Source organism: Centruroides vittatus, unplaced genomic scaffold (genome assembly GCF_030686945.1).
Source record: "Centruroides vittatus isolate TY-2023 unplaced genomic scaffold, ASM3068694v2 contig_911, whole genome shotgun sequence".
NCBI lineage: Eukaryota > Metazoa > Arthropoda > Arachnida > Scorpiones > Buthidae > Centruroides > Centruroides vittatus.
The window spans coordinates 581,878-1,113,241 of record NW_027122600.1 but is presented as its reverse complement, the minus strand read 5'-3'; the positions used below and the strand labels follow the sequence as shown (position 1 = coordinate 1,113,241).

Below are 531,364 nucleotides of genomic sequence, written 5' to 3'. Positions count from 1 at the left end.
TATGGCTCCAATTCTGATAGCCTCATTGCGAATGAGGCGAACATAGCGGACAAAATCGAACCTACTCTAAGCTAATAAATACGTTTAAATTCTCTATATTGTGATTTTTTTTTATACTGTTAGCTTTTATATTTTATAATAATCTGTTGATTAATATAATTTTTTTAATAGTAAGACATAAAATTTAAGTTTTAAATGTAAGCATATTGATAGTACCGTAGACATTATAGATGATTAATAAATCATTCTAGAACCATTTATAATGTTGCACACCTGGTGATAATAATAAAAACAACAATTCCTAGATTGATATTGTGTAAACAATGTAAAAAATCAAAATATTTAGCTAAATACCACCATTTAAAAGAAAACCATTTTGTATCGTTGTATCGAGATGGCGGTATCTTTTATTGTTTATTGTATATTTTATATATTTTTTTTAACTTGTATTTTATAAATTTCATTGTCTGCATAACCTACTTTAACATATTTTTACCGTGATAAAACAAATTACTTTTTTTTATAATAATAATAATCATAATAGTTTTGACCTTTCTATCACGATTCTCTTTAACAAGCTTAGGTTAATATCAATACTTTTATGTATTGTTTATGTGTATCTTATGCCACTTTCTAGCTCTTTTTAAAGTAAAATAGTATAAAATTCAGGCAAACCTTTTGCTTGTTTAATTAAATAATCGAATTTTAAACGTTAAATTTAAAGATTTATTCATAAAATTCAATAATTTAAATATTCGTGAATTAAATTATAAATACATTAAAATTAAAATGTTAGTAATATCTTAAAGGGTGTTAATTATAGAACTGAACACAGATTTTCACTAACAATCAATTTTTTTTCTTTTTAATGGTAATGCAACAAAACAAGTGCTTTACACAGTTAATATTTCCAGGCGACTTGACAAATTACATACATAATGCGAAATCCCGAAATGCCTCATACCTACAGCAGCAGAAACGCTAATGTAATACCCCTTTAAAGATGGCATCTTGTAGACATTGTGCGTACAACTCGCATAATGCCCTCCGATGAGGATTCAGCTTTCTTCCTGAAGAGATATGTAGCAGGAACTATTTCGACCCTACTTTTTTAATATGCTGGCCTTCTGATTCCTCCTGATGGTGGTCTTCTATGTGAACTTGGGGGTGGAACGTATCCACCTCCAGGTTTGGTATATCTCTCTTGAAGACCGGCTGGAGGTGGTTGGGCGTCGATGCTGACGTCAGCTGGGTTGTCTGCGCCTACACCCGGTTCGTTAGTGCGAATGGTGGCTCTAAATCCATAAGAATCTGCAATGTAATCCACGTTTCTGTATACTCCATTGGCGTCGTAGTAGCCGTAAGTTCCTTTTACGGCTCCGTTCTGGTCACCCGTTTCTTGACGGTACTGCTGATTGCCAAAGCCATCATCTATGTTGTAATTGAATTGGTAGGGTTGAGGAGGGTACTGCAATGCATAAAAACAATTTTAGAGATCCTGCGATAGTAAAGCAACACGTTGCTATGTAAATTTACTCTCATACGTTCTCATCTGGGCGAAAACGTCCGGGTTGAGGAGGTCTATAACCCCCGCCAACATTAGTTGCCGCTGCTGGTTGATAGGTATCACCGTAAGGGCTTCTAGCCGATGCGCAGATTACAGTGGCTAAAATAAGGCAAATCTATAAAAAAAAAATTAAATTATTACTCTAAATCCTGCTTTAAATTTAATTCATAATTACATTTGGAGCACGATTAAAGTTAAACCTGGATTTGGAGCACGGTTTAAACTTAGTTTTAAGTTTAAAATTCGCTTACCCAAAACATCTTTTAAGGGTGAAGTATCGAATTGCACAAATCCTCAAATTTTCGAGAAGACAGACTGATGCTTCTAGTGATGAGTAGCACTTTATATAGGGCTCGGATGACGCAGGTATCATCATTACCGCCTTCGTTTTAGGGATGGTTTTCTGGAATGAAAGGGGGAAGAACCATCTCCCCATGTTGGAAAACTGGGTGACAGTTCAGTTTACTTTCCCCCCCGCAAGGTATACGTCATGTTGAAGACACGCCTGTGTCTGCGCACGTCTAGAGACTTATGCGATATCCAACGAATGTAGGCCATTTGGTGAGGTATGTGAGAATTGGAGAAAGTTTTCTCTTCCAGATAACTAACCAGTTTTTCTTCATATATATCCTTTTACAAGTAATAACACGCTTAATCTAATGTCTCGGGAAGATAAAAGCGCATACAAAGTCCCAAATAAAAACTATTTTCTTCATTATTTTATGATTTTTATCAATATTCTATGCACGATTTAAGCAATGTTATTGTGATTAATTTAATTTTAATATGCTTAAATTACTAAATTTATACCGTATAAATTTATTACCAATTAGTTTTAAGATATCATTTTCATTCTTTTACAGAGGGAAAGCGTGGCGATCGGTCAAAAAAATGACTTCTCAAGATTTCTACACTTTTGAACTGGAGGGAACCTGAAACGTCAAGGGGGTTTATTTATTCATGGATATTAGTGTGTGGAGGGCACAATAACTCCTATGTTTTTTACCGAAATTTTCTGAAATTTTGCAGAGATGTTTGTGTACTAGGGGGAAATGTTTCTAGAAATTTTCAGGAAAATCGGACTATTGGTTAGGGAGATATGGCCCATCCCCTTAATATCTCCCGAATTAATCTGAAGACTTAAATGTAATGGTAACAATTATTAGGGTTAAAAACAAAAAAATTAGGGGAAGTCCAGCAACAATGTTGACAGCATTTTTAAATAATGGTATCAGATGGGGAAAGTTTTCTTGTGTCTGGTTGAAATTGTTAAGGCGTTAGTGACGTTGCTGTAACGCACGTTACTTAATTTGTATGAAATTAATGTAAACAACGTCTGCAACTCTTTCCAAATTTTCCGTTTTCCTAAAAGCAAAGGTGAGTCATCTATCATCTGCAGGTGTTTTTAATCCGTTCCCAAACAACACCTGTTTATTATTCTCAATCCATAAAGTTGGCTCAAAACAGAGCGTATAAAATTTCTCTTCTACACCAATTTAGAATGCTGTCAATGATCTGTAACCATTTTTTAGGTCCCATTTTTTAAACAAAAAGCCACGAAAATTACAAGCAAAATTTCATTGAGAGGTTTCACTTTCAATAGATGAGGTGGAACGTGGAGCGTGGGTTACAAGGACTTTCAATAACCTTATAACCTCATGAATTGTAGAAAACCGAGCCGGATATTAAAACTGATAACTAGTTGTCAACATTAGAAATATTTTAAAAGCTCTTCCACCCGAATGGAGCAGCTCTTAATGGGTGGAATTTCTACTTTTTTGATATTGAATACAAGGCGGCAAAGGTTGCATTAATAAAGAATTCAAAGAATATTTGAATAAATATATAATTTAAAGTATGATATCTAGTTTAGGAACATCTCTTTCAAGGGTTTCCACATTTTTATATATAATTACAATGTATTAAATATATAATTAATTGTATTTTTATACAAATTTTGTTTAATTTTTATTAATCTCTTCATTATTCTAATCTCGGGCACGGGAATATGTTAAAATATATAATTTAATATTATTCTCTATTTATTCATTTATCTATTTAAGTAAATAATATAAAATAAATATTAATAAAGAGTAACTTATTATTTTATAAGAAAATTTTTAATATACTGCTCTGAAGTACTACCACATTGCAAAACTTAGTATTTACTGTATTAATTTAAATATTTATTATATAATCGAAAAAAACTATTATTAATTTGATTAAAATTCTTTATTTTTAAAAAAAAATTTAAATAAATAAATGAAAAGTTACTTAAAATTTCTCAGCACGTTGTAAGATTTGTTGTAAGCTGCTCTGAAGCACCTATACATTGCAATGCCTAATATTTATTAAATAATTTAAAATATTTATTGTATAATTAATAAAAATGATCATTGTATTTTTCAAAACTTTATATTTTTCTTTGACTATTAAAAAAAAAAAAATTTACACCAAAAAAAATCTCTCTGCATTTCACTCTTAAGGTTTGCTCATGCGAATTCACGATTTTGCTCCATTTTTCTACATAAATTACGTCAGTGTTACGTCATAAAACGTCTGACCTCAAATTATAACGTGGGTGGAATTATATAAAAGTTAATTTTCGACAGAAATTAGAAGGACCTTGCTCACGAAGTACAATTGACGATCCTTCCACTAGACGAATGCCAGAATACCAAGAGGAGATGCTAACGTGAAAGTGAAAGGACTATCGATTTCCAAAAAAAGGAAAATGGCCACAGCTCTCGTAGGTGGAAAGCGTGCTAATGTGAACGAAAGATCGTGCATGGGTGCAGTTGAGTGTTTAAAATAAATTAACTAGGACCAGAACACCCCTATCATTACGCTACGCAGAACAACACAAGATTATTTCTTTTTCGAGAAAATAATACTGGAAAAAATATACAAACCATTATTTACGAGAAATTGTAACTAAACTGTCATAAAATGAAGATAATTTTACTATGTCAATGCGTTTTTATTAAAGTGTCAAACGAGAACATGAAGACAAAAGAGTTGCAAAGAACCGTGTCCACTGTCTAACACTACGATAACCTTTCAGGATATCCCAATTCATCTGACATGCTCAAACTTCCAACAGAATTAGGTGAAGTAAAGTTGATATTTAAAAATGCTAAACAAGTTTTTAAAACAGAAAAAATAAATTCTCTCTGCGAATTTATGGCGTAGAAAACTAAGGAATTCCCACTTTTCTAGAAATTCGAAATATCTAATTTGCTTATGAAAATAACCTTCGATAACGGCCACCTCCCAATAACGACCACCTCTAAATAGAGTCCATTTTTTTCAAGAACTTCTTTAAAACAAAAGAAAAAAAAGGCTCCAAACAATGACCATTTTTTATGTCCTCGTCAGCGTCCACTGTTCAGAGATTCGAGTAATTTAATTTTTTATTAATCAAATATTATATTTTATAAAGAAATATAAAAAACTATAACTCGTACGACACAATTGAAACAATTAAAAGGTAACAGGAACGCAAATAAATTACTTTGCAACACGAAGGGACTTCAGAGCAGCTTCAGGCCAGAGAAATGCGTTTTGCGACATTTAATTTATGAATCGAGGGCTCTTATTGATTATTTTTTTAGTTTCACTTATTCTAAATTATTTCTGACATCTTAATGACAGACGAAGACATCATAAATTATATTCTTTAAAATAATAATAAAAAAAAAACAGCTAATAAGTGAAATGCACCAATAACCCCCTTTCCGCTTCATTCTCTTTTTTTAAAATATTCTTACATTAAATCAACTTCGTTACACTTAATTCGCTAGCAATTCTAGTTCTAAAGAGCCCCACTGAGTCGAAAAGTAACCATAAAAGAATCCCATAATGGAAATTTAATTACGTTTAACCCATTAAATTCGAATCTACTTAATGCCGTTCAATGGCTCTATTTTCTGGCGTTTGGGAGCGATTCATCATTAATCTTCATTAAAATTAATTGTGACGATGGGAAGGGGGGTTTCCCGAATAAATTTCGAATTTCCAAAGTACCATTCTCGTCACACCAGTGTCGAAAGTATAAAAATGGGTGGGAGTGATCGACTATATTTAAGTGTACTCACATATTTGATCTTTGACCCCCTAAACACCGCCTGCTCGTTCTTGTTCCCAATAACTGGTTATTGTGGGAAGCTTTTATAAGCTTCTAAACCACATCTGTTAAGTAAACCATTTCTTTTTATTATAAATAAAATAACAGCTTACGCCATCTTTTCTCCTCTTTACGTACAAAAGAGTTTCTCGTGATGTAAAACCGAGATGATGGAATGTTTAACGATGTCTTACGAATCTTTACTTGCTCCTCAGCTTAAATTATACTTCAATATAACGCTTCTACGCTGTAAAAACCCCGCTAAAGTGTTCTATTCAAGCCACGTCTTCCGCTGTACCCACGAGTAAAGTGTCGATAAAATGGCGCTTTTTAGTAATTGTTTGAGTTTAAACCATTAAATAATACATTTAATTTTATCAATTTAATGTTAACTTTATAAGGTTTTTTAACTTTTAAATTATTATTATTTTTTAAATATTTTTATTTTTATTTTTCCATCCTCTTACTTAAAAACGATGCTCTTGAATGTACAAAAATGATAAGCGGGATCAGTTAGCATCCGACTTTAAAATATCTTTATAATTATTTTAATTTATTAAAAAATAAAGTTTTTATACATAAAATAAACAAAAAATAAGCCACAGATTAATTTAAAAATGCTTATTTTTGCATAAAAAAAACGAACAAAAGTAGTTTAAACTAAAATAACCAGTCGAAAGGTAAGAAAAAGGGAGAAACTCTTCGGGAAATTCCAGTCTATAAATTTTTATTATATTTTCTTTTTAAGTTTATTTAAATTTAAAAATAAAAATTACTTAAACTATAAATTTTCTCAGTCATATATAAAAAGATATTATCATTTTTTCCCTCGTAAAACAGGGTTTATCCAACTGAACGATGGCAAAAAGTAATTTCACTTTCTATAAATCTTCCCTTTGTCTGCATAATTAGATTGCAGGATGCAATTTACATTTTGAATGTTGTTGTTATTATTATTTTTATTTATTTTTTCTTGAATTTTAAACGTTTCGTGATCGTTTTCTCCTTTGTATAATTGATATTTTATCATGGAACGGATCATCGATAGATTTCGCTACTGTGCGTTGCTCATTTGCATATTCGTGAATAATATTTTATGGAGATTTTTATCGATTTTATACATTTAATATGTAAATTTTATTTAATTATAATTGTAAATATTATTTACGTCGATCAAGGTCCGATAAGGTCTCAATGATGATAAATCGTCAGAAAAATGAGTGAAATTTCTCTTGTTTTGCTCGATTTTAAAGCAAAATATATCATATTTTTTATTTTGTTTTCATATTTATCATTAAAACGACACCATTTTTAATTCCCTTACCTCGGTTGTTGGTAGAAAAGTGTGGGAGAGATACCCCTAAGATTAGCGAAAATGATCTGTTAGGGCATCTTTCCCGCACTCCACAAGCCAAAGATTGGTTCCTGTACGAAAATAAAGCCATTAAATGCCAATTTTATATCATAGTTTCCAGCTGTGCCAATTATTTTAATGCTAAACTTAATGCTAACATTTGGCACCTCACCCAAGGGAGCATCTCTCCCTCGTCAATCTAAATCCAACAAATTTGTACAGCTTAATTAATTAATTAATTATTACTTATTTATCATTAAAACAACGTGATTTTTAACTTCCTTTCCTTCGTCGTTAATAAGAAAAGTACAGGAAATATACCCTTAAGATCAGCAAAAAAATGATCATCTCGGGGCATCTTTCCCGCATTCCACAAGCTATAAATCGGTTCCTATACGAAAATAAAGAGCTTAAATGTCAATTTTATATCACAGTTTCCAGCTGTCGATATTAATTCCCAGCTAAATCGAAGATGGGGCATATCTCCTTTGGGTGGCATCTCTCCCTCATTATTCTAAATTCGTTAAATTCGCACGGCTTAATTTACCTGTCTACAGCATTTTTCGGTTAATTCTACAAGAAAATTCAACCGGAAATGACCACAAAATCCGCCACGTTTGCAAGAATTTGCCCCCTTTTCCCCCATCCCCCGTATAATTAAAAATACATTCTCGCACATAAAAACCAGTAATTTAATCAAAAATCTAATAAAAGGAATGTGTCAAGCAACACAGAATTTCTTTCCCTTCCCCCGATGACAAAGCGGAATTACGTCCTTGATTTCTTATATCATTCTGAAGTGTCGGGGGATGTTTATAAGGGTTTGAACTGAAACTCCACCTTCGGAACACGATTCTTTAGCGATAAAACGTACAATTTGTTACCATAACCTCCTTTCTTTCACGAACGGGTGCGGCCCAATCGTAGTATAAAGTCTGAAACACTGCATCATCCATGTCCTAGTTACGTTTGGCCATTTACAAGAAATATATCACTAGAAAAATAGGGACGAACTTTACCATTTTCTAACAAGAAAATGTGCAAAATTTATAAATTTGTCACGCTCAAAAACGATTTTCGCGTTTGCTAAAACGTTTTTTAAACCATTTACTCGTGTTTTATCTGCCCTAAATATTGTTATAATTTATTTATCTTCGTTGGTAAATCTTAAAGATATCCGTAAAATACGCAAATATTTATGGATAAACCTTAAAAATGTTCTTAAAATCCGTAAATATTTATGCGTATATCTTATAAAAGCATAGCAGTATAATGTACATTTTGTAAAGTTTTGTGCGTGATATTACGAGTATACACGAATGCTGTCACTTAACTTGATGGATATGTTAATCGTTATCATGTTTACAATATTTTCCGCATCACACTTAAATGAGTTCAGGATAACAATGTCATTTACTTCACCTTCCTATCAGTAAGGATCCTTCCTATACAAGAAAATAAAATCCTGAATTTTAACACAATAAACTGTAAATTTTCACAGTAATTTATCCACAGAATAGGGAAATAATCGTGTTTTTTCACGGTTCAATCCAGTTCTTCACTCGATTCATCCGGATAATAGGTAAGATGCTAAATGTGTCATGGAGGGGTGAAGGGATCAGAAAATCCGAATTACACGAGAAAGGCAGTTAAGAGGAAAAAAAATTTAAAAGAAATACCCCGGAAATAAACTCCCGAAAGGTTTAACTAATTGAATTAACACAACAAACTCTCACGAAGTGGCCAACGTTTTTAACTATGGAAGTCTTTCTGGTCACGTTGGTTATTCTTTGACCTGTTTCAATACAAAAACTGGTTTTTAAAATTCAAACTAAATAAATATATATATATGTATTTCTTTCTAAATTAATCTTGAATAATATTAAATTTTAATTCTCAGATCTGATAAGAGGGCATTAATTTAATTACAGGTTTTAAAAATCTAGCTTTTAGGTGTCGAAAAGTAAGGTTTAAAGTTGTTTAGGATTCGAAAATTAAGGATATAAATGTTTAAAATGAAATATTTTTAGTGTTTTCTTACATAAAATCCATTTATACATTCGTTTCTTAAAGAAAATTAATTATTTTAACACGTTTAATCGGTCTAACCGTGTATAACGCGCACGTAAACAGCTGGAAATGACGTTGAAAATGAATGTTTTAAAGCACTTTTTCGACACATTTGTTAAAAAATTCAATAATTTATTCACGTAAAAGACTAATTAACTATACATAAAAATATTTATAAACTACTCAAAATACTTATTTTTAAAAAAATAATAAAAAAAATGGTAGCTAAATAGGAAGATAAATTTGTTTTTTGGTCGCTTTATAAGGTCTGTTCTCGTTATAACTCATGGCTCTGTTGTAATCATAAGAATTACCCGACGTAATATCCGGCCAGAGGGTCGTCGGAGTAAAGGTGACCGTGAGAATAAAGTGTTCTTTGATCTAACTTGTGTATAATTGGGTAGCGCGGGACGTGACCTTTGTCAATTTTTACGATTTTTGACAGTTTTTCTTTGTCCGCTTCCGCCGGTTTCGCTCTGGTTATACGTTTGGTAACCGCACTATTTGCTGTGGCACTGGGTTCGAGTACCAAAGCTCGCGGTTGGATTATCTGCAGGAATATGGGCCTGTACTGTAAGGGTCGAATACCACCGAAGCCGAAGACTGGACGGTATATCAAGGGCGGTGGCGCTATAGGCGGGAGACGTTTACTCGGTTCTTCCTGACGAAATTGTACCTTACTGTTTCCGGTTTGTAAGGTATAACTGTATTTTATGTTGCCGTAGGGCTGTAAAGAGAAAAATCATATATTAATCACCCCTTCTGGCATGTAGATTAATTGGTGTATAAAGTTACCATTATTATAATTAATTGATCGTAAACTTAAAATTATACAAAATAGCCCAATTATAAATAATTATTTACGCAATTTAATACATATTTGACGTATTTTTGAAGGTATTTTCGAGTTTTATACAATAGAATTTCATTTACGTAATGTCGAGGACACGTTATAGTCCTACTAAAGTTTAATTTGTAGTTTAATCAGCATACATTTCTGTACAAAAGCTTTAATTTTAGAGGCCAAATTGTATACTTTTTACAGATTTTTTAAACATAAAAATTATTAAAATCGAACACGTTATTGTCCAGGAAAACTGCTTGCAAATTTGTAGATCGCGACCTACTGGTTGAGAAACCTTGAACTATATAGTAAATATCTATATACTTTTTTATACGTATTTACAGAACTTGGTCTTATTTATTGCTTTTTATAAATTCTTACGTGTCATAAAACCTGTAAAAATATGTAATTTTGTAGATTTTATAGATTCAAAACCGGATATTTACGAAGTAAACTTCGCAAAAAATCACTAATATTTCAACCCTCTTTAAGCACCATATCGCTTTCTTAAGCAAAACCTTGCATAAATTTCTTCATTATTCGCAGGAAGAATCCGCTAAAACACGAGAAAATAACTTTTTATTTTTTCTATAAACAATACAAACTCGCGTAAAGGGCGTAACAATAAATTAAAATCACAGATGCATACAAGAAGCTCTCACGCATCAAAACAATAGAAAATGTGTGTTAAATCGGTTGCATATTCACTCACACCTCATCACACGCATTACACTGACATTAAAGAAGAAGCTACCGTTTATTCAGTTACAAAAAAGCCTTAATTTCGACACATGTAATTCGAGTTATAAGCCTAAATTTACATGTCTATTCAATGGGAAAGATAGGAAGAGGCAACGAAAAGTCCCGTGTTATTTTAATCCCTAATTTTCCAGATGTAGATGCGGGCCAAGGCTGTTAAAAAGAAAGTCGAAATCACGCGGCAACAAACGATTCCCCCTTTGTAAATTTCACCCAAACCCCACCTTAATTTCCCACGCTGCCTGTTTAGGGGTGAAGTTCACACGTAGGAGCCAAGAAAATGGGTTAAAAATAATCGAGACGATCGATTATTATCCTTACTTCATTCCCATAACGTTCATTGTTTTATTTTATTATTAATTTTCGTGTGTTTGTGTGTTTTTTTTTCCTATCCTTGGCCCCGCACCGACCTACATTAATGAGGTTACCTAAAACGTCGCACGTGAACCGGTTAAGAGCGGTGAAACGAACGTTAAACACGGGATATTTCCCCTTCTAACTTTCGAAAAACGTGCGAAAATCCGATCCTTGAATCGTCTCGTGAAGTACCGAATTTTGTACTACGTTTTGGGTCACGTGACGGGCGCGTGACGTCAGACATGAGTAAAAAACACGGGGGGAGAGAAAAACGCTTTCTTTAAAAACGTCAATCGTGAGAAGGCGTTGTTTAACATTACGCCTTTTTCTGGGCGTCGAAATTTCCTACGAACATTGCGAAATTTAACTTTGTATCGTGTTTTTGTATTCTAAACCCGTTAATTCGAATAGATGTAGCGAAGTATTTTAACTATTTTTACTCCCTGGAAAAAAATTTATATGTTCTGCAGTTCCGTCGGGAAATTTTCTGCCGAAATTTCTTGAGAAATTGCGAAATTCTGCACGTTTTACGAGGTTTAAACTTCATCCCGTTCCACGGGATCGCTTTCGACGCCCAAAACTTCATCCTCTAAATGATTTTCGTGAACTTAAATCCGTTTTTTTAATTCTTTCCTTTTCAATTATTACACTTTTTTGGGGTTAAAGTTGCGTAATTCGGCGGGTTTTTTTTGGACTCGGAGACCTCGAAACGTCGAGAAATGCAAAAGATTCGGAGGTTTTACCTCTATTGTGTATGGGGTGCACGAATTTTTCGCCCAATTTGAAACGTAATAACTCTCGTGCCATTGGTCGAAAATTTCCGAAATTTTGTAGAATGGTTCGGGTATTAGGGAGAAATTTTTTCAGAAATTTTCAGAAAAATCCAACCATTAATTCGAGAGATATGGTCCCATCCGCTTGATATATCCTGAACCAATCTGAAGAACTTAAAGGTAATGGTAACAATTAGTATGGATGAAAACAAAGACTCGATGACAATAATGACAACAAAATTACTTAAAATCACGTAAAATACAACACCGTATGCAGATTACTTCGGTAGAGGCCCAGACACAAACTGGCCCCAAAATTTCGTTTTTTGTGTAAAAAAACGATGCAAATTCCATTTATCGGCTTTACTTTTATAGCATTTGGGGAGGAGTAGGGCCTCATAGAGTGGCAAGACCTCTCACATCTCTCAGGCTTTGTGTAGATATATTTTCTAGAAAATTGGAAAAACCCTCTAAAAATATAATAATAATAACTCTATAATTATTTGTTAGACATTACAGGAAAATCCAAGATTTTTCTAGTGTTGAAAATGTAGTGTAAAATGTTCTAAATTTGCTAGACTTTCCTCAGTTTTAAAGTAATTTCCTGAGGAAGATGTCACGAGTATATCAAGAACCCTTTCACCAGGAAAACCAGAACATTCAAGATCAGTATCTATCCCTAATTTCATGTACATGACACTATTAAATCTTTAATTACTAACAAAACAGGAGAATTTTCTCTACAAAACCATAGATATGGCCTCGTAATAATAGTATAAATAACGTTAACAGGGCCTTATGGTGTCCCTAACCTATAAGAAGCCTTCATAGTTATAAATTTAGAAAAAAAAAGTTAGGCCCTAAGAGGTAGTTTATGTGTAAATCAAGGCCAAAACACTATGGGATATCAAAATTATGAGGGAGAAATGGTAATTGTATTAATGACAAGGAGCTGAGAGATGAGGCAGGGCACTATAAAGGATCCCTTCCCTTCAAAAGTCAAAAATATGCTTTTTAATTTATATTATCGCTATATTTTTATTGTTAGTAGCAGATCCATACAGAGGGATTATTTGGATGGGTCCCCTGTCCCTTCCGGGATCTTCCGTTCGTTAATTTAACGCAGTTTTTGGGTGTTAACAAGACACAGAAGCTGCATTAAATAAACTAATCTCTTCATTCATCTAGGCCCTATGAATCACTACTTACTCTTAATTACACTAACCACACACACCATTAAAATTAACCCTTCAACTTCACACCTCGACATACCACAGAGTAATTTGCGTGTGGACCCCCACACCATATAATTATAACAACTCTGACGTCAGAATAATAAAAAAATACGCGCGTATTAGTTTAATATTCATCATTTAAAATAAATCTATGATTAAATCTCGCGAGGGGTGGTCGAGTTTACGGCTACTTTTAACCCCCCGCGAGCGCGAGAGAGAAAGAATTATGAATTTAAATAGAGAAATTAATCAATTTTTCGTCGATTTCTGCTTAGATATATGTAAAATAATCAATCATTCTGTCGCGTGAGTGATAAATGGGCGATAGAACGTGTAAGAAAGATGTTTAAACACCATTTCCTGATCCGGTAGCCATTAATCTTCGCCATCCCCCTTTACTGGGTCTTGTTTACTGTTGAATAACGTCAACAGAATAAATAAACTGTTAATATCCTACTAAATATCAGTTATTTTCGCCATGTTTTATCATTTCTTCCTGCTTAACGCCCGCTGAAATAAGCACAGAACTCGTTTTATCGTCCAGTTCGGCGCCATTTTGAATTTCGATCTCGCCGTTTCGAGATTCGTTTTCGATTAATTCTAAACTATTTATCGAGTTGACGACTTAATTAATAAGCGTATAATTAAGTTTATCAACGAAATAATTAATTAATCGCCTTTAATTTCGCGTAAGTTAAGCCCCGTTAGTGCCAAAATCCGTACTAAAGCTTGGCTCGAGCCTATTAAAATGAGTAAATTCGGGCCTTAATTAATAAATATTTTAATTACAATTAGAGTTTTAATTGTAAATTAACTTACGTCAGACGAGTAGTGAGTTTCTGAATAGTCTAAACACAAGTAACTGTCGAGTAAAGCTGCGAAAATTGCGCTAAAGAGCAGTAACACTTCCTGAAAAACCAAAAAAAATGGAGTGAAGAACTGTCAAAATAGGTCCAAAAATAGCTTAAAAATTTGCCCAAAATTAAGGATATTTTACCTGATTTTTCATTGTTTTTTACACGAACAATGGCCGCTTAACTCGCAATAAGGTTCGCGAATGTGTGTCTGTGCCTTACTGTTCGCGTGACCCTCAACAATTGAGTCAGTCACTGACCAGATTACAAGAAAATATACCTGTCAAGGGCAAAACTTGTCATTACTTTTAGAGTTTTTGCGGGTTTTTACGAGTATTTTTACATTTATTTTACGTAAATTTTCGCCCTAAACACGTAAAATTTATACGAGATTAGCATGAACCCGTAAATCCTCCGTTGTAAAGCCCATTAAGCACGTAGAACGGTTTATTTTCTTAGTTCTTACGTACGTTAGAATGGTCAGCTCATTGGAAATTCGAAATAAAAATGTACGTTCGTGTGTCTGGAGGTATTAAGATACTTAAAATGTCTACTGTCACGTGGTTTAGTCAAGTATTGAAGGTCAACAAGTGAAATATAGGTTGATCTGTATCACTTATTATTATTTCTTTTTATCTGTAACAAAACATTTGCATGTAATTCGTAGAAGCGGGAATTAAAACGAATCCATGTCTTTGGGGCCTGAGAGAGAGAGAGAGGTTAAGTAGGGCCTAGATCAGTCGTACAGGGCTGTAGGCATTGGTGATTTATACTTTCGCCAGAAACTAGCAAGACCTGATTTACTGTTATGCTGAGCTTTTAGGGCCTAATGCTTACGGAATTATTATTCAGTCGAAAGGGTAGGGCCTCTAATAGTTTAATGCCACGCGAGGCCTTGGAGTTAGACTTGCGAAACCCTTTTGTTTAGAGTCCAAATCACATGGTATTTGATACTGTACAAGGTTTAGGATTCAGGTTAATAGTGGATTAGGAGCAGGGGCCTCTTCAGAGGTAGAGCGAGGTCAAGCCTTGATCTTTTTGGGGCCTCAGTACAGTAAAAATTAAAACGCTTTTCTTGAATAATACACAAGAAACGCAACGAAATTATTACGAAGTAATAAATGTTATTGAGGTCCCATAAATGTGGGCCCTAAGGGTCCCACATTTACGGGAACAGGGCCTTATTAGGGCCTTATTAGGTACTGATCAATGTTGAGTATCAATAAACTTATATTTCTGAGACATAAAAGTTGAAGGAAATCTTAACTTATGCCTAAAATGCCGCTAACCTGGACTTCTGCTGCTGTTTTTGCGAAGAAAAAACAGATTTTCTCACTATCAAAAGGGCCCGTATCATGCTTTTTTTCCATTAAGTAACTAAATTTTTGGGCCCCTTTGCATCCGGGGCCGTCAGAATCTTCTCTATCTATGTCATTAATCACAGAGAAACACTTAAAAATAAGTTTAAAATTTTAAGAGGTAAATCCCCCGATTCACATTTAAAAGTTAGGGGTTTAACCTCTACAATTAAAAATAAAATAAAATGTAGGCCGATCACTTTTAACAATTTATTTTAATAAAATATAGGCCCTATACTAAATGCGTTTTATATACGAAAACCTCGTTATATCGCAACCCCTCTATAACGAATTGTACTTGTTAAATGGCTTTTGTTCCATTAAAATAATTTAAATTTACTCGAAAATGGTTTTATGTACAAAAACCTCGTTATAGCGCATCGTTATAACGAGTTTCATGCGTTAAATCACGTTTATTTTAATTTTATTCTGTATTATTTGATTAAAACGCCTTTCGAATTCTTAATTAAATGTAAAGTACACAAATAACGTTAGACCTTAATGTCTCCCCTGTAGTAGAACCTCGATATAACGAATTCCGTGTGTTTAAATATATCGTATTTTAATAAGTAGCGTTAAATTTACAACGGAATTTATACAAAAATTCTTTTATTTACGAAAACCGCGTAACTTCGCTATAGTGTGTTTCACTCGTTACAGCGCTTTTACTTTCATAAAGTAATTTAATTTTTATTAAATATCCTTATACAGGAAACTATTTTTTATGTATAGAGACTTCATAATATCTTATCTCTAACACAACCTCGCTATAACGAATATTACACACTTAAATCGCTTTTATTTTAATGTTTTTCAAGAGTAAAGGGACTTTAGATTCACAATTAAATGTACATTTAAAGAGTTTTACACTATGTACGGGAGCCTCAAACAGTATAACCTCGATTTATCGCTTTTCCTCGATACAACGCTTTTATTTAGCCTAACTAAAATACTTGAAATGTATAACAGAAAGTATCGTTTAATCTACGGAAAAACAGTAATAAGTGTAACGTCCTCGCTATAACGAGTATTACACGCTTAAATCACTTTATTTTAACGTTTTTCGAACAGTTTTAAAAATCATAATTAAATATACATTTAAGGATTTTGTGTGCGGAAACCTTAAAATATCGCATATACCAAGCCCAGCGAAACCTTGATATAGCGCTTTTCCCCGTTACAGCGCTTTTATTTAACTAAAATACTTTAAATGTATAAACAAATTTATACAGATAGTACCGTTTTATCAACGATAAAACCTACCGTACGAGTAAAAAAACCTCGCTATTACGATTATTAATGCTTAAATCGTGTTCAAATGCAAATGGCTTTAAATCCGTAATTAAATATACATTTAAACTGTTTTTTTCTTTTTTGGTACAGAAACCTTAAAACATCGCATATACCACGCCCAGAAAAACCTCGCTATAGCGCTTCCCCTCATTACTGCGCTTTTACTTGACTAAAATACTTTAAATGTATAATTCAATTTACACAGAAAGTACCGTTTAATCTACGGGAAAAACCTTAATAAGTTTAACAACCTCGCTATAACGCGTTGAAAGTCTTTGACTTCGGAACTTTTTAGCCTAATTTAAACGTAGTTAGACCGCATTTTCTTTATTTAAATGAGCCATTCATCGGTTGATAGAAGCATTTATCTGAAGCGAAAGAAGCGGCGATTGAGGTTATCTGTGGAAGTCTTCACCTTCTTTTCTACTACTTAACATTACCTCGATGTAACGTAACAAGATTTAACCCAAGATAAAAACCATTTTCGTACCTGCCCCTTAATAGTTTGAATACAAATTAACGCCTCGTTAACAAGATTCTTTTAATAATGAATTTTTATATATTTTCAACAGGAAATTGTCCAAAAGAGAGATATAATTTCGGGTGAAAGGGGGTCAGATATTATGAAGTTAACGCCCCATTTTTAACCAAAAAATTCGTGACATCCGTGTTAAGTTCCCACATCAAATGAAGCAATTAAGATTACTTTTTAAAATATTTATTATTCATTTTAAAACGTACTGTACTTTCCCTTGCGGCTCTTGAAGACGGGAGGAAAAAAAAAAATCTCGCTTTGTCGCGTCGCTTCCACTGACGATAAGACGCGAAGCGATGCGACAATATGAAGATTTTTCCTCCTCTCTTTAAGAATTTTAAGCAGAAATTGTAGTAAAAACGAAACGGAATTTAAAAATGAATTCTAATCTATTTATTTTCAAGAATTATAACTCTGAAAATGATGAAGAAAGTAATTGACTCGAGTCGCGTCGTATCTTTACGAGAAGTGACGCGACAGGATAATTTGAAGATTATCCACCACTCTGAGTTTCGAACTAAAATGTTTTTGAAAATGAATCGCTTAAGATTATCTTTTAAATTTAAGTCATTATGAAGGACAGTTTAGCTTGAAATTCTTAATGAGAGGAAGAAAATCCTCACATTGTTGTGTCGCGTCGTATCGTCAGGGAAAGCGACGCGACAATTTTAAGAATTTCTTTCCTCTATAAAATAGTTTTGAGCTAGAATGTTCCTAGAAACAAAACAAAATTCTAAGCTTAATCTTAATGTACTTATTTACAAGAATGCTTTGGCTTATAACTCTTAAAAAGAAGAGAGAAATAATTGACTCGCGTCGCGTCGTTTTCAAGAAAAGCGACGCGACACAATCATTTGAAGATTTTCCTTCTATGTTTAAGAGTTCAGATATTATGAAAAATTGATTAAGATTACTTTTTAAATTTTACCTTATTTTCAAGAAAATATAGCACTAAACTCGTAAAGAGAGGAGGAAAATCTTCAAATTTCAGTGTCACATCGCGTCGTATCGGTCAGGAAAAGCAACGCGACACAACAATTTGAAATTTTTTTTCCCCTTCTCTTTTTAAGAGTTTCAAGCTAAAACATTCTTGAGAAAAACAAAATTTAAAAATAATCTTAATAGATTTATTTTAAATTGCTTTAGCTTATAACTCTTAAGAAGACGAAAAAAATAATTGACTCGGGTCGCGTCGTATCGCTACGAAAAGCAACGCGAAGCGATAGGACAACTTAAAGATTTTACTCTTTCATTTAAAGTTTCAAGCAAAAAATGTTCTTTAAAATGAAATAAAACTTAATCTTAATTCCGAAAAATTAATCTTATTTGGACCATTTTTAAAAATGTTTATTTTATAACTCTTAAAAAGACCAAAAAAAAAAAACAAAAAAACTTTCGCGTTGTATCTCCGCGCAAAACGACGCGAAAGTCTAATTAAACTTATTATACAACATTTAGAGTGATTTATATATATATATATATATATATGATTTAATTACACTGGAAAATAAATTTAATTAATTTAAAACAAGCAAATTAGACTTAATAAGCACAATTTCTAACTTATACAAGTCTGTGAAACCAGTTGCGCGCGTCAAACGCGACGTTACTGAGTTATTTTTAAACTCAGTCGCGTCGCGCAAAAATAGCTTTAATCGATTCCGTTTCCGGTTTAAAATGGGGAAAAAATTGGGAACGATTTTAATGTAAAAATTACATATTTTGAAGCTAATATTTACTGATATTTTTTCTTTAAATTAAATTACTCGTATACAAACAAAGACACCATTCGCTAAGTAATGAAATCGTATTCAGGGCACCTTAAAACGTGTGTTTCGGTTCAAAATGTCTACATTTTTGCCCAAAAAAACAACAAGAAAAATCTCGTACAGGTCACAATTACCTTTAAAATATGCCCCCATATATAACGCATTAAGCGGAAAGTGAAATTGGAACCATTGCATTATCCCCTTCACGAGATCCCTTTACGAAGACCCTCAGGAGGAACAAGTAACAAGCAGGATCCTCTCCATTTTACGCTAAAAAAAAACCCACATTAGCAGATAAACACTCAAATATTTTACCAGAATTGCAAAAGATTAATCTCCCAGCTTGATACGGGGTGGCCAAAATTCGGTTAAGCACATTAGTAGCCAGCAATACGGCAATTTTGCTAGAAGGTTGCATTGTGATTTGCGTATTGATTCGGCAACAATTTAGGATTAATAGGATGGTTAACTGATTCTTGGACCACTCAGAGTAGCCTTTCGACGCCGAAATTTATTAGAAATCTGGCAAAATCTTTCGAATTTTACTGGAAAAATAAGAAATTTTAATGTGTTTTTTTTTTCATGGCTTAAACGCCTCGTGAAGGATGGAGAATGAATAAATACGTCAAAATTTCCATGTTCTTTCTTCTTTTATAAGAAGATTAATCCATTAATGTCAAACTTTAAGCATGTTTTCGCATCTAGAAAACATAATTCGACCTTGTCTGTGACAGTGAATGATTATTTTCCACGTTTTTCGATTTTAAAATAATATTTACATAAGACTTAATACTCCCAAAAAATAAAAAAAACCTACAGAAGAGTCATTTGTTTTTCTCATAAATAGGCCTATTTTATTTAAATTATAGGGCTTTTTTTAATGTAAAATATTCAAGAGAAAAATAAAATAAAATTTAAAAACTGGAAATTGCGAAAGATGTGAAAATGTTACGGATTCCTCACGAAAGAATGTCACGTTCATCGTGTCGTGATCTACTTTATCACGAACTTAATCGTTTCATACCGATGTTAGTGGGCTTAAAATTATTTTTAGTTTATCAATTTATCCTTAGTTTTAAAATAATTTTATTAAAAATTCATATTAATGTCCTCCGCGGCATCAAATTATGCAAATTTCAATACAAGATCCTTCTTCAACGGTTCCAATTTTTAGGTATTCCTCGATCCTTATCGGTTCTTTAAGCTTAATTCTCCTTATTATCAAAATCCATTCTCATTTTTATTAAATATTCCTATAAATTTATCCTGAAAATCCAATTCTGGGCTGCAAATTATGCAAATTTTAGTAGAAGATCCTTCTTCAATGTCTCCGGCTCTTGGAAATTCCCCAATTTAATCGGTTCCTCAAGCTTAAATCTATTTTATTTTTTCTTTTTCAAATTTAGGCTACGCAATTATGAAAATATAGGCGTAACTCGTAGCATAAAGTCCGAAAGCATCAATTAATTTCCGGATGTAGTGTCACTTTCTCCCTTAAGTCACGTGCTGTTGCATCATAGTCGCGTCACTCGTGACTGGCTACGGATATATATTTTTTTAATTTAAAAATTTGAATTTTCACCTTAAATGGTAATATTTGTTCTCTTAATATTTAATAATTTATTTTATTTTATAAAAGTTTAAGATTTTAATCGACAGATGTCAGCCTATTACTTTTTTATAAATAAATTATTTAATTTCTATTAAAATGCAATTATACGTTGTTATAAATATGTATTATATAATATACTATTTTAATAATAATATAAGTGAATAGTATTACATAATACAGGTGTTAAAGTTTGTTAAATTAGTCAGGTATAAGTTATACATTTGATTAATAGATGGCAGCACACAATTATAAAAATACATTTTTGTTAAAATATTACATTTTTAACGATAATTAAGATATTAATTATAATAATTTAAATATTACCTATTAAATTAAAAGTAAATTATATATTAAAAATTGTCATTATGCAGATACAGTATTAGACTTTAAATAAATTTAATATTTATTATTAATTTTATATAAATAGTTTATGGATTTAAACAAATTTAATGTATTAATATATAACATTTTTTTTTAAATTTGATACAATTAATTGCGTAACAATTTAAAATTGTTTATTTATTTTCTCAATAAAAGATGGCGCTAAGTGAAAAAGGTAAATTGTAATTCCCTCTAGTGGCAGAATACATAACAATATTGGACACTTCGTTTTCATCGGAAGCGTGAATATATACACACAATTGTATATAAAATGTATATTGATTTGTATGATAATGTTATAATAAATAAATAAGTATATTTGATGGGGATAAGTGTGATATTATCTGGAAGTCCGGATTTATATCCGAATTGAGGATCATGGGCGTACGATTCGGGAGAAACAGGAGGGGAAAATTCGGACAAAACAAGAATATGCTGAGGACCTTTATACCTTTCTTAAGAGTCGATCAAGTCCTCAAGGTAGAGGCCGAATGCTGAGGGACAGGTGCAAAATTTTCGAATTTTCAATTGAAAAAAAAAAAAAGATTCAGTAAGGAGTCGCGGTAACTTTCCCGTCAAAAAAGTTAATATGTGGCGCCATCTGTTATGAGATTTCATTAAAACCTTTTTATGCTATTAATTATTATAAAATGAAGAAAAAACCTCATTTTAAAAGTAGCGATGCGTTTTATTAAAGGAAAAAGAAAATGTAAGTGCTAATAACGAGTAAGTCCGACCCCACTCGTGATATGACACACGACCCGCTCTATCCCTCTAACCCAGGGGTGGGCAAAAGCCGGCCCGCGGGCCGGATCCGGCCCTTTTGCTAATTTTATCCGGCCCGTTGAAAAATTCCGCACGCAAATTTTTTTAAACTCTTTTATAAGATTTTGTTGACATCAACATTATTAGTGTGCGTACTGTATATATAATAGGCGTAATAAAATGGGCGGTCGGCTGACTACACTAGTGTGGACGATGTCGCGACGATCGCTCTCAGGGCGGTTTTTTCGTCGAACACAAAGGAGATCGCGCTAGGTTCGAAATGCATGTGTGGACGGCATATGCTGCACTCCTCTCACTTTTCGAGGGACGACAGGTCGCACCACGCGTATTGTTAATTTTGATTTAGCACTGATCGCATACTCTTTTTTGTTCGAGTCTAATATTAGTTTGCAAATATAAAATTGAAAAAGTGGACTTTTTGTAAGTAAAATTTTAAAACATTGGTTTTATTTTATTGTATTAATTAAATTATTTATTTGTAGACCTTTGTAAAATGAGTCAATCTAAAAAAAGAAAAGTTGATTTGGAATGCAGAAACTTCAATGAAGCTTGGACGGTAAAATATCTTTTTACAAACATTAATAAGAAAGCAATTTGTTTAGTTTGTCAGGAAACAATTGCTGTTTTCAAAGAATACAATTTAAACAGGCACTTTACAACAAAACATCCAAAATATGCATCACTTTCTTTAAAAGAACTTCAAACTGTAGCAGAAAACTTAGCAAAAAACTTGAATAAGAAACAAAATATTTTTACCAAACAAAGTAATATAGAGAAATCTACCACAAAAGCAAGTTATGTTGTCGCACACAAAATTGCTAAGTTCTGTAAGCCGTTTTCTGAAGCAGAATTTGTTAAACAATGCATGGTACAAGTGTCGGAGATATGTTGTCCTGAAAAGAAACATATTTTTGAAAATGTAAGCCTTTCGAGAAGAACAATAGTACGACGGATTGAAAATATTTCAGGAAACTTACTTGACCAGCTAAGAACAAAAATTGCTGATTTTACCTATTGTTCTCTGGCTTTAGATGAGTCCTGCGATATTACTGATACAAGTCAATTATTAATATTTATTCGCGGCATTAACAAGAAATGTGAAATTAGCGAGGAACTTCTTAGTGTGCATCCAATGAAAGATACAACTACTGGTGAAGACTTCTTTCTCGCTGTTGAAGAGTGTTTAGTTAAAGTAAGTTTAACTTGGAATAAAATAGTAAGCGTCACTACGGATGGTTGTCCTAGTTTAACAGGGAAAAATGTAGGCTTACTTAAACGAATTCGCGACAAAGTAAAAGAGTTACAACCAGAACACGATATATTATTTTTGCACTGCATTATTCATCAAGAAGTGCTATGCAGAAAAGTTTTGAAATTGAATCACGTCGTTACTGTTGTGACCAAAGTTGTGAATTTTATCCGAGGACGTGCCGTAAATCATCGACAGTTTGTTGAATTTTTGAAAGAAATTGAAAGTGACTTCTACGAAATTCCTTATTACACTGAAGTGAGATGGCTTAGCATTGGTAAAGTTTTGGACAGATTTCAATATTTGCTTGATGAAATAGTATCCTTCTTGTCGATAAAAGAAAAACTACATGATTTTCCTGAATTGCAAAATAAGGCTTGGCTAAACGATTTCTCGTTTTCAGTAGATATCGTAAAATATTTGAATGAACTAAATATAAATCTACAAGGGAAAAACCAATTCGCTTTCAATATGCACTCAAACGTCAAAGCATTTATGACAAAACTCAATTTATTTGCTGAAAACTTTAATAATAAATTATTAAATCATTTCCCCTCATTGCAAGCACGGCGAGAATCATTGAAAAATACAGATTTTTTTAAATATAGTGCAATAACACAAGACCTGCATTCTGAATTCCAAAGAAGATTTCAAGATTTCAAAGCTATTGAAAAACCTTTATCATTAATTAGCCAACCTTTCAATTTCGATGTGCAAGAAGCTCCTGTTGAAATTCAACTAGAACTAATTGACTTACAATCAAATAATTTACTAAAAGAAAATTTTCACTCAAACGAATTGAGTGCTTTCTATGGCGCTTTGAATAACGAACATTTCAAACATTTTTTGAACTATGTTCAAAAATACCTTGTTTTATTTGGTTCGACATATATTTGTGAAAGAACTTTTTCTTTAATGGTTTCCACGAAAAATAAATATCGATCACAAATTACTGACGAAAATCTACACTCGGTATTAAGGATTGCTACAAGTGATTTGGAACCCAATTTTGAAGAAATAATGTCAGATGAACATTCGAGATTTCACGTTTCGCATTAACTTTAAATATTTATTTTAACGTTTGATGTTTTTCTTTTCTTTTTTGAATTCTATTTACTATTATATTTACGAAATGCAATATAAATGTTAAATTGTAATAACTATGTGTCAATATAAAATAATTTGTATCGTTAAGACATAAATAAGTAACAAAATAAAATCTTTCATTGACTGGTTTATCTAATAGCCATTTATTTATAATAATATTTCTTTAAAAATTACGTGACATATTTTATTCAAATTGAAATGATACTTAGTGTTTTTGTCAAAAAAAAAAAAAATTGGGCAGGGAAAAAACTCCATCCAAAACATCCGCTTGTGCAAAGCATACGCGGTATAGTCCTCCGGCCCGGGAGACATTTTGAAAATTTCATTTTGGCCCGCGCTTTAAAGTATTTGCCCACCCCTGCTCTAATCCCTCGATCTTTAACCACTAAAATTTAACAGCGTCAATTCTTCTATTGCACAAACCTCCCTGCAAAATTTCAGAAATTTTCGACTAAAGGTACGGGAGTTATTAAGCTTTAAAGTGGGTGAGCAAAACGTGCCACGCACAAACACCCATACATATATTTAAAAAAAAAACCCGAAATTTTTTGCATTTCTCGACGTGTCAAGGTTCTCCGAGTCCAAAAATGTGTCTTGGGGAGGGTCATTTTTTTGACCGCTCGCTATACTTTCCCTCTGTTGTATATAACCAGGAAGGTAAAAATCAAAGTCGAAAATCGATTCCCCAGAGAGAAAGGAACACTTTTTAATCATCTGGAGCCATCGGGTAAGAAATTACCATGGCCTCAACGACATTAAGTAAATTGTTACTCCCGACCATGAAATTCCTCCAAAGAATTAATAAACTAACATTGTATAATGAATTAATAAAATAAATTTAACATTTTGCTCCAAGGATTAGGTATTTAGTTTTCATTATTGTTCATTGTTATTATCGAAGTTGCCATCAAGGTAATAATTATAACCATTAAATTCAATATAATGATTTAATGAAAATATAATGAGCTATAATATGCATATTAAAACAATTAAAATATATTATATCGTTAGGAAAAAACAAACGATTCAAAATCGAGTTCATAATAAATGAGGAAGTGGTAGTTACAGTCGAACCTCTAAATAATGCCTACCTCTAAACAGCAGCCATTTAGTTTAAACTGTTTTTTTTTTAATAAAAATGCGTCAAAATAACCTCTAAACAATGAGCATTTTCTTATATTCCTGTCAGTGGCCGTTGTTCACAGGTTCGACTGTATCATAGTAATAAAATCAAGCAGAAATTCCTCTTCGATAACATTTGACAGTCCACTTTTGAGCGCTGTGAACGAGAAAATTTTAAAAATTCAGTTTATAGAGCTAGATATATCGATCCCAGTCTCATCACCTGACTCAAAAGTAAAAGAGACACAAGTATCATTATGGAAGATGAAATCCAGGAAGACATGAAGAAATATTAAAGTTTATATGGAGAGTAGAGGAGAGATACAGAACGTCTAACAAGCACTTGAGCAATGGCCCGTTAGAGCTTCATGGGCACTCAGGCAAATTTAAATTAGGGGTCCCATGTACAGACATTTTTTTGGAGGAAATGTTTTTTTATAAAAGATTTATTTGGGGCCTCCTGTTGGAGGATGCTCCAGGCAATTGCCCTTTTTGCCATAGGATAACGCGTCACTGCACTTGAGGACTTTATAGTCATTTCGTGTGGAAATATCTTCTTAAAACAATAAAGTATTTGCGTTATCTTTCTGTCAATTTTACTTATTCGTCTTCATTGATATTCTTTATGTATTCGCTTCAAAAAATGATAGATTAGTCGATAAATTTAGACAAAAGAATCGCTTAATGTCTTCCTACACCTCGCCCTTGCCTCAGGTCGTTTATTGCCACCATTGTTCTATTGGAAATTAGTTCAAGGTTTATTTTTCTAACGGTTTTCCAAGCTCAAGGTCTTACCACCTTACAGATTTTATTTTCGGATCATATAAAACTTCAGGAAAAAAGAAATTCCCCTCGTCGATTTTTTAAAAATGTTTCGAATTTATGGAAACGTTGCCTGGTAAAGCGGATTTAATACAGCTGAATAAGCAAACTTATGACATAGTGAAACGGGCTAAATCATTGGTTTGCTTATCCAGCTGTACCAATGCTGAGATAGTTTCTGTCATTTTGATTGTCTGTTGAACTGTGATACAAGGTCAAATAAATTCATGTAAAGTGCAAATGAATTCGAGATTTCCCATTTATAATTGTATTAAATGATAAAAAAAATTAATAAATTTGCGAATATTAAAATTATTAATAAAAATTTCTTTACACACAACGCACAATACTCACTCACACGCGCAACACACGCGCACAGCACACACAACAATTTTTAATTTTAATCGTTGAATGCCAAATATAAAAAATTCTTCTAAGAATAATTTATTCTTCTGGCTTTTCCTAATGAAGCGCAATATGCTTCAAGTTTATCAACTCCATCAACTTAAGGTGATTCACCTTTCTAGATTGATACCGATCTACCAAATCATCCTGGTGAAGCACGATACGCTTCAGCTTCATCACCACTTTTTAATAGTAAGCGTAGGTTTTGGTTTGGTTCTGTTTAGTGGGATAAGGCAAAGCAACACATGGACGATCTGCGAAAGGAAGGATGCCTCCTGGGACGAATTTCTATAGAAAACTGGACTCTATTTAGTTATTAAAAAACGTGAAAAAATTCAGGAAACTCCACATGACCAGCCTGTGAGGAGGCTGCGAACCCAGAATCAAGTACGGATGATCGAAAAATTCCAAGAAATTTTCGGGGGGGTGGTCCTTCCTGGATATATCAGACCCTGCTCCTCATCACCCTCCGCCCCATTGTTGGCTGACCGGACCCGGTTTGGGCCTGAAAAAGGCCTTTTTAGTGTCCAAGAGCGAAAAGAGTTCGTTAAAAAAGTAATAATAATTATAATATTTCCTCACAAATAAAAACTAATATAAAAGAGTTTGATATTTAAAAAACTGAAGAGTCAGATTATCTTTCGATATATTTTAACCTTAACATATTTTACTTTTAGAATTTTATTTTAAGAATCCACTCGATACAATTAAAAATTGTAAAATGCATGAAAATACAGTAACTTAAATGCTGCTATTGCTCACACGGATGAACCTAAACAATTGCATCCGAGGCCAAAAGTTCATTCATGTGAAGATATGGATCAAGGACTAATCAATACTACTCTTCCTATCAGGATAATATATCGAATTTCTTTAAGTTTTTTTGTATAAAATACCCTATAAATACTGAAGATTTCATCACGATTCTCATCAGTTTCTCTTCTTTCGTTCAATTTGCCAAGTTCTTCAACGGATTTCAGAATGAAGGTTTGGAATATATTAATATTTTATTTTAATTTAATTATATTAAGCTATCTATACAGAAGTTTCCTTTACAGATTTTTGTATTCCTCTTCGCCTTCTTTGTTGCTTCTCAAGCTGCAACTCACTATTCGTCTATGCCACAGAGATTTGTTGGGCAAGCTGCTGATGAGGTTAAATTGTATATTGTACTTTAAAATAATGAATATATTTTAAATTAATAATATATATATATATATTTCTATCTAAAGCGGGTAGAGAAAGCTAGTCCTCAAGAAGCATTTCCAAACCAGCGCCATTTTAGAGCCGAAGAGAGGAATCTCGCCAGTCCTAGCCGATATCAAGATGGTTCCAGAGCGCCCATTTATCCCGAAAATCGTCAAAATATTCAAGTAAATGATGCAGCAAGAATGCCTTTTTACTCAGAAAATCAGCCAAATATTCAGGATTCGACCAGGAAACCATTTCAAACTGAAAATCAGCCAGTCATTCAAAGTGAATTTGGAGTTGATCACAGTCATTTTCCTTTCTCTTATTCATTTCGACCATTTCCTTTGATGTACACCTCACCTTATGTCTACCATTCTAATTACTTCCCTGTTAGCCATGGGAAATTTTATTACCAAGTATATTAATCCGCAAATTTAAAACTATAAAAGGTATCGGGATATTATAATGGATATAATTTGAAATTTAAATAAAAAAATATAATTTTTATTCTTTACTGTTTCTTTTTCTTTATTGATAAGATATATAAAACTAGTTTTTCTGTACACCTGCCTTACTTTAAACGGGATCTGCAATGTTAAGTAATCGTAATAGTTGTTAATCTGCTAATTATTATGGTAACAACGAGTTTATTATATAATTCTATTGTATTTGTCTAGAATATCACCTGCATTTTTAGTTGAAAAACGAGTTAAATATGTAAAATTATTTACACAAATTTTAAGAAAGAATAATATGTTGTCAATATGGCATCCTTCATCTTGGATTCGGCTGAAACGAACAAGCTTATACTGTATTTCACTTGAGGATTCGGATTTGGGTTCAGAAATCATCTCTTTTTCTTTAATTAAATTATTCAATCTTACAGATCCAAAATTGGGATGGTCAACAAGGCATTTTGGCACGGGTCACGGACACAATGGCACCTCAAAATTTTAATTGGAGAGAAGTAGAGGCACACGTTTGTATTTGATTTTGGTCCTCTAACAGGATCTACACGCTTCAAATAATACTAATTAACTGAAGTGCATAGAAGTCTATATGCATATAAATTAAACTTATATATATATATATATCTTTTTCTCTTTAAAAAAACTTTCCGCCCTGGACACTAAGCTGTGTTAGCAAGCTCATTATGGGTTCGGCCAGGCCCACAATGTGAAGGCCGGGTGGTGAGGGACGGGGCCCGTCCCTCACCACCCGGCCTTCACATTGTGGGCCTGGCCAAATTATTTTAATTAAACTTATATTAATTAAAATGCTTAACTATATTTATAAATTAATTTATAAATTTAAAACCTTTTAATTCAGATATTTATTCAAATTTATTAAGAAAAAATAATAGTATAACTTTCACTAATTAACCAGTTTTATAAGATAAAAAAAATGAAAATATTTTTTAATTAATTAATTAAAAATATATTTATAATTATACTTTAAATATTATGTTTAGAGAATAATTATAAATATATTAGTTATTTAGTCAATAGAGGGAGCACTAAGAACAGTTCTGAGTATATCTCATTCACGCAAAATGCCGCCATATTTAGTCCTTTATACTATAAATTACTCACAAAAGTTAGCGTAAAATATCTGTTTATTTATATATTTCATCCAAAAATAGTGATTATTTTTAATGCAAAGTATCTGAACAAAAAAGAAACGTAATTAACGGAAATAAAGATAGCAATAGGACTAAATATGGCGGAACGGCGACTCAAAGACATACGGAGTCTACCTGTATTATAATTTTCATTTAAATATGTTACAATTCAATAAATCTTTATTAAAATTTTTTAAAAATTTAACTGCGAAATTCAATTAAATAAATAAGAGAATATACTTGTATAAGTATAATATTTTATATTGACTTAATTTATATTATACTAATAAAAAATATAAAATTTAATAATTAATTAATTAATTAATTAGGTTAAGATATCCTAATTAATTATAATTATAATTATAAGAATGTGTTTCGTTATATTGAACTTGACTTCTTAGCGAAACCGTCGTAAAGCGAGCCATTGTATTTCTCATAAACTCAATGTCATTCATCGATATGTACTGTACAGTATATAAAAGACAGTTTTAATTATATAATACGCCAAATGCTGCATTAAAATACGGCATTTCGCATACTGTATTCATAACATACTTGTATACCAGTTGTAAAGCCAGCAGTCGTAAAGCGGGGAATCTACTTTACAGGCAATCGTCGAGAGAAATGTTTTCTGTATTTTTAGAAAATATACAAATTATTATAAAATTATTCAAAAACAACTTCATTTTTAATTCTAAATCATTCTCATACAATAATATTACTTTTAATAAGCAGAAATTTAAATACAGTATTTTCATATTATGGAATGGACTATAGTTAGGCCTAACTTATAAATGGTGTGGTCGTATAGGTTTGTTTATTTTATAATCTGTAGTAAGGGCAGATACAGTAAAACTTCGACAGTGTTCAATTTATACAGATGAAGATGAAATATAGATGGTCAGTTAAGTGAGTACAACTCAGATTGGTATCTAACGAATAGGCCTATAGAGCTGTCCCACCTAGAAAGATTTTATTGTAATTATACTGAAAATTAAACAGCAAAACATTTAAGTTATCATATATCAAATTTTGCAAGGAGTTTCGGGTATTAGGGGCATTGATTCTATTAAATTTTAGTGGTTACAAATCGAGGGGTTGGGGAGATAGAACGGGTCGTGTTTCATATTTCGAGTGGGGTCGAATTTAATGACGATTTTACTCGTTATTAGCATTTACAATTTTTGACGAATTTCACCTCAAAAATAAGCATTCGGATGACGAAGATCCCCACATACATGGGTCAAACCACCCACAAAATATCTGAAGATCCGACCCGTACTCGAACCCGAACTCATCGCTCAGCCGTTATCAATCAAAATATATTAAAAATTAAGAAACAAACACATTGCAGATGATTTTTTTAATCAAATAATCTTCATTTTCAATTTTATTTTCACTTTAAACTAAACGGAATTTGTTGTTAATTTACAGACATAAAATAGTTAAAACTATGTATAAGTCTGTATTAAATCTGTCGTGTTTATTGTATTATGTTTAATGCCCTACATTGGTAGCATTTTTATGAATGATTAACTTTCATTCGAAAGAATAAAGATCTTTAAATGATCATCAGAAGGCCATTAAGAGGGGGGATTCATATTAAAAATGATAGAAATAAATGATGACATTTCTATAAAGTAAAGAATATTCCACTCGAAAGACTTTAAGCCAGTTATCGATAGAATTTAGATCAAGGTTTTTTGAAATTTTCTCTATTTTTTTCACAAACCTATCGAATTTCGGATAAAAGTAAACTCAAAAAAACTATATAAACCTTACGAAATAAAGCAGAGTTCATCATATCTCGTAAAGATCTACAGGATAATCATGAAGGTAAATTCTCTTTCCTGCTCTTAGTTTACTAAATAGAAATAAAAATAAATTAATATTTTAACTATTTTAATGATTATTTATTTAGATATTTCTTATTTTTGCTGTTTTCGTGGTAAGTCAAGCTACGAGACTACCCGAAAATCCAAGAAAAATGACACCGTTTTATCGTCAACAGGTAATACTTTCTTGGATCACTTTTAGACTAATTTGAATATGTTTTTGTGTACATTTATGTATATATTTTTTAAAATTAAAGCAGGAGTTTGGTCACCGCATGCCCAGTGCTGAATTACCAAGGGAAGAAGAGCACTTTTATAGATCTACTCACGATAATCGAGGAAGAATGGAACCGGAAGATAATAGATTTTATCGAAATACTCCAAGAGTCAATCAGTATTCTGAGCCAAATTTTTCTGTAGAAAGAGATGCAGAAGCAAAATTTCAACCCAGCCCATTCAAAATGCATAGCAACGTGCAACCTACAACATACAATCCCTTCGCTTACATGGCTCATGCCGCTCCAAAATCTTTTGGTTCCTATCAACTGTTTTAAATGCTATTTAGCTAATCGTTATGAAATGGTTGTGGTATCTTGTTTGTAAAATTTTGACAAATAAAATTTAAATTTATAAATATCCATTTGTAATTTATGAGCCTGGTTTAATTATGCAAATTTATAATTGGATTTCAATTGTTTACGAGCTTTTAAACTTTGTATCTTACAAAGTATCCTCGCTTTTACGTTTTAATTACTTCCTGAATGGAAGTCGTAAAGTGAACCTTCCATTCCCATAAATAATATATGATAAATTGAGGTTAGGTTCCTGAAAGTACAATTTTAACTGTATAAATGTCATATAAAGTTGGCAAAAAAACTACGTGGCACTTTTAATGAAACATAATTATAAGAGAAAATGTACAGTACACCAATCGTAGAAGCATAGTAATTAGTAATTTTGAAGTTATAATTACGAGGCACACCAGTGGTTGGGGTGAATAAAACCACTGGTAAATGGTTTTGATTTATGCCTCGTCGATAAGATGACCACGTGGTTTTCCAGGTTTTATTCACCTAAAGTAGGAGACAGCTTTCTATTGATACTTTAGATGTCTGACATCTAAGTAGGAGCCTGTTTCCTATAAAAAAAATCCTGCTGGAAAATATCCTTCTGTTATGAAATTAATGGAAGATGGAACTGCCTTCCATCTTCCATTAATTTTTCTACTTTTTTCAGTCAATTCATCTACTATAATTAAAGACAGGTGTATAGTTATAACTACATATGTTCATTTAATCATCTTCCTCTTAATTAACATAAAAAAAAACTATATTAAGAGAGAAACACTTAAGGAAATTTGCAACCTTCATAACTTCTAATGGTGATAATTCATTTTTTCTTTAATTTTTTTACCTTCTTGAGTAAAATTTATGCATGTGAATAATTATATAAGAGACTTCTTACATTAAAATTCTTAATAATTTATTACAGGATCGAGAATTGATAAAAATAGTCCCAAATCCAATCGCCCAAATCTCCACGCATCCATATTTCCACGCATGATAATCGCTTTATAATGCGTTTAATTTTGATTATTTAAAATGATTTTTTTAAATACAAAGAAGTTTTATTACGGAAAATATAAATAAAAAAATATATATAAGTTAAAATGATTAATTAATTCAAAACCATTCAAGAATTGGATCATTGCCACTTCATTCTGGCTACGTAATTGTGAAGGACAGAAACTTCTGTTTAATAAACATTTAAAAATCCAAATAGAACTTGTATATTAAGCTTCATTTATAAATATTAGCGGGCACGGTCAAAGGCCTCGAAATTACTTAGCGATTAGGGCCTTTAGATGTGTTAACTTATCACTATGAATGTTCTATTCACAGTGTTGATTTGGCACGTAAATTTTTTAAATTATTTTGCTTTAACAATTATAAAAAAAAATTGAAACAAATATTATATTATAACAAAAAGTACTTTACACGTGTTTTTTTTAATATAAATTTTAATTTTTGGGGCCTTTCTATGCTCAGAATCCTGCTCAAATGACCTCGCTCTTCTACTTTAACCCTGTATATACAGTTGAAAAAATATAAATACTTGAGCATGTTAGGGCCTACATGCTTACTAAACTTCGATTAAATTTATAAGAACTAGCTAGAGAAGATAATTTAATCTGGGCCTCGGATACGAGGGCCTTAAAACTGAATTTTGTGAAGTTATGTAGATTATTTTGATAAGCGGCTTTTATCCATACGAGAGGTTTTACATTTGTGAATTGCAAGGCCTCATCTAATGTCTTTCAGGCCTTAAAAATCATGAGTTTTTTTCTTTTTATCAGTTTATTTGAAAATATTAAAATGAATCGACTGAAAGTAATGCCCTTTTTCAAGGATCTGTGAAGATTATCCACTCGAATAGATCTTCAGCCGTGTGATATTATATTTCTTCGAAGATAGATATACTTTACTGTTATTTGGATCAAGGTTTTCCTTAAAATTTCATCCATTCTTGTAAATATCGAGTTTCCGATCTAATTTAAACGACTTTAGAACTATATAAAAGGCAGAAAATATGGACAGGGCATTAGTTCCTTTCGTCTGAATCCAACATCATTATGAAGGTGAGTTCTCTCTTATCCAACTTCATCAGTTTTCTGATATGAAATGTTGGATTATACTTAATAAATTTTGAATTTTTATATTCAGGTATTCGTTATTCTCGCACTTTTTATGGTTAGTCGAGCTGCAGGATTAACAGATGATCGGAAAGAGGTGACTCCATTATATCGTCAACAGGTAATATTTTAATGTTTTTTTTTCATTTAATTCACAAACTTCTGATAATTTTGAATGGATTAAGGTATATTTTTCTCTCAGTTAGACTCAATTAAGGTTCTCACAGTTAAGGAGAGAGAGAGAATCTTTGATTCTCTCTTTTTAACGGAGAGACATAGAACTAACAAAATTCATAATTTTTACATTAATTAAAGCAAAATAAAAATAATATTTTAAAGTGAATAGTGAAAATTTAATTTAATTTAAGGAAAAAACATAAATTTCGACTGTTTAAAATGATTTTCCTGGTTATTTAATGCTCAAGTTTGTGCCTGAAATGTCGATTCTGTTCAGAGCAATATCGAACGAAAACAGTAATTATACAGATTAATTCGATTTTATTCTCTTAAATTTTATTAATATTTTAAATTATTTATTATTTATTAAATTTTTATAATTTTTAATAGACAAGCCGTTTTGGCGCCCGTTCGACGGAGGGAATAGATTTTTACCATTCATTTTCTGAAGATGGCAGCAGATTGGAGCCTGAAAATCGTAGACAATTCGAGCCTGAAAGTAGCCGTTATTTCCCGAATGCTCCGAGTTATTCAGAATTACCCAATTATTCTATGGAAAGAGACCAGGAATCGGATTACCAACCGTCACCATTCAAATTCGTCTATCAGCCATTGATCTATAATCCGTACACTTACAATTACATGTCTGCTGCTATGAGAAATTATCATTATCAGCTGTTTTGACGAGTTAATTGCAAGGAAATTTGTGTAACAGCAAATTATCTTTAACTGTAATTAATAAATTAAAATATTTGGGAATGTGCGTATTGATTCGATATGACACTCAAAAAATTTCTTTAGTAATTATTTTATTTTTATATTCACTTCTTTACATATTGCTTTTGTTTGGCACTTGAAATATCCGAACCCGCAGCACACAAAATTACAATAGCTCGAAGTTTTAACCATAAAAACCTACAAAAACCACACGAAAATTTACATTTTTACAATTTAGAAATGGTAAGCGAAGGGATAATGACCATAGTAGTGGTGTCCGTAGTAAGGAATGTGGTGGGGTACAACACCCTTATTGACAGCGACGGCAGCTGGATCTTTAGCTGGATCAACACCTGGTTCATTGGTATCTACCTTAGCGCGGAAACCAGCGGCATCGGCAACGTAGCTGACTACTCTTCTGCGTCCATCAGCATCGGAAAGTCCATAGGAACCGACTTTGTTGCCAGCGATGTCACCAGACTCTCTACGGAAGGTGCCACCAGTAGCGTGACCCTCGTTGTAGCCAAAATGATAGTTTCCAGCGATCTAAACACACACATAATAAGTTAAAACTAACTTATTATAAGTAAAATGTTACACGAGAGAATTAATACTCACGTCCTGGCTACGGAATTGAGCACTAGAACCAAGTCCGTGATGGTAGACGAATTGAGCCTGAGAAACGGCGAAAAGGGCTACAAGAATCAAGCACTGTAAAAGAAAATTCGGATAAGTTTTCACTTAAGAAGGGGAGTATATAAGGAAGGAGAGGAAAAAAATGAAAATTTTCGTCGTCTTACCTTCATGGTTAAGTTTTCCTTCTCGGTGATGAGTAAGAGTGACAATTTCGGATTCGGCAGATGACTTTTATACCCATTTTGATTTATAAAAAATGGCGGCAAAGCCAATAGAAATTATAGATGAAGGATTTTCGAATCTATGTTTTTCAGTATGCAAGGAAGAGGCGATGAACCATTCTTAGGTAGGGCGTCGTCATTCATCTGGGTGTGGTTCGATCGGCAGCCTTGAACTAATTTCTATGAAATTTTCAAATTTGATTGCGTGTTTCGTCAGAAACTATCTCCTTTAAGCTTCGTTTCCTTATTGTAATATTTCCGCTTAAAAAAAAGCAATATAATTTTAAGAATTATTGACTCCTTGTCGGTATAATACATTTAATTAACTATTAAAAAGATCTTATTGCTTTCATAAGAATGTTTATAAATAAGACACCTGTTTAAAAGCTGACCTGTGGGGGGGATAAAGTCGGTGTTGAAGTGGGGTTGGTAACAACACGGGTCGTGAGTAGGGGGGGTCTTAAACCCTCGCTTCCTACCACCGGTTTTAAGAGTCTCCTTTTCTTTTAAAGCAATAATTTTATAATATAAGCTAACATTTAACCCGACTACACAACTATTTACTGCCACTTTGTATTTAAATGTGTTAAATGAATGCCGATTTGAATTATAAAGTTTAAGATCTCGAACAGGTTTGAAAGAAGAAATTGATAGTAATAATTTATCTACAGTTTATGTAACATTATAATAGATTTTTTGATAAAATATTGATATTATACAGAATATTAACGTAGGAAAGCTTTTCATAATTTACACATATGTATTCTCTATCATGTACACGAGTTACAACGTCCCCTGCATTCGACATACGCATAAATATCTGATCGACCTTCAAGCTAAAAAAAAAAAAATTATTTATAATTTTGCTTTCTCTTCGGTAGTGAAGTCAACAAGCGAGATAAAAATTAAAGAATTTCATTAATTATCTCCCAATTTTATATTATATTTATTTAAAGAAGAGAGGAAATAATGGATTGCTGAAATCCCATCCACAGTTTAACTATCCCGGAAATTGTGAGATGAAAATCTCATCCCACATCTTTCATACACGAAGATGTGCTTGGCACGTTATTATCCCTATTCAAATGATACTAGTTATACGTGATTTGCTATATTTTTTCTCACTAGTTGAAAAAACGATGATGGACAAGCGTCAGAATCTCGGTGCCAGCTTGTGTCGGTGACAGTCGACATTTGAAGGACAAATCACATGTTAACCTACTTTAATTGCCGAACGATAGTTAAATTATCACGTTTACTTATCTACTTCCATATATTGATGACAAATTTATTAATAAAATAAGGGAAAACATTTTAAAATTTCGCTAAAATATCAAAATCTTCACCCAATCGAGAATCTTCGCTTAAACATTTATATAAATCAATATATTTTATTCGATATAAACATTCGATCTTACTAAGAAATAATTTGGGAATGTAAAATCGATTATAAATAATCGATTCATATAACATCAATAATCGATATTACACTCACTAAAACTATATTAATTACTTTTCTATAATTTCATTATCAATTTTATTATTTGATAAGCTGATAATCGATATTTGTAAGTAAATCGATTATACATTCGATTAATTCAAAGTTAAATAATCGATAACCATGGTAAAAATCGATTATTTATGATAAAACTTTATATATCCCGTAAACAAAGAGAGAGGAGTTTCAGTTAATTACTGATTTACAATATGCTCGATTATAATAGAAATCGAGCACATCGATTTAAATAATCGATTTTAATCGATATATAATTAATTAAAACTGATTCAAAAAATATTAAACTATCAGTTTGATTACTTATTTATTATATATAAGTGTGATAATCTTTAGAAAATGAATGGAAAAAGTCTATATTAATCGATTAATATGACTTGCTCGTTAATCGATTGGCTAAATTAATAATTAATCGATTAATTAATCGAATTATTAAGTCAATCGATTAATACAATAAAATGATTGAACAATCGATCTTCATTTCGAATTAATCGATTAATCGATTACTTGATTAATTAATAAATTATTCAATTGTCATTAATTATAATGAATGAGTCATATTCGAGTTTGATGCCTTTGAAGACATCATGAAGCTGCCAAAACTATATGTCAATGTCTCCTCCCATTGGCTTCTTTAATTATTCTATATGAAGTTTTGTTTAATTATTCCTATTAATCGATTATAATTGAACGATTATAATCGATTAGAAAATTTTTATAGTTATTAAATATGCTTCACTTCATTATTATTATTATTTAAATGACAATAAAGACACTTTTGCTAATTTATTAATTTTTATTAAATATATTATTAATAAAACATATTTACTATAATTGAAGTTATTCTTATTAAAATATTAAATTAAAATTTTACAAAATATATAAAAATAAATTTTTATTATTTAATTGTCAAAAGATGGCGCAACTAATAAAATGTTTTCTGTAACTTTAATTAACAACACAAGATGGCACTAAATTTCTTAAAATTTACATAAACTAAGATTAACATAATAACTAAATTATTACTAATTAATATATTTTGTCAAATATAAATAATAATAAATTAATAGTAAATTTTATGTTATATTATTTATTTTAATATAATATATATGCATACTTACTATTGGTCGATTTCTAGTGACATCACGAAGATGATACGAAGATGATACCCAGTTCAGTGTCATCTCTGAAACTAGCTGGGCAAGGAATGTAAAAGTAAGTTTCGCTTTATTTATATTACTTAAATTAAATGATAATAAATATATATTTATATTTACCTTTTATAAACTTATTACTCGAGGAACCGAACAAAATCTGAGTGTTTTCGTGTAATGTTGACATTATTAAATTAAACAATATTTGTTAGATAGATGCTCATTGGTTAAGCGAAACAATCATTCATTTGACTGGTTACAAATTTCTCTCTTGACGTCACTGCTATTGTCTGTTTCTAGTACGTTGTACTTGACTCCAATTTATACCAATTTCATGCACGTGTTTACTTATTTATGTCTTTATGAAGTAGACCTTATTAATAACCTGATACAGGTTATACCTATTTAAGTCTTCAAAATGTAGAGAACATGTTTTCTGCGTGGGAATTCATATGTACTGTACAGTACAAGAGGAACCACGAAGCCCTCTAAGCGCCCCACGCTTAGAGGTGCGTGAAGGTGCCGCACATTTGGTTAATCTTTGGCCCTCGACGTCTTGAAAAGGCCCCTCACTCGTATTTTATACTGGGCCCTGCAAAATGTGGAGCCGGTTCGGTTCCTTGCTACACGCTGTATTTAAATAATTGAATGATAATTAATTAAACGAATATTATGTTCTGTTTGGATATTATTATATTTTCAATTAAACCGCTATTATTAATTAAAACTTTAGAATTAAATTAATTGCTCAATGTCTTCAGTTACATCGTCTGCGATGGGTCTATGCACAGAGGGCATTTGCAAATGTTTATAATAAATAATCACAAAATTTTAATTGTACTAAATTTATTTTTTACTCCTTCTTACATTTTATCACCCGACAAGAAAGCATCGTTTCGTCTGAGCAAATTTTATAGAAATTTGAGCTAAGAGCAAGAAAGGAGGAAAGACGACGAGAAACAGAATTTAGTTCTATCTTATGGGGCTGATTACAACAAACTTGGGATAGAATAACTGTAAGAAGCGGGAATTCCTCCTGCATATATCACAGAAGCGATGGGAGCTGCAAGAGCGGGAGCCAATGGAGCAGCGGCTAAGGGTGCGGCAAGGAGGGGTGCACCGATGGCTTCCTTGTTGACGGCTACAGCAGCTGGGTCTTTGGATGGATCGACACCAGGTTCGTTGGTGTCTACCTTAGCACGGAAACCGGCGGCATCGGCTACGTAGCTGACGACCCTTCTACGTCCGTCGGCGTCGGTGAGTCCATAGGAGCCAACTTTGTTGCCTGCGATGTCTCCTACTTCTCTACGGAAAGTGCCGCCGGTAGCGTGGCCTTCCGTGTATCCGAATTGGTAATTTCCTACAGGCTAATGAAGGAAAGGGCCAATTACAATCTACGTTATTTGAAAGAAGAATTTCTAATTGAAGAACTTACGTCCTGCACTCGCTGCTGGATGCTGGTGCCAGTTGAAATAATTGATGCCGGTAAAAGTGGCAAAGCTCTGGCTGCAGCCACAAGAGCGAACAACAAGAAGTACTGCAGAGAGAAATGTATTATTAATATAACTTAAACTTAATTATTAATTTTTGTTTCATTAAACGAAATCTCACTTTCATGTTTGAGATTTTGACTCGGTCTGGTCGATGAATGTCTGCAAGATGCTTCGAAACAGAAAATATTCTTCTTTTATACTCATGGATGGTGGAGAAATTAGGTCAGTTTGAAGTGGCTGATGCAATGTTTTCATCTTCGTTTTCCATCTTTTTCTCATCCTCCAACTCCCGATGACCTCGAGATTTGTTCGGAGCATGTTACGCCCTTGCGATCTCTGACCCTGATAGATTATTGCCATTTGTCATCCACAATCCAATATCATGATTTTTGCACGTGATCATCGAAATCGAATGATGCAATTCTTTAAAAAATTTCATCAAATTGTTTATATTTTCGAACCCTCGAATATGATCGGCTGAGAATTAAGAAAACAATGATTTTAAACCATTAATATGTGAACCCTCTGCGATTTTTCAGGCAGTTCGCATATGTAAATTTACTGCAATTTGTTTGTAATTTAATGCATTCTTGTAGAAATATATTTTAAAATTTTATTACAAATAAAAGAAATATGTCTAGAAATATTCATATGAGTTTTCAAAGGTGTACTTGAGCATTTGAAGAGCGGATTGCAGGAATCCTTGCGTGACTTTTCATGTTGATGCCTTGAATCGTTATGTATTTCTTAAATATCATACGATAAAATGATCCCAAATTAAAGTTTGGCATTTATTAAGGAAAACATTAATTTATTTCTCATTATAAAGGTACAATTTTGGATATTGTACAAGTTTAATATAAAAAAAATGTTGCAAACTTTATCGAAATCAAATTTGTTCTGCGTTTTACATGCTAAAAATGAAACTTTTAATGAATATTTTACCGCAGAAATCAAATTTTCTGCTCTCATGACATGAAAAATAGCTTTGAAAAGAATTTTTCGGTGATTTATTCGGAATTTATATTACGAGAATCGACGTAGAATTAGGCTACTCCTGAAATTAAAATTCGCTTCCGAAGAATCAAGGACGAATTTACACGTAAGCTAAACAAACAACATCTTAGGGCCTCACGCTAGAAGGGGCCTTGCTCCATCCTCAAAAAAGTTAACACGTGTTATTCTTATTTGGTAGGGAGGAAGATCCTCTTGTACTGTACATTATAACTTAGCTTAGAGGCACAAGTTCAATTCGGTGTTCAGTCACGTCAAGATCATTATATTGCCACAAATTCGAATGTATTGATAAGAATACATTTAAAAATTGAAATTTCTCTGAAATTTAATGAGATTAAACTTTTGGATTAGATGATCTTTTCAAGGAAGGTCATTTTTAGAAGGCGTTCAAGTGAATAATCGAATACGCCAACTAAAAATGTCTTATCGTATAGAAAATTCTTCTATTTTTAGTTTGGCAAGGTCATATAAAAAAATCTGTATTAAAATAATTACTTGTATTACTAGTCTACAAAACGTAACAAGCTTGTTGTCAGGCGGAAGGGGATGATAAAATTATCCATCATTTCTAGAATTTTGGATCTTTAAATTACATCTAGAATACATTTAAAACAAATAATAATAATAATATATTAAGAATAAAATATATTTTAATTATCATTATATATAATATAAACTAGTGTGTGTGCCTATAATGAATATACTATATGCAGGGATTCATTAACATATGACCATAACCGCTTATGGCTAGGGACTCATCTCGCTGCTCATTAGTAATACTTTTCTTTCTGTAACAGGTTTGTTTGTTTAGTTAAGTTACGCCAACGTAACATTTGGGGGAATGCCTTCCGGGAGGTCTTTTTAAGGGTAACCGGCTCCTATTCAGGCGTTACAAACGTGTAGAAAATCCGAAAACTCCACGTGGCCAGCCCGTCCTGGCGAGGCGAGAACCCACGACCGAACTCCCAGTGTTCAGGGAACGAACCGCTTGACCACTGGTGGGCCTTTTGTAACAGGATCTTTGGTCAAACCCGTAATGGATATTTAAAAATCTTACAATAGAAGACGGCGTAGTGAGTGAGGGACGGGCCTCCTATCAAAATTCCAAGTCGATCCGGACTCCAACCCGACTTCCATAGGTTTTAACCGGTTTCTTTATCTTCCCGGCCGGCTAATTTGACATTAAACCTAATGGAAATTAAAGTTTGATTTGCGACGGTTTGCTTAGCGACGGCTCTCCGGGAACCATTTAATATAACGTTATCATAAAGTTATGTAAATTTTTCATTTATGAGAAAATATCTGCAATGGTATATGGCGATAATCTGTATACTAACGAGTAAATATAAATTAAAGTATACCCCGGTTTCACAACTTAAAAGTTGGGGGTTATAAAGCGAGCGGTAGTAAATCGAGTTCTAACGTACCGGGCACACTTTTTGGTTCTACAGTTTCTATTCGACTTCATACCAAAGTTGAAGTTTTTTCTTATGAAGAACACGTTTTGTAGTATGTCCTTCACGCTAGTCTCTCAGTTATCTTGATCATCTTCTATTTTTAATTTTTAAAGCCGTTTTTGGACTCTAAAAAATGCTCCTATTTTCCAAAGGGTATAAAGGAATTTGGAGTGTGTTCTTTTTAAACGTCCCTATAAACTTTCAATTCTTAACATTACGATTGTCACAGCCTTTTTAATTATAAACTCATAAAAACAATTAGTAAAATGTATAAATCTTAAAATTATTTTATAACGCGCGAAGTGTCTCTTTAGTAAGGATGCACCGATTAATCGGTTTGAATAATCGGCCAATTTTGCATTTTAATATTTTTGTTAGAATGTCAGGTATAATGCTAGTAATAAAAAATAATAAATTTCTCTTATATATTTATTATATATCACATGACAAACTGAATATTAAAAAAAATTTAAGTTAAATTATTTCTTTTATCAATACATATTAAAAGGTATAATATAAACTATTCAAAGCTCTCTCTTTTATTTAAAGCTCAAACTTTAAATATATAAAACCAATAAAAATTTAATATTCAAACTTTAAAACCTGTAAATTGTGATACAAAAACATGAGAATTTCATCATTTTCAGGGCATAGCCTGTTTCTTGCCGGCTCATAAATGTGTTACCTCCAGTGCTGAAAATTCTTTCACTTTCAATGGAAGATGCCGGGGTTTAGATATTTCATAGCTATTTTGCTAAAATTAGGAAAAAGTTCTTCTGAACTTCACCACAAAAATGACTCACTATGTCTTTGTATAAGAGGTAAATGTAAATATTTTTCTAATTCTTGATCGAAACGTTTGTTCGTTTGTTTCCTTTTTTTTTCCTTTTTTAAAACATGCTCTTATTCATTTTTCATTTACCGGAAGCTAATTTATTAAATAAATTAGAAAAATGTAGAGATTCTCCTCCATCTTGATCATCTCCAGAAATAGAAGCTTCAGGATTTAATTCTTCTTAACTACTGCCCTTTGCTTTTGATAATAAGAATAATTTCAGAGTCTATTTATATTGAAGATGAGGTGGTTTCTCGGTTGCTGGCTTCCACAGTAATTTCTTCGAATGGTTTTAAAAGTAGAACATTTTTTTCAACGAGAGACCACTGATATGTGCTTAACGTGGAAATTTTATTATCTATATCATACGTGACAAGGACTTTTTGCAACATGTAGTATGTAGAATTCCAGCGAGTAGAAACATCTTGAATTAAGTTGTGTTTCTGCAAACCTATCTTGTCTTGCAAATCTTCCAATTTGCTTATAGCTACAACAGAACGATTAAAATGTGTGACAATATTTCTATTAACTGTGATTATAGTTTTCGCATCTTGTTGAGAAAATTTGCATCCGTTTAGTGTCAGCTGCAGTGTATGTGTAAAGCGTGATAATGCCTCTAAGTTGCAATTCCTGATTCCAGCTACCATATTTTCTGCAGAATCTCTCAGTACTATGAATATCTTCTCACTTTTCGACTCGTTCACTGATTCGTGTAGCTTGTGGGAACCTTCAAAGGTAATAATTCGCAAAACAGCTCTTTCTTGCTGAAAATCATCCTTAAACCTTAAAAATGGAGAATTATTTGTAGTTGCTGTCCAAATATCAGCGGTTAAAGAAATATATTTTGCATCGTCAATAGCTTTCTGAATTTTCGACTGAACTTTTTGAAATATATCAGGGGTGATATTTTGTTGGGAATATTGTAATTAGGAACGATTTTTTTTAGTAATCTTTCAAATTCTAAATCAGACACAGCAGAGTATGACTGTGTAGGCCTATCTACACTTATCATTTCTCCCAATCAAGTAATGAACTTCTTTGGATCGTTGATCATTTATATCCCACAATTTTTTCTTCTCTATTAATTGAGTTAAAGTAGCTTGTCTTTGGATACGAGTTTCCGTTGTTAGTGATAAACATCCAGCTTCTTTCGTTTCGGAACTTTCTCTTTTCATCTTTTAAGTTTATTTTAAAAAGTTTTCATGATGACATTTTTCAGATGATTTATCATGTTTTTAGTGGTAAAAGTTTTAGCATTATTTCCACCTCTCGTTACAGAAGCCTGGCACAAATTGAACTTGAAAAACTTCTCGTTTTTATCTTTCCTAAAAAATTTCCAAGCAATACTGGAAGCCGTGAGGGATTGGGATTTGGCTATTAATTAAAATTAATAAGTTTTCCAAAATAATAATTTATCATTTTAATTTAATACAGGAATCTGAAAAAGAAAAAAAAATAGCTTCATATTGAAAATTATTTTTATCGTATGAAATTTTATATTTTTACTAAGAATATATAATTTCATGCGATAATAATTACCTATTAATACAATAAATTATTAACACTTATCGGCCGATAATGCGTGACCGATTAATCGGTAATCGGTAATCGGCCATTTTGCTTATCGTGCATTCTTACTCTTTACACTAGAATTCTATTTACTAAAAGTTTAATGTTTGTTTGACTTTATTAAACATATATTCATTAAGCTCTTTCGCTTCTTAAACAGCACTTAAACGCGTTATCCTACGGGCAAAAGGAAAGTTCCTATCAACAAGGGGCCTCAAACCACTCTTTTGCAAGAAAAGATTCCCTAAAAAATTTTTCCCCCGAAGAAAAATGGCCGAAGTCAACATTGTACATGGGGGCCCCCTAATTCAGATTTGTTAGGGCCCCACGAAGCTATAAAGCTATAACACGTTACTAATATAAGGCGAAAATTATTCAAGAGATCCTTAATTCTTACGAGTCTCTTGTATTAGAATGGCAAATTCCAGAAATCTCTTTGAATTGCCATGTTCCTAGATACACAACGTTTCTATTATTTTTAAAATTTTGCTAAATTAATTTTGATTAAATAGAAATTTCCTTTTCGCTGTAATATCGTTTGCAGTTATTAAAATAGGAATTTCTCATCTCTGTATTACACATTAACCTCATATATATTTAAAGTTATTTAGATTTTTCTCATATAGTAATTTTAATTTCTCATTTAAAATGTTCTATAATCTGGATTATAATACAGTAAAATTATTTGCTTGATTATATTGATTGAAACTTTCCATTCATTCAGTTATTTGTCCTTTCAAATTTCTTAAGAAATTGGAATATAAAATATCTTATGCTGCTGTTTGCTATTTCTGTATTTCTAGGGATTCTAGGGATTCTAGGGAAACAATTCTAGGAATTCTAGGGAAAAAATCATCGATAAAGAAAATATCTACGGCAATGTTCATACATAATAGTACGATTAGTATCTAAGCATTCAATACAAGCAATTAGAAGAATTAGTGGGTACCAAACAGAAATAACGAGTTAAGTTTTTGAGACTTTAACTCCGAATGGTTATTAATGAACTTTGTAGTATGTCTTTCAGGACTGGCCAAGCCCAGGTGTGGGATAGAAATACTGTAAGAGAGAGGACTTCCTGGAACTAGTGCAGAAGAAGCGATAGGTGTTGCGAGAGCCGGAGCCAATGGAGCAGCGACTAAGGTTGCAGCAAGGAGGGGTGCATCTTATTGATGACTACTGCATCTGAATCTTTGGATGGATCGACACCCGAAACTCCATTCATAACCATAAAAACTCAAGCTGTGCAGGTCTTTCTTTAGAGGATCTTCTCCCCCACACATCTGCAAACTGATTAAAAGTCCCTCTGGCACCGGATTCGTGTAAAAAATAGATATTGGGTGTTTTTAGACACTAAGCGGCTAAGAAGAAAACCAATGACAAATTACGTTTCACATGAAACAGACTGTGTCATTGCAATAATTTCAAGATTTCGGGTATTAAGAGAGGTATAAGATACGATTTTGTGTGTAATTTATCAGTAGTTAATTATATAACTGCAGAATATATGAAATATATTAATAAAAATATTTTAATTCTTCTGTAAATTTTTGATCTCTAGTTTACTGGTATATTTATATTTATCAACTAAACAATATTCATCTTATACGGGTACGTCTATATAGGGCCTGTCCTTAAATAATGTCCGCACTGGATGGGAGGGAGGGGGTTATTTGATCCTCTGTGATATTTCTCTTGCACTTTTCAAGTCTTTCTACAACTAAACACTTAATGATTTCCGCTTCAGACAGGAAATTAGAGTTAGAAGTATAGATAGAAACACTTAAAGTTCGCGAATTTATGGCGCTTTGGAAGCGCCAAAAACTCAAAAGTGGCGTGTTTTGGTACTAATTTTTTTAATGGAAATGTCTTCGGCATGTCCCGAAATGTCACCATACCAGATTTGGTAACATTTGAATGACAAATCTCTGTAGATAGCTTTGAATAGAGGCTTAGAATTTGAATGAAATTAATAATTGCAGTCAAATCTCGTTTAAGTGCCAGCATTTGTTCACCTCTGAAATTGGCACTAAATCGAGCGTAACGCTTAACCGAAGTAGCTCAAACAACTGTGTTTTGATGGAGTCTATGCACATATTTCGAGAGTTTGGTTCTCTATTTAATATTTTAAGGGAAAATCCGTTCATAAGTATTCATAAGCACTTTACGAAGTGACGCTATATAAGTTCGTTATATCGAGGTCATATAGGGTTTTAGAGATTATATTAGTTCGTTATATAGAGGCACCTAAGCTTTCCAAACATAGAAAGCTTCGGTGTCCCTATATAAGAACTTTCTGTCTGGACTGGAAGTCATGTGATTTTAATGTAATTCGCATACTTCAGACAAAATTAATTACATATATATTTTTTTTATTTTCTCTATTAATTTTCTACATGAATTCCTGAGTTACAATTGCATTGAAATTTTCACAAGCATTTCTAGATTTGTTGGAAGAAACACCGGAGAAACAGGAAACGAGGCAACATACAGAAAGAAGAACCTTAACCAACTTGCAACAGTAAAGAAACTTAGATGATTAAAGGACTGGCCAAACCCATACGTGGGATAGAAATACTGTAAGAGAGAGGACTTCCTGCAATTAGTGCAGAAGAAGCGAGAGGTGCTGCAAGAGCGGGAGCCAATGGAGCAGCGGCTAAGGGTGCGGCAAGGAGGGGTGCACCGATGGCTCCCTTGTTGACGGCTACAGCAGCTGGGTCTTTGGATGGATCGACACCAGGTTCGTTGGTGTCTACCTTAGCACGGAAACCGGCGGCATCGGCTACGTAGCTGACGACCCTTCTACGTCCGTCGGCGTCGGTGAGTCCATAGGAGCCAACTTTGTTGCCTGCGATGTCTCCTACTTCTCTACGGAAAGTGCCGCCGGTAGCGTGGCCTTCCGTGTATCCGAATTGGTAATTTCCTACAGGCTAATGAAGGAAAGGGCCAATTACAATCTACGTTATTTGAAAGAAGAATTTCTAATTGAAGAACTTACGTCCTGCACTCGCTGCTGGATGCTGGTGCCAGTTGAAATAATTGATGCCGGTAAAAGTGGCAAAGCTCTGGCTGCAGCCACAAGAGCGAACAACAAGAAGTACTGCAGAGAGAAATGTATTATTAAAATAACTTAAACTTAATTATTAATTTTTGTTTCATTAAACGAAATCTCACCTTCATGTTTGAGATTTTGACTTGGTCTGGTCGATGAACGTCTGCAAGATGCTGCGTATCGGAAAAGATTCAGCTTTTATACTGTTGGAGAGGAAGAAAATTAGGTCAGTTTGAAGTGGCTGATGCAATGTTTTCATCTTCGTTTTCTATCTTCCTCATCCTCCATACCTAGATGACCTCGAAATACATTCGAAATGCGGTTGACGCCCTTGGTACCTCCATCTCTGAGGGCAGTTTCTAACCTCTCGAAGTCAAAATCCCGATACCAGCACGTGATATTTCATTATACCTATGATTAATTAACTCTAAATAATTTATTTTTAAAATAACTTTTAAGCAACTTGTTTAAAAAATATTCTCACTCTTGTCAATTTATCTCGTAACCGAACGTTAGGAAGAAGGTACCATAAATTTGTATGGAGGTGAACGTGTCTTCTATGCAAACATTTTTAAAATAATCCTAAATTCTTATAGCAATTGTTTATCTTCATGAATGCTTGATAAAGATACTTTAATAACGTTACAATTTCGTTTTTTCTCTAATAATTTTCGGTAAATTAAAAAAAAAATCAAAGAAATTTTATGAAAATCTCACTTCCTATTCACGCCAACGTATCTTCAACGACCGAGTTAAAAATATCCCGTTAAAAAATAAACAGGATTTCTAAAAATAAATTCATTAACATTATATTGAATCCATGGCCTTTACTGATATCGAAGGACAGCTCATCGCGCATGTTAATTAATTTAAAACACGAATCTGATGCAATTCCTTCCTTTCAAACTATATATACATTCCCTTGATATAAACAGTTTGAGAGGAATTGCATCAGATTATTCTTTCATATGAAAGAAAAAGGTAAGGTTGTTGCTTCCAACTAACTCTCCAATAGTTTAAATTCTTCTATTTTAGCTCTGAAATAATTTAAAATAGCTTATCAACATGACTCAGTGAAGTTCTGTTTTGGAGCTTTAGAAGGTCTTTTTTTAGATAAAAGAGTCATGTTGAGACCCCTTCCATCCCTTTTCTATCTGGTTTTGGTAATGTTTAACACATTATTAATATTTATTTTCGACTATAGCCTAATCTTTCACCCTTATTGGTGTCTTACAAGCCTTAAAAAGTTTTACAAGAGTTATTTAAGTAAACAATCAGAGGCACTCACTCTTTAGGATCCAATGAATTCACTGGATCCTAAAGAGTGAGTGCCTCTGAAGAAAATCACAGTGAAATTCACTTATTTATGTTCAGAAATAGGCCATATCGTCATATAAACTAAACAAGCTACAGCTTAGGGCCTCTCGTTATGAATCTATAGCCTAGGGCCTCACATTTTTACAGGTATCATTATTTGATGGAGTAGGAGAGTCTGTTATATGTTACGAGGGCCTCAATAAGCCCAATCTCGGATCCTATTATCTATTTATAAACTTTATAAACAAATTTTTAAATATTGTATTTAATTTTACACTCAAATATTGTATTTTAAATTTGATTTTCTTTAAAATTTGCTGATCTTCTTGTTACAAGATTTTTACTATTCATAACTTACCATTTTAGAGTTAACATAGGATCTACAAAAAAAATAATTATGAAAAGTTATGAATAATATCAAAATATGTAAAAATTTAATATTTTATTTAATATTCTAGACAACGTATGCTAATTAATTCCTAATAAACTGAGAGAAAGGATAGACTTATTAAGAGATCGAAGTAACTTTTGACTACTTTCGAGTACAAAATAAAAGTTTAATTAAAGAAACAATAAAGAAACGACTAAATTAAATACTTTTTCTACATTAATTAATTATAAAACGTGAATTTCAGATCAATATAAGACGATTTTAATGACGAGCTCGTCCCGAAAAGCTGCGAGATCGACAGTGAAACTACATTTACAGGCGTACGACGTAAGTAAATTAATTTTATAATTCTTTTTAAACTTAATTTAGCATTAGAAAATTATGAATTTTTATTTTACAACATTTTAAAGAACAATATATTATATTTAGCATTTATAATATCAAAATTTTTCTTCTGTATTTTTAAATAAAATCATTTTATTTTTATTTTACTTGAAAATATGTTTACTTAGCAATCTAAACTGCAAACATCTCTTCTTATTTAAGGAAGCACAAAGGCAATTTATGCCCAGTAAATTTTACTTTCTTTTAAATTGCTCTATTGCATTGTTTTAATATACGTAAGGCAAATATTAAAGCGGGTCAAAGTTAACTTGCATCTTATTGCACGAGCGATCTGCCTTAAGGGTGGATTTTCTGTAGGAAATGGTCCATCTATTTAGGTGTTAGGCACGTGAAGAAAACAAGGAAAACTTCACTCTATATTATTTAATTGAAATATTTTAAACTTTTCGTGGATTTCTGGTTCATAATTTATCTCTTTAATAACATTAAAAAGTTAAATTTTATTTTCCTCTCGAGAAGCAAAACTTTGGCAGCATCCAAAAGAACAAACAGAGATGATTAAGAGAGAAATTCAAGGTTAGAAGCTTATTTTGCCTTCGTTTTTGGGGATTTCTTTTCGATAAACACTGCTAGGTGTTGCGTGACGAAAAAATTCTGCTTCTATACCCGCAGAGAAGGGAAGAAATTACAATTAATGTGATTAATTTAGCATCTCCATCTTTGTTTTCTGTCTCATACATTACATCTGATGACCAGGAGCGTGTTTAAGATGCAGTTGCTCTTGGTATTCCCATCTGTTGATACAGACATTAATGAACACTTGCGTAACCATGGAGGGGTCCAGGCCCCTTTCTCTGCTTATGATTCATATTTATAAGTGAATTTGAAGTATACACACTTATAAATATTGTCGGATTATCGGCTACTGTTTCAGATAATGCCGGATTACCGGACATTCCTGATAATTAGAAACCGGATTAGCGAACTTTCTACTGTTTATTTTATGTTGTTATTTTGCGCAAACTTCTTTGCATATGGCACATTTACAAGACTTTTAACTTTGTAGCCATCAAACAAATGATGAAGATGAAACATTTCTAGTATATTTTCACAAATATTATTTAATTTTACACGTGATTTATTTATATTTTTTACAGGATTAATAAATGAAAATGTCGATGGAATCATCTCTTATCGGCCTCCATCTTGATTCTTTTCGTCAAAAAATCATAAAGAATGAGATAAGCGTGGAAATATACTCGACCGATTTGCAAAAAAAACATATTATTAATTATTAAAATTAATATTTATTTAATCACTAAAACATGGAATAAAAATCGTTCAAGAGTTATATTTTTATTAATATCAGGCATGTTGGAGGCCATTACAACGATAGAGGTAGAAAGTTGTATAGAAAAAATTAGATTATAAAAATAAAAATTTGTCTAAAAATTAGAAATTAACTCACTTATTCAATTTATTAATATGCATTATAACACAATATACAGTGCAGTGCTTATAATACCATAATACACTACATCTTGTATATAGAATAGTATACTGTATATCAATTCTTATTTTGCAGCTTGTCCCGCTTTGTATGTCTGTTTTTCACGAGTTTTCTCCATTGTATCCGACTTGCGCCAGATATTTTTCCTTCTTTTCTCAACCCTTTACCTTCACTTCCACTTATCCATCCACCTCATCTTGGTCTTTCTCTACTTCTCTTTCCTCCCATCTCCGTTAACATGGCTTGCATCTGAGGCAACTTTCACCCCTTCTCGTGAAATGCATCGTATTCTTCATTCTTGTATTTTCTTTTTTCTTCATTTATTGACCTCAGTATTTACAGTAATGAAACTGCAAAACACAGAAAATTACTCGGGATTTAGGGTTGTTGGGGTGATGACCTTACAGAAACCTTTACCTAACGTACACACATATTTTAGCTTTTATATATAGGGAGATACACAAAATTCTACAATTAATTTTATCAATTAGCATTTTATTTTAATGTTTATATATTGGATATTAGCGTGTCCTCATGTCCTAATATCACAGGAACACAATTTTAAAAAATGGAATCTATTTTTGTAAGCTTAAAACTATATGAACGTGTTTTTAAAAGTCCATTATAAAAATTTGATAACAGTGAAAATCCAGGACGGAAATATAATTAAAAATACAATATATGTAAGTAGGCGGGGAAGAACCTATAGGGAATGGTCAATTCTGATAGATAGTGTTGATCTTTGTATACAGGTTCTTCCCCTCCTAATATACATTGTACTTCCCCGTCATAAATTATTTTCCTGTATTCAAGAACGTTCTAAGACTTCAAATTACTCTGTTTTCGTCTTAAAATTTATGTATTTTTTTCCTGAATTTTTATTGTTAAATTAATTCTTATTTATTAATTTTTACATTAATTAGTTATAAAATGCATCGCATAATTTAACAGTTTTATTCATATTTTACTTTCTTAAATAATATAAATTAACACGTACACCTGAAAAGATGCTCTTTTATCATTGTTTTTTTTTTAATATAGCAATTCCAAATGGTTTTAAATTTAACGGTTTTAACTGAATTAACAGGTCCATCAGTGGCCAATCGGTTCCGTTTCCTAAACACTGGGAGTTCGGTCGTGCCAGAACGAGCCGGCCACGTGGAATTTTTCGGGTTTCTCCACGTAAATAGGGACCAGTTTTGAGCCTGACCAACCTGCTGATCACGTGGACAATTTTGGATTTTTTTTTCACGTGTCTAACGCCTAAATAGGGATTATTTTTCCAAAGAAAGTCTTCCGGGGTCTTCTCTTTGGCATATTCTCCTCGTGTTAAATGCAACATCATCGTCCCATATTTCCTCTCCACTCCGCTCTTCCCTTCATCGTTGCACACCATTTTACATTAGAAACAACGTAATTTGTATATATGCAAATTTTCCTTGCACATAATTTGCATATTAATTGTTTACGTTACGTGAAAACATTTTTATTAAACCAGATTTTTAATATAAGTTAAATTTGATTGCATAAGTTTAATTTAATTTCAGTGGCTCATTTAGAAACCACCGTAAAAATTGATGAGTATTTATTTAAGATTTAAAACGAATAAGAGAATATCCCATTTGATAATGGAGAAATTTAATATTTAAGTGAATTCAAGAGCTGCGAAAGCGTTTATATAAACATAAATCATCATTAAAATTGTAAAAACGTAATTATTTGCGTACCAGAAACGTTTTAATTCAGTGGAAAATACGTCAAAAGCAATAGAATTCGACGTAACATATTGTTTTATCGACAATAATATCGCAACGCCTATACCAGTTATGCGGCGGATCATTTTTTAGGTCATTCAAGGTCGTCCTTGCCTACAGTCGAGTCATCGGCCGCACCCTCTTCCTCTTGTGTCTGCTTCGATGTTCAAGGACCTTTCTTCTTCCACGTGCTTTCACGATCTTTTCATCAATGTACATGGCAAAGAGCCATTTTTATCTTCATACAATAAGGAAGTCAACAATAATTAATACCGAAAACATCAATAAGGAAAAAGTTTGCCTGTGGAAAATCTTGTTAGGGTACTTTTTAAAGTTTGTTAGTATAGAACGACCTAACACGTGGATAATTCTGCCTAGGGGGTGACTCCAGGGAAATCTTTCTATGGGAAACTGGCCCGTATTTAAGTGTTACATACGTAAAGAAAGTCTAGAAAACTCCACAGCCCGTTGATGAGGCGAGAACCCACGACAAATTATCAGTGTTCGGTGGTTTCATCCACTCTGCCACTGGTGGGCCCTAAGTTTTTTCGAGTTTAATATAAAATTTTATTATTGTAACATGCAGCGGTATCTTGGAATATCAAGTAGAATTTCTTGATATGTACAGGTGATTGAATTTAGAAGGTCTGTATCGTGACAGGTAGAGACAATTTATAGACGAGATCCATAAATGATTACCCTTGAGTTAGATTAATTGGTTTCTGGGCGTTGATTCTTTCTGTAATTTACATTCCTCGCTCGTTTTCAACAGGAATGACCAGGATACTACTTTGCGCTTCCATGTTTTTTTTAGTAAAAAAATTTATCACGCGTCCTTCGGATATTTATACGAATTCAGTCTGAGATCGAATTAACAAATAACAATTTTGTTTTATTGTCCATCAACAATCTTACAAAAGAAAGTATACAAATAGCCCAAAGCGTATCGACAGCAAAGATCTCGGGACACCAAAGAGATTTACATTAAGCAAAGCTAGAGTAGGGAGGGAGTCGTGCAGGTTTCTATGGCCTTTTTAGAAGTACAAACCGTGATGACCGTACAGGCCATACAAACCGTGGGCGTATGGAAGAGCAGCGTGGTGAAGAAGACCTGGAGCGATGGCACCTTTGTTGACTGCTGTTGCAGCTGGATCTTTGGATGGGTCGACACCTGGTTCGTTGGTGTTGATGGTGGCACGGAAACCGGCAGCATCGGCTACGTAGTTGACGACACGTCTACGACCATCGGCGTCGGAGAGACCGTAGGAACCAACTTTGTTGCCTGCAATATCTCCGGATTCTCTACGGAAGGTTCCACCAGTGGGGTGTCCTTCGTTGTAGCCGAAATGGTAGTTGCCTACAAGCTGTAATGATAAAAGGGTTTTTAGAAAACTTTTTTCCGGACGAGTGCATTTTATTGCAGAGAATTCGACTTACGTCCTGAGAACGGAAGTTGCTGCTAGCACCATTGGGGTGTACAAGGTGCAGTTGGCCATAAGCGGCTGCTACGACACAGAGTAAAATGAAAACCTAGAAAAATATAAAAGTTAATTTCCGTTTCCAATATTAAATATCGGTTAACTTCCTTCCTTTCTAACTCACCTTCATGATTGTTGATAGAAGAGAGGAAGTTACCGAAGCAAGGTGCTTACTCTCTTACTTCCTCACGCTTAAATACTCTTTTCCCAACTGACGTAGTAGTATGGCTCCACCCCGTGGTCCGATTCACCGCAGAAGATAGCATTGGATCCACCCCGTCCAGTTGACCTTGTCATGAGTTCATCCCTCATGAGATGGGGAGAGTACCGGGTGTCACGATCTCCACCCTTCGTGCACTTCCCAATATTTCTATTGATCGGCCAATGATAGAAGTTTGGCCGTTTCTTTTGTTGTTCTTGATCCAATTCCAAACCGCTTTGTCCTTCGAGGAAGCTCGCATTGTAATTTACAAGGTTAAGAATTTCTCCGATTAGAATTAAGGAAGTGGAGTTTTAAAGGAATTTGCATAATATTTTACAATTTTTACTTCGTGAATAATCGAAGAACAATGCTTCGACCACTCGAAAGTTCAATAATTTAGCATTCCAAGCCATGAGCAATCGAACAAAATAGAATGTGAAAAATCAATTGTTTCGTGAATAACTCTTAACTCATATTAATAATATTTATAAAAATTACAAGAGTGTATTATAATTTCAATAATTCCTAAATAAAATTCATGGATTTTAGATGAGGAAGTAAAATAATAATACTCTCCATAGGCCACTTTAGCATATTTTTGTAAATCCATTTTTCCAGTATACAATATCCAATATCATCCTATTCATCTACTTATAATCATTACAAAAGCTTAAATGTATACAAAAGTATCTTTGAAATCGAATCTTCGAACAGTCGAACCTCTAATAACGGCCACCTCCCAACAGCGGCCATCTGTAAACAGCGGCAATTTTTTTCGGGAACTATTTTTTTCATTTATTTAAAATGCATAAAGAATAACCTTCAAATAACGGCCAATTCCTATGTTTCCGTCAGTGGCCGTTGTCCGGAGGTTTAACTGTACATAACACCCAAAGTGTAAACTCCTAGGGTATTCATTACGCATCCACCTAAAGGAAGAGAGCAACGTTTAGAGAAGAAACGTGTGTTTGGTCCATGGTGGGAAATGAATCCACACCCTTTATAATTTGGTCAGAATAATGGACATTTTATAGAAGAATCCCACCCATTTTTTCCCCATCTCGATCTTTCTCGCTTCGATTCTAATAAATCTTCACATATAATTGTTAATTTTAAAGTGCGAATGTGATAGATAATTCGAATTAATTTATATAAAAATAAATTTTGTACAAAATTAACATAAAATTTGAATAATTCCGTGTAACTTTCATACAAAACTGTGATTTTGAAAAGAACTTTATTTGAAGATTCGTCCGATTAACTCAAAGTTCCGTATCAAAATGGCCTCTTTGAAGGTGTTTACAGAAACAAAATAAGTTAATACAATAGACGTATTAAAAATATTATTATATAATAATAATAAAATAATATAAAAATAACCGTAATAGTAAATATTCCACCCAACGTTAACAATTATTTATCTCGAAAGAAGTGCCTATTATGAAGTTATCTGACCTAGTTCAGATAGAAGGTGAACTTCTACTCGCTGTGATTCAAGGTCTAAAAGGCAGAGAAATCGGAGGACGATTAAAATTCCTCCTCTTCCTTTGTCACGTGATCCGATAAGATGTAGTATATAAACACTCGAGAAATCTCGGCAGAACATCATCGACGATTCATTCACAGATAACCATGAAGGTAAGTAAGAACCATAGGTTTAATATATCGAAATACTTCGAACGTAAAATGAATTTTATCTACTCTTTTAGTACCTGATCCTCGTAGCCCTCTTTGCAGCCACTCAGGCTATTCCCCTGTACCACTTTGGTACCGGTGCCAGCACCCAATTCCGTAACCAGGACGTAAGTATTTCTTTATTTTCTGACGTTTTACGTGTATATTCTAAACGGAATTTTAAATAAATTGAACTTTTTTTCTTTTTCGACAGCCCGTAGGCAACTACAATTTCGGGTACAACGAAGGCCACGCTACAGGAGGCACCTTCCGTAGAGAATCAGGAGATATCGCTGGCAACAAAGTTGGTTCATACGGCTTGACTGATGCCGATGGACGTAGACGTGTCGTCAACTACGTAGCCGATGCTGCCGGTTTCCGTGCCACCATCAACACCAACGAACCAGGTGTCGATCCATCCAAAGATCCAGCTGCAACAGCAGTCAACAAAGGTGCCATCGCTCCAGGTCTTCTTCACCACGCTGCTTTACCATTAGCTCATTACGGAGCCCCATACTACGGTGCACATTTGGGATACGCCGGCCATTTTTGGTAAAAACAATCGCATTTTGTTAGCACCAACGCTCTTCGTTGCTTTATAAATTGTTTGTTTGCATAAATAAACGCACAAGGTATGCTAAAACTCCGCTGGGTGTGAGTGTTTTATGTATAATAAAATTAAACATGGAGAAATTCTCATGATTCTTATTTGCAAAATTAAGAATTCGCGACATTTAACGTGGTGCCAGGATCGAGTTTTCACATACAAAACGAAAAGGTTATACATAAGTTGTGGACAAGTTTAAACGGTATGCATATTTTTCGTTACGTTTAGGATTAAATTATTAATTCATATCATTAAAGTCGTGTATGAAACTTGATAAACGTGCGAGTGACGATCGCGTTGGCTTTACAATGCGTGCAGAAAGTATTGCAGAGAAACTTCTTTATCAGGGATTATATTGGGGGGAAAAAACCAAGCTTTGGGGATTAATTGGCACAGATTTATTTATATCAGAGAACATGACTAAGAAGTTATTGTTTTAAAAATATCTGTTTTTCAAATAATAATACATGAGGTTTCTTTATACAAGGAATGATCAAAAACTTTCCGGACTGACACAATTTTATTTTGATAGTTTTCTAAATAGGATCCTCTGCATCTAAAAAATGCCTCCACTTTCTCCGGTTCTGAAAGCTCGCAGAAAAATCATTCTTTTGACGGTTTCTTCAAACTTCAATCAATTTTTACTTGATTAGAGTCATCTTTAATTTTGATAAAAGGAAAAAATCATTCTGAGCTAAATCTGGACAATAGAGTGGAAGAGGAAGTGTGGGATTCTTACTTTTTAGTAAAAAATAAAAAAATAAATGATCTGTACAGAGTCGAGCATCATAGTGATGGAGAAACCAATTCACAGCCTCCCCAACTTTCACAAAATGGACAGATGTGTTTCCGCATTTTCTGGTTGATTGTTTACTTTGGCATGAATCCATGACAGCTTAGACCTTTATTGTCAAAGGTAACTAGCAGGACCTTTAACTTGGACTTCGTCAATCTGGCTTTTCGGTTTTGGATCGGTGTCTTCCAACCATTAACTGATTAGTATTTTTTTTTGTTTTGGTATCGTACCCAACGACCCAATTCTCGTAGCCTATTATCAATTTACCTGCCCATAATTCGTCGTTATCGCCATCAGGAACACGTGTTGGCAGACCATTCGATGTTTTTGTATTTGCTCCCGAGTCAATATCAGAGGAACAAACTTGCTTGCTCTTCTTTTTTAAGCCAAGATATGCATGACTGATTGAATGACGCAGTCAGTATAACACGTTGGTTTCTTCTGCAACAGTCCGTATGAAATATAGACGTTGCACATGATTAATTTTGCTTCCGCAGTAAAGTCAAGTTCGTCGTTACGTCTTTTCTGTCTAAATTAATCTTTTTCACCATTCCTGGGCGCATTTTAAGAGTTGGTACAGAAAAAACGGAAAAAGAGCACGAAATACGTAAACGCACAGCTCAAGTTACACGCGAATAACACCATGCTTTTGCAGGAACATGCGAATAAATATAGTTAATATGTTTCTCCATGCCTATCATAAGCAGGCCTAATTTGCACATAGGCCTAAGCTAAATGAGTCCATAGCTTGAGGCCTCACATTTTTAATTTTCCATCTGTTATATGTAACGGAGGGAAAGTATGGCGATCGGTTAAAAAATGGCCCCAAGATTTTTACATTTTGGACTCTGGGAACCTTGAAACTTCGAGAAATGCAAAAATTGGGTTTTTTTTCATTATGTAGGAAGTACGATTTCGTTCGTCCAGTTTAAAGCTTAATAACTCCTGTTCCTTTTGTCGAAAATTTCTGAAATTTCGCAGGGAGGTTTGTTTATTAGGGGGGTTGATGGTGTTTAATTTTTGTGATTAAAGGTCGAGAGCGTGAGGCTATAGAGGAGGATCATATGTCATATCGCGAGCGTGGACATACTTAATGATTTTATTACTTATTAACATTTGCAATTTTTTTAAAATAAAATTCGTCTTTACCCTCAAGCTTTTTGCCATTTTATAATAATTAATAATATAAAAAGTTTAAATAAAATCTCATAACAGATGGCGCCACACACAATTTTAACTTTTTACCGGGAACGTTACGCAACTCGTTGCTGCACTTCTTTTATGTGTATTATTATTTGGTAAAGGGGAAGGGCCTGTTTTATGTGATAGCTTAGGAACACAAGTCCAGCCGTGATCTTACAGCTGATGAAGATGTATAACCAATGTTTGCGTAGAGATTTCTTAAGACACTTTAATAATTTTCAGCTTTAAATTTTATTCCTTGCTTATTTTTATCTTCACGTGTCTAACATTTAAACAGGACCAGTTTCCCTGTAGAAAGTCCCCCAAGAGACACCTTCTTGCCATATTGTACCACGTGATACTTTGTTTTTTGTTTGCTCTTGAATCAATCCAATCCATTAAAATAATTTATAGAGAATGTTTAAGTTGCTGCTAAAATATGATTCTTAAATAAGTTATGTTTGTATCTCTTATTATTGATGTTACGCTACTCAGGAAAGAGGACTGACTTTATAATGGAAAATAATACTGTGCAGTATCACTTGTAAAAGATAATTGGGCCCCTGACAAATTTTTATCCCGTACTGGAGGCTCAAAATTTGGCCTTATCATAAGACTCTCGAATCAATTTCCAACGTGTTTTCTAAGCGGTAGTGTTATAATGTAAGCCTTTTTTCTTCCGTTGACAAATAACAAAAAAAGTTACATACATTGAATGGTAGATAAATTTATTGATTTAAAATACAAAATATGAAAATAAAATGGCACACGTATTAAAGATGTTAAGAAGCTATTTTAAATGGTTCTAAAGTTTATATGCTATTTATAAAATCGATTTAGATGGAATTATGCAGATATCCTGCATTCGTCGTTTATAGCGTAAGAAGCAGATGCTGACTCTTCTGCAAATATATAAAATTACATTTAAATTTTCACAATTATTATTAATCTAATAATTAAATAAATTCTTAAGTATCAAAAATTGAAATTTCTGTTTTGTTTCCAGTGCAAGCTCTTATTTATGTTATATATAAAAGACCCTACATTTAATAAATATATTCTCAGAAATTATTTGATGCAAAAAGTTATAAAAGATACAGTTTAATAGCTAAAACTTAAGGCAATTTAAATATTTAATAAGAAAAAATCACTTATATTTTACCTTGATTGTAGTAATCGTATAACTTAGCAATGGCGGGTTGTCTGTTTTCAATGACTATTTTCTCCTCGACGTCGAAAGAGAAGCATTTATTTTGTTCTTTCAACTGAATATATAAATAAATTATTTAATATTAAACATAATTTCCGCATAATTTTAATAAATGTTAAAAAGATAAAACCATAAATTATTACCTGAACAAAGTATAGATTGAGTTGATTATCCTTAATTTCGAACCTCCTGACTTCAAGTTCGGTTCTACTCAGTAGCTGTTAAGATATATTTATACGTAAGTAAAACTGTACTGTACATCAAACTGTTGATATTATCGATAAATTCATTAATGTACTTACGTCTTGAACTGATGGTGCATAAGCTTCGAATCCCGAAATCATTTTAATTTCCAAGACAACCATATTCGATTCGTTCTGTGCCTTGCTTAAGCTGTAGGAGTAAATTTTAATTATGATTTTAATTCGGTTATTAGAGTGTTATATATAAATACTTAATTTTCATGAAATATATTATGTATAAATTCGTAATTCTGTGATATGATTAGTTTTAAGTGAGTAATTCTTAAAATAAAAAAATACATGTTCTGCGCCATACTAACCTGGCACAGATGTTGATGGAAGCTGTGTTACAGAATTCCTGTTTTCTTTGAGCTTGTATGGACAAAACGAAATTTTCGCTTACTTCTGTGTTTGGAACGTTATAGCGATGCACAACCTATTAAAAAAATATGAATTAATATACTAGAATAACTAAAACAGCGTTATGCGTTATGTATTTGCATATTTCACTCTGTGATAAAATGCTTCGAATAAAAGAAATATCTGAGATTAATTTATAACTATTTGTTTCAAGTGTTAAATAAAAAGATTTTCGTAACTTTATTTTTTCTATAACTTTTTTGCGATTTCGATATTAGAATTATTATTAAAGCTGCGTTTAGACAGGGTGTCTTGTGTTACTTCAAGCCAATCAAAGAAAGCTTGTTTATAGCTCATTATTTGATTGTAACGTAACGTAAGAAGAGCCTGTACGAATGCTGCCTAATAAAATATATTATTTTAATTAAATCTACATATTCTTTTTCTAGATTATATATTTTATAAGGATCCATTCTGTGAAACTTTCTACATCTCAGGTTAATTATAAATTTTGAAGGTTAAAGTTAAAATAAAAAAAATGTTAATTATATTTTTTATATGAAAACAATTATTTGAAAAATCAATAAAGATTTTTGTTACGTAAAGGACTCTGGCACGAAATTCAGTTTTCTCCTCTATTTTGGCGAGATATTTAATTAAAATTCGAGTTAATTTTGTGAAATTATACGTACCTGTACTAGAGCACAACCTTGTCCTTTGGCTTCCAATTCGATGCCAGTAGGCAAAGTGGGTACTCGAGTTCTCTGTGTGAGAAGTTCATTTCCTTCGTTTAATTGGAAGATTTCGTCTAAATCGTTACCCTTAACGGCCAATCCCATGTTCAGATCATGACGGTTGACACGAACAGCGTATTCTCCCAATGCTTGTATGGCCATAATGGTATCCTGCATGTGTTAAAACGATTAAAAATTGTGTTATTCAAACCAAATTAATTTTACATCATATATATATTTATTGTAACAGATTTAAGCATGCTTCAGAAAGAAGATTTGGGATTCGGGACGCGCTCGCGCATCTTCAGTGAAACCAATGAGTCCTCAGAGGGTCACTCGAATCCCCCCCAAAAATTATGACCAATAAAAAAAAATTTATATTTACTTGAGTAGACCTGAATCCTCCATAGGAGTTTCTCTGTAAAGATAACCATCTCACAATCGGTCCCGTCCTTCTGAAATGTTCTTCATCACTTAATCTTAGAGATGCTAATATAACGTAAGATGCTGTTTCTATAGAGATAGATTTGTCTTTGTTTTCCCAATAAACAGAGAGACCTAAAGGATAAAAACCATTAATTTTTGAAAATTTAGAGAAACCTTAACTAGAAAGAGAAATAAAACCTTCAGTCACTGCCTTCTTGTTTAATTCTTCTAGATATGTTACTGCTTCGGGATCGTTGGTCAAAGCAGCAGTAAATGCAAAAATGGATAAATCATAACTACTTGGATTATTTTTAGCTTGAATGCATTCTTTAGCTTTTGTTATCACAGACTCGTTAACATTTCCAGAAAGAAGAAGAGAAGCCAAAACGTAAGCGGTGAGCGTTGCTGGATTACCTTGTTTAACTCCTCCCTGAGTAATAGAAATATTTAAAATTTTAATAAATCAAAACCAAAAACCTGACAATTTTTTATTATTTTATATCCATAAACATCTTACTTTCATTTGTTGTTGATGAACCATGCCAATTACAGGGAAACAACCATTAGGTAGTTGACGAGAAATTATCCAATTTCTGCTACGTTCTAATTCTTTCATATCAATATCTATATATTTTGAAGCCATTGCAAAAGATCTAGCTACGAATGCAGTCAACCACATGCTTCCAGATGGATCGTGCTGACCGAAAGCACTGTAAGATCCATCAAAATGTCTGTACTTCTGTTGTCGTGTATATCCTGTAAATTAATATAAACTTTAATTATTATTTTAAAAAATCAAATACTGAAGATGACAACTGATTAATAGTTATGAATTTCAATAAATAAAATTTCTTTATTTTCTACGATATAGTTTACAAGAAGGCGTGATATAAATTAATATTGGATTTCGGTCCTAAAATCTAATTTATTATATATAATTGTAATATCTGATGTGGTAATCATATCTGGCTGAAATTCTTAGCAAAAATTCCATTATTTCTTCAAAGAAACTGAAATATTTGCAAAATTTAAACATACTCTTCGTTAGTGACTGCCAGTTTAAATTGCACGAAGCCTTAGGCAAACAGACTTGCAAGGTCCTTTAGTATAAGTTTATATAATGCAAATCCTGTATAGGGCTTAGTCTAGAGATCGCGTATTAATAAGTACTGTACATATTTATAAGACACTTAAAAACGCAAGACAGTAAGAGTCTAGGTTATTTATGCCTAAAGCGGCCATTGATCACTCGTTACTTTCAATATACTGTGTTATATTTAATCATTTCTTTGTGTTTTAACAATTGTCGAGAGACCTAAAATATATCCAGAACATCTGAAATGTTAGGACGTCAGAAATAATCTGCATGTTTACGATTTGTGTTGTAAAAGTTTGAAAAAATGACAACATTTACGTAAGAAAAGCATTAATATAAATTTAATACCTTGTTTTATATTATTTATAGCACTTTGCCTAATTTTTTCCTTCAATCTGTCAGTACTTTTCAGATAATCCAAGACCACAATATTAGGTACGAGAGTGATCATGTTTTGTTCACCACATCCCGTTGGTACTCTAACTAATCTTTCTAATCCTTCTAAAGTTGGGCCCATGACATCTCCTGAAATTTAACATTAGAAAGTTAGATTTAAAAAACAATCATATGCTAATTATAATTGAGTTTAATTACCCGTGACGAAAACGTAAGCCCTGTCTGATCCTTCCACCAAATCTTCACTTCGCAAGAGTTCGTGTTCGGCTTTAAAAACACTGTCTTCAACATCTAAAAACAGGATATTTTTGAATTTTACAAGAAAAATTGAATTAATAAATGTTATAATTATTATATTTTATAATTTTTAAATCGTGAACTCAATTTAATAATCAAATTATTTACCTTCCATGCAGAAGAATATGTTCTTGGTTTCTTCTTTAGGGAAACCTTCTGCCTATAAAAATACAGTTGTAATTCAGTAAATATCGCTAAAATTTTGATAAATTACTTTCGAATGTGAACATTTACTTCTATTATCAAAGGTTTTGTTAAAGAATCGCTTCTGCTGATGTCTGCAACGTCGAAATTCTCGCATAATTCCTCATCTTTAACAGTAGCTGCAGTAACAGTGATGTTTACAGTTCCTAGAGTCTTTGGCTTGATAAAGAAACGTCTCGTCACACTTTTATCACCGCAAACACATTCGTTACTGATGAGTGTACCATTGTGCAATTCAAATTCATCAGTTTGATCTAACGTTATCTGAATCTGTAAACAGGGGGGGGGAAATGCTTGAATTATGAATGGTTCTTCAATGTTACTAAATTGAAGAAGTTGCGTTACTAACCGGTAAACATTCTTTTAGGTAATTAAATACAGTGACGATAACAGGTAAGATTTCTCCTCGAATAACAGAATATGGTAGAGTGGCCGAAGTAAAGAATGGTTGAAAACCCACGATGGATGCTGGATCGGATACTCCTACTCCCGCATCAGGATGTAAACAAACAGAAGTTCCTTCCCATTCTGTAATACTGTCTGGCATGTTTTCTTTTAAGAATAGATTACCCTCTTTACTGAAAATTTAAAACGAAAATTTAGAGTAAAATCATACGTGTTAATTCTAGTTTTCAACATAAATTTTGTACATTGATCGAAGAAATGTATTAATATATCTCGTATACAATACTATATATATTATCTATATGTTTTCTACATAAAAATTAATGTAAAAAATAAAAGTAAAATGCAATGGTTCTGTTTAGTTAAATTTATTAATAATATTATTAATTGGATGTAAATAATTTTTTAAAGTAAAATATTTAAAGTAAGTTGAAAAATTTAATTCATCTTTATGAAAATTTCACCATAATAAGTGTGGATATTTCATTATTTGTTGTAAGAATTTCATAAGAAATTTAATTTTGTCAATTTTATAAATAAAATAATTATCATGAATTTTTCAAAAAATATTATCAAATCAGTCGAAATGGAAAAATACCAAAAATAGTAAAAATGTTTGAAAGATTTGCATTCATTATAAATATAAATTTTATGCAGTGTTAAATGTCAGAAGCGCACCAGAGATGAGCATCAAGATGTGATGATTGACCAAAGATTGGCATTCAAATGTCAAATGTGTAATTATACAAGTTATTGTTAATCTTGTCTCCTCTTTCCTCTTGAATCTGATTGTATTAATAACTATAAAAATCCTTTCCTGTATAAATTTAATGCAAGTAGCTGTGGATCTTGTCTGCTTCTTGCCCATAACACTCAACAATTGAATGTTATTTGCAAAAAGAAGAGAGAACCCACGACTACTTGCATTAAATTTATACTTCCAGGAAAATTTTTTACAATCATATTCAAGTAATTATGTATTATTTTATATAAAAATAATACTTTTCTATTAAGAATTTATTTACAAAATTGTATTTTTTTTCTTGAGTAAAATTTGTTTTCATAATCAAAACAAATATATATGTTAAATTTAATATTGATTTTTCTTAATTAAAATATAAAACATTGTATAAAAACTTCTAATAAGAAAATAAAAATTGACTTACTCTACAAAATAAAGTCCCCACAACCACGTTTCTGGGAAGTAAACACGAACGGTATTTGTTTGTTGGTCGAGTGATCCTACTGATCCTCTATCCGAACTGTCTTCAGAAGAAAGAGGTCTCGATTCCAAATTTATTCCAGGAGGTCCTGGCATTCCTGCACCTCCAAATCCACCATTCCCGGATACAGCGGTAGTTACATATGGCTTACCTCTATTAAAACTCTGAGGATTAGGAGGAGAAGCTACATTCAAAATAAATGGAAATGTTTAGTGAATAATGGCATTAAATTTATAAAAATAAAGTTTATTTTATTTTATTTATATCTTACAGAGTGCTACGTATGATGGTTCGTACTGAGGACAGGATCTAATTCCGTATCTTCCTCCCCACGAAAATGAAGGTTTACAAGGTCTTGTTTCCAATTCCAAATCAGATAATATCATCATTCCAGATTTCTACAGTAAACGGTAATTTGTAAATATCAAGAATTAAAGATTTAATTAATTTATTTATTATCTTGCTTACTGTAAAAGCTGTAATGGCATCCACAAAGCCAAGAGGTTCTGTTGATTTATTCTTCTTGGAGCAGTACTCGTAATCGGATGTTCTTTGATAAGGATGTGCATATTCTGAAGTATCCAAAGTTCTCAAGTGGTCGTAAATCTAAAATACATTTAATACATTAATACAGCTATTATAAACCGTAGTTAAACAAGATTTTACATAAAACAGTAAATTGCTAAATTGCTACTTCTTTACACGACTTGATGATGACAAAGCGTTAACCTGCCATTCTGGAGGATCCAACTTCGAGTACTCAAGTTTCTATGGGAGGTTTAGGGATCGTGTATAAATTAAGTAATGCATATCGTTGATCAATACCCTTAAGTGTAAAACACAGCACACATATTTGCGTCTACGTAATTTATGGACAGCCCCTTGACACGGAAAAAGCTCTCTTAATGCCGGAAAGGAGGAAAAAACTAAAGATAAAAATTGCTTCCGGTCGTTAATTTCATTTTTCTTGGATAAAATACATTATTAAGTTGATGTTTATCAAATTTTTTAGCTTTTAAAATCAGTCGAAAAGAAGAACAGAAGAGCTTGCCCCTAAATGGGAACTGAACCCGTTAATATAATATAATTACATTTATTTGCGTTTTTCATTAATTCCTATGAAATTATAAAAGTAAATTACCTTTGATTTAGTGAGAACGTCTCCCCCTTCTAGTAAATAAACACTTTTATCTACAACTCCAACACTGCATACGGATTGTGGTGCTGCTGATACATGTATGGACGTTTTAGCTCCAGGAAATTGTTTCCGATCAGCAAATTTCATCTCCACCTACACAAAATATGGCATCAGAACCATTTCTAATCAAAAGAAAAAACAAATAATTAATAAATTACCTGATTTTTAAAGCAGGGTTTAACATCAAAACTAGTGGAATCTGCGTAGACGTTTCCATCTTCAGTCACGCTGTACAGGAGCAATCGGGCTCTGGGTGACATTTTAAAGTCGATATCCAATTTTAAAGTGAATTTTCCAAGATGATCCAAACTTGGAAATTTATTATCCCATTTTTCTTCTTTCTCGCATGGTAAATCTGCTGAAAAATCTAAATATGTATCGTCTGTCTGTCCCGAAAGATCGTCTTTCGGATCGAAAGTATAAGTCAGAAGTCCATCGTCGACAATGTCGCCTTTCGATGCAACCTACACAATTATATTTTTTAAAAATTACATGCTTTATTTCATTTTAAAATAATAATAATTTCGATCAATAGTCTTGCCTGATAGTAAATTTTTCTAGTCTCGGATTCTTTGCTCGTATACAGCACAGTAATTTCGGCCGCACTCCCGCATTCTATGGCGGATTGTATCGGTTCTATTTGTAAATTATGACCAGTACGAGAAAACCAGGGCGACAAACTAAACCTGAGGTTCGGCACGTTGGTTTTCTTCTCGTCTTCTGGTTTTACCTGCAAAAAAACCATTGAAGTTCCAAATTGCAAATCCATCAAAATTCACCTTGTTTATTATTGTAAGCCATTTACTTCAATGCTGATGTCCAGTGTGTTGGATGGTTGAGGTGGAACGGTGATTACAATAATTCCATTCTCATCAGTTTTATACGTTTTACAGGTGTTAGTATTATCTGTCATTTGTCGATTGTTCCTCCAGTTTTCTCTCTTCGTCACACAACAAACACGAAGAGCTTCCCCTGCAACTGGCGTGGAATCTGGTTTCTGAACTTTAACCTACGACAGAAAATTGGTTTATTACCTTATATATTTATAGAATATATATCGGCATATATATATATATATATATATATATATATATATATATATATTATACAGTTTACGCTATATACCTTGGTACGGATTGGTATTCCAGCTCTGAAATACTGAAGATAGTTTTCTCTCGTTATGGTATACTCGTTGGTAGAAGGATAAATATTAGAAGTCGCGTTAACTTTAGTATCTACGAATGAAATAAACCATTTAAAATTGTCCAGGAACCATAAATAAGCTTACAAACATGATTTATACCAGTTCCTTCTTCTGTGATTTCAGCGAACAGTTGCAAACCGTTGTATCCGTATTCGCGGTATTCGTACAGTTCCTTTATATCTCTAGTGATATCCGTACATCCGTTAATCTGCAATAATACATAAATAATTAGAAATAATGAAGTTTAGTTTATATAAGTGTAGATTAAGTTATAAATAAAAGGCCTGCCTCTTCTTCATTTCTTAAAGTGGGTCCCGGTTTGTAATAATAAGCTGGCGACAATTTTAATTCAGTTATCAGCTTCCCTTGAACGGGTTTACCGTACGTGTACCTAATAAAATTTCAATTATGTTTAAAAATCTGGCAGTAATATTGATTTGTTTTCGATTTTGCATAAAAAAATCCCTACTTTGCACATATTTTCCACGTGACATTCTGCTGATCCTTGAAGAAGTAACGAGGTGGAATGATCTTGACTTCGAACGTTGGAAGCACTACAAAAATAAATAAATAAATTATCGTAAAATTTGCATACAAATTTATTAAATTATTATAATTACGAATGAATTTACCGTATTCTTTAACATTAAAATATTTGACAGTGTAAAGTTTATCGATTTGAACATGAAGAGTCCAAGTACCAAGAACTGGTTCGTCAGGAAGTTCGAGCTCTTGATGAATAAAGCCTGAATAATACGTTAAAAATTAGAATAGAATCTTAATTTTACTGGTTTATAATAAAATAATTTACCATTATCGAATGTTATATTCATCCATTGCGCTATACGTATCCTATTGTTATCGGTTATCCATACGCTTCCAACCTGAAATTCGCGTACAAAATAATTCAAATTGTTTTAAAGTTCGCGAATAAAATATTTGTACGGTGTAATATTTATGCAATTATACAATATGATCATTAAATTGGCTAAATTGTATTTTTAATGAGGAAGAGAACAATCGTTCAACAGGAAATATCATTTTCAAATTCAATAATTATTACTTACCGGAGTCTCTTTCAGCGGTTTTAAATCGGAATTTATAATAAAAACTCGGAATTTAACTGAAAAATAAAATAATATATTATAATTTAATTTTACTTTTCAACTTATTCTTAATTTTTTTTTTTACTTAAATTCTTTAATTTTCTTTAACGTAACATAGTAGAAAGACAACCGAAATTGCAATATATATCGAGGAAAATGAAAGGGTTGTTACACGAAATACTTATTTTATCTAATCCTCACGAAAATAACAAAAGAATATCAGGATTCTTTCAGAGTAAAGTCCTTTGTTGGCATCAAGAAAGAGGGACAATGATGAAAGTACAAGGGAGCTATGTACTGCATTTTACAAAGAACCGGATATTATTAAATACGTCACGGTAAATTGGCTGTATACATCTTGCGCAGGATAGAACTAGTTTGTTAAAGAAACAATGTTAACGAGAAACACTGGCCCTTTCATCCGAAAGGCAAAAGAAAAAAAGGATTATCAAGATTTCAGATGGTTACATTCTGTAGACCGAGATTTTTTCCATATTTAAAGAAAATTTTGAAGAACCGAGAGGCCCGGAGAAGATTGCTTAGGAAGGTCGAGGCCCGCCCTTCAACGGGGTCCTGTAGAAGATGTTTTCTAGGACCCCGTTACATAAAGCGTTTGTAGTTGTTGCAACCTTTAAACTTACAAATTACAAGCCAACTGTGTTAAATAAAAAGCTTTGTAACAAGTTACAAGCAAATCTTCAGCAATTTTGATCGTCTAAAGTTACTCAGAATCAATAACAATCTACAAGTAAAAGTCGAGTTGCATAAAAATTTCAGGTTGCATAACCTGTAAGTCTTGCTATGTATAATAAGGAGTGTAAATACACGTGTAACCAAATACAATAAAATTCATTTATATAATAAATAAATATAAAAATGCAACGAGATGCAGAACTTTTCCGGCGAAAAATATTTATGTTTATTTAAAAATTTTTCTATTTATTCTTCGGTAAACCAAAAATCTGTACGAATAAAAAGCATTTATAACTTGGAAGCCTTTTTGAGATATGGTCCCACACCCTTAATATCTCCCGAACCAATAGCCCGATTTTCTTGAAAATTTCTACAAACATTTTCCTTTAATATACAATTCTCCATGCAAAATTTTAAACATTTCCGACAAAATGCATAGAAGTTATTAAGCTTCAAAGTGTGTGAAAAAATCAAGTGATACATATGCACTAACATCCATTCTTACAGAAAAAAAAAATTAAAAAATCATGGGGTTCCGCGAGTCCAAAAATCCTAATGTAAAATTTTTTCTCATAACCTCTCTCTGTTATATAACAGCCAGGAATGTAATCCTGTTATATAACACCAGGAAAATTAAAAATAATTTAATGTGTGTAAATAATACGTGCAAACACGTTAAAAAATATGTGTAAATAAGAGATTCTAACAGTAAAACTGGCTTTTAATAGACTAAATTAATCTATTTAAATTATTAAACTGGCTCTTATTGAAAGGCTCCTCTATTTATTATTATTTTTTAAATTAAATTAAATTATATCTCAATAAAATAATTACCTTCCTGATATTCTTAATATAATGTAATATCGTTATCAAATTGGGTTTTGATTTCTAGATCTCATTTAAAACTACAAACTATTTTCTAGAGCATATCATGAAACTAGGTCTTTGCTCATTTTACAACCTGATTCCTTCTTATCCAATTGAGCTTGAATTTTAAACTGTAATATCATATTTAACTTATGATCGTATTATTAAATAGATTTTTGACTGATCTACGCTTTAATTAGTATTTTATTGCATAGATCTTGTTCCTAATCCAGAAAATGATTCACTGTAAGTTGAATTCGAGACAGTTTTATCAATAGAATAGTTTAAAAGTATATTTTAATGTCATCATAAGCTACTCTATTATATATTTTTTTAATGATAGTTCAGTTGTATGTTTATTCGCAAGTTTATTAGCTAGATAAACCTATTTTATATTTTAAAATAATTTAAGATTCTAAAGGTTTTTCCATGTGTAAAACGCTTCTGTGACAACTTTTCGTGCGTAAAATGCTTTCGCGACAATTTTCCACCTGTAAAATGTTTCATAATGCTAGATTTAAGGCAGAAAAATATGTGCCAATGGCTAAAAACGTATTGCATCTGTGAGGTTAACAACACCTTATCCAGCATTGTGTATCTTGAAAAGGACTTCCTGATACAGGGGGGGAAAATGAGAAAAAACAGGATATCTATTCAATATTACCTGGAAGCATTAAATAACCTTGTTAAACAATACATTACAGTGCATATTCCACAATTTTGCAATCACAATAAACAGAAATTTAAACGTGTCCTACCTGTTTGTCCAGCTTTATAGAATGGCTTATCTGTACTCAGAAATACTAACTCCTTGCGATTTCTTAAAGTTACTGTTTCGTTCTTGTCAAATTCGTAATCTCCAAACTTCCCAACCACTTGAAGGCGATAATAATTGAAGGGTTCATTTTCCAAATCTTTAGGAACTTCCAGTTCTACTTTCTTACTCCCTTCTACAATTTCCAAAGGATCATTTATTATAAACAAGGGAAATTTAACTTAATAATTGAATAATTTAACCAATTACCTTTTTCAAAATCTTGATTTACTTCGCTAAATAATGTCCCTGTATTATTTATTAGTCGAATGGTTACTTTTCCGGGCGTATCCACATCAATTAGAGTCACGTGAAGCGATTCCTTCCCTCCGACATCAAATTCTTTCGGCGAGATGACGATGAAATTCCTTAAAAAAAACACGAAGAAATTTGTTTAAAAATTTAAGTTTTGGGAATTATTTCATGACCTTGTTTTCTAGAAATTACGTCTGGAGATTACACGATAGATTACAGGTCACGGTCAGCCAGTCGATGAAGATAAAGCAACTATCTGATAATAGAAATGTATACATATATAAGTATGTCAGGCGCTTCTTATAGCTATTTCAATCAACATTTTATTCTTTTTTCCTTAAATTTTCCTTAAAATTTTATACAGATAAGCTTAAGAGTTCTATTCTTCATTATTTAGAACTAGGAGCCAGTTTATATATATAGATCTGAGCCTTGTACTGACTGACCTTTATTATCGTCATGCTCCATACTGGAGATACACTTTGCACTTTTACTCATCACATAAGTATTAAATTTCATAATTAATATCTTAAATACTAAACTGAAAACTAAACGAATTTATATAATATTTAAGTTTGGAAATTTTTAGTAGGTAAAATGAGTTTTTTAAATGTTAAACTTTGAAATTTCAAGTAAAGGTTTCGTCTCAAGTTACATAATAATTAGTTTTATGTAAGTAAATACTCTTATAATTATATAAATTTTAATGATATTAAGTTTCTTTCATTTAAAATAACCATTATTAAGAGTTTTAAAACAGATTTTTATACAATTTAAAGTAAAATTAATGTGAGAATTATTAATTATTTGATAAAATATGCACAAATATATCAAAAAAATAATGAAAATTAAAGAACTAAATGGAGAATTTCAAAGAAATATTAAGGAATATAATGAAATATTATTTCGTTATATAAAATAATAAAGTAATTGTGAAAAATAATCGTAAAAATGATCAAAATTTATCGAATTATAAAGGGGAAAGTGAAAGAATTAAAGAAAGAGACCTTCAATACTTAATGAAGTAAAATAATTACTGTAAAGTACTGAAAATTATTTAAAATTTCTTTAAGTTTTGAACAAAAATTAAAGAAAAATTAAAGAAAAAAATTATTATTTTTTAAATGGAAAAAGTCTGAAGAGTGATGAAGAAAAATACAAAATTTTATTTAAATAAATAAATAAAATAAAATAAGAAGAAATTTAAAATTACTTATTAATTAATTTATAAGAATAATTTAAAAAAAAATTGAATTAACTCACTTTTTGCAACGAATTTCTGCAATTTGTGTGAAAAGTAAGGAGATAAAGATGAAGAGAGAGCTGCGAAATCCCAACATGCTCAGTCGACTGTGCATTAACAAACGTGACGGCACCTTTGCTTGTGTGTATATATATATATATAGCCAGTGAGTACGATAACGAACAGGTAGTTGTCCTTCTGGATGTAGTAGCTTCGGGCTGCGCTTCCTAGCCTGATATCATGTCAAGGAACTGTTGGAAATGGTTAAATAGTTTATCAACATCCCGTATCTCGATTCGTGGAAGTAAAAGCAACTTTTGACGAAAGTTCTGTGACGAGTTACGATTGTGTAATTTAAGTTTAAATATCGTCGATTGACGTTCTTAAAACGTAACAACCTCCACCTGCTCCTCCCTCTTCCATTTGTTTTTGAGCCTTTTTTGACCCCTCCCTCCCTTCCTGTCGCGTAAAATGTACTTTTATCAAATCCCCCTCCCCTTTAACTATGCGTACAATAGTTCGTGAACCCCCCCAAATGAAAGAAAAGTTCTAAAAATATGCTAACAAATTTGTTCTTGCTACCCACCTGAATAAACTAGTACCCCCCGTTAAACAACTCCACGTAGACAATGCTTCGACCCCCTCCTCGTTGTGTACAAATGACGTACCTTTCGTGGATTTTTCCCCCCCTTAAACTGTACAGGTAATTAATGGACGGCCCCTTTAGCTATGGTCGAATAGTTTTTTGTAGGAAGTTTTAAAAAGCAACGTAGGATTTCCTGTCATTTGCTAACACTAGACTCTTTTTTTTTTTTTTTTTTTTTTCATAATGGACGTTTACCTTTTTAAAAATCCGTTGACCCTATAGAGCACACGATAGTTTACTAGCGATAAAGCGTGTATACAGAACGGGAATTGAACCCGGACGCTCTCGAAAATGGCGACTGACCACGCTTGGTCATTATGTTCTCCAACAATACACTGAATAAATTCAAGGAGCTCGTACACGCTACGTCACAAAGTACTATTGTTGATGAAAGAACTGGAATGTCGCAACTGATAAATAACGGATGTGTCTCTCATCAATAACTGCATCGCTTCTAAATATATTATCAAAATGTATGATTCATTCGTATGACTTTTACTGATTTAGAAAAAATGCATTTGAAAATCGATTATACATTAAAGAATCGAACCGTTTCTAAGAAAAAAACACGCACCTGAAGGTCAATATTCAACTTAATTAAGGAGATTTTCACTACTTAAAGTGGGCCTTACGAAATTTAGGGGGCATCTACCACGCATTAAAACTTAAAAAACACCCAATAAAACTTTAAAAATTAATAATTTAAGTGTTTTTATTATTATTATACAAAGCCCCGAGTGCTTGGAGACTGTAGTAGACGGGCATAAAAGAATTTTTTTAATGGCTCCTTACACTTTCGTTTTCGTAGACAGGATCTACAGGTCAATGTCGGTCCTATAAAAACTAACCTTAGGACCGGTTGTGATTTAAATAAATTTAAAATAAAGAAGAATCCGTCTGCTAACTCGTTAATTGAATCTTCGTTATATGGAGGGGCAAGTCGTCCGTATACTTTTCCCTCACCTTACCGACCTAACAAACATTAAAATTACGTAAAATCGGGGTATTTCTGAAAGGAAATTTCCTCGAATTACATAATATTTTAACATGTATAATTTATTATTTATTTTTTTAATTTTTTCTGCATGTTAAATAATGAGGCTAATGAACCTTTACGTAATTGCAAATAGCAGGGTGTTCCTAACTTAAATTATATAACTGAAAGAATTTTTTAAAATATAATTACTTGCTGTTTAGAGAATTAATTGATTGAATTTCAATTTCAGAATAATGCTCATGTTTCTTTTGTAAGCATTCGAATAATTCGCGGGAGAAATATGTCAATAAGTATCCATGAAATTTGGAATTTCGTAAAATCCAAATTTCATGGATTCGCGCCTCTCCAATGGGCTGAAGTTCTCCTGATTTTCTTCTCATTGTAACACCTAAATAGGGGCAATTTCTCGTAGAAAATCTCCTTAAGATGCCATATCCTCATGGCAGATTATCTATGCCCGAGCCCGTCAGTCCAACCCATTTGTATAGTTTTTATTTCATGAAATCAGCATTAAATAAACTTTTTAAATGAAAAAAAAAAACATTTAAAAATCCAGCAACGAGTTGCTTAACTTTCCCGGCGACGTTTAGTGGCGCCATCTGTTAATATATTTTATTTTAAAAAACTTTTTATATTTTTAATTATTATAAAATGGCAAAAAGCTTAATTTTGAGGGTAGGAATGGGTTTTATAAAAAAGTTGTAAATGCTAATAACGAGTAAAACCGTCATTAAGTCCGACCCTACTCGAGATATGACACACCATTTATCTCAACACCCCCTGATCTTTAACCACCAAAATTTAATGGGATCAATCCCCCTAATACACAACCCTCCCTGCAAAATTTCGGAAATTTTCGACAAAAAGCACAGGAGTTATTAAGCTTCAAAGAGGGTGAGCAAAATCGTGCCCCGAACGCCATACTTTCCACCTGTTATACATAACAGCCGGGAAAGTAGAATCGTGCTAATTTCTTTTAAAATATTTAAATATATTTATATTAAATTCATTTCAATTTTAAAAAACAAATATTTTGCTTAATAAACAGTTACGTTCTGTATATTTGTACAATGTTTTATGCAAATTTTATCAAGAAATTACTTCCTTTTTCGCAAGACTACGCAACACCCTGTGTAATTACTGAGATATAAACTAGGCGTGATAGTACCATAAAATAGCAAAAAAAAAAAAAAACATTAAGAAATTTAAATAATTATCTTTTAAATTTAAATCCTTCTAGATTTTACACTTTAAAATAAATCGAATACAGAAACCCGTAAACAACGACCACTGACGTAAAATAAAAAATCGCCATCGTTGGGAATGGCCGTTATTTGGAGGTTATTATTTCGGGTGCATTCGTTTTGTATAAATAGGGTGCACGTTTACGTCAACCTGACGTCATAAATTCGCTTTCTCTTAAGAAAACTGTAAGAAAGACGTCAAAATGACGTAGTGGCATGCCGTATTCAGACAAAAGCGCCGTCTGTAAGCAAGTTCCAAGGGAAAAAAATGGCCGCCGTTCGGAGGAAACCGCTGTCGGATGGTGTCCGTCACTGCAGGTTTGACTGCGTTATTTTTATTTAATATTACAGAACGATGTCGGGCGATTTACAAGCCGTTAATCGTTTCTCCAAATTGACGCAATCTGTCCCACTTCCATTATTATACAGTTGAATAAATGGTAAACACAATCTGTACAAACATTATTCCTTCAACAAAGGAAATGAGAATAAGAATTTACTGTAATTTCAATAGGAACATAAATACTAATTTTGTAGGTTCCTCTGTTTAAAACATAAACAAAAAAAATATTAAAAATTAAATAAACTACTGTATTTACATTAAATTAATTCTTAGAATATTGAGAAAATGGACTTCGACAGCTTAAAACACGCCGATTTTCTCCGGAATTATTTGTAATTTATTTAGATTAATAAATAAAATAATTGCGAAATTATATTTTAAATTAATGAATAAATAAGTAAATTCAGTGGAAAGAATCGTGATTAGAAACACGCTGTGGATGGAGATAAGCATCTTGTATGTGTTTATTTAAATAAATTATCGACTTAATTTAATTTTAATTTAAAAAACTAGACTTCTAGTACACAATTTCAGATTAATTTTAAAGGAAGTTTAATTATAAATTTGTTAATATGTAATAATAATAAGAAATGTACTGTAGTAGGCTATACATTTTAATTGCTTATTATGGAATATACTTTACACTTTACTATAGAACAGTATAGTATTATAACAGTATAGTAACAGAGCATTACTCATAGAACATACTTGTGTTTTTATATACTATATAATAAACGTACTTTACCACAGAGCAATATGTAATGCTCTGTGGTACAGTATTATACAGTATGGTACAGTATGGTACAGTATTATACAGAAAATACTGTATAATACTGTACCATAGAGAATTACATATTGTAATAATGTAATAATTAAATGTATATATTACAGTGACGTAGAAAACATAACTGGCGCCCGGGACACGACACTTTATTGGCGCCCCCCTCCCCTCCAGAAACACATATAGTAATATAATATATAGAATTTACTCGTAATAAGAATATAATACAAATAATAATAAAATGTAGTACCTAGCTTAAAATATCTATAATATATTGCGAATAGTTACTTCATGCCCCCCTCGCTACGCTACTGACATATTAAAACGTAAATACGCTCTGTAATGATCTATGGTAAATTATTTTATCGGGATATTCTATGCTTAATATACTGTATAATAATTTACCATAAGACATTATAAATTATTCATAAAATGTACTAATGCTTTAATATACTTTATAACACTCGCAGAGCCTTTACGTTAACATAGAAGTTTAGGAGATTAGGCCCTAGTCTTTAAACTTCTATGGTGAAGGCCCTATGATTACGATATTCTATGTTAAATTTTTTCATTAAATTTAATTTTTCATGTAATTTAAAGATATTTTTATTGATTAATTCAGTAGATTATATTAAAAAATCGGCGAGAAGTGCATAAAAAAAAATAATAATAAATAGAAACGAAGTAAACGCAATATCCGGAAATCATGAGGAAAACTTTTCTGTGTTCTAAAAATAAATGAAACTGTGACGTCTGATATTAACAACACATCGAAGCATCCTACACATTTAATAAAATAAAATAAAAAATAAATAATACTCTTTACAGTCCACGAAAACTGTTGAGTGCATCAATTAAGTATAGGATAAAAGTTAGAATTTTCCAAATTTAATTGTAATTTACTGCTCTTATATGATTTATCTGACAATATTTTATATAACGATTCGATATTGGAGATAAATTCGATTTAATAATGAATTTTAAGAAGATTTTTCCACTTAAAAAAACATGAAACACGCGCACAAATTACATGCTAATTACCATAAACTGTATACAAGAATATAAGAGCTTTTTCGAATGTATATCAAAGATAGCGTTAAATAGTAAAAAATAGAGTTTTTTCAGGGGAAAACGTTTCTGTAATCGATATAAATCAGTAATTTCCAACCTAGCACGAGGAATCTTGAAATATCTTAAAAGCTTTTCGCGATATCTTGGAGTCGAAAGGGGCCATTTGCGACACCTTCCTGATAAACACTGATCTAAATATTAGGAAAAAAAGAGAAAATGTCAATAATATCCATTTCCGGATATTAAATTGTTATCAATAGATGTCATCTTATAAAATAGAAAAACGTATGCCAAAATAAGTTAAGCAGGTTTTCAGTTTTAATGAATTACACCCACGTAAACATATAGAAGCACTTCAAAACTGACATATTTTATTCTAAACAACTGCAAACGTGTATGCCAATCAAATTCTTGACTTAGATTTTGATATGATAATGAATTTTTCCTCGTGTTTATTCCTCATAATGACAGAAAAACTATTTATATGCATTACTGGATACTCCTAAATTCAAACGTGTTTTTTTTTTTTTTTTTTTGCTTCAATTACTTGCTTTGAGTCTAAGAATTCCAGATTTCCTGCTCTAAATATTCTAAGTATTCCAATTTTCCTGTCGAAGCAGAAAATCTTCAATAATTAGAACTAAAGCAACCAGTAACATGGTTAGATTTATACATAAGCTATAGCTTAGGGCCTCGCATGTTTACGTCATTTGGCGGAGGGGAAGGGCCTGTTATATGTCCACAACAAGTCTAAGATACATAAACAATCCCAGCTACTTCTTAGTAAACATTTGTGTACAACTTAATTCAAGGATGTCAGCAGTGATAAACAAAACTTGAAATGTTGCCACACATACCAAAGATTTATTATATATGCCCAAATTATAATGTATTATAATAAAACACGAAGAAACAGAACTAGCCAACTTGATATTTTTCCAAGAAATCTAATAATAATTGCATGATTTAACAGTATGCAAAGTATAAGCCCTATACATATACACTAAAACACCCCCCCCGTACGCGGACTGTACACATTATAATAAGCTTATAAATGAAAATACGGTATGATAATAGTAATATATTCATTTTACACCCAATTCAGCTTAAATATATGAACTTATGATACCAAGTTTTCTTACTGGTTGCTCCTCGCTAATTAGTAAGGAGCAGCATAATTTAATATTTAATTAATAATAATAGAAGCATAATTACGAATTTATAAATGTCATTAACATATATTTACTTAAGAGCTAACCATTAATAAACAAAAGAACAACAAAGGCATTGAATGGATCCTGTTCAAAGCGCTGCTGATTTCGAAATGTAATTGCATTTCACGAAAATGACAGCCATTTTCAGACAGTTAAACATTCTAAATTTGTTACGAAATATCATTTCTTTTGTGTATAAATAGAATTTTCTACAAATTCTATAATGATCCAACTAGTGGAACAGTCCAAATTCATGCATTATTCATTGACTGTTACATAAACACAGAAAATTGACTTTTACTCACGACAATTGCTGTTTTCAAGGATACGATGCAACTCCTTTCCTTTTATTAATTTAATAACGTTTCTTGTTTAAGTCGTGCTGCCACGCTATAAAAATACCCCTCCAAACGAATTACTAGACATAAATTCTATTGATAAGAAAGCACGACACTAAAGAGATTAAGGAATTATTTTAATTCGATTTTTTTAAATTAAGGGAAAATTTAAATTGGAAGAAGTTAATTTAATGACGAAAACTTTTAACTGCAATCATTAAGTCCATCTGTAGCGGGCGGAGTTCCCAAGAAACAATTAATGACGTCACAGGTAGATCGCCCGTCGAAAGAAAGTAAATTATGACGTCACCATTCGGTGGAGCCGCAAGGGTGTGGCCAACTGCGGAGGGACTTTACGATCGCACTGTATATTAATTTTAACAGTTGCGGTTTTATGCGCTTGGCTCCAGGTTTTAAGCGTAGGCAACCTAAAACAAATGTCGGATTTATTCCAGATAAGTTTGGCTCACAGGCCTTGCATTCAAAGAGCCTTCCTTACCTTATATGGTGGACAATGATCTTCGGTGTTTCGTCTTACAGGCCAAAGTATGCGTAAATTCGACCCTGCCTAAAACGTACGTCCTAGAATTGGAGTTGTAGAAGCTCTAGAAGCATCCCAGAAATATATGCTTGATGATATTTAGTCTTTTAGGATGTACGAGGACCTATTAGACAAGCGTAAATTTTGTGAAGATGCCTTTTTATATAAATTTATATAATGTAAAACCCGCAAAACCGTTGAGGAATGAGAGTGCAGTTTATTTAGTAGTGCTTATGAAAGATTTCCGTTAAAATATTTAAAAATTTTAAAAATAAATTTACCGGTATATATAATACAGTATTTAGTAATTTATAAATTTCGATTTTGTAAATTCTATAAATACTATAACAAACATATCCAAAATTATAAAACAAAATATAGATGTGAAAGGCCTACGTCCACAGAATATCCAAAAGGTTACAAGAAACTATTTTTAAAATCCTACAACGAGTTGCTTAACTTTCCCGGCACAAACATTTAAAATTGCGTGTGGCGTCATCTGTTATGATATTTTGTTTTAAAAACTTTTTATATTTTTAATTATTACAAAGTGGCATAAAGGTTAATTGTGAGGGTAGGAATGGTTTTATAAAAAAAAATTGTGAATGCCAATAACGAGTAAAATAGTCATTAACTCCGACCCTACTCGAGATACGAGACACGACCTTCTATCTACCCACCTCCTTGACCTTTAACCACCAAAATTTAATAGCATAAATGTCTCTAATATACAAACCTCTCTGCAAAATTTCAGAAATTTTCGGCAAAAGGCACAGGAGTTATTAAACTTCAAAGTGGGTGAACAAAATCGTGCCGCACACACACACACACTAACATCAGTACATATATAACCTGAATTTTAAGTTTTATTTATTTTTTTCCCCTAAAATGAATTTAAAATTATAATTTAAGCTATTTATCTCGAGTAGTACGTAGACCTATTGTAACTAAGGAATTCGTTTCAGTCGTTAATACATACGAAAGTTCAAGGGCAGTTCATAGTACATAGTTCAGTAAGTGTAGAAAAATTGATGGTATACGGATATACGTATGAATGAGTTGTATGATAATGATACGTTTAATTCAAAATAACACTATATACATGGAAAAACTGATGAAGACTTTCTCTCTAATACAATGATTACAAAATTAGGTTCTTTTTAAAATTCTTTCTTCACTGTTGGCCCTAAGAGTACTTTTTTTATACCCGTCATAAATTAGCCAAGCCCTATTTGGGCATGGGCCCATGCCTAAACGGGGCTTGGCCAAACCCGTGACGAGTATGAAAATGAACGGATCTAGACCGCCCATGAAAAATTCCTGAAGTGACCTCTCCCTAATTGGATGCTGTAATATCTTTATATTTGATTTGATTTGATGTTAAAGATAAGAAGGGCTATCCGTTATAACACAGACTTAACCCTGTAGGAAACAGAAAGAAGAAATTAGGAAAGTAAGAAGTTAGGTAGAAGAGGAAACACAGGGAGATAGGAAAGTGTGTGTAATATCTTTATAGAACTAGTGTTAAATAATTTTTAATATATAAAAATAATATACATGTAGTACAAAGATTATAATTGTTTAATTTATAACTCATGAACTGACCCCATTGCGGGTCGGCCCTACTAGTAACGAGTGTAATTGTAGCATAGCTCGTAGTTTCAACGCGCCTCGTTCTTGCGTTAACTAATTAATCAACTAATTAATTAAATTTATATATTTTATTTCTATTAATTAGTAATTAAATTAACTTCACAATTTTAAAAATTCAATAATGATAATTTGATATTTGAATAAATAATTATTACAAAAATAATGTGAAGAGTAATTGGCCTATCTCTCTGGATCGAATCGGAGCGAGCAATTTCTCAGGAATTTTTCATGGGAATCTGTCCCGGATCTTTCGGGCCTCGTCTCTCACCACCCAGACGTTCCCATTGTGGGCTTGGCACCCTTTTTCCCTATATCCACGATGGATATAGGGAAAAAGGTAGGGATTCTGTTAGTTCGCAGGGCGGAAAGAGGAGAAAAACATTCAAGATATTTCACAATAATATTGTGAAATTTAGAAAGAACTTGTTCTTTAAAGGATAATAAATTCTAGAATAATATTTTTTAGCTGTTTGTTCGTTCTTAACAAGAAAATCAAAAATTTTTCGTTATCTTTTCCGGGAAAAGTGACCGACAAGTTAGAATAATAAAAAACTGTTATATAATCAGTCCAAACTGTTATGTAATAAAATTTCTTTCAATAGAGAATTGTTTTATAACTTTTTAAATAGTGATAAAATGTATATTCAAAAATGTTCGTAGATTAAAAACCTCAGAAGAGATAAATATCGATGAAAGTCTGAAATTATATAAATAAATGGTATAAAGTATGCAGTCTTCAAGTTATCGTCCCCTTCATCGATCGAGTATAATTCTTATCTTGTAGCATAGCTTGTATATATAAAAACCTAATTAATTTAATGTTATTAAAATTTTAATATTTCGTTTATTGTGAACTTTCAATCTGCAGTTTTTTGCATCAGGATGTATCAAAGTTACTGTTGTCTCAGATATAGTACCTTGCATAGTTTTCTAAACATTGCTCAGGTGATATTCACAGTTATAAAAATTCAATCGAAGCATTTCTTTAACTCTTTCCGCCCTGTGGGCACTGAGGGTAATTTTAGCAAGCCCATCGTGGGTTCAGCCAAGCTCGGGCAAAGGGTGGATAGTGAGGGACAAGTCCCTCGAAAAATCCCTGACTAACCCAAACGGGACCCTCGAAAAATCTCTGACATATCCAGACGGAACCGTGGGAAAATCCCTTTGATTTTTCGACCCATTCGGATTCGATTCCGGTTCCCCAGAACGGTAGACAGCCACAATAACCGCTCGGCCATCCGGCCAATTGTTTTTCTGTTATTGAAGATCGGTATCTTCTTCCCTTCCCATATTATTTCCTGTTTATTCGATCGTATGATGATCCAAATTGTATCTGATCCAGACACGTATAATTTCTCATATACAATTCATAAGCAGATTCTATACAGTAATTTAGGCCCGTATTTTTCAAAAAACACTGATATTTCGTTTTGAAATCTTTCTTTATCTGAGGGCTTCATTTAAAAAAATAAACGAAACAATTTTTGTGCAAGATAATGAAGAATCTTTACATTTTTGTCTAAAAAGTTTAATATAAAATGAAGAGACTCTACATAAAGTAGGTTTCTTGTTATACCTAATGAAAAGTTGAGGTTCCCATTCCTCATGAAAAAATATTTCTTAAAAACAAACTTTGTTAAAATTATTGGAGGATTTATATACAAGGTGATTGACTGATAACGTTCAGTAGAAAGATGGGGCTAATAACCAAGTTTATTGATCACACAGGGGGACATTTTTGATGACATTGAATGATCTTGAAAATCAGCGGTTTTTCATCCATCATCATCAAAAGTTACTTTAAAATTTAAAAAAAAATCGTTTATTTTAAATTATAAAGCACTTTTAAGCCATTATATGGATAGTACGTGAGGAAATAAACAGCTTTTGTAATTGGTCACATTTTCTCAAAGCCAATGGTTTTCAAGATATCCGTCAGTTTTTGCTAAAAATCTGATTTCTCATTTTCAGTTTATCGGTTGAATTATCAAAAAGCTTTATGTGACAGAAAAATAATGGTACTGAAAGTAAATTTCAAAATATATTTAAATTAAATACCGAGAATGCAGGCATTTATTCTTCTAGGTAAAGCATTTAATACATTTCGTAATTATTTCTACTAGTCTGATGAAAACTTTCCCGAATTCTGAATTTTATATTTTCAGTAGACGGACGTTGAAAGTAACCATTCTTTAATTGGTTTCCATAAAGACTGGCATAAAGATTTGTAGCCTGAATTAATTTTGGTGGCATGCACCTAAAGCCATCAGCATACCAAATATTTCTTCATTTGAATGACCCATTTTCACAAAAATACTGTACGCAAAAATGACACTTTTTTACGCCTTTGAAATAAGCCAGCAAGAAGCTGCTCGACTTTCCCGGCGACGTTTAAAATTTTAGTAGCGCCATCTGTTATCATATTTTATTTAAAAAATCTTTTTACATAAATAAATTATATAAATATAACTTATACTATAACTAACTTAACATATTAAATGTAATATAGTTTATGTATTTTTGTCTATAAGGAATGTTTATATACAGTATTAAGAATTGAAAGATCTGTTTCTGTACTCTGAATATTCTAATAATCAGGGTGTTTACAGTGTCAACTCATCTGATTCTCCGATATGATAGAATGTAAATATTCATTGTGTAAATTTAATCTAAACTAGCTTAGAACCTAATCCATTTTGTTAGTGATTTCGCGTGCAATGGGGTCAAAGAAAGTTAGAGGCCAAGTAACTTTAAGAAGTGATAAAAATATCCATTCTTAAGAATATCCGAGAGTCTGTTTTCAGATTTTTCTAATTAAATTATTATATTAAATTTTAAATAGCGTAAAGAATGTTTTCGTTATTAAGTCAATAGGTCTAAATTAACGATTATAAAATAAATATGTCGCTTATTTATGCTAATTAATCTTTTATCAAGGCAATGGTTCTAACGTTGCCTTGATGAACGAGGCCCTTTTTAAAGCCCCATAACCAAAAGTCACAGGGGTTCGTAGTGGCCGTGGAAATGATCGGCTAATCACTTTCTCGTACGAAAAGTGCCGTTGCAGTATGGCTTGCACATTTAAGCCGATATGTAGGGTGCACCATCTTGCGTAAAGATTGTGGTGTTCAGACAATAGTGAGGTTGAGGCCGAAGTTTTAAACGCGAAAACGTGTACCTCGGACGTTCAGCGCCGCTTTCCTGTAAGCCTAGAAGTTTGACAATGGCGTTTGGAATGTCGAGCATGATTCTACTGACTTTCCAAACACAATTGTCAAACTTCTAGGCGTACAGGAAAGCGGCGCTGAACGTCCGACGTACACGTTTTCTCGTTTAAAACTTCGGCCTCAACCTCGTTAATTTCTCTTCTGCGGTGTTGGAATGACGAAGTTCTGAAGCATATCTCCGTGTCTAGCGGCATTAACAAAACGTGTCATAGGCCCAGATGCAGAGTTTTTCAAAAAATGATAAGGACCAGTGCTGTGAAAAAATACTGCACGTAATCTTTATTGAGTGCAATGGGATTTAGTGGTAAACATGTGGATCTTCAATACGCTAAATTTGGCAGTTGTAAGTGTTGACATCCCAGTGCAAATGAAAATGGATTTTATTTTTTTACGGAATTTGTCAGGGCCGTGCGTCATCAACCGCGTCCGAGCTACAAATGTGATGGCAAATGTTTTCCGCTTATCGTTATCACCAGAAACCAATGATTGACTGTGAGATATCTTGCGTAGATAAAAATGCAAGATTTTTCGCAGATCTTTTTACATTGATATATAGGGTATGTCTAATTGCGTGATATTGCACGTGTATTACTGCTGCTATGAGAATTTCCATTCCGCGCTACACTAATGCAGTAGCAATGTCTTCCGTTTTCAGAAGTTTAATCTATTTTTGACCCCACGCTAGTTTCAGAGCTAAAGTTCCAGTTTCTTCAAAACGTAAAATCATTTTTCTGATCCTCAATAATCAGCCGTCCTCTTCTTAACCCTTTTAAGCGCCGAAAGTCTTCAAGTGCTGAGCTAGCATTGCTTTTTCGTTGATAGTGATCACATTAAAAAAATACAAACATATTTCGAGAATAGTTAATTCCTATGAATTACTTAATTTATTTTTAATTTTTTGATAACCTCTTTGCAACATCAGCTACATAATCTTACATTAATCTCTGACCCTACAACGTCTGCTAATGTGTTATTTTTAACGATAACTAGTTTGTGACGTTAACATTCTTCCGAATTATCTTACTTAATAAATATTTAATTGAAGTGTTCTTAGAATATATTCATTTAATATCTTTTATTTTAGAATCAACGCCAAAATTTCCTTTACGTTAATGCTTTTCATGTAATCTTTCTTATTAGCAGTCAGTTTACAAATTTGTACAGCTTTAATACATAAAAATTATTATTTAAAAAGCACTATATTAATTAAAATAAATATATGAAATTAAAATACATAAAATTTTTCATTACAAATAGTTTTAATGACCATCAAAAACAATTATTTAAATAATTGCAGTCCATCAGTAGTCCAGTGGATAAAACCCTAAACGCTGTTGGTTGCGGATTCTCCTCTCACTAGGGTTTCTCATTTCCCGGTCTTTTGCTTGTCCCGGGATTCCGGGATAAAAGTGAATTGTTTCCCGGTATCCCGGGAAATCCCGGGACAAAATTAATTATTTTTAACATATACAAATTATCATGAAATCAAATGATATAATTATTTTTCGTCTTTTAAAGTAATTTAAGACGCTCCGCAACCTCCAGAATCATATTAATAACGCTGTTAAGATATATATTAAAAATTTCCTTTGAACTACTAGAAATTTTCACAAATAGAAAAAATTTATTACAGTTTGCTGGAAACTGCATACAACAACAACAACAACAACAACAACAACAACAAAATGCTTTGAATTGAGTTTTAAAAAAATGAACTCAGATCAAACTTATAACTTAGAAGGCAATTTTCGTTTTTTAAATAAAATATAATACAAAATATTGTAAATTTTTTATAAGATTTTAAAAGCAAAGATGGTCGATACTCTGATCACTCAATCTAATTCTTATTTTAGTAGAGAAAAGTCTTGCTACCGAGAATGCCTTTTCGGATTCAATTGATGTGATTGGAATCGTGTTTAATGCATTTAAGAGAAGACAAATATCATGTGTTTTTCACCTGTATCCTGAAGGATTTCTAGTTCGTTTTCGAGATTGTAGTACTTCTTTTGTTCTCTAGTATTCTTGATTTGTCTACATCGACTGCTTTAATTGAAACATCATAGCCCAATAATTCGGCAGTTCGTTTGTCTTTAATAATCAGGTTATGAAGAAAAACTTCATACTTGCAGACTTTGTTTGTATCCTGGCCCAATTTGCACAACTTGGCGTTACGCAGTTATTGAAGCTACTGGGCATGGTAAAAAATTAAGACAACATAAGCACAATTATTACAGATATTACAGGTAAAGAATTTTGAGAGTCCTGCCACAAATAAGCTACGTATTGATTATTGACCATAACGAGTAAAAATTTAAAAAACTAATAATTAGGTTTAAAATTAATAAATACAAATGTATTCTGACAGTTTATGAGTTAATTATACTTTCTATTTGCAAAATTTTCCCAACATTAACACAAACAGCGGCCGGATGGCCGAGCGGTCAAGGTGGTAGCCTACCGCTCTGGGGGACCCGGGATCGAATCCGAACGGGTCGAAAAATCCCCAGGAATTTTTCAGGGGGTGGTCCGTTCGGATATGTCGGGCCCCGTCCCTCACCACCCGGTCGCCCCATTGTGGGCCTGGCCGAACCCATAATGGGCCTACTAAAAGAGGCCCTCTTAGTGCCCACAGGGCGGAAAGAGTTAAAAAAAAAAAAAAAAAAAAAAAAAAACATTAACACAAAATAAGAAAAAAGTGAATTTTTAAGAAATTTGCGGGATTTCCCGGGATAAGAAAAATTTCCCGGGTTAAAAAACAACCGGGATCCCGGGATCCCGTGATCCCGTTTGAGAAACCCTACCTCTCACCAATGAGTTAGTTACGTGGAGTTTTCCGGAGTTTTCTTCTCGTGTTTTCATGTAAAAGGGATCAGTTTCCCATAGAAACTCCTTTCCGAAGGTCCCTTGACAGATCGCTCATTGCCTTATTTCATCAATCCAATTACAGTAAACCTCCCTATATAACACGGGTTCATATAACACGGTTTCCTGTAACACAGCGAAAAAATGATCGGTTTCGTATAACACGCTAAAAGAGACTCGTATAATAACACGGTAAAACGTCATCGCCGACTCGTGTCGCGACAAGATTGGTCGAATCTGGAACAATAGTGGACTAGCAGCCGAACTACAGTATAGCATCGATTATCCGACTTAATTTGGGACTGGGGTTGGTCGGATAACCGAAAAGTCGGATAACCGAAAAGTATGAAAAAATACATTATTAGTATAGTGTATTAGGCCTGGTTTAAATACTAGCCTCCCTTTCATGGTCGAGCCAGTGCTGCCAGCTAAAACATGCAAATATTTAACAAAAATAATATTAAAGTAGCCAAGACATAACCTAACATTGTAGCGCCACATCACTATGATCACTAGCGGACATTTGAATTTGCCGACTAGAACGCGGTCGGTTAACCGATAAGCCGGTTAATCGGGGGTTGGATAATCGATGCTCTACTGTACTTGCCGCCGTCTAGCGCCACGCGTATATACGGAGAGTTTAGGCGGAAAAGTATTGATAAATTTTTATACAGTTCTTGTGAAAACAACATTTACAGTATTATTCAACGGCCATAAAAATTATATTTATATTAATGATGTCTCCAAAGTTCAGCGAATTCTTCGCAGAAAGAATAACTTATCAGGAAACGCATCCGCCGTTTGATGAGTCGCTCCGCGACGAAAACAAGCTTAGCCAATGGCGTCTTCAAACGGTGCACATTCGGTAAGTAATCCAACAATTTTTTGTTTATAGCATAATTTAAATGGATTATTTCCAAAAAATTATACGTGATTTGGAAATGTTGAGTCAAATTATTCTAGAGTCGATTAATTTTATGGAAGAAAACCTTTCAAACAGCCGTAGCCCCTAAACTGCACACGTGCTGGGCTGTGATTGGCTAATATATTTAAGGGCTCGTACAACACGGATTCATATAACACGGAACGTTTCTATCGTGTTATAGGGGAGTCTACTGTAATTAATTTCGGTAAAAATGAACACACTGTATGAAATTTCATTGAAAATTTAAATTTCTTACGAATAATTTTTATCTTATTTTTAATTTTGTTGACCTTTTATATTAAAAACAATAATAATTTTATTCATCTTTTCCTCATTTCGATAACAATTAAGATTTAGAAGTATGGTATTTTTGCCAGAAACTATTGTACACTTGAGGTTATTTTTATGATCCTGAAGGGCATCGCCATCTTCATATAGAGCAAAAAAGTCAAAAGAACAGTAAGTTCAGTAGCAATCATTCTCAAGATATTCTCCAAAATTGTGGATGAGTCTATAGCGCACTTAATATTTATCTAGAAATAATACTCCAACTAGTTATTCCTTTTCCTGGTATAATTTCTAATATTTATCATCGTCATCATTATGATTTGTAAACAATTCCGGTGTGGATCTAAATGTCTGTTCTGTTTAAGCTGAAGATGTTTTTGATCCTTCCACCTACTTTTTGAACAGCCTGTTAAGCGGCTGTTGCCCATTCTTAATTATGGAAAATTAGAATTCGAGAATTTTAATCTTACTTTTACATTTCAAATTATACGTTTAAGACATATTTAGTTTACTTAGAAATTAAATTGAAACAACATAAAAGATTATTTAATTTGAAACAATAAGATACAAAATAATTATTAAATTCCTCAAGAGTTTATCATCGTCGTCATCTAATCCATTGAAAAATTACGAAGAGTTCGGGTGATGATTTTATCCAGTTAAAGAAAAAAATCGCTAAATATAACATTTCATTAATCATTATTGAATCGGTCAAAATTTCAATACACTTCGTTTTACGCGGCGATTAAGGCATTAGCTTTCCGTTCTAGGGAATCCGAGATCGAATCTGTGCTGTCAAAAACCCTACAAATTTTTCGGAGTGATCTGACCGGATATATCGGTCCCCGTCCCTCACCACCCAGCCGTCCTATTGTGGGCCAGGCCGAACCCATAATGGGCTTGCTATAAGAGGTCTTTTTAGTGCCCACAGGGCGGAAAAAGTTTAAAACATGGCGGCGCGACGGTGCGGGAAAATACACGAACCTTCTCTGGAAACTTGTGAATACAAACAATTCTGAAGTTAAGAGGGGGGGGCTTTAAGAGTGGTTGGAAATGGGGACCATCACAATACATATATATATTTTGACTTTCATATAGATAATTAGGCGCAAAAATTTAAAACTTTTGTGGCAATTATGAGATGAAACAAATGTAAGTAAACTGTATATTGTAACATTTATAATTTATTTTATTATTTAATACAGTTAATTGTTTTGATATTAAAAGCTAAAACCGATCAAAATTACGGATAAAATTTAATTTTTATTTTATTATTAATGTAAATTAATAATAAAATAAAATTTATTATTTTTGAATATTTTTTTTGAAAATTTTTGAATTTCACCGTTAGGGGGATTAATATCTTTGTCAAAATGGCGGAATTTAAGAGAACGGAAATTTTGTCTTTTCCAACTTCTCAACCAAAAGCAACGTTAGAAAGCAAATATTGGAAAAATTATGAGGTGAATAATGTTTTCAATTAATAATCATGCTAAATAAATTTACAGAATACAAATAATTATTTTAACAGTGAATCTTAGACACGTCTTGGTAACCACGTGTGTTCCACGTGACTCAATCATATTTGAAAACAATGAAAGTAGTTTAGTGCTTTGAGGATAAAAATATTAAGGTTTCGGTGATCAAATAGGGCCGAGATTTGTCGCCCCCACGACCAAAAAGGTTAAAAGGAATATGATCCAAAACATGATCTTTCATAAGTCTGTCTTCAGGGCATTCTTGGTCACTAGATCCTACCTGCTGTATATATGATTTTACCAATTTATTGAACAATAAGCTATATATGTAAATATAGAAACGTATGACGACGATGAATTGATAATTTTTTTAATGTAAATTATATACATATGTAACTTATTTCAATTGCAGAATTATACATAATTTAGAAAAGAAACAGCTGGGAACAACAGTTAAATCAATGGCTGCATTTAGCATAGCCAACAGTTGTAACTGAGCAAACGTTTTTCAATCAGTAGCTGTTACGTAGTTACATTTGCCGAACGATGAGTGATGTATGCGTTTGAACAAAAAGCAGCCATCATTGGTTAGTTTCAGGTACCAATAGGTAGCATAACTGAAAGACGCTACTAAATGTGACGTCAAAATATCAGACGTTCCGAAACAGCACTACTGTAAAGGGCATTTAGCAGAAAAGTACTCGACAGTTCCAGAACTGTCGGGTCTGCTGAATGCAGCCATTTTGAATTGTTTCAGTAACATATAAGTTAGCACTTATTGTGTATAAGAAAGATAAGACCAGATTTTTCACAAAACAGAATTATGTATCAGTATTAATTGTTTGAAGAATTGTAGTGTGTTATATGATAATTTTAGTGGCTACCTGTGATAAGTGTACAGTCTTTAGTCTTGAGAGATTGTGTATATCTGTTTGGAATGTTAATTATATTAGTTTAAATCTCATTTTCAACTAATCAGTCTTTTGTTCCGTCATTAAAAAGTGCTTTGTATAAAAGTTATGAAATAAAATTACCAACAGATGACGGACCAGTTTATAATATCGCATTTGTCTAATTTTTAGCAATTTATTAGCTTAAATTATTCAAAATTTGTAATCTGATAGGTATGAAATATCTAGTCAAAGAATAAAATTAAGATTCTTTTATTACTGAATAAACAATGAATCAATGCAAAATTTGCAACTGCTTTTTCAAAGAATGTCATCAAAATTGAGGACAATACTTTGTGGAACTAATACTAAAATCTCTTTTAGATATTTGTTGGACAGTGATTTTACATATTTCATTTTTGAAAATAGCTTATGGTTGGCTGTAGTTTGATACATGGTATATCAAGGGTCTCCATTAATATATAAAATAGTTCAAATAATTTGATCCGGCCTTTTATCAAATTGCATTTTATGTTATGATTTTAATTAAATTCTACTAATGCTTTATTTGGATGAGTTTTTAAAATATAAAATTAAATATTTACAATTATTGAAGTCTTTTTTATAAAATTTTATAGACGTTACTATTTTCTCCATTTGAAAAGCTGCTTGTATTATCTGTGTAGTTTAAAAGTTATATTTTCTTTGACTGAGCATCCAAGATAGTGAAAGATGGAGCTCAATTTATCATACTAAGCAAATTCTTCGGATGAATATTTCGTAAGTGCCAACCTCGATTTAAACCCGAGTTCCTTCAATAAGGTTGAGATTTAGATTATTGGGTTTCGGAAAGGCCGTAGCCAGCCGCCTCAGTCATCCTGCCATTTGTGATAAAGATAGAAAATTAATTATAAACCAGTCAAATATAATTATTATTATCAGTAAAATTCTGTTTGGAATTTATTTAATAACAAGCAATTTCTTAATTCAAGTACATTTTTAAACTTTATGCTATTAAATGAATTTGATACAATGTTTTATATAACTTTTTTCTAATGAATTTACTAAAATATTTTTTAGTTTCCAATCTCGGTGAAGGATTACGGACCAATTGATTATCTCGATTTCTCTCCGGAACCTCCCTATTATTTTGCCGCAAGTTGTTCGTCTCGAGTAAGTGAAAACTTCATAAATTATTAATTGATATTATTTATAAAATTAAATATCTAAATTATGAGTTTTTTTTTTTTTTTTGAAAATAGGTGCAGATTTATAGTCCCAAAAATAACGACGTTTGTCGAAGTTTATCGAGGTTTAGGCAAACTGCCTACGGAGGATCATTTCGACACGACGGTCTGCTTTTGGTTGCCGGCGGTGACGACGGAAATGTTCAACTTTACGAAGTGAAAAGCAGATCATTACTAAGAATATTCAAGGACCACAAGGCGTGAGTTTATTTAATAAGTAATCATTTATGTGAGAAGTATAATAATATTACATTATCTTTTGATAGAGCAACACATAGGTGTAAATTCACAAAAGAGGGAACAAGAATTGTTAGCTTTTCTGATGATAAATCTGTTAATCTTTGGGATGTACCAAGTGAATCTAAGATACTGACTCTACAAGAACATCAGGTAAACTTTAAAAGGCTATAATTCTTAGTAAAAAATATATTGAAGAATACAAAACATAAAATTTTTGTTTTCACAATCCATCATTTCACGGTCACCATTGACAAACCAAAAAAACAAATCTTCACTTACAGAGATGACCTTTTATTTGAGGCTGCACCTCTGTACAAAAATGTAAATTAGTTATATCATAAATTAAAACAAATAGTTTATTAATTCTTTTAAAATTTATATATATTGAATATAATCACCAGCTTAAATTGGACAGAACTTTATTTAATGTTAATCTGCTTTAATATTTTGGAATTTCTTTTATTCCATCATTAAAAAGTGCTTTATATAGAAATTATAATTAATAGAAGAACAATAAAAAGTTAGCAATAAAAATTTGAGTTTATTGATTTTTTTTGCTTATCCAGTGCTTATTCAAGTAATCAAACATCTACAGTTTATGTTTCTTGTAAATAATTTTATACTTTATCACATTTTTAGGATTATATCAGAGCAGGTGCTATCAGCAAAGCAAGTGAAGATATATTTATTTCAGGTATTATCAGTTCTATTTTCAATTTTATATGTTTGTTTAATGTATACTGATATCATATATTGTATATTGTATTCAAATTTCATGGGTTGTTTCACTCATGCTGATTCCAAACAAAACTTCCTATTTGTGCAAAAGCCTCGATAAGAACCATGTGTGAACTATTTACTCTTGTAAATGATATTTGATTTTATAAGCTTTAATAGAATTACAATGATTTCAGAATTACAACCTCGGCATCAGTGAAATTTATGCTAAGATTTGTGAATAAACATATGAATGAGAAATCACACAAGCAAGCAAGTGCAAACATATTATTTAACATGTAAAATACAAATCACTTTGGCAACATTTAAACATAATTTAACAAATTTTTTTCTAACACCTTTCATTACATGTTGAACAGTCAAAGAGAAGCTGCTACAGAATTATTATATTTCATATTCTGTTTTTCTTGTATATCTTCTCACATCTGGTAATATGTAAATTTGTGTAAAATTTGCATGTGTGTGTTGAAATACACATGGTCAAAGGCTAATGAAATGTGTCAGAAATGAAAATATATTCCAGTATTTGTTTCCTGCATCAGCTTGAAAAAATCTTATATAATGCACTAAATGAAAAGTGTTTTACTACATTGTTTCTCTTAATTCTGTTTTAAAATATAATACAAAGAAATAAGTGGTTGAACTTCACTGATGCATTTAAAAACAGTCACTTAGTTCACATACTTCAATTGATAACATTCAGTAAATGTTAGGTCTTGTTAAACCTCTCAACCTTGAGATTAATAATTCGGTATATTTTTTATACATGATTTTTACAACTTTTGATTGTTGAGCAACCAGTAATACTGTTATGTGGTCTATTATTAAAGTCTTTTGCATTATATGACAGTTTGAATCTTAAATTACCAGTAATAAACTTTATATTATGTATGAAATGTAAACATTAATTTCTTATCACATAACTATTTGTGTTATTGCATACTTTGACATTATACATTAGTTTTAATGCCTTGCTTGTGAATAATAAACTCGACATTTTTATGTACATTAAAGTTTGAGTAACTATTGAATAAAACATTGGATGTCACAAGTATCTACCAGCACATATGGTCTCTGTTGTTGCAGCAATATGGCAATCTGCATGATTTATTGCTTTGTTAAATAACTTACTACTATTGACTTTGAAATAGATATTATATTCTTGCTTTTAACAAGTGATTATCATGTCTGGTAGATGTTTGAAAGGCGTTGCTATCTTTTCTATATTAAGTTGCAGCCCAAAAGAACTCTAAAGAATTTTAAATAAGTCATTTATAGAACTAATTAAGATAACTTCTTTAAAATTGCATTGAGCAACCAGTAATATTTTTCATGAAAATAAAAATAATATATCTACCAGAAATATTGTTTTCAAAGTAGCTTTATAATGTGCACTGAATTGTACTTAATAGTTACTTCATTGAAGCACAGCATTAGCAAAGCTTCTTCTATGAGGCTTACAGAATTGTGTTCGTTCTCAAAATCCATTTGATAGATTTTCATTAAACTATGCCATTTTCCATTTGTTGAGATGAGGAACTCAAAATGTAATAAAAATGGGGATCCATGATTTCGTTTTCAGGATTGTTTCACAAGCATGCGATATCTCATGGACACTAGCATGTCTTGTATGAGCTTGTAGAATCAAGTTTGTTCTCAAAATTTAATGGATCAGTTTTGATAAAACTTTGCCATTTTCCATTAATTGAGACGAGGAATGTGGGTCCATTTAAAAATGTAAAAAATCCAGCAAGAAATCACTTAACTTTCCCGGCAACATTTAAAATTCTAGTGGCACTATTTGTTATGATAGCTCATTAAAAAAAATTGTTTACATTTTTAATTATCATAAAATGGCAAAAAGCTTAATTGTGAGGGTAGGGATGGGTTTTATAAAATTGTAAATGCTAATAACAAGTAAAATTGTTATTAAGTGCAACCCTACTCAAGATATGACACATGACTGCCTTTATCTTTCCATCTCGTCGATCTTAAACCACCAAAATTTAATAGTGTCAATCCCCCTAATACACAAACCTTCCTGAAAAATTTCAGAAATTTTCAAAAGCACAGGAGTTATTAAGCTTCAAAGTAGTGCCCCCCACACACACAAACAGATGCGCACACACACACACACTAACATCCATACATATAGGAAAAAACTCTGAATGTTTTTGCATTTCTCGACATTTCAAGGTCCCAAGTCCAAAAATGTAAAAATCTTAGGGGGTGCTCATTCTTTGACTGATTACCATACTTTCCCTCTGTTTTCTATAACAGAGCCAGGAAAGTAAAAATAAAAATAAAAGTCCACAACTTTGTTTTTGATATACAAAGTAATTACAGTGACAATGCCCATGCTCGTTGATGCGACAAGCACACCTAATGGAATTTAGTCCTAGGGGTCAAACATGAAAATAGTATTATGTGCACTTAACGAAAATAGGCACTAAAAACAAACAAAGCAATCACCATCGATTGCATTGTTCTTGGATTGTCTCTCCGTACCTGGCCAGTGCAAGGATAGTGTCTCCCGTGGCCTGCAGGTATGAGGATAGCCTCTTTTGTCGTGGCAAGTGCAATTTTTACCTGTCCGTGTCCATCCGGTACTGCACAAGAATTGCCTCTTCTGTGCCTAACAGGTGCAGGGATTGCTTCTTTCCTTCTGGCTCTGCCTCAATACTATTGCGATATGACAAAGTTGTGCAATGCTCTAGTTTAGTTTCACTTTACTGAGCACGCAGTCCATCATTCTTGATGTGAAGATTAACCAGTCACTAAATAAAACTACCAAATTATTCAATTGCAAATTCATTACTCATTCAATAAATATATGAATATTATATTGCAATTTGAAGAGGTTAAAACTAATTTTAATTATGTTTTTAAACAAATTAAATAAACTTTTAATGTGATTTCATATTTTCAGGTTCCTATGATCATACGGTGAAGATGTATGATGCGAGGACTTCCAAAAGTATTCTTTCCGTAGATCACGGTTGTCCCGTAGAATCTGTGTTAATGTTTCCTTCTGGAGGTGTTTTCGTATCTGCTGGTAATGTATTTTAACTGATGCTTACAATTAGCTTATTTTCATTTATTTTAGAAAAATCTAGATGTCTGTCTTATTTTCTATAAGAAATTTACATATTTAACACATTACACATAAATAAATTATAGACTTATATAACTCAGAATTATTTTTAAAGTTGGGATAGAGCCAAACTATCTGTAAAATCTATTCTTTCAGATTGATATGGTCAAGGCCTTTACTGGTTTGACCATCCAACTTTTAACTTACATATTAGTCACTCCCCCCTCCAGAATTTTGAATAAATCTAGGCCCATTTTTAAATTTGTATATTCTGTCAAACTCTGTTTAATTTTCGAGATTATACACACCATATTTTAGGGCATATAAGACATCTTCATTTCAGCATAGAATATTTAACTAGGACATTCAATAAGTAATGCACATAGGTCTTTTTCTTACTCAAGGTTTATTTTTTTTTTTACAAATCCAAATATACTACATTATTCCCCAATTAATTGGCTACAGGTACCCTTATTCCACAATCTCCATTTAAATCTATGGCATCACACCATCTAGATGCCAGAGCCTGTATGCCACTTAGGAAGTGGCTGAGAGAGAGACCAGCTGACATCTCCTATGATTTGCTCATCGTTGTCTTATCACTTCCCTTGGATAGCATCCTTCAGGGGGCCAAACAAATGGAAATCAGACTTCAAGCAACTCTGCATAAATGGTCCTTCTTTGCTCCTTATTGTTTTCAGTTAGTCACAGGTTATTCAAAGGTTCATGCCAAGTGGGTCCCTAAGCGGTGGATAATTGTGTTGGCACTACCCACAGAGATGCCTAGTTGAGCAGCAAGTTGGTTGTTACTCGCCTGTCGTCTCGAATAAGCCTATCGGCACATTGAACTGTATCTGGAGTCACGGTAGTGTGTGGCCATCCTGAGCATGGAAGATCTGACAGTCTCGCTTTACCTTGTTCTGTCGTTGACACTCTGCCAACCCAACGACTGACAGTACTCCTATCCACTGCTTCATCTCCATAGAAATGTTGTAACCATCTGTGAATGTTTGAGATGGTCTTGTGCTCCACAAAAAGAAATTCAATCAAAGCTCTCTGCTTTATGTGTGTCTCAAGTGCAGCTGCCATTTTAAAATGGAAACTTTGTGCCGTTATACAACAATTGTTAAAAATATGTTATGCAAAGTTTCGTTCAATTCCAATGAAAGGCAATAAAATTATGTGCATTATTTATTGAACGGCCTTCGTAGATTAAAAGTACAGTCAAACCTCGGGTTACGAATGCCCATTAATGAACAATTTGGTATATGAACAAAATTTTGAATTTTGAAATATTTGCTCCAGTTGCCATACAATAGCCAGGTTTCCAAACAAGCTACTCGGCAGAGCCGGCCACCAATGGTCGACTTCCTATGTTAAAGAAAATCGACGATAAGACTACTGATTTGGTAGTGGCACCAAGATTCACTTGCATCATTAGATGTCACAACACAAATTGTTGATGACTTCATTATTCAAATTAGATTTCAATGCATGTGCATGCAAGATACTACTTCTATTTATCAGTATGTGTCACAAATAATATTTTGGAAAGTTTGGTTGAAGTGCTTGTTGGTCTTGTTTGATTTGGATATACAGTATATCATACAGGCAGTTAGAGATGAGTCTCTGTTTATAGCACTTTTTTGTAAAGTGTAAGTTGCAGTTTTGGTTTGTGGTGACATATGTATATTAAAAGCAAAATCATCTATATTTATAATATTGTATTTGCAGGCATTTTTATGCATAAAATATAGGTAAAAAGATAAAAAAAAAAGTTCGCTTTGGGGGTTGGGAACAGATTAATCCATTTTACATTGTTTCTTATGAGAAAATTGGTTTCCAAAACAACTTTTAGGAGTGAATTAAGTTCATAAACCGAGGTTTGATTGTATTTGGTGTATCCTTCCTGTGCTCTGGTACTCCACCCTGTTAAAAAATAATAAACTTAGAATAGGGGTCACCCATAGCCTACTGAAGGCTATTTGGCAAATTTGTTATACTATAAGAGATCACAATTTCACACATAAAATGCCGAGTGATTATTTTATTTTATTTTTTTTTAACAAAAATTGCTTCTTATATACCACAAAATAATTATTATAATAAATTTCTAATTTATTTCTAAAGTAAAAAGTGAATATAAACAAACAAACATTTAATTATGATCTATGTGACAAATTAGAAAATTCATAAAAACAATGTTAGATCATTATAATATTAGACCTTTTTATCCTAATTCACACGAAACCATGTTTCTGTTAACTGTATATTTAATCAATATGCAAATGGTAAAAAAGTGGCCTTAAAATCCCCGTATATGTTAATTGAAACTTCTGTCTATTGTCTACATAACTTTTAATTTTTGTCCGTTTCTTTCTGGACATCACTAACCATATTGATGGAGCAAAAAAAATTGTTATATATTAAGTCAGGAAATGCAGGACTATGCATTTTTTTACGAGTGACAACTCAAGAAATGTACTACAGAGTGACTAGCATGTTCACTATATTCACAGTTTTTCATTCTGTTATTATTTAAAAACAGATAAAAAAAAAACCTTATAAGTGTAAAATAATAATAAATAGAAAGAAATTTAACTTTTCGTATTATTTTCTAATTAGTATTTTAATAAACAACTCAATTCATGATGTCAAGCTGCACTTATTATCTGTAAATAACTACATTGGATTTTTGTTGCCTTTTTTATTTTAGGTGGTACAACAATTAAAGTATGGGATTCTGTGGCAGGAAGACAATTGGCACAATTGTCTCAACATCACAAGACTATCACTTGTCTATGCTTTGCAAATGATAATAAAAGAGTTATGTCTGGTTCCTTGGATAGGTAACTAAAATTTTTTTATTATTATTAGAATATTAATAAATTATCATAGTGGTTGCATAGATTGGATCATCATTTGCCATCCCTTACCTAATGATTTTAGATTGTACACATTGTAGGCCCTATTCATATAAGTTTATGTAATATAAAGCCTGTATTGTGACATTTAATATTGTACGAGGTTTGTGATCCTAATTAATACTGGATAAAGTTCAAGTAATAATACTTCACACACACTTGGCACTATAGAAATAGGCATTCTTAATAAATAATAATCACATTTCAGGAAGCCAAGAAACATTTTTGTCCCAAACTAGGACAACGTAGGCTCAAATTGGACACAAAGATTGATCTTGTATTAAATTTGAAAATAAGAATAAACTTATCAGAATTCAACGGTAGTTCGACATTTAAAAAGAAAAGCCTCGCACACAATACACATTAAATCATTAAGCGTACCACTTTTATGTATACTGCATATGGATTTTACTTTTAACATCTTTGAATTCAACTGATGTAAATTCTAAGCTATTGAACTATTATTAAGAATGCTTACTTAATGAAGCCAAATAACTAAGTAATATATAGTTGTTAAATAAGGCCATAAAAAATGAGAAATGCTAGACAAGAGCATGGATTGCTTATGATTAAACACATCAATGTCATCACCTATGTTAGCTTATATTCTATTAAGTTTGTTACAGTTGAACTTTTATAAGTGTTATCAGTTGCATGCTGACATGAACATATCAGCGTAGCTAGCATTCACTAATCAAAATCATCATCATATACATAATGTATTGCAAATAATTTCTTTAAAATTAAGGTTAAATTCATTATTTTACAACAGATTTTGTTTTTTAATTTAGACACGTGAAAATTTACGACGTCTTAACTTACCAAGTAGTTCACACGCTGGACTTTCCTTCGCCGCTTCTCAGTATTGCCGTTTCAGTATGTAATTTGTTTTTATATATTTTGACACCGTATATAATATTCTAAAAATAACAAATTTCATTTTAAAATAGCCAAAAGATAAAATAATAACTGGAGGAATGACAAATGGACTCATATCAATCAGTCATCAAAAAAACTTAATAGAAAGCGAAAAGAAAGTTAGAAAAAAAGGAAAGAAGCCTTTAATGAATTATTATATTCCAGATAAAGAATTTTATCCTGAACAAGTAAGAATTATTATTATTATTATTATACACTGTTATTTCTACATTATTTATTTGGAAAGTCAAAACAATTTCCTCAGTTAACTAAAAAGTATAAACCCTTAAGCATTGAGGACATAACTTAATCATAAGAATCTGAAAAGCTTTTATTTTGTTAATTGAAGACAAAAATTTTTAAAAGAATTTCAGTATAGCTCGGCTGAGATTTAAGTCACCGTCGCTACGTAAACAATTCTTAAATACTTTAAGCAATAAGATATAAAGACTCAGAAACCACCAAACACCTTATGTTGCTGAGAAAAAATTTAATAACGTAGCAAACGTTTTCAGCCAAACCTGTTGGCCATCATCAGGCTAAGCATATTCGAATGCAAACAAAATGGAACAAAAATTTAAATACAAATAAAATAACGGATGAAATATACATATAATAATAATAAATAACAAAGAAATATAAAAATATGTATAGGTTAAATATACATATAGAAACCTAGGGATTAGATTAAGGGAACACAGGTACAAACATCAGCAAAAGATCTAACGCCACAGTTCTATCTCAGATGGCGCAGGTTGAAGGCTCGATAGTCAAATGGGGCGAAGCAGGCATTATTAGACCTGTACATTCACCGACTTTAGCATTTAGCGCCGAGAAAATTGAAATATTTAAGAGCAGATTGCATAGTACCTGCATTAATGCCAGGGATGCTGAAGGGTTGCCTTCAGCCTGGAAGTATTTAATTAAAAGATTTGAGAGCTCTTAATTTAATGCCTTGATTTTGTTTTCATTGCATATCTTGCATTTATTGGAATTTCATATAATTTATTATTATGTAATGGCTTAATATTTATTTATTTATCCTATACATATTTTTATATTTCTTTGTTATAATTATTTTTATTATATGTATATTTCATCCGTTAGTTTATTTGTATTTAAATTTTTGTTCCATTTTGTTTGCATTCGAATATGCTTAGCCTGATGATGGCCAGCAGGTTTGGCTGAAAACGTTTGCTACGTTATTAAATTTTTCTCAGCAACATAAGGTGTTTGGTGGTTTCTGATTTACATATTGCTGAGTGAGTTCATTTCGATATAAAGACTGTCTCTTTATTGAAAACAAGAATTACACTCTAGTAATGGAACAGTGCACTTAAATGACTTGATATGACAAGCTAAAGTAACATTAATCAGCAACAAATTGTACAAAGTATTAAAATCCATGTAACATGTTGACAATAAATGATTTTCTATGTAAGAAGTGAATATTAACTGAGGTGTATTTAAGCTGGAAAACTTTTGTTCCTGATCCATTGATAAAACAACTTAGTACCAAGCTTATTGTAAGACAAGAAATAAAAAAACAGACACTCTCATGACAATTTTTGCAATTTAATTTGGAAGTTTTTAGAAATATTCATTTAAAAATTTTTTTTAGGAAGATATTAAAGTTCCTCACAAAGATAGAAAACTTTATGCAGCTCACGATCAGAATCTGCGCAGATTCCAACATACCAAGGCCTTGGACATAGCTTTAAAGGTAAACATATTCTGAAAATAATTTTTACTGAGTAGAATGATTTTACATTTCTTAAATTTTCAGTCTAAAAAACCCGAAGTTGTGGCAAGCGTATTGAGCGAACTGATGAGGAGAAATCGTCTAAAAGCAGCTCTTGTCGGAAGAGACGAAAAATCTATTAATCCGCTAATGAAATATCTTGTAAGGTAGGAAATTTTACAGTAAATTCTTAATTTTCTATACATAAAAGCAAAGTTGGATGCTGCCTTAAAGCCCTCTGATGGGCCCTTTATTTTTTGCACATGGGTTATTTGTAAAAATTTATACTATGGCTAAAATTATGTTGAGTGAGGGTGCTGGTTTGATGATTTTAATACAAATACAAAAGAATATTCTCCCATTAAAAATCAACATCTCAAATAAAACTTCTGTAATGTCTTAGCAGATAAGGGATCAGAGCTGGATGTCAAATGCCAACATGTTAAACTCTGTCTTGAGAACTAAAAGGACTTAAGTACTTTTATGCACGAGTCATATGTAAATTGACCTAAAGGTTGGATACGACAGTTGCATACTAGAAGATTCTTCCTTTATTTTAAACAAAAATACTATATGATTTTCCAGGGTTAAGAATCACATCTCAACACCTTTACTGAATCAGCCATCTAGTCTCTAAGTGAAGATTTTCTTGTATGCCAAGTAGAATGGTCTCTCTTGATCTTGGTCTATAACAAATGATTGTATGTCCACAATAAAAGTCCATGGAGATGTACTTAAATATATTTAATCCACCTAGGTTCATTTTTATTTTGTACATAATGATTTGGAGTGCCCATTTTAACATCAAAACTGCCCTCCTCCTCGTTTTGTTCTTTTCACTCTATAAAAGGGCTTGATAAGCCCTTTTATAGAGAGATAATTCAGAGTTGCAGGTTGCCAGTCCAAGGTGCACATTCATCAGAAAGGATAATCATTCTTACTTTATTTTGCTGTTCCAAACTAGAATTTTTAATGATACATACACAAAATGTCTTATTCACATATTTTACATTAAATGAGTTTTTAGTTTCATCATTCTCACCTTACTTGATCCTTTTACTACTGGCATGGACATGAAAATTATTCTTCAAGGAATGCTTGACAACTAAGAAATAAATTCATAGCAAAACTTTCCATGAAAAAAAAATTTAGAAAAATTCAGTTATCACTAACAAAAGTCCTCTTATATAATAATAGAGTAATGTAAGTTGTTCCAATTCATTAAAAACCATTACAGGAAGCACAAAAGCTTGTTTTAACAGTGTCATAAATTGAATCTCAATTTATGACACTGAGGTTAAGAATGTAATTGTACAGACACAACCAACTAAAATATTATTTTGATACACTTCATACAATAATAAACTTTAGCTAATAAAAATAAGGATAAAATTTACAATTTTGTATTAAATTGCACTAAGCATTATTGACATTCAAGGAATATAAGTATAGTACAATTAGGAAAATATCCTGGCTACAGAAATTTTGCTATTGTACAGAACAGTGCAGATATAAATCTGCAAGCACAAATCAACAGCTAATTATGGGCAATTATTTATTGCGATATCATCACAATGCCAGCATGAAATTTTTAATCATTTTTTAATTTTAAAAAAAAAAATCACACAACTTCCAGTCAGGACTAGAGGTTTATATATTATTATATATTATAAAAACAGACCAGATATGGAAATATTAATATTTCCATATCTGGTCTGTTTTTATCTAATTAACCCATTCAAGATTAACAAAGGACGGACGGACGACAGTGGGAGTGTATAGGTCTGTAATTTGAACATTTTGGCCCAATAGAGCAGAGATGTACTATAGTGGGTTTTTGCAAACCAAAATTTTTAGGACAAGTTTCATATTTAGGAATCTGATAGTGTCTTACCACTAAATCACAAAATGTTTGCTGTGTAACAGTTGACAAGAATTAAATGTTTTATGCACAGAGTTAAGGTTCTGCAGTTAATTTAACTGGATATCCTTTTAATAGTTGGAATCCTAAGCCATGTTAGAATGTGGTTAAGAAAAAGGATTCAGAAAAATAAACTTGTCATATAATTAAAACTGGAAACTAATGTAAAATCCTTAAAATTCAACCAAAAACTAATATATATATATATATATATATATATTACAGTAAGATCTTGTTTAGCACTTCCTTGATTAATGCAGATTCAATATAACATGATCTGCTCAAACCTGGGAGAAAACTCAAAATTTATGCCAATTCAAATTATGGCATTTTGTTGATTCATATATAATACGATTATTCCCGAACACAATCCATTCGGCAAAAGGTGGCAATTCGTCATAGTGTCGTACTTCCCCTAAATCTATGTTCGTCTGATGCAATTTTGGAAAAAAAAAAAAACATTGTGGATGCTATGGGCAATATTGACTTCACTTGGCAAGAATTAACTGATAAATGCATGGAGTGTGGAAAAACATAGGGCCAGAGGTATTCAAGGATTCTCAACAAGAAGAGCCTATAGTTGACCAAATTGATACAGCAGGACTAGGAAATATTGAGGAGTCACACTGCATGTTTCTGGCAAGTGTCTTACCAATGATGACCTTCAAGGAATTTGTGTAGAACTGGAAAATAGCAATTCTGAATGAAGAACCCAAAGAACTTGCTAGAGATTTCCTTAATAAAAGTTTGGTAAGAATAACTGAAGCAAATGATCCAGCTTATGAAAGGAGTGCAAAAGCAAGACGAGGCATTTTGGATGTGATCTCCTGCTACTGACATTTGCCCAACAACAGAAAAAGGAAGCAACAAATGACACGAAACGACAACATTGCAAAAGAAACAAAGAATTTCAGAGAGCCAGGACCTTCATCACAAAAATGAACTTAATATTTCTGTGTGCATATGTTATGCAAATTAATATAAAAATAACACAATGTTACTTAAAAGTAAATAGGAACACGTGACCAAAAATAACTGTGCTAAAATGACCTCATTTAGCAATTTGTCTAGGAATGCTTAAGCGCTAAATGAGGTCTTACTGTAGTTTCATTAATGAATCGAATTAGGGAAAATTAAATTCTAAGTTGGTACAGCATATGACTAATAAGTTGCATAAAATAACTCCTCAGTTTAGTTCATAAAAATTTAGAAGAAATAAAAACTAATTTTTTGAAAAAAACCTACCAAAAACAATTTACATAGTTTTGTTTTGAAATCTGACAGCATTTAAATTATCCTGCCAAAAACTGCAGAATAATTTTTGTAATAGTAACAAGCATTTAATGTCTTAGAAACATATGACACATGTGTTCACTATTGTTAATGTTTGTAGTGAAAAATGACTAAACATAAATGGATGGGATGCAACAGTGACCGAGAAGTGGTTAACTTCTATCATTACTTTTCATTTAGATTAAGTTTATTTTATTCTCAACTCACTAATAATGTGAAGTGTAGATACCATTAATAGACTTTCATTCAATTTTCATTGCAATTCAAAATATTTGTCCTAATGTCAACAGTGATCTGGTAGCTTGTGTCTGATTTGAGCACAGATGAGCAAGAATGTCTCAAAATGTCTTATAAAATCTTCACGATGCTGTCCATAAATGTTTCTTCACATCTAAGAAACTAATTTGTCATTGATGTGTTTGAATTTGGAAGTTTTGTTACATATTCCATTTGACAGAATTGGCTCCTCATGTGATGAATGTTTCCAACGTGGAATTTGCTTATTAATCTTCAGGACCTATGATATATAACAAAAATAATTATGTAGAGCTATTTACTCATTTTTTCATTGTCAAAAATTTAACATAATTTGGTTATGTCAACTTTGTTGTGGATTCCAGTTTAAATACAAGAATTAAGACAATACTACTTATTTAAAAAAGTAAAAAATACCATTTCAATAAAGGTACTTTACAACACAATTTTTATTTTTAGGTATATCGGAGATCCAAGATTTTCCCGTATACTTCTTGACGTTGCCATCATGTTTGTCGGTAAGTACTTTGCATACCAAACTTTGTTTTTAACACTATTAATACAAATATAACTTGCAATATTTTCTTAGATATATACTCCACAAACATAAATGAACACGTCGAACTGGTCAATCAGTTTAACAAACTGAAAACAGTCGTAGACAAAGAAGTATCATACATTGAAGAAACAATGGAAGTTTTGGGGGCTATTAATTGTATTATAAATAGCAGCAAACAGTTTGTATCTTAATTGGGTATGTAATTTGTGATTATTACAGTAGAAATTTTAAACTTTTTGTATTAAAATATATTTTATCATCATTGGATAGTATATAAGTTTAAAAAATTTGACACTTGTTTCACTGTAGGTTTTATTCTGTAATGAAAGAATCTGTCCTTTAACGTGTTTTATACATACATTTTTGATCAACGTCCACATGAAAAAGGTGATTAAGTACTCTTCAGATATAGAGGAATGATGAATTTTGAACCAAACGGAGAAGTATAATTTACTCCCACCCTTTTAAACACTTCCTTTGGTAAACCAATGTCACATAGATAAAGACTGCAGTGATCATTAAATGCAAATGGCATGATTGAAACCAACATCCATTTTGGTTCCAGACAACTACCTTCGGGGGGACAATCTAAACAGAGAACGGGTGCCTTGCACTGTAGAGCCCACTGGATGGCGGCAGAATACCAAAAATGTTCCGACGGAGGAGGCCTCTCGTATCCATCCAGAGCGCCAATGATTATGTCTACGGTGGAGGGCATATCTATAAATAAAAATTTTAATTATAATCTTAATTATTCTTTAAATGAAATATTTAAAAGATCATATCAGACCTAATACTGAAGAAGTCTTCTTTCCATTAGTTAAGGCAAACAATGTCAATTCCTTAGAAAAGCATTCATTTTTTGATGATGTGGGAGGAACCAAGACAGTTACGTTGACACCATGGTTGGCTAAATGCCTTCCACAATTAATTCCTTGTGCTCCCTGTGTATGTAATCCACAAAGGATTACTACTGTTGGCCTTTGGTGTGAATTCTGTGGACTCAACCTGAATTTTTTTTTTTTTTTTTTTTGGAAGTATACTGTGAGTCATGTATAATGAAGTGAAATTAAGCAATGAAAGAAAATGTAGTGTACCTGTGACTACCTCCCAGTAATTGAAGAACCATTTCTGTAGTTGCTCGCCCAACCATTTCGAGTCGTCTTTCTACGGCAAGACCAAATTCTTCTGCCACTTTCAGTAATTTTTCTTTCAATTCTTTACTAATACTTGGTATAACTAAACCTGTATCTGAAATTCGAACTATATTAATGGACTTAAACGTGTAAAAACAAAGATGAAAAATGAATTTACCTGTAACAAATATCCTGTCTACATTACAAGGAACAGAAATCTGATTAGACACAAAAGTTTCTCCCTCTAGGACATTTTCATCACACCTATATCTTTGTTCTCGTCTATTACAGTCTACAAGACGTACAGAATCTCCTTTGGTGTGGGCATTAATTTCATCAAATACTGCTTGCTTATCAAAAAGTGCCAAGTTTTTTTCAAAATCAAAATCATTTTCTAAAATGGAATTATCGATTGGAACATTGAAACACTCATCATCTCTTTCCATGTACCATTTTCTATTTTCATTCTTTTTTGGAGTGGAAACTTTCTTTCTTGCTTCCCCTTTAAAATTAAATTATTATAATTATTGGATTTGAATGAAAAAAAAAAAATACTTTTCTCTACCTGACTTTTTTCTCAAAGCATCATCAGACTTCACAGGAGATTCTCTGCACTTATTTGTCAAAGATTCTGGTGCAACAAAGGCAGAACTTTTGGACTGTTGTACTGCAGCACCCTTCCATTTTTCTTCGGCAGCTTTCAAAATTTTTATTCCACGTATATCTCTAGCACTTTAAGAATATCTTATTTTAGACTCAGAATGATTATTATTATTGAATTTAAGACATTACATATCCTTAATAATGTTTTGGTCTTCTTCAACAATAATTACTTGACAATTATTTAAAACTGTTATATAGATGTTTATATTTAAATATGAGAATTGTCAAACACAGTACAAAAATATCACAATTAAAAACACTAAACCTATAAAGCAGCAATTTTTTACAATAAATGCAAACATTTTTGCAACGTCATTGAGAGAGATTAAGAGCTCCTTACAATCACTTGATACGCAACTCAGCACAGCTACTCCCCACACACTATTAAAGGTCTTATATGTCATCTTTCCTCCACCACTTCCACCTTGCAGATAAATTGCACCCAGGATACAGGTTATAAGACCATCACTTATGACAGGAAGTTAGCCACCCTTTACAAGGAAATATCCAGGAGAAATAACTTTCGTTTAGCATTTCATAGAAGTCCTTCAATTTCCTCCCTCCTTCACAATGCTAAAGGCCACCTGGGCATGTACACTATCCCTGTCATCGATCATAGATCCAGTCACCACTCTGTTTCTCTTGTCTTATGTCACCTCCCCTCTGCACATGTGTTTGGCAATCCCCCGTTTGTTTCAGCTTTTGGCAATTAGTTTGCCTGATGATGGCCATTCAGTACGGGCAAAAATGTTTGCACTTGTTATAAAAATTTGCTGGTTTATAGGTTTAGTGTTTTTAATTCTAATTTAAGCAGTTTTAAGTGGCAGTTTTCTTCTAAAAATATCACATATTATTAACTGCTTAAACACAATTTTGCAAGTTTACATTAGATTATTCAAAGCAAATATTTTAATAATAATTCAAAAGCAAACATTTATTACATTGTTAATTACATTGCTTTATCAAATTTATGAATAATTATCAACATGCATTCAAAATATAAAGTTGACAATTTATGACTGACTTTGGAAACTTTCTTAAAACATTTACTAATTATATACAGTAAATTTTTATGAAATGACAACATTTATTTGAGTCTTATACTAGCTGTTGTTGTCTTAGAATTAAAGATGCCAAATGACGTTTTTAATAATTTGACTTGTGTGGAAGTTATTGAGCTAGTAAATAACTCATTAACATATGGAGTTGGTATGCATTTCATTAAACTCCTCTAGTCAATATGTAAATAAAATACACACTTACTTAATTGTAATTTCAGGTGTCACGTATTCTGCTCCATTTTTGACTACTTCTATTAAAGTCAGAGTTTGATTTGATGTGTCGACACTCGAAACCAATCCTTCTATGGTACCCAGAGTGCATTCCACAGATAGCGTACAACCTCTCCATCGTTCCGTCATTATGACTGCTGCAATAGAAATATGATTACAGATGAATGATAAATAGATATAGAGGGTGGTGTGCAAAAAACATAGCTTTGGTCTAGTTCAAATTTCAGATGCTAGTGTATCATATGGGGTGAGCAAACCACATCAGTTGAGTGAACATTGGAACACTCAAAGAGTAAGGTGTCTGAAAAAAATCCACACCAAGGGACATCATCAGCCAAGCAATCACAGCCAATGATATCACTATATTATACCAGATGTTCCTAAACATGATTTGACATGTGCAGCTGTGTATAGATGTGTCCACTATCATCATCATCGACAAGTGATACATTAAGAAGCCAACTGTTGGCATTACTGTATTACTCTGTTTCCACTAAGCTAAAGACCAGGGCTATTTTTAAGGCATTACACAGTATCAATTTGTGTTACTTTTCATATTACTCGTTACATTTACAGTTATCTTTTATGATAAGTCATGTGAATTGTAACACGAATTGACACTTGCTACCTTGGCATTACCTAAAATCATCATCGGATGACACAGTTCCATATTTCATTTAAATTTTTATATTCATGAAGACTTTATATTAGAATGAATAACTAATTAACCTGCTTTTTATTTAAAATTTTATAACATCTCATATAGGATCAGCTTTTACTTTGAGCACATCTATATATATAAAAACGAATGTGTGAGTGTGTGAGTGTGTGAGAGTGTGTGTGTGTGTGTGTGTGTGTGTGTGTGTGTGTGTGTGTCCTTCATGCATTACCACACCATTTATCCGATTGCCATGAAACTTTGGGAAGTTGTTTAATACATTCCCGCGAAGGTTTGTGGCATATGTGAAGATCACCATTTCCCCCCTTTCAAAAATATATTTATATATGGATTAAGGCTTTTATGTCCAATAGATGGCGCTAACTTCAGACGACCTAAGTTTGCTTTTCTGTGAGAATGGACCTAAGCAGATCATTTTCTACCTATCTATATAAATAAAATACAACGTTTGTTTGTTCCTACCGATTTTTTTGAAATTTTGACACAACGTTGCATTCGAATATGCACGTGTTTTTATATAATATACATATCGAAATTCTCCCTACGGGGGGGGAGATGGACGGGATTAAGGCTTACCGTGAAGAACTCTGCTTCTATTTATACTATTTTACATGCGGTTTTTTGCGTTTTTAATTGCGTTTTAATAGGTGACGTCAACAGAATATACACTAAAAAGGATTTTTTGAAATTCCCCCACGGGGGAAGTGTTACACATTTATAATAGATACATTTTGAGCCACAACAACGCGTGGCCGGGTCAGCTAGTATTTAATAATTGCTACTGTCAGATAAAATATTTATTAATAATTAATCAAATATTTATTTATACAGTTTATTTCATTATTACTATTTTAAAAGTAATATATTTTACAGGTCAAGAAGAGAAGAGCCTTTGTACAGTTCATAGATTTGCTTAATTCTGATAAAGAAAATAAATGTACAAATCTACTTATTAAAATAAGGAATTCATTCTTATGTTTTTTATTATTATTAAAATATTCACTATTTAAAGAAACAGATCTATCCTTTTGTAATCTACTTGTGAAATAACAAACGTTAATATAAAATTGTCTGATGATGATTATAATTAATAACTAAAGATAGTTTTAAATACATCGCATAGTGAAGTCACTGCTTTATAACCTCATGCTTTTTACAAACAATATAAATTTTCTGTTACCATATTTACTCTCATATAAGACGACCTCGCATATAGGACGAGGTGAGACTTTAAAAGATCAAAGTAAAGAAAATTTGATTTATTAATACAATTCTAATTTTATTTTGTTTAATCACAAGTAAAATATCAAATGAATGTAAATGCACACATTGTCCCGCAAAAATTACTGGCATTTTAAACTTTAAGGAAAAATCTTGAAAAATCAACAACATAATTTGTTCGTGTAAGCTGGACAATTGGGAACCTTTTTTTGCCAATTCTTAACAGTCAAATCCACTCTCTGTCGATTACACTTATGAGTTTCTCCAAATTCTGATTTCTGAATAATCATCTGTTTTCATGTGGGAATGGATTAAAACTTATACTGGGCTCCTGTGTGATTTTGGAATTTCAATCTGGAATTCAATCCAAAAGCTTTGCTTTTCCTATTCATCTTTACTCCTGATAATATACAAGAATGATTCAAACAACCAAGATAAAATACTTATGTTTTTAAATACAAGAGGTAAGCATCTGGTAGAAAATGCGAATACATGGTTGACAAAAATTATTTGCAAAAATGCAAAGACTCTCGTTCGCGCATATAGGACGACCTAGGAATTTGGAGCCGTGATAAACAAACAAAAACCTTGTCTCATATGTGAGTAAATACAGTATTTATGACTGAAATATCAGCTGAAAAGTACACCAAAACAATGTAAAAAAAATTTGACAAAACAACCTGGAAAAAGAACACACATGATTCCATTGTTAAACAAGCCAAGCAGTTTAAATGTGATTTGAGGTCACATATAGCCCACTGTCAATAAGCAAGTTTTGACACAGCTGTTGAGGTCATAGTAATGTTGGTTTGAAGAAACCTCATTTTCATAACAACCCAAGTGTAGTCTTACAAACAGGTTCAAGAATTGTTGCAACAATCACTTCATTTTTCAAACCACTATATTTAATTTAAATTTTATTATATTGTGCAAACATTGGTAGTCATATTGTGAAATGACAACAGGTTAACATCTGCTGCAACATATCATTCGGGCAATAATGACAGTTTAAGAAACGAACAGTTACATAAATGGTCAAATGCCAAAACTTTCCTAATGGAGTGGTTACAATGGGATCATAATGATTGATGACCGAATTCATTGTAAAAACCAATGAAAGTTCAGCAATGCCAGAAATGAGTGCTAATTTTTTTCAAGATGACACGAATCTCAACATTGGAGCATGAAGACGACGACCAAAATATTGAGCGACAAAAGTGACAGCAAATAAAATCTAATCTTCACACATGACATAGTGACATAATGCAATGCCCATTACATTACATTACTTTCATCACACATTATTCCTCTAGTAAGAAAGCATTGATTTACTTAATCATTTCCATAATTTGATGCCTTATGCAACCAATGACCAAAAATGTGTAGGTGATCATAAGTTGGCTCTTGTTTGTATTGCCAAATTAGGGTTTTTCATCCTAAGCATATTTTAGCTATTCTATTATTTTAATACAACCTTAGTTTTTACCTTTTAATATTACTTTATTCTAGAAAAACTAATACAAGCATTTATTTAAAGAAAGTTTAAAATAGCATTTTCATTTTGATCAGTGTGTGATCTACTGTGCACATACCATGAAAGTGCCCAGTAGCAAATCCCACTGCACCATCTGAGCCATTAATGATAACCATGCAACAGAAAGCACAGTTTGTGCTGTGCTGAGTGTAAATCAGTTATAACAAATATGTCACGATGTGTGTGGACAAGATGCTAATTTGATGGTTTAAGCATTAAAAAAAAAAAAAAATAGACGTGCACATTAAGAAATTACCAGGTTGACTTCATGTATTAGAAATGAATATGGAGTTTATGAGGCAATTTGTGCGTGCAGCCTAAAGAAATCTATTACTCGTTGCAGCCTGGTATTCATAAAATTACCATACCATACTATAGCGACTATTGTGCCAGAAACAATCAAGAGGATCTGGGTGGAGTTCAACTGTCATTCAGATGCTTGCCAAGCAATGAGGAGTGCTCACATTAAAATGTACTAAAGTATAAAAAAAACCAAACTATTTTTCTGTATATTGTTTGATATATAATAAAATGCATTATTTAATCATAAAATTTTGAACATCTTTTTCGACGACCACGTATTTATTATTAAATGAAAAATAATTATAACCAAAATTGCTGTAATTTAAAATATGAAGCTAATTAATGATATCTTCAACAACAGGTAGATGGCCCTAAAAATTAACTATCTGCATGGCTAGGCTTCTACCAGCAGTAAGTTTAATTCTCAACATATACAACAAAACAAAGACAGGGTTATGCTGTACACAAAATAGTTTCTCTTTGAGACTTCTGATAGCATTCAACTTATACCATTTTATTTCTCTGTAAAAAGAGTATTTCCATTCAAGCATTTTATGTCAGTGAGGACATGACTTTAACTACACATCAAAATAAAATGTTATTCTGTAAATTATCTATAAACTCTAAACATAAACAATATTTGTATCATATCAGTTTAAAATTTTTTCAACAAATTACAGAATTTTATCTCAAGGGACAACATACTGTTTGAAATGAGTTTTGCCATCATTTGCCCTATCAATTTTTTTTTTTACTTTTACATATAAAACTTTAGGAAAAAAATCAAGATCTTGTTATTAAGTTATAAAACTCAATCATAGAATTCCTGTATAATTTTTTTAAAAAACCAAATAAAAATTTTCCATTGCTTTGCTTAATTTTTACTTTATTGGCAAAACATGCAAAATATTACTACAACTGTACTTTTTTTATTAGATTTATCATCAGATATATTTTTAAAATTAATTTAAAATTTGACAAAATAATATGTTTACAGCAAAAGATGCATAAGAAAGTGTGTCAATAAACTTTTTTACATATTTTTTAAAGGTTTAAACCAAGTTTTCAGCCGAACATTACAATTATATTGTCAAAATTCCTAAGTTATTATTAAGATAATTTGAACATTTCACTTTATCAGATGACATTTTTGAAAGGTAATATCATCTAGTACATATTACTGTTTTCATATAATCAAATTATAAAAATGATTTAACATTTTGAATAGCTTCCAAACGGATACGAGATACCACCGAGACAATACATAAATGTTCGATCTACAAATAATCTTTCCTAACCTAAATTAAGGAAACTTTAGCAGAGAAACTAGAATAAATATTTATCTAAAAACAAGTTCTGTAAAACCATTATCACTTTCTAAATCATAAACAATATAATTTTCAATTAAATGTGACCAACTGCTATATGGATTAAGAATTTTTGTCTATAATATTAGATTTTGACCTTTGTAAATTCGTCTGTAAGCTTTATTACTACAATATTTTGTTAAGCTTTGTGCATGAAATATATGAAATATTAAATAAGTTATTTCTAAACAGATAAGTTTCCCATATCAATACTGCTATTTGTAATCTTAGAATGTTACCTTCCTAAATTTTTTACACAATTATGTATTACGCAAGACTAATTTCTTTTAATTATACATTAATAAAGGCGGGTTTTTAATAACAATAGTTCTAAATAACTTTTCTGGTGGAAAATTTGTAGTCATTTTTAAACTGCAACAAAGAATATATTGAGAAAACTGAAGAAAAAAAAGAGACAAGATTGGACCTGAAATTTATTTTTTACTAATTGAGATTCATAATGAACTTGACCTTTTACAAAGCAAAAGACAGGTTAAAGTCCAAAATTAAAACTGGAATAGATAACTTGTAATAAAATGAACACACTACAAACTTTTCCAGTAGAACAAACATTTTTCAGTATATTTTATAAACCTGGTTCAGAATTCAAACTAAAAAATTTGAAATTGCAAATTGGAATGTTTCAAACATTCAATGACATTATTTAGAAATTTCTTTAAAATATTGTAATTATGTATGCATAAATATATATTTGAACAAGTATATTTTAATGAAAAAATGAGTATAAAAATAATAAAATTAAAAAATAAAGTGAACAACAGGAATTCTATGTGCCTATACATTTTTATATATAATTACTCTGTGGAATTATCGAAGAATGATCACCATGCGTTAGGTAGGGATTTCGAGTACGGTTAATACAATTATTTTTCAATGTAGTCTTGAATATTTCCAATGCAGCATTCTTAAGCAATGTTCAATGTTGTAGAAATGGACCAAAAATAATAGAGTCTATGATGATCATCACCTAAGAATGCTGCAAAGATGACTGTGGATGGTTATCAATATAATAGGTGACATGTAGCCAAATGTCCTCTTGCAAAGTGCCTGGAAATGGTTTTGGCAAAGGTAGAATTTTGTGATGAAGTGCCACCTCATAGTGGACAATTCTTCAAAACACCCATCCCACTTCTCTCGGTTCAATGATCGTCCCCTCTCAAAGTCTGTTAACCGGACAAAATGTCTTCAACTACATCATAGAGGCACACCTAGCAGTAAATGATCTCTCAACAAACAAACAAAATGACACACTACAAAAAGTAGCCTCCGAGAGCCTTTTTTTTTACAGCAGAATGGAAGTAGCACCGTTACGGCCTCGGTTGGCAAGACTCGACATCCAATCATACCAAAACCGTAATCATTTACATATCTGCCCAAGCTACAACTGCATTCCGAGTTTTGCAGCAATCCGACAATTAAAATTAGATGATATAAATATTAGTCAGTCAGTTCAAGCTGTTGTAGCTTGAAAAGAAGCTCTTCTATATCTACAAATTTATTTATAATCATCAAGTCAGGCTAGAGAAAGCCAGCAGGTAATTTGGCCCAGACCCTTGATACAGAGCCCCAAAATTTAATCTTTTGTTTAAAAGGATATGATGCAACAGTAATGTGTAAATAAAGTTTCTTTTGACAAGTGATGAAAAATTGTTGTTTTATTGGGCTGCAATTTGAAAAAATTCTAGACCTATAAATTCTCACTGTTGTCCATCTGACCTTCCTTAATCTCAATAATGGAGCTAGATTAAAGTCAAGAGTCAGATATGGAAACCTTAGGGACAGGTGGTCCCAATTAATTATATACCGGATTAAATCTGCCAGAAGTCACATTATTTCAATTCAGACATTCCCCTCCAAATGAGCTAGCAAGAAAGTATGATGTATAGGGGCAAGACTACTAATTTGAGGTGGAGAGCATATAATTTAAAATGATTAAAAATTGCAGCAGGGCATTGTGACTACGTCACAATAAATAATTTAATATTATGTGAATTTTGTACAGTATATAAATGTATTATTTTTATTCATTTATTTCTATGGCTTTAGGAGGAAATGGACTCCACATTTGAGACTGGTTATATCTAAGTAAATTACTGCAAGAATTCTACTGAAAAACGTAGAAATAACGAACAGAAAAAGTGCGAAAAGCGCAAATAATCGCTCCATCTTACGTGATTTATGCTCTAAGACAGCTCAGACCGTTGCTTTCTTATCTCGTAAGCAACGTTCAGACTATATTACAGTAATTACGTCACGTCTGTTTATTGACTATTGTTCTGCACGTGATTTTTGGAGAACGTGCGGAAACGGAAAAGGTTTTCCGACATTATTAATTAATTAATAAACCAAATTCGTCGTCGTCGATGCCTGATTCTCCATTATAAAGCGAAATCTTGGAATGGACTGATTTTCCAAGCAGATCATTTTTTTTACGATCGATAAAAATCGATCCTTGTATTACCAGTATCACGTAATTGTTAGCTTCAAGCAAAAAAAAAAAATAAAATCAATCAATTTAATTGTTCCATTAAATATACTTATTTTAAATTATAAAATTAGTAACAATTTATATTAACATTCCACGTAACGCGAAAGAAAATAACCCGATTTTGACAAAGGCTCGATTCTACGCATCGTCTTTCCGGCGCCATATTTTATTGAGCGCGAAATGTCTCTCACTTTAAATCGGGATCGTAGAACTTTTCGTCGTATGATAATTAGTCTTAAATCTGGCATAACCGACATCCAAAAATAAATAAATTAGATAAACAAGAAACAAATGAACGTAGCAAAACCAACTGTACAGTACAGCGGATACAAGAATAAATACAATTTTTCAATAATAAAGGGCTTCTTAAAAGTGTTCCGTTCCAGTTTATTCAATTGTTTCCTGCCATTCTGTAGTTGAACCTTTTAACGACCGCCGTAAAAATTATTTCATCAGACTCGACTCGGCTAGTATTTAATCTAGGGCAGTTTGGGTGGCAATAAATGGCACAGAGAAGGAATTTTAGCGTAGCATTTCACCAAATTGTTCGAACCTGATGAATAAATTACCAAGGATAGGAAGTCACGCTTTTCTATTTCGATTATTTAGACGGATATATTCTACCGAACAGTTCATTAACACGTGTAAACTTGTGTATAACGCCAACACCTACGCCTACAATATCTATTATTAAGGTTCATTCCGTAAATGAAAGCATTATCTTGATGTAAACATGAAAAATTCAGTATAAATAAATCGATGGATGTTTTTTCTAGAAGTATACAAAAGAAAAATGATTTATCTGGTCAATTAAATCTACACTTTCTCATGCGGAGAATTTCAAGTTGAATAATTTATTTACAAATTACAATACGTATACACAGAAAAACAGGCGTAAGTGAGCGGGTGCTTATTTTATATATAGTTTAATTAAATCTCTTATAAATATATGCATTTATTTTATAACTTTTCGTAATATAACAAGAATTTCAAGTTTAATAAGCTTTGCGTGATTGGACACTTAACCTGATAAATTAATTAAAAAAACAAAATTTATATAGTAAGTGATTAATTTTTCTATATGTATATATGTAAAGCCATACTTATCTGTAAGGAAATTTCAAATTACACAACTCAGAACGGAAAGATGATATAAAAATTATAATTACATCACTTAACTGAAAAGTAATCAGCGTTACACGAGTCAATGATCTGTTACATTTTTAACTGCACAAAACACTTTTTTCTGTTCAACAATTTGGAACAATAATTGTTCTACTGTAATAATTTACAAACACTTTATACATACATTCCCCCCCTTTCTTTTAAGTAATGTTTTCACATTTAATGGCACAGTTTTATGGCACAAACAACAAAAGTATCGGAGTGCCATTAAATCCATTAGATTGATAACCTCCGAAATTTGAGACGTGCCAGATTTTTCATTGCTTTAACAATTTTTTTAATGCCGAAACATCGTCACTCAAAAATAAAAATAAAAAAAGTTATAAGTGATGATTAACGACTTACAGAAAAGTCGTTTGAACTATTCTTTTTAAATCTTCATTTATTAATTCTCCATTATTGTTGTTTCTAGTAATACACAAGTTTATAATAGCGAGGTTGAGGCAGAAGTTTTAAATGCGAAAACGTGTACGTCGGACGTTCAGCGCCGCTTTCCTGTAAGCCTAGAAGTTTGGCAATGGCGTTTGGAATGTCGAGCATGATTGTACTGACTTTCCAAACGCCATTGTCAAACTTCTAGGCTTACAGGAAAGCGGCGCTGAACGTCCGACGTACACGTTTTCGCATTTAAAACTTCGGCCTCAACCTCGCTAATAACGTATAAGGAGAAAACGTGGTACGAAGTCGTCAAACCAATATGGCGCCGGCCACCGATGCAGATAACACATGTTCCTTTACCTAAAGTAGCTTAGCGTTTTTACAGTTTTCTACCTTTCTAAGCGTAAATTTTAACGAGAGTTGTTTATTAATAATAATTTAATATTAAATTCACGAAAATTATCCACTGTCGTCGTAAAAATATGCAGAAATGTCTCACCGCGTGTTGCTGTTGGCTTGGTATACGAATGTAATTAATAAATTTGCATTATTTATCAAAAAACTTGGATTCTTACGAACTAAATATTATATAAAAGCATCCTTCTTAATGCAAATAAGAACTGTCAGTTTAAAAATTTACCTGAAATGTTCAATTTATCGCAAAAGACTTAATTCAAACGAGCAAGACGGCGAAAGAAAGTAATGGACGATATTCAATTCTTTGGTTTAAAATATAAAACGATATTTAATTAACTTAAATGAACTCGTTCGATGTTTCCACTGTGCCATTTACAGACAAAAAACTAAACATTAGATCAACAAACACTAGCGCCGCACTTCAACCAATTTTAAATGCATTTAGAAAAATAAGTTGTTGCAATGTTTCAAAATATAACTTATTAATAATTATTTTAATAAATAAATAAATAATTTAGTATATTTATATTAAAAATTACTCAAAAACAAAATTTTTCAATGTCTATACGTAGCACGGTCCGAATATTACGAGTAGAACCAACACCACCTAGCGTTTTTTCTTCGCATTTAAACTTAAATTTGGGAAAGCTTTACAAAAGTCTTTCCGGGAGATCGCTCACGTGTCGCATTGTCTTTTTGTAACCTATTGACAGTGTGACAGCATTATTGTAGTTATTGCACATTATAACAATTTTAATCGTCACGTGTCACGGATGATAAATATAATGACAGACCAAGCTTTGAGAAATATCTCAAGTTAACCGGTCATAATAATAATAACAATAATCTATATATTAAGTAGAAGATGAGCCCGGCGTTGCTCGGGCAAAAAGTAACGATAGCAAAGATTAAGATTATTACATTATATCCGATCTTACCGTTTTCACTGGGTGCAAGAATTGGGTCGCTTCTCTTCCGAGACTAATTAGAGAACTTTTATTCTAACTACGATTCTAACCGTCCAATTCGTTACTTAGTGCCGGTTGATGAATTTCTCGACACACCTACCACCAAAAAGAATAAACTTGAACCCATACCACTGTCGGTAGGTCTTTTTTTTTTTTTAACTCTTTCCGCCCTGTGGGCACTAAGAGGGCCTCTTTTTGTAGGCCCATTATGGGTTCGGCCAGGCCCACAATGGGGCGACCGGGTGGTGAGGGACGGGGCCCGACATATCCGAACGGACCACCCCCCGAAAAATTCCTGGGGATTTTTCGACCCGTTCGGATTCGATCCCGGGTCCCCCAGAGCGGTAGGCTGCTACCTCGACCGCTCGGCCATCCGGCTGCTAATGTCGGTAGGTCTAACGATAAGAGCTTTATACGCGATTCCCACGAGGAAGCTGCCCACTACCTTGGCCGTTAATCCAAGCTCCGCTAAAGTCGGTCGGTCTTGAGAATGGCAAATTACCACCCTGTGATCGGGATGTTAAATTGAAAGAAGCCTCGTGATACCAGGACATTTTAGACGCAAACTATCTGCAAACGGACCCGAAAAATAAGTGATGATTTTTGTGTATAATGCCAAATTTTAAATGAGTTCGTTGTATTTTAATTGAATAAAAAACCGTCGCTTCCGGTGGATTCCTGTTAGTTAAACTTTTATAACTGCAATATAATTTGCAATATAACTATCCAATATTTTATGAAACAATTAAATCTATTTATAATTTATATACATTATTATATATTATATAGTCTAAATTAACAAATAATAATCGAGTAGCAAAAATTAAAAAAATAGAATTTATTTATTTGTAAAATATACTGTACAAATACATTAACTTTAAACATAATGAAAATTTAAATTTACTTTGTTTATAACAAGTCTGTGACTCAGACATAAGAATTATATATAAACAAATTAACATAACAAATTATATGTGAAATAACAATTACCATAAATACGTAAATATGACATCTGAACTTAATACAGTTTAAATAACATTCCATTTTATATTTTATATTTCTGAAAGAAACTCGCAGATAAATGCAGTCGACTAGCAAAAAGCCCGCTTGATAATAACGGAGAAAAATGATATTCGTGCTTCAATAATTATTTCAAGGTCCCACTCGCTTCCTCCGTCTACTAATAAACTTATTTCTTTAATAAAATATAACAAAACTTTTTAAAATGATTACTTACTTATACCTTTAATTTCCGTAATTATTTCTTCAAATGCTGCTGGTATCATCTGTATAAATTCCTGACGATCCTTTTCATTTTTGCTCATACGACAAGCCTTATCTATTGCCTGAACCAGCCACGTTTGGTGATAGCCACATCTCTTACATGCCTTAAAAAACCGCAAAATATATTAAATAATTATATTTACAATTTACATGATAACATTTCTCTTACCATAGCTAAATATACTACTAAACATGTAAGTTCTGACATTTTTCTATTTAGTAATTTATTGCCCATAAACATTTCCGTTACAGCATCTCCACAAATTAACAATAAAATTGCGATATTTTCAGGCAACCACATTTCTGGAGTATCTGTAATGATAAAAGATTTCATGCGCGAAATAAAAACAAATTAGAATTTCCATTAATATATTAAAAAAAATTTCTTTCTAATATTACGAGTAATCTCTTCAAGTATAGAAATAATACGATTTTCATTCCATTCTTGCATTAGTTGTATGATGTAAGCGAGACCTGTTAATTTCCTACTAGCTTCAGAATAACCTTCAGGAATATTCTCTAACAATTCGAACCATTGAATTTTATCTATGATAAAATGAAATATATAATTTAAAACGGTTAAACAGATTTATCAATTCCAGTGTAAGGTTAGTATTATAGCCTACACTTACCTGAACATACAGGGCCATACAATAAAAATAATAGTTTTGCTTGATGCTCAAGAGGCCAAGGTTTTAATATTTTTGATAACCAAAAATTAAGATCTGTAGAATTCCAGCTATAATCTAAATAAATATAACGATAATACCTACGAACATACATTTCCCTTTCTGGATTGGAACCTAAAAAACGTTACAAAATCTTGGATATTTTAATAGAATGTCATTTATTTATGTTACAATTAGTTTATTATTATTAAATTCTTTATTATATTACCTGGAAAGGATGCTAAAACATATTTTAGAATGTTTATCATATCACTAACGTTGTCAAGAATAGAATTCACAAAACAGCATTCGCTTTCGTCCCATCCAGCTATAATCGTATGAATAAACTTACCACAGCATTGTAGAAAGTGAGTTCTATTAAGGATTTTATTCTGACGATTATATTCAAACTATAATAAAATTATTTAAATTTTTAAAAATTCATTTTATTACATGTTAATGTGTATATTATATATATATATATATAACCTAAATAATATGATGTATCTTAATATGAAATAAAGACCGGCGTGACAGAAACCCCGGGGTTACCGGCATGCCGGTTAAACTGCTACTAAAATATAAAATTAATCACATGTAACAAAACTAGTTGTTAATTTAACGTTAAAGAAAACATTCTTCCGAGTACAATCAAATAACATTGTAATTTGATTGACTTAAAATCAGGAAGAGAGTTTTCGTATACAAGACAATAAAACAATTAACAACTTATTGACAGTAGTGGTAGTAACGGATGTTTAACTGTTTGATCAATATGAGCTGCCATAAGTTTTTCGTTGTCACTTTTTCTAACGTAACAAGATCGCTGTCCTTATACCAAAAAATGGCTCTCGTCTGAAAAAACACTTTCCTCCAATCTTCAATAGTCCAGCTCACATATTTTTTTGCCCAATCATATCGTTTTTTCAACATAGCAGCAGTCAATAACTGTTTCTTTTGAGATCTAATCATTTTTCTTCCACATTCTATAAGTCGTTTTCGTACAGTGGAGTCATGAACAATAACTCCAGCGTGTGCTAAGTCTTGCTGAAGTTTTTGACTGGTTATCCTAGGGTTTAATTTACTTTCCCTTATTAAAAAGCTTCATCCATCCCTTGCTGTTGTCTTTCTTTTCCTTCCACATTTCCCTTTTCTGTTTACCTCAATCGTCCCAGTGTCACTTTTTTGCTTCAAAATCTTGTTTACAGCTCCTAAACTCACATCACACTCCTTGGCAATAACTCTTTGAGTCATTGATGTGTGTTCACTCAAAGTAACAATCTTAGTGCGTTTTTTGGAAGTAATATCCATCTTCAAAAAAAAAAACAGCTAATAAAGCCTCAGTTCAGCTTAACTTCACCAAAAACACAATAATTCGAAAAAAATAACAAAATGCAACATGTCTGTAACTTGGTATGTCTTATTACTCACTGACTGTCAGATCATTAAAACAAAATGGCCGCTACATTGACATAAACACGTTGCCAACTGCGAAAAAAGCAAAATTGTATTAATTACGATGTGTTCACATTAATTCGCACAGTACTGTACTGTCCCTTTAATAGTATAGATAACATGTCCATTTATGAAATACTGTATATATCCGATAATTATAGAATAATTAATTTTATCACGAATTTACCAATGTTTACGGTACATAAATAATAATAAAAATAATAAACTCACATAAAAATGGAATTTTTCTCTTTAGGAAGCAAAATAATGTATAGATGTTAGAGTGTAAACACGAAGTTTAATAACTCCTGTGCCTTATGTTGAAAATTTCTGAAAATTTGCAAGGAGGTTTGTGTATTAGGGACATTGATGCTACTAAATTTTGGTAGTTAAAGGTCGAAGGATTGAGAAGATAGAGGAGGGTCATGTGCCATATGTCCAATGGAGTGGAACTTAATGATATTTTATTCGTTATTAGCATTTACAATTTTTTCTAATAAAACGTATCTCTATCCTCAAAATTACGCTTTTTCCAATTTTATGGTAGATAATAATACAGATAAGCGCCATTCACAATTTTAAGTTTATTGACAGGAAAGTTACGAAATTCGTTGCTGGATTTTATTATTATTTATATACCTAAACTCCAATAAAGCATCTAAATGTTCCGAATATCAGTTATGCCTTATTTAAGTTCCACAGAAATAAAAACTACTAGCATGATAGAACAGCGTTTCTTAAACTATGGGTCGTGTTAATATTTTAATGGGTCGAGAAATGACACTATCTTTCCCAGAAATACTTGTATTACTGAAATATTCTCTCAAGAACTAGGAACAATAGATGCATCTATTATTATTGTTATTTAGTAATGAAGTTAAGATTATAGAATCTGTTTATATGAAATCAATTTCTTTTTTTCTATTTTGAATAACATCAAAATAGATGTTTTATGTAAGGTCGTAGTCACAAAGCCATTTAAGTGAATATCAGAAAAAAAATATTGTCAAATTTCGGCAAGATATGTGACATTTTTATATCTAACTAGCTGACCCGGCTACACGTTGTTGTGGCTCAAAATGTATCTATTATAAATGTACAACATTTCCCCCGTGGGGGGAATTTCAAAAAATCCCTTCTTAGTGTACATTCTCTTGACGTACCCTATTAAAACGCAATCAACAACGCATCTAAAATAATATAATAGAAGCCGAGTTCTTCACAGTAAGCCTTAATCCTGTCCCTCTCCCCGCTAGGGAATATCGAAAAATCCCTTTTTAGTGTATATTCTGTTGACGTCACCTATTAAAACGCAATTAAAAACGCAAAAAACCGCATGTAAAATAGAATAAATAGAAGCCGAGTTCTTCACAGTAAGCCTTAATCCTGTCCCTCTCCCCGCTAGGGAATATCGAAAAATCCCTTTTTAGTGTATATTCTGTTGACGTCACCTATTAAAACGCAATTAAAAACGCAAAAAACCGCATGTAAAATAGAATAAATAGAAGCCGAGTTCTTCACAGTAAGCCTTAATCCTGTCCCTCTCCCCGCTAGGGAATACGTATAATACGTATATTTTAATATATTTTTTAAAAGAAACAAAACTACTGAGAAATGTTACGTGTGTTTAACAAGGTTCGGAAAACTGAAAATTTTACCAACGGGTTCGGCCGAACCTGTGCGAACCCGCTGAATATCACCACTGTTTGTATGTATGTTCATATTTTAAAGTATATTTTAAGATATTTATTAACTTTATAAATTCATAATTTATTTGTAAAGTGTACGACTTTACAAAATGCTTTGTGTTTCTGTGATTGAGTTTTAGTAATTTAGCCTATATTACCTTATTTATAAATTCTAAACTGATCTTAATTCTTTGTTCCGTTGGATACAAGCAAGTTAACCTCTTCATTAATAGACCTATAACAAAACGAGCAATTATTTATTGTGAGAATGTTACAATGCCGGGCTGCAATTTTTAATCATATTCTTAATTTATTTAATTTAAAATAGACATTCTCCATCTCAAATTAGTAGTGTCTTGCCCCTGTACTTTATACTTTTCCTTAGTCATTCCAGTCATGCCTGTGTAACTCCATTCAGGGGAAAATTTTGAATTGAATTCACGTGACTTTCGGTATAGACAGAAAATTTGCATACAGTTAATCGGGCCTCCTAGCCCTAAGCTTTCTACTAATATCTTGACTTTTATCTATCTAGCACCGTTCTCCAGATTAAGGAAGGAAAGACAGATGGACAGGCAGTGGGAATTTGTAAATCTAGAATTTAAAAATTGCAGCCCTATATGTAAAATATATTTATATACATAAAACATCTACGGATACTAAATTTTTGATGCAATTATAAATACAGATATTAAAATGAAAATAAGTGTAAATTTCAAATTAAAGAAATGTGAGATAGTCTCTTTCAAATTCCTTAAAACTCCTTAAAAAGATAAGGTTAGAAGTAGAAAAAATAAAACTAATATATTTTCGTAAATTTGAAAATAAATACACGTTTTAATACAAAATATTATTTTATTTCATAATCGAAAGATAATAGCCCAATAATAATCAAAACTCGCATGTACTCATTTATTCTAAAAAGGTTGAAATTTTCGTGTTTACCCTTTCTTTGAATGTTCCGCAACAGTTTATTTAACGCCCCATGCATTCTTTATTTATACTCTTTAACGCCTATCTTCGCCTATTATTACAGTATTATGGTGCATAACATTAGCGAGGTTGAGGCCGAAGTTTTCAACGCGAAAACGTGTATGTCGGACGTTCAGCGCCGCTTTCCTGTAAGCCTAGAAGTTTGACAATGGCGTTTGGAATGTCGAGCATGATTCCACTGACTTTCCAAACGCCATTGCCAAACTTCTAGGCTTACAGGAAAGCGGCGCTGAACGTCCGACGTACACGTTTTCGCGTTGAAGCCTCGCTATTGAAAAATTAGTATCGAATGACTGACTAAACATAATTAATCTTGACTAGTGTAATTGTAGTAAAATGATTTTAAAAATGCTTTTCACGGATAATAGAGCTACTTAAAGAGATTTTTTGCCTCGACTGTCTTCAATTTGTGCTTGCTTTTCGCACTTTTTCGATGATTTTTGCTCTTTTCCTGATCTGTCCAGGTCTCGTCAGCTACTTCCGGCTTTCGACTTCTGATAAAAAGGCTACTACGTAATATGATACAGAGTTTATAAACACACTATACGGATACGGTTACGGTTACGGTTACGGTTACGGTTACGGTATGGAGTTTATAATCGAGTCCTAATGCTTGCACTTGAGTTAGTGACAGCTTTCGAGGTTCACTTAGTTACGCTCTTGTTTCTTTTGACGAAAGATTTGTGTCATTTATCCCTTGGAAGATTGTTCTTAAAAGAATTGAGACAAGGGATTTTTAGAAATTCTTAGATACTTCGAAGTATGTCGCACTTTTCTGAGGAATGCCTTTTTTCCTCATGTGATGATTCACTTTACTAATTGTGATACCTTTTCTTCAATAATTGGAAACGGTTCAAGATCAATTTTCCTACAGCTTAAATATTTTAAGTACCAAATTTAAGCAATTTCGAAATCCTTTTTAGACAAGTCAATTTCAGCTAAAGAATTTAGTTATAGGAAAATTGGTTTTAAACCCTTTTCGATTATTGAAAAAGAGAAATTACAATTATCAATAGTAAACTGGATCATCGCATGTGCTTTTATAAGCAGTCCATTCGTTAACTTACACAACTATACTGTTAGTTTTTTTATTTTTTGTATATGACTACACAATGATTGACACAGGGTGTGCTAATTATTATCAAAACACGTTTACCCACTGCATTGGATTGGAGGATGCCAATTAATGCAGTAAGTATTCTTGTTTTGATTGGTTTATACGACAACGCGACACATGGGCGATCTTCCGAGGAGAAAAAACTTGGTAAATCGGTCTCTATTTAAGTGTTACTAATGTGAAGAAAACCCGGAAAACTTCACGTGACCAGACCTTTGGCAAGACGCAAAACCATGACCAAGTACCAGTGTTCAGTGGTTTTATCCACTCCGCCACGTTTTGATAATTCTCATAAAAATGGCATGTGCAAAGTAGGATTATGAAATCTTAATTACATGAATTTGTGATCGTTGGAGTTAAACATGACATCATAGTTATAATCTTAAATTAAAATTGAGTCTAAATATGTGTTTTATTATACAACGCTAATATAACGCTAACCGTAAAAAAAAAACTATAAAAAAATTTTAACAGTCAACTTAACTCCTGAAACAATCGCCTCACGCTGTTGCTATGAATAGATTTTTTTCTTTGTTTCCCTTTCCTATCAGACCCATAAAAGAGAAATGGGCAGATATAGTTTCTGCCTGTGATTTACAAATCTCTGTTTTACTCTATATTAAGAGGTATAATGTATGTAATGTTTTTGCACCAAAAATTTCGAGTGTATGAGTATATATGTATTATTTTTCTCTACAAAAATATTGTAATATTTCCTAATATTAGGCTGTAAAATTAATAATGTTACAAATATTTTAAATAATTCCAGAATTTGGTTTGTGTTTCCAATTTAAGTGAATCTAAAATCGAGTATCTAAGCGAAAATATTTTTTATTATAGGTTTCTTGAATAAAATATTTAGTATTGTATCATGAATTATATAAAATGTTTAATTTCTGAAAATTGTTAACAAAAAATTAAAATATTTAATGGTCTAGTCTAAATAGACAATAAAAGTTATAACTAATTATAATGGCATTACAAAATATATCAATTATTTATAATTAGAAAATACAATTTTTCATTTGCATTTTGTCAATTAATTTAAATAAAAAAGAGTACCTAATTTATGAAAATGCATCACACTTTCGTTCTTCAAAGCAACAGGGATTGGAAAGGTAAGTTTCTTTGTAATTGCAGCTGATATAAGGTTTTCTAAACCGTAAGAGGAGTCTCTATAAACTTCAATTTGATTTCTCATTGCTTTCGAAGAAATACTTAAAATACCAAGATCATCCGCTATATATTTAAAAATAAAATATATAACAAATAATTGTATTTTCAACTAAATTTCTTTACAGCTATTAATTAATATAGTAAAGAATGAATGAAATATTTAAATACAGTAGAGAGTCGAAAATCGGAATCAATTGGGGACTGGGGTTGTTCAGATTAGGGATTTGTTCCGATTACCGATCATGTACGAAAAAATATATTAACCTGTCCGATGTTCAAATTTTTCTCCGTTGCGTGTCGCTTCGTGTTGAATTTTCGTCGATTTTAAGCCTGACGAAAATTTTTATAATAATAATCGAGGCTATCGTATCGTTAAAAATTATTTCTTCATTTTGTACAAACAAAATAAATATATTGAAGAATATAAAAACACAAAAATTATACTTTAGAAGTAAATCTAGTATCAAAAACGTTCGATTCAGCTCGACACAGTCCGACTGAAAATCGTTCCGATTACCGGCGATTCCGATTACCGGGGTTCCGATTAACGACTCTCTACTGTACATATATGTTAAACCTTGGAAAATTAAAGTTTAACCTTAAAATTTTAATTTTCCAAAACAAATATATAAATTGTGAACATAAATTTAGATTTCAAATTTTAGATGAATACTTAATATTATTTACAAAATAATAATATATTACATACTTTGTTTTAATTATTATTTAAATTAATATAATTTATTTTCAAAAATTTCATTTTTAAAAAGAATATTTATTATAATAGCAAAAAGAACTTATTCACTCAAAATAAATCATTAATATTTTATCTAATTAAACTTGATTTTAGCTTTATAAAACATTCAGATTATAAAATTATAATATTTGTTTATGAATTGTATTACAATGTACTGTAATTGAGAATATAAATTTTATTACTTTTTAAATTATTTAATAAATAAATTTTATTACTCTAATAATTTATATGTGTAAATGTTTTAATATTTAACAAATTTTTATGAAATACATATATTTTTGATGGAAATAAATATTACCTGGAAGGTAAGAAAATATTCTAAATTGCATTTCTATAGGTAATAAATCAAAATAACCTAACAGACGTTCTTCTATTTTCTTGTGTTTGTTATCATCTTTTTCTGCATTCAAAATTCTTTCAGATCTAATAATTCGATAAGCAGATCTTAAATTGGTGAAGCTCATTTTTTAGCTGCCAATTAACCTATAATCAAATATATGAAATTATTTTCTTTCATTTAAAGGTGTACTAGCAGATGAGCTCGGTAAAAAATAACAACACCAAAGACTAAGATTAAAAGTACGAAATAATCTAATACATTATTTCGTACTTCTAACCCTTCTATTATATTACATTGTAGTATTTGAATTATATAACTACAAAGGTTATCTTACGTAAGGATTTATCACATCAAGTGACAAATCTAATAGATTTTAAAAATTCTTTAAATTGTGTATAAAGAATTTATAAAAACAAAATCTTTTAAAAATGCGAGAATAATTGCTTTTATGTGGTAATAAAGTGTTTATATTTTTGCAAGAGATTGTATCAACTACATGGGACTTATGTTCTCATAAATATCGCGTTTATAGAAAAATTATTAGGTAGCAATTCGAAAAAAATTGTAGCCTATAAATTCCGATTGTCGTCCGCCTGTCTCTCATTCCTTCATCTCGAGAAAGGAGTTAGATAGATGAACATAGAGACCAGATATAGAAAGCTTACGGGCAGAATCAGGTTAACTATGTAAGAACTTCCGGCATAAACCGGAAGTCATCTTACTTCAATTCAAAAATTTTTCCCTGAAAATAGTTAGATAGATAACTGGCACGACTCTATGTACGATATACAGGGACAAGATCTCGCTAAAAGAATTGAGAGCATTGTAACGATGTCACAATAAATAATCGTTCGTTAGAACTAGTTTGGCTTATTTGGCGACACGAGAGCGATCTGCTGAGTGAGATGCATCCCATAAAGACATTTATGAGAATCTGGACCCTATTTAGGTGTTACTAACGTGAAGAAAACTCGGAAAACTCCACGTGGCTATCCCGTTGGTCATGCTCGACTCACGACTAATTAGTACCAGTGTTCGGTGGTATCCAATATGACTACTGGAGGGCACTTTTTAGAATTAAGAAAATACCGTTCAGAAATGAAAAAATCCAAGTTCTTAGATGTGAAAAATTAAACACTTAAAGGCTTTTCACAGGCTTAAACACGTTTGATTCCACGCTGGCAAGTGGTATATGCTATTTGTCTCATTAATGATATAACGCGTCTATTTCGTGCTGTATCATTCGCACTAATTAACAGTACGTTCGTTAAGTCAAACGAGTTAAACGAGAATGACGTCATCATTATTCTTGTTTCGTTAGACTTTTCGAACGATTCGTTATAACTAAATGGCTGTTTCTAAAATCGAAGATATGAATGTTGCTAGTGCAGCCTTATCCAAAATATTTTTCTTAGGTTGCTTAGGATGGACAGTTATTTCAATCATTTCACCTTTTAATTCACAATTTAAACACTCGAGTAGATCTAGAAACATCGATATCGTCGGGCGCCATTTTCTTAACGAAGTAAACTAACTTTTTTCTTCGTGAGCTTTGTTAGAGTTTCGTTCGAAACGCGGAGCATGCGCATTGAGCGAGAGTACTACTTTTCGAACGATTCGTTACTAACGCGTTTAACTCGTTCGACTTAACGAACGTACCCTAAGTGAATGTAATATATATATATTTTAAATTATATTCTTTTTTGTAAAAATTAAATTAAATTAAATTAATTATTTTCTTAAATTTTTTGCCAATAAATGGCGCTACGTGTAACTCAACAAATTGAATTTAGATGGAAATAAATTGATTTATAAAAATCCAATCGATAATTTGGGGTGGGATGCACCACATTACCTAAGTTAGAAGTATTTAAACGTAACTGCCGAGTTTCGTGGCAATTGGTCGAACGGCACAGGAGTGTATAGCGAACATACAAACATCCTCATTTATATAAATATGGATTATACGGAAAGCGTTTGTAGAAAAACTGGAAACAAATATACTACACTTTTCTACCCCGTTCAGAGGTTAAAAACGTATTAAAATACAAATTAATGAAAAGAACTGCGGTTTTTTTTTTTTTTTTTGTAACTTTTTCTACCCTGTGGGCATTAAGAGAGCCTCATATAGCAAGCCCATTATGGGTTCGGCCAGGCCCACAATGGAGCGGCCGGGTGGTGAGGGACGGGGACCGACATATCCGGAAGGACCATCCCCGAAAAATTCCTGGGGATTTTTCGACCCATCCGGATTCGATCCCGGGTCTCCCAGGGCGGTAGGCTGCTAACTTTAACCGCTCGGCCATTCGGCCACAAAAGAACTGCGTTCTAATAGTAGAACTATAACCACTATTTTTAAATTTACAAAATTCGAAAAACAAGTAATTTACGTATTTTTAAAATAAAAACATTAAAATAAATAAAAAAATATAATAAATTAAAATAAAATAAATACACGTGTTATTAAAGTTTAAGTCGAGCCTACGTTCTGTTGCCTCAACGGGTTAACCTGATGATGGCCTATGGAATAGGTCGAAAACGTTTGTTTTAAATTAAACTTTCTCGGCAACGATAAAGGTGTTAGATTATTATTTAATATTTTGCTGAGCACGTTCTATATAATGTTTAAAATTTACTCTTCTGGTGGGAAATTTAAACAGCGTTCCAAATATGGAACAATAACATATAACCAAAATAACATAAATTAAAATACAAAAAATAAAAATAATAAAGAATATAAGATCTGTTAATATTATCACAGTTAACTGTCTGCATATATTAATATTTATAATATATTTAACATTTAAACACTTCAATTTAGAAAAAAATCTTACCAATGAAGCGAGCAAAGGTAAAATTATAGCATCGACTATCGAATTTTTAAATCATTTATCTGGTCGTGTTCGATTTCTAAACCTTTCAAAAATTAAATTATTATTAATGTAGCATCAAACTTTACAAATATTAATTTTTAAATGTTATTATTTATTAATGGAATTCAAATTTTATTTTAAAAATATTAAATTTTTATTTTTACCTCATTCGTAAATTATTACAGAAATATATTCATGGATGTTCTAGAGCACTGGTTTTCAACCTTTTTACACTCGCGGTCCGGCAACATATCAAGACTGAAATAAAAACCTAAACCTAAATAATATTTTTATTAACTAATCGAATAGAAATACAAATTTATATGACATTATTAGTGCCCCGTCTGCTTTTTTTTTAACTCTTTCCGCCCTGTGGGCACTAAGAGGGCCTCTTTTAGAAGGCCCATTATGGGTTCGGCCAGGCCCACAATGGGGCAACCGGATGGTGAGGGACGGGGCCCGACATATCCGAACGGACCACCCCCGAAAAATTCCTGGGGATTATTCGACCCGTTCGGATTCGATCCCGGGTCCCCCAGAGCGGTAGGCTGCCACCTCGACCGCTCGGCCATCCGGCCAAAGTGCCCCGTCTGCTGTTGCTTCTTTATTAACAGTTATTCGTGGTTGCAGTTTTGTTTTTGAGAGACGATGTACTGCATTTATATATCATTCGATTTCTCTGCTTGATTTTTATTATGACATGGCAGAAAAAGTCTTCTCACACAAATAAGAAGTCGAAAAAACAATATTTTGACGCTTTGGCTGCGTTTTTTATGAAGCGAAAATGTAGTGTAAATGAGCAAGTAGCAACCGCTGCATGTCACTTGTTCGCTAATTTCTGTTTTAGAAAGCAACGTATTATTTAAAGAATTACAACACAATAAAAGAAAAGGAAGTATGAAAATTTAATGATCGGCATTGCTGTTTCAAATGAAGGCAAAAAATCTATGCGATAGAAGGTAAGAAATTACGCCGAAGACGTAGTACCTTCATATTCTCATTTTAGACTCACAAAAAGTTCAACAGAAGTAAGTTTCTAACTTAAAATAAGCTAAATTTTTTTTATTAATTTCTAAATTAACTGATGATGCGTTTATTTTTTTTTTATAGGAAATTATAAAATTAATAAATTCAAACAGAGAAATGAATATTCTATTTTGATTTCCAAATTGCTTCAATTTTACGAAAGAATCGTCATTCGTCATAAATTTTATCGTCAAAATGTCGAAATTTTTTTGTTGACGTATTTATATTTAATTTAGGCATTGGTCTTTCTCTTTTAATAATGTTTTCTTTTTCATTATATGGTCTTGAGCCTAAACTTTTTTAAAATAAATTTTTGAATCACTAGCCACGATATAAGGGCTAAAATTAAAATTATAAAAAAAAACTTACTTGGTAAAACAAAATGTGTGATGAATATACATACCTAGTACAAAAAATTCTTCAATTGTATGAATATACTTTCAAAGAAAACTTATAATTAAATATAACTTTGTGAAGAAACGTACATAAAAATAACAAAATATTCTTTACAATCCACTTAGCTCCCTACGAGTGGCTAATGAATGGAATCAGAGACATCCTGGTAGGTGTGCGGCGCATGCATGCACGCAGGCTGCCAAATCCCGAAGGTGCCGATACCAGTCAATGTCAAATGCCTCTTTTGTCGCATCACTAGTATATATCAAAGGACGCCACAGGGCTGTTGTAAATTTTAAACGTTTTTCACCATAGATGTAAATATGTTAAACTTAATAGTCATTTGTTTTCTAACTACTGTATAGTACCTGGTTACAGTACCAGGTGTACAGTGGGAAACTTATTTCCATGTGGAAATAAGTTTCCCACTGTACTGAGCTAGTAATTGGTTCGGTTAAGCTTTTGTTTAAGTAAAATTCTGGCTCTTTTAGCAAGGTTTTATCTATGTCCCCATTCCCTAATCTCTTAATTAGTAGAAATAAGTCGAAACCAGTTACTTTGCACCTGAATATCTATAGTCTTGGGAAAACATTGGAAAGACAAATTTTATGACAATGGATATATAAATTGTAAATTTAAGGAAAATAAATTCTAGAGCTTTTTTGTATCATTGTATGTCTCATTCATTAAACTTGGTTGTAAATGATGCTGCCAAAGTAACAGTTAATTTTTTAACACTAGTAGAATTGTACACGTTTTTTCTCCATCTCCTTACAGATGGAACATACTAAATCGTAATATCACCGGTTTAACATTGAAATCTGTAAGTAATATAAGATGGGAGAGCAGAATAAATGCAGAATAAATATATCAAATATTTTAATGGAGTTTTTTTTTAACTCCTATCAACTATACAGAACTATCATTAAAACATGCCAGTAAACTCCTATCGGTTGGGTTAAGTTATAAATCTAGTCTAGGGTGGGCAACCTTTTTTATAACATGGGCCAGAATAAATTTTACTTTTTTTCCGCAGGCCGTAGTAGTTAATTGACGCCTTCTTGTGACTTGTAATTTTTTTAGTCTGCAAATATGAAATAAATAAATAAATAAAAAGTTAATTACTATATTTATTTCTCTTATCGTTTTCAAAGATTACAAAGAATTGGAAAAATAACTATTAATTAGTTATTTTTCCAATTTAATAATCTATTAAAGATCTCGCAGGCCGGATAGAAACTTTTCGCGAGCCGTAGCTGGCCTGCGGGCCGGGGTTTGCCCGCCATTGATCTAGTCTGCTCATGATTCACATAATTGGGCGAGGGCGGCTGAATATCTAGCAGGTGGCTAACAGCTCAGAACTGGTCCGGGATATAAAATTGGACGCTTTACGCATGTGTCGCTTTTACCAGCTAAACCGGGTGAGGTTGGTGCTCTGTAAACCGCATGTGCCAATGCCTATATAATCTGGCTGATTGGAAACTGACCCAGTTTCGACATTCCTTCTGCCACCGAATTATACGAATATACAATAGCAATCTTATCGTTTTTTTTCACATGTAGTAAAGAAATTTGTAAAAGATGCATAATGCAGTTACAATAAAATATTAATTTTAATTAATTAAAAGTACGTTAAAATATGAAAATTTATATTTTATAAAATACAAGGGAAGCTCATTGGAAGGTGAAAGCAGCGCTTCCATCGACGGCACACCACTATGCAATAGAAGTATTATATGGTATTTTGTATGCAAAGTACACCAAATATTGTTAGTATTTTTAATGAAAATTAATTTATTAAAAAGATAAACGTTTAAGTACAACAGACACAGAACCAACTGTGTCTGTTGTACAGTACTGTACATATATCCCAATATAGAGTGGTATGTATATTGATGTTTAAATAAAAGTAGCTAAATGTTTTTAAAGTTTTTTTATTTTAACAATAAATACATATTACAGTTAACCATCTTGAGTTTGTTATAAAAAAATATATGAAACTCTTCTTCGGGTTCATTTTTAAACAAAATACATTTAAATGGAAATAATATACACTAATCAAATTACTTCATGTTTTGTGGAAAATATATATATGATAATGTAATGTAATTGTGCTTATTTCAATATACATTATTTTTACAATATAATACAGGTATTTGTTAAATGTTCATCTTTACCACAGTTTCATACAACCTATTCATCTTGTAATTGTTCTTCTTGACTTGGAGGAGGGCCTTGTAGAGGTCTTCTGAACAACAGAATGTGAGGTTCTGGTTCATGAATCATATAATGCACCCAACCTTGACTCTGTTGAACACCAAGACTACGCCACTCAGTTTCTGACATGAGATGAGATTTTTGTACCATCTTTGCAAGTTCTTTTGGCAACATCACATGCCTAAATATAAAAAAATATTTAACACAGATTAAGAAATAATTTTACAGATAAATGACAAATATATTGTAATTTAAAAAAAATTCATATGTGCAAATTTGATTACTATTTAGAAAATTCAATTAAAAATTAAAATAATAGATTAAAAGTTTGCTGAAATTAAAATATAAAAAACTTTACATAATCATATTTTAGTTCATTAAAAATATTAAGTATGTTTTATAAAATTTATTTATATTAAAAATTTTCAGGAGACAGTCCAACATCAGAAGCATAACACATTTTTTATCATTAATTTGATAAACTAAAAGTTTCTATAAATATTTAAATTCTAATTCCTATAATAATTTTATTAAATGATCAATAATAATAATAAGTTAAATACAGATTTGTGTTTCTTACATATAGACATACACAAAGATGTGGCATGATATCTGGTGTAGGAAAAGTGTCTATTCTTGAAATAATGGAAGAACAGAATCTTACTTTTTCATAAGAGATAAAACAAGTTACAATAATTTTGTCTTTTAAAAAATTCATTTTAAAATACATTGATATATATTTTATAAAAATGCCAGTCATAAATCAATTTACATGCTTAAATTTATTTGAACTTAGATTAACTTCAAACTTTAATATTACAAATAAAAATAATTTTCTTAACTTTGTGTTCCAACATTCAATACAGAAAACAGTTTTTTGAAAATACACAAAATTATTTTTAATTATAATTTATAAGCACAGTGGAACCTTGATTAACTGAGACAAACCTGTAAGCAAATAAACCACTTTTCTTATTTTATAATTCATAAAATTTTTGTTGTGAATGCACCAAGTGTGTGAATACTGTAGTATTTTTAACCTTGACTGTGCCGAGTAAATGACTGATGCTAAGATGACAGAACATTGCAGCAAAGATAGCTATAAAACAAAAAACTCCAAGAAAACTTTTTAAAGAAAGTTTAAAATAATACCATAATATATTTACTACAGAATGATTTGTTTCTGTTACCCTTTTATCAGTTAACTTCAATGTGAGACAAGCCATTCATATTAAGCTGTTTGTTTGTTTTGTTAAGTTATGGCAACACAACACTTGGATGATCTGCCTAGGGGTGCCTCCTGGGAGGTCTTTTTTAAGGGTGACTGGCCCCTATTCAGGCATTACAGATGTAGAGAAAAACCCAGAAAACTCCACATGACCAGCCTGTCTGGGTGAGGCACAAACCCATGACTGAACTCCCAGTGTTCAGGGAATGGAACTGGTTGGCCACTAGTGGGTCCCATATTAAATTGTAAGTAACAGTTTTAAGAATAAAAGTGTATATGGTTTTAAAATGAATGGAAATTAAGTTTAAAAATTCAGGTATTTACAATGATTTCAAATTTTATTTTGTAAAAATATAAAATCAAAATTAACATAAATTGAATACATGAAACGAGATAAGTTAACCACAGTGAGGAAATATTGTGAGATTCAGTTTCTTTTTACTGTGAACTATCAGAATGAGCTACAAAATGTGTTAATAGTATATGTAAAGTTATCAAGAAATGGAAATTGTTGTTTTAATTTAGTTGCAAAATGGGTTAAGACCTTCAAAATGCATTTTGAAATTTTGAAATTTACCACATATCCCAGTGCAATAAATATTTTACTTATTGTAGCATTCTGCATCCCTAACTTGAAAGACAACAGTGCCAAATTTTGTGTACCTTGAAGGCATCACAAAGAAAGTGCCAATTGAGATGTGCATTTTTCTCCTCAACTACATTAAAGAAAATGTTCCATCCAAAGTGAATGAGCTGCACCATTTTAAAAAGATGAAATACCATGTGAATAATAAACACTTCAGAATAATAAGCTAGCACTGCCTACAATCACTGTTAAAGTGAAGTTGTTGCTACAACCAGGCATGAAAATGCATTTTAGCATTTGCAAAAACTATTTTATACATTGTGGAAAACATTTTTTTTTGGAAAAATTTAAAGAAACCAGTATTATTGTTAATCAGCATAAATCAAACTGGCATAAAATGAGAGAAGCCTGTATTTCTAATATCCTCATTTGCTGCTTATATCTAATTTAAAATATGTAAAAGAATCATTTTATTCCTTTTTTATTAGCAAGCGTGTTAATTTGTAAAAACTGAAGAGAAGTTATTTTCTTAATTGCAATTTATTTTTTATGAAAATATGATTTTTCTAAATAATCTTTGAAGTAATCAAATTAATGCACTCTATAAACTGATTAAAATATTGCATTATTTTTCATTTTTCTTCTTCAAAAATCAAAACTGGAAAAAAATATAGATATTTCAAAATACTTTTATATTTGCTTTTTTAATTAACATAGATTATAGCAAGAATATATACACTTACTGACAAAAGGAAGACTACACACTTATAAGGCAGAGTCAATAAATAAGGTTTGTAGCACTGGTAAATGAAAAACAATAATGTATAAGGTTGAGACTAATAATGTTGAAGAGTATACATAATTCAGCCCTGTACCAATACTTGTCCTTGCCAGGTGGCATTTGCATCCACCATGTGTTTTACAAAAGATATATCAAAACTGCTTCAAAATTGAACAGCACACTGTTATTTGATTTTTGACAGATGATGCATTAGGCCTAGTGAAAATCATTGCAGTGTGTATGCAAAAGCTTGGGTTCAAAAGTCTATTCAGCTCATCGTCTAGCCACAAGTTTCCAGAGAAGGTTCATGTATTTTCCAATACTGTGGTGCCACCATTAATTAAGATACTGCAAGAACTATAGAACTGCAAGAACTATAGAACTGCAGAACTATAGAATTGAGAATGTAATTAATCTTGAAATGAGTAATAGAAATTCATTTATAACACCCACTTATTAGCAGGGTTGAGGCTAAAGTTTTAAACACAAAAACGTGTATGTTGGACATTCAGCGCTGCTTTTCTGTAAGCCTAGAAGTTTGACAATGGTGTTTGGAAAGTCAGTGGAATCATGTTCAACATTCCAACCACCATTGTCAAACTTCTCAGCTTACAGGAAAACGGGGCTGAACGCCTGACGTACACGTTTTCGCATTTAAAACTTGCGCCTCAACCTCGCTATTTAGTAACTGTAAGGGTTTTTATGTATTAAATTATAAAGAGAGTATTTTCAATCGTTTTTACAAAAATTTAAATTTTTCTAATAAAGAAAAAAATGTGCTACATGCATCAGGGAAAATATCTTTTAATACTCATAAAAATTTACAATAAAATAAAATTCTATTTTTTAGTCTTTTTTATTTTTTGTTTCTAGAAAATAATTGGCAAAATTGGCTTATGTAATTTTAACAAGCCATTGTTATTATCTATCAAGAAATGTTTATATCGCCATTTAATTCATAAACTAGTCAAAAATATCATAGAATTAAATTTAATGCAAAATTTTTGATTTTTTGCATAGTTTCTTCTACATAATAGATATGATGATATTGACATAAATGTGTTTCATTACATTTCAAATTTAGGAACTGCAGTGATGAAAACAAATCTTCAATAAGAAACAAATAAATATTTTAGATAATTTTCAAAAGACAGCTTAACAGTTTATAATCTTTGAATAAGACATGTCTAGTGATCCCAATAATTGTACAGTACATTATACAGTAATGTATGAAATGCTTTCATGGAAGTGTTTATACTAGTAATATGAGTTTTTCTTTGCTTTATCCATTCTGGATGCATAAACATTTTATGTTGACAAAACAAAATCTTTATGCATCCAGAAATTTAAAGAATATTTGAATTTTACATATTCTGGAATTTAATGTATTTTTTTTACTGGTTCCTTGAAAAACATTAAATTAAGTTTCTACTGTAATTAAAAGTGAAAAATGTTTGATCATAGAAGATTTCATCTTATTTCTTATAAATATCTACATACACATACGTGCACAGCCAAACATATATAATTTCTAAGCAGATATATTAAACTGGAATTTTATAAATAGTTGTGCTTTGCAAATCTACATGTGATTGATGAATCAGTCAATTTTTAAAGAAAACCCTGTTTAACTTAATAACCCCAAATATGTATGAAATAAATCTGACATCTTATTTATATAGTCATAATATTGACTTACTTGAACAGATGTATTTATTTAAACTTTTATGTTTACAAAAGCTGAAGAATATTTTCATTATTTCATTTTTCTAACTTTTCTTTTTGTCTCTACTGACATTATGAGAGCATCACTTTAGATGTCACTATTCAAAAATATGTGTAAAATGCATGTTTATGTCTATAAATACATACATATGACACATGTATGACTTTTAACACATGAAAATAATTATTTCATGTGTTTATAGTTACATAAACAGCTTAGATAAACTTTATCTAAACCAACAGATGTTTTATGTAAATAAATTTCTTTTAAAAGAAATAATTACTAATTATTCAAGCTGATTTCAAAACACTTTTTATACATATAAATATGCATAAAGAATAAATAAATATATACAGAACTGACTTCATACATATTCAAATGCAAAACAAATTTCTTGAAATCGGCTGAATCAAGCTTATAATCAAATCTGTTTCCAATCTAATATACGTTAATGCTTTCGATTATAGTTAAAATGTATTTTAACTACAGTGTGGCCAAAAACTCACTTGCCAAATCACCATTCTTATTGTTTCAGGTGCAATAACGTCAGGAAGTAATCATCAAACAACAAATCAAGTTTATTATATTGCATGGAGATAATCACGAAACAACACAGGAAGCTGCAGGGGAATTTCATCGTTTCTGCCCAGACTTTCTAAAGGCTTCACATCGAGCTGTCAGAAATATCCTAGCGAAATTTAAGAAAACATTCAGTGTCCCGGTTGAAAACAACTTCCACGCATCGTTCAGGTCAGTGTGATTAGTTTTGGTCATTACAGCACCCCGAGAACAATTAGAACAATTGACAAACGATGTTTTGACTACGCCACATATTCAGGCAAACTGTTATATTTAAAACTGCAGATCGGAAAGACCAGCATTTCATCATGAAGATTTCAGTGTCATCTTCTTCTTATTCTTCTGCTTTTCAAAATAATTACAATATATGAAAGCAAACAGTAGAATTAATTATATCTAACTGGCATTTTAAATCCAAAAAATATAAGCAATTGAGTATTTTTGAAGTGAGTAAACATGTGATAGATTATAAAACATATGTATTTTCAATGTTTTTTTAATGTTTTGAAGTCCTGAAAATAGTTTTAAATACAGCTTGGAGCTGCTTATAAGCAAAGAATAACAGATTCTTACCTGTATTCATATTGATCATCATAATATTTATCAGAATAATAAATGTTGCTGCGTGGCATCTTGTTATGAAGTACCGACGTTCTAAGATGACAGAACTACAAATAATCAAGTAAAAACTTGACGATTAACAATGAAAAACAAAGTTAAACTTTCGAAAAGTCGTTGAACGAAATTCAAATCGTCTGCAAGATTCCTAAGCCGCTATTGGTTAATTAAGTCACGTGAGTGTTTAATATTATTTATACCGTCTTATTACCTTTAAATGATTTTTTTATTACTACTACAACACTGAAAAGTAATTATATGGTAATAAATATTTAATTCTTTTTATATGTTACACTAGAAAAATATTACGTTTAATTATTCTTTATTGGATAAAAGTGAACTTACCGATTTCTCGAGACGAATCCGACGAGGCGTTTTTTAAGTTCGAGTTATTAAATCATGAATGGTTATTGGTCGAAGCGTGAATCAAACATTTGACGTATTAGTCACGTGGCTTTGTTAACGTTATTTTTTAAATTAATCCTTACACCATAAACATTGTAAATTTTATATTTTATACGATTTAAATATTTTTTTTTATTTAAGTCGTATTGAAAATCTATTATGATGAACTAATTGTTTTTAGCATTTTAAAAATAACTTGTGCTTTTTTTTTAAAACTCTTTCCGCCTTGTGGGCACTAAGAAAATCTCTCTTAGCAAGCCCATTATGGGTTCAGCCAGGCTCACAATGGGGCGGCCGGGTGGTGAGGAACGGAGTCCGATATATCCCCCGAAAAATTCCTGGGGAAATATCGGTCCGGATCCTCCAGAGTGGTAGGCTGCCACCTTGACTGCTCGACCATCCAGCCGTCTAGTGTCTGTAGGCCTCTAGGCTATTACATTCGAGCGACTTACTACTTTTTAGGTACTTTAAAAGTAATTTGGACTACATTTTGAAGAATTCTGCTTTACTTTTTATAAAACCTACTTTGGAACCTATGAGGTTCTCACCGATCGTGTGCTGTTTACATGCAGTTTATTTATATTATTAATTCTCGGATAATTCGAAGTCGCGACTATTTCATCTCTTGAATTTCGAACTAACGTGGATTTCCTATTTATTGCATGAATTAATTATTACAAGATTTAATTATAAAGAACCATATCTATAACAGAAAAGCCGGGAATTTGGGAGAGTTCAATGAACTAGAAAACCGGTAGAATTAGGAAAACCAGAAGCACAGATGACAGATGCTGCGGAGATGTAGAAAACTTAGGACTAGGAGTTGGAAATCGGAGAGTCAGAAGTGAAGGACTGCAAAGGGAAACTGGGAAGCCAAGATTCCTCGGTTTCCTGAATTTTTGGTTCCCAGGGCTCCACTGTTTCTCCCGGCTCCCCATCAGGAAAGTCAATGGAGCCATGCAACTCGAAAATTGGTATAACTTGGGTAGTCTGAAGAGCCTATAGAAGTTATTTTATTACATGCATTGATTACTGGAGCCTCTTGAAGAGCCATTTAAATCTCTCTTTCATATATAGAGATCAAAAGGAGATCAATTTTTTTTCGTAAGTAGCTCTATCTGGACACCTTTAAGGAACTATAGTATAATTTGCATAAAATTATATATACTTGTAGCAGCACTAAATTCAGCAATTTACTTTTGATATTTTTTAAATTTTGCTTCTAATAACTACAGATGATTCTTCTCACTGAGGCCATGGTTTTTATGTGCATAGGAAACTGTATATTAATGGTAAACTGAAAAACTGTACTGTACATTCTGTTCAACTTTTCATCTCTTACCGTGTGTTAAAATAAAGTGCAAGTGTTCAGTGTTGCGTTGTTGCTCAAATAATAATAAAATTAAAAAGTTACTAGATGTGTTCCATTAGTTAGATTGGAAGTAAACCATCAAAAGTGAATCACCATTAGATGAAGTTTAAGTCTGCCTGCGGACTACAGATTGTCTGCAACGTTAGGACCGGTTATCCGGCCAACTATTTTAACCTGTAATTGAGTGATGTTGGTCAATCCACGGTTAAGGTACAGTGAGATGGTTAAGGGTCAGCCTACCGCTCTGAGAGATCTGGGTTTGAATCCGGACGGTTGAAACTCCCGAAAATTATTTGGAGGTAGTCTATCCCAGATATATCAGGTCCCGTCACTCACCACCCATTCGCCCGTTGTGTGCCGATCAGAACCCACGATAGGCTTGTAAAAAGTCCCTCCTAGTGCCCACAGGGCGGAAAGAGTTAAAAAGAATGTAAATATAAGAGAATTTAATAACAATTTAAATTTCTTTTCGATTTCATCATCGGTTCCATTGTTATCTTGCTAACAATAGTCAAAAACAATAATCATATTTTTTCGCAAATAACGGATTAAAATTTTCAGCTTACAAAATTGTTTTATCTACTCTTGAATACAATGGAATTGACTGCATCATTCGAAGGTATCGATGAAAAATATCATATAAAGAATAAAATAGGCAGTGGATCTTTCAGAGATGTATACGTCAGATTAAATACTGAAAATGGAGAACAAGTTGCAATTAAGTTAGAGCCTTTTACTCACAACCGTTCACAACTTTTTATAGAGTATAACGTTTATAATATCTTGCAAGGAGGATTTGGTATCCCTAAAATTATACATTTTGGAAAATATAAAGAATATAATGCTTTAGTTATGGATTTACTCAGTCCGAGCCTCGGAGATCTATTTAACTATTGTGGAAAAAGATTTAGTTCTAAAACTGTGTTGCTGTTGGCCAATCAGTTGATTACCTGTCTACAGTACATCCACTCAAAGAATATTATTCGCAGAGACATCAAATCCAAAAATTTTCTGATGGGTATAAATTAATTTTATAATGTATTTGTCACCGATTTTGGATTATCTAAAATGTATAAATTTGACAACAAACATATCGGGTATAAAGAAGGTAAAAATTTAACAGAAACAGCTTATGTTAGCCTTAATTCATTCAACAATCGAACAAAGTCGACGCGATGATATGGAATCTTTAGGCTATGTCTTAATGTATTTTGTTTGAGGATTTCTTCCTTGGCAGGAATTCGTTGCTGCAACTAGCAAACAAAGGTATGAAAGAATCTTCAAATAGAAAGCATCTATTTCTATCAAAACATTATGCAGAGGATTTCCTGATGAATTTGCCAATTATCTGCGCTATTGTAGAAGTCTAAAATTCGAAAAAGCTCCCAATTATTACTATCTCCGCAGAAAATTCAGAGATTTGTTCCATCGCTCGTATTGTGGATGTACGCCATATTAGATATATATTTTGTCCCTTGTATAAATTTCCTTCCCAACCGTTCTGGTGACTAATCCCTTTAGAACAAGAGAGAGGAATGTGACCCTGAGGGCTGTATGTGTGAACAATGGGCATTCTTTGCTGGGACATTACAATGATATTGAACATTTTCATTGGGTCATGTTAAAACAAGAACTTAATTGGGAAGATGTGCAAAAATCATTCGATCACATTAGTCAACATTTTCCAGATAGCAATATTTCCGAAAATGATCTTTTTAATGAAGTATCATTATTAAAAAAAATATATTGATAAGGAAAAGGTCAAATCTTGGGCATCAGCAAAAATCTCAACAGAGAACAAATGGCTAGAAATATTTCATCATTTTGAAACAAACTATGTACCATACAATAATGCATTAAAAATTGTGGAATACACAGTCCTTACCAGGAACAAATGCCCCCACTGAACGCATTTTTTCTACTGTGAATAAAGTGTGGACATCCGACAAATCACAATTAAGTGTTTAGACTATAAAAGCAATATTGTGTGTAATATATAATTTAACAAATTCTTGTGAAAAATTTTATGACATTTTAAACAATGACAGCAATTTATTTAAAAAAATTCACTCAAATGAGAAATATGTAAAAGAATAGAGTTTTTAAAAATTTATAATAGTATATTTATTTATTATATTTGTAAATTTTACATATGTTGAAATTTTAAAAAATACAATACACTTTATGCATTTTTTTAAATAATAAAATTTTGTTGCTCTAGAACAATTTTTTTTAACATGCCCAAATTTTTCTCTGAACAGGATCTCTTGGAAAATATTTCACGATATATCCTTTTACAGAAGAATTAGAACAACCAAAAGCTGAACATCCAGGCATTTTTCAGTGATATCTGCATAATAAAATTAAAGGGTATATTCTAAAACTGGATTCAAAATGACTTTTAAGACACCTTTAATGCATTCAGCAGAATAACAATACAAAAGTACTAGTATGTAAAAGAATCATTTGCATAATGAATTTTGCCTTCTAAATTGTATTAGCTTTACAAATTATATTTTAAATAATCACATATTACCAAATAAATGCTGCAAATGCTGCCTTTCAATAAGGTCCAAAGTACTAGTGTGTCTTTGTATTATTGTATAGGATGTATTAAGTCTTACAGGTAATAGAATTAAATTTGTTTTGAGCAGGATAACAAACTAATTTTTTAGTACTACAGTACATATAAATGTTTAGTTTTATTAAAATAATACAGTACTTTTCTATAGCAATATTTTTATATGTTTAAGGTTTGTGACTATTTTCCTTTCATCTATATAATTTATTGTTAGAACAAAACTACAGTACAGCATAATTATTACAGTACTCCAGTCAGATAAGCTTCATTTGCTGGAACACTAATTTTGTTATTCTAACAAAAGAAACATGCAAAATATAACAATTTATGCTTAGTTAAACACAAAAAAGTTCTTTAAACGTACATATTTTTCGTGGATGGACGGTTTTCTAAGGAGCAATCATTTCGGAAAAATTAGTAGAATATTAAATTTTGGTTATATTTTGCTACCTTACACTAATTTTTGTACTTCTTTTTGTACAATACAAACAGTTTATATATTTTTTTTCGTTTTAATAACATTGCTTAAGCGGATATCGGATCAAATGTAAATAGCTATGCTAACTATCAATTTTTTTCATTTGTTCCCTTATATTAAAGTTTAAATATGAATGTAAACATAAAAATAGATTTCTTTATAAACGTCTTTAGATAACATTTACCATTCAAAATATGCAGAGCCAACTTTTGACAGAGCACACTTTTTGACAGAAAATAGTGGATTTTAACCACACATACGTACAACTAAACAATAGAAAATTTGACAATCCATTGTCGCTACTCTGATAATCTAAGTACTCTAAACCAGCGTTTCTCAAAGTGAGCGATAACGTCCCTTTGTGGGCAGTGAGTAAATCTTGGGGGGTGCTGAAGGCAGGGTACTGAATGGTGACTAAAGGCAAAAGTTGGGGTCACTGACAGCCATTCCCTTTCCTCTGTTAAACAGATAAAAGGAAACATTGCATTTAATGGTTTTCAGATGTTGAGAACAATGTACGGTAAGGGCACAAAGTGTGAGATTCATAGAAAACTTTTCCTGTGAATATTTCCAATCCTTTTTCACACAAGAAAAAATGGGCTAGGGGCGTTAAGTATAACTGTATGGAACAAAGGGAGCAGTGGATCGAAAAAGTTTGGGAATCACTGCTCTAAACCATACTTTAGTGAGGAGAAATTAAAATAATACTGTAAATTACATACTTGCATTTCTTATGATTTTAAGGTTATAACTCCCAAAGTAGAGCATTTATGCATAAACGAAAAATGCAGGACACTTCTGTGATTGTAGAATTGCCTTACCAAAAGTAGAACATGTGATACCCTATTTAAATATCAAGCCAGGAAATGACATTCTAAATGAAGAATTACTTCATGCACTTAAATATTTAAGTCTATAAAATTACTTGTAGAAAAAACTTTTTTTTTACCAAGAAGCACTTAGTTTATTTTATCAGGAATTTCCAAACAGATAAGTTAGAAAAACAGTTTAGTCAATATACATCTCGCTTCATGCAGAAAACTTTCGTAAGCCAACTTTATACTTTTGTGACGATCGGGATATTGTGAACTTTATCATTTATATGTACCTTTATAATCTTTTAACTATATTTTATACAAACTCTACATTTTATACAAAAACGGAACGAAATAGACCAAAAAGGGTTAGTTAAACGGGAAATCAACTGATAAATTCTGTTGATAAGAACAGTTTAAACTCGATTCCCACGAGTTGAGTTCCTTGTTAAGATGAGTCAAATTTCGGTGACACGACTACGTCACCAATAATTTTATTGGTCCAAGAAGATCATCTCTTCTGACGAAATCAAAGAAGGGCCTGCAAACTCCCTCCCCATATAAAAAGGGAGCACGATGAGTAAGACGAAGAAGTTGTTACTGACCGTGTGTTTGTGCGCTCAAAAGGATAGTTACCTGTCGCCGCCGATCCTCCCTCATCATCTATATTCAAGCCGAACTGTCATCGTTACACTTCCTATCTGAACAACTATTACCTGTTAGTGGACAGAGTCATTACCAACGATCTACTACAAGATCATTTATTCTTAGCCCGAACGCCTACAACGGTCTATAAGGATATCATCGATTATTACATCGACATTCGACTACATATCTTAAGGTATTTATCCTACACGCGAATATTTGTAAGCTCTCTCTCTCTCTCTAATCCGCGTAGAATTTATGTTCGCGGATCGTGAGCCATGTACCTTATCACGTGTCTCTCTGTAAAGTAATCGCTTGTATCTAATTAGTCCTATGGAAAAAATAAACGGGTATATTTTTATATATAAATCTCTGGGTGCGTTCTTTCTGTCATCCTCTCCACTGGCTTCATTCCGGGTCTAACCCATACGTAACCGCTCGCGCAATTGATTTTCTGTATCAATCTAAAGGTACAGTGGTGTCATCCTGATGTGGTATCAAAGAGATACCAGCCCTATGGTCACACTTTTGTATATTTCAGCTACAAACAAAAATTTCTATCTACTAAGAGGTGACTGTAAATAAACCAGTTTCCAACATTTTTTGACTTGTGTACCCTTGGCAGGCCATTTTCCTAAGTTTTATTCATGATGTAAGGGTACAAGTGATACCACTCCTATTGTTTGAATGTCAAAAACTTGTCAAGAATGTAGTCATAGGTCAGATGTTTGCCATGAGGTGCCATCTTATCAGAGTCCATTTTGTATCTTCTTTACTCCCCATTCGACAGTGATTTTAGGAAATTCTTATAAAATCATGCTTTTTAAATGTGTGCATAATTGCAAAAGCAATTGTTATCCAAAGAAACAAAAAATAAATGTATATAAGGTACAAAAGATTTGGAATTGTTTAAAATATGGAAACGAGTGATACCACATACAGATCAAAAACTGACTGAATGCTACTGTTTGTGAAAAGCATTTTGCTACACAAATTCTTTGTTCATGGAGAGTATATGAAGATGAAAAGGAAATCATCAACGTTCCTTATATTTGCAACTATTGATATATATTAAATTAACTATATATTAATGTCATTATATTTCCTATTAAAACCACCAAGATCTGGTATTTGCCAAATTCCGTTTGATGAGAAACCGAGAGTTCATTATGAAGTAAAAAAGCATTCCAAAAGAAATCCAACAAGGAACTTACCTATTTGAAAAATCCAGCAACATTAACGTTCCCAGATATCGTAACAGATAGTGCCAGAAGATGTTGCCTTTCCTGGCAACATTTTCTGGTGCTATCTGTTATGATATTTTATTTAAAAGACTTAGAAATCAAAACCTAGGTTTGGTGACCAAGTACTGGAGGTTGCCCGATAGGGCTTTTGGCAACTATGACCAATGTTTGGTTGGCAGTTTAAAGTGCTTTGGAATATAGATCTCAATCCTTTTCTGGGACTCACCGGGATGACTGTTCAGATCCAGTTTTTTATAACTGCTCTAGGCTATTGAATATTTAGTTAATTTCTAGTCTGTCCATTTGTTGGAAAAGCTTAAGCAGAAATAAAAGATTGACCTGATTTATTAGAAATAAATTTTATGAAAGCAAGCTGTATATTTAAAACATATATAAATGATCAGGACCTTATTATAATTGTACAAATATACCCGTAGAATTCTATATAGCAAAATGTCGTGTAACTATTGTTGTTGGGCAGCAATTTCAAAAAATTGTAGACCTATGAATTCCCACTGTTGTCCGTCCATCCATCCATCCTTCTTTAATCTCGAGAATAGTGTTAGATAGATGAAAGTCAAGACCAGATATGAAAAGCTTAGGGTCAGGAGGCACCAATTAACTATATATGAACTTCCACTTTGGGCCAGATATCACAATACTTCAATTCAAAAATTTTCTCCTGAACAGAATTAGATACCCACACATTTTCCGGCACAGTGTTATTTCTTGTTGTGTTAACAGGAAATGTATGTATGATGTACAGGGGCAAGACACTACACTTAAATGTGTTGTGATGAAAAATTGCAGCCCAGCATTGTGAAATCATAATAAATAACTGCTCATTACTAATATATTCACAACAAATTATTACAACAAACAAGAAATGCATGAACTCTTCGGTTTAAAAATATGGGAAAAAAAGGTAAATTTTATATACTATATATATAAGATTAAAATTTACATTTTTTTAAAGTTTGTGAACATTTTATTTGTAACTATCACATTTTACCGGTTATGTATCTTTGTCAGATAAAAATAAAAGACACATTTGTATGTCGTATGTCTCAACTTTTGCCATTTTACTGATTGTTGTTTTCCCTTGATTATGTGGTTAGTTGATACTACTGTGTATATCAAAATCACATTACTCAAATACAGTATCTATGTTTAGTAAAGACAGCTGGTAAACCACATTAATTAAAACTTCTGCCATATATACAAAGGGATTGACACAATTTCCCAAGTTAAGCAAGGGATACCTGTACTTGTAAATTTTATCAGGAAAAAACTGCTTATTGGGGCAGTAATCAGATGCATTTATACACTACTTTTGTATTGAATAATAAAATAAATATCAAACTGGAATTAGGTACAGTGATACCTCGGTTTTCGTTGACTTCAGTTATTGTCGGTTTCGGTTTTCGTCAATTGCCTCGGATTTTGTCGGCTTGCTCAAGTGACCTCACTGCTAATTTTGCTAAAACAAAGGGCAACCCACACATTTTCCGGCACAGTGTTATTTCTTGTTGTGTTAACAGGAAATGTATGTATGATGTACAGGGGCAAGACACTACACTTAAATGTGTTGTGATAAAAAATTGCAGCCCAGCATTGTGAAATCATAATAAATAACTGCTCATTACTAATATATTCACAACAAACAAGAAATGCATGAACTCTTTGGTTTAAAAATATGGGAAAAAAAGGTAAATTTAGTGTAGTATAGTAGTGTAGTGTAGTAGTTTAATACAGTGATACCTCTGTTTTCGTCGATAATGCATTTTAATTTATGCACAGGCAATTTTTGCACAGGCAACATTACCCTGTGACGGCCCATCATTGGCCAACAGTTCTGCTCCCTGAACACTGGGAGTTCGGTTGTGGGTTCGCGCTTTGCCAGACCGGGCTGGCCACGTGAAGTTTTCCGGGTTTTCTCTATGTTTGTAACGCCTGAATAGGAGCCAGGATTTCCCTTAAATGGATTTCCCAGAAGACATTATTCCCCTTCATACGACCATCATAAACGCATACAACTACTATTACATGACAATTACGTCACACTTTACTATGGAGCGATATAGACTAGAAGCTCATGTCAAACTAGCTTCTACAAGACAAAACATTACCCCGCGTGTCTAGCCAAACAATTCCATTGCTTTCATCTTAATGCTAATTATCTTATCTTTAATCTTAATTCTTTTATCTTTATGCTAATTAGTCTTTTATGTTAATTTCTTATTGCTTTTGTATTTAATGCTATATTAATTCTCTACAAAATGTGTTTTTGGTATGTATTTTGGAGTGTCTAGAACAAATTAATTGGATTTACATTGATTTGTATGGAAATAATTTCCTCGGTTTTCGTCGGTTTTGGATTTCGCAGATTGTTTTCGGACGGATTATCGACGAAAACAGAGGTATCACTGTATTAAACTTATAAAAATGATAATGATAAAAGAAATTTTCATTTCAAAACTAATAGTTTCTTAATTTACACATCTTTCTAATATATCAATGTTTTAACATCTGTAAAACTATACAATCTTAATAATTATGTTTAACTAACAACATTTTATGTAACTTAATTCCAGTATCATCTCCAAATGTCTGATGTATATTACATAAATTGTATAGAATACACACAATTAAAATACTTCATTATATATTTAAAAACTTTTAAATCATCCAGTTTTATTGACGACATATATAAATAATTATTAATAAAATGGTAAAAATAGATTATTCCTATCATGAAAACTCTTTAATGTTTTTTTTAATGTAATTTTCATTTATCTACTGACAAAGGAATAAACATATTCTTTCAATTTTTGCACAGGCAATGAAGAAGGTAATGAACATAACTGAAAATAAAAATATTTTAATGGTTAAATTTATTTATTTATTTTTTTCAGAATTAAAGTGCTCTTTTAAAATTATACCTCTTTATAGTCTCCATATTTATTTTTAATATCTTCTATTGCTGACAATAAATTCCGACGTTCTTTATTTACCGTTTGTGTTAAATTTTCAATATCTTCTGTCTGTTCTGCCAAAATCTGTTCCAATTCTTTTTTATGCTCTTCTTTTACAACATATAAATGATCCTTTAAATCTGTTTCTGGGTTTCCAGATGGTCTCCTAGTATGAAGTAAAAATAATTTGATTTTCACGACATTTTCATTTTAAATTCATTACTATTGATAAAAATTACATATTTTATACAATTTCAAAAATCAATCAATTACATTTTAATTTATGTTAACTCAATTCATAATTTAAATTTACAGCTTACAAAACTTAGCCTAAAACAGCTCTTACTTTTGTTTGTGTGTTATATTCTAATAAAGCTACTTTGGAATTCAAAATGAAAATTCTATCTGAACAGTGATATTATATTAACTTGTATGTTTAGATCAAAGTTAATGTGCCTCCATACTGTAAGAGAATAATAGACCATAAACAACTCTAATCTGGTCAATATGGCTTTGCTTTTACAACAACACATTTCCAGGTAGAACCTTACCCATCGACTATTCTTTTTTCTTCTATCATAAATCACAACTGGGTTTCAGGGTTACAAGATTAGGCTACAAATAGCATATTGAATATTTGTTGGGCTCTACATTCCTAGATGTGAGTGACTTTCTATTTTTTGGGCTACATTTTGAAAACTGCTTTACTTTTTATAAGTAGTATAGATACACTTTGGGGTATATTTTAAAAAATAAAATTTTAAATTTATATTTCTTATAAGTAAAAATATAATACACCCCCAAAGTGTATCAGATCTATACTATTTCTCAACATATTACAACAGCATTATGTCTTCTTCATAATCTATAAAAATAATTGAAAAATATTTCCATGTATATTCATTACTATACTTAAAAGTTATTACTTTATAATATACTGTATATACTCGCATATAAGAAGAGGTTTTTATTCATTTATCACAGCTTCAAATTCCTAGGTCATCCTATATGCATGAGCAAAAGATTCTTTGCGTTTTTGCAAATAATTTTTGTGAACCATGTATTCGCATTTTTTACCGGATGCTTATCCTCTTGTATTTAAAAACATAATTATTTTATCTGAGTCGTTTGAATTGTTCTTGCATATTGTCAGGAGTAAAGATGAATAGCAATAGGAAAAGCAAAGCTTTCGAATTAAATTCCAGAATCACACAGGAGCCCGATATAAGTTTTAATCCATTCCCACACGAAAACAGATGATTATTCAGAAATCAGAATTTGGAGAAAGACATAAGTGTCATCGATGGAGAGTGTATTCGACTTTTAACAATTACCAAAAAAAAAAAATTCCTGATTGTCCGGCTTTACACGAACAAATTATGTTGTCGATTTTACAAGATTTTTCCTTAAAGTTTAAAATGCCAGTAATTTTTGTGAGACAATGTGTGCATTTACATTCATTTGATATTTTACTTGTGATTAAACAAAATAAAATTAGAATTGTATTAATAAATCAAATTTTCTTTATTCTGATCTTTAAAGTCACACCTCATCCTATATGTGAGGTTGTCTTATATGCGAGTAAATATGGTAATCCACAAAAAAAATACTTAAAGTAATTCACTAAATTTGCCATACATACTATTGCTGTTTAAAAAACTCCCACTTTACTTAAATATAGAAACAGAAATTAAGTTAATCCTATCTTAGAACTATGATCTGTTTTATTTTTACAAAATTCTACATGGTGCAGCACCAAAATCTGGACAAAATTCAATTTCAAATTCCTGCCATTCTATACTACCAGTAGATGTTGTGTTTGGCGTTCAAATAGCTTGACACATGTACTAAACCATCATAACTGCGAAACAGCCATGTTGCATATTGAAACCAAGTGCAGAGTATAACTGAAGAACCGCGATTATTGAAAGTGTTCGGGCTGGGCACTTGGTGACAGAAATCATTCGGTTCTTCGGGTACCCAAGATTGACTGTGTATGATGTCATCACGAAGTGCAATCAGTCAGAGAAGTCCAATGAAGGTTTTACAACACTGGCAAGGAAAACTCACTCGAAGGAGTGCGTTGTCAGGACACCTGAAATCATTCAACGAGCTCAGGAGCTGATTTTTGAGGATCCAGGTCAGTCGATCTGAAAATTGTCATCGGTTGTTGGTGTGAGCGAGAAAACTATGCAAAGAATCATTGAGGAGGACCTCCGCTACAAGTCTTACACAATTAAAGTGAGACAGATGCTTTCCGAAGCCGCCAGGACAAAGCGAGTTGAACGCTGTAACCTGCTTTTGTGTTCCTTAAGAAACAATGCTGCCAGACGACTCAGATTTTTTTCTGATGAGAAAATTTTTACTGTTGATGCAGAAATCAATCAAACAAATGACCGCTGACTCACCCACGACCCAGAAGATGTTCCCATTACTGCAAAAACGAAATTTCCGGTGAATGTTCACATGCTAGGTGTTGTGTCCAGTGAGGGTGATGTCATCCACCGTATTTCTTTAACAAAGGGGAAAATGTCACAAAAGAAGTTTATTTGCATGTTCTGTCAAATGTAGTGAAGCCATGGATGGAAACTGTGTCGCCTGGAAAACCGTATGTTTTCCAGAAGGACGGTGTGCCCGCCCACACAAGTCATTTGATGCAAAATTTGGTTGTTGGACAACGTTGACGTGTTTTAGTCGAAAGAATCCTGGTCACCCAACAGCCTATATTTAAATCCTTTGGACTTCTATGTATGGAATGTAGTTGAAAAAGTCATGAACAAGTCCAGACATGCAAATGGCACATCACTGAGAGCCGCTATTGTTTCGGCATTTGCCGATATGGACAGTGACACATTAAAGCACACATGCGCACACTTCAGACCAAGAATGGAGGTGGTCATTCAAGCAGGAGGGGATATATTGAGTAAATGTATTCTTTATGACCTTCAATGTGGTTAAAAAATTTTGTAAATCTTTTCGTTTTTGCAATAAAAAATATGTTTGGAAAAAATGTGTAATTTGTCTGGATTTTGGTGCCGCACTCTGCATATAAATAAATATGATAAATTTAGGTTTACATCTCAAAAGTATTTCTGGATTAATTAATTAATGATAAATTTAGATTGGAAAGGAAACCAAACTATGATATGTCAATGTTACTTATGTACAGGTACTCTAATGCAAAGTAATAAAGTACACTTATGTACACAAAGAAAGAGAGAAAACATATACAGCAGAATCTGCTTATCTATATATATACTAGAGACGGCTTGATGATGATAATCAGCGCAGAACCCAAACGGTTAGGAGTTAAAAGTTGAAATTTGGTACACAGTCAGGGTACATCACGAGAACGTACACTAAGAAGGGATTTTTCAAAATTCCCCGTGGAAAGTTGTTAACACTTCCCCTGCAGGGGAAGTGTTAACAACTCCACGGGAAGTGTTATGAAAGGAAGTGTCAACAATGGAAGTGTTATGAAAGGAAGTGTCAACAATGGAAGTGTCAAGAGAAAGAGACGTGCAAGATTTACAGAAACAAATGCAGTTTTTTTCGTTTTTGCAGGAAATCGAACATACTTTTAGATCCTTCTGAAAATTCTCTCATTAGTCTGGAAACAGGGGAACCTAATTCTTGCATTCTGTGAAAATGGGTAAGATTGACTGTAATGTAATAATCTTAATCTTCACTATCATTACTTTTTGCCCGAGCAACGCCGGGCCTATCTGCTAGTTGTAAATACTTTTGTACTTTCTTATACTGACAATGTTACCCTGCTTAATGTTATCAGTTGCTCCAGTAATTAAAACTATAATTAGTGAAGTTTTTTATTTATTGATTCCAATGTTAAAAGGCCATATTAAAACAAAAATATAATTTGAAGATTTATAAATTAATAGTAATTCAACTATTAGCGAGGTTGCAGCCAACGTTTTCATCGTGAAAACGTGAACGTTGGACATTCAGCACCGACTTCCTGTAAGCCTAGAAGTTTGACAATGGCATTTGGAATGTCAGTGGAATCATGCTCAACATTCCAAACCCCATTGTCAAACTTCTAGGCTTACAGGAAGGTGGTGCTGAACGACTGACGTTCACGTGTTTGCAATGAAAATGTTGGCTGCAATCTCTCTATTAATAGCATAGAACTAGACATTAGTATAATGTATCCAGTATAAATGAAGTGACAAATGCAAACAATTTAAATTACTGTACTGTGAGCAATAATTATTGAAATGATTAACTCATTTACTGGCACAAATGAGAATTTAAATTGTGCCTGCTATTTTTGGCAATACTGGGTCTCCCAAGAATATCTTGTACAGTACTTGGTAACCTTGGTTAGACCTAATTAGCCTGCCACAAGGATTTACCAAGCATGAATCAAACCTGTTTGTATAAGGGTTAAATGTAGAGTGTATGGTTTAGTGCATGCTAATTCTGATAACATTAAATAACTAACAATATCCATGATTATAATAAGCAGAAACTGCATTTACATCACTATATATGAATGTCCAGACAGCTGAGCAGTTAAAATGTCAGCCTACTGCTCTTGGAAATGAATCTGGACAGATCATAAAACACCAGGAATTTTCCAAAAGTGTTCAACCACAGATATGTTGAACCAGCCCTACCACCTGGCCGAACCCACGATGGGCTTGATTAATTAAAAGGCACTCTAAATGCCCATAGGACAAAGAAAAAAATGATCCTTTATGATTATTAAAAAGAATATGTACATTGCCTTAAACTTTACATTATATCATGATTTTGTTAAAGTCCAGGATCTCACATAAATCAACATAATTCTTTTCAAATACAATCAAATTTCATGATTCAGAAAATCAATCTTAATAACAAATAAAATTTTATCCTAGTTCAAAAATCTTCAATAAAATAAACAATTACAAAAAGATGTATATGTTACAGTAAAAACCCATTTTTAGTGAAAACACGTTTTAACTAGTTGAAACTAGTTTTTACTGGATGTCCTTGTTATAACTAGAATTTACTGCTAGTCAAAAATGAATTTGAGTTAAAACTAGTTTTAACTAGACAAAACGGGTTTTAACAAAATGGCTTAGTAAAAACTGTTTCGACCAAAGTCACTCAGCTAACACGTTCCTATAGTGTATGATGAATTTCGTATCGCTTTAACTCTTTTCCCTCGACATCTTGTTTACGTTTATTTTGCGATCCCTCCTAAGGCAACATAGGTCAGTCAGGCAATATTATTTTAAAAGTTCACCAAAAATCAAATTATCATTATATCTATATGAAAAAATCACTTACATTTATTAATATCTTTAGTTTTAAATACCATATTTTTCAATGCATTTTATTAGAAAAATTTATAAAAAAAAAATATAATATATATCAGAACTGACACACAACTTGATAATTTGTAACATTTTGTGAAAATTAACATTGTCTAGTTACATAGTTGTTTGTTGGCACTGAGGCAGAAAGACGTAGAATATTGTTTTGTACAATTCGATATAACACTTATGCACGTATGTTTATTCGTTGTGAAATTATCGCACATTATATCAAACATTTGTTTGAAATCAAAATTTTATACTGCTATCAACTAATATAATGAATTATTATACTTTATTCACTTCATATCGAACGAGATTATATCTGTTAATAAATTTTACAAAAATCGATATTTACCAAAGTAATTTATTTTATTTAGCGTATGGCTACACATCTAATTCATAAAAAGAACAAATCATAAATGAAAGAACACAAATCAAAAATGAAAGAACACAAATCATAAATGTAAATCTAAGTTAGAAATATAGTTTAAAGCACTTTCAGTCACAATCAGGAAGTCACTTAGTTGTCCTGGAAAAGATCTTACTGGACAATTTTCCAAGATATGGTGTATAGTCTGTCTTTCAGCACCACAGTCACACTGCGGGGATGTAACTTTTCCCCACCTAAAAAGACTGTCCCTGCACAACCCATGTTTGGTCCGAATCCTATTTAACACACTCCAAAAATTTCTGGATAACTCAAATCCAGGTGGCCGCTTTGTGATACAAGGAAGTTGTCGGCTGTCCACCGGAGAGACATCAGCCCAGAGTCTTTTCCAAGATTCAGTAAGGTTGAAATTATTGGAATGCAGGGATTTAGCTCTTAATAGGGGGGGGTGTCTTGATTTAAGCCGGTTTATGCTGAGGTCATCATCCTGATGAATCGGGAGTTGTGGATTAGACAATATTTTCCTATATTCCCTGAGCAAAGTGCTATCCCTTCGGAGTGCAGATGGAGGGATATGGCTCAGAATAGGTAACCAATGGATAGGAGTTGATTTTGCTGTTATGATATGTAGGGTAGTATTTAGTTGGGCATCCAGTTTATTAATGTGAGTACTGTTCATCCATACTGGTGCACAGTATTCTGCTGCAGAGAAAACCAAGCCAAGAGCAGTGATCCGTAAGGTGGACGGCGAAGAACCCCATGTGGTTCCACATAACCTTTGGAGGATGTTGTTTCTGGTATTAACCTTGGCAGCCAAATTCATCAGATGTGTTTTAAAGGATAAAGTTCTATCCAGAGTGACACCAAGATATTTCGGGTTTTTATTATATTTCAGTAAATTATTGTCAAAATAAATTTTTAATTCTTCATTTGCCAGCTTGTTATTAAGGTGAAAGCATGTAGCTTCAGTTTTTGTCTTACTCAGTTGAAGTCTCCACTGGCGAAAATATTGTCCTAAGATTGATAAGTCCTCCGTCAGGATCTTTTCAGTAATTGCAAGGTCTTTATGTCTCGTGGCAATCACCCAATCGTCTGCATATCCAAATTTCCTTGCCTTCGTTTGAGGCAAATCAGCTATGTAAAGACTAAAGAGCAGTGGTGCCAGGACAGAGCCCTGAGGTAGGCCATTATTTAGTTTTCTTATCCTACTTCTCGAATTTCCCATGACAACTTGAAAGGGTCGGTTACTTAACATCTCATCAATTAATTTAACTACTTTTAAACAGGGTATCACTCGGAACAGCTTATAGATTAAGCCATGCCGCCAGACAGTATCATATGCTGCAGTAAGATCGATGTATACCGCAGATGTTTTTAATTGCCTTTGATATCCAGCCTCTACAAAAGTAGTAAAGGCTAGTACCTGGTCTGTACAGCTCCTATTCGGTCGAAAACCAGCCTGTTCAACCGGAATATTCTCAAAAATTGTATTGCTCAATCTGTTGTAAAGAAGTCTCTCTAAAAGCTTATACATCACACTCAAGAGTGAGATAGGTCGATAGCTCTCTGGTCTATCATTAGGTTTTCCAGGTTTCAGGATAGCTATGATTTTAGCTTGTTTCATAGCGAAAGGAATATTACCTTTCTGTAGGATGTCAGTAAAGAAGCGAGCCAGCCATTGCTTAGTGTACTTGCCGCTGTGTAACAGGAATTCAGGATGGACACCATCATTTCCAGGGGCTTTGCCAGCTTTTATTTGTTTAAGGGCAGCAGAGATTTCTTCAGTAACAAAGGGTAGTGAATACGCTGTATCATTTTTACATTTAGCTTTGATGGACGTAAGCTCTTTTTTAATCTTACTGGTGAATTCACGATCTCTAGAAGCTCTAGATATATTTAGTATGTGTCCTGCGATATTATTTGGAGTAATCAAGTTTTCTCTACCTGGTTTGACAGTTGCTCCTCCCAATCTTCTAAGCAGGGACCACACCTTTCTACTTGACTTTGTAAAATCCAAATTTTGTACAGTGTTTATCCATCTAAGGTGCCTGGCATTATCTAAGCTATGGAGTAGTTCATCCCCTATCTCAAGGTCACCAGATTCTAGGAACTTCCTATATAGTAATTCACTTTTTTCACTCCATCCTGGGATATAAATCTTGCGGTATCCTCTAGGTATACATTTTTTGGCTACACTAAACAGTGCTCCAACAAACCTTTTAAAGTTGTTTGATGTAGGTGGGATCCATCCCAAACATTTGTCAAGATCCTCTGAGAACAAAGTCCAGTTAGCCTTGTTAAAATTCCATCTTGCGCGTGGTATACTATTTACTATAGGAATACTAAGTCCAATTCTGATAATTATTGGACGGTGCTGGCTATGCGGAAATTGATTTAAAACTGTGCGTGTAGCTGATAATGGTTGTCTATTTTCATCTGTAGACACAAAGCACAAGTCAGGGTTATATTCACAACCCCAAGCGCTGGACCTAAAGGTGCATCGATCTTTAGCATCAAACAGAAGATAAAGATTATTTTCCTCTGCCCATTTAAATACCATGTCACCATTTTTATCAGTGTTGTGGTATTTCCAGAGTTCATGGTGGCTGTTGAAGTCTCCCAAATAGACAGCAGGATGAGGTAATTGTGGTATGACGTGTTGTGGCCAAGTTGTAGCTGGAGGTTTATAGATATTGCTGATTGTAATTTGGCCAACCTGTATAGTGACCACATGAATGTTATCGTCAGTGGTTGCTTTACAAAACAGGACATCCTCAATGTCACTACGGGCATATGTTGCAGTGCCGTATGTTTTGTGGTAGGTTGAGCCAATTAGTTCAAAACCAGGAATCACACCTCTTGTCTGTAGTTGGTATTCATTCTCAGTATGAGTCTCTTGAATTACAACTATGTCAATTTCATTATCCTTCAGAATCCTATGTAAGTATTGGCATTTTGCACGACTAATGCCTTCAATATTAATTTGACATATCTTAATTTGAGGACCAAGGTCTTTGGTGCTATGGCCCTTATGAGGGCCTTTGTAATGAGGAGACATAAGTAGTTTAAATAGTTTAAAAAAAAGAAAAAAAAGAGAGAGATGATGTGTAATGTCCAGGAGATCCTACAGATTATTTGGACGCCAGAAGTTGCTAGCTCATTTAGTTCACGAGTAGACGCTATCCAGGGTGCACCACGAGGAGGCGAACTAGCTTTACACCCCTAGCTTTTTTACCAAAGTAATGATGAATCGGTACCCTCGAAGTTTTGCTTAAAAAGCCAGGGTACCGATCGATCGGTGCCTTCGGGGACAAAGGGTTAATTAATGTTAATAACACAGATGTGTGACCAATATTTTCAATAAATATCGTATTAAATAATACAAATGTTTTAATCTCAATCATCACTTTATTTATTTCCCCCAAACATATTTATGTAGCTAAAATTAGTTTTAATTAATGTTAAAGTTAATGTTTGATTTTAGTTTTATCTAAAATCAAAACATGTACAGCAGTAAATTCTAGTTTTAACTAGACAAAACGGGTTATAACAATGACATCCAGTAAAAACTAGTTTCAACTAGTTAAAACAAGTTTTTACTGTAACATATACATTTTGTTTTTTTATATAATTTTTCTTCTTGTAATCTAGTAATTTATTGTCATATATAGTATGTTTTCATGATTAAAAAAAAAGCATAACATACATGAAAACAGACAGATCTGTCAAGAGGGAGGAGCAGGAGATTTTTTTCTCTGGATCCATAAAAAACTTAGAAGGCCCATAGCTGTTCCTATCTTTATAAATTAATGTTATTTTTACTAACAAAAATTAAAATCTTTAAGACTACTTTTTATTAATAAAAAAACATTCATTTGTTCAAAGAAAAGAAAAATCTGAAAAAGGGATCCCTCTATCCCTGGGTCCCATACAAGCATTTGATGGCCCTGACAATAGATATGAAATTAATGATAAAAGTAATAAATTTTCATTTCTCTATTACATATTACATTAAGAATTCAATAAAATTGAATAATGATTTATATTTACCATTTACATGATTTTTGATTAGAGCCAGCCTTCAGTATCAAATCATCCAATTTATTTAAATAAGTGTTAATAGTTTCTTCTTGATACATAAGCTTGATTTCTTCTCTGATACTTGATTCAAGTTTTGAAATAAATTGCTGATGAACAGTTGCTAAATCATTATGATGTTTCTTATGTATTGCTGCAAAATTCTCAGCAAAGAGCATATACCTAGAAACAATTATGTTACATTAGTCTATACATTTTCTAAAAATAATAGCATGAAAAATTTGGTTGTCATTATTTACAACAAAAGTTACAGGGATACTATAGATTACTATCTATGGAATTTCGAGACTGAGTATATATCTGAACTGAGGGGACCGAGACGAGTTCAACGATACCCTACTTTTGAACCGGAGATGAAAAATAAGAAAGTTTATCATAGTTTTTAAGTTATCATACTTTTTTAATGCTTTCATACAGACGGCACCGTAGTTGCTAGTGCTGCCATCTCACAGTAAAATCTGCAAACAAATTTTAAAAAAACACGCTGAAAGGCAAGAAATTGCACGAACAGTCGAATGCCAGTTCCTTTTTTCCCTTTTGTTCAAGCATCACGACTCCTGATCCTGATAGCGCGGTCAGCTTGTAGTACTAGCTGACTGTGAGCGATAACAAGACTGAGGGGTTGTAGCCCCCAAGATCGACTAGCAAGGATGTGCAAAAAGGACTTAACTCGAACTGTAGATGATCAGTGTGCTCATGGATCAACATCTGCCACTGTTGAAGGTATATATGGCCAACTTGCCGGACTGCCTGTTAAACATGCGACAGGCTTAGCGGAGAGAGCGACGCAACTCCCGATCATCGAGCGATCGCCGAAAAAAGTATGATAACTTTCTTATTTTTTGTCTCCGGCCCAAAAGTAAGGTACCGTTGAACTCGTCTCGGTCCCATCAGTTCAGATATATACTCAAAGTCCCGAAATTCCATAGAAAGTAATCTATAGTACACCCAAAGTTAATTTTATGTCTATAAACAGTCAGTTACAAAAATAATACACCCCACATGTATTATAGATGATAAAAAATCCAGAGATGAGTTGCTTAACTTTCCTGGCAACAACATTTAAAACTGCATGTGGCAACCATCTCTTATGGTATTTTACTTAAAAAACTTTATATAATTATAAAATGGCTGAAAGCTTAATTTTGAGGGTAAAAATGATTTTTATAAAAAATTGTAAATGCTAATAATGAGTAAAATCTTCATTACGTCTTGAGATATGATACATGGCCTCCTTGACCTTTAACTGCCAAAATTTATCATCATCAATCCCACTAATATACAAACCTCTCTGCAAAATTTCAGAAATATTCAACAAAAGACTAGAGTTATTAAAGCTTCAAAGTGGGCAAACAAAATCGCACCATACAAACACACACCCTAACATTCATACAAACAGAAAAAAACCCCCAAATTTGTTTTACATTTCTTGACATTTCAGGGTTTCAAGTCCAAAAATGTAAAAGTCTTGGAGGGAGTCATTTTTTGACTAAATGCCATATTTTCTCCTCTGTTATATATATCAGCTGAGAAAGTAAAAATTAATAACAGGAAAAAATAAGGTAAATTTATTTATTTTATAAGAAACTTAGTGCCCCAGTCTAAAGAAAACTATAATGATATAACAAGAAAAGGGAAGGAGTTGATCTTCAATGGACATCCAGTTTATTCCATTAAATTTTATACAGTTTATGCATTTTATTATAATTATTTCAAAATTTCTTGTATGTTTCATTTCTATGTATGGTATCTATCATTTGTAAAGTGATAAAGATTTTAACGGGGTCAAGTTTTGTTGGACGTCCAAAGAGGAAAATGGTTATGGAAACGTGGATGAACTGAGACAAGAGGAGAAGGGGGAGTAAAAATTGCAAGAGAAATATGGACATGATTTATGGACAGCCCCTTACTTTTGGATCATTCCTCTAAAAAAAAAAAAAAAAAAAAAAAAAAAAACATGTTTGGTTCATTTGAAGCAACAAATAAGAAAACATGATATTTGTAGTGATTCTTTCTTCTGTTAAAAAAAAATCTTGCTACAGTATCAGAGGTAAAAATAATCTAAAATGCATTCTTTTAGAGGAATGGTCCAAAACAGACCCAAAATTAACAGAAGAAAATTTGGTTAAACCAATGCCTTCCAAAATGACTGCAATTGTAAAAAGCAAAAAGGATACAATTACATCTCTGAATGAGAAGGTTGGAATGTTACCAGAGCTGTAGACCACAAAAAAGTCAAACATCTACATGCGACCCTTTGCGAGATACAGCCCTGAAATCAGCCACACACAATTGGAAGTTGCACCCCACGCTCCACTTAAGACTATCACATTTAACTATTTAGCCCAGACAATTATGCTGGCTTTGAATAGCCTACTTAACTATTCGTGGAGTACTTGATGTTATACAGTTTTACAGGGTGCAAGGGCTTGCCCCACGCAGGCACTGGAGTGTGCAAGCGATGGCAAGCACTGAAGTGCACAATTACATGCAAAGCATCGGTCAAGGCTTGCTATTGCTTGCCTTAATCGATGCAAAGCATGGAGAACAGGCCGTATACATGTAAACAGTAAAAGCTGACCATTGGAGGCAAATATCTCGCAAATAATCGCTTGTAAAGATATGGTTCCCTTGATGTTTTTGTTCGCATGAGTATACTCTACAATTCTGTTAAGGTCCCAAACATATCATTCAGAGCTTGAATTGAGCCCCAAAATTTATACATTAACAAAACAAAACAAAAAAAACAAAATATGACCTACTTCAGGGGGTAGGGAACTTTTTTAGCCATTACCCCAAAATATATTTGTGTAAGTCGATATTACCCCCCTCATTTTGAAAAGGAGAAAATCAATACAAATTTAAATTAAACACTGTTTATTGAATCATTTTACACTAAAAATGAATCATGAAAATAATAATAGACAAACCAAATAAAATTATCATTTTGAAACACAATAATTTCATTGAAAACTTTTACTCTTTAGGTTTTGGAGAAATTCCTTATTACCTCCAATAATTTCATTTTTACCCCATTTGGGGTAATTTACCCCGGTTCCCTGTCCGCTGACCTACTTGAACCAATAACTGGTGCATAGAAAGTTTAATCTTCCAAAACATACATTTTCCTAACCCCTTCTGGGTTCTTCTTCAAGTAATTGAGCTGAATCAAACTCAAATACGAAAATTTGAACTAATCCGAACAATGTTATGTTTCGAATGTCCAGTTCGTTTGTGTATTCTGTCGTGTGATGTATTCAAAAGTGTTCGAATTTAATCATCAACATCCAAACAGTAGTGAATGTTAGGTCAAAATACATAAAAATACGTGCGTGAGAGATAAATCATTGATAATAATCTCACACATTCCCAAGTACTTTTTCTTTACCAAGAACTTAATAGTACAATGCTATCTCTCCATATGTAGTAAGGCCTGCCATGCCATGGAAAGGCCAATCTGGTCCGTTGTATTAATGCATGTGGATGCAGAATAAGCCTTAAAATTTCCTTCTCCTCTAACCATTTTAGGTGATCAATGTGTGGTGTGGTAACAATTGTGCTCTTGTGAAGTCCGCCACAATTTCAGAGTTGGTGGCGTAAGTGGAGTGTGAGGTGGTGCATCTATTGCATTGTATATCGGAGATATGCTCCTTTAACCTAACCCCCAATGAACATTTAGTCAATCCTATGTATACCAAATCTCTGTTAAACCGGTTATCCCTAAGCAGGACGCTATAGATGCCTGGTAGTCTCTCCATACTGGATCGGTCTTTTCTGTTACATAAGATGTTGAACAGAATGGGGCATCTCCTGTATGCAAGGGTAACATTACATTTCTTTGCGATGGTATTGTATAAAGTCCTTAAGAGAGGGTTGAAAGTAAGGGGTATCCTTACATTATCCATCCTCACGTTACTGCAGTAATGCTGGAAGAAGCCTGTGTCCGTCTGTGGCACTCAGAGATTTTCCGTATGATATTGTGGTAACCATGGGTCCTGGCAATCTCTTCCAAGTGTTATAATTCTTCTGCGACATCTGTTGCATAGACGAGTGTGTGTAGGCTCTTTTAACCAACGCCCTGAAGGCCGCCATCTTATATTGGGAGGGATCACAAGAGCTTATTGGTATGTATGTGGATATACTAATGGTTTACGATATGCAGACGTGTAGATGCCGGAACCTTCAATTCTGATATCCAAGTCAAGGGAATGGACCCTGCTGCTGCTATGTTGCTCAATCTCCAAGGACAGCCCATAAGGATTGTCGTTAGAATAGGGCTTGCTGGCCGTTAAACGTGTGACAGGCTTAGCGAAGAGAGCAGCACGAGTCCCGATGGCGCTCCCCGGAAGTGGCGGTGGAGAGGTGGCACCCTCATGTTTAGGGGGTTTTTAGGAGTCTCTAGTCAGTTGTAACAAAAAGTGTTCGAAACAGAAATTTTAGTTGTACTTGCGAAAATTTTCACTTTTAAATTTTACCCCATTTTTGAGGGTCTCGAAAAGTTCACATATAGTCATTTTGGGGGGCCTGTATCTCGGAAAGGGTCGCCCGTACACCCATGGTTTATTAGACTTTTTTTGTTCCTATCAGTATGCTCTACAGCTCTGTTAAAGTCCCAACCTCCTCATTCGGACCTAGAATTGTACCCTTATTTTTATATATTTTGACCTAACATTCACTACCGTTTGGATGTTGGTGGTTAAATTCGAACACTTTTGAACACGTCACGTGACAGAATACGCAAACGAACCGGACATTCGAAACATAACATCATTCGGATTAGTTCAAATTTTCGTATTCGAGTTCGACCCAGCCCAATTACCTGAAGAAGAACCCAGAAGGGGTTAGGAAAATGTTTGTTTTGGAAGATTAAACTTTCTACGCGCCGGTTATTGGTTCGAGTAGGTCATATTCTGTTATACATAACCCGGTGTGCGGTTTCTGATTTATAAAACAAAAAAATATATCTCACTTAGCACAATGAAGATATTTCTCAATTGTTTTATCAAGAGATGCTTTTAACAGTTTATTCAATCTTCCATTATTTTCGTTAACTTCGTTCTGCTTACTTTCCGTTAAAACTCCCTCCATTTTCTCTTCGTTTTCGAGCGCCATCGTTCGTCGGATTTCTTAAAATTACGTCATACGAAATATTTTAAAATAAAAAATTAAACTACTTATGTTATAATAATAACTAATTCGTCAAATAAATTATTAATTTAATATACTTTATTAATAAATAAAACTAACGTAGAGTAACTCTGTTCAAATTTTAAAAATTCAAATCGAGTAGGTTTGCTGGGTTTGCTTCACACGTGCTATTCGTTTGGTGTGGTTGTTTCTAAGCAAATATGTTAACATAAAACAGAATGAAACGAATATGGAATTGGAAATATATAACTCTAGCTATTTTTGCCATTTATTTGTTAACTATATGTTATATTTGGTTAATATTGGATGTTGACAGTTGTGATTGTCAAGGAGGATCTCCCAAGAGACCTTTGAATGAAATTTCATTTAATTTAAGAGACTTCAAGGAGAATGGTGTTGGAAAAAATTATACCAAAGCATCACCCAAACCTATTAAAAAATTAAGCAAACTTGTTACTGTGATTATTAGAGAATTTGAATTATTTGAAAATGATATAATAGATACTATAAGATCACTGTTAAAATTAGATAAGTATATACACATTCTTGTTATCTCTGATAAGAGTCCTTATCCTCCTCTTCATTTGCAGTTGGCTAAAGATTTTCCTAGTAGTAGAATTACGACTATTGCTCTTCATTCGTATCCTTATCAACCGATAAATGATTCGCGACCTGAACTTTTTATACATACTGATTATGTTCTGTTTATACCGGATTCTGCTAGAATTCAAGCATCTAATATTCGTCAGATGATTAATGAACATATCACTCGTCCGGATGATTTAATGGCTATGTTTGCGAATGAGAAAAATGTTAAATGTTTATCGTCAAGAATCAATTTAAGGGAATGGGTTCTTCAAAATAATAGAGTTTCTATTAAAAATAGATGTGATATTTTGGAAGGTTTCCATGTGCTATTAATGTCTTCGAAACTGTTAATGAAGCTTAATCATCCATTTTCTCGTCCGTTTCCATATTCGTTATATTTACAGACTAGTTTTAAAAACATGAAGGTAAGCTAGTGTGTGTTATTAATTTATATTTTCAAATTGTTTTTATGAAATTTATTTAGGCAATGATAAAATGTGTTTATTTCCTTCATATCTTGGATTTTTATGACACTAAATAAAATGTCCCCATAGGATTTTGTCTCAGGAGGCAAAACATGAATGATTGTAGATCAATCAACCAACCAATTAATTCACTAAAAGCATGTTCCTTAAATGAGTTTGTTTCTTTTTATATTGTTTCATTTATCTTTGTGAGAGTGAGTAATAACAACACATGAAAAACAAGCAAAAACTACCCTAAAAAATGTAGTGTCTTCCAAATAAAGCTGCTGCATATTTGATATTGAGAAATTGAGATATCATCTGTCATATGCAGACTGTAGTTCAGTGTATTAACTATTAAAATGAATTTACTCTAAAAAAAAATACCTTTACTGTTTAAAATTAGTTATAAAAGTAAAGAAGAAAGTTGGCTTCTTTGTACGGATGCCCTTACTACATTATTTTTCAGAATTAAAATTGTATACAATAAAATACAATATACAGGCAGCCTGCGACTTTCGCACATAATTGGTTCCTGAAAGTGTGCACAAATGTTGAACGTTCAAAAGTAGATGTAAAAAAATATGCACCAAAAACTGTTTTAAAGTATTTATTTATCAACATGTATACATAATGAAGTTAACAAGGTATGTTTAAGTGCTTTCGGATGTTTTCTTTATAAAGTTGTCAAGAGTTAGTTGAATACCATATCTCATTTTAAATTTGTCAAACCAGCCATTACTTGCTTGAAATTACTTGCGTGTTAGAATCTTCATTTAATCTAGTCTTCCAATCTTAATGAAACTAAGAGCCTTAGCTTGAATAATTGAAAAACTCAGAGGGACAATATTTTGATGTTGGTCATCAATCCACGATGACAAAGATCTTTCCATTTCATCCATTACTATGCAGTGTCTTTTGGAAACAATCTTTGAAGATATATTTCCACAATTTTAAACGTATTCCTTAATTTTACTCTTATTTTTCAAAATTGAACATATCGTAGATCTGTTTACATTGTATAAACGTCCGATTGAAGCAAAAGATTCACCATTTTCAGAAAGTTTAATTATTTCCATCTTTGTCTCGATTGTATGAAATTTGAGTCCTTAATTTCTTTTTGTTTGTATCAACACTGCAGTTTCTCTGTTTCTCACTCATGTTTATCAATTTATAAGAACAAAATACTTAAACATAAACAAATAAATTGGCAAAACACACAACATATTGACGCACGACCTAATGCAAGACTGAAACTGTTTTGACTTTTTGCTCGGAACAACACAGTAGTGATTAGGATTCCGAGAAATCCTCTATTGTAGGAAGTAATGTGTGTCCGAGAACGTAGAGTGAGCTACTGCGCTTTGTAGCGTATGAGTGTTTTGCATGGAAACAAATTTTTTCATTATCGACAAAAATATTTAAGAAGTTGAATTTTTTAAAAATGTGCGAAAGTCGAGGGCCACCTGTAGTTTATACAAAAAGTATATATCTTTGAGGTCATAAAAATAGAAATTTATTAAAAACATATTTTATAATAAATTTACAAATAGCTTAGTATTTTTAATATTCTCAAGGACATTACATAATAAAATTAATAATAACCAGCAATTATTTATTGTGACATTGTCATAATGCCAAGCTATAATTTTTAATAATTTTTGAATTTAAAATTTATGCTTTCATCTCAAATTAGTAGTGTCTTGCCTCTGTAAATCATACTTTTCTGTTAGCAATAGAGTTGTGCAGTTCATCTACCTAATGCCTTTCTGGGGAATATATTTGAATTGAAATAATGTAACTTCTGGTTTTCACTGAAAGTTCATATATAGTTAATCAGGGCCTCCTCCCCGTAATCTTTCCATATCTAGTCTTGGCTTTCATCTATCTAACTTCATTCTCAAGATTAAGGAAAGATAGATGGATGACAATGAGAATTTCTAGGTCTACAATTTTTTCAAATTGCAGCCCAATGATATTAACAGGTTATAAAAATTGTTTATAGGCCATCAACTGGACAAAGATGTTTGGCTTATACTGTAAAAAGTGAAGCACAGTATGTTTTTCTTTTATGGTGTTTATTTTACAAAGTCAAATACTTTAGCTAAGAATAAAACTGTTATTTTACATTGTTAAAAACTAGCATTGTTTTTATAAAATATTAAAATTTTTAAACTGTACTTTTAACTTTAGAAAGATGATAATATATATATTGATATATTGATGCTTATCTTTCTAAAAGTAAAAGTACATTTTATTCAATTAAAAAGTTTAAATAAGGGTTTATTTAAATTTAAATAAAAATGACAGATCATTGATACTTCTAGAATTATTCCAGAAGAGGATCATTGCAATCTTATTTTATGCTTTTTTAGTTGGGAAAATTGTTCATTTATGTTAGATTAATGAAAAAGAAACAACATCACGAATAATTAATATTTACATGTTCAAGCTCTTATCACTAGGCGCCAAGTAAGACTGTTTGATCTGTTTCACATCTATGGGGATCTCAAAAATAATTATTATGAATTATTCCATTGTATTTCTTTAATATTAGGAAATAAATACTTTTTATCAAATTTTTTTTATTTAAAAAATATAATAAAAATTTTAATGTTTTTTTTATGTACTGGGACTTTAACATGGTAAGTGGTCCAAACTTTCTTTAACCTCTTAGAGACATTGGGATTGCCAAGGTATTAAGGCATCAGTCTACTGCTTTGGAGGGCTGGGATGAAATCCAGACGAACAATCCCAGGATTTTTTTATGGGCAGTCTGTCTCAGATATATTGGTCCTCACCACCCAGTCACTCCCATTATGAACCTGGCTGAATGTATGATGAGTATGGAAAAAGGTCTCCATAATGCTCAAAGAACAGAAAGAGTAAAAAAAAAACCTCTGAGAGGCTCTGTCCATAGAAAATATCAATACTAATGAATCTGATATGAAAATAATAATTTTTAATTTGTTGACTTGTAATTTTAATGATAAAAGATATTTTTTTCAGACCTTTTATCTAATGTCTAATTTTATTTTCATTAACAGATTTACGCAGTTTTAAATTCAAGTTTAAAACAAGAAAAGCAATTATTTCTTGATCCACATAATAATTGGAAGCACGAAACATTTGTTTTACAAAGATTGATCAATTTACATAAAAGCTGGGGAATCAAAAAAGTTATTTATGAAGATGGAAAAACTGACTGGTATGGATGCACAAAATCAACAACTCGTTGTTTTGGAACAGTGATTGATGATATGCCAGAATATTTATATGAAGGCCGATGGACCCCACCTTGTTGCTTAGAGAATTTGAGAGAGACAGCTCGACATGTATTTAAAATACTAGAAAAATGCGGTGTTAGATATTGGCTGGAAGGAGGTAGTCTGTTAGGAGCTGCTCGCAGTGGAGACATCATTCCTTGGGATTATGATGTTGACGTAGGAATTTATGAAGAAGATATTAAAAAATGTGAATGGTTAAAGAACTCTGAAAAACAATCTATTATAGATAATAAAGGGTTTGTATGGGAAAAGGCAAGAGAAGGTGATTTTATTCGTGTTCAGTTCAGTCAGACTAATCATCTTCATGTAGATATATTTCCATTTTATCCATCCAAAGGTATGATGACCAAACATACTTGGTTTGCAACACACAAACAAGACATAGAATTTCCTGAACATTATCTAAAACCTTTAACAAAAGTTAAATTCATTGGCACATATGCTTCAGCACCAAATAATATTAGACAATTCTTAGAAATGAAATTTGGAAAGGGTGTAATTGAAAATCCTGAATATCCAAATCCACAAAAGTTGAAATTTCCAAGTAAAAATCCTTAGAAAGATCTATTTTATTATCATTTGAATATTTTTAGCTTAAAGTTATTTATTTATATGTTAATGTTGGTCTAAATATTGCTTCTAAATAGATATATATTCTGCTACTTATTCCCCAAAAGAATTGAATGTTACCAATAGTAAAATATATAATATGGCACTCCACTCAATGATTGAATTCCATTCCTATGATTAGGTTGTTAAGCGAATTGATTGATAAATGAGGAGTTTAACTGTTTTATTTATTCTTGATAAAGAAATGGTCTAAAGGAAACTCCAACTTGATAACTTTGCTTTAATTTGCATCTCTTACATATTACAGAACATAAAAATACAATCAGTAAAAATTATCAAATGTTGTACCAAAAAAATTAAAGTTCATTCATTTAAAAAAAATCTATTCTTGGCACTTCTTCTATGTCATGTTCTTTCCTTTTACTGGCATCTTGTACTATGAGAGTGCACAATAAAGTACAAATTTATAAATGAAATATGTAGTCTTGGAGATTTCAAACACTTTATGTAGTAAATACTGACTGACTGTAAGAATAAGACTACAAAAGGGGTTTTTGCACCAAGCAGTCATTAAACAGATAGGTTGTTAAGTGAAGAGTGGCTGTACAGAATAAACTTCTGTATCTATAGTTAATTTTGCATATACAGTTCATAGTTAAATGACCACTTGCTAATTGAATTCTAGAAGTAAATCTCCTTATATGTGTTCTTGATATGTATCTTTCAGAAAAATTTAAATCATCATAGATAATTTTTATAAATCATTATATGCAGTAGATATGCCTATCGGAACTCATATCATGATCAATGCTATGAATTCCAATAAGTTTATAAGAAAAGATTTTGGCAAAAGAAAATAGAATCATGAAGCATTAGCAATAGTTATATTTAAAAATTCCATTTATTTATACATATATAAAATTATAATTATTTTTATGTTTTTACTGTGTTGTTTATATAATTTTCAATGAAGTTTAATATTGCAGAATGAGATAGTCTTCTGATAACTTTTAATAAACCAATATTTAATATTTCCAAAATGATTTATCGGAAATTTCAAAAAGTCAGTATTTATTAGAGAGATGTATTTAGCAGACCATAAAAATTTAAATAATTGTATTAAACATTGCCAAAATTAAGATCAAAATAATTGAAATTAAATATTTATAAAGCAATATTGAAAGTATATAAATTGAAAATTTGTATATATAAGAGTAATATTGTACACTTTATTGAAATTTAAGCTTGTTGTTGTTAAAATATTTTGTACAAAAATTAAATGTCAGACAATCATACTTATAAATGATATACATAACAATTTTTTCTTTATCCAAATAATTATAGCATAAATATGAATTTCTTCTATGTTTTTTATTGTGAAAATAAATAAAATATATTTATTGCAGAATTTTTTGTGTAGTTCATAAAAGATATATTTACTAAGATTTTAGAATTAGAAAGTTACATTGATCTTGATATAAGAATATATGAATCTGTTCCTATGAGTTCTTTCTTTACAAAAACAAATAAAAATATTATAATAGAATGGTAATTGAAAATTTGCATATTATTGTTCAGCTGTTAAAAATTTTATCATATTTCAAAGCATAATTGATTCTATTATACTATTACATTATTCTGTTATTATTTACTGTTAAATTCACTATTCTAATAGTAACTTGTAAAGTTTGCAATGGTTTTGACCAATGTCTGATCCCAGAATTCAGCAGCAACTTTGAATTTCCAACTTTTCTATCTTGTTATGGTAATATTTATAATTTTTGACAGGAAACTTGAAAGAATATTATCTGATGTAAACAGAAATCCCATTACTACATTTTTAGATAAATGTATACCTTTCTTTTGTTGTCATTGATTTGTGTTATAGATTGAATGACTGGAGATTTCATCTTTAATATTTCTTCAGAATTTGTTCATTCTTACTAGAAAATATTTGTCTGGCAAGTAGGCTTGATTTTTCAGTAATTTGTTCAATACATATGTTGCTATGACACAGTTTTGAGTACCAAGTCAAATACTGTCTCTGCTCAATAACATGCTGGTATTTTTCAATTCTACTATTATTGTCTTACAGAAGATAAATTTGCTTCTCCTTTAATTTTCTGGAGAAACAGGCAGTCAAGTTCACTGAGATCATTAAAAACCATGCAAGCATACAGACAAATAGGATATCTACAAAAATGTCTTTAACTAATATAAAAATATTTTGGGAAAACCTGAGCAATCTTAAAATGGAACTTCTGCATATCTGACTTGCTAAGTTCTAATTCATAAAGATTTTATCTAACAAACTCTGCTCCAAGTTGAGATTCTTGGCTCTTCCTAAGCTTTGGAGGTACTCTAACATTTATTCATCATTGGCTTTCCAATTATAGGATTCTTAATCCATTGAATTTGAATTCTTGGAAATCTTGTCCAGATCTTAAGAGTCTTGAATCTTGAATCCATCATTAATTTCTAAAACTAAGATTATACAGTAGTCCCACTAGTCCAAACTAATTGGGACCGAGCCCTGTTTGGATTAGCCGAATAATTGAAATAACATAGAAGCAAGCAGTAAAACAGGTCTGGTTTATATAGATCCAACAACACCAATGACGTCAGCACCCCACCCTTTATTTCATCTGACTTGTACTCAATACAGGGTGCAAACAGTTAAACAAGTTTTGTAATTTTGAAGTGGCAACCTGCCTTCATTGTTTACCTTAAAATTATTTTAACTGTAAAAAATGTTGTTTTTAATACACAGTCCAGTATTCCAATCAGTTGACTGATGCTACTGTGTGAGTTAGCATGCTTAATTGTGAATGTTGAATGTACTCTTCACTCTACATTAGTTTAGTTTATTCTGCTGCTACAATGGTCACGAAACAGAAACACACAACATGCACGTTGAAAGATAAATTGGATGTTTTGAAAAGGCTGGACAAGGGTGAAAGTGCAACGAAATTGGCAGTAGAGTTTGGAGTGGGCAAGGGCAGAATAACCAACTGAAAAAACCATGCAAAGATGAAGCAGTTTTGTGCCTCTACTTCAGTAAAAATCAGTTGAAAATTGACATACAGCAAGGCCCTCAACGTTTGACAAGCTTGATGAAGCCCCTAAGTAGCCCTCTTGTTACAGAAAATTTCCTCTTCACCAACCGAAACATGTTCAGACTAGCAGGACTCTACTGTATAATGTAATTCTAACTTGTATGCAATTTGGAGATAGGTTTTGCTGTCTCTAAATTGCATACAAGCCAAAATATGTTACTGTTCCATATCACATTTATGTTGTCTACAGTCTGGTTAAATAGTCTTAAGCTAGAAGTTGACTAATATGATTTTTATTCCAAAATTTACCAGAAAGTCATATGTTGAAAAAAAGAATTTTCCAATCAATCTGATATCTTTCATGCTAAAACATTAAAGAAATTAATTGATAAACCTTTGTTGATGTTTGAAAAAATTCCTTTTCATACTCTCCAGGTTGCTTTTTAATCTTGAGTCTTGTGAAACTGCTCCATGTAATTTAAACTTTGAGCTTTCTGAATTGAAAAAGTTACTGATGTCAAGGAGATAATTGCATTTGCTACTTTCTTTGACATTTTCAATATTCAAAAACTTTATTGAAGGGGATTAAATCCTTCATTGGGTTGATTTTATGTTCCAAAATTAGAATACTTAGGTTTTTGGTTTTTGTTTTTTGAGATTGTGCAACGATTTGAGGATGCCTCAAGATAGCACTTTAAATAAATTTAAACAAAATATTCAATAAATTTTCTTTCATCTTTGATAATTTTAGAAGTTAGTAAATTACTCTCCTCAAATAGTGTATATATAGTGTAAATCAAATAGAAATTCCCATTGTAATATAATTTTAATGAAAATTTAGTTTTTGAGGTTTGACTTGTTGATGCAATGTACCAACATTCTGATGATTATATACTTGGTTTTATATTATGGAAAGGCTTGCCTGACAGTCTGATTGCCAGCAAATAGGTGACAGGCATCACATTCCACAAAGAGTTACAAAAGTTTGAAACAAAGTTTGGATCATTCAGAGCAATAATTTTTTTCATGACAATGAGAAATTTTAAAATAATTTCAAATCATAAAATTGTGTTATACAATCACCTTAGAATTCATAGTGATGCATGATTTGGCTGGTAATTTCTTGATACCAAAAGGGGACGGAGGAGCCGCAGCTAATAAAAACAGTTCTTTCGTCAAGAAAATAAATTTGCGTTATTAAAAATTTGTTCGTACTGTACATTATTAACGACGTAAATTTCTCTAAAAGATTGTATTTTCGAAAATTCACTAAAGGAATAATGTTATCTATACAATATAATATCAAATTTAATAGTTAGGTTGATGCAGAAAACACTCCAGGATCAAACAAAGCATATTTTCAGATGAACTTATTTTAAGTTCTTGTCTCACTCAATTTCATCATAAAACTTATCACATTGTAAGTTGCAATTTTACTTTATAATTTGCATTTCTTTTGCAGCTTCAATGCTTAATTTTGACTTCTTTTTAGACAACAAGAAAAATTAGTGAAAATATTCTTTCTACAGATACTTCCTGGCAAACAAAGAACTAATTCTATCAAAGTATTAAAATATTGGAATTCAAGATCCTTGTGGTCAAAACCCCAAGGATTTTTCGAAGGCAGTCTGTCCCAGATACCTCGGGCTCGTTCTTCACCACCCAACCGCCCCCCATTGTCCCATTGGGGGCCTGGCCGAACCCATGATGCACCTGAATAGGGCCGGATGGCCAAGAGGTCAAGATGGCAGCCTACCGCCCAGGTGGACGCGGGATTGAATATGGACGGGTCGAAAAATTCCTGGGGAGTTTTCGACCCATCCGGATTCGATCCCAGAAATATTTCGGGGGTGGTCCGTCTGGATATGTCGGGCCCCGTTCCTCACTACCCAGCCTCCCCATTGTGGGCCTGGTCGAACCTATAATGGGCTTGCTAAAAGGGGCCCTCTTAATGCTCACAGGGCGGAAAGAGCTGTAAAAAGAAAAAAAAGAATAAGGTCCTCTTAATGCCACAGGACGAAGAGGATAAAGAACTAAAAGAATTGAAACGTTTTAATACAAATATTAAAGTTTTTCAATTTTAATTTAATTACATCAGTGGCGTACCGTTATTGTAAGCAGCGCTTTCACCGCTTCCACATTCCAATGACCTTCCCTTGTAGTTTCTAAAATGAAAATTTTCATATTTTAACGTACTTTGAATTAATTAAAATTAAAATTTTATTATAACTGCATTATGTATCTCATTACCAATTTCTATACTACATGTGAACAAACGATAAGATTGTTGTTGTATATTCGAATATCAGTGGCGGAACGGAAGCGCTTACGAGACAGCTTCCACGGCGAAAATAACTGAATGGTATAAAGCAGCCAGAGGGCATTGGGGCATGGGCTTTACACAGCACCAACCTCACCAGGTTTAGCTGGTGGAAGCTACACTAAGACATCGTGCTAGGTTGACGGAGTCGGACAAAGCGCGCGTTTTGGGGTGAGAGAAAGCGGGACGGGCCTTTGGTCGAATTTCCCGAAACGTCCAGGACAGCCGTTTTGACCGAATTTCTGGGAGGCGTCGGTGGCAGCGGATACTTCAGGACGCTGCCACCGATGGATAGACCACAAACACAAACGATAGTACGACCGTAAACGGCTGCATAGCTTATATCTGACATCGGAACGAAGATTCTATCCCGCACTCGCAAGTGTGACGGTTCATATAATTGGCCGATGTATTAGCGTTTCCGATTGGCTTCTTACGCGTAGCCGCCAGCGCTACCGCTTTTGATGCAATAATGTTCTACGTCTTTGCCGCTTTCGCTGTAGACTTGTAAACTTGACTTAATAAAATTGAAATATTTCAATTTTACAATTAATAAATCACAAAAAGGGCAATTGTAAATTACTTATCAGCAGTTTATAATAAGTTTAAATTTGATTTTGTACTCGACTTTTTCAACGAAACACCAAAACACTTTGGGTTTTCAACGTCAATCGGCATAAGAAAGCTGCGCAGCAGCGCCCAATGGATAAAATGGAACGAGCAGCTCTTCGCCTGCCATTCGTCATTACCAGACGAACGACAACCCAGAACTCACCACGTGGAGGTGGCTGCTTCAGAGTTCCACCAAGAGTTGGAAAGAATCCAACTCCACAAGTGACCAACATCACTTGTCGAGTTGAATTCTTCCTAACTTGCACGATGAAAATATTCATAATTACCTCTAAATTCAGCTATTCGAAACTCACCATATTATTACTATCTGAACTAAGAAATGCAATATTACAACAACTAGTAATAAAGAAAGATGGAAATCTATAAATACACCTGGTCGTAATAAAATGCACGTTAGAGTCACAAAATTTAGTTCAATCAGATACCGAACCTCATTAACCAAAAACAACAACAAAAAAAAAAAAAATACTTGCCCTGCGCGTGATTTAATAAACCGGGACACGGAAAGCCCTCTCCATCTCTGGTCGACCTCTTCACTCGAGCGGGTCTTAAAGAAACGAAACACAAAGAGCCTCACCATCTGTTGTCTTCACCCGAGTGGGCCTTAAAGATGCAAAACACAGGGAGCCTTGGATCCTCCCGTTCTTGTATCTTCCTTCTTCGCCCTACGCAGGCTTGTTCGCCTTACGCGGGCTTTATTAGAACGGTGTCGACGGCTGCCTTCGACCCGTTCTTGTATCTTCCGTCTTCGCCCTAGAAGGCCTCTTCGCCTACACGGGCCTGTTCGCCCTACGCGGGCCTTTTTGCCCTACACGGGCCTGTTCGCCTTACGGGGCTTTATTAGAACGGTGTCGACGGCCGCCTTCGACCCGTTCTTGTGTCTACGTTCTTCGCCCTAGAAGGCCTCTTCGCCTACGCAGGCCTGTTCGCCTTACGGGGCTTTATTAGAATGGTGTCGACGGCCGCCTTTGACCCGTTTTTGTGTCTTCGTTCTTCGCCCTAGAAGGCCTCTTCGCCCTACGCGGGCCTTTTCGCCTTACGGGGCTTTATTAGAACGGTGTCAACGGCTGCCTTCGACCCGTTCTTTATCTTCCTTCTTCGCCCTAGAAGGCCTCTTCGCCCTATGCGGGCCTCTTCGCCCTAGAAGGCCTCTTCGCCCTATGCGGGCCTCTTCGCCTTACGCGGGCTTTATTAGAATGGGTTGCTGTCTTCGTCTTCATCCGAGCGAACCTTAAGGATGCAGAACACAGTTAGTTTGAGTAAAGAGTAAAGAGTAACTCGAATAAAAAGGCCGACGGGAAATTTCATCTCTTTACTCGAGCGGGCCTAAGAGAAAGGCGACACAGAGAGCCTTTCTGTCTCCCGTACATTACTGAAGTTTACTTAATCACAATTTTTTCTCAAATCTCAAAGAAACGCGGAACTTTCGAACAAATTTACGCTTAACAATAGCCACCTACAATAGAAAACGCCAACAATGCATTCTAACAATTCGTTACGTATTGTTAGAATGTATTGTTTAGAACGCGTGAGGTATTATGATCCCGTCATATTTTTACGTCACGCGTTACGTAAAAACATTAATCGGTTAGAAATATTTCAGAAAGGATTATTTTATTATAATAATGTTCATTAGAAACAACATTACTTTATGTTTTTTAAGTTAAAATAATGCTTTCTGTTTTCTAATAAATAAAATTATAAAAATGTCGAATCATTCATTTATTCTAAAGTAATGTTATCTGTATTTTTGAAAATCCAAAGAGGGATTTGTAATGATTGTGGCCCTTTGCACGCCAGGTAATGCTATCAGAGTGTCTTACAGTAATTCACAAATTTCAGAAATGTTCGACAAAAGGTGCTTAAGCTTAAAAGTGGGCGAACAAACTTTCTGAAATTTTGCAGGGTGGTTTGATTATTAAAGTAATCGATGATATTAAATTTTGGCAGTTAAAGGTCGAGGGGTAGAAAGATAATGGGGGTCAGTATGGTCAGACTTAGTGATGATTTTACTCGTTATTAGCATTTTCAATTTTTTTTAAATAAAACTCGTCTGTACCCCAAAATTAACCTTTCCGCCATTTTATAATAGTTAAAAATATAAGAAATATTTTAATAAAATATGATAACAGATAGGGCCACCAAACTTTTTAATGTAGCCGAGAAATTGAGCAACTCGTTGCTGGTTCATTTCTCAATGAAAAAAGTTAATGAAATTAAAAGTATTAAAATTCCAACAACAAAGGAAATCTTTAATTTAAAATAAAGCCTTTCAAACACATCTGAAGTGCAATATATACAATACAGTCAAACCTGTTTTTGTGCGAGGGATAGGGACCGCATAAAAGAAAATGCATAAAAAAATATCGCGCGAAACTTCACGAGTGGCTATAAAAAATAGTTTTCGCAACACAATTAAAAAAATATTTTTTTATGCGGTGAATAGGGACCGCATAAAAAAAGTCTCACGTAGAAAATAACTCGAAACCGTACGAAATTACTAAGAATTGCTTTTTTAACTCCTTGGGCCTTTTTCTGCAACACCTAATGGGGAAAAATCCTCTAAGAATTTTAATTTTTATATTAATTAATTATTGCCACTTAAATACGAATCTAACATTAAAAAGTTAAAAATAGATGGCGACAGCCACTGGGAATAGCACAAATTCCAATCTGTAGAACTTTACGATTCAAAATATTCCGATTGTAAAGTTATGTAATGTTTCGTTAATTAAATTTCTATAAGAAATATGAAAATAACGAAAAAAATGACTATTAATGTCTAGCGAACCTTCTATTTCAAGATGGCACCGGCTGTTAGAAATATAAATTCTAATATGTCGAACGTTACGATTAAAATAATTTTTTCTTGTACGTTACGCTATTAAATTTCTACAAAAATTATGACAATAGCGAAAAAAATATCTTTTAATTCCTAGCGAACTTTTAATTTCAAGATGGCGGCGGCCATTATAAATATAACAAATTCTAATTTATTGGACGTTACAATTAAAAATATTTCCTTTCTTACGTTACGCAATGTTTCACGTTACGCATATTTTAAACGGTTGTAGAATATTCCAAATCAGTTTAAAATATTGAAATTTATCTTTAAATGGATATTTTTATTTTAATTCTATGCTCTTACTCAACTTGAAGAACCTTATGGTTACTCCATGATAAATTTCTAAACCTGTAGTTCTATTTATATTAAAATATTTGTACAGTATATCGTGTAATCAGCCAAAATATTACTCACATTTATATCCGAAGCAATTATTCTCAAGAAATAAAGCAAAAAATCGCAAAACTTTCTTTCTCATTCGAAAATCGCCCACCTACAACAAAGAAAGTGAAAGAATGGAAAAATGTATTGTTGCCGATATTGTTGCGTTTTGCGTGATGATCAAGCCGATTTAGTAAAAATACCTGATTATTTTTAATTCAACAAAGATCGAAATAGCGTAAAAATAATTTTTTATTTCTAGCGGACTTTCTATTTTAAGATGGCGGCGGCCATTAAAAATATAACAAATTCTAATTTTCTAACGTTACTATTAAAATTATTTCTTTTCTCACGTTACGCTATTAAATTTCTACAAGAAATATGAAAATAACGAAAAAAATGACTTTTAATTTCTAGCGAAATTTCTAAAAATCGGGTTTTTTTAAACTTTTTAAGCGTTTATTCAAAAACTTTTCGTTATGTGATGAAATTTTTCACAGGAGCATCCTATATGAATCGGTTGGCGGCAGATTTTTGTAGAGTGCGGTTTGGTGTTTCTCGTTTTTTTTTCGAAGTTCACTGCGACAAATTTTTATTACGTGGATCCATACATTTTGCGTTGATTTTAATGGATATTTTAAGGCGTAAAGTTTACTGTGAATTAGTTCTAAATTCAGAAAGAAAAGTTGAAAATAATTTATTTTTCGACAATTAGCGAGAACCTATCTTTGGATATAATACTTCGATATAAGTGAAAGTATGTATTATTGGACTACTAATTTATTTGTGCATATAATTATGTAGTTCTAGTTTCGAAACATTTATGTTTTTTAGTGTTTATAAGCGTGTTATTTAGACATGTCTACCAATTTAGTGCTAAAACGTAGAACTACATCAAAGAAGAATACAAAGTTCAATTAGCAAGTAGTCCCTTTATTAGCAAATTAATTTGTTGGTAGATTTTTTTACATTCTAAGTGTAATTAGATGAAACTAAATGGATGTAAATATAGAAAGTAGAATATGGCAAGACTAATAGATGAAAGTATTATTACGTATTACTCGATTAGAAAATGTTAGAAAAATTTATACTTTAAGAATTTTGATTTGATAATTATGGCCTAGTGTTGATATCGAAAATATTTTTCAGTTATATTTGTAATCACAGTTTCAAATTATGTAAAATTCAGCTTGATATAATAATATATCATTCGAATAGTAATGGAGCTTAAATATTTATAGGATTAATTAAAGAGATCTCATTGATGCTTGAAAAAGAATAACTTTAACATGAACACTGAGTGATTTTAAGTCTGGTTAGTCTGATTAGTTAGAATGATCCGATTAGCTAGGTGTATACAGTAAAATACGTTGATTTTTGTCTAAATTTTGATTTGTTGATTATAGAGCTGATTTCTGTAAGACTTTCTTATTTTTTATTAACCCTCAATACCGAAATAATTCTGGCATCCCGGGATTGACTAAGTATAATCCGAAACCCCGGGATTAGAAATAAGGGCCGGGATCGAATTCCCTAGTCATGGCATTTTTTTTTTTTTTTTTTAACTCTTTCCGCCCTGTGGGCACTAAGAGGGCCTCCTTTAGTAGGCCCATTATGGGTTCGGCCAGGCCCACAATGGGGCGACCGGGTGGTGAGGGACGGGGCCCGACATATCCGAACGGACCACCCCCCCGAAAAATTCCTGGGGATTATTCGACCCGTTCGGATTCGATCCCGGGTTCCCCAGAGCGGTAGGCTGCCACCTTTACCGCTCGGCCATCCGGCCGTCCTAGTCACGGCATGTCACTGAATTACATAATATATTATATATTTAATTCAAATAAAAAACGATTAGTTTATCATATTAATTAAAATATAATAAAAATATTTAAAAATTTAAAAATAAAATTTAATAATGTGTATACATTAATATTTTTTATTTTTGCATTTTAGCTATTATAAAAAATAAATGTTTTACGTGTGTGGCAACGTTACTAAACGAACACGTGACGAATTTACAGTTTACACGTGACAGACGTGATACGGTCTTAATATTTTGTTTACGTTTTTTTATTTCATCAGAACCGATATTTTCGAAATGTCAAATTCATCAGAAAAAGACGAACTATCCGAAGTCTTAGAAGAATTATCGTTAATTTCATCAGATCCACCATCTATGAGAGAATGTTGTTTAAAATGCAGGTTTGTCCTTTCAATTTCTTATAAAATGATCTCAATATTTAAACTTATACCGTCTTTAGTGCTAAATATCAAAAATTATCAAACATCAGGACTTAATTCAAGCTGTGAATGATACGTTTGGGAGCTGGAATCAATGTAGACGTGCCTTACATTTTATATTGTGTTTGTTTTCAATGTGAAATGTAGCTTTATTCAAATACTGTTGTGTTTATTGGATTTATGTGCGAAAATAACAAAATGAACCGTGCGTGGAAATAGTATCTACGTGCTAAAAGTTTTAAATATCAAGAAAATTTTTCTCTCTGATTGTACCAATGAATGATGGGAGGTCCATGTTTACTACATACCTTTAATATCTCTACTTTTAATCTCATTGAAAATGCAAAAGTTGTTGTATAGACCCACTAAACCTAATAATCTATATGGTATACCATCTATATTTATGATTAGCACGTAGCATTACATTGTTCAGCTTGCTGTCAGCTGTTTTTTTTTGTTTTTTTCTTGATACCATTGCAATATAATTTACATAATAATGGAAATATAATATATGTAGTATAAAAATGGTAAAAGTACACAATTCCGCATTTTTTTCTTAATTTTGCTTTCTTTAGATATCTCACTAGTAGATGTGTCCTAAACAGAATGCTGGAATTGTGTACTTTTATTATAAAAAAGTTCCTTACTGTTAAAAATAAATTCTGTATTTTTAGTGTGAGAACCTAGGGGCCAATATTTTAGGTTAAATAGAAAATTTTAAAATTTTGTTAAACAGGAAACATTTGCGTTAGTCACAAATGAACTTCCTTTCGATTTTGGAGGAAGCTCCTGAGGAGAGATGCTGATTTTGATATCAACTTCACAGAGAAGTTTCTTGTTGCTTCTCTCCTCAGATGACTTGAATAGCCCAAAGTGATTGGTCGGACAAATATCCTATAAATAGGATTTACCCCAATGCCCAGAGAGCTGGACTTGGAAACATAACTTCCAAGAAAGTTGGTGTCTGAATAAAAGAAAGTTTTCTCGCCAAATACAGGAAAATGCAGCCAGCCCCGTCAATGATTCAGAAGAAAAGAAATGAGGTATTGCATTTTCTCAAACCTTTAAACTCTCTTCAATTTTAGATAAATTTGATATGTCAGTAAACTAGCTAAGAAAAATATACTTATTGTAGATTTATTCGATAAGACCCTTGGCATTTTAGAGATTGTTTAACATTTGTGTTGTGTTTATATTTATCATTTTTTGAAGGTACTGTACTTATATTATTGAATTTAAATAAATATGTTTATACATGATAAAAATGTTTCGGTCTAGTTTTATTGTCTTATCCACAAAAGAATTCAAATCCCTCCCGGATTCATAAGCCACTTGGATTGGTATAATTTTCAAAATGTTGCAATTTAGGACATGATTTTTCTTTTCTATCCTAACTGATGTCAGGAATCTTGATGTTACAAAGATCGTGACGATCTTTAAAACAAAATAAACTATGTCCATCCTGAATCCATGAGCGGGATCCCACAGCCCCCCGATTTCACACTAGAATGCATTCAAATTGGTTATATCCAAGTTTTTAAATTAAAATTAAAAGTGTTATTTAACTTTAGGGGAAAAAATTAAAAGATACAACTGTAAAAATGCACAGACATAAATAAAGCTTATTTCTTCTCTAAAGCATGATAAATTAGTGGCCGAAAACATTAGACTATTGAATTTCTTTGCTGGAAATTTTGCATTAAGATGTAATTCTTATCTTAAAGCTTATTTCATTTTGATTCATTAGACTTATAAAACAAATTATCTTTTCTAAAATATGTAAAAATGAAGAATAATGAAACCAAATGAAGAAATTCAAAGCCTCTAATGAATTCAGCATTTGAAAATCTGTAAACATTGGATGAACTATATTTTCAGAACCTTAAAATTATATAGTAAATTAATCAGCGAAGTTAAAAATCTAGATCAGTGGTCCCTAAAACTATGGCATGCATTGCTTCTAGCAATGCATGCCATAATTTAGGGACCACTGATCTAGACAATTAAAAAAATTGTGATTTAAAAAAATATTTTACTTGCATTAAACAATTTGAACTAAAGGCAGGGAGAGAAAGCAATAGGACCATATTTATTTAAAAACAGAGGAGTTTGTTTTTTTCTTTAATAAATAATAAAGTTTTCTTATCTGTACTTCCCAAAATGACATTTATAATGTATTTTATTTGTGTTATTGTTCTAATGTATTTTCAAGTTGCAGACCTATAAATTCTCACTGTTGTCCATCTATCTTTCATTCCTTAATCTCGAGAATGGAGTTAGCTAGATGAAAGACGAGAGCAGATATGGAAGCCTTACGGGCAGGAGGTCCCGATTAACTCTATACGAACGTCACGTCCAATGCAAACCAGAAGTCATATTATTTCAATTCAAAACTTTCTCCTGAAAGCAATTACAGGTTGACATTCAAAATTCTGGGACTCCTCAGGTCCGGAGGTTGCCAGTTTCTTGAAAATGCTGGATTTTTTTATGATTATATATGCTGTATATATTTAACAGAAAATGACTACTGGTATAATCCTATAAAGAAAGAAAATTAAACACTAAATGAAAAACAAATGAGATTTTAATGTTCATCAACTAAATAAAACAATTCTACAGAATTTTAGTTAGGCACCTCCAGAAAACAGTGGTGCACCAATGTGGTACATTTGAAAATGTGCTCCAAAAGCATGTCAGAAATCTGATGGAGCCAGATTATTGATGGCTGGATTTTTGAATGTCAACCTGTAATGTATGACTGGCATGACTCTATTGTTAAAGGAAAAGTATGATGTAAAGAAGCAAGACACTACAGTACTAATTTGGGTGGAGAGCATATGTTTTAAATTAAATAAATTAAATATATGATTAAAAATTGCAGCCTGGCATTGTGATGATGTCATAATAAACAATTGCTTGTTTTTAATAAAGTTGTATGATTATTATTTTTTAAATTTACACACACACACACATATATATATATATATATATATGGGAACCCAGATTTCAATAGAAAATAATACACTTTTATCATATATATATATATATATATATATATACTGGTATATTTAAGTCTATGTGCAATATCCTGTATGATGTACTGTACACTGTTATCTAACTTCAGTAAGATTAAAAAATAATAATTCTCCTGTTTATTGCCATTGTAATATTAATAATTATAAAATTGATGTCAATAAAGTTGTTTATAGTGAGAAAAATACTGTAAAAAGAAAAGTAAAAGAACACTTTGTAATAGTTGCGCAAAGTAATGTTGTTAATTTAAATATGGGTGTGCTGGTGGCTGCGTGTTGGGAAATCTTCATTGAGGATATAATTGTAACTTTGTGAGATACGAATTGTGTTAAGTGATGTTGTTAAAGTTTAAAGCTGTGTATTCTCCACTGACTCTACTGAAGAGGCCTTCTGAATATGAATGAAAAATGCATTTAGAGGTATCATTGGCTTATTAAAAGTACTTCTGCATTTAGTTTTTTTTTTTTTTTTCATTTTTTACTTTTACTGTGTTACTTTTATAACGTTTTAAAGTTTAAAGATTTGTTTATCCTCAACAAGTAGGATCAGATTGAAAATTTATTTTTCGTCTATTTTTATAATATAATTACGTGAATGAAGACATTCATTTAGTAAATACAGTGAAGTGTCAAAAATTCAGATTTGAAAAATCTGGATTTGTCAATTGAAAAATGAATAATAATTAATCCTTTCAATTGTAACTTTGTTGTTGATGTTCTTTCAGACTTGCATTGCTGATATTCTAACTTTCATTCCAAATTTGTAATTTTTAAATTATGATTAGTATATTTTTTGTTTAAATATAGCAATTCTGTAAATTATAGTTTGAATCTTTGTAAGTATTTCTACATTCCTTGTAAAATACTGGCTTGAACTTAGAACACCGAAACTTGAATTACAGTTTGTTTGGAATTTACAGTACTTAAAATGCTAATTCACATGTATATTTAAAAATCAAGATAGGATATGGCTTCATTTAGTCTGGATTTTCAATATTTCAATGTAAATTAACTGATGGATTTGTAGATCTTTGACAATTTAATTATTAATAGATTCAACATAATATAATCATTAATAGAATTGATTAGTTTATCTGAAGTTTATGATACTTTATCTTACTTTTAAAATACTTTAATGAAAAATTATATGTTCTAGGAGGCCAAAAACTGTGTGTTGGTGTCCTTTTCTTCCAGCAGAACCTGTTGCTGTATCAAGCTTTGTTATAATTCTGCAACATCCAGGAGAGGTAAGTTGAAACAAATGAATTTTAATGAACATGAAAAACTTATATTTTACTTTATATTCTTTTTTTATTAGATTTATTTAATTTAGAATTTGGCATGGAAAATCTATTAGAATTTTCTCATTTGTATCAAATTGAAAGATTTTATATATGAGTTTCAAAAAATATTCTTTAATACGTAGTGCCAACGTGCTAATACTCAAACCCAAATTTGAGATTAAGCCCTTACTTTAATGTAATTTTATGATTTTTTTCTTCATATTAATGCTTTTTCAATATACAAAACCTTTTAATATCCAGCAGAAACTAATGTTTTTGAGCTAGTTAATAGTTCTTCATCAGATTAAATCCAAGTAAGGAATAACTGCAGGGCATTTGACTTAATTTAAATAAGAGAATGCATATTACACAATGGGCAAACCTAAAAAATTATAAATAAATAAAATAAAAAGTTGTTGTACAATGCAAATTGTGGTAACCTTACTAATTTAATAATTTAGGGGTTATCACATCAGTGAATATGATTTTACAAAACAAAATTTTTTGAATATTTAAATTGTACAGTAATATGAATTAAAAATAAAATAAATAATTAGTTAAAGTTAAAATTACAGTTGGCTGGCAGTTATTTACAATAAATATAAAATAAAAGGTCATCTCTATAAGTGAAGTAGAAGTCTTCACCACCTTAAAAATCCCAGCATATAGCTCCAATTTGGCACAGAGTGACTTTCACCTCTTTCCTGAATGGAAAAAGTGGCTAGGAGAGCAGAGGTTTGAGACTAATGATGATCTTCAAAACAATGTTAGGGCCCATATCAAGTCATGGACGGCAACATTCTATGAAGAGGGAATGGAAATGCTTATCCACAGATATGACAAGTGCCTCAATCTTTACAGTGATTATGTCGAAAAGTAACCATATTTGTATTTAACTTTTGGTAATAAATTCATTTTGTAATTTACTCGTCTTTCTTTTATGGACCATCGGAGGTTGAAAAAAAGCCTACGTACTTTTGATTCCATCTTTTCTATCTTTTCTATGGTTGATTCGGCCATAAACATACTCTACTACATAAATTTACACAATTAATGTCAAACCACATTGTTATTATACTGTAAGGTTGATGGATTAATACTCACATTAAAGCCTCTGGGGAATTCACAGTTTACTAATTATCATGTTTAAAAAGCTGTGCTGACATTATCATGCAAATCAACAATCAAAATTCAGTGACATCTCTAACATGAAAAAGCTTATTATTATTGCATCAATAGCAATTAATTTACATATTTATACTCTGTTATTACGTCATCTGTTTATATTAATGTCTTCTTACCAACCATCATAACCCAACTGAAGAGGGGCTCAGAAAAAGGAGTCCGAAATGCATTTTGGTTACGTTAGTATATATTAGTTTAAATTCAATTATTTTTATTTTTATTTATATTACTGTGCAATTTAGACATTAAATAAATTTTGTTTTGTAAAATCATATTCATTGGTGTGTTAAGCCCTAAGTTATTAAACTAGTTAGGTTACCATGATTTAAGATTGAAACTAAGGGTTAAAAGCAATAAGTAATATATACAAAAAAGTGCTTTATTGATAAATTCCAAGCATTTCAGATGAACAATTTTGTGTGTATAATAGTCATTCATTTATTAACAACACGTAACTGTGCTGTTAATTTGAAATACAGTCGACTCCGCATAAGTCGACACCCCAAGGGGAAGTGGAAACGTGTCGAGTTATCCAATGTGACGATTAAAGCGAAGTCGGGAAAAACCACAAAACTACAATTAGGAAAATACAGTAGTATAGGCTTACAATACATTGTGTCCTCCATTTACAATTACTCTGTAGATGAAAAACTGAAAATTTCATTTTCCATAACAAATATAATAATCACTTCACGCCGACTTTATGCGAAGGGCTTACCTCCTCCCCTCCAACCAAGCATTAGTAGAAGAAGAATTACAGCTTATTAGAAGAGCGATGCAAAAGGCTGGTTACTCCCGATCAAAATTTTATTATCTCCGAAATCGAGTTAAAAATAAACTATTTCCACAGACTTTTCTCACTAACAAAGAGGAGCTAAAAATAGCAAAATAGCACACCCTCATTACCGTATTTAGGTCTGGTATCTCTAAAAATAGTACGGCTTTTTAGAGTGAATGGTTACATTTTACCGCTCTCAACACAACCAACACTAAGAAGATTATTATGTAACGATAGAGACATTTTTAATTTGTATGAAAAATCGGGGGTTTATCAAATTCCGTTAAAACATGATCGTTCAGGAGAAGAGACTAGCTACATAGGGGCCACAGCTAGAACTTTCAGCTTGAAGCTCTCGCATCACAGAACATCAAGAGGACATTCTAAATAGTAGACCATCTATGGAAATGGCGAAAAAAGTGCTCGATCAGGACTATCGGTCGCTCTGAGCTCAAATAAAACTACTAAAAAGATGCAATATTCAAAAAGAATTATTCATTTGGGAGAATCTTTATATATCGACCCTAACACCGTGCAACGCAACAATGCTAGAAATTCCACAAATATGGACAACATAATTTAAAACACTATAATCTGCATTTCTAGTGTTCCAATGTTGCTCAACATGCATTGTTTGCAAACACTACATCATTTAAATTGCTGTACAATTTTTGTACACATTCCATTTTTAAATTAAATTGGTGTTCCATCTGGCCTCTTCGTTCGAATCAACAAGCTGTTCAAAAGCTAAAAATTGAAAACGATTATATTCGAATTTCACCTGAAGATGGTAGCTGTATGCTATTGAAAGTGCTTGTGAACTCATCCAAAATAGTTGAAAAATTTGTTTAGTGTTGTTTGTTTTGAGCACTTAACTGTCTCAACTTTGTTTTTCAATGATCATGAATGCCTTGAAAACATCATCTTTGCAATTGTCAATTGTTGGCAAGTAACGTCTAAGGATTCTTAATGACTCTAGCGTGAGAAAATGCAAACTTGGATTCTGGTGTGACGTTGATGTAGATTGTATATTTTCTTTTTATTTATCTGTTATTATTTTATACATAAAAGTACATAAAATGTTAAGGCATTTTTATATATATATATATATATATATATATTAAATAAATCGACTCTCCCTCCTGAAAAAAAATGAGTTTGCACCACATGTGCGGAGTGAATTAATTTTTTCAGGAGGGGGTGACGACTTATCAGAGTGTGGAACAGCAAAAGTATGTTAACTTATCCAGTGGTGACGAGTTAAACGATGTCGAGTAAACTGGAGTTTTTTAACATTAATGCCTATGTAAGTTGGCCGGGACCACAGAAAACTGACTACTTAACCGATGGTGTCGAGTTATCCGGGTGACGACTTATGCGGAGTCGACTGTATTATTCTACACATATTTGTGAAATGTAAGATAATTGAACCACATATAATTTTTATAGATTTATTCTTTAATAAATTATTAAAAATGAGAAAATTTCACTTTTAGTAATTTTTTTCTAAACATTTCTAATGGTTATCTTTTAAATAATACAGTTGTAGCAGAGTACATTGAGTAAAATATATAGCCTATAATGATTTTTTAGAACTTTTATTTATTTATTTTTGAAATATTCTTTTAGTTTGGATTTTTAAAGTTACAATAGTTTTAATGAATATGAAAAATATAAAAGTTTGTTCTTTCAGGAGAAACGTTGTTTGAGGACTGCACCTATGCTAGAAGCATGCTTGCCAGTTGGTCATTGTATGATTTTAAAGGGAAGACGTTTTTCTTCGTACACGTAAATATTACTATTATTTTCAATGTAATAAAAAATAAAATTTGCACTTATAAGCATCTAAAAACCTGATTTTTTGATTAAAGCAAAACAATCCCAGATTATATTGGGCTATATTAATTATAATTATTAATAATAACTACCTCTTAACCTGTTACCGGTGTGTAATCCCTCTTCATCAAACTTGTAACTCAAAAAATAGATGTATACAAACGATTACACGCCGATAACAGGTTAAGAGGTAGTTATTATTATTTTCCGGTGTTGAGATGGAGTTTAGTATAATTATTAAATTTATCAAGAGATATGGCATCTAATGCTTACCCCTTGGCCAAATTACTTAACATTTAATTGTTAATAGTAGCATTAATACAGCCTGATATAAACTGACAATTGTTTGACTTGGATAAAATTTGTACTTTTATCAAATATAAATTAATTTTTATTATTAACTAGCTGACCCGGCCACGTGTTGTTGTGGCTCAAAATGTATCTATTATAAATGTGTAACACTTCCCCCATGGGGGAAATTTCAAAAAATTCCTTTTTAGTGTATATTCTGTTGACGTCACCTATTAAAACGCAATTAAAAACGCAAAAAACCGCATGTAAAATAGTATAAATAGAAGCCGAGTTCTTCACGGTAAGTCTTAATCCTGTCCCTTTCCCCGCTGGGGAATATCGAAAAATCCCTTTTTAGTGTATATTCTGTTGACTTCACCTATTAAAACGCAATTAAAAACGCAAAAAACCGCATGTAAAATAGTATAAATAGAAGCCGAGTTCTTCACGGTAAGTTTTAATCCTGTCCCTTTCCCCGCTGGGGAATATCGAAAAATCCCTTTTTAGTGTATATTCTGTTGACTTCACCTATTAAAACGCAATTAAAAACGCAAAAAACCGCATGTAAAATAGTATAAATAGAAGCCGAGTTCTTCACGGTAAGCCTTAATCCCGTCCATCTCCCCCCCATAGGGAGAATTTCGACATGTATATTATATAAAAACACGTGCATATTCGAATGCAACGTTGTGTCAAAATTTCAAAGGAATCGGTAGGAACAAACAAATGTTGTATTTTGTTTATATAGATAGGTAGAAAATGATCTGCTTAGGTCCATTCTCACAGAAAAGCATAATGCCTCACAGAAAAGCAAACTTAGGTCGTCGGAAGTTACCGCCATCTGTTGGACATAAAAGCCTTAATCCATATATAAATATATTTTTGAAAGGGGGGAAATGGCGATCTTCACATATGCCACAAACCTTCGCGGGAATGTATTAAACAACTTCCCAAAGTTTCATGGCAATCAGATAAATGATGTGGTAATGCATGAAGGACAAACACACACACACACAGACAGACATACATTCGTTTTTATATATATAGATTTAAGTTTAGAAATTTTAAAATAAGTTTGCAAATTTTCATTGATTTGAATCATAATTCAGTAATCATTGAACTAAACTGTAATCTTACCTGCTACATATCTTGAAATTAATGTTATATGAAAAACATTTTCAAAATATCAGATTTCTTCGAATTATTCAACTAATTTTTTACAAATACAAATAAATTTTAGAATGTAAAAAGAAATTTCTGATCAAAAGATTAATAGCCAAAATTTTGCAATTGTTTATATTAATTAAAAGTTTGTATTTCAATTTTATAATTAATAATTCATGTCATTATCAATATTTTAAATTAATTTTTGATAACTTTTTGAAATTATTTCTTCTAGTTGTACCAAATTACGACCTATTTACAATTCATCAAATACTATCCTTATGTATCCTGGTCCTCAAGCAACTCCTTTAGAAGACCTTCCAACGATTAAAGATGGGCCAATATCATACAATATTATTATTTTAGATGGTACATGGCCTCAAGCTAAATCAATGTATAGAAATACTGAAGAACTTCGAAGGCTTAAACAGGTAAATTCATTTATACATTATGATAATTTTTCAAATATATTATATCCTTCTTGAACTTAATCCTTTTAAATTTATAAGGCCATAGACCCATGTTTTCAGGTATACAAAAAAAAAAAAAAAGAAACTAAGCTACATCCAAAGTATTTGACATTGGAGTTTTCTCAGTGGCCTACATTTAGAGCTCATAGAGGATGACATTTGACCTACTGGGCATAGAGGATTTCTGTCCTATAGAAATCCTCTTTGCCCAGTAGGTCAAATGCTGATGCAATTTTGATTGTGCAAAGCTTCTGGACATATATTCTTATGTTGCACACAAGAGTTTCAGTCAATGTTAATGCACTGTTGATTCAACGTCACAGACTTTTATTCAAGATATTGTTATCCAAAATTTATTTCTTGGTTGTTATGATTCTTTCAAAGAGCTAACAAATCAATTAAATCTGCAAATTTTGGATTAAACATTGCTTTCAACTCAAAACTACACTTTTTGCATGAAAATGATTGACATTATGATGAGTTATCTAATTCTGACTATTTAGAGAAACTGATTGCAATAAAGCTTAATAATGTTGTATTAAACAAATAAATAGGCCCTTTTAATGCCTTTACTTATTTAAAGATATCTTCCAACTTAATTACTGGTGCTAATGACAACCCTTGCTGAATCTTTATGTCCAACAACAAAATACATTTAATAAATTGTCCAACAAATGCTTTCGGCTTTACTCGAGGTCTGCATCAGGTCAGAGTATGATGCTTGAAACAGAATGATTTTAAGAAGGTTAAATTTAAAACCTTTGGAACATAAAAAAACCAATCGAAACTTAACGGTTGCAAATGTGTGAAATCCAAAACTACACACATAAGGCAACCCATGTGTGCTATTATTTGTGGGTCCAGTATAACAGTAATGTATACATTGAATGTGCATTAGTGGCACCCTGTTCTTCACACAAGTAACGCCAAGCATACGATAATGAAGGCTAATAAAACGGGCCTTTCATACCAACCACATTAGGGCCCTGGAGGCCCTATAAATATACAAGGCCGGCCTGAAGGGTGGTTGCATCAATTTTAAGGACAGTAACTAATTATTGTATGCCTGGCATTACTTGTGTGAAGAACAGAGTGCCACTAACGCACATTGAATGTTACTATTTACTGTTATACCGGACCCACAAATAATAGCACACATGGGTTGCCTTATGTGTGTAGTTTTGGATTTCACGCATTTGCAACTGTTAAGTTTCGGTTGGTTTTTTATGTTCCAAAGGTTTTTAATTTAACCTTTTTAAAATCATTCTGTTTCAAGCATTTCGATTTTGGAATTCGATCGTACTCTGACCTGATCAGACCTCGAGTAAGGCCAAAAGCATTTGTTGGACCATTTATTAAATGTATTTTGTTTCCAGACATAAAGATTCTTCAAGGGTTGTCTTTATTTATTTATTTGGTAAGTGGAATTAGGTATAAAATATTTTCAGGAAATTTTTTACCTGTTGAATTACAATGAAAAGAAAAACAAGGTTCAATAAGAGTGTATTGAGCAGGAAGACTTTCCTATCTTTCCTATTTGAAAATCTGGCAACAATGTTCTCTATGCAACATAATAGTATATGCCCATGGACTTGTATCCTCCTTCTTATCTTGTCATTTTCTCACAAGCATTTAAGAAGTATATACAACCAATGTTTTCTCTAATTTTTTTTGTAGATGAGCGGAACATATACTTCTCTGAGCAAAAAAAATTTTTGCTGAGCAGATTCTGAGCAAAAAATTTTTCTGAGCATATAATCTTTTCTTGAAAATAAGATAATATATATATAATCTTATTTTTTTTCTGTAAAAATTAAAATAATTAATTATAAAGTAGAGATTAAAATTCATTTTAAAACATACTTCCATACAAAATATTATCTTTGTCAATGATTTAATGCATTTAATCAAAATATACGTAGCAATAATCATGTTGCAGACAGAGTGAGAAATAAGTAAACAACAATTCAAATCAGTGTGCGTGCTTGCCTGCGCGGCACATAAATTCTCGTGTGCAGCAACAATTTGAGCAGTGCGTGGTCGCGCAGCTTAGAGGGAACATTGTATACAACTTCGGACATATACCATTATTCCACAATTGAAAAATTCAAATTTTTGTGACAGCCCACAATGCATGATGTTTACTGTCAAACTTCAAATTTTGAACTTAATTCATTTCTAAAAGTTGTTCAAAAACAGATTTCTTCTCAAATCGAAACAAATTTTCCCATAAGAAAGAACGTAAAATGGATTAATCCATTTCTGACCCCCAAAACAAAGCCTTTTTTTACCTTTTTAGCTGTATTTCATGCATAAAAATGCCTACAAATGCAATATAATATTATCTATATCTATATCCATTTTATATACCGTATTTACTCGCATATAGGATGAGGATCAAAATAAATCAAAATAAAGAAAATTAGATTTATTAATATAATTCTAATTTTATTTCGTTTAATCACAAGTAAAATATCAAATGCACGTAAATGCACACATTGTCTGGCAAAAAATACTGGCATTTTAAACTTCAAGGAAAAATCTTGTAAAATCGACAACATAATTTGTTCACGTAAAGCTGGACAATTGGGAACGTTTTTTTGCCACTCGAATCTACTCTCCATCGATTAGACTTCAGTTTTTGGTGTAAAAACCAGAGTTTTAACTATTATTTTATTATTTTTAGTTTTAATTAACTGGCTACCTAGTACTAATAAATATTAAATTAAATATTAATATTATAAAATATAATATAATATATGTTAATAAATTTTTGTTATTTAATTTGAGTTAAGCACCTTTAAACATGGATTCCTGGATGTCATTTATATTATTGTGAATGTCAATTAACGTGGTTTTTATTAATTAATTTGATTTAAATTCAGTTGCGATTCATACCAAAAAACAGTAGTAGTATCTTACCCACATGCACATTGAAATGTAATTTGAATAACAATGTCATTGATAGTTTGTCATGACATCTAAGGACGTGGGGCAATCTTGATGCCACTAACTTTTGAATTGGTAGTCCCTTCATTGGTTGGTTGGGCCGTCAACTTTCTTTAACCCAGGGGGTATATGGAGTTGACCATCTGTGTCTCTCTAATCTGTGGCCAGCTCTTGCCGCGTAGTTTGTTCAGCAAACAAGTTATCATACAGCAACCAGGGCAAATATGGCATTCAAAATTTTGTTCATAAATTGAATTGTTTGAAAAGCAAGGCATTCGAAGCCTGAGGTTTGAATGTATTTCTCTTATCTGAACAGATGGCAACACATGCACAGAGGACAAAAACCACTGATAACTCAAAACCAGCCATTTGTGGACTTCTTTCATTGACCTCTTCATTTTAAAGAAATTTGTGTTACACAAGATATTAAATAGTGTTATATTATTTTTAATTTTGTAAAGCTAATGTAAAAATATAAATATGTTTTTCTATCTGCTATATTGTATTTACACTTTTTATTTTGAACTATATTAAATAAATACTTTAAATTTTTCTATGAATAAGGTTCAGATTCACCCTTCTCAAGGAAGTGATTATGTGATTCGAACTCAACCCACTGAAAAATCATTATCAACTGTAGAGACAGCTGCTTTGGCATTGTCTGTGCTCGAAAGTAATCCAGCTATTCATCAGGTATTACAATATATTTTAAAATAATTTTATATTTACTTAATAAAAATAAAGAAATTTGCATATTAATAAAATATAATTTAATAAAGTACACAATTAGTTATTTGAAGACATAGTCCTTCCTAAAAAGAGGAACCACTGTTTATTAACTTTGTGTTTCCAGACAATACATTCTTGGTGACTCACTTTTCTCTTTAGGCTACTGGCTACCAAAAAGTCCTTTAAAAACACAAGAATACATCCAATTAAAAATACGAACATTTTTAAAAAACAGGAACTGGTGATATACGGACGTCTTCTATTCTCCATCATACCTTCTGGAGGTTGTTTTGGCTTTTATCTACAACAAAATAGGTGCTGGTAAAATGCAGATTAGGAAAACTGCCCCCTGGTAACAATACTTTAAAAAGTTTTTTTGTAAATTTTTGTCCAATGGCAATAATTATGATTAGTTATTTGAAGACATAGTGACTGACCTTTCTTTTTGGCGGCCAGTAGCCTAAAAAGAAGGGTCAGTCGCCAAGAATGTATTGTCTGGAACACATAGTTAATAAATGTTGGTTCCTCTTTTTGGGAAGGACTATGTCTTCAAATAACTAATCATAATTATCATCATTGGACGAAAATTTACAAAAAAAGTACATAATGATCAAACTTTCTGTTCTATTAAATATAGATTTAAAAACTGCATGTCATGTCTTTCCATTTTCAGTCATTCAAGAAAAATTTTTAAATTTGATATCAACCTGAAACATATTTTAGTATCTAGGTAATATTATATGAGCTTTATGGAAACATTTTCAAAACTTGAGGATAATTTAGATGTTTGTAGAAATATATATACATTGAATAACTCTTCTGGATATTCTGGTGGTTCCATTTATTTGTTTATGTTTATTGTTATAATGTCCAAAGGCATTGTGCAAATACAGTGTTGCCTCATATTTAATTCATTTCAGGAAGCCGTTTGAAGTCCAAATCAGTTTTTCTCTTTAGAAATAATGGAAAGTGAATTAATCCACTCCTAGACCCTAAACAATATCCATGTCAATAAACTTAAAACAGCAAAATACACATAATTTAAAGTAAAAATAACACAATTAAATGTTCTAATAATAAATTAAAACATGAAAATAATAAATAAAATATGTAAATACTGTATAATCATTTTATTATCATTTTATTATGAAAATTGCATTAATTGCATCTTGCTGACTTCAGCATGCCTGTCAGACCTACCACAAGTGTACTGCTTTCATGTTTCACAATAACTTTTTTTCCACATCAATTGTCAATATTACAATTTGCCTGGTAGGCTTCATTGCTTCTGTACACTTCTTGGATTCCATGGTTAAGAAATAAAATATAAGTTATATAAGTTGAAAAGTCAGTTTTTGTATATTTTTGACAGCTGTCTGTATATAACATGTGCCATTTAATTACAACAGTTGTAAAATTTAACACATTATTGCTAATACAAGATTGTATTTTTTGTTTAGAAGCTCATTTTCTAAGTTTTACTTCATATTTTGTTTGAATAAAATCAAGTCTGTAACATCTTCAGATAAAAAGCATATCATACATGTTGTTTTATAAGTTTTGGAAAGGACAAACTGTAAAAAAACAATGCATTTGGGAAATATGCTCCTAAACATAGAAAACGTGTCAAATGTGGTATAAAAAGTTCCATTTTGAACTAAAGGATACAAAACATACAGAATGCCTAAAAGCTATTGACAAAGAAAAATTGCAGGAAGAAATTGTTAAAAATCAATAAATAATACAGAATACAGTATATATAACCAAACACACCAAAATTAAAGCAAAATAGCACTGAAAACATATGAGCATAATGCAAGAGCACAAGCAAGAAATAACTTGGGCACCCAACAGATTGTGTTTACTAGGGTTTCTCATTTCCTGGTCTTTTGCTTGTCCCGGGATTCTGGGGAAAAAGTGACTTGTTTCCCGGGATATAATTAATTAATTTTTAAAATATAAAAATTATCTTGAAATCGAATGATATAATTATTTTTCATTTTTAAAAGTAATTTAATACGTTCTGCAACCTCCAAAATCATAATATTAATAATGCTGTGTAAAACATATATTAAAATTACCTTTGAATTATGTATAAATTTTCATAAATAGAAAAAATTTATTAAAGTTTGTTGGAAACTGCTTACAAAAAAAAAAATGTCTTTGAATCGAGTTGAAAATTTAAAGAAAAAATGAACTTAGATCAAACTTCTAACTTAGAAGGTAATTTTCGTTTTTTAAATAAAACATAATACAAAATAATATTGTAAATTTTTATAAGATTTTGAAAACCAAAGATGGTCAATACTCTGATCACTCAATCTGGTTATTATTTTAATAATGAAAAGTCTCGCTACTGTGAATGCCCTTTCCAATTCAATGGATATGGTTGGAATCGTTTTTAATGCATTTAAGAGGAGACAAACGTTACGTATTTTTTTACCCGTAGCATTGAAGATTTCTAGTTCATTTTCAAGATGCATTGCAGTGTTTCTTTTGCTCTCAACTATTATTGATTTGTCTACCTTGGCTGCTTTAATAGCGGTATCGAGCTTATAGTCCGATAATTCGGCAGTTCGTTTGTCTTTAATAATCAGGTTTATGAAGAAAAACTTCATACTTGCATAGTTCGTACTCATTTTTATCCTTGCCCAATTTGCACAACCTGACATAATGCAGTTATTGAAGCTACTGGGCATAGTTAAAATTAAGACAGCATCGACACAATTATTCAAGATATTGCAGGTTCTGACAAGTAAAGAATTTTCAGGGTCCTGCCACAAATACATATTGATTATTGACAATCTGTGAGATGTCATAACAAGCAAAAATTTAAAAAACGAATAAGCAGGCTTAAAATTAATCAATACAAATGTATTCTGACAGTTTGAGTTAATTATACTTTCTACTTGCAAAATTTCCTCAACCTTAACACAAAAAAAGAAAAAAGTGAACTTTTAAGAAATTTGCGGGATTTTCCAGGTTAAAAAAACAGCCAGGATCTCGAGATTCTGTTTGAGAAACCCTAGTGCAGTGTTTCTCAAACTTTTTTGTCTGGTGGCACACTGAAATTATTAAACAAAATTCACGGCGCCCCTATTATTATTATTATTATTATTTTTTTGTTTGCTTTTTTACGGTTAGTAAAGATATGAAGGATGAAAAGTCTTTTACTTTAAAAAACTTTTACTTTTTCAGTTTATTTCCAAACAACACAAAAACATTCAAAACAAAATTTATTATTACAAAGGTATCTGGTGATAAAATGAGCTCTCGATTTTTGATGATTTACTAGTGCTAATTGATTCCTTAGCTTTGCTACAGTAACCACTTCTTGATCATTAGAATCTTCGCGTTTTCTTTTTTTAATGAAAAAATTATTCACGATATTGAACGACATAATTAACTTCAATATTTTATTATAAAATTTAATTACAAGTTAATAATTTATTTTTTCTTGTTGTAAAGAAGAAAAATATTTTTATACGATGCTTTTTCGTTATTGTCTGAACATATAACAATAATAATAACTACTACTTACTGCATTCGACGCATTTATATTGCGCTTCTACTCGCTGTAAGAGCAGAAGAACAGACAACTAGTAACTAGTTCGTTTTTTATTTCTAGTATTTACGTATAGCCAATTACCGAGTCACTGAGACGAGTGGCGACGTAACAAGATTAGTAGAAAAAATCAATATTTATTTTTTATAATTGTTTTAATTAATTATTTATTTTAATACTTTAATTTAATTATTTTAAGTAATGTTAATTTAATTATTTAAAAATTTCGCGGCACCCTTGTGGCAAACTTGCGGCACCCGCTTTGAGAACCACTGCCCTAGTGTTTACACTTCAAGCATATTTTTCCACTGTGCATGTAGTTCAGACTACAAGACAAATTTTTGTCAAATTTAGCATTAAACATCATCACTAAACCCAATATATTAAAGCTAAACACATTAGCATTCGAAGTTAGAATCATTTGAAGTATGAAGTTCCACTGTACATGTAAAGATCGAAATTAAATGTACAGGATATTTTAAATATATTTTCATTTTCAGCGTATTTGTGTAATTGCTTTGATTCAAAATAAAATCAATAAGAAATTTACTGTAAAGATATTGATAATATATTTTCAACATTGAAACAGACAAAATAAAATTGATTCAAATATAAACATCCTATAATTCTGATTTTTAGTTTAATACCAAATGATTGCCTGATTACATCAGGCTATAGTAATGCTACTAATTATTAATTAAAACTCAAGTAATTTGTCCTACAGGTAGACATTAGGAGCCATGTCTCGATAAATTTAATAATTATAATTAAATTAATATTCAATAATTTAGAAGATTCTATTGAATCAAGATGTCTGTTCGAAATGACAAATGTCATTGGGAGTCTTGTGTTTATGTATGAGGCAGATACAAAAGACAAGATTGCCAATGGACCCATTTACTTCTTGTGAATGGAATATAATGTTGTTTACACATCTGTCAGCATTTCAATAAGTATCTCTAACCATATCTGCATTTTAATTATATGGTTTTTAAAACTTTAGTAATGAATAAATATAGTGAAGATTACTAAATATTTGTTTATGTAAATTTAATCAAACCTTGCTAAAATAATTTTTATATTTAATTTACAGATATTAATTCAGCCATTGAAAGCACTTTGCAATTTTCAACTAAAGCATGGAGCCGTAACTCATCATAGCAAGGAATTTCTTAGTCGTAATGGATTAGACAAAAAGATAAATGTTTCATCTTCAAATATTACTGAACAAATATCAAAAGATGTAATGAGATAAGGAATGTAGTTAGAATAATTTTATAATTGAATCTATAATGTGATATTTATAAATTGAAGTCTGAATTAATTATTGCTGTTAAAATAATTTCATCTGTACATCTCGTATTCTAATTCTATTTTTTAGATATTTGGTTTTTTCCTGAAACATATGAAGTTAGGCTCAGAGTTAGAAGCAGTTAAAAGTGTTACAATAAAATAATAATTCACATTTTATCTGTAATGATTAGCAGTTTTATAAAATTTAAAATGCCTATTTTATACACCTAAATTAAAAGTTTTAGCAATTTATATGTATAAAGTTGAGGGATTTTAAATATATCATAAATTGATTATTCAAACAATTGAGAAGTAGAAAATGGAAAATTCTGAAAGTACCAAATTAAATTTTCTAAATTTTTAAAACACTATAAAATTGGATCATATTTAGAAATGTTGTAACTTAAAATATTACAATTGCTATTTACATCTATGTTTAAAAAGAAAAGATATTTGTAGCGTGCAAAGCCATAACATTGTAAATCTCATTTTTCTCTAAATATGTTTTATTGAAGAATTGAATTCTAAATGCAATGTTTTCTGCTACAAAAAATATTGTGGTGATATTGGCACTGTAAGTGGCTGTATTTTAAAGTTGAATTTATGTGAAGCCATAACATTTAAAGTGCCAAAGTGCAAGTCATGTGACTTTTGGCACCTAAAACATTACAGCTTATATTTACATCATTTTGATATTTCAGAGAATTTGTAACCTAGTGAGTCTTTTTACCATTTTATTGTAAAATTGAAATGAATGCATTCACTAGAAAAAGTGTTTTTCACCTCTCCTGAAAAGTTTGTTTTTTGGTATTTACAACATTATAACATTGCACACTTCATTTGTATTTGCTCTGTTTATTCATCTCACAGTAATGTGTTTATGGAATTTATATTAAATTCATAACTCTACTTGCGCTGCTCATTTTTTTTTTACAGTATTTTTTTATAATCCATTTAAATTCATTAATGTAACTTATGAAATCATGTTAATTATACTGCTAATAACTATAATATATAATTAGTATTTTATATATATATTAATAATTACAGGCCTTGGAGTCGCTCACTTTTCTCACTTGTACTCACTTTTCTGAAGTATCCTCACTTTTCTCACTTTTCAGGTCATTTTCTCACTTTTCTCACTTTTTTGGTCATTTTCACGTGCTTAATTAAGATGTGGGACAAACCAAAAATAATTTTAAAGCCAAACGAATTGCCGAATTATCAGACTATCAGAATAGAATTTTTTAGAAGAAAATACGCGGCCCGAGCAGACTCAAAATTGCAACTGCTCGCTCAGTGTCGTTAGCTTATAGGAAACAAAAATTTATTTAACGTATTTAAAAAAACCTTTTATGCACTTAAAAAATCCCTCTCATTACAAATTCAGAAGCCAGTGTTGAGTAAAGTTATGTACTCATGCCATATTTTCATTATTCGCCAAAATCTACCTTATCCGAATTGCATTTCCTTCTACAGAGTTTAAAAATAAGTATTCTAAATATCCCTGCGGTTTTGGCTGTTTTCTAAGAAAATCACGAAAGTCCTTTTGCAGGGGAAAACACATTACGCAGAGGGATTAATCTCTCAAGCTGACAACACTGCTGCCGCTTTTAAATTCAAAATATATAATTATTAAAATTAACACGAGATAGTAGCGTAACCTCCTACCACTAAAAAAGATTTCGTTTCTGACCATTTAGTTATCCTGGTTATAGCCCAATAATTTGGCAGATTATTTGGTTTTAATTAACAATCGGGTTATGGAGTTGTCGTTTACAAAAATATTTTTTTACTTGATTTATCTTTAAATAATTTCATAAACTTGAGTTTAATAAAATTACTTTAATGATTTCATAGCATATTGTTAACGTTAAATCACATCTACATCTTCCCATAAATGTATGTTTAAATTGACTACAAGTATAATTATTCCATATAGTAAGTGTTATTTTCATAAAATGTGTGATTACTTTGCTTGTGAAATATCCATTTTTTAATCTTCTCTTATGCCGATTATAATTATGCATTCATTGAGAGACTAAAAAAGTAAACGAAAATGTAAATTCATATTTACATATAAAATATACCAAATATCAATAAATTAAAATATTCGAAGTGTTGTAAAAAGTACAACACGTAATTGCTTGTGAGAAAGATTTTCACAAGCTTCCCAAAGGTTAACAACTTTGCAACGATGTTTGTTTTTATTCATCTGCAGGAAAAAGTTCCTTTTTTTTTACGAAATCATTAATAAAATGTTATTTTACTTATATTATTTGGAGTACTGTATATTTATTTCAGATTTATTATTTTATTTTGAAATCAATATTTACATATCTCGAAGCATTAAAAAATAAACAGTTTCTGATAATGATAAATATTCGAGAATAGCCAAATTAGTGAAATCAGCATCGAAAATCCCGTTCCCATGAAAGAGAGGATCAATTTTATGCCGGGCACTTTCTCCTGATAGAGCATCAGTGTTGGAAAGAATGCTTAATTCACTTTTGATTGTTAAGGAGGGACTGAACATGTATGACCAAAGCCCACACCTTGTACCTATTACAAAGGACGACTGAAGTTAGCTTCCTCGGTGCATAGAAATTATCAAGAACGATTGAAAAATGAAAAGAAGTTAAAAGAATAAGAGAAACGGAAAAAAGAGCACAGAAATGTTTTGAAGAACAACAAAAGAAAGCTGTTCGTAACATGAAGATTATGGAACTGCAACTGAGTTTAAACCAGAAAAATGTAGAAGAAAATGAAATACATGCGACAGTCCAAGTTTTGTTAGAAGCAGCAAACAAAAAAACTGGAGAAGGCTATTAACAGCAAGAACATGAATGAAGTACAAGCAGCACGTGTGATGCTTATTAGTGTTAAGTGTTCAAAAGCAAGAGGAAGCGAAATAGAAGGAAGCTGATAACATGCAGAATAATCTTAATAAAAGAACATCATCTTTCATGACTGATTATTTACAGAAGCCAAAGACTTTTCAAGTATTCATGGTTTACTTGAAATACAGAAGCCACTGGTTATCGGGAGACAGAAAAAAAAACGCGATATAACCGAGTAATAAAAATTCTGGGCTTTTACTGAACAGATTATACATGCTATGGAATCGCTATTCTTTCATCAGCAAGTGTTTCTGATATAAAATAAGCTTAGTTTTTCAATCCTGAATTTTATTTGCAGGTTATCTCGAATTAATTGACGTTTACGTAAACATCGAAACCATGAACGCCCATTTAGCATTATTGTTTCTTTAACAATGACATTGAAAGACAAATACTGTCGATATAAAAACAAAACATCAATTGCGATTTTATTATACAGTACTATATAAATCGCTTATTAGAAATTCGTGTAGTTTATATTTTTCAATAAAAATTATAAATGCTGTAATTGAAAATTTAAAAAAATAAATATTGAATATATAATAGAACATCAAAACTTATAAAATTAGAGTAAAAATTCTCTAAAAAGCAAAATAAAGTTACTACTGTATAAAAATTTTAAAGTTTTCGTTCAGAATTAAAGAGATCTTTTCCTTACACATTATGCAGTGAATTCGAAATTTCACACCTTTATGTGAATTGACGCAATACCGTTAATTCACATAAAGGTATGAAATTTCGAATTCACAGAAACTTGTAAATGAGGAGACTGTACTTAAAACTAATAAATAAACAACTTTTATATCAAAAGGAAACAAATGACAATCGATCTATCCACCTGTTCTGCATATTTAGCTCTTTCTCGTATTTCGTTGCAAATAGAAATTCAGTGGTAATTGGTAATTTAAAATTAATTGACTCAAATGCTTTTAAAATTTGGGGGACCAAAAAAACGCGATATAACGAGTGGCTACTATATTACAGTATATACAGAAATTTTTAAAATGTGTTTAACCATAACAGAATAAAAAGAAAATAACAATTTTTACCGCTATTTTGCTGAGTTTTCCTTCTGTGTTTTCACTTTGTTTTGTCACTATTGCACTCACTTTTTATTCACTTTTTTCTGTATTTCAACTCACTTTTCTCACTTTTTCAAAGGGGAAATAGCACTCCTAGGCCTGTAATTACAAATATATTTAATTGGAATTACTGGACATACACATAAATGTATACACATAAGCATAGTATTGAAGTTGAATTTTTTTATCAATATCTAATATGAAAAAAATTACTTTAATAATGGTACTTTCAGTCTCTTCCATTTCTGTTTCTCAATTCTATCTCTTGAAAGTCAAATCTAAATAACTTAAACTTATTTTAAATATATCTATAATTATATTGAATTATGTTTACTTTAGATTATTATCAACATTTCTTTACACTTGAGCATTCTGGTGTTTAGAAATGTTGATAATATTTCAAAGTAAACAGAATTCAGTGTAATTGTTGTGATAATATGGTGTGTAGTAGGAGTAAATATGTCTTATCAATATAAAAATGCTTAAAAACAGTAAAACAATGTAAAATGCTTTTTTAGTATTTTATATTGAAAAATGTTGCTGTTCCAAAAAAAAGTTAGCATTTTAAAACAGTTCAGATGTAACAATGATTTAATAATTCTCAACACTCTGAATTAAAGTAGTTTATTTGTTGTTTTGAAACCATGTTGTACTGAATTTTTGAGAATATTAAACACAAGATCGTGTTATTAATCAATCACGTGGCTTCTTTTCCATCTTTATTTAATTGATACGGTATTTCTACATGTTTCGGGCTTTTGGCCCCTCATCAGCCAACTAAAACAAGAAATAATGTATACAGCATTTAAAATACTATATTTTACAAGTAAATTGCACAAAACAATATAAAAAATACATGTATGTAATTCACACATACTATTAACCACAATATGGCACTTGTACACCATAAGTTTGCATATTACAAACTAGAAGAATGAGGTGGTTACACAGACATTATAAAGGTACATCTAGTTAAAAATGGTAAAGCGATATATATATAAAATACACAAATCTATGGGTATTTAACAAATATTAAGTCTTACTGTTAATTATATTCCTTCCTCTTAACAAAGGCGACGAATGTACGTTGCTAAGTTCTTTCAGACACTTTTGTTGGCACATTTACAAATTTGGAAGTCTCTCACAAAATTTGTACAAAATTCCACTTTTTGGTTGAACTTGGACTTAGTACTAGGACTTAGCACTATCAGGTAGTGCTTCCAACTGTTTGCGACGATTAAAATTTACATAATCATATAGAGTAGCTATAAAGTAGCTAAACGAACCGAAGCCTTCTGGTGGAGTCTATAAAACCTCCAAGAATACGTCACTTTTTTAAAATTGCATCTGAGATGAATTAAAATTACATTTCTTTATATTATATTCAACCAGTTTTTGTTTATGTTTATGCTTAAATTTTTATTGTTTTAGTTGACTGATGAGGGGCCAAAAGCCTGAAACATGTAGAAATACCGTATCAATTAAATAAAGATGGAAAAGAAGCCACATGATTGATTAATAACACAATCTTGTGTTTAATACTCTCAAAAATGAATTAAAGTAATTACTTGATAAAATGTAAATTCATACATTAGTAAATATAGATACATTGTAGCACTCATATATATATATATATATATACACACACACAACACATCTTTATTTATTGATATTCTTCCTGTATTATTGCATTAAATTTTGCTATTGTATTTATAAGTTCCTCAAAATTATTTGGAAAATTTTAAATAATGTCACGAAACAGAACTTGATTTGATTAAATTCATTATTGTAAAGCAAATTCTTAAAAATATTTAGTATAGTTTTATCAGTTTGTAAGTACACAGTTTATAGGTTTTGATATGATTATTTATTTAAATAATTTTTTTAAATTTGCAAATTAATTTCTGCTTATAAATGTATCTTTCATTAGTAAATTCTTTAAGTAAATCAATCGCTTATTCTCAAATCATATGCAGATTATCATATAGCTCCTTACAAATATGCAAAACATAAGTAGCCTTACCACAATGTTTTATATATCCATGTGTTATATTCATGGATGTAATAAGAGTAATATCTAATATTTATACATTTCTAATGCAACTCTAATGGTATAACTTAAATTCAATCAATAATCTCAATAAATTTATTATTATTTAAACATTCTTGTCAATTATATTATGACAAATTTTATATACTGTGGTGAAATAGCATCTGTAATTAATTAATTTTCTTCTATGAGTTGCTACAATCCAAATAATTTTTGAATGAAACTTATAAAGTACACACTATCTTAAAATCAATAATAAGCAGTTAATAGGAGAAAACATTGATTCTAGAAGGATTAAAATGAGAATTGAACTTTTTTTTTAGTCTGCTTTAATTCAAGCAAATATTCAAATAGTAGTTTATAGTAATTATAAGAGTTTTAACAAATTATATATATTTTTTTTACATTTGTATAAGTTTTCCTTATTTAACTTACATTTAAAGTTTTTATTTTTCTCTGCAAAGAAATCACTTTTGATTGGTCTAACATTTGATGACTGTATCTATATTTTGGTCTATTTTAGTGGCATAGTAAGTCTTAATCAATTTCATGTAGAATTTTTTATACAATATTAATTATAGCACAACATTAGCAATCTCAAAGTTCAAATGTTATTTACTATGACATATATATTCATATATATTTTTTTAAAGTTGCATCAATTTTAAATACTGCACATATTGAATTTTAATATAATTTGAATGTATGCAGTATAACAAGGAATTTTAAATAGGTAGGTAATCAGATCACAGAAAAAGTTTTTATATTTGAAATAGCACAAAATATCAATGTGATGTAAAAATTTTAAACTCCATAATTCTTAAGTTAAAATTATATAGTATTAAAATATCAAAAATTTAATTACTTATGTTTATCACAGATAATTATTTTGTACTTTTATACTAATAAACAGTAGTGTTATAGCAGTACTTCTGTATGAGCATGTGTAATAAGAACTCTGAATTGAATGTCTGGTAAATAAAAACCTTTTGTACAAAATTTAGAAAAGATAACTGTTTATTTTAAATGCCTCTGTATAGCCAAGTATTTTCATAAGGAAGTATTGTTATGACAGTAATATGTTGAAATGAAAATTAATAATTTTTTAAAAATCTTATACTAATTTATATAGTAGACTCTACTTATTGTAATCGTGGATATCGTTATCAGTCATTTAATGTTATTAAAATTAATTAGTCCCTGATTATTTAAGTTAAAATACTGTATAAAAACTTTGTTTTTTGTAACCATAGTTCTGTTATTTAAATATCATTTCTAATTTGTGTTTTTGTGCTATCGGTTTCAATATATGGCTGATACATATAAATGATTAGTTTTCACCAGTGCTTTAATTATTAAGCGTTAATCATTTTAACTGTTATTTGCTCACAATACAGTAGTTTAAATTGCTTTTGTTTCTTACATCAACTATATTCAGTAGCTGCTGTTAAATTTGGTAATGGGCCTCATGTCCTTAGCATTCTTTTTAATAATCAGAGTCAATAAAACCAGAATTTTTACTAATATTATCTTATTTACTTGTCCTGCGTAATGTAATCAGGGTGAGCAAGTCCCAATGTGATTATGTTAAGTGAATTCTACTGTATTTATTTTCATATAAAATTATATCATAGTTTGATAATTCATTTTAAATAAATTGTAACATCTGAATGTTTCAATTGTTCATATTAACATGATTTTCAAATAATTGTTTTATTTATGAATTATGTTTTGTAAACCTTAAAAAATCTTAAAATATAATTTTAATTCATTTTATGTTACTTTTTTCAATTATGCAGTGTGTAATTATATAATAAAAATTATAATTTAAGAGAGTAAAGAATTGCTTGTAATGATTGTATTTTATTAATAGCAAAAATGTCCTTTCTGCAAAATAATTTTTACATTACAAAATTGAATCTCCAATTAAAGCCAAATATACCAGATTATCAGGCTATATTAATGTTAATTTTAATAATTAAATATAAAGAAAAACATAATAAATAATATAAAATTAGCTTTAATATAGTGTGATAATCTGGCAGATCGTTTGGCTTTAATTAGTATTCGGGTTATTGGATTGAATGTGTATGTGTATATATATATACAGAATGTATCTGTACAGCGGTTACAAACTTTCAGGAGAGATAGAGTTCACCTAGATGATGGGAAATCACATAGCAATGCATGGTCGGAAATGCTTTCCTGGCACGGTAGTGACGACACAAAACACAAGAAAGGAAGGACACAAACAGGGTGAGAAAACATGTTTATTATTCTTAGTGTAGCAAAAATGCTGGGACGTCTTTGGCTGGTGTGCGCGATAGATGTCACTACATAAACCAAAGCATTAGATGACGTTGCATGTGCGCATGCAGTTGTTGGGCTGCACTCGCTGTGAAGCTTCATGGGATGGTTCCGTGCATTGGCCTGCTTGATTGCCAGAACTCACTTGCCTTGACTACTTTCTCTGGGAGTACAACAAGGCACTGGTGTACGAAACTCCCGTTAACAGTGCTGAGGAACTTGTTGCACGCATCATGGCTGCTACTGGGGAAGTCCAGAACATGCTTGGTATTTTTGACATCGTTAGATTTTCAATGAGCCAGAGATGTGAGGCCTGCATCACGTCCCGGGGTCGTAATTTCGAACACCTTCTTTGATACAATTAAATAAGAAAAAATATATTTCTCTTACAGACAATACATATAAAATGTGTCTTTTTATCTAGACGTCCTTTCTCACGCAGTTGAGGGATAAGACAATTCCACGGCGGAGTCGACCTTTTATTTGAAGCTTCTCGTCCGCCTCACAATGTAAAATAGTCCAATATTTTACATTGTGAGGCGGACGAGAAGCTTCAAATAAAAGGTCGACTCCGCCGTGGAATTGTCTTATCCCTCAACTGCGTGAGAAAGGACGTCTAGATAAAAAGACACATTTTATATGTATTGTCTGTAAGAGAAATATATTTTTTCTTATTTAATTGTATTTAATCGTCCTGACTTAATTTTAAAAAAAACCTTTTTTTGATTTTTGCTGTACTAAGAATAATAAACATGTTTTCTCACCCTGTTCGTGTCCTTCCTTTCTTGTGTTTTGTGTTGTCACTACCGCTCCAGGAAAGCATTTCTGACCATGCATTGCTATGTGATTTCCCATCATCTAGGTATACTCTATCTCTCCTGAAAGTTTGTAATCGCTGTACTGATACACTCTGTATATATGTATAGGAAACACCAATTTAAAAAAAAATTAATATTAAAAGATAGCCCAAAAATCAGTGTACATATTTTAAGAATTGTTAAAATCAGTTTGGAAAATCTGTTTTATTTGTATTCAGTTATTTCATTGCAAGTAACTAGATCAAAAATAGGTTAACTGGCTTTTGAACTATCTCCTATTTTCATTTTTGTCATTCTCTGCCTTGTGGGTACTAAGAGGGCTCTTTTACCAGGTATATTGTAGTTTGGCCATGTCTATTGGAGCAACTAGGTAGAAAGGGATAAGGCCTGATATATGGAGAAAGACTGCCTGTGATAACTTCTGGGATCACTCAGCTGGATTTGTTCACAGGTCCCCAGAGTGATAGGTTGATGCATTAATCTCTTTAGCCATCTAGTTGTTACAATCCTTTATTGTGATTGCTAGATGTACAGCCCAAATCTAAATTATTTTAGGGGTTTTTTGTAAGTCAACTACAGAGGTGTGTCCGGTGATAACATTCAATCTGCCTATGTGTGATGATGTGGTAACCATGTGCAATGGCTATGCCCTCTATAAATGTTAATTTGGCAGCAAGAGTTTGGAGAGTAAAAGTTTTCCTAATTAATGCCTTATATGCTGAAATTTTGTAAAGGGGTTTTTGTGTTTTATAATTTTACAATCAGAAACATCAAATAAAACTGCTTACAGAATATGCGAGCAAATGTAACTCAAAGTTTTATATTTTTTTACTGTATTGAGAGATAATATAACACCTTACTTTAAAGTTTGGCTATTCAAAGGAAAGCAATGTGTGTACTTTGTTTTGAAAAACAAAGTATGTTATCAGATGAATCATTAGTCAAAGGTGGTGTTTTGGCAAGATGGCACACAGCTGCATTGGATTCATATTGTTTGAGAATTTTTTGACATGTATTTTCCTATCATCATCTAACTCCTTTTGGGGGAAAATTTTTGAATTGGACTAACATGACTTCCAGTTTGTATTGGAATTCATATAGTTAATTGGATCCTCCTGTCCCAAATCTTTCCAAATCAGGTCTCAGCTTTCATCTATTTAACTCCATTCTCAAGATTAAGGAAAGATACAGCCAGACTGGTGGACCACAGTGGGATTTTAGAGGTTATAATTTTTTCAAATTGCAGCCCAAAAATGTTTATCAGTAATTCATACAAAAATGATGGATATGTTTGCTTATAAGTTAAATATCAGAACATTTATTTTGTAAGAAATTATACAATAATGCAAAAAAAAAAATATTGGAAAATACTTAAAACTTGGTAAAAGAATAGTGCAAATTTATGATATTCTTAATTACAGTATTAGGGAAATTTCTATTTAAAAGAAGTGTTACAGTATTTTCAATATCACACCACTGATTCAGCTTTGCTAGTCTGTTTTATGTGCATAGCATATTATCTAGGTGCCATTTTTATTCATTTTATTACAGATATTTATTGCATTCGCTAAGTTTTCGTCAGTTTTCCTTATTGTTTATTTTACCAAATTATCGATACTAATGCTAACTGTAATTACATATTTTGAACCTGTCGTCACGGTCACTAAAACAACTTATGAAGTTGTGGGTGAATTATAAACCAGTATAAACAAACAAACTGCAAAAATAGGCATTTGTTGTTTTATTATTTATGTTAAAATCCTCATTTTTCTATAATTAACTTAAATAGCATCTTTTCTAATCTAGCCCCACCAGTAACAGATTGGATAAAACCATTTGAACGCGCTGGTCGCGTGGAATTTTCCGGATTTTCTTCGCCTAAATGTGGTTTTCATAAAATTCCATCCGGAAATCACACGTACGGTGCTTTGCCATATCCCATCAATTTCTTTTCCATATTGCTTATCGTAGATGTTAATTCTATTACTGCTGTACTATTTAACAGTTGATATAGTCTTACTGACCCAATTATATATATATGTTATGGACAAAGTGATTAATCGGGCATTATGAATAATGACCAAAAAGGGCGGGCAGTGTGATAAATATTCATTCATTTATCAAATTGACCGGTCATTATGAATACTGCTACCACCTAGTCGGGCAAAGTGATGATAATACGTTGAGGAGTGATCATTCGACATACGCTAGCCAATCGGCACTCAGTTGTGTTTAGTACCGAATTTTAAATTTGATTAAAAAAACTCCACTTATTTCGTTTAGAAATATTTATTTTTTGTAAATTATTTCAAAGTACTATTAACTATATAAATTAAACTAATATTAACAAAAAGTATTTATTAACAAATTTATACTTAATTAAAAATTAATTTACAGGAAACTTCTGGAATTTCATTTTTGATATAAATTATATAAAATATTAAATGTTTTATAGTTTATTTATTTGAGCAATTAATATTTTGATGACATTTGGAATTACATAATTTTTTTTTCTTTGTAGCATTTGCATCTATTAGATTTGCAACCAATTTTGCAGCAGCATCGACTATAGCTTTGACCTCCAGAAATTGATGACATTCTTGCACATTCTCTAAGCGAAATTTCTTCACCTGGTACATCTTCAACAGAAATGAAGTTTTCTTTACAAACAGTAAATTGGTTTCTTGAATATAATACATTTAATATGCCATATTTAGTACCCAGTTTGTAAAAGTTTTTATCTTTAACCGCAACGACGACACCTAAAATATTTTTTCCATCACTGCGGGCTCGATTTACATCAGGTACACGAATCCTTACTGTATCACCAACATTAGCTGCTGTGTATTTGGAATTTGATGTACCAATCATTTTTTCTGCTTGCTTTTTAAGATTTAACAAAGCCATCTCCCTTGTTTTAGATACATTTCTTATTTTTTCTTCTATTTTTGGATCAATTGTTTGGATTGTTTCTTCTTCACTCATCAATTCTGTAATACTAATAACATCCTGGTTTAGATTTTTTTCATGTGAAGACGATGTAGATCTTTGAACTTCATCAGTTATATTGCTATGTGAGGATGGCATTATCGAATAATCTTTTATAATGTTTTCTTGGACGGTACCTGAACTTTCAGAGTTTGAACAACTTTGACTTACTTCGTCGATAGTTTTAAAATGTCGGATGATCACTTCTCAACGTGTTATTATCACTTTGCCCGACTAGGTGGTAGCAGTATTCATAATGACCGGTTAATTTGATAAATTGTTGAAATTTATTACAATGCCCGATTTTGTTGGTCATTATTCATAATGCCCGTATTAATCACTTTGCCCATAACATATATAATAATATATATACAGTACCATACATAAATTATTTTAGCAAATTAAAAATAATATTTGGTATGGTCATCCGCAGAGAATTTTCCAGAGGGGAAAGTTTGGAAACAGTTATATCAAATTTTGGTTAATGTTACCTTAGGTGCCAAGATGGCGGCTCGTCCGATTCCGGCAAGGAAACAGTGGGACACACGTACTAACCTAACCTAACCTATTCCAATAATTTGGTTGCTAATAATTATGGTAATTTATTAGAATAGGTTAAGTTAGGTTAGAACGTGCGTCCCACTGTTTCCTTGCTGGAATCAGACGACCCGCCATCTTGGCACCTAAGGTAACATTAACTCACATTTTTATTTAATTTTTTGTGGTTTCTTTGTAGATTATGGTATTGCATCAATACAAAAAGACAGAGAAAATTTCCCACGGTCGAGGGTGTAAGATAATATTTCGATCACTTTTACGATTATAATTTGTGGAATTTTTTTACAAGATCCACATTATTTCAATATACAGTAATTCTGAAGTTGAATATGTATAATTATCGTAGAAGCGATTATTTTTATCTAAATTTTAGATAAAAATAATGCTTAATTACATAACCTTGTAAATGATTTATCACACGTACAACACCAAAGTTTCGGATACTTTAGAAAGAGAACGGATTAAATTCTTAAATTTATTTCTCGAATTAAGTAATTTTAATTATAATAGCACTTGTAATACAAGAATTATAATAGTTGGTTTACTTTTTATAAATTATTTTTGTAATATAGGATAAACTTATTCTTTCTGCTTACGCAAGAGGAAGTGTAACGTGTAGACTTCTAAGAAGATAGCCCACATTTACTGTATATTCAAGCTTATATTACGATTCAGAAATTCTTGAGGTAAGTTTTATTAGTTGTTTCTTGCAAAAATAGTTAATGTATTACAGAATAACTCAGTTTAATTTAATATAATCGGATAATAACTTTAACAGCATGGGTTCGCGCCCAGCTAACGAGTCCGCCACGTAGAGTTTTTCGGGTTTTCTTCGCGTGTCTAAAGCCCTGGTCGCATTATGCGATTTCCAGCCGTGCAGGTGACCGCAACTGTAACAAGCGCGAGTCGCGCACGTCTTCTTGTGGTCACACATTGTTCGTTGGCCCTATAATAAACCAATAAAATTACAGTAGCTTGCTTTTGTCTACTTTCGTGAGTTTACCGACTTCAGAGTATTTACGGAATTTTAGCTACTTTTCTTATTAAAATAGCAAGCAGTTCCTTTTCTGGAATGAATAAAAGAAAAAAAGGCGATAATTTTGTTAGAGCTGGCGAGAATATACGAAGAGAAAAATAAGAAAAAACGTTCATGCTGGGTTAAAACTTGGCGAAATGAAAATCAACGGGCTAAACAATCGTGCTTTCACCAGCTGATGAATGAATTAAGGCTTTCGGATGCCGAAGGTTATAGGAGATATATCCGTATGAATATAATTTATACTTATATATAATTTAGGTGAAACGTTTCGTAGTTTGATATACCAATTTAGAGTGGCCCATAATTCGATATCAGTCATTATCCCAGAAGTTTTGGATGCTATTTATCGATATAAAAGTGAATATTTGAGGGTAAGTGTTGTTTAGAGGAAAGCTTGAATGATTTAATTCATTTATCATCGATATATTTTTCTTTTATATAAGCATTTATTTTATTCAATTGTATATTATTAAAAGTAATCAAACTTTTTAAAATAAATCTAACAATAACTTTTATAAATTCAGATTTGATTTATATCAAATATAGCATTTAAATGTACTGAAACTGAGTTAATACAAATGTTATAATCAAGATATGTTGACAAATATACAACACAAAGTATGACGTGGCACAAAGACGTTTTCTGATTGGATGCGCGTTTGCAACAGTCGCGAGTAGAACAAACTTTTTGTTTCTAGTTGCGGTTGCAGTCGCGCCGGTTTTCGAGGGGGGATTACTAGTTAACGGGAACAGCCGTCGCGATTGCAGTCACCTGCGCGGCTGGAAATCGCATAGTGTGACCAGGGCTTAACATGTAAATAGGAGTCAGTTTTCCACAGAAATCCTCCCGGGAGGATTTCTGTAGAAAACTTGTAGATCGCACACACGTTGCTTTGCTGTATCCCACTAAATCAATCGATCTTTTTCTTTGATGATTATGAATTCTATAGAAATAATGAAAGGGGGACTCTAGATCGAATACGGGCGAGTAACTCCAGGAATTTTTTTTATGGAAGGTCTGTCCCGAATGTGTTTGGTCGTGTCTCTTACTATGCAGACGTCTCCATTGTTGGCATAGCCGAACTTATGATGAGCATGGAAAAACTGTCTCTTGGCGCTTACAGGACGGAAAGAATTAACAGTAAAAGAAAGGATAGTATTGATAGAATAAGGAATACAACGCGACCGATCTGCCAAGGGTGGGTGCCTTCCGAGAGGACTTTCTTTGGAAAACTGGTCTCTAGGTTAGACGTTAGACACGCGAAGAAAACCCGGAAAATACCATGTAGACAGTTGGCGAAGCGATCAACTACCAGTGTTTAGTGTTTTTTTTTTTTTTGTTTTTTTTTCCCTCGACCATTGCCGGGCATAATAAAAGACAGCTTCATGGTAAATATCAAATAAAAACTAACTTTTTAGATCCGTAATTTCGTTACAATAAAATTTTTAATGAAATTGTTTCTGCGTTAAACAGATAAGAAAAAAGTAATTTCATGATTGCAAAAAAGGCAGCACGGTTACACATTTTTTAGTTAGCTTATTTATAATGGTTACTATTCAATGACTGCAATTTCTGGCATAACGTTCTAAACAAATAGTTTTTTTTAAAAAAAGATATATTTAAAAATAGCCTCTTAGAAGAGAAAACAGCTTGTTAAATTATCTTCCTACATTTTTAAATATTTCATGTGGAGTCTACTTAATTACTCCACCCTATGCCTACCAGTGGCCGAGCGGTTCTGTCGCTAAATACTGGGAGTTTGGTCGCAGGTTCGCACCGCGCTCGGACGGGCTGGCCACGTGGAGTTTTCCGGGTTTTCTCCACGTTTGTAACACCTGAATAGGGACCAGTTTCCCTTACAAGACCTCCTGGAAGGCATTTCCCCTCGCGTAACATCGCGCCCCAGAGAAGACAACGAGGAACCACTGGATGTAATTTCCCTAGGATACAACGTTTGCTTCAGGATACAACGTTCTTCGGCGCGTTACTAATCACTTATTAACCTGCGCCGGGTGCTAGCCGACATCAGGATTCTGATATGGCACGCAGACAGACAGACTTCATCCTATGGATACTAAATAAGTTCCACCAGTGCCCTAGTGGATAAAACCACTAAACACTGGTAATTGGCCGTGTGTTCGCGCCTTTCGAGCGGTTTGCAACGTCGAGTTTTCCACATTTTCATCATATTTGTAACACCTAAATAGAGCTCAGTTTCCGATAGTCATCATATTTGTAACACCTAAATAGAGATCAGTTTCCCATAGAAATCCTCCCGGAGGCATTACCCCTCTACAGATCGCCCATGTATCGCGTTGCCGTATGCAAATAAAACAAACTAAACGAGCAGTTATTTACTGTTATATCGTCACAATGCCGAGCTGCAATTTTTTATGTATTTAATTTAATAAATGTGCTCTTCACCACAAATTAGTAGTGGATTCCCCCTTTTTTTTAACTCTTTCCGCCCTGCGGGCACTAAGAGGTCCTCTTTTAGTAGGCCCATTATGGGTTCGGCCAGGCCCACAATGGGGCGACCGGGTGGTGAGGGACGGGGCCCGACATATCCGAACGGACCACCCCCCGAAAAATTCCTGGGGATTTTTCGACCCGTTCGGATTCGATCCCGGGTCCCCCAGAGCGGTAGGCTGCCACCTTAACCGCTCGGCCATCCGGCCGCTAGTGGATTCCCCTGGTGGTATACATCATACTTTTCCTTTAACGATAGAGTCATGCCAGTCATCTATCTACACTTTACAGGGGAAAATTTTTGAATTGAAATAACATGACTTTCCGGTTTGTATCGGAAGTTCATATATAGTCAATCGGGGCTCCTGCCCCTAACACTACCATATCTGGTCTCGGCTTTCATCTAAGTCCACTCTCGAGATTAAGGAAAGACGGATGGACAACAGTGGGAATTGATAGGTCTACAATTTTTTCAAACTGCAGCCCAACGACTAACATGGGTTCTACTATGGATTATCATAATGAAGATCGATTGACTAACCAGTCCGATATATCCAGATCAAACAACTTATGAAATTTTCTGAGTTTTTAATCCGGTTTCTCGGGTATCCGATCGTAAGGACTACATCTGTAAAAAGAATGTATGTATATGTTTGTAACATTAACAAACAATAAAATGCTATTGTGAAAGATCAACAGCACCCCTCGGATTAGGTCTGACACTACCTGTGACTTCTGGCTCACCTTTCTTTTTATTTGGAGGCTTGCCCTCTCCGTTCTTATACCCAAATTTGGTGAACTTGTGCGGGAAACTGGGTGACGGTCCTCGATTTGAGAGGTGAGTAGGTTTTGCCGGAAGATGTATCACTTACGAAGGAAATGTTATTAAAGAGAAAAATCTCGAGAACTTTCTCCGTTATATTTGTCATCTCGGGCTTAAATAATTGAAAGCGCCTAAATTACCAAAATGCTAGCCCGGCTAAATTACCAAAATGCTATCTCACTATATTTATAAAAATTATAAAACATAAAAACAATATCTCAGTTAGGTTATATTATTTTTCGTTTTAACTCATTTCCATACAGATCTTATAAATGGAATCATCGATAAGATGGAAATATGAAGTCCATTCGGAGAGATCTTAGGCTCTGGTGGATGCAAGATCTGTCAGATTGAAGAAATAATCATTAATTCGAAAGACATTTAGATGAAATCGGGGACTGTTTGATAATACGGTATCATAAAAAAAAATTAATAATAGTAACATCAGGAAAATATAGCTAGGAATACCATTTTGTTCCTAGCTAACTTTCCATGCATTTTTGGCGGCCGCTGGGCCTGAATAAGAATGTTGCAGCTGCTTTGCATAAACTTCCGTATTGGAGAGATGCCAAATATGTCGATAACCGTTGGTGAACCTCCGTTCTATTTCAGTTCGATAAATTTTACTATATATCTATTAAAATTTCTTATTGGTTATTTGGATAGCGGCATGGGAGTGCTGTGTATTTGCAGTATACGAGTTAGTGCTTCCTCAAGGCGAATCTTATTCTTCTATTTCTTTTAAGAAGGAGGAAAGAAGGTTGTTTATAATAAAACAAAAATTATTTGCTACTACCAATAGCGAAAAAATACAAGTTTAGAAATATCTCTTCCTTCAAGCTTGTTTTTTTAAGTTCCATAAAAAAATTGATGATAGGTATGAAAATTTCGAACCTGAGTCTCTGTAGACATTTATCATCTCGATCATTCGACTTTACGACAGAGGAGCTGTGAAAACATGTTGGAGAAGTTTTATCAGAAATGTTATTGGAGTTGTTTTTTCGGTTTTTATGTCCGAAATAATTTTTTGATGTAAGAATTGCCTCTTAGAAACAATTTTTTTTAAACTTTCTCAGTTCTGTGGACACTAAGAAGACATGTTTAATCATATCAATCTTATGTCAAACCAAGACCACAACAGAGGGAGCCGAATGGTGAGAGGACGGGGCCCGAATTTTCATGAAAAATTGGGATACTCGATCCCAGGTCCCCGGAGCGATAGGCTGACATCTATAACGCTTCGGTCATCCACACATCGAAGCAATTAGTTTGAAGACACGTTATGCTGCTACTACGAATTAGATTATAAAAAATTTTTTTATAAATCTTAAATAAATAAATAACCAGGAAAAATATTAACGCCAAGCAAAACGAGTTAGGCTGGATGGTCAAGGTGGCAGCGTACCGCTCTGGGGGACCCGGGTTCGAATCCGGACGGGTCGATATATCCCCAGGAATTTTTCGGAGTTGGTCCTTCCGGATATGTCGAGCCCCGTCCCTCACCACCCGGCCGCCCCATTGTGGGCTTTGCCGAACCCATAATAGGCTTGCTAAAAGAGACCTCTTTTTTTTTTTTTTTTTTTTTTTAACTCTTTTCGCCCTGTGGGCACTAAGAGGGCCTGTTTTAGTAGGCCCATTATGGGTTCGGCCAGGCCCACAATGGGGCGACCGGGTGGTGAGGGACGGGGCCCGACATCCGAACGGACCACCCCCCGAAAAATTCCTGGGGATTTCTCGACCCAAAAGAGACCTCTTATTGCCTATAGGGCGAAAAGTTAAAAAAAAAAAAAAAAGAAAGAGTAACGGATTATCTGAAGAAAACATCCGAGAACTAATTAGTATTAATAATCTTTCTCAATGCCAACATTTGACGTAACTTTTCTAAAAAAAAACCAAAGTATCAAAATTTTAACCAATTTCCCCTTTTTAAATGTAAAATTTAAAAGCCTAATTTGAATAAAACTTTTAAATTTGAAACCGTTATAACGCATTATAAAAACCGCTTTACTCGAAAATAATACTTTACATTCTCCTATTAATATTAAAAACGAAAACAATCGATACATTACCAAAAAAGAAAAAAAAAAACCGATAAAAATAAAATTTTTAAACCTTCGCCATCGAAAATTTTTATTTACGTTCCTGATAAGAGAGGGCGCGCATTCGAATTAACTTGTGGAAGCCATGAGGTAAAGTTTGACAATAAATTCGTACAAATCATCGTCATTAAGTAGGACGTTAACGAGTCAAGTGGCGGAATAATGACGTGCATTTTCTTACGGAGGTTAAAAGTCGCCAAAACTCTTACTCTAACTTAACTAGTCAATCGAAGGAGGAGGGAGGATTGTGTATATTGTTGGAACATTAACAAACCTTATGCATTAATTAATGTGATAGTAATGTTTTCTAATTGGGGTGATGGATCGCAGTTGCTTGCTGTTCTGTTTACAATTATTCTAATTAAAACTGTTAACTGTGCCGATATTTATACCGATCAATTCGTAGTACAAGTTACTGAAGGGCCTGATGCTGCTAGAGAATTAGCTGATAAATACGGCTTCCAGTTTTTAGGTCAGGTAGGTAAAATTCATTTTAATTCAGATTATTATCAAGAAATTTATTAATGAATTATTTCTCTCAACAAAATTTACAATATTCACTATTTTATGATATCAACATATGGAATACAACGTGCAATTCAACATTTTAAGATCTTAATACACAGAAAAGTAAAATAACTAAGAATAGTTTTTATAAATAGACGACTTTGTTGGTTTCTTTCCCCCCTTTCCTATGAATAAACTTATAAGATGTTTGACAACTTCATAAGTGTTAGACGGCTTGTATATTCCTAACCAGAATGAATAGCTTTTTCAGAAGCTTCCGTTTGTATAATTAAAATGACTTATTTTTGCTACAAATTTTGTACGGAAATTTCTTTTAGGTTCGGGAAGCGACGCACGAGAATCGAATGTAAAATGCTACCTGTCGATGCGATGTATATAGTCGAGGTTAGAAATATGACTAGTGTGGTAAACGGTAAATCTAAAAACGAGAAGAAATTTAAGGAAACATTTGTATATGAAGAGTAGAGAAATATGTACAAAGCTGGAAACTAGAAAATGTTTTCCCAGTGTTTTAAAGAAGTATACCAGTATATTTTAAATCAGAAATAATGAGAAAATGATTAATGTTGCAACTAAGATTGAAATTTTAGGAGTTATTCGTGACAGACTGAAATAACAATAATTCTGAAAACAAGAGGGGAGTTTACATGTTAATGTGATCTACCATAGTATATTTATTAGATATATGAATAAAATTTTGTATTTAATCTTAATTTGAAATTTTATTATTAAAATATTATTTTTAATAGGAAAAATTGCTTCATTTGATTGAAATATTTTACTGTTGTAATACGAAAACAAAGTATTAATGTCTATCTAAAAGTTAACTCAATGTAAATGATACTCTAAACTGCACTGGAATAAATATTTAACTGATAAGTATTTATTTGATAGTAAATGATACTGTTTTTATAAACTTTATTATTGATCTTTTTATATATATATATATATTTATATTTTTAAACTCTTGTTTCATTGTTTTGAAATATATTATGTTTGTAGCAAATGTTGAAATATGAAATGGTTACATGTTACATCTCCACAATAATATAAATTGTTCAGTAATTTAATTAAACATTTTGATAGAATAATCACAAAATAAAACCAAAGTTAACCCTGTCTTTTGCATAAAAAAAAGTTTAAATGTAGATGATTTTATGAATGAAAATAATTAATCCTTAGTAACAATTTTAGTAGAAATGGAATTTTTTTTTTCAAATGTTAAATCCAAACGATTGCCAGATTACGTTGGGATATATTAATGCTACTAATTTTAATTATGAAGTAATTTGGCCTAAAGGTAGACGTTAGGTGCCATAAATCTTGCCTCTTAATAAATTTAATAATTTAGAAGGTTCTGGAAGAAAAGAATCTGCCCAAAGTGGGTCTTTAACTCACAACTCCCGCCTGCCATGTGAACATCCACCAGTTACGCTACACAGACCTCCATCCAATCTACAACCTATCAAATGTTAAAATTTGATAGGTTGTAGGATGCAGCTGTGTGCTGTATTTTAAAATACAATATATCATTTAATTTTTCTATCATCTGTATTCCAGAACTTTTTCTAAATTGATTAATCATAATTATTAATATATTTGTGTTTAAAAAATATTATTATATATTATTAATAATAATAATTTAATTTACTGCTTTATGAAGAAAATGTAATGTTTAAAAAATTGTTTACCATCCATTTTTTAACAGTAAATAACTTTTTAAAATTATAGAATATGGGCTAAAATAATTATTAAAATAATTAATAAATTTCTTGCTTTTTGATTTTATAGGACAAATTTCGAAAACATTTATTTTAATATTTTCTTAAGACATAATTTAAATTCAAAAACTGACGTTTTAATCAATTAAAACTTTTAATAAGTGACTTGTACAGTAATGTTAAAATAAATTGTAAATTGTATTCAGGGATAAAAATTTTACTTCTAAACCACTCGATAAAAAATGTATTTTAATAATAATTTCACTTATTATATATCTTCAAACGAATAGAAAAATTAATGTAATCAATACTTAAAACGATCATAATTAAGTTTTGTTATTTTTTATTAGAAATAGTTATCTGTAAGATCTTATATTATATTTTAATTTAGTTGATTTGAACTTCAATGTGTCCTTGAATTCAACTAAATTCAATCTTTTTATTATAAGTATTTATTTGTGGAAATATTGTCTGCTATTGGACGGCTAAGTTTATCCAATGGCAAATTTTAAAACAAAACCGAACATCGCATTGTAGCATTTATTACATACGTGACATCTGATAAATATTGATTTTACTAAACTATAAAATATAATTTGGATTAATAAATATACTTTAAAATATACATATATTCAAAAATAATTAGCGGTACGTGTAAGATGTTTAAAATATTTATAGTGATGATAAATTAATCTTCATGAAAGGAATTTGAGGAAGTAGTTTTTTTTTAATGAGTGGAGTAAAAAATATATACAAACATTCCTTTTTTAAATATTATATATGTAAACTGATTAAATTGTGAAATCTTGTTCCTGTTTACACAATTCTAAATATTTATTTAATTAAAATGTTTTAAAACAAGAAAATAAATAATACTACAAGTAATATTACTTTATAGATTAAAAAATTAGATACTTTTTTTTATTTAAATAGTAATTTGTATGATTCAGGAAAATATTAAAGTAAAATTCATCAACTTAGATAGGCCTTGCACATAAATGAGAAATCTGTTAATAATGTTACAAGACCTATATAAAATAGATGAATTTGATTTTGATTTCTGCCTTGTTATTAAAGATTAATTTATATTAAAATAATCTTAATACCCTTATATTTATGTATTAATATAAAATTGTATAATTATAATTTGATTCATTCTGGAACTTGAAATAATTTCTCATATTTTCTCGGCAGTATATGAACTGTTTCATAAATGCTTTAAAATAGACTCACTAGTGAGTTAATAGTTTAATGCTTGAAGAGTTTTATAGTCATACTACTGATCTGTAAAACTATTAATCCTATGAACTGGGTCTAGTACAAAAATTATACAGCTTAATTGTGTTCTTAACATTTGAATAAAAAATCAGTGAATTTAAGCTAATGATTTCTGTTGTTTCTACTTTTAGTGACTAATAACATAATAATTTATTTTGAAATTCATTTTTAGAACTAAAATTTAGATAAAAGAAACATGAAATTTTAAAAGTGCAAATAAAAATGTTAGTGTAGTGCATGCATATTTTTTGTCAACGAAGATTTTAATTAAAAAAACTTTTTGCTGTACTGCAAAAAAAATTTTTTGAAGTGTCCTTTCTGATTATTCATCCCATTACTAGGTGAAAAATTAAAAACTTGATTTTATGAATAGTCATCGGTGATTGTACAAAAAATTAATATGAATTGGTGGAAACGGTGTATATACTATTAAAAAAAATTAACAATGATCTTTTGTAATTATTGAAATAAAACACACCCTAACATTTGACATAAATGTATGATGATATTAATTTTTTAATTTCCGATTTTTTTAAGTTTTTTTTTTTTCAAATTCTGTACAATATTTTTATTTATTTTATTTTTACAAATATTACAAGCTACACTGAAAGACAGATGATCAAAATAGCATAATCTTTTTTTGTAAGTGAGGCGAGTGAAGTCTACATGCTTCTTCAACAGAGTTAGCAAAATGTAAATTACTGAGCTTGTTTAATAAAAGATGTGTTTTTACCAAGGCTGTTTTTAATTTTTTCTATGTTAATGGTGACAGCTGAACCTCAAATGATTAAACTTGTAAACAATGAACATAGAACAGTCTTGTTAGTTTTTTTTCATTATCATCATATAATCCCTCTGTAGATAAGATTGTAAAAGGATTTGTTATCTGTGTGTCACAGGAAAGTCATCCCCTGATGAAAGATTATGCCAAGACCACTAATTTGTTGATATTATTAATTGTAAAGTTAAATAGACAAGAATTATATCAAAGGAAAAGCACCGAAGTTTCATCTGTTTACAGTGAACTACAATTTAAAGGTTTCAAAGTTTTTACAAGCAAATTTAAATCTTCTTATAGTTGATTGGGTTTATTATGTATTTTAATGTCATATGCATCAGCATAAATTATAAAGGATATCTATATTTAAATGTTTTTTGATTACAGTAAGATCCCACTTAACGCTGCCTCGATTAACACTGATTCAATATAATGTGGTCTGTTCAAAGTCTAAAAAAAGCTCAAAATTTACACTGATGTAAATTATTGCATCATTTCATTGATTCGTATATAATGTAATTATTTACGAACATAAACCAATCAGCAAAAGGTGACAATTTGTTGTAGCACTGTACTTCCCTTAAATCTATATTTGTTTTGTGCAGTTTTGGAAAAAATATAACATCACAGATGCCATAGGAAATATCAACTTTGCTTGGCAAGAATTAACTGATAAATGCAAGAAAGGAGTGTGAAAGAAGTTATGGCTGAAGGTATCCAAGAATTCTCAACAAGAAGTGCCTATCACTATATCGTTAGGTTGACCAAATTGTCAACCTAATCGGTACAGCAGGATATCGAGGATTTACTGCAGGTTTTTGTTGAGAGCCTTACTGACAACCTTCAAGAACTGGCAGAACAAGGAATTCATATAGAACTGGATAACAGATTCTGAAAATGAAGAACCCAAAGAATTTCTCTACAGATTTCATTAGTAAAAGTTTGGTAACAATAACCGAAATCGTTGATCAAATTGTAGTGAATGATCTAGATTTTGAAAGGAGTGCAAAAGCAAGATGAGGCATTTTGGATGCGATTTCTTGCTACCGACATTTGCTTAAAAAAAGAAAAAAAAGCAACAAATGAAACTAAACAACTTTATCGCAAAAAAAACAAGAATTTCAGAAGAACCGGGACCTTCGTCACAAAAAATGAAGTTTACATTTCTGTGTGCATATGTTTGTGTTATATAACATATATTATTATGCAAATTAATATAAAAATAACTTAAACAAATTTTACTTTAATTTTATTTTTGGTTGTGTGTTTTCCTTTCCCTATTTACTCTGTTAAAATGACCTTGTTTAACGCTGTTTCATTTAGTGCTTTGTTGTCTAGGAACCTATCCCCCGTGTTAAGCGGGGTCTTACTGTATATAAAAAAAATTGCAACCAGATTCCCAAATTATCAGGCTATTAAAAGGTTAGATGGTTAATATCTAATTATTAAATTAACTTTTTAATAACCCAGTAAGCAGATTGTCTGGTTGTGATTTAATTTAAAAAAATAATTAGTTATTTAAATTTTTTTATATAAACAATATTATTTATATAATTTATTTGTAATAGTGTAACCTTATCTTTATAAATAAAGAGAATAATTAAAGTACAGGAAAGATTTAAATATGACAAATGCACTTATACTTCTGTATATACAATACAAAACTGTGGATAAAGAATAAACTTTACTGTAAGATTGCTAAGGATTTAAATTTGGTATTAGCATAGAACCCAACATTTTCTGCCTCTTATCTAATGCAAAGGATAGCACAGATGACACTAAAGCATCAGCTATATACCTTATTCCATTACAAAATGGATGGTTTAACATAGTCATACATAGGATCTACATACAGATCCCTGCAAGCCAAAATACTGAACCACGAATACGACATGACCAAGGGGAATTTCAACATAGTGCTTGCCCATTTTGCTGCTGAACCTGATGTTCCCCTGGAATGAAGCTACACTTTTACACAAGGTCTTTGACTGACACGACTTGTGATCATTAGAGGCATTAGAAATCTATATAGCTGAGAAGAAAGGATGATGTGTTAACTCTGACGGCATTACAGTACCACAAGCATGGAAATATTTTATAGATTTGCACAGAATCTGACATTTTTAATTTTATAATTTAATATTACTTCATGAAAAGAATTGAATCGTTGAAAGCCTTTTTTTTATTTGACGCTTTAAACTGTGCATCATGACACACATCAAACATATTTTTAAGTATTTTAGAATTATTTTAAACATAATGGTATTCTCCATTGAATGGATAGAACTGTTTTTTTATTTCCTAAGGGCCTGTAAATAGTTGCCAAAAACACTGGAACTTCTAATTGCTAGAAATCCCATATCGATGATGTTTATTTTTGTACTGTTCCAATTCTTACATGTGCTGTTAAGAATAAACTCTTCATTCACTGTATTGTATATACAAAAACTACATTCATCCCTTTACCACTGTAAATGTAGATTTTTACATTCTAATCTGGCCCCTTTATCTAATATCAGTTCTTGTTACACTACTGTATGTATAATATTCATAACAGAAAACTTAAACAGTTTACAACTGTTTTATTATAGCAAAGTTATATATAAATATATATATTATATTATACAAATAATTTTTATATTAAATAGTTCAAGAAAACTTTTATATTGCTATTTAAATGATGGATAAAACAATTTAATTGTGTAGTCTTAATTTAAATTGCCTGTAGATTACAGCCATTACCATATCAATTTTTTAATTTTATCTAGTGGCTTAATGTGGTTGTTCACAAATTTCTTAAAAACTCTTAACTTTTTAAACTCATTTTCTATTAAAAATTTTCTAAAAGATCAAAGAAATTTTCTTCAAATTTAATTTGTTTTTAAAGTCTAATTAATTAAAATGTTTTTTTTTTAACACGAAAGTTTCAAAATCTGAATTAAAAATATGGTTTAACAGTATTCGTAACTTAGAAATGTTTCTAAGAATTTTTTTTTACTTAATTACTAAGTTCATTCTTAAATGAAATGTTTCTATTGATGTTTATGAATTTAAAAAACAATTGTATCTTGCAAGTGTTAAATTATTTCCATCTATACTATTTATAATAATTACAAAATTATATTTATGATCTGAGTTAAATATATTTTGATAATTAAAAAAGCATATTCTTCAAATACACTTAATTTTTATTTTTTTAACTCAACAAAATCCTCTAATTGACTTGTCACTTATTTCATACTAAATGTTAGAAATGTATTTTAAGTAACTGTGACTTCACACTGATGCCACGCATTCTAGAATATGCAATACCAGTTTGATAATCATCAAAAAAAAAAAATTGAAGGTAATCTTCCAAAACTAAAAATACTTAAGTACTGTAAATACTTTCATATATTCTGTGCATGTACTGTACAATTCACTGCAATGATTTTCAATATGTATGATGCTTATTTAAAATTAAACTTGAGTATTCGTGCCAATCGAAAATACAAATTTACATTTAGAATGTATTGACACATTTTTTTTTTTGTTGTAATATTAAAATTATTACGTTTATCAATACGATTATATTTTTAATTAGTAAAAAACACGGTTTGGAAATCATTCTATATTGGATTCTTTACGGGAATGAGTTTGAGTGCATATTTTACTTGCCAAAGGGCAAATATCATCAATTAAGAAAGTGGTTAGTCTTGTTTGTAAAATTCCTTTTACCTATATTGTACATCAGTAGAATAAATGACCTACTTTTTTTGCCATTGATGTAAAGCAGAAAAGTAACGTCGTGTTTTCTATCGCATAAAATAAGAGATTATTTTTATCCGAAGTTTTTTAAATCCGTTATTTTAAAATTAAATACAAAAATAATTTAATAATTTTTCTTATAATTTCAAATTTCTTCACATTTTGTAAATATTAACTCTTTACTCAAGTTAATTATTAAAATTCATATTAAAGTTCATTAAAACATTTTGTATTTTTTAATTTGTTAGAAATAATTACAGTATTATTAATATTAAATATTTTATATCATCTCTTCATTAATAATTTAATATTAACCGCCGACTTCTCAGTATATTACACATTTAATAGATATAAAAATGAAAATCATACGATACTTAGATTTAATTGAAATTTATAAAATAAGTGTAATTAAAATTGGCAAAATTTATATAATTGTACAGTGTATAGTATTAAAATTTTTAAAAATTTGTTGTAATGATACGCAATATGATAAATTAATTTTAAATATCTAATTAATTTTTAGTACCAAACAATTCACTGAATTTATTATTGGGCTGTATTAAGAATAATTAATTATTAATCAGATGCAGAGCAATTTGGCTATATGCAGGTGGTTAAGCTACCATCGTAATAAATAATTAGAAGTTATTTACGGTAAATTTATTTAAAAAAAAAAAAGAAACAGCAAATTGTTTGGCATTACCAGTGTATCAGGTGGGTGTAGTTGTTATAATTTATTTTTAGTTCTAATTGTTTTTGTATTAAATTCATATTAAACAGAACAATGTCCAGCAAACAAATTTTACTGTATATTAATACTAATGTTTTTGGTCATTTTAAAGACCAGCTTTGGGCAATTAGCACATTCTAGAATACAAAAATAGAATGTTTACATTAGTAAAGAATACAAAATAATTCTTAAATGTTTTAGATTGCCTGAAGGTCTTGACTGAAAACATTACTATATGTTAATGTTGCTGGGCCTACAAAGGTGTTGATTGTTTAATATAATAATAAGTGTCCAGTTAGTCCCATATTGTTTATACAGATCAAGTCGCATGTAATATGACTGCATAAGAAAAACTGTGCTCTGAATTTAATCTTTTAATTATGTGCTTGTCGACTATTGTCTAGTTCTATAAATCTTGCAATTTAGAAAGATTACTGTTAGTCAAAAAAAGTGTGTGGAAGACTAAGTTTTGCTCTTTTTTTTTAAATTAAAATTTATTTTAAAATGTAGTGTTAAAAGGATATCACAAAGGTTTAGGAAATTGTAAGTCATAATGTTTAAGATAATAGCTGAATAAAATACAAAATTATTTTAGCTTGATTTTAAACATTTCTCTTGGCTAATAGTTAATTTTCTTCTCTTTATTGTACATGTAAAGAAATATAATTGAAAATAAAATGTCTAATATTAATGTTGTTTAATTTAAATAAGTTTTTTTGAATTTCACAAAAAGCTATTTTTCTCTCTCTCTTCAACCAATGGTTGTGGGCAAACATGGATGTGTGCAGTATTATAGCTTCTCTTTTCGCTTAGCTAGCTGTTTTATCTGTTGGTAAGGCCTTTTCCGTAATAATTCATCGAGATATTCCACTCTGGGTCTTCTACATCCCCTTTTGTTCTCTATCTTTTCTTCCAATAAAACATTTATCCATTCAGAGTGTCAAATTAGGCGACCAATTATGTCATTTCTCTTTTTCTCTATCATTGTCTTTTCTCTGCTGCCTCTTTTAAAACATCCTCACTCCTCTTTCTCTCTGTACATGGCACTCGCATCATTCTTCGCCAACACCACATCTCAAAGGCCTCCAGTTTTCTTTTCTCCACTGTTCGGAGTGTCCATGTCTCCGAACTGTGCAATGCTAGCTCCGGATGAAACTCTTAATGAATCGCTTCCTAACATCAATTGATATATTTTTCATGTTAACATCTGTCATCTACTATAGAATGCCTGTTTTGCTTGGGCTATTCTCACTGTAACATCTCTTCCACTCCTTCCGTCTGAGGTAATTATGCTTCCTAGGTACATGAACTCATTGACTTCTATTCTTTCACCATCCAAATAGAAGTTTATTCCTCCTTGTTCCTTTTATTTTGAACATCTCATTATCTTTGTTTCTTCATATTTATTCTCATCCCACATTTTCTTTTAAATTGTTCATTTAAATTTTCAAGAGCTATCTGTAGATCGTCTACATCTTCCGCTATCATTGCGATAACGTCAGCAAATCTTATTGTGCTGTACAACTTTCCGTTCATTTTTATACCTTTCGTATTAGTAGCATAGAATTCTTTCATTGCCTTTTCTATGTATATGTTGAACAATAGTGGTGATAATCCACAACCTTGTTGTACTCTTTTCATTATATTGGCTTTTTCTTCTCTTCCTATAACTGCAGTTTGATTCTTGCATAGCTGATATAGTATTTGTTTATCCCTGTAGTCTACCTTCAGGTTGCTTATGTTCCAGTCCATATTGTCAAAGGCTTTCTCTGTGTCTACAAATGCTGAGTGCCTGCTTTTTTACCTGAATAAGCTGTTCGATGAGCATCCTTGGGCTTAATATAGCTTCTTGTGTTTTGTCTGAAACCAAATTAGTCTTCCAATAGGTTTTCTTCTATTTTTCTTTCTATCCTTTGATAGATTATTCTGCATAGAATTTTTGATGTGTACGAGACTAGACTTAGTATCCTATGATCCTCACATTCCTGTGCTCCTTTCTTCTGTGGAATCAGAACTATTATGCTCTTTTCAAAATCTTTTGCCACTTGGCCAGTTATATACATTTTGTTGATGAGCCTATACAGGTCGATTTTAGTGTTTTCTCCTAGGGCCATTACAAGTTCTGCGGGTATCTGGTCTACACCAGGTGCCTTGCCCATTTTCATTCTCTCCAGTGTCTTATTGAATTCACATTTTAAGGTTGATGGTCCCAAATCATTTGTATCAACCAGTTTCTCCTCTTAGTGGTGGTGCACAGAGAGAGCTATTTTTAGTAGTGAAATTTTCAACATAAGTTAGCTTTTTTGTTAGATTATAATTTTGTGACCAAAAAAAATGGATTTAGTGATACGATCTTCCTTAAAATTTTGTTTTACTTTAAACATCTTTATTCTTGTTTAATCATACATTAGCAATAAAAGAATACACCTATTGAATTTCCAACAAGTCAGATTTATTTCAAATGTTTTTGCCCATGTTTAAAGATTTTCCTTTGTGTAAATCCTCAAAGAAAGTCAAATTTCTAAATGCAAAAGACACTGAAATGGATCAATATGCTTGGAGATCACTGTGTGATTCTACTAATTTTCTGTGATTTTAAAATAATTACTTAAAAAAGCATAAAAAGATTTTGATTAGGAAAAATCTGAAGGTGGTCTTCAAACATGGCCGAAACAATTTGTTCCAAATAAATCTGAGTTGCTAGAATTTCAAAGATGTATTCTTTTATTGCTATTACTTGTGTATCCAGTTGGTTTTCTTAGACAGTAATCTCATATATTTCTTATAAAAATGGTTTTTTCCTTTCATCAGCTAATTAGTAATTTAATATATATATATATTAATCTAGCTCAGGGGGTCACCAAACTTTTTTGATCGTCGACCCCCTACAACTTTTTGAAACCTCACATCGACCCCCACCAAAAAGTTTGCGTTACAAGCAAAAACAAAGCTCTTACTATTCTAATATATATTTTTTAATTTTACATTTATTGTATATATGTTGTTAATAATTTTTGTTACTGACAATTAATGAGACTGATAAGCTTGATGATTCTTAGCAAGGTTAGCAATATTTGGTTCAAAATCTGTAAGTTTTAGTCTTTTCGTCGACCCCCAAATAATGTTTTATCGACCCCTGGGGGTCAATATTGACCACTTTGGCGACCCCTGATCTAGCTAGTAATACTGTATATTGCTTACTAGATTAATACTAATACAGAATATTACATATACACTACTTAACTTTATTAAAATAAATTTAATAATTTTTGATTTTATAAGAAATATGATAGATATAAAATGACATAATAAAAAACTAGATTAAAGAGAATTATTTTATATTCCTTACTATCATTAAACAGATACTTTTAACATAGTTTATAAATTTTTAATATTGAATAAATTTAAGAATTTTGATAGCTCAGTAGATTTTTAATGTATTGTAAGAATACTCAATTACAAAACCAACACAACTTAACATCCAGGAACAGCACAGTTTTTTATTCAAACTTAAGCTGAAAACATCAGTAAGCTTAATAGAAAATTGATCATTCGGTCATCTTCGGGAAATCGAATGTTGGCAAATAGAACAATAAATAGCGTATATGTTCAAATTTGAAAATTATTGCTTACATATGCGAGTCAAACATAAACATAAAATAATCAAGAAAGAAAATAAAATAATTATCATTATGCATATGATCCCATTCTGTTTATTAAAGCAAATTTTCATGTTGACGAGTCTTTATCTCTACAGTTTAGGTCACCCCTGCCATCTACCCGCATCGAACGCGCATTTCCACCCCCTTTTGTTTTTAAATTTCTACTACTACTGTCATGAATCTGTAATTTTAAAATAATAATGTTTTTACTATTATATGAAACATTATATCTCATTTTAAAATAACTTCAGCATTCTGTCATAGAACTTCCATGTTCTTTGTGCTTGCAAAGTTAATTAATGCTGTCTTCATCCACTGATTGTGTATATCATATTTATGTTTGTATAGTCTTTCTGTGTAGTTCCTCCTTTTTTTTTATTAATGCATTGGAAAACTGATGATTTATAAGCTTCCGGATCATTAGGGTCCAGTAAAATCTATGGCATGCTTGGTTTAAACTGGATATCAAGATGCCTCTCGAGGATCATCATTATACCTAGAAAGTGTACTAATGTCTTACTGCATATAGGTGCTGCTGGCTAAGCTGAGGGGCTTGGCTATCTCACAGCCCCCATAGCTGCAGGTGTGGTTTTGAAATTTGAATAAATAATCACTTTCTTAGATAGCATTGAAGAGCAGTGTGAGTACCTTTTTTAAAAAACTTACTGTCGAAAGTAGTAATTCACAATTATGATTAAACATTTTTTTTTACAAATATAAAGAAATAGTTATGAAAGAATAAATAGAAAAAAATTAAGCATTTAATAATTTAAAATATTTAATGTAAATCTGTATTGTTTCGTAAATTAACAACGTATGTATCTGAATGTTGTAGCTATCGCAGATTTTATTCGAATTAATGACTGAAATTTTAATTGGATTACTTGACAAAATTCAATTTCATTATAAAATTACAAAAGAATTGAGAAACATTATGAAAAATTACATTGTAATACTTTAATTTATAAAAATAAAAATCGGTAGCTGTTTTTTTTATTTGAATTTTTTTGAAACGTCAAATGTGTCTCAGAATATAACTTTGTATGGCGATTTTTCTTGTATTTTTCTTAAGATTTACAGTTTAACATTTAGAAATGATTTAATTTGTATTGTGTGAGATTACTGAAAGATATTACTTAATGTGGTTAATCATTGGTCAATTGTATATTGGTTAATTTCAGCTTTTGAGTTTGGAGCATAATCACTTTCAAAAGTTTGTAGAAGCTTTTGTCATTGTAGAAATCATAGTCACTGTGTTTTAGCAAAAAAAGAGAAATGTTTAAAGAAATGCATTTACATTTTATTAATATAATTCTTTACAAATAAGTTTAAAAGTAGAATTGAATCTAAAAAAATCTTACAAGGAAAACGTTTAATGATTTTTTTTTCTCTCCGTCGTGCACTGATCTAGTGTTAAATTTATTAACGTGTGCATTAATTATCTGTACTGGGCTGGGTTTATGAAATTTTCTGGCATTTCTCTAATATTATTAGAATTTCATTCACTTAAATGCAACAAATTATGCTAAAACAGTTTGACCAGTCAAAAGAAATTTGTGATGCAAAACACAACAATAATCAAAAGTCAACACAATCTTGATTTTTGACTGACTTTTACCTAGTCTTTTTGGTCTTTCTTTACTTTTCGAGCACCATTCACTTGATTGTTGAGCAGTTTCAGCATCAAAAGCATTAGATCCATGCTTCATCACCTGTAACTGTGCATTTTAAGAACAGTTCACCTCGAGAAACCAGGGTAGATTTCTTGGACCTAGACATCAAGATTGAGGGGTCCAACATCATCACACCAGTCTACCGTAAACTGTCAACAGTATCCACCTACATACCAATTAACTCATGTGATCCCAATCAGTACAAAATGGCTGCTTTTAGGACCTTAGTTAAAAGGGCATACTTGCATGTGTCTACACAAGTAGCACTCAAGGAAGAGTTAAACCACATAGAAGAGATAGCCAAAACACATGGGTACTACAATCTAATACAAAGAATGTCTGAACACCACAAATGGGCACTGGAGACCTCCAATATTCCAACGGTGGATTGAAGCATTAACCAGAGAGTTGAAAAGGAGAGGATACCTATCACTTACAACCCCCTCTTGAAATCTATATACGCTGACATCGCAAAGAAATGTAATGTCAGCATCGCATATAGGAGATGCCCCACTATTTTAGATTTATTACGTAACAGAAAAGACCCTGCTAACCAGAACAAACTGCCAGGCATCTATAGGGTCCCCATCAAGTATAATAGGTTTAATAGGGATATGGTATATATAGGATCAACCAAATGGTCAATGGAAGTCAGGATAAAAGAACATAAATCGGATATACAAAATAACAGATGTACCACTTCGCTTTCCACGTACGCCACAGATCCTGAGATTGTGGCAGATTTCTCAAGAGCAAAATTAATACTCACCACCCCACAACCTGACCACCTCAAATGGTTGGAAGCAGTGGCAATTTTTAAAGCATATGTGACATCCACGAGCATTAATTCAAGAGACGAAATATGTCTTTCAATGGCCTGGCAGTCTATACTGCACAACGAAAATTAAATTTACAGAATTACAGATGCTACAAGAACACATTGTCATATCTTACAATTAAACGATCTCAAACACTGTGCATTTTATTTACAAACTCTGAATTTGTGTTTAACGATCCATTCGCAAAAAATGGATCTTAATGTATAACATTTTTTTACACTGCACGTTGATCGCTATTTTTAGAACATTGTTTTACAATTCACGTGGACCGTTAGTTTAGAACATTTTTAAACACTCCACCTGAATGGATACATTAAAAAATCCAGTCATTCGAATTTTATATCGTTCAAAGTTTTTATGTTCGAATTCGTTTAGAAGATCAAGCTCATTTTTTCCTGAGGAAGAACCCTGAAGGAGTTAAGAAAACGTTAGATTTCTAAGTGAGAATTTGTATTATGCAACGGTTAAAGGTTCATGCAAGTCAATTATTTTGGTTATACAGCTCGCTGTGCAGATTGACTTTACAAGTATATCCTTTAAAGAATCATTCTGCAAGTTTGGAACTTATGATATTACAAACTTATTATTTTTATTTATTTACGTTTTTTCAAGATAGATACCTATGGATGATTTCTAAATAAAAGATAGTTTAATACTTTGTGCCATTCTAACAAGAAATTTATAGTGAGCTGGCTACTTGCAGTATTCTTTCTCTTGTGAGTGCCAAGACACGAAAGTATTGTTAGTAATGTAAGTGCTGATCTTATTTGTCAAATGGGAGTTTCATGTCCCTTTGTAGTGCCTGAACCAGCCTTCAGTCTATTCTTAGACAGCTCTAAAAAAGTATTATAAGAAATACTGTCTCCACTCATTCTAAGCAGTAGAAAGGAATCCCTGATTTAAGTCAGAACAAGACATTTTTACCTAACCAGGTGCTGGCTTGCTCTGGGATTTCTTTCGTCAGGAAAGAGTGTTTGCTTTTTGGTTGTTGTGACTGGCTTAATTAATTAAAATTGTAATTTCTTGTTCTGCATAACAAAAGATCACAAAAACTTTTGAAATGTTGGAAGTAATTTATCAAGATATTAAGTTGTAGACAATTGAACTAAGTATTAAGATGTTTTCTTTTAGCATAATAAATCATAATCTACAAGAATGATGTATTAAGGTTTGGAGCATTCAAAAGCATATCTGTTGACATTCCTACAATGACTGGAGAATTAAATTTTTTTTTCTAAATTATTAATTAAAGTTAACAGAATTGCTAATTTTATATAAGATGAACACAAATGATTAAATGTAACTGTTTTTTCTATCAAAGATGATGTTATTTATAAGTATAATTAACATAGAAATATATTACAGATTTTTGAAGACTTTTATCATCTTCAGCATAAAAGGATTGCCAAGAGATCACTTCATCATAGCCATGAACATCACATTATTTTACAACAAGAGCCAAAGGTTAGTGAATAATATGTGATTATTTATAAACATGAACAATTTACTGTACATTTTTCAATTATAATTTTACTAATTCTGAAATAATAGCATTTTACAATATGTTACCAAAAAAAAAACCAGGTACTTCCTAATACAGTCGAACTTCAGTTTTCAAACAGTTTGGTTCACAAACGAAATTTTGAACTTATTTGCTCTGGTTGCCATACAATAACTATTGCCAAACAAGCTACTGGGAAAAAGCTGGCCATAAATGATCAACTTTGTGTACTTCATATGTTAAAGAAAGTTGACAGGACTACCAATTTAGAAGTTAGGCCACGACTCCACTAGTGTAAAAGCGGCCGTAAAACCCCTCCCCATAAAAGCTTTTAATCACGTGACCATGATATTTTACGCCTGAGCAGGTAGTAAAACCAACGTAAAGGCGAGTTGAGCAGTGTTCAACTTTCAAAGCAAATGCGGCTGTAAAATGGTATCATCCACCAATCAGAAATCAGTGAAATCTAGGTCATTGTGACATGGTGTGAAAATGGCGGAAAATGAGCTTTTGTGTATGTTCTCGCGTGGCTACTTGGAAAAGAACTAGAATAGATTTGGAAATATTTATTGAAAACATCCGAAAGTATTCATATATCTACGACAAGAGGTATCCCGATTATAATAATGAATGCCTAAAACACAAGATATGGATGGCCAAAGGAAAATCCTTTATTTAGAGGAGTATATAATAAAAAAGCTAAGCTTATAAGTGCTGTATATTATCCTAATAATACAATAATAAAAGTTAATATATGAAAGTAAAGATATTATTTTTACTACATTTGTAATTATAGTACAGAAAAAACTCTTAGAATATAATCATTTTTTTTAATATTGATATATCGTGTATACAACCGTAAAAGGCTTCGCTAACCAGACCGTCAGCGCAAATGCAAATAGGTCACGTGATTAAAAGTTTTTACACCTGTTATTACGCTAGTGGAATCTTGGTTTTAGTGGCGCTGATATTGTCTCGGGTCGTTACATGTTGCAACACAAATCATCAACATTTGGAATGTTGAGCATGATTCCACTTTCCAAACACAATTGTCAAACTTCTACGCTTATAGGAAAGCAGCGCTGAACATCCGACGTACACGTTTTCGCATTGAAAATTTTGGCTTCAACCTCGCTATTATAATACAGTGTCTTTTATATTGTGTATAAATTCATTTAGCATAATTTAATTTCTCTAATTTTACTTTTGCTATGATAAATTTTTTTATTTTGATTTTAAGTATGGTATTTTCAATATATTTAGAACCCACCAGTAGCTGAGTGGATAAAGTATTAAACACTGGTAGTTGGTTATGAGTTTATGCCTCAAAGACATGATGGCCACATAACATTATTATGTTTTCATGTGTAACACTTGAATAGGGGCCATTTTCCCACTGAAAATCCTCCTTGGATGCACACACTCCCAAATCACCCTTTGTGTTGTGTTGCCTTATTCCATCAGTCCAATCCAATCTAATTAATCGAAGCATATTTTTAATGACTAAAATGTTATTTTTTGATTTATTTCATTATATTTATTATTATTATTTTTATTTTTAGGTAAAATGGTTTTCCCAACAAAAAGTGAAACGAAGAGTGAAGAGAGATTTTAAATTAAACAAATCGGGTCATATTAACCTAAATGATCCACGATGGCCTCAGATGTGGTATTTGGTATGTTCATCCAAAACTATCATTGCGTTTATATACAGTAAAACTTGTCTTAAATGGAACTAAAAGCAGAAAATTAAGATTCCACTTATTTCCCTCCCATGATATATGTATGTTTATTTTATACCATACTACAAAAGTTAGGAGTGGAATTGAGTAGGGTTTACACTACACAATCTTATTGTGTAGTGTAGACCCTATACTATCACTATCTATATGTATTCACTATATCACTATCATTATCTACTCAAAATCTGGCAACGAGAAATTTTTCTCACCCGTTATCGTTGGCCCAACTCCCCTAATATATATAAAAATCGATGCTGATAAAGACTCAAGGTCTTTGTTGGAATTAACCAGAGGCAGAATCCAATACTTATGAATTGAATGAATTTCCAAGAACAGCATTTTTGAGAATAAGCAATGAGTGCAATTTGTGAAAACAATGAGAATAAGGTAATAGTGCTGTCATTTTGCCTTGTACATAATGATTACTACTAGTTATTTACTAATTAACTTATTTTTGAATACTGAGTAATCAAAAATAAGTTAAATTAACATTCTTGGTAATTAGAGATTGAAGTAAATGATTAATTAGAATTCTAAAACTCCCGACAATATCAGATCTTGGAACAAGTTTGATCTCTGTATTACCGTAACGTGATTAGAATTTTTGACGACAGAGCAACGCGCTAGTTTTTGGTACTAGAATTTACTTATTTGCTATTGTGAGCTCATAAGGAGTGCATTCAAGAAGTATTCAAATATCTAGCACAAGTTTAGAAGGACAAGAATTGTTTTTACAATTGAATAGTTTGCAATTCTTGCATTTGAATACCTTTATCATTAGTTGGAATCATTACTTGGATTAAACTGCATAATAAACTTTACATATGTAAAAATGGTTTTATTATAAAAAGTGAAGGTAACTGTGTGATATTTATCTGGTGTAGTTTAAAGATTAAAAAATACAAAAACCCATTCAAAAGAGAGGAAATAATTTTGTATCGTGCGATTCCAGTTGACACAGGCTTTACTGTATTTGCATCTAAAATTATATCTCACTGAAATAGGTGTGTTTAAAAATTAAAACAACTTTTTTGGAATTTATTCAATATGACTTTTATACATAATAGTCCAAAGTAAGTGCAAACTGGTAAATAATTTTAAGAATTTCTTTTTAATAAAGGCTTAAAAGAATATTCTTAATTATTTTATTTTTTTAAGTAATCAAGCATATAAAAATAGATAACTGAAACTTCTTACAGCAAAATTTAATAGTTTAAAATAAGAAATTTAAATAACTTAGTAAAAAAAATTGAATAAATAATTTTCAGGTTTACTTCAATGTTTGTTACATGTTTTGTAATGATGATACAACTGAAACTAATGAAATTTGTGAAGAAAAGTTAGTTCATGCCAAAAAGAAAATATTGTGAAGAATTTAGAAATATATATTGATGATCTTTCTAAATTCACTCAAGTATACAAATTGTATTAAAGATGAAATGACACAAATGATGGCATTGCAACATTCTCACCTTTAACTCTTGGATATATCGACCATTCCGTACATCACCCAGTCAAAAATGTCTGATGAAGGGATAATGACATCATTCTGTTTTAATTCATTCGATTTCACAAATATGCCTAAAGTTTTCCACACTAATAAGCCAGTATTATCAATAATTCTCTTTACTTTTTATTTATTTAGAATAGAAATTTTTTTTAATTAACAAAAAATAAATTTTAGAAATTGATCATTGTTATTTCTATTGAAACTTTATCTCAAGTTTTTGCATGAGTTATATCAGCCAACATTCCAATAAATGTTAACTCTTTGATTGTTGTTAATATCTATCTATATTTTTGTAATTGTAATTTAGATTTCAATTTTAATTAAGAGAATAAAGGTAGAAGTTATTGGCAATCAAAGCATGCACACATTTTTGGGGGGACAATGTATATTGAAAGGTATTGTAAAATCTGGTCATTTTCAAGATAATGTACAATATGATTTTGCAATATGCTGTCATACAAGCAGCATATTGCAAAATGGTGTTTACAGCTACCTGTAGGCTAAAACTGAAATGTATAGTTGTTGATTTCTATAAGAGTATATAAAGTAATTCAAATTTTTTTATCAGGATATTTAAAAAATTTATCTCAAATTTAATTCGTGAAAGTGTTTAATGTATGTGTGTGTCCAAACAAATACTTAAAATATTGAATGTTTACAAATATCTTATAAATTTCTTCAGAATCGTGGCCATGGTTTGGATATGAATGTACAGAATGCGTGGAGAAAAGGTATAACTGGTCAAGGCATTGTAGTTACAATATTAGATGACGGATTGGAAAAAGATCATCCCGATATAAAATCAAATTATGTAAGTACAGTATTCTTACTTTTCAATAAGAATTAATTTTATTTATAATGGTATTGAATCAGTTTAACCTAAATCATATAAACAAATAACATGTAAATATATTCCAATAAAAAATTATTTGTTCCTTGTAATAGGTAAAATTGGACACAACAAATCTACTAGAATAAAGTACTGTACAAATACATGGCTATTTTTAACATTATGTAATAGAATCACTTGTATTAAGTATTAAAATATCCATTAGAAAATTCACATTTAATAATTTTTTTTAATAAAATTTGTTTTATTTACCAAAGCAACAATTCTAATCCAACAGTCTAACAACTGGATATCACAATACAGTGATACCTTGGTTTGCGTTGATAATTCTTCCGAAAACAATCGATGAAATCCTAAACCGACAAAAACCGAGGCAATTATTTCCATATGAATCAATGTAAATCCAATTAATTCATTCTAGACAGTCCAAAATACATACCAAAAACACATTTTATAGAGAATTAATACAATGTTAAATACTAAAAGCAATAAGAAATTAATAGAAAAAAATTAATCTAAAGGAAAAAGCAATGGAATTGTTTGGCTAGACGTGCGGGGTAATATCTTGTCTTGTAGAAGTTAGTTGGACATGAGCTTCTAGCCTACATCGCCCTGTGGTAAAGTGTGACGTAATTGTCATGTAATAGTAGTTGTATGCATTTATGATAGTTGTATTGAGGGGAATAATGCCTTCCAGGAGGACCGTTTTTAAGGGCAACTGGCCCTTATTCAGGTGTTACAGACGTGGAGAAAATGCAGAAAACTTCAGGTGACCAGCCCATCCTGGCGAAGTGCAAACCCACAACCGAACTCCCGGTGTTCAGGGAATGGAAACGTTGGCCAATGGTGGGCCGTTGCGGGGTAATGCTCACAGAATGAGAAATAATGCCACACTGAGCTGGAAAACGCTTGGGTCGCCCTTTGTTTTTGCAAAATTAGCAGCGAGGTCACTTGGGCATGCCAACGAAATCTGAGGCAATTGATGAAAACAGAGAAATTTTTTGCGAAAAATGTATCAATTATGTTTAATATGAGAAATTTCAAAAATTTGTGAATTGTGTATCATTTCATTTGATGATTATTTCTTCACATCTAATAAATTTTGCTTTTTTTTCCCTACTGTAATTTAATAATAATAAAAATAATTATTCAATTATTTTTATTTATGATGATGGAAATAAGGGAACTTTCACATTATGGGTTTGACTTTTATTTAATCATAACTAAAATTTAAATATTTGTAACTGATCATGCTGATGAAATGGAAACATTCCATTTTGTGTGTATTCAAATGTTGAAACTGATTTGACTATGATTCGGAATATTATTTCTCGGTTGAATAATTCTTCGTTTGATACCATTTATCTTGTAATATGATGGCTTTTTATGGCTGCACGTTTACTTTTTCTGTATGATTATATTAACTATTTCACTCTATTTTTCTCACTTAAACATAAATTCAATTAATATTATAAGTACTAATTAAATTAATACATTCACTTTTCATAAATATCTCCATTTGTTTTCATTTTTGTTTTGTAATAATTTGAATTATTTAAACTATGTTAGACTAATCTTGTTTGTAATTATGTTATGTAACACTTTTTATATACTAAAAATGTTTTATAACATGTAAATATTTGGACAAATTATTTAATTTTTATTATTCTCAATAGCATCTACGACATTTGAAACTATATATTAAGTCTCTCCAACTAATAATCATTTTATAAATACATTTTATAAACAATCTAAGGGAAGTTTGAGAGAATTAAAAAAGAAAAAATAAAGTGAGAAGACGAAACTTTTTCCTATAACCTAAATTTCTTATCATGAAAATTTCACAATCAGTATGTTGTTACATTTGATAGTTATTTATTTAAAAACAAAAATATCAAGTTTCTACAATCTTTGAAGTTTTAAAAACAAAATGAATCATAGTACAGTACATGTAATTTTTTTCTAAGATATTATATATAACAAGAAAAGGCAATAAGAAATTAGTGTATTTGAAGCTTCTTTTTATTTTCAATAAAATATTAAAGTGTTTTTTAAACAAGCAAGCAGTTGTCATTTTTCTATTTCCAAATAGCTCTTCTATGAAAGTCATAAATAATAGATGTCACCTTTTTATAAACACTTCTTGCTATATTAATGAACTAATTTCCATTCATCCAACCTTACATATGATGAAAAATTATGCCACATGTCTGTTTGTCTATCTGCTTAGTTTCAACAAAATCAAACTATTATTACTGCCTAACTTTCTAATTCTTACTGTATAAATTTTCAATTTAATGCTTAGCTTTTCCTATCTTCTCTTTAATACTACTGTAAAGGATCGCTTTTAACAGTGTAGGGATAAAAGTGACACGACCTTGTAAATGGGTCCCACCTGGTGTTGTATTTGTAAACAGCCAGGGAAACAAAGGAGTATTGTCTTTGTTTATGGGACTTGTGTGTGGGCGGGTAATGTGTTTGTCACATGTTAGCTTACTAGAAAAAAAATGTAAACAGGTGATGGACGTAACTGTAAGCTGTTTCGTCAGGAGAAGAGCCGACATTTTGGAAAGCTTCCGAGGAAAGGAAGAATCCTGATTGGTTGGAAGTCATCATCCAAAAACTCTTTAAATAGTAAGAGTGGCGAGATAAACAGTGAGAAGGGCAAGAGTCTGATAATACGGTAGTTTCAGGCATTTGGGTAGCCTGCTGAGCGTAGAGAGAGTGTTCTCCTCTGATAACGATCTCAGGGACAGGTAAATGCGGAGACTGGATGGGCCGTATAGTTGAACCAACTCCACAAGTAGAGTGAGTTTTCCCCAGAGTATAGTAGTTCCCAAAGGTTAAGCTGACACGTAAGACACCACCTGTTGTTATCTAGTAAATATTGTGTTTTTGAGCTTGTATATTCTACCTATTGTAAATAAACTGTAAATAGTGTATAATTTGAGTGTGGAGGTGTACTTTTCTACGAACCAACGTAAGAACATTCTTGACTCGTAGGAACCAACTCGAGATGGATTATCATAAAGATCTTCACTGATGCAGTAGACTATAGGAGTATCATTGGAGATCTTCACTACTACTATAAAATTTAAAGATATGGAATGCTAATAAATTCAGTTTTAAAAAAAGATACAAGCATTCCGTAATTTGTCTTGTTTCTTTCACACTTGCTCCAAATGCTATTACACTATTATCCATTAGAGTGCTGAATGTGCGTACTTGCATGCCTGTGTACATAGATACATATGATTGTACATATGTAATAATCATCCAATTCTACACATGATTATTTATCTACATATGACTAGTGAACCAGTTATATCTTGTCACAACAAAATAAAATGCAGGTTATATGGCTTTCGTTTTGTTATTGGTAATCTTAATCTGATCTTTTAGCTATCTTTGTTGTTTAGAGGATGGTTTTAAAATATCTGTAATTATGTATGGAGATTGTTAATAATATAAAATGCTATAGAATAATTTTTTATTTTAGGATCCACTTGCTAGTTATGATGTCAATAATAATGATGATAATCCTGAACCCCGTTATGATTTTCTCAATTCTAATAGGTAAGTTTCTTAAAATGTTTTTTGTTTTTATTGTGATTTTATGCTTTTTTTTAAATATAATTATAACTTTCAGACATGGAACAAGATGTGCTGGAGAAGTTGCTGCAACTGCTAATAATAGCATATGTGCTGTTGGTATAGCTTTTAATGCCCATGTTGGAGGTAATTTAATTCTAGTACAGTATGTAATTATTTATCCGGTGTCTACGATAATTTTATAACGATATTTTTAGGTGTAAAAATGTTAGATGGCGACGTTACCGATGCCGTAGAAGCGAGATCGCTCAGTCTTAATCCGCAGCATATCGATATTTATAGTGCCTCCTGGGGACCCGACGATGACGGAAAAACAGTAGATGGACCCGGAGTTCTAGCAACAAAAGCTTTTAAAGATGGAATTAAGAAAGTATATAAAAAAGTTTAAAGTTTAGATAAATCTTTTTTCTATTCAAAAATACAATAAAAGACTTGAAAAAATATTCTCATTTAGGGCCGGAACGGATTAGGATCGATATTCGTCTGGGCTTCAGGAAACGGTGGACGTGACAGCGACAATTGCAACTGTGATGGTTATACAAATTCAATATGGACATTATCTATTAGTAGTGCTACTGAAAATGGTTTAGTTCCTTGGTATAGTGAAGCATGTTCTTCCACTCTTGCTACAACTTACAGTAGCGGTTCTGCTGGCGAGAAACAAATTGTAAGTTTCATTGGAAGCTACAAATTTCTTTGAATTATTTTTTACATGGTATCACAGCAGTATAGCAATAATTTGCTATATTGTTGTGATAAGATTTGTTTCTAAAATAATACATGATCCCAGACAATTAAATATAAAATGTTTCTCAGGCTTTATTTTTGTAGATTCATACAGAACAATAATTTTCCTATAGTATATCTTTTTAATATTTTAATGTTTTTTATCTTAATAGGTAACTACTGACTTAAGGCATGAATGCACTTCTAGCCATACAGGAACTTCTGCTTCTGCTCCTTTAGCAGCTGGAATATGTGCATTAGCATTAGAAGCAAAGTAAATATCTTAATTAATCTTTTTAAAGTTTGCAAATAAAGAAATTTAAGTTTATTATATGATATTTTAAGTTTATTGTTTATATCAGCTGGCTTAAGAAATGGAAGGAATTAACACAGGTATAGAGTAATTTTAATCTTTCAAAAGCAATCTTTTTTGTCTATAAATTTATATCATTGAGAGAATATGTTCTTTTATTGAGGTTTTTTATCTTATATTCCACAATTTGGCTCTTTCAATTAGAATATTTTTCTTGTTTTTTTTACTGTAAACCTTATCAGTATTTCAGAAGAGCTTTATTATAACAATGATATTCTAAGACACATTATATAAATAGAAGTTTTGTAAGATAATTAAAATTTTAATAACACTCAAAAGCTATAAAACATTGTAATAAAACATCACTATTTTTTAAGAATATAAATGAATATCTGATACCTTTTATTTCATTTTTAGATGTAGAAATGTTTCCTCCTTGCATTGATTAATTTTTTTTTCTAGAAATACCTTTTCTAAGAAAATAGTAAAAGCAATAAAAAATTATAATGATTTATTAGTCATTATTCTTTAGTCATAAGTGTAATTCAGCTTTAATAGCGAAGTTGAGGCTGAAGATTTAAATGCATAAATGTGTACATCGGACGTTTGGGCACCGCTTTCCTGTAAGCCTAGAAGTTCGACAATGGTATTTGGAATGTCGAGCATGATTCCACTGACTTTCCAAACACCATTGTCAAACTTCTAGGCTTACAGGAAAGCAGTGCTGAATGTCTGACGTACACATTTTTTCGTTTAAAACTTCGGCCTCAACCTCGCTAATGCCTATATTTTAAGATTTTTCTGTCTTCTATAAATAAGCTTATATTTTATCATTTGTTTAAATCACTAGATTTTTTTATATTTCTGTCTATTTCCTGAAGTTAAGCTTTTGTTGTTTTAGTGATTTATTATAATGATTTTGTTATAAAAATTAAATATTTTGGCTACTTTAATACTTCTAAACCGGTATAAAATAGTTACAATTTTTGATTTTATGCAATTTATTGCAAAATCTATATATATAAAAAATTTCAAATTTATAATTTCTGATTTGATATAGCAAACAGTTAACCTGGAGAGATATGCAACATATTGTTGTAAGAACAGCCAATCCAGCTAATTTATTTGCTAAAGATTGGGCAGTAAATGGAGTTGGAAGAAATGGTAGGAAAAGGAAAATGTTTAATTTAAATTACTGTTAATAATTTGATTTCAAATAAAAGTGATAAATCATTTACTTAACTATCATTTGATGATGTCAGAGCAAGAATGGTCCATGTCAGTAAATCTTCATTTTGAGTTAATTAACGAAAATTTTCTCGTATTTTCTTCTTTTTGGACCTGGGACATAAAAAAAGAATTGACTCAGATCCGTATTGCGTTAGATAAAGTAGACTCTACGTGCTAAGGCTATAGCACCAAAAACTGGACTTTGATCACTTTTGCTCTGAGATTGCCGTTTGATAATTCTTTACAAAAAAGTTTAAGAAATTAGCATTATTGCAATAGTGCTTTGAATTTATAATTATCATTTAATGTTGAAATATTTTCAAAATTATTTACAATTAATCAAATCATATAATGCTTTCATTTTGTTTTATTGACTCATTGCAAATGTAAACATGAAGCCAGGGGTTAGAGTAAAGCTCTAAACCCTTTGATCAGTGTCAGCCTGGTAAAGGCTGCCCAACTGTCACTGGATGGTGGTTATGGTGTTAGAATGAAATAGGAGGGCTTTTCCACTGTCGAGTGAGGAGACGCAATGAACCTGTCAATAGGGTGTCTGATTTTTCTTAAAAAAACAACACATTTAATATAAAAATGAACTGGATTACAATATACAGCTAAGTACTTATACGCTAATAGACAGAGAGAGAGAGTTTACAATTCTCTAATTCAATGTCTTCAGATCCAGGTTATGTGAAGGTCAGAAAATGACCGTGGATCTTTGGTTGAGATTGTTTCAGACAGAGATGAAATTGGTAATGATATTGGTGGGTAGAGCTTCTATTCATGGGCTCTTCAAACTATGTCCACCTCAACTCTCTGAAGCAGCCCCTTTTTATCCTACTGAGCATGGGTGGAAAATCAGGGTGATGTGGTCCTAAGTTTGCATCAGCCGAAGCAGGCCATAAGACTTTGACGACTAGGCCAGATTGCTGATACTTTCTTGCCACGTATTCTGATTCTTTTTGCCTTATAAGGTGAACAAATTTGAAGTTCTTAAATGTCATCAACGAGGTGTTATGATTTTTTTTACCTCATAAATTAACAGATTTTGACATTTCTCCCCATTAATAATCATTTGTCTGGATTTATTCTCGAAACTTATTCAAAACATCATTAAAAATTGTCGATTTGTATGGTTATTTGATCGTCTTTATCTATCGGTCAGAGGGAACTGGAAAGGCCAGGTGGTGGGAAAAGAAGTGGGTTTTTCCACTTCAAAAATTAACTGTGTTAATTTTTAATCCATTAATTTAACTAATTAATTGTGCTCGGGATCTCACAAACATATGTAACAGCTTTGAAACTAAACACTATTAAATGATAAATGTAATTATATTGAGGTGTTATTGACTGCACATAAAACTTTAATTGATAGTTTAACACTAGTTTGTAAGTAGATATACCATTGTTAGTCATAATGTTGATTTAACACAATAATTCATTTAGTTGCATCTCTGACAAATTGCATCACTTTTATACGTCTTCATGCAGATGTCTGAATATATTGGCATAGCTTTTATTTCTGATAGTCTGACTACCGGGAACATGAATTTCATGTTATATTAAACCAAGGATGTAAAACAAAAGACCACTAACATTGCCTTCCTTTTACTAGCTCAATATGTTTTCTGAAGTGTATATCACTTCCTTAGTTGATAACTACAGATGTTACTAGGATAAAGGAAGATAAGTTGTATTGGAAATTAAAGTTGCAGCTATTGGAAAGTCACTGAAATAATTAACCTGCCAATTAGTAGTGAACCTAGGTAATTATTAAATCAAGGAATCTGGTTTGGAGGTACAAAAAACCACAATGTTTTCGTCATTAGTAATCACTTCATTAGATAATGATCCCAGTTAACCTTGTCTATCAGTCTGTTCACCAGACTGAGCTTCATTGTTAAAGCACTTGAAACAAAGTACTGGAAGACATGATGCATGTTCAAGTTGCTGGGTGCTTGAGTATACTGAACCATGTGTGAGAAATTTCCAAAACATTTACTGATTTTTGTTGATAGTTTAACTCTGATCTTGTTTGGTCTCTCTTTTACTCTTCTGATCATGTCTTTCATAACAATAGCAAGTCTTCCTGGATGGTGGATAGTCATCAATTTCTGTCTTTTTAAACTGTTTTGACAGTTTTCTTCACAAGATTTGATGACTGTAATAATTGAAAATTAAAGTTTTTGATTATATCATTAGTGAAATTTCATGTTTAGAAATTTATTATTTAATGTCTAGATATTTTATTTCTACATGTGAACATTGAACATTTACACAACTTGTTAATTTTATTCAAATATACATTAAATGTATATTTGTATAAAATTAATACGCAAAATTTCCTAAACTCGTGATTTTTATTATTATTCTTTTCATCTTAGATTTAAAATATTTGATTTATAATTTTTTTTTCACCATTCTTAATAATTCTTGTAACTTTAAATTTATAACAACAGTAAGGATTTTTAATTTAATTTATTTGAATCTAATAATAACTAAATTTCATTTTTCAGTCAGTCATTCGTTTGGATATGGAATGATGGATGCGGCAGCTATGGTTTCATTAGCAAAGAAATGGACAACTGTTCCTCCGCAGAAAGTGTGTGAAGTTAGAGCTCAGCTGTCTAGTGAAAAGTATGTATTAATAATATCAAAATAAACACATAAACAGACAGACATACTATCTTTATCTCTCTAATTGGTGATTTGAAAACATTCAAATTACCAGTATTGATATTCACACTTCAAATTCTGTAATTAAGCTTAAAACATTTTTACATAAGCTACTACTAGATACATTCATATTGCTGGATGATCTACCAGATTATCAGGCTATATTAAGGCTAACAACTAATTAGATACAAATCAGTTTGGCTAGAGGTAAGCAGTTCAGCTTCCATCCCTTCATAAATTTAATAATTAGAATTAATTATGAATTTGGAATATTTTGGAAGAAAAGAATCAGACTGGAGCAGGAGAGCAGGATTTGAACCCATAACTCCTGTTTACTGTGCAGAAGTGTTGCTTTTGTCCAGAAACTATTATTAATTTAGGTATAACCATACTGGTCACTTATGCTGCCAACAATTGAGATGGCTTAGAGAATTATATATATATATATATATATATATATATATAGAATGGCAAATGCCACTTTGACAGATATATTTAGCCAAAGCAGTGAAATCTCTATTCAGCATAGGTGCTATATTTCTATAATTAGCCAATTGTATTTCAGTTTTTTTATATTTCTACGAATATTTATCATAAATCATTTGAATTTAGTTTTCAGTTTCTTTTAAGTTTTATTATTTGAACAAAGTTAACAAGAAAATTTTCTTTTAATTTTGAATATCATGATCGTCATCAAAAAATAGGACAAATTAATCTTTACTTGATCCAACATTGCATATAATCGTATTAAAACTAATTTTCATGAAATTTTTAACTACCAGAAATGTCAATAGTGGCTAATAGAGTATGTGTTTTGTGTAATCCTTTTTAAAATTTTGGCAATTAGCAAATCATTTCAAAGTGAAATTTACAAATGGAATTTCTTTTTTCCAAATTTCACTTACAAAGTTTAAAAGTAAATCTAAAATGTATTGTACAAATTATTTTCTGATATAAAAGACAGTTTTTTTTTTTTTTTCTTTCATTTCATTAAGATTTCCAATTATAATTTTAGTATCACTTATAAAAATCAAATTTAATATCAATGTTAAATTTATATCTTTCACTAGAACCACCTTAATTCCAAGTTCAAGGATAATTTAAATGTGTACGTGCATGTGTTAAAATTTCTGCATACAATCAATATGTGATTAAGAACATTCTCAAAAGATATGCTTGAAATAATTATTAAATTCTATATATGCAATTTTTATTATTTCCAAATATTTTTTTATAAAAAAATGTTGAATTACATAATAAATTGAAATGAACTTTTTATAACAAAGATCTTTCTATTCTATTTCAGCTTAATACAATCACAATCTTCTATTGTTCTCAAATTAAAAGTATCTTGTGAAAAAGTAAAATATTTAGAACACGTCCAAGCAAATATTACTTTGTTGCGAGGGATACGTGGCGATATTTATATATTTCTTATTTCACCAATGGGAACTAGGTAAATCTTATTACAATTTAAATCTAAGTTTTCCTATTAAAAATTCTTAATGTTTTTGTTTTAAATTTTAAGAGTTTTTTTTTTTTTTTTTTTTTTTTTAAATATTAGTTAGTTTCAATTAATAAGTTATCTTAATCAATTGCTTAAGTAACTAATTTTCTCAATTTATAGTTTTATTTTATGAAAAAACTTAACTAAAATATGTACTAAAGAAAAACATCTTGAATTTCATTTATGAAAGATGAAATTCAAGATTTGATTAGATTTATACAAGATTCAAAGTATCTCAAATAAATGTAATACAAATATATACATTAAAAATCATAAATGTTACATTTAACAGAGAATAAATGCAAAAAACTTTTTTTGAATTTTATACAATTTAAAAATGTTTTTAACCTCTTTTTTCTTGTGAATTGTCATAAAGAATATTAAACTTAAGGCCGAGTTCACACTGCCAATGAATGTCTAATCAATAACAATGTGTCTTCTGTTGAATTTATTAATTGTCAAAGAATTCACACAGCCCTCTACATTTCTATGAAAGCATGCACAATTTCATTACATGCTTGTTTCATGTCCATCTTTGTAGTATGCTATGTGCTTACAATATGGATTTCAGACAAAAATATTACTTCAACATTAAGCAAGAAACAATTATAATTCACATATATTTATCAGTAAAATAAAGTGAAATTTACTTTCAGTTGCGTTTTTCTCTAGCTTTTTATCAGTCAAATTAAACCTTTAATCTTTCTTCAACACCCATCATTAAGCTTCCTTCAATCGTATATGGAATTGTGGGAGGTTTGTGTTGGTTAATGTGTTATGACATTGACTAATTACTGAATCTTGTTTAACATTCAAACAAAAATGATTGCTATAAAAATGTAAAGATAATGACTAGTGTGAATGCTTTGGTTTACACAGACAATGAACATTTCATTATTCACATTTCATCAGCAGTGTGCATATAGCCTAATTGTTACATAATATGGGGGAAAAATTGATATACTGTACTTGTAGAAGTGAGAGAGAGCAAAGGGTTTATAACTATATTATATGAAAATACAAGGTAGTTCCATTATATTCATATATAAAGCCATATTTGGCTTATCTAAATGGTGGGTTTGTATATATGAAGTTGGGTAGTTAATTGTAGGTTTGATCCTGACTGATGAACTGGTTGAGCTTTCTGGGGTTTCTTTCTGTACCTAACATCTTAATAGGGACCAATTTTCCATCAAAAAATTCTCTTGGGAGGCACCCCTTTGACAGATTGTCAATGAGTTGCATAGCCTTAAACCATCAATTCACTCCAATGTTTAAGATGATTTAAAATCTGTGTATATAGACACTTAGAAGATTTCAGAAGAATCAGAATATTTGATTAAAAGATTTTGATTATTATATTTTTTTTTTTCTGTAGACAAATAAAATTTGGGACAAATCCATCATATACACCAGAGGTTCTCAAACTTTTTCGATTCACCGCCCCCTTTGTTCCATAAAGTTATACCCAACGCCCCCTGACCCATCAGTGACCCCAACTTTTGCCTTTGGTCACCGTTCAGTACCCTGCCTCCAGTGCCCCCTAGATTTACTCACTGCCCACAAGGGGGCAATATCGCCCACTTTGAGAACCCCTGATATACACTATCAGAACTTGGTAAATTTGCTTAAATTTCACAATCTGTGCATAAAATATTCTACTGACTTTTCTGCTTGAAGTTGAAATTTTTTCATATTATTGACAGAATATATTTTATATATTGAAATAAATCCCTTGATATTGTCTATATTAAAAATTTATTAAATATATTATATAGATATTTGGAAAGTCTTTAGTACATATCAATCCATTATATAAAATACAGGATATATTTTTTTAATGTCTGTTTTCAGATCCAGACTTCTCGACAAACGCCCCAATGACAATTTCAAGACGGGCTTTCGTCACTGGCCTTTCATGACTGTACATAATTGGGGCGAAAACCCAAACGGAGTATGGAAGTTAGAAATTCATAATGATGGTCGTTCAGGTCGTAAGTTAACTTACATTTCTTACATTTTAGAATTTTATTTAAAAATAAACTTTAGTACTTCACTCATCAGTCCCAACTATTTGATGAGACTATTTGTCTGTCTGTCTGACTAGTCTTTGAAAATTTCTAAATTCAAATAGTTTAAGGCTTGACACATTCTCTATGTAAAGAACTTTTTAGGTATTTTTTTTCCCCTCCCTAAAACATATGTTATTTGTCAGATGCTGTGCAGAAAGATTTGTTTTAGAGCACAAATATTGGATTGTTTGGAAAGTAATTTCGTTATTTCCATAGAAAAATAAATGCAATATTCTTATAATAAATAAATATTTTATTGAATTATATATTGACCATTTTGGTCAAATACCTGTTGTCATTGTTTCTGGTAGTAGCATGATTTCATTCATAAAAATTTTGATCGTTTTTTACAAAAAACTGATTCAAGTGATTTTTGACATTGTCATTTCAAGTAAATGTCTTAGTTAAAAAAAAAATTGTATAGACCAGAACAAGTAGTAATCTGTGTGTGCCCGATCTGGCAAATATGGTTGGTGTGATAACACATCCCATCTAAGCTATAACAGTTTCTGACGAGTTACCAAACTTGTGTGAAATTTGGCATTATCATGGTAAAACACTATACTTTGTTTGTTGATCAATTCTGGCCTTTTCTGTTTGATGATATTACTCAATTTGTTTACTTGATGGCAGTACACTTTGGAATCAATTGTTAAATTGTCTGGTAAAAGCTCAAAAAAAATTTCTTCAAAATCCCACCATCCCATCTCTCTTTAATAACATGTGGAACCCATATATCGAGCTTTGAAATGAAACCAATTTGTTTTAAGTAATAATAAATGGTTCAATTTAACAGATTTAATCTCTTAGTGATTTCACGTGTTGTTATACGGCAGATTGCTTCAATCGGTACTTTTATTTTGTTTTCATTGGCTTCAAATGGCCATCCAGAATGTGGTGTATCTTCCATATTAAAATTGCCAGAATGCAATTTTGTAAACCAGTTTTGGCACTCTGTCTCTCAACACATCTCCAAACATGTACCACAATTTTTTTTTCTTGTTTGAACAGCATTTTGATTTTTTAGTTATAAAAAAGCAAAATATGCCAAAAATAATGCTTTCAATTTTCCATATTTGATGGGTCACTGAAAAAAAACAATTATATAGAATCAAACAAAATTTTTTACAAATAAGCCTTAAAATGTCAGCTGTCGAAGTATATAATGAAAATGTGGTATAAAATAAAATTGGCTGGTTAAAAATACATCTAATTCCTCTAGTAATAAAAAAACGAAATTACTTTCCGAACAACCCAATATTTGAGTTCAATTATAACAGGTCTATTTTTATGAATCATTTGTGACTTATACTAAAAGTAATATTTTCATTATTTATAACAAATTAAAAATTATTTATAAGCCAGATTTTTCAGGCTCTATGTGAAAGCAGTGTTTTAATAAAATTAACTAATCAGATCTCCACATTTTGGCCAAAAATTATGGCAGGAAAATTAATTTGGTTGTTGATGTTTGTATTATTTTATTTTTAAAGAAATTTTTGTAAAAATTAATTACGTAGATAGTATAATACTGCATAAGTGCATTTGGTACACAATTTTTATCATAAAAATGTACCTGTGCTCAAAATATGGTAAACAATGTTAGAAGTATTTTATGTTAATATATCAAAGATACTCCTAATATAGAAATGGAGCCAAGAACAGTTAATTTTACTGTGATGGTGGAGCATAGTGGCACCACTGATGTGAAAGAAATAAATGCAACATCGCAAACATGCTAAGAATATTCTCAATAAATCTGAATCAAACCAAGAAATTCGGAACTCGATAAAAATTTCACAAAGTGCAAAAATTTGAATAATTTAAATAAATATTTCCAATCTCCAAAAACTTTTTTAATATTGAAATTATTTTTGAAGAATTAGATGAATCGATGAATATATGTGGATCTTTATTTGCGTGTTAAAATGTTTGCTTTTTTAAAAATACATACAGATAACAACATAACTCAATGTGTACATCAAATTTTAATTTTATTAAACAAGCTTAATGTTTAATTCTTTGCATTTTCTTAAGCTGGTTGTTGTTGGATATTTTGTACCAATTTATTCTTGTTTGTGTATAAAATACTTCAACCATTTGATCACGAAATACGTTTAATTTTTATGTCTTGGGTTAAAATTATTAACGTTTCTTTCCAGATAACTATTTTGTATTTAATTGATATTGAATATAAAAAAAAAATTTATTAAATTTTGAAAATTCCCTTCTTGTTTTTAATTTGGAGAGAGATTTAGTCAGAATAAACCAAATCAGAACTTAATAATTTAGAACTACAGGTATAAATCTTCCTAGATGATTTTATCATCATTACTGCTTGCTTAAAACATAATTCCTACTCTCTTGCTTTAAATGTAAATTGCTTAGAATCCATTTGTAAGAATATTCTACATAAAATTCTGTCTCCAGGATATAATTTCTGACTTAAATTTGTTTTATTGATTCTCATTAAAGATGGTTTAGGTAAAAAAAAAAGCATAATAATCCAAACGTGGCTTTGATTGCTGTGAAAATTTGTTTGGAACTAATTTTACATTTCATAATAAGAATGTTTTAAGTAATTATTTTAATACTTTATAAACTAATGTGTTGTATTTAAAAACTTACGCAAATAAAATATCAGGTTTTACATAATTATTATATGTCCAGCTTTGTTTAATAGCAATGGTTTAGTCAAAAGTAGTTTTTTTAAACTCATTTTTAAGATTACCCATGTTAGAAAGAATTCTTCTTTGCAGTTAAGTCATCAATTAATCTTTTAATTTAGATGAAACGGCAATAAATTCTTGTTAAATCAATATTATGACATTGAAGACCATTACAACGGACAAAATAAGTTTACTTTAACTCTTTCACAACTCACACATGTAATGAAGTACTTGTCTTACATTTTATGCTAAGTTTATTACTAATAAAATCAAATTAAAAGACCGAGGCAGCAAGATACGCGCCACACATCCCACATTGACTATATTTTATATCAAGCAGATTTAAATTGTAGAATTCAATAATGTCAGTGTTAAGGTTAATACTAACATAGAAAATTTAATTTGTTTTATAAATTATTCTGTATTGTTAGTAATAATTAAAATATTTATAATTCAAAGAATATAATATAAATTTTTACTTTTAGTAGAAAAATAATTCATTATAAACATACTAAGATTGTTTGTTTGTTTTTACAAAAGTGAACTAGCTAGAGCAGTGGTTCTCAACTGATGTGCCATGAACTTAATATGTATACAACAAAATTTCCAGACAATCTCTAAAAATACTAATTGTTTGAAATAATTTTCATTTTACATCCCATTTTTGCATATAATGGCATCTTTAGTGCGATATTAGTATTGGTAGATGCTGTCAAAAATGTGAAATTGTGAAAGTTGACAACCACTGAATTAAAGAACTGATCTGAAATACGTTTTCAGTTGAAGGATTTGATCTGTAAAGTAATTCAGAAATAACTTTAAGTATCATCCATTTCAGCTGAAGTTATTCTTAAGGATTGGTCGTTAATATTATACGGAACTACCACAAATCCAGACAAAGCACGTCACCCCTCAACAAACCAAGTGGGCAGGTCGACTTCTAGACATTCAGGAAATTCGGCAGGTCTCACCACGGCTTTGCCATCTAATAACGGTAACGCTATCGAAATTTGTTCGTTTATAATAAATCTAAAAATTTTCTAATGGCATATTTTTGCTTTCCTGTCCATTTTCTTATTCTTTCTTTCAGTTAAGAAATTTATCAAATTTATAACTTATTCTAATCAATTTCAGATGACAACAGAGATACCACCAGAGGCAATAGGAAAAATGCTAGCAGGTGCACCAAGCTAGATTCTTCAAATCGGTGTTTAGGTTTGTTTTTGTTTGCAATCTTCGTATTGGTGGAGGGCATGTACTAACCAACAAATACTTTAGTTCTAACCGATTACTACAATGTTTTCAAGAAACGTTTTTCAAGCATTCCAAAATCTATCGAGAACATACATACATATCAGATTCGATGTCGCACGGAAGCATTTAGGATCGTTCTTGGTATTCGTCACCTGTAAATTATTGCCGTACTCGGTACATCGGATCGGTGCAGCCCATACGAAACTTCGCGCTCGGCAAGAATTTATTATTAGCCGACATAGATAAATTTTAAACTGTTAACTTGTAAATTTATTTATTTTTTTAATGTATGTGTAATATACAAATATTTTTAAGAACATTATTATATACTGCATTTAAAATAGCAAAATTATACCTAAGCATTAAATTCTTTGCAAGCAGTTTATGCTTATAAATATTTAAGCACAAGGATCGATCGGAAAAAATAGTTACACTTCTTTTTATGCCAAGTGCATGCGTTCTAAGTGAAAATTCTTTGCATTTTCTCACCAAAACCAAAATTTTAGCACTCTTCATTGGTTTACTTGCTCGAATTCAAGCTGTAATTTTCAATTCCTGGAATTCATTGCAACAGTTCCAGTTTGCTGATTCTTCTTTCCATGCATATACTCGTAGTTCCCACAAGTATGGCAGCAAATAAGTCTTTAATTTAATTTCAGTATTGGTCCTGTAAATATACAACGGGCCGGATTTTTTTAAAAATTTAACTTACAGAAACTTAATATTGTGTATGTGTTTTGCCATCTGTTATGAGATTGTATTTTAAAACATTTTTTGTGTATTAATTATTATAAAATGGCAAAAAGCTTAATTTTGAGGATAGAAACGAGTTTTATAAAAAAAATTGTAAATGCTAATAACAAGTAAAATCTTCATGTAGTTGGATCCAATTTGAGATATAACGTGACATCCCCTCTATTTCCTGTCTCTCTATCTATAACCATCAAAATTAAATAGCACCGATCCATCCCTCTAACATACATACCTCCATGCAAAATTTCAGAAATCTTTGGAAAAAGAGATGGGTGTTATTAAGCTTCAAATGAGGTGAACAAAATTGTACATGCACACACCGATTGTCGTCGTGCCTGTGTATGCAAACTTTCAACTAGATCGAAAATTTGAAATTGAGTGGAAATTGCGTTACGAGATTTTACCTAAACGCAGACTAAAAAGCAGAGTAAATTAATAAAAAGTGCATTAAAATGGTGGCTATTTCTCTGTGTTGGTACATGGAGAAACCGAAAGGTGTTTAAATCTAAAAATTGAGTGTACATATTAGAGATTATTTATTGAAGTTTACTAGCTTTTAGCATTTCACTTTCGTTGTTTTTGTTCAATATTACACTCTCGTCGATTGTATCAATGACGTTATTTATATCCATGTTGTTCGATCTAGGTAGATCGCGTACGGTGCGATTGTAAAGTCCCTCTGCAGTGGACCACGCCCATGTGGCTCAGCCATAGTGATGTAACTTTCGACGTGCAGTCTGCCTGTGACATTGTTACTTTTTTTCCCGGAGCTGCTCCTGTTTCCCTGCTGAATTTACAATTGCACAGTATAATGTGTCTTGGAAACAACTTAAAGATTCATTGTCAATTGTTATTTAAGCTACACAATTGTACATAGAAGCCCAGGATTATATTGACTAATTTCATTAATGAAAATTAAGACTATACAAACAAAGTTTGAGTCCTTTTTGCCTATTTTATCATTTTTATTCCAGTCCAAGAACCACAAAAACAGCCAGTAACTTGAAGTAAAACTTCTAAAAATAACGGACGAACACAATCAAAAAACTTGAACACAATTAAAAATGATCTCGACGTCAACCCTTTTTTGTAGGCTACCACGTCTACAAACATTAAAAACTCTTTAAAAAATGTCGTGAAGAATATTACGAGATTTTTATTGTTTGTCGACGTCATAGCCTACAAAAAAGGGTCAACGTCGAGATCATTTTTGATTGATTGTCTGTTAGTTTTAGAAGTTTTACTTCAAGTCGCCGGCTGTTTTTGTGGTTCCTGGACTGGAATAAAAAGGATAAAATAGGCAAAAAGGACTCAAACTTTGTTTGTACAGTCTTAATTTTCATTAATGAAATTGTTATTTAACCTATTTTCTAAAATCCATACATTTTTTATACATAGTATGGGTGCTAATACTGATGTATACGAAAAATCACTTTAATCCGAAATGGTTGATTTTTCTCACAGCCACACCAAGCTACATGATTCAAGACTTTATTGTAGCATATTTTTAAACAGATTATACATCATATGAATTTTGGGTTATTGTGACCTTATATTGTTGTAATTATCAATAAAGATTTTTACAATATGATTTGTATATTTATTTACATGTACAAGAAAGAGAAAAAGCACAATTTGAAACTTCGTAACACATTCAATGTTTTCCGTATAAATACAATTATAAAACCTTAAAAAAATTTTAGAAATGGGTTAAAAAAACAACCATTACATTTATAATAGATATCAAAAACACAAAAATACTCCATATAATCATCAAAAACAATAAATAATAAATCTTACTTTATATTTATTACACCCAATTTAACTTACTGTAATTGTAGCTTTCGTACACAGGCTGCAAAGGTGATGGCGACTACAAATCTGTTTGCTCGCATGGTTGGAGTACTGTATAAATGTGATATAATTATGTTTGTACTATGTGTTTTTAAGTTGATGAGGGGTCTTGTACCTGAAATGCATAAGGTGATTATTAAAGACTAACTTTTTTGTAAAACATCTGGTCCTTTTTTGTCGACCTTGGTGTGATAAGCCCTCCAAATTGTTAAATCCTATTTACTAGGCTATCTAACTCTATCTAAGTTAATCAGTTTATCACTAGGGTATGTTAAAATCTCTATAATGTTCTTTAAATTTTCTTTTATAGCTATCTTTTTCAGTTTGTAGTATAAATTAGAAATAAAATAATTATTACTCATTGAACATTTAAACTGTGGTGAATTGCTGCTTTGTGCCAGTTCCAATGCTCGGCCAGTTTCACCTACATAAATTCTAGGGCTATTACAATTGAATTCAATTTTATATACAGTTGCTTCGTTCATAAGATCATTTTTTTGGGTCATGTTATGTTGATTATTGATTCTTTTACGTATGTTTTTGAGATATTTTGTTAGTCAAAGATGGGGCCAAATTAACTTTGAGATTATTATTGCATTTTTCAAATATGTTTTGGATGTAAGGAAAGGTATAATAATTTCTGTCACGTTTATATCTAGTGTTATATCTGTTCTTTAAGTATTTGTGCCATTTAATTAATTTTAATTCAATTTCTCTATTTTTTAATTCCATAATGTAAGTGTTCTTTTTTATATTTTCTGAGCTCTATGAACTGTAATTAATTGTTTTATCTACATTACATGGTTTTTTATATGTTAAAAAAGTAAACCTAGTTTACAGTATAGCCTGTATAACTAAATATAGTTATACAGTAGACCCCCCCCTATAACACGGAACTTATCTACCATGTTATAGGGGAGTACTGTATTTAAATCATTTAACTTTTTGTTTTTTCAATTTCTATATCAAATTGTATGTCTTCATTGATGTCATTTATGATGATAAAAATATTTATTTCTTTTATCAGATTGCTATCAAAAATTATTAAGTAATCATCAGTGTATCTCATAACTAATTTTATACCTTTTTATTGTTACTTATTTCATCTATATCGGTTGTAACTATTTCCACAAGTTTTGGCTCCATCTTTGACCCCATGCTTATCCCGTCAGTTTGTCTATAAAATTTGTCACAAATAAAATATGCTACAATAGTCTTGAATCATGTAGCTTGGTGTGGCTGTGAGAAAAACTGTTTCAGATTAAAGTAATTTTTTTGTGTGTGTTACTGCGAAAGATCGAAATTAGAGAATGTCGATACATACAAAATACGTCTGTGAAAGACCAAATATTTGGTTATATTATTATACATTCACAATTGCTGGTGTATGTCGACAAGCACAGATAAGCTTTGGTGGAGTTCGAAACGACACCCAAGAAGTCTATGTCGACAGTCTGTCACCAAATCCTTTGGGTAACCAGAGGTAGGACAAGGTCGTACCTCTCTTCCCGGTAACAGTTTGGTGGAAACCACTCACTTTGTCACTGGATGGTGTTTTTGTTCTTTTGATCTCGTGAGGTGGGGATCGGTTTGTCAGCTTTATACCCGTAATCAGTTCATTTTGTAAAGAAAAATTACTTTCCATAGATGAGATTTCTTCTCAAGAAATATTGCTGAGAGAAGCAGCTGCAGCTAATTCGAAAAGTGGAGGGCAAGGCTATACACGCTGTCATTGCAAAAAGAAGTGTTCCACAAATAAATGCACTTGTAAAATCAAGGGACACTTGTGCAATTCAAAGTGCCATAACAGTTTAAATTGTTGCAATAAATAAGATTGTATAACGATAATCACATAATTTATGTGTAAGTTTATTATTGTATTATTTTCTTTAATGATTTAGAACAGGTGGCCAACATACGGCCCACGGGCCTGATCCGGCTCGCATAATGGGTTTATGCGGCCCGCGATTAATTTTCCAATATTAGCTACTTAACTTCCAATAATTGGTTGACTGGATGATTCGCAATACTTCTTCCTTTTTTAAAAAAATTCCATTGTAGAGATCTACAAGTTTTGTATTTGTCTGTTATAAATTTACACTATTTGAAGAACGAAAGACCCCACACTCACTGAAACTCATCTACCATTCCGCCATGTCACTTTATGCTGACGTGTGACGCACAGTGCCGCCTGCCTGTCAACCACTTTTTCTTTGCTTGTACGTTTCTTCACATTGTAAAATGACATTGAACAGAAGTTTCCGATGCATGCGCAAACAAACCTGACCTGCCGCCCAGGTCAGCGTATTTGTATTTAACATGTTTTAATTTTAATATTTCATTTGGCCCGTGAAAAAATTTTCTTTCCAATTCGGCCCAGGGGCAAAACCTGTTGGCCACCCTGATTTAGATACTGTTCGTTTTAGGTTCAACAGTTTATTTACATGTGCTGTTACTTAAGCTTTCTCCTATTTTGACACATTAAAAATTTATTACATTAAGACAAAAATGCAAAAATATTTTTATTCAACATTCACCATCAGTGTAAGTGAGAAATAATGACACTTAGCAAATATTTTGTACATATACGAAATGACTGTGTGAATGCTGACATTTGCCAGATATTGATCATTCACAGTAACATATGCATCATACATTTTTTGCTAATGAATTATTAAGATGGCTTATTAGAATATTGCCCATCGCTGTTTACGGTAAGATTCTGGCTCTGAATAAGATGGGAGACCTCCAGAATTGTAAACTTGTACATGTTTCGTGTTATAGCAGCTAAAACAATGGGATAATTTCTCTAAGCTAAGATGCGGGTAAGTCACTGGGTGCCGCTAATTTCCTACTGCGTAAGGTTTTGGGTCTTTGTGACAGGTGCCGAGCATCATCACAAATAACATCATTGCTCAAAACACGTTTCTTGTGATGTCTGTTTTCTTTAGAGCAGAGTGGTGCATTAATTGTATGGCCATATTTCATGAATTTGAGCGCTAACACTTCCGATATGTCACAGACGACCGTGGTAATACTTTGTGAGCCGAGGGAGCAATTTAAACTTTCGTTCTCGGGAGAACCTTGCTTTCCATTTCATATCTTCACACTTACACTTCTGAGTAAATTGACGGAGCCAGTCAATCGCGATGCAACATAAACTCGTCTATCTTGCAAATAACATCGAGGGATATTCAGAGACGTCACGTTGTTGTTCTTAATGCTCGAGGCTTGCGCTCTTGTCGTATGTCTGTAACGGGATGCATATTGCAAGACCCGATAGATGGTAATATTTTAACCTTGAAAACAAAGATGCATCTTCATTTTTGCACCGATACTCATATTTTCTGCTTTATTCTAAAATGCAAGAGTTTTGCGGCACATTTCCTCATCTTATATGCTTCAGTTATCTGCCGGATTCCCACTGTGCTTTCCAAGCACAAAAAGCTTTTATCCTTTCTTGCACTTCTCCAATTATCTCGCCGTTTTAAACTAATGCATGTTGCGAGTGACTAGACTGTGCTTGGCAAACATTATACTCTATCATAAAATATGCATAGGTTTGCAATTATATATACATGTGATAAATTGTGTAACTTTTTTCTGATCGTCCTATTAATTTTCTAAAATATTGTAATTAATTAGTTTTGTGGAATATATTAAGTAATTATAGTTAAAAAAGATATCTACAATACAACATTTAATATATTTGGCTACCGTCTGCCACAATGTAATTGTATTGACCGGTAGTTTAGTTGTTGTTTGCAATTAAAAACGTCCTTATATCTCTCTGCAAATTAAGATACAAAAATAGATTTATAAATTTTTGGTTTTAGAGTGGTTATTGGCCCATTCGGTAATTTGATTAACTATAAACGATCCAATTGTACATCTTTTGACAGCCTAAGTTGTGGTGATGCTAAGCTGTGCCATAATGTTTATTTGTACTATGAAAAGCTTGATAACTCTATGTTGATAAAAGAATGGGGTGCTACGAGAGAAAAAAATATTGCCAAGTTGGCAGTGCCACTATTAGAAAGCTATTGCTTAGGTCTGCGTTTTTCGAGATTTAATCTTTGTTCTTAATTATCTCGCTGTGGCAAGATTGAATGTCCCATTTTGCACACTATATCAGTTATTGCCTTATCGGCGAATCCTAATAGAAACGAAAGTTTTAGACCGCTTTCAGACTGTCCACTCAGTCGTACGTGTGTACATGCTACTAAGCAACACCACATAAGTCAAATTATATAATGGGCGACCAGAAGCTTTGTCAGGGACGCTCGTGACCTCAAGTTGGTCGTATGGAAAGCTCCATGTCACTCACTGGCTTGAATCTCTCTACCATCCACAGATAAATGCCACTAATATCCATGCGAAAGCACATCTTCAAAATATAAGAATTTCAACAAGATGAACAGATTTGACCAAGGAATTCCACTCTGTGGTGCTACAGAGTGGCCCATACAAGAGCAGCCTTAAATCTTACTCATATTTTTGTACTTGCGTGTAAACAAACAAAAAAATTTTATACGGCATATCCACATACTCATAAAATCAATATCAGTTTATGCTCAATTAGTGATATTTAAAGAATATATGCCAAACTTTAGATTATCCATGCTAATTAGTGCACTTAAGATGCAGATAATCCAAAATAGCCCTCCAAAGTATAATAAAATATTCAGAGGTTTTAAACAAAAATAATTATATATAATTATTTTTGTTTAAAACCTCTGAATAGATATATGTATGCTCAACTCTGTTATAACACAATGCAAGTGTGAGCCCAAAGTTTCGTACTGCAAAGCACCGACTTTGCACACTGTAAAATAATAATCTGGAACTGAACTAACAACTGTCTCGCTTTTGTCCCTTAGAATTGACGGTCGAGGGAGGAAAGAAAAGCCAAATGTCGCTTCCGGTAATTCTAATATTTTGACAATCAGGAGTTCAGCATAGCTCAAACTCTAAAAAAATTCCATTTAAATTTTGTATTTGGTAGAACATGTACTAATTCTTAGAATATATACTTATCTACACAGTTATTTTACAAATGCAATATTTATAATGTAAAATTTGGCATTTTAACTATAAAAACATGTCGAAAAAATGCATTGTAACGCCAGTATTAAGTTTTCTAGCAGATAACTTATGCATCTGTTCTTCATGCATTAGTGTTAGAGTAAAAAAAAAATGAACAAAACTTTTGATACGGGCTTTCTTATACTGTACTACTATTAAAGTAAACTCCTCCTTGCGATTACTGACCTCTTTAAAGACTTCAGTTGCTGTGGTTTGTCACTCGCAGAGTGGGATGCGCTTCCGTTTCGTTTTAAGGAACATCGAGGGAGTAAGGAAATCTGGGAAATATATCTTTTCTTGGTAAGACATTCAAACAATATGTCCAGAAACAATAGAGGTATCATGGTCGGGTTGTATGACTTTGTGCCTAGAATTTCGTCGTAGCTTTCATTCCAGCAAATCAGATCATGAAATTTTTTCTTTTTTTGTTAAACAAGTCATTTTTACATTGAGGCTTGGCATTTGGTCTGGGTAAAACATTTTTGCAGAGATGTTTTGAAGTTTCGCACTGTTTGTTTGCTCGCTTGCTGCTCCTGATGCATTTTCTTATCTGCTGACTTTTTGACATTCCTACAAGAGTTTAGTCCTACCACGCTGCCCCGATAGACGAGACTAAACACGATTGCGCAGATGGATGGACTTGACGTACAAGAAACTGATACCCTTGTCTCTTGATTTCGTGAAACATAATACAAAATTATAACAGAAAAATTTTTAGTAAGCAATTTGTTATTAAACAACTTACCACCCATTTTTAAACAAATTAATGTAATTATTAGATTCCTATGTCAGAGTACACTATAAAATTATTTACAGTGTAAACACTATAATTGTACAACGCTGTATTGTAAGATTTTCACAAAGTACTATATACCTAGAAAAATTTATCAACAATTCAATTCATTATTACTCTTCGGTTATTCGAGAAATCTACCAGTACTCTCTGCCGTCAATTACCAATGATATGTACAGAATAACAAGAAAATGGGAGGTATGTGTACTGAGTGCAAATCTATCTAATGTAAAAAAGCATTGCACAATTTATCCATCTGAATTTTACAGCATATACGGTAAAACAGAGCATCGTACGCCTAGCAAGATTCTTTTAAGATGTTGGGATGCATAAGGATTACTTCCCCCGTACTAAAAATTTTCAGCTATCCAATCTTACGATAACAGATGCTCGGTTAACCTTTTGTATTTTGAATAATCCCATTTTGAGTGTCTAGTTTTGTGTTCAAACCAGACTGTTTTTCGTAATCATTTTGGCATTAGGGAAAATGTTCCTCTCTCAAAAGAATCCTAGAATTTTGTAACATTAGTGTAGAAATTAGCAACCCAAACGTGTTAGATCTCTCTCAAAATATTTCACGATATGTAATGTGTTGTAACAAAATTCTTCGGCATCACTTAAAACTAGTTTTATGTATGTTAAATTTTAATATGGAAAATTAATATTTAAATATTGTAAAAGCTATATTGTATATATAATTTGAAATTATTTTTTTTTATACAAATAAGAGAACTCAAAATGCTCAGGCTATTTACACTAAATTGTAGATTTTTAATTTTATATTTATAAATAAAGTATCAAGTTTTGAAATGACGACTCTTTTCATTAGCTGGTCGACACTGTTATATTTTTGCAACGGGTTCGTCCGTAAACTACGTTTAAAGGGGTTTTGGACCACATAGGGGAAGGATAGTTAAGGTTAAAAACCAAGTTATAATAATTTAATAAAATACATTACATACTGTATTTGACTAAATATTGTCTTATTAAGTTAATGTGGATCGTGCACCTACACTGCAAGAAAATCGGTTAAGCACAAATTCTCTTTGTAATACCGCTTACTCCCTCTATCCGACTAAAATGTCGTGTTTCCAGGACCTGCTTAAGAATTATCGATAGACAAAATCTAAACGTCAGAAAGTATTAACTTCTGATCTGTTCGAATTCACAAATTAAATAGAAACCTATGTGGGTCCTGCTTAAAAACTTTTTCACCCTCTAAAGAGAGTATGGAAAGTAAATTTAATCTATTCTGTATTCATCCAGAAATGAATGTCATTTTTAAGACAGTTTAAGTAAGTAGCGTTATAGTTTTACTCCTTGCACCCTGTGAGCACTAAGAGGGCTTTTTTTCTCCCGTACCCAAAATGGGAGCAGCTGCACAAGGGACGAGACCCGACATATTCGAAGAAGAGACCCACGAAAAATTCTGGGAATCGTTCTCCGGTTTCCCGGAATGGAGCCAGTGCCCTAATTAAATCCACAATATTGCTACACAATATTGTGTATTTAATGTACAATCCACAATAGGCTTCAAACTACATCCAACAAAATTTATAGTTGTTGTGTTACCTAGTTTATTACAAATTTTGAAAAATGCAAGACTTCTCCCCTCCAAAAAAGTTGTTTATGAACTTCCGTAATGAAATATGCTAACTTGAGAATAGTGATAATCTTACAACTATCACTTTGTTGAAAATAGTATCCTATCCTGGTTATGATTCACCTCAAGTTATTTAAAATATGCCTAAATAATTAAAAACATTAAACCGATGTAATCTGATGTAAGGTTAACCCTCTTATAATTTCAATAGAACAAGTACTGCAACATATCGTATGATACAAGAGTTTGTATGAAATTGTCTTTCATTTACAATAGTTTGCATATTCTCCCTATATGGCAAAATCTTTACTTTGCCACGAAAAATTCGCACGTAAAAAATTTTGGAACGTAAGCCCACTTTTTATATGTAATGTGATAGGTTCCACGTAAACTCTGTGTTATAAATAACAACCACATTATATGAGGGTTTTTAAAAAATTTGTTCATAAAATTTCTGTAAAAACTTGTAATTTATGAAAAATAAAATATATAAACAAAACTTCAACAAATTTCTATAGAACTTTTTTTTAAATATAAAAAAAAAATTGATTTAATGTAATAAAATTGAGATGGTAATTAGTTTTTAAATGTTTAGCCAATAATAATTCAATTATTTATACAAACCAAGATCTAAGTTAATACATCCTGTAAAAATTATGTATTTATTAGATTTCCAAGATTTTAATTTTCAAACACTTAAAAGTTGATATGTTTACATTTTGTAAACATTAATCCTAGCCTGACAGTCAGTGTTTCTAGAATTGACTACTAAATTTGTTTTCAAATTATTAGTGTGAAAATTTATGTAGTTTATCAAAAGTGCAAATGCTGTTGGCCACTGTGTCAAAATGTAATCCATTTAGTACAGAATAATCATTTTAACACTTGCCTTCCATATAATTTAACATTGAGATGATTGTATTTGGTCTATAGTAACATACTGTAATACGGTGGAACCTGGTTAACTCGAAGTTGTTTTCTTTTGCCAATTGTCCAGCCGGGGATTTGTGCATTAAATCGAACTGGTAAACAACTCTAACAGGGTTTTATTACAGTATTTTCATAAAACACACTATTTTTTTTTTTAATTAAAATTTGATGTTCGTCTATTGAATAATCAAATTTTATTTTGTTCCTAACTGACATATTAAATAAATGGACTTTTGATAAATGGTTGTAGTCCAGTTCTAAAAATTTATTTAAAACTTTTAAAATTTTGCTGCATAGGTTAAAAGTATAATAATCTTAAAGAGTGGTGTGTTTGTGATAAAAAATAAAAAAAATAGGTAGATTCTAGGCACAAAATAACACAATTTAAAAAAATCTTTACTAAGCACTTAGGAGTGAATGGTTCGTTCAGGAAAGCATTTCTCTGTTGCTTATTTAACCATTTGAGTTTCTGGACAATTCCAAGAGGTTCGTTGACAATGATTCTACATAATTAAACCCACAGAAATATTGTATGGTTGGTTTATTATGGGCCATTGATAAACTGATGCTCAAAATCTTTGTATTCTTAGCCACACCTCCTTAGCTATAAGTCTGAATTATTTTCCTCTGACTGTTTCGAGTTAACCAAGTTCCACTGTAATACATAAAAAAAAAAAAACGTTTCTATCTGCTAACATCAATTAATCATTTGTGCTTAAAGTAACAAATTTATACAGTTGTTTAAGAACAACTTTAACATTACTAAATATAAAATATTCATATAAAACTTCATTATTTTTCAGATTGTAAGAAAGAGGAGTTTATTTTACATGAGCAGTGTGTTACTGTTTGTCCCACTGGATATACAAATATAACTATAGATCAAGACAGGGCATTGTGTGTTGTTTGTCACTACACCTGCTTTTCTTGTTTTGGTCCCAATGATTATCAGTGTTTATCGTGCCATGGAGATTCTGTTCTAACAGATGATCGATATTGTTTACCCAAGGTATTGTCTGATCGGCTCAGTGTTATTGGCAAGTGGTACGTTGCTGTGACTGTTGTATTTGTATTTTTAAGTATCATGATAGTCTCTGCATTTGTTTATGTATTTCTCTACCATTCCAATCTGTTTTGTAAAAAAAATGAAGGTTATGTTGGCCTAGAGAAAACAGAACCGCTACAGTTCAGCCTTCATGACAGTGAAGAAGAATAATGCTTATTTTGGTTTTTGTTAAATTCATTCTCAAATTTTATTTTTTTTTTATACAGTGCATGAATTTAAAAATGAAAATTGAAGCAAAATCATGTTCAAAAGATGAACATGGCATTTTATATTTTTACACAAGTTTTAAAATTACTTAACCATGAATATCCTTAATACTAAACCAAACTGCCTAACTTAGTATTTTGGATACTGATATGGAAATTGTTATTTTGTACTTCTATTTTGTAATAAAATTAATTTTCTTAAAATTCTGTACACAAATTTTAATTCGCATTGTTCTCAGGCATTGTCTTTACGGAGATAAATGCTTTATTTAAATGAGACAAAACTGTCTTTTAGTTTCCAATATTTATTGTCATCAATACTTAATAAATAAATTCTTTTGTTCCGATATATACAGAATATTCACAAATAAGCATTGAACCTAAATATTTTCATATGACAAAATAGATTTAAAATATCAAATTTTATAAGGAAAATGGAAACAAAATTTTAGAAAAGTGATATAAAAGTGAAAGAAATTTACTGTATTTTTTGTTTTTTTATCTTGATTGCAAAAGTTTACAACTACATTACAACTTATTTAAAAAAATATAGCTTTGATCTTCAATTTAATATATATCCTTTTGAAACCATTCACCTGGGAAAGAGAAGAGGCTCAGAATTTAAAGGCAACTGGTTGAAAATTGTTTCCTTACAATTTTCAAATGGAAACCAATCCTTTTTGATTAATACGGATGACAATTTGTAAAGTGAACAGGGAAGCTAAACAGTTGTTTCATTCATAGATTCTTCTTTGTTCATATTTAGAGACATTGGCCTTTTCAACAATATTGGAGGCTGTTTCTCATTCATTTTCTCATCCACATCCATAAAGTTCTTAAGATGTTCAGTGAGAACTTTTAATTTATTTCCATCTAATTTTTGTGATGGACAGTTTTCATTTAAGCTGAAAATAAATATATATTAGTGATATTTAATAAATACAATAATATAAATAACTAATTTAATAGTATTCTCTTTTTTAACATTTTAATAATAAGTGTATCGGTTTTGAGGTAAGAATTCTTAATATATTTTTTGTTGGAATAGATGTTTACACTTAGTTTCATTTAAATTCACTTTAACATTAGTTATGTATAAATTTTATTAAAAAAATCAATAAGAAACCAAATATGTAGTAAATCAGGAAAGAAAGCATTTAAGAATTAAGTTTTTAGAATGATATTTTAAGTTCAGTGTCAAGTATTTGTTTTTGAATCTTAATTCTCATATGTACTGAATATGATTTTTATGAAACCATAGTCATTGGTGACAAAAGTTTCACCAAGATGATGAACTGGGCCGTGTTCAGTAATGCAGAACACCTAAGTTAGAATTCTAAGTGGCTTGGTGGAGCTAAGAATAATCATTCAGTGATGCTCAGAACATTCTTAGTTAGACAACTGGGCAAATGGTGGACGAAGTTAAAATTACAATTGTAACAATTGTCGCAAATGAACTGGTCGAAAAGGATGAAAAAACAAATACAATTATTCAAATGGAAGCTGCGTCAGATTCTGATGAAATTAACGAAGCAATTATTAATTGTAATAAAAGAAATGGATCGGTATTTTCCGTTAAAATGTATTTGAAATCTTATACCGATGTATGATAATTTTACATTTTGAATTCATTTTAGAATGAGTTAATGATTTGAATGAGAGAATAACATTGTAATTGTTATAATAAAATATGTTTAGTCTAACATGAGCAGTCATCTTGCAAATTGTATCATGAGACAAAAACTATGACATCACTAGTAGAAGTTAGCATAGATAAAAGAAGCTGACTGAACTAGCTAGAATTCTAGTGGTGGGAGGAATCAAGCAGTAGTTAGAAAAGAGTTCAACTTTGCAGCATAACTAGACTTAGCAAGAATTCTGCATTACTGAACATGGTCCTGGTTACTTGTTACAATTATCAGAAACTTTTAAGGTAGAAGAGTTTTGTTAGATGTATGGTAAGAATTATATATACAGTTATCCACTCAAGATGTTTTGACATTGTTGTTAAGGTAATCAATTCTTATCCTAGAGTCAGCATGTACAGTACATCTGCAGAAAAATTTGAAATATGTGAATAATCCTCCTCCTTAATGGAGATTGGTGCCAAGATTACTGCAATATGTAGTCAAATGAAGAAAAATACTGGCTAATGTATATGTTAATATGTTGTGTTCCTTGTCTTGGCTGATTTTTTGTCTATCAATTGTTGATTCAAGAATGTTGATTGTCTTTTTTGTCTTTGATTAACACACACATAACTGAATATATTACTGAAAAAATGGCCAATTAACTTCAATTATCTCATTTGTCATTATTTAAGTTTCATTATTAGATCATGTCTAAGGTTAGAAATGATTCTGAAGAATTTCTTTGATTAGGGAACAAATCAAACTCAAATTTCTTGTTATTACAACACATTAGCTTTAAATAATACACACACATTTCTATACATATGGGAGAATTTTAAATAAATGTAAAATGATCTTATTCCTGACTTAACAGAATCTCAGTCAAGAGCAATAATTAATGGTAACAAAATGACAATTCATGGACTAACATTACAATGTTCACAAATCTCCAAAACAAAGCAGCTCCTACATAAGAAAGTATTTCTCATAAAAGCAGAATTTATAATTAAAGAATTGTATTATCGTGGAATTATTCATATATAGATATAAAGAAATAATGTCATCATTGTTCAGCACTCACTTTCTAACAACATTGCTAAAATACAATAAAATCCATTTATTGTGATCAGAAATGGCATGTCTTAAAAGTTAAGAAAAGTTTTACTAGTATTTAATTGTAATCAGAGCTTTGTTTATCTTCAGGTAAAGAGTGCATACTAAAAGCTTTAAGAATTTCACTTATGTTTTGAGGCTAATAGGCAATGATTTAACCCAGGGTGTCAAACTGATGGCCCCCATTGTGATTTTTTTGTGGCCTGCAGCCACAAAAAAATCACAATGGGAGCCATGAAAAATCACAATGGGGGCCAAATCATCAATGCTCTGAAATTAAATAACACAACTTACAGATCAAGATTAACTGATAGACAACCTTCATTATGGCAGATGTTTGTCTTTGAATCCAGGTACAGTGGAACCTCGGTATACGTCTGCTTTAGAATATGTCCAATTTGGAAATACATCCTGTTTGGACAAAACAAATTTTGCTCAGTATACGACTTAATTCAATTATATGCACCATCTATGAACAAGTAGCACTACTGGTGTACTAGACCAGACTAGACGTTCACAGTGCCAAGGTTTATAACTTTGTTAAATTTCTTCTGATTTTAATTTGTAAGTAAAATTTTATTGTTTTTATTAATCATGAATTGCAAAAAGGCAAATGAAAAGCAACAGAAAACTAAAAAAAATGACTAGAATCACAATGGAACTGAAAAAAGAGATTGTTGAGAAATATGAAGGTAATATGCGTGTTCAAGATTTAACTGTTGCATACCATATTCCGAGAACGACGATATCAACAATCGTAAAAAATAAAGACATTATTAAATCTGTTAACGTTGCAAAAGGGGTTAAATCAATTTCTAAACAGATTATTAGTATTAAGGAGAGTTTGTTTTGATTTGATTAAATGATTTAAATAATATAATACAATATACTGTAATAACTTTAAAAATCTAATAAAATTTATTTTTTTATTAATGTGCTCAGTGTTTAAATTATTTTACAACCCCATTAATATACCATATCAAGAGGGTTTTTTTTTTTACATGAGAACAGCTGAATCATTTTTACATTACTTCTTATGGGAAAGATTGGTTTGGTTATACGTCCTATTCGGTATAAGTCCAAACATCAGGAACGGATGAAGGTCGTATACCGAAATTCCACTGTATTAGAAAACGAGGAGGAGGAAGATAGCACTGGCAAGTTTCTGGTGAAAACAATTTGTTTTATAAATATGTTATTATATAAAATTAATAAAATTCAACAATTATGGTTCTAGAAGTTCTGTATTTACTTGATATGCCATCATGTGACTTTTTCCTGTTTCCTCAACTAAAATTTCCACTTCATGGTCACTTTTTTGAGTTGATTGATGCTATAAAACAAAATTTTGGGTTTCACAAAAATGACTTTAAAGCATGTTTTGAGGATTAAAAAAATGTTGGCATACATGCATTGCAGTGGGAGGAGATTACTTTGATGGAGATAAAATAAATTTTGATGAATAAATTCAAATGTTGCATTTTATTGAACCATTCCCAATACTTTTTGATCACAGGTATATAGTAATAAAAAGGCTTTCATGTTAATAGTGTTATGAGAATGTAAATAAATTTTAGGTTACAGGATATCTATGTTCAATTAAAGATACTGACTATCAGAAGTACCCACACAACATGTGAAGACATGAAATCATTATCATGCAAATATGGAAGTCATTCCAGCAGTACTAAAATTCTTCATGCTGAAAATTTTCTGAGAAAGGATATAAAGAATTTATTTTATTTGAAACATTTTTGTATCAACTTTGACTATAAAAATCTCTCTCTTAAAACTAAATTAATTCTTAAAAACCATAATTTATATTTAATGTCTCTGACCAGTCAATTTTTTTCATGAAGCTTCCTTCATCTGATTTATTTATAATTGAGAATTTGAATTTCAGGTATGTATTAATTTAACTAAAATTTAAGCTACATGTCTGTATTTGAATCCTTTAAAAACTAATAATTCTTTGAAAGTTTAGAGTAAATCACATAAAATTTTAAATAAATCATTACTTTTTCTTTAAAAACATTTAACAAAATTATCAATTTCAGAAATTTTCAATTAGTTTTTGAGGTTTCTTATATTAGAAGTCAAATACTTACCACTTATAGATCTGTTCCATTAACTCAATAAATAAAATATAATGTTCAAAGTTGAATTCCTATAAATACAAAGAAAATTTTATTATATCACTCTGTATGTAATAAATACATATATACAGTAGAGTCCCACTAGTCCAAACTAATTGGGACCGAGTCCTGTTCGGGTTAGCCGAATAATTGAAATAATGCAGAAGCAAGCAGTAAAATAGGTCTGGTTTATATAGATCCAACACTGTCAATGACTCTTGTTTCTGTTTTTGTTTGTAAGTACAGTACAGATCTGCTGTTTTAATAGGCCATGTCAAACACTAATTTATTAGTTTTATACAGTATAAATACAGTACTACAATAAAATACAATTTTTTTTTTTTTTTTTTGTTGTGGAATTCTAAATCTTTTTGTACCATTAATACCATTTAAATTCAACTGGAAAATATAAAAAAATGTATATTTTGCAAGCTAAAAAATTCCTTCTCCACCAACTGAAACATGTTCAGATTAGGCGGATATTCAAATTAGTGGTGTTCGGACTAGCAGGACTCATATATACAGTCGAGTCCACATAAGTCGACACCATCAGTTAAGTAGTCAGTTTCTGTGGTCCCGGCCGACTTACATAGGCATTAATGTTAAAAAACTCCGGTTTACTCGACATCGTTTAACTCGTCACCACTGGATAAGTTAACATACTTTTGCTGTCCCACACTCCGATAAGTCGTCACCCCCTCCTGAAAAAAATTAATTCGCTCCACAAGTGTGGTGCGAACTCATTTTTTTTCAGGAGGGGGAGTCGATTTATTTATTAATATATAATTAATATATTTAATATATATATATATATATTAATAAAAATGCCTTAACATTTTATGTACTTTTATGTATAAAATAATAACAGATAAACAAAAAGAAAATATACAATCTACATCAACGTCACACCAGAATCCAAGTTTGCATTTTCTCACGCTAGAGTCATTAAGAATCCTTAGATGTTACTTGCCAACAATTGACAATTGTGAAGATGATGTTTTCAAGGCGTTCGTGATCGTTGAAAAAGAAAGTCGAGACAGTTAAGTGCTCAAAACAAACAACACTAAACGAATTTTTCAGTTTTTCATCTACAGAGTAATTGTAAATGGAGGACACTGTATTGTAAGCCTATACTACTGTATTTTATTAATTGTAGTTTTGTGTTTTTTTTGCCAACTTTGCTTTAGTTGTCACATCAGATAACTTGACACATTTCCACTTCCCCTTGGGGTGTCAACTTGTGTGGAGTCGACTGTATACATATACATATATACAGTAATCTTAAATCTTAACATGTGATGCATCAGACTTAAAAAAAATGAATATTTTAACTATTAGAATATGCAATTGAGCCTCTAATCCAACTTTCAATAAACCGACATCCTCTCTATTTTGATACAACTTCTTGGAACACTTAAATAGTACATTCAATCCATGTATATTAACTCAATAATGCAACATTCCTTTACTCCTTGGAACAGTACTACAGTACAGGTAATAATATCTGCTTTCTAATCTGAAAATCTCTAGGTGATTGTCACTTTGTTGTTGTAGAAGCATGTGACCACTTATAGTATAAGTCCATTAAGTCCACATTTCTTCTTGTGATACTAGTAGAGTTTGATGAAATAAATAATCTGTTGCAACTATCAGACTGGAAAGATAATTTATTACAACAATATTGTCTTGAGGTAATGAATGAAGACAATGAGAAAAAAATCCATAATTTTCCTGACTTCACCAGGAAAGTTTGCAATATGCTCTTTTGTTGGAATCCATTTGCCAAAAGTTATGTTGTTTCAGATGTCACCCGAGCTTTTATAGAAAAATTTCCTAGGACAAAATCTAAATCTACTAGATACATATTTTTACTTCAGACAGTAATTAATTAGCAGATGGCACCACACAAGTTTATGAGATTTATTGAATACTATATTATATATTATTATTAAATTATTATAAAAAGACAAAAGGCTTAATTTGAGGGTAGAGATGAGTGTTTTAAGAAATTGTAAATGCTGTTAACAGTAAAATTTTATTAAGTCCAACTCCACTTAAGATAGAAATGTTATATGTCATATCTCCCTAATCCTGCCATTAACTACTAAAATTTAGTAGCATCAATGCCTTTTCTATACAAGTTCTCATGCCAAATTTCATTTCTTAATACTTACATGAAATTTTTTCCTTTTCCTTTTTTTTGATGTTTTTGGGTTCAGAGAGGTCTCAAAACATTGCAATTTAAAAAAGAAAAAAGATAAAAAAATTTCATACTTTTCCACTATAATGGCTTTCTCTGATTTCGGTCATTATTCTCTGGTGAATGTCGACACACACCAAATACATCGGTGAAAGACCAAATATTTGGCTATTATTATTATACATTTGAACCATCTATATGTTGACAAGCACAGATAAGCTCTGGTGGAGGTTGAAACAACAAGCTGAGAAGACATGGCCAGAAAGAAGTCACAAAACTGCCAAATCCTATCTTCTCTCTTGCCAAATCTGTCACGATTGAGGTCACGTGGTATCTATTTGTTATATTCTCAAACACTTTGCTGTTTGTCAGTCGCATTGCACCATGCAAGGTTTGCTGGTGCATGCATTTGCTTAATTTATACTTTTTATCCGATACCCTAATTTATATTGAATGGGTACTGCAGTGAATCTTGATCTTTTATTGAAAAGTTACATGCACTAATTGCAAGTAAACAAGAAGACAATTCTTTTTATTTTTCTCAAGAAAAGTACTCTAAAATACTTTCTGAAGTAATTTATGCTAAAACTAAGTGCAGTACACCCTTCAATTACAGATGATTAATGTTTTGACATTTTAAAAATTAATCATGAAGAGAATTTAATTATGCCATTAAAACCAGGAGAAACGAATATACAGTATTATGTTACCAATAACGAATTGTTCAGTATACTATCCGAAACTCACATTAGAATAGGACATAAAGGAAGAACACATATGCTTAAAGAATTGCAAGTTAAATACAAAAATATTACATATAAAGTTGTAATGTTGTATTTAAATTTATGTAAACAATATCAAATGAAACATAGTGCACCTAAAAAAAAGGTATTGTTGTGAAACCAATGGTCAGTTTTGAGTTAAACTGAAGATGTGAAGACGATCTGATAGATCTGCAGTCACACAGTGATAGCGATTACAAGTTCATAATGGTATATCAAGACCATTTAACGAAGTTTGTCTAGTTATGATCTTTAAAAACTAAGACAGCTGAAGAAGTCATATCCCCTTCTTCAAATATCTTTAACATTTGGTGCCCCAGCTTTATTGCATTCAGATAATGGTAAGAAATTCAGTAATCGAGTCATATCCGAACTATGTGCTACGTAAAAAGATGTTAAGATAGTTTGTGGAAAGCCTCGTCATAGTCAAACACAACACTCAATTGAAAGAGCCAATCAGAATATACAGAACAAGTCAACTGCATGGATAAACAATAATGATACAAATAAATGATCAGATGGTTTGCCTTTTGTTCAATTTGCCAAGGACACAACATACAATGAAGGAATATGCCAAAGTCCTTATGAAGCCCTGTTTGGCATTAACCAAAAAGAGAGATAGCATTGTCATCTTTGCTTGCCGAGCAAATCACAGATATTGAAACTGAAGAACAGTTAGAAATTGTTAATACTTTTGAAGAGAATTTGAGCAGTGTCCATACCAAAAACCATATTCCAAAGAAAAATATTGAAGATGATCTGCAACCTACCATGTCTTCATATCAACTGAACAACATGAGTTTATTTCTATAAAAAGAGTGGCTGCAAAAGAGAATCTACTACAAGCAACAAAAATGTTATGAACCTCAAAACGAAAATTTCCCCCTGCTCAAATTGGTGATATGTATGAATACAAGTCCCTAATGTTGACAGTGGTTGTACAGATGCCCAAAATGTGTTGGCGGTTGTTATTGGAATAGAAGACTACTACTTTTATAAATTAGCAAACAAAAATGGTACCCTCAAGCAGCTTTATACCCGTAATCAGTTTGTAATTTGTAAAGAAAAGTTACTTTCCATAGATGAGATTTCTTCTCAAGAAATGTCACTGAGAGAAGCAGCTGTAACTAATTCAAGAAGTGGAGGACAAGGCTATACATGCTGTAATTGCAAAAAGAAGTGTTCCACGACTAAATGCAGTTGTTAAAGCAAGGGACTCTTGTGCAATTCAAAGTGTTATAACAGTTTCAGTTGTTGCAATAAATAAGATTGTACAACGTTAATCAAATAATTTACATGTAAATTTATTATTGGTATTATTTTCTTTTCTGATTTAGAATGTATTTTTTGTTTCAGGTTCAACAGTTTATTTACATGTGCTGTTACATAAGTTTTCTCCTATTTTGAATATATCATACATTAAAAAGTTGCATTTTTGTCTTAATGTAATAAAAATATTTTTATTCAACATTTACTATCAGTTCATGCTGAATTTTGACAATTGCTGGTGTAAGTGAGAAATAATGATATTTAGCAAATATTTTGTACATACACCAAGTGACTATGTGAATGCTGATATTTGCCAGATATCAGTCTTTCAGAGTAACATATATATATATATATATAACAGTAAAGTAGTAAAGTAAAACGAATAAATACAAATTTTTGAGAAGTCGAGAGTCCTACCAGTGGACGAGTGGCTAAAATCACTAAACACTGTTAGTTGGGTCTGGGTTCCTGCCTCATTAACATGCTGGCTACATGGAGTTTACTGGGTTTTCTTTACGTTTGTAACACCTAAGTAGGAGCCAGTTTCCCATAGAAAATCTGCCCAGGAGGCATTCCCCTCGGCAGATTGCTCACATTGTGTAACTTATACAACTAAACAAACCAGAAAGTTGGGAAAACTGCTTTTGGATAAGAATTCAAAGCATTACTAAATTATAATATAAAAATATAGAGGAAACTAAAACATCTTGAAACAGTTAAAAAGTTTTTTTAACTGTTTTATTAGAGGCTATGCATCTGCACAATTATGTAAAAGATTGTCTCTATAAAGTGTTTGTTCCTGGTGAGTGGACATGATAGAAGTTTGAAGATGTTTTAGTTTCTTATGTATTTTTATATTGTGAAATATACCATGTCTTTTTAATTCAAATGACTAAATTATTATCATAACATGCTTTTGTTTGCTTTAAGAAGAAAATAGTCATCACATCAAAGTCTTTTGATAGTGTTTTCCATTATTCAAAATAAAGTTGTCCCTATTTAATATATACAAAAGATTTTTTCCCCCTATCATACAGATAACTTGTTAATTTTGGACAGTAAAACAAAATAAAATAATTTATCATAGAATGCAGAAATACTCTATAGCAAAACTCTGCCACATATGTTAAGGTTAAAGTGCCAACTTTAACCCTTAATATCTTGATGACCAATGAATCAATTTAGATGAAATTTAAAACAGTTCATGATGAGTAGTATGGACATAAATTTTGAATGAATTTGTTGAATTGTTTTGGATTTATGCAATCAGCATTTTGTCACCTAGATTTACAAAGAGAGAGAATAGTGACACCAAGCTACTGAACAATCTAGGAGTCTGTATATACTTAATAACTCGTTTTAGAGCTGACTGCCTCTTATTTGCCCTTTCGAAAATTTTATTTAAAAAACATCGAGTATTCATAAAACAATAGCCCATTTTTAACATTTTGGCATATTATTGATATCATTTGACATTTAGCTATCATTTGACATTTACTGCAGACTATTGCATGACTGTCACATGAAATAGAATTAGCATGTAATCCCAGATAATTATCATGTGTAAAAGTATAAAGTGCCAACTTTGACTCTTAATAACTAACCTTTTATCATTTAATCAATCATCATATGGCATGACTTACTGCAAGCTATCATGTGACTGTCATGTTAATATAGAATTACAGTTGAGTCTGCTTAATAGAAAACAGTCAGACCTGATAAAAGAGTTGCCCACTAAGCAAAATTTCCAACAGCCAAACTCTGTTGCTTTAAACCAAACTCAGCTTTAAAATATTTTGTCATTTTAGCTTTAATCATAAGTATATCAAAAGATTATTTTCTTATTATAATGTTTTTTAAAAGCTTTTTTTTATTTATATATTATTCTGTACAATAATATTTAATATATCTTTTAAAAATGAGTATGCTATCTTAAATAATAACTGCATACCAATCAAATTTTCTTAAAATACTAGAATCTTTATTATTCTTAATTAATACATTATATAATTTTTAAATAAATTCAAAATTATACATACCTCTGGTTCATGCCTTGCATGCTCATAAATATCAACAAATTTATGAATTAACTGTGTATCACATCCAATTAATAACCCTGATTGTGATAAGAAGAGTAAATGATGCCTTATATCTTGATTTGGCAACCTCTTACAAGGATCACTTGAAAGTAATTTATTTTCTATTAAAAAAGTTCTTAATTTATATTTTTATGCTGTATATTAGTTGATTTTCTGTGATAAAAAATGAATCTGAATTTTATTTTAAAATTGTCTCAAGCAGAACAGAACATTAATACTTACCTAATGATGCCAAAATATCCACAACTTTCATCCGATGTACATAATTTAGAGCTAAAAAATAATAATAATATTAATTTTGAAATAATATTTAACACAATAATTCAAGAATCTTATAACAAACATTTGGTAAGAGAGCAAGTTTTCTTGAAAAAAAAAACATCAGTAACACAGTTTATTGAATTAAAACTAACATTTGCAATTAATTTTAAAATGTGTAAATGGACCATAGTATTATTGTTTATACCAAAATTTTACAAATGTCACTCATAAAATAAAGAATAAAAAAAGGTCTTCATTTTTTTTCTTCTATATCATGAGAACATTTAATAACTTATGCAAAAATTCTAAATAATAAAAACTTTTAACATTTTTTTTTTTAGATTATTAAATTCATGATATACAGTGGGTGATTGGTTAACAAACACTTCACAGAAGAAAAACATAAAAAGAAGCAACAGAAAATAACAAATACTGATTGATTTTCCCTTGTCTTCAGGTAACAATTCGAAACCTTTTGGAGCATGGGAGATGTCAACATTGACGCTCAACCTGATACTGATCAGATAGTATTTCCCCAAACTTTGAAACTCAATAGTAATTCCAGCTTTTTGTTTACTTTTCTGACAAATAATTTTTTATAGTCTTCGCAAGACTGTCAGGCACTCATTAAGTTTTACGTAGGTTTTTATTTTCTAAAGGTGAGAGTTTAACTGTCCTATCAGATATTCATTAACATTTTAACACCAAAATTTTGAATTTCATTCAGGTTTCACATTTACATAATTCTTTTGTGTGCTAGTTGATTTCTGTTCTCTGAATTTTTGTGAGTGCTTTTCTGAACTTTTTATTTCAAAAAGTAATTGATAATTTTATGGAGCCTAAAAAGAGTGGAGTGTCAAGAACCGTGCTCACCATAGAAATCAAGCAAAAGATAATAGCCAAGGTAGAGAGTGGGCAGAAGATGCCTGATGTTGCTAGCAGTATGGCTTGAACTTGAGCAGTATGCAATCTTAGCTAAGATATAATCAAGATGACTCAAGGAGCTAAAGGAGTAACAAAAATCACATTTGAGAAACAAAGATGTGCCATCCATGAAAAAATGGAGAGATTGCTTTTAGTTTGTTATTACATGTAAATAAACATAGTAAGAAAGTATATAATTTTTTATTTATTTTTTTGGATCCCCAGAACAAATTAATCAAATTCCCACAAAAATCTATGGTAAATCGATAATCAGTTAACAAACAATTCAGATAGCAAACAAAGTCTTGGAACGGATTATGTTTGTTAACCAATCACCCACTGTAGTTAAAAGAATTTGTAATAGTTATTTAAACTACTGAAAGTTTTATTTATAATTGGTATTTAGCAGAGATGATAAAATTTTAATTTTTTTCAATAATTTATTAATCATCATCAAAGTATAAAAACTTTAATGGTTTTTAAAAATGAAAATAAATAGATTTATCATCATATATTGTAAGTAATTAAATCATCGTATATTGTATGTAATTAAAAATGTAAAGGTTTTTAACTTATTAAACAAATCAATTCAAGAGTTCATTCTTGAGTTGAAGAACCTCAAATCTGCTTCCTTTGATTTAGATTTTCATATTTTGTGTTATAAAATCTTTTTTAATATCACTGCTTTTTTAAAGCATATTAAATAACATTGGAACAAAATGTCTTCAGTAATTCCCCAATATGTCTATAATAAATGAAATATCATCATCCATGGATCTATGTTAATGCATATAGTTTTAAACTATGTGCATCACTATTAATTAGATATTCTCAATGTCTTTAATTAAAAAATACATGTATGGAAATTGAATTTGATAAAGTCAAAGCAATAAAAACAATATATAAAACAAGAAATTCAGAAGAATATTTTCAACTCTAAAATAGATCAATAATGAAACTACGGAGAAGTAGAAATTAACATGTATAGATTTCTCTAATTACAATGTATTGAGCATAAAGAAAATAGAAGAGCAAATTACAAAAAAGTATTTGCATAAACTAAACTGTAAGGTGTGCCCCAAATAATTATGAACATATATTTTAAAAGTTAAAATGTACATTCAGTTCTCTTATCTAGATAAAAAACAATGTTATTTTTAATCATGTTTATTACACAAATTAAATGTTACAAAGTTGTACTTCCATATATAGTTTGTTTTAAATTGACAGAAACTTTACCCTGTCCCAAAAAATTATCAACTCAAGCAAATTGCATATAAAAGGTAAGAATTAGTAACCAATGAACTAGCCATTTAAATTAATTGGTTTAAATATCCAATCTTTCATACATTTTATTAAATTTTCAAGAATTATTTTAGGAATTATGTTCCAATCATTACGAGTTGCAGCCTTCAGGTATGTAAATTGTCGACCATCCTTATATATGTCTGTCTCACAACAATTCCTACAAATTTTCCATCAGGTTTATGTTGAGACTTAATGCAGGCTAATCCAAGAGTTGAATATTTATCCTGGCACACCTCTCATTGGATGACATAAGCTGAGGCATTATCCTGTTGATAGATGTAATTCCTAGCACAAATTTTGGTGGCACATGGTAACAAATTAATTTGCAGCATATTAAGATAGTCTACATCCTATTATTTATTTGTGCTAAAGGGGTTTTACTCTTTAATCCAAAGCCTCCCCAAACCATTACTGATCCTCTACCTTGCATCCTTTTACTGCAGTAGTGTTCTTCCTTCTGTAGATTCTGCCAGTAAAATTTAAAACCATCTGGTTTGTCTAAATTAAATTTCTTTTTTCCACTGAAAATAACTTTGGTCCATTCCTTGTCCCAGATCATATGATTTTTGTCAGGTGAACCTAACCTCTTTGTTTTGTGATTTAAGATAAGATCTCTTCACTCTTTTGAATTTACCTTTTCCAGATTTCAACAAAGTGCAATCAACAGTTGATTTTGAAACACAACCTTGTAAATGTTCTGTTATTTGCTTAGAAATCAACTTTAAACTACTGGAAATTAGAATTAATATGAAAATTTGCACCTTTATTCATCCAGCAACAAATGTTTTAATAAATTAAAAACATTTTCGATCGTTTTAACGGTCTTCTTCAGTTACATTTGTTGCTGGATGAATAAAGGTGCAAATTTTCATGTTATTTGCTTTATAGAACATTGGTTTTTTGTTGCCAAATGAAATATATGCCTTTGTTGTCGAGCAGTCACTTTTGTTTTTCATCAACAATTTGATTTTCCTGTTGAACCTCCTTTCCACTGCAAAACTTGTTTATTGTTGACTTAGTTCTATTTAATCTTCAAGCTATTTCACCTTGGGAAATGCTTTCAACTTTTCAGGCATCAATTTTGTCTTTCTCATAATCACTTAAATCATATTTTTTACCCATAGTTATAAAAAAATTTCCAATGCTTCAAATGTGTCAAATATTTTTATTTGCTTACACAGGAACAATATAAATATAAAAATGCAAACTGATGTGCACATATTTTCCTAGAAAGTATTTTTAACAAACAGTTGATAATTTTTTTAGGACAGTGTAAAATTTCTTTCTGCTAATTTAAAAAAAAACTATGGAAGATGCAACTTTGTAGCATTTCATTTGTTTAATAAAGATGATTAAAAACAACACATGTTGATAATTATTTGGGATGCACCTTATACCCAAATTACAACTAAACTGTAAGCACACCATCATAACAAAAACATTTGTCTTTACAATAAATATATATTCTTTGAAATTATGGCATGAACACAAATATTTAGATAATCTCTAAACAGAAACAAAAACATTACTGATAAAATAAATATATCATCTAAAATGAGAGATTTATGTTCATTCAGCCAAAAAGGAGAGACTTTATAGATAAGAATAATCTGTATAGTAAACAAAAAAAATGCACTAAACAAATATTTCTTGTTAAATGATTATTCCAGAGTTACACAAATCAACTGCTCTTAGAGCTTGCATATATAACCTGTTCAAGAGAAAAATAAATAAATAAAATCAGAAAATACATCATATAAAGGTAGTCATAAAAATTTTTAAAAATACATACTGAAAAACAGAGCTAAGAACTTTATTGACCTATATTTTAATTTTAAAATGTGTCATGTTCATAGGTGGTTTATAAGCTTTATTACAATTCAAACTGAATTCATGAACATAAAAAATTATAGAAAGCATACGTTTAAATTTACAACATTTGTTAATAATGAAGCAAATGTAATATTTAAAAGTTGAAACATTTGAAAATATTAAGAATATTAAAATGCATATATACTACTGTTAAAAATGCTTTCTTCTTATTTATTCTTTTAAAAACTGATTAATTCAACTTAAAAATTTCAAAATAACTTTATAATTAAATTTATATTTAACAATCCACAAAAAGTATAAATCTAAGGAGGTAATAATTATTACATAACAACCAGAGATGTCTGAATTTTCCTATTAGTTGTTATAACAGGGAAGAAAGGATCTAAAAAAATGAAAAAATTATATTGTAGTTTTACTTAAATCCACATATATATCTAAATAAAAATAGTGTGTCAATGGAAAAATTTTTTACTGTACTTAATTATTACATTATTGTATTTGTCAATTATCATTACTATAGATATCAAATTATCAACAACATTCCTTGTAGTAAGTTATATATTTCATAAATATACATACACATATTAAAATTAGTTTACATTGTTTTGTTTCTATAATAGTCCAAAAAAATATTAAATTAAATAACAGTTTATTTAAATTTGTATAAATAAACAGTCTAAAATATCTGTATTGATTATAAAACTATTGTTTTGCAAATTGGGAAAACTACTACTAGTTCTCAAAGTTATTTACATGTAATATCTATCATAAAAGAAAGAAATTTAAATAGTATGAAAAGTTTTCATTCCAATATATGATTTCTATTAAATTTTATTAAATATTAGTAATTTCATATGTAATCTAATTGTTGTTATTATTCCTTAATGATGAGGTATAGTGTAATCATGGTCTGTACACATTCCTTATTTTAATCAAACTCTCAGTTTGATATTGACAAATTTGATACCATTACTGTATTTTCGTGGAATGACCAGTATGCTGCATACAAACAAGGGAAACCAGCTTGCCAGTTAAACTGCAACTAAAATATAAAATTAATCAGATGTAACAAAACTAGTTGTTAATTAAATGTTAAAGAAAACCTTCTTTCGACTACATAAAATAATATCATAATTTTACTGACTTAAAATCAGAAAAAGAGTTTTTTTGTACAAGATAATAAAAAGATTAATGAATTATTGACATTAGTAGTAGTAGTAATAGCTAGTCAGTGTGGACTACACTGATCATCTACCCTGACCTTAAAAAGTAACACCTTCCTCTCAAATTTCACACAAAGCTGATGTTAATTGGTATAAGCTGAGATACTTTACAGCCAGTTTCTTAAATTTAGTATATAAGTTTCAAAACACCTTTCTCTCTTTTTTTCTAGTAAATTCCTTAATGCACCTGAAGAAGGCCATTTAAGATAGCCAAAAACATTAGTTCTTTTGATTTAATTAAAGAATTTGCTAGAAAAAAAAGAGAGAAAGGTGTTTTGAAACTCATATACAGAAATTCTAGCTTACTGCATGTAGAATTTTAAATTTAGTATGTTTATTTTTGCATTTTTAAATCAAATAACAATAAACTACACATTAAAAAAGCACTTTCAGAATTCTACGAGTATTTTACATCATTAGAAAAAAAACAAAATGAAGAAATTAAACATATAATTGTAGTTTTTGATGAAATTCTGACAGTTTCACAGTTTTAGAATAAAAACTCATTCATTTTTTTGTGACATAACTCATTCCTTTTTTTCATGCACCCTCTAGAGAGGGATATATAGCCTCACTTAAACTGGCATTCCCCCAGGATAAGCCAACATGCCGGTTTTTACCATATGGAAATATATGATTTCATGGTCTCCCCAGATAGACCAGCATGTTGGTCATTCCACAAAAATATGGCAATATTCACATATCTTCACAGAGATTTATCTTTGTTAATTTCTTTTCAATTCCTTAAAAATTATTACTCCTATTTTATTCAATTTGTGAACAATTAGTCTCGAAGAGCTGTTTGTGTTTAGGGCTACATGATCACTAAGTTTCATTTGAATCAGATAGCTGAATGTCTGACCCTCTCCTTCTTAGAAGAACAATAATGCACTGAAGTGACAATTGACAGAAGAGAAGAACTTCATTATATCGGCAAGTTAGCCATTCACCACAGATATGGAACACTTGATGAAAGAATATTTCAAAGCATATGACTGATAAATAAACCACCATGGGCAGTAAATTTAAAGTGGTCATGTACAGTAATGTCTTAGAACTATACATTACCAGATACGAGGGTCGTTCAATAAGTCCTTAGAAAAAGATAGAAAAACAAATTATTTTAAGTAGATTTTTTTTTCAACATAATCTCCTTTAAGCTCTATACACTTTTCCAAGCATTTCTCCAACTTTTTTAAGCCATCTAGAAAGTAAGATTTTGGAAGGTTCTCAAAATAGGCATCTGTTTGAGCGATGACCTCCTCGTTCGACATGAATCGTTGTCCGCCGAGCCATCTTTTTAAGTTTGGAAACAAAAAAAAAGTCACTGGGGGCCAAATCTGGTGAATACGGTAGATGTTGTAATAATTCGAACTTTAATTCCGTGATTTTGGTCATCGAAACTGCACAGGTGTGCACCCGTGCATTGTCTTGATGGAAGAGGATCTTTTTCTTTTTCAAATGAGGACGTTTTTCCTTGATTTCTTTGCTCAACCGGTGCAATAATGATGCATAATATTCTCCAGTTATTGTTTTTCCTTTTTCCAAGTAATCAGTGTAGATGATTCCACATGCATCCCAAAAACCGTGGCCATCACCTTCCCGGCCGATTTCGCTGTCTTTGCCTTCTTCGGAGCCCTTTCACCTTCAAAAACCCACTGTTTTGACTGTTCTTTTGTCTCTGGAGTATAGTAATGTATCCATGTTTCGTCCACAGTTATGTATCGACGCAGAAACTCGTCAGGATTGCGACGAAAAAGTGCCAAAATAGCCTCAGAGTCAACCACACGATTACGTTTATTCTCCACTGAGAGCAAACGTGGCACCCATCTTGCTGAGATTTTTTTCACACCCAATTTTTCGTGAAAAATAGAAAAAACCATACCTTGTGATATGCCTGTGGCCTCAACTATTTCACGCACTTTGATTCGTCGATCATTCAAAATCATATCATGGATTTTGTCAATCATTTCGGAAGTAGTCACTTCCACTGGACATCCTGAACGATGTTCATCTTTTGTGGATGTACGGCCACGTTTGAACTCATTTACCCAATTGTAAATAGTTGCAAACACAGGAGCAGATGTGCCATGAACTTCATCCAACTCAGCTTTGATCTCTTTCGATGTTAAGCCTTTTAAATATAAGTGTTTAATCACCAATCAAAACTCACTTTTTTCCATTTTTCTAAATAAACAAAAGTTTCTTGCTTCAATCGACAATAAAAATTAAACCATGCGATGAATATGACTGAGATTTTCACAATTGTCCAGTGAGCCACGACGCTTACTAAAAACGTGCCAATTTTGATGCTACGAGCGCCATCTATTGGATTTTCTAAAAACTTATTGAACAACCCTCGTAGCTATGGCCACACAACAGTAAATTTGCTAAAGAAGCCTAACAGTTTTTAAACTGCTAGGAATGACAAAATGCTAATTGATTGAGGTGTGTTTTAAGTGTATACTGCATTCTAGTAAAGGATCACTGCTTTCACACTGAGCTATAGTACAATAGAGCTATTGTGTGTTCTTTCAAGACAAGAGTAAAAGAGCACTAGCGTACTGTAAAAAAGTGCAATCTGGTAACAACTTTATCTGCTTTCACAATGGAGTATGGCCTGGAGTTAGATTTCCAAGGGAAATAACAGTAAAATGGGTACATGACCATGACCTCCTAAAATGAAGCAACTTGAGATATATATGACATCTTTAAAGACTAAAATGGTTAATTATAAGGATGCTAATCCCATCTTATATGCATAGAGAATGTGCTACAAACTAATGAAATCTTCAGAATATATTCTCCTATAAGTTTTGTTTCATGCAACTGTATCACATGTAAACACTTTTTTGTCAACAGATATATTTTTGATGTAAATTACATCTAAATGATGTTTAAAACTGTAACCAATCATGCAGTAGCTTCAGAATTTTAAATGGAATTACAGTCATTTGTTTGATTACTTTGTTCTTTTAGATTTTTGCCTGATGATGGTTGTTTAAAACAATTGAAAATGTTTGCAATTTAAATTGTACTGCTGGAACTTAAAGGTTGTTTGTATTTATGGTATTATGTGCATGTATTAAAATTCACTTTTCTTGTTATATGTTTATTATTGAGTGATATATATATATAGTATGTGTGTTTGTGTAATAATTAAACAACACATTGACTTAATAAATGTATCTTTAACAGTGGATGAAGTTGAAGGAATGCTACCACTTTTGAACATTGTTGTTTGACTGTTTATCCCCATCTTCCTTTCTTGTTTGAAAGGAAGATGGGGATACTGACGTTTCACTTTCATCTGTCCATGACTGAAAATGACCGATTAACCAAGTCAAAACTGTTAGCATGCTTTCAACGTCACCCATTGTTAAAGATGCATTGATTAATTCAGCAGATTAACTATGATAGTTAGTTCACCCTCGTTAAATAACACATTTAATAACAACTTATACATATTTAGTATAATAATGCAGAAGATAAATAGTTGTTTATACTAATTACTTATTAATCAATAATATATCCAAAAATGTTTCTTTCTGTGATGTTTTGAATTAACTTACAATATAAAGATTATTTATTCATTCATTCAAAAAGATATACATATTTTATTATTTATTTTTTATTGAGTAAAGAACTTTGAAAGTTTCAAAAGTATATGATTTTACTTACACTTATTATTTTCAATGTATTTGAAATCATCATTATATAATTTTGGCTTACACTGGATATGTTTCACAATTTCTAATTGTCTGTCTATTTCTTGCCTTAAAACCTTATAATAAAAAAACAAAAATAAGAAAGTTAATAATGCATTTATTTTGTATTTAATGTTGTCTTTCAATATATTAATTATTTTAAAATAACTTGATTAAAATGAAATATTATAGTTTATTAGTTATCATTATTCTTCATCTTAATGAAAAGACATTGAACAATGAAACAAATGCTACTGTACAAGATAGTACAGTACAGCATCATTTATCCAAATCAATTGGGGACTGGGGTTGTTTGGATAACTTATTTTTCGGATAACCGATTATGTACGAAAAAATATATTAACCTATCTCATGTTGAAATTTTTCTCCGTTGCATGTCACTTCACGTTGAATTTTCATTGATTTTAAGCCTAACGAAAATTTTTATAATAATAATCATGGCTATTGTATCATTAAAAATTATTTCTTTATTTTGTACAAACAAAATAAATATATTGAAAAATATAAAAACAAAAAAATTATATTTTGGAAGGTAATCTAGCATCAAAAATGTTTGATTCAGTATGACACAGTCCGACTGGAACACTTTCGGTTAACCGATGTTTCAGTTGATCGGCTTTTGGATAAACGACGTTCTACTGTAGTCACAATATATTTGAATTATGAATCAAAATCAGTAGAAATGATGAACATTTTACAATATTACCAAATTTTTTGATTTGATTTTGGAAGATAATGTATTTTTAAAATCAAATTCAATAGTTTCTATAGTCTGTCACTCACCAGTCCCACATGTCTAGTAATCTAACATTCTGCAGGGCAACACACATGAAAAGGTTGTGTTACCCTTTGTTGACGTATTGTTATGTGATAAAGAGAGACTTATGTAATTATATACTGTCAGTTACTAGTTATTTATTGCACATGAGGTTGGCAAAACAGTCACAATCATGATTAATACAATAAACTAACCCGTGAAACAAGTGCAGGTTTTTAGTATAAATATAAAATTTATGTACATACTTTTTAATTCTGTAATTTATAAATGAATATTTAAAACTGTTATTAGTAATTTTGAGTTTCTTGGAAATGTTAATGACAATCTTTTTCCATTTCAATGTTTAATTATGATTTAAAATATGAACAAATTCAGATTTAGAAAATTTATACCAAATTCGGAATTTGTCTTTGGAATAGATTTTTAAGGAATTATTCTGACATTGTATTACTCTCTCCTTCATAATTATCAAGATGAGTAATTTTAAATATTTTATTATTACATTTTTTTTATTTCTATAAAAAGGTTTTGGTAATTGTTAAAATTGTCTCGTTTGTTTAACAGAACGTTCTGACCAGGGGATTAGCAATAACGACCCTGTAATACATTAATGTTTTATAACCGACATGATACTTGAATTGTAACTAAATACATCTGATTTAAATTAATTGTAGTTTTAAGTCTTCATCTGTTTGAATATATTGGAATTGAAACATTTAAAACAAATTTAAAGTATTTAATTATATTATTTTTGATCCAAGCAATTAATGAATTAATAAGTTAACAAACTTATTAATTCATTACTGTTTCATACTGTTAACAACATTTATCAAAGGAATGATATCCATTTTTATCTAAACTTTTCCACAAACAAAACTTCCACTTGAATTAAAATGCCATCTAAACCTGCTGTCGAGTGAGTCTAGAAAGTAGGTCAAATTACTGGTTTCTAAATGCTGTCTAAACTGTAGCAAGCAGGAAATGTTGTCTCTGCAATAAAATTTTTCTGAACTGTGGTACTGTACCTCTGAATAGCAGACACCTCTAAATAGTGGTTATATTGTGTGTATATATATATACACAACATAACCTCTGAATACAATAACAATTTGATATATATATATATATCAAATTTGAAAATAATCATACTTTTTAAATTTCTAGCCTATATTACACAACATTTATATGCCAAATAAATTTTGATGTAAAATAAATTTGCTTTGTTTTGTTATACAGTCAAACCTGTTTTTATGCGCTCTTTTTATGTGCGATTTTTATTTGTGCGATTTTTAATTTATGCGGTTTTTTTTGTGCAATTTTAGTGCGGTATAGTTGGCGACTAGTCTCGTGCGATTCGTCGTGTCTCACGTTGATTTATTATAGCTAAATAAACTTATTATAGCATAAATGCACTTATTATAGTAATATTATTGCATGAATATGCGAAAAATGAAATAATTTACTTTTTAAGTCAACAAAACACCACCTGGACAAAAATATGTAAAACAGACGATAGACCAGACGATGCAGTCGAGTGCTGACATCTGTTGTCAATAAATTCTATTTCGTACGGTTTTGAGTTATTTTCTATGTGAGACTTTTTTTATGCGGTCCCTGTTGACCGCATAAAAAAATTATTTTTTTAATTGTGTTGCGAAAACTATTATTTACAGCCATTCGTGAAGTTTCGTGAGATTTTTTTTAATGCGTTTTTTTTAATGCGGTCCCTATCCCCCGCATAAAAACAGGTTTGACTGTATTACATTATAAATAAGAAGTAAAGAAACTCACTTTAGGTGCATCATACCCAATTGGAACATGAGGTCCATATCTTGATTTTAATGTAAATCGAGTTATTTGCCTTTTTGCAAAAATGAACAACAAAATAAAAGTCTGGAAAAGTGAATTTAATTACATTGTTCAGTAAAAATTCATAAAATTATTATTATTAATTATTTTAATTGAATAACTTATGAACATATTCTATAACAAACATAGTAAAAGAAAAAATAAGAAAAGTAAAAGTAAAAGAAAAAATATTCTATAGTCAATTTTAATAAATATTTTATAAAGCTGTGTACTGTACATCAGATTACAATAAGATTGTAAATCAAAGTAATTGATTAACAATCTATTATCTTACAAGATTCCAAATGCTTTTACAATATATAGAACTGAATAATAAAATCTGTTCTAACTGTTCTCTATTATTGGTAAATATCGAATTAACACACAATTAAAAGACAGTTTCTTGTTGTTCTATTTAATCTTAATAATTTTTCAATATCTTCATTTATATCTTTAAAAATTTTTTGACTTTTTATATAAAAATTTTTTATAGATTAAAATTTCTAGTAACTTGATTGTTATAATTAACACACAAAACACCTTTGAGCTCCAAATAAATTTATTTCTAAAAAAATTTGTTCTCAAGTATGTTCAGTGGCTATCATCGGGTTTATTCAATTGATTTGAGCATCAAACTCAAAATGAAATATAATATTGAAATTTACATAAATATATATATAAATATAATGACTGGTGATGTATGACACATTGTTACATTACAAATGGAATTTATAAGGTGCGAAAGAATAAAACAATTAAAATAACCCTATTGAAGGAGTTTCCAGGAGTAGAATATCTGGATGTGGATACCATGGTATCCTATGATTGAGACACTTCATAGTAGGCTTTCCAAGCATTGAAGAGTGTTTCCAAGTTCTTAAAGCTTTAAACTCTACTGAAATTTTGTAAATTTCTAATTTTTCTAGTTATTTTAATTTGATAAGATCCCACTTTGGTGTTATGATTTTGATAGCCCTTATTATAGTTTTAGCCACTTTTTCCACTGAAATCATCATCAATGCCATGCTAAGGGATACCAAAATCTTAATACCAGAGTGGGACCTTACCAAATTGAAACATCTAGAAAAATTAGAAATTTACAAAATTTCATTAAAGTCCAAAGCAATCAACTGTAAGGACTTGGAAACATTCTTCAATGCCTACTATAAAGTGTCTCAATCATAGGATACCATGGTCTCCACAACCAGATGGAGGAGTTCCCTATTGAAGGAGTTTCCACATTCTACTCGTGGAAACTCCTTCAATAGGGTTATTTTAATTGTTTTATTCGTTAGCACCTTATAAATTCCATTTGTAATGTAACATAAATGTCATATATCACTAGTTTTTTTTTATAATTATGCAAATTTAAATATTTGTTCCATTTTGAGTTTGATGTTTTAATCATTCAAATAAATGTGATGATGGCCATTAAACACAGTTGAAAATGTTAGTTTAAGAAATAAATTAGTTTGCTGGAGCTCAAAAATGTTTTGTGTGTTAATTTTATAGTTTATTGAATAATCATGAAATAATTTTAATAATATTTTTATGAAAAGAATACTTTGAATCATTATTAAAAATAAACACTTTTAATAATTGTTCAATAAATTATAAAAATATTTTATGTAAAAAGTGAAAAATTTTCTTTGATTTGATAATATTTGAAATAAATAAAACATTAAGGAACTGTATTACAAAATTTGAAGCAACAATTTTTCAAAGAAAATTAAGAGAACATGTAGAAGACAACTATTTGACTTTAGCTTTTTATTTCTGAAAAAAACTACATATGTATGAAACAAGTATAAACTATTTTACATAATTTTTGTGTTAGTTAAATTAAATGTCAAAAAGTTATAATAAAATTTTGGTTGGCTTTTGTACGAACTTACATTCAATTTATCTGTTTGATCAATTCAAGTATATATATATGTTACAGTCAAAACCCGTTTTTAGTTAGAACGCGTTTTAACTAGTTGAAACTAGTTTATACTGGATGTCTTTGTTAAAACCCATTTTGTCTAGTTAAAGCTAGTTTTAACTCAAATTCATTTTTGACTTACGGTAAATTCTAGCTTTAACTAGACAAAACGGGTTTTAACAAAGACATCCAGTATAAACTAGTTTCAACTAGTTAAAACGCATCCTAACTAAAAAATGGTTTTGACTGTAACATATAATGTGTATGTGTAAATATGTGTACACAAAAATATGTACACACTTTTTTTTTAATTTTATATATATACATATATTTTTTTTTAATTGAATTTTCAATTTTAATTGTTAAATGATTATGAAATAGTAAGAATTGCAAACATTATTTTATATTTCATATTCAACTACTGAACTAATATTTTTTAATGTAATTTCTTGGATGTTTCATTTGTTAGAACATTTGTAAATCACAATATGATTATTTACTATGTTGCTAAAATTGTTAGTAAACAAACAACATTCTAAACACTTTGAATGTTATTTGTTTTTTAATTATAATTAAATAAGTTAATTATCTAATTATAATTATTCTTTATATCACTATATGCAAAATCAACACAGAGAATAATTTGAATATAAAAGTTACTATTTCCTATTGTTATCAAAATCTTGTGATATATTTTTCTATTCAATACTTTTTCTTTGTTGAATAATATCTTCAAAAAATAAACTATTAGAAGAATTAAGAATGTGAAAAAATTGAATTAATATACGAATTAAATAATGTATCAATATTGGATACACAATAAAGTTCTGATTATCTAGTAACTAAGGTAAGTCAGATAATCAAAAACTTAGATAACCTAAAAGGCGTGGAAGATTGTTATAGTAAACAAACTAATTTAAATGCATTAATGTGCACAATATGCTCTATTTTTTGATTAAATCTACTTATTGAATATAATGACTTTTAAATTACACAATAAAACACTTAATTTTATTTAAAACTGTTATAATTTATTAAAAGAAATGTAAACTTATGATTTCAATTTAAATTTATTTAATCTTTTTTAAAAGTTTGTATTATCACAAGGTCACCAGAGCAAACTTTTTTTTTTAAACTTTTAGAGCTTCCATCAAATACCAAACAGCATCTGGCCAAAATTTATGATAGAAACTGTGCTGTACTATGTTCTCATGTCATTGTTGACAAAGCACTCTTCCACAATTCACTTTGGGTAATGCAGAATCTTAGTTGATTTAAATTATAGTAGAGGTTTGTTTATTTCTAATATTAACACCAGTGCATTTTCCTATATTTTCAACAATTTACAAATTGAAAAAATATATTGAAACAAGTAAAGTATTCCAGTAAAGATAATATGATAAATATAAAATTTTAAAAAAATCAAAGAAAGCATCTGGTGGTGATGCAAGATGAAATAATAAGGTGAAAGGAAAAAATGTTAAATTTTACATTTAACATTACTAGTAATATTTTTTTTTCGTAACTAAAATAATAAAATAAAAATATTTAATTTGAAGTATTATTTTGATTACTTAATAGTCGCACAAAGTTATTATTGTTTATTAAATTTATTTATATTTATATTTAAAATAAAGTTATGTATGTAATGTATGTAACTTTATTTTCTTATTAAATTTGAAATCAAGCAAAAGAAATAATTTTTTAATAAGAGCCATCAATAGTTATACTTTTTATTACAAGATGGTAGATGATGTAATTTTTAATATAGTGGTACTTCATACTTCAAATGCTTGAGTTTGAATGCCAAATTCGAAAAAAATTCACTTTGGAGTTCAGACTGAGCACAAAATGAAAAATGCACTCAAATGTAAAATAAGCTTCTAAACAAAGAATAAAATCTCAAATTAGCAATAACGTGTTAAATTTCACAACTGCTATAATTAAATCACACATCTATGTTAAGTAAGGACATCTGTTAAAAATACACAAAAACTTTCTGTTCAACCCAATATCACCTTTACTTATTAATCATGGCATCAAAGAAATGTGTGGAAGCAATAAAGTCTAACAAGTAAGAGGAAGGCTGTAATATCAGATGATTCAGATGAAAAAGGAAATGATTATGAAGCATGAAAGTGGTATGTGTGGCCATGTTTAAAATGCTGAAGTCGACAGTGTGCAACAAGTAAATGGAATTTTCATTTTATTATAAATCATTATTTACATATTCTATTTATCATTTTCATGTTTTAATTTTATTAGGGCATTTAACTGTTATTTTTACCTTAAATTATGTGTGTTTCCTGTTTTAAGTTTATCAAAATGGGTATTGTTTAGAGTCTGGGAATGCATTAATTCACTTTCCATTATTTCTAATGGAAAAAATTTATTCAGATTTTGAAAGATTTGGAGTTCAAATGGTCTCTTGGAATGAATTAAATTTGAATTATGAGACACCACTGTACTTATATTCTGGCTTACATATTGGAATTTTTTATTATAATTAAATATTTTCTGTTATTAATCAAAACAAACAATATATTATTAAAGATATCATATATAAACCCTTAATCACATACCATAACTCCAAAAGCAATACATATGATAACAGCAAATCCAGAAAGCTCATCTTCCATTGTTGTATTTTAAACAGATACATGGGAGAGAGAGACTTCTGAGTATACATTACATTAATTTCTTTCTTTATTAAACAGTAAAATTCTGGAAAATATAATACATTTAAATATCATTATATGTTTAAAATCTAATTTTCTTATATCATAGATACTGTGAATGTTTAAATTTTGATTCAGAGCAATTATTATAACTCAGGGTTTCCCAATGGGGTCAGTATCAACTCCTAAAGGTTGATGAAAGTTGGAAATGGTCAATGAGCAAATTACATAAATACTGTACATGCACACACAGTATAATATTTTAATATTGTTTAATTAATTAATAAATACAATCATTTAAAAGTTCTTGAAAATATTTTCACTATCATTTTCAAAACTTTCCAATTATAAAAGAATGTACGTATTAAAATATTATACACACACACACACGAGGGAATCAATGGAAAAAGTTTTTACTTAAAAGGGGAACACAAAAAAGATTGGGAACCCCTATTATAAATCATAGCAACATAACATCATAGAAATTTGTTTGAAAATATCAAATCCATATTATTAGACAATATTTACATAACTGATAAAAAATATATTATAAAATCTGTCAGAAGATAATACATAAGGAATGATACTGAAATGTGTTATACAAATAGATAAAAATTTTTGAAAAAGTTTCATGATACAGATATCCCTTGCATCGAGGGATTAACACAGTTAATTAATCCCTCGATGCTACTGTGTATATCATAATCGCATTAATCAATACAGAGGTACTGTATCTTGGTACTCAACCAAACAATCACCATCTACTAGAACAAATTTTTGGTTAACAACTAATATTTTTATTTTAATAAATTAAAATAGCAAATTCATTAACATCTTATTTGCTGAGAAAAACATATCTATGTTAAGTAAAGATAGCTGTTAGAATAGTATTAATTAAAACCTCTGCTGCATATAAAAAGGGATTGCTGCAATTAATTTCACGTGTTAATCAAATCTCATTAAATGCCTAAACAGAAAAATCTTATACATGGACATTTGACTTTAGAAATTAAATATTTAATTTTATACAATAAAAAAGCAAAAAATCATATAAATTCTAGTAAATAAAAATATACTTACAAAAACTACTTAGTTACTTATGACTAATGAGCAGGCCTATTATTACACACAGCCTATTTAATTAACTTATCCAAAATGCATTTTGGCCTTACTGACCCTTATTAATTGAATGACAAACAAAAACTCAGTTTTTGTTTGTCATTCAATAATAGTACTTTTGTAATAACAGTACTATTATTACAAATTACTACCTACACCTTATTAATAGGATTCTAAATTAGTACACAATAATACTAAACAAGTCCAGTAAAAACCTTGTGAATAGTCCTTCTGTCTTCTTTATGACTGTGGTAATTTTCTATTCTCTTGTCTCCACCACATTTGTAGGGTTTGCTGGTTCAATTTCCTTTTCTTGATTTTTATTTTTATTTGGATTATTTTTGGGCACATTTTTCATTACAATTATGGACCATCCATAATTGTGTAGCTTTCTCTGTAATTGATTGATTGTCCACTTGAGGTTGCTTTATGTACAGTACATTACATGCCAAACTTCTGAAATCCCACAATTATGGGTAACACTATTCAAGCTTCTGCAATTTACAAGGAGGCAGCATATCAAATACTGCCTCCTTGAAACTTTTTGGATTATTTTCGGAAATACGACCTACAAATTGGTGAACTTAAGTGCTTCCAGAGAGTTTGCTAAGTCTTTTTGGTGTACATATTTGATACAAATGGAGATGTAAATATTTTTATAATAAATTTCATATAAGTAGTGGATTTATTAATAGTTTATATATTGATATACTTAGGAATTATTTTATGTTTAATATGGTATATTCTTGTTTTAATGTACAGTACTTATAGATTTGACATTAAAAACAGAAGTCTACCACATGTATTTTTAAAAAAAATTTTAAATATTTTTATTATTGTTCCAAAAAACATTAGTATTCAAATTAAGTGATTCTCAAATAAATTAGGGCTTTTGTTCTTCTTTGAATTATAAATTTCCTGAGGAAGATCAATTAAGAAGTCTGAAAACATTCAAGAAATAAACTTTTACTGCACCATAAAGGTAGTCATATTGTGGTTATTAATAGTGCAATTACCAATAGTACTCATATGAATATAGTAGTTTTACTAACCATTGTTTCTTTTAGTTTGCTCTGAGAACTGATCTCTCATGGATGCCACAGTAGAGTTTGGTTATGGTTGCTTAAAGACCAAACTGTACAGAACAGCTAACACATTTACTGCAAAAGTCTACTATATAATGTGCATCAAACAGGAGTTAGCAGGTTAAGCATACAATGCATTCTTAAGAAAGCAAAATCAAAAGTTTACATCTTAAAATTATTACTTGCCTAAATGAAGATAACTGTGATTGGAAAACGTAGTATTGTGAATGATTTAAACATGATACACAAGGATAGAGTTTTGGGATAAATGGCTTGGTCTGATGAAGCACAGTTTAAGCTACATAGTACAGTGAAGTATATTAGGCTGCAGACAATCCACACATTCATGTAGACAAGAGAGTTAATTTACTAAAACTCAATATTCAGTGTGGACTATCATCCATGAGTTTAATTGGCCCATTTTTTTTTAAGATACAGTTAGTAACTTCACATATCAATTTTAACCTGACATTCATGCCTTCTGTGGAAATGAGTGATTGTGGGACACCACCACACAATCTTATTGAGGAAGGCTCTCACCTCTCAATGGTGTAGTGCTAGGTCAGTAAATAGGATGAAAAGGTTCTGTTCAGTTCCTCATACACTCATCTGATTTAACATCCCTTTACTTCTTCTTGTGGGGAAGCATAAAAGATGTAGTTTATAATAGAAATCAGCTACACTGGCAATGCTATGGAAAGAAATTGAAATGCCGTGCATAGCAATCAATTGACATTTTGGCTAATGCTTTCACATAGTTTTTTAAAATATTTTTAAAAAATTGCCAGGACTAATTTAATTTTACAAAATTTATAAAATTCCTAGGAGACAATACATACAAAATGTCTTTTTTTCCTTTAAGTCCTTTCAAATGCTTTTGAGGAAATAATTCCACGGCAGAATCAACCTTTTATTTGAGGCTACTTCGTCCTCCTCTAAATGCAAAACAGTTAAAAATGTTCCTCTGGTGGTAGTGCACACACAAAAATGAATAAAATACATTTTTTTAAAATTATATAGTATTTCTGTTCATGTAGCATTTGCCAAAGTCAGAAATGCATGGATGTACTAAGAGCATTTCTTATTAAAATATAAGTCAAACCATGTCTCATAGCTACCATTTGATGTGCATACACATTTAGTAATAAAATTTTTAAGCAGCTATTTGGGTTTATTCTGTTTGGAAATCCACATGGTACAATGTCTTGCAGCTGATTGCAGGCATCTGCTTCAACATTACTTGACTGTATCATGCTCAAGTTTAGACAATTCAAATTTTTTCCATTCACCATGAAAATGTTCTGATTGTTTTTAATCAGGAGGAAAACAAATGAAACATTGTAGTTGGTGATCTTATGGAAGCTGTAGATAGGACACTTATCAGAAAAAGGGATAAGTCTTTTAGAGTATTTTTCTGATAAAAATGGGGTTTGATTCTTTAGGAGGCAGAAAAGTATGAGGAGGGAGGGAAAATGTTCTTGTTGGTTAATTGACCAGTAATCAACTTTGCCAAGAGTTATGCCATCACTTTTTGAAATTTGTAAACTATGATTTGGATTGCAGGATAGATTTACTACATAAATATTTGGTGATCGCTACCAGCATATTTCAAATATCTGCAACTTAGCAATTTGGACTGTGTGATACAACTATTATATAACTATTTGGTGATCCTTGTCTATCTTTATTCATAGATCCTCAAAATTTGAAAAACAGATCACATGCTACATTTCCTATACATTTGTTTGAAAATTCTGTGTACCAATTCACACAATGCAAACTTAACCTACGATACAGTTTTTCTTCTAGATATAGCTCTGCTTGATGATTCATGTATTTTTGCTTTATTCACTAGCAGTTTCCTCATCCCCTGGTTCAGATCTTACCAAGGGATGCTGGTAGTTATTCCTGCTGTTTTATGAAAGTTGTCTGGTATAATACTGAACATTTCCATTGTAGTTATGTGATTCAATTATCTTTGCATAACAATCACAAAAGTTATTCGAAAAGGTTAAATTTTAAACTATTATTACCCATGTTATTATTGGCATAATTCAGCAAAATATTTTTTTTTTCATAACTAATTTGTATGATTAGGACAGCAGGCAGAAACCTTGTTCAAACTTCTCCACATGTAGAAGAGGTTGTAAGCCATTGAATGTTTTCTTTTGTTTTGTTTTGTTTATAATTCATTGCAACATTGTTATAAATAAATTTTCCGGGATCATAATAAGATGAAATGTAATTCTGACCAGTAAGACCAGTAGATTATAAAGGTGGGGGGCATAAGCTATGAAAAAGTGCATTGTATATTATGGAAGAAGCTTCAAACTCAATTCAACATCAGATCAGTGCTCCCACAAGGTGGCTCTGATTGCAATTGGGGCTAACTTGGCCTCGAAAACAAAAAATTTGATTCTGGTTAACATACAATAGAATCTCCTTTTAATGGATTGCTTGGACCATCAAAAATCATCCATTGTTCCAAGAATCTGTTTTTTTGTGTAAACAGATTTCCTGCATACTCAAGAAAATATCTGCTATTTAAAAAAATTTCCATTTTTAAACCCCTACATGTAAGAAATACCAGAACTTCAAATTATTCAGTCTCTTGAGATCTCTATTCTTTATTCTATAGTAACCAGGCCTTATTCTCAAGTTTTTTCCTACTGCATAAACATCAGTTTTGTTTAGGCCAAGCTGATAAATTCTAGCATTAATAAGCTGTTCTAAAAGACAAATAGAAAATAAGGACAATAACACAAATCTTATATCTGTATAACTATTTATTAATTTCAATCACCATTCAATCTTAATCATTAGACATGTGCAATGTGCACTGTGTGCTTACATGTGATATAATTTACTATATGATAAGTATGGTTTGGTTTTGGATTATAGTTTAAATGATAATACTGATGTTACACTGTATAAAAAAATATCTGTTGTATATATTCAATACAAATGGTAAATCCTGCCAACATTCCTTTCATAGCTCTTTTTTCATGGGTTGAATAAAATATGTAATAAAACCTGTATAAACCAGAATCACATGGTACCAAATATTTTTTCCAGTTTGGCAGACTTCTGTTTTGAACAAGTTCTTTTTTGACATAGAAAATCACCTGTTCTGAAGAATTTTTTCTGTTTAGGCTGATTTCCTTTTTATTCAGGTTCTGTTTTGGACTGTATACAGTAATTTAGGTAAATATTTTAACTTTAACATAACCAGAAGAAATATTTATAAAACCCAGAATCAGACAATTAATTACTGCACAAATTTGGGATTCCCACTGCACAATTCAAAATTCCCATTACATATTTTGTGTCTAGTTGCACATTAGAATATGCACTGATAGAAACACATACAATAAAAGATTATCATACACACCTATGGCACAATGTACAAAGCTGACGGAAACTGTATATACAGTAAGCACAAAAAGAGGCAAAGTATATATGCTCATTAGCACATCACTAAACTTCAAGATTTGTTAAAAAAAAACTTGTCCTTCTTGGTTTGTTTTGATACCACTTTTCTGCCTATTGAATACAACAACCACTTTATATTAGCAATGTCTTGTACTGTACAACCTGTTTGTTTATGCTGAAACTCATCAGGAAGTTTTTACAACTTGGAAAGATTCGATGACCTCATTAAATTTTGGCACTATACTTGAACCAGTGTCAGAATGTTCTCTAGGTGGTTCCTCCTCAATTGTATCAGCCTGCTGACTCTCTTCATATAATTCTTCAATTGTACATATCCCAAATGTAACAAGTGCATTATCAACCTTTACAAATTCCCAGACATACCCAAATATTAACTAAACGTTAAAAAAATGCAAAGTTTACAATAGATGGGGCTAAAAACAAATCTGATATTTCCAGTTATGGATCTACTCAGGGCCGGATTATCGAATAGGCAAAGTAGGCAAATGTCTAGGGCCCGTAATCCGGAGGGGCCCGGCTTCAGTGCAGAAGACTGCTCTGTTTCGAATTCGAAATTCGATAGGACAGAAAAGGCTGTATTTAACAATTCTTACTAAGCTCCGCTCGACTAGCCATTACCTAGAAAAAAAAAGGTCAACAGCCACCCGTGCGTCAGAAGTAATGTACGCCACGGGATCTCTCGTGCCATCTACAAATATTCCTACGGCCACGTCTCGTGGTAGTACTGATGTATGGATGGTTATGATTTATTTTCTAAATCAACACCTATACGTCGCGACATCACATATTCGATATAGCGTTCAAGTTGCTCGAGTGCGAAGATATTACAATTCAATAGTGTTTTATAAAAGAGTTAAAAAGTTATGGGTGACACCACGATATCCGCACTGGGTGTCACCTATACTAGCTACGCTAATGTCACTTTATATAAGATTTGTTTAGATGCAACTTATTTAAATGGGGCCCCAATTAAAATTTTGTCTAGGGCCCACTAGAGGCTTAATCCGGCACTGGATCTACTAAAAGGAGATAAAATTACATTGATTTGGTGAGACCTGGGGAAAAAAATCCATTGTTCAAAAAATCTGTTGTTTCAAAATCCATTAAAATGAGATTCTAGAATCTCATTTTAATGGGACAATGGACAAATATTGTTCATTAGTTTCTTTTATATTTGCAGAATAGTCTAGAAGCCATAAATTTTCTGTTGTTTGCTGATAACAGAATTTGGGTCCCCCTTGGAGATTAGGAAAACGACAACAGAGACCAAAAAAAGGGGGAGAGACACATGCCCCAAGTGCCCCAATATACTGGCACCCCTGATTCTGACACATGGTGTGGTTTTCTTATATTAATATATTGCAAGCATATAGAAGAGAAATGAGCATTTATAAGTTAAAAAATGGCTGTTATAATATTTAATTTCTTAACACACCAGGATGAATATAAAATCAACCTTACTTAAACCAAATAACCAGAGCAAAAATGTTCTACTATTGCGAACGTTTTCAACACCTCTTCTGGGTTCTTCCTCAGGCTTTTACATAAATCTGTTGCAAACTGTTCATTCAAATTTTGAATTTCATTTAGAAGGCATTCGATTTCCGATTGAAAACATGCACACATTCCAAGATATTCAAATATCGGATAATAGTATGAGATTCTAAATGCACACTAGTTTGTTATAATTGAGGAATAAATGAAAATGCTTTGCCGTAGTAATAAAAACAACAAAGTCAGGATCGACAATGCAATTTAAGTACTGTGTATGGATGCCCACCAGCGGCTAAGCGGTGTTTGTTCCCTGAACACTGGAAATTCGGTCATGGGTTTGCGCTTTGCTCGGACAGGCTGGCCATGTGTTTTCTAGGTTTTCTCCATGTCTGTAACGCCTTAACAGGGGCCAGTTTCTCTTAAAAAAATCTCCCGGAAGGCACCCCCTAGGCAGATCATCCAAGTGTTGAGTTGCCATAACTAACTAAACAAACAATAAACAAACAAACTGTATATGGACATAACTTTTTGTTTGCATCCTTTGCAGCCTATTGGTAAAGTCTACATACTGTTGAACAGAACACTTGTTCAAATCACATCTAAACATCTCCACTACAGAAAACATTTTGCAACAATCAAGTTGCACAATGCTTGCTTGCTTTGCATATGACAGTGTGTGGAGTTGCACTGTGCATGGATCGCCAAACAGAATATACCGATACCCGAATGAAGAAAGCTTCTATGTCTAGTAACTTATTATTTTTTATACAACTTATTTATTATCAGTTAAATGCTGATCCAAAGCATCTCCTTATCCCAACTTTTAACAATCAGATGATTTCATACAAAGGACAATAACATACCTTACTTGTTAGTAACCATTCTTATATTTTCACTTACGTATATACGCATTTCACATACTACTATTGAGGTATCCTTCTTTAGTATAGATGGAAATTAAACAATGTACAATATCCTCTTACATAATTCTACATTTCTAAAAATACATTTTCTGATTCTTATCATCATAAATGTATATTTTTCAATGTACAATTTCGGTTTTTTTAATGTATACTTTTTGTTCTCTCTTTTAAGCAACTCTAATACTATAAGACAATAACAATAATTGAATATTTTCCTTACGTTAGCTCTAAAAACAGTTCATTTACATCCACAATGTAAATAAACAGTTTATGCACACAAGGAAAATATAAACTTTCACATTACTGATGTGCATGAATCACATTTTCCTTATTTACACATCCATAAATAAACTGTGAATGTAGTGAAATGAGTCTGTAAAAGTATGCAACATATTAAAAAACTTGCAATGACTGTAAATAGAGAAACAAGTTTATAAAATATGCAACGTGTTAAATTCAACATATTTCATATTCACTTTATACATTTACTTCTGTATTTACATACCAAAGCAGTTTAATTTAAAGTAAATTATAATCCATACTTTATACAATATTTCATGTAAGAAATGACTCAAATAGAATCCAGATACCGTCTTACATAGAAAAAATTAGCATATTTAACAATTAATTAATCAATTAACCTACATTATAACTGCTACTTATTGAATTGCAATTAATAATTAATTATCTATGAAAAAAAAGAAAAAGTTAAATTATTTAAAATCAATATATGAAATAACTTTGTTTTAAAATAACGATTTAAACCGACTGGAAAATTCTCAAAATGCTTACTTTTTAACGGAATATAAATAATATTTTACGCGAAATAATTTTTTAACCAGACGACAATTCAACTTTTTAATTCTTGCTGCCAGATTGACGTAGAAATTCCTTCGATTAAATCGCCAAATTTCAAATATTTCAATATATTAATTTTTTAAAGTGATAATTAAGAAAAATTTAATTATTAAAAAATATTTTAATTTATAAATTAATATCGTTAACTTAAATAGATATTTTTTACAAGAAAAGTTTCAGATGCGATACGTGCTAGAAAAGCCATTATATTCATATGAAAATGTGAGGCTCTGGATAGGTCCGAACCTCACTGAAATTCGCGTTAAAATAATTTGTTTTTAGGAAAAAATTATTTTTTTTAGAGAAAAAAAATAGAAGTTAGAAATAGTTTTTCTTAATGAAAACGACGCAAACTTTTAAACAATAGAACAATGGAGAAACGTAGATCGTCTATCTCCGAATGGGAATCGAATTAAACTTCGATTTTGACCTCTCCCGCGCCCCCGAAAGGTTTCGAATTGTCACCAGGTGACGAGGAAAGACCAATCGGAAAGTGGAATCGGAGGAAAACAGATAAAACCTGAGAATTCAAGGACGCGACGGCTTCTTCTCCCGAAAGTTCCAAGTGACGGATCTATTGTCGTGTGTGTGTCTCGTGCCCATATTCGTCTGCGTCTCCCGACCTCGGATCGACATCTTTCCATCAACGGAAGTCGACCGCATCGTCCTGGAGTCGCGGAGTCGTCGAGAGAACAGGCCATTCGCGACCCAGGGACACTCCTTCGAAATGAGACTATATCGGAAAGGAGAGGAAGACCCCGAGGCTGCTACCGACCTAGAACTTCCAAGATCGCGGAAATCTTGTAAGCTTCTTTTGTGTCAAATAAACGGTTTCTTGTAACCGTAGAGTCTGTCTCAGTGCCGATCGCCCACATACGACCCTTCGCGACCGCTCGACCCTCTTGACCCTACAAAAAAATATAATCGAGTCGTAAAAATTGTTAGTTTGTTGGTCGATCGCTATTTATTTAAAAAGTGCTGATTTGTATATAATGTACTGTACATGTAAATTTTTTACAGCATAGCGTTTTTATACAGTAACAGGGCTTTTTATCATTCCTTACCTGGCTGCAATCAAGCCCATGAGATCTGATATATTTGGGATGCTTTTTTTTTTTTTTTAAACTCTTTCCGCCCTGTGGGCACTAAGAGGGCCTCTTTTAGTAGGCCCATTATGGGTTCGGGCAGGCCCACAATGGGGCGACCGGGTGGTGAGGGACGGGGCCCGACATATCCGAACGGACCACCCCCGAAAAATTCCTGGGGATTATTCGACCCGTTCGGATCGATTCCGGGTCCCCCAGAGCGGTAGGCTGCCACCTTTACCGCTCGGCCATCCGGCCGTCTATATTTGGGATGCTGTCCAAGAAAATGTTTTGAGGTTTTCTCCCTGGCTTCTACCCGAATCCCTAAGAAAAGTAGGCTGACACCTGCATTCACGACCATCCGGTTATCTACATTTAGAGTAGTGATAGGAGAGTCCAAATCCACGAAATTTCTGGATGGAGCCGAGATTCAAATTCTGCATTGCACTTGAAACGTCATACGACATCACAGTAATGTTGCTGACAGAAAAACCTCAGAAATTGCTAATTTAGTTAAGACAATCTTCACACTCGGAAACTGTAAATGTCGCTATAGTAATAACTCAAAATCTGTTGTTATTTCAATAATATATGTTACAGTATTTCTGTAATTTTGTCTTAATGTATAATATCTATTATTAGTTTTAATGTTATTTTGCCGACGCTGCTAAGGCGTCAGCCAACCGTTTTGGGGAAACCCAGAAACGAAAAATCCCAGGAATTTTTCGAGATGGCCTGTCCCGAAAATGCCAAATCTCATTTCTCAACATTCCATTGTGGGCCTGACCAAAGTCACGATGGGCCTGAAAAACCCCGTAAGTGCTCATTGGGCAAAAAGTTTTAAAAAGTCCATTTATAATCCTATAATATTTGAAACAAAATTGTTGAATTAATTCGTCGTAACATGTTTATTTGTTTCATATAAAATGCTATTTTATTTTAGTTCATAACAAACGCTGACGACAGAGTCATATTTTTTCAGGGGTCAATCCCTAGTACCAAAAAGCGATAGGCTAACAACAAGTTTATCCGGCTGTTCATCTCATAAGCTAATAAATTCATTATTTCTGTAGAATTTCTTAATAATTAATTATGAAAAATGATTGGTTGATTTGGTAGGATACAGCAATGTGTAAGGATGCTACCCGACGATGGTCTGTCTTTCGGTGAAAGACAGGGATACTCGCTCTTCCCGCGATCGGTCAGGATGAGCGAGAATTTAGGAACGTATGGGGGTAGTGGTACTGGATCCAGAGAGACACTCGGATACCGATTGACAATGATACTCGCGTTTAATATAATAAGACATGCTTGCACAATGTACAGCGGAGACTTTTCTGTCAGATGCCATACAAAAAAGGAAAAATGTAGAGTTTGTTTGCTGGCTTGACGAAAGGTAAACGGTGGAGGTCGGAAGCGTCCTGGCAGGCAACGACTGTAAGTGGGTCTCAGGTGGAGGTTTCTTCCTCATCGGTCGCTCGGACTCTGACGATCTTCTTCGGTTGTCTGTCCCTCGGAACTGTCCTTTTCTCCGGACCCACGGGCGGATGATCTTGATTGCAACCTCTTGGGCAGATGATCTTGACCTTAACCTCGCCGTGTAGACGGCCGGATGGCCGAGCGGTAAAGGTGGCAGCCTACCGCTCTGGGGGACCCGGGATCGATCCGAACGGGTCGAATAATCCCCAGGAATTTTTCGGGGGGTGGTCCGTTCGGATATGTCGGGCCCCGTCCCTCACCACCCGATCGCCCCATTGTGGGCCTGGCCGAACCCATAATGGGCCTACTAAAAGAGGCCCTCTTAGTGCCCACAGGGCGGAAAGAGTTAAAAAAAAAAAACCTCGCCGTGTTCTTGAAAATCCGGGCTTTTATACAATTTTACCCCAAAATCCCGATTTCTTGTTGGTCCTAACTGGTAGTCTGCCGCATCCCATTGATCCCTGATCTGTTGCTAAAGACGCGATTTGGGTCCTGGGGGTTGTCGAACACCCTGTATTGACCGCTCTCCCGAGGGTAAGGTCACGCTCCTCCTCGGGCGATTCCCGTAAATTACCGACAATGTGTTTTTCTCGTGCTTCGGAGAGGACGCAGCTGTGTTCGCACAGTTCCAACCTCAACCCCCTCCAAAGAAGCGTTTGCTTTTTCCGCTTTGAACTCAGTGTAGGGTGACTGCAGAACTCCCCTTGCTGTCACTCCTTTACTCTCCCTCTCGATCTACGATCGGGAATGTGACAATTAAATCTTACAGTACCCCATTTCTCCGTGTCTCCGGTTCTGTTTACAAGAATAAAGTCACCTGTTTATTGACGTTGGTTCGACGGCCCGTCTCCCGTCGATGGTTAAGATCCCGGTCTCGCAAATACAACATACGAGCGATCTGACAAAGGAATGGTGCCTCACGGGAGAACTTTCTGTGGAAAACTCACCTTTTTAAGTATTTTTTTCTTTTTTTTTTAACTCTTCCCGTCCTGTGGGCACTAAGAGGGCACTCTTTTTGCAAGCCCATTATGAGTTCGGCCAGGCCTACAATGGGACGGCCGGGTACTGAGGGACGGGGCCCGACATATCCGAACGAAACACTCCCCGAAAAATTCCGGGGGGACTCGATCCGGTCGATCCAAGTGGTCAAGGTGGTAGCTTATCGCTCTGGGGGACTCGGCCCCCAGAGCAATAAACTGCCACCTTGACCGCTTGGCCATCCGGCCGCCCTTTTTAAGTACTAGACATGTGAAGAACCGAAAAAATGCTACCTGGCAAGCCCGTTGATCATGTATGAAACAGCGAGTGACCAACACCAACGTTAGTGGTTTTTATCCATCGACCATTGACTCTGCTGTAAAGAATTCAAGTTCGAATCTGATATGTAATTTTTGGTATTTCTTAAGGCGTTTAAGTCATAACATCATTTACCATTCTTTATAATTGCTAGTCAGTTTCATTATGAGACATTTAAACGTTAATTAAACCTGTAAAGGAAAACTAGCAATTCATCGTAAACTAATGTTTCGCGTGACAACTTCAATCAAATTTTGATATTGAAAAAAGTATAAACAAGCGTTTTAACACTAAAATTTTCAGAAAGGAACGAAAGTTCATACTAACTTAATTATAAGAAACTACACAATTTTGCCATTGAACCTGTTTTAACGTAAAAGATATAATACGATATTTTACGCTAAAGGCAAATACATTAATACAGCTGGATAATGTACGCTAAAAGCAAATACATTAATACAGCCAATGACATAGCTCAATTCAAATTAACAAACAATGTCATTAACTTGTTTATCCAGCTGTATTAAAGCCATTTTACCAGTCAACGCGCCCACGTTTTCCGAAAGAAAGGCACACTATATTAATTAATGACATTATTTTATTTCTTTGACTTTTCAAGCCTTGTATTTTGGGCCGAAAACAATGCAAACCAACCAATATGTTTGTCAATACGTAATGTACACGTAAAATTTCGGATCGATGAATCTTCACTAAAATCACTTTTCGTCATTCCGATACGTCATATTCCAAATAATTTCCGTATAGAGTATACGAAAATTTTACTATATAAGCCAATTCGGAACGAATTAAAAGAAGACAAATTATTATAATAAAAAAATAATAAAAAATTATGTCAGACGATATTTATCTTACAGGTAAAAATCGAGGAAAAAATAATAATAATAAAATAATTAAATGAAACCTAAATTCCTCATCAGATGGCGCTGTCAGTGTAGAGGAAAGGAAAAAACAGGAAAAAAAAAAAAAAAAAAAAAATAGGCTTCACGTCTATGAACGTAGTCACAACAACTAAGGATAACAAACATAGATGTAATAAATATTAAACTTATGCGATTCGTCTTAGCATAATTATCATTGGGAAATATAAAATCGATAAGTGAATAGAGAAGAGCAGCGCGATGCCGGCCAATATGATGGATGTAATATTGAGGTTTAACACTCAAACAGTGGGGCGGGACAGACTTTTCAGGTATGAAAAATATAAATTAATTAAATGATTTATTATTTTACGGTTAACATACATTTACTAAGCACGTGTTTCACTTGATGTAACAACAATTTCGTCGTTTGTTTTCTTTTTTTTTCGTCTTCCTCCTCTCGATTTAATTTTTATTTAAACGTATCTAATTTTAAAACGGAATCAAATTTATAAATTTTTTAAAGAATTATTGAAAATTGCGTTTTTGTTTTTCAGAAAAATAATTTAATTTCCAATCACATTGTCTTTGTTATATATTTATTTATTTTATATAAAATAATATTTAAAATTTATCTTAAAAAAATAGAAATTGTAAAATCTGTAAAAATTTAAAATGTGATGAGTTAAATCATTTTTGTAATTTTCCATTTCAGAAATTCAATATTTTAGAAGAATTTTTTTAAAATTTATGATACTGAAACAGATCATTTATTTTTCGTAAATATTTGCTCTGTGATTTTTTTTAGTGTTGTTGTCTGGTCTTTGGTTAGTTCTTTAGACTCTGATTCTTACTTATCTCTGGATTAATATACTAATAAATTTTTGTAGGTTCCAAAGTTCATAAAAATAGAATGTTTTTTTATTTTCAATTTTACTGTTTATATATATATATATATATATATATATATATAAACATATGTGAAGTATTATTTGTTTTTCCAATTTGAAGCCAATAAAAATTGGTTTTAGAATTACTAGTGATGAATAATTTGAAAAAGATACATAAGTTTTAACTGGCAAAGAAATAAATGATATAAATTATCATCTTTAAGTATAAGCCATTCAACATTAATATGTTGAATGGGCTTATTTTATCTTGGTTTAGTGAATTTAACATATTTTATAGGGTCTTGTTTTTTGAAATAATTTAAGAGTGGTTCGATGAAATTTTTATTAAATTCAAATGTTTCGGACTTATTTTGATTGAAGAGTTTGTTAGTTTCTCCCATTTCGGATACTTATTTATTCTCTTTAATAAATTTTGATATACTACATAATGTGTTAAATATTTACAGTGATATTTATTAAAATTATTTTCTATTTGAACAACCTATCAAAACATTGTCATAACGTTATCATATTGCAGACAAGATTCACTCATTTTCACTATTGATCAATTAATCATTATCTTTTGTAGGCAGTTAAAAGTATAGCATATTTATAAGAAGTAAAAACATATTTCCCAGAATAAGAATGGAGTCAATCTGCTAGAATCACTGTAACTAAGTAATGAAACTATATCAAAATTGATTAGAATTTGAACATTACATGACATTATGTTTTTGTTTTTTTTATAAATCACTGAAATTTCCCAACATTTTTTCAAAAAATCCAATATATTATAACAGTTTAAACATATAATTTTCTAATATGTGTTTGACTTCATAATGAACACTAAACTATTTTCCTTTGTATATATAACAAATAACCATGGCTTCATTCTTATTTCGGAAAGATTATAAATGGAATAATAACAAAGCAAATAAATATTTAAACTCATTCATTAAGGCTTGTTGTTGATTTTATATTATTTTAATAAATAAGCTGATGCATACATATTGCTATTCAATGTTCAGAAATCATATTTAAGCATTATTTTAATATAATGTATATGAAGAATATAAAAATATTTTTAAATTTAATATTCAAGTGTGGTTAATTCAACTTCCATTACAATGTATATCGATGATAATGTATATATATGTCATATATCTTTCAAAACCAAAAGTTTTAATTTATAAAATTTTCCATAAATTTTTTTAAAACTAGAAACATTTAAAAACCTATATGATGATGATTAACCTATATGATTATTATATTGCAGTTTACAAAACTGCAATATAATAAGATCAATTTAAAAAAAAAAATTTTAACTTAAAACATTAAATTTTTACTGGGAAAGAAATGATGATAAAAGGAAAAATCATTAAAAATGAATTGTAAATGCTGAAATCTTTCCTCAAGGAAAGAAGACAGATAGAATATTTAATTAGCCTTATTTGATTTTTGTGTATTTTAAACTTTATAATGTTGTTATAACATATCTAATAGACCATATAAATACTGTATTTGTACAATGTAATAATTGTTAATTCATTCTAAAAAAATTAGAAAATGCTTTATAATTGTATTAGTGTGTATTTTTCCTTTTAAGTGGTTTTCTTAAAAACATATTAAACTAAATAGATTTAAGTTTATTCATTATAATTGCATTTTTAAAGTTTAAAAATTAATACTGTCAAATAAAATTAGTTTTTCATTGCCATTTTGTATAAAATTTAAAAACAATTAAAAATAAAATAATAATCCTGTTTACAGTTTTGTTAAATCTTTGTACAGAAACATTCATATATCATTATTTTTAACATTTCAAAAGTCAATAATTTTCCTTGTTATGTTATTGAACCTGGAGAATGATGTTTTCAAGCAATGATTTTCTTTGAAAAAGATTTAAAACTACAGGATTAACATTAAAGTTTATTTAACTCTCTTCTAATCATTCATGCCTCTTTTTTTAATTGGTCTTTTTGAAAGATAAATAGTAGAGTTAGAATCAATGATTATCAGCTTCTTTCAGTGAAGTTTAAATTAACAGTTAGAAAAATGATCAAGGAAAATCTATAAATAACAGATACAGCTTTGAAAAAATTTAAATATTTATATAGGAAATGTTTAATTAATTTTGCATTATCAACTGAACCAGCAGAAGCTGTTCATTGAATTCCCATCTTTTGACTTCAAAAGATTATCAAAACAACTTAGAGAATGAAAAGAAAATATTATAGCATATAAACTTGTTCTGAAGTTCTAACTAAAAGAGAAAGTAATTTTGCAAGTTGGAGTGAACATCATTGGTGTGGCATATGTTCAATGACTGCATTGCCAACAATATCATCATCATAAATGTTGTGGCCGATGTTTGAAAAATGTACATTTGGTTAAGATGCATCTTGTACAAGGGTGGTTTTTTCCAACCTCTGATGGTCCATAAAACAAAGACAAGTATAAATAACAAATGAATTTATTGTCAAAAGTTATGTACAAACATGTTTACTTTGACATAATCATTGTGAAGATTGAGGCATTTGTCATATCTGGATGAGCTTTGGAGCTTTGCAATCCCCTCTCCATAGAATGCTGTCGTCAGTGACTTGAGATGGGCCTTAAGATTGTTTTGAAGATTGTCATTAATCTCGAACCTCTGCCTTCCTAGCCAGGTTTTCAGTTCAGGAAAGAGATGGAAGTTGCTTGGCACTAAATCAGGGCTATATGCTGGGTGTTTAAAAAGTTCCAAGCTGGGTGGAAGTCTTCACACACCTTTAATGTGTGAAGACTAAAAAGTTTTTCATAACTTTTTCATGAAATATTTTGACTAATTTTTGGCAATAATCAATTTTCTGAGTTACCATTCAGACTTGACTTTATTCCAAGATTAACTCTAGCCTTGTTTTTGGAACACTTATTTTAATGAGGTAGTCAGATTCTAATGCACAAAAAGAATAAAAACTTTCTTGATGGTGTATTTTATACAATCTTAGTATCTTTATCATCTAAAAATATTTTATTCTTAATTATTTCCTTATAGATTTTTAAATGTGACAATTTAGCTGTTTTCCTTATCAAAACTTATGAAACAAACTAAAGAAATTTTAATGTTTTCCAGATTAAAATACCAAGGATAAGAAAGGATTTAAAAACTGATTCCATAGAAATTTATTTCAAATATAATATTTAATGTTTTCAAATACAAAGTTTTAAATTTGCAAAGAAAAGCTATAATGTAACAGAAATATAGTTTTGGCTCTAGAAATCCTTAGCATTTTATAGATTTAATATTAAACATAAAGTGACAAATAACTTAGTGCAGGTAAATGGAATCACTGTACACAGCTCATGACTTGTTTGTGATAACCTGGACAACTTTCTTGGACCTTGGGTTGGATTTAGAAGTGAACTCCCATTAGTTTTCTTCCTATGGGGGTTTCATCAAGAACAGGGTCTATACAAGTGAAATTGAGGAAAAGGAAAGAGGATGACATGCAGACACCAAGGCTTGTCACTTTAGTCATGCTGAAGTTTTGGAAGAAAGTCAATGCATAGGCTTGACATTTAGTATATTTGTTTCAAACAGGGCAGCCCTTAGCCATACCTGATAGGTAATTAAAAATCCTTTATCACCTAAGTATGTCTTACATAAATCCTAGCTTCGTGTTTTGAAAATTAAAGGGTACCGGTACATAATTATGCATGTTTCCACTTAAAACTTTGCACCAGTATTTGTTAAAAAAATCAAACTTTAATAAACTAGAAATGTCGGTACTGGACAATAATTACAACTGCAAAGTAGTAATTCAGCAAAGAAGTCAAAATTTTAACTCATTAATTACAACAATTAAAATCAGTTTAGTAAAAATACAAATTAAAATTGTAAAGTACTATTTTTAGTATCTTAGGAAACCGACACTAACTGCGGCCGGTAAAACTTCCGTTAACCTAATGGGTACTTTACACAGATTCAAGATTAGTTTGCCAGGTCTGGGCTTTTACGCGTGCACCGAAAAATTTAGTAAGAATAACGACAAATATCAAGTCAAAGCAAAAGTTTCAAATATATTTAATTAGTAAATTGAATTTAACTATGTACAATTGTCTATAATCCAAAACAAAATTTATTAACGAAAATCAACAAGTCAACCTGACAATAAAACTCAGCTGCTTAGCTTAACTTAATCTTAATTCTCCTTTGAAAATTCGACAAATCAAATACTTAAGAACTATGAACAAAATCTCTTACGAACTAAACATCTATCCGTCACCTCACTGTACTAGGAACCCGTTTCCTCAATCCTTTCGCTATCGTCAAATCGAATTCCTCTTTAAACACCTTGGATCGCCTAATTCTCAATCTGGACTTTGCCTCGAATCTTTCACTCAGTAGTACACTGTTAGACTTGGCGCTTATCAGAAAGATTGGTAAAAAGGCAGTTGGACTAGCATAACTGGTTATGTAACAAAAGAACAAAGAGTGCACAAAGATTACACACAGTCTTGACTCATGGAAGGTCAGCACTGGAAAGGGGAGAGTGAAATGAGGTCACCTTCCCCGAGGGGTCAACAATGCCACCAACCTTTTATTACGTCAGAACATCTACAAAACATCGCGATCATTGATTCCAACACACCCCCTCAACGATTGATCGTTAATACAATCCGATATCGCGAGTAAATTTATTAACCTTATTCGCGTCTAGCGGCTTTGTTAACAAGTCGGCCGTCATCTGTTCACTCGGACAATAAATTACAGTAATTTCTCCCGAATTCTTTAAATCGCGTACAAAATGGTATTTTGTGTCGCTATGTTTCATGCGTTGTTGTGCTTTTCCTAATTCTAAAAGTCGTATACAACTTTGATTGTCCTCGAATATTTTGATAGGTGTCGTAATCGGTAGATTTATTTCTTCTAGAAGTCGTTTCATCCATACAGTTTCTTGAGTAACTTCTGCCAAGGCTACATACTCCGCTTCGGTGGACAAAAGTGCTACACACTGTTGCTTTTTACTGACCCAATGAATAGGACTTCCTTTTAGCAAGAGCAAATATCCTGTGTTTGATTTGCGGTCTATATGATCGCCTCCCCAGTCGCCGTCTACATAGCATTTAAGTTCTAATTCTTCGTTGATATTTCCTAATTTAAGTTTCTTCTTCTTTGTCGAATTCAGATAACGAAAGATTCTTTTTACTTCCACCCAATCACTTTCCAAAGGTTTTGTTACTTTTCTCGCTAATATCGATGTACTTATCGCAATATCTGGACGCGAGTTAGTCACTAGATATAATAAAGATCCAATAGCACTTCTGTATACATTGTTGTTTTTGAACGTATCAGGCATTTCATTTCTTCTTAAGTATCCTGTATCCATAGGAATATTAGATGGTCTTGAATTGGATAAGTTAAATTCTCGCAATTTATTTTCAATATATCTTTCTTGGTGGAGTGAAAATATTCCGTTCTCGTCTCTTTCAAATTGTATTCCCAGATAATATTTTAAGTCACCTAAATTCTTGATTTTAAACATATCCTTCATTTCGGTTTCAAATTCGGTTAACGTATGTTTGTCTGTGGTCATTGCTATTACATCATCTACATGAATTGCTAAATACAAACATCTTTTATGGCCTCTGGTGTAAAGACAGGGATCGGCCACACTTCTTCTAAATCCCTTAGATAGCAATGTTTCATTGAATTTTTTATTCCATTCATTCGCTCCTTATTTTAAGCCATATATATTTTTGAATAATTTGCAAACCATGTCTGGTGATCCTTCTTCGTATCCTTCAGGTTGTTTCATGTATACCTCGTGTGATAAGTCTCCATTTAATTAAGCTGTTTCGATGTCATAATGCTTAACTTTCATATTCTTAATTCTGGCTATAGTTAGGAGTGTTCGAAGGGTGGCAGTTTTGATCATGGGGGCATATATGTCATCGTAGTCGAAGCCATACTTTTGTGTGTATCCTTGAGCAACTAAACGAGCCTTAAAACGGTTAACTTTATTGTTTTCGTCCCTCTTAATTTTATATACCCATCTGCTTCCTACTGCAGTTTTACCTGGAGGTAATTTCGTAATTTTCCATGTGCCGTTATTTTTCATGGCTGCTATTTCCTGATTCATGGCTTCGCTCCATTCTTTGGAATGTTTGCCTGCGATTGCCTCGCTATATTCTCTCGGTTCTACTGCATCCTCTGTCACTGATAAATTTATTGTTTCAATTAACCTTATAGGAGGTACTCCCTTAGTAGTTCTTTCCGATCTCCTTAAATGTATGCCAGATTCTTCCATTTCTTGTTCCCTTGTTTTCGTTTCGCATTCTTCTTTTAAATTCGTATTATCAACTGTTGTAACTTGTTTCGAATTTTCATTATCATCGTGTATATCGATTTCGGAGTCTCTGTGCTTGACGTTTTCCAGAAAGTGAACATTTCTGCTTATTGTTATCTTATCAGTTTTCGTGTCAATTAATCGATAAGCTTTCGATGCTCTCTCGTATCCTACAAAAATTAGTTTCGTGGCTTTAGGTTCTAGTTTCTTTCGATCTTTATGTTTAATAACATAGGCTGAGCATCCAAAAATTCTTATATGCGAGAGGTTTGGCTTCTTTCCATGCCATTTTTCGAACAGAGTTGTTTCACTCGCTTTAGTAATTAATCTACTCTGTAGGTAATTTGCACTATTCACCGCTTCTCCCCAGTATTTATTCGGTAATCGAGCATCAATTAACATGCATCTTGTCATTTCTGTCAGGTATCTATTCTTCCTTTCTGCTACTCCATTTTGTTGCGGGGAATAAGGTGCCGTAGTTTCCCATAGAATACCTTCATTTTTAAAGAACGTCTTTAAGTTGGTACTTGAAAATTCACCTCCTCTGTCTGATCTGATTTGTTGAGGAGTTCTTCCAAACTTTGTTTGTACATATTTAACATATTCCTTTATTTTATCGGGTACTTCACTTTTATGTTTAAGAAGATATATTTTGGTGTACCTACTGTAATCATCTATCATGGTTAAAATGTATTTGTTGCCTCTCAGTGTTGCTGTTTGCATTGGTCCGCATACATCAGTGTGTATTAATTCAAGTAATTGATAGGTTTTGGTTTCCGATTTCCTTGGAAAACTTTTAGTAGTCATCTTGGCCTCGATGCAATACTCACAAGGTTTGAATATGCGACATTTCTGAATATTTATTCCTGTAGCCAATTGTTTATTCTGCATCGAAATTATAGAGTTCATGTCACGGTGCCCTAATCTTCTATGCCATAAATGGATGCATTCCTTCGTATCATTAACCACTGTAAGCGCTTTATGTGATTTATCAAGCTCATACAAACATGTGTTTGCTGTTGCCGATGCTACTGTTACTCCGTTTTTCTGGATAGAGCAAATGTTCCCTTCAAATTTTATGGTAAACCCTAGTGTCGTTAGTCTTCTGACTGAGATTAAATTTCCTTTAAGGTGTGGCACATATAGCACGTCTTTCATATATATTCGACGTCGTTCGTTATTTTCATCCATGCAGGTTATCATTACATTGCCTTTACCTTCAGTGTATAGGGCTTGACCATTGGCTAGTATTACTCTCTCTCTATGTTTACTATTAATGGTTGTGAATAAATACTTCTCGCAACACATATGTGACGAAGCTCCCGAGTCTACGTACCATTGATGAATCTCGTTTTGTGTTCCTGTCTTAAAACATACATAGGATTCCTTTTCCGGGTGTTGTTCATCACTTTCCGCATAAATTTTGTTGATCTGATTTGGATGTTTTTCTTTCCATGTTGCATATTTCCTACATTCTTTCTTTACATGTCCCTGCTTTTTGCAAAAATAACAACTTTTGAGCAAATTCCTTTTCTGAGTTACTGGGCGTGCTCCCACTTTAAATGCTTTATCCGCTTCACATTCTTCATTTGATGAGGTCTTTCTTCTTGAGTGTTCTTCGATTAATTTATTATGTACTAACTCCTGAGTTAAATCTTCTTCTGGACGAGTCTCTAGTGCTGTTATTAAAGTGCTATAGCTGTCTGGTAAGCTACTAAGTAATAATGCTATCTTTAATTTCTCAGCTAGAGTTTCTCCCAGTGCCGTAAGATGATCAACCATTTCCTCCATGTTGGCCAAGTGTATCTCCATGTCGCCATTTTCTTCTAGTTTTAAATTGCAAATTTTCTTCAATAGGTAAACTTTATTTGATAGTGTAGACTTAACATGGTGTTTCCTTATGGCTTCCCAAGTTCCTTTAGCTGTAGTTTCCTTTCTTACTAATGGCAGTTGATTGTCTTCCATCAGGAGGCCTATCATGGCGCGCGCCTTTCCGTCCTTTGTTAACCAAGATGAGTCAGGATCCGAGGGTATTTCCTTTTGTATTACGTCCTATAACTCGTCTTTTATCAACAGCAATTCCATCTTATATTTCCAAATGTGATAATTGTTGTTGTTCAATTTAGTGATGGCAACGTAACTTTTATCTGCCATTGTGAAGTCTTTTGTTCTCGCCAAATATTCTTTTTACGTAAATCTGTTTAGTTTATATTATTCCTTGAATTTACCTTTATCTTTTCCTTATGCTTAATTATTTGTTGCCGTAACTGGGACCATAACCTGTTAGACTTGGCGCTTATCGGAAAGATTGGTAAAAAGGCAGTTGGACTAGTGTAACCGGTTATGTAACAAAAGAACAAAGAGTGCACAAAGATTACACACAGTCTTGACTCACGGAAGGTCAGCGCTGGAAAGGGGAGGGTGAAATGAAGTCACCTTCTTCGAGGGGTCAACAATGCCACCAACCTTTTATTACGTCAGAACATCTACAAAACATTGCGATCGTTGATTCCAACATACACCTTGACCAGGAATCACCTCGCTCGTCTTTGGTTAGCGTACTGATTTTATGCTGTGATTTGACGTCACAATTCAGTTAGGTTACTCCCCTTATTTACATACTTAGTTTTTCTAACATCAAATTTCTTTCTGGCAGCTTCAATTCTCCGACAAAATCTTATAAACTGTTTACAAAGCATTTAGCACAATTTTCTGGGATGTTTTATGACGGTTTAGTAAGTATTTCTTTTCTAGTGAGTGTGGGGATTCCCCCCTCCATTTTTTTTCTGCGGACTGTTTATTTCCGCTGGGCAGTGCAAGTGCGCGTGATTTTTCCTATGGCGCTCATTCTTTCGTGAGTTGATTTATTATCTTCTTTTTTGGTTACTAATAAGAGTGGTGGGAAACCTTCGTTTTAACTAAACATAAGCCCAAACAAAATATAATAAAACGAAAAATAATAATAAAATAAAATAATGCTCGGACTCAGTTCCTTACAAAATTATTCAAAAGTGCAAAACACTTAAACCTTGTTAGAGAAAAGAACCACCCTTGATTTGAACTGACAACTTAAAATTTAACAGTTAAACAGTAACCAACAGTATTGAAAACTAAATACATTTGAGAACGTTCTTTTATACATTGCTAATTTACATACTATACATGCTTTCAAGAAATAAGTTTTTGCTTAACTTGTGTCTCTACTAACATCTATTTATAGGAATAAATCCTAATAATTATTTATAAATATGATTAATTCATTTAAATCAGTGAAAAGCAACTCTACTTAGTATGAAAATCTTGCTATGAGATTATGCAAATGAAGCTCTAGCTGGGATCTAACACAACCCAACGCCCAAAACTCAAAATAACTGAAATGAAAAAATCTAGCAACAAGAGTTGCGTAACTTTCCCGGCTGTTATGAATTCTTATTAAAAAAAGTTTTATATTATTAAGCAAAAAATAAAATTGTGTGGTGCCATCTATTATCATATTTTGTTATAAAAACTTTTTATATTTTTAATTAATATAAAACAGCAAAAAGCTTAATTTTGAGAGTAGAGATGAGTTATATAAAAGAGTGTAAATGTTAATAACAAATAAAATCTTCATTAAGTCCTACCCATCTCGAGATACATGACTCTCTCTCTATCTCCCCACTCTCGACCTTTCACCACCAAAATTTAACATCATTAATGCCCCTCATATACAAGCCACCATTCCAAGTTTTGTTTTTTAATCTTTACCCCATCCTGAGATAATAAGTGAAATAGACACCAACACACATATATATACATGAAAATTTTTTTTTTTTTTTGAATTTTTTAAATTCTGGTGGTCTCAAAATGTGGACATTTGCAAAAAACTCCGAGGTCCAAATTTGACACAATATACTTTCCTGTGTTATGTATCCATAACAGCTGGGAAAGTAAAGTAGTTAAGCACCTTGTTTAACAACCAATTTGTTTAATGACCTATTTGTAGGAATGGAACTTGATTGTTAAGTGAGGAGTGACTGTAATTAAGAGTTGAAAGTATTTACCATATTGAAATATTGCATTTCATATAATTGTCTGTATTATTTTCATAATTGAAAAGAATAATTAACATATTAAATTCATAAGCACTTCTAAGTCAAAAAATTTCTGAAGAAATACTCCTAATCAGTAAGTTTGTGAAGAAATTTCTAAACTTAAATATCACTAAGATATTACTTCATTGGAGAAGCTAATAAAATTTGTGTATACAGGCTCATCAAAAAGGTATCTGCAATTTTGAATATTTTGGGCAACATCTTTGTTGCATTGAATTTTGTAGAAACATTAAGTGTTTTTCTTTTGGTCACTGAAATGTGTGCTACACACACAGCATGTACAGTACACAGTAGTAATTTTATCATGCATATTTCAGTCATTATAATAAAGGTTGTGCAATGGAAAGTAGTATGCATTGGGTTATATGATGTTATAAAGGCAAGATATCATTTGATGATGTAAAACAGAAAGGGGTTTAAGATTTTGTTATGCTATTTCAATATATCAGTTCTGTTAAAACAGTCAAATTAGAAAGTCATTGTTTTGTGATATACTACAAAATGTTTTCCTAAATTATTGGGTTAATTATAGAGCAATGCTACCAAAATGTTTTGATTAGCAGATCAAACTGCAAGTAAGTTGTAAGTAGATGGACCTTAAATATTTGTATATTCCACTTATACAAAAAGCAGGCTTATTTCTATCAGTGATGTGTCAAATATGTTTGCAACCTGGATTAACAGGCTGTGGGCTAGATTTGGTCTGAGGCCATAGTTTGGATACCACTGCTCTAGATAAAATGTTTTTCTATGTGACAACATATATCCTATAGTACAAACCTATTATTGAATAAATTAGCTCAAAACAAGATCAAAACTTTGAAATATCTGTTCCTTAAATTTGGAATTGTTAATGTCTGTTCAATGTTTAAGAGCATTTTTAAAAAAGAAAATTTAAGATTTGACTTAGAAGCAAGGCATATAAAATTTAAAAAAATCTGTTTAAGTAGTATTTTTAAAATAAAATGTAATAAAAAAAATTTTTTTTAAAATTAATAATGCATGTTTAAATTACATTTATTCAGATTTTTACAATATGGAAGTCGACTAGTGTGGTGGTTATTGGAGAAATACAGCCATGATAAGGATAAAGTTAGTAAATTGAAGAATTTAGAGTATTCATTAAGTACAGCTAGAAAATGTGAGTAGAAATGATACTTTATAAGTAAATTATATATTTTTTATTTTTGTTCAGTTTTTAATTTTTTATTACAGTTGGATGTATATAATTACTTAAATAAAATCATAATTAAAATTTATGATATTAAATTTAATATTATATATAAATTTAATTAAATTGATACATAATATTAAAATTTAATTACAATAAAAATGTAAATAAAACATATAATTAAATTTTACTACTTGTTCTCTTATATTAAAAAATTAATAAAAATTAAAAAATCAAATATCTGCCATATTTGACATTAACTTTTATTTCAAACAAAATTTATTGTGAACTTGGACAAGAAAAAACATGGATTTAGTTTATTTGCTTGTAATTATTAATTTTGATTTTCTTTGAAAGTATATGTAGAACATACATTACTTGATTTTATTTTTTTCAATTTCTTTAAGAGCTGCAATTTGATATGTTGTGATTTTTTAAATTAATTTTTATCAATACATAAATATAAATAATCTGGTTGTTATAACCAGGAAAGTAAAATTTCTAGAATTTTATTATTTAAAACTATATAGTTTTAAATAGTACAGATATTTTCAGAAATTCAACATTTTATCTTCAGATCTATGAATAAAAATTATTTAAAACAAAAATTGAAAATTAAACAGCTATCAATTGATTCGAGCAGCACATATCATCAGAACATAATTTTTTTTTTAAACTAAAAGCATTTTTTTTATATTCATATTTTATTAAACTACAAGATAATTTAATACTATTTTATTCTTATTTTTCTTATATTTTATGATATTTTATGGTATCATAAAATTAAACTTAGAAATAAAAGTAAAACATCAGTGGCATTCTCACATCTATGAATAAATATATTTTCTACAATGAGTCGTGCTTGTACAGCAGTTTTTGGGGAGTTGTGCAGATCTTGAGAGCTGCTCAACTCCCAAAGTTTTCCAAGATGAGTTTTCATACAAAGCTGTATAGTGGATGTGTAACTTATATGAGTTGTCACCTGGCACAACTGGTGAGCGATACACATTTTGTCCAAATCCACATATTTCAATCTATATTTTAATGACAATTTTTATATAAAAATAAACAACAGATTTAATATAAACATAATATGAATACAATAGAGCATCGATTATCCGACTCAATTGGGGACTGAGGTTGGTCGGATAACTGAAAAAACGGATAACCGAAAAGTATGAAAAAATACATTATTAGTATAGTGTATTAGTATATTAGTATATTCCATGTAATAAGCATATTAGTATATTGCTATTAACCTACTTTGCGTTGAATTTTCATCGATGTTAAGCCTAACAAATTTAATCATCGTTACATTATTTCTTTATTTTGCACAAAATAAATACAGAAATAAAGAAAAAGTAGAAAATTAAGCCTGGTTTAAATACTGGCCTCCCTTTCATTGTCGAGCCAGTGTTTTCAGCTAAAACACGCAAAAATTTAATAAAAATAATATTAAAGTAGCCAAGACATAGCCAAATATTGTAGCGCCACATCACTAGTGGACATTTGAATTTGCCAACTAGAATGTGGTCGGTTAACTGATGTGATGGTTGATCGGGGTCGGATAATCGATGCTCTACTGCAGTATAAATAGGCATTCAAGGAACTTTCATGTAAATAGTTTTACCAGCAGAATGGTACAGTGAATTTTGAATAGCTTTGGTGGTGTTTTGCAGGAACTAAATAATATCAAGCATATTTGTTATTTGTTTACACAGCAGGAGAGGCAATTTTTTTAGAAGTTATGTTGTTCTGTAAAATTAAAGTGCAAACAAAAGTTGAAAATGTATTGGAATTTCAGACCCTCTTCCTGTTCTTATGTCCATAAACCACATCTACAAACTCAATCTATACACATAATAAGCCAACAACTACCGGATTAAATCGGGCTATTATATTGTAATTATTTTAAATTAATTACTAAATAATTGGTCACTAGAGGGAGGCATTAGGCGCCATCTCTTATTAGATTTAATAATTATAATTAAATTAAATAATTTATAAAATTCTGGAAGAAAAGAATTGGCCTGGACCAGGACCCAAACTTGCAACTGCTACTTACCATACAGATGCGTTGCCAGTTATGCAACTCGAGTCTCCAGTCCAATCTCTTCTTCTGGATATATTTAAACATGAGGTAACATTGTCAGTTACATATGGTGCTTCCTGGGAATGCATTCAGCATCTGCGTCCTATAGTGACCAATTATTTAGTAATTAATTTAAAATAATCGTGATATACTAGCTTGATATAATCTGTAGTTGTTGGTTTGTTATGTGTTCTTATGTCACTTTCAATTCATTTAGTAGATAAATAAAGGTTTATTTTGATAGGCAGTTTTGTCTCATGCCTCAAGTGGGTTTTGCAAATCCCTCACACAGTGGCGTAGCATGGGTGTCAGCCGCCCGGGGCGGAGGAAAATTTCGCCGCTCCCTTATTTAGGTATCTCAGTTTAAAAGACTAAAATATACAGTAATTCTAAAGAACTTTTCGGCAAGAACAATCATCATTATTGTGTATTGTACAGGTTACAAATAAAAAAGTCATGTATATATGTTTTACAATATAATAATCATATTTATTACATTAATAATAATCATATTTTTACAAGATATTATTATTATTTATTGTGAAATTTTGCCGCCCCTAAAAGTGCCGTCCGGAGCGGGCCGCCCCCGCCGCCCCCACTATGCTACGCCACTGCCTTCACATAATGATAAGGTACAACTTTTTTTGTATTTTGAGTATATCCATTTTTATTCTCTTTAACTTCTAAGTTACAATAAAATAAAGAAAGAGTGTATATCTATGTAGATATGTTCAAATAGATAGAAAAATAGGCATAAAATGGAAAAACAAAGACACTTATGTTTATCTGCTTATTATAATGAGTCACTACACCCCAGAAAAGCCTTTTTTATTTGAGATTAACAAAACAAGTTACTTTTGTCTTTATTTTCCAGGGGAGTTTTATAGACCTTGGGTTCAAATATTCCAATAAACATTATTTTTAATTTTTTAGAAGATCAAACACTATGGACTTTCTCAAACTTACTAATTGAAAATTACAATTTTTATATTTTTTTACACACCATTTTAATTCCAAATTGACTGGAAATGCATATTCTTTGAGATGACAACAACATTTCTTCCTTTTAGAGTCTTATTTTCAGTCAAACTCCTTTATACATTAAGAAAGATATTATTAATTAAATTGATGTTCTAAGGAAATGTCTTGCTACTTGTTTAATTTTTAAGATAAGGCTTCTTGTTGTGTGGATGAGAAAAGTATTGACCCAACTTTTGAATGCCAATATCTTATACTTAAAAAGGTTTTTTGATCTTATTTGAATGTAAGAAGGTACTTCTGTAGGTTTTCTGTGTCCTTTGTATTTCTTTTTTACTTATTCATTTTGTACACAAGTATTTAAATAACTTAATATACTGTTTCCTTATCTATTGGTCAGTTTCTGTTGTCATTCCCACTTGATTTGAATTGATGATGTTAACAAAACTCATATTTTTCTTTCTACATTCACAAGACGAGTAGATCATCTAAATAACAAAAACTATCAATATACTGTCTTTAAACTGTTTAAAAGTGGGAGTTTCAACAGATTCCAAGCATATATCTGCAAAATTTCCAGTGACTGGTGAACTAATAGGGACTCCCCTTATTTGTTGCTAAAACTTGACCTTATGTATGAATATAAAATTAAGTTGAGGTAGGACTATACTAGAATTTCTAATGTTATTCTAAACTTGGCATATAGGAATTTAAGGACCTAATTGTAAATTACTTCTAAATGAAGAAATGGATAAAGGCTCACAACACAACAAATGCCATTTTTCAATATAGTGAATGTTTATTTTCTAACATTTTTGGCCTTCTTAATCAACCTTCTTCAGGAAATAACTTAAACTTACACTTTACAAAGAACAAATGCCTTTGTTTTTGTAATAATAATTCATATAGAAAACTTTTCTGTAACATTAAACTTCTCATAAATACTTAATTTTAATTACACAAACATATTTACATAAGTAAAAACAGATAAACTAATTTGTCAATTTTTTAACACATGCATTTGGAAAACATATTTTATTATATAATGAACTTTTGGCTTTAATGAACACCCTCTCACCCAAATTTGTCTGTTAAATCAAGGTTTTACTGTATATGTAACTTTTATAAAATGCAGTATATACACCATATATCATGGTTAGAAATTAAGAATATCTGCTAGTTGTCCAGTTGACAGCCAGCTCTAGATTTCTAGTTCTATAATGAAATCTGTTGTTCAAACTGCAGAGCTCATATTTGTTTTTATAAACTACTAGGTAATACAAAAAAATTACCATACACATAAAATATAAAGCTAAAATTTAGTGCTGTGCCAATAACCAATGTATCAATCTGAAATTGATAAATATTTCCAATATTGATATAAATGCTGTAAACATTATTAGTTTTGACATGCTTGTCAACAACCCTTCCAGAATTTTTAACACTAGTGCAATTTTCTGACAGTTGGGGAAATTATTTTGTTGAATGAAATAGAGATTATGATTTTAATTAACAAATACCAAATTACCTATATTTGTCACTGATATTCAACATTGTCGATAAAAGTCCATATTTAATCAATATTTAGTATTTATCTAGAATATCAATATTTTAAATAAATATTGCTGGATTTTTGGGATACTTTTGAAATATGTGTGGAAGTGGAAGGTTGGACGGAGATCCAGATAGCATAACTGGCAATGCATCTGCACAATAAGCAGGAGTTATGGGTTCGAGTCCCACTCTGTGCTGATTCTTTTCTTCCAGAATGTTCTAAATTATTTAATATATATTAATTCAGACAGTCAGTTCAGCTGTCGTGGAGGTAAGTCATATCTTGTCTCAGCTCCTGCTACAATTTCTCTTTCCTTAGCTCCTAACCCTAGTTTTAGGCTTAGTTTCCACTTCTCTATGGTTTTCTATTAAGCCAACCTGCACTGTTAAGCTTAGCTACTTCTAACTAGTTTGCTAAGCCTAGATTTGGGCCTAACAAGTTTCTTTTCACTATTGTCTAGCCCTTGAGTGAGCCTTAGTTTTAAATTATGCTGCTGCAGCGAACAATGCCAGGGGTGGAAACTGGATTTGTGTTAGTTTTCCCTGCATTTCTTTATGCAGTGCTCGAGAAGCACTTTACAGCGAACACACTGAAACTGGTTTCTAATTGGCCAATATTGCTGGTGACGTCATTTTGCTACACTCTCGCTGCATAAAGAAATGCAGCCTTTGTTTTCGGTTGGTGGTGACAAAATATTTTGCTAATATACATGGGATTGTTCGTCGTATAAAATGGAATGTAGTGAGTGCAATTTGAAATATAATTAGGCTTACCATAATATTTTTTTCTCAAACCAGGACAATTTTGAGAAAATACTCACAACAGAAAATAAAGCCTACTAAGATAAGTAGGTATGATTGAAAAGGCTATATAAAAAGTTGTTAAAAATGAGTTAAAAGCAATTTTTAATAACTCAACTGAACATGTTATTATTAAGAAGTTGATTATATTTATCACTAGTGTGAATTTTCTTTGGTTAAAGTATACCTAGGTAACCCCAATGGCGGCACTTTTGTTAGGTTAGGTTAGATTAGATTAGATTAACTACATTTTTAGTAGACATTTCCTTATTTTTTTTTTTGTTCAATAACTACCGTGAATCAATAACTAGTGACGTTTAGCACACGGTGGTCTGCCGGTGGCTCCTCTGGGAGGTCAGTTGGGAGCACGAACAGTCAGAAGCGCGGCCGTAGCGCCGCCATTGGGGTTACCTAGGTATACTTTGACCCTTTCTTTAAAAATTCTTTGTCACTTAAATCAGTACCTTTAAAATATGACAATATATTTGAGGAAGTTCCTGTTGCTACTAGGTTGCCTTATGTTTTGCAAATTTCAAGTGTTTTTAATGTTTGAATGCCCACCATGAGTTACTGAAAATTCTGAAAAGCACAGTTCATATTTCACTTCGTCAATGCGATCACAGACTTTTTTCAATCATCAGTAAACACATGGTTTTTTTTTGGCATTTTGGAGATTAAATTAACTTAATGAACAGTGCAAAATAATTGCAAATGCTCACTAGCAATTTGAACTTGACTAAGATAGGACATGTGCAACAATGATGTGGCCAGTGTAAGTTTCAGTGTTGCCAACACTAATTGAAACAAAATATCTAAAAAATAAAATAAAAATATCTGGATCTCATAGGCTACATATTATTATAAATTCTGTGAAAAAATATCTGAATGAAAAAAGAAAACATCTAAATTCATTAGGCCACATGTTTTAGATTTTGGGTGAAAACATCTAGACAACATTAAAAGTACTTAGATCTAAATACAAAATATTTAGATTTAGACATCAACCAATGCCGATTTTTATCAGGCTAGACACGGCTATATACTAAATAAATTATGCAACCAATTTGGCACTAGAAGGAGGCATTAAGTGCCATCTCTTAATAACTTTAATTTATTTAAATTAATTAATTAAAAATTATAATTATTAAAGCTATTAAGAGATGGTGCCTAACGTCTCCCTCTAGTGCCTAATTGGTTGCATAATTTATTTAGTAATATAGCCGTGTCTAGCCCGATAGAATTCGGCATTGGTTGATGTCTAGCTTTATAGTATATCTAACGTGACCAGACATCCCGTTTTGAACGGGACTGTCCCTTTTTAGAGTTACAAGTCCCGGTGTCCCCGAAATGAACTCTGGAACGCAAAATTGTCCCGTTTTCTGAAACCGCGCGAAAATTTGAGTAGTCGAGCTGGCCGGATGCGATTGGTGTGCGAGAGCAAACCGCGTCGTCGGTTGACGCGACGATAGCCGAGAGTGGTGAAGACGTCATCTCTCGTGCTTTGTTGACTAATTGTTTGGCAGATTTTTCGTTCGCCCACTTCTCGATATTTGTTTTGTTGTTGTTTGATGCTCGTGTACCTAGTAAATAACTTAAACTTCTATTGTTTTGGAATTATAAGTTAAAATGCCGAAACGCAAGTATACGTTCAATGTTAACTTACAAGCAAAATATCCGTTTATCAAGCAAATAAATACTCCCTCAGATGTCAGATGTGAAAAGTGTCGTACAGAATTTAGCGTTTCCCATGGTGGTGCCAGTGATATTGAACAGCATTTAAAGCTGTTTAAAGGATTTGGATATCGCCGCAGCAGAAGGCGTCTGGGCTTATCACGCGATACAAGAAAACCACAGTTTTCGCTCTAATGATTGTGCGTCGAAATTAATTCAATCATGTTTTGATCCCAAATTTACATGAGCGCGTCGGAATCAGAAGCTATTGTAGTAAACGTTTTGACGCCTACAGCAATGAAAGAATTAAAAGATGATCTTGATAAGTCCAATTGTATTACAATACTAAACGACGCTTCAAACCACGGTAACAAGAAAATATACCCTATTCTACTGCGCTTTTTTCAAACTTACGTAGGTGTGCAAGTAAAAATTTTAGATCTCCAAGACCAACAAGATGAGACTTCTGACATCATTTTCGATTATTTAAACCAAGTGTTGACAGATAATAATTTGACAGCAAAAGTCGGAGACAATGCCAACATCAATTTCGGAGGTGCGGCTAGGTGAGGAACTAACAATGTGTTAACGAAATTGCAATCATCACTGAAAAAGCCATTGATAGGTATTGGATGTGGAGCCCATGTAATTCACAATGCAATAAAATCTGCTGCAGACAGGCTACCCCTAGATTACGAAAGCATTATTGTGAAGATATATTCATTTTTTTATATTTACATGATTCAAGTTGAAGCTCTAAAGGAGTTTTGCGCCGAAACTGAAACAGAATATCAACAAATGCTCGGCTATAGCAAAACTAGATGGCTTGCTCTTATGCCTGCCTTGGAAAGGGTTTTAAAAATGTATCAGCCATTAAAAAACGATTTTTTGAGTATTGAAAAATGTCCCCTGTTACTAAAAAACTTTTTTGAAGATCCCACATCCGAATTGTGGCTTTATTTTTTACATGCTCTGTCAGCAAGTTTTCATCAAGCTGTATTGAAACTGGAAGGTCAGACTGTATCGGCAATTGAAGCTGCAAAAGAAATCAATCAACTAAAAGACAATTTGACTCAGAAACAGACCAATCAGTTTCTTCCATTTATGGCCCGTCAATTAATAGTGAAATCGAAAGATAATGTTACTGACATAGATGAAGAGTTTGTGAAAAGGGCGGCTACAGAGTTTTATCAAACAAGCCGTGAATATCTGGAGCAGTGGACTTGCTTTCTTACCAAAGAAATGGAGATATTTTATTGGGCAGATTTAAAAAAGGTCCCCGCATGGGAAGACGTTCAAAAATCTCTGGATGTATTAATTGAAAAGGAATATATTGACTGTAATAAAGATGCAGAAGTTTTTGACGAATTTTTGTTAATTTGTAACTACATTACATCGGATAAAGTAACCGAATGGAATAATCTAAATGTTTCCACGGAAACTCGTTGGGTGGAAGTATTCAAACACTTTCGAGCCAACAATCTTCAGCATGAAAACTTTTCTATTTTAATTGAATATATTTTATGTTTGCCTGCTACAAATGCTCCAGTAGAAAGAGTATTTTTTATGATGAACAAATTGTGGCCATCTGAGAAGACCCAGTTACAAATTTCAGTTCTAAAGGCAATGTTGATAATTAAGGTGAATATAAAAAAAAACGTGCCAAGAGTTTCCTTTTTACTTAAAATCATCACTAGCTATATTAAAGCAAATTTGTTCCTCTGATAAATATAAATATAACTAAACGTTTCGGGTATATATATATATTTTAATTCGTAACTTTTAAGCTAACTGACTTTTTCTGAATAAATAACTTTAAAAAAGTGTTTTTTTTTATTGACAACCTGTTAATTAACCTAAATAAACCAATGTCCTGTTTTGAGTCAAAAAATAAATGGTCACGTTAAGTATATCGGGTTTAGCGATGTTTGTTTACAAATATTTAGATTGGCAACAGTCAGTGTAACAGAGGGGATTATTTAGTTGCCAAATCACCATTTTACCCAAGACTGCAGTATTTTTACTTCTTGTATATTCAGCTCTTTTAAAATTTTACCAAATAACCGGGACAAAATGACAAACTGGCTGGGAGGCTGGGACCACATCATCAAACCGGGACAATCCCACTCAAAACAGGACATCTGGTAAGCCTAAATATAATCGTAGGCAAAGCTTACATAGACCTATCAAAGCAAAGCATATAAAGGACTATAACAAGAATGATAAAGATATTAAATTACTTAAATGTAGTTTGTGTTCAAGTAAATATCATAAAAAAGAAGAAATATTGTCACACTTCAGTACAATACATGATATTACTATATCTAATTATACTTAGACATTTGATTCATGTAGTGATTTTAAGGAATGGAAAAAGAAATATGAAGTGGAAAATACTGTTAAGTACAATTTAATGTTTGGTTCAGAAGTGAACATTAAGCCTAATAGTTTTATATAACTGTCGTAGATCTAGTTACTTCATAAGTGAGGGAAAAGGTGTTTGTCATTTTAAAATACAAGGAAGCAAAAAGATTGATGGATTCTGCCCACCCCAAATGAAACTGATTGCATACTCTTGTAAATCTTAGGTATTTGACAATTTTCATATTTGAATAAAAACTTTTTTTTATGAAGCTAATGAATAATGATAAATGTATATTTGAATTGTTAACTTTTGTAATTTATATACTCGGAATTTGATGGTTAAAATTCAATTATTTGTACTTATTATTCGATTTTGTATTTCCTTTATATTTAACTAGATTTTTTGTAGTAATTTGTTTTCTGCTAATGTTATTTTATCAACGATCTCAAATATTACTTTAATGGAAATTAATACAAATGAAATGAATATAGAAGCTAAATGACATCAAACCTCTATAGGATTGTAGTGTAGTATTGTACCAATTTTTCGGTATTGACATTCTTAATATTAGTATATTGTTTTATCAGGGACAGATCTGGATAGGAACAATAAGGATGATGTCCATACCATATCCACTTGACATTTTATCTATTATAAAAATTACATTTTGAGATTTGGTCCTATCTACCCTTATGTTTTAATGGGATGGAAGATTGTTAAATATATTACTGTTAATGTCGAAAAATACTGTATATAAGGAATTATACTGCAATTATGTAGTATGTTGTAATTTGTTTAGAAAATAATAAATGTTTAGAAATTATAACTTCACTTTTTCAACACCAGAATGTAATCTATTATGTACCTCAAAGCCTGTTACCAGTGTGCAATTAACATCAAAAACAATAAATTAACTTCTACAAACGTTTTCAAACCGTCAATGGTTCTTCTTCAGGCAGCAACGAATTTCTGTTAGAATGTCATTAAATACGAATATTATTTGAAATTCGAATATGTGTTACCCTATGAAGTTTTACTAGGCATGTGCACTTCATATGTAACGATTGACGAGAATTTATAGTTCTTTGTCCACTAGCGCTTGCCATGCTACAGACAGATTAAATTCCTCTTTGTGGTTGATGCAGGTGTTACTGAGTTTGTAAATATATAAGGCTTTCAATCACTTTAGATGTTCAGTGTATGGTGTGGTGAGGATGATTCTCACCTGGTTAAAACTCAGCTCTATCTCAGGATCACTGGTGTAAATGGCCAGAACTGTGGTGGTCCTGGTGTGTTGTATGTCTGTGATGTGCTCTTTTATTCTAATCCCCAAGGAGCACTTCATAGAGCCGATGTAAATGAGCTCTCTATTGCATCTGCAATCTTTTATTGAGATGTTGCAGACTCCTGGGAGTCTATCCCAGTTAAGAACATCCTTTCCATTGCAAAGGATGTCAAAAGCAGTTGGACATCTTCTATATGCGATGTGAATGCATCGCTTTTAACTTTGTCTATGACTATATTTTAGACCACACTCACCATATTCCATTTTATTTAACATTTAACAAGTTCAGCAATGTTGACAGTACAATAAACAAATGATAAACATGCTATTTTACTTTTTGGATCAGGCAAAAAGGCTGATGTAACTTATGGAAAAATCATAAGTACAGTAGAGCATTGATTATTCGACTCAATTGGGGACTGGGGTTGGTCGGATAACTGAAAAGTCGGATAACCAAAAAGTATGAAAAAATACATTATTAGTATAGTGTATTAGGTCTGGTTTAAATACTAGCCTCCCTTTCATGGTTGAGCCAGTGCTGCCAGCTAAAACATGCAAAAATTTAACAAAAATAATGTTAAAGTAGACAAGACAACCAAATATTGTAGTGCCACATCATTAGCGGACATTTGAATTTGCCAACTAGAACGTGGTCGGTTAACCGATAAGTCGGTTAATCGGGGGTCGGACAATCGATGCTCTACTGTAATTTAAAAATTTAATGGAAAAATGAAAATAAGTTAAATTTATATTAGTTAAAAATGAAAATAACTAATAAAAATTATGAATAAAGCATTCATAATTTGTAGCTATGATCTGAAACTGATACAAATCATTGGCACTGTCCACTGTATCATCATAATTTAGAACTAATGCTTGCTCAGGGACTAGACAGTTGTTTCCTTTCCCATAATTGTACATCTTGGCCCAGGATTATTATTAAATTCTAAAACGAATTTCTTAAGGTAATACAAACAATGTTTGAGTCCTTTTCTTACATCCTTTATTCCAACCAGGAACCACTAAACAGCAGGCGACTTTGAAGCAAAAAAAAACTTCTAAAATAACAGACAAACACTATCAGACGATTACACACAATGTTTCCTTTTCTATTCCTGTATACTTATTTCTTTCTTTCTTTAAATTAGGCTTAGTGACTATTAGAACATTACTACTACTTGTTCTTGTTTCAGAGGTGGCCATCCTGGCTTCCTTCACAACAGTAACTGTGCTTAGTGTGTGTTGGGATCCTTTACACCTTTTCTTTTGTGCACCAGTGGTAGATCGAGGCAAACCAGTCCACTGTATTGTGTCTACCTGTAGTAATAGTGACATCAAATTGTGTGTGTGAATAACTGCACATCATCATCTATCTTTTGTTGGTGAGGGGCTTGCTATCCAGCTCTTCCTTTCATCCACAGTTGTCAAGTATCTCAGGTGCAGTAAGAGGATTAGTTCTAAAGGTGGATGCATCACTGGACATCATTATTTGCCTGTCTCCAGCCAATCAACTCCAAGGCCAAACTTGTTTGGCCAACTCCCAAGGACTGCTTGCTCTTATCAGCATTTGGATTCTCTTCTGAGGCATTTAGGAGACTAGCCCATTCTGATTTTTTGAGATGAGAATGCACATTCTCTGCTTTGGAGTCATCCTGATTTGGATGGCAGAGACTTGGGAGACATTTATTTTCTCCCACAATCACCTCATCTGAATGACCCTCTTTCCGACCCTACCTCTGACAAACCCAGGAGCAATAGCTGAGTGGACATCACTCTCTGCATCCATAACCTTGCACAGTGTATTTGTAAATGGAGGGTTATTAAAGATTCTAGCCTCTCTGATCACAACTATATTGCTTTTGAGATCCACCACCTCTCTACTCCTTCCCACCAATTACTTATTGATGCCTCTGGCTCTGTTAAATTTGACACCAACAGGGCCAACTGAGACGTTTTCTTTGACATTTTACATTCTATCTATATTCCTGTGACCACTGGTTTCTGCAGAGATGAAGTAAATTCATTCATCTCTCACGTAATTGAGATAATAAATTCAGCGTGCAAGACAGCAATTTCCCTGAGGAATGACAGCATCAAGAAGGTCCCATGGTGGAATAATAATCTCACAACCCTATGTAAACAAAATAACTGGTTGAGAAGGTGATATCAGACCTGTAGGGACCATAAAAGGGTGTCATACAAGTTGAAATACCTAAGCTTTCAGAAGCAATACAAAGAAGCAATTAAACAAGCAAAAGTTTCTTCTTGGAGGGAATATTGCACTTCTAACATGAAGGACCCTTTGTCCTTCGTTTATAAATTGTCCTCTAATAAACTTTGTAAACCTTATATCATTCCAGCATGCTCAATAGCACCGCTGAGGGAGCTATTGGGTATACTGTGGCCCAGATGTTGGAGCTATTTTGTCTGACTGATGATCAGAATGATAATGACATCCACAGAAGCATCAGGAATGATACTAGGATGGAAGCACTTTCTGCCAATGAGCCACCTTTTACTGGGGATGAGATTGATTCTATGATTAGGAAACTTCCATGCAACAAGGTGTCTGGCATGGATGGGATTTTCCAGGATATAATAAAGGAGATCTGGGGTGAATATCATGACCAGTTGCAGACAATCTACAAACTGTGTCTATGGCATGGTCTCTTCCTCAGGCAGTGGAAGGTTGCTAAGCTGGTCCTCATTCCAAACGACCCTGCATGCATTGGCAGAAGGCCAGAGGGTTTTAGAAGTATCTCCCTGAGCATCAAAATACTTCCTGGAGCATCAAAATAGGCTCTATCCACACCAGTTTGGTTTTAGACAGCAAAAGGGAACTGTGGATGCAATCCTTGAAATCACTATGCTGATTAAGCATCTGCAGCACAATTTTCCCTATGTACTTGGTATTAGCCTGGATATTGAGAATGCCTTCAACACAGCATGGTGACCTTGTCTCCTCTCTAGGCTTTAGGACATGGAATCCCCCATAACATCTATAAAATCATTGTGAATCACTTTAAAGAGAGAAAAACAGCCCTCTTTAATGGTAACCTTTCTTTTGAGAGGCATACCAAGCATGGATGACTCTACTTGGATCCAGTTCTTGGCCCTACCTTGTGGCATGTCCTCTTCAATGATTTCCTTGTTCAAGAGTTTGGGGAAGACTTTAAGCTTGCTTACGCTGATGACTTCTTGCTTACACTGATCAGGGGCTATTCTTGGTGGCACCTGGGGGAGAGAACAAATGTGGTACTTAACAGGGTTTTGGAGAGGGGAAGAAACAACAGGCTTTCTTTCAATCCCATAAAATGTAATCCATAAGGGCATCCATAAAGTGTTTCCTTTTGGTCTTCACATCCAAAAGGAAACAGCCCTTCTACAAGAGGTGTCCCACAATTAGGATTGGTGGCACTAACATCAAGTGCTACAAGCAAATAAAATATTTGGGGTATACCTTGATCACAAGCTATCGTAGGCACTCCACATAAAGTATATCACAGAAGACAGGACCAGCCTTATTTTCAATGGGCTGGCAAGGCACATTGGAAACACATGGGACTTCTGTGAAGAAAATCTGGAGATAATTTATGATAGTGTATTCTTACCAATTATTTCCTATGCCTCTGCTACTTGGGTGGAGGACATTGATATGACCCACATAAAAAGAAGGCTCTTTAGTGCCCAGAGGTGTGCTTTATTACTTCTAGTTCAGGCATACAGGACTACTTCAATATGCACTTTACTGAAACAGTAAAGTGCATATTGCCTATCATACTGGATATTAAGGCTGCAGCATGGTCCTACCTTCTCTCTTGTGGTTTTGTTGTTCCAGTATTTTCCTTGGACAATGATCATCTAGAATTAGAGAGGAGGTGCTCTATTAAGGACACTCCACTTCCCTATCTTTGGCCACTCTTATCAACTCAGTTTCTCAAGGAGTCTCACCTAACCATCTTTACTGATGGCTCCAAAGCTAAAAATGGGGTTGGCTGTGCATTTGTTGTTTATGCTGATGGTGAAGAAATAATGTGTCAGCAAATGCACCTACATCAGGTCTATACAGTCTTGCAGAGCTGAGTGCAATCTTCAGCACTGTTAAATGGGTGTGGAAGGAACAACTGCTCCCAGAGGATCAACATTTTCACAGAGTCTGCAGTCTCCATTCAAATCCTTATGGACGGTGGGAACACTAACCCCATCGCTAATAAAATAAACTGGAACATTATAAATTCTAACAATAGGTATGCCTTGATCTGGATAAGGGACACAGAGGGGTTCAGGTTCATGATCTAGTCTGCTGCATGCTGCTGCTCTGGTGAGTGTATCTACCAGAGCAGCAGCATGCAGTAAGATGGGCAAATGCATCCACAGTGCCCTTTCAAGGAATATCTTGAAACATCAGATTAGACTGCATAATCATAACCACTGGCAGCACAGGATTTTTCGTAAGTCATGCACCATATGAGACACTGTGGAGAAGCATCAGGAGATTGTAGGCAAAGCAAGGGCAAGAGTATGATGTACTGGTTATATAATGCATCATTACTGTCAAATGGAAATTAATTGTACAAAATTCACGTGTGATCAAATCACTTTTAACTAATGTAGGTCCAGCTGCATAGTTCTGTAACTCATAACTAGATATGTTGTGAGGATTAAACTCGTTCTATTTAACACATGAAACATTACTGGCTTTTTTTATTATTGTTATGTTTAATTTTATTTAAATAAAACTAAAAATAATAATAATAAACCAGGAATGTGTCATGTTCTTGCTATCATCAGCATACCAGTTATTAAAGAAAAAAAAATACATACAAGTTAATCCTCACATCATACCAATTAGTTACAGAACTAAGCAGCTAGGCCTACATTAGTTGAATGTGATTCAACTAAGCATGTGAATTTTGTGCAGTGAATTGTTAATTCCATTTGTACAAGCTTGTTAATATGATACATCATTTCAGGTCTGCAATACGTGTGGACGTGGAATGATGCATCATATAACAAGTACTGTACACTTGTCTCTGATGCTTTTCCTACAATCTCCTAATGCTTCTGTGCACATTTCCTTTGGAACTGTATATATAAATATGCATTGTAACATTTTTTCAAGTTTTCTTTTTCAGAATTAAAAAAAATTAAGGTAAAAAAATCTATAAAATTCAGTGATGTAGCATAGTTGGGGCGGCAGGGGCGGCCTGCCCCAGGCAGCACTTTTAGGGGGCGGCATTTTTTCACAATAAATAATACTAACATCTTGTAAAAATTTGAATAATTTTATTTCATATTTTTGTCGCACCTACGATTCGGACCGATTGAAATGAGCACAACATTTTTCATTACTTATTCTGTGACGAAACTGGGGTATCCCTTTTCTTTAAATGAATGTATAATAATGACATCTTGCTCATTGTAGCAACTGACAACACCGTCTGTACTTACTTGTAGGGATTCTCCGTATTTTATTTAAGGGGGCGAAATTTTCCTCCGCCCCGGCGGTTGACACCCATGCTACGCCACTGATAAAATTGAAATCTGCCAGAACAGAAAATTTCAGCTGATACTGTTGCATTCCATTCCATATAAACTTAATAATGTATAATAAATATAGTATTTTATTACGTATTTTGTTACCAAAAGAAATTTATGATTAGAATATAAAAATTAGTGTATTTAGTAATACAGACATACATTTCAACAGTATGGTATGTATGTATGTATATTAAGTGTGATCTTCATATAAGTGAAATATATTTACAATAAAAAATTTTTAGAACTGTGAGTATATTCTGTGTTTCTTCAATTTTAAAAGAGAGAATTAGTTCAAACTTTATAAATGCAAAATGGATTTTTTTTGTATTTTTTATAGTTTTTAAATAAAAGTTATAAGGTTCCATTTCAAGGATACTTACAGGGAGGGGACAGGCAGTTACCCCTTCTGAGATTTACATTGTTCTTCAACAATGTAAATCTCAGAAGGGGTAACCTGCCTTGCCTTTTCTTCTTTACCTTATTGAATAACAATTTCTTAAAACAATGTAATTTTGTAAGACTATATTTATTTTAATATTCATTGCAAAGAAGTAATTACAGTATGTGACAAGATGGTCCTCTAGTTCTTAAGTCATATGTACTGGTACATGCTCTTCTGTCTGAAGATGCCACATTTTATAGTATACTGTAGTTGAAATTTTTGATTATTTTTTATTCACTCTCATGGAAATGGAAGATGGTATGTGAAAACAAATCTCTTTGTACACAGGTTAACACCACTCGTTTATAGGTACTGGTATAATATATACTAGATTCATAACAACCTTTAAGTGACCAGTAAACTAGTTAATTGTATAACAAACGTTTTCGACTGTATATTTTTCGGTCTTCTTCAGGAAAACAAATCTATTTAAAGAACATTACTTTAATGAATCGATTGGTTGGTTGATTTTGTCTTAGAGGAACCAAAACAAACACAGTAAACTGTATTTGTTTTGGTTCCTCTAAGACAAAATTTTGCATATGCCTTGAGTTTGTTAAAAATAAAATAAATTTGGAAAAAATTACAAAGTTGAAGAGTAAATATAAAAAATATTTTGGAGTCTTCTAAATGTCCATTTACAACTGTTAGAACACAGTCAACACTAGTAGCGGCACAACTACATATAAGTGGGTCTTTGTGAAACATTTCCAAAACAGTCCCCCATTAAACTTTCTGTAACTTTTTCACAACATATATATTTTTCACAAGGCTAATATAGTTAAAATTATAAGGTGGCAAATAGTTTATTCATTTTAAAAGTAGCAAACTACTTTAGCATGCTATGGGCCTGCTTTGTGATGACACTGGCAGCCTAAAATGATTATTCTGGACTTACTTGTCCAAGAGAGTGGATATATTTACTACAAGTCCAGTGTCTTTCTTGCTTCTGAATTTTCCATAGAAAGTAATGCTGTTAAAGCACTTAGTTTCTTTTTGGCTACTGAACTCCTCAAATAGGCCTAGTTCTTTATAAATTTTAGTTTAGAAAATTAACATTCAGTAAAAGCCATACTAGCAACCATCAGGCAAGTTGGATACAAGTGCGTGGTTTTCAATCAGAAGTAGGCCTTCTAATTCTTTTGCTGTGGCTCTTTTGGCAATATCTTTTTCTAAGTAAGACTTGAAGTTAGTTGCATTGGGAATGATGGTGATAAATTACTTCATAACAGGCAAGAAATTTCTCCGAAGCTGCATGCAGTTTACTGTTAATTGAGACCAGCAGGTTTAAGGGAAGAATAGCATGAAATGTTCTACCATTGTATTCAGACCCTCAAATTGATTTGTAAACTGTGATATTACTATAGCTAAATTAGTATAGAAAATGCTACTTTAAATTGGCATTTAATAGAAGCTTTGGTCTTCACATAATTTGACACACTGATATCATTTCCTATATTTTTCTTATTAAATTTTGTAGGTGTTCTTCAAATTTTGACTAATTTTATGGCTTGTTTATGAAATTCTTTAAATTTTTCTTTTGATTGTGAGAGATTTTCTTTGTAGTTAGTAAGATGGTAGCTTTACTTAGTTTATGCTGAGGTGACTGAAGAATCTTTAAAATATGTTAGAATATATGATATCAAGACAAGTAAGAAGACAAAATGAAATGTCTCCAAAAGAGACTTCAGTAACTTTGTGCTTGTTCTTGCTTAAAAAATTGATTTTGGTAAATTCTCATTATGTCCAAGCAGTGGCAGATACATTGACATAAAATTTATTTATTTGAACTTAAAACATTTTTAAGAACATTTATGATGACAAATGTGGTTTATTGGACTGTCCACAATATAATAATAATGAACATTGGTGAATTGCTTTTTGTCCTTATGTTACAATATGAAACTATGAGTGCTAAGTTTTGGCTCTATGGGGGACTTATCACACACTATTGAAATTGTCAGAGTAATTACACAGAAGTAGGTAGACACAGGTTTATGACAATGGTATGCATTTTGGATGGGTAGTCTGTTCCTCTTCAGCCGTATTTGTTACAAATTGGTGGGTTTACAAATGTTTAAAAGGTACATTCTATTTTGTTGCTGATGCATGGATGACTTCATTTTTGGGATTTTTCACAGGTGTGATATTGTGTTTTCCATACAAATAGCAACCAGGGATTAAAACTGCTGCTTAATGAAATTAATTGTGAAATAAATATAACTTGTTTGTACGAGCTGACTGTCTGCTAAAACTATTTACTTCACAATTAATTTCATTGAGCAGCAGTTTTAATCCCTGGTTGCAATTTGTATGGAAAACACAATATCACACCTGTGAAAAATCCCAAAAATGAAGTCGTCCATGCATCAGCAACAAAATAGAATGTACCTTTTAAACGTTTGTAAACTCACCAATTTGTAACAAATACGGCTGAAGAGGAACAGACTACCCATCCAAAATGCATACCCTTGTCATAAACCTGTGTTTACCTACTTTGGTGTGATTACTCTGAAAACATCAATAGCATGTGATATTTCTTCCATATAGCTAAAACTTAGTGCTCATAGTTTTATATAGTCATGAACATGTTAATAAAAGATGTGTCCACTTATTAATTATTCAAATATTTATAATTATTGTGTACTTCCAGATCCACTACTCATCTTAGTACCAAAAACATATGGTTACTAAGCAGTCATGTCTCTATGGGTCCCAAGGACTCCTAGCAGCTACATTGGCCTCTGTGCTATTGCACATGTACAAATGGTAGTTATGCCACTGAACTCTAATGGAGTTTTTTACAATGAATTTTTACAGGGATGATGTTGAGGGATTATTAAACACTTTTCACAAGTGTAAGCAGAGAAGGACCTGTAAACGTAGACTTCACTAGTGTTGATTGTGTTCCAACAGTCGTGAGTGGACATTTAGACTTCAAAATATTTTTTTTTTTATTTAGTCTTAATTTTGTAATTTTTTCCAATATATTTCATTCTGGATTTTTTTAATTTTTATTTTCACAAATAATATATTTTATAAAATATAGAGTTTATTGCTATGGAATGTTTAACAGTTAATTGTTAATCACTCTACAGATTGTTAAAAAAAAATATGATGAAAGATCTGAAATATTGAAAGTAGTTAAGAGTTTGTTCTTTGTAAATGATTTGAAACTGGATTTATTTCTAAAAATAATATTTAATATTTCACACTTAATTCAAATGCAGATTTCTCTGAATATAAAATTTCAAAGAAATAAAGCATACAGATAGAATACATTTACATAAAATAAATATTTGTTATAAGATTTTATTATTGTCTTCTTATATTGTAATTTTGAAAATCATTTATAAAGTTTTTTTTTTTTTTAATTGCATTAGTGAGAACTGTTAATAAACATCAAGGTCAGTTACTGAAAAATTAAACTGTTATTAGAATTTCCTGCTTTTTACTTACTGTATGGTTGGCTGGTTATATATTAATAATTAAATTAAAAAATTAAGATATTTCAAAATAATGTATTCATTTGAATATGGAAAGATATGATGAAAATTTTCTATAAAATAAGTAAAACAAAATACTGTCTACCAATGTTGATTAATTTTAATTGTATCAAAATTATCAAGATTTTTATACTTCATAAGTACTTTCACTGCATTCCAACTATCATCCTCAGATGAAATTGAAAAGTAAGAATATAATTGAATTTCATCTGAGGATGACAGTTGTAATCTGTCAAAAGTATTTGTGAAATGTACAAATCTTGTGAATTTTGATACAATTAATTAACATTTATATAAAGGATTTGTTTTATTTATGATCTATTTTGATGTTAAGTACCATACATATAGCTATTTTAAAATCTTTCATATTTATACTTATGATAATGTAATAGAACATAGATGAAAAATATGATTAAAAGCATGTTATTAAAATATCTTATATTATATATATATTATTTTAATATTTATCCATGTATATCTGTAACCTGCAATTGAATTATTCACTGTCGACATGAATAAAGGTGGCTTCTCTGCTCATCTTTAAGATAGAATTAGAACGGTTCATTATTGTGTTCTTGTCAGTATAAGTGGTATACACTGAAAGTTTCAAAGTTTCTTCTTCATTTTTGAAAACTTTCAATTATATTATATATAATTATTATATAATGTATTATCAAAATTTTATAATTATTATATACACACACACACACACACACACACACACACACAACACACACCGTATTTACTTGCAATCTAGGTCGTCCTATACGTGCAAGTGAAGGATTTTTAACATTTTGCAATAATTTTTGTGAACCCTGTATTTGCATTTTTTACTGGATGCTCACTCTCTGGTGTTTAAAAACAAAAGTATATTTTATCTGGGTCATTTGAATCATTCTGGTGTATTGTCAGGAATAAAGATGAATAGCAATAGGAAAAGCAAAGCTTTTGAATTGAATTCCAAAATCACACAGGAGTCCAATGTAAGTTTTAATCCATTCCCACATGAAAACAGATGATTATTTGGAAATCAGAATTTGGAGAAACTCATAAGAGTAATCAATGGAGAGTGGATTCAACTTAAAAATTGGCAAAAAAAAGGTTCCCGGTTGTCCAACTTTACATGAACAAATTATGTTGTCAATTTTACAAGATTTTTCCTTAAAGTTTAAAATGCTAGTAATTTTTGCAGGGTAATGTGTGCATTTATGTGCATTTAATATTTTATTTGTGATTAAATGAAATAAAATTAAAATTGTATTAGTAAATCTAATTTTTTTTGTTTTGATATTTAAAGTCATACCTCGTCCTATATGTGAGACTGTCTTATACACGAGTAAATATGGTGGGTGTATATATATATATATATATAAAATAATTAAGTTATTGTTTATTACCTATAATTGCTATACATGTAATTGTATATTTTGCTATACAGTTATTTGTAAAAGCATGAACTATTTGAAAATATTGCTATGAAACTCAAGGCTGTACATATGGGCTTTGGGGATTTACTTCATCCCCATTTTGGAAAAAATTAAAAAGGTCACAAGGAAGTTGCAGATTAATTTGCCAATTCAAGCAGAAAAATGTTACTACAGTAATAAAGTAGTATATTGTATATATAGTTACTTTAATACCTGTTCAGTTTCTTTTTCATTACTATCAGGGCTGGATTTACCAATCCAGGGGCCCTGGGCACAAATTCGGTGGGGGTCCCCCCTTTAAGAGTAGGCAAATTTGATGATTTAGAAAATTTACACAAAATACTGTACTTTCAATTAGATTCGAACTAGGAAGTTGTAAATTTCATTTAAAAATAAGGTTATTGTAAACATACATATATATTTATTGTGTAAAACTAATTATTTTAATTTAACTGAAAAATACCTATGTGAAATTTTTTCCCGAAATTTTCCGATGTTTCATAGGTTTTTTCCCGGGTTTGGTTTTCTCTGCCTGTTGCCCTCATGATTAGGCCACACTAGGCTGTCGCAGTAATAGAAAAAAAATTATGTTTAAACATAATTTTTTTTTCAGTTTTGTGGGGGCCCTGGGCACAGGCCCCAAATGCCCTTATGTAAATCCGGCCCTGATTACTATATTGTATTACTCTTTATATCTATTGCATCACTTGAAAATTTAAGAGCAAGAATATAGACTGCTGTTGAAGCTAAGATTTGATACTTCAGTCAGTGATGAATGAGCTTGAATATCAGCTTGATGTGCTACAAATAGAAGACATTTTGAGAAGTTACAGGCAGTGTAAAAATTGAAGTGTTTCTTAGTTAAATAGTTTTTCAGAAACATATCTTATTTGATTTTCAAGCATTAAATTTTTGAAATAGTTCATTATTTTCTATGTATCTAGTAATATAGAGTAATTGCTTTGAGATCAATCGTTCTTTTTCAAATTTTGTTGAATGAGATAGTTTTGGTTGTTGATGCATATAAAACAGTGTAAAACTTCCAAAATATGGGTCCAAATTATTTAAATTATTTTTCCATATTTTCTATTATTTATCCAAATTATTTATTTATTTATAACTGACACATAACATCATTAAAAATTTTACTTTTATGCAATATTATATTAAAAACATGATTAAAATAACATAAGATTAACATGTATAAATTATATCCTAAATACAGTTTTCAACAAAATACAGCCATTTTTTATTTTTTATTTTTTGAAAACAAATTTCATTGGAGTATCCTTTTTCCAATTGTCCTTCTCCAGTAAGCATACACATTGCAACCACATCCACATGTCAGTCAACCATCCAATATGACTATTCCTGTAATAATTAATTTTTGTAAAACATTTATCAATCTTTTATTCCTTCTTTCTCTTTTTTTATTTATTCAATTCAGTCTACCAACACAGACCATCTACATTTCACTAGTTCCAAAGGCAACTGTTCCCAGTTGCCTTTGGAACTAGTGGAACACCTCAACAATTGGAGGGGGACAGTTGTAAAAAAGGCTACTCTGACAGAATTTGTTTTTCAAATAAAAATAAAAGGAATGTATTAGGTTGAAAGTTGTATGTAGGATATAGTTTATATTTGTTAAGTGTATGGTATTTTAATTGTTTTTTTATTATAACAGTGTAAAAAATGGGAGAATATATTTTAATCATGTTTTTTATATATTGTAAAAAATAAGTAAGATTGTAAGAAAAGTAAAATTATTAATGGTATTATGTATCAGTTGAAAGAGTTGTAGAATTAAAAACCAGTTGAGGAGGACAAAATTGTTTTTTGTTGTCGAAATGCATATTGGTCTTTTGCATGCTGCTAAGTTTAAGTGTTGAATAAACATAGGCTGGTATATGATAAGTTTGTTGTTGGTGTGTTTGAACCAAATATATATATAATACTATATGAATAAACATGATATAATAAATCTGTTATTATTTTGAAATATTTTTATTAAAATTTATAATTAATATATTATCAATACAGTAGAGTCTAAGAAGATCGACTCTCAATAACTTGACATTCTATAAAACTTGTTGTCATTAAAAAAATTTACATGTAATTTAATTTTTACCTCTATAACTTAACACTAGAACCAAATAAGTTATTGTTCTTCACTGGAGACACTTGATAATAGCATCAATTTCAAGTGTTAACAAACAATATAACCCTTTTTCCAAGGTGCCACAACACAAATGTCACCAACTCAAAAGAAGCTATTGAATAGTCAATAGTTTTTGTTTTTTAATTAAAATTTAACTATGACTAGAGATAGCCACTATTGGTATGTAGTTAATACGTATATGAATTCTTATATATAGTATCTATGAAAATTCTGTTGTTTAGACTAGCATCATCGCTATTCCGTAAAATTTATCATTTTTGGTAACTTGTCACCTTCTCAGTCCACTTTAAGTCGAGTTTGTGGGACTCTACTGTATATATAAATGTAAAGAGATAGTGTAATTCACTGTTGCTTCATTGTTAATACTGTAATTATTAAATATTGTAATATCAACAATATATACTGTTATATATTTATAATGCTACAAAATAAAATCTAAATAACAGTATAAATGAAGTTCCAAATAATACTGAGTAATTGGAATTACTACAATTATTAGAGAAATGATTTTTTACTCAAAAAAGTTTGAGCCATTCTCTTAGGAATGATGCTTATTACTTTCATAAAGAGAACAAAGACACATGAAAGAAATATAAATGTATTCTCTTAAATTCCTTTGTTCCAACAAAGTATAGAACTAGGAACTATTAATTTTCTGGTTTTTAGAATGAAAATGGACTGTTTGTGCCTAAATATTGTCTTATGGCATAGGAAAGAAAACTGATCCAGAAAAAAACATGAAACAGTTCAAGTATTCTGCATATTTGGGAGCCTCTGACTCATATGGATATCTTCATCAAAGAGTCTATAAGTTTATTTTATCTATCAAATAGCATTTATTTGGATAGATAAGCAGTACCAGTATATTTATTGAAAAAGTATCATATTAATTTTGTAAAAATAAATAACATAAATTATAAAATACATTTAAACCAGTGATTCTCAACCTTTTTTTTTGCCACGGTACACTTTTAATAATTTAAAAATTTGGTGGCACACACGGTTACTTCAGTAAGTACCGCAGGACAACTGGTGATGCCATAATAGTGATCTTTAAATGCAGTTGGTTATTTAGATCACATTTTCTAAACGCCTTGGTAACACTGGTTACAATTTCCAAACGTGCCCTAGGAAGGTAGAACCGATTGAATTGCTTGTCTGACATCGCTTATGTTTGGGTACTCGCAGTGGCGGCACACTTCAAAAATCTCACGGCACACTAAAGTTCCATGACACAGTGGTTGAGAATCACTGATTTAAACATACTATAATCAAAATTATATATAAATGTAAGCCAAATCATAGCCTAATGAAATTTAGCAATATCTTGCTTAAGTAAAAAATTATTTAATAGATTAAAAAACAAAAAAATATGGTAACAAGAAATATTTGAAGCTAAAAATATTTAATTTTTTGCAAAAATAACAGAACAACATATTGATTTGTTTGAATAAGAACTAATAATACATATAAGAAACTCATTTTATATGAAAAACATGATATATTGATAAATTTACTCCCACTGTTGATCTGTTACAACTATTCATAAAGCTGTTCATCAAACTGTTCAAAACTGCTTTAATGAAGCATATTGTTACTATAAAATGTTTTTGAAATCTTTAAAAGTTGTCTTCAGAATACAATAAAATTTTTATCAGTACAGAATGTATCATATGTAAATTAAAACTTGAATTAATGCAAAAATATAAAATAGTAGAGTCCTAATTATCCAAAGTATGGCGAACTTGAGAGTACCTCAGATACTGTATTTTATGGCATATAAGATACATCCACATTTCAACACAGAATGTGTAGAAAAAAATTATTTTGTATTTAGGCTATCTATTGCCTTTGGAACTAAGTCTCAAGTTTTTGCTGTATTCTGGGTAAAAAAGAATAAAATTAGAATGAACACTTTTATTTTTCAGGGAAAATGAGGAGTTTAAAAGAAGTTATTTACAATTAAAATTTACCATTAAACACTACTACATAAATACATGAATAAGCTGCTTAGATATAGCCAAAAAGTAATAATTAAACAATAACATTATTCAAGAGTTGAGCCAGTGGACGTTAGCTGTAGCTTGCCAAAGGCTGTTTGGGAAATTTATTAATCTCTGGGAGATTGCAACTTCACCTATAAGATACAAGTGAATAAGATACAGGTTTTTTTTTTTTTTTTTTTTTTTTGACAAAAGTTTCATTTTATATGCCATAACATCTTGGATAACATGAAATATTAATATTTGGGAAAACGTTATCAACAAAATACAAGTGAGTTGTTATAAATCAAAGTTTTGTGACAACTCACCAGAACTCATTAAAAATTCAGTTTGATCAGAATATGACTTGCTAATTAGAATATGTTATAATCATTAAAATTTTGAATCACATTCATGCTGAATAAGATCTCTAAATATTTTATAAATGCTATTCATCTCTTTCTTTTTAAACTTTACAAAATATTTAAGTAATAAATATTTTGTAATTTGAGAAATTAAAATTATTTATTTTAAATCAGTTTATAATTTTTACCCATAATTTTTCAAATATCTCACTGAATATAATATTCTTAAGAGAAGACTTATTTCCATCCATTAAAAAAAAATAATAATTTTAAAAGATTTCACCCTGGACAAAAGTACTTCCCCCAAGTAAATTGTCATACCTGCATAATGACGGCTTGTTTGATCAATTTCTTTCCATTATACAAGTATGATTATAATTAAAACTTGCCTTATCATTTTTAAAATATGTATTTCATGAGAAGTCATTAGAATAAAATTTTTATTTTTTTAACTTCTAGAATCCCTTCAAGTGCTAGGCAATCCTTCACTGCCTTGCCAAGATTTATGAAAGCTGTACTGTTCTGCATTTCCTTATCTTTGTTCACATGGTACTCTTGAATAGTTCATCCTGATAATGCAGAACCTCAGTAAAATGGGTCTTGTTAATTGGGATTCTGCTATAGTTCAACATTTCACCATATCTATCCCACTAGCTTAGTTTAATGCTTGACTATGTATGCTACTACTATTATTATGAATCTTGTAGGCTAATTATATTCCAGTCCTTTTGTATCTTTTATTATATTTGTAAGATATTCATTGAGTTTATCTTTATTATTTGTCAGGATAAATTGTTTTTCATTTAACACTATACAGGTGTTCCTTGTCAACACTCTCTAACACAGTTTGAGAATTGGAAAATCCTCCATACAAAATTTCACAATTTTTAAGTACAAGCTCTGTTATTCTATATTTTTTTTCTTCAAGTAAGCATGCCTGTTGTCTCAAATTTGCCTACAGATTTTAGAATATTGAAATTTTTAATTTGGTTTGTGCCTTTTTGTCAGGTTTACTTTAATGAAAACTGTTAGTGCAATTTTTTTCTTGTCCTAGCTTTTTTATCAACTGGGTGTTGTCATTGTTTTCAGATTTTAGCCTTTAACACTCTCACTGTGTTTTGTTTTTATAGATTAATCTTCATATTTAGTAAAGTTTATTTAAATGTCTTTAGGTAAGTGTAATTAAACTTTTTTTAACCGTAGGTAAGCTATCATTTGTAAAAATGATGCATAAAATACAGCAGTATCTTGGTACTTGAACTGTTCTCAACTCGAACAGTTCGGTATTTGAACATAAATTCTGGAAAAAATTGCTCGGTACTTGACTGAACAAACACAACCTCTAGAACAAATTTTTGATTAATAACATATTTTTATTTTGTCATACATAAAAAATTTTTATGGTAAAAATATTTAAAAAAATGAAGACATTGCTGATATTTCTGAACCAAGATCAACAAAAAGTTTAGAAGCTGACAATACTTTGTAAAAAGAAAATGCCTTTGTTTAATTAAAATTAATATTAATGCATAAACAGTACTTCTAATTGTGATTGTTAGTTAATTATTGATTGCTTTAATAAACATATTTCTCTTAGTAATGAAAAACAATATTTATTTGTTAACTTTTGGAACCTAACTCTATGTTTTGCATTAGTCCTTTGTTTCATATAACATGGATTTGCATAACACAGCATTTTTTTTATAACATAACTACCATGTTATACAGGGAATACCTGTATTTAATCTCATGATTACTTTTATTTGATTACTATTAATATTACTTCTGTTTTCTTTACAATGCAGCTTTCATTAATTGTTGATAACTATGAAACAATTTAAACAGTGTGTGAAAAAGGATTAACATTGGATATGATGAATGATGAAAAATACAAGAACATTAAGTTGTGGAGATAAGCTTTTTTCTTTAATTAAAATATTCAAATGAATACAATTTGCTTACAAACTGATGTTTATGTTGTTTAATTCTGTTAATAGTGTTAGTTCATATCAGATATAGCAGACATTAGGCTAAAGTAACTGTGACAATAATGATGGAAGCTTTCCGTACTGTAATGTTCGTTATATATAATGATTAAGAATTTAATTATTATACATTTGTATTCATTAAATGAAATTAGATTTCAATTTGCATATCTTGTGTTGTGTAATGATTACAAAATTTTTAGTGGAGTTTGATAAATAAATATCTGATAAACTAATAAGAGACTTTTTATTTTAATAAATGAATAAAAATAATTAAAAAGCTAAAAATCTTTTGTAAGCTGAAAATGTTACACTATAAACTTCATTTGGTTTCTAACTTTTCAATAATATGTTGCTGTCAAGTTTTGTTCGCTTCAATAGTGAATGAATGAATATAAGTAGTAATTTTAGCATTTGCATTTACTACTAACTGATTTCCAAATTATTTGAATGTTAAATTCAAGTCTATTTAGTTATATAAATTTAAATAGTATAGAAGATTATAGTTTAGTCTAAGGCTTCTTTGCTAAAATTGAAAAGTTTACTGTTAAATTTGCTATCGCCTCAATTAATAGTCAGATAAAATTTTAAAAAAACATCAAATATAAATTTTATATAAATTTAAAATGTTTTAAAATGTTATTGAATTAGTTAAAAATTTGATGTAGATTTGTGGGTAGTAAAGTTCACAAAAACGTCCGATGTGTTCACTATTGGCGACCGACCTGGTGCGCCAATAACATCCGATGAAGTTCTGTGTTCTGTTGGAAAACACCGTTGCTCAGGTCCGTCGGGAAGACACCTTGCGAATCTTTCGACACTTGAAGGGTCCACTCGGGTCCAAAACGATCGTAGAAACTTCTCTCGCCAACCGTTCCGGATGGCGTAACGTGGGCGAACTCCTGTCCGAATGGCGTAACAAGACGAACTGCCCCGAATCACGTAACGAGACCAACTGTCCACCACCTGCATCTCTCTCTCTCTCCCTTTTCCCACATTCCGAGCATCCACTCCCCTCTTCCCGCCTCGACTCTGCCCTACACACATGTCGGCAACGTGTCGGATGACCACCTGGTGTTTTCCCATCCACATTTCGTCAGTTTCTCCCTCCACTGTCTTCTTGGAACGATGATCGTTACCAGCCCAAAAAGGGAAGGGCGGGAATTGTGTTTACACGATTCCACCCCAACATGGGTCTTTGTGGAACTTTTTTTATTGTCCCTTTAAAATATCTGTATTAAAATATAATGTGATGAAGCCCTTTTATAAGAATTTTAATATTTTTGTAATTTTATTATTGTTGTAAATTGTTTGATTTTGTTATTGGAGTTGATGAGCTCTTTAAATTGAAATGCATTCTTCGTAGTATTTGAATTTATATATGTTATAGAAAGTCAAATTTCTCATTTAAATAATTCTGGAAATTTGTTAGTGTTTTATTCTATGTACTAATGGAAATTTGTTTATCAACACTACTGACTCTGGTTTAATTTAATGTGTTTTTAGCATTATCTTTGATATTGATTATACATATCAATTTTTTAAGAAATATAAACACTGAAATTGCTTTTTAGTTTAATTAGAAAGTATCAGTTTCACAAAATGATAAATTTTATCTATTTTAATTCTGTTATCTAAATGTGCTATAATGTTTTTTTTTTATAATTTCATATTGTTTTAAAGGAAAAAGAATTGAAACAAATAACTACCAATTCATCATCAGTGAATTCTTTAGCAAATTATACTAAATGTAAGAGCTGCTATTTAAAATATCTCTATTCCAGAAAAATTTAAAATGAAAAAAGTTTCTATATATAGAAATCAATAATTCTTAATTTAATAATTTTTTGTTTAGCAAAATTGAATTTAGTTTTTAATTTTTTATCTTTTGGTGCTAAAACATTTCAATGCAATTAGTATATTAATAAAGAAAGTGTAAAAGTTATTTACTTTAATATTTTTAAAACTACAGACTCTTTGCCTTCAGAAATTTGATATTTTATTAAATCAAATAGTATATAGAATAATAATGTATAATTGTTAAGGAATACAATGTTTGATAATGCTAAAATAAATCTGTTTTGTTTTACATTCTAATTTTTTTTTTAATGCTCCAGAAGATGATTGATTAAAAGGAATAATAATAATAAAAAGACTAGAATTATGACATGAAAAGTTTTAAAGATTAACAGCTTAGTTGTTTTAGCTTTTAATTGAGCTACGTAAATTGAATCAAAACAGAATTTCTTCCAATAAACTAAACCTTGGTAAATCTAGCTACAAATTTATTGAAATAAAAATGTTTTCAATCAAATTTACTGATCATCTTCAGTTAAAGCTTTTTGAATTTAATATTAGAATGTGTAATTACAAATTAAACATTCTAAATAATAAATTCAGAAAATTAAACCCCATAAAATAAATTAATAAATAAATATCAAGCATTTTAAAATTTGTAATATGTAATTCTTAATAAAATGTTGGTTTATTTGGGTCTGTCCAATTTCTACATCTGCTTAAATAAAATTTCTTCTTGCCTAAGACTGAAAATTTTTAAAATTTATGTAAACTAAGAATAAAATTCAACAAATGACCAAATTAATCAAAATTTCAGACACAAATTTAATAAATTTATGTATACACCTAAAATAGTTTTTGAAGTATCATTAAATGTTGTGGTTCATTAACAGTTGAAATTTTCTTATCAGAATAAATTATATTTGAATAGTTTACAAAATAAATATACATACATACATACATACATACATACATATGTTATTCATATTGATATCTATGTGAATAATGTTTGTATTTTGTAAACATAATAATAATAATAATTATAGTTATTATTAAACAAAAGGTATTGTAAATTGTACTGTATTGTATTTTAAATTATTAAGACAATAATTATTAAAATTCTAATGAATAATCAGGTTTTCTTATAACTTTAATATATAATATAATGTTTTAAACTTTTATTCCATTTATTATTATGTTTGGAAAGCCAGGAATCCCCTTGAGGAAAATCTCTCTAAAGGAAAACATTGAAATGAATAAATTTTGTACTGTGAAACTATTATTAAATTAAGTTTTTATCCATTTAATTAAAAAATTAATCTTAGAATTTTTAAAATTATTCATAATTATTATGCAAATGAATTCACTCCCTGTATTTAAGCAAAAATTCCAATAATAATGATACAAACTAATACTTATTGAGCACTATAGGTACTGTTAGAACAATTTTAGACAGCGAAAAGATGAGGCTATGTTTCATTTGTTTTGTACGGTATAAGATCATACTCTGGTGCATATCAAAAAATTCATAGAGCAACTCCCAGCTTTAAGTTTTAAAAACTTTTTCCACACTTTAAATTAGTTTAATCATTTTACAGATATCACAATCTTAGTGCATCTGCTGCTATAATTCATGTTATAGCAATTCCTTCACCTTATTTTTATGTAACCTATATGCCTATCCCCCTACAAAGCAAATGGAGTTTACCCACATCTTTACACTGTCAAAAATTTGATGCATCTGACTGTACATTGCAATTATCATTATGTGGTGCTGCATATATATCTTTCATTAAAAATGAATTTATAAAAAATAATTTATAAGGATTTTGATATATAATTATACTTTTTTGAAGTTAATGTTTGATAAATTTTTTTATATATTGATGTTTTATTTCCTATTAATTCATTTGCATAACAGTCATATCAACTATTGTTTGCACTTTCATGTCATAACTATTGCCAATTTGCATTCACACAACAAATAGGAAATTTTTCCTGACACGGAAATTTAGATCAAGATTCTCCCGTTTCACAAAAATAATTTAGATTAAGTTTATGTTAATTTCAAAATTGTATCATTAATTTGATATGTTAAACACCATCATATATTATTTATAGTAGAAAATAATCAAATTATCCAACAAATATAAAAATTTTGTTTCTAAATTAAAATTTGTTAGTCTTCAAAGAAAAAATAGATAAATTTAATGAGAAATATTGATTAAAAATCTATTTAAAAATGTGTCAATAGTTTTTTTAGATTGTAAGAATATATTTTAAATATTTACATGAACTGATCAATTATCGATGACTTGTTTGCATGAAAAGAAAGAACAAATATGGTCTGGTAAATTTAAGCAAAATCAGAGTAAAATTGTAAAAACTTGCACTTATAATATGTGAAATTTGAAAATTAAAAATCATTTTTAATGTATTCTAGATTACTTTCTAAATTATTTTAAAATTTATTATTGTCTATAATTCTTTCAAAATAAATTTCTTTTCTAAAATTTTGAAGCTAAAATTTGAAACAAAGTTTTAATATGATTCTTATCACAAACTCATAAATAAATATAAATTTATGCTTATTCTGAATAACATTTTAAAGTCAAATTTAAATCAGTCCTTGGTATTAATCTTGAAAAATATATGAAAGTGTAATTGCTTAATTGTGATTAATTTATTATAGGCCTAATAAGTTGAAAACAGTTTCATTAATTAATCAAGTATCAAATTAATCATTTCAGATCAAGCTATCATATTTCTCATAAATATTGAAAGGGATAATTTTTATGCAACAAATTATATACCCTTTCAATTTTAAATTTAAAAGACTTTTTTGTATAATTAAAAATTATTCAAAATTTAATTTATGGTCAATGTACAAAAATAAAATTGAGCAGTGATGCCAAGATTGTTCAATTCCTGTATCATTAGTTTGATGTAGTGGGTTATACTCAGTTGACAATAGTATTATTATTATTATGAAGTAATGAACTAATTTTTAGTTAAAGGGAAAAAATAGAAAATCTTATTTTACAATATATAGTGGGTTGATCGGTTAACAAACAAATCGGATAACAAACACTTTTATGAAAGATTTTTATGTTTGGACAATGAACACGTGTTCAGATAATGAACACTTCACAGAACAAACTCAAGAAGAAGCAACATAAAATAACGAATATTGATTGGTCTTTCCTTGTTTTCGGGCAACAATTTGAAACTTTTTGGAGTGCAGGAGACATCAACATTGACACTCAACCTGGTATATGTTGATCAGATAGTATTTCTCTGAACTTTGAAACTCTCCCTTGTAATTCCAACCCTTTTATTTTTCTTACAGAAACAATTTTTTTATAGTATTTGCGAGACTATTAGGCGGACACTTGTTAAGTTTTGCATTGGTTATTATTTTCAAAAGGTGAGAGTATAATAGCAAAGGTAGAGAGTGGGCAGAAGATATCTGATGTTGCTGGGCAGTATGGCTTGAACAGGTCTACAGTAGGCTGCAGTTCAATCTTATCTAAGAAAGATATTGTATTATCAAGAAGATTCAAGCAGCTTAAGGAGTAACAAAAATCACATATGAGAAATAAAGAACATTGAAGAGCTCGTAATGGAACCTGAAACTGATCTGACGACAGAAGAATGCCAAGAAACTCAGCGAGATAGGTTTTCTTCTGGAAAAGAGGATTAATGCCGATATCTGCCATTAAAGATCTTTTGAAGAAGTGGGAGGATGTCAGAACAGTGGCTTAGAATGGCATCCAAATCAAGTTGAAGTTAATAGGCTTAAGGATCTCTACAATTACAATGCTATTAATTACTTCTGAAAAATCCTGCAGAAGAGAGAAAAGCAATAGACATTAGACTGATTCTTTAACCTCCACAAACAAAAAAACATGACTAATAAAAAAGCAAGACTGTGTATATATGTATTTTTATATATTACATATAAATAAACGTAGTAAGAAAGTATATATTTTTTATTTTTTGGGGTCTCCAGAACAAATTAATCAAATTTCCATGAAAACCTATGGTAAATTGATAATCGGTTAACTGACAATTCAGATAGCAAACAAAGTCTTGGAATGGATTATGTTTGTTAACCAATCACCTACTGTATTAAAAACTGTTAGGTATTTAATATGCGTCATGTGTAATTATGCTGAATATTATTAAAAAGTATACTAAATATATTTGTTAAGTTTATTGATTCAGAATACAAAATAAAAAACCTTAAATTTGAAGCATTATTGAAATATAAATAAATAAGTAAATAACATATGATTTTTTTTTATTGTATGAAAAGTAAATTAATAAATTAGACAAGGTAAACATTTCAATATAATGCTTTATGACTATTTATTATTTAAAAATATGCATGGTAAAAAACATTAATTTTTTTTATTTAGCATCATGATTTCATTACAGTATTTTAATGTAGCAGTAATACAAATATGTATAATCCTGATGTTATAAACTAATGTAATTTAATGTAAAATACAGAACAGCAAAACATTAAAAACTTTTGATTTTAAAAGGACTTCTCCTACATTATTTGAGACCATAGCAATTATGAGATATGTATTGTATTAAAATAACTGAAGAAGCCTAAAATAAAATAGGCAAAAGTACTTTTATCATCAAAGGCTTACAATGTTGTTCAGTGTTTTACATTAAATTTATGTAGTAGTGGTAATATTATAAATGAAATATCAGAAAACTTAACTAAATAATTATTATCATGATGATTATATTCAAATATTAAATTTTACATTGTTTTAAAAAATATAATTTAATTGTAATTTAAAAATATCACACACACACACACACACACACACACACACACAAAATATATATATTAAATTATTATAGCAATATTTTATATTATGAATAATTTAATAATAATATTTTGATTTCAGTTAATACAACTAATAAATTCTTTATAGCTATTAATGAAATGTAGTATACTCTTAAGGACTTAAAATATTAAAGTGAAGAGTTTTTCTAACAGCTTCACAATAGTTCTAAATATCAGGTTCCAGAATACATTTTAATAAATATTTACTAATTTATTAGAAAATATGGTTTATTGACATAACCACATTTTCTAATGTGTTTTTAGAACAGATTATTTTAGTTATACTAGGTAAAAGCATTTTTTTCTTTCTCAGAAATGTTTTTATTAAATGTTTAAGTTCACGTATGTATTTCTTGTTTTTTCATGTGAAAAGATTACTGATAATTGATCATTAGATACAATAAAATATTTCTTTAAAAACTATAATGATGTACTTGCATTTCTACAGATCATTGTAATAATGCAGTTTTCTTTCATGAAAAAGTTTCTTGAGTCTGAAGGAACATAAATAAATTTAATAGATCTATGTAAAATGATTTTTGAATTTTGTGTAAAGCATATAATATTTTTTTATATTTTGTTGAACAAAGCATTCTAGAAAAATATAAAATTAATAAAAATTATTTTCAAAACTACAGTTGGTGATTGGTTAACGAACAGTTTGGATAACGAACACTTTTGTGAAAGATTTTTATGTTTGAACAACAAACACTTCACAGAACATGCAGAAAAAGAAGCGACATAAAACAGTGAATATCAATTGGTCTTCCCTGGTCTCCAGGTGACAATTTGAAACTTTTTGGAGCTCTGAAGACATTGACATTGAACTCAACCCAATACTGATCAGATAGTATTCCTCCAAATTTTGAAAACTCTCCCTTGTAATTCCAGCTTTTTGTTTACCTTTCTGACAAATAATTTTTTATAGTCTTTGCGAGACTGTCGGGCAGGTACTCGTTAAATTTTGTCAGTTTTTATTTATGAAAGGCGAGAGTTTAACTGTCCCATCAGATATTTGTTAACGTTTTAATACCAAATTTCAAATTTCATCCGGGCCTTGTATTTAAATAATTTTTTGTGCGCTAGTTGATTTCTGTTCTCTGAATTTTTGTAAGTGCTTTTCTGAACTTATTATTTAAAAAAGAAACTAATAATATTATGGAGCATAAAAAGAGTGGAGTGTCAAGAAAAGAACTATTCACTGTAGAAACCAAGCAAAATATAATAGCCAAGATAGAGAGTGGGCAGATGTCTGATGTTGCTAGGCAGTATGGCTTGAACAGGTCTACAGTATACCCAATCTTAGCTATGAAAGATATATCAAAAAGTCGCAAGCAATTAAAGATCTTTTGAGGAAGTGGGAGGATGTCAGAACAACAGGCATCCAAATCAGAATGAGGTTAATAGGCTTGGAGATCTCTCCAATTACAATGCTATTAATTACTTCCAAAAAATCTTGAAGAAGAAAAAAAAGCAATAGACATTGGACAGATTCTTTAACCTTCACAAACAGAAAAAACATCTAATAAAAATGCAAGACTGTGTATATATGTATTTTTATTATTACATATATACTTTCTTACTATGTTTATTTATATTTTTTATTTTTTGGAGTCTCCATAACGAATTAATCAAATTCCCATAAAAACCTATGGTAAATCAATAATCAGTTAACAAACAATTTGGATAGCAAACAAAGTCTTGGAATGGATTATGTTCATTAACCGATCACCCACTGTTTATACATTTGTAAACAATTTCATAAATTCTATATAAACTTCAAATTTGGTACCATAAGTTTTTTTTACATATTAATTATAATAAAATGCACATGAAATAAAAGTAAATACAATAAAATACATATAGAATGATGAAAATTAGCATTCTGTACATAAAAGTTTTTCATAAACACAAAATTCCAAAAATTCTATTGGAAATTTAAACGATATATCTATTTGATTTTTTTTCCTTATTTTTTTGCATTTTTTGAGTAGATAAAATTTTATTATAGATGATTTAGATTAATTTGGAAATATAAACATAGTTAAGAGTATTTCCAAAAATATTATTTTTGGCAATACAATGAAGTGTGAAAAATCCAGAATAAGTGGGCAGAACCCATCTGGATTTTCAAATACAAGGTGTAAATTATTATTTTAAGTACTATAAACTCCAAATACATTGTAATTCAAGTTTAATGTTCTAAATTCAAGTCAGTATTTCACAAGGAATGTAGGAATACTTAAAAATATTCCATATATAATTTACAGAATCAGTATATTTAACCAAAATGTACACTAATCATAATTTCAAAATGAAAAAATTTTGAATCCTTAATGCTGTTGTTATGGCAATGCAACTCTTTAACCCGGAAAACTCTACGTGGTCAGCCCGTTCTGGCAAGGCACAAACTCCCAGTGTTCAGGGAACAGAACCACTTTGCCACTGGTGGACCAGAATCCTTAATGAGTGTCAGAACATCAACAATGTAAGGTCAAAAGAACTTCAGCAATGAATTTACTATCGAAAGGGTTAATATCCATTTTTCGATGGCCGAATCCAGAATTTTTACCTCCAGATATTCCACACTTCACCATAGTTTAATATAGTTTAATTTTTAAAAATATTAAATTTAAAATTTGGATGAAATTCTTCCAATTTTTAAGCTTTCCACATAACAGAATTTATTCTTTTATTTTTGTGTATTTAATGATATGCATTTTGAGTTTGTATAAATTACATATACTTCCAATCTACAAAAATATATTGATTGCACATTGCTTAGTTTTTAAATCTTTGTTTTTTTAATCAAACTTTTTAAAAATATCTTTGCGTCTATATATGTCAAGTGCATACAGGTTCTAGGATTCTACAGAAAAATAAAATTTTTCCTACAGAATTTTTCATTTTTAAATTAATAATAATTAAAAAACAAAATGATACATTGTATAAATAGTATATTTCTTTATTATTTGGATAACTTTTAAATTTTCAAATTACTGTATTATGAATCAGCAAATGCGAATCTTTAAATATTTACTAATTTGTCCAATGTAAGTTAAATACACTTAAATGAATTGTCTATCCAGTCTCATGTAGTTCACATCTAATATACAATACATAAATTTTAATGGCCGTCATAATTAAAAAATTTAAGAACATAAAAAAATTTAATTTTACACATTGTTTTTATAAAATCATCTATTAAATATTTTTATAAATAAGAATTGTAATGTATATTCTATATAATTAAGTTTGTTTATATTGAAAAAAGAATATGTGAAATATAATTTTATATATTAAAAAAAAAACTTTAATAAAATTACTCGACGAGAAACTATCCATGTTATAGGAAAGTATTTGTCCTGAATTTTATCAGATTTTTATTAGAAATTCTAAGTGGAATTTTCAACATGTTGACTTCAAAAAATATTTTGGGGTTAAAAAAAAAGTTTATTTTAAAAAAATGATTTTCTTATAAATTGTATGATGGATGTGTTTGTTTCATATTTTTTTGTAAAAATTTATTATGAATTGACATAGTAAATGCAGATAGCTGTTAAAAGTAATAAACTCAGAAAAATTCTTTTGTGGAAAGCATGCCCAACCTAAAAAATGTAAAAAATAGTTTTGCTGAGTATAACCAGTTTTATTTTATTTACTTTTTAATAATTTTTATATATATATATGAATGTACCAACAATTCTGTTCAAGTTAAAAAAAAAAAAAAAGATAAAATATCTTAATTATTGTGTTATTAAAATTTTCAAATATATTAATTCAAATTTTTATAAAAATTATATATAATTTCTCACCTTTTAAACATATTTTATTATTACTATTAAATTGTATTATTATATTTTTATGAAATACACAAAAACCATTTTACAAAATTTCATTAAGATAAATCTTGAATGTTAAATAGATTTTTTTAATATTAATTTTAAAAAAATGAGCTTAATGAAAATGTGATTTACTGATTATTTTTTAAAAATAATAATATAATTTCCTAACGTTATTTATATTAATTTCAGTATTTCACCTAGGACGCAGTCTCGATTCAATATATGGAGCTCTTAACACCATCAATTTGCCAGATTTGACTTTAAGATTAACACTCACTCTCTCCAGAATCAATATGGCCCTCTATCTGTTAGCAGATAACATGCTGTGGATCGGGAGAGTCGGCCTAGCAAAAATCAACAAAGCAAAGTGGTCCGAAATTAGTTACAAACTGTGGTTATATGCGCTGATAATGAATCTGATTCGCGACGCCTACGAGATATTCCAGTTGATTCAGATTCATACCAGCAGATGTTCCACGTATCCATATTTGCCAAACTATATGGAATTTAAAGATCAACTACCGAGTGATATGTTATACAACAGACTCAGAACTATTTTGCAGTGGATGATAGTTCACAAGGACGTAACGCTGGATACCATACGAAATGGATGCGATTTCTGGATCCCGTTTTCCTCTCTGGGATACGTAAATTTATCTCCGGGCTTGGTGGGATTTTTGGGAGTGGTGTCGTCTCTATTAGGCATGATTCCCATAGTGGACGCGTCGTACAAGCTAGTACCCAGTTAGTAATACGAGGTACCGCCACTCAAAAACAAACCATACCACTACCGTACGGTTGGATCCAATTATTATTTTGTATATTATATAGTTTTAAATGTACTTGCTACAATGGAATCTTTAAAGTGATAAAAAGTAACAATTTTGAAACTGTGGTTTGAAAAAGCTATATGCACACACATACAGAAAGTTTATTATAAATATATATAATGAAAGTGTGCTTGTGATACAATTAAGTGATCTATTTAATAAAACTAAAGTTGATAAACCTATGGTGTGTTTAATTTTTGTTTTGTACGTTTGCATTAAAAAAAATATTTGCTAAATGAGTTTATAGAAGTAACGAAACAGTTCTTAGCTGCTGTCCTAAGAGGAAACGGTGATTAATGCCAGTCTGTCGCGCGCATCTTACGGGGAGAGGATGCCCGGTTGCCATAGCAACTCGCACCTGATATTCTCTTAAGCGGACACAGCTACGGCCTTGGAGGGGGAGAGTTAATCATATGATCATAGTCGTCATCCAATCACCGACAGCTAAGGTGTTTACAATAAACAATTGTTTACATCGCCCTTGATGTCTCTAGTGTAAACCCCGTACATGACTTTGCGGGTGAGGATAGGAACGCCATGTTGTGGAAAATTGTTTGGGGTTGACCGGAATGAACGGCGCGCTCATCACCTGACACGGAAGTCACCTCCGACAGTTTCTGCATAAACGGGCCGAAAATTACTCCTCTTCCAACGATAACACCAACAAAATACAAGCCGCCACATTTAATATCTCGTCAATTAAACGGTGATATTATTTTTTTTTGTTGTTCATTAATTGCAAATCACTCGAAATCATGAGATCGAAGTACACAAGTTAACCTCGCGTCTGCCCGCCTGCCAAGTGTGTCAATTAAGCCTAACGGGTCGTCCATCGCTTCCGAACGACTACGGCATTGTAGGTATGCATCCTATATCGACAATACTCCTTAGATATTGCTTTATTTATGTTTTGTGTTGAATGGAAATTGCAAAACTGGCGCCAAGTATGGTTGTTGTTTGGCTATTTGGGAAGTTGCGCGAAAGTCTAGTGCGTTCATACCGTCACTATGACGACGTCTTAAACAACGAATAGGAGTTAGGCTTCGCGACACGTCCACTAAAATCGTCAATTTCAAATTGTTATTTTCACTAAAATATTTATTTACTCGTTGCAAACTTATCGAATAGACGAAATACGAATTAGCGAACAATTAAATTCATTCGCCTTAATAACAACCGGGTTAATACGGCCTGCATTTTTAAGCCGTTTCGTTTCGTTCTCGCATACTTTAGGCCATTAATAAATCTGTTAATTATTTAATCTGTTCTTCTATAAATATTTACAGATAAGGAATGGCTATCGATAGATTAACATATAAACTATCTAAACAATATGTGTTTATGCTGTAGTTGTAGTATTAGCGTTATATAAATTGTTAGTAAATTAAAAAATTCCTAAAGTAGGGAGTTGATTAGAGCTTTAGAAATTATCTTTCTACATTTATATATTTAGAAAATTAATATAAAAAAATAATGTAATAAAAATTATTCTTGTCTTTTTGTAAATTAAGAGATTAATTAAAAAGTTTTTTTAAATATAGGAATGGGAGTTTGATTCTTGACTAAAATCTCATTGTTTAATCAAATATCTAATTCCTTTTTTGGAAAATAACAAGGATTTTAGACAATCAAAAGTGGTTCATTAAAGAAAATTGCCATTAGTTAAATCAGAACAGATCTGGATAAGATTCAATTTTGACCTTACTATTTAGGGAATAAAAAGGCAGATGTAAAATTTGTTAGTGTAAAAATTGGAATGAATATTTTGTTTTTAATCTAATCAGATCATAGATTAATTTAGTTATTAAGTAATATATATTTGTTTTCTATTTTGGTTATAAATAATAAGGAATTTGCACTTTGAAACTGCTATTTTTTTTTTTTTTTTTTTTTTAAAATGCTATTTCATGTAGTACAGAAAAGAAAAAGAAATTATTAGTAAGTAGTTTTAAAACTTGAAATTTAAAAATAAATGTGGTTTTTTCTTTAGAATTTTTTTTATTTAATCACATTTGAAGTTTTTGTTTTAAAATGCTTTTTTAATTTCTAAATAGGAAAAAAAATAACAACTTTTTGGAAAGTTTAAATTAGAAAGATATTTTTGTAGACTATCAAGAAATAATAGTCATACTTTCAATGAAGAGTTAGGCTAAATTTAGAAATTGGAGAATAGCCACAAAATGCTTATTTATTATGGAATATATATTTAATGTTTTATGCCTTGTATTGAAGTTTATGATTACTTTGCAAGATTGTTATTGCTTAGGTTTATAGTGGTAAAGGAACACATGTAAGTGACATTGCAAATCGTAAAATATAATTTTCTAGTGTTAAATTTATGTTAAACAATTTTTCTGTTAGACTTATAAAGATATAGTAATATATTGTAACTGTAATTTATCAAAGAATTTTTAATATCTTATTTAGATTTCTATGCTTTTTTATAAACATAACAGACATTCTAATTAATTAAATACATTTCTAAAATAAGAGCAAACAATTCTTATTCTAAGATTTTATTCTTTAGCATTTTATAACATATTTAAATATTAATAAAATCTATATTTAGTGAGATTTACATTAAAGAAATTTTCCATTCTCTAATCAATAAAATTGATTACAATGCAATACTGTAATATAATTGCAGTTAGTTTTATTAGAAATAATGTTAATAAAATTCATTCTTGGTGTTAGCTATTACAAATGTGTAAAGTACACCCAGACCACATTATGGATTAATGAACATAATTGCATAAACACTCAAATCAATAAAGGGAATGCAGAAATTAACAAAAGGCTATCGAAAGTTTTCTGATAATCATTAACCATAACAACTATGATTAAACTTGATTTGCAAAGAGGCAGCAAATTACAGTATTTACTTAGCAAATTATGTAAATGTCCATGGTATTACAATAAGTAAGTGATTTATTTTTTATTTGATAAATCATTTGATTAACTTAAGATGATATATATTTTTCCTCTTACAGATTCTATTAATGCTGTATAGATCAGTTTGATTTTCATAAAGCTATTGTTTTTATAGATGGATGGACATAGTGATTTTATCTTCATCTTCAAAGAGATTACATTAAATTTTGGAATCATGCCATATATTCTCCTTTACTTGTGAACTAGATCTATATTTGGTATGTAAGACTTGGTTTTAAGGGTGGGTGTTTGATTTTGTCTATGTGAATTCCAGTATTGTATATCTATCTGCCAAAAATACTTAACTAAAATTTTAATAACTTATGTAGTATTTAATAATATCTAATTTATTTAAAGAATTAAGATTAAGTAATTAATTAATAAGTTAATTAGATTTTAAGTTTTCAGTAATTGATGATAATTATATAGTGATGATTTTAGTTTTATGTATATACACATACACATATATATAAATATATACTTAGGTATATATATATTTATAAATAAAAGGTGTTTATCATCATAACTTTATGACCCAGTTCTGGATTCATGGGTATAATATATGGACAAGCTAAGTTGAATGACCTTAGCAAATTCCAGAACAATTTTTACAATGTTTCTTTTGGATATATTTATAAAGTGTACAAGCATATAAGTAGGTTTATCTTGAATGATTTTTCTATTTAGTGGCATTTAATAATTTGGTTTAAAATTATTGCATTCAGTAACAGGAAGTAAATGTTTCCTGTTTTGATTATTGAGCAAGAATTTTTGTAATTACGGGATTTACGTAATTATTTTTCGTCTTAAATCTGTAGCGTGTTTTCAAATGTTAAGTTATAAATAGATCATTTTATAGTATGTTTGTGTGTGTGTATGAGAGAGTGGAAAGTATAGATTATTTAAAATATAATCGGTTATTTAATACCCCTTAAGAATTAATTAGTTTCATAAATGGGGAGGATTTCCTGTGTTATCGATGTTAGACAAACAAATTTAAAGATGGTTATTTTCCAACCCAAAAAACACCATTCCTTCCGTTCGTTGGAGTGTTTCGATTTTCCGTGCCGTTTCCCACCACACAAGCAATTGTTTCGAGCCGATAAGATAGGAACAAACCGTAAAAGGAAAGACGTTAACGAAGTTTCGCCCAGAATTCCTCGCCTGCATACTAAATATCGATTAAACGGGTGCGACGTCTCGGTCGAACGGAATAATAATAATAAGAGAGAGAGAAAAAAAATAACAACAATAATGAATTGGTTATCGAAGGTATTTTCCTAACTTATAGTTTAGATAGTAAGGTTTACGGGGGTCGTAACGTTGTGGAATTTAAAGGTAAATGTCATTCGAACGTCGGCTAAGATGGCCAAATTCCACAAACGTTAATTGCGCAGAAAGAAAGAAGGGGGAGGATAATCTGCAAAAGGTCTGCAGTCGGAATCAATAAACGGGACGATGGAATGAAAGCGACTGATTGGGTACCGTCTGTACGCCGACGTCATCAATGCACACATCATTGCACCGATGGCTTCCGAATTTATAGACGGGAGGTGAAATGGTGTCGAGTTCTCTTTTCGACAATTAAATAACCACTTGGTGTACGTTTCGCGTATTGCCATTTCTTTATTATTATTATTTCTTTTTTACTATTTAGCACCTTACCTAACATATACATATATATTCATTGTAACTAACAATTAGTGTTGGAAACCCAGTCTATTGCAATTTGATAAAGAGGACGGGAGACACCGAATGTTAGTGTACGGTTAATTGCCACGTCCTGTTGTAGTTCAGCAAGTTTTAAAACACGAGTCGTTCACTTACAGGAACTTCCCCTCGCGTTTACCTTGGGATAATACGCAACAAGTAGGAATATATCCCTGGAGTTACGCTGCTCGAAAAACATGTTCGGGAGTGTGAATGAGAAAATGAATAAGGGAAGAAAAAATACTTAATGAGAAAGTTGAGTTAACCAAAGAACAGAGCGTCGTCCCACACGGGAACGAAAGCGAGAGGTTGATAAGCTGGCTACTTAAATAAGAAAGAAGAAAAAAAAAAAAGTGAAGCGAGAGTACACACGAAGCAGTCCGTCCTTACGACTTGAACTACCTCTACATTGTATTGACTTGTACGTTTAGGTGATAATCTGCCACTACGTAATGTTTTGAGCGGGCAAGCAGAGATGGTTTTGTAAGGATGCGTTTTATTCTCTTCCTTCTCGGACGACGTCATCGATTCCATAACGGATTGAAGGTCCTGCGAAGATCGCTATTGTTTGAAGACGAAAATTTTCATCAAGGGGACAAAAATATTACAATTCGTCACTAAACACAAGCAAGCAGTTGACAAATAGTCGGATCATCACCATTACCACGTAAGGGGGTGGACGGTAGCTAGTGTGTGACGTGTCGCTCGTTCGCCCGTCTCCGGTTTGTCTAAGTGTGTCATTCTATATAGTAAGTACTGCCGGTCCCGGCGTTTTCTATCGTACGGAGACCAAAGTTTACGTTTACTGGAATGATATGAGGGATTTTGAAGGTTTAGCCAGGCAGCAATTATCTGTACCCAACGGGAGAGCCGAGGGGGTTACATCGATGCCGACGATTAAAACACATCAAGGATTTCTTATGTGGAAAGTGATAAGGAATTTTGTAATTCCTTCGTGCTGTCGATTTTCTTTTCTCCGCTTTTTCTTTTTTGCTGTTCCTTGACGATGAGTCATTTTTGTGTAATTTTCTGTATTGTGTTATTGATCGATTCTTCTGGTGTGTTTTGTGGAGTCTGCCGTTTCTGCTTAAATAGGTAAACACTGTTTTGTGTATGGCTACTGGATTTTCTTTCGTTACTCGCAGACGTTCTCGATCGCCTTTCGTTTAATCAATTAGCGAGTGTATACGTATATATTGTACTTAAATGCACACATATATTACTGTTAGAGGCGGTATTGTTATATATATATATGTATATACGTAATGCACTCGCTTCGTTTAACGTGTTTTATGTGAATTTGTCGATCGTTAACGATCTTAGCAGATCGGCTCGCTAGACGTATTTTCGATAATCTCGTACGAATTTCATTGCTTTTTTTGGTGCATCGTCGATGGGCAATTTGATAGCGTTTATAAGGCATACAGTTTAACTAGGTTGTATGGAAATAGGGGCATTGCTCCGTCAAGCGACGATAACTTTGCATTTTCGGAGAAGTAAAGCAGAATTATCGAGCCAATTCTCATTATGCAAATCTGACAGCGGTCCAGGAAATGAACTGTTGCACACGTTTTAAGTTTACCTTTTAACGTTACGTATAAAATACTACGTCTTTCGATGATTGGGACGTTCGGCGCGACCCGTACGAGAAAGCTGTTTCGCTCGGACGGGAGACGGCAGATGGAGGGTGTGCTGATCCTCACACCCTGCGATGTGGTTGTATATCAGGCAGGTCATTTCGCTCACGTGACCGGACCGCTTGTCCTGCTTGGTGTCCTACCTTGCGGCAGTCATGTGACCATGTCCGTGCATCTAAACTGGGCTGGATAACAAAGATCAATAGCCTGGAGCCTTTGTTCTGGTCTAGACTGGGGAGGGAAGATCAAGCATCTACGTTGGCATTGTGAAATGAAGTGCTCTCAACATGGCTCCCCACTCTTTGTTCCCCCTTACGCAGGTTAGATAAGTTTGACTTGGTGCATAAAAGTTCGGTTGACATGTCTGATCACTCGTCGATTGCGTTAATATATAAGAGGAAACATGGCGTAAGTAATTTGTCGTTACGGGATAAGGGTTATCGACAAATCGCAATTGCCAACTGTTGTTTTATTGCCGATACGTTTCGAACTTGATGATTTTTTAGTTTAATTTAACGATTAGTCACTTTTTATGCTAAGATTTAAAAGTATCGAGCGTGACGATTACATATCCTTGAATGATTGTTAGTAAAATATGGAGGGCAAACTTCCTTGTTTTTGTTGAACCGTGGTTGTTTAAAGGATGTCCAAACGAACTCCATGTTTGTTTGCTCCCAAATGAAAGGAACTTTGAAACTTTTAAATGGCCGTTTCTCAAATGTTTTCTGTCGTTCGTGTAATTAACACTTTAAATTGATTTTTTTTTCTAATTTAATGTTTATAAAATAACTTTTTAAAAATTTTATTTGATTATTTCTTATTAAATGAAAAAAAAAATTCCACAAGTTGAGGAAACTACAGTAATTGATATAGTTTGTAAGTCTGGGTGTGTCATTTGTTATTAAAATAGTGAATATTATTGATATTTAAAATAAATTTATTATAATTTAATTAGCGTAGTTGCGCTGTTTTAACATGTTTAATTCATTTACAGCTTCTAAAGAAAGATGTCTGCACAATGTTCTGATACTAAAAGGGATTTAAAAAATTACATTAATTTGCATTCGGACAGGTGTGTGAATTTTAATGCTTATATTTAATTTTTAATTGTCTATTAAACAATATTAGTCATTAAAATATATAAAAAGGAAGTAGTTTATGCCTAATTTAAACACATTTTATGATTTGCACTAAATACTTTATTGAAAGAGTTAACACTATGGCTTCCGTGATACTTTTACATTTCTTAGAGTTTTTAAACTCCTAGCTTTTCAAAACTATTTCATTATTATTATTAATCTTTCGTTTTTAATATTTATAGGTTATTTTCTCCTTTCTTCCTTACACCATGTGTATTTGGAAATAGACAAATAATAGCTATAGACAATTATAATAGTTCTATTGTTCGTTTATTAACTTTTTTTTGTATTGTCATTCATGTTTTTCATTTTTTAATGAAGTTTTATTATTAATTTATAAATTTTATTAAATAGTTTATTTTAAAATATTAAATAAAATTTAATGCCAAGAGAATTATTTAACAATTTCTATCGATTAATATTAATTAAAGTGAAAAATAATTGCTCTTTGTTGACTTTTAAAAAATTTTGTTTTTAATTACTTCTAATCAACATTACTAATTTATTAAATTATACAGACTTTCTGTAATAATTAGGTTGATGTCGAAACATTATTTCGAAATTTGTACATAATTAAACTTTATTTTTTACGAGTTTTGTTTTGAATTTAATATTTTTGGTGTCGCCAATAATATTAGAAAAGAATTCAAGCTAGAAAAATTTAGAATTTGAAACTGTATCAAATTTTACAAAATAATAATCTGATTTTCATATAGTTTTTAAATTAAAAATTTTTTTTATATATAAAAAAACTTTTTAAATATAAAGCAGAAGGATAATGATAAATTTAACTTAAATTTTTAACTATATTTTTTAAAAAATGCCTGAGATATTTATAGTATTTAGAGGAGTCATGCAAAATTTTGTGAGGATTTTTTTTTAAGGTGATGATTTTATTTACATCCTACTAAAAACTAATAAACAAATTTTTGTTGGTTTTATTTTAATTAAATGTTTGGAAATATTTAAAAAAACACTTATTAATTTTATTTTATAAGACAAACATTAAAAGTATAAGAAATATATATTGAACATCTTATCAAGACCTAATTTAACTTGTGCTTTCTCTGATTATTAATTATAATAGCACAAATTTTAATTATCTAAAAATATATTTGATATGAACAGCTTTCACTTTTAGATGTATACTAATATATTCAAGGTTGAAAGTGTAATCTTTTACTTTACACCAAAATTAATCATAATAAATATACAAATGACTTATTTGAAAAATATGTATGTTTTTCCAAATTTAAGACTGAATTGTTTCTTTATTGATAAGTATGCTTTAAAGATAAACTGCAACTCATATTTTCTTTTAACTGTCAATCGACTATCGCTGTTTTAGTGCTAGAAATTCTGAAACTGTTACACATCTGTATTATTTTACTCCTGATTGATTCTGTGATAAACAGATCTTGCTGTTTTTTTGGCAGATATTTTAGAGTTTTATCAGGCCTGTTATGATACAATGAATGTTGTATAGTTTAAAATTTTGATTAATAACATTAATATAAAAGTTCATATGTTTATAGAATTTACTACATAATTCAATTAGAGGTTATTTTAATATTGAAAATATAAATGCAACGTTAAAGATATTAGTTTATTAAAATACATTGTGGATAAATTTATTTTGTTTTTTTAAATTCATTACATTTTTCTAAATGTTTGTAGTAAACATTCAAAATAAAACTATTGATTAATCTTAATATTAAAAAATTTTTTAGCGTTATGAAAGTGGAGGAAGTGTGAAACTTCCGAGTAATATTACTTTTAATTTCATGCACTGATATTTTTCTTTCTATTGCAGCATGAGAACTGCATCTCGAATCATGACCAGTAATAGAGATTCTTCCTATCATTCTAATTTTCCAGAAAATGAAACAATAGATTTAAGTATTAAAAGAAAGGTTCCTGTGGAACTTGAAACAAATCTTGAAGGACCATCATCATCAGGCAAAAGCAATAAAGAAATAGGTGTTGTTATTAAAAAAAGAAAATCTCTAAGTTTTCAATATTTGGATAAATCACACGTGAGGTCTCAGCCTTCAAGAGCTGCTCGCTATACGGAATCATATAGTTTAAGTGCTAGTTCTTCACCTGATGTAGTTGTTTTGTCTGATGAAGAAAACATGCAATTAAATGGACATGTTAATGGTTTTGAAAGTGATTCTCGACCGGAATCGTCTGATTCAGAAGCTGTGGAATTACCCCTTCCTCCTTTATCGAAAGAGTTAACAAAAGAGGAATATTTAGAACGACAGAAAAAAATATGGAAGTTACGGGAGAAATTGAGAACTGAAGAAATGAAATTAGTGCTTCTTAAGAAACTTCATCAAAGTCAACTAATGAAAGAGACTTTATTGAATTCATCAGGAACAATTTCAGGAAAATTATCTTCAACGGGTCGTGTTGGAATAGCACCCACAACTCCTCCTCCTCCTCTAGTTCGTAGCAGCCACATGAGTTCACATAGTAAAACAAGCATGCAACATCATAATCAGCAGTCTTCTTTAATGGTATGCTTTATAATTTTTATAATTGAAATTTGTTTTGCTATATAATGTAATTTTATTTTAATTGATTTTGTGCACTTTGGATTATTTTATTCAAAAATGTGGAATTACAAATATTTTAAAGTTATAAAAGTTAAGTTTGTGTTAAAGATAAAAGCTGTAGTGTTATGCAGTTTAAATGGGTGGATATATTTTTATAATACATCTGATATCTATCTTATGGAATAAATATTTTAAATATAAAATTAAAAATTTCTAAGGATAACATTATTTTGAATAAGGGTAAGTAATTTATTTTTAATTTTATGGAATTCAAATATATTTTAATGTAAGCTTTTTATTTTGCATACATACACATATAGGTATTTGTGTGTGTGTTTGTTTCTTTTTTATGAAGATATTGATTTTATGGTTTCTTTTAAGAGTAAGTGAAAAATAAAGCTTTTTCAAACAAAAAAAAACAAATTTTAAATTATTAAGCAAATATAAATATAGAATTATTTACCGAAAGAAAATTTATATATGTAAATTATAATTAATAATGAGCAACCTGAACTTTTTTTATATCCTCAGTAACTTTGCTTTATCACATTAATGTGATAAAACAGATAAGGATATAAAAGTATTTTTAACATGTTTAAATATGAATTTTCATATCTTGTACTATGCAAAATTTAAACAATTCAATGATTATTTACGTTTAGGAATTATACATAAAATTAAAATTAAATATTTTTTTTGAAAATTATTTCATTCATTGAGAGGAGAGTTGTTAGTTTTATAGTTTATAAAGGAATTCATTATCAAGTTATTTTGTATTTTCTTCATTTATAAATTAAGTTTTTCTTTTGTAATTTTTCTCACGAATCAGAATTGACTTGATATAGTTTAATAGATGACACCATTAAAAATTGAAATATGGTAAACATTTATTTTTTAGACTAATAGAAAAAGAATAACAGTCATAGCTAAATTTTTTTTTTTTTTTTTTTTTTTGTTGCAAAAGCATATAAAAAATTTCATGAAAATTTCTATGTGGAAACAAAAAACATTACAGGTTACATTGGAAGTGTGATGTAATCAAGTGTTTATATAATTTATATAAACTGTTCTAGATATAAATATTTTAATATCTTGGTCATATTATGTGTTAATGATGGCTAGTGTTTATTATTGTTAGTAACGAGTAATCATAATTAAGTAGTTAGCCATATTCTATATATTCATTATTATTATTATTAATAAAATAATAGTTAAACTTAACCATTTAAAATAAAGAACTATAGGATATCATCAAATTTCTCTGATTCTAAAACACAGATTAATTTCAAAATTGAATTTTAAGATTATTTCTTTTGGTTAAAGGAAAAACTTTAAAATAATCAATTTCTACATAATAACAAGTTAGAAAAACAATACAAAGGTTACAAAGTAAGTAAAGTTCAACAGCTTTATTTCCATGCTCTTCTACATATACAATAACTCTGCTTTTAATGCTACAATATAATGTTGTCTTGAATCTATTTTTAACATCAAAAAAGGTGTTTAAAATTAAATGCTTGTTACCAGCAAAGTTGATTTCAACTGATATGACTGTTGAGCAGTTTAGCCAAAAATGTCTATTATTAGTTCACAAAACATCATGTGGTCTATATGCAATGAGCACTGATTGTTGCCTTGGTCTGTGAATGAAATGACTTACAATTACAGTCCAAAGATTGTAAGAAGCATCTTAATTTTGAACAATTAAATGCATCTTAGAATTGAAGAAATATGGCATATAACTCCAGTTTTGATACTGCTTATACATATTTTGTAAAATTATGCTTTATAAAATGATATTAAAAAAACAAAAAAATCTAAATTGATTAGTTATCAAATGTAGCCAAACATGCACCTAAAAACCAGATTACTTTCAAGCCAGAATTAAGCTAATTTTCATTAATTAAATTATAGAATTTGGTCTAAAGATAGGTAGTTTAAGCTGCTGTGTTGTACTAAAATTAATAATAAATTGATTTTGAATTTAATTCAATAATTTAGAAAATACTGAAAATAGCTTGACCTATAATAAATAATCCAACTTTTAGGCATATGTTTGGCTATTAAAATAAGGCTTTAGTTTATTGTATATTCATCAAATTTAAATATCAAAATATCTTAAAACAGTTTGGTGTCAAGTATTGATAAATTTTATGAGACATGAAAAGCAAATTTGATTGATGATTGCTTTAAATATAGACAAATAATAATAATTATTATTATTATTCAAACATCTATATTTTACCCTGAATGTGTTGTGAGTCTCCTATATTTTCAGTATCAATTTTATTTTCTTTCACTGCTTGGTTCGTGTGTGTCCTTTTTTCCACACCATTGTAGTAAACTAAACTGAACGTCATAGGAGCATTTAGCAACTTAGTTTGTTCATTTTTTACAAAAATGTTCCTGCCAAAAACAAAAAGTAAATGCAGATTATTTTTTAAATACATGACAAATTTATAAAATTAATATGTACTATATATTTTATATTTTAGTACAATATATACTAAATACAGTAAAAAAAAGTTTAGATATGAATTATGGATTAAATGAAACACTAATGTCTCTTGGAACTTTAATATTTTTGATTTTAAGAATACAAGTTAATTAAGAATTTTAGAAAAGAACAGAAATTTTGTTATGAGAGTAATTAATAAATTATAGGATGAATTGTCTTTTTGAATTTTTTTTTTTGTAATCTTAATAATCCTTAGTAACTTTTCACTAATCAAAATCAAATAACCTTGTATAATAATTAGTTTGAATTAATATCCTTTGCTGCCATTTTTGAAATAAGTGCTAAATTATGCCGAAACTTTCTTTAATAGAATTATATTAAAAATATGAGGAAAAAAAATGCTTAATTTGGTTTCTGGAATTAATCATTTTTTGAATATGGTTTGAAGTTCAGATGTTATTTTTGTTGAATTATATTGATTTAACAGTTTACAAAATTTTAAACTGAAGTTAGACATTCTGCCATCTGTTAATTCAAATTTTTTAAAAGTTTTAATTAAATGCTGATGTGCCTAAAATATCTTGAATGTGATTTATATCTGCAGTTCTTTCTTAATGTGTAAATATGTTGCATGTTACCCCATCTGGACTCCAGACTTAAGCAGATCTTGTATAATGAATAATAATTGTAAGCTTTTGAAGCTTAATGTTTTTCAGATTTCAGAATCTAAGTACTGTATTTCCTGTAATAATTGGCCACTGGGTGATTATTATTATTGTTGTTCATTTTTTTTTTCTTGTGTAGGATTGTTGAAGTAAAAAAATATTGACGTTGTAAGAAGAGAAAAAGCATGGTTCCAAGAAGGATGCAAAACTAGTTATACCAGAATATTGTGACAAATATATATTAATAAAAATAATTTGAATGAAGTATTTGAATTACCCTTTATGAAAAGAGCAATCTTAATAAAAACAGTAAAAATAATTTTGTTTTGAAAATTAAGAAACTTTTTGGAGTATTTTATTTATAATGTTCTTTGAAATATGGACACAGAATCCTTTTCTTAATTCAATAACAAAATTTAGAGGGCCGTCTTTGCCATATCTAATTAACTTCATAACTTTTGACGATTTCCAATGTCAATAATGATATTAGTACAGTATTTGTTTTTCCAGCTTTCATGTTGGAAAATATTGTATTGATAGTTGATTATTCAGTATTGAAAAATACCAACCAGGGTTTAGGTCAGCCAGTGTGGTTTACCTCACAATACAAGTTAGATGGGTGATTATTACAAAATTATTTGTGACTGATTTATTATAGGAAATACAGTAATTAAAATTAAACTTTCAAATAAATGTCAGTATTCTATTTATAGTTTAGATTACACTAATGATTTAAAAATTTTATTCAAATTCTTACTTAGAAATTTTCAGTATAATTTGTTTGTTTTACCATCTATCTTGATTGAAATATTAGTTGATTAGTTAAATCATGCTTTCTTTCCCACTTTAACTCAAAGTTTAGGAATGAGTTGTCATTTCTTTGTGTTCCTTTTAATATTTTCATATAGTAGTCTATCTAGTATATTTTCATCTATTGCCAATTAGTGGCCGAGCAGTTCTGTTGCTAAACACTGGGAGTTTGGTTGCAGGTTTGTGCCGCGCTTGGATGGGCTGACCACGTGGAGTTTTCTGGGTTTTGTCCATGTTTGTAACACCTGAATAGTGGCCGACTTTCCAGAAGGCATTTTCCTTCGCATAACATCGTGACCAGAGAAGGCAACAGGGAACTCTGGTTGTAACTTCTCCCAGGATACACCTTGGCGCCTTAACTAACCACTTATTAACCTGCGCCAGGTGCTCACTGACGTCAGAATTTCTGATATGGCACGCAGAGAGAGTGTCTCTTTATTATTGTACCAATCTTGACACTTTTTCATTTTATCTGGTCTCTTTCCTACTATCCCTATCTTATAAATTTTATGTGATAGTTCTGTATTTTACATATCTTATTACCATAATCTTGTTTCTTTTATTTTCTTCATGATGATTGTTATTCCAGTTCTTTGTTTAGTTTTCTCATTTCTCAATTTTTTTAATGATGTACTGATTATCTATCCCAGTATGCTCATTTCTAGTCTCTTGGTGGTTTTTCTTTTCTGTTTTCATTTAGACTTCATGTTTGTACTCTCTAACAGAATGCATCTTAATTATGGTTTGCAAATTTTTATCTTTAATATTTTGATATTCTTAAGTTGTGTGCCACTTGTGATACCTCTAGTTATGTTTTTATGTCCTAAGCGAATTGTTTTTTCCCCCTCTTGTTTCTGTTTCAGTTTCCTTCTAGTGCACTAATAACTCTTCCAAATACTTGAATTATGATATTTGTTTTAGAACATTACTCATTCTTTAAACTATAGATAGGTTTTGTTCTGTTCTTATGCTAATCATCATCTCTGATCTTACATTTACTTTTAACCCTTCAGTCTTTTAGAGTTTCTTGCTACATCAAAATTCTTCATTATTATTGTTCCTCTGTGTCTGCTGTAATAATTACATCATCTGCACACAGTAATTTCCAGCTTTTGATCGTACATTTGTTCAATATATCCATAACCAGTGCAAACAAAAAAGGTCTTAAATGCTAATTTTTAATGTAAGTGTGCTGTGTGCTTTCACATCAGACAAATTCTAAATTCCCAAAAGCTGCTGGTACTCTGTTATAAATTATATTTTACTTAAAATCCTGACCAGGTTTTTGGAGAAGTCTTTTTTATTCGTGTATAAATATGCTATATTTCATAGTTTTTTTTTAACTGTTCAAAGTCAATGAACACATGTTTTTTTTTTTATTTTCTAAAGTTACTCTTGTATTTTGTTTCAAAATAAATATTTTATCATCTATTTCCATACCCATTAAAATAGAGGATGAGTTTATCTATATGTTTAAACTTTGCATTATGACCATTTATTAATAAGTGATACTTAAGTTAACATTATTAATAATAAAAAGTACATAAATGTTTGATAATGATCAAGAAAACTTAGAAATAATGTATCTAAATTCTTAAATAGTCATTTTACATTGTATTATTCCTTTGATAACCATTAAAAATTTATTAGCTTGTTACAGATTTCTGAGGTGCCCTTTTTTTATTTTCTTTTTGATTAAATATATATATATATTTTTTTTTTTGAGAAAATTACTTCTCATCTTTAGATTGAATTCTCTGTTCTAGAATCAAAATGGTTTGTAATACTGGCATTTTGATTTAGGAGATAATTAACTTTTAGTTTATAAGATGAAGTCATCTGCTTAGAGAAAATCAATTGTTATTTCAACATACATATGTAAGATTATAATAATAGAAAGTAGAAATTTCAATATTTTTGAATTTGTAATGATTCAAAAATGACAGCAATGAAATTTGTAATACACTAAAGAATGTAATAATACACTGAAAAATGTAGAATTTTAACATTGAAATGTTCATATGCGAATAGTGTATTACAGTGACTATATTAGTTTGTTTTTATTTGTAGCTTCTATGAATATAATTTTTGCTTAATCTAAAATTAGATATCATTAATCATAATTTAATTATATTATCTGGAATTTACAGTACTGGTTTTTAATTTTTGTCTCAATTTGCATATGTTACAATTATTGAATATATTTTCTTTATAAATTAAAAGAACTACAAAATCTCTAAAAAAAGTTTTTTTTTTTTAATCTTTATTATTAAAAATAATAAAAATTCTACTTTGTAAGTGTGATATATGGCATTGTTATCAATATTATTTTATGATGATGTAATAAATTATTAAATGACATTGAAATTCTGATTTCTTGTTTATTTTGCAAACTATAAATATATAAAAATTAACATTTTATTTCATTATTATTTGTTTAAAAATTAGTCTGATCTTTTATAATTATTACAAACATTTTCAAATATTAAAATTTAATAGATCTATTATGTAAATTTTCAGAATTATGCAATACATTTGCATATTTTATTAATTTTTTTACATGGTAAACATTTTATGAAATTCACAATAAAAATTCTTTATTTTGGCTTTATTAAATTATATTTATTTTATTTTTAAATTTTCTGGAAATTTGTAGATACAAATAATCTACTGTAAATATTAATTATTTTCAGTTCAAAAAGTCTATCCAAACCTAACACAACAAAAAATTAACATTTATTTTGGAAGTTTTTACTAAATTAATTTATAAAATGATGATGAAGATTAGTAAATAATATGATTGAAATATTTAAATGGTATGAATAATGTGTTTGCTTTCTAAGATTTCAATTAATTTATTGTTTATTCATGCTTATGTCATGATTTAAAATTTTAAAAGTGGAATGTTTGTCTTAGCAGATTGTCCACTGAAAGACCTAATAATAATTTTTAAATTTATTTACAGTATTTTAAAATTCTATCTTTTAGTTACTTGAAATTTTGGGTGAAAAATATTTTTAGTTCGTAATTTATCTGTTTTTTTTTTTTTTTCCTTTTTAGTTTATGATGATAATTGAGTATGGTGAATATATTATCATAAAACATTTTGAAATACAAATATTTTTATCATATATAAATACATTAACTTGGCCTGGTGGATACAACAGAATTTTTACTATTTTTGCTGCCATTATAAGCAATATACATTGTTTTTATCTGTTGATATTACTGATTGCATCTTCTTTATTTATCAGTAAATATTTATTATTTTTAACATGTTATAAACATTACATGATAAAAATATTTAAAATTATAATTAAATGATAGTTTAAATAACTAATGTTATCATTAAAAAAAATATGAATAAAATGAAATTGTTTTGCTTTCAATTCTAGAAATAAAATCTATTATATACTTCTAGAATTATTTATTACAATTTTTAGAAAGAAATACTTTAAGTAAGTGAGTTTATTGTAATAGGGTTTAACCTGTTACAAGGGGGTTTCAGATGTTAACCAACCACAGATGATTTAATCTTATTATAACATATTATTTCCACTGTAATAACATCTTATCCATTTTCTTTAATCACACATTTTTGTAATAATATGAGGGCTATTTTTTAAATAAGATCCATTTGTGAATGAGAATGACGTTCAATTACAGCAGTGTGCATGAGCATCTGCTTTCAGCATGCTTTGCACGTGTTTAGATGCCATTTTCAGCCGTATTGTATGTCTGTGTGCTGAGCTGTAAAAGTTTATAATGTTTAAGAAAATTGAGTTGCCCACCAACTGTAAGATACAATCTGTTATTCGATTTCCGCACAAAAGATCATGGTAATTGTCTTTTGGGACAGGAAAGGGACTTTGTTAGTGGATTTTATGCCAAGAGGCACAACAATCAATTCTGATGCTTATTGTGTGACCTTGAGAAAACTCCGCCATGCCATACAAGACAAGCAGCGTGGCCTAACATCTTCCGGTGACAGATGGCAGATTTCTTTGAAGTTGGAATTTTAAAAATTTATTGCGCAGTATGACAAATGTTTGAACAAAAATGGAAATTATGTAGAAAAGTAGATAAAAGTATGTAGAATATGGGAAAAAATATATTTTAACGATATTTACAGTATTTTTCTTCTTATCAAAAAACGGACCTTATTTAAAAAATACCCTTTGTATAAACTTAAATGTTTAAAGTCACAAAACATATTAGTCAATTACAAAAACTTATTTGAGCTATTTATAAACTATAAATATATATAATTTTTAACAAAGATGCTTACTTTGTTCATTAAAAATCTTGTTCAATGTGTGAAGGTAGTATCTGAACCATTAATAAACTTGTTCAACTTACGGAGGTATTGCCCGAATCATAGCTCCAGTGCCTCCTTACAAAAATAAAACTTGTAATGTTTTACCCAAAATGTATATCTATAACAACAAAGATTGTAATTTGTAAAAATTAATATTAATATAATCTGTTAACTTCTTTTATATAATCATAACTAAATAAAGAATTTTTTATATTAAAGAGTGAAATTTGTATAATCATTAATATATAAAACATTCTAGAATTGTATTATATCATATAGAATATTCCGATTATAACATCCTTTATCATCATGAAACAGAGGATTTCAAAACATTTTGTATCAATTTAACTTTCAATTTAACAGCCACTAGATTATTGGTACTTTCACTTAGTGCCTATCATGAGAAAAATTAATAGTAACCTCCATAAAAATTGGGCACATTTCAAATCTATTTCTGAAATTCACTGTTATTCCTTCTCAGAACACTATTCAATTGAATCACTTTATCCATATGAATATTTTTGTTATCCTTAATATAATAATCATCTCTTACAATTATTTTGTTGCCATTGAGTTTTTCTTGTTTAATTATTGCTAAAAATTTTTTTCTTCTCATCCTTGATCTCTTACATAAATCCATTGTAAGTATTATTTTCTTTCATTCCTCATCACTTAAATTATCTTTCTTCCTCCAAAATTCTCTAAGGATTAAATTCCTATCGAATAAGGAGTCTAATGGAACTTTCACTATAGGTTTGTTTTGTTATCAGTTAATCTAACCAATTTTTCTATGTAACTATTAGATATTCCCAAATCCTTTTTTATAAACTGATTAATTTCCTTAACGTAATCATATGAGCTAAACGGAAAGTTTATAATTATAATATTTTTATTGTTTTGCTCATTAACCAGCTCGTCTATTTCAAATTCCAGTGTACCTTGTATTTGACAGTTGTTGTTAGATATTTTCTCCATTTCTTCTATTTTATGGGATAGTTGAGACAATTCTCCATGTAAATATTTTTTATTTTCTTCTTTTAAAGAATTAACCTCTGTCCTAATTCCTTGAAGCTCATTTTGGAGCTGTGAAAATTTATCCTGTATCAGTTCGTATATCGATTTTAATGAGTATTGAGATTTGTCCTATATCTGTAATTCTTTGACTTACTGTTTCAAAATATTTATTAATTTTTGTGGTTCTCGAGGTTACTGGACTGCTCTTACCAAGATCTTCCTCTATTTGATAATAGTCTTCACTAATTAAGTCATTCAATTGATTTCCTTTTTCCTTTTCTTTGAGATTATCCTTACGTAATCTACCCCGCCCCCTTATTTGCATATCCATTTGACTCATTTGTTGGAGATCTGGATTTGGTTCAATCCCAGCAATTAACTTATAATTAAAACCAAAGATAATTTGTTTATAAATATCCACTTTTTTGGAACCATCATATTATAGCTACTTAAGGCTTTTGAAATTCACCAATACGCACTTATCAAGCTCCACTAAAAAGTTCACCAACACCTCTGACGACTAACATAACCACCCCAAAATATTTTATATTCTGTGTTATATTAAAGTTTTTTATTGGCTGTTTAAATTGAAAGGAATTTGTATTGGAAATTGTATAAACATTAAAAATTACTTAATATAAAACATACCAAAACATTCTTTTATTTATGTTCAATGTTTATGTTTCAACTTTTATAACATTGTAAATATCAATGTATTCTATAACAAAAATAGAAAATGATAGTATATAAATTAAAAGTATCAATTATGATTGATTTTATTTCACTGAATTTTTAAAGTATAAAGCCAATTAATAATAAGTTTAGAATTAGCATTAAAACTGGAAAATATTTTTATTATTTTGAATTTAAATTTTAAATATATTTATTCCATTCTTCTAGTGTAAATGTCTAAAGGTAACAAATTTAATGCCATTGAAAATACTTTTGAAGAATATATGATTTGTTTTAATAAAACTTATGATGATTGTTCTAATTTTAAAACTATTAATATCAAAAGACAGTTTTAAAATATATAACTTGTCATTAAAACTGTTTAAAAATATAGTTTCATGGCATACTAACCTATTCAAATCAACATCAATGAATTATATATCAACAGATAAAACATGTAATAAATAAATTATTATTGTTGAATTGTCATTTAGTGAAAACTAGAAAAGATTAAATTTTTATTTTAAAAAAGTGTCATATTAAACCAAGATTGACAAAATGATGATTGATTATAATAATAGGAGTGTATGATGTATTTATGGCTAATTGTATTTACTATCTTGCTGGAGAGGTGTTTACACTTGTCTGGAAGACAGAGTTGAAAGAGAGACATACGTAGAACATTGTTGACTGTACTGCGGCACAAGCCAAGAAATATAAGATTGCGTTCTCCCTTTTTAGAACTTTGCAGAAGAAAGTCTAGTTTACTCAGTTATTTGTTTTTAGTAAATTGTAGAAATTATATACTATGCCTAATATTGACAGCCAACTAAAAAGATAAAAAATTTGTAAGTGTCAGTTGTAAAAACAAAGTTTTCGAATAAGCTACATTTTATCCATATCTAAACTATGGCTTTTAATATTGCCAATAATAGTTATCTAGGCTTAACTATTGCTAGTTAGATTTAATTGATGGATAATAATTGAGTTTAAAGTAGAGAGGAATTATCATAGATGGAATAATCTGTGACTCAATTTAGATTGTTTTTGCAACTGGCTTTAAATATTAATTATAGAAATCATGTTTGGTTTATATCAGAGATTCCCAATTTTTTTATTTTTGTCAACTCATCTTCAAAATTAGGGTTAATTTGCCAATTTCTTTCTATGCTGATACAAATAAGAAAAACTACTAGTAGGACGAAATTCAAATGTGTCTGTTTTAGGTTAAAATTTAAAGATATATCAATTATTATCATTATTATTATTATTTTGTTATGTTTTTAAATGTAATGAAAATAAATTTGTTCACTGGCCTTCAAACTATCCATAGTAATTCATTGACCCATTAGATAAATGATCAATTTTTTTTAACATTGTCAGCAATCAGGTTGGAAATGTCTGGTCTTCATACACCATAACTGAAATGCCAGGAGGTCCAAAAAAATTTGAAACCATCAAAAATTTGAATTTATCCATATCTGAAAATTAAACTAGTTTTTTTGCAAGATTTTAGTTTTAATGATAGGCATATTTTTTGGTGGTAAAAACAAACAGTCTTTATTTTCCACCTTAGAAAAAAACAACAGTCTTTATTTTCAACCTTAGGTGGAAAATAAAGACTGTTGTTTTTTCTGATAAGCTTTCGTAGCTTTTGCTGAACAAAGATGTCGGTATAATATGTCCTGTTAATAAAACAAAGTCCGAGTAGACATTTTAAATACTATACTATAAGATAAGGACACAGAGGCATATGATTTAATATTAGCTTTAAATTTTCTAAATTTAAATATAAATTTCAAGGGAAATAACAACAGATTCAATTTATTTAACAATTCAAATGATTTTCAAGTTTAATAAGATTTGACTGTAATATATCTATATACAATCAAATCTTATTTATTTAGTTGGTCATTATTGAACATTGTTATTTATGTTCATATCTAGCCATGGCTTTTAATAACAACTATATCTAGACAGACTAAGATAGTCTGAATTATGGTTTAGGTCTAGATCTTATTTTTGTAATTGGCCTGTTAGCATTATTTGTAGTTTTGAGAAAGAAGTTTTATAACTAGAGATATGTTAGAATCTTGAAAAAATGATTTATATTTGGATTGTAAATGGCCTATTTATCAATATTATTTTTACTATTGATTTTTGAACTGTTACTAAATACCACTAATAGATTCTTTACTTAAAACAACAAATAAATGCTTTATTAACATTGTTTAAAAAAAATCTAAATCATTATATTATCATTATAATTATAATGATGATATAAATGATCATAATTCCCATAGAGAACAAATATTTGCTCTCTATAGAAATTAAAAATGGGGTGCACATTAGAATCATACACAGAGTTGACTTAATGCAGCCTTGTTCACATTGCTCTTCACTTTGTTCAGCAATTTGTGTGTATTATGATGTTAGTATAGACATAGCACATATCCCTCTCACTACTTTGGTTTTGAAATAATTTGATGGCTTTTGAACTACAGTAAGTCAATTGAATGATGTCCAGCAAATAAATCTCCTATAAAGTTGTGTTTTAGCAGTATCGACTAAGCTGAAGAACATGAATATAGATACTTTAGTGTGATATTATGTATCTGGTAAATTTTATGCTTGTGCATACTGATGTGAAATCTCAGACTAATCTTTCAGAATATTGTAAATTAATTACTTTTAATTCTAATTATTAAATTTAATAAAAGATGATGACTTAATTGCATACCGTTTAATCCAAATTACATGGCCAAAATGTAGTACAATAATAAATTCTGCTTGTTATTTGATTAATAATGTAATTTGGGCTTGTTTTTTTTTTATGATTTTAGATAGTATGGTTGATAGCGAATTGTATGTAATCCCTGACTTATAACATAGAATTCCATCATAAGTCAAACATGAAAATAATTCTAACTGGGTACAATTCCAAATATCAAGCTCCCATGCATAAGCTATGTATTGTAATCAGTATTCATTGCTGTATTGTACTACATTATGTACAATACAGAATTGTGTTTAAATCAACATTTAATATTTTAATTAATTAATTAGTATTTTTATTAACGAAGATTTGTGGAAATTATGGTATTAATTTTACTTTTCTTCCTAATTTTTATTTGTTTTATTTCATATTAATTTCCTTTAACCTTATTATAAAATTAAACTTAGAATGATTATCTGGACCAAGTAGCTCTGCAGAAAGTTAGTTTTGTCTTCAGTGTTTTGAAATGCTATAACTCTGAGTGATAGTGAAACATGTATATACCTGTTCTAGTTATTGTTATATACAGTGTGTGGTGTTTTGTGTTCATTATAGTATTACATTTAACATTTAATAATTGTATCATATCATTAGTAAGTGCTATTGTTTGAACTCAAAAATAATACTTTTTAATTATGTTAATTTTGGCCATCATAAGTTGAAGATCGAATAAACTGGTTATATATCATCACATACTTTTTTATGCATGATTATTTATGATTCTTAACTTTTTGTGTATGTTAAATGTTGATGGATATTGAAAATCTTTCTAATATAGTTTACATTTACATTTTCTTGTAAATGATCAACATTTCATTTTATTATGTTTGCATTAGATATCACAACCATCTTTGTTTTCTAGTAGCTATCACTTTACCATTTCTTCTTACAACAACAGAAGTTAAAAATATTTTTAAATTTTTATTTTTTGTATCCTTTCTATACTACAGAGATGAAAAGGGTTTGATTTTTGTTCTTAACATTATTTTTCTTAGATGAGAATGGAACTTTACAATTTATAAGAATCATTATTTTGGTGTGTGAATTCACTACATTAAAACTAGCCAGATGGATTCCCAAGCCAAAGGGGTCTGGGGCAATTCCATATTTAGTTTACTTGTTTACTTCTTTTTTTAAGTGACTAAGTTTTATGTCAGTAACAATAAACAACAACAAGAATAAAAACAGAACAGACTGAAATATATCAAATAATAATTCATTATACAACAAACATTTTTAAACTTAATTTATCATCATATGATGATGGACTAAGGGGTTCACAATAAAAGCATTTGATCATTATGAATTTTATTTCAGTCTGTTTTGTTGTTTTTAATAATAATCTTACAGAATCATCATTCTGTTCTTTGTCATATATGTCACTTTATCTTTTATTTATTAATTATACATTATATAATAAATAATATAATAAATATTATTATTAAATTTATTATTTATAATATAATAAATTTAGAATTATAATATAACAAATTATGAATACCTATTAACTTCTAAACATATAAAAGATATAAAAACTGACAAAGTGTTATCAGCCTTACTTTGAAAAGTTTTTTTTTTTTGTATGGTTTAATGCTTTTGGGATTTAAACTTCCATCTTCGGCATTCAAGTTCTACAGAGAAAAGATCTTGGAAGTAGAATTTTAAATTCTGAAAACATTAAACCAGACAAAAGAAACAGGACTTCTATGAAGTAAGACTTATTTTATATTTTATAAGGAGTTGATATAATCCTTCATTTTTAATTTATTATTCATAAATGTTAGATCTTATTAATCCTGCTAGCCTCTTAATTTGTTATAGGTGCAAGCTTTGTTTTCTTTTGTTAATCTGCTTACCTATCTCTACTCTCTACATTATTGAGTAGATTGAATAATTCATAAATATTTCAAATGATATTAAAAAAAAAAGTGATTCTAAGAGATTGGTTTTTTAATCCAGTAGAATTCACTTATTGTAATCACTTTAGGATTCACCTAAGATAATGATAAACAATTGACAACATTAAGTGGGGTAAATAAATAGGTGAACATTCTGATTCTGACATTAAAAGGACGTACTAAAACAATTAATAAACAAGTTATACATTTTTAAATAATAATTTAAACTATTATTAATTAATAATAATAAATTCAGTTTCTGTTTTTTGCAGTAGTGTCTTTAACACAGATAGCATTTAATTGAAGTAAGAAATGTTAGCAATTTAAATTGCTGTACTGTGAAGAAATTACAATTAAAGCAAATAATGTTTAACATTCAAGGCACTGGTTAAGACTGATAACATACAATTGTTATCAGTCACAAGAAAAGACAGTTTTAAAATGTCTATTTACCTGAAGATAATGGTATCTTTAATTAAAACTCTATTGTAAGCAAAATTGTGTGTGTGATTTTAATTTTTGCAGTTTGGGACATGCTAATTCTGATAACACTATCTGTGATTATAATAAGCAGATTCTACTGTATTCTGAGAATATCCAAAATCTGTATCTCAAGAAATTGCTATATATAGGGTTGTCAAAAAAGAATGCCCTGATTTTAAAAATTTTTATTACTCAAATACTATTAAACATATCAAAATGATTCAAATCAAGTGTTAAAATGTTAGGAAATTTCTAAGTTTACGGGGATAAGTACAGTACATGCAGCTATCAATTGCTTCCCGTCTTTTAAAGATAATTCCAAACATCATCGAATAGATTTAGTACAGGATCAAATACTGTTTTACTGTCTGCTAAGTTGCTGCTGCTGATTTATTAATTATTTTTAATAAATCACAGGTTTTGTTTTAAAATTTATTAGTTATTACACAAAATATTTTGCAGTTTTTTAAAATGAAATCTTAAGTTTTTTTTCAGTAAACTTGATAAAATGGACATGAATTTGAGAAAAATCAAAGAAATAAATTTGTATAAAAATTTTGTTAAAACTTTTTATAATTTTTTTTTTTTTAAATTGAATACTTAATTTATAATTATCAAAAAATAAACTTAGCCATGTTACTGAAAAATGTTTAAATTAAATTTACTTAATTATAAATTATTAAAATAATTATAAAAAATATAATAAAAATAAGTCAGTAGGGAAGTTTGAAGTTTTCTTTTTAACTGATCAGATCAAATATTACAGTATATATGATAGGATAACATAAATTATGACTAGACATAATAACTAATGATAACACACTGTTTATATTAAAAAGAAAATGTTAATGTATATACTTCTTATGTTTAAGTATTTTTTTACATTATTTTCATTCAGTTTCATTTGAACTAAATACTGTGCTAAGAGATTTATTTTCCTTTTTAAAATAATAATAATAATAATTTATATTTTAAGACATGATTTGACATAAAAACAAGCAGCTATAATAAATCATTAGAATTATAGTAGATAAATTTATTAAATCAGTATTTGCAAGTTTTAAAATTTATCTAGTCATTCATATTTTGTAATATTAAATAAAGCTTGCATAATAATTATCTCTTTAAGATTTTTAATATAAAATATTTTTATAAATTTTATAACAGATATATGTAACAAGAATATTACATAATGGTTTTAATTTTAAATTATAAGAATTGGAAAATCTAAATTGAATGAAAAGCATTCAATTTGTAATTTTATATTAGAATTCCTTATTTTCTAGTTCTCATATTTTCATAAAGTATTTTATTGCTTTAAATATTACATTGAAATTAATTAATTATTTTATTTCAACTGTTACATAAATTTATAAAATAACTAGGAATTTCACTATAGCCGGAAAAACTCTCATGGCTACAGAGAATATTCCTAACTCAGTATCATTTCTGAAGATTGTAAAGTTTGTTTTTATCATTATAAGTATGGCTTGATTTATGTTATCAAAACACAGGAAATATGTATGTAAATATGTTACGAAAATCTCAAAATATGTATAAAAAAGCTTGATATATATTTCAGTAAATTGTAGTCAGCAGTGATTCATATATTTGGAGTATGGCTGCCATACATCCTGTATTTTGCCTGTCATTGTGATATTCCATGGCACACACATTATTCCAAAAAGCTCCAAAAATAGTTTAGTTTGTTCCTTATCTTTATAGAAGGTTTTCAGTAGAAAACACTTGACTACTGCTATATCCTACAAATATATTTTTGTATTTCCATTATCTCATATTTACACTTGAAAAATTTCATAACCCTGATTAACTAACTTGAATGACAATTGTCAAAAGAATTTGATGGTTCTGATGCAAGTCAGGCTTGCTTATGAACTGCTGCTTTCACTGTTGTTTTAATTGGAATAATTGTGTAATGGTATCTATAAAAAGTTTATTTCGTTAGTAACCAACTACTGGGATATATTCATTAAAAAGAAGTGAGAAAAAACAAAAAAGAGAGGAATAATATAAATTTATTCTTTCCTCTGTTTTCCACCATTATTATCTGGTTGGATAAAGCGAGAAGTTTTATTTCAGACTTGGAAAAGAACAAGTCGAAATTTACTCTCATTTACTCCATTTATTTAAAGGCATTGTGTTATTCTTTTAGATCATGTAAATTTAAAATTTAGTTTTTTTGAGAATTATAATAAGGGAAAATTCAGAAAATTTTCACCATTAACCCTTTGTAATTCTGAAAGCTCTCACACTATTCTATAGGTTGTAGTGAAAACTTACTGTAGGTTGTAGTGAAAACATCTTTACAGTTAAGCATACTTAGCTGTAAAGATGTTTATGTATGCCAAAGTTTTAGACTTCAAATAACAATATTTAAATAAATTAAACAAATATGCTTTAATTAGAATAAATGTAAAAAGCTGATTGAAAAAGACAGACAATAAATCAAAACTGTATATGTTACATGCCACTTTGGGCATGCATGCCATAGGATCACCACACTTGATCTAGGCCTTAACTGTTTAATTATTCCTTCATATTTGAATCTTTATGTAATCTCAAACTCTAATTTTTAAATCAGTGACAATTAATAACAACCAGTCTCCATAATGCAGTTGATATGCCAGAAGTAATGAAAAATATCATGAATATGGAAAAATATGTTGCATAAAATTAGCATAATTTGTTTCAGAAATTGTCAAGGAAGTCAAATATTGAAGTTTCTTCCCTACATATCAGCAAGAAAAACACATGTAACATATAAATCCAAGGGTAGTTTTAAGCAGCCTTGGTCTAGAATCAAAGAATCGGTTAGCATAGATTAGATATAAGGAACTAAACAGTAATTCAGATTGCTTTTGGAAAAGTCTGTTCTGAGTTAAATACTTACTAGATTTTCAGATAAATGAGAGAACTTAATGCATAACTATTTAAATTCATAAACTTATCTTAATAAATCTATATTGATATTATTACAATAATTAGTATTATAAACTATATTTATAAAAATTAATGGGTTCTATTGTTTAAAATAATGTTATGGCTTTATAGCTGTGTTTTATATGTTTTGCTTTTCAGAATGTGTTTTTGTTAAAGAAAATAAACCATGGAAGAATTTTAAAATTATTTCTTTAAAATATGGTAACCTAAAGTATTGGTGATATAACAAAGATTAATATTTAATAATAATAAAATATATCATTAATTTTTGTCATAATCAGCTATGTTTAAGATTGGATAATAATTTAAGATGGAAGTCTCATTTCTTTAAATTACTTTTAGGCAAGGGGACAAACTGGTCCACCACCCTTAGTTATTACAGGAAGGGGTCCAAATAGTTTGCTACAGCAGTCAGTTATAAGGCCAGGAATTGGATCAAGAAGCACACCACCTAATGTGGTAATGGCTTACAATCTTCAAGGACATCAAGGCAGTCAAGCATCTAGTGTGCTAAATCAGGTATTTCAATATAATATATATGCATATTAATCTCATATTTTGTTATAGACATCAAATAAGAATTTAGTGTATAAAATTCCAGATTCTCATTTAATGTTTTTTATTCATTGTTTAATTAATATATTTTAGTACATAGGGTTGGAATTTTAACAATAATAGTATTGTGTGTGTAATCACTATATATGAATATAATATGATTTACCTCTTATGTAAAATATTCAATTTTATATCATATCAAGCTGATATATGAGTCAATGTTTTTATTTTATTAAACATTTTTCAAGACTTCTCTGCCCCATCATCACCAGACCTACAAAGTTGAAATCTTAAGTTCAAATAAGAACAACTTCTTGAACTGATGCAAATTGAACAGGGTGGTTCCAATGAGTGTTCACAGAATTTATCTTCCATTAGACTGATCTTCAATTTTGAATTTTTTTGGACTGCTCAGTGGAAATATACAGATGTTCTCATTTAAACTTAAGATTCAAACTTTTTGGGTCTGATGATGTAAACTTTTTTGGGACTTCTCCATTCCAAAAATCGTTTACATCGTCAGATATAAAAATAAATTATTTTTATTTGATTAACAATTCTTAGTGTGTGTTTCTTCTGTCCTTATATGCATATATTTAAAAGTATTCATAACTACAGTTTAACCCGATTATAACATCGGATGTAATGACAACCATAATATAACGTCAAATTTTTATCGGTTCCACGATTTTAATATACTAGATAATGTTAAAAAAACCTGTTTTAACGTCATATTTGAAGCACTCCCAAATTTACAAAATTAGATTACAAATTTTATTTAACAAAAAAAATACTACATGTTCAGTCCTAAGGTCAGAGTTCACTTTCCTAGAACGACTGTGGGTGGTGCTCTCGCCACCTGACTTCAGTGGGGTGAAATTTGCCACTTTTAAACGATGTAACAATCGGTTATTATGTACTCATTTTTAAATTACTTTATGCTAAATTGTTAAATATTGTATTATTTTTAATATAACATATTATATCGAATAGTTTATAAAGAAATAATTGAATTATTTTTAATTGGCAAACATTAATTTAACCCTTTGTTGCCTTTTTATTCAACATTATTCTCAAAACCGGAAGTTCTGCCATTATTGAAACTTAAGACAAATAGAAATTTCTTATAAAATGTAATTTTTGAAATTTTTAATTATTATGTCTAAGTTTACATCAATTTAATGTAAATAAAGTTTATTTAAACATGTAGTTTGATTTTGTATACATACGATAATAAATTATTACTATCATAATAGATACAGTATACTGTATTACGATTAAGAAATAATTTTACGGTAATACATACAATGTAAAATTAGAATGGCGTTTATAATAGATTCTTAAACACACTTGGTACTTTTTATCGGACTGAAATTATGACCCCACAGATAACGACACTCGGTTATAACGTCAAAAAATTGCCAGTCCCATGGATGACGTTATAAATGGGTTAAACTGTATTTATATTATTTTGTCTTTTTATTTTAATAATTTAAATTGAAGCTAATTTGTTTCCATGTGTTTGTAAATAACTATATATTTTTAGTTTGCAAATTTTAATTTTGTTGAAGTGGTTATTTCATTAATTTTGAATAAACTTAATTATGATAGAAATGGTGTTTTATCATGTGATTGCATTTCTTTGTAATATTTGGATTACTTCATATGAATGTAATTGACACATGCATATATAGTAATATTATTCTTGATATTTAAGTCATTTGCTTGCAAAATAAATTGAACAACTAAGAAATTTCATTACAATAAAAAATTCTTAAAATTTCAATTTAAATGATATAAAAATTACATAAAGTGTTTTGGTTATTACTTATTAATATAAATATTTAAGAGATTTAAACATATACAAGCATTTAAATAAGTTGAGCCAAAAATGTGGCATTAATGTAAGTGTAGAGATGAAAGTTTTTATGCATTTTTGGTACAGAAAAAATGAAAAACTTTCAGTGAAAATTTTAAATTAAATGAAATATAAAACAACAGCAAAAAAATTTATTTAAAACTATTTAATCTCCGTAAATGTGTTCTTTTTTGTATCCCGCAGGTGCCTTTTAAAACCTTTGTGATTTGACTATCTGGTATTAGTTCAATAAATAAATGATTGAAACATAATTAATGTTTATTTTTCATATTAAACTTATTCAAAAGCAAATAAAAACAAATTATAAAAAATATCAAATGTTTTACAAAATATTGGGATTGAATAAAATAAAATAATTTAAATTAAAATATGCATAATATAATTATAAAGTAATATAATACGAATTTTAAAAAAATGAAATAAATGGCTGTACGTTAAAACAAAAATATAATATGAACAATATCATAGAATAAAAGTATAAAATAGACAATATCGTAGAATAAAAATATAACTATTGGTACAAATAGTAAAAAAAATATCAAATACAAAGTAAATAATATATTTTACTAATAGATTCAGTATTCAATTAGGCGAATTGGTGGAGATAGTATTGGAATCAATGGTTTTATGCATAAGTACTTGTGTAAAACTAGGGATCAAGTCAACTTTTCATTTTATTTTCTTTCTGAAGCAAATTAAAACTAAAATAAACCTATTTAGCTAATTCTTTATCAGTTGTATCTAGTCTTATTTTTAGTGTTATTAGTCTGATTTATAATTTTTAGTCTTATATAAATGAATTGAGGAGAGAGCTGTAGATTGAGACAAATACTACATATATCATATTTGAGATTAAAAAATAATAAAATATTAATTTTTAATTTCTAAAGGAAACAAAATGCAAATCAATTGATCACTTTATTGATATATTGAACTGCGTGAAATACATTTAAAGATTTCAAAATTCATAAAATATTTTGTAACTTTTTTTATATTATGTTAATCTGCGGAATGGAAATAAAACAAAAATTATTTTCGGCAGATCAATCTAACTAATGTTTTATTTCATAAACATTTTAAATTTATTCCATTTAATTAATATTCACTTATAATGCAGATAATGTCTTATTTAGCTGATGTAAGTCTACTCCATATTTTTTATTTCTGATGATGGTAATAGATAATATAACTCTTTATTTGTGTTATTTTTTAACAAGTATGACTTTGTGTCTGATATTTTTTTTATTCATTTCTACATGCATATCAAAATGGATTTCATTCTTTAATCTCATATTTAAAGTAGATCACTTGATATGATAGTTACTGTTTAAAATTATGCATAGAATATGAAATTACGAGTTGATTTTTATATGAATTTAAGTTTAAGTCAATTCTTTAGTCTTTTAAAATGAAGAACATACATGTGTTTATTCCATTTAAATACGAGTCATATATATTATTTTTGTTCTATCATCTGAATAGATTTTTAAAGAGAGCAACTTCAAATTTTCAGAATTTTGAGTGTAATTTTTTTCAAAAGAGTGAGTTTTGATCCCCAGAAATGTTTTTAATTACCTTGTTTACATTTACATTTTATTAAGACATATTAAAAAATACTGGTAAGTAACATGAGTGGCACTTTTTCAGAAAATATATTATAAACAGATCTGTTGTGGGTGAATGTTATCTGATAGCCTTGTTCTGATTACAAAATGCTCAGTGTTTTATAATGTAATAAAAATAAATCAATGATCTAATTAATATTAAAGTAAACAATAATAAAATGACAAATTAAATCAGGTTACTGAGTGATTGATTTTAAAGGTTAGCAACAGTAAAAATAATTTGGCTCTGGTATATCGTAATTTGTTATTAATTTTGTTAATTAAATAATTTTAAAACATTTCTAAATGAACTAATTCAGAAATATCTGGTCTTGTCTTTCATCTATCTAACTCTGTTCTTGAGATCAAGGAAAGACAGGTGGATGGCAGTGGGTATTTATAGGTTACAATTTTTTCAAATTGCAGCCCAACAAGATTTGAAATTTAAAAAAAGTAGTTGAGAAAATTATATTGTAATCTCTAGTATTTATTACCTGAAGTTTTATTTGATGTATGTTTACAAGTGCTTATTCAGTCAGTGGCAGGATATAGAAACATAAAGTAAAATTTAAGAATTGAATTTTGATATTATTGCAATTCTGAATGTGCAGTCATTTAAAGATTTCTTTCATTCTTGTTAAAATAACCAGAAAATAATAGAATTTAGCTCTCCTGTGTTGAAAAATAGTTTTCTCAGGTCCACTGTTACACAAAGACAAAATCAAATAATTCCAATTCACTAAAATGTATGGTTTTTAGAGTAATGATAAAGTGATGAACAATGCTTATCATAATAAATATGCAAAATAGTGTTTGATACAGCATGCAAATTATTTTGTACTTTAACAAGGAACAGTGGAAGATTTCAGAATTATATAAATGAAAGCAAGTCGTGAAGGCTGTAGATACATGTAAACATATAGAAGTGTGTTTATGCCAGAGGAATAATCAACAGAATTGGAGAAATGACTATAAGCAAACTTATGTGAGTGCAGAACTCCAAAAAATATTTGTAGAAAAAATTATATAGAGATTACTTGAGAATTAAGTAAAAGTGAGCTATAGTTCAAAGTTTACTTCACCAAAAGTCATGCTCTATAGCAGGGGTGGGCAACCCATGGCCCACATTTTTTTTTGTGGCTTGCATTACATAAAATATAAATAAATATATCAATTTCCCAGCTTAAGGAAGTATGCAGCAAAAATTCACACATTATTTTCTACAACTTATGTATGTGAATAGTTTTTCCTGCAATGAATTTAGTAAAAATCAAAACAAGAAGCAGACTCACATCAAAACTAATTTAAAACTAGCAGTGACTAATATTTAACCAAATATTTCTAATATATTACATTTACAAGTAAATAAATTGTGATTTACTGGCATTTTTTTTTTTCCTTTTATATGGCTCGTGTCAGTTCAAAAGTTTTGAAATGTGGCCCTTATGTAGAAAAAGGTTGCCCATCCCTGTTCTATAGTTCATGGAAACAAAGTTATGAAGGAAAAATGGCCTTAAATGACAAGGATTTTAAACAACTTGTAAGACATATCCAGAAAAATCATATAGCTACTGAGTTGATCATTTGGGCAAGAATTGTACTAAACAAAGATTATCAATGTCTCTGATGTGACAATAATTAAATACATAGAATACACATTCTACTGTGCCAAGAAAAAACTACAGTAGAGCATCAGTTAACTGAAAGAGTTCCAGTCTGCAAATTCAAAATTTCCACTAGTGCTGTGGCACTGCAGCACTCCCCCTCCCTGCCAATCTAAACTGTAGGCCTAGTTTAATGTACTACATTATGTAAGGTATGTGTTTGTAAGATGTGTGATAGAAAATATATACAGTACAGTTTTGTGTTTAATATATTTTTTCGTAAATGATCAGTTATCCAAACAATCTCAGTCCCGAATTGTTTCGGATAATCGATGCTCTACTGTACACCAAAGGAAAAATTCAAAATTAAAACTACATACCATATACACAATCTTCCAGCAAATATGTATTTGAATCTTATATCAAAAGGTTTTACACCAACCTTTTATGTTACATCAAAGATCAGCAAGTAGTAAAGATTGGCATGGGCTAGAATTACATGGAACTGGTTTGTGAAATACATACTGTGGTTGGATAAATCCTGCTTTTCACCTAGTATACGATACAGATGGAAGGAAAGTAATATGGATGTGGTGTGAAACCGACCTTCCAAACTTATCTAGAGTACAACAAATAAGTTGTTTCAGTTTGTGGGGTTGATTTTTTGCAGAGAGACTTGGTCAACTACATTTCTACATCAAATCCATTGCCACAAAAGACAACATCAAAATATTGGAAGAAAATTTTTCCCAATCTAGAACCAAATTGTTCCAGAGGAAGAAATGCACTTTCCAAAAAGAAAATACAAAGCCACATACAATAAGAATAACCACAGCTTGGTTTTGGAAAAATAAAAGACTGACCTTTTGTCTCAGTCTGTGTAGTCCAGATCTTAATCCAATCAAAAACGTGTATCTAAAGAACAAAGTTAATAAACAAAAACTAACAACATTCTTCCAGCAAAATGTTGAAAAGCTGTGCTAATGGGATTAAATTCTTCAGAACAAATACAGCAACTAGTTGATTCAGTGTCTAAATGTATTGAAGTGATTCAGTGAAGAGGCATCTCAACTAAGTATTGAACTTTACTATATTGTATAAAACTTTGCACTCTATACAAAATGAATTGAATTAGGTTGAAGAAACTATTTTCATATTCATTAGTAAAAGTGTTGCAATTATTTTTTATGATCAGCTTTTATATATATATATATATATATGTATGTATGTATGTATATGTATTGGGTTGTTCGGAAAGTTCGTAGCGATTTTTGATAGCCGACAGTTGAGACACCGATTGACGCAAAAATGATTAGAATTGTACAAACCAATGAATATTACGATAAATGACCTTGAGACGCGTCCGTTACAAAAAAACCGTTAAGATTATTCAAATAGCGTTTAATTTGGCTCATTGCAAAAATGGATGCAAACAACGTGCATTATCGACACTTGTTTCTTTTCTTTTTTCGTAAACGCAAAAATGCTGTACAAACAGCAAAAAAGATATGTGATGTTTATGGTGGGAGTGCTGTATCAGAATCAACTGTTCGAAAGTGGTTTGCAAAATTTAAAACGGTTAATTTCAGCCTTGAAGATGCTCCTCGCTCAGGAAGACCTCCTGTTATTGAAGAGGACCAAATCAAAGCATTATTGGATGAAAACCCTCATTACACAACTCGAGAGATTGCAGACATAGTGAAGTCATCAAACAGTACTGTATTTCAACATCTAAAGAAGCTCGGATACGTGAATCGTTATGACATTTGGATACCTCACGACTTAACGGAAAAAAACTTACTGGATCGCATCTCCATTTGTGATTCTCTTGAAAGACGAAATGAAAATGACCCTTTTCTGAAGCGTTTAGTGACAGGTGATGAAAAGTGGATCATTTATAACAACATCAGCCGAAAACGATCGTGGGGTAAGAAAAATGAATCACCATTAAAAACTCCAAAGGCCGGTCTTCATCCAAAGAAGGTCATGCTCACTGTCTGGTGGGATTGGAAAGGAATCCTGTACTATGAGCTGCTTCCACAGAATCAAACAATTGATTCTGATAAGTATTGTTCCCAATTGGATAAGCTGAACATGGCAATTAAAGAAAAACGTCCGGAACTGGCCAATAGAAAAGGCATTGTGTTTCACCAAGATAATGCCAGACCTCACATGTCTTTACGAACACGCCAAAAATTATTGGAACTAGGCTGGGATGTTTTACCCCACCCCCCTTACTCACCCGACCTTGCCCCGTCGGACTACCATTTGTTCCGTTCTCTACAAAATTCCCTTCATGATAAAAACTTTGATACTTTGGAAGCTTGCAAAAACCACGTGGATCAGTTTTTCGCGGAAAAAACTGGAAAGTTCTACGAAGAGGGTATCATGAAGCTGCCCCATAGATGGCAACACGTCATTAAAAACAATGGCGCATACATAATGGAATAAAAGTATATTTTTAGTATTAAAACAATTTCTTTTATTTCTCTTAAAAATTGCTACGAACTTTCCGAACAACCCAATATATATCATGATTGAGTGCAAAAAAAATTGCACTCAATCATGTATTTTTCAAAAGTTTCACATGCTGAAATGTCAATTTGAAGTTTGAACTGTTTTGATTTTGTCATTCTATTTGATCTTCTTTTGCTCGTTATCAATTATCAATGCCAATTATACAAAATCAACAAACATTCATAAATTGACAATTACTTTTATAATAATCAAATTTACTTTTTGTATTTAATTTACATTTCTCAAGTTACTGAATACCACTGATTATGCAAATTAAGTTATTTCGTCGACAAATTACCATGAAAAGTATACTTTAGAAATATATAACTATAAAAACTTAACTCAAAAAAGAAGGAAAGAATCTGTACTATTTTCTTATAATGTTTGTAAATGGTATCATTTAATTTACTCTGCCTTTTGATATTTCTAAAAATACAGGAAAAGGTTTAATTTTTCTTATATTTTTTAATTCAAAACTTTCTTCTTTCTTTACTGTATTCTAATTTCTTCTCATGCTGTCTCCATTCATCAATCATGATGAAAAAAATCCTATAATTCTTCCGTCATCACAATTGAAGCTTTGTTTAAATTTATGTTTTGCTTATATCTACATACACACTTTTTTTATTGTGGACATGTTTTGGTATAAATAAAATATTTATTTTTATAATATACATTTTAAATATAGCAATACAAGGACTTCTTACTAGTAGAGGGCATTAGTAGTAAAAATTAGCAAGCAAAAGTTAACCATTTTTGATCATGTGACTGATAGAGGTGTAAAAAGAAAGTTAAATATGGAAAAAAGAACAGGTGAAGGTTTTATAAATTTAAAGTGAAATTAAAAGTTTCTGTAAATTTTAAAAAAATAGAACTTTTGAAAATTAAATTCAGAGAGATTAAACTTTTTCCTGCACTTTTAGAAATGTTAGAAGTTAATTTAACCAAGATATATATGATCTTGTTTGAAACAACACTATTGTTTAAAAAGAAAATATTACCAGTTCTTTTTCTTCCTCTGTCTGTAAGCAATTTTTTATATTTACAGATTTCTACAATGTATGTTGTTTATATGAATTTTCAGTAAAAGTATTTAATTTGTATAAATTATTAGCAACACACAATAATTTAAGATAATAAATTAATTGTGAAAACTGAATTTGAATGCTTAACAAACATCTATCATTATAATTTTTGTCTGATTATTTTGTATAATAATGACATGAGTAAAACGAACCTAAAATGAATTTTGTAAGTTTTTTTTTAGCAAGTAAAGATATCAATTGCTAGTTGTGCATTAATAGTAATAGTGAAGTATTCATCTGATTTAGTTTCTTTTGATAATAAAATTGATTTTTGCTTATTAGATTCAGAAGTTCAATATTAAATATTTGATTTTTCACATGACAGGAAACAATTTTTTCCATGCATTGAAATAGTTTAAAGTGAAAGCAATATTGTCATCTCACTTATTTAATTTTGAAATATTGTTTTCGATAAATGAATGACAATTACAATAATTGTAACAATATAATTTGAAAGTATGGTGAAGTGTCGAAAATTTGGACTAATGGGTGCAGACCCCATCCAGATTTTCAAATACACATGTAAATGCCAAATACATTGTAAATCAAGTTTAGGTGTTCAAAGTTTGTACTTATTTCTACATTTCTTGTGAAATACTGGCTCAAGGATTCAAAATATAATTTATAGAATCATTATTTTGAAACAATAAATACATTGATCATAATTTCAAAATTAAATTACTAATTCTGAATGAATGTTAGACCATTAACGATGCAAGACCGAAAGAATATCAACAATGAAGTTACCATTGAAATGGGTTAATATCCATTTTTTGATGGCTTAATCGCTTTACTGTATATTCTTTGTAGCTGCTGTGTTGACAAATCTCTGGTGAAAAGAGAGAGAGTGATTTAAATTTCTCTCTTTTCACCAGAGATTTGTCATTCTGAATAGCAACAAATATTTTTAGTTGTCAGAAAACTTTGTTAAAATGTGATCATGATTCACAAAATAGAAAAATTCATCAGTAAGGGTATTGCTGCCATTGCAATATTTGTTCTTTCTATTTTTTTGCAGCAGTTTATTTTCTATATGAACTAAATATCAAAATAAACTTCAATTTTAAGCTTATTATTATATAATAAATAAAACAAAAATTTTTTGTTACATTGCTTCATTTTAGAAACCTTGTTCAAAAAAATTTTCCTTTTAGAAACCTTGTTCAAAAAAATTTTCTGTCTTATAATGGAAACTTGATGGGTTGTAACAGTTAGGCCATTGATCGGAATGCAGTGATTCTGTTTTGTTTAGTCCAGGGCTTCTTAAACTATGGGTCGCTTAGCGAAATCTTGGGGTCACGAGATTTTAATGCAAAATATTGAAAATAATTTGTGAGATTTTGAAAATGGCATGCTTTGTGTTGTAGGTTTCGTGAGTTGCACTTTGTGTCACTTCTGGTGCAGCGAGACAACGATTCAGCAATTGTAGTGTTTGTAGTGTGAACTAGTGTAGTGTTGTTGCTTTTCAGTGTATTCAGTTGTCCCTGTTCCATTGTAACACAAGAGTGAACTGTGGTAGTATAGTAGGTGTAGTACACCATTATTGTTTTTGCAAATTTGTATATATCTTCAATACATATGTATATTTTCATTGTATTTCATGTGTATATTGCAAAATATTTATATATCTTTATTTTATATTTTTGGGGGGAGGGGGGTCGCGAAAAAAATCACAATCATAAATGAGGTTGTGAATAAAAAAAGTTTAAGAAGCCCTGGTTTAGTCAATTACTGTTTAGTAAACTAATTTTTTTACAATGTTTTATTTTGTATTATTAAGTAAATGTGACTAACTAATATGAAACTGATTCTACATTAGAGTTTAAAAATGAAGCAAATGAAACAAAATGGTAATGTTGCTGTGCATAAACAAAACAAAACGAAATGTTGCACACTCAAGCTAAGACTGTCATTTTAAACATATAATCTTTAATCATCAAAATTCATTTATTAGTGATGAAAAGATCAAAGAGAGTATGCTTACTAGGGAGCTTGATTCCTTGGCTGCTGTAAGCAGCCCAACTCTATATTTGCTTTACCTGCTTGCCCATGTGCTTTGTGCACTTCTTCCCAATGTGGAATATTCATAACAATGAGTTTTTTCCATGCATTGAAATAGTTTAAAGTAAAAGCAATATTGATGATTCAACCACAATTGTGATGATTCAACCTGCACAAAAGATTGGCTCCCTCTCAACCCAACCACCACTTGCTTTGCTCCCTTTACTCAACCTCCTGTAAGGTGGGCAGCCTAACTTCTCACCCCTGTTCATTTTGCTCTTCTCAGCCCAACCCTCTTTTCTTCACTCATTTGTTCAAAAATTTTGTGACAATTCATCAATTTCCAATGCTTTTATTTCTAATTATAATTTATTTAAAATCAGCATGTAACCCACTGCACATCCTGCACCATCTTTCAAATTGTTCATACATTTGTAATTTCATGCAAAAATAACTCATGTTTTTTTTAATACAATAAGTAGTCTGTATAGACTTGATGACTAACTACCCTCAGATACAACTCATAATTATTCATTAGTCAATAGTTCACTTTACTTGTTAAATGCATTTTATAATTAATGAATATAATTAACTTTTAGCTTTTATACATTATGTATATTATGAAATATTACATATATAATTAAGTTACAAACAATTATTATTTATTTTTCAGACTTCAACCAGCCCATCTGCCCATGCTTCTGGAAGTGAAAGAATGGATAATCAGACCCCTGCTCAGAGACAAGCAGCTGCGAAATTAGCTTTACGTAAACAACTAGAGAAAACTTTATTGCAGATTCCACCTCCTAAACCACCTCCACCAGAAATGCATTTTATCCCTAATGCTAATAATCAGGAATTTATATGTTTGTTAGGATTGGAAAAAGTTGTTGACTCTATTACTGATGGTATCCAGGATGGTCGAGCACCGCCTGAACCATTTGAATGTGTACAGTGTGGTACTGATTTCACTCCTGTTTGGAAATGGCAAGAATCTAGAGGTAAACAACCATCTGTCATTTGTGAAATTTGTGTTACATCAAATATCAAGAAGGCGCTAAAAGCTGAGCACACAAATCGGCTTAAAACAGCATTTGTAAAAGCATTGCAACAAGAACAAGAAATAGAACAACGCATGTCACAGGCAGCTGTAAGTCCTCCTCCTCCTTCTACTACTCCTCATAATCGCAGCTCTACTCCTACTTCCATAGTAGTTTCATCCTCAGGGCAGCAGTCTGTATCCAACTTTACATCGTCACATAGTCCAGTTCATGGATCATTATCTAGAATTAGTAGCAGTGCTGTGGCAAATTCATCAGCTCTTCTTCAACACATGCCAAAACTTTCTGTGGCTCATCAGTCCTTACTTCAAGCTCAGGCTCAACAGTTGCAACAACTAGCACATCAGCCTCAACCAGCTCACATGATTCCATTTGCTCCTATGTTAGCAGCCCAAGCTTATTCCTATCAAATGCTTGGGAAATCTCCTATCACTTCAGCTGATATCCAAAGACAATATTTGTTGGACATGATTCCTCCATGTTCTTTACCTCAAGGTACACTAAACTGGAAAACATGATTCTTCTATTTCTTTAGTGTCTTCAAATATCTGAGAGACCGCTGCCATTTCCTAAATCCAAAGTCATTTATTTACAGCGAGAGAATCTCAGAGTACAATGGTGGATCTGATACCTCAAACTATTGTGTGTAATATTTTATCATGAGATTTTTTTGTAAACTTTCATGGCTCAAATGATTTTTACACAACAGATCTGCAAATCATTATTCATTTCTCAGCTAGTATAAGGAATATGGCATTTTTGTTACAGCACACTCCAAGTGTGTAACACTTTGTTTCTTCTCAAAGTAATATATGGAGATTATCTTTTGGAATCTGCAAATTTTGTCTTAATGTAGTAGACTATATTTTCATAAAACAAGTTTCACACTCACAACAATTTTGTGAAGTGGGTATATCTTACCAGCAAAGTTGCCTACTTAGATTTTGCATTAAGTAGATTGCAGAAATGTAATGTAGGCAGTCACAACTTTCAGATTGTTAAATTAAGAAATATTAAGAAACAAGAAACTTTATAAAGACAGAATTGTGCAATAGTTTCTTGATACATTATTTTCAGTTATTATGCAAATACAACACCAATTTTTTTTAACTGAAAACATTTTAGTAATACTCAAATCAATATGATGCAAGGGGAAATAAATATATTTTACACCATGTTAAAAAGTGCAATAATGTACAAGGAAAGTGAAAGCGAGATGCACTTACTATAAATGTGTTAAACTGGTATTGTTTCTCAATTTGCTATCTGCAGCAGGGATTTATCTTTAACCTAATAATCAGGCATATGATTCCTCTATCTGCTTCATGGCTTTGTTAAATAACAATATTTGTCTTTGGTCCACATAAACAAAAATGTGCTTGTTTGGGTAGGGGTATTTGGATTCATCCCATCTCTAATGTTGCGACTAGTACTGTATCTACATATTCTGTAATCATTGTATTTTATTGAATTTGAGGAAAAAATTTTTTGTTTGACCAGCACATACATGTGTGCTGATTAATGTGTTGTATAATAGCATGACATTCATATTAATTTATATAATAAATGCATCTTTCTCTTCAAGTTTTTATTACTTTACTTTATTGATAACATACACTGACTTTTGTTCAAGATATAAAAAAATTTTGTTTTTAATATATATTGATCAATGTTTAAAATTTCTATAAATAAATTTTAAAAATTAAGAATCTGTGTTACTATTTCCACTAACAATTACACTAGACTTTGGCACTATTCTTAATACTTCTGTTTCAAACTCATTTTCAAACCATGCTGTTATGTGTAAATTGTCAACAGTGAAATAATATAATCTGTCTGAACACTTTTTTCTTCGATAGCTTGATCGAGGATCGACTTTCAATAACTGTCTAATTGCTTCTTTAATCTGTTCTGGTTCTTGTAAAAATTCTAAACAAAACTCACAGTCTGAACTATGAGTGTCGATTTTCTTGTGAAAATGTTTTAATGCATTTTCAGCTCTTAAAGAAAAACTAACATTCAGTTCATTAATGGGAGGAGATGCTATCCAAGATGCAATATTAACTGAATTGATTTTCGAGTCATTTTCATCAGAAATTTGCAAAGTGGCTTCATCTAAAGAAATTTTACAATCAGAAAAACAGTCTGCTAAAACTGTCTCATCACAAACTGACAAATTATTTTCTTTTGAATCAAATTTATGTGGGAAATCATAATTGGGTATATAAGGTTTAATATCCACAACTGGAGTACCATTTATCAGATCAACACCCATTAAATGTAGTGTGTCATCTGTAAAAAAAGAAAGAAAATTTAATTAAGCTATATTTTAAAGATATTTTTAAAAATTACCAACTTTCAATTTTTTCTAGACGAGTTAATGTTAATCCTAATGCATTTGGTCTGTGTGGAGAGCGGGTAGAAAATAATCCAACCGATTTTCCATTAAGTCGTGGTGGCTTTATTTTAGCTTTAGAAAACCTTGCAACAGAATCCTTTCTGTTTTTATGGAAGATAAACAAGATCCTATATAAAAAATGCATTTATATGTCAACAGCTGAGGGAAATATATATATATATATATTCAAATATAGCCATACTCCATTATCTGAATCTAATTGTTATCGAAAAAATTCAATATTGGGACATCTGGATATCAGGAAGTATTTTATGGAGTCACTTTCTATCTCATGCTTTTACTAACATAATTTTCAAACTTTTCGTAAATGCAATTTAAAGGAAATTTATATTTGAATTGAATAATCCTAGTATTGAGAATGGTAATGGATATTAAAGAAGATTGGTTGTAGTGGAAATTCAGATATCAAGGTATGACTATGTAATTATAACAGTCTCACCATATATGAGAATATTCTTCTAGACCCATCAGTGAATGTTCTGGATTAGTAAATGTTGATTTGAGAATCTTTAATCTCGCTTTACTTTGTGGACATACTGTGGGTTGATAAGGCGTTCCATTTTTTGTTTTGAAACAGGATTCTATGTATCCAATCGGTTGTAATGTATATTGAGTATTTTCTATGTAAAAAAAATAAAAATAAATAAATATATATATATATATATAAATAATAATGTTCTACAAATAACATATATTGTTACAAAAAATTGCTATAGAAACATTCTGACATGTGAAATAATCATGTTCAATTCTGAATCCTGTAAATTCCAAAATCAGTTAACTCGTTCCAGTATTGACTACTTACATATATACTCAAAATGCTCGTGTTAAGGAATGATGATTATTTTTAGTGAGTCATTTATGAAATTAACGTTTGGTCCCACTAATATATATACATATATATAGTAAAAATAGAATAAATAGTAAAAAGATGATTTGATTTTAAGAGATTGCATATAAGTAGTTTCCTATGTAGGTTCTAAAAATTTGAATATTAGATATTGGTTACAATACTTAATCATAAAATCAAAGTATCTCTGCCTGTATCTTGAAGTATTGTTAGTTTGATGATATTTCTAATATATAAAAACGATGCCAAAATATTTGATGGGAACATGATAAAAGTCAGTTTATTGTTTTAACTTTCATTGCCACATTGTTGAATACTGAATTTTCCTTCAAAACAATTACATATGAAAGGTGGTCATAAAATATTAATATATAATTATTTGTACTTAACTAATGATTTATAATGACAACATTTTGACTACCTTATTCTGTTATTAAATAATGGATTTGGTTAAGAACATAGCAAGAATTCCATGAATATCTTGTGCAACAACACTACAAAATTTATTATAGTGCCTATAAAATTATTGATTATTTACTACGTGGTGTTAATTAGTAAACACCTGTTAAAATAAAATTTTATTGGAGATATAAAGATTTTTTTAACATATATTCAAAAATTAATATGTGAAAAGTAAATGGGGAGATTTTATAAATACATTTAATTTAATGTATTTTAAATTTATATAATAAATTCATCAGAAATAAATAAATAAAAATATAAATTCATGAGGCTACTGACAATTGACAATTTTCCTTAATTAACCTTTTATTTGTAATTCACAGCAAAATTTCTATTTACAAACTAGAACTTAGAATTCTGTTTATGTTTAATTCAACAGTTTAATAATTGTCTTGGAAATGAAGAACTAATACCTACAATGAGAGAATTAATAAATACACAAACTTGTACATGAATTAAAGGATTTATGAAAAGTAGATGTGGTATTTCTCATGTCTTCAGTTCCTTCAATAGCATGTCTTAATAACAACATAACTATTACACTACAGAATGCAATACAGCTAAACGTAGGTCATCATAACGTAAGGAATTTTCAAATCCTTAAAATTCAAAACACCAATATTCAAGAAAGGAAATAATCTTTTAAATAAGTGCTTTAACTTCTAGACGTTTGATTAATTTCCTGGGTACTTTCCTCGTGAATAAATTAAAATTTTTGCAAATCTTTAAAGTTTAATAAAATGTTATATACGTATTTACTCACATAAAGGATGAGGTGTGACTTTAAAGATTAAAACAAAGAAAATTAAATTTATTAATACAATTCTAATTTTATTTCGTTTAATAACAAATAAAATATTATCAAATGCATATAAATGCACACATTGTCCTGCAAAAATTATTGGCATTTTAAACTTTAGGGAAAAATTTTGTGATTTTGGAATTTCAATTTGGTATTCAATTGAAAAGCTTTGCTTTTCCTATTATCTTTACTCCTGACAATACACAAGAATGATTCAAACGACCCAGAAAAATAGTTTCGTTTTAAATGCCAAAGGATGAGAGCATCTGGTAAAAAAATGTGAATACATGGTTCACAAAAATTATTGCAAAAAATCCTTCACTTGCACATATAGGACGACCTAGGCTTTTGAAGCAGTAAAAAATGAATAAAAACCTTGTCTTATACGCAAATAAATACGTTATGTCAAAACCATTTTATTTTTAAATCAAAATTAAAATATATTTAAATAAAAGATTGAAATTTAATTAATTTATAAGCTATTAATATACAAGTGTGATTTTCTTTAAATCCGCGCAAAATCAAGTGCTCTATCTCATACAAATATTTATCGTAGATTGATAAATTTTACAGAAAACATCAATGTTACTCAGTTTTTAGAAAAAATTATTCTTGGGAAAAGTGATTATTAAAAGTATTAATTAATTAATTTTTAAAAATCAGAATTATAAAACATCCATATGAAGACACATTTTTAGTTTGTTGTTTAATGTAAAAATTTTCCATATAGGTGAAAATTACTAACCTTTTAGGTTAATGTTACCTTAGGTAGCCAAGATGGCGGCTCGTCTCTAATTCCAGCAAGGAAACAGTCGGGATGCACGTTCTAACCTAACCTATTCTAATAAATTACCATAATTATTAGCAACCAAATTATTAGAATAGGTTAGGTTAGAACGTGCATCCCCACTGTTTCCTTGCTGGAATTAGAGACGAGCCGCCATCTTGGCTACCTAAGGTAACATTAACCAAAACGGGTTTATATAAATAAAAAAGTATAAAAATCAAACCATCATTCATAACACTTGTTGGCTTTGAACTGGAAGTAATGAGATTTTTCACTTCTTCAATATTTTTCTCAAAATTTTTCTTCATTTTAAACATGGCATCTCTATATATAAAAGAAAAAATACATACATATACACGTGTATATACCGTTTCCCACGCATAAAGCTGTATACAATATTTAATTAACACAAACCGGATATTTTTCAATTCCTTTCTACAAATTTGAAGTTGTTTACTTAACTCCACATTCATAGTTATTTTTAAATTATTACTTAACGCTGAATATCGTAAAATCAATTAACGTAAAGATCAGAATCGTCGTCAGCTGATAGTCAAGTAAAATTGTAAACATCCGGCAATCGAAGACATGGCATTCAATCGAACGTGTTGCCAGATATCCAAACAAAAATTCGTCAGTTACAAGTAGAAAATTGTTCGTGATTTTTCGCTGTTTTGTGTAAATTAATAGCGGTATAAAATTAAAACTTACATTTACGAGTTTGTTTGTTTTATTTAGCTGCATTTTTATTTTTGGCTCTTTCCATCCTAGCAGGGCTTTGGGACGGCCGGTGGCCGAGCACAGAAATTTGTAGTGCTCCGCTGCTCCGTTATGCATATTTTTTTAGTATTTGAGCCGTTGAAAATAGAAGTGGCATAAGTCATAAAATTTAAAAATTGAGTTTAGTCCATGTTTGAAATCCTCCGACATAGTTCTGTTTTGTTTAGAATGAAAGTGGCTTTAGTCATTAGTACAGAAATTCACCACTAGGAACAGCACTAATATTCATTTCTTACATTTGATTTTTCAATAACAATTTTAACAAACCATTAAATATTAAATTAAATTAAAGTTATTTTGCATTGTTAAGTTTACAACACTAATAATAGCGAGATTGAAGCCGAAGTTTTCAACGCGAAAACGTGTACGTCGGACGTTCAGCTCCAGTTTCCTGTACGCCTAGAAGTTTGACAATGGTGTTTGGAAAGTCAGTGGAATCATGCTCGACATTCCAAACGTCATTGTCAAACTTCTAGGCTTACAAGAAAGCGGCGCTGAACGTCCGACGTACGCGTTTTCGCGTTTAAAACTTCGGCCTCAACCTCGCTATTATTTAACATGTGGCAAACTTGTCAAACAAGTACTAAGTATTTGTGTAGATCAGGGGTGGCCAACAAATCGATCGCGATCGACCGGTCGATCGCTAGCGATGTCTTGACTTAATGTATTATATTTGTAACCGAACGCAACTGTATGCATGCAGTTATGACTCGACTCATAAGCAATGACTGCACTTCGTACTGAAACAGTGTATAAACATAGTATGTATTTCACACTCCCCCTCCCCACTTAGACTATGCCTATGACAACAAGTCGATCGCGACACATTTTTACGATAAAAAGTAGATCTTATGTGCACAAAAGTTGGCCACCCCTAGTGTAGATGATGCAGCAAACATGATATGTGATGTAAATAAACTTGGTGATCATGAAAATATTTCCCAAGATAAAGATGATGAAAAAACTGAAGACATCGAAGAAATGAATGTATACATTTCGCGACAGTGAGTTAAAGATCCTTCCCTAATGGTGTAATGATAATATGAAACTTCAACTAATGAGGTGTGGGATTCACACTCTTCAACTGGCCATTTGGAATAGATTAAAGAATGAACAAATAATAAAAATATTAGGAAAATTTTGACAAGTTGTGGTAAAATTACGAAGGCCAAGAATTTGTAATGTTTTGCTGAAAATGTATGGTAAAACTCAACCCCTAGATACAGTAACAAGTTAAGGGTCTACATATGCCATGCTTGATTATCATTTTTTTTTTTTTTTTTTTTTTTTTCAAAGACTACTGCGACAAAGTAACTGCTGCCGGGACAAAAGACCTGGAACTTAGCAAAGCAGAATAGGACGAAGTAAAAGATATCAGAGCTGTTTTAGAAAAACCAAATATTTCGACAATTGCCCTTAAAGCTGCCGATCTTACTCCGGGGATGTTTATGAAAGAATGGTGTAAACTAGAAAAATGTATGGTAGAATTTGGAGGATATGTTGCGTTAGGAATTCTGTCTTCCATAAAAAAGCGAAAGAAAAGCTTATTCAAAAAACATTTTCTTGCTGGAGTGTACGTTGATTCTAGATATAGAATCTTATTAAGGTGCCGTCCATAAATTACGTAAGGTATTTTGGGGTGGGTGGGGGTCAAGGATTTCTTATGATTTCTTACTCAGGAGTAGGGGGTAATAGATCTCGTCTTACGTAATATATTGTTTTTATTTTTTGATCTCGTTGAGTGGTGGAGTTTTGAATTTGGCTTTAATTTGGCGGTTTCTATTAAGAACGCTCGTTGTACTAACGCCGTCAGATGTGTCGTAATAGAATAATAACGCTAGCAGACTCACTTTCTACACATTTTTTATCATGATGAGAAAGGCCGTGTAGGGGTTTCTCACCGACGGCCGGATGCCGAGCGGTAAAGGTGGCAGCCTACCGCTCTGGGGACCCGAGATCGAATCCGAATGGGTCGAATAATCCCCAGGAATTTTTCGGGGGGTGGTCCGTTCGGATACGTCGGGCCCCGTCCCTCACCACCCGGTCGCCCCATTGTGGGCCTGGCCGAACCCATAATGGGCCTACTAAAAGAGGCCCTCTTAGTGCCCACAGGGCGGAAAGAGTTAAAAAAAAAAAAAAAAAAGGGGGTTTCTCACCGTTTTTTTTTTTTTTTTTATTATTATTATTTGAATAAGTGCACCACTCCTATGGGCATATAACACTAAGAATACATAAACCAAAATACATGATTCAAAGTAAACATAAAATTAGTATTCGATTTTTTGTGAAAACTAAAATGTAAAACTAGAAATTAGAAATTATAAATAATCTTATCTTTCATATTTTTTTAACATAATTGTAAAAAGTATCAAACAGTGGCTACCGAACAAGCTTATCGAATGGACATGGCCACCTGAAACCAAGCGTTAAGATTTCTAATTTCAGAATAAGTCTATCTTGATCGTAAATTGGACAATGATAGATCATATGGTCGACGGTGTCTAGGTTTTCTGTAGAGCAAAAGCAAGAAGCAGTTTCTGTCCGGTTATACATGCTCAGTAAGTAGTTGAGCAGTAGCAAACATTAAATCTCTAAGTGGTGACGAGAACCTGCATTCAACGCTAGGAAAATAATCTTATTCTACCAGTTTTACTGCTCAACTATTGTTAATTCCACTTTTGCATAGCGTTGTCATAAATATAATTTTTAAGGCTGCGGCGTGAGAGAGGGTTGCGAGTGTAGTCCAAGTCAGTGTCCTTCAGTGGCGTGCCGTGACATTTGATGACAGGGAAGCTGTGTTTCTGTAAGAAGCCGACTTCCAGGAGCAATCAGTTAATTGCGCGTCAGTGATGGTCTAGGGCAGTGGTTCTTAATCTTTTTATACTCGCCGCCCACCAAATATTTCATAATTTTTTTGTGACCCCCATTTTTTAATAATAATTTATATTTGATAATTTGATAATTTATCTATAATAAATTGATTTTTTTATTATTGCTTTATTTTTTAAATAATAAATGTAAATCATAACTTTATTATTTCATTATCTATTTAAATAACATTCAAACTTCACAATTAAACATGAAAACTCATTAATTTTTAACAGAAAATAAAATAAGAAACATGTCGATAAATCGATCCAATGTCGATGCTAAAACTAAACTAAAACTAAAACGCCCACTTGTCGTAAGGATTTTGCATATCTTTTGCAAAAATATTTAAATTTTCAAAGCCTACTATTTTTCCTAATTATTTTTAAAATTCCAAGCATTAATAGTTTCTTAAAATTGCTTTGGAATAAAAGAAGTAAATACTGCGGTGTAAGTAGCATATTTACATTTATTTCTTCTGTACCAACAAAGTTGTATGTAGGAAGAAATACAAAATAAATAAATAAAAACTAAATAGGAAAACTTTATCTTTCTTATTTCACTTTTCAATACGATATTCGGATTATACATCAATTTTCTTTTTATTATATTCTGAAGGAAATTTTGCATAATTTGGCGGCCCCCGGCAAACTTCTTATGGACCCCCAGGGGCCGCGGCCCCCTGTTAAGAATCACTGGTCTTTTTTTTTTTTTTTTTTTTTTTTTTTTTTTTTTTAACTCTTTCCGCCCTGTGGGCACTAAGAGGGCCTTTTTTGCAAGCCATTATGGGTTCGGCCAGGCCCACAATGGGCCGACCGGGTGGTGAGGGACGGGGCCCGACATATCCAGACGGACCACCCCCCGAAAAATTCCTGGGGATTTTTCGACCCGTCGGGATTCGAACCCGGGTCCCCCAGAGCGGTAGGCTGCCACCTTGACCGCTCGGCCATCCGGCCTCATGAAGAATCACTGGTCTAGGGTCCATTCGTATTCATTTGTTCGATAAGCCAGTAAAAACTGTAGACTTCTCTAAATGTATTTTTAATATCACAATTACATTCTGAATCGCTAGCCACGATATAAGGGCTAAAATTAAAAATAAATTATAAAAACTTACTCGGTGAAATAAAATGTGCGGTGGATATACATACCTGGTACAATGTATTGTTCGATTGTATTAATATACTTTTAAAGAAAATTATAATTAAAATATAGCTTTGTAAAGAACGTAAAACGTACATAAAAATAACATAAAATAGTCTTTAGTTTTTAAATCTTAAAACAATCCACTTAGTCAAATATCTTGATACGAGTAGCTAATGGATGGAACTAGTGACGGTCCAGGTAGGTGTGTAGTGAGTGTGTGCGTGCCAAATCCCGAGGGTGCCGATACCGGTCAATGTCAAATGCCTCTTTTGTCGCATCACTAGTATATCTCAAAGGACGCCACAGGGCTGTTGTAAATTTTAAACGTTTCTCACCGTAGCTGTAAAAATCTAACTATGTTAAACTTAATAGTCATTCGTTTTCTAACTAATTCGTTTTAATACCAGGTGTACACGGAAATCAGTTTCCCACTGTACTGAGCGAGTGATTGGTTCTGTTAAGCTTTTGTTGAAGTAAAATTCTGGCTCTTTCAACAGGGTTTTATTTATGTCCCCATTCCCTAATCTCTTAATTATTTAGTCACTTCTTAAGTAGAAATAAGTCGAAACCAGTTACTTTGTACCTGAATATCTGTAGTCTTGGGAAAACAGTGGAAAGACAAATTTTTATGACAACGGATATATAAATCGTAAATTTAAGGAAAATAAATTCTAGAGCTTTTTTTGTACCATTGTATGTACTGTACGTCTCATTCATTAAATTTGGTTGTAAATGATGCTGCCAAAGTAACAGTTAATTTTTAACACTGTACTAGAATTGTACACGTTTTTTCTGCATCCCTTACAGATGGGACATACTAAATCGTAATATCACCGGTTTAACATCGAAATCCGTAAGTAATATAAGATGGGAGAGCGGAATAAACGCAGAATAAATATATCAAATATTTTAATGGAGTTTTTTTTAAACTCCTGTCAACTATACAGAACTATCATAAAAACGTGCCAGTAAACTCCTATCGGTTGGGTTGTTATAAATCTAGTCTAGGGTGGGCAACCCTTTTTATAACATGGGCCAGAATAAATTTTACGTTTTTTTCCGCGCCGTAGTAGTTAATTGACGCCTTCTTGTGACTCGTAATTTTTTTAGTCTGCAAATATGAAATAAATAAATAAAAAGTTAATTACTACATTCAATTTAATAATCTATTAAAGATCTCGCGGGCCGGATAGAAACTTTTCGCCAGCCGTAGCTGGCCCGCGTGTTGCCCGCCGTTGATCTAGTCTGCTCGTGATTCACATAATCGGGCGAGGGTGGCCGAATATCTAGCAGGCGGCTAACAGCCCACAACCGCTCCGGGATATAAAGTCGCGTACTCTTTACGCGTGTGGTCGCTTCTACCAGCTAAACCGTGAAGTTTGCGCTATGTAAAGCGCATGCGCCAATGCCTATAATCTGGCTGCTTGGAAGTTGACAGGCAGGCGGATAACAGCCCACAACCGCTCCGGGATATAAAGCTGTACTCTTTACGAGTGTGTCGCTTCTACCAGCTAAACCGGGTGAGGTTGGTGCACTGTAAACCGCATGTGCTAATGCCTATATAATCTGGCTGATTGGAGACTGACCCGGTTTCGACATTCCTTCCGCCACCGAATTATTCGAATATACAATAGCAATCTTATCGTTTTTTTTTTCACATGTAGTATAGAAATTTGTAAAAGATACATAATGCAGTTATAATAAAATATTCATTTTAATTAATTCAAAGTACGTTAAAATATGAAAATTTATATTTTATAAAATTCAAGGGAAGGTCATTGGAAGGTGGAATCGGCGCTTCCATCGCTTCCAATGACGGCACGCCACTGGTGTCCTTTGCAGCTGACTTAGCCTCGAAGTCGGCTTTTTCATTTCCTAGGATGTCAGTATGGCCACGAACAAACATAAAGGTTTTGGGCAATTTAGGCAAAATATGTCAGTTTGGAGGAAGCTACAGATACTTGAGCGGACATGAAGGGGGCTTTTGGACCCATCTGTGTAGATATTAATGTCTGCATGGTTATCCATGGAGGAATGTACCCTTGTTTACAGGGTGATGATCAGAGATAGTGTAATTGCAATATGGTAGCATTTGAACAACCGTAGATAGGAGTAGAGACTGTTGTTGAGCTTTGATGTTTGTAGTTCTGATATAGTAGTTCAGAACCTTTTCTACAATACATAGTGGCAAAGGAAGGAGCTCTGCTAGAATCAGAGAGGCATTAGTAGAAACAGTTCTGCAGCACTTTGAAATTCTGATGGCAAACTGTCTTTGAAGAGAGAGTAATTTACTTGCTACTGAATTTTCACTAGTTACATGATCCCAGCTAGAGGCCTCGTAAAGTAGCATTGGTTGTATTGCCCTATTATATACAGTTTTATAAGCTTTATGAATTAGTTCCCCGGTGCACCTAGCACATTTTACAGCATGTAGTTTATTTTCTTGGCCTTAGCCAAGATGTAACCAATATGGCAAGAGAATGTGGTTTCTATTTCCTCTTGTTTTATTTTGTATGACGTTTCTGTTTACACGTGCACTAGCTAGTCGATCTGTCGAAGTTTTTTGCGTCTTTTTGTGAAAATTAAAATTAATATAAAAATGATTATTATGATGTTGATTAATGATAATAATAAAAAGATTGTTAATAATTAAAAAATAAATTCTTAAAATAAATTGTTCATTCGAATTCATTAAATTTTTATATTTTTAAATTTCTTAACATAGTCTTTTATAAATAATAGTACATATTAATTAAGTAATTAATAATTATATATTTTGGACCTAAAGTTTTTAGGGTTTCATTAAAAAATTTATTTTCGTTAAAATCTTTGTATAAAATTATGCCTAAATATTACGTAAGATAGGGAAGGGAAGGGGGGATCAAAGAAAATATTACGGTTTCTTACACAGGGGTGGGTGGGGTCAGGGCCGGATTTACATAAGGACATTTGGGGCCTGTGCCCAGGGCCCCACAAAATAGGGGTTCGCACAAAACTATGTTTAAACATAATTTTTTTTTCCTATTACTGCGACAGCCTAGTGTGGCCTAATCATGAGGGCCACAGGCAAAGAAAACCAAACCCGGGAAAAAACCTATGAAACATCGGAAAATTTCGGGAAAAATTTTACAAAGGTATTTTTCAATTAAATTAAAATAATTAGTTTTACACAATAAAATATATGTATGTTTACAATAACCTTATTTTTAAATGAAATTTACAACTTCCTAGTTGAAATCTATTTGAAAGTGCAGTATTTTGTGTAAATTTTCTAAATCATCAAATTTGCCTACTCTTAAAGGGGGACCCCCCACCGAATTTGTGCCCAAGGCCCCTGGATTGGTAAATCCGGCCCTGGGTGGGGTCTAGAATGGCCAAAATCGCCCTTACGTAATTTATGGACGGCCCCTTAAGTACAGCAGAGAAAACTAAAAGTGAGAGAAGGTCTTTCAGACATCCAACGGCGAATCAAAAGGCAAATACTAATTGATTTGGCTGAAAAGCCAGCAATTGTTGAGTTGTCTCAGCCAACCTGTAATATAATATAGATTCGGAAGACGATGATTTTGAAAAAGAATTGGATAGAAGAGAAAACAGTCGTCGAATTTCCACTATACATAATAAAGATGACAACGAAATAGACAAACACATTGAGAAAGGCTGCAATGCAATAGAGCAAGGGATGGCCAACAAGTCGATCGCGAAGCCAATTTTGGTCGACCGCTCGCGATGTCTTTATGTGTTACACTTGTAACTGAACGCAACGCCTGAACGTAACAAGCAAACGCAACAGTATGCATGCAGTTATGACTCGACTCATAGAAAAACACAGCCATTTAGCTTGAATATTTAGTATTGTCATACGGTAGCTTCTTTTCTTTAATACATGTATTACCAATATTATTACTATTTCTCCCATTATTATTAAGGTAATAAAATAAATTCCAAATCTGTCTTTATCTGTAGCTAATTCGAATTAATAAATATTGTTAATAATTACTCATGTTGTTTTAATTCCCCTGGATGTGAGTTTTTGGCCCGTTAAATAATTATGTTGTTTTTTACGTAAGTAGATATACAGAGTGTTTCAGTACGACGTGCACTCCCGCGATCGATAGATTAACAAAGAATAAATCTAAAAATCTTATATCATTCTTCCATGATAATCTTCAATCAAATTATTAGCCATACTGTACTTTTTCATATTTACGAACAAATAGTACCACAACTTATACATTGCAATTGATTAAAAAAAATTTAATTATATTGTAAGTTACTAAAAATCTATCTTGAAAGATTTTTTTAGGTACCGCCTGTACGGAATGAACTGGTAGCTGCAAATATCAAAAGTTGGGTCTGGAAATTTATTTTTTTATGAGCATTATATCCAGTGGTGATATTCGGCGGGTTCGCACAGGTTCGGCCGAACCCGTTGTTAAAATTTTCAGTTTCCCGAACCTTGTTAAACACACGGAACATTTCTCAGTGGGTTTGTTTTTTTAAAAAAAATATATTAAAATATGCGTATTATCCTCTGTAATACTACTAAACTAGGGCCTTATACCCAGCGGCCGGATGGCCGAGCGGTCAAGGTTAGCAGCCCGCCGCCCTGGGGGACCCGGGATCGAATCCGGACGGGTCGAAAAATCCCCAGGAACTTTTCGGGGGGTGATCCGTCCGGATATGTCGGTCCCCGTCCCTCACCACCCGGCTGCCCCATTGTGGGCCTGGCCGAACCCACAATGGGCTTGCTATAAGAGGCCCTCTTAGTGCCCACAGGGCGGAAAGAGTTACAAAAAAAAAGGGCCTTATACCCCGTTTGCACCGAGCATTTCAATCTAGATTGTGAGCAAGGTCAGGGAGTATGTCTTGGTGCGATCTCTCTCGACCGTTTCAATCGAGGTTTAATCGCGATCGATTGAAGAGTGTTCTTGAAAGTAGATCCAGTCATAAGAGAGATCCCAGAATGCCACGCGCGCGAGACAATACAAGATGGATGTGGAACACGTGTCGGGCTATAGACAGCGAAAGAAAAAGTATAATGTATCTCGAGAGATGACGCCATGTGCTAATTTCTAGAAGCGCCAGATTGCGGTAAAGAATTTCTCTACCTCGAAAAAAAGAAAAAAAAAAAGGTCGACAGCTCTAAAATACTATTGTTACCCATGGCTCGTTACGTTCTAAATACGCCACTGATTGTTAGATATATTGTTGCAAGAAGAGGTATTGTATTTATTTCTAGCCAAAACTTCCATAATTACACACCTCCCCCTCGCCACTTAGACTATGTCTATGACGACAAGTCGATCGCGACACATTTTTAAGATAAAAAGTAGATCTTATGTACACAAAAGTTGGCCTCCCCTGCAATAGAGGACGTCGGGAGATTAAAGGCAGTGGCGTAGCGTGGGTGTCAGCCACCCGGGGCGGAAGAAAATTTCGCCGTCCCCTTAAAATTTCGCTCCCCTTAAATAAAATACGGGGAATCCCTACAAGTCAGTCAGCGTGTACACAATGAGCAAGATGTCATTATTATATATTCATTTAAAGAAAGGAGATTCCCTAGTTTCGTCACAGAATAAGTAATGAAAAATTCCGTGCTCATTTCAATCGGTCCGAATCGTAGGTGCGACAAAAATATGAAATGAAATGGTTCAAATTTTTACAAGATATTGTTATTATTTATTGTGAAAAAATGCCGTCCCCTAAAAGTGCCACCCTGGGCGGGCCGCCCCTGCCGCCCCCACTACGCTACGCCACTGATTAAAGGTGAATGTATTTGAAGCCATTGACCATTATCCAGAGCACATCAGGAAAGCATGCAGAGTCGCTTCAAGCATGCCAACTTCTCAAGCAAGTGTTGAGCGTCTATTTTCCGGATTAAGATTAATTTTAACTGATAATAGGCAGTCAATGAAGAACGATTTGCTGTCTACCATTTTATTTATTAAAATCAACGAATAAATTTTAGGTTGTATGTTAATTTTTTCAATAATAAATAAATTAGTTGTAAATAAACAAGTTTTTTTTTTATATGTGCATATACTGTATATCAAAGAAAAAATTTATGTAATTCCTGTAAGAGTATTTTAACCGGAGCATGGAGCGGAGCACGGAGCGTGGCTGGAGCAAATACTTTGATGCCGGAGTGGAACTGCGTTATTTTCGGTAATGCCGATATCTTTATTCTTATTTGATTCTAAATTATAAACAGCGTGTTAAAGATAACCTTTATTCGTTTTATTTTTTGTTGCCGATGTCATTTATATTTGTTTGTAGAAAGTTTTAATTAATTAATTATATTATTATTTTTCATTTTAAAAGATTTTTTACTTTATTAATGCTAGAATGAAAACAAAACTTTTAACCACTTCACAAAATTGGATTTGTCTTGAGCTGTAACGATTGATCGAGAAACAAGATGGCCGCCTGCATGTGATGTTGCGTCTGATTTTCTAACCCGTGTTTGGATGTTATAAACATTCGGTAAATAATGGATAAAATGAAAATTAACGACCAGGTATTTCATTATAACGCTTATCGGAAAATTATTATACACTTTTATCGGTAAAAATGCAGATATGAATGAGACAGGTATTGTACCTTGCAGCATTGTAGATCATGCACACAGGCATAAAATAATTGAGGAATATGTCACTGTTCGTGAGGTAAAGCCCTCTGAAATTTGCCTATTTGGCAATATTGAAGACCTTTAAAAATGGGTAAAGTTAGACTGAAGCAAAAGGTTTCTAGCTGAAAAAATAAAAAAGGGGTTAATGTTAACCCAGGTATCGAAGGTGGCGGCTCGTCTCCGATTCCAGCAATCAGAAGACAGGGAACAGTGGGGACGCACGTTCTAACCTAACCTAACCTATTCTAATAATTTGGTTGCTAATAATTATGGTAATTTGTTAGAATAGGTTAGGTTAGGTTAGAACGTGCATCCTCACTGTTCCGTCTTCTGATTGCTGGAATCGGAGACAAGCCGCCACCTTCGATACCTAGGGTAACATTAACCAAAAACGGTCTTAGCTTGACAATTTGTAAATAATAAGACTATGTAAGCTGTAGTTTAGGGCCTCAAGTTCTAAGGAGCCTTAAAAATTTTTACTAAATAGAAAATTGAAGTCAAATTTTGTAATAAAAAAATTTTTTTACAAACCAACAAAATCTACTTTACTTTTTTATTGTGTGTAGTATTTAATTAATATGTTTATGTTAATTCTCTTCTTTTTATGATTGACTTTTAAAATTGTAAAGGGTTGGTAAGGGATAGTTTGGCTTAAGGCCCTGAAATGCCTAAATCCGGCCCCAGAATCGCGGCATGTACTTGGGATCATTAAGAGGTAGGGAAAGAGAAGCTGGGGATTTTCCCTGGATCTGAGTAAAGTTAAGGGCCCTACACCTATAAAATTACTGTTATTTTTAATCACAGAACATAAAATCTTTAAGACTGCTTTTCATTAATAAAGAAACATTCTACTTATTGCAGTTATTCAATAAAAGCAGAAGGGCCAGCTCTTCCTTGGGCCCATATAAGCTGTCAACAGCCCTGCACATACCTTGTTGATTTTTTAGAGAATGTTACTCAATTACTTTACAATTACTTTAGTTGCCTAAACTTGTCTAATTGAAGTCAGGTGATAGGCATTATTATATTTATACAGTGCGTATTGCTGTGGGTGTTGAGTAATATGTATACAGCTTCGAGCCGTTTGAGGTGATCTTGTCGAAACGTGGAGTGAATAATTCCGGCACGGGTGAATAGAGGTTTTACCTCTGGGTCGGATGAATAGACTGCTAGGGTGGTATTTTGTCTATGATGTAATATGTCTGCTTTGTGTTTGTTAATCCTTGTTTGTATGTTGCATTTAGTGGATCCTATGTAGATGGCTTCGCTGTTATCTCTGTGGTCGGCGATGGGTACAGAGTATATTCCCGGAAGTCTGTTTCTATCCGGAGCATCTTATACATATTACTCAACACCTGCAGCAATACGCACTGTATCAATTTTAAAAAGGAAATCAACTTATTATATTTATTTTTATATTAAAGTAATGAAACTGATTGCTTTGGTATCAATGGGATGCTGCAGCACCATAAGAACTCTCCTGGATATGCCCCGAACGTAATGCATTTTGTGTGTGTTTATCATAAAACTCCAAAACTCATTTTCATAAAAAAGTTTAATTTCCCAGCTGTTATAGAATATAACATGAGGAAAATATGCTAAGAAAAGTGATTGGTCAAATTTTGACCCTTGGTTTTGTTGCATTTCTTGATGTTTTGACATTCCAGGTGCTCAAAAATTAAAAAAAATACACACAATTTTGTAAGGGTTTATCTAGATATGAGGCATTGATGCTATTAAATTTTAGTAGTTAAAGATCAAGGGGATGGTGAGATAGATTGAGGTCATGTCATATCTTGAGTAGTCAGACTTGATGAAAATTTTTCTCATTATTAGCATTTACGATTTGGTTAAAAACTGACTCTTACCCTCAAAATAAGCCTTTTGCCATTTTTATTTTTAATAAATGATACAAAGCTTTTATAAAGCAAAGAAATGTTTATGAATATAAAGATTTCAAGAAAACTTGAAGTATTTTTAATGCTTGTAATTAAATTGTTCGACTGCTGTTTTTATATCATCAATTCAACATTATAATAATTTACATTTGCTCTGTTAACAAAAATTGTTAAACAAGTTTGGCTAAAACGCTAAAACATTCCTTTTGTAAAAAAATAATTTTCAGTTCACATTACATTAATATTGTTGAAGTTATATTTTCTGTTTTCTACAGTCTCACAGCAATAAGTACTTTTGCCGTGACACACAATACAGTACTTTTCAGATTAAGTGCACAGACTGTTAAATTATGTTAGAAATATAAATTCAGTAATCAGTAGATAAGACTGTTTTTCATCATTGACTATTTCCAAAAGTACAAACAAGTCCAAAATTTAAGGATGGACAACATTTATACATAAATAGAGAGAACTGTATTACTCCATCTGAAATGCAGACAAATATGGTAAGAACTGTATTACTTGACATCTAACACAGGGTAATACACAACAGCTTGTAGAATTTTACAAATCAAAGCAATAAAAGTAAGACTTGGTGAAAAAGATACATACAGCAGTTGGCCAAAGGTGGAGAATGGATGGAAAGTGCTTACCAACACTCAGGCAGAGAGACCCGTCGGTACGGAATATGTCCTTGAGCTGCAATGCAGCACTACAACATGGCAGGCTCATCATCAAATGATTCAGGTGTTTTTAGGGCAGATTGGTACACTTCTCCCTCAGAATAATTATGTTCATCTTTAAGTTTTGGATACATAAATATTCAAAATAAATCACAATTTTATGGTGTTACTAAAGTACTCTAATGATCTATAATAATGAGAGTATTATTATTTTCTGTAGCAGAAACTATTTAAAATGATTTCCAACAATTTTAATTGAAGCTAATTTATTACCAATGTGTCTTTTTTAAAATTTTGTTATAGTAAAATGGAAGTTTATAAAAGTAATATTTTATGGTTTTAGTCCAATTTAGTATAGTAGCTACACTTCATTAATTTCAAGTAATTTTTAGGAAATTTTTGATTTTATTACTTATATTACATTAACATTCATTTCTTACAAGTTTGAAAATTTGAATAACTATTAGTTAATGAATTAGAATTTAATTATTTGATAATTATATATAATTTTTGAATTATATCATATCATATATATATATATATATGATGTAATTCAAAAATTAAATGGTTTTGTACAGTTTCATTCTGTAAAACATTTTCAGTGAAATTATATGTATAAGATGTTAAAAAAAGAAGGAAAAATTCAATGTATGTGAAGATATAGCAATTAACATGTTCCAAAGGACAATGTAGCAACCAAAGACTGAATCAAGAGATTTCTAACTGTAGTCCTGAAATCATAAGTTTTGGACTATTGAAATCTTATCAGATATTTAATGTAGAACTAAGAATATTAAAGATTTAAAAATCTTTTATACTAATGTATTATATAATTAAAATTGTTAAAGAAATTATTTAGTCCTCTAGTTTTCGTAATAGGCTTTATTACAAATTAGATAAAGATAAAACCAATAAATTACATATCAGAAACTTCAGTCCTACAGAATGCTGATCTTGGCGGGAACAACCCAGATCACACATACAACTCGGTATGTAATTATGCACCGATATCATATGAATTTCTACGTCTGGATAAAAATAAACAATGTTTAAAATTGTTTTTTATGCTCCTAAATTTTATACATAAATGTAAGTGTATAATAGTTTGAAATAATTCCTAAATTGATTTAAAAATTTTTTTATTCAAGATGATTCTTATGAGAAAGAGTATGAAGGCTGCCAAAATATATTCTATAAGGAAAATATTAAAACAGATAAAACTCTTACAAAAGAAGTAAGTAATTTATCTATAATAGTTATTTAGTTAACAATAATTATATATTTTTATTATTATAAAATTTTAAATATATTATTTTGTATATAATTTCAAAATTAAAAGATTTTTTTGGAATGAAATTTTAATTAAATTAATACTAATTTTCTTTTTATTAAAATTCAATAAAAAGTATAATTGTCATTTAGTTTTTATTTTTGACTCATTTCTATTTTTAAATCCAATATCATCATCATCATATTTATTAGCAAAAGGGAAAAATTTCCCTGTTACAGGGGGTTATACACATAAATGATATTAGTTGACAATTTTAGTTTACAGATATATTATATCAATTACAAATCAGCCACAAATCAACAGACCCGTATATTCGTTTTATAGATCTTATTATATCGACACAAACAAAATAATTAAAAATGGCCGTATTAGAACATTTAAGTTTTACAAAGATTTTATATACAATTAGTAACATCAATTTAATTTCTTTAAAATTTTTTTCATAATTTTAACAAAATAATTATATATTTTATACAGATCCTTTTTATTGAGATTGTTTAAATTTATTTTAAGTTCAAGGGGTGAACTACAGTTGCATATACATTTGATTTCATATTGTTCACGCATACTTATAAGTTCTTGACAGTTTTGTAGTAGATGGAATGACGCGAAATCTTCAGATTGGCACAAGAAACATTGGGTATTTGAAAAGTTGATGTAGGTATTGTTGACAAAGAGAGAATATTTGTTGAGGCGTAGTTGAGTTATTAATCGTTTCACGTTCAAATTAATTGATTGCAACATGTATGGTTGAGAAGATGGAATTTGGAATAAGTTAATATACCAGAAATGATAGTTGCTATGGCTTAAAGAGAGTTGAACTTTATTTATAGATTGAGATATAGCAGGGTTTAATAGGAGAGTATAGCCATATTTTCAATTCTGAATATTGTCTTTAAATAATAGTTCTGATATGCCAAATGAGTTCAAAATTTTACATAACTTGTGTTGCCATAGTTGCTTGCAATTTACAATTTTGCTCTGCATGATAGTTTCTTGATGTAGAAAAGTTATATTATTGTCACTTTTAAATTTGAGTCTATAATAAAATTTGATTATTCATTTTAGCAAAAAGGAGAAGGAACAAATGCGATTTGTTTCATGTCGTAGAGCATAACCAGGAATTATTCTTTCCAAATGGAATAATTTATGTAAAAAATAAATATGAAAGGACTCAAGTTTATATAGATAATCCAGACTCTAGATAGGGCTTGCATAGTAAATAATAGGATTAATTATAGAATTGTATAGTTTCATATGAATGTTCAAGTTAGAAGTTTTCAGGGTTGAACATAAAAATAAAAGGTTGTCAATAGCCTGCTTTACTTTGACATTAATTCTTGAAATGTTACTTTGAAGGTTACATTCCAGTCAAAGGCGATTCCCAGATAGTTTACTTTGTTAACTGTTTGTAGAAGAGTAGTCATGATGTATTTTAGTTTCTTTTTGAGATATTTTGCTATTATTGTGAAAAATAATAACTTTAGTTTTAGCCAGATTTATTACTAAGTGAATCGATTTAAAATATAGGTGTAGCTGGTTAATTTTTCTTTGTAATGAAATTTTGGTAGGGGCTAGAATTATTAAATTATCTGCAAATAGAATGTAGTGAAAAACTCTGTTACTTATTTCAATGCCATCAGTAGAATTGTGAAAAAGTTGATCAATACCAAGTAGATAGAAGTTAAATAAATATGGAGAAAGGGGATCACCTTGAAGAACACCGTGAGAAAGAATTAGTGAAGGGGAAAGGATCTTGCCTTGTTTGATCTTTATGTTATAATTTGAGAAGAGTTTTGTTATGGTTGATGAAAATCGAGCACTTGCATCATAGGCTTTCAAATTATTTACTAGTAGTGGGAGATAGATTGAATCAAAGGCTTTTTGAATATTAATGAAAGCAGCATATACTTTCCTATGTTTTTTAATAGATGAAGTTGTATTATCATTAGTAATGTGAAAATTGCTGATTCAGTTCCTTTATTTTTGGTAAAGGCATATTGAAATTTAGCTTCCAGTTCTGTGACTTTGGTCCATTGTTGAAATTTATTTGCCAGTATTGAGGATTGAGGTGAAGTATTTTCTTAAAGTTGATAATAGTGCAATAGGTCTGTAATTATTTGGGGAAAGCTGATTACTCTTTTTATAGATCATAGTAAGAATAATCGAGTTCCAAGAATCCGGGTAAGAAGTAATTTTATACATAGCATTAAATAGATTTAGCAATTTTAACTTGGAATTATATGGTAGCATTTTTAGGAATTTAGTTGGAATATTGTCATTGCCTGGGGTTGAGTTACTTTTTGTTTTGTGAATAGCTTCATCTAATTCACTAATAGTAAAATTGGAGTCTAAATATTCATTATAAGCATTGGTGTTTATTATTGGTAGTAAATTTGAATAAATTTTTGGGAATCTTTGATAAAAATTCTTCCATGTATCAAAGTGTATTATTAAAGAATTTCCAGTTAGGTTTGATTTAAAACAGAATCTCTGTATTGTAGACCAGAAAGATTTACTGTCTTTATTATTTTTGATTAAATTTGATTCAAGTTTCCTAAAGTAGATTTTCTTTTTTGTCTTGAGTAAGTTGTTATAAGATTGTTTGTCTTTCTTTTAATTAATAAAATTAGAATCATTAGAATTTAGTCTGAATAGTTTTAATTTAGATTGCTTTTCCATTTTCATTTTATGACAGTCAAGATCATACCAAATTTGTCTGAATCTATTTTGAGGATTTCTTTTATCATTATTAATATATATATAGTCATTTGTTATGTTTGTCATTAATTTATAAATTTCTTCACTATTAGATTCGTTATTTTTGGAATATCAGCAGATCGATTTTTGATTTATGTCAGATATCTTGTGGTTTTATACTTTATTCTTTAACTTTTAATTGATAAATTGTCTGATTTCTTTGGCGGAAATAGTAAAAATTTTGTTATTGTAGGTAAATGATCAAAAATGTTGAACGTAGTTTTAATAAAGTCCAGACAGCAATCCAATAGTAAATTTGAGCAGATTGTAAGGTCAATAGTAGATTTTCCGGCATATGTTAAACAAGTGTATTCTGCAGGAATATCAGATTTGATGTGTCCATTTACTATATACATTTTGTTTTCCGTTATTATATCTATTAATTTTTTTCCCAGTCTATTAACCTGTTTATCTTTAGACTGACAAGTGTTTTGAATTAAAAGATTAGGTCCATCGTACCTAGAATCCATTGTTTCGCCAATCCTGGAATTAAAATCATTTAGTATGATAGAGTAAGGAGTTGTTTGCTGCCAGATATTAATTATTTTGAAAGTTTTGTTTAAATTTGTTAGGTCATCAGGAGGGATATAAGCGAGCATTATCATCATTAGTTTGTTATTCATATTTGCAAGTATGGATTTGTTTATTGAGATAAGAAGCAGGATATAATTATCAGATTTTTTTTGTTTGTATTATTTTACAAAAATCTTTTTTTATTAGTATATAAAGACCACTCACTCGATCGACCTGAGCCCATTGGTTTATGTGCCATTACAGATTCTATTATAAATTTGTCAAAAAATTTGGATTTATAAATTAGTTCAGAGGTTATCCAAGTTTCTGTTATTGCAATAATATCAGTTTCAAGTTTGGAATAAAGAGAATTAATTAGTGGAATTTTATGTTTGAGGCCTTGGCTATTCCAGTTAACAATAGAAAATAATTGGTTATTCATAGAAGTTATTCCATATTGAAATTGACTTTGCTTCTTTGTGTATCAACTTGCTGTATTTGTTAACCTGGAAAAAGGAAGGAAGGTATCCACGTGGACCAACTTCCCAGTATTTAAATTATATGTTAATTTTTTACGTCCTATTATTAAGGTGTCATTACCTAGTTTGAACTGAGGATTTTGTTTTTGTAATTCATAAAAAGTTGGAAGTAAGTATTTTTGTCTAGTTCTTGAATTTTTTGTTAAATCTGATGATATTTGCATATTTTTCCAATCTTCCAATAAATTCTGTTGTTTCTTCCATATAAAGGTAGAAAAAATAAGATCATGAATTTGATTATTGCCAAGGGTTAGTCTTATAATTGAATTTGGTAATTTAGTTAGCTGGATTATTTTCAAGATGTCTTCTTGAGCTATGTTTTGCAAGTTTAATGAGGAAGTAATGAAGTTATGAATTTCTGATCTAGTTTTCGAGTTAGGATAATTATATATAATTTAATTAACGATCATCACTACAATAATATAAGAGTCCATTTTAAATTGGATGAAATCCTTTTCAACTTGTAACTTGTTGACCTGTTGTTTCAGGTTATTATTTTGTTCTTCCATTTTTTTTTGTTGTTGTTTAGTTTCACGGATGTTTTCATGTATAAGATCAAGATCTTTTATAAGTGTCATTTGATAAAAAGTTTATCAGGTTGGAAATTTTGTTCCATAGGACTGTAGTAGAAGTGTCTAGTAAGTTGTCTGGGTTATCAAGTAAAATAGGATCGAAGTTAGTTGACTCACCTGGGAGACTACGAAAGCTTTGTTGTAATAAATTCAGGTTAGGGTTCACATCCTCTGTGAAAACTTCATGAGAGTTTTTATCCGGGTATAAGTTAAAATCCGTTATAAGCTTGGAGTTTGTTGAGGGTGGTAGATTCCTTTTGCCCTCTGGCTTAGTTCGATTCAATGGCGGTCTTCCACGCTTTACTGAAGATCGTTGAATTTTTGTTGATATTAATATTTCTTCTGGTGGTATTAGTTTAATCAAATATAAACCTTTTTTAACAGTTTAAATTAATCAGAAGTAATTGATACTTAAACTTAACATGGATATTGAAGTGCGCAGCAAAAGTCACGAACAGCCTTGATGATTGGAACATGCCCCCCCCTCTATTTTTAAATTTAAAATTAGAAATATATCCATCTGAAATTAGTTGATTATTTATTTATTTATTCAAAATTTTAACTGCATTCCAATAAAAAAAAAATTATAATTTTTGTTTTTAAGTAATTTATATTTTAATTTTCATAATTTAAAGAACAAATAAAGAGAAAAATGAAAAGATACAGAGGAAGATCGATAGACTGAGAAAAGAAGTTGATATTACCAGAGTGAGTTTTAATATATTTTATTTGGTATCATTATAAAATTGAATTTGTTTTAAAAATGCATATGAATGAATGCAAACTAAGATAAAAAATAATCTGATTTTCCTCATACTTTTGGGCTCTAATATCCAAATTCAGAGGAAGTCTTTACAAGTTCTAAGAACAATATTCTGTTTTGATTAAAATGTATGAATGTATTAGGGAAATTGGTTTTTATCTTAGTTTCTAATTATTTGTTTGCATTTGTAAATGTCATTAAAACAGTTGAACTGGTGTTTGGACTTTGTAAGAAACTTTTCATGTAACGTATATACACTAGTGACTTAGGGTGCCATATGCTCAACTTTTTTCTACCTAATTTTTACACAAAATAAAAATTAGATTAGACAAAAAACTTGGACAAAATCTGATTGTAAACACTTATATTTCTTTTTATAACCAATACACAAAGGTTAATAATAACAACAGACCTGGAGCTTTATATGATAAGTAATACCTTCCTTGTGGCATATCTAATATGTGCAACCTATTTGTGGTTGTTATAAATGGTAAGAAAACTGGCCTTGTTTAATAAATAAAGTACCTTACTTGAGGTATGGTTTACAAAACAGTTGGCTCAATCACTATAACAGGCATCTCCATATATGCCTAAAAGTCTTACTGCTCTGAAAAGTCAGAGGCAATAAATTTATGTGCACCAAGCATTCACGTACAGTTACTGCTTTGTGGGTTCTCCTTTTGTAGCATACATGTCAGCAACTTGCCTAGGCATTGATGTGATGTAGGCACAGCAAAAATCTTCTGGAATGTTGGTCCACATTTCCTGAAGAACCATCTTCAGCTAGTCTTGTTTGGGACTAAATAAAATAGTTAAATAAAATATAAAAAATAAAAATAAAACAGTTAATAAGAACAAGAAAGAAGATGAGGACCAAAGATTCTTGAGGACACACCAAAGGTGAAAAATAAATGATTTTTACCAGTTTTTAAACTGGTCAGATTATTCTATTTCTTCCCAAGCTAACTTTATAAAAACGAAGTCATCTTAACAATCAACCTTTGTATAATGTTAATACAGTCTGTTTCAAAATTATAAATACACTTTACTATTGTTAACGTTTTTGTTATTGAAAAAAGTTGTGTATTTACTGTATTAGTATGTTGTTTACAACATCAATTTAAACATTTTCTGAAATTTTTAGAGCTATCTGACAATTACAAAAAAAAATTATCACAGATTTTCAATTTTTGATTATTTCAAAAGTATAAACATGGTGCATAAAATTAGTATGATAATCTTTTTAACTAATTAAACCAATAATTAATGTCTAGAATGTAGCAGCATTCATTATTACAAATGTGGTGCCAATTTTAAAGTTTTTTGTGATTTACCCGCTTGGCCATCCAGACAAATTTGCTTTATTTTAAACAATTAAACAGTAGTCATCTGTTTGCAAATTGGCAACAACTCAGTTTTTTATGTGATCTTGCCTTCCCACATGGTACAGTACATTGAGGATTGAACTGACTGATTTTTAGTGTAGTATTGATATGTAGTTTATTTTTTCTTTTGGAGAGTTGTTTTGCAATATTGTTGAAATAATTATTACTTAATATATTGACTGGACTAGGTGTTTTCGTTTAAATTTTAACTTACAATTCAGTATACTTTGTAGATAACAGTTAATAGTTTTACTGGCCATATTATAAAGGCTTAGGCCTAATTCTAAGCGTTGTGAGGACCTTCTTGGAAATTACCACCCAACAGAACAAAGTTAAATGCGTATTATGTCATAGCATGTATTCTGCTGCTGGGAACACATCTAATATGCATGATCACTTAAAATGCAAACATCCTTTAAAACTAAAGAAGTTGAAAAGCAAATTTCAACCTGGAGTCAAAGAAGTTGTGAATTCCAAGGACAACAACAGCGAAATTGTTTCCATATCTACTACTACATCAGATGCATCTACTAGAAAGCAAACTCTGACACAGCCAGGAATTGCTTCTGCATTTTGGCAATTGGCAACACTTGCAGAATAAAACAATGCAAAATATCACAAATGCATTAATGCACTCTTGTATATGATCATCAAGGATTGTATTCCTATTGACACAGTAGAATCTACAGGCTTCTGCTACTTGATCAAAACAATGCTTCCTTGAATGGAAGTGCCTAGCAGAAAAACAATTACTTGCTGGCTGGATTTGAAGTTCGAAAAGATGAAGGAAGTTTTGAAAAAAAAAAGTTGCAGATGTAAGTCAGATGACACTGACAACCGACATTTGAACTGATACACTGAACACTCGGGTATATTTAGGTTTAACTGCTCATTTTGTAATAGAGGAGAAGGTAGAGTCTGTCATTTTATCTGTAGCAACAAAGGCAGTACAACACACAGGACAATATCAGAGTGGAAATTATGAAAATCCTACAAGTGTGGAATATCTCTGAGTCAAGGATTGTGTGTATTGTGACAAATGGTGGTAGTAATATTGTTAAAGCTGTTCAGGATATGTTTGGTCAAAATTGCCATTTGCACTGCTTTGCCCACGTGCTGAATCTTGCAGCAAATGATGAGAAATCGTGTTGCAAAATGCCACACACCTATTACAAGTAAAATGCATCAACACTCCAAGCATTCTGTAAAAACTACAGATAAGCTGCATGAGGAGCAGTTGCTAAGTGGTGTTTCGCCAAATTACATTCTCAAATTAAAACAGTATGTTTCAACCCATTGGAACTCCAGGTTTATAATGTTGGAATGCTTTATTGCATTATACCGATTACATGCAGAGTTCTATACAAGATGTTACTGTTACCACGCCTATGGCTCTACAGCTAAAGGGTAGCTTAATGCATAGTACATATATAAACAAACAATTTGGTTGCTTGGAACAGTCAAAGCTCCTGGCCATAGGAACAATTACGGATCCTTGCTTTAAAAAGCTACATTTCTCAAGCCCCATACATTGCAACTCTGCATTGTCAGCAGTAAATGCTGAACTTAGGCTTATGATAGAAAGCCCCACAGAACATGTGAGTATTCCTAACATCAAAAACTGAGAAAAAAAGAAAAAATTGACATTTGAGCCTATCGTAAGTTGTATACTTCAGCAGGGTCTAGCCAGTATTATACAGAAACATCTGGTGGCTTGCTTCTCACTTTGTGCAAGTATCTGCAATTGTTGTATATGGAGAAGGAAGAAAATCCACTGGGATATTGTATGGTTAGCAGGTTCCCAGAGATGACCAAACTGGCAATGAATTACTTGTGTGTGGTGGGATAGTGTTCCTTCAGAGCATCCATTCTCTAAGATAGGTAATTGAATTACTGAAAAAAAGAAGTCAGTTGGACCCAAAGAGGGTTGAGAGAGACTTATTTTAATGTCAAATTTGACATTACAGGAAAGGTCAGCCCTTGGGTAAGTTAAAATCAAATAATTTGATTCAAAATCATTTTCATGCAAACAGAACAAAACAAAGAAACATTGAAAGAATTTTTTATTCACAAAAACTTATATACACATTTATTATTATTTTTTGTATACAGGACAATTCATATATGCATATAAATCTGAAAAAACATTTAATTTGTGTGTCAGTGGTAGTTTTTTGTTGTTGTTGTCATCCTATCCCAGAAAAACTTGTGTTTTTTGTTGTGATTTAAGGCTACTAACAAAAACTATCAATACTATTGATAGTTTCTGTTAATAGTCTTAAATCACAAAAAGTAGTAATCAATAGTAAAGTTTGGACTATCGCCCATCTCTATATTTATTTTACATTTATCAGGAGCCTTCCTTAAATACATGATGTCCAGTGTGGTCCTGTACAACATTTGCATGCTGTAGACTGCAATTCCTGTTCATTTTCTTGTAACAGATACTTTGAAATCCTAGGAATTGTAACCATAAACTCCTACTAACACCAATCCTACATGATGTGAACTTACAGTGATTCAGGACCATTTTCACCATTTTCTAAGTCTTTAGACAAAATAAAATTAGATTAAACAAAAAACAAAAAAAAAAATTTAAGTTAAAATCTGATTGTAAACATTTATTATGTGCCTTTTTATAACAAACAAGCAAAAGACAACACTAATGTAAAGAATAGTCTGTTATTTTCAACCTTTTTTTTTCATCTTGGGCTGATAATTTTATGTGGATTAAGTAATTATAAGCAACTATGATTTATATTCATCTAGAGTTACTGTAGTAACTCTAGATGAATATAAATCATAGTAGTTGTAAAAAAGTATGTACAGTAACTCTATTACTATTTAAATGACATCTGTAATCAACTAAACTAGTTTCAGTACAGTCAAATATTTTTTTGCAGACCGGCAGTTAAAAAACGCTGCTTTACATGATTAAAATTTGTTATGCCTTTGTTTGTATTTCTATTTCTTTCAATTGAAAATGTTTGTTATTAAGAGCAAACTTTTTTGCATTTGTCTTTGTATATTTCTCACAAAATCTCATGAAGTGATAATGTAATATACTTTGAATTGTAGAATTGTAAATGATCCTTTTTTTTTTTTTACTTAATCATATTCTGAGTAATTCTTCTTAGGCAGAATCATAAAAATATGAATGATGAAAGATGGGACATTCTCAGTTGAGGATACTCTTCACCCGAAAAGGTAGATTTAAACAAAACTAGTGTCGACAGAAATGTTATAACTGCACAAAATCCTTTTTCTTTCATTATAATACTTGACTGAAAAAGAAAAATAATTTTATAAATGTTTAAACATTAAAATTTTCCACACAATATAAAATGTATTTATAAGTTGTTATATTATATTACTAATTTATTTATTCTAAAATAATAAAATGTTTTGAATGAAATAAAATAGCTACAAGCCTACCTTATTAATATGGCAGATTAGGTTTCAATATCACTGCCTTAAAGCTAATTACAGTCTTTCTTTTCACTTGCAGTGCAGATAATAAATAATAATGTAAATAGGCCTATTTTCTTATAAGTGCACAATAGAGCTAGGCCTGAAGAACACAATGGATTATTTATTATTTTTACTTTCGCATTTTCATACACTTGAAAATGCAGGATTATTGAGTTTCTGAATTTGTCTTGCTCTTGTAACAAAAGACACCAAAAATAATATACATAAATATAATTAAAAAGCATTGTATTAGCAAAGCATCTTAAAGAGAAGTACAGTATGTCAGTATTTAGTGACATTTCTAATCAATTAATTAATCAGGCTATTAATATGTTATAATTAATAATTAGAAACTAAGTAATTTAGTACTAGAGGTAGACATTAGGCAGCATCTCTTATCTAAATTAATAGTTATAATAATTTAATAAATAATTTAGAATATTCTGGAAGAAAAGAACTAGCTCGGAATAAGACTTGAACCCGCAACCTCCATTTACTGTGTGGATACTAGTACCAATACATTGGGTTTTGGGCAGTTGACTTTTCCGACGTAACCAATTCCAATGTATAATCTGTTTAAACATTACATTTTATTTAATTTGATATACTTTCATTGATACAGTTTGTGAATAGGAAAAATCCAGATTATATAATTATATACTTAGGAAAATATTTTATGCTCAAAATTATGTCACTCTTGAATTCCATTTAATAAAGCAAAGTATAAATAAATAAATAAAGTGTATAAAATGATCTGTTTTCAAAACAACTATACTCCAAATTTCTCTCATATCTTATTTCAGGAATAGTGTTATTGATTGAATGTATTATATGAAAGATACAACTATGATGCTTGCTATTAAAAAATTGTTCATTTTTAAAGTTTAAAGATGCTATATGGGTATATAATGAGTTTTTTTTTCTTTTAACAGAAATTAGATGTAGATAAAGTATCAAATGTTGCTTTGAAAGAAGAAAAAGAATGGAATAAAATTCTTATTCAGGTAAACATTTTTGACTTTACAGAAAATATGACTAAAACTCTTTATTAATACAGTGGTGCTTTGTACTTCAAATTTAATTTATTCTGGGAGATCATTTGAAGTCGGAGTCTATTTTTCCCATTAGAAATAATGGAAAGTGAATTAATCCATTTCTAGACCCTGAACAATACTGATTTCAATAAACTTAAAAATAGCACAATTAAATGTCCTAATAATAAATGAAAACATGAAAACCATAAATTAAATATGTAAATAATATATAATAAAATGAAAATTGCATTTATTGGTTGTACACACTGTGGACTTTGGCATCTTAACATAGATGTGTGATTTAATTATAACAGTTGTGAAATTTAACATTTTATAGATGGTGTGAGATTTTATTTGTTGTTTAGAATCTTGCTTTAAACTCTTCACATTTGTTTGGATAAAAAGCACATCAGGCATATTATGCCACAAAAACAGTAAAAAAAGAAAATTTTGTAATGTGTCTGGGAAAGATACTCCTTAACTTTGAATATGTCAAATGTGGTTTGGAAAACTTTGAATTAAAGGATGCTAAATGTACAGGGTGCCAAAAAGTTGTCCACAAAGAAAAATTGCAGGAAGAAATTGTTAAAAATAGACAGACAACACACAATACAGTATTAAATAACTAAACTAATGAAAAATAAAGCGAAAAAAAGCATTGAAAATATACAAGCATAATGCGAGAGCAAGAGATGACTTGGTCGCACATCAGACTGTGTTTCTGCTTCAAGCATATTTTTTTACTGCATGTACAGTTCAAATTCTGAGGTAAAATTTTATCAAATTTTGTGTTTGAAGTACAGAATACCACTGTATTTTTGAGGTTTCTTATAATGTAATAATTTTTCTGAAACATTTAACTATTATTTTGTAACCAACTTTAAAATCATTTCAATTAGAAATTTCTCACAAATTTTCTGAAAATTTATGAATTAGGTTTTATGTAAATCTCAATCTCAATTGCAATAGAAATGTGGCAAGAGTGAAATCTTTTTCTTTTAATAGAAAAATGTTTGCATGTTTTTGTTTAATTAAATAGTGAAACTAATCTTTTAAAGATTTATAGCCATTTTGATTGTTATACATTATTTTAATTACCAATAATCCTTTTTACATGATTTAACATTATTTTATCAGAGAGATGATAAACACTAAAAATCAAACTGCACACAATCTTTATTAATTACACTAGTTCATCAATTGTTTAACATAAAAATTATTAACAAAACATTAAAAATAAAGTAGCTAGAAAATTGTGAGCATTATTACAGCAGACACAACATCAACAGAACTGGAGCAGACAATCCTATGATGCTTTGTGTGCACCAGGGTTCTCTGATTGGTTGAATTGGAGAGAGTGAATTTTACTGCAAAACAGCTGTTGGATAATATGACGTATGCTTCAAAACATAATTTTCAACAATTTTTCCAGCCTAAAAATGTGAGTGTAGGACAACAACACTATTACAGTCTTATTCGCCTTTACAAAACGAACACGGTGCTATCAGTAACTAAATACCGCCAAAAATTGGATAATGTGACTTTTGCATTTATACCCTTTAAATTATCAACACCACCTATGATTATAATGACGAACAGTCTCGGAGCATTGCACAGATACATATTCATTTTTTTCTTTATCCCATTGTCATACTTTATAATGTAATTTTGTAGGTCATGGTACACAAGTCTATTGTCAAACCACTTGCATATCACAATTTTGTTAGTTACTCAGAAGAAGTTTCAAGTTTAGATATGATGTTTTTTTTAACTTCCTTGTCTGTTCTTATTGTAATGTTGGGAAAATGGAAAATTCTAGCTGTGCCTTCAGCAAATATTTTTTTGTTTTTCAGGATTTCTAATAAATTTAAATTGTGAAATAATAAGGAACATTGCTTTTTTTTTTTTTTTGATTATTTATTCTCTTGTGTTAAAACTTTCCAACACAACTGATGCTCCTAACCCAAACTTCTTTACTATATTTTTATGAATTTCTGGTGTACCCCTTGATATATAATAAAATCATAACAGATGCCACTTCTTTCAACAACATAGATTTAACCTTCGGATATAAAAATATATTTCCCACCTTTAATGTGTCCAGCATACTGTTAAATTTTCATAAAAACGTTTTTGATCACTTTTAGAGATCTTCATCAGTTACAGATTACAAAGAACGAACAAAAATTTGAATTTAAAAAGATCGAATGTTTCGTTGAAAAACGTAACTCCATTCATAATGACGTCACCACTAACGTGAAAAATTAAACAACCCAAATAATTCTAGTCCCCGTGTATAAATTACCCAACGGTAAAAAACAAAATAAGATAGGAATGAAAAGAAGCGGCTAGTGCGTAGATGTAAAATTACATCATATCCGTTTTATGGAAAGACTTCCAGGCGGTTGCTAAGCTGTCGGAGTCTCTATGATTGATGCAGTGTTTGCTGAGGTGCGCCTTGTGTATCTCCATTTTTTCTATGTGTTTTACAGCTTGTGCTGATCTGGTAGGTTTAATGATCTCCGCCTTGTCCCAATAAACTGTCACGTCCTGCTCCTTGGCGAATGCCACCAGTACCGTACTATCAACATTTTTATTGACTGCGTATTTATGTTCCTCGATCCTTTTTTTCAAATTTCTCATGGTAGCCCCTACGTACACAAGGTCTGAGTTGAATCTATTATCTCTCAACGGTATCGAGTAAACTCCTGTGAGGGTGTCGTATCTATATCTTTCCTTGTCATTTCTCAAAAGTCTATAAACCGTGGGATTACGTCTATAAACTATGCGGATATTCCTTTTTCTGGCCACTTTCTTAGTGACTTGGTTTAAAAACGGTATGTAACTAAGGACAATCCTTTCTTTCTGCTCATTTTTCTTTATACGTCGGCTGTGTGGCTGGTAGGTCTTAATAAGGGTATCTATCGTTTGTCTTCTGTACCCATGTTGAATCGCTATTTCGCGTATGTAATCTAACTCTCTGTACGTATCATAAATGCTAGTACAGTGCGTGTGAGCTCTCTTTATCCATGATTTAAAAGCAGTTAATTTTAGGTGTTCCGGGTCTGGGGAATTCCTCAGACCCAGAACATCTTATTTTGTTTTTTACCGTTGGGTAATTTATACACGGGGGACTAGAATTATTTGGGTTGTTTAATTTTTCATGTTAGTGGTGATGTCATTATGAATGGAGTTACGTTTTTCACCGAAACATTCGATCTTTTTAAATTCGGATTTTTGTTCGTTCTTTGTAATCTGTAACTGATGATCTCTAAAAGTGATTGAAAACGTTTTTCCCACCTTTAATGTGTCCAGCATACTGTTAAATTTTCATAAATAGATTTAATTTTGGATTTAGTTCCAGTAAGCATTTCTTATTATATTATATATCCGAAGGATTAGGTTTCCCTTTACAATATAGTTGTATTGCCAAATCGCCCTTGTAGGGTACCATTTGCTCATCGACGCACAGCCGATTTTTCAATTCCAATACTAAGCATCTATTTATACAGTTAAAAATTGTAAAGATAAATTTTATAAAGTCAGACTAATTTTCTGGTCTTTGTAAATCATTTACATCAAAATTTGTTTTCAACTGAAAAAATCTCTTCTTACTCATGGCATTCACAAACAAATCAAAATGAAGAGCTGAATCCCAGTACATTCTTATCCTGGGATATTTGAGGCAGCCCATCATCATGTGAAGTCCTATAAAGGATCTAATTTCTCTAACATTTGTAGACTTGAATGATTTGTTCTGTTGAAGTAAATTTATATTAGTTTTTACAAGCATCTGTAACATACTTAGCTGAATATCTCCCCATAAAATATTTTTCAAACTGTAGATTCATTGAGTTACAATATTCACATTTGGTGGTATAAATGGTCTTCTTCTCCATTTGATTTTTTTTTTTTTTTCAGAAAAACCCAATCACATAGAATATTATCAGTACTGGTGTCTAGTAACTGTTGTGACAAAGCTAATGCATCCAGTTGATCAGCATCATCATTCTCTTGCACTTCTACTTCTTCCTGACATCTTCTAACTATATCAAAACCTAATATAGAACCCAAATGATATTTAATTGTCATTAATAAAAGTGGTGTACTTAGGTAAAAACTATTTAGTTATATCTACCTATTCTAATATGAGGTTGTTCAACAACACCAACATCACAATCAGTCTCATCACTATCCAAACATGAAAAATCAGAAACATTGCCTGATGAAAGCAGTTCTAAAATTTTATCATTATCCTTCCCAAAATGAAGATATTATAAATGTTAATAAATAAAAAAACAATAAAGATCTGTTCTCACACCTTTTGCTGATAGCAAATGAGGTATAAAGAATGATGTCTGTGAAAGTCATGTTCATATTTTTATTTGCAGCAGGTTATAAAAAAATATTAACATCTAAAATGAAAGACAATACTAACCAAACATACAGAAATAATCATCTACCTTTGACACACTTTCTTTTTAGCCATCTTGTCTACTTTACCTTAACAATGTATAATTATGTGGAAAATTTTTAAGCTATCTAGTGGTTAAATACAGAAACAAACAGTTCCAGAGGGCATCTACAATTCCACTTTGTTATTAGCTAATAAAAATCATACTCATTGAAACTGGTCACTTAAACTAAGATTTATTTTTAAATATTACTAACACAAGAGGTGGCAAAATCTCTTTTGTGAAAGTAATATCAGAAACACTATATTAAATGTAACAACTTCCCTTATTTAGAAGACTTCATATTTTATAGGAGAGGTGGAATCTTCTAAATACTGTAGCATCACTCCGTCATGCAAAGATGGTTACTATACAGTGACAGCAGGGATTGTACACAGACTGGAAACTAATTATATGAGTGAAATACATTTAGAAATGAGTCCATATTTTCAGCTTTGCAGCAAATGTTTATCTAGTGTAAACAGTAGATAAAATTAAACACATTTTACGTCAGATGTTTCTTATGCCACGAACTCTTCAAGGAAGCACTTCTTTACATTACTAAAAATCAATGAACAAATTTCTTATGCCACGAACTCTTCAAGGAAGCACTTCTTTACATTACTAAAAATCAATGAACAATGACTAAAACAACAGGCACAGTTCTGGTTCCTGCTGTAATGCTGAAAATATAGACTCATTCCTAAATGTATTTTGTTCAAATATAATTTGTTTCCAGTCTGCGTACGATCATGCTGCCACAGTTGGAACGGAAGCTTCTAACCAAACTAATTAGAGACAAAAGATGGTTACTACATAATATGACACAGAGCTGATCAACAAAAATTATGGCATTTCCTATAATCATGACAGTGAAATTCTGCTGTACTGACAATGTCAATTATAACTGAATGAAATATTTTAAATTAACTGATATAATCACAAAGATGATATCCTTTTATTGAAATGATTTTTCTTGTGTGTGTATTCAAGTGCTCCCCTACTTACAGACTTTCAGATTTGCAAACAATTTGACCATACATCTAAAATTTAAATTTTGCACAGTTGTGAAGTTCTCTTGTTGCTCATGGAGTAGCATTAAAGTTGGTTTTTGGCCAGTAATAAATAATTAACATGGGCTTATTTTTATCACATACCATCATTTTTCATTTTTGTACAAATTCTGAGATTCCATTGCCACTCGGGGTGGTGTTGGTAATATCAGAGTAATGGCATTTTTCACTATTGTTTTCAATTAGTGCTTCAAAAATGTGTCCAAAACATAATAGTAAATCTAGCAGTGGAGATAAATACAAAAATTGTTGTTTAATTACTGAGGAAACTAAACTGGACTTTATGAAACTAAGTGCATTTGAAATGGCTGCTATTAAGCAGTAGCAAGTGGGTAAATGTGCATAGTGCATTCTATTAAGTATATTGAAGGATCAAACACTAACAATAAGTGGTTATTCTGTGCACAAATTACTTTCTAGGTTAGTTTCTGACTCATGAACATTTCTATATAAAACCTTGGAAACCTAACCTGTTCATAAGTACAATCTAGTTATTTTACTGTATATGTGTAGTTTTACAATGTTTAAAATAGATGTTAAAAAACTATCTACTCAGTAGTATATTGAAAAGTAGCATCAAATTATTAATTACAGAGATTAAATGTTTAAATAACAATAATATTTTGTTTTAATTTACAGAAAGATACTTCCATCGAAGAAAGAACTCTCGCTCGTCTAATAAGTCATAAAAAAGTTCAAGAGAAAATTGCACAGTTTCGTAGTGAAAATCCCGAATTACAAACACTTTTGCCCTCAGTTTTAAAGAAATGGGAAAAAAGAAGTTTATTAAAAGTTAAAACAGTAAATGCCGGTAAGAATGATATAAGTAAAGTTAATCGTGAGTGTGATTCTGAAAATGATACCGATTTAGAAAATTCAGAAAACACAAATGAGAGAAATGAATTAGAAAAAGAAAAATTAAACAGTATGTCCGATTCAAAAAATAAGCGAAGTTTTCCAAAAAAAGAGAAATTAAAAAAAATTCCAAATGTATCTGTATCAGAGACTGACGAGGATCAGGTTGATGATACTATTGGTGAGACAATTAAAAATATTCCTGCAAAAAGATTGTGCAAAGAAATGAGAGAAATTCCCAACAAAGTTGAAGGAAGTATGCAAATTCTTCAGATAGATTTGGATAAATTGAATAAGGATGATGATATTTTCATTAATTCTGTAGTGCAAGACAACATTTCTAAACTTGGCTTAACCAAACAAAAGTTATCGGATTCTTTTTTCTCAAATGGAAACGACAGTGATGAAGATAATTCAGACAATAACAACGATGACAATAGTGAACATTCTGTTTCAGAAAATGAACATCCTATTCACTCAAAGATGAAAACTCAGTTTGTTAGCAGTTTATCAAACAATAGAAGAAAATTTCCTAGTAAAGTTAAACCAAAATCATTTTCTAAGCAACTTAACAACAAAAGGTAATTAATACTTTATTATAGTGTTATGAGTATTATCATTCATTTAAACTTATCTTTTTGAAATTCTTTTCTAAAAAAAAAGAACAACAAGAAAGTCAGAAAAAGGAAAAGAAAATTCAAGAGAGAATAATCTTTCTTCTTTTAAAAGCAACAAAAGAGGAGAAGATTTAAATCAAGGTAAATTGTGAATACATTTCAATTTATTTTTTTAATAATATAACACAAGAATAGCCATATTTTCCTCACATGCAGAGCAGCCATAGCTGCTCATTTTGACCATTCTCACTGAAAATAAAATATACAAGAATGAGATTCTTATTGAAACAAAATCAATCTAATATCTGTATTACATTCAATCTCATTTTCAATTTTCTTCCAAAGAAAAAAACACCACCATGCTAGTTTTAAATAAAAGAAAGTGACTTATATATATGTTACCAGGCCAAACTAGTTTGTCTTAGGCTGAACTGATTTAGAATTATTATTCAAGTATATTAATGGTTAAAATATAATTAAAAGGCAATCAATTAGATAGTCTATGTTTGAATAAATATTGTTTATTTAATTATAAAAAACGGGGTTAATGTTACCCTAGATATCGAAGGTGGCGGCTCGTCTCCGATTCCAGCAACCAGAAGACAGGGAACAGTGGGGATGCACATTCTAACCTAACCTAACCTAACCTATTCTAATAAATTACCGTAATTATTAGAATAGGTTAGGTTAGGTTAGAACATGCATCCCCACTGTTCCCTGTCGGAGACAATCGGAGACAAGCCGCCATTTTTGATACCTAGGGTAACATTAACCAAAAACGACATTGATTAGAAGTGACACAACACTTGTACAAAACTATAAAATAAAAATAAGCTAATCAGTACTTATCAGTTTGTATTTTTTTTTATTAAGCCATGCACTTTAAAAGTTATTTTTATTATTTTGTTTGAATTTTTGAAAATATTTTCAAAAGTTAATTACCTTTAAGAGTCAAACTAAAATTAAAAATGAACTTATTTGTGCTTCTTAGCATAATAAAAGATATAAAATATTTTATGTTTACTTTTACAGGGTGTACTGTGGTGGCATTTTGAATTACACAAAATCATTTTTTTTTACACTGGCACCTATTTATAGTACATAAATCAGTTTGGCTGGTAACATATATAATGATTTTATGATTTTAGAAACTGTTTTGCTGAATAAAAATTAAATATTCTACATTCTTTCATAGAAATAATTGTTCAAATTTTTGACATTGTGCTCAAACAATCGGTGATCTTACAAGAACATTTTCTATATGCTACAGATTGTTTCCCTCCATGTTTTCACTCTCTGCCATTAATTGCTAGAGTAAGGTAAGGCTTTTTCAAACTGTTATAGATTGGAATGCTGAAGAAAAAAACACTAAATATTAGGAACATGCTCTTCACTAGTGTAAAAAACATGGATTAATGTTACCTTAGGTTCCGAGATGGGGACGTAGGGATTTTTTCCCTACGTCGGCGACCGCGCTGGGGAAAATTTTTTTCCCTGCGATTCAAGATGGCCACGCGACCGGCCGCCATCTTGAAATGCTATGCAGAATCCGCGGATTTTAACCGAAATGAAAAAAAATTAAAAAAAAGGGAAAAAGTAATTTTTTACTCACTTTTCGATGGAGTTCGACTACTTCTTCCTTTGTTTCTTTCCTTTTCGATCCAATTTTTTGCCGGTTTCGCTAAACTCCGGATTTTTGTTCGGTGAAGTTCTTTTATTCGCTGTTGTTTTCGCTTCGGCCGCCCTTTTATTGGTCGGTTGGCGTTTTCCTTCTTTTGAATTAGTATTACTATGCTGCTTTTTGGTATCTTTCCCTTCTTCTTGTTTCTTGTTAGCTTTCTTTTTCGTAATCGTCGCAGGCGCTGCGGGAACGGTTTCGGGCTGGAACCAAATCGGCACTTTTCCCTGCCCGGACAAGTGTTGCTTAAGTGTTGGGCAAAAGTTGGAAATCTCTCGCCTGGTTTTCTGGAGGGCCAGGAATCACAATCAATGCAAACGGACTCAGTCGGCTGTATGCCTAATTTCACAGCAAATTTAAATGCGCTATCGACAAAGGGAGGTACACCTAACTCCAAACGGTCGTCTTCCATCGACTTGTAAAAATCACGGGAAGTGCATTTCGACCGAAATTCGTCGTTGCAAATCAAATCGACCGAACCGCTCATTTCCACACAATCGGTAATAACTAAACGAGGGGAGGTTGGAATGGTGGGAAAAAAAAACACAGCCTATCCTTAATTTCTAGTTACAGGTTCGTCTAACATTTAGCTAAAAATTGTAAAAATAAAAAAAAAAAGAATACTTACTAATGCAAGAAGAAATATTAACCACAATTATTATCCGATAAGAGTTAATTTGAAAACGAAAAATCGTCACGAAAAAAAACACGAGTCATAATCCAAATCGCAAAACACGGCAGCACATGTTTCCAACTGGTAGTCAATTTGCATAAAATTGCATTGAAACGAACAGAAATCACGTCACAGATCGAGCATTTGCATATTCGCGCGTAACACCACTATGAATTTCCTGCCGATATTACTCTCACACGACGTCACGAAAAGGCTCCCTCTACCGTCGCAAATTTACACACACCGTCGCCGTTTCGAGGTTACAGGATACTTGGCAACATGGAAGTCGGGGTCGAAACCGACCGGGGAAAAAAATTCTCGAGGGCGTCGACGTCACGAGTCTAGGGAAAAAATTTTTCCCCGTCGCGGACGCCGACGTAGGGAAAAAATCCCACCACCGCAATCTCGGAACCTAAGGTAACATTAACCAAAATATGTCAGCAGCAATTAATGCCAGCATAGAGTTAAGAAAAATAAGGTCAAATTGATGACTAATGGCCTATATTAGTGTTACTGTAGAATCTCTACATGCATATTTTTGTATACATATACAGTCTGTTTCAAAATTATAAACACACCCAACTTTTTTCAATAACAGTAATGTATTTATTATATTAGTAATGTTTCTATTGTTATGTTGTTTACAACATCAATTTAAATATTTTCTGAAATTTTTAGAGCTATCTGACAATTACAAAAAAATAATCAAAAATTGAAAATCCGTGATAGCGTGAGAAGCCGAGGGCCAAGGGTTAATCCCTACTGACCACTTACTTGGCAACAGTCTGCAAAGACTGCTCACGTTGTTGTTTCAGAGGACTTTTTATCAAGTGGTGAGGGACGTGAGCAAGTTGACAGGAGACAGGTTTAACAAAATAACAAAGCATTTATTGAATAACTAAATCTAGATTACAGGAGGCTATATAAGTTCTAACGTTAAATGCGGTTATGAACTATACTATTTATACAAAATTGGCGACAAATCTCGAAACTATGTCGCATACCTAATCTGCATATAAGAGAGAGAGAGTTTACAAAGTTTAGCCCCAAAATACCTCTAAGGACGAATATGGAGAGCAGTATGCGACAATTGGGCATGCATAGTAGTGGTAGGAGTCCTCGGTATCTTCCCCCTTTAGCTGGATCGGGTCTGTTGTATGGAAATCCAAGAGCCAAGATGGTACTATCACCAATTATAACTTCCTATGACAATCGCCCCGAGCTTCTGGTAGCTCTCACTTTTATCTTGTTGTCATGAGAAAGGGATCACATGATTGTCAAATGTTGATGCTGAGGAAGCATTCTTGACAACTAAGTGTCAACTTTCCCGGTGACCTCTGATCTGATTCTCAGTTTTTTCTATCTGGGATATTTACATTTTGAAAAAACCGATTAACATTAATTTTTAAGATCCCCTTAAAAATCTGTGGGCTCACAATAGTTTCAAAAGTATAAACACAGGTGCATAAAATTAGTATGATAATTTCTTTTATCAATTATTGGTTTAATTAGTTGTCACCAGAAGGTAGTATTATTCATTATTACAAATGTGGTGCCAATTTTAAATGGTTTTTTTTTTTTTGTAATTTAAAACAATGCCTCTTGGAAAAACACTAACAGAGTTGGAAATACATGAAATTTACCAACTAAAAAAGAGCTGGACAATCTCTAAGACAAATTTTGGCAGCTGTGAGACGTGTTAACTCTGTGAAATTATGGCAGAAATAAGTGATGTGGAAGGCCAAAACTCCTTATATCTAGAGATGAAAGAAAGATTTTTCAGCTACTGACAGTCAACAAGTTGTCTGTCAGAAAAGCAGCAACTGTATGGTGATGTATGCATAATCATAAAAATGCCAAATTTACAAAAATGGCTGCTAAACCGAAATTAACACAATTGCACAAAACAACTAGATTAAAGTGGGCCAAAGACAAGAGGTGTGGAAACATGTCTTTTCAGATGAAAAAAAATGGAATTTGGATGGACCTGACAGTTATACACACTACTGGCATGATTTAAGCAAAAACAAGGACCTGACAGTTATACACACTACTGGCATGATTTAAGCAAAAACAAAGAAGTCAGAATGAGCAGACAGCAAGGTGGGGGCTCTGTGTGGACAGGATTTGGATGGAGAGGGTAAAACAGACATTGTATTTATAGAAGGTAGAGTGAATTCAGAAAAGTATTAAGAACTGTTGTATCAAAATTCAATAACTTTTGGATCACTTATTAGGTGAGAAAACTGGCAATTCCAACAGGATAATGGTGTCATTCATGCATTAAAGTCAACTAAAAATTCGTTTGCTGAAAAAAAATTAATGTAATTGATTGGCCATCACAGAGCCCTGATATGAACCCGATTCATAATGCCCCAAACATTCTCTATCATCTTGTTTATGGCCAAAACAGACAATACAATACTGTAAATGAACTGAAATTAGCTATCATGGATTGTTGGGAAAACATTAAACAAGAACAACTTCAAAAACTAGTAAAATGTATGCCTGATAGAGTATTTGAATTAATAGAGAGGTTGCGGCCGAAGTTTTCATCTCTAAAATGTGAACATTGAATGTTGACTGTCGCCATCTTGTAAGCCTAGAAGTTTGACAATGGCATTTGTAACGTCAAGCATGATTCCAATGACGTCCCAAATGCCATTGTCAAACTTCTAGGCTTACAAGAAGGCAGTGCTCGACGTTCACGTTTTCGAGATGAAAACTTCAGCTGCAGTCTCAATATTTTGTAGGTCCATCATTTTTTTATGCACTTGTGTTTATACTTTTGAAACAATCAAAAATTGAAAATCTGTGATAATTATTTTTGTAATTTTCTGAAATTTTTAGAGCTATCTGAGAATGTTTAAATTGATGTTGTAAACAACATACTAATACAATAAATACATTACTATTGTTAATGTTTTTGTTATTGAAAAAAGTTGGGTGTGTTTATAATTTTGAAATGGACTATATATGTATGAATGAAGAAAAGAATCAATAAATTTCAAACTGGTATTACAAAAATTACGGACAGCATCTAACACTAGATTAGATGCACCAAAGCAGTCAATTTGACTATGTGATTTATGCATTCAGCTTATTGTAAAATTCAGCACCACTGCTTTTGCTGCAATTGCCTCAACACACACAAGTTCCAGACTGCACTGCAGTTCCGGAATAGTTTGCGAATTATTTAACTTGAAACATTTTAAAAGTAATGCCTTGTTTGGGAGATAAAATTAATAAATTAAATTCACTGCATGCAGCTTTTCCCCACAATATACAGACATATTTGACAAAAAGTATTTTAAAAGAAAAATTAGTACAAACAGAATATCGATTCATGGTGATGAAAACCTTATATGATGTGACAATTAACTTTTAAGCATTTCACACAATTCCTCTGTGGAGGTAACCATTTTTCTTGCAGTGAGAAATGCAACTGAAAAGAGTGCTGCATATTTAACCTTGAATCAGTGAGACCACTGTGCAGTGCTTAGTTCAACAACAACCTGATTGGTAAAACTAGACAATCATTTTGTCAGAGATGACACAGAATTGTAGTTGACTCATTTAGGGATTTCTGCTTTACCAAAGCAGCTTTATCATTTAAAAACACATTCATTATGATATGTGGTACTGCATTAATTTAATAGTATATACAGTGCTTTGTATAATTTATCTTTATTGTTTCCTTTTTATATGAAATTGTTTGTTATAATGTTTACAATTATTTAAAATCTTTGCTTTTTTTTGTAATTTCAGAATCCAACCTTCATCCATCATGGGAAGCAAAGAAAAAACAAAAGACCAAAATTCTGCCTTTTCAGGGTAAAAAGATTAAATTTGATGTGGACGATTAATTTATTTTTCTGATATAACTCATTTTATGTACATTTTAAAATAATAAACATTTATTTGACAACAAATTTAATCTTAATTGTAATATTGTGAGGTTGTACCAAAGTATTAAATTCCCCTGATAAACTGCTCAATGACATATATAACCATTTGGTTTTCTTTTATGTTCATATTGTGGAAAGATTTAATTAATTCTAAAGTTATCTGGTTTTATAAGAAAAATGTTACTGTTAAATGAAAATTTATCTAAGACATAAAATAATACTTACATTTTAACATTTCTCTTCAATATCCAGTTGCTGAACTTGAACCAAAATTAAAACATAAGATACAAGAGTTGTGAAAACCTGCAAAAATTCAGAAATAACTTATGATTTTAAAAAGTTACAGTAGTGAATATTGTAAATAATTAATATGTTTGAGAAATTATTTAATTGTCATGGATCAGATGGATAGATAAATTATATTCGATGAGCAATTATTGTGATGTTGTCACAATGCTCTCAGTTTTAGTAGTGTCTTGCCCCTGTATACCATACTTTTTCCTGTTAATGACAGAGTCATCTCGGTTATTTATCTAACTTCATTTGGGAGAAAATTTTTGAATTGAAATAACGTGACTTCTGATCCAAACCATAAGTTTGTATGTAGTTAATCGAAGCCTCCTGCTCCTAAGCTTTCTATTTCTGATCTCGACTTTCATCTATCTAACTCCATTCTCGAGATTAAGGAAGAACAGAAGGACAGAAGGCCGCCAATGGGAATTTATAGGTTACAATTTTTGCTCACTGGGCTTCAATTTTCAAAGTGAATTAATAGCAAACAAAAAAGGAATTGTGTGTGCAAACTGCTTAACAATTGGTGTGAAATTAGCAAACATAAAAAATTATCACATACAACAAGCCATTATTGTGACATTGTTACAATGCCAGGCTGCAATTTTTAATCATATATTTTAAATGAAATAAATTAAAAATATGCTTTCTACCTCAAATTAGTAGTGGCTTGCCCCTGTACACCATACTTTTCCTGTAACAATAGAGTTGTGCCGGTCATCTATCTAACGCCTTTCGGGGGAAAATTTTTTATTGAAATAATGTGACTTTTATGGTTTGCATTGGAAGTTCGTATCATTAATTGTTCTCCTATCCCTAAAGTTTCCATATCTGGTCTCGGCTTTCATCTTACTCTGTTCTCCAGATTAAGGAAGACAGACGACAGCGGGAATTTATAGGTCTACAATTTTTTCAAATTGCAGCCCAATTAAAAGTAATTTCACTTAGACAAACATCCTGCTAAAAGATTAAAAATTTCTCACATCCAAAATAATTTTACTAATATTTATTCTTAAAAACTTTGAAATTTTTCAAGACTCAATGACATGTTTAGTTGTTTGTTCATTTTATCAATATTTTAACTTTAAAATAAACTAATGTCAATAAAAAAAAAATTAAAATTTTTCAAAAGAACAAATTATTTGTTACATTGAGATAAAAAAAATTTTATTGTGAAAACTAAAGTCTAATAATAAAAAGAAATCTTGACTTAAAGAAATAAAAAGAAATTTTTGAAATAATCAATTTCAGATATACAGATATATATTTCGGTCTTCCGAAATGAATGCTATCATTCTAAATTACTGTAATCATATCAATTATTACCTGAGAATGTACTGTACACCAACTGATAGTGTAACTGTCAAGTTTCATCTCCCATCTGCATTCAAATGTCTTGTCTACAGCCTCTAGAAAGTCTCATAAACAAAAACAGACTCCACAACAGAGAATGCATTTTGTGACGATCTGAATTATTGGCCTTCAACTTATTTGGTATTATATCATGACATCATAGTTTGTCGCCTTTTTGTCAACTACCTATCGACTAACTGTCAACTTTTGCGCCTGAGAGGGAAACATCTATTCAGTTCTCAGACACTAAAGGAACACTTTCCCACCACCTCTTAACCTAATGTTCAGTACCTCAGCAAAACTTTACACAAAATTCATCAGTTGTCGCACGGATCTAGCCTTGTCAAGAGTTTCTCCGCTCAGTGTGCCTCAATTCCCATTAGTACAAAACTCATCGCCATTAGATTAACCTCGTCTATAAGACTAAACTCCTCGCCTCGTCTATCGGATTAACCGTCAGGAAACGATCAATATCAGGTATCTATCGCCACGCGAACCTATGTACACTCTCTCTCTCGAAATATTGTGATATTAGGCCTTCCCTCTTTCCTTTGTCAATGTAGATCCATCACGTTCTGTGTCAATAAACGTCTTTAGCAAATGAAGTCTCTGCAAAAGTCACTTCCGTCGTGTTGTCTCTCCCTCCATCTCGAATCCGATCGCTCCGTAATGCGACCGCTCACGTGACCGGTCTTTAAACCGCCACGGCTTCCATGTTCGTTACGACATGGTGGTGTCAGTCCTGACAGAGTATCAAAGAGGTGCCGACCCCCCAGTCACAATTTTGTTTTGCAAAGTCGAAAACGTATCCGAGAAAGTCGAAATAATTCATCATCCTGCAATACAAATAATCTACGGAAGCTGTAGAATTGTGGTTGTCGTGGGAGGAGTGACAGCAGATATGCCATATCAAGCATAGGAAGAATCTGATTATTGATAGGATGTGCACACATTGAGAAACTATAGTGTGTGACACAAAAACATTGGAGAAGTTGGACAGTTTTTCAGTGTTTTATTGTATATTATAATAATATTCTCAGATAATAATTTTACATATTTTTGGAAGACCCTGTATTTAGTTTATTTGATTCCTTAGAATTCAGATTAAGTTTTGAAAATTTTTATGATATAAATTAATTTTTTGTTTTTGTTTGCTGCGAAACATCACACACTGAATATACTAAATTTGGAGTGCTATTTTGTATTTACTTCAATATTTCTATCAAATATATAAAGAATATAGATCCAAAACAAAAGATTAAATCTATTTAAATGCAACAAAATTTTCATTTACCTTTAGAATACCATTTCTGGTCAGAATAAAGAAATCCATGCAAGATATTCCAACTTTATTAACCATTAGACCCTTCATGACAGTATGCATCTGCAAATTTTGATATTTAAATACATTTTAACTTAAAAAAAATCTCTTACATTTATTGTTAAATTTAATTTATAGATTTAATTATTTGGCCTATGTAATGTAATCATGATTAACATCAAGGTTTTCTCCATCCTTCATCCATTGGGATTTGAATCCTCATTGCAGTGGCATCTTATAAATTTGATTAATAAAAACTAGCATTTGAAAAATACTTTTTAAAAATAATTTATGTATATAATTAAGATAGGATCCTTATTTAATCTAATTTTTCTACATTTAAGTTGAAAAATATAATTAATTTTTTATGATGCCAATCATACCAAATTAAACTTCCATAACTACTATAATATGTGCTTTGAAGCTGTATATGTACTTTTATTATGTACTTTTATATGTACTTTTATTATTTAAGTATAACCAGGAATTTAAATTTACAGAATGATAAAAATCAGCAGATTCTTTAGTTTAAGTGTGTTAAAATCTGAAGAATAATCTTTCAATCTAAGCAAAATTTGTAATGTATGCCCAGCACTTACCTTTATCTGTTCTTTCGAAGAAATTTTACCATATATGATAAGTCTGTAAATTGAAGATTGGGGCTTATAAGCCTGAAAAGTAAAAAAGAAAATTGTATATTTTACTTGAAAAATGTTAAATATTTATGATTTTAAATGTTTCTAAATTCTAACCGCTTGCGCTACGTCGGCGGCTGTCAAAGAGCTACAGCTTATAACTGCAGTGAAAAAGATAATTAAACAGAGCAATATAATTCTCAGCCCATGTAAGCCTTTCAGAAACAAATAAAGATAATAAATTAAACAAGAAATTAACAAGAAAGTAATGTACATGACGAATACAAAGCGACTGAATATTTTATTAACGAGCTGAACCATTTGACAGAGACACTGATATTGACGAATGTTATCTTGTAATAACAAAATACAAACAGAACGTCCGGATTTCCTTAACCGTTCGATATTTTCGGAAACTGCCAAGAAACCTTCCACCAAACCCCTACACAGAAGAGTAAAATATGCAACCGAGTAACCACAAATTCCTAATGAAAACAAACTTAGGATGGTGATAAGAAACACAGCAAGGATGTCGGCATCGTTAAACATGGCACGTTTAATCCTGTAATACGTGTTCAAAAATGGTAACAAGCATACCAAAATTGCATACATATAACCCATACACAGCAAAATGTTACATTGATGTTGATATATTTTAATTCTGATAGCTTCTTCGACGACTTTTAGCTCTCTCGAGTGCCAAATTTGATTGAATTTTTCCATAGACTTACCATTGCAAGGCCAATAAGTCAATACCCACGAACAAAAGAAATACAGAACAGATAATATGATGCGGCATACTACAATATATCCTCTCCATACTCGACTCCAATCTCCGATTAAGAAAATGGTCCATATGCCAAAAATTAGGTCTATGATGGATAAGAAGAAGAAAATCCAAAATATAAGAATTAAACTCTTACGATAATATACAATAAATGATTTTCGAGTTTTATATGAATGGTAATAAATTCCAAATATTTCTAGTGTAGAAATAGTCGGTTGCAATATATTATCCATTGAAGATCCTCATTTGAAATCATTTGTGCATGCGAAAATTACTCCAACATCGTTATTGATGATATGATTTGATTGTTTAAGTTTAATAAGTGCATTTGCTTCGTTAATAATATAAAAAAATCGATACGTTTCCATGGAAATGTAATTTTCTACATCGTGCTTAATTTTATTTGAAATTCTTTCTATGGTCTCTCTAAATTTTTAATGCATGAAACATCAATCAGAAATTATTATTTGATTTAATTTAAGAATAATCGTAACGTTCTTAATAAGGTCCCGATGAATTCGAGAATCATTAAAAGTTTTCTTATAATTTAAGAATGGTCATGGATCAAATTAGATTGTCATATACAAGCATTCTTCCAGGCATGTGCAAAGGAAGACCTTTGACCCCTCGGTTTTTAGTAGTAGTTTATATTAAACACACTTTAATCGCGATCTAAGAGAGTAATCGGTGATACTGAATCTTTGCCCTTCTAAAACATTCTGGCGGCCCCGGTCGTGTAGTGTGTATGTATGAAATGATCGATATGTATTTACGATCAATCATTAAAAGGAGCAGCGCATTCGATCGATCTGAATATATCTTATGTAAACTATACAAGCAATAATTAGCGAAACATATTTTATAAAATCAAAATGGAATGAAATGTAATCAAAGAAGAAAATTATATAAATATTGGTTAAAAGCGGGCATCATTCAACAATGTTTTCACTTATATCACATTACATTAATATTAGCGAAGTTGAAGCCGAAGTTTTAAACGCGAAAACGTGTACGTCGGACGTTCGGCGCCGCTTTCCTGTAAGCCGAGAAGTTTGACAATGGCGTTTGGAATGTCGAGTACGATTCCACTGACTTTCCAAACGCCATTGTCAAACTTCTAGGCTTACAGGAAAGCGGCGCCGAACGTCCGACGTACACGTTTTCGCGTTTAAAACTTCGGCTTCAACCTCGCTAATTAATTAATGCCAGGCACTCGCACGTAGTAGGTCATATGGTGCCTGGCTTTTTCCATTATGAGTCAGGCCCGAAATGGGAAGATACCAGATGGCGAGAGTTATGGCGTCAGACTAGCGCTCTGAAGGATATGGGATCAAACCCCCCAGGACAGTGTCTTACAAGTTAGATGTATCGGATCCCGTCCATCGCACCCATTGCAGGCCTGTTAGAACCCACGATGGGTATGGAATAAAGGCCTAAGTGTGCACAGGGCAGAAAGAGCCAAAAATTAAAAAGACCCGCAATGGGATATGATACTTCGATCAGTACTAACCACGATAACACACCAATAAACTCAATTCTATTTTAATCGTTATATTTTTGCTTTAATAATTTTTAGATTGTCTTCAAATTTATTGATTCATAATTGGATGATAGTCTTTAATGAATTTAAAATAAAGCAATAATTTCAGTAGTGGATCCAGAAATCTGTAGAGGGTCGAAGAAAGGAAACAATGTACCTTACAAAATTTTATGCTACCTGAAGTACCCGGTTTTACTCATAAAAATCCTCAGCTGCGCACCCTCCTTAAATCCGCATTTCAATTGACCGTGAGGATAATTGAAACCGGCGGATTTTACCGATAGGGCAATAATCGAATTTCGGAAGTTCTTAAATACATTTTGGGATAACAATAAAACTAAATGAAACAATTAGTTAAATTTTAATTTTTAAGTTGGGATATTTGACAAAACCAACATTACCATAGAAAATTTCAGTAAGAAATTTTAAAGTAACTTCGTCTTTGTTCTCTTTTTAATATTTTTAATTTTACTCTCTCTGATTTATAATTTTAAGGGCAAAACAATCAACCTTCAAACATTTATATCCTGGATCACACCTGCTATGACGATTCAAATGTACTCTCTTCCACAAATGGTGGATTTAGCTTTGAGCCCGCCGATAATCGGAGTGGTCAATTTTGGAATATTAAGAACCATATTGCATATATTGATTAAAGAAATGGGCCTCGAAAATATTCGCTCAAAGCTTAACGTTAAAGATATGAAACCTCAAAAAATAGAAATGCCCGTGTCTCCTCGACAACCATCATCCATTGCACAGTCGGTGGAAGATGAGTTAAGAAAAATAGAATTGGATGATGAAGTTCCTAATGCAGAAAATATTTCAGGCAGTAGCCCATCAATTCGGGAAGAATTCGAAGCAGAGGAAGTTTATTCGAAATTATCAGAAGACCATAATTCAAGCTTCGAGGAGGAGGAGGAGATATTCGATGAGGTTGTAAACGATATCGGAGAGGAAGAAGATGAATTACTAATTTCTAAAGAAAATTCCATGAGAAGTGTAGCTTCTAATGAATCGTCTTTTAAAGGACCATCAGCATTTCAAGAAGACATGACAGAGTTTTGGAAAATGACAGTTATCAACAGCAGAGTAACTGCTCTAGAAGGAGGATTAGAAAAGGTTTTAATCACAATTATTGTTAAATATAATTGGATGAAATTGGATTAATATATTTAATATTTCTTTAAATAGATTGTTGATATTATCGACGAACAAGCCAGAGACCTCGAACATTTCAGAAGAGACACAGAGAGAAGAAGAGCAAAAGATGTAATTATTATTACGTTAAGCTATCATAATTAAGCAGTGGCGAAAGGGTTTAAGAGGCTTTTGAGGCTAAGTCCATCCTTCTTAAGTGTTAAAGTTAATCATGAAATTGAAAGTTTCTGAAGTTCCAACCGGATTCTGATCCATCTTCCAGATAGGCCCGATTATTATTGCCTCGGGTCATCCAACTCTTGATTTCCAAAGCTTACCGCAACATTGGGGTACGCAAAGTTATATATCTACGATTGTATTTAACTTTAAACCAGAGCTGTGAATTTCCGTTATCCAAAATGGATTGGATTGATGAAATAAAGCAAAGCAACAATCGGGCAATTTGCCAAAGGGGACACCTTTCCAGAGGACTTTCTACGGAAAACTGGCCCTTATTAGGTGTTAGATACGTGAAGAAAACTTCACGTGGCCAGCTGTTGGCCAGACTCGAACCTTCGACCAATTACCAGTATTCAATGCTTTTAACCTCTCGGCCACTGGTGGGTCTTATCGAAAATGTCAAACCAATGGAAAAAAATTCAGTCACATTGTGTCAACTAGTGTCTTTTCGTTTTTTCCCCAGTGGCGTAGCGAGGGGGTGTATAATGCACCGGGCGCCACTCGCAAAGGGACGCCCAAATGGTCTCCAAGACAAACTGTGTGTGTTTCTGGAGGGGGAGAGGGGCGCCAATAAAGTGTCGGGCGCCAGTTATGTTCGCTATGCCACTGTTTTTCCCTTTATTTATTTATTTAGTTATTAAAACAGTTTATTTTTATTTTAAATAGAGTTGTTACATGAAAGATCTACAGATAAATCTAGAAGAACTTAAGGAGAAAACGGTAAGATTTTTTGTTTTATATATATATATATATAATATATATATATATACACACCTTTTTATGTTTACAATATGTTTATGAAATTTATATCATATGAATGTATTTTACATTGGGTGCATCTAGGTGCTAAGCAAGCAGATAAACAGTTAAGCAAGCAAACTGTTTATCTGCTTGTACCTAGATGCACCCAATGTCATATATAAAAACTTTACAATTCTATAGAAAAGTCTGAAGATAATTTCTGTATATGTCGAAAAAAGTATAACACTTTTCAATAAGATTTAACTAATTTCTAGAATAATATCATACACAAGGTAGAGGCCTGTGTTTCCGAAGACGTTTTACAAAGGATTATGAAGGATCACGAGAAATACACCACAGTTACGAACATTCGATTAGAAGAATTCGAGGAGCAATTATTACAATTTAGTGAGAAGGTAACTTATTAATTTTTAGGCAAATTAAATGAAATCAAATTGTAATTTTAATTAAATTCGTCGGAGTGTTCTTTACATATGAGCAATCGATTTCATTATATTTGAAAACAATTGACTGTAAACAAATTTTTGCCACAGGTCGAAGGCGATTTTAAAATGCTCGAGATCGTAGATGATATTAATGACATCAGAGAGATTTTAAAGGTTTGAAATATTTAATTTATTAAGGATTTTATCAGTAAGATCTGGGTGCCTGGTTTCCAATTCCGTGAGCGGCAACGCGAACGTTTTGAAAATATCACGTGGTATTAACTCGTTGAGTGGGACAATTCTCTGAACCAGTTCGCGTCACGTGACACTTTAGTAGAAAAATATTTCAAAACTAAAATTGGCCATACACGTGTCGTTTTGACTTTTTTAATACTTTATTTACCTGTCTTGGTGAAAAACTATTTACAGGATTTTTCTATTTCAGAATTCCTTTGATGATTTATTTATCATGAGCAGTGTTTCACAGTAATCATCACAGGCATTCTGGGGATGGGGAAAAATTTGGAAACAAATAATTACATCAGTAAATTTTTTATTTAATTATTAAAAATTTTGGAGAATTTTCAGGTTTTTCACAAGTAGATTATAGAATACAGTATTGCATCAATACAAAGAGATACTCTCTCGACTATCGGACGCTTTATCTAAGATTACATGTCTCCAGTAGTGCGTTACCCTACGGGCAAAAAGGGCAGTTACGTGGGCCTTCATTGATACGGAATTTCAAACCAATCTTTTATAAGAAAATATTTCTTCTGAATAAAAATGTCTGAAGTCAACACTATACATGAAGCCTACTAATTCAAATTCGCCTGGGCCCCATGAAGCTATAATGCAGCACTGCATATGTCGACGAGTTCTATGAGTATAATTTGTGGAATTTTTTACACTATCCCAGGGGAGGGCAAGTGCTCCATTTGCCCCCTCTGAGGACATCCGGGATAATGATCTTTTCTTCAATTTACATATTAACATTTCTGTATTGTTCGACATTTTGCACAAAATGGACTTTAAATTTGTGCTCGTATGGCCACCTCCACTCTTTTCAATTGTATGCAACAACGTTATAGCTTGAGTACGTCTTAAGCTACCGATCTTGATCTTTGAAGTACAGTAAGATCCCGCTTAACGCAGTCATTTTACATAGAGTAAATAGGGAAAGGGGAGCACGCAACCAAAAATAAACAAATTTTACTTTAATTTTAAGTTATTTTTATATTAATTTGTATAATAATAAATGTTAAATAACACAAACACATGCACACAGAAATATAAAGTTTATTTTTTGTGACGAAGGTCCTGACTTTTCTAAAATTCTTGTTTTTTGCAATAAAGTCGTGAAGTTTCATTTGTCGCTTTTTTCTTTCCTTAAGCAGAAGATCGCATCCAAAACGCCTCGTCTTGCTTTTGCACTCCTTTCAAAATCTGGATCATTCGCTACAATTTGATCAACGATTTTGGTTATCGTTACCAAACTTTTACTAAGGAAATCTGTAGAGAAATTCTTTGGGTTCTTCATTTTCAGAATCTGTTATCCAGTTCTACATGAATTCCTTGTTCTGCCAGTTCTTGAAGGTCGTCGTTGGTAAGACTCACCAGAAAGCTGCGGTAACTCCTCAATTTCCTGCTCGTCTACATCTCCTAATCCTGCTGTATCGATTATGTTGACTTTAGTCAACCTAACGATACAGCGATAGGCTCTTCTCGTGGAGAATTCTTGGATACCTTCAGCCATAACTTCTTCCACACTTCGTTTGTACATTTATCAGTTAATTCTAGTCAAGCGAAGCCGATATTGTCTATGGCATCCGTGATGTTATATTTTTTCCAAAATTGCACCGAACAAACATAGATTTAAAGAAAGTACATCTTTTTGCCACCTTTTGCTGATTGGTTCGTGTTCGTAAATAATCGTATGATATACAAATCAATGAAATGCCACGATAATTTAAATCGTGGCATTTCGGTAAATTTTGAGCTTTTTTTAAGGCTTCGAGCAGACCGCGTTATATCGAATCAGCGTTATGCAAGGCAGCGTTAAGCGGGGTCTTACTGTACATTGCATCAAGCTTGTTGCAATGTCCTTCAAAGGTTAACGGAGCAGCTATTTTCTATTTACTCAGTGCTGCAATCATACTAATATGATTAAAACCTTTGTTTCTCGATTAGACAACGCGTGGCTAAATAAAAATTGAGTGCGATCGCGACGTCACCATCGTTCTTTCTCCTTTCGATAACGGAAAAAGTAGATTCCGTTTTCTGTTCCCTTGACAGCTTTTCTGCGTTATTTTTCCGCAAGTTGAAACTTTTGAAAAATTGAATTCATTTCGAGAAAAAATAAGGAATTTTTAAGCGCTTTTAAACGCTATGGAATACGAATTAAGAAGTTATTAAGGTTCTTTAAAAAGATTTTTAAAATTATTTAAATGAAACTTTGTAAATTGTATTGTTTGATTTTTGTATATTGTGATTTGATTGATCGATCGATCGTTTTAAACAATTTTTCTCACTCGAGTAGAGCATTATCCTATGGGCAAAAAGAGTAAATATCTGTGGCTCCCACCAGTTGAGGGCCCCAAACCAATATTTTATAATAAAATATTTTTCCCAAAAAAATCCCTTGAAGTCTAAATGTCTTAAGTCAACACTGTACAGTACATGGGGCTCCTAATTTCAAATTTGCCTGGACCCATGACGCTATAATGCACCACTGTCTCATTGATAGAACATATTCAGGGGCGGATTTCAGGGTGTAGCCGCACACACATTCTTGGTTTATCCCCGAGTAAAGCCTAGTATCTCAGGCAGTAAAAAATTTTGTATAGCACATTGTTTCCTTTTGGCACCCCTTCTAAATAAGTCTGGATCCACTATTGAAAATATATTACATGCACAATTTTCAAACTTAATTCCCTGCAACTTCTTCCAATAAAACATTAATTATGTCTTTTTGAGTCAAAGATAATCTAAGACTTTGACTAACTATTTTTAAAGAAATGAAGTATCAATAAATATAAGGTGTACTGTAAATAGAATAAACTAAGAAAAGCTGGTTGAACATGATTATAAACTGAACTGATAACCAACCAAAACAGAGTAAGATATTAAAATTCATACAGTAAAAAATAAACAAAAATTGTATGACGTTATATGCTGGATGAATTCTTTGGGCATGCATGCCATAGATTCATCATCCTTACTCTTTGATGCAATAAATAGGGTTCACCATAAGTCTGGAATCAAAAGAGTTATGTTGGTTTTCGTTTAATCTTTTACAGGTTAAGCATGGCCACTGAGTAAAGAGGAACAAATACAAGGTATTATGATGGTGGAGATCCCATAGTCAGCAAGGAGTTGCCTAAGTGTTTAAGAGACCACTATGTGTGATTGATGGGAAATCTGGATGCAACCTTAGGCAACTTCTTGTTGACTATGGGATCCTACCATCAAAATAACTTGAACATGTAAAACATGATGCTGGGTAAGAAGGAAAATGTAAAAGAATAAACAAAGATCAACATAACTCCTATGGTTCCAGACTTGTGTGGGATTATCTACCAGTAAATGAAAATGACTGCAAATGATATGTTAAAACAAACAAATCTGTAAAAATAACATAATTAGCAACATTGTAAATAATGGAAATTGTACGAAATTTGTTCCATAACAACAAATTTATCTGTTAAGTATATTTTGATAAATACATCTTATAAATTTAGCAATAAAAATATCCATCAATATTTTAAATCTGAAATATTTTAAAATTAATTAAATAAATTTTTCTAACTGTAGATACCCAGAAGAAAAACTGCTACCAATATTCTTGAAGAAGGTAATTCAATATTACATTTATTTAATAAATTTTAACTTATATTAAGAAATAATAAAATATTGAATTTATTTTCAAAAACTATTTTAAATTATATATTAATAAAATTATATGTTAATCTATAAATTGTTTATATCTTATACAATAATTTTCTTTCTTTATTAAAATTCATTATTAAATTATTTTCAATTTTAATCTGAAATTTTAAAACAACAATAATTAAATTGGTAAGTGTTTATCATTTTTTAAAACTCTTTCTGCCCTGTGGTCACTAAGAGGGTCTCCCCCCTTTTTTTATCAGGCCCATCATGGGTTCAACCAGGCCAACAATGGGGTGGCCAGGTGATGAGGGAAAAGGCCTGACATATCTGGGACTGACCATCTCCTCGAAAACTGCTTAGGGTTTTTTAACTCGACAGGATTTGTCCCCAGGTCCCTAAGAGTGGTAAGATGATGTCTTAACCACTCAACCATCTGGTTGTCTAACAGTTTAGTTTATAAAATTTATGTGAAAATTAATATAAATTATAAATTGGAACAATTAGGCTTTATGCTTTCAAATGTAATTTTTTTCTATGAAAAACTGGAGCTATACGATTACAATTCATGTTATAACTTTTATCGATAAGTATAAAAAAGAAACAATACTTTACTCTTATAAAAAAATACATAAAAATTATTATAGACAGAAATAATTGCAGTACTATAATGTACCTGCATCCTAGCTTCATGTTATGGCTTAAGAAAAGAATTCATATTATCCTAAATTATGAAATATATGCTATGTAAATCGGTGAAAAATATTAACACTCGAGTTTCTTCTATTGAAAATAAATTAAAAGATTTGTTTTATAGAGGTTAAAAATAATATCATGTTGATCAATCAAAAACTATTTGAATTCTGATAAAACAAACAAAAACACAGGTTAAATTAGGTAAGGTATATATATATATATATATACACACCTTACCTAGAGGGGGAAGCCTGGGCTGTAGCTGTGAGGGCTGACATATATAGAGTCTAGCTTGGCCCCTATATATTAAAATTTTAATTGTAAAGTTTAAAAAGTCAATTTATATAATTTCATTTTTAAAAAGAGGAAAAAAAAAAAAATGGTAAACCAAGAGCATCATGAGGCAAAGGAATTGAGATGCCTGGAAAGCCTATCCCAAGACTCAATAAATCACTCTCCATGGCATGTCATGGCTTGCTTGCATGCATGCATAATACACACACACACAGTCAAACAACATATAATACAGAAAATTTTATAGAACAGCATAAAAATTCTACACATTAGTCCTTGTTGTATCACAAGTGTTAGGTGAAACAAAATGAATGATGTATCAGATGACACAACATAACCAATGTATCTATCTACCTGTTTTGTCTGTTCTCAAGTTCTGTGCAACTTGCTTCTTTAAGATCAATGACCAGAATAAAGTAATATTTCTTTGCCAGCAGAAATTCAATGGCAACCAATTTTTTAAAAGTTGTTGGCTAAAGCACTTTTATATTTAGAAGACAAAAAAAAAGTATATCTGAAATATCAATCCTTAATATAAATTGCTCAAACGAGAGATACTGTATATTTAAGATTTGTTCTTCACAGTATAATATTTTATCATTGGAATCTACTATCACGAAGAATTTGCATAATCTTTATATCACTAGCTTAAATTACTTTTTTATATTACTATTATTATTAAAATAAATCATAGTAAAATTCTAAATAACAGATTTAAATTTATATGTTATATACTAATAATCATTAATCCTAAGTAAATTTAAGATTTAATAGGTAACAACTTAAAATATAAGTAAATTATTTTTTTAAATTATTATTTTTTAATTTAAAAGTTAATTTAATTTTAGAAGAAGACCTTCAGGCAGCTGATATACAGCAAAATTTTGAAATGTCTGATATGCTGCAGGATATTAAAGGAAGGATTGAATTTGATTCTAGTCAGTCGAAGGTAAAGTTTATACTAATGGGATTATATTATTTAACTTTATTTTAATTGAATTAATTAATAAAATTACAAATATCAGAATCATTTTTCAAAATTGACAATAAAATAATAATTACTTTTATTAATATTAAAACTCTGCTGTGTATACAACATATATCATTATGTAAAGAATTCTGCTATTGAAGAGAAAATTCAAAAAATCATGAAAACTGTGCAAGAATTGAATGATAAGAGGGAAGAAAGATCACAAGATATATTGTCTGTAAAAGAAAATATTGCAGAAAAATTGGATATACATATATTTGAATCTACGCAAAAACTGACCGAATACGAGGAAACGTCAAATGAAACAAATAAAAAGTTACAAGAGATAGCAACTACTATTAATGGAATAACAAAATTGCAAGCTGATATGATAACAGAGGTAAATGAAGAACATATTTCTTAAGGATGCTCCTCAAACATAAATCTACTTCAAATTGATTTTCTTAGAACAAAATCTTCTCTGAAAACTCTAGCACAGGGTTGTCCAACCTTTTTTCCTAATGGGCCAAATTAGAAATTTAGGTATATTCAGCGGGCCACAAAGGTATGCGTTTAAAAAGTTCAAAATGTGAATATCAAATTTTAATAACAAATATGTATAATTACATAAAATACTGTTTTATTGAGAGTAAAAAATTATACTACCACAAAATAAAAATAAATTCAATGCAATTTTTGACATTGCCTTCCTTTTGTAATATTGTCAATATCTGCTTTTATGATACTAGTCTTAATTATAAGAATGTTAGTTAAATGGGAATCACTAAACCTATTTCTTTCAGTAGTTTTGATGTTTTTCATGCACGAAAAGAATTATTTACAACAGTATGTTATGCATGTGGGGTAGTACAGTTTTCTAGCAACAATTACGTCATTATGACTTCAAAATAAATAAAAATATACCTAAAAAATTTAGGGTGCAGTGGGCCACATAAAAATATTGAGTGGGCTGCACTGCGACCCACGGGCTGGACATCCCCGCTCTAGCACTTTTGAACGGTATGCCAATCGTCGGAAGTTAATGTATGTTGATTCCCGACGAAGGTATATGCCCAAAAGTATAGAGTTTCTCTGGAAGTTTTTACTTTTAGCAAAACTGAATTAGATAAAAATAGATCGGATATAGCATTTATTTCAATGTTAAACATGTTTAATAATCTTATTACTTCATTGTGTTTAGGGAAAACAGAATCTTTTTGAAATTGGAGAACAACTAAAAGAAATCTTTCAAGAATTAAAAAAATTTTCAGTTTTAGAGGTAATATGAAATATTGATTCTCAAAAAATATAGATGTATGGCATATAAATAATCTAATATATAAAGGAGAAAGTAAGCAAGCTAACTCTTCACACATTTTGATAAACTTTGAGCAAGTAAAATGAAAATTTTCAGGGACCATCCTCTCATCCAGGAGGAAATGAACTACTACTACTTTTGGTCAAATTAACTTCAATCCCCAAACCATAACAGGCTGCGAGTTGAAGTTGATTCTATCCCTTTCTATCTGACTAGTGAGATAGTGGTATTCAAATAGGAAAATTACTTAATGCAAAGTTATCAGCGAGCACAAAATATGTTTTTAGAGGTTTTTAAGAGTGTAGAGTTTAACTATTTGGTCCATTTGTTGCAAAATTTGTATGTTGGCTAATTACCATTTCTTATTCAGCTATGAATGGTATGTTAGAATTAACATTAGAAAAATTTGAATGCCTTGAATGCCTCTCATTTACTAGTATAATAAATAAGTACAACCATTGTGTTAGTAGGGTTACATATTATTTTATGGTATCATTACTACTTTATTATGCTTTAACAAATACAAAATATAAAAAGATTTGTAAATTTTCTGTGCTCCATGTATAAATTTTATAGAAAACAACATATAAAAGTAATATATAAATTATTTTAGCTATTTATATTCAAATTTTGAAGTTAAATTTGTTAAAAATAAATGAATAAGTTATTATAAATTTCAACCGTTAAATTATTTTATATCAATCTAACTGATGCTGATGACAATCATTGTCACAATATTAGAAACAAATCCTAATAATAATTCAAAGATACAGGAAAAAATAATTCACTACTATAACTTTATATTTGTAGATATCATCATAAATTATAATTTTCTTCATATCTACTGTAGATATCTACTGTAGATATTAAGGAAACTTACTGTATAGTAAGACTATTATTATTTGCAACATATTTTGACATAATTGCAATAGTCAATCCTATCCTACAAAGTCTTTATGAATAAAAATATAATCATTTCATATGTAGCATCAGTAATACATATATAAAATTAGTTTTGTATCATTAAGAACATTTCATTATTCAATACTAAATTCACTATTTCAATGCTCCTATAATTACTGCTAGACGGCCAATGCAGTAAAGATATCAGCTTGCCATTCTGGGAGAAACTGGTTTGAATCAAAGTCAAAACCTTAAATTTTAATGGGTAGTTTCACCCAGATTCTTTATATCAGATTTGGCTCTCATCATCCAACTTTGTTTTAAACATGGCCAAGTCCATGATGGCTGAGAGAAAAGGGCTTTTTTGTGCCGAAAGATGGAAAAGAAGTTTTATATATATATTACATGAATACACTTTATTGACCGAATTAAGATGCTTAATAAAAAATTAACGGGAATAGTCACGACAATATGTTTTTGCATCAAATACAACAGACTAGTTTGTACAAGTAGGGGGACAAAAGCCAGAAGACCTTTAAATCAGAAAAATCTATTGTTCACCACAAAAAAATTACTTCAAAAGTTTGTTATCTTTCTTTAAAGGGATCAAACTTCTAAAGGAAAGCTGACAGACATCAACAGAGCTCAAGAAAAGAGAACTCAGATAAATAACTTTGTCCAAGCAAAAGTTTGCACATTTACAAATGAGATACAGAGAAGTCTTCTCAGTGAATTTCTGACAAACTCTCCTCTGCAAAAGGCTGAGGGTTTGTCAGCAATTCAAAAATTTTACTCTATTGATGTCAACACTGTTTCCAATGAGTATTGTTGCAATATGGTGACTGTTAATGAGAAAGCAATTTGTATGTTGTCAGTGAAAGATGACAATTACAATTAAGGAGAACTATTCCTAGAAAGGCAATCATCTTGTACAGATTATAGTTACTTCAGTATAATGATTATTAAAATAAATTTATTCTTACTACATATTTTTAATTTACATTTTTGAATAACAATTTTTTCAAAGAAGGAAAAAAAAAAAAGGAAGAACAGAGCTGAGGAAGGGTAATCATTCCTCCTGATTTCTCCCTATACCCTTGGTTCAGTGCTTTGATGACGAAGTGATTTATATGCACTACAGCAAGAGAATTGGCCCAAGAAGAGGGAAGCAAGTAGGGATATGGAGGTTGGGTTGTGAGGGGAGCCAAGTGAGCACAGGTGGGAAGGTGGGCTGCTCATTCCAGGAGGTTGAGTGAAGTTAGCAAAGCTAGGAAGGCAAGTGGGCAATGGTCCAAGAGGTTGGCCCTTTGTGGAAATTGAATTGTTATGAATAGTCTATATTGGAAACAAGTGGGTGAAACTAATGGAGAGTTAGGCCACCATAGACAGCTATGGGAACAAGTCCATAGTGATATTTTATCATTCTTATTTTTCCTATTGTCTTCAATATTGTTATTGTGTTCTTCGTATTGACTCACTGTTGTTATTCGATGTCAGGAACAACAAATGATTTATCATTCAATACATTCATTATGGAATTAATCTGTGTATTATAGATATTACAACATCAATGACAGAAATATTTGTCTCGATCAGAAAAATATTTATAATTTTAAAGAAAAAAATATCAAATTTGATATTTTTGAGTGTCCTTCATCAATCTTTACCTTTATAATATATATCACATTATATTTAAACAGTTTATTTATTTTAATACCAGTAATTCTTATATAATTATAGTAATTTGATTTAAATATTTTCATTAATAAGTGGCAGTAGATATAGGAACAATTGTTGAAAAAACAAAGTTTATTTAACAATCAAGGAGAATAAATAGATTTAAACTAAAATAACTTGGTAATAGCAGAAAAAGAATACAGAAAAATTGTTTGCATGTTCAATAAAGTGAATAGGATAGAAAAGAAATCAAATTTTCTGTGTTTATAATTCCAAACAAAACATTTTACATAGTTTTCATCATAGAAATAGAATAATATGATCCATTAAGTTTATTTTTGTTTTTGAAATCCAAACGATTTTTATACAAAATTTTGGTAATCATAACTTATAATTAACAATGTTATTGTAGTCAAACTATATGTTAATTGATGATATATATATACTGATATGTATAGGACATACAATATCGTGTGGAAGATATACGAAACTGCAAAGTAGACAGATCTGAAATGCTTGATGGCTTAGACAGAAAAGCAGATAAATCCCAACTTGAAGAAAAACTTGATAAATCAACACATGTGGCTTCCTGTGAAGAAATAAATTTGCAATTTGTTAATGTAATTGCCAAAATAGCTGCTCAAGTAAGCTTAAAATTTATTATTATAATAATATAAAGTAATACGAAAGTATAAATGTTATACGCTTTAATATTTCCACTTACACAATAACAGTGGCGTGCCATGACATTTGATGACAGGGAAGTTGTGTTTCTGTAAGAAGCCGACTTCCAGGGGCAATCAGTTAATTGCGCGTCAGTGATGGTCTAGGGCGGTGTTTCCCAACCTTTTTTTCCTCGCGAACCAAAAGAAAGGTCCGAAAAAATTTGACGAACCCCGTGTAGTCGTTAATGACAGGTAAAAAAAGCAATAAAATTTGATAGAATATATATTTTACATATTGCGGAATAATTGATTTATTTAAATGTTTCACGATTAATATAAACATTAATAATACTAAAATGATGGCTATAAAAGTTGAAAACAAGATAAATTTAACAAACTGGTTCTTATGTTTTACATTTGGAAAAACTCTTAATGGGATATTTGTGGCTGTTTGATAGAACAAAGCAATTCAAAGTTAGGCTCAATATCTGACAATTTCGGTCTTAGATCAGGTTCTGCATTTAACCTGTTTCTGTATTTATCTTTCAGATAAGTATATGTTGAAAATCCTTTCTCACATAGATATGTTGTGCAAAATGGTAATAGAACTTCAATGGCTTTTTTTGACAGAACAGGATATTCATTTTGTATACTGAGCCAGAAGTCAATTAAAGATCGATCTTTAAAAATTGCTTATAGAGAACTGTCACAAGATAACTCTAAGAGTTTCTTTTCCAGTATATTTAGAGAGGTTTCTGAACTTACATTTCCTTGAAATGGATTACGTATCCAGTTGTTTGAGATGGATATATTGCATCTGTTGGGAAAATAGTCATCGAAAGTTAATCGAAGATAGTTCAGATGTTCACATATACTCCTTTTTAATGTTTTCGTCAAGTTTAATTGAATTTTCTGATAAAAAAAAAGTGCTGACAGAATCGAAATATCCATACTCATTCATCTGCAGGCATTGAATCCAAAAATTGATCTTTTTCAACACAGTCTCAATTCTATCATGTACACTGAAAATGGTGACACCCTCGCCTTGTAAAGACATATTTAATTCATTCAGTTTACAAAAAATGTCAGCTAAATACGCAAGCTTTTGTGGGAACGCCGGGTGGTAGGACGGTGTCGTACCTCCTTCTTGTCGGCGTTCAGGTCAGTAAGACCCACCCCACTGTCAAGGATGGCTAAATTTGTATGATATCCCGACTTGTCGGGATCGGATAATTGATTGTCAGGTCGAGTGGAGGAAGTGTGTGGGTTCGTCGATAAGTTCAAGGCAATATTCGAAGTAACCGATCCATGAGGAAAACAAATAACGATTTATTTAGACGGTAAACAGATACAAAAGATCTAACGCGTTCCGTTTCTAACCGCGAGAGAGAGAGTTCACAAATGCGAGGGGATCATACCTCTCGGTTATCGACAACAATCGCAGAATGTTCTTCAGCTCTGGCGGTGGGCGGAAGGATCGGGCTCGTAGGTGGAGGCTCCAGCGTCTTCGGAATGGCCTTCGTATGGGACTCGGTTTCGCCGGGACGTTCGTCTTCTTCGGACGTCAGCCACCCCGTTCTTAGATATCTCCCCCCTTTATACTCCCGATCGCGTCCATTACGATCACCAATTGCGACAGAGGGTGATCATTCGGGCTCCGTGACTCAGAAGTCGGATCCGGGGAGGAGGGAAGAGAGTTCGACGGCGGAAGACTGTACATCCTTTGACTTGTGATTGTTATCTCTGATTTTGATCGTTATCTCCCAAGGGGATTTGAAACAATGAAATTTTAACATCGGACCGGCTTAATTCGGTCCTCACACTTTTGTAGCCAAAGAACATCGGATATACAAGAAGACAAATGAAACGGATGATCAATAAAAAATGCTCGAACTTCAGACTTCAATTCAAACAAATGCGTCAAAACTTTACCATGGGAAAACCATCTAACTTCTGTGTGAAGTAGTAAAGAAATGTGGAAACTTCCAAAATCCTCACAAAGCGTACGGAATAGACGGCAATTTGTAGCACGCGATTTCATAAAGTTCACAATTTTCACAGCATCACTTATAGTAGTAGATAACTCTGCAGGAATACGCTTACATACTAAAGCTTGTCTATGAATACAACAATGAGTCCATTGAATTTTCTCGTTCATCTTCTTCACCCGTGCCGCAAAACCAGAAAATTTTCCTGTCATTGATTTTGCACCATCTGTACACACACCCACACAATAAGACCAGCTTATTCCATTCTTTTCAAAATACCCATTGATCATATCGAAAATCGCTTCTCCAGTTGTGTAGGTTTTCAAAGGTTTTGCAAATAGTACATCTTCTTGAACAATATTTGTAAAAAGATATCTAACGTAGACAAGCAAGACTGCGGCATTTGTTACATCCGTCGATTCGTCAAGTTGAATTGCAAAATAATTCAATTTTATTCTTTTTAGAAGTTCGTTCTCCACATAATTAGCCAAGTCATTAATTCTACGCGACACCGTGTTGTTTGATAAGGGAACTAGCTCAATTTTCTTTGCTGCCTGTTTCCCAAGCATACATTTGGCGATATCTTTCGCACATGGTCCAATTAAATTTTCTGCTATTGTATGCGCTTGTCCAGATCTTGCAATTCTATAACTTACTCGAAATGATGCTTCAAGGGCCATTTTACTATCTTCGTTTGAAGTCAAGAAAAAAGAAAGGCTACACTTTTTGATATCTGCTAATTTTCTTTTGAAATATTCAAGAGGTTTATCTTTGTGTGTCAGATGTTTTGTTTCGATATGTCTACGAAGAAGTGATGGTTTTAAACTGCTGTTGGCAAGAACTTCGTTACATATAACACAAAGCGGTTTAGGTTCGGACTCATCCCCAGTAAAATGAAAACCCAATTGTAGATAGTCTCTGTCATATTTTCGCTTTTTCCTTTTTCTATCATTTCCTTTGTTTTTCGTCTGGTGAAACGGTACCTCACTACAGCTTTCGGTACTATCGTCTCGATTATCGTGTCTCGTTTCTAAACGACCCGTTTTTAACCATCGATCCATAATAAAAATAAGCTATAATAATAATTAAATTAATAATTATTAAATCATTTACACGAGAACTTGACAGTCACAGTATCACTATCACTCAAGCTTTACAAGTGCTAAGCCTATGTATGAACGTCGGTTAATACAACACTACTCTCCCAGTTTCCGGTTGTGAACAAGTATCTAATTCTAAAATCTGTAGTAAACTGCCTTAATTTGATATTTATTTCCAATTGTATTGTAAAAAAAAATATTACATAGAAGGGAAAACTGCTGCAATGATTTTAAATATAAAGCAGAACATGATACTAATCACATTGATAAAATGTTTTAAATATAAATAAATGTTTGTAATAAAAAGAGAATAGTATTTGATTACTTGAATAAGAGGAATAAATTATAATGTATAAAATTGTTGATATAATTTGATATTGATGAAGTAATTTTGAAAAACAAATAAGGAAAAAAGAAATGAAAATATTGAAATTTATTATAGATTTCTTAACAAACAGGCAGCGAACAATCTGTTTTACAGTGGGTGTGTTCTTTAATTTTTGTGTTTTTTTTTTGTTTTTTTTTTTGCTTTTGATTTTAATGGCGTTTTAAAAAATCCGCCATTACAATATTATTTTCGCGAACCCCCTCTGTAAACACTGCGAACCCCCAGGGGTTCGCGAACCACCGGTTGGGAATCACTGGTCTAGGGCAGTGGTTCTTAACCTTTTTATACTCGCGGCCCACCAAATATTTCATAATTTTTTGCGACCCCCATTTTTTAATAATAATTTATATTTGATAATTTGATAATTTATCTATAATAAATTGATTTTTTTATTATTGCTTTATTTTTTATATAATAAATGTAAATCATAACTTTATTATTTCATTATCTATTTAAATAACATTCAAACTTCACAATTAAACATGAAAACTCATTAATTTTTAACAGAAAATAAAATAAGAAACATGTCGATAAATCGATCCAATGTCGATGCTAAAACTAAACTAAAACTAAAACGCCCACTTGTCGTAAGGATTTTGCATATCTTTTGCAAAAATATTTAAATTTTCAAAGCCTACTATTTTTCCTAATTATTTTTAAAATTCCAAGCATTAATAGTTTCTTAAAATTGCTTTGGAATAGAAGAAGTAAATACTGCGGTGTAAGTAGCATATTTACATTTATTTCTTCTGTACCAACAAAGTTGTATGTAGGAAGAAATACAAAATAAATAAATAAAAACTAAATAGGAAAACTTTATCTTTCTTATTTCACTTTTCAATACGATATTCGGATTATACATCAATTTTCTTTTTATTATATTCTGAAGGAAATTTTGCATAATTTGGCGGCCCCCGGCAAACTTCTTATGGACCCCCAGGGGCCGCGGCCCCCGTTAAGAATCACTGGTCTAGGGTCCATTCGTATTCATTTGTTCGATAAGCCAGTAAAAACTGTAGACTTCTCTAAATGTATTTTTAATATCACAATTACATTCTGAATCGCTAGCCACGATATAAGGGCTAAAATTAAAAATAAATTATAAAAACTTACTCGGTGAAATAAAATGTGCGGTGGATATACATACCTGGTACAATGTATTGTTCGATTGTATTAATATACTTTTAAAGAAAATTATAATTAAAATATAGCTTTGTAAAGAAACGTACATAAAAATAACATAAAATATTCTTTACTTTTTAAATCTTAAAACAATCCACTTAGTCAAATATCTTGATACGAGTAGCTAATGGATAAAACTAGTGACGGTCTAGGTAGGTGTGCAGTGAGTGTGTGCGTGCCAAATCCCGAGGGTGCCGATACCGGTCAATGTCAAATGCCTCTTTTGTCGCATCACTAGTATATCTCAAAGGACGCCACAGGGCTGTTGTAAATTTTAAACGTTTCTCACCGTAGCTGTAAAAATCTAACTATGTTAAACTTAATAGTCATTCGTTTTCTAACTAATTCGTTTTAATACCAGGTGTACACGGAAATCAGTTTCCCACTGTACTGAGCGAGTGATTGGTTCTGTTAAGCTTTTGTTGAAGTAAAATTCTGGCTCTTTCAACAGGGTTTTATTTATGTCCCCATTCCCTAATCTCTTAATTATTTAGTCACTTCTTAAGTAGAAATAAGTCGAAACCAGTTACTTTGTACCTGAATATCTGTAGTCTTGGGAAAACAGTGGAAAGACAAATTTTTATGACAACGGATATATAAATCGTAAATTTAAGGAAAATAAATTCTAGAGCTTTTTTTTGTACCATTGTATGTACTGTACGTCTCATTCATTAAATTTGGTTGTAAATGATGCTGCCAAAGTAACAGTTAATTTTTAACACTGTACTAGAATTGTACACGTTTTTTCTGCATCCCCTTACAGATGGGACATACTAAATCGTAATATCACCGGTTTAACATCGAAATCCGTAAGTAATATAAGATGGGAGAGCGGAATAAACGCAGAATAAATATATAAAATATTTTAATGGAGTTTTTTTAAACTCCTGTCAACTATACAGAACTATCATAAAAACGTGCCAGTAAACTCCTATCGGTTGGGTTGTTATAAATCTAGTCTAGGGTGGGCAACCCTTTTTATAACATGGGCCAGAATAAATTTTACGTTTTTTTCCGCGCCGTAGTAGTTAATTGACGCCTTCTTGTGACTCGTAATTTTTTTAGTCTGCAAATATGAAATAAATAAATAAAAAGTTAATTACTACATTTATTTTTTTTATCGTTTTCGAAAATTACAAAGAATTGGAAAAATAACTAATTAATAGTTATTTTTCCAATTTAATAATCTATTAAAGATCTCGCGGGCCGGATAGAAACTTTTCGCCAGCCGTAGCTGGCCCGCGGGTTGCCCGCCGTTGATCTAGTCTGCTTATGATTCACATAATCGGGCAAGGGTGGCCGAATATCTAGCAGGCGGCTAACAGCCCACAACCGCTCCGGGATATAAAGTCGCGTACTCTTTACGCGTGTGTCGCTTCTACCAGCTAAACCGTGACGTTGGTGCTCTGTAAAGCGCATGCGCCAATGCCTATAATCTGGCTGCTTGGAAGTTGACGGGCAGGCGGCTAACAGCTCAGAACCGGTCCGGGTTATAAAGTTGGACTCCGTACGCGTGTGTCGCTTCTACCAGCTAAACCGGGTGAGGTTGGTGCTCTGTAAACCGCATGTGCTAATGCCTATATAATCTGGCTGATTAGAAACTGACCCGGTTTCGACATTCCTTCCGCCACCGAATTATTCGAATATACAATAGCAATCTTATCTTTTTTTTTCACATGTAGTATAGAAATTTGTAAAAGATACATAATGCAGTTATAATAAAATATTCATTTTAATTAATTCAAAGTACGTTAAAATATGAAAATTTATATTTTATAAAATACAAGGGAAGGTCATTGGAAGGTGGAATCGGCGCTTCCATCGCTTCCAATGACGGCACGCCACTGCACAATAAGAAATTCATATTTAAAAATAATAAAGAATGAAAATGTATATACATAGGGGAAGGTCGGGTAGTATGGGACAAACGTTTTTTCTAACTTGCTGCAAGTGGTAGAACTTGTAAAGACACTGGCATGTTGGGTGAATAAAGAAAGTTCAGATTCCATCATATTTAGTCAATCAGCAGAGTTGTTGACACGTGGCAGAAAATTGTTTTTTTAATAGTGTTTTGAGTGAACGAAGATAACTTCTAATTGTCATAGCTTGGCTGAAAATGAGAATAAGTTGTTTTTTTGTTTATTGTTGAAAACAACATTTATTGTTCTTTAACTTGTAGGCCGGAAATCTCCTTAAGCTTACTAATATGTATGTGATAACCGATGTTTTGTTCCATGTTGCGAGTTGTATCGGACAAAAATGTTGCGGTTTGTACGAGACAGAAGTGTTACGGGTTGTATCGGAAACAGTCTAAGGTCGATAAGAATTATATTCTGATGAAATGTTTTTGTTTTACGAGACAATATGGGTAAATTACAGCAGAAAAAAGGAAAGAAAGAAGAAAAAGAATCTATGCAGCTAAGAGAAAACTGCTGGGGGAAAATCGTCTAAATAAAGAGAGACAAAGAAAGAAAACAGTAAATAGGTCTAAATTAGTTTAAGAAAAGAGAGAAGACCAAGAGACTCACTGCATCATCTGTGGTGAAACTTTTGAACAAGACTGGATTCGGTGTAGGATTTCTGAAAGTTGGGCGCACGAAAATTGTGCTGACCTTGAAGGAAATAAATATTTTTATGAGCATGATGTTTGTATTACCAAAAAAATAAATAAATAAATAAAAATAAACAAAATGCATTTGTCATTAAAACGATGTTAAATTTTCAGATTGATAATTTTGTAATTTTTCTCATTTATACTACTTATCACGTATTAACTTAGTTTTACGATCTGTAATTTGTACTTTTATAAATTTCTAAATAACAGCTCTGCCTAATAATAAAAAGTTGTTTGTGAAACCAAAAGTAATTTTCTTCTTGCAGATTTTTCTCATGTCCCATACAACCCTCCAAAATTAAACTTGGTAAAAATGTAATGACTGTAAAAAGTGTAAAAAAGTGATTAATATTTTTATCTTAGAAAAACGAGTTTTAACACGTACTTTTATAAGACAATGAAATTTTGTATGGAATGTAATCTAGACCAATTGTGCTGTAAAATTTTTTTTATAATATAGAAGCTTAGGTGTCCCATACTACCTGACCTTCCCCTATATAAACATTCCAAAGCCTGATATTTTAGTAATATGGTTTGAATGAAAGTGCTAAATGAAAGTGTATGAACATAAATTTAAAAATTACTATTATTTTGAAATCTAAACAACATGGTTTTCCAGAGTTATGAGATAATATAAGCAGATGTTTTATCATCTAATTTTTGGTTTATAAAATTCTTTGAAAAACAGCTGCAGATTTTAAATCTATGATAAAATATGTTAAACAATGATTAATAAAAAAATTTAAAAATTCATAAACTATATTTTTCTCAATGTGTCATCAACACTTAATTTTTTTCACTATGAGCAGTAATAAGGCTTTCATTATCTTTTTAATGCAAAAAACAAAATCATTTAATATTGAAAATCTAATATATTCTTCCTTCTTGATACTGATATTTAATACATATACATCAGTGACGAGATTCAAATAATTTAACAACTGGTTCACTGCAATAGTGACCACTGTAAGTATAAAAAACAATATTTATAAATTTCTTTTGAGCTGTTAAAAAGTTGCCTTATACATTAATAAATATATAATCTATTTTGATTGCATTATCAGTGCTAACGTAAGTAGTATATAGTTGAGAGACTCTTAAAAAGTTTAACAAATTATTGCACACTATAACTTTTATCGTAGCAACTCTCACGATTTCGCGGGAAAGACGTCGAGCAAGGGCTAAAAATCGACGAATTTCGCAATAATTGGTAAATCGCTCGAGCGTTTTTGAGATATTTAGTATCCCAAAAGCTATCGTAGACATCAAAACCACACCCATTTTAGGTGCCCCTTCGGATATACTTTCCAGCACGATTTGAACGAGCGTTTTTGAAATAATTCGCTGTTTTATATATATAAATATTAATTCTCTTATATCTATATATAAAACAGCAAATTATTTCAAAAACGCTCGTTCAAATCGCGCTGGAAAGTATATCCGAAGGGGCACCTAAAATGGATGTGGTTTTGATGTCTACGATAGCTTTTGGAATACTAAATATCTCAAAAACGCTCGAGCGATTTACCAATTATTGCGAAATTCGTCGATTTTTAGCCCCTGCTCGACGTCTTTCCCACGAAATCGTGAGAGTTACTACGATAAAAGTTATAGTGTTAAAAGTTTAACAAATTATTCCAGAGTCTCTCAACTATATACTACTAACGTACTATTTCTATACTATCATTACAATGCATGAATGGTATGCAATCATTACAATCTTTTGAACATGAGTACATCAAGAAGACTAAGGCCGCGACTCCACTAGCCGTAAAAGGGCCGTAAAACCCCTCACCGTAAAAGCTTTTAATCACGTGACCATGATATTTTACGCCTGAGCAGGTCGTAAAACCAACGTAAAAGCGAGTTGAACACTGCTCAACTCGCTTTTACATTGGTTTTACGACCTGCTCAGGCGTAAAAGCTTTTACGGTGAGGGATTTTACAGCCCTTTTACGGCTAGTGGAGTCGCGGCCTAAGTGATCTGTTTCATGTGTATCATATTAACTCTGCTCTCAACAAGAAGATATTGTTTTACTTTTTTAATCTACGATTCTAGTTTTTCAATGAACTTTTTCTGTTTTTGGAAAAAATAGTTTCTTTACAGAAATTAGAGTTATAAATCATATTTTAGTTGTTACATTAGCTACTTTTATCATCATCGTATCAAAATCTGCAATTCTTGAATAAGGAATAATATTCCAAAAGAACTTCTTATACAGAACAATACATGAATAAATGTCTAAAATTAACGAATTATGTTAAATTATCTTGCAGTATCTTGCATGTTTTATCCTATGATGTTTATACTTCATCTTTTTAAAATTATTTTGATAAAACAAACAACTTCAGAAACTAGCTTTAAAAACTTAATGTAAATGATATTGTTCAGCTTTCGATTAAAAATCTGAATATCATCATCTTAAATATATGCAAAAGCAAGTAATTTAATAAATTTTATAAATACACAGTTTTAAATTATTATATAATTTCATAATTTGTATATAACATGTTTAATTATATCACACCTTTTTGTCTTCCAAATATAAAAGCACTTCAGCTAATACTTCTTAAAAAATTTGGATTTTTACTGGCAAAGAAATAAAATATTACCTTATTCTAGTATTAACCTTAAAATTACCATCGTATAAAGTACAACCTACAAAGAAGCGAGTCATTACGGAGATCAAAATTAGAAAAAAACAAGTGGCTAGACACATTGATTATTTGATATATTGCCAATTTGGTTTGTCTCCTTAAATGAGTGATACAACGTGAGATTACTGTAGTATATTTTTAAAAATGTACCCAGAAAAGATTTTTTACTACAAAACATATATATATCCAAAAAAAAATCATCAAATTAGAATCAAGCTAATTAAAATAATTAATAATTTGAAAATTTTGCATTACAAGTATTTTTTTTTTTTTTTTATCTGTCAGCAACATTACTTAAAAATGTCTAGAATAATAATTAATTTGAAGACAGATTTAAATACTCAATTTTAAATTATGCTAGTGTAATTGGAAATTGCATAATTATAAACAGATGTTAAGCTAATATATATAAAAATGATTCAAATAAACACAGATACAACTCCTGCGAAAACTATCTATCCTCTTACCTTCTTACACGTGGAAAACTATTTTTGTTTCCTCATTCCAATCGGCCGACACGTGAAATCCTCCTCTCGTATACCTTGTTGAACTTTACATTTGCTAGCATATATTAATTGCTTTTTTGGATTGTACACATGTTCTGCAGTAAAGTGTTTGTTTAGAATTGGTCCTGTATCTTACATATATACGCATTAAATTTTTTTTTCAATTAAAATTTAAGATTGTAAGACATCTTTATAAAGAATTATGTTATGTGATAATTATATTAAAAAAATCATATATTAGACAGTTTGTGGTTCTATATATGTTCATTGTATCTTATTTTACATAAAAAAATATTGAATTTATAAAAACTACTAATACTGAATTATTATTAATGATGATACAAGACAATTTATATACATTACTAAATCATATAACTAATATAGGAACAAGAAACAGAAAGAAATTTTCAAAAAATAAAGACACTTTTAGATCAGAAACTTGAAATATCAGAAATGGATAAACATCGCGAAATACTGAAGGAACGTTTAAAAATTATCGTCACCAAATTAAAACTACTTAGAGATGGTGAGGAAGAACATTCTGCTGCAGGTGTTAAAGTGTAAATATCTCGAGCTGTAATAATGTTAAACAGTTTAAAATATATTCTACAGGACATAATAATATTTAAAAAATTAATTTTATTTTTCAGTAGATGCATTTCATGTGATAGACCATTGAAACAATTTAATAAGAAGTAGGTATTTTTCAAATTCTATGTAGAATATCATAACATTAAACTAATAAAATAAAAATTATCACCACCCTAACTTTTTCAATTTATCATACTAGAGATTTACATTCTGAATCTTCTTGCTTCATGCCTTTTTGTTTTAGATAAATTCAACTCACTAATTGAAAAAATGCAAAATAATTATAATTCTGATCATATAAATGCTTAAAAAAAGTCTCTAAAAACAGCCTGAGTCAATAAATTTGATTCCTTTTTAAATAAATAATTTTGAAAAAAAATCAAAGATCAAAATTTGAAACAACTAATTTATCAAGACTTTAGATGCACATTATACCTACAGTAAAATCCCTACTTTGCGGCCATCAATGGTTCTGAGCAAAAGTGGTCTTTACGAGGGATTACTCTGAAAGGGTTTTAATTAAATCAAATAATAAATACAATATCTTAAAGTATGATGTATTTTAATCTTGTATTAGTCCAAATGAAAAAAATTCAATAATTTTCACTTGTTTTAAGCATGTAACTTTTTGCAATACAATTTCTTTTTCAAATTCTTCTTTTACTTTGTACAAAAAACAGTTTACAGATGATGTGTGTTTCCTAAATTATTTGTCAGTAACTTTTGACTGGCAAGCACTTCAAGAAAATCGCTTAGCTTCGTAGGAAAAGGTTCTGGCTATTCATCGTTGTAATCATCCTGTGTGTCGTTTTCTTCATTCTCCATGTCATATTCCTTAAACAGACATTCCTCCCAATGTCCCTCTAAATCTTTAGAGCTAACAACTTTCTCATTAATTCCCTCAATATCCAGATGCACATCATGAGCTGATGCCAGCTTTGTCTGAGGAATTTGCATTCATCATTTGTTCTTCTTTATCACAATTGAAACCATAACTGTTTTGCTGCAAACAAAAGATTTTTGTGAATTTTGAAACCATATTACTGGAAACATTTCTTGATTGTTTTAGGTTGAATTTCAGGCTATCACTTGCAGGAATATGACATGCAAGCTCATTTGGACAATAATGGCCTTAAGATACCATTTACAATACTGAATTTTGAATGCTTGATTGATTTCCTGTTCCAAATGGTTGAAGTACAGCAGTCATATTTGCTGGAGGAAACTTGAGTTTATTATTTGAAGCTTAATTTTTGTATTGCATGGAGAATCTTCCTGTTCTTTTTCATTTTATCATTCAGTCTTTCAAGCTGTTCTGAAAAAACAATGGTCATTCATGTCACTCAATTCATAATCAGTGAAGTTTTAACTGTGACACATGTACGTTCCTAAAACATCTTGGCCAGAAAGCTTTAGGAGGCTCCTTCTCACCAGTTGTGCTACACAAAAGGCAAACTGTGTTAATCATTCTTTTGCAAGTTTAACTCTTTTGTACTACAGACTTTTTCTTGTGAGCATTTTATAGGGGAAAGCTCTGAAGAACAAACCCATCTCACCCATGTTGTACACAGACATACAGATCATAATTGCCAACAATTTTTTTTAATCCTGCTAATCCAATTCAAGATGTCTTGGCTTACAACTCTGCTTTCACCACACACTGATTGGGACATTACTATATGTTGTTGCATTTTTTAAAACAATTGAGTTTGCAGATAAATTTCAACTTTCATTTATATTCCTTGGATCAATCACCCTGTGATAGGGATACCTCTTACCATGTGTATAGTAAAGCAGCTTTGTTGATGGTTTTGTGGTGCTGTTTGCAAGTTCTATTGATATTCTCACCACCATTCTTTTCCCATTGTCCATGCAGAAATGTTTTTTTGACAGAGTAAACTGATTTAGCTCCTACTACACTGAAATTATGTTGCTATCCTGCACTGAGATACTCCTGTCACACTCTTCCAAATCACAGCAATGTGTTTATTTAGATTCAACTCCTTTTTTTCTGTTTCCACTTTCCCTCATTCCAGTTTTTTGTCCCCTTACACACTTTGCAGTTAATTTGCATAATCTTTTGGCCAGAATGATCAACTGGAGGGAACAGGTTAAATGTAACAGTTTTTTTCTTCTAAATGGACTAGGACTTTCAGCTCCAAATCATTTTACAAATACTGTATCTCAATGAAAAAAGATTTATTTTTAAGTGGTCACAATTGGGTGGTCGCAGTCAGAGGTAGGAATGGTCCAGTGAGAGAGGGGGTTGAGATACATAGAAATTAGGGACTTGCCGCTCTGGACAAAGTGGTTTTTATCTAGGATGGTCTTTTAGAGGGGCTTTACTGTATTTACAAAAATTCAAATATTTTCTTACATGAAAATCATCATCCTAAGACATTAAAGCAAAATAATAAAACTACTTTATTATAATAATTTAGGGTAGAAACATAATTGAATGTTAATCTGCTTAACAAAATTAATGATTTATATCTCAGATATTTGGTAGTAATTAAATATCTGAAAAATTTTGAGTATGTAAATAAATTTAAAATACAAGAATTATTGAAATTCAAAAATATTTAGCCTGTTAATAAATGCTTATCATACTATCATATTTCCTTAAGTGTAAGATAGCAATGAATAAAAAAATCCAGTAATAAGTTGCATAGCTTTCCTGGCTGTTAAGTTATTTTTTTAAGTAAAATCTCATTTATATTATTAATCATAATAAATAAAATTGTGTGTGGTGCTATCTGTTATGAGATTTTTTTTGTATTATTATAATTATAAAATGGCAAAATGCTTAATTTTGAGGGTAGTGACGAGTTTTATAAAAAAATCTGTAAATACTAATTACAAGTAAACTCTTCATTAAGTCCAATCCTTCTCGAGATATGACACGACCTCCTCTATCTGCCCAACCCCTTTACTTTTAACCACCAAAATTGAATAGACACCAACACATGGAATTATTTTTTTATTTTTATTCAGGGGGTCTCAAAATGTGAAGATTTGTAAAAAACTCAGATGAACAAATTTGACAAGATTCCAATACTTTCTCTTGTTATGTATAGATAATAGCCAGGAAAGTAAAGTCAGACTTCACTGAATGTGAAGAGAAATCCATTGGAGTGCTTTAGAAACAAAGTTATTGATGATTATAAATTTATATTAAGTGAAGCTACAATAATAAAAACAGATTTAGATTTAGCCTATATGCCTTAATTTGTCTCAAATACTGTTTCTGTATCCTATATATGATTAATGAATATGCTCATAACAATAAAATACTTTTGAATACACTTGTGTTCAAATTAAAAATAATGAAATAATATGATACTATATGTATTTATATACAGAAGCAATATTGTTATACCATATTTCTTCAATTCTAAGATACCATTGATTCTAAGACATACCAAAAAGTTATTAAAAAACATCTTAAAATTCATTTTCCAAGGAAAAAAATTTTTAAACAACAAAATCTAATAAAATTGGTTAAGTAACAAGTTGAGAAAAGAATTTAAATGATACAAAACTGGTAGTTTGGCAACTCTGTTTCCATGATCTTCTGCATATATAATTTGACATAATGTAGCATTAGAATGAAATTTTGAAGCACTTTAATATAAAAAAAGAACTTAAATGCTTGCTATCGGCAAAGCAAATACAAATGACAAGACTGTCGAGCAGTATAGCCAAAAAGAATTGTTATTGGTGCATACTATATCACATGGTCCACTTGCAGTGACTTCTGATTACGAGTACTATTTTGGACTGAAAATGTAATGCACCATCGATTGTAAGACAATTCTATTTTAGATTAAGTAAAAAAGTGCATTTTAGAATCAAGGAAATGGTGTATATTGAAAACAAAATAATAAAATTTTTATTGATGTTTTTCCTCTTATGCTTGTTGAGTGAGACTATTGTGTTTATATGTATTTATATACAGAATTGCACAAATATTTATATACAGAAGCATGTAGACAACGAGAAAACCATCTATTTTTACTATATTTAAAAACATTACGTTTAGATTTTGAATAAAAAATATTATTTTATATCATAGATTGATAGAAATCAGTTCATATTAACCAAATTGCAATGTATATGGATTTCATTAACACATTTATTCTATTTCAGTGTTGTTATAAGTGATGGAAGCCAAAATCCACAGTTACAATTTGAAATGCCACATAACAGGTAACGTATAAACTAACATACTACCTATATAATTAAGTATAGATTTTGTGTGTAATGTAATATAAGTAATCTGCAATTTATAATTCATTTTTTTATTTAGTGAAGGTTTTTTGCCACCAGTAAATGAAGGTAACCTATCTGAAGGCTATCATAAACTGAAAACACAATCCTTTTATTTGAAAAAGACTGCAATAACTGGGTTAGTATATCTTTTAAAATTTATCTTACTAAAGATTACATCCACTTTTAAAAACATTTATCTATTTTAAAATTCTTCCTTCAAATCCGTTATGCATGTAAATTACTAAAACGTCTTTGAACAACATCATATATATTAACAATATAAAATTATGCATTATTAACTTCAGACAAATCTAAAGTAGGATATGCAATAAGCATGCATATGTATTTATGCATTGGCTTTGACATTAAACCAATAAATATTAAAAATTATTCTAATGTATATTAATTCTGATTTTCTTTTTCAGTCCAGATGGAAATAAGGCCTGGTAAGTATCAGTTTATTCTTTTAGTTTTACCATAATACAGAAAATTTATTAAAATACAGTACACTCTTGCTAATCTTGTCTCACAATTACCAGGCATACCCCAGTGTAATTGCCTTTGTTTTGATATCCATGAAAATGTTTGCCATGTCACACATCCTGTTTACCTGTTTACTCTGGTTTCATTTCTGTGCACGATATCACATGTTAGCATGCCATATTGTTTGCCCGTCTGCCAAAAAGAATCGGTACCAAAGGGGTTGCCCTTTAGTACTGCTTCTTTTTTGGAGATGTCATTCATTGCCTTCAGGCCTCTACACTCAATAAATTCAACACACACTAATTTGGAACCCCTCTGTGCAAGGAATGGCCAGGTTAGCAAGAGTCTAATGCAGGGACAAATTTTTTCAAAAAAGTAGTTCAAAATCAGATTTGAAATTTAGTAATTCCAAATCACAGGTCAAATATTTAATTTGAGTACTTAAAAAAAACAAAAAAAGAAATTTTACTAAAATTTCTAATCTATCAAAACACAAAAAAACAACAAACTCTACATAAATAATAATAATAATGCAACTATAATGGAAACAAATACTGCATTTCATTTAATGGGATATCTTCTGCTGTTTATTTGATGATTTTTCTGTCTGAGGTTCATAATTAGTGACCTGTAAGACTCTTCCTGACAGCTTTAGGACCCTGCATGTACACTATATATGCAAAATTCTGAAATCTACCAAACAGTTTTTTTAATAATTTATAAAAACTGTTGTGGTACCTTTAAATCATCATGTGGTTTACAGATTTGCCATTGCTAGTCAAGTGTATTTAAACTGGATTCTTGGAAACCTACAAATTTTACATCACACACAATTTATTCTTTGGTAAAAGATTTGATAAAATTTTGTCTGTCTAAACATATTTTTAAAATATTTAAAAGCTATAGTTATATTTATATCTATCCAAATAAATTTTATTGAACATTGAAATTTAATATCAGGGAAGAGGTTCCATTACAAGGAACAGATGGACGAATATATCGAGGATATTTAAAGAAAACTCGGCAAATTTCCTCATCACAATGGTAAACAGTAAACTGGTTTTATACGTGTTATAAATAATAATAATTTATTTTTTCTGAATTCAGTTGATATATAATTAATTTTCTTTATCAGTTGACAGATTTCTGTTAACAAAATTTAGAATCAAGTCCTATTCAAGTATATTTAATGTTTTCTTGAAATCCTTATAGTTTTAATTCTATATTTTAAACTGTATTTATAATCTATAATACAGACAGACTTAATTGAAACAAAATCCTATATTATCTCGAATACATAATTTTTTCCTGTATAACTTGAATATTTTCTAATATAATTTTTGATTTATGAAACGTTATGCAGACATTATCATTCGAGAGCCACAGATTTAGACTAATAACAAAAGTTGATAAATTTAAAACAATAAACAACAACTTTACCAGAAAACTGGAACTGTACGTGTAGAGTAGAGAATCACACCTAAATGCAAAATTTCCAGCAAAGAAATGCTTAACTTCAATGATTGAACATTTTCCGTTTTGCATTTCCTGAAGAGATCCGATAGAGGCCGAAAACGTTCAAACATTGAAATTAAGCATTTCTTTGCTGAAAATTTTGCATTTAGGTGTGATTATTCTAGTTGATAAATTTATCATTAAAAGTTAAATATGTAACTTTTAAAGTACTAATACCATAATTTCTGAAAAAGTAGCAATTAAATAACTTCATTAGGAAACAAAAACTAATTCTGCAGCCGAAAAAGCCGAATTTTTTGGTCTGTTCATTCAAAACACTGATCTTATTTAATTAAAATCAACCATTTTGAATTCAACAGATCGAAAAAATTTATAGCTTTTTGATTATGTGAAAACACACAAAGAACTTTAGAAATAAGAAGTAAAATGACTACAGTGCCTGTGACCGGTGTGCTTCTTCTCCAAGGAAATCAGAGGACTTCGCAAACGTTTTCGAACCTAGTCTGGTTCTTCAAAAATGAAAATGTTTGCAAAGTCCTCTGATTTCCTTGGAGAAGCACACCGGTCACAGGCACTGTAGTTGTTGAACTTTAGAAAATCAGAGCCATTATTAAAACGAGGGTATCTCTACATGTGGGATTTAGAATTTACAAAAAAGTTTGTAAATCTTCATGATAAATTTGGGAAATATATTTTCTGTTTAGCAAATTTGTATTACATATGCTGTTGTTATATTATAATTTATTTACTTGCTAATTTAATCTATTCATTTTTGTTTAATTCAATGATTATATAAGTTCCAAATCTGTGGCGAATTCTGTTGTTTACTCTAATATTTAATCCGAATGATTCCCAACAGGAATAAGACAATTCTGAAATTTTAATTCATTAAAACCAAATTATTAATATTTTTCAAAAAAAATTATTAAAAAAATTCATTAAAACCATTTAAATTTAATTTAAAAAATTCAAACAATAAAAATTGTCATTAAGATTCTGGAGATTGGTTATAAAATAAATATTTTGAACTAGCAGATTTGTTTTATTACTCAGAAATATATTTACTTTTATTCTTATAAAAATTTTATAATTTTTTAATTATATAAAAGGAAATAGTTAATGAATTTTGATTAAATATCTTAGAGAATTGAGTATTCTTTATAACTTAATTGTAAATTCAATTTCAAAGAATATTTAATTTCCATAAAATGAATATGGTACTAAATGCTAAATTAATTATTGTTCATATTTAGCACCAAATAAATAAGAAAAATTGTTCATTACTAAATTAATTTTATTAACAGATTAATTTAAAAAAAATAAAATTTTCTTTTCAGATTATACAAGAATATTCAAAATCCAAAATCACAAGTTAAAATTTTTGTATCATGCATCAAAATAAATTTTTAATTTCATTTAAAATTGCTGAATTTGTTAGTTATTCTTTAAATAAATTAATACATTATAACTTCAATTTAATGCAATTAAAATTTATCATTGTTAAAAGTTATTGTTTGTTTAGTTAAGTTATGGCAGTGCAAGACTTGGGCAATCTGCCTAGGGGAAATGCCTTCAGGGAGATCTTTTTAGGGTAATTGGCCCCTATTCTGATTTTACGGGCGTGGAGAAAACCTGGAAAACTCCACGTGGCCAGCCCGTCCTAGCGAGGCAAAGCCCACGACTGAACTGTCAGTGTTCAGGGAATGGAACCATTTGGTCACTGGTGGGCCAGTTATTCTTATTAAATTTTAAAATCTATACATTACAATTGCTGGTATTTTTTTTATAAGAATGTTTTTTTATAAATTTTTATAAGCATATAAAGATTTGAAAATAAAATTGATTGGATAAATTACACAATTCCTATAACTGGTGTAATTTTGTGATCTGATTTATTACAACATTTTGTTTTTTTTTTCTTTTTTAAATTGGCAATCAAATTGCAAAGCTATTAATCAGAAGTAATTAAAATCTCTTAAAATTTTCAGCACATTTAAAGTATTTCATGATTACTTAAAAACTTATGCAACATTTTTAGCAGGAAATTGCAAATAAAACTTTTAATTTAATATGATATTACCTAAGAAAAGTAACACTTGAAATTTTCTGAAATTGTTTTCATAATGTTACAGATTCTGATTAATTTGTACAATAGAGCCCACCATAACCGAGTAGGTAAAAAACACTGAACATTAGTAGTTGGTCTTGGGCTTGTGCCTATCCAATGGGCTGGCTGTGAGAAGTTTTCTGGGTTTTATTCATGTGTCTAATACCTAAATAGGAGCCAGTTTCCCCAAAGGAAGTCCTCCCAGAAGGCATAAGTTGAGGAGATTGTCCTCGTGTTGTGGTGCTTTATTCCATCAAACCAACAAATTCCTAAAAGAACAGATTTTAAGCATCTAAAATTCAATCAATCTGCATTATGTTCATTACTTTAAAACTGCCTTATTGGAACCAACAAAATAAGAGTATTGCAGTATTAAATTGCAAAATAAAAGTAGTGCAGTATTTTATCCAAGTACTTATGAGCTCCTTATGCTCATCATTAGGGAATTTGAAGAAGGAAATTCTAAATTTAAATATTATTCATTTAATATCCAGCAATAAAACAACATATTAATCTTGGGAACCAAACCACATACTTGTATTAGGTGATTGTAATTAGTGTACTCCTTATCCAATGTTATCTGGAGAGATTGTTTGCATCTGGACTTCTACATAATTTTATGCGCTGACATTAGAAGAGATTTCCATATAAAAAAAATTTAGTTCTAAAATCCAAGAAATATTACATGTTTTACCTCTGGTATTAATGTCACACATCATAAGTAAAATATAAAAAATAAAGAGATAAAAGTAACTTTTCTGAGACAAAGGCAACTTTTATAAATAATGATTTCATTTTTACTGTTGATGTCACAATCCTACAAGTGTTTAATATAAATGTATAGGTTATCTAATCCATAAATCGTATGAAATAAAAATAAACACTTGTAGGATTTTCTGAACACCATATACACAGAATTTTAGCCAACAATATTGTTTAGTCACTCAAAATACTACTTTTACGTAGTTTCCATCTGATGCAAACTCTAGAAAAAAAAACAGTGAATACATTGATACGAGTTTTTTTTTACACATTAAAATATCACTTATTTATTGCAAGTTTAGAAAAGGAATATATATAAACCTCTTGGAAACCTTTATATATCCTTTTATTGACTTATCGTCTATCAATTCTATGGGAAATTTCTTATCAGCAAGCCATCATCGTATGAAATAAAAATAAATTTTTTAACTACCATAAGTAAACAAACATTGGACAGTATTATAAATTGTACTGTTAGGATATTCTCTCTTCTTGCAATTATTTAATTTCTTTGTTAAGATAATTTATGTTTGTTCTTGTCAAAGAGTAATTATTAAATGTTCTATGAATCCATGTACAACCGAGTTTAAATTGTTACTCAAACAGTAGCAAGAAAAAAATTAACAAAATATTTTCCATTGAATAAAAAAATTCCCAAAAATAATTCACTACAGGTATACCTCGTCTTATGTCGGTAATTGGTTCCAGGAGAGGCGATGTAAGTCGAATTTACTCGTGTAGTTACGACGTAAGTCGTAGTTTCGACTTATGTCGTAACTAAACGCCAATAATGGAGGAAACGCCAATAATGAGCACTTAAAGACCGCTAAATAAGATGACAACACAGAAACACAGATGTTTTCATGGTTCGTTCCCTAGGATTTATGATGATTATATTAACATTTACTGTAAATGTACATATTTTACAGGGTGACAATAATTAACCCGTACAAAGTTTGTAGCAATGCTGCACCTGAACTTTTTTACTGTCACCAATTTACATAATATTGTTTAATTTTCTATGATTTCCTGCCCGTGTAGATATACTTTCGATGTAATAAGGGTTAGTTCTTTATTTTTTTAATGGTGTCGAACAAATGTTGTGCAATTTTGGAGCTATTCCGGCAAGGAAAGCATTAATGTGAAATTGTTCGTCTGCTCGGTGTTTCAAAAATGACAGTCTCAGATGCAGTTCGGCGATTCAAGGAGCTTGGCCACAATGGTGACCGTCCCGGACGTAGAAGAAAGTGCACTGTCAACACGTCTAGGAACCGCAAGATCATCACAAAGCGAGTTGACTGACATGCGAAGGTCTCCATGAGAAAAATTGCTCGTGAGATCAGAATCAATCGCGAATTGGTGCGTTTAATGGCGAAAAAGGAACTTGTACTCAAGCCCTACAAGTTCCAAAAGGTTCAGCTCCTCACCGATGAAAACAAGTGCGTGAGACTCCAAAGATCCCGTTGACTCAAGCGTCGGGCCGCAGGTCGACAATGGGAGTGCATTCTCTTCACAGACGAGAAGCTTTTCTCCGTACAACCATAAAAACGACAGGAACTGGTCCGCGGGGACTCCTGGATGCTCAGCCGTCATCGAACATCACAAAATCCAATGTCAGTCATAGTTTGGGGCGGAATTTGTGCGAGCAGCAAGACACCCCTTGTTTTCGTCGATCAAGGGGCCAAAATCAATCAAGATGTGTACCACCATGACATTCTCGAGGCTGTGGTACTTCTGTGGGCTCAGCAGCATTTTGGCAGTGCGAAATGGACGTTTCAGCAGGACTCTGCGCCGACACACAGAGCGAAGAAGACTCAGGAGTGTGCAAGGCTCATTTTCCCAATTTCATCTTGTCTGCGGAATGGCCACCATAGTTGCCGAATCTGAACCCAATGGACTACAGTGTATGGTCTATTTTGGAGGCCAGGGCCTGTTGTAAGCGCTATGAAAGTTTGGAGTCGCTGAAGCAATCCTTGCGCTGGGAGTGAGACAAACTGTCTCCAGAAGAGCGCGGCCCATCGCTGAGAATTTCAAAACGCGTTTGGGGCTCTGCATCAAAGCAAAAGGAGGCCACTTTGAAACTGGCTGAATATCTGATTAATACATAAAGTATTGTCACTGTTATATGCTGTTGTTTTGCTAATTTTCATTTCTTTAATAAATTTACGATACAAAAAACTTGTACGGGTTAATTATTGTCACCCTGTAATATGATTTTATGTGCTTTCAACGCTTTTCTAGTGATATTACGACTTCAATGTTTATGGCGGACGGATTTAAAGTCGAATAAACTGACTTAAACTTGATTTTTATTTTTCCATATACTTTTTTGACAAACAACGTATAATCGGGAATGATGTAACTCGAGAGTGACGTAACTCGAGGTATACCTGTATAGTCATAAAAAACAACTCAAAATGAATTACTAATGTCAAACAAATATGAATCCATAGATGTAAAAGATTATATCTATAGATTTTGATAAAAAATAATCAGAATTATTTTAATATCTAATCATTGTTATATCTAGACAACTTTAGACATAACGATGATTAATAATAATTTATTTCAAAACTGTTAATAATAATCAGGCCCACACAAGACTTTAAAAGGGTGGTATTTAAAAAAGAAAAAAAAGCATTGTTCATTCATAACATAGTTTAACTTTTACAATATAGGTGTATGTAGTAACACAGTACAGTACACTAAAGAACTGAACAGGTAGAATATATATACTTAATATATTGTTTTATTAACATAGTAATATTCTTTCTGTTTGAACTGCCAAATGGGAGGGGTAGGGGAATCAAGAGCTCGTATGGGGCACAGGGGTAGAGCAGGCTCCTTTTGCCATTTTTTTGAATGAATGAAATATGTAAAAATGTTTCTATATTAATAAAAAGCAGTCTTAAGGATTTTATTTTTTGTTAGTAAAAATATTAATTTATAGGGGTAGAAACCACTATTAATGCCTAAATTTTCTCTAGGCCCCAGGAAAAATCCCCAGCTTCCCTCCTTCGACGACCCTGGAGGGGGGTTAAAACCTCCTGTGTGCACAGTCCTGAAATAAATTATTTTGAAAATTTAATAATCATTATATATCAAAAACAATTTGAAAAATATTACACAAAGGAAATCATCAAATGTATCATATCTACTATTTTTAAACTTACCTTCAATTCCTTCACTTCATTTGTCTCCTCAATACAATCTGCTACATAAGCAATTGTTGATACAATTGTTTCAATATTGTACACATCATTTTCTTTTTCAATTTCTTGATTTGTCTGTACTTTAACAGGAGGTTCAATTTGACTTAATATATTTGTTTTGTTAATAATATGACAACATTCCAATAACCCATCCTCAGAGTCAGTTTCTTCCTCTTCATAAATCACATCACTCACTAAGGAAGTCTCTTCTAAATTTATAAATGCATTCCGTAACGGTCTCTCAATAAAATGTCCATTAACTAACACTGAAATCTGTGCTGCTGACATAGCAATATCTTGAGTCTTCTGGTGACCAGAATTCTGTAAAACAATGTTTAATAAATACTTTTAAACATTAAGTTAAATTCTTTCTATTAATTTTCTATTGCTTGTGTCTACTAAAATCCTTTATCTACATTAACCCAGATTAATAATAATAAATCAAAACATGATAATAATGAATATACTATAGTTAATTATTTTTTGTTCTTTGGGACTGTCCATAAATTATATAATGCTATTTTTATACTTTTTAACTACCATCCCACCTTCTTGTAACCACTAGCGTGGTTGTGCTGGGGTTAACCAAATGCCACTCTGAAAGACAAAAATGGTGCTCTAAATAGTCTTCAAAGGCAAGTAGCATAAAAAATTACAAAATTAACTAATTTTTATATTACCAACTACATATATCTGTATATAATCATGATTTCCAAAAGTAAATTAAAAAATTTGTTTACCTCTGTTACAATTTACGCGCGCACGTGCATGACAATGCGCAAAGTGCACCCTGCTTCTCCACCATGGGACCAAAGAGTCGACATCATGTCAGTGATGATTAAGTCATCAGGTCTGACACCACTGTGTCTTTAAGAACAGACACAGTAACCTCAATGGCTGTTAAGTTTGTTTTCTTGCATGAGCAGTCACATGTAGGCACTTGGACTCAAGATGGAGAAGGTTTAAGAGACAACCGGTGGAAGAAGTGCACTCAACTACTAGATTAACATTAACAAATACCCATTATTAGGTAAGTAAATTATGTCCATGTACAAGAGTTCATAAGGCTTTATAAGAATTTGTAGCTAGTTTTATAAGAATCTCTGCAACATAGCTATTATCATTAATATTGTGAGTCCCTTACTGAGAGAGTTCACAATTGTTCGTAGGTGGATAAATACCTTGAGAAATTCAAGAAGATTGGTCCTTTTGTTAAATTGGAGGATCAGCGAATTGATGGTCCGCACAACTTTGTTCAGGATCATTCGACAAGTCAAACTGGAGCATTGATAGCAGTCCAGTAGGATTGAGAGGATAACTTGTTAGAATTGGTAGTAGGGTTTCTCATTTCTCGGTCTTTTGCTTGTCCCGGGATTATGGGATAAAAGTGAACTGTTTCCTGGGATCCTGGGACAAAATTAATTATTTTTAAGATATACAAAATATCATGAAATCAAATGATATAATTATTTTTTGTTTTTTAAAGTAATTTAATATGTTCTGCAACCTCCAAAATCATATTAATAATGCTGTGCAAGATATATATTAAAAATTACCTTTGAATTACGTAGAAATTTTCACAAATAGAAAAAATTTATTAAAGTTTGCTGGAAACTACATACAAACAAAAAATGACTTTGAATTGAGTTGAAAATTTAAAGAAAAATGAATTTAGATCAAACTTCTAACTTAGAAGGTAATTTTTGATTTTTTAAATAAAATATAATACAAAATATTGTAAATTTTTATAAGATTTTAAAAAGCAAAGATGGTCAATACTCCGATCACTCAATCTAATTCTTATTTTAGTAATGAAAAGTCTTGCTACCGAGAATGCCTTTACCGATTCAATTGATGTGATTGGAATCGTGTTTAATGCATTTAAGAGAAGACAAATATATGTGTTTTTCACCTGTATCCTGAAAGATTTCTAGTTTGTTTTTGAGATTGTAGTACTTCTTTTGTTCCCTAATATTCTTGATTTGTCTACCTCGACTACTTTAATAGAAACATCATAACCCAATAATTCGGCAGTTTGTTTGTCTTTAATAATCAGATTATGAAGAAAAACTTCATACTTGCTGACTTCGTACTCATTTGTATCCTTGCCCAATTTGCACAACTTGATGTTACGCAGTCATTGAAGCTACTGGGTATGGTTAAAAATTAAGACAGCATAAGTGCAATTATTCCAGATATTACTGGTAAAGAATTTTGAGAGTCCTGTCACAAATAAGCTACGTATTGATTATTGACCATTTGTGAAGTGCCATAACGAGTAAAAATTAAAAAAAAAAAACTAATAAGTAGGTTTAAAATTAATAAATACAAATGTATTCTGACAGTTTATGAGTTAATTATACTTTCTATTCACAAAATTTCCTCAACCTTAATGTAAAATAAGAAAAAAGTGAATTTTTAAGAAATTTGCGGGATTTCCCGGGTTAAAAAAACAACTGAGATCCCGTTTGAGAGACCCTAATTGGCAGGATGAGTGATGTATCCAAGATGAGTGGTGAACTCTGGAGATGAACAAACTCTCAATGCGGATGTACTCTCGAGATGAACGAACTCTGTGTCATCATTGGACATTTCTTTTTTATTTGGGAGTTCTCCCCTCTTTCTTCTCCTGCCCATTTTTGGTAATGACACATTCAATGTGTCACCTGGGAAAGGAAGTGACTCCAGCTAAAGATATGATCATATCCTCTGACAATTAAATTATTTTTTTGCTGGGAAAATTATACAACAAATAAATTTTGGAAAAATTTAATTTTTCACCCCCAAATTTTTCATCAAGTCTGGGCTCTCACACACACAACCAAAAACGAAAGCAAGCACTCTTCTAATTACTGGAGCTTAAGCTGCATGATGTTTCAGGCATGTTAATTCATGTCTGCTTTGAAAATGACTGCCTTCATTTATTATTTAAGATCTGATCATCAATCTACAAATATTTAATCAACTGTTAAGATCATTAACTGTTAACTTAAGAACAAATTTAGGTAAGAATTTTAATAGTTAATTTTATAACTTTATAAAGTTATTAGCGAGGTTGCAGCTGAAGTTTTCATCTCTGAAATGTGAACGTCGAATGTCGAGCGCCGCTTACAAAATAGTGGTGCTCAACGTTCGACATTCACGTTTTAGAAATGGCTAAAAAACTTCGGCCACAACATCACTATTAGTTATCAAAAGTCAACTTGGTGCAACAATTCTACACCAAAAGATCCAGGAGGAGATATGGGGGCAAGCCTCTTGGACCTCTCACTAAGGTCATCACCTGATAAACTCCTTTAAAAAGGGGTTTTTCAGGTGACACCCCCAGTGGGAGGCCTCATGTGTCCCATAAAATCATTATCTAGTCCAGCACTTTTTTGTTTATGAATATATATCTGTCGTTAACACACTGTCACACATATCCACTCCCAAAATTACACATCCTTTTTAATTGTACTAAGGAATAATACACAGTATGGAGTAATGAACATTACATTATTTTACTAATTACATGTATAACATACAAAGCAGTGGCAACAGTAATGGTTTGCTATGCAACACTTCAGAAACAAAAATGAATCATTCTGTTATCCAAGGGTTAAGATCCTAGCATTACATATTTTTGTAAACACCCCCAACCCCTTGTAACACATCATAAAAATTACCTGCATACCCATTCACCCACATCTGCATTATGTAATTTAATGACAGCTCCTCTTATATTAATAATTTACAAAATATTTCCTGTATTATTTAAAAAAAATAAAAATCAAAGTTGATTATATGATAAATAAATTAAATATTAAGTTCTCTAAAATAACATGATGCCAATATACAGTATTTTTTTTTTTAAGAATGTCTAACTAAAAAATGTTGTATTTATATCATCTGAAAGTTAATTATTGATAAAAATTAAGAAATTAATTTAGAATAATTTAATTTAAACTTACAAGATGAGACACTTCTATGGCATTTGAATCATCAGAAATTCCAGTACTTGTAATGTTTACCATTATATCACCAGATATTTCCAGTTCTCGGACTTTCTGCAAAGAATCTCTTTCTGTGCCGAAATCTGCAGAACACACTAGTCCCAGTTGCAGATGCATCCCAGATCACATAAAACAGTAAAAGAATAATTAGTGAAATGTACTTCAGTAGAATATAAGCATTATATAAGAATCTGAGAGGGAGAAATGTAAGAAAAGCTTACAATTAATTACATTACTCAAAAAAAAAAATTTTTTTTGTGGTTTATTTGAACTTACTCAAGTTGGATTTTGTTATTTATTAGTTTAGTTTATAAGATATGACAATATCAACACTATCTTTATGTTAAATCATTCCATTTAGTAATGCAATGCAATTTATTCTAGTACTAACTTTTTTGAGAGAAAATTATACTACTCACCTTTATAAGAGAAATATAAGAAATCTACATTTACTAATCCTATGTTTATTAAAGAAATTCTTTGCACAGCACCACCATCTAGACTTTTTCTCCCTATGTATGAAATAAAACAAATGATCTTTCTAAATTAGCATCTGATAAGTCTATAATAAATTTGACTGTCTTCTGTGATTGGAATGTAAGCCACAACATGCCAACAATCTGCACATTACATTCAAATACATGGATTAAGATGTCTATCCTATGCTGTCTCAGGGAATAATATGTATTTGTTGCCAGAAGCATTAATCATGTTTATTTGCATCATCACAAAACACTGTGGGGGGTCCTGTGTTCTAGGTGAATTTTTCTGAAAACTTCCACTTCCACAGAATATGAATTGAATTGTTTATCCACAGGAGCATTAGAGAAAAATGATAATAGGATCAATGAAATATTCAATTGGATAGGATAACTGAGATGACGTGATTTCAATATCCACACAGTTTTTACTTCGTTAGTTTATCTCAAAATTATTTTTAGAAATGTTAGAAATTATTCCGGCTGACTATTGACATTGCAAGGGAAAATGAAATTCTCTTTCAATGTCTTTTTAAGTTAACACATGCAATCCCGATTTGGAGACAAACAGGCAAGAAGTGGGCAGCCCTCGCCTACATGTGATAAGTTAAATTATCTTTAGATGATATAATGCAGACTTTCAAGAAGTGTCAGACAACATCCAAAATTGAAATAGTCAATAGAAACTATGCCAGAAACATATCCAGGATGCTGACAAGATTGCAAAAAATATCCTAACTTCTCTTTGGATAAATGATGAAAACAATACAGAAATGACTGGAGAAGATTGATGAATTATGAAATTACAGATTTCATCACCACAAAGCTCAAAAATGTCAAGAAAACCAAAAAAAGACAGAACAACCCACAAAATGAAGCAAATTTTTAGTGGAATAGACTTGCACTCTGAAAAAACTAAAGTGTTTCCACCAGAACTTGACCAAGACATTAACTATCAAATATAATGGATGTGTCTTTTTGCCCAATTGAGATGCATATTAATGGAAAGATCACTTTTCTCCTTTCATGAAACAATTGCAATTTTATATTTTCATTATATAGCTTAAGCAATTAAAAGTTGGAATTGGTCATATTTTGCATCCTGTATTTCTGGCAGTCCTGTCCATTAACATATTTTTGTATATTCTTATATAATAATTATTAGTGTATAAATTTATTTAAATTTTATAATAATTTTATATTTAGTACAAAATTCTTATTTTCTTCATTTTTGAATGTTTGCAACTGAAAACAATGGTGGTGATGTATTTTCTGATAAAGATATAAAGGGATAATTCAGATATTTGTAATGGTGACAATTTATATTCTTACCAGTAACAATGCACTGTAAACTATACACAGTGTGGGGGCTTCATTTGTTCAATACTGCATAGAGTTTGCTATACAGTATATCATTATAGCACCACGTATTACAATGGCTAGTGTGCGCCAACCTTAATGATTCAATTATATAGCTAAAAGTGAGTTTTAATACACATTAAAGAAAATATATAGGGATGGCGTTAATCTGTTTAGCAATCAAACGAAAGGCCACACACAAACACAAAACTATTCTATGATACTGAAGTCTTGAGCTAACTAATGAATTCACTTTAATCGTTACAAGAAAGTAAAATGGTTTTTAATTTAAATCAAATAAATTTGTCAAAATACTAGTTAATTCCTTTTATTAAATAAATTATTACTTTAATAACAGTTCACAAATGATTCTGCAGTATGTTAAAATTACAGTATGGCCACTCATAGCAAAAAAAATCTTTGATGAATAAATAAATAATTGTTGCTGGAACAGGGTTAGAACTCTTTAAAACTAGTTAGAATTACTTTACTCCAGTTTAAGAAGCTTATTATACTGTAGAAGTTTTTTAATTTTCAGAGGATGTTGGACTAACTAATAGTTTGCAATTGTCCAATAATAATCTGGCATGCAGTATTTTTGGGCTGCAATTTGAAAAAATTGTGGATCTATAAATTTCCACTGTTGACCATCTGTCTATCCGTCACAATTCACTATTGTAAATATGCGATATTTACAATAGTGTCGAGATATAATATAAATCCAAGATCGGCACAGCTGTTGAATTGAAAGGTTAATCTTGAGAATGGTGTTAGACAGACAAAAATCAAGACCAGATATGGAAAGCTTAGGAGCAGCAGGCCCAGATCAACTATGTATGAACTTCTGCTTTGTATGTAATTTGGAAATGTGATGTGCCAAAGACTTCTGGTCGAAATTAAGATAAAGGTGGGGGTGAAGACGTGCACATTGTTACATATCAAGAGGTTAACCTTGGGACAGAGAAAAATAATGCAATTTTGTTATAAGACTGTCAGGTAATACGTTATCACACATTTTATACCAACTGAACTGGTACAAAATGTACAGTAATATTTGCAAGTTTAGACTGCATATAACTTATTGAATTTTACAAATATGCAAAAATGTTGATAATCCATCACCATTCTGGGTTATAGGTGATTAACAAACTTCTAATGAACTATTGATATTAATTTTACAATCAAGAAACAAAAGCCTACAATAAGACCCAAATCTACACTTGTATACTGGATTTGTGAGTGAATAAATACGAAATATATATCATTAAACAATCAAAAATTAAATGATTTGCAAATATGTATAAAAATAAATGACAAATAAATATTGCATAATTGTTTATATCCCCGATTAATTTGGATTGAATGTCTAATTATAATTGAAAACATGATTTACAATACCTATCTGTTATGTGCTATCTTAAAGAAAGCTCAATATATAAACAGAAAATGTAATATGTTACAAAATTAAAAAAACCATGTCAATTAAATATTTTGACAGATTAAGAAATAAGGTAACTTACTAGAATGAAAATGCTGACAATTTATTTAAATTTTATAATTTTTTCAAAATTTATCAAAATATATGATATACGAACTTACATTAATGCAGAAAATACATTAAGACATTGATTTTTGTTTATGAAGTAGACTTACTCAAACCTGATTTTGTTTTAATTGAAATATCATTAATTAACACAAATACAGAATAAATTCTTTATAAAAAAAATAATAATAATTAAATTTAATGCAAATTCATTAATTTATTTTCCTTAAGTCATGTTGTTAATTTTATATACATTTTCAAAAAATTACAAAAAATTTTTTATTTAAAATGAATACTAAAAACTTTAAATATTTTATAACAAAGTTATAAAAAAAGTAATTCCGCTTTAATCTTGTCTTTTTGTTTCATTATTAAATGCACAATTCACTTGCAAAATTAACATTCTGGTAATTTTTAACAACATTCCATAAATGGAATATTGCAATATCAGAGCACCAAAACCTTTGTAAAGCCCAGCGGCACCCTCTTCTTGTACAATTGTATGAAAGCAGTCGAAAACACCCTGATAGGTTGAGATGACTGGCGTAACTGATGTTCCGGTGTCAAGATTATCAATAATAGTTCTTGTCCCTTGCAAGTACAACCTAAATAAAGAAAAATATATTGATATTTACTTTCTAAAGACAATATTTATAGTGCTATGAAAAAATTTTAATATCTAAAAATTTCACACTTTAAAAATTTGAAAAAATAAAAATTATTAGGATTATTTCTATACTAAAATTGAAAAGTTTTGTTATTTCATTAACATCAGTTACATATAATGCTTTGGAGTACTTTGTCAACAATGCATTATACTAATCAGATCAAGGACTTGTTAATATAAGATGTGGATTTGCTTTTATATAGGAATGCTCTACAAGTTCCCCCAATAAGTGCATAATGAATTTCTATTGTGTATACTTTTGCAAATTTTTGGGAGTTATTCTAGTAATTTTGGTAGAATGAAAATATATTTTGTTCCTATAAAAATTATCCAGTCATTTCCTCCAACAGTTTATATGTTGGAGTTATATAACAAAGTACACTTCATAAATTTGGCATTCTGTAAAATAAGGAAAAATATTAAATATTGTTAATTCTAATTCAAACAGAAAATAAAACAAACTGATGCAAATTTAAAATAGTGAAATAAAAAATATTTATTTATCTGTCTTATTTAACACTTTTCTTTTAAAAATGATTCTAATTCTACACAAAAAATATTTTATTAAACGGCAAGTAATAATGTTCTAAATCATCATTAACATGGCTCGAATTTTTAATGTTAACTTTAAAAAGCAATTCATAATTATTCTACAAGTCACATTTAAGTATCACTTTTCATCATAATAAAAATTTTAATAGCACTTCAGATTATTTTTTTGCCCAAAATATGATTTTAGAATAAATAAGTTTTCCAATTGCATTTTCATTTTAAAAAAATAAAATAATCACAAAACTTGTGATTGTTTACTAAAAAAAATAAAGTTCTTGTATATTAATGTCTCTAATTCAAAACTTGTTCAGTAGACTATCTTACAGCATAAAATAAAGTTATAAATCAAAAATTCAATACTTCTGTCATTAATGAAATATATACAGTACGCTAATTTTAAAAGAATTCTAATATAAAAGTTAATACTGTAATAAAATTTATAATGTAGAAGAGCAGAGTCGTTTACCGACAGAATAAAAAAAATAAAATTGTACAAAATTAATAAATATTGTTTACTATCAATTATGTATATTTTTCTTAGAAATTTTTAAACTTTTAAATAAGAGAAAATAGATGATGGAATAAAGATTATTTTCTGACTCATACAATGAAAATTATTATTGGTTGATGATGATGATAAAGTTGACAAATAATTTCATAAATACACTAAAAATTATAGCACTGTATTGGAATAATCCTAATTACATAAAAATTTTTTATAATAAACAAGAATCATCAATATCAGAATGATGATAATGACTATTATTAAGAAGCAATTTAAAATTTCTAAATTAAAAATCAGCCTGTATATACAAAGTTTTGATAGATACAGAAAATCCTTGTTAGTTCAAAATTCAAGGGATGAAATAATCAAGACTTCGAATTATCCGAGATTACATATTTCTGTACAATATGCCAAATGCTATGTAAATGATGTAATTTATTGTGCATACAGAATATGGCTACATATAGAGAATGCTGTTTTCATTAATTAATAATTAATAACAGTAATAATATAAACAAACTGCAGGTAAACAGCACATGTCCAGTGAGAACTCGCAGGTTGCCAGATAATTTTTATAAAATGTAAAGCAGAATTCCTCAAAATGTAGCCCAAATTATTTTTAAAGTGGACAAAATAATAGTATGTTGCCAAATGCAATAGCCTAAAGCCCTACAAACATCTCAATCTGTTACTTGTAGCCCAATCTTGCAATCCCAAAAACAAGCCATGTTTTATGAAATAAAAAAAAAGTTGTCCATGGGTAAAGGTGACATCTGAAAATGTGTTACTGTAACAGGAAAGTCATATTGACCAAATTTGAGTTGTTCTTGATCTTTTATTTTCTTATAACCTGGAAGCACTTCAATTTAAATGAATGAGTTAATGCAGGCACATTACAGTTCGGACAGAATTTTCACTTTGAGTTACGTAGTAGCCATATTTCAAACTAATCAAATTACAAAAATACAGTTACAAATAAATGGGATTTCGAACTATCTCAGTTCAAATTAAACAAAGATTTCCTGTACCCATAAATTTAAACTTTGTTGTTTAAATTCTGACAGTTTGTACTTTGACTATTTATTATGTAACTTATTCTAATCTTCGTTTCAGCAATTTTCTTAATTATAATTAAAAATTACTCTCAATTATATTTGAGTTTATTTCTTAAAAATCTTTCAACAAATCAGGAATCTTCTATTTAAAAAACAAATTTTCTTAATTAAAATTATGTGTAATTTGTGTTAAAACCACCTGGTTAAGTAAAAATGCATTTTGAATGTTCCTGAAAAAGTTTTTAGAACATTTGTAGTGCTTCGTGACTATGTATTTTTGTGTTTTGTTTTTTCCCTCGACCCCTTCCTTTTTGTTCATGATACCACCTTTTTCCAGTTCACATTATGTTGGCAGCCAGATTGGCCAGTGGAGGTCACATGGGGAGGATATCTGTTTGGCACGGTATAAAAGGTTATGATATGCATGTGGTAGGGACCTTTTTTCCCTCTTGCTTTGTTCTGGCTACCTGTGAACAATACAAGATCGAGGCAATGAGCATGAGAAGACTAAGGATCGGGAAAGAGGCCAATGGGATAGCAATCTGTTTCCATCCAACCAAGGACACTTTAACGTCGAGATAGAACATACTCAAGGAAAAGAAGATCGGTGGGAGAATCACCTGAACATATTAGTTTTCTTTTTCATTGTTTATACACGGTAAAAAAAAGTGTTACGAGTAGGTTTACTTTTTTTTGTGTGTGTTATGCGCCTTTCAATTTTTTGTCACATGGAAAGAGCCCCCTGAAAGGAGAGTAGGAAAGAGAGGGAAATGTGAAAAAGTGTGAAATATTATATTGTTATTAGTTGTGCATTGGAAATTGTCAATTGTGTGATAGTTCATGTTCTATGTATATATTGTGATTTGTCAACGGGAAAGGATTAAAACCCAGTATATTTGTCAAGCCGACTTGTTCGTTTTTTTTTTTTTTGGTCTAGTCCTGCAGACCTTGTTCTACGGGGCATTCTACACATTCCTCTTCAGTTTCTCCAGTATACTAAAATTTTAAATATATAAATGTCCATGTTATTGATTATGAAGATTAATTTGTCAACATCTTTTTATTCTCTCTTTGTTGAAAGATTAAGAAATAAACTCAAATATGTGTAATTTTTAGTTATGTAAATTATTATAACGAAAAGAATAAACCCTTCTGTATTCAAAAAATATTTATTTAATAACTTTAAGTTAGAATTTAAGAAAATAAATATAATAATTTTATTTACATAAATTTTTTTAGTAATATTAACAATATATAAATACCTGTGAAGAACTGTTTCTGATGGATATAAAACCACATCTGCAACAAGATTCCCAGCAAAAGCTGCAGTGATTTGACACATTTGTTGATCAACTGCATAAAATCCTCCTTTATTAGCTATTCCTAACTAAATAAACACGCAAATTAAAATCTAAAGGATTTTAAAAAAAAATCTTTTAAAATATTAAAATACTTTAATTTTAAATAAAACTCATGGTTTCATTTAATTGTTGTTGAAAAGTTATAGTTAATCCCAATGTAGCAAAAATATTCATAGCAACAATAATAAAATGTTGAGATCAGGAACGGCTAAGAAATTAACAACGGTAAAACTAATACATGAAATATGATCCAGACAGTAGATGGAAAAGATCTGTTTTATAAGATTTGCATCTGACCTTATTGATAACAAAACAGAACAGAGTATGAAGAGTTTCTCTGCTGTGATACAAGACAAATATGATCGCCAATGCCAAAAGTGATTGAAAGCTTTTCTGATAGTTCCAACTTAAGAGTTATCTGAAGTCTGTTTTAGCACAAGCGTACGATTTGTTGTTCTATAAACAATGACTGAGAATATGCTCATTTTCAAGATATAAATGGGCTATAGAACTCAATATATAATAAAAAAAATTTCATTTTATATATATGTAGTTTAAAAAAACTAACTAACTGCATCATTTTACAAAACAGACTAATAGAATACAAGACAAAAACTAAATAATTTTAAAATGAAATCTGCAGGAAAAGGATTCACTGTAAGGTAACATACCTAGTACTATCATGTCATTATATAATCTGGTAATACATCTAGATGAAAAGTCAAACTTATTTCTGTTTATTAAAACATGTCTTTGAAATACATTAGTAATTTTCAAAAGCATCAGTAAAACATTTAATAAAATTATTTTAAGTTCAAATTATATTTATATGCTTTGTAATATATTTTTACTCTAACAGAACACACTATTTTTCATTCTAAAAACATTACGTTTCCAAAACATTACTTTTTATTAAAACATTAATTTGTTATCAAAGTAAAATGAACAAAATTACATACTAAATCTTTATACAATTTATAAGTTTTTTTTTGTATTTTGGTCTTATTTTTAATGCTTTCTTAATTTATAAGAGATTTTACTTTTTAAAATCAAATTACATCAAAATATTTATCAATTTTCTATGATGCATTAAGTTTTTTTCCTCTTCTTTATTTTAAACTATCACCTCAACTTCATTATGAATTATGTTGCTTATATAAAATATAAATGAGTGTTACAATATCCTCAAATTGAATGTAATTAAGTAATGGCTATTTACAATATCTCCATAAAAATATTTGTCAACTGAACAAAAGTAGCCTAAATATTCTCTCCCCATTTTTCTCGTTATATAAGGAATTAAGTTTTCTTTTAAGTGTGGCAGAATATGAAAAAAAAAATGATTAGAAATACAGTCAAACCTGTTTTTATGCAGTTGATAGGGACCACATAAAAAAAGTCTCACATAGAAAATAACTCAAAACCGTATGAAATAGAATTTATTGACAACAGATGTCAGCACTTGACTGGCATCGTCCTTGTCTATCGTCTGTTTTACATATTTTTGTCCAGGTGGTGTTTTGTTGACTTAAAAAATAATTTATTTCATTTTTTGCATATTCATGCAATAATATTACTATAAGTTCATTTATGCTATAATAAGTTCATTTATGCTATAATAAGTCAACGTGAGACATGATAAATCGCACGAGACTAGTCACCAACTATACCACACAAAAAAAAACGCATAAAAAATCACATAAATAAAAAATCGCACAAAAAAAGACCGCATAAAAACAGGTTTGACTGTATAGTAAGAATTAGTAGTTATAAACATTGATTGCATAAATAAAGTTCTGACATTCAGTGTTAATATATTTAAAACCAACAAAATATACAAAAACATAAAAGTACTTTCAACAGATTAATCAATTTGTACAACCCAAGCCTACCTTATGCAGAGTACTCTAATGACAGGGGACTCTTATGAACTCATACAGAGTGAGGTGTTTATCAGATTGTTCTGTACATCTTTAAGAGCTATGTTACTACAAAATCAGGGACCATGGCAAGGATGCTAGCATGCCCTCTCAAAGAATGCCAAAGGAATATAAGATAGGGCAAACAGACTACTGAACTATCCAAACTTAGTATCTAATTTTGATCCTCATTGGGCCATATGATTCCTCAAACAGTGCAAAAATCAACAAGAAAAAGAATCTAGCAAGAGTGGCTTCAAGAACGTCAATAACTTCAAAATTATACATTTTTGAAGTTAAGTCATTAATTGAATTATGATCTTACACGTGAAGAGCCTGCATAACTCATAAATGGAGGCATAGAGTGTAAACAGATGTGCTGTAATAGAAATATACAAACAAGAGATTCATTTTTAATGCACCACAGCTTTCGCTGAATGATGAAGTCAATTTAAACGTGTAATTAATAATTAAAATATAATTTTTGTACATTTGTATTCAATCAGTGCGCCACTGAAAATCATCCCGCGTGCCATAGGTTGCCGACCCGTGGTGTAGAATATAGCAAGGCCAACGACTTATTTCAAAAACAAAAATGGTTCTTCTCAAATGCTCTAGTCAGGAGTGCTTGTACCAATATGTAACTGGGCTGCCACTACCACCCATGCTGTGGTTACCTGTTGGGGGTCTTGGATAAACAATGTGGTTGTTCGGTATCAATCGTATTAGTGCAGAAAAAAGTGTATGTTTGGGAGGGGGCGCGTATGTAACGTGTTTGATAGGTGCTGGAGGGAGAAAGGGTAGATGGCGTCTACGTATTACACATTGTGATGACGATTTGTACCTGTCCAGTTTGTATTGATTCAGTTTATATTAAAGATAACTAAGAGACTTTAAGCTTCGTTTTATCATCTGTCCGGAAACATTGCGAAGGCTCATTGACATAATTTGGTCCGTCGAGGCGGATTCTGGTGTGGTTGGCGAGGGTTAAGCCTAATACAGACAGCAGCTATTTCATCCATCGACATCCAGCCGGATACCCGAAAACTTAAACAGTGAGTACCGTTTAATTGTTTCTTGGACGACGATCAATACGACCACGTGAATAGTATAGGCATTTCGGATACATTGGGAATTGGAGGACATCTTAAGGCATAACGAGCATTCAAGATGGAGGCACTCTTAAACCGAAGGAAGGTACTAAAGGGACGGGTAACCAGGATTGAAAATATATTAGAGGAACATGGAGTTCAACCTCTCGGTGAGGTAACGGCACAACTATATCTTAAAAAATTAAACACGTTATCGGACGAAATCGATCAGTTACAACAAGACATTAGTGGAGAATGTTTGGAAGACGAATTTGAGGTACATGATGCTCAATATAACACACTAATTGGTCGCGTGGAAGCCATGACTATTCGACTCATGACTGTTGAACAAAATTCAACAACCATAAGTTCAGTACCCAACAGTGCGACTGGAACAGAAGTTAAACTTCCAAGATTGGAACTCCCGGTTTTTAACGGCAAGTACGACGAATGGCTCTCCTTCCGCGATTTATTCACAGCAACTGTTCATAATAATTCTACACTATCTAGTGCCCAAAAACTCCAATATTTGAAATCCTCAGTACGACAGGACGCCGCTTTATTGATTCAATCCATCCCCATCACGGATGGAAACTATCAGGAAGCTTGGGATACATTGTTAAAAAGATACAATCACAATCGTGAGATAATTGATTCGTACATTCAGAAGTTATTCAAGCAACCCAACATTGCACATGAATCAGCCACTGCGTTACGACACTTACTAGATACAACTAATGAGTGTATTCGTGCACTAAAGGTATTAAAGCAACCTGTACAACATTGGGACTCTATTCTGCTGTATATCCTCAGAGAAAAAATGGATCAAGAATCTCGTAGACAATGGGAACTTGCTCAGAAGGACGCAGAAGAACCAACATTTAAAAACATAACCTCTTTTTTAGAACAACGAGCTAGAGCACTGGCTGTTTCCCAACCCAATATTCATTCTGACCAATCAAGGCCAACATCCAGACTTCGTCAGTTTTCACAGTCCAAGCAAATATCTGCTGCAGCACACCATGGTATTGTGCAGCCAGCATGTCCCATATGTCATGGCCCACATTCAGTTTTCAAGTGTTCGACATTTTTGGGCGCATCGGTGAACGAACGGAGAGATCTAGTTAAGAAGCATGAGTTATGCTACAACTGCTTGAAGCTTGGACATCCGGCAACAAAGTGTAAAGCAGGTCACTGCAAAAAATGTTCACATAAACATAACACCCTTATACATCAAGATGGCCCACATGACAGTGCAACAACCTCCAGCAGGGTTGTAGAACCAGAAGTCATGTCACACATGTCAAAGCAATCAAGTGGGCATAGACAAGTATTGCTATCCACTGCTGTCATTCAAGTGAGGAACTTTCAAGGAGAACTACAACCATGTCGGGCTCTATTGGATTCTGCCTCTCAAACAAGTTTTATTACTGAACGTTGTGCTCAGCAACTTAGACTGAAGCGGAAACCATCTAACGTAACTATTTCAGGAATTAATTCTACCGGTATTAGCACCGCGTCCAGTAGTTTATGCATTAACATAAGGGTTACCTCAAGCAATTCAGAGGATATTTGTGTAGAAACACTAATTACTCCAAATGTGACAACAAACTTGCCGAATTTCCACTGTGACCCGTCCAATTGGGCACATATAAAGGGACTTCAATTGGCGGACCCAACCTTTCATAAACCAGGCACAATCGATATACTTTTAGGTGCAGATGTTTACAATGAGGTTATTTGTCCAGGGCAGTGCAAGGGACCACCAGGAACTCCTAGCGCATTGAACACAGTATTTGGTTGGGTACTATCAGGACCAATAGGTTTGAACCAACCACCAGTTTCAGTCAAGGTTCATCACTGTAGTATTAATAATCAGCTAAAAAAATTCTGGGAATTGGAAGAACTGCCTGAAATAAGACATTTAACAACACAGGAACAACTGTGTGAAACCATTTTTTATAGTACACATTCACGTGATTCAACCGGCAGGTATGTGGTTCGTCTCCCTTTCAAAAACTCCACACACAGGCTTGGAGAGTCAAGAAAGACGGCCATTAGACGGTTTCAACAACTAGAACACAGGCTACAAGGGAACAACAATCTGTATAATCAATATAAATCTTTTTTGGATGAATATTTATCCTTGGGACATATGGAAGCAATTAGACAGGAGGAAATCCAGCTCAACCCTTCAAGGACATATTATCTTCCCCATCATGCAGTGTTCAAAGACACAAGTACTACAACCAAGCTTCGGGTTGTTTTTGATGCATCGGCTAAAACTACCACAGGACACTCACTCAATGATGAGCTTCTGGTTGGACCAAGAATACAGGATGAGTTACTCAGTTTGTTAATTCGGTTTCGGTTTCCTGTTGTTGCGATGGTAGCAGATCTTGAAAAAATGTACCGGCAGATTTGGATACATCCAGATGACAGAGATTTTCAAAGAATCATTTGGAGGAACCATCCAACCGAGCCTCTTAAGGATTATCGATTATTAACAGTCACCTACGGTACGGCTTCAGCACCATATCTAGCTACCAAGGTCCTCCAACAATTGGCTAAGGACGAGGGTGCAAGGTTTCCATTGGCAGCTACAGTGCTCACTCAAGACTTTTATGTTGACGACCTAATGACAGGGGCTAACTCAACAGAAGAAGCCCTTAGACTTCAAGCAGAACTCATTCAACTGACACAACAGGGTGGGTTTAATCTTCGGAAGTGGGTGTCAAATCACCCATTGATACTAGATGCAATTTCACCAGAACTAAGAGAGATTCAACTCCCATTTCAAATAGATAATGAGAAGTCAGTCAAGACGTTAGGTCTTCAGTGGCATCCTGCAACTGATCACCTTTCCTTCACTGCAACCACCTTACCAGAACACATCAATAGTACTAAACGAACAATCTTGTCAGATATTGCAAGGATCTTTGATCCGCTTGGCTTACTTGCACCAGTAACTATTCGCGCAAAATTGATGCTCCAAGAACTTTGGCAGCTCAAATCAGACTGGGATGATCACTTACCGAGAGACCTTGAGAAAAGATGGCAGGCATTTCGAGACCAATTGGATCAAATTAGAACTATCAAGATCCAACGTTGTGTTGGTCAGTCAAGTATCGAAGACATTAGTTTACACGGCTTTTGTGATGCCTCTGAAAGGGCGTTTGCGGCAGCGGTTTATTTGAGGACTATGGCTCATAATAAGGGTAGTCAAGTTTATCTCATAGCGGCAAAAACGAGAGTTGCACCCTTGAAAACAACCAGTTTGCCTAGACTGGAGCTATGTGGAGCTGTTCTTCTGGCAAGACTGATCAGAACAATTCAATCCTCCCTAAGGAGACCCATCACCGAAGTTCATGCCTGGTCAGACTCTACGATCACACTTTCTTGGTTATCATCGTCTCCACAACGTTGGAAAACATTTGTTGCCAATCGAGTTGCGGAAGTTCAAACTACTATTCCCAACGCCAAATGGCATCACATTTCTAGCGAAGAAAATCCAGCGGACTGTGCTTCCCGAGGGATTTCAGCAACTGAGTTACTATCTCAGTCACTTTGGTGGCATGGCCCTCATTGGCTTCTTGACACTCAATTCCCAGAAACAAATCCTGCGTTATGTAATAGTGCAGAATGTGCTGTCGAAGAAAGGAAGATCCATACCATTGTGGCTCACACTCGAATGGATGAGTCATTATTGACCACGTTTTCATCATTGTCTAAGCTAAAAAGAGTCACAGCATTCGTACACAGATTTATCAACAATTGTCGTCTTCCTGCTACTGCACGTCAGATAGGTCCTATATCAAAGCAAGAATTAGATTCAGCTCTCTTATATTGGGTTAAGGTGATCCAGCACAACAGCTTCGGCCCAGAGATTGAGGCATTAAGGAATAACAAACCGCTTCCAAGCAAGGGTAAAGTAACACAATTACATCCCTATCTTGACCACAACGGAATTCTCAGGGTGGGCGGAAGACTTAGATATGCGAAGATAACTCCTGATCAAGCACACCCCATCTTGTTATCACATCGTAACAAGCTTGTACAGTTACTCATAGACATGGAGCATAAGAGATTACTACATGGAGGTCTCCAACTAGTGATGTCAACCTTACAACAACGTTTTTGGATAATTGGAGCCCGGGACGCCATTCGACATCACATAAGACGATGCATTCCGTGCGTGAGACAACGTGCAGAAACTGCCCAACAACTTATGGGTGATTTACCGCCAATGCGGGTGAATCCAGCGCGTCCTTTCCTTAAGTGCGGAGTCGACTTTGCAGGCCCCTTTCAACTTCGCCTCATCAAGGGTCGAGGTCAACATTCATTCAAGTCATACTTAGCAGTGTTTGTGTGTTTTGTCACTCGAGCTGTTCATCTTGAACTAGTCAGTGCATTGACAACAGATGCATTCTTAGCAGCTCTCAAGCAGTTTGTAGCTCGACGAGGAAAATGCTCTGATATTTTCAGTGACTGTGGTACCAATTTTATTGGAGCAGATCGAGAACTCAAAAAATTCATCAATTACGTTTCAATCAGGCAACATACAAATGAGATATACAACTGGCTTGCCAACGAAGGCATTTCACGGCACTTCAGCCCTCCTGCAGCCCCTCACTTTGGAGGTCTGTGGGAGGCTGGAGTAAGGTCAGTGAAATACCATCTAAAAAGGGTACTTGGACCTCATCGACTGACTTACGAGGAAATGGAAACACTGTTGTGTCAAATTGAAGCCTGCTTAAACTCCAGACCACTCACAGCTCTTAGCAGTGATCCTAATGATCTCACAGTTCTCACACCAGGACACTTCATTATTGGCGATTCCCTTTCAGCAATTCCTGAGCCAGATCTCACTAGCATCAATTCTAACCGCCTTTCTCGATGGCAGCTAGGCCAACAGATGTTGCAACATTTCTGGAGACGGTGGAAACGTGAATATCTTGCAAGGCTACAACAACGACCTAAATGGGCAGCCAAAAGGGAGAACATCAAGATTGGTGAGTTAGTGTTACTCAAGGAGGACGATCTGCCACCCACAAAATGGAAGATGGCAAGAGTTTGTGAACTTCATCCTGGAGAGGACAATTGTGTACGGGTCGTGACAGTCAAATTGGCATCCGGTCAACAGCTCAAGCGACCTATTGTGAAGATATGCCCACTTCCTCTTGATTAACTGATTAGTAACACTGGTCTTGTAACCGCGTCACATTGAAACTGTTATTTCAAGGTGGGCGGGATGTTCGGTATCAATCGTATTAGTTCAGAAAAAAGTGTATGTTTGCGCAGGGGGCGCGGATGTAACGGCTTACGATTGGTTCTGGAGGGAAGAAAGGGAGATGGCGTCTACGTATTACATGTTGTGATGACGATTTGTACCTGTCCAGTTTGTATTGATTCAGTTTATATTAAAGATAACTAAGAGACTTTAAGCTTCGTTGTATCATCTGTTCAGAAACATTGCGAAGGCTCACTGACAGTGGTATTCTACTGCGAAAACTTTGAGAAAATCAATGCATTTATCAACAAACTTCCTCCTGGCAATTCTGCGGCCATTGACAGTGTCAAGAAACTGGTCACTGATCCAGTAGTGACCACAGAGCTCTACTCCATGCATTCATACAAGTTATTGGTGGATAAAATCAACGAGATGAAAAGACATGGAACTGAAATGCAGAATCAGTGGAATGTTGTAAGTCAGGCGCATGATGTATGGATGGTTTTGTCCTGGACAAACTCTGATCTAGTTTATCAAAATATCCCTATTTGAAAAATATTTTGGATTGCACTGAACTAGCATTCAGAGTAAAAATGAAACATGCCCCTTAGTCTCGGTCAATGCAGAAAGATCTTTTCCCCCTATATAAAGACATTCTATCCTCCAAAACAAGAAAACTTCACTTTTAAGAAACATTGAGATGGTTACTGTTGTAAATTACAATGCTCATCTTTATGTGTAAATTGCAATAAACAACTATGTACTTTGTAAATATACTTCTTGTTGGTTCTTGTCTTAATAATAAAGCATTTAAAAGCACCCAAACTAGTACCAAATCCATTCTAAAAAGGCACCCAAAAATCTGAACTTTATAACTAATAAATTTGTATATGACGATTATACACACAATTCAGTTTATAGAAATTTGTCATTATTTAATGTAATTTCCATGTATTTTGTGATGATTTTATCTCCAGTATTGAATTTTCTATATATAGATACTAACATGCTCAATTATGTTTGCTCAAAAACTGCAATTCTCATTGAATTTTTGTAACTGATCCTTTATTATGTTCAAATTCAAATTGACTCTCTTCAAATTTAACTGTTCCATTTTTTAAATGAAAGAAAAAAAGACCATTCAATTTTCAAACTCTACATTCATGAAAGCAACAGAAATAACTATTATCGAAAGCATTTGCATGTTTTTTCTATGTATGTTGGTTTTAAATATATTAACACCAAAAGTCAGAACTTTATTCATGTCTGGTGTAATTTTAAACTCTCATTTCAAACAGTGATTGTATGATAATGTTGCCAGATGTCTGAACCAAATATAACCAGTGGAAGTACAAAATCCATTACATCCTGCCACAGACTATTTTAAAAATCACCACCCATCCCATAATGGTATTATAAATACTAATGCCACATGAACTACTGGATCAAACTATAACAAGGTTCATTTCAATGATTAGATATACTGTAATTTGGCTATAGATTATCATTAGATGGAGGTCTAACTGCCTAATAAGGTTTTGAAATACATTTTAAAATTTAATAATTTTAAAACGTATTTCAAAAACTAATAAATTTATATTTACTGATTATACTGTGTATATTCCCAATAGAATTAATTTTGTTGAGCTCAGTTCACAACTTGAGCTTAACAAAATTACAAAACTATCACATTCCACAATAATTTAATACAAAGTCCAAAATCATCAGTGTGAATGGAAAATCATTACATCTAGCAATGCTGTTATATATAATCATAAAGTGATAATATTTTTTTTTCATGCTTTCAATTAATGGAAAAATGTATTGGAAAGTGAAGATTTAAAAGTATGATCACAACAGCATCATTAATACATGACACTAATTGCAAAAACAATTCCCTAAATTTCAATTTCTCTAAGAATTAAAAGATTCAGGCCTATGGCATGTTACATATGAATATATTTTCCATATTTGGCTAGAGAAACTACCTTATAGTAGTTTTAACTTTTAAAATTTAATATTTTTGAAATTATAAAAATATATAAATGTTCATTTAATTTAAAATTTGTATTAATTTACACATCAAAAGAAAATAGAAAAATTAACTATAATATAAACAATAATATATATATTATTTCAAATTATTATTTACCTTTTCTTGTCTCCTCTTCAAATTTACAGTTAATATCCAACTTAAAACAGATTTGACTAATGAGGAAATAGTATAATTTAAGATACCATGCAAAGCAGTAGGTACTATCAAAAACCATATTGGCAACATTCTTGCAGACTGCGGAGTTCCCCAACGAAAAACTCTGCATAATCCTTCTTTCAGACAATCCAAAACACCAGGTTTTTCACTAGCAATTTCACTCTAATAAAACAGGAAAGAAAGTATTTAACTTTTAAAAAAGTTTTATATTTTAATTAGAAGAATATTAATAATGTTTGGAATATTTACATTAATTCAGATGTCATTTTTTTAATAATAAGTAAATTCAATATCCTACTAATATCAATATTTGTTTTGCTACCTACTCTATGTCATATATAATATGAAGTGTACGCACTTGAACTGTTTCAACCAAACTTGAATAGAAAAATGGTGTTAGGAAAGCATACGTACATCTGAAATAATTAAACAGAGTTTAATCGTAAATATTTATGAAATGTTTTAAGATATATTTTATAAATACCCTTTTAAAATCAAATGCTGCGACAGTTGTTTAAGGGAACTATGCCAAGTCACTTCTCTAAAAAATGTTAATCAGTTTTGATTAATATACATATAAGCTCATTATTAAAACTATAATCAGTTATTTCAAATGACAAAATTTAACATGTTAAGTTTAAAGTGATTTTGAAAACTGTATAAGCTATCATCACTAGTACAAAACTATTAATTTCTGTTTTTGATGCAGAAAAATTTAATTACAGTAGAGCATTGATTATCCAAATCAATTGGGGACTGCGGTTGTTCGGAAAATCAATTTTTCAGATAACTGATTATTATAATGTATTTTTTCGTACATACAATATATTAGTATCTCCCATGTAATTAGTATATTAATACATCCCAATAATAGTATATTAATATATCCCATGTTAAAATTTTTCTCCGTTGCGTGTCACTTTGCATTGAATTTTCGTCAATGTTAAGCCTAACGAAAATTTTTAATAATAATCATCGTGGCTATTGTATTGTTAAAAATTATTTCTTTATTTTGTACAAACAAAATAAATATATTGAAAAATATACTTTAGAAGTTAATCTAGTATCAAAAACGTTTCATTCAGCACGACACGCATCCCGATAGTCCAACTGGAACACTTTCGGTTAACCAATGTTTCAGTTGATCAGTGTTCGGATAATCGATGCTCTACTGTATTATTTATAATAAATTAAATTATTATAATTTAAAATAATTTATAAATCTAAAATTTTACATATAAAAATTTATTATTAGATGTTCGTCATAGCTAGTAATGAATTACAGAGAAAACAAATCTTTGTAATTAAATACTGGAAAGCAGTGCATAGAGAGGTAGGGAATCAATCAATCAAGATTTGTGATATTAGTGAATGAAAAAAAATTAAAATAAACACCCAAAATTAATATTAACAAACATTCATATCAATGAAAAGCAATTATCTTTTACAACTAAATGAATAAATTAATCCTATTAACTCTAATAAAACAACATTTTAATCATTAAAAAAAAGGTTTATATGCATATTTTTTATAAATAAAATACAAATTACCTGGGCAAAGCTGTAACTTCTGATAATGCAGTTTCTGCAGCAACAGATAAACCACGAACAATAAAAATGCTTCCACCTCCTTTCCATAACGTACCAATTCCCTAATAATGTACCAATAAATAATCACAATCTAGCATAAAACTTTAATATTTATTTTGATATGCTAAATTAATAATAAATGCTTCCTATTTTAAACATTTCTTCTTTCATTGCATAATGGTGTTCATTGGAAGGATGAATGTTTATATTAAGCAATGAATTAAGTATCAGTGTTCTATATTCTTTGACAATATCACATTCTTTCTACATTCTTTTCCATTCCTTTAAACACTTCAGGTTTTTTTCCAGCTAAAAACAAATTTATGTATGTTTCAAGCTTAAAAAATCATAAAAATCAACTAAACTCATATCTAGACTTATAAAGTCACCGAAACTGTGAAATGTAAAATATTGACCCTATTTCAGAAATTCACAAATACATGCATGTTCCATAAAACAGAAAACCATATAATCTTTTCCAGTTTCCTTTTGAAATATATTAACTTCAAATTATCCAAGTTTATACTTAAAAATTTACATTAACTGTAAAAAAACAATTTCTCAAACTTACATTACATGCAGGTAGTAACTGTACTTTTTTTTAACATTAAGTGAAATAATAACAGGTTTAAATTATTCAAAATTCAAATTAATCAGATTCAACTATATTAGAATAATATTGTCAGAATTAGAAGTATGTATGTAATAATGATAATATAATTGAATTAATGTATTAACTATGATAGGTGTGCAAGTACATCCATTGCCATATTAAATTTAAATGTTTCTTTTACCATTTACATTAATAAAAGATTATTCAATGCTAAAAAGTTCAAATTGTACAGAAAAAACAAAGCAAAAATTACTTTGCTTTGTTTTTGCTGTACAATTTTCGTATATTTTTTTAAAAGATTTATACTTTGGCTGACATTTCTTATATAGTGTGAATCAACAGAAAAAAAAGGGAAGCAACAAAAAAAATATTGGAAAAAGTCACCACCAAGACTTTAGATAAAATGATTTTATAGTATTAAAATAAAGATACTTTGTTACAAACTAAATTTTTATTACAATTTTTGTTTTAATTAAGAATTTAGGACTATGCATGGTATTAATATTTTCTGTTAATAAGTAAGTCTGTTTAACTAGAAATATTCCAAAGAATAGTCTACTTTATTATTTATCACCTCCTTTCAGGTTAAACAAAAACTATAATATGAAAATTTCCAAAAATTATCATCTGATCTATACTGAAAGAAAATAAACTTTTAAAAAATATACTGTATTTATGTACAAGGCGTGTTTTTAAAGTAAGTACTGTTTTAATATAACGCCGCTGGAGCATTGCAGTCGACACTTAGTGCATGCGCGCTGTGTACCTACATCTGTTGGGAAGCCACAAACACCATTACAGAGCCAGTCGACTGTGTTTACTGTTCTTTGTGTGTTATTGAAATGCTGCCGCTCATTTAGAATCCCGCCGAATGCGAAGTGCATGCCATTATTCATTTTCTCAGTGCTAAAAGCTCGAAAGCGGCTGAAATTCATCGCCAAATCAGTGAAGTTTATGGTGAAAGCGTTATGAGTGATGGAATGGTACGAAAATGGGTTAGGGCCTTTAGTAATGGCCACACAAACATTCACGATGAGGAACGAAGTGGGCGACCTTCAGTCATTATCGACGATTTGATTGAAAAAGTGGACTGTAGAGTGAAAGAGAACAGACGATTCATGATTTCATCTTTATCTAAAGAGTTTCCTGCAGTTTCAAGAAGTGTTCTCTATGAAATTGTGACCGGATGATTAAATTATCGAAGTTGTGTTCCTGTTGGGTGCTGAAAATGTTGACAAAGGAGCACAAAACCAAACGTTTGGCCAGTGCATTGACTTTTCTTGAGTGCTACAGTGACGAGGGAGATGATTTTTTAACCCGTATTGTTACAGACGATGAAACATGGGTAGCCTACATTACACCGGAATCGAAGCAACAATCCATGGAATGGCAACATTCATCATCTCCAAGGAAAGTCAAGTTCAAGCAAACAATTTCTGCTCAGAAAATCATGTGCACGGTGTTTTGGGACAGATACAGAGTGTTGCTTGTTGATTTTTTGCCTCATGGTGAAACGATCAATTCAGCTGCATACTGTGAGACTTTAAAAAAACTGCGCCGTGCAGTACAAAACAAAAGACGGGGCTTACTGAGCAAGGGTGTCATTTTGCTCCACGATAATGCTCGTCCACATACGGCAAATCAAACTCAAGACCTAATCACATCATTTGGCTGGGAACAATCAGACCACCCTCCATACAGTTCTGACCTAGCACCGAGTGACTATCATTTGTTTCTGCATTTGAAGAAGCATCTGGCAGGGCAGCGCCATAACAATCACGACGAAGTCAAAACGACCGTTCTGCAGTGGTTGTCTCATCAGGCGGCAACATTCTTTGAGGATGGAATACAAAAGCTGGTCCCACGATACGATAAGTGTCTCAATATTAATGGGAATTATGTAGAAAAGTAGTGTAAAATATGGGCTTTCACATAAATAAAAATTTTGTTAAAAATGTTTGCTTGTTTTTTTTATATTTCAAAACGGTACTTACTTTAAAAACACACCTCGTATCTATCTAAAAATATACTGATCATTCTAAGTAGTAAATTGATAAAAATCAAACATTAACAAAGTTATAACAAAATTACAATGATGAAGTAATGATTGAAAAAAACTCCAATTACAGCAGTCCCTTGTTATATTATGCCTCATTATATTATTCAGATATATTTTAAAAGACTAAAACTAGCACAATGTAAAAAAATACTTTAGCCAATAATTTTTAAAAAAATCAGTTGCCATTGAATTTCTATTGGCAAAGAAATATTACCTTAATGATACTGAAACCAGCACTGTGTGAAATACAACCCAGAATAAAGTCAGTCAGCACAGGAGATTTAAAATAGATAAAACAGGTAGATAGATACATTGGTTATATTACACCGATATATTGCTCATATGGTTTGTCTCCCAATATGCAAAATATAACAAGGAATTACTTGACAAGAAAAGTGAAAAATTACATGCATTTGATTCAAATATGCAAGAGAGTGAATAATATATTAATTTGGTGAAATTCTTAAAAATCTGAAAAAAATTAGAAAACATGAAAATTTTGAAGCTTTTGTTGAATTGCTTTAAATATAAACACAGTTTTATATTCACAAATAAAACATCTAATAAATCAATCTTCTCAATATTGGATTATTTCAGCAAATAAATTGTAGTTATTATGTAACAAATTAATTGATATGGAAGCAGAGATTGATGGATTTCCAGAGAGCATAACTGGCAACATATCTGCACAATAAGCAGAATTTACAGGTTTGAGTCCAACTCTGGCAAAACCTTTACTTTCAGAATATTCTAAATTATTGAATTTAATTCAGACATTAATATAATTATTAGTAAAAGACTGGTAATTAACACCTACCTTTAGATAAAATTACTTCGTATTTGTGTGTCTGTATGTGTTTTTATGAGCAAATGGAGAAATAAAATAACCATAAACACTTGTCAAATAAAGTTTTTTTAATTTCTATAACAAATTATTTCAAATTATGCTTAGCTCTACTAAGTATGGTAATATCCTAATTTTATTCAAAATTTTCAATAAATCAATAGGAAAGTATTATAAAGAAAAATACGACTTACTTGGCGACGTTCCAATTTGACCATTATTGGGAAGAGAGTAAATGGTGTTAAATGATAATACATCGACTTTCTATGAACCTATGAAAAATTAAACTAAAAATTATTTTCTAATTAATACATTTATAAACAGTTATTAAATTTTATAGCGACTTACCTGGCACTGTCTACGAACCACAGTACATGGATGATTAATCACATTTTCACATATTAAACTAAAAATTAAATAATAAATATTTAAATAATTCACTAAAAACTTCTCAAATCTATAAAATTATGTCTACTCACAAAAAAAAATTGTTCTCTTTAAATATATTTTATATTTCAATTATTTAAAAATTTTCAGTAATAATATCACAATACCAGATTAAACTAGCATGTGACATTTCACTTGATAAACAATTGCAAGTTCAAATGATAGTCTGGCATTTTTATTACTCAAAATAATTAAAAAAAAAAAAAAGATAAAAAATAAAGTTTGTTTTTATGATTTGTTATTTTTAAAAAGAACAGAGTTGTTTTCACATTAAACTACAAATTTATCAAATAATGATGGTCTATAAACTAAACCATTTGGCTTATAAATTTATTAATGATTAGTTAATTAAAATTATATAAAATTGCTAAAATCTGAAGAGAATAATGTTCAGTATAATCTTAATTATATGTATTTAACATTAAATATGATGTAGTTTTGAATTTTTCTTTGACTTTCACTTGCTCAGACATTTTAACTATTATAAATCAAATACAGTCAAACCTGTTTTTATGCGCTCTTTTTATGTGCGATTTTTATTTGTGCGATTTTTTTAATGCGAATTTTTAATTTATGCGGTTTTTTTTGTGCGATTTTTTTATTTGTGCGGTATAGTTGGCGACTAGTCTCGTGCGATTCGTCATGTCTCACGTTGACTTATTATAGCTAAATAAACTTATTATAGCATAAATGCACTTATTATAGTAATATTATTGCATGAATATGCGAAAAATGAAATAATTTACTTTTTAAGTCAACAAAACACCACCTGGACAAAAATATGTAAAACAGACGATAGACCAGACGATGCAGTCAAGTGCTGACATCTGTTGTCAATAAATTCTATTTCGTACGGTTTTGAGTTATTTTCTATGTGAGACTTCTTTTATGCGGTCCCTGTTGACCGCATAAAAAAATATTTTTTAATTGTGTTGCGAAAACTATTTTTTACAGCCATTCGTGAAGTTTCGTGCGATTTTTTTAATGCGTCTTTTTTAATGCGGTCCCTATCCCCCGCATAAAAACAGGTTTGACTGTACATACTACCAAATATGAAAGAAAATTAATAATAATATGCTGATATTAATTTATCACTGCATGTAACTGTGGTGCACAAAACTTCAGTGATTAAATCAAAGAACTTCATAACAAAATTAGAAGATTTATTCTCTAACACTTTATTTTCATTTACAGATTTAGATAAAATTTGCTTCAATACTTAATAACAAATTGTATGCTGTATTGAATTTACAATTCAATATATAGACCAAATTGTAAATTCAAATAATTAAACCACAAACTTTCTTTTATGCAAAAAGAAATTTGCATTTTTAAATGGTAGCCGAGACAAAGCTATTCAGATGAACGAGATGTGTAAAATATAAATTACGTAAACATAAATTCATCTTACCTAACTGCATTAATTCCAATTGTAGTGACTTTCTGTATATTTTCTGGAAAAAAAAAATTAAATATATATATACTGTATATATATTTTTAATGACAAATTAAAAGAAATAAATTGGAGACATTTGCAATTCTCTTTAACACAATTTGTTTTAATCTGTTTCAATAAATTTGCCTTTAATTTTAAAGGAAAAAAAAAAAATATTCTTTTCTAGAAGATTGCTCTCTTTAAAAAAAATTCTTAAAATTTACAATTTAAAGTTATATACACATTCAACTAATTTTAAGACTTGGCTGTTTTTATGATTTACTCGAATGCATGTAGCAACAATTGGTCTTTCATTATGACTATCCTGTCATTGAAACACACTGAGAAAATTTCATTCCAAATTTGATGATTTGTTTGTATAATTGCATTCCTTCCAATTTCTTTCAATACAGAATAGTTTTTGTATGCCATTTGATGTTAAACACCAAAATAGCTCTTGCTCTTAGTTGAGAAAGTCAAATGAAAAATTAAACTTGTGTGAATAATATAAATTTATTATATTAATTGACTTATATTATTTTTACTGAAATCAATATTAATTTTTCCAAATAGACTGAAATTTTTTTACACAGAGTTTTGGGAACATATCTACCATGCAAAAATAGAATTGAATGTATATAAAAATATTTATAGTGAAAGCTACTACTATTTATCCTTTAGACAAGTCTAACAAGAAAAAAAAATCTAGAAGACTTTGTCCATTCCCCATAGAAGAGCATGGATAAAAACTTGTGCAAGTTTTTGAGAAACAAAATCCACTATGTACCTACCTTATAATGGTACAAAACAAAAAAATAAGAATATAAAAATTTCTTGCCTTTCCTCCAGAGAACTGACAACAAGAAGATTGTCATGTGTAATTACACATCAATCAGTTAATCTGTCTTTTGAGTTCAATTTATTCTGCTATTTCTACTCATTGGCTCACTAACAATTGTCTTCATATTGATACAGGATATCTTGACTTACTTTATTTGCATACAGCTGAATTAGTTATATATAATAATTTTTGGGCTAAATAAACAAGCTGTTAAGAAAGATTGTTTTCTCAAAAAGGTGTTCCTCTCATATATTTTGGTATAAGAGAGACTCTTTTTGATTACAAAAGAAATTTTAATTAAAAACTGCTTACTTAGATCATAATTGGCATTAAAATTTGATTTTAATTGTTATTCAAGCTCATTTTCCAAGATTGACTTCAATCAATTATAAAAACTTAATGAGGAAAAACATTGATGTGCTGAATTATTTTTTACATTATATTTCTTTATAAAATTCCAATTTAATGCAAGTAAAAAAGTAATCTCACATGACATAATACTTGTGGTGAAATTAAATATTTCAATGCAAATCGTGCAATAAATGAATTCAATTCATGATGTAGTCATCTATTAAATTAATGTATAAACATTCTGCTAAATTTTGAGCTGTTTTAAAATATTCAACTGCAATATGTACTACATCAGATTCTTCCAGCCAGGATCTATGTCACGGGACATATTCTGAGCTCTTCCGATAACTCAACGAGAGCAATTCACAGGACATTCGGTAAGTCTCTTTAGCGAAAAGCAGTTAAAGAACCTTAGACAAATTGCTATTCTATGCTCCATGTTAAGTGGGTTTTGCTATGAGTAGTCAATCGAGATGCTTCTGGGTTCCATGCTATCAATAGTTGTTACTCTTTAACCAATCACAGTTTAGTTAACATTGTATTTTTGCCATGTGACTGTAACCTGCTGTTTTCCAAATTTTTAGTATTCTATAGACTAATTTTTTCTTAAAATTTCATCAAAGAAGGGATAACGCAGCCAGTGAACTACAACTTGTCAGTTTGAGATATTAGTTAAAACACTTCAGCTCTAGCCAGGGTCGGATTTAGGCATTTTGAGGCCCTCAAAACTGTGTGAGGTCCTTTACCAATCCTTTACAATTTTAGAAGTCGATCCATACAAAAAAGATAATTAACATAAACATATTAATTTTAAATCATAAATGTTTTATTGTTAAAAAGTATTTGCAACATATTAGAAAATAAGGTACAATTCAAAAAGGAAAACACTAAAAGTTTTGTTTCCGTCACTTTTCGATGACAAAAAAAGCTACTAAAAGTTAAGAAAAGCTATCTATAAAAATCAAAATCAAATAAATTTTATATTAAAAAGAAGAAATCACTAGAAATATAATATAAACAATATTGATTATTAATATAATTAAATACTACACAAAATAAAAAGTAAAGTATATTTTGTTGGTTTGTAAAAAACAAATTATTACAAAATTTCACTTAAATTTTCTTTTTTTTTAGAAATTTTTGAGCTCCTTTGAAACTCGAGGCCCTAAGTTACAGCTTACAAAGCTTACTTGTAAATTCAGCCTTAGCTCTAGCTTTTCTCATAATTCATTGCATAAATGTAATAGTAATGGCTTTGAAAGATGACAAAGTTCTTTGAAGCATATATCATTCAGCCGAAAAGCATTATCTCAGACGAAAAACCAAGATTCATGATGTCCAATGCTAATTTTCTCTATCTCCAATTGCTCGTGAAGTAATATCATCCTTACACCTAAAGTCGCCATGTTCTTTTTACTTTTGTTACGTTCCTAACAGCACCTCGAGAGTGATCAATAAGAAAAGCTTAGTCATCACATGTAGCTATCGGAACCGAAAATGAAACGTATGACTTAGAATAGCATTTTCACAGTTGATTAAATGACAATCACGTGGTTCTGATAGAAACTGGTTTTTATTGTATTCGTTAGCTTAACGATACAACTCAGAATAGGTCCCCAGGTGAAAAATGAAAGGAAAAAGAACAGAATTTTTTTTCTAATACATTATCACTCATCCAAATTTGAGTTACTTTAAAGATGTTTATTTTTAATAACCGACAATATGCAGTCTCTTTTGTTTCTGCAAATATGTGAAACAGACTTTTTTTTTGTTAATACAGAATGTTTAAAATAAATAAGAATGATTATTTTATACATTTTTTGATTTATAGCAGTTAATCAGTCAGTAGAATCATATACTAGTGTTCATGAAAGCAATTTACTAGTAAGAGAGAATCAAATTAATGTATATGCATAAATACAAGTGTGACACACATCATTAGTACTCCACATAAATATGTAAGAATCTATTTGAAATGTTTATGTACTCTTTAAAGAACTAGATAACTTCGAGATACAATTTAATTTCACATTCAACCAGTGTCAGAATTTTACAATTAAAAGTTTGACTGTCAGTCAGTCAAAAAATTGACTTGATTCATCAAGAGTTTCATTAAATCAAAAATTATACAAACAATTTTCATTTGTCTATTGATTATTCTCTTCAATGTTATTCTGATGTTTTTTTCAGTTGATATCTATCAAGAAATATTAGTCATTTAGTTTTTTTTAATTAACTGAGTCAAAAAATTTCATTTAATAGATGGATCTCATTTGCAATCATCCAAATATATACAAACAGGACTTCTGTCTCTTTACTATAAGCTTTTACATCCTCCTTATTCTTCCAAAAGAATGAAATCACAAATTAATTGTCACTCTTTTGTTTTACAAGACAAATCCTAGACCAATACTGCTGATGTGTTTCAGAAAGGAAATCAGTATATTTATTTTAGCTCTCCTCTACTAAAAAAGAAACCTAGATCACATATAAAATTAGGTATTCTTGATTTTTTAATACCAAAAAACTGACATTAGCTAAAGCCAAACAATCTACCAGATTATCAAGATACTTTAAGGCTAATTTTAATAATTAAACATTTTGATTATTAAAAGTAGCCTTAAAATAGCCTGCTAATCTGGTAGATCATTTGGCTTGAATTAAAAATTGGTTAGTGGACATTTTTATATATATTTTAGTTTATCTATATATATATAATCGAGACGAGTTAATAATAATAATAATAATAATAATAACGTAGACTCAAACGATACAAAACATGTACACTACGAAAACAACAAAATAAATTATTTACAAACAATGAAAAACTCTTTTACAGACAAATTAATAACAAAGCAAACACTGATACACAGCACAGTGGCACACCAACAGAAGAAGAACTCACAACATATTGGTCTTCTCTTTGGTCCAGTGCTGTCACGCACAATGCTGAAGCAGGCTGGATTGAGGAGGAGAACAAAAACTTACACAACATACCAACTATGCCCTGTGTTGAAATAAGCATACATGATTTCCAATACACTGTTAACAGAACACACAACTGGAAGACACCTGGTGTAGACAACATTCACAATTTCTGGTACAAAAAGTTTACATCACTGCACCAGGAGCTAGCTAAACACCTAACACACATCATCATCAATCCACAAGACATGCCAAATTTTCTTACTCAGGGCATCACCTACATGAAACCTAAAAACAACAATACCACAGACCCCACACAATACAGACCAATTACATGTCTCCCAACACTCTACAAATTATTGACATCCTGTATCGCAAACAAAATATACAAACATGTTGAAGAACACGACATTCTAACAGAACAACAAAAAGGTTGCCGTAGAAATCACAAGGGATGCAAAGAACAGTTACTCATAGATTCAGTCATTCTACGGCAAGCACACAAACAACACAGAAACATACACATGGCATATATAGACTACAGAAAAGCATTCGACAGTGTTCCACACAGTTGGCTGCTACATATTCTACACATGTACAAAATACATCCATCACTCATTACATTCTTCCAAAACACTATGCAGCACTGGAGAACAACACTACATCTCAGGGTTCATAACACTTCCATACAAACAAACCAAATCTTTATTAGGCGAGGAATTTTTCAAGGAGATTCCTTGAGTCCTCTCTGGTTCTGCCTAGCCTTGAATCCATTATCCAACATGTTAAACAACACACAATATGGCTACAATATCAGGCATGAAAAAACAACACAGTATACACTGTCACATCTCATGTACATGGATGACATAAAACTTTATGCATCCACACAAAAACAACTTCATCAACTCCTACAAATCACACATTCATACACCAAGGACATACAAATGGAATTTGGCCTAGATAAATGCAAAACAGTTCACATAGAAAAAGGAATCCTGAAGAAAGAAGATTTTGCGCTTGGAAATGGAGACATAATTGAATCCATGGAAGAGGGCGAGTTCTACAAGTATTTAGGATTCCAACAGGCCAAACTAACAGAACATACACAAATAAAGCAAAGATTAATTAAAGAATACCAAAGTAGGTTAAATGCTATTCTCAGAACACAATTAAATGCAAAACACACAGTTAAAGCAATAAACACATATGTCATCCCAGTACTCACATATTCTTTTGGAGTTATACATTGGACTCACACTGATCTTGAGCAACTCCAAAGGAAAACAAGAACAACACTTACTAAGCATAAACAACATCATCCTAAATCCGCCACAGAAAGATTAACCCTTCCACGTAAAGATGGCGGACGTGGCCTGATTGACATAGTTAACCTTCACTACAAACAAATACAGTCACTGCGAGAGTTTTTCTACAAAAAACAAGAAACATCACAATTACATGAAGCAGTAACTCTAGCAGACTCGAATAACACACCATTAAACTTACACTCTCATAATATGGACACAACACAACATATAAAAAGCATAGACACCATTAAGCAATCGTGGGCTCGAAAGGCACTCCATGGCAGGCATCCTTACGATCTGGCCCAGGATTTTGTTGACAAAACTGCGTCAAACAGCTGGTTAGCTCGGGGATGCCTCTTTGGGGAGACGGAAGGATTCATGATTGCCATACAGGATCAGGTCATAAATACTAAAAACTACAGAAAACACATACTCAAAGATGCAACACTCACAAATGACACATGCAGAAAATGTCACATCATGCCAGAAACTATACAACACATCACCTCTGGTTGCAAGCTCTTGGCACAGACAGATTATTTACACAGACATAATCAAGTAGCAAATATAATACACCAAGAGCTTGCAAAGAAACACAAATTAGTAGACATCCACGAACCATACTACAAATACATTCCACAGACAGTATTGGAAAACAACACGCACAAAATGTACTACGACAGAGCCATAATCACAGATAAAACAATTTACCACAACAGACCAGACATCACACTCATTGACAAACACAATAAAATCGCATACATTATAGACGTATCCATTCCAAACACCCACAATATACAAAACGCATGCACTGAAAAAATTAGTAAGTACACAGAACTTGCCCAGGAAATAAGGCATCTGTGGAGGATGGATAGGGTGCTTATTGTACCTGTTGTTCTCTCCTCTACAGGTGTCATACCACACACACTACACAAAAGCCTGGGCACATTAGAATTGAATAGAAACGCATACATCACACTACAGAAGGCCACTATATTGAATACATGTCATATTGTGAGAAAATTCCTGAATACAGACACACACACTGATACACTTCTTTAATTTCTGTTTTGGTTACTATGCCTTGACTTTGGTCCGGCATAGTACACAGCCACCGGTGTTAACCGAGTATATCTCACTTAACCCAACATAATAATAATAATCAGTGCAGAGCCCAAACGGTTAGGAGTTGAAAGTTGAAATTTGGTACACAGTTAGGATACGTCACGAGAACGCACACTAAGAAGGGATTTTTCGAAATACCTCCCCACGGGGAGAGGGACAGGATTAAGTCTTAACACTTCCATCAACAATGGAGGTGTTAAGTAACAATGGAAGTGTTACGTAACAATGGAGAACAAGAGAAAGCGACGTGCAAGATTTACCGGCGCTGGAGAAAAAAAAGAAAGAAAGAAAAAGATAATATATTAGAACATATTCAATTTTCAAATTTAAACACATTAGTTCGGTTTTTCTCGACCTTTCTTCTTTAGAACATTCGATGAAAATTGAACGATATAATCAGAACAAGTCGTGAAAATCGAACAATATTAGAACATTCGATTTTCAAATTCGACCTTCCTTTAGAAAAACTCAGTTTGTTGATGAAATTACTCTTTTTCTTTTGTGACTATAATGTAATAATTTTAATCTTTGCTATCGTTACTTTTGCCCGAGCAACGCTGGGTCTACCTGCTAGTAATATATATATATGTCACATGATGCTATTTAAAAAAAAAAAAACCCAAAAAATTCAAATGAAATATCAGTATTTCAATTTCTTAAAAATAAAATTGAACTAGTAACCTCTGTTTTATTGCAGACTTATACATTAAGTATTTCTCAAATATCAGAATACTTCACACTTTAACAAACATCCATTTTCAGGAGGTATATACATATATTCTCTGTATCTTCACATTTGAAAGTTTCCATAACCTTGAATATATGTTCTTCTAATTCAAATGCCCCGATTCAAAGATTATTCTGTTGTTTATCCTCTATTGAACAAAAATGTTTTTCCAAACAACCTGAATTATATTTGCATTGTTTTGATTTAAATTTAATGATGTATCTAATCATTCATATTTCTTATTCATACTTCCATGCATTAGACAGCATGGAGTCCTTAATGTTGATCATATTGAGCCATATGAACAACAAGCATTACTTTATTCTTGTAAAATTTGAAGGAAATCCTTTTAGCCATATGAATAAAAATAGAAGCAAAACCTTATACTTATGAGAATGAAGCAAATGCTTTTGAATAAAGATTTTGCTTCAATAATAATTATTCCATATGAATAAAAGTAAGCATTTACTTTGAATTATAAGCATATCCTTCAAAATATATTCATCTAGTTAGACAGACTCAACTGCAAGAAGTGTGGTTTGTTTTGCTTTTATCTAGGTTTATTTTCTGTTAATGTTTAACTATGGCTGAAGTAGTTAAATAATAAATAAACAAGCTGTTAAGGAGGATTGTTTTCCTCTCCAAAGTTTATATTATTTAATATCTAAAAGGAGGTTAAATATTATAAACTTTGTTCCTCTCCACAAGTCTGATTTCAAGGTGTTATTTAGGTTTGAAGAAGAAAGTGTTGAATGGTTGGCACACAATCTTTTAGGAGTGACAACTAAATCATGCAGTAGTGTGCAACTTTATTACAAAAAATGAAAATATGTTTAAGATATTTAGCTGATCCTGCATTCCAAAAAGGCATAGAAGAACTTGGTGAGAAAAGTCAACAGTGTCATGAACTGTGAGCAATGTTGTGGAAAAATTATACCTGAGGCTAATTGTTGGATAAAATTTCCTACAACAGATCATTCTGTCGTGGAAGCAAAACAGCTATGGCAAAATAAATACCACTTTCCAACTGCACTCACATAGGAATAAAAAAAAACCTAGACTTCATGGTGATGAGTATATTAATTAAAAAGGAAAACCTACATTAAACATACAAGCTATTTATGATGCCAGATGCATGTTCACTAGCATTGAAGTTAGTTGGATATCTACACTAATTAACAAAGGGCAACACATACAACTAATATGAATGGAATACAGCTAATAAAATAGAACATAGGGATGAGATTAAATTTGTCATAACCTGCATGTCAAAAATCTTTTACTCATTTACCAAAAGCTCAGAGATAAAAGGTAATCATTATTGATACCAAACAGAGGAAATGCTAATACTTCTACCTTACGCTTATTAGCATTTCCTTCATTTTTATTCATACGGGCCATTATTTTTCAGACTCATATATTTATTCTTTTTGACAATCTATACTTCATATCTAATTTCCATTGTATCTTTACTTCTTTTCTCCATTCTTCTCAACTAAGTGCAATATCATTTTTTTGCTGTTCTGTAATATCCCCTTTTATGTTCTTATATTCTAGCACTTACAGATAATCTTATAGTTCCAACATATAACTGCTTCCTACTTCTACCCTCTGTTAAAACGTGATATCATATACATCTACTTATTATTTTCTGCTTTAATTCACTTCGTCAATCCTTATATCAGAAAATGTTCTGTATTTTGCTTGAAGAGGAATAGAAAATATATTTTACTATAATTTGTATCTAAAAATGAATTTAAAGTGTTTTTATTTAGTATATGTTGTAGTGATATATCCCTATGGTTAATGTAACACTTGGTGCCAAGATGGCGACTCGTCTCTAATTCCAGCAAGGAAATAGTGGGACGCACATTCTAACTTAACCTATTCTAATAATTTGGTTGCTAATAATTATGGTAATTTATTAGAAAAGGTTAGGTTAGGTTAGAACGTGCATCCCACTGTTTTCTTGCTGGAATCAGAGATGAGCCACCATCTCAGCACCAAGGGTTACATTAGCCATACCGATATATATGAGACAAACAAGTAAATTAATATAAATATTTTCAAAATAATGCACACTACAATTCAATAAAGCAAACTATCAAAACAGTTATATTCATGACTATATATAACTATTATATTCCTTATTATTACACCTAAAAATTTATATATAAGCATATAGAATTCAATTAATTATAGACTATGAATATAGTATTCAAGAAAATGTTTTACATTTTGCAAAAATTCCTTAGATACTTAAATTTTTCATATAGTTACTATGGTTAATTATAAAAACAATTTCCTAACAACACAGTTAACTAGCCCACTTATATAAAACAGACAGAATGACAGCTAGGCAAACAAGATTTACTTCCTTGTTACCAGAAACAAGAAATAAATTCTGTTTGCTCATTTTCATAAACCATAGATTTTTCAACTAATAAGAATAATCTATCAGTTTATCATTTTACTAATTGAAATCCATTATAAATTAACTGATAAATCTAATAAATGTAAACTAAAAAATATTGGAAACTGATAATTATTTTAAGATATTTTCCTAGCCATCCTCACAGTTAATCTTTTTTACAATTTATCATTTACTTATTTGTCGTAATTTATTTGCTAATTTTTTTCTGTAGTCAATATTATATTAATAATCTTAATTTCAGCAAAGTTACAAATATTTAAGTTTATGCAAACTATATATAAAATTTCAGTTAAATTCTACTTAGTCCCAATGGTGGAACTTCGGTTAGGTTAGGTTAGGTTAGATTAACTATATTTTTAGTAGACGTTTCCTTTCTTATCTTTTGTTCAAGAACTATCGTAAATCAATAACTAGTGATGTTAAACACTCAGCAGCCTGCCGGCGGCTCCCCTCTGGGAGGAGTCCATCGGAAGCACGAATAGTCTGAAGCGCAGCCATTGGGACTACCTAAGTAGACCGTAACCAAAAATTCTTTAATCTCTCTTCATTATCATATATCTGAATGATTAATTGCAGCATTAATTGAACAAGATATTGTTATATATATACATATACATGCATACATACGTAACGAGAATATGAGAATAGAATGAAAAAACTAAAGATGTTACAAGAACATAATGATCTGAAGAATCCAAACAAATTTATCTTGCATAATTAAATTTTCAATCTTTTTGACAAATTCAAGGCACATAATTTTGTAACATTTAAATTGGCAATATTGTCAGTTTCAGCTAAAATCCAAGAAGTAACGAGCTTTTCTATTAGAGTACATTTAGCATTTGAACTAAGCAAGGGTGAAGCAAAGCAGTGCAAGATTGTAGCTCAAACAAAAATGTGGGAAAGCAAGAAAAAGAATAGAATATAATGGGAATTTGATTTTATTTATAAATGCACAAAGCAATCTTCATTGGAATGCAAGGTTTCATTAATTTTGCATAACTAAAGAAATGGCATCCAGTCATCGTATCAATCGAAAACGGACACATAGTAGCTTAGTTTCTCAACATAACGGAAGGAGGGCAGTCAAACTGATCAAGAACATTTTTAACCCATTGTACACCAATGTAACCGCCCGGAAATAAATCAAGCAGGTGCTACTGTAAGAAAAATATAAACCATGTCAAATGCAAAATACTAAGAATTTTAATATAAAATTTTTTGCCCAATGACTAACTTAAGAAACTTGTAAAATAGAAATTTATATAAGTTTTAATTCATATTTTGTTGAAAATACTTAAGAATTATCAAAATAATCTGAAATATTTAAGTAATTAAAAAAATGTAAACTGAACATGAGGTTTATCAAATGAAAAGCTCCATAAAATGGAATGATTTTAATATTTACATTAATTTTCTTTAATTCAAGAGCATGCACAAAGTTAATTGGTTACATACCACTTTCATCATTTGGCAAACTGGAAGGGATAGGAATTGAAGAAGCATCTCCTATAAAATCTTCTTCCATGATAACTTTACCAGACATTATATATTCATTTAATAATAGTACAATAACTGGTTATAAAGACAGTGACTAGTGCAAGTACTTTATGTTAAATTCATATTTAACCTCACACTCAGCTCGTGCCCTATCGGAGATAGCAAAGTTGCCAGCTTAAATTATTATTATTTGTTATTAAAGAGCAACTTTCCAACGTTGCCAGATCTCACTAAATTCAAATATTAATTAATTAATTAACATTTTTATTTTATAGACTTCTCTTGTTTATATGAAAATGCTTTAGTTTTCGGATTTTGTATTTTTAATGAATTTAATGTTCTGTCAGATTCTTTATCACTTTCTCTCATGCCATAGTGGGCTTGACCGAATCCACGGAGGGTATTCGCATTTTTCACCGGATGCTCGCCCTCTGGTGTTTAAAAACA

At 31.1% G+C, this 531,364-nt stretch overlaps 28 protein-coding genes and 1 pseudogene across 47 annotated transcripts; 14 read left to right on the top strand and 15 right to left on the bottom strand.

Annotated features, from left to right (window-relative positions):
* Window positions 1-836: 836 nt before the first annotated feature.
* LOC136984289 (cuticle protein 10.9-like) lies at window positions 837-1,972 on the bottom strand. The gene is made up of 3 exons (XM_067281217.1): window positions 1,819-1,972; window positions 1,545-1,682; window positions 837-1,468 (listed from the first exon to the last, which is right to left on the bottom strand). The coding sequence occupies exons 1-3, from the start codon at window positions 1,825-1,827 to the stop codon at window positions 1,112-1,114; spliced, it is 504 nt and encodes a 167-aa protein (XP_067137318.1). The 5' UTR covers window positions 1,828-1,972; the 3' UTR covers window positions 837-1,111.
* A 20,194-nt stretch (window positions 1,973-22,166) lies between these two features.
* LOC136984268 (general transcription factor II-I repeat domain-containing protein 2B-like) lies at window positions 22,167-23,981 on the top strand. Its single transcript, XM_067281183.1, has one exon. The coding sequence runs from the start codon at window positions 22,167-22,169 to the stop codon at window positions 23,979-23,981; it is 1,815 nt and encodes a 604-aa protein (XP_067137284.1).
* A 3,332-nt stretch (window positions 23,982-27,313) lies between these two features.
* Window positions 27,314-27,994, top strand: LOC136984267 (uncharacterized). Its single transcript, XM_067281182.1, has 3 exons — window positions 27,314-27,365; window positions 27,437-27,532; window positions 27,611-27,994. The coding sequence occupies exons 1-3, from the start codon at window positions 27,360-27,362 to the stop codon at window positions 27,992-27,994; spliced, it is 486 nt and encodes a 161-aa protein (XP_067137283.1). The 5' UTR covers window positions 27,314-27,359.
* A 3,019-nt stretch (window positions 27,995-31,013) lies between these two features.
* On the top strand, window positions 31,014-31,579 carry LOC136984266 (uncharacterized). Its single transcript, XM_067281181.1, has 3 exons — window positions 31,014-31,026; window positions 31,112-31,201; window positions 31,283-31,579. The coding sequence occupies exons 1-3, from the start codon at window positions 31,021-31,023 to the stop codon at window positions 31,577-31,579; spliced, it is 393 nt and encodes a 130-aa protein (XP_067137282.1). The 5' UTR covers window positions 31,014-31,020.
* A 1,851-nt stretch (window positions 31,580-33,430) lies between these two features.
* On the top strand, window positions 33,431-34,588 carry LOC136984243 (uncharacterized). 2 transcript variants are annotated; one of them, XM_067281150.1, is made up of 4 exons: window positions 33,431-33,526; window positions 33,606-33,663; window positions 33,749-33,838; window positions 34,285-34,588. In XM_067281150.1, the coding sequence occupies exons 2-4, from the start codon at window positions 33,658-33,660 to the stop codon at window positions 34,576-34,578; spliced, it is 390 nt and encodes a 129-aa protein (XP_067137251.1). In that variant the 5' UTR covers window positions 33,431-33,526; window positions 33,606-33,657; the 3' UTR covers window positions 34,579-34,588. The 2 variants fall into 2 exon arrangements, with proteins under 2 accessions (XP_067137251.1, XP_067137250.1); XM_067281149.1 differs by lacking the exon at window positions 33,431-33,526 and having other exon boundaries at window positions 33,573-33,663.
* Window positions 34,589-34,686: 98 nt separating this feature from the next.
* LOC136984250 (cuticle protein 14-like) lies at window positions 34,687-35,578 on the bottom strand. Its single transcript, XM_067281159.1, has 3 exons — window positions 35,412-35,578; window positions 35,230-35,322; window positions 34,687-35,157 (listed from the first exon to the last, which is right to left on the bottom strand). Exons 1-3 carry the CDS (start codon window positions 35,415-35,417, stop codon window positions 34,846-34,848), a joined length of 411 nt encoding a protein of 136 aa, XP_067137260.1. The 5' UTR covers window positions 35,418-35,578; the 3' UTR covers window positions 34,687-34,845.
* A 3,546-nt stretch (window positions 35,579-39,124) lies between these two features.
* Window positions 39,125-39,752, bottom strand: LOC136984265 (cuticle protein 14-like). The gene is made up of 3 exons (XM_067281180.1): window positions 39,747-39,752; window positions 39,571-39,672; window positions 39,125-39,502 (listed from the first exon to the last, which is right to left on the bottom strand). The coding sequence occupies exons 1-3, from the start codon at window positions 39,750-39,752 to the stop codon at window positions 39,125-39,127; spliced, it is 486 nt and encodes a 161-aa protein (XP_067137281.1).
* A 7,285-nt stretch (window positions 39,753-47,037) lies between these two features.
* LOC136984264 (cuticle protein 14-like) lies at window positions 47,038-47,686 on the bottom strand. The gene is made up of 3 exons (XM_067281179.1): window positions 47,681-47,686; window positions 47,505-47,606; window positions 47,038-47,436 (listed from the first exon to the last, which is right to left on the bottom strand). Exons 1-3 carry the CDS (start codon window positions 47,684-47,686, stop codon window positions 47,038-47,040), a joined length of 507 nt encoding a protein of 168 aa, XP_067137280.1.
* Window positions 47,687-49,574: 1,888 nt separating this feature from the next.
* Window positions 49,575-56,872, top strand: LOC136984241 (cuticle protein 14-like). The gene is made up of 4 exons (XM_067281147.1): window positions 49,575-49,593; window positions 55,985-56,193; window positions 56,265-56,357; window positions 56,444-56,872. The coding sequence occupies exons 2-4, from the start codon at window positions 56,188-56,190 to the stop codon at window positions 56,783-56,785; spliced, it is 441 nt and encodes a 146-aa protein (XP_067137248.1). The 5' UTR covers window positions 49,575-49,593; window positions 55,985-56,187; the 3' UTR covers window positions 56,786-56,872.
* Window positions 53,747-54,616, bottom strand: LOC136984242 (cuticle protein 14-like). Its single transcript, XM_067281148.1, has 3 exons — window positions 54,478-54,616; window positions 54,313-54,405; window positions 53,747-54,239 (listed from the first exon to the last, which is right to left on the bottom strand). The coding sequence occupies exons 1-3, from the start codon at window positions 54,481-54,483 to the stop codon at window positions 53,910-53,912; spliced, it is 429 nt and encodes a 142-aa protein (XP_067137249.1). The 5' UTR covers window positions 54,484-54,616; the 3' UTR covers window positions 53,747-53,909.
* Window positions 56,873-59,521: 2,649 nt separating the features above from the next.
* LOC136984232 (alpha-2-macroglobulin-like protein 1) lies at window positions 59,522-79,624 on the bottom strand. 3 transcript variants are annotated; one of them, XM_067281134.1, is made up of 32 exons: window positions 79,389-79,624; window positions 72,808-73,038; window positions 71,500-71,657; window positions 71,234-71,425; window positions 68,877-68,932; window positions 68,621-68,693; window positions 68,442-68,555; window positions 68,279-68,363; window positions 68,098-68,200; window positions 67,909-68,017; window positions 67,731-67,840; window positions 67,411-67,614; window positions 67,147-67,335; window positions 66,764-67,069; window positions 66,549-66,698; window positions 65,876-66,013; window positions 65,679-65,805; window positions 65,351-65,591; window positions 64,129-64,357; window positions 63,810-64,049; window positions 63,684-63,735; window positions 63,477-63,569; window positions 63,231-63,407; window positions 62,304-62,542; window positions 61,985-62,216; window positions 61,746-61,918; window positions 61,319-61,531; window positions 60,587-60,702; window positions 60,327-60,417; window positions 60,168-60,242; window positions 59,977-60,079; window positions 59,522-59,716 (listed from the first exon to the last, which is right to left on the bottom strand). In XM_067281134.1, exons 2-32 carry the CDS (start codon window positions 72,900-72,902, stop codon window positions 59,661-59,663), a joined length of 4,539 nt encoding a protein of 1,512 aa, XP_067137235.1. In that variant the 5' UTR covers window positions 72,903-73,038; window positions 79,389-79,624; the 3' UTR covers window positions 59,522-59,660. The 3 variants fall into 3 exon arrangements, with proteins under 3 accessions (XP_067137235.1, XP_067137232.1, XP_067137234.1); XM_067281131.1 differs by having other exon boundaries at window positions 67,909-68,011; window positions 68,092-68,200; window positions 79,389-79,623; XM_067281133.1 differs by lacking the exon at window positions 79,389-79,624 and having other exon boundaries at window positions 67,909-68,011; window positions 68,092-68,200; window positions 72,808-73,084.
* Window positions 79,625-90,258: 10,634 nt separating this feature from the next.
* LOC136984235 (U3 small nucleolar RNA-associated protein 15 homolog) lies at window positions 90,259-110,960 on the top strand. 2 transcript variants are annotated; one of them, XM_067281140.1, is made up of 14 exons: window positions 90,259-90,380; window positions 92,366-92,458; window positions 92,548-92,732; window positions 92,799-92,922; window positions 93,412-93,466; window positions 96,440-96,565; window positions 99,321-99,453; window positions 100,320-100,404; window positions 100,479-100,634; window positions 102,068-102,169; window positions 102,233-102,354; window positions 106,116-106,174; window positions 106,246-106,410; window positions 110,859-110,960. In XM_067281140.1, exons 1-13 carry the CDS (start codon window positions 90,291-90,293, stop codon window positions 106,404-106,406), a joined length of 1,491 nt encoding a protein of 496 aa, XP_067137241.1. In that variant the 5' UTR covers window positions 90,259-90,290; the 3' UTR covers window positions 106,407-106,410; window positions 110,859-110,960. The 2 variants fall into 2 exon arrangements, with proteins under 2 accessions (XP_067137241.1, XP_067137240.1); XM_067281139.1 differs by lacking the exon at window positions 110,859-110,960 and having other exon boundaries at window positions 106,246-106,848.
* Window positions 106,088-129,484, bottom strand: Edc3 (Enhancer of mRNA-decapping protein 3). Of its 2 annotated transcripts, XM_067281137.1 has the most exons (8): window positions 129,304-129,484; window positions 128,135-128,311; window positions 109,278-109,443; window positions 107,917-108,083; window positions 107,530-107,853; window positions 107,313-107,466; window positions 107,006-107,223; window positions 106,088-106,935 (listed from the first exon to the last, which is right to left on the bottom strand). In XM_067281137.1, exons 1-8 carry the CDS (start codon window positions 129,467-129,469, stop codon window positions 106,607-106,609), a joined length of 1,701 nt encoding a protein of 566 aa, XP_067137238.1. In that variant the 5' UTR covers window positions 129,470-129,484; the 3' UTR covers window positions 106,088-106,606. The 2 variants fall into 2 exon arrangements, with proteins under 2 accessions (XP_067137238.1, XP_067137239.1); XM_067281138.1 differs by lacking the exons at window positions 128,135-128,311; window positions 129,304-129,484 and adding an exon at window positions 119,123-119,307.
* Window positions 120,867-122,032, bottom strand: LOC136984239 (F-box only protein 47-like). Its single transcript, XM_067281144.1, has 5 exons — window positions 121,784-122,032; window positions 121,551-121,697; window positions 121,321-121,463; window positions 121,111-121,255; window positions 120,867-121,044 (listed from the first exon to the last, which is right to left on the bottom strand). Exons 1-5 carry the CDS (start codon window positions 121,932-121,934, stop codon window positions 120,959-120,961), a joined length of 672 nt encoding a protein of 223 aa, XP_067137245.1. The 5' UTR covers window positions 121,935-122,032; the 3' UTR covers window positions 120,867-120,958.
* A 14,262-nt stretch (window positions 129,485-143,746) lies between the features above and the next one.
* On the top strand, window positions 143,747-144,611 carry LOC136984263 (casein kinase I pseudogene; annotated as a pseudogene).
* A 7,033-nt stretch (window positions 144,612-151,644) lies between these two features.
* LOC136984240 (polyamine-modulated factor 1-like) lies at window positions 151,645-166,826 on the bottom strand. Its single transcript, XM_067281146.1, has 4 exons — window positions 166,670-166,826; window positions 161,653-161,862; window positions 151,858-152,056; window positions 151,645-151,779 (listed from the first exon to the last, which is right to left on the bottom strand). Exons 1-4 carry the CDS (start codon window positions 166,810-166,812, stop codon window positions 151,708-151,710), a joined length of 624 nt encoding a protein of 207 aa, XP_067137247.1. The 5' UTR covers window positions 166,813-166,826; the 3' UTR covers window positions 151,645-151,707.
* A 140-nt stretch (window positions 166,827-166,966) lies between these two features.
* On the top strand, window positions 166,967-171,878 carry LOC136984249 (ribitol 5-phosphate transferase FKRP). Its single transcript, XM_067281158.1, has 2 exons — window positions 166,967-167,861; window positions 170,948-171,878. The coding sequence occupies exons 1-2, from the start codon at window positions 167,067-167,069 to the stop codon at window positions 171,743-171,745; spliced, it is 1,593 nt and encodes a 530-aa protein (XP_067137259.1). The 5' UTR covers window positions 166,967-167,066; the 3' UTR covers window positions 171,746-171,878.
* Window positions 171,879-182,984: 11,106 nt separating this feature from the next.
* On the top strand, window positions 182,985-202,582 carry Dtwd2 (DTW domain containing 2). The gene is made up of 6 exons (XM_067281141.1): window positions 182,985-183,194; window positions 187,422-187,512; window positions 191,205-191,299; window positions 193,038-193,233; window positions 196,786-196,914; window positions 201,609-202,582. The coding sequence occupies exons 1-6, from the start codon at window positions 183,091-183,093 to the stop codon at window positions 201,768-201,770; spliced, it is 777 nt and encodes a 258-aa protein (XP_067137242.1). The 5' UTR covers window positions 182,985-183,090; the 3' UTR covers window positions 201,771-202,582.
* Window positions 202,583-213,461: 10,879 nt separating this feature from the next.
* On the bottom strand, window positions 213,462-214,052 carry LOC136984262 (uncharacterized). Its single transcript, XM_067281178.1, has one exon. It carries the CDS (start codon window positions 214,050-214,052, stop codon window positions 213,462-213,464), a length of 591 nt encoding a protein of 196 aa, XP_067137279.1.
* A 6,934-nt stretch (window positions 214,053-220,986) lies between these two features.
* On the top strand, window positions 220,987-269,976 carry LOC136984233 (furin-like protease 1). 2 transcript variants are annotated; one of them, XM_067281135.1, is made up of 16 exons: window positions 220,987-221,419; window positions 237,264-237,362; window positions 238,962-239,075; window positions 241,334-241,462; window positions 245,001-245,077; window positions 245,151-245,239; window positions 245,311-245,483; window positions 245,568-245,780; window positions 246,013-246,113; window positions 247,213-247,316; window positions 249,899-250,019; window positions 251,365-251,514; window positions 253,420-253,559; window positions 257,145-257,300; window positions 257,441-257,521; window positions 269,382-269,976. In XM_067281135.1, exons 1-16 carry the CDS (start codon window positions 221,243-221,245, stop codon window positions 269,792-269,794), a joined length of 2,337 nt encoding a protein of 778 aa, XP_067137236.1. In that variant the 5' UTR covers window positions 220,987-221,242; the 3' UTR covers window positions 269,795-269,976. The 2 variants fall into 2 exon arrangements, with proteins under 2 accessions (XP_067137236.1, XP_067137237.1); XM_067281136.1 differs by lacking the exon at window positions 269,382-269,976 and adding an exon at window positions 258,960-259,293.
* A 71-nt stretch (window positions 269,977-270,047) lies between these two features.
* On the bottom strand, window positions 270,048-306,586 carry LOC136984238 (protein C1orf43 homolog). Of its 2 annotated transcripts, XM_067281142.1 has the most exons (9): window positions 306,451-306,586; window positions 297,489-297,630; window positions 292,926-293,027; window positions 290,310-290,412; window positions 285,730-285,787; window positions 281,302-281,352; window positions 281,020-281,161; window positions 274,703-274,761; window positions 270,048-270,755 (listed from the first exon to the last, which is right to left on the bottom strand). In XM_067281142.1, exons 2-9 carry the CDS (start codon window positions 297,543-297,545, stop codon window positions 270,572-270,574), a joined length of 756 nt encoding a protein of 251 aa, XP_067137243.1. In that variant the 5' UTR covers window positions 297,546-297,630; window positions 306,451-306,586; the 3' UTR covers window positions 270,048-270,571. The 2 variants fall into 2 exon arrangements, with proteins under 2 accessions (XP_067137243.1, XP_067137244.1); XM_067281143.1 differs by lacking the exon at window positions 285,730-285,787 and having other exon boundaries at window positions 281,020-281,180; window positions 306,451-306,540.
* A 4,770-nt stretch (window positions 306,587-311,356) lies between these two features.
* On the top strand, window positions 311,357-363,434 carry Pex11ab (peroxin 11). The gene is made up of 3 exons (XM_067281215.1): window positions 311,357-311,586; window positions 323,596-323,711; window positions 362,616-363,434. The coding sequence occupies exons 1-3, from the start codon at window positions 311,516-311,518 to the stop codon at window positions 363,173-363,175; spliced, it is 747 nt and encodes a 248-aa protein (XP_067137316.1). The 5' UTR covers window positions 311,357-311,515; the 3' UTR covers window positions 363,176-363,434.
* A 129-nt stretch (window positions 363,435-363,563) lies between these two features.
* Window positions 363,564-405,179, top strand: LOC136984283 (transcriptional repressor p66-beta-like). Of its 8 annotated transcripts, XM_067281207.1 has the most exons (6): window positions 363,564-364,116; window positions 366,303-366,405; window positions 370,529-370,606; window positions 372,487-373,195; window positions 391,632-391,808; window positions 403,208-405,179. In XM_067281207.1, exons 3-6 carry the CDS (start codon window positions 370,542-370,544, stop codon window positions 404,111-404,113), a joined length of 1,857 nt encoding a protein of 618 aa, XP_067137308.1. In that variant the 5' UTR covers window positions 363,564-364,116; window positions 366,303-366,405; window positions 370,529-370,541; the 3' UTR covers window positions 404,114-405,179. The 8 variants fall into 8 exon arrangements, with proteins under 8 accessions (XP_067137308.1, XP_067137307.1, XP_067137310.1 ...); XM_067281206.1 differs by lacking the exon at window positions 363,564-364,116 and having other exon boundaries at window positions 366,247-366,405; XM_067281209.1 differs by lacking the exon at window positions 363,564-364,116 and having other exon boundaries at window positions 366,303-366,428.
* On the bottom strand, window positions 404,025-409,511 carry LOC136984285 (tRNA (adenine(37)-N6)-methyltransferase-like). The gene is made up of 5 exons (XM_067281214.1): window positions 409,330-409,511; window positions 409,139-409,239; window positions 406,454-406,634; window positions 405,952-406,121; window positions 404,025-405,887 (listed from the first exon to the last, which is right to left on the bottom strand). The coding sequence occupies exons 1-5, from the start codon at window positions 409,386-409,388 to the stop codon at window positions 405,298-405,300; spliced, it is 1,101 nt and encodes a 366-aa protein (XP_067137315.1). The 5' UTR covers window positions 409,389-409,511; the 3' UTR covers window positions 404,025-405,297.
* Window positions 409,512-420,047: 10,536 nt separating this feature from the next.
* On the top strand, window positions 420,048-448,531 carry LOC136984244 (serum response factor-binding protein 1-like). The gene is made up of 7 exons (XM_067281151.1): window positions 420,048-420,229; window positions 424,070-424,155; window positions 429,232-429,304; window positions 435,148-435,219; window positions 441,416-442,212; window positions 442,295-442,389; window positions 448,368-448,531. The coding sequence occupies exons 1-7, from the start codon at window positions 420,203-420,205 to the stop codon at window positions 448,463-448,465; spliced, it is 1,248 nt and encodes a 415-aa protein (XP_067137252.1). The 5' UTR covers window positions 420,048-420,202; the 3' UTR covers window positions 448,466-448,531.
* LOC136984245 (uncharacterized) lies at window positions 439,112-452,653 on the bottom strand. Of its 2 annotated transcripts, none has more exons than XM_067281153.1 (5): window positions 452,225-452,653; window positions 452,072-452,143; window positions 451,446-451,535; window positions 448,733-448,810; window positions 439,112-439,471 (listed from the first exon to the last, which is right to left on the bottom strand). In XM_067281153.1, exons 1-4 carry the CDS (start codon window positions 452,426-452,428, stop codon window positions 448,736-448,738), a joined length of 441 nt encoding a protein of 146 aa, XP_067137254.1. In that variant the 5' UTR covers window positions 452,429-452,653; the 3' UTR covers window positions 439,112-439,471; window positions 448,733-448,735. The 2 variants fall into 2 exon arrangements, with proteins under 2 accessions (XP_067137254.1, XP_067137253.1); XM_067281152.1 differs by having other exon boundaries at window positions 439,112-439,440.
* A 2,205-nt stretch (window positions 452,654-454,858) lies between these two features.
* Window positions 454,859-486,097, top strand: LOC136984282 (uncharacterized protein MCAP_0864-like). Of its 4 annotated transcripts, none has more exons than XM_067281202.1 (17): window positions 454,859-455,556; window positions 455,629-455,706; window positions 456,481-456,534; window positions 456,831-456,971; window positions 457,110-457,175; window positions 460,815-460,854; window positions 462,731-462,828; window positions 462,995-463,249; window positions 464,051-464,128; window positions 467,206-467,391; window positions 478,233-478,408; window positions 478,499-478,543; window positions 482,589-482,648; window positions 482,749-482,847; window positions 483,137-483,157; window positions 484,155-484,238; window positions 486,008-486,097. In XM_067281202.1, coding segments are annotated over exons 1-17 (2,061 nt in total). In that variant the 5' UTR covers window positions 454,859-454,977; the 3' UTR covers window positions 486,009-486,097. The 4 variants fall into 4 exon arrangements, with proteins under 4 accessions (XP_067137303.1, XP_067137304.1, XP_067137302.1 ...); XM_067281203.1 differs by having other exon boundaries at window positions 462,728-462,828; window positions 482,749-482,777; XM_067281201.1 differs by having other exon boundaries at window positions 462,728-462,828.
* Window positions 486,098-490,270: 4,173 nt separating this feature from the next.
* On the bottom strand, window positions 490,271-494,951 carry LOC136984273 (uncharacterized). The gene is made up of 3 exons (XM_067281188.1): window positions 494,702-494,951; window positions 490,713-491,072; window positions 490,271-490,600 (listed from the first exon to the last, which is right to left on the bottom strand). Exons 1-3 carry the CDS (start codon window positions 494,858-494,860, stop codon window positions 490,577-490,579), a joined length of 543 nt encoding a protein of 180 aa, XP_067137289.1. The 5' UTR covers window positions 494,861-494,951; the 3' UTR covers window positions 490,271-490,576.
* A 3,375-nt stretch (window positions 494,952-498,326) lies between these two features.
* Window positions 498,327-531,098, bottom strand: LOC136984274 (mitochondrial outer membrane protein SLC25A46-like). 2 transcript variants are annotated; one of them, XM_067281189.1, is made up of 10 exons: window positions 530,876-531,098; window positions 519,681-519,723; window positions 518,171-518,228; window positions 518,017-518,094; window positions 514,268-514,368; window positions 513,201-513,257; window positions 513,075-513,132; window positions 512,657-512,878; window positions 502,166-502,290; window positions 498,327-498,729 (listed from the first exon to the last, which is right to left on the bottom strand). In XM_067281189.1, exons 1-10 carry the CDS (start codon window positions 530,961-530,963, stop codon window positions 498,471-498,473), a joined length of 1,089 nt encoding a protein of 362 aa, XP_067137290.1. In that variant the 5' UTR covers window positions 530,964-531,098; the 3' UTR covers window positions 498,327-498,470. The 2 variants fall into 2 exon arrangements, with proteins under 2 accessions (XP_067137290.1, XP_067137291.1); XM_067281190.1 differs by lacking the exon at window positions 519,681-519,723.
* Window positions 531,099-531,364: the final 266 nt, after the last annotated feature.

Bases quoted from the DNA above. Each gene is read 5' to 3' on its own strand.
- LOC136984273 (XM_067281188.1), bottom strand. From the start codon at position 494,860: ATGCATCTGCAACTGGGACTAGTGTGTTCTGCAGATTTCGGCACAGAA. The intron at 491,073-494,701 runs GTAAGTTTAAAT...ATTGTTTTACAG, and splicing joins CCATAGAAGTGTCTCATCTT to AATTCTGGTCACCAGAAGAC. The intron at 490,601-490,712 runs GTAAGTTTAAAA...AATTTATTTCAG, and splicing joins ATGAAGTGAAGGAATTGAAG to GACTGTGCACACAGGAGGTT.
- LOC136984262 (XM_067281178.1), bottom strand. From the start codon at position 214,052: ATGCCATCCTCACATAGCAATATAACTGATGAAGTTCAAAGATCTACA.
- Pex11ab (XM_067281215.1), top strand. From the start codon at position 311,516: ATGCCGGCCAATATGATGGATGTAATATTGAGGTTTAACACTCAAACA. The intron at 311,587-323,595 runs GTATGAAAAATA...ACATTTATTCAG, and splicing joins GGGCGGGACAGACTTTTCAG to ATTTTTACAATATGGAAGTC. The intron at 323,712-362,615 runs GTGAGTAGAAAT...TATTAATTTCAG, and splicing joins ATTAAGTACAGCTAGAAAAT to TATTTCACCTAGGACGCAGT.
- Dtwd2 (XM_067281141.1), top strand. From the start codon at position 183,091: ATGTCAAATTCATCAGAAAAAGACGAACTATCCGAAGTCTTAGAAGAA. The intron at 187,513-191,204 runs GTAAGTTGAAAC...TTGTTCTTTCAG, and splicing joins TTCTGCAACATCCAGGAGAG to GAGAAACGTTGTTTGAGGAC. The intron at 193,234-196,785 runs GTAAATTCATTT...TCTATGAATAAG, and splicing joins AACTTCGAAGGCTTAAACAG to GTTCAGATTCACCCTTCTCA.
- LOC136984232 (XM_067281134.1), bottom strand. From the start codon at position 72,902: ATGCACAGTCGACTGAGCATGTTGGGATTTCGCAGCTCTCTCTTCATC. The intron at 67,336-67,410 runs GTAAATGGCTTA...GTTTTTTTGCAG, and splicing joins CACTGGACATCAGCATTGAA to GTAAAACCAGAAGACGAGAA. The intron at 63,736-63,809 runs GTAAATGTTCAC...GTATTTTTATAG, and splicing joins CAAAACCTTTGATAATAGAA to GCAGAAGGTTTCCCTAAAGA.
- LOC136984289 (XM_067281217.1), bottom strand. The intron at 1,469-1,544 runs GTATGAGAGTAA...TATGCATTGCAG, and splicing joins GTTTTCGCCCAGATGAGAAC to TACCCTCCTCAACCCTACCA.
- Edc3 (XM_067281137.1), bottom strand. From the start codon at position 129,469: ATGAGCTTCACCAATTTAAGATCTGCTTATCGAATTATTAGATCTGAA. The intron at 128,312-129,303 runs GTAATATTTATT...TTAAATATATAG, and splicing joins AATATTTTCTTACCTTCCAG to CGGATGATCTTGGTATTTTA. The intron at 107,854-107,916 runs GTAGAGAAAAGT...TTAATTTTAAAG, and splicing joins TGCTTTGAGAAAAAAGTCAG to GGGAAGCAAGAAAGAAAGTT.
- LOC136984282 (XM_067281201.1), top strand. From the start codon at position 454,978: ATGACGATTCAAATGTACTCTCTTCCACAAATGGTGGATTTAGCTTTG. The intron at 457,176-460,814 runs GTTTGAAATATT...TTCTAACTGTAG, and splicing joins ACATCAGAGAGATTTTAAAG to ATACCCAGAAGAAAAACTGC. The intron at 463,250-464,050 runs GTAAATGAAGAA...CATTGTGTTTAG, and splicing joins AAGCTGATATGATAACAGAG to GGAAAACAGAATCTTTTTGA.
- LOC136984241 (XM_067281147.1), top strand. The intron at 56,358-56,443 runs GTAAGTATTTCT...CTTTTTCGACAG, and splicing joins CCCAATTCCGTAACCAGGAC to CCCGTAGGCAACTACAATTT.
- LOC136984240 (XM_067281146.1), bottom strand. From the start codon at position 166,812: ATGGCGCTCGAAAACGAAGAGAAAATGGAGGGAGTTTTAACGGAAAGT. The intron at 161,863-166,669 runs GTGAGATATATT...AATTGTTTCTAG, and splicing joins AAATATCTTCATTGTGCTAA to GTATATGCTCTTTGCTGAGA. The intron at 152,057-161,652 runs GTAAATATAAAT...ACTTCATACTAG, and splicing joins AATCAAAAATCATGTAAATG to GAGACCATCTGGAAACCCAG.
- LOC136984244 (XM_067281151.1), top strand. From the start codon at position 420,203: ATGGATAAAATGAAAATTAACGACCAG. The intron at 424,156-429,231 runs GTAAGTAATTTA...CATAATTTAAAG, and splicing joins ATAAAACTCTTACAAAAGAA to AACAAATAAAGAGAAAAATG. The intron at 442,213-442,294 runs GTAATTAATACT...CTAAAAAAAAAG, and splicing joins AAGCAACTTAACAACAAAAG to AACAACAAGAAAGTCAGAAA.
- LOC136984238 (XM_067281142.1), bottom strand. From the start codon at position 297,545: ATGGAAGATGAGCTTTCTGGATTTGCTGTTATCATATGTATTGCTTTT. The intron at 290,413-292,925 runs GTGAGTTTCTTT...TTTTATTATAAG, and splicing joins TTGGGTATGATGCACCTAAA to GTTTTAAGGCAAGAAATAGA. The intron at 274,762-281,019 runs GTATGTATAATT...TTGTATTTATAG, and splicing joins ATGCAAGGCATGAACCAGAG to GAATTCAACTTTGAACATTA.
- LOC136984249 (XM_067281158.1), top strand. From the start codon at position 167,067: ATGAAACGAATATGGAATTGGAAATATATAACTCTAGCTATTTTTGCC. The intron at 167,862-170,947 runs GTAAGCTAGTGT...TTTCATTAACAG, and splicing joins CTAGTTTTAAAAACATGAAG to ATTTACGCAGTTTTAAATTC.
- LOC136984243 (XM_067281150.1), top strand. The intron at 33,839-34,284 runs GTAATATTTTAA...AATTTTTAATAG, and splicing joins CTCCATTATATCGTCAACAG to ACAAGCCGTTTTGGCGCCCG.
- LOC136984268 (XM_067281183.1), top strand. From the start codon at position 22,167: ATGAGTCAATCTAAAAAAAGAAAAGTTGATTTGGAATGCAGAAACTTC.
- LOC136984285 (XM_067281214.1), bottom strand. From the start codon at position 409,388: ATGAATGTGGAGTTAAGTAAACAACTTCAAATTTGTAGAAAGGAATTG. The intron at 409,240-409,329 runs GTTTGTGTTAAT...TTTTATATATAG, and splicing joins AAGGAATTGAAAAATATCCG to AGATGCCATGTTTAAAATGA. The intron at 405,888-405,951 runs GTTGGTAATTTT...CTTTTTTTACAG, and splicing joins TCGTCTAGAAAAAATTGAAA to ATGACACACTACATTTAATG.
- LOC136984250 (XM_067281159.1), bottom strand. The intron at 35,158-35,229 runs GTGAGTATTAAT...GTGTGTGTTTAG, and splicing joins CTCAATTCCGTAGCCAGGAC to ATCGCTGGAAACTATCATTT.
- LOC136984242 (XM_067281148.1), bottom strand. The intron at 54,240-54,312 runs GTAAGTCGAATT...TTATCATTACAG, and splicing joins GCAACTTCCGTTCTCAGGAC to CTTGTAGGCAACTACCATTT.
- LOC136984274 (XM_067281189.1), bottom strand. From the start codon at position 530,963: ATGTCTGGTAAAGTTATCATGGAAGAAGATTTTATAGGAGATGCTTCT. The intron at 518,095-518,170 runs GTAAGTCGCTAT...AATTTTTCATAG, and splicing joins TGGTTCGTAGACAGTGCCAG to GTTCATAGAAAGTCGATGTA. The intron at 512,879-513,074 runs GTGCGTACACTT...CTGTTTTATTAG, and splicing joins GTTTGGTTGAAACAGTTCAA to AGTGAAATTGCTAGTGAAAA.
- LOC136984265 (XM_067281180.1), bottom strand. The intron at 39,503-39,570 runs GTAAGTTCTTCA...TTCCTTCATTAG, and splicing joins TCCAGCAGCGAGTGCAGGAC to CCTGTAGGAAATTACCAATT.
- LOC136984264 (XM_067281179.1), bottom strand. The intron at 47,437-47,504 runs GTAAGTTCTTCA...TTCCTTCATTAG, and splicing joins TCCAGCAGCGAGTGCAGGAC to CCTGTAGGAAATTACCAATT.
- LOC136984233 (XM_067281135.1), top strand. From the start codon at position 221,243: ATGTTTTCTAATTGGGGTGATGGATCGCAGTTGCTTGCTGTTCTGTTT. The intron at 246,114-247,212 runs GTAAATATCTTA...GATTTGATATAG, and splicing joins GCATTAGCATTAGAAGCAAA to CAAACAGTTAACCTGGAGAG. The intron at 257,522-269,381 runs GTTTGTTTTTGT...ATTATTTTTCAG, and splicing joins TTCTTCAAATCGGTGTTTAG to ATTGTAAGAAAGAGGAGTTT.
- LOC136984267 (XM_067281182.1), top strand. The intron at 27,533-27,610 runs GTTAAATTGTAT...TTCTATCTAAAG, and splicing joins TTGGGCAAGCTGCTGATGAG to CGGGTAGAGAAAGCTAGTCC.
- LOC136984235 (XM_067281140.1), top strand. From the start codon at position 90,291: ATGGCGGAATTTAAGAGAACGGAAATTTTGTCTTTTCCAACTTCTCAA. The intron at 96,566-99,320 runs GTAATGTATTTT...TTTTTATTTTAG, and splicing joins AGGTGTTTTCGTATCTGCTG to GTGGTACAACAATTAAAGTA. The intron at 106,175-106,245 runs GTAAGTACTTTG...ATATTTTCTTAG, and splicing joins CGTTGCCATCATGTTTGTCG to ATATATACTCCACAAACATA.
- LOC136984283 (XM_067281207.1), top strand. From the start codon at position 370,542: ATGTCTGCACAATGTTCTGATACTAAAAGGGATTTAAAAAATTACATT. The intron at 370,607-372,486 runs GTGTGTGAATTT...TTTCTATTGCAG, and splicing joins ATTAATTTGCATTCGGACAG to CATGAGAACTGCATCTCGAA. The intron at 373,196-391,631 runs GTATGCTTTATA...AATTACTTTTAG, and splicing joins ATCAGCAGTCTTCTTTAATG to GCAAGGGGACAAACTGGTCC.
- LOC136984239 (XM_067281144.1), bottom strand. From the start codon at position 121,934: ATGTATGTTCGTAGGTATTATCGTTATATTTATTTAGATTATAGCTGG. The intron at 121,256-121,320 runs GTAAGAGAAATG...CGGTTTTTTAAG, and splicing joins TAGTAGTATATTTAGCTATG to GCATGTAAGAGATGTGGCTA. The intron at 121,045-121,110 runs GTATAAGTAAGT...GTTTATTAGTAG, and splicing joins AATAATTACGGAAATTAAAG to ACGGAGGAAGCGAGTGGGAC.
- LOC136984266 (XM_067281181.1), top strand. The intron at 31,202-31,282 runs GTAATACTTTCT...TTAAAATTAAAG, and splicing joins CACCGTTTTATCGTCAACAG to CAGGAGTTTGGTCACCGCAT.
- LOC136984245 (XM_067281153.1), bottom strand. From the start codon at position 452,428: ATGGTTCAGCTCGTTAATAAAATATTCAGTCGCTTTGTATTCGTCATG. The intron at 452,144-452,224 runs GTTAGAATTTAG...TTTACTTTTCAG, and splicing joins CCGCCGACGTAGCGCAAGCG to GCTTATAAGCCCCAATCTTC. The intron at 451,536-452,071 runs GTAAGTGCTGGG...CAAAATTTGCAG, and splicing joins CTTCGAAAGAACAGATAAAG to ATGCATACTGTCATGAAGGG.